General features: G+C 47.0%; 23 protein-coding genes, 1 long non-coding RNA gene, 1 other non-coding gene and 4 pseudogenes across 79 annotated transcripts; 17 read left to right on the plus strand and 12 right to left on the minus strand.

The window, feature by feature from the left end:
- Positions 1 to 19,882: 19,882 nt before the first annotated feature.
- DAG1 (dystroglycan 1) lies at positions 19,883 to 85,252 on the minus strand. 8 transcript variants are annotated; one of them, XM_057554895.1, is made up of 4 exons: positions 82,552 to 82,729; positions 76,132 to 76,269; positions 37,551 to 37,947; positions 19,883 to 24,709 (listed from the first exon to the last, which is right to left on the minus strand). In XM_057554895.1, exons 3-4 carry the CDS (start codon positions 37,833 to 37,835, stop codon positions 22,307 to 22,309), a joined length of 2,688 nt encoding a protein of 895 aa, XP_057410878.1. In that variant the 5' UTR covers positions 37,836 to 37,947; positions 76,132 to 76,269; positions 82,552 to 82,729; the 3' UTR covers positions 19,883 to 22,306. The 8 variants fall into 8 exon arrangements, with proteins under 8 accessions (XP_057410878.1, XP_057410876.1, XP_057410875.1 ...); XM_057554893.1 differs by having other exon boundaries at positions 76,137 to 76,335; XM_057554892.1 differs by having other exon boundaries at positions 76,132 to 76,335.
- Positions 85,253 to 88,734: 3,482 nt separating this feature from the next.
- On the plus strand, positions 88,735 to 88,807 carry TRNAG-CCC (transfer RNA glycine (anticodon CCC)). Its single transcript has one exon. It is a non-coding gene; the product is annotated as a tRNA-Gly (tRNA).
- Positions 88,808 to 98,532: 9,725 nt separating this feature from the next.
- Positions 98,533 to 99,411, minus strand: LOC103014874 (NEDD8-conjugating enzyme UBE2F-like; annotated as a pseudogene).
- Positions 99,412 to 106,775: 7,364 nt separating this feature from the next.
- On the plus strand, positions 106,776 to 111,173 carry NICN1 (nicolin 1, tubulin polyglutamylase complex subunit). Of its 2 annotated transcripts, none has more exons than XM_007168732.2 (6): positions 106,776 to 106,964; positions 108,288 to 108,464; positions 108,714 to 108,827; positions 109,276 to 109,347; positions 109,663 to 109,767; positions 109,842 to 111,173. In XM_007168732.2, exons 1-6 carry the CDS (start codon positions 106,833 to 106,835, stop codon positions 109,881 to 109,883), a joined length of 642 nt encoding a protein of 213 aa, XP_007168794.1. In that variant the 5' UTR covers positions 106,776 to 106,832; the 3' UTR covers positions 109,884 to 111,173. The 2 variants fall into 2 exon arrangements, with proteins under 2 accessions (XP_007168794.1, XP_007168795.1); XM_007168733.2 differs by having other exon boundaries at positions 108,348 to 108,464.
- A 147-nt stretch (positions 111,174 to 111,320) lies between these two features.
- On the plus strand, positions 111,321 to 117,064 carry AMT (aminomethyltransferase). 5 transcript variants are annotated; one of them, XM_057555095.1, is made up of 9 exons: positions 111,321 to 111,770; positions 111,873 to 112,040; positions 112,585 to 112,665; positions 114,175 to 114,306; positions 114,721 to 114,889; positions 115,094 to 115,239; positions 115,324 to 115,504; positions 115,894 to 116,049; positions 116,152 to 117,064. In XM_057555095.1, exons 1-9 carry the CDS (start codon positions 111,474 to 111,476, stop codon positions 116,328 to 116,330), a joined length of 1,509 nt encoding a protein of 502 aa, XP_057411078.1. In that variant the 5' UTR covers positions 111,321 to 111,473; the 3' UTR covers positions 116,331 to 117,064. The 5 variants fall into 5 exon arrangements, with proteins under 5 accessions (XP_057411078.1, XP_007168792.1, XP_007168793.1 ...); XM_007168730.3 differs by having other exon boundaries at positions 114,721 to 114,799; XM_007168731.3 differs by having other exon boundaries at positions 114,844 to 114,889.
- Positions 112,673 to 120,963, minus strand: TCTA (T cell leukemia translocation altered). 7 transcript variants are annotated; one of them, XM_057555104.1, is made up of 4 exons: positions 120,541 to 120,963; positions 120,151 to 120,262; positions 118,622 to 118,701; positions 112,673 to 112,943 (listed from the first exon to the last, which is right to left on the minus strand). In XM_057555104.1, the coding sequence occupies exons 1-3, from the start codon at positions 120,761 to 120,763 to the stop codon at positions 118,659 to 118,661; spliced, it is 378 nt and encodes a 125-aa protein (XP_057411087.1). In that variant the 5' UTR covers positions 120,764 to 120,963; the 3' UTR covers positions 112,673 to 112,943; positions 118,622 to 118,658. The 7 variants fall into 7 exon arrangements, 6 of the variants coding, with proteins under 6 accessions (XP_057411087.1, XP_057411085.1, XP_057411086.1 ...); XM_057555102.1 differs by having other exon boundaries at positions 112,935 to 113,067; XR_009009543.1 differs by lacking the exon at positions 112,673 to 112,943 and adding an exon at positions 117,385 to 117,591 and having other exon boundaries at positions 118,068 to 118,701.
- A 139-nt stretch (positions 120,964 to 121,102) lies between these two features.
- On the plus strand, positions 121,103 to 175,442 carry RHOA (ras homolog family member A). 2 transcript variants are annotated; one of them, XM_057555099.1, is made up of 7 exons: positions 121,103 to 121,364; positions 125,521 to 125,599; positions 162,707 to 162,791; positions 164,338 to 164,495; positions 168,771 to 168,891; positions 172,796 to 172,926; positions 174,178 to 175,442. In XM_057555099.1, exons 4-7 carry the CDS (start codon positions 164,340 to 164,342, stop codon positions 174,349 to 174,351), a joined length of 582 nt encoding a protein of 193 aa, XP_057411082.1. In that variant the 5' UTR covers positions 121,103 to 121,364; positions 125,521 to 125,599; positions 162,707 to 162,791; positions 164,338 to 164,339; the 3' UTR covers positions 174,352 to 175,442. The 2 variants fall into 2 exon arrangements, with proteins under 2 accessions (XP_057411082.1, XP_057411081.1); XM_057555098.1 differs by lacking the exon at positions 162,707 to 162,791 and having other exon boundaries at positions 121,104 to 121,364.
- On the minus strand, positions 162,960 to 163,395 carry LOC114236160 (NADH dehydrogenase [ubiquinone] 1 beta subcomplex subunit 8, mitochondrial-like; annotated as a pseudogene).
- Positions 175,443 to 176,492: 1,050 nt separating the features above from the next.
- Positions 176,493 to 177,741, plus strand: GPX1 (glutathione peroxidase 1). Its single transcript, XM_007198435.3, has 2 exons — positions 176,493 to 176,899; positions 177,177 to 177,741. Exons 1-2 carry the CDS (start codon positions 176,543 to 176,545, stop codon positions 177,534 to 177,536), a joined length of 717 nt encoding a protein of 238 aa, XP_007198497.2. The 5' UTR covers positions 176,493 to 176,542; the 3' UTR covers positions 177,537 to 177,741.
- Positions 177,742 to 186,871: 9,130 nt separating this feature from the next.
- On the minus strand, positions 186,872 to 187,851 carry LOC114236167 (uncharacterized). The gene is made up of 3 exons (XR_003622173.2): positions 187,746 to 187,851; positions 187,540 to 187,619; positions 186,872 to 186,999 (listed from the first exon to the last, which is right to left on the minus strand). It is a non-coding gene; the product is annotated as an uncharacterized LOC114236167 (long non-coding RNA).
- Positions 187,219 to 236,375, plus strand: USP4 (ubiquitin specific peptidase 4). 7 transcript variants are annotated; one of them, XM_007168737.3, is made up of 22 exons: positions 187,219 to 187,371; positions 189,223 to 189,350; positions 192,728 to 192,858; positions 194,275 to 194,401; positions 195,034 to 195,179; positions 195,310 to 195,371; positions 212,080 to 212,220; positions 213,050 to 213,167; positions 215,026 to 215,199; positions 217,121 to 217,279; positions 218,147 to 218,371; positions 219,137 to 219,220; positions 220,642 to 220,736; positions 223,219 to 223,410; positions 224,041 to 224,129; positions 228,454 to 228,681; positions 230,729 to 230,799; positions 231,053 to 231,171; positions 231,501 to 231,650; positions 232,670 to 232,773; positions 235,305 to 235,393; positions 235,798 to 236,375. In XM_007168737.3, the coding sequence occupies exons 1-22, from the start codon at positions 187,271 to 187,273 to the stop codon at positions 235,954 to 235,956; spliced, it is 2,892 nt and encodes a 963-aa protein (XP_007168799.2). In that variant the 5' UTR covers positions 187,219 to 187,270; the 3' UTR covers positions 235,957 to 236,375. The 7 variants fall into 7 exon arrangements, 6 of the variants coding, with proteins under 6 accessions (XP_007168799.2, XP_007168801.2, XP_057410311.1 ...); XM_007168739.2 differs by lacking the exon at positions 223,219 to 223,410; XM_057554328.1 differs by lacking the exon at positions 219,137 to 219,220.
- A 729-nt stretch (positions 236,376 to 237,104) lies between these two features.
- C10H3orf62 (chromosome 10 C3orf62 homolog) lies at positions 237,105 to 242,259 on the plus strand. The gene is made up of 3 exons (XM_007168741.3): positions 237,105 to 237,846; positions 238,716 to 238,807; positions 239,801 to 242,259. The coding sequence occupies exons 1-3, from the start codon at positions 237,437 to 237,439 to the stop codon at positions 240,064 to 240,066; spliced, it is 768 nt and encodes a 255-aa protein (XP_007168803.1). The 5' UTR covers positions 237,105 to 237,436; the 3' UTR covers positions 240,067 to 242,259.
- Positions 242,260 to 247,773: 5,514 nt separating this feature from the next.
- Positions 247,774 to 273,824, minus strand: IHO1 (interactor of HORMAD1 1). Its single transcript, XM_007168740.3, has 7 exons — positions 273,769 to 273,824; positions 270,423 to 270,597; positions 269,221 to 269,384; positions 255,909 to 255,957; positions 255,628 to 255,715; positions 249,264 to 249,367; positions 247,774 to 248,919 (listed from the first exon to the last, which is right to left on the minus strand). Exons 1-7 carry the CDS (start codon positions 273,822 to 273,824, stop codon positions 247,774 to 247,776), a joined length of 1,782 nt encoding a protein of 593 aa, XP_007168802.1.
- On the minus strand, positions 251,625 to 252,116 carry LOC114236166 (ferritin light chain-like; annotated as a pseudogene).
- Positions 273,825 to 287,269: 13,445 nt separating the features above from the next.
- On the plus strand, positions 287,270 to 298,384 carry C10H3orf84 (chromosome 10 C3orf84 homolog). Its single transcript, XM_007168742.2, has 4 exons — positions 287,270 to 287,296; positions 289,171 to 289,284; positions 297,485 to 297,541; positions 297,968 to 298,384. Exons 1-4 carry the CDS (start codon positions 287,270 to 287,272, stop codon positions 298,382 to 298,384), a joined length of 615 nt encoding a protein of 204 aa, XP_007168804.1.
- An 801-nt stretch (positions 298,385 to 299,185) lies between these two features.
- KLHDC8B (kelch domain containing 8B) lies at positions 299,186 to 304,065 on the minus strand. The gene is made up of 6 exons (XM_057555801.1): positions 303,901 to 304,065; positions 302,467 to 302,976; positions 301,241 to 301,405; positions 300,679 to 300,903; positions 300,479 to 300,580; positions 299,186 to 300,041 (listed from the first exon to the last, which is right to left on the minus strand). Exons 2-6 carry the CDS (start codon positions 302,840 to 302,842, stop codon positions 299,845 to 299,847), a joined length of 1,065 nt encoding a protein of 354 aa, XP_057411784.1. The 5' UTR covers positions 302,843 to 302,976; positions 303,901 to 304,065; the 3' UTR covers positions 299,186 to 299,844.
- A 4,028-nt stretch (positions 304,066 to 308,093) lies between these two features.
- On the plus strand, positions 308,094 to 311,890 carry CCDC71 (coiled-coil domain containing 71). Of its 2 annotated transcripts, XM_057554975.1 has the most exons (3): positions 308,094 to 308,194; positions 310,188 to 311,181; positions 311,230 to 311,890. In XM_057554975.1, exons 2-3 carry the CDS (start codon positions 310,240 to 310,242, stop codon positions 311,731 to 311,733), a joined length of 1,446 nt encoding a protein of 481 aa, XP_057410958.1. In that variant the 5' UTR covers positions 308,094 to 308,194; positions 310,188 to 310,239; the 3' UTR covers positions 311,734 to 311,890. The 2 variants fall into 2 exon arrangements, with proteins under 2 accessions (XP_057410958.1, XP_057410957.1); XM_057554974.1 differs by having other exon boundaries at positions 310,188 to 311,890.
- A 1,474-nt stretch (positions 311,891 to 313,364) lies between these two features.
- LOC114236158 (laminin subunit beta-2-like) lies at positions 313,365 to 316,797 on the plus strand (annotated as a pseudogene).
- An 11,501-nt stretch (positions 316,798 to 328,298) lies between these two features.
- Positions 328,299 to 340,011, plus strand: LAMB2 (laminin subunit beta 2). Of its 3 annotated transcripts, none has more exons than XM_057555117.1 (33): positions 328,299 to 328,450; positions 328,544 to 328,629; positions 328,747 to 328,919; positions 329,011 to 329,146; positions 329,228 to 329,301; positions 329,707 to 329,895; positions 329,986 to 330,049; positions 330,284 to 330,486; positions 330,576 to 330,696; positions 331,034 to 331,222; positions 331,425 to 331,604; positions 331,726 to 331,838; positions 332,103 to 332,182; positions 332,272 to 332,404; positions 332,600 to 332,758; positions 332,836 to 332,963; positions 334,709 to 334,841; positions 334,988 to 335,180; positions 335,258 to 335,401; positions 335,630 to 335,879; positions 335,963 to 336,126; positions 336,207 to 336,431; positions 336,518 to 336,735; positions 336,839 to 336,935; positions 337,026 to 337,398; positions 337,498 to 337,682; positions 337,756 to 337,997; positions 338,077 to 338,425; positions 338,756 to 338,963; positions 339,041 to 339,182; positions 339,266 to 339,442; positions 339,534 to 339,693; positions 339,764 to 340,011. In XM_057555117.1, the coding sequence occupies exons 2-33, from the start codon at positions 328,545 to 328,547 to the stop codon at positions 339,898 to 339,900; spliced, it is 5,424 nt and encodes a 1,807-aa protein (XP_057411100.1). In that variant the 5' UTR covers positions 328,299 to 328,450; position 328,544; the 3' UTR covers positions 339,901 to 340,011. The 3 variants fall into 3 exon arrangements, with proteins under 3 accessions (XP_057411100.1, XP_007168810.2, XP_057411101.1); XM_007168748.3 differs by having other exon boundaries at positions 335,648 to 335,879; XM_057555118.1 differs by lacking the exon at positions 336,207 to 336,431.
- A 164-nt stretch (positions 340,012 to 340,175) lies between these two features.
- USP19 (ubiquitin specific peptidase 19) lies at positions 340,176 to 352,080 on the plus strand. 16 transcript variants are annotated; one of them, XM_007168751.3, is made up of 27 exons: positions 340,176 to 340,349; positions 341,859 to 342,121; positions 342,385 to 342,423; positions 342,918 to 343,046; positions 343,133 to 343,266; positions 343,343 to 343,642; positions 343,759 to 343,981; positions 344,106 to 344,262; positions 344,377 to 344,448; positions 344,564 to 344,679; positions 344,782 to 345,002; positions 345,085 to 345,280; positions 345,359 to 345,492; positions 345,602 to 345,760; positions 345,845 to 345,955; positions 346,442 to 346,552; positions 346,637 to 346,738; positions 347,504 to 347,644; positions 347,740 to 347,858; positions 348,077 to 348,214; positions 348,327 to 348,640; positions 348,746 to 348,856; positions 348,945 to 349,161; positions 349,245 to 349,397; positions 349,499 to 349,659; positions 349,741 to 349,919; positions 350,933 to 351,539. In XM_007168751.3, the coding sequence occupies exons 2-27, from the start codon at positions 341,995 to 341,997 to the stop codon at positions 351,158 to 351,160; spliced, it is 4,092 nt and encodes a 1,363-aa protein (XP_007168813.2). In that variant the 5' UTR covers positions 340,176 to 340,349; positions 341,859 to 341,994; the 3' UTR covers positions 351,161 to 351,539. The 16 variants fall into 16 exon arrangements, with proteins under 16 accessions (XP_007168813.2, XP_007168815.2, XP_007168811.2 ...); XM_007168753.3 differs by having other exon boundaries at positions 340,177 to 340,349; positions 343,340 to 343,642; positions 344,788 to 345,002; XM_007168749.3 differs by having other exon boundaries at positions 340,177 to 340,349; positions 343,340 to 343,642; positions 350,933 to 351,538.
- A 3,283-nt stretch (positions 352,081 to 355,363) lies between these two features.
- Positions 355,364 to 362,863, plus strand: QARS1 (glutaminyl-tRNA synthetase 1). Of its 2 annotated transcripts, XM_057555685.1 has the most exons (24): positions 355,364 to 355,523; positions 355,669 to 355,816; positions 356,191 to 356,300; positions 356,457 to 356,532; positions 356,743 to 356,807; positions 357,350 to 357,403; positions 357,529 to 357,589; positions 357,926 to 357,997; positions 358,868 to 358,953; positions 359,121 to 359,207; positions 359,644 to 359,743; positions 359,858 to 359,936; positions 360,018 to 360,126; positions 360,226 to 360,356; positions 360,463 to 360,555; positions 360,669 to 360,806; positions 360,893 to 360,980; positions 361,070 to 361,213; positions 361,324 to 361,428; positions 361,621 to 361,713; positions 361,828 to 361,955; positions 362,049 to 362,115; positions 362,190 to 362,315; positions 362,730 to 362,863. In XM_057555685.1, exons 1-24 carry the CDS (start codon positions 355,407 to 355,409, stop codon positions 362,778 to 362,780), a joined length of 2,328 nt encoding a protein of 775 aa, XP_057411668.1. In that variant the 5' UTR covers positions 355,364 to 355,406; the 3' UTR covers positions 362,781 to 362,863. The 2 variants fall into 2 exon arrangements, with proteins under 2 accessions (XP_057411668.1, XP_057411669.1); XM_057555686.1 differs by lacking the exons at positions 356,191 to 356,300; positions 356,457 to 356,532.
- A 1,211-nt stretch (positions 362,864 to 364,074) lies between these two features.
- QRICH1 (glutamine rich 1) lies at positions 364,075 to 420,442 on the plus strand. Of its 2 annotated transcripts, none has more exons than XM_007168762.3 (10): positions 364,075 to 364,216; positions 376,705 to 377,034; positions 401,435 to 402,472; positions 409,241 to 409,418; positions 410,031 to 410,185; positions 411,821 to 411,935; positions 417,093 to 417,201; positions 417,561 to 417,712; positions 418,050 to 418,140; positions 419,556 to 420,442. In XM_007168762.3, the coding sequence occupies exons 2-10, from the start codon at positions 376,726 to 376,728 to the stop codon at positions 419,746 to 419,748; spliced, it is 2,340 nt and encodes a 779-aa protein (XP_007168824.1). In that variant the 5' UTR covers positions 364,075 to 364,216; positions 376,705 to 376,725; the 3' UTR covers positions 419,749 to 420,442. The 2 variants fall into 2 exon arrangements, with proteins under 2 accessions (XP_007168824.1, XP_007168825.1); XM_007168763.3 differs by lacking the exon at positions 364,075 to 364,216 and adding an exon at positions 364,705 to 364,894.
- Positions 420,443 to 420,740: 298 nt separating this feature from the next.
- IMPDH2 (inosine monophosphate dehydrogenase 2) lies at positions 420,741 to 425,713 on the plus strand. Of its 2 annotated transcripts, XM_007168764.3 has the most exons (15): positions 420,741 to 420,913; positions 421,350 to 421,398; positions 421,615 to 421,716; positions 421,837 to 421,911; positions 422,256 to 422,462; positions 422,964 to 423,051; positions 423,125 to 423,324; positions 423,406 to 423,496; positions 423,596 to 423,691; positions 423,965 to 424,036; positions 424,699 to 424,842; positions 424,928 to 425,072; positions 425,165 to 425,308; positions 425,392 to 425,475; positions 425,578 to 425,713. In XM_007168764.3, exons 1-15 carry the CDS (start codon positions 420,816 to 420,818, stop codon positions 425,597 to 425,599), a joined length of 1,617 nt encoding a protein of 538 aa, XP_007168826.2. In that variant the 5' UTR covers positions 420,741 to 420,815; the 3' UTR covers positions 425,600 to 425,713. The 2 variants fall into 2 exon arrangements, with proteins under 2 accessions (XP_007168826.2, XP_007168827.2); XM_007168765.3 differs by lacking the exon at positions 423,965 to 424,036 and having other exon boundaries at positions 420,742 to 420,913.
- A 519-nt stretch (positions 425,714 to 426,232) lies between these two features.
- On the minus strand, positions 426,233 to 427,830 carry NDUFAF3 (NADH:ubiquinone oxidoreductase complex assembly factor 3). 2 transcript variants are annotated; one of them, XM_007168768.3, is made up of 5 exons: positions 427,728 to 427,830; positions 427,009 to 427,201; positions 426,775 to 426,841; positions 426,580 to 426,680; positions 426,233 to 426,501 (listed from the first exon to the last, which is right to left on the minus strand). In XM_007168768.3, the coding sequence occupies exons 2-5, from the start codon at positions 427,105 to 427,107 to the stop codon at positions 426,385 to 426,387; spliced, it is 384 nt and encodes a 127-aa protein (XP_007168830.1). In that variant the 5' UTR covers positions 427,108 to 427,201; positions 427,728 to 427,830; the 3' UTR covers positions 426,233 to 426,384. The 2 variants fall into 2 exon arrangements, with proteins under 2 accessions (XP_007168830.1, XP_007168828.1); XM_007168766.3 differs by lacking the exon at positions 427,728 to 427,830 and adding an exon at positions 427,288 to 427,708.
- A 415-nt stretch (positions 427,831 to 428,245) lies between these two features.
- Positions 428,246 to 433,565, plus strand: DALRD3 (DALR anticodon binding domain containing 3). Of its 4 annotated transcripts, none has more exons than XM_057554791.1 (12): positions 428,246 to 428,625; positions 428,922 to 428,994; positions 430,532 to 430,827; positions 430,952 to 431,208; positions 431,596 to 431,675; positions 431,758 to 431,886; positions 432,203 to 432,273; positions 432,370 to 432,413; positions 432,539 to 432,621; positions 432,712 to 432,894; positions 432,953 to 433,084; positions 433,181 to 433,565. In XM_057554791.1, exons 1-12 carry the CDS (start codon positions 428,528 to 428,530, stop codon positions 433,439 to 433,441), a joined length of 1,707 nt encoding a protein of 568 aa, XP_057410774.1. In that variant the 5' UTR covers positions 428,246 to 428,527; the 3' UTR covers positions 433,442 to 433,565. The 4 variants fall into 4 exon arrangements, with proteins under 4 accessions (XP_057410774.1, XP_028018993.2, XP_007168833.2 ...); XM_028163192.2 differs by lacking the exon at positions 428,246 to 428,625 and having other exon boundaries at positions 432,370 to 432,431; positions 432,971 to 433,084; positions 433,181 to 433,249; positions 433,333 to 433,565; XM_007168776.2 differs by lacking the exons at positions 428,246 to 428,625; positions 428,922 to 428,994 and adding an exon at positions 429,695 to 430,450 and having other exon boundaries at positions 432,370 to 432,431; positions 432,971 to 433,084; positions 433,181 to 433,249; positions 433,333 to 433,565.
- WDR6 (WD repeat domain 6) lies at positions 433,106 to 442,632 on the minus strand. The gene is made up of 7 exons (XM_007168769.3): positions 442,397 to 442,632; positions 434,940 to 437,421; positions 434,751 to 434,834; positions 434,537 to 434,653; positions 434,320 to 434,438; positions 433,628 to 434,223; positions 433,106 to 433,497 (listed from the first exon to the last, which is right to left on the minus strand). The coding sequence occupies exons 1-6, from the start codon at positions 442,494 to 442,496 to the stop codon at positions 433,763 to 433,765; spliced, it is 3,363 nt and encodes a 1,120-aa protein (XP_007168831.1). The 5' UTR covers positions 442,497 to 442,632; the 3' UTR covers positions 433,106 to 433,497; positions 433,628 to 433,762.
- A 147-nt stretch (positions 442,633 to 442,779) lies between these two features.
- On the minus strand, positions 442,780 to 457,877 carry P4HTM (prolyl 4-hydroxylase, transmembrane). 2 transcript variants are annotated; one of them, XR_009009576.1, is made up of 10 exons: positions 457,198 to 457,877; positions 456,897 to 456,978; positions 448,180 to 448,370; positions 447,223 to 447,319; positions 445,672 to 445,834; positions 444,923 to 445,108; positions 444,092 to 444,182; positions 443,763 to 443,886; positions 443,310 to 443,640; positions 443,092 to 443,230 (listed from the first exon to the last, which is right to left on the minus strand). XR_009009576.1 is itself a non-coding variant. In XM_057555357.1 (9 exons), the coding sequence occupies exons 1-9, from the start codon at positions 457,534 to 457,536 to the stop codon at positions 443,010 to 443,012; spliced, it is 1,494 nt and encodes a 497-aa protein (XP_057411340.1). In that variant the 5' UTR covers positions 457,537 to 457,875; the 3' UTR covers positions 442,780 to 443,009. The 2 variants fall into 2 exon arrangements, 1 of the variants encoding a protein (XP_057411340.1); XM_057555357.1 differs by lacking the exon at positions 443,310 to 443,640 and having other exon boundaries at positions 442,780 to 443,230; positions 457,198 to 457,875.
- A 4,538-nt stretch (positions 457,878 to 462,415) lies between these two features.
- Positions 462,416 to 510,089, minus strand: ARIH2 (ariadne RBR E3 ubiquitin protein ligase 2). 4 transcript variants are annotated; one of them, XM_007168781.3, is made up of 16 exons: positions 509,951 to 510,089; positions 506,799 to 506,862; positions 504,764 to 505,107; positions 478,956 to 479,023; positions 476,161 to 476,224; positions 474,525 to 474,675; positions 473,479 to 473,600; positions 472,107 to 472,216; positions 470,613 to 470,730; positions 469,570 to 469,620; positions 469,458 to 469,479; positions 466,572 to 466,723; positions 465,586 to 465,729; positions 464,897 to 464,965; positions 463,673 to 463,756; positions 462,416 to 463,443 (listed from the first exon to the last, which is right to left on the minus strand). In XM_007168781.3, exons 3-16 carry the CDS (start codon positions 505,010 to 505,012, stop codon positions 463,372 to 463,374), a joined length of 1,476 nt encoding a protein of 491 aa, XP_007168843.1. In that variant the 5' UTR covers positions 505,013 to 505,107; positions 506,799 to 506,862; positions 509,951 to 510,089; the 3' UTR covers positions 462,416 to 463,371. The 4 variants fall into 4 exon arrangements, with proteins under 4 accessions (XP_007168843.1, XP_028018986.1, XP_007168844.1 ...); XM_028163185.2 differs by having other exon boundaries at positions 463,673 to 463,812; XM_007168782.2 differs by lacking the exon at positions 506,799 to 506,862.
- On the plus strand, positions 509,586 to 517,047 carry LOC103015151 (ARIH2 opposite strand lncRNA). The gene is given in 7 exon segments (XM_057554977.1): positions 509,586 to 509,663; positions 509,814 to 509,897; positions 509,899 to 510,066; positions 510,068 to 510,186; positions 510,486 to 510,564; positions 510,567 to 510,929; positions 513,119 to 517,047. Coding segments are annotated over 6 exon segments (660 nt in total). The 3' UTR covers positions 510,699 to 510,929; positions 513,119 to 517,047.
- Positions 517,048 to 521,297: the final 4,250 nt, after the last annotated feature.

Consider the following 521,297-nt stretch of genomic DNA (forward strand, 5'->3'; position numbering starts at 1 on the left):
CCACAGCTACTGAGCCTGCGCTCTAGAGCCCGTGAGTCACAACTACTGAAGCCCACACGCCTAGAGCCTGTGCTCCACAACAAGAGAAGCCACCACAATGAGAAGCCCATGCACTGCAACAACGAGTAGCCCCCGCTCGCTGCAACTAGAGAAAGCCCGCACGCAGCAACAAAGACCCAACGCAGCCATAAATAAATAAATAAATACATACATACGTAAATAAAGTTTGAAAAAAAATTACAGTTAACTTTGTTGGCTGTGATAATGTCATTGGATTAAAATTAAAATATCTTTTAACTATGAGAGGTACATCCTAAAGTATTTATGAGTGAAATGATATGTTAGGATTTTGACTGAAAATATTCCAGCCAAAAAAAAAAAATTGGAGGAATATAGATGAAACAAGTTGGCAAAACACTGATCGTTGTTGAAGCTGGGTGATGGGGCCACAGCAGGGAGTTCACCATACCATCTTCTCTCCTTTTATGTGTGTTTGAAACTTTCATCTGCAGAGCATTTGCTGCCCCTGGGGACATCTAACCTACAGAGCCAAAGGCCAACGCACCCCAAAGGGAGGCCAGCATGACCTGGCCAACCAGGGAAGGACAAGCCTGCACAGGGGCTGCCACGGCTAAGATGCAAGCGGTGGCTGCCTGTCCAATCCAGCCCTGTCTCTGCCACTGTCCTCAGCTGGCACCACTCCAAACCCAAGCTAGCAAGGCTGTGGCCTCTACAACCCAACACTGGCCACTCAAGATCAGATAAAGGGGTTTGGAAAGTGGGCTCACAGGGCCATAGGAAAGGGAGAAGTTCACATAGCATGATTACTGAAACAATCACACTGCCTTAGTTTTTACCCCAGTTCAGAGGACAGAGTCAGGATCCAAAAGGGTCTCACTAGGTTGGAAGGGATCTCTAAGTACAACCAGAGATGTCATGGCAGGGACCCATGCAGAACCCCCAAAGATTCACACTCAGGTCACACAAGCCCAGGATGGAGGGAACCCAGCCTTCATGCTGAGATGCCCAGCATGAGGCTGGACAACTGTGGGGTGCAGTGCCAGAGAGTGCTCACAAAGGTTTAGGATGGTGTTCTCAGGCTACATGAGCCAAGGCCCCTCATCCTTCAGACTGTGTCACTCACAGTCCATGTGACGTGCTGAGCCCTGAGCCCTGTTCTCTGAGCCTTCCTGTCCTCAGGATCTGACAGTCTTGGGCAGGACAGCCCAGGTCAACAAGGGTCCCAGAGTCACATTCCAGCCACAGGAGCTGGAGAAGCCTAGAGAGAAGACCGGGATTGAGGAGGTGAGAGCACAGTGAGCTCCTGCCAAAACTGTGAGCAGATAAGTCAGCCGGCCCAGAGGGCAGAGCCAGGACCCAGAGACAGGAGGTATAAGGAGACCCACAAAGGGAAAGAAGAACTTTCCAACAGCAGAATCATCTGCCTGGGAGGGACCAGAGGCCACGGACCACTGGGGTATTCACACCAAGGCAGAGTTCCTGCCTTCAGGGAATATGGAAGCAGCCATGCTGGTATCCATTAGGTGTTGGATTAGATGCTCAAAATAAAAGGACAGAGCAAACATAGCACGTGCTGAAGCTAAACCATGCTCCTGAAGGACGTGGTCTCACATGCCAGACCTTGACATTGGAGGAGACCTGGCCTGAGCCCACAGAACCCACGGAGCTACTGGAGAAACTGCAGCGAGTACCACATCCATCTCCTCACTCTACAAGTGAAGGAAGCTGTACAACTGCCAACTGAAGGGGGCAGAACTAAAGTCTCTTTCAGGCCAGCCCTTTCCATGCCCCACCTCCCCCACCAAAAAGTGTTTGCCAACTCTGGCTCCCCTGGAAATCGTGAGCACACTGGCTGCTGCCAGAGCACCTGTGGGATACGGATGGGACAACACCCAGGAGATAAGCAGTCGAGCACGGCTGGGAAAAGGAATCCTGCAGCAGGCTCTGCAGGTCCAGGTGGGAGCCTTGCTGGCTGGCCAGCCAAGCCAGTAGAAGGATGCCAAGAGCTTTTCAAGAGCCCGTGTTTACCAGGAGCAACCAAGTGGCAAGGCAGCAGCCAGTCCCTCTCCTGGCTCCAGGCTTGATTGTGAGGTCATTTTGTCCACTCCGGAAGATCTCTGGGGCACAATGGAAGATCAATCCTCTTCATTTAAAGCTCTTCTAATTAACCTAAAGGCTGCACGTTGTACTTGTTTTCTCTCCTCTGTGAAGCTGAACAGTGGGAAGCATCGCCCTTCCTTTTCAATCATCTCACAGAAATAAGCTGTCAGAGGTGGAGGGGACTTTGGAGATTATTTAGTTAAATTTCTCATTTTACAGATGGAAAAAAACTGAGGACCTACCCAACACGTACAGCCAGTTTCAGGCAACATCAGGACTGATTAAAACCTGAGTTTCTGACCCCTACCCAGGATGCTTCCACCATTCTTCATCCCCCACCCCACCCTACCCTGTCCTTTGCTCAAATGCCCTACTTCCGGATCCTTTTCCTGTCCTCAAGGCCCTCCCATCCTCTTGCTAAATTTTCCATCTTCTGAGAGCAGGAGGCAGGGAAGTGACGTGGTTCTCCAGCTGTGCTCAGTGTATGGCATTTGGGTTTGCTAAAGTCAGCTAGCTGGCTGTTCTTCTGAATCTCTCATGTTAGACCTTTGGAGCTCCCAACAGAGTAAGTTAGTGCTGTGAATGTGTTTTGTAAGCTGTTGAACACCATACAAATATGTGCTCTACTATTTTAGAAGATGAAATAATACAAACCCTTTTAATCGTGTGCTCATTTCTCTTACCTTCGTGAGAAAAAGAGAAGGCAGGAGCAAACTCTAATTTAAGGAAGTTGAGGGTAAAGATCTGAACTGAAGTCTCTCTTTCTCTCCCATCACGCTGTGAGCCGTTTTGAGGGCAGAGCCCATATCCTGCGCCTTCCTTTGTTCCTCACATTTCACCCGGGGATAGGTATCCAGTAGGTGCTCAGCAAAGGGTTTCCTGAATACGTGGCTGAACATCACTTTAAAGTCCTCCTACTTCTAAGTAGAATTTATCTGTAGAAATCCCTCATAACTGCTCCCGTATACAAAAAGTGCAGACGATCCTTATTACCTACCAGCACACACGAACGTATCCAATGTATGGATGCGACTACCAGGAAATTTCCTTATCTCTCCTTTCCTCCTAAGCACCCAAGTGTCTTACTGGTTCTTCCAGCATCCCTGGGGGTGGGGGCGGGCACATCCCCCTCCCTGAGCCTGGGGCACTGGAGAGCTTGGGCTCCTCTGTGTATAGGGGCAGTCCCAGATGGGACCAGGTTGGGTGATCCTTGTGTGAGTTCCTAGACAAGCTGCTGAGGCTCTTTGATCTCCTCAGCGGTTGGGACCAAGTCCTTCCACTACTCCTTAGGGAAAATCTCTTCCTCACCTTTGGCCCTGACAGCAGTCCCACCACTTCAGAAGCAGCCAGGCCTCTCCAAAGAAATCTGGATTTGATCTCAAGGGTGACCTAAAGTTCTCTGGAGGCTCCCAATATGCCTCCATGTGTCCCTCCTGTTAGAAGGAAGTGGAGATACCACGTAAGAGGTCTCTGCTAGAGCAAGGCTCTCTTAACCCTAGATGCCCCTAAGAGCAAAGTACAGGAAGGAGAGATCAAAGCAGCCCTGAGACCAGCGTGGGCAGCCAAGGTTTAGCACAGATCAATCAGGGAGCATGCTCCTCTTCTCCATCCTACGGGCACAGCTGACCAGAACCTAAAGTATAAGACACATGCACTGAGAGAATGCCAGAAAGGGACAGACAGACCCCCACCAGAGGCCCAATCCACGGGGGGGTGGGACACCAGAATTCATCTCTCTTACCATAGGCCAGGGTCCTAATTCATTCCCCAGTTACAATCAGCTTCCACCACTACACTGGTGAACGGAGATGGCAGAAGGCCCTGCAGGAAAGGAACCTGCGCAAGTCCTACGAATGCAGTACCAAGACCAGCATGACATGCCCCTGGCACCAATTGAGATAGGAGTCTCCACAGCTGGATTGTCCACTAAGTCCCAGCTTACTAGGAGGGCCTCAAGTCCTAAAGTGACACTTGGCCCTTGCTGCTGGCAGGTAGGTCTCAGCCACCATTTCACCATTTTAAAAAGTGAGTCCCTGGGAAGGAAGGACGAATAAGGCCAGGATAGATGGGGCCTGCAGGAGCTGTATGGCCAGGTAGGTGGAGTAAGGAATAAGTGTGTGTAAAACACCTAGAGGAATGACTGTGGTGGAACAGGCACCCAGCAATGGTAGTTATAACTATTACGACAGCTTTGCCAACCTGTCTCCACAGTCAGCACCAAATGATTGCGTATGGGCCACAGGCTCCAGGTACAGATTCTCCCCAAGTAGCCCACACATAGCAAGGTCTGTCCCTCCCCACATCCATCACAGACTAGGGGAAAGGGCCCCATTCAAATGTGCAGGACCTATGAAAACGGGGAGGATTTACTGAAGCCCCAAATCCTCTCTCCTAGCAGCCTGCTACTTACATATACAGGGAAGGCTCCCCCTGTTATGCTGGAGTGAAAAGGTGTGATCCAGGGGCTCTGAAAGCTTTGACTTCTTAAACTCAGAACCAAACCTACTCAGTGGAAGGAGAACTTTAGAAAAAGAACAGAAAAGTGGCCCACTGTGTTGTTCTTTGGTTCCCAAACTAGTCCAAAGTCTAGATCTACTTTCAACAAACTCTCAGTCCCTTCACATCTGAAGCCCTCAACGAACTCTTTCTTAAAAAGCTAGAATTTCTTGGCCAAAAAGAGAAATGTGATTCTGAATGGCTTCTAGATGTAATTCCCAGTTTTCAGGAAAAATACGGGACAGAAGAACATCTTAAATGACACCACAAGGATACAATCAGCATAATCCAGAATATGAGAAACCACAGGTCAAATAACACAGCCAATCATAAACCACAATGGGGAAAAAAGGAGAAGGAACATATAGATTTAAAGAAACTGAAGAGATGTATCAGACAAATGCAATGTGTAGACCCTGTTTAGTTCACAGTTCAAACAAACCAATTGTAAAAATAAATTAATAAGATAATCAAAAAAATTGAACCCTGACAGGATATTTGCTAAGATTAAGAAGAGACTGTTAGCTGTTTAGATGTGATCATGGTGCTGTGGTAATGTTTTTACAAATCCCTTATTTCTTGGAAACAGACACTAAAATATTGATGATGAAATGTTGGGATATCTCGAAGATGGGGGTGGGAAGTGAGGGAGATAGATAAACTTAATCAGCCATGAGCTGATGACGGTGGTGGCTGGGCAATGGGAACATGGGAGCTCATTAACTTATTCTCTCTACTTTTATGTATGTATGTTTGAAATTTTCCATAATAAAAAGTTTTTTTTTAAATAAAATAGACTTCCTCCCCTTAATGCATCCATAACTTTTTTTTTTTTTTTTTGTATCTGCAGCATCTTATCAGTCTTACTAATGCTAGGAACAGCTATATTATCAAAACTGTCCCTCTCTCGCTGGCAAGAAATGCAAAAATGGTTGCCCCCTTTGGGTGAGCTTTTGACATCATCACCATTCAGATGTTAGGTCACTTAAGCGCAAACTCCATGACATGCCCTCCATGAGAATCCAATGGCCTCACATGATCTCTAAATGATAAAGGATCATTATTTCCAAACCTAACAATTGTATCCTTTCATTTTAGCCTTACAAATTAATCCCAGATTTTTTTAGAGCCTGACTGATAGCTGACATAGTATAACAAGTCTGGCTAATCCCAAACCAGAGATACTATGCCTGACAAATCCATTCATTCATTCATTCATTTATTTTTGAGATATAATTATGGCAAACCCATCTTCAGAAAGGAACTCTGGGTATGGTTCTCAGAGCAGCTTCAACCACCTTCCAGCAAATGCCCGGGCTCTCTGTGCCCAGCTGCCTTTGGCTCAAGATGTCTCCCTGGACTGGAAGTGAGTGAGAGCTCAGCACTGATCACCAATTTCAATGGGGTAACAAGCGGGAGGTGCCTTACCTGGTTTGCCCCAGCTTTCCACACCCCTGCACTCGGCCCCAGTCTCTGCTCACTGTCCCTGCCTGTGTAAACCACGCTCCTCATGTCATTTCTATCTCTCTCCACCTCTCAGATCCCCATCATTCTCCCAAGGAGCCTTGGGATTCTCCTTCTTTTGAAGCCTGGCTCTGCTTCTCCACTCTTCTCACTTGACAACCCTTCTATAAGCACTACCTATTTGACACTTCTCAGACACTGAGCTGCCTACAGTGTCACTCCTAGGAACCTTCCATGACTTTGTTCTTTGAGAGCTCTTCAAGAGCTATCTGACCAACCAGACTGTGAGGTGCTAGAGGACAGAGGAGCATCACATATTCTTCCAGACCCTCCACAAAGCCCAGCACAGTGCTTGCTCTTGATACCAGTAAATATACCTTGGTTGACTGACTAAAGATCAATTTGCAAATGTCAAAGTTCTGCAAGCCCGCAGAGCTGGCGTAGATTAAACAGGCCGCCACTGGTCTACGTGGCTTCTTTGTGCAATTTTTTTAAAAGGTGCTTTCTGGAGTACTCATAAAATTTCTCTTGAACTGGTGATGTGTGTACAAGTAAAATCCCATCAACTTGGGACCTTCACTGTACATCAGGCATTCTGCCATAAAAATAAGTGAATGAATGAATAAGTGAAAGGTGCCCCTTCCTGTAGGAAGATGCAGCCCATACCAAGGCATATAGCTTGGAGCCTGAGATAGAGTTCAGCCTTCCCTGACCTGGCACTCCTTGGGAAAGGCACAACATATATAACTGCACATGTGACCCTGAGACCAGAAGCAGAGAGCCCTGTCTTGAGAGACTCTCTGATGCCCAAAGTGCCATATCATCCAAACAGGTTAGAGGCAGCACTATGGGTGTGGTGGCACTGCTACTCACAGGATTCTAGTCAAGCTCTTCAGCCACAGATGCTGGAGCCGCCCCCTCGCAGAACCCAAGTCAGCTCAGTATGAGGATGAAAAGACTAATTCAACCTGGGGTGACAAGGGGTAATACAGCAACAGGAAAGAGACAGGAATCAACTCCCCCAGGACCTCAGTTCCATTCCCCTTTGGGGTTAGTAAAATGATCTCCCCCTTACCTGACCCTCCATCTACCTCTATTCACAGTATAATTCCCCCAAATTCACAAGCTGGCTTGAAACTATGCCAATGCCTTTCCCGAATGCCCAGAAGCACATGCCACAGGGCTTTTTCTCCATCAATGGGCCAATCTGTTCAGCAGCATCTCGGAACAGAACATGCTAAATTTGGCATCAGGTACCTGAGACGCTCTGGTGAGAGGAAGTAGAAGCCATTCTGATGCTGAAGGAGAGACGTATCACGGAGGTGCAGCTCAGCTGAGATGCTCTGACAAGCAAATATCAGCTGGAAGAGTAAATCCCATCTCCTAAGGACCCCCAATTCAGAGCTTTGGTGACAAATAGCCAGCTCACCCCCTGAGCCTGACAGCTGTAGGACCTTAGCTCCACAGGTCCATATGTGTGCCTTGCCCACAGCCAGGAGTGAGATTATGTGACTGCTAAATCCAGCAGGAGCCCATGGTTCCCTAACCCACAGTAGTTCATGGGTCTGCCCTGTAGCAGAACACACAGACAGGGTAGAAATGAAATACTGAAAAGGAATATGAATAGACACTAGCCTCTTCCTGTGTCTTTGAGCTGCCCAAGTCTTTGCAAATTTTCATATGCTTGGCTCTGCAACATTAGATAAACTACAAGCAGAGTAGCCTGTTTGGTTATCAGAAGAGAAATGTCAAATTTCCCATATAGAGAACTCCTAACAACAATGTGTTTTTCCACTCAGCCATAGATGCTTTCCTTTGGAAGGAGAGCTCTAAAGCCTAAGTGAGCCTCCCCCAAGCTAAAACTCAAACAGCAGCTCAACACGCAGCAAAATGGACAGTATTTGCAGTGCTAAGAACTGTGTGCTATCCAACTGCATTACCATAATAGCTAATGTAAAACGGGCAAATCCCCCCTCTAAAAGGGATGGTTACAGGCTGGCCTGTCTGTGGCAGGTTTCAGGCTACTAAGAGCCTTTCATTACTGTTAATTGTCTAAGAAACAACTTCTGAGAAAATAAGCACATGAAAGGCACAGTTGGGCAGCTAAAGAATCAAAAATTATGCTCCCTCACAGTTTATGTGCTCCCACACAGAGAAGCCAAGGCAACATTATCAGCAGACTCACATGGATCCAGAAGCACTCCCCAGTTTTGCTACTCTCCAGGACTATTTGGTGTAAAGATAACGCCTTCCATTTTATCTTGTCTCTTGGTAGCTTTCCTGAGTTTTCAGTCTACTGATTCATTATATATTGGCATTTCCTTCCACTGCATTTACTGCCACTTGATTGTTTATAGGACCTAGGGATGCATTTTAAACAAGCTGGTTTCACAGTATTTGATCAGATATGTTCTGTTTAAAACATTCCACTGATTTGAGGTGGTAATCTAAATCATAAGACAAGAGAACATATTTGGTTCTAGATGATTCAACTGCATTTTTGCTTCAACCCAAAGTGTTTCACTAAACCATTGTGAAAGCACATGACCCTGTTAGTATTTATGAGCCTAAATAAGTACCTTTTGGTGTCCAGTGGCATTTTCCCTTCCTCCAAAGATGATTTTAGCCACTAAATGCCTGAGGAAAGCGCATGACCAAGTTCATGGTTCAACTATTTCCACATCTTTCTGTTCCTCGCAGTGACACTTATCTTCCCTGACAGCCACTCCCATTGTGCTCTTTCCTCGGCCCAACACAATGGACACATGCAGACTCCAGCAGACAGGAGGATGCTTTCCATCCCATTGCTCCCCAGTGCAGAGGGACCCGGCAGAGGTTACATAAGCCCCTCCTTAGCCCGGCACTGGGGAGGAAGAGAATTTGGGGTTCGTGACGGAGTCACGGTCTGCAGGCCCGGACTGACCCTGCGCTCACCATTCTGCTTTACTAAGGCAGAGCGGCTGTAAAGGGAGGGCCGCTTCCCGCGACCACCCGCTCATGCCAAACCAGCTGGGTTCTAAGTGTGGCCGGACGTCCGACCTCGCTGTCCAGACTAGACCGCAGGGTCGTGGGCCCCGGCCTCGGCCTCGGCCTCAGGCTACAGATCCCCGCCCCCCGGGCGCCGCCGTGTCCCGCACTTACGTGCCCGGGCCGGCACCGGGCCCGGGGCCTGGACCGGGTGGTCCGGCGGTTGCCCGCGCCCCGCCTGACGCCGGGAGCTGTCCTCCACCAGCCGGTGCTGAAGGCGGCTTCCCCGCGCCGTGGCCGGGGCCGGAGCCCCCGGGCGGCAGCGGCCCGTCGCCAGCGCCGCCCTCCAGGCTGGCCTCGTTGCCCATGGCGGGCGGCCGGGCGGGGTCGGGGTCGCACTGGGCCCGGGCCGGCGGTTCCCGGGCTGCTGCTCACACACTCCGTGCCACCACCGCCACCGCCGCCGCCATCATCTCCCAGCCCTGCTCGCGCCGCCGCCTGCCGCTGCGCATGCGCGGCCCGGGTGCCCCTTCCCTGCACACGACGCCCCCCCACGCGTGCGCTCGCTCCCGCCAGCCCGTGAGGACTCTAGTACACGAGCCAGAAGCGGGGTCGCAGGGAAACAGCCGTCGGCGCCAGCGCATGCGCCGTCTGAGGCCGACGCGAACGGCGAGGGCTCTATCAGGAGCCCAGCGGCGGTTGGTGGGAGCTTCCCACCTAACCAGGATTGGAGGGACACGGATCACGAGAAGGGGCTGTGGGGGCGTCGCGCCGTGCCCTGCCCTGGAGTCAGTGGCGCTTTCTGACTCGGAGAACTTGGGAGTGGGAGCTCTCATTTGGGTAACTTAAGTGTGCCACCTGGCAGACTTTGTGGGAACAGGCCTCAGAGAGGGGACACCGAGTGTGGCATTAAAGGATGTTTAGGAGTTGGAAACGCAAATAAACAAAAGAGTGTTAAGAGGCACAATGTCATGGAAGGAAGGAGATAAAGGATGCTGGGTGATGGGGCTGGTTATGAGGGTCTCAAAGGCTAGCTGGGGGGGTGAAGACTTTATCCAGATGGTGCAATGAGAACCATCTGGGATTCACGCTGAGGCCTGGTCCCACGGGACAGGAGTCTCAGGAAGTGTCCCTGGGAAAGGTAGAGGGTGTGTCAGGGCTGGCCTGAAGCCAGATGGAAGGGATGCCTCAGCAGGCCCTGGGACAGTGACCTTGGAGATTGGGAAGAGGAATTGATATTTCTTAGAGGCTTTGGGCTGCGGTTCCTAGGGACTGTTTCCAGATGAGGGGCTGCAGGCTGCCTCTGCATTAACCATTACCTCACTTTTACAGACTTCAGTGTTTGCATACTACTCTGCCTCCTGGCTTCTCACACAAACCTGTGCTTTCCTGAGGGAGAATATTTCTTAGAAGATCCAGACTATATTCCAAACTATTCCTGGCTTCATAAATCATGGCTGTGTAGAAGAACTTGAGTAAATTTGGACCCATTTTACAAACCCATTTAATTCTCCTGATGATGAATATATCAAAAGGGATGTCAGCAGTTCTAACCTGACCTGGACTAATCCAGGGATCCCAATGAACGCTGATAACCAGGCTGATGGACAGACCTTGGCTGGGCCTTCCCATACACTCTGATCTGCTTCCCCCCAACCTCTGGGATGGAGTTTCCATGAAGCCTGGATCGCTGACTTGACTATCTGACTTTGACTGCCTGGGATGATGAGAGCCTCTCTGCCTATGTTATGATGGTCTTCACTGTGTTTCCTCCTGTGTTTCAATCATCTTTGTGTCTGGTGACTACGTGTGCACATCTAGGCTCCACAAGGATCCACACCTCAGTCCTGCCACTTTCCAAATGGGGCCTTGGCAGCTGACTTAGGCTCACCAAGCTTCCATTTCCTAGCCTGCAAAGTTATAATAATACTAGCCCTTCTAACATGGGGGATTATGAGAGTGGAGTGGCTGATAACAAATAAAACAACAAGTGCCCAGCATACACATGACCAACTTTATTATTAGTTGTCCCTCTGGTGGGTGGTCTGGGATTTGGGGGTTTTGTGCCACACCTTTTCTCCTGCGGAAGAACGTGTACAAAGGCACTATGGGCAGGCCAATGACCTGACCTTGGCCCGATCCAGGCCCTTCTGGCTTCACAGACACCAGTCAGTGTGGGCTGGGCCACTTGATAGCGGGGGAGAGAAGGATGTTTGTTTTCTGTTTTTGTAGAAGCCATAGGAGCTGTGGCTTTCCACAGATTTAAATCAACATGTCCCTGGTACCAATGGGGGTAATTAGCCCTACCCAGGCAGCGGGCCTGGGGAGTTGCCTGCCTCAGAGTGGATTGCTGGCTCTTAGCAGAACTCCAGGGTCTTTGCTGCCTTGGTGACAAAGGACACAGTAGAGACCTGGAAGTGTGGGGGTAGTGGTTCCCCTACCTTCCTTTCAAACTCTCAGTCCCACTTCCTCTGAGAAACATCGCCAGGAACATGCCTGCCCTGTCCACATCCACCCCTGGCATTCAGCCCAGGGACTCCTGCCAACCATGGGATGGTTCTGGCCTCTGGTTGTCTGGGGCTCTGATTCAGTCTCCAGTTTTTATTCATTGTTCCAGGGGTTGTTTCCTTCCTCTTGACCTACAGTGGGCGTTCCTCAAGAGCAGGACATTGTCTGGCTTGTCCTATCCCCTGGGCTGGCTTTCAGCAGGACCTCAGGGGCTAATGATTGGGCTGAGTTCTCTTTGCAGCTCTGAGCATTTCCCTCACTTGCACTTCCAAGGGCTTCACCAACCACCAGTCTAAAAGCACATCAGAGGGACCTTTGGCTGTAGCTCCTGCAACACTGCATTTGGGTTGTTGACTTAATGAGTAAAAGGAGGGTGCTGAGGTTGTGTCCAGAGTGTCTCCTGGTGGAGGGGTCATAGACAAGCTGCCTATACTGACCTAGGAGAATTCACTAGGCTTGACTTCATGACAAGTGAATGCACAAATCTCTCGGTTTGTGCAAACCAGCTGTGTGGTATGTCTGGTACCACTCCCTCCTTCGTCCAGCTGCTGCCTGGCCAGGGACAGGATGGACCTGGAGACCCTACAGAAGCTTCCCAGCCCCCTAAACTTCACTTGCCAAAGGCATTTTCTTCCCACTTCAGTGTGACATATGACACATAGCAGTCATTTTGGAGAAAGACCAGATGGGAGGAGAATCAGTCCACATGCCAAAACAGAACTGATGGATGGACACATGTCCACTTACTTCTCCAGTCTGTGCTCTCAAACACTTATAGAAGACCAGAGGGAAAATGAAATCAGGGGAAAAAAATCTATCCAGGTAGGAAAAGGCCTAGTCAGAGCCAGCTTGCTGCTGGGATTTGTAGAAATGATTAGTCATTGGAAGGCAAATCTTGGAAGAATGAAGAGATGCAGGGCCTCAGGAGCTGCACCTGGATGCCAGCTGGGCCATGGGCAAGGCAACAGGCAGGCAAGCCCATGCACAGGGGGTCAGAGTGCAGACTCTGAGGCTGTCCTGCTTCCCCACACAATCCAGTTTACCCTGGGCTGCTACTTTCTGCATGGTGACCTCCACAGAGAGGGTCAGGAGCCAAAGGTGAAGATGCCTATGGTGGTGAAGAGGAATGACAAATTTTGCAGGCAAGAAGAGGAGGTAGAGAACGTAGAGATGGGAGAGAATGACGAAGGATGACTGAGGACAGTTCTGGATGACATGTTGCTACGGGCTTTGGACTATTCCAGAGATGCTGGGAGAGCTGGCTCCCATCTACAGGGCCCCCTGACCTCTGCACTCTTCTTTTTGTTGTAGTGATGCTGAGGCCTATCTCACCTCCCAGTGAGAAGCAACTGGGGAAATTGGATCCCTGTGTGCATTCCTCCTCTGGGATGGAAAAACAGGACTGAAGAGGAAGGAAGGAAGCCCAAAGAAACAGGTTTCCCTCCTGGCTGAGGTTTGTCGGCACTACCCACTAACATGGGGAATAAGGCAGCTCTCAAGCGAGCCGAAGGCTGGTATGAGGCTACAAACAAGAAACCTGATCAATCTTTGTCCTGCTCAGCAGCGCATCTGGGCTGGCTAGGACAATTTTGCTTGTGTACTAGGGTCTTCAGATGACCCATGCCCTTTGTAGAGTAGGAAAAGGGAGCAAAACTGAAAGGTATAGAATTTGCTTGATGCCTTGTCTGCATACTTCCTTTACTGTTGCAATGTGCAAATCTTTACTTGAATTATGTGAAAAAAGCCAGTAAAAAAATTATCAGAAATGTTTATCACCAGCCTAGCCCCACCGCCCATGCATTGCTCCCAAGAAAGCTAATTAAGCCCCATTGCTATTAGAGTTATGTGCTTCCAAAGGCTTGTTGTGACATAATGAAGACATGGTTTCTCCAAGTTGTAAGTGTCCAAGTCAAAACATGCTGCTTTCCTTGCCCCTCTGCCTTCCCCCAAACCGGCCTCCAGGCTGGCTTTGCAGATCTCATTCATGCGTGCACGCACACTCATCCTCCTTCAGCCAGTGCATCCCTAACTCTTACTCGGTGCCAGGCCCAGTGAAGACTGTGGGAACTTCCTTCAAGGAGTTCAGTTTGCAGAAGGGGAGAGACAAGCACACAAATGGTTTCCTGTAAACTATAGAAAATGCTACCTCGGGACTTCCCTGGTGGTCCAGTGGTAAAGAATCTGCCTTCCAATGCAGGGGACGCGGGTTGGATCCCTGGTCAGGGAACTAAGATCCCACATGCCGCGGGGCAACTAAGCCCGCACGCCACAACTACTGAGCCCACGCGCCACAAATAGAGAGAGAAAACCTGCCTGCCGCAATGAAAAGCCTGCACACCACAACAAAAATCCCACGTGCTGCAACGAAGACCCAACACAGCCAAAAATAAAATAAATAAATAATGAAAAAAAAAAAAAGAAAATGCTACCTCAGTTACTATTGCAGTCCTTCCCACTAGGATCCCAGTTTCCATGGAGTTGCTTCCACCTACCTCTGTTCCATGGATGGGGAGCGGGGGGAACAGGGCAGGTGGCAAGTCATGCCCCTATGCCCTCTCCTAACCAGCCCATGTATCCTACTCCAGGCAACAGAGGATCAGACATGACTTGGACAGTTCACGAGAAGGGGAAGCTAGTTCAACCCCTTCATCAGACTCAGTTCCACATGTCTTCAGGGAAGTCTATTAAAGTGAACCCTACCTCCTGACCCTCTGTGGCTCCACTACTGCAAACCCAAGCCCATTACTGAGAATTACCCTTTACCACCAGGGATTTCAGGCCATGGGACATAGCTACTCTCTGCACTGAGCTTTATCTTTGCCCTGATCAGAGTGGATTATGATAAGGTTTGTTTGTCCAGGGAGCTTCTAGGAGCCACTGGAAGAATTCCTGCCTTCCAGGAAAGATGGACAGAATAGGGCAGGTCAGTGAAACAAAACCCTTATGGCAAGTAGAAAGGTCCACAGTCCCTTAGACCTCTTCTAGGATGGATGATTTCAATTCAGTTAAATTCAATTTAGTTAAATTTAAATTTCAGTTCAATTTGGCACTTTTGAGCCCTAGAATAAAGACAGCATCATGCTAGGCCCCAAGGATGCAGCAGAAATCAAGACTGTTGAGCTTACTCCACCCTCACTGAACTTGCAGTCTCCAAGTCTGGCCTTTGTCTGCCTGCTGCTCAAACCAGGCCCTGAATCTGTAGGGCTTGACTGCTGGCCCTCCGTGCAGGACCACTACCATCCCCTGCAGCCGTGGGTGTGGCCAAAGCACCACCAGGCCAGACCAGGCTATAAAGGCTGAAGTCACACTCAGGTTTCCCCGGGGTTCTGGGGTGGGTAGCAGCAGGGATCAGTTGCACAGCAGCATCTGGGTTAGCACTGCTAGTTATGTATTAATAACTCCCCCAGCTGGCAGGCGTGGCATGGGCATCAGCTTTCCGAGAAGGTGGCCTTTCTGACCATAAGCTAACAGTACAGACTGAGGAATTCCTAGTAAGGCTGAACAAAGTACATCTTCCTCTTGCTTTCAGAGAACAGAAAGGTCATGTGTTCCGCTGAGCCCTCCCTCCCCCAGTCTTTGCTCATTTCAACCAAGCCCTCCCTCATCCCCGGATCTGCTCCAGGGATCTTCTTGGGGCTCAGAGGGTGGTTGTGTCCCTCTCCTAGCCCTGCCTGGCCTAGGGCCTCTCTGAGGAGAGGAGTAAGCTGATTGTACTGCCTGGGACCCAGGGTGGGCCTTGGGAGGCACAGTGGCTGCTGAGTCAGAGCCATCGGGGTCACACTGGATGCCTCCTTAGCCTCTCATTTGCCCTCTAATCACTGTACTGGACACAGGAACGCTGGCCTCCCCCCTACACACATATGCACCATGTGCTCCTCAAACAAGAAGAGGACTCCATCCCCTTCAGCATCCCCCAAGCCCAGCTCCTTGTCCAGCCCAACTAGGCACATGTTCCCTGAGGGCGAGTTCATCCAGGACAAAGCTGGTCCTCTCCCACAGGCACACCCGGAGGCAAGCTGCTGCCACCTCCCATCAGGACCTCCCCATCCCCTGCCATCGTGGGCTGGAGCCAGCCCCTTTCTTCACCTTTCTCTCCCAAGACCTTTTGCAACAGAGATGCTGAGGGAAATGGGGCATGGTCCCTGGGAAAGGAGCTGGCCTAACCTGAACTCCCAGCCATTTTAGCAAGTCCCAGACCTGGGCTTTGCCCTCTACAGCCTGAGGCTGCAACACCATGAGGACACAAGGCAAGAGTACACTCAGCCCTGCCTTTGGGAGCTCTAGCCAACTGCCAAATGGATGGTCTCTGCTGTCCTAGTGAGTGCCCAGGGCTGTGGAGACAGTTTTGGGCAGGGTGTTCCCTGGGCCTTCAGGGTGCCCCCACTCCAGGGTTGACTCAGAGAAAGTGTCATCTGCTACCCCATCCCTGTCTGTTTCTACTGCCAAGTGTCTTCCCCTAGGGGCACAGCAACTGGAGCCGCCTGGCTTCCATCCAGGACCCTCCCAGATCTGCAGCACTTTAGGCCGTGTCCTCAGGAGCTCTCAGGCTGGAGGAACAGGAGACTCAGGGAGCATCCAACAAGCGCTGAGCCCTACTGTGTGCAGGCCCTATGCTGGCCTCCACCGCAGGAATCCTGGAGGTTTACAAAAGCTAAGGTGCAAAGGAAAGGTCCTTATTCCTTCCTGCCTAAGTACATCCGAATTCAAGGTTTGCCAGCAGGGCCCCGGTAACAGAAGCCATCTGGAAGCCTGGGCCCCAGACTCGCCCCTCCCATTTATTCTCTTCTAGCTTCCCTTTCTGAAGGAGAACGGCCGCGGCGAAAGGCAGGCTCCAAACCCCAGCAACTTGCACCCTAATGCCCTCAGGGTCTGTGCCTCGGTGGCTGAGCGAGAAAAGACCCGCCCAGTTAAAGCGCCAGTCCGCGGCCTAACTCGGAGCGGCTCTCGGCAGCAGGCCCTACCGCCTTAGCCCTGCCTACAGCCCCGCTCGGCCCCGCCCCGCTCTAGGCTTGGTTCAGTGCCCGGCCGTCTCAGCTCTGCTCTAGGCCGGGTTCCACCCTCCCACAGCCAGCCTCCGCTGTTACTTAACCCCGCCCACAGCCTGACTTGCCCATTGCTGTCAGGCTTACTCCAGCCTGTGGCGCCACCTCCTGGGAGCCCATGGACACTGTCCCCCCTCTTTGGCCCAGAGCCCCAGGCAACTGGCTCTCCGCCGGGCTGACATGGGGCACCCCTGAACCACTACCAAGGTTGAGAGCTGCCCCTGCTACCGCCCGGAAACCACCCAGGGGCACCTCCTGGACACACGGAGCCTTCACAGGGACACAAACAGACCAACTTAGCCCCACCCCAGCTGAGACTCTAGGGTCACCTCCATCAGTGGCTTCAGGTTAGACATTAAGCAGAACTTCCTGAGGCCAAGGGAGCAAGGGCAGGGTCATTTCCTGGGCTCCTGCATCTAGGTCTTGGGGTGAGGTATGTGTCCCTGAACTCTGCACTGGGGACAGCTTTTCCTGCTATTTATCAGTGTGGTATCCTACAAGTAATTGACCCCCAACTCCCCACTCTGGGACTCAGTCCTATCTGCAATACAGGACCAGTCTCAGCTCTGGGTCTTGAAAGTTGTGAGCAGAGCAGCAGCCTGGGGGCTGTCGGTGGAGATGGTGAGGACCCTGTGGTGGTGGGAGTGAGCCCATCAACACTGAGGGCAGTGGGGCCAGTGAGGGCCCCAGTGGCCAGGTCTCCAGGCTGCCCTTGCTCCATGCTGCCCTCAGGTGTAGGAGCAACCCATTCCCAGCAGATGGGAACCCTCACTTTGAATCTCTTGCCATATCTTCTCTGGGTCTGCTAGGGTCCTCATAAGGGAAATGGTGCCATCTCCCAGGGGGGCTTCAAATAATTTTTTGCTGCTCTACAAAATGAACAGAATTTTACAATCTGAAAAAACCTAAAGTGTTTAGGTCACACTTAGAATTGAACCTGCTTTGCCTTAGCCACAGTACCTGGACCCTTGCCCTCTCTGGGCCTCAGTCACCTTGCCTCAACATGGTGATTGAGAAGGTAGCGAAGCAGGAAGCTTTAGCTTAAAAGCATTAGCTCGGGCTTCCCTGGTGGTGCAGTGGTTGAGAGTCTGCCTGCTAATGCAGGGGACACGGGTTCGAGCCCTGGTCTGGGAGGATCCCACGTGCCGCGGAGCAACTAGGCCCGTGAGCCACAGCTACTGAGCCTGCGCGTCTGGAGCCTGCGCTCCGCAACAAGAGGGGCCGCAATGGTGAGAGGCCCGTGCACCGCGATGAAGAGTGGCTCCCGCTTGCCGCAACTAGAGAAGGCCCTAGCACAGAAACGAAGACCCAACATAGTAATCAATCAATCAATAAATAAATAAATCTTTAAAAAAAAAAAAAAAAAAAAAAAAAAAAAGCATTAGCTCATTTGTATTTTTAAGATATAGTAATAGAGAGAGAGGAGTGAAGCTCACCCTTGAAAGACTGATGCTTGAGTGGGGCCTTCCATGCTTTAGAGCAGCCAGGGAAGGGCCTCTTGTAGGAGATTCTTCTGCTTGTTGGGAACAAATGGAGGTGGGTGAGTCATTTGGAGCCTCCAGTCCCCACCAAACTGGTGATGTTCTAGAGAACTAGGCTGGCCAGGAGCTCTTAGACACCCCAATATTCTGCAGCCAATGCCCTGGCCCAAGGCAGTACCTTTATACCAGGAAAGAATGAAGAGTCTTCTAGCCTTGCTTGGATCCTCTGACCCTTTTACAGGCAGATGCATTGGGGGTGACTTGTTATCCCAATTCCACTCCCCCAGTTCCCAGGGTTTCTCAGAATCCCTTGGAGAACAGCACTGTCCTATCTCACAGATGGGGAAGCCAGGCCAAAGGGATCCTGGGAGCTTGTCCTGGGTCAGAGACAGAGGGGGAAGGCAGATTTCTGTGGGTCTGACAGCTCCCCCTCCCCTCCCCCACTGTAGCCCTTTTTTCCTGCCCCTTTCCTACATCACCCTCTCTAGCTTGAAAAAAGTGAGTAGACAGTCCCTATCCCCACCAAGGAGACCTGCCAGGAGTGCTGTGGGGCAGAGGCCCGCCAGGCCAAACATCAGATATTCCTAAAGGAGAGGGCAGAGCAGAGGCCAGAGAACCTTGTGGCTTCTCGTCTTCCTACCCTGCTGACCTTACTATTCTCTGCTGAAAGCAGGGATCCCTTTACTCGAGTTCAGGACAGTGAGTCCACTCAACCCAGTGGCTTCAGGTTAGACATTAAGCAGAACTTCCTGAGGCCAAGAGAGCAAGGGCAGGGTCATTTCCTGGGCTCCTGCAGCTAGGTCTTGGGGTGAGGTATGTGTCCCTGAACTCTGCACTGGGGACAGCTTTTCCTGCTATTTATCAGTGTGGTATCCTACAAGTAATTGTCTGACACTCAACTCCCAACTCTGGGACTCAGTTCTATCTGCAATACAGGACCAGTCTCAGCTCTGGGTCTTGAAGTTTGTGAGCAGACCAGCAGCCTGGGGGCTGTAGGTGGAGATGGTGAGGACCCTGTGGTGGTGGGAGTGAGCCCAAAAGAGGCACCAGTTGTTTTGTGACCAATGGCCCTGATCCTGCCTCTGAAGACACAGTTGCTGCATCCCCTGCCTCCCACGCCCTGGCAGTGTCCCAGGACAACCTGCCCCTTCCTGGGCACTAAGTCATGCTAAGGCTACCCAGCTGGCCTGTCCATCCCAGGCAGGGCACTTAGGGGCAGGCCCCCAGAAACTATAGGCCCAATGAGGGCAGAACAGCCTGGCCAGAAACCATTCTCCCCTTCTCCCCACTCCAAGGCCAAGGCCAAGGCCAAACCTGCCTTGAGACTACCTGGGAGATTGGCCAGCCTCAACCCCACAAGGTAGTGGGCAGGGGGTCCAGCCTGAGGGACCCCTGTCTGGGACCTGCAGAAGCTGACCCACTCTGGGGCAGACAGCCTGTAGTAAGACCTCTCCCACCATCCTCCCCTCCCGCCCAGTCTCATTGGGTTTTCTGCCCGTTCCTCTCCCCACCCCACACTACAGATGAGGAAATTGAGGCTCAAGGAGATTTATCTCAGCTGGCTCAGGCAGAAGAGGTGCTAAGGAGGGCTCATTGGTTGGCAGAGCTTCTGGTGCACACACCCACCCCTCCCAGAGGCACAGAAATGGTAAGGATGTGAAGGCTATTTGGTCAGCTGCTCAAAGGCCACCTCCGAGTGGGCCTAGCTGGGTCCCCTCTTCCCTCTGTCACATGATGGACTCCAGTTCCACCCTACACTCATGTTGTGTAGGGGCCAGGGAAAGAGATGCTTGGAGGCAATGGCATTGTAATAAAGACACTGTTTTATTTAGTTTGATATGTTTCTATACAGAATGCAGAAAACACATCTTAAAATCATATAGAAGGAAATAAAAACACGTCAGTGGTTGGTGAACACTTGAATGTGAGATTGGCTCTCTGTCTCACAGAGTCCAAAGACCACTGCCAGCCGGGCACTCAGGGGAGGAGGCAGCCTGCAAGGGCATTGTTGCTGTTGTTATTCTGTTCACTACCCCATCGCCTCCTGTTGCTATGGTAACAGGCCATTCTGGGCCAGCCACGTCTCTGCGTGGCAATGCCCGATGGTGGGGTTGCTAGGGGCAACGGAGCTATTTGGAAGGCCTTTCAAAGCCCTCACCTGGAACACTGGAAATTGTTTATCTTTTGGCAAGGTCATCAAAAATAATCTCACCAGGTCAGACTCAGCTTGCGCTCCTGACTCTGGGGCACTGGGGAAACTCCGGCTTGGATCAGGGCTTGGAGGCACAAGGCCCAGTCATCACAGGTCCACTGAGCCCTCATCTACAGGCTTCCCCCACAGTGGCACTGCTCACCCCACCAGGGGACCAGGCAGGAGAGAGAGGCTAGGCCCTGTGGGAGAAGGCGCAAGCGGGAATACCCTCCAGAGAAGGGCAGGGTGGAGACCCCTCCACTCTGACCGTCCCTCCCCTCCTGAGGCAGCACACATGAATCCTCTGCAAAATGGTCAATATGGCTTAGAAGTGGCTGCATGGTGTGCAAAGGGAGCCTGGGTCCACCCACCCGCCCTCCATCATGGAAGGGATACATTATTGCAAAAGGCATTCCTCCCTAAAAGGTACCCAAAATAACTCTCAGACATCAAGAAGTCATGCTCAAAATGGTTTCTTCCAAAGGAGGAGAATCAAAGCTGAGTGGGTGCCCCTGAGTCACGGGACAGAGATGCAGATGGATGGACGGATGTTCTGCTAAAAAAGGCAAAAGCCCCAGTGTAATTCCAGAATTTAAACCATTAGGAAAAGAAGGGGGGAAAAAAAATCAAAATGAGCAAAGCCGTCAGTCCCATGGAATCAACACTAAGAGCTTGTACAAACTGCTGTAAGCATCACCATTTTTAATCTTTTTTTTTAATAAAACAATTTGAGGCTGTATAAAAACTTTAGTAAAAAATTAGCTTTGAGAGCCCCCAAATTTTTACTATGAACTATTGCTGGCACTCCTCCCCAGCCACCAGACCTTTCCCAGCTGTTCAAGCCCAAGGCCTGGGACTGGAGCGCCAGAGAAAAGGGGTGGGGTGGGTCAGGGTTGGGCTGTGGACTGTTGGGACAAAGTGGCCAAGGTCAAGTGAGGAAAGAGCATCACATGACATAAAAATATTGCATCTTCACCAAAATGTCCCCCACTGAGTGTTTCAAAAATCCATGATATTCCTTCTAGGAGGGGGAAAAAAAACGCACAGAAAAAGGGTAAAAGAAAACAGGTTGATGTAGTCGAGTCTCTCGACCTCCCCAGGCATCCCCACGAGCAGCTGGCCCACCTGGAGCACCTAGGTTGGGGGCCACGGCCACCACTGCCTCTTGGAGTCCCCTTTCCATGGAAATGAAGACCCCTTGGTTGTGGGCCGCTAGCGTGCATGGGGTGGGGGTGTGGATGTCCATGGCCTAAGAGGCCCCTCCAGCTTCCAGCCCCTGGCAACAGTGGGACAGCAAACCCAGCACCAGGGCCCTGGCCCCTGAGCCAGGGCCAGGAGGCCCCCAGTCAGGCTCTCTGGGGTATCAGAGCAACGAAGTTTACGTAGTGTGAAAAAATAGGATTCCTTTGATAAAAAATACTGTCCCTTGGTCTTCTCTAAGTTTGAAACACCCTGGGAGCTTATTTTTAGCAAAGCAATTTCCCATACCCACCCCAAAATTACACATACAAGTTTAGGTAAACAGCAGATTAAATGTAAAAACTTAACCTTAAGTTCTGAAAGTCCTTTGAATTTAATCTTTAGCTACTGTTTTCCATGTTACATCCTGCAGCTAGACACACGTGAATAGAAAAAACAGTACAGTTAGTGTTAAAGGCAAAACGCAGAGAGCCGGGAGGCCGCCCAGCACTGCCTGCGAGTTCATTCACGGTTCCTCGCTCCCTCCATCTACCTCTACTCCAAACAGTGCTTTCAGAGCCAGCCTTCAAAAACGCAGCGAAGAATTTTCTATGAACAAACAAAAAGCTGTTAGGCAAAAATTAAAAGTAAAAATGTCCCCAAAGTCTCTCCAGCTGCTTTGGGGTTTAGGAGGACCAAGTGGGCGGGCTTGTCCAGGCCCCGTGTGTGTCAGCGTGTGCTAGGTCAGGTGTCGGCTCCCAGTGGGCGATGGTCTGCAGGCCACTGGTCTCCACAGACAACACCGTGTTGTCTCCAGGGCCCTGCCCTACCCCTGCCTCCACCCAGGCGCTTGTGGGTTAAGGGGGGACATAGGGAGGGGGCGACCGGTATGGGGTCATGTTCTTGGGACGGGAGCCCTTGCCCTCCATGGGGGCTGTGAAGGGCGGCGGGGGCTGGTAGGGAGGCGCATTGGGATCCTCATCCCGCAGGGGTGTGTACTCTCCCACGGTGTCCTGGTTCAGAGGAGTGGTCTCGGGCACATTCTGGTTGGGGTACTCAGGAGGGGGGAGGGGGGCTTTTTCCTCCTGCAGGATAAGCGGCATGCTGGAGGAGGGTGGGGGCTTGGAGTCGTCCAGCTCGTCTGCAAAGATGATAGGCACCCCCTTCTTGATGAAGGTGGCCTGGTCCTCGAGGGTGAGCTTGCCCTTCCTCTTCTTGCGATAGCAGATCATGGCAATGATGCCAGCGATAAGCAGGATGGCTGCAACCACCACGGCCGGAATGACCGTGTGCAGGTAGACATCATCCTCGCTGCTCTTCTCAGGGTCCCTATCTGGCACCTCCGTAGGTGGTGCCTCTGAGGGCACCCTCCTGGGTGGCGCCACTGGGACAAACTGTAGATGCCGACAGCTGCCAGAGCCTGTCACAGAAATGCTCAAGGCCTTAAAGTCGGGCTCCAAGGCGTTGGCGAAGGCAGCTCGAGGTTTGCCATCATCCTCAGCAATCCTCTGGCTCAGCCCCGTGATCCGCTCCTTGGGGCAGGGCTCCAGGGGCAGTGTATTGTTGGTCCATTCCACCACAATGGAGCCCCGGGTGATATTCTGCAGAGTGATGGTGCTGCAGTTGCGGTCCCCAAAGGCGAAGGCCAGCTTCTTCACCAGGGCAATCTTCTTGTGAATGTCATTCACCACAGCTGTTGGGTCACCCACAAACTTGGCCTTGAACCTAGCAGGAGCCCTATCCCCTTGAGGGCGCCTGTGGACATGGATCTCGAAGGCATCCACAGCTGATAGGCCCCCTTTGTCTGTGGCGTGCATGAAATATTCGTGCTTGCCCACGTGGCTGCTGTCAGGCAGGCCATACATGAGCTGGCTGTTGCTGTTGAACTGCACCCAAGACTTCTCGCCTACCAACTGCTGCTCCCGAAGCTTCAGGGTCAGCTTCAGCTTATCAGTGGTGGTGTCCTCGTTGTCATAGAAGGTGTCCGACGGGATCTTCACCTCAAAATAGGTGCCAACCCAGGCATCCACCCTGTCGATATGGTTCTTGAGCTCTGGGCGCTGGTTGGGTTCTCCTCCACGGGGCATCCCACTGGTGGTGGTACGGATGCGAGTAGGTGGGGAGGCGGTTTCCAATCTGGTGACGGGAGCTTTGGTGGTGACCCGGGGCACCGGTCGGGGTGTCCGTGGTTTCTTGGTCGGCCTTCTAGTCGTGGTGGTTGAGGAATCAGTAGAAGGTGTGGCTGGTTTGGGCGTGGATACTCGTGGCTTCTTGGTGGTAATTGTGGGAGGGGTAGCAACTGCCGTGGGCTCCACATAGCCAGGAATGGTCATTGTTGGGCGGATCTGGCCAGGAACTGTGGTGCCAGCTTCTGACACCCGAGTGGGCTGGATGGGGCCGAGGGTTGGGGTCTGAATAATGGCACCTCGAGTCCGAATGGTGACTGTGGGCTTCCCAGGCACAGGATCCCTGACTGGAGGAATCATGGTCTCGGTTGGAGGAGCAATGGCTGGAGATGTGGGGGTGGGCACAATTCTGGATGGTGGCTCCTGGATAGCCGTGGTTGGGGGCCCAATGGCAGTGACAGGTGTGGGTGTGGCATGGATCTGCCTCCGGATGCGTTTGGGGAGAGGGGGTTTCTTGTTGGCGATGTGCCAACCCACCACAGGGTAGCCAAGCTGGGCAGACATAGCACCTTCCCTGGCGGGGACCTCCACACCACGAATGTCAGGCACGCTGTTCTGGTTCAGGGAGCAGCCCAGCTTCCAGGAGAGCAGGGCCCCATTCTCTACCACCTTTTTTGCATTTCCTGGGCCAGCCATGAAAGCCGACATGTCAAACAGTCTGTTATTCACCACTGGCACCAACTTCATGTTGTGAAGCTCCACTTCTGAGAAGCTCCGCATCCTGTGCAGAAGGTCAATCCTTTGCTTTGGGGTCATCTTGGTGAGGTCAGCATCCAGAATTACTGTCAGGACAGTCACAGGCTCATCGGCAGCACAGACAGATGATACCACCTCACCAGGGTCTGGTGACGCTGCCCGCACAGACTGTGGCTCACTGTGGTCTTCAGGGTAGACCTCGATAGAGAACACACTGGAAGTCTGCGGGACGTGGCTTCCGTTGGCCCCCAGCCGTGCAGCACTCACTGAAATGTAATGCACGCCCTTATCAGTGTCAAGGGGGAGACCCTCCAGGGTGTGGCTCTGTGGGTCCCACTGCAGCCAGGACGGTAAGGCCTCCTTCCCTGCTGCTGATACCTAGAAGAGATGTCAGCATGAGTTAATTGCCACCATCACTGCATAACCCGAAAATGATCACAACAGTTAACCACTGGCCTAACCTGTGTGACAGGCCTGAGGTACAATTCAGAATTCCTGGTGGAGGAACCAATGCCTCTCTCCTGGAGCTCATTTACCTGTCATGAAAGACTGGGGCTGCCAGATGGGCTAGCATGGAAGGCAAATGATTCGCCCAAGGCCACACGGTGGGGAGACAGCAGTTCTGGCACTCAAAACACATGTCTCATCCCAGAGAACTGATGCCATGGAGCTCAAGAATGTTGCAGGTTTTTATACCAGTGAAGTGCCCTGCCACCTACTCGTCCACTCTGCCTGCAGAATCAAGCCCGAGTGTCTCATCCCTCAGCACTACTTTACAACCTTGCCTCAGACTTCTACCCTACCCTCCACAGACACCACAACTTTGCTCAAGGTATATGCCTGGCCTAGAGTGCCTCTCCTGCCCAGAAGTGGAAATGTACGCCGGTCTGGGTGCAGGGACAACTCAATGCCCCCAGATGCCTCATTTTACAACCACCATGTTACATTCAAGTGTAGTGGGATACATTTGGTTAGCTGTATCTAATGTCTTAACACTGCTTTTCAAATCTCAAGAAAAACTGCAATGCCCAGGGTAGGGGAATGTAAACAATTATTCTAAGAAGAGTGTTTATCAAAGGCATTCCAAGGACCTCCAGTCTCTCTGAAAGAGAATTCTGTAGTCAACTAAGTTTGGGAGATGGACAGAGCTTACCTCTGTCCTTGGAAAGCCGAAGCACAGAGCAGGCCTCAGGAGCTCATCCCCTTTTCCACCCAACAGCACCTCCCAGACTTATTTCAGGGTGGAAGTCCTCCACAGCGACATGACTGGTAATACGTAAAGCCCCCAAGGGAATGCCACCATAAAAACTTCCACCATCAGCTGACAAGAGGAAAACAAGACTCACCTCTTGCCCAGGCCCCATCTATGACTTCTCTCACCTTCGGGAAACACCTATTCCTGCCCCCAATGCAAGAAAGGTGGGATCCACTCTCTGGTCTGCCTAAAGGCACTCTCAGTCAGCTCCACTGCCCTGTCCATCAAGTCCAGAAACACAATGGCCAACAGATGGCACGTCTTACTGCCAGCCTCGGCCCAGGAATTGCCCTTCCTGGTCATTGCTTGTCAGGAGAGGGAAACTAAAATGCTTCCCTCCCTGTGGCAGGAAGGCCACAGCTATGGCTGCTGGGTTCCCCAGGGGCTCTGGTTCGTCAGGCTTCCTCCTTCCAAGAGCCAGGTGCCTGAGTGATTGGGGAAGAGACCCTGAACTCATACCTGCTCTTCCCAGCCAGGACCCAGGTGTCCATGCGCATGCCATTCCATCAACCTTATCAGAGACCAGATATTTACCCTGCCTATAAAGAGATTTCCTACCTCCAGCAAAAAGCCATGAGAAGACATATGACATTATTAGGAGTTGTCCTTTATTGACTGCTCTCTGAACCACTGAGTTCACAGAGTTTCTTTTGTGACACCACATTCCATCAACCCTAGGGTGCACAATCATCTAATTAATGAACCACTAAGAATCCCCCATCCCATCACTCACCATCCACTGCAAACAGAGCCAACATCAGAAATGGTAAAATAACTGTAAACACGGGTGTCTTCAAATCCATGAAAAACACTAAATATAGTCTTCTTTTACAATCTTTTTTAGCTACAAAAATACTTATTACAACTGCTTTGACTGAAAAACCTATGCTTTAAATTTTTTCAGTTCAATTATGTTAAATACAAAAACTGCCACATCCACATATAAACATATAAAGCAAAGGTTGAATGATCTAGTTTTGCAAAAAATGTGAAGCAAAGATGTTAAGGCCAAATGGAGTAGTCAAGGGAACCATGAGATGTTTTACAGGGGTGGGGTAAGAACTTCCTGAGAGGAAGAGAGTAGGTGAGCCAGGGCGTGGACCCAGGTTTCCGGCCACCCAAGGGTATCTCTCCTAAGCCCACTCCATCCCAATGACTACCACTGGAATGAGAGGACACCTGCAAGAGATCGGGCAGAGAAAGGAGAAAGGGAGGGCCAAGAATGGAGCTCTGGATGAAGTCAGCCAAGGAGAAGCCACTTGTAGAGAAGACTGAACAGGGCCAAGAGAGACCAGGAGAGGCTCCAGATGGGTGCCAAGTGGTTGGCCAGGCCCATGGGATATGCCTCAGTGGCCAGGCAGTTAGCCCTGTGCCCAGCGCCGTGTGTTCCATCAGCACAGATGAGTAAGCAGCGTCAGTGCTTTTTCAAGTCTGTCTCAATTACGTAAGGGCACTTTATAACAGAGAGAACAGAGAAGGGCCCTCGCCTCCTCAAGCTTCCCTGGCTGGCTTGGCTTCCCTTTCTGCTGACCCCCAACAGCCACAGTTCTGTTGTCAGACATGCCCTAAGGCATAAACCCAGGTTGGTCAAGGCTCCCACACAGCCAGACTTAGAAAATATACACTTATTTGAACTACGCCAAGTAACATTTTAGCATGTTAATAACATGTAACATAAATAACAAACATTAAAGAAAACCCCAGGTTTCACCAAAGCAAGTTATAATGCTCAATCTCAAACTGGGCGATGGAAGAGCAGGACTGTGTAGCTTCATTTTGGTTACTGAAACAAATTCTTTCACTATGGTCTAACCACAGCTTTAGAGACAACATTTGGGATAAGCCATGTCAGAAAAACAGAGCCAAGCCACTCCACCCTGCACCTGACCTCCCTTCTGCAAATTCTGGCTCCTCAGGGTACTGGAGCCCTGGCCACAGGATAGGTGTTCAACCTGGATCTACACCCGGAAGCAAACAGTCCCCGGCGTGTTGGGTACTCCTCAGACAAGGAGAGATTCTAACCTGAACGTTCTAAAATCCATGCATCTCTGAGCATCTTGGTACTGCAAACATCAGGTTCAGGCAGCACTTTGGTTGGCAATGATTCATTTTAATAGAAAGGCCACAGGAAGCAAAACAAATTTGAGTTCCACAAGGAACCTACTCAAGTCACAGGGAAGCTGACATCTCTGCATTTTCAAGGCCATTTAGGGAAAGCCCCTGAACTGGGAAGTCTGAACATGCCTGAAGGTCTGGCAGTGTCCACAGTCCCCAAAGGATTCCACTAGCGGCCCCCCTCCCTCTCAAGGGCACTCAGTTGAGGGAACGCTCTGGGATGCAACACCTGCTCTACTGTGACAAAGCAGGAGCCCCTCAGTCCATGGGAACTCTGGACATCCTCCCCAGCTTGCAAAACCTCCAGGCTCTAGACCACTTTTCCTCTCAGGGCCTAAGGGTGAAGTGGGATATGAAAGTTCCTTCTCAGAGACACAGCCCCCATGACAAGCCAGGACTCATCTCTATAAAAACACCGCGTACCCGAAGGGAAGCCCCATCTCCAGGCAGTCTGAGGCTTCATCCAACCTCAGCCTCAGTTTTCTCATATGTAAGAAGGGGGAAAAGATGCCAGCCTTGTATGATCACAGGGCCAGGCACACGCTGGACTCTGTCAGTGCTGGTTCCTCACCCGCCCCTATGGGCTGAAAGAGGACACAGTACACATTGTGAGGCTCCTGCAGGAATGGATCCAGGGCGTGTCCAGGCTCCACTCCCCCATCCTCTTTCCCAAATGGCCTTGGACCCAGCACACACTGAGGCTTTGTCTCCCTGTTCATACCCCAAAGCAGAAACTCAAAGCATCAAAGGGAAGTGGAGAGGCCACAGGAAGAGGAAGCCAGGACCCTATAGGGGAACACGGCCAAGGCTGGGGACCCTCAGGGACTTGCTTACCTGTTAAGACCTGTTTGCTAAGAGTGGATGAAAACGTTGAGGGGCATAGAGGGCAGGGAGAACTTGCTGCAGGTGACAGCCCAAAGCCAGCACTCACATCCTCTAAGTCTAAAAGAGATGTGTTTGATTCTGGCATATTTGCACATGAGATTCCGACTATCCTTGGAATCTTTAGTTTACTCATATAGAAATTTCTGTCCTAGCTGTACTGTAACCACCCACAACTGACCCTCTAAGGACTGCCAGGCTAGAAATGGCAGGCAAGAAGCAGGAATCAGAGCTCTGTGTGAAGTGCTCATAACACCAGCACATGTATTTGGGGTGACAGGCTGTCCCCGGCCATGGAACTCCCCCAGGGTTTCAAGTCACCCCCAGGTTTTCAAGTCACCCTCCATCATTAAATACCAACACTCCCTTGCTGACCTTATAAAGCAGCCATCTTGGAAAGGAGACTTCAGGCAATGGGAACACCTGCAGGAGGCAGAAACTGCAGGAGGAAGCCTGATTTGAGATCATGGGCTCTAGATCACAGGCCACTCAGAAAGAGCCAGAAATCTTTCCAGTTTCAGCAACCCTCAGAGAGAACATGCTTCTGAGATGGAAGGCAAGCCCAGCACTGAGGAAAACAAGATCTTGAACAGCCACACACCCAATTTTAGAAATCTTGATCCATAAAGTACATCCAAAAACATTAAGAATCAAAACCACAAAACCTGGGCAGACACATAAGGAGTTCTGAAGACTACCTGCCCAGCGATGCCCACAATTAATCACCATGACCAATGATTGGGGAACTGCCAAACGTGAAGGTTTTGGTCACTCCTCAGTCTATACTAGCAGATGACTAGTAACTGACTTCCTATTCAGTTCTCAGACATTCTCTTCAACTTCTTCACTGGAGCCTTCTCTTGCACAGTAGACTGTCAAACAGTTGGTCTGATAAAGATACAGCACCTGTGCTAAAACATCATGCAACGCAAGTAGAGTCTCTCACTCCAAATCAGCATAACATACCTGGAGAAAGAACAAATCGGCAGAGGAGCTTATATTACTTAGTCCCTCATCAAAGAGCAGATTTCTGCCCATCAAAACTGAGGAGCTGGACTCTCACTAGGGCTTAATTGACTATATGACCACTGGTTTCTAAAACCAAGAAAACCTAAGCTTTATCATTCAGAACCCACAAGGTGGTATCTTACCCATGCAGGAGTTACGGGACTTAGAAATGGCAAGCAAAAGTTCCAGAAAGATGGATGAGCACTTTCATATACTTGTCACTTGGGTGAGCTGATGCTGGCCAGCAAAGAGGGATCTTAGGAATAAAGTATAATCAAGAAACTGCATTTGGTGAGAATTCCCCCACACTACAAACCTTTTGGAGGGTCCTTTGAGCCTCAGTGGTGGCACCTTCCAACCAACACCTCAAGACAGGACAGCCCCAGGGGTTCAGGCTGGGCCCTTCCCTGAATCCCCAATAGATGTGCCAGAGGGTCTTCTCAGTGGTCCATTTCACAGTGGCACAAACTGCTGCCCTGTGACACCCCACTGCTTGGGCCTCTTAGCAGCCTGCCCTGGCAAAGTCCCTGCCTTCCCTCAGACCTGGTCACTGGCTCCTAGACTCTTCAGCCCCTCACCCCTCACCCAAGCTGCGGAGCTGAGCCAACCCACAGCCGTCTATGGCTGGGTACCATAGGCAACACCCTGGAGGCACTCACACATGAGGTGATCAAGGCCTCCTTGGGGCAGGCCGACTGTGTGGTGGGCTCCTTTGCTCAGGGGGGCAGGAAATAGTCCCTCTGATGGAGTCAGCTTCCAGTCACGTTTCAGAGGCCCCCATGGTGCTGACTCACATTCAGGGTGATCCTGTGTCTGTGCCATGGACTATGACAGTGAGACTAGTCTGCTCTGTGGCCAAGCTCAGCTTCTGCAAACGATGCACATGGGCAGTCACATGGTTGGGTTGTGGGGAGATGGCACATGTCAACAGGAAGAGCCTCTGGCTTGAGGTCAAAGGCCAAGACTTTGCCCCCACAGAAGGTGAGGAACCAGGGTAGAACCAGGGTAGACATACTTTGCTTTACCGAGTAGAGCAGAGCCACACCCATGAGAGACAATCATTGGTTCTGTTGCTTGACATTCAAACCTCAAACCAGAATATGGCTGTTGCCACAAAGGCCAAGGCCACAGGATCACATGTTGAACACAACCTGTCCAGCCCCATCAGTGCCCCTCTGGTCTGAATTATGAAGCATTTTATCTGATGTTAACTGTTCTCATCTGAAAACAAAAATTAATCATTTTCCCCCCAAAGTAAGGGACAGCTTAGCATAGTTATAGCCACTAATAAAATTCTCAGAATCAGTCCCTCAATCCCAAGCCCTGACATCAACTATTTTTACTTTGTCATGTTTTCAGTCCTTGTCAGTAATTTTTTTCCTAAAACATAGAAGCCTATATATTCAATAATAAGTATTTGAGCTGATATGTCTGGGCAAATGCCATTCTGACAACCCACCCCCAAGGATGCCTTCCTTCGCCAACCCACATTTCCCAGTGTGCTCTGTTCACAAGGGATCAATTCAGAGCCAGGGAACACCCACTTGAGGCAGGAAGAAACTGCAGTTCATCTCACGCAGGCGGGGTTGCCACAAAGCTCTCAAGCATCCAAAGAAATACTCCTTTCATGAGCTCCCCTTCCTGGCCAAAAAGAGTACCCATTGTTCTCATGGGAACAACTGGGGGCCTATGCCAGCAGATGAGAGCACAGTCCCAGGAAAGGCTGCTCCCAGTCTGCCGACATCTTGGGCTGAGAGAAATTCCACATTGTCTCCAGACAAGGAGGCTAAAGGGAAGCAGGGATGAAAAGCCATCCTCATGGGCACTACCAAAATGAGACATCTGAGAGGGCTCTAGAGGGGCAGCCCAATCATTTCATGAGATGCAAAGACTTCTCTCCTGACCACCCCAGAGAGGAGGAGTTAGAACATCTCCAGCCATATAATCACCTTCCTCAGCCAGTCCTACACTCAAGTCAGAGGAGAGGCACCCTTAGGGAGCCGGCGCCAAACCTGAGGGAAGTCAGGGAGGTAACTTATACTATGGCCAACTTGGGACAGCTTAGGATCTGCCCAGCAAAGGCAAAGCTGGCTTCCGTGGGACCTATACCCACAGACCCTGATGAAGAGAGAGGGTGTTCTAAGACCTAAGACTCCTGTGAGAGCAAAGAACAGTCAAGACCTGGGATGAGCTTTGCATACAGGCATCTAGTCTGGTCCAAGGGAGCACACGCCAGGACCATCTCCTTTAGGGTGTCCTGAGGCCACAGGAGAAAAGAAGAGACCCAAGGCACAGGTCTTTCAGTAAGGTCATGCTGGCCACAAAGGTCTGGAGGTAGCCCGTAGCCCCTTCTTACATCATCAGATCAATGGAGTCCATTTGGGAGTTAAAATGGGGTCAGTAATAGCAAATTGATTCTTGAAGTAGAGCTAGAGAACAGCAGGGAAGTAACAGGTGCTGGCTGGGATGAGACTGGACAAGGACTGTTTGGACATGAAAGAGTCTCAGATGTGGGGGAGAGCAAAAGATCCAGGACCTCAGGGCTAATCCTCCAGGCAGGCATGTCCCGTTCTTCTTTCTCCTGACCTGCTTCCTTGAAGCCTGGTGTATAAAATATAGGGAAGTGCTTGTTTTAGGAGTTGATGTTACCCGATGGGCATACCTGGCTGATGCCAAGCAGCACTTCCTCTGTCACTGTGATTCCCAAAGTTGCCACAATCTCCTGAAATACCACAACCATCAGCCCACACAGGTCCAACAAGGCTTGGCAGGTAGCCAGTGCAGCTCACTTAGCATGAGACTTAATTTTCTACCCCTTCTATAGACTGTTACATGGTCTGTTACAAACACTGAATTATTCTATCACCAACCCCCATGCACATCTCCTGACCAGTCAGCAAGTATGACAACCACCCCATCTAATCTCATCAGGTCTCAGGACAGACCATGCTCTGCCTATGAGTCCTCATTAGGCAATTCGGCTAATTGATTGGAAGGCCAACCCTTACCTGGGAACCCCACATGAGGCTTAGGCAAGCTTAGTCTCTTACTGCCCTGACATAGGCTGGCATTTCTTCCTACAAACAGGCAGGTAGGCTTTTTTTTTTTTTTAATAAATTTATTTTATTTATTTATTTTTGGCTGTGTTGGGTCTTCGTTGCTGTGCGCGGGCTTTCTGTAGTTGTGGGGAGTGGGGGCTACTCTTCATTGTGGCGTGTGGGCTTCTCATTGAGGCGGCTTCTCTTGTTGCAGAGCTTAGGCTCTAGGTGCACAGGCTTCAGTAGTTGTGGCATGAGGGCTCAGTAGTTGTGGCTCGTGGGCTCTAGAGCACAGGCTCAGTAGTTATGGCACATGGGCTTAGTTGCTCCACAGCATGTGGGATCTTCCTGGACCAGGGATCGAACCCGTGTCCCCTGCATTGGCAGGTGGATTCTTAACCACTGCACCACCAGATAAGTCCCTGGCAGGTAGGCTTTGACAATCCAAAGCAGGTTTGCAGGTACTGAGGGGGTTCTTCTTCCCTCTGCCAGCCCAAAAACATTTGAAGGCCTACTATGGGACTGGAATCAAACATGCAGACTAACAAGAATTTCAAGTACAAAAATGTGCTAAGAAGATAACACAAGGTTTTGTGAGAAATCTGCCTTCATCAGGGTGGAGGGAAAGGGCTCCAATGCTGAAATTAAGCCTGAAAGAGGTGGCTGTACCCATGCTGACAGAAGAAAAAAAGAGCCAGCAGCCTGGGGTGGGCCCTGAGCTTGGCATATCTGTGGGGCAGAAAGAGGCTGGTGTGGCTGGGACAAGGTATGCAAAGGGAAAGGGGAGAGAGAAGAGGCCAGAGGCCAGATCAAACAGGGCTTAATCCTAAGGGCAGGGGGGTAGGGGAGGCCTGTTTTTAGCAGATGTAAGCTTTACAAAGATAAAGATGTCTCTTGCCTCAGTATGGAGAACAGACTAAGGGGTTAAGAACAGAGGCAGGACGCCTGGGAAGAGGTGAGCGAGTGGTAGTTTGGATGACAGTAATAGTGATGGATATGATTTGCAGGTCACCCCAACAAGGTTCCTTGGGACCAAGATCTGAAATATTCCTCACATACACAAGAATATTGGGCAGCCATTAAAAGTTACATTCCCAAAGAATACTTAATAACCAAGGAAAAAAACTCAAACTACAGTGAATGAAAAAAAGGTTAAAAAATAGATTCAGCATGATTTCAGGTCTGTCTAAAATGTCTGTGTGTGTATGTGACACAGACACCTCTTGATGAACGCAGAAAATGATGGAGGAGTATGCTAGTGGTAGGAACCACAGGAGATTTTCTTTCTCCCTTTTTCTACAATGTACATTTATACATCATTATTATAATGGGGGGGAAAAAAACAACTCCTTTAATGTAAAGACTTTTCAATCCTGTTTTATACATATGGAAACCAAAGCTCCAGGAAGGAAGTCAGGCTTTCTGATCTGATTCCCACCCCACACAACCCTGATGTCAAGACTGTTCGGGATGAAGAGTCACACATTTTCACCTGTTTTTCTACAGGTTAATCATCTACTAAATGGTCTGCTTTCCACAGATAGATATACTCAGATAAAATCCTGTTTTCCTAGTAAAATCTCTTTGCTCCCCCAGTGAATAAGCCTGTTAAATATCCCTCTGCCAGATACAGCAAATACTCAGCTCACTGTATCGACTCAAGGCACCTTTGGTCAAGCCTAATCCATGTACAACATTCCAGTGGCCACTGGAACAAGGGTAATCACTACAGGGTTTGGATATTCAGAAGATGAAATTTGATGCTGGGTAAGAAATGTACCTCCAAAAACGCCATTTTTCATCTAATAAACTAGAAACTGGCTTACTGGGGTGTTATGAAGATTACATGGAAATCTTAAAGACTCCACAAACTAGAAAGAGCTCCATGGAACTGAGCCAGGATCTTCGGAAGTATGACCACCTCTGAGAACACAAGGCCACCCTAAGAACAAGCCATGAGCTAAGGAGAGGGGGTCAAAAAGGAAAAGGAAGAGAACACAAGGAGGGTCAGGTGAGGAGTGGGTCTGCCCAGATTCAAGGGAAAGGGGCATAGACACAACTCTCAATGAGAAGAGTGGCATGGAATTTGTGACCATTTCTAATCTAGATGCCTGGGGCTTGTGGGTCAGAGAGGCAAGTTGGTAAAGACTCATTAGAGCCTGGGTGTGCTTTGACCAATGGAGTACAAAGGAAGTGTCACTGTGCAAGTTTCCAAGCCCAGGCCTTAAGAGACTGGCAGCTTACACTTCCTGTATCTTGGAATACTCAATCTTGGAACCCAGCTATTGTACTGTGAGGAAATCCAAGTATCTGTGTAAAGGTCTACATGGAGAGAAACCAAGGACCTTGATCAGCAGCCCCAGGTAAGCTCCCTGTCAACAGGCAGAACCAACTTGCCAGCCATGAATGAGACATCTTGGAAGTAGATCCTCCAGGCCCAGGTAAGCCACTCTAGCTAGTGCCATGTGCAGCAGAGATGAGATTCCCAGATGAGCTCTAAATCCCTGAATTCTTGGCCACAAAACTGTGAGCAAAACAAATTGGCTGTTTCAAACCACTATGTTCTTATGCTTTAAACATACCAATAAATAGCCAGAACACTATGTGTATGTAGAAATCTAAGTGCATAACAGATATTAAAAACTACCATAACAAAGTATAGACCTTGGAATACTTTTAATTCATATTCAAGCCACACCTCTGGGGAAAGAATGCTGTAGGCCAAGGGTTAGAAAACTATGGCCATGAGGAATTCCCTGGTGGCACAGTGGTTAAGAATCTGCCTGCCAATGCAGGGGACACGGGTTCGAGCCCTGGTCTGGGAAGATCCCACATGCTGTGGAGCAACTAAGCCCGTGCACCACAACTACTGAGCCTGTGCTCTAGAGCCCACGCACCACAACTACTGAAGCCCGCACACCTAGAGCCCATGCTCTGCATCAAGAAGCCCACGCATCACAACGACGAGTAGCCCCCGCTCGCCGCAACGAGAGAAAGCCTGCGCTCAGCAAGAAAGACCCAATGCAGCCAAAAATAAATAAATTAAATTAAATAAATAAATTTATTAAAAAAAAAGAAAACTGTGGCCATGGGACTTCCCCAGTGGTCCAGTGGTAAAGAATCTGTCTTCCAATGCAGGGGACGCAGGTTCAATCTGGGCTGCCACCTGTCTTTGTACAGCCCATGAGCTGAACATGTTTTTTGCAATTTTTAAACGAGTGAGGGGGAAAAAAATCAAAAGGAGATATAGTATTTCTTGACATGTGAAAATCACATGAAATTAAAATTTCAGTTTCAGTAAAGTTTTTAAAAGTAAAGTTTTACTGGGGGCTTCCCTGGTGGCACAGTAGTTAAGAATCCGCCTGCCAATGCAGGAGACACAGGTTCCAGCCCTGGCCCGGGAAGATCCCACATGCTATGGAACAACTAAGCCCGTGCTACTGCGCTCTAGAGCCCACAAGCCACAACTACTGAGCCCGCGTGCCACAACTACTGAAGCCCATGCACCTAGAGCTCATGCTCCGCAACAAAAGAAGCCACAGCAATAAGCCCACGCACCATAACGAAGAGTAGCCCAGCTCGCCGCAACTAGAGAAAAGCCCGTGTACAGCAACAAAGACCCAATGCAGTCAAAAATAAATTAGATAAATAAATAAATTTATTTTTTAAAAAAAGTTTTATTGGAACAGAGCCATGTCCATTCGCTTGCATATTGTCTATGGCTACTTTCATACTACACTGGCAAAGTTGAGGAGTTGCAACAGAAACCATATGGCCAGCAAAGCCAAAAAAATACTTACTATCTGGCTTTTTTTAAGAAAAAGTGTGCTGACATCTGCTCTAGGAGATGTTCATAGCTTGAGGAGTACACCCCACCCACCCACACGGCTCCCATGCAAACTCAATCAGAAAGTAGGGGAAATTCCAAGGTCCCACAACCCCAGACAAAGGGATGTTACTTCTTCACACAAAAGCTTCCTGTTTCAACTAATTTCCACCCTGGGTTGGACAAGACACTCTTCAGTTACAAAGATCTTAGATCCCCTTGTTTTCTGGGTTGCCTCCCCAAAAGGAGATGAGGCGAGGCTGAAATTTAAGTACTGATTTTTGTTCTTAAGTGACCAAATACATTAGTAAACATAGAACACCAAAGCAAAGCAAAACTCCAATATTTACTTATACCTTATTTTTAAAAAATAGGTTCAGGGCTTCCCTGGTGGCGCAGTGGTTGAGAATCCACCTGCCAATGCAGGGGACACGGGTTCGAGCCCTGGTCTGGAAAGATCCCACATGCCGCGGAGTGGCTGGGCCCGTGAGCCACAACTACTGAGCCTGCGCGTCTGGAGCCTGTGCTCCCCAACAGGAGAGGCCGTGATAGTGAGAGGCCTGCGCACTGCGATGAAAAGTGGCCCCCGCTTGCCGCAACTGGAGAAAGCCCTCACACAGAAACGAAGACCCAACACAGCCATAAATAAATAAATAAATAAATATTAAAAGAAAAAAAAAAATAGGTTCAAAGCATTTAAAAGTTCCATATTTCTTGGGTTTAATCCCATGGTTAATGAAAGCAGACCATTTCCTATACACAGGCCCTTCCATCAAATCCCTAACTTGATGACCAAAAGATCTTCCAGAGTACACATGTAAAAGCTTTTTAATGGTGACACCCTCAAAATGGGGCAAAAATAAAGGTTTAGGATGCTATTCTGAGATATATGGGGACCTTCTAGTGAACGTCAGTGGCTGTCCCTCTCTTAAGGAACACTTAGCAGGTCCTGGAAGAACTGAGCTCAGAATTCCTCGAAAACTGAAAAACTAAACCTAAACTAAAAAACCAAAAAAACCTAAAATTAACACTAAAATCAAAACTAAAATGGAAGATGAGAATTATTCCTCATTTACAGTTTATATCCAGTCTCACCTTGATGACTTCTCCATTGGAGGCAATTAAATCTGTTGGAATGGTCACTCGAAATGAGCGTCCGACGACAGCGGTGCCATCAGGAATGCCAACCACCGTGGGAACAGCCTCATGGAGGTCTGAGAGTACTGAGTGCATGGACGCCTCGAGCTGGTTCTCCCAGTCCCTGACGGCCTCCGAAGGCTCACTGGGCCAGCGGGACTGAGTCACAGCCACAGATAGCAGAAGGAGAAAGGTCCTCCCCCAGAGGGGGAGCAGCAGCGAGAGGGCCACAGACATCCTCATCCCGGGCTCAAGTCTGTTCAAGCAGATAGTCTAAGAAAGGAAGCAAGTGACGTGGTCCCAGAACTGGGTCCTCAGCCTCTGCACACCTGCTCCATCCCAGAGCACCCAAAGCCTGAAAAAGAAGAAGAGTAGACTCAGACTTCAGCAACTTCCATGGTTTCAAAGTTGAGCACAGGCAGTTACTACCTCCTAGGTGTTCCTGCCAAAAATATCTACTCTGAGTTGGATCAAGTCTCACCCTGCACTGTCCAGTACAGAGCCACCAGCTACATGTGGCTACTGAACACTGGAAATGTGGCTGGCCCATTAAGTATAAAGCACACCGTGGATTCTGAAAACTAAGTATAAAAAAGGAATGTTAGGGACTTCCCTAGTGGTCCAGTGGGTAAGACTCTGCACTCCCAATGCAGGGGGGCCAGGGTTCGATCCCTGGTCGGGGAACTAGATCCTGCATGCATGCCACAACTAAGAGTCCGCATGCCGCAACTAAGAAGTCTGTATGCTGCAACTAAGACCTGGCACAGCCTAAATAAATTAATTAATTAAACTAAAAAAAAAAGAATGTAAAATCTCTAATACTTTAAAAATATTGATTACATATTGAAATATTTTGGATATAAAATATTAAGTATAGTTAAGTAAATAAATATTAATAAATAGTACATAATAAAGATATTAAATATATTATTAAAATTAATTCCACCTGCTTATTTTTATTTTTTTTTTCAAGTGACTACCGGAAAATATTAAATGACATATGTGGATCACAGTATATTTCTGTTGGGTAGTGCCGCTCTAGAACTAACTTCCAGTTCATAGGAAACACAGGGCCATGAAGACACAATCAGACAAATCTAGAATGTGGGACCTTCTACAAGATAACCGGTCTGGTCTTTCCAAATCTGACGCCTCTAAATACAAGGGGACTATTCTAGATTTAAAGACTGCAACCAGATGCAGTGTGTACATCTTGACTGGACCCTGGATTTACTTTTTAAATTTATTTTGTATTGAAGTATAGTTGAATTACAATGTTGTGCTAATTACTGTTGTACAGCAAAGTGACTCAGTTATACGTATATGTACATTCTTTTTCATATTCTTTTCCATTATGGTTTATCACAGGATATTGAATATAGTTACCTGTGCTATACAGTAGGGCCTTGTTTATCCATTCTATATATACCAGTTTGCATCTGCTAATTCCAAACTCCTAATCCAACCCTCTCTTACCCCCCACCCCCTTGGTAACCACCAGTCTATTCTCTATGGCCCTGATTCCATTTGTTTCATAGATGAACCTATCTATTTGTGTTGGATCTACTTTTAAAAAAAACAAAAAACACACAAGATCAGCTCCCAAAGGGATAACTGAGGAATTGTGTATGTGGGCTGGAGATTAGATTTATTGTTAATTTTCTTAGGTGAGATGATGGTGGTGTGGCTCGATAACAGATTGTCCTCAATTTTGAAGTATTTAGGGATGAAGTATCAAAAATCTCTGCAACTCACTTTGAAATGGTCCAAGGGGAAAAAAAACCCATGTGCATGCATATATAGAGATAAAACAATGTGGCAAATTTTACAATTATTAAGTCTTAAAAAAATACTTTTGAAAAAAATTGAAAAGCCAAGTATCTGCACAGAGAAGTGTGGCAACCACCCACTGCTTACACCCCACATATTGCATATACTTGCTAACTCAGTGCTAGTGAACAAAACTTATTTGAACTCTCTTGCCCCCCACCCCCAACAGTGACTAAAACCCTGCACATTGTCCCCTCTCCCCCACACCAGCTTCAAGCAGCTCATGACCCTGCTCTAAGGCTGGCAGCCACACAGATGCACTGTGGGACTTTCTGGGTGCCCACAGGTGGCCACAGCCATCACAAGCAATTTCCCATTCTGGAAAACGATGAAGCCCTGCCCTGAGCCAAGCTGTTGAGGAGCCACGTGATATTTTTTGACCTGGGTAATGCAAAGTAAATAAAATTGCTGAAGAAAACAAGGCCACTGAAACAGGCAGCGTACTCTAAAGTCAATGCAAAGCCAAGCCAATGCCAAAAGGTTTTTTTTGCTATTGACTTCGTTATTCCTGTTCTTATTTTGTTTCTGAACTAAAAGTCATGAGACAAAGACAAAACCCAAGAAAGTAAAACAATTTTGAGGGCTGGGAGTCCTATCCTACCAAACCAAGACTTATCACAAAGCTACTGTATTTAAGGCAGTGTCACATGGGGCAGAGTAGACACTGGACTGTGGAACCAGAGGGAGAGCCCAAAACCTGCTTGCAAAGAAGCTGTTCAAAGGCGCCAGGACAAGTGGCTATCTATGTAGGAAAAAAACACAATTAGGTTCTTCTGTCACTTCTCCATTAAAAACAAGATAAATCCCAGGTGGATTAGATACATTAATGTAAAAAGCAGAACTTTAAAATGTTTAGAATATAGCAGAATGTCAGAATAAGGAAGGATTTCATTTTTAAAAGATATCAAAAAACACAAAACATAAAAGAAAAAGACCATTGGACTTTCACTTCTAGGAAGATGAAATAGATGTACTTCTCCTTAGTTTCCCACTAAATACAAGGGAAAATCCTAGATATTATATATATAAAATAAACATGAGACTCTTAAACAGTCAAGAGAAGAAGGCAGACCAGCTAGGGACCAGTGAGGTTCCTTGGGTTTTCTTTTGCCTCATGTATACCAGAATTGGGAGCTGAAGAAGCTGGCAACCCAGAAATGCCAACAGATGAAACAAAAAACATCCTAACAAAAGTCTGCTCTCTTTATCCAAAGGAGCAAGAAGGGGGTAACCTAGCAAGACATAAAACATTTAGACAGTAACAGCCCTATTCTAGCAAAACACCACAGAAAAAACTGTGGCCCCACTCCCACCCATGCCTACAAAGGCCAAGTGGGGAGCCAAGACTTCCACCCTCATGAGGCTGTAACAAGGCACCCTGATATCTCCACTGGGGAGGGAGCTGGGACTTTCATCCTCCCTGGCTAGTAACAATGCACCACCCTCTACCTTTAGCCCCTTGGTGTCAGTGGAAACCACAAGGGGAACCTGGATTTATATATTCCCACCCAAGCAATAAGAAGGAGCCTCTCCCCATCCCTGCTGGGATGGTGTCAGAGGAAGACTGGTGGAGAGTCAGAACTTTAACCATTGCTCAGCAGTCGTGAGGCCTAGGGAACTAGAACTCCCACCCTCAACCAGCAGTAACAAGGACTTCACCTGCCTTCAGGTGTCAACAAAGGCTGAGTGGGGAACCTGGGCTTCTATCTAAACTTCCCAGTAATCAGGCAGTGCCTCCTCTACCCTTCCTCTGCCCGACAAGTGTCAAACAAAAGCCAGCTAAAACAGAATCTAGAGTTTCAGAACAAAATACAAAATTGTTCAAGTTTCAATCAAAAATCACTCATCATGGGAATTCCCTGGCAGTCCAGTGGTTAGGACTTGGTGCTTTCACTGCCGTAGGCCCGGGTTCAATCCCTGGTCAGGGAATTAAGATCCTGCAAACCATGAGGTACAGCCCCCCACCAAAAAAAAAAAAAAAAGCTGAAAAATCACTCATCATGCCAAGAACCAAGAAGATCCCAAACTGAATGAAAAAAAGACAATCAACAGATGACAACACCAAGATGAAAAAGATAGGTAGAAAGTAAAAGGATGGGAAAAGATATATCATGCAAACAATAATTAAAAGCAAGAGGAGCTGTATTTATATCAGATAAAGTAGACTTCAGAACAAAGAAAATTATCAAAGACAGAGAGGTACATTATATAATGATAAAAGGGTCAATCCATCAAGAAGAATACTAATCCTCAATGTATATGCACCAAACAGAGTTGCAGAACCATGAGAAGCAAAAACTGATAGAACTGAAAGGAAAAATAAACAAATCAACAATTCTAGTTGGAAATGTCAATATCACTCTCTCAACAAATGATAGAACAATTAGAAAGAAAATCACCAAGGGTACAAAAGAACTAAAACATGCTATCAATCAATATGATTTAATCAACATTTATGTTCTGACAACAGAACATATATTCTTTAGTAAAAGGCGAAAGATTTATGCGTTCTGAAGAGAAACCAGAGTATCAGAACATATATTCTTTTCAAATGTCCACAGAACATATACCCTGAGAGATCACATCTAGGGCCATGAAAAAAATCTCAACAAATTTAAAGGAACTGAAATAATACTGAAATGTTCTCCAACCCCAATGGAGTCAAATTAGAAATCAGTAACACAAGGATAGTAAGAAAATCTTCAAAACTTGAAAACTATACAATGTACTTCTAAATAATTCCTGTGTCAGAGAGGAAGTCTCAAGGGAAATAAAATGTTACACTGAACTAAATATACATTTGTGGGGTTATAGTAAAATTTGTGGAACACAGCTAAAGCAGCTCTTAGGGGTGAATTTATAACACTGAAACCATTAGAAAAAGAAGGAAAAGTCTCAAATCAATAATCTATGCTCCCACATCAAGAATCTCAAAAAAAAAAAAGAGCAAAATAAACCAAAAGCAAGCAGAAGGAAGGAAACAGTAAAGCACAGAAATCAATAAAATTGAAAACAACAGAAAAAAATCAATAAACAAAAAACTGGTTCTTTGAAAAGATTAATAAAATTGACAAATTTCTATAAACAAATTACCAATATCAGGACTGAGACAGGGGATATCACTACAGATCCTGCAGACGTCAAAAAGGATAACAAGGAAATACTACCAAATAACTCACAGATTTTGATAATTCAAATGAAACAGACCAATTCCTCAAAATTTGTAATTTTAAAAAATTTATAATTTAAAAACTCCCATAAAAAGAAATCTCTAGGCCCAGACAGCTTCACTAATAAATTCTACTAAATATTTAAAGAATTAACACCAATTCTACACAGTCTTTTCCAGAAAGTAGAAGGAAGAAACACTTGCCTATTCATTTTATGACGCTAACATTACCCTGACACCAACATCAAAGACAATACCAAAAAAAAAAAAAAGAGAGAAGAAAATGCAGATGAACAGGCACAAAATTTTTAACAAAACATTAAGAAATAGAATTTAGCAATATATAAAAAGAATTATATACCGTAACCAAGTAGCACTTGTTTCAGGGTACAAGGTCAGTTCAATATCTGAAAATCAATCAACGTAATCCGCCATATTAACAGACTAAAGAACAAAAATCACATGATCATATTAATTAATGCAGAAAAAGTACCTAACAAAATTCAACACCCAGTCATGATAAACAATCTCAGAAACACAGGAACAGAGGACAACTTTCTCAATTTGATAAAGAGCATCTAATGGTGATAGACTGAATGCTTTCTCCTTAAGATCAGAAACAAGGCAAGGATGTCTGCTCTCACCACTGTTTTTTTTTTTGGCTGCATTGGGTCTTCGTTGCTGTCCATGGGCTTTCTCTAGTTGCGGCGAGGGGGGGCTACTCTTTGTTGCGGTGCACAGGCTTCTCATTGTGGTGGCTTCTCTTGCTGTGGAGCGCTGGCTATAGGCTTCAGTAATTGCAGCATGCAAGCTCAGTAACTTCAGCACAGTTGTGGCTCGCGGGCTCTAGAGAGCGGGCTCAGCAGTTGTGACACACGGGCTTAGCTGCTCCGCAGCATGTGGGATCTTCCTGCACCAGGGATCTAACCCGTGTCCCCTGCATTGGCAGGCGGATTCTCAACCAGTGCACCACCAGGGAAGTCCCCTACCACTCTTATTTGACATAGTGCTAGAAGTTCTAGCCAGCATAATAAGGCAAGAAAAGGAAACAAAAGGCATGTAGATGGTAAAGGAAAAAATAAAACTGTAGGGACTTAAAAATAAAACTGTGTGCCACAACTACTGAGCCCACGCTCTAAAGCCCACAAGCCGCAACTACTGGGCCCACGTGCCGCAACTACTGAAGCCCATGTGCTCTGGGGCCCTCATGACACAACTACTGAGCCTGTGTGCTGCAACTACTAAAGCCCATGCGCCTAGAGTCCATGCTCCATGACAAGAGAAGCCACCGCAATGAGAAGCCCGTGTACCGCAACAAAGAGTAGCCCCTGCTCTCTGCAACTAGGAAAAGCCCGCACACAGCAACGAAGACCCAACACAGCCAAAAATAAATAAAGTTAAAAAAATAAAACTCTCCCTACTTGCAGATAACATAATTGTCTATGTAGAAAATCCCAAGGAATCCACAAAACAAACTCCTAGAACTAACAAGTAAGTTTGGCAAGGCCACAGAATATAAAACAAACATACAAAAATCAGTTGTAGGACTTTCCTGGTGGCGCCGTGGTTAAGAATCCTCCTGCCAATGCAGGGGACACGGGTTCAAGCCCTGGTCCAGGAAGATCCCACATGTTGCGGAACAACTAAGCCCGTGCACCACAACTACTGAGCCTGTGCTCTAGAGCTCGCAAGCCACAACTGCTGAAGCCCGCATGCCTAGAGCCCGTGCTCAGCAACAAGAGAAGCCACCACAATGAGAAGCCCACGCACCACAACGAAGAGCAGCCCCCACTCACCACAACTAGAGGAAGCCCATGCGCAGCAAGAAGGACCAAACTCAGCCAATAAATAAATAAATTTATTTTTTAAAAAAATCAGTTGTATTTCTGTATGCTAGAAATGAACATGCAGACACCAAATTTAAAAGATAATACCATTTAAATTGCTTAAAAAATGAAATATCTAGGTGTAAATCTAACAAAACATGTACAGAATTTGTATGCTGAAAACCATACAACACTGGTGAAAGAAATCAAAGATCTAAACAAATGGAAAGATATACTGTGTTAATGGACTGGAAAGCTCAACACGGTAAAGATGTCAATTCTCCCCAAACTGATATACAGGTTTGTAATAGGCTAAATAATGGTCGCCCAAAGATACCAGGTCCTAATCCCTAAAATGTGCAAATGTACTTTACAAGGGAAGTCTTTGCAGGTGTGATTAAATTACGAATCTTGACCTGGGGAGATGATTATAAATCCAATCACAATTTTCATTATAAGAGAGACGCAGAGAGAGATTATACACACACACAGATGGAGAAGGGGATGTGAAGGCTGAAGCACAGATTGGAGTGATGTGGCCATAAGCCAAGGAATGCCAAAGAATAGTGGCAGCCACCAGAAGCTAGAGGAGACAAGGAATAGATTCTTCCCCAGAGTCCACAAAAGGAGCACAGCCCTTGCCAACACCTTAATTTTAGACTTCTGGTCTCCAGAACTATGAGAGAATAATTGTGTGTGTTATTCTAAGCCACTAAAGTTGTAGTAATTTTTTACAGCAGCCCTAGAAAACTAATTCAAGGTTTAACGTAATTCCTATCAAAATCCCAGTAAGAATTTTTGTATATAGAGACAAGATTATTCTAAAATTTATATTAGGACTTCCCTGGTGGCACAGTGGTTAAGAATCTGCCTGCCAATGCAGGGGACACAGGTTTGATCCCTGGTCCAGGAAGATCCCACATGCCGCGGAGCAGCTAAGCCCGTGAGCCACAACTACTGAGCCCGCATGCCACAACTACTGAAGCCCGCGCACCTAGAGCCCATGCTCTGCAACAAGAGAAGCCACCACAATGAGAAGCCTGCACACCACAACAAAGAGTAGCCCCCACTCGCCGCAACTAAAGAAAGCCCGCGTGCAGCAATGAAGACCCAATGTAACCCAAAAAATTAATTTAGAAAAATTTATATGGAAAGGCAAAGGAACTAAAATAGCTGTGATGACTACCAAATGTAAAACAGATAGCTAGTGGGAAGCAGCTGCATAGCACAGGGAGATCAGCTCAGTACTTTGTGACCACCTAGAGGGGTGGGATAGGGAGGGTGGGAGGGAGGCGCAAGAGGGAGGGGATATGGGAATGTGTGTATGCATGTAGCTGATTCACTTTGTTGTGCTGTGAAGCAATTATGCTCCAATAAAGATGTTAAAAATAAAATAAAATAAAATAGCTGTGATGAGAAAAACAATTATTTTGATTTGCTGCCTAGGCATTTCCCAGAGTCTGGACATTCCAATAAGGATCTGAGCTTAAGATTCCCACCATAAATTCCCGCTTTGCTTTTCCTGGGGCATCTTTTAAAATATCCACTTAGAGTTGAGCCCCTGAAAAATAAGGGACCTCTGCCCCAACCACCATGTAAGTAATAGGTGCTCTCTATCTCCTGCTCGCTTGTGACCTGAGACGGATGACTGCCCTTACCCTGGCTCATTGCCCACCCCCTTATTTCTGGGATCTGTAAGTAATAGACCTTGTGACTTCACTTCCTTTGTGTGGGCGGATTGGAACTGCACCTTCAATCAAAACGACCCTATGGTTTTCACTTCCCCAAACTGGGAGCTCAGATGCTGAGGGAGCTACCTGCTGACATCATGTGGATGGCTTGTGCCCCCTCATTCAGCAGGTCATAATCTGCATATTCTTAAATTTAATACACGAGCTCCAGCTTCTCAACACAATAACAATTTTGAACAAGAAGAATAAAGAGGAATTAGGGACTTCCCTGGTGGCGCGGTGGTTAAGACACCATGCTCCCAGTGCAGGGGGCCTGGGTTCGAGCCCTGGTCAGGGAACTAGATCCCACATGCATGCTGCAACTAAGAGTTTGCATGCCACAACTAAGGAGCTGGCAAGCCGCAACTAAGGAGCCCATGAGCTGCAACTAAGGAGCCCACGAGCCACAACTAAGGAGCCCACCTGCCGCAACTAAGACCCGGCACAACCAAATAAATAAATTTTAAAAAATAAAAGAAGACTAAAGAGGAATTATTCTACCTAATATCGATTTAGAGAGCTAAGGAATCAAGACTGTATTGGTGGGGACTTCCCTGGTGGTCCAGTGCTAAAGAATCCACCTTCCAATTCAGGGGATATTCGTTCATTTGTTCAATCCCTGGTTTGGGAACTAAGATTCCCACATGCCGTGGGGCAACTAAGCCCACGTGCCACTATTGAGCTCTCGCACCTCAACAGGAGAGCCCACGTGCCGCAAACTACAGAGCCCAAGCGCTCTGGAGCCCATGCGCCCTGGAGTCCCTGTGCCACAACTAGAGAGAAGCCCAAGTGCCACAACTAGAGAAACCTGAGCAGACCATGTGCTGTAACAAAAAGATCCTGTATGCCTCAACAAAGATCCCGTGTGCTGCAACTAAGACCCGATGCAGCCAAAAAAATAAATAAGGAAAATAAATAAATATTTAAAAAAAGAGACTGTATTGGTTGAGGGGCAAACACATAAATCAATGGCACAGAATACAGACTACAGAAATAGACCTAAACAAGAACGCTCAACTGATTTTTGACAAAGGTACAAAGCAATTAAATGGGGGAGAAACAAATGGTACAACAAATGGTACAACCATTTTCAACAAATGGTACAACCCAGACGTCCCTTCAACAGATGAATGGTTAAACTGTGGTACATCCATACCATGGAATACTAGTGAGCAATAAAAAGGAATGAACTTTTGAACTGACACACTCAACAATTTGGACGAACCTCAAGGGAATTATGTGGTGTGAAAAATGTTAATCCCAAATGGTTACACAGTATATGATTTCATTTATATAACATTAATTTTTTAATTAATTAATTAATTTTAAAAAATTTTGGCCGCAGGGCTTCCCTGGTGGCACAGTGGTTAAGAATCCACCTGCCAATGCAGGGGTCTCGGGTTCGAGCCCTGGTCCGGGAAGATCCCACATGCCACGGAGCAACTAAGCCTGTGTGCTGCAACTACTGAGCCTGCGCTCTAGAGCTTGCAAGCCACAACTGCTGAGCCCACGCGCCACAATTACTGAAGCCCACACGCCTAGAGCCCGCGCTCCGCAACAAGAAGCCACCGCAATGAGAAGCCCACACACCGCAACAAAGAGTAGCCCCCGCTCTCCTCAACTAGAGAAAGCCCGCACACAGCAACAAAGACCCAACACAGCCAAAAATAAATAAATAAATAAATTTATTTAAAAAAAAATTTTTTTGGCCACACCACAGCATGCAGGATCTTACTTCCCTGACCAGGGACTGAACTCATGTCCCCTGCAGTGGAAGCTGGGATCCTTAACCACTGGAACCCCAGGGAAGTCCCCATTTATATAACACTCTTGAAGTGACAAAATTATAGAAACAGAGAACAGATTAGTGGTTGCCAGGAATTAAAGAGGGAGTTAGGACATGAGGGAAAGATGTGGCTATGAAAGGGCAACGTGACAGATCCTTGTGGTGATGAAAATGTTCTGTATTTTGATAGTATCAATGTCAATATCCTGGTTGTGATATTGTACTATTATTTAAGATGTTATCATGGGGGGAAACTGGGTAAAGGGCATACAAGATCTCTCAGTATTATTTTTAACAACTGCATGTGAATCCACAATTATTTCCAAAAAAATGTTTTAACCTAAAAAAAAAAGATAAATTTGAATTAGAATTTTAAATTTCTGTACAATAAAGGATACCATAAAGAAAATAAAAAGGACCAACCACAGCCTGGGGGAGAGCTTTTTCAGTGCATGTGATAGCTAAAGGATCCCTATCAAAATATATCAAGTGCCCTAAAACAATAAAAATGGGTTGAAGAGATAACAAACAAGTAATTCACAGAAAAGAAAACCTGAAAGCAATAAACATACAAAAAGATGCTCAACCTCACTAGTAATCAAGGAAAAGAAAATTAAAGCAACATGAAAAACACTTTTGCCCACCAGACTTGCCAGCAGTGTTAAGTGCCACACTTCTCCAGGGGGACACCAAATGATCACGGACTTAGAAGCTGGGGTCCTGCAGGCATCAGTTCCAAGAACCACTTAACTCCCAGTGACCTTTGTGAGGTCCTCTACCAGGAAAGGCAAGGAAGGAAACACCCAGCTCTTCAACCTGGTGTTCTCCGTATCCTGGGTGGAGGTCTTCTCCTCAGATCCTTATAAACTGCCCCCAAATTTAAGGCTTTTCTTCAAGCTCTTTTCTGTTTTGTTTTGTTTTTTTAATATCTCCCAGTTTTTTAATTGTCTGTGCTTTTGTACCCCTTTTATAGTTTATCACTTAATTTTTTAAATTCTCTAAGTCTTTTGTTTTATACTATCTTAAATTGTAACTTTAGTGTTTTCTTTACTGTTGCATAGTGCTTTCTATAACTTTTCCTTTCTTATACATATTAACTATTATTTAGTAAATGGCTCAGCTCAACCAACACTCCACAAGACTGTAAGTTGTAGAAGGGAAGGGCAGGAATGCACCTGTTGCAATCACTGATGTATGCCAAGCATACAGGTAATAAATGAATGGAGAGGATACGGGACATTTTTTTTTTTTTAATCTTCTTCTGATGCCTTTATTCTTTTGTGTACTTATTTTTCTACTTATTAGATCCAGTTGATCTTTTGCTTTTCTAATCTGATTCTCCATTTAAAAATTCTCAGCTTATTTGAAAATAGCAACAGTATGAGACACACCCTGTCCTACCAGGAACATAAGCCCAGTATGCTATCTGTGGACATATGATGACACGGGGTATCCGTTTCATGGGCATGACTAAGTGCTCTGCATTTAGCAAGCAGGCATTGTCCAGGGCACAACTCCAACTGCTGCTATGTGTTGGTTTTCCATGTTCTGGGAAGAAAAGATCTTTTTGCAAACTGGCAAAAAGCAGCCTTGTGTCTTTCTGATACTGGCTTCCTATAAACAACGGTCACGTCTCCCTGTGCTAGGAACTTGTCAGGCTGCATCCAAACACCACTATGAGGACATCCCTCTGGAAGGCTTTCCACATAGTCTCATACTCACACACTTGGTCATCCAGAGATGGAGGCACTACAGAGATCCTCCTCCTCAGTTTTCAGAACCAAGGCCTAAAGAGAAGTAACACTCAACCATGGTCATACAGAGCTTGTGGCCAGAAGACGGTGGGAGGAGAAGGTGCTGAAGAACCAGAGAAAAGACTATGTCAGTCACCCAGTCTTCCTGACACAGCCATTCATTTCAACACTGCACATGCACACTCACATTATACCCTCTGGAATACCAGCAAGTGCTAAGGGTAGCCCAAGAATACGTCTCAGCTGAACTCACCACTGTTTGGCTGATTGACACTGCTGAAGCTCTCCTGCTGAGAAACGGGTACTGGGAATGGGTAACTCATTCCTCTGTGCCAGTCCCCAGTGCAATGTCTGCCACTAAGTCTGAGCTCGGCACTGCTCCAGACCCCAGCAAAATCCAACTCTGGGGGGGGAAGAGGGACCTTCCCAGAGCCTTGGTGAAGCCCCTGGCATTCTGAACACCTGCTCAACAAGCCATGGCATACAATGTGAAAAATGGGCATACTTCCTTTCTCCAACTGTGACACTGGGGACTCTCCAGTGATGGGCAGAAATAAAAAGCCAAGTTTTCAGCAGTGCCTAAAAGGTGGTGCTCTTTGTAAAACAAAATACATAAAATCTGCCCTGGAGGCAGGTGTATTTAAAGTTTACCAGATCAGGGCTTCCCTGGTGGTGCAGTGGTTGAGAAGCTGCCTGCCAATGCAGGGGACTTGGGTTCGAGCCCTGGTCCAGGAAGATCCCACATGCCGCAGAGCACCTAAGCCCATGCGTCACAACTACTGAGCCTGCGTTCCAGAGCCCGCGAGCCACAACTACTGAAGCCCGAGCACCTGGAACCCGTGCTCCACAACAAGAGAAGCCACCACAATGAAAAAAGCCCGCGCACCGCAACAAAGAGTAGCCCCCCCTTGAACGAAGACCCAACGCAGCCAAAAATAAACAAATAAAATAAATAAATTTATAAAAAATAAATAAATAAAGTTTACCAGATCAATCGGCAGGGACACAACCAGAGACTCAAAAGCATTATACAGGGGTAGGTGAGGACCCCAGACATCTGAGGAAAGAATCCTTCTGGGCTCCTTCCTGTCACTAATCCCTATCTATATGCAAATGAAGCACGTTTGGGGTTGGTGGGGGGGAGAGGAGATCGAGCGTGTGCGAGCGCCTTGTGACTCTACCCTGTCCAGACAGACTTGGATCCCTGGGAACTAGAAGATTCCCTCTGGAATTCCAGCCCCAGGAGAGAAGCAGCTCTGTTCCAGCACTGGCTACCTCCCAGAGCTAATGAGTGCCGCATGCATGGAGGAGGCTCAGTCAATAAAAACTTTCCACTCAAAAAATGCGTGGAACAAATGCATACATGACATTAACTCAATTTATAGTAAACTTAACGCTTCCGCACGTGCAGAAAAACCTACAGAGACTGAAACTTCAAAGTATCTTAACTAAAAACTCTGAAAGAATGGCTCCCTACTAGTTTTTATTTTCTAAGAATGAAGGAAAAGTTGTGGGATTCAACCCATTATTAACCACACAAAACGAAGCAGAGGCAGCCCAGCCCACCACTCGCAGGAACCCCTAAATCTCTAATAGCTATATTACCTAAAAATAGTATTTAAACTGTCAAATTGCTACCATTCACGATGTAATTAAAACACTTAAGGAAAATGGGATTTTCTTCTTAAAACAAAACTAAAATAATAAAATTCCATGACCTTGTTTTAAATGGTCAAAAGGAATAATCTTAACTGAAACAACCACTTTAGGTTCCATCTAGCAAAAAAGGCTTTTGTCCAGACACTCAGAAGTTAAAAGTAAATGTTAAATGTCAGTCTAATATTAATCTAAAAATTCTAGAGGGTTAACCAGTTTAAAACTGCTCAATCTGATGGCCAACAGGATGTACTCAACACAATGGAAAACAATAGTGTGAAGTCATTGTTTACTTGGGCTTCAAACACCAAAAAGACAGGCAGATTGCTCTGCTTTGAGTTTAAAACAGGACTTTTTCACACCTTGGGGTTAGATGAGGAAGGTTTGAGCCAAGTCACTGGTGAAGATGCAAGGTGTCACCCTAAAATCTTCACTGCTCAGGAGGCAGATGAGGTTTCTCTGACACAAAGCAAGTTCCTGTCTGGCCTGTGTCCCGTGGGAGTATCATCAGAGGTGTGGGGGCAGCCTGGCGAAGACACCATCAGGGAGCTTGGGAACCCACCAAGAGTCCAGGGCCACATACACAGCAAGAGATTTAAAAGTAAAAATATGTGGAAGAAAAAAATTACCACCTGTGAGAAACAAGCACTGCTCAACAGTCTATCAAACACAAAAGCTATTTGAATGCTTTTCTCACTTGGAAAACTCTTGGAAACTCTCAGTTATCACAGATACGAAAAGCAGAGGTCCCGGAAGGGCACTGATTTCTGCTGACGGTGGTTTGGTTTTCTCAACAAAGGCAGGAAGGAAGTAAAGGCTTTCTACCTGGGTACAAACTCACTCAGGTGCAAACACATCCTAGAGGAAGGGAAGAAAGACAAGGTTCAGAAGCCAGGGCTGAAAGGCCATTCTCCACTGGACCGTGGTTTTTAGCCTGAGTAGATTTTTAACATCTTATGTGATAAAGCTCACTGAAAAACAGTTCCTTCTACACTCCACTGAACTCCATATGCTGCTGTTAAACATTACTCAGTACTCAACTGCACACTTAAAACAGTTAAGATGGTTATGTTTTATGTTGTTTTGTTTACCACAATGTTTTAAAAATTTAATGGTTAAGGAGGCAAATTTTACGTTATGTATATTTTACTACAATTATAAATATTTTTTTAAAACCCACATTACTCAAGTGTCACACCAATTAGACTTCGGAAAAAACTTATAAGGCTTAGGTCCAGTCTTCTAATCATCGATGCCCAGGTAGGGCACTGAGGCTGGAAAAGGATAAACTGAGCTCAAAGATAAGGACCAGGCCTAACTGTCCATTTGGCTGCAGCAGCTGGACTTGGAGGTGGGGTGGAAGTAGGGGAGCAAGTGTGAGAGGTGGGTGGCCAGACTCAGCAGAATACAAGTGGGAATGAGTTACTACATTTGCATACCCTTGTGGCATCCAAGAACCCAATTAAAGTAAATTACAATTATCTCAAGAGAGCCCAACAATAGTTAACACTTCAGTGTATATTTACCGACTACCTACCCTGTACTAGGTGTGAAGCTTCATTTGCTATGCATGTAGTCTTCCCAAATTTCATACAAAAATAGTCAATTAAGATTTATATACATTACTAAATCATAAAACACAAGAGGTAATAAACTAAATACTTATATATTATAAGTGTTTTCCAAGTAGGTGCTTACTAGAAAATAAAAGTTGCATTCTGACTCCCCAAACTTCCTCTGGCTATCCAACCCCTTCCTCATCTCAGTACAAAGGTAGAGTTGGGACTACACTGTGAGGGCAGAATGGTCAATTATCTGTCGGGTCAAGGCTGAATGCCAAAGGTTGCCCAGAGAGGAAGGAGAGAGAAGAGGTCCACTGCAGGGGTCTGACGCCACATATGCTCTGCTGCCCTCTTCCCCAACTGATGCCTAGCACCAAGCAGGCACTCAGATATCAGGGAATAGCAACAGGGTTTCCCCTAAATCCCCAAAATGATTCACCAAGCACAAAGCAAGTAATCATCTGATTTCACACTTTGAAGTTAAAAGCAGAGCTTTCTGATATTTTTTCCATTATACTACAGAAGACTAAAAATAAGTACCACAGCTCAAAACTAATATGCTAATCTGACTTCAATGAATTAAGGTTAGAAAAAGATTGTTGACTGCTGGCCTTCCTGACCTAACTGGCTAATCAGACTCCAGAACAGAGGAATGAGATGAGAAATATTGGGGTGGCCACAGCCACTCCCCAGCTCCCTACTCAGGTCCCCCATTACTGCAGCCCTTGATCCTGCCAGCAACCTCACAATACAGGCCTCAGGAGCCAGACAGGGGTATCCTGGCCCATGGTGACTGGGAGCTCTTGCACTTTCACTGTAAGGTGTCATTGTTCTGAGTGTTTATCTAGGCAAATACTCAGCCTTCAGTGTTTAAAGCTGTGACCTGCTTTTGGCCACATTCTTTTTTGGGGCCACATTCTTAAGGCTCGACCATCAAGAACATTTCAACCACGCCAGAAATTGCCAGATCAACAAACCTTGTTTATAGAAGGACAAGACACAACTAGCACCCACTCCCTTTGCTCAGACTTCCTTGCTAGAAGAATTCCTTCCCTCCCACATATGGCTCTGATTCGTCCTTCTACCTACCTCAGCCTTGCTACAGCTGCAAAATCTAAATAATCACAAACTTCTTTGGTAGGTTTTAGGGCTGTGTTTCCAAAGGCTGGAGCAAAAGAGCCAAAAGATGGCCTTGAAGACTCTTGGAACCCCTGCTCTGCAAAGCCACAGCTACTCTATGACCAGGCAGTGAAGCAGTGAACAAGGCCAATGCTGAGCAGAAGAAGGTCATGCCAAGCGTGACCTCGGAATCAGGCCTAGAGTGGCACCTGAAAGTACCAGCTCCCAGTGAACTGGTGAAGGCAAAGCTCCTGGGCCAATCCCAGCAACTTCTGGCTGATTGCACACCGGTACAAGGATATCCCCAGTAGAGGATATGGGGCTGCTCTTCAAGGATCACAGCACTGATTCAGAGAAATACAATATATCCAGTTCAGGTACCTCTACACCAAGTAAGATGGAGGAAATGTATTACTCCCAAGTGCTTTCCCCCTCCTCAAAGCTCCAGGAGATCCCCAGTCACTGTCTGCCACAACAGATTTACACCCAGGTATAACACAACTGAAGAAATCCTTGAAGATGCCCTTGTCCTCACCTCCCCCTGCTTCTACCTCCTCTTCCTGCAGGCTTTGATCACTCCCTTAGCACAAAGGAAAAAGTGGGTTTCCACTCAGTAGTAATTATTTGGAAATTAGTTCCTGACTTTTAGAACCCAAGGATTAAAAATTAAAAGCAAATACAGATAAGGGAAGGACAAATGCAGAGGATCGTCTGTCTTACCAAATGGGTACAGCTACAATTTACATACTCCCAAGTACTGGGGAGAAAGTAACAGCTACCAAGTACTTTTCAGTAGTGGCCAGCATCTCCTGATGCACGAAGGTGTTGTTTTCTTCTTCCAAACAGAGCCAAGACCGTCTAAATTTCCAAGCTGGGCCACTGTCAGGCACAAATAGACTCCCATAGCCCAAATGAACAAAGATTCCCACCAGCCCACAGCTTAATTCTTCAGATACTCTATCTTCTTTTCCCAGGAATCTTCAACTGGCTTCTAATGTGAGCACAGAGGCACCCTGCCCTTCCCAGGCTCTATGTAAATCATTTGTGCTGGGAGCTAACTACTTACAAGACCTCTTTTGTAAATGACAAGTTTATTTTATGTCTTCTCATTGTATACCAATCCAATGAATCTTGTTAAGTTCTGTGGTCTTAAGAACAGATCTAATCAAGAGTCAGGAACCTCTGCATTTATCTCACACAGGGATAAAGATGACACTGTGAGGGATTCATGGCAACAGTCCTCCTAACAGGCTGGCCCCTCACAGAACCATAGGGATAGCCGCTGCTTACCCCTCAGAGCTTCCTTGGTCAGTAAAGGGACAGGAAGGCAGAAAGGTCAAAGGCAAAAGAGAAGGTCTGAGTAAACTAGATGGAGCTCTGATTCTATCTTCTCAGACCAAGCTGCCCTGTAAAGCCTGACTGATAAAACAGGATTTGGTCTCTGTCCCTACATAGATTTCTGTATGGGGGAGTGGGAGACGCAGAGACAAGACAGTCAGGGCAACAACCAACAGGGACTGGAGAGAGTACTCTCCACACTCTTGTCAAGCTGTTCATCCTAAGGCAGCAAGACATGCTAGGCTGGAGACATTTCTTACTGGATTAAGGAAATGGCCACAAAAACAGCAGTCAGATCCTTTTAGGGATTTCGCTGACTATTACTACCCAAGTAGATGTCTCACCCATCAACCTGACTCAGAACTGGAGGGGGAGCAAATGGAGACATGAGCTCCTCGGAGATGCTTCTCATCCCAAGGGAGAGAGCAGCCCTCCAGTCCTTTGCCAGCCTTAGATCATTACCTGCTATATTCAGCAAATGATTAGAAGAAAATCCAGAATTCTCTGTGACAAAGAACTAAAAATAAGTAAATTACCAGTAGCATTTATCTAGAGAGCTGGAGTTTCTTGTTTTGTTTTCAAGTCAAGCTCTCTTTATAAACTCATAATCTACGGACGCCTCAAAAAGTCACTCCAGCTCTCTACTTGCAGAAAGGCTAAGAAGCAGGAAGTCACCCAGCAGGCTCTTGACACCAGAGTTTCCACCTCTCGTACCCCAAGCATTAGTGCAGCTGCAAACTTGAGCAGCAGTTTCTGAGAGAGTCCACCCTGTAAACAACTGCAGTTAGTTCAAAGAAGACTAATTTAAAGCTTGCATATGTTTTTTGGATTACTTGCAATGCATCCAGGGATCTCAGCTATCTTTTGCTTTTACAGACTATTAAGTACTTGAATTTGACACTGACCACGGAGCAAGAAAGTGACAAGGCCTCAACCTCAACAGGAATCTAAGCTTCAGTTAGCACCTCAAACAGGACCGGTGTGCACCTGTCTGGTACTGGTTACTTCTTTGTAGCTCATATCCTGCTGGATGAGCCACAGCAACGAGTGTAGCGCCTGGGCACCAAGGCCTGTACATGGTTAGTGCACAGCACTTATTATGGGCCGTGACAAAACAGGCTTTAAAGGAATCATGTCCAAAACATTCTCTTTTTTAAAAAAATATTTATTTATTTATTTATTTATTTGGCTGCGCCGGGTCTTAGTTGTGGCACACGGGATCTTCATTGCGGCATGCAGGACCTTTAGTTGTGGCACGCGGGCTCTTTTAGTTGCGGCATGCAGGCTCTTAGTTGCACCATGCAGGATCTAGTTCCCTGACCAGGGATCGAACCGCAGGCCCCCTGCATTGGGAGTGCAGATTCTTAACCATTGGACCATCAGGGAAGTCCCATGTCCAAAACATTCTCAAGGAGAATGAACGTGTTCTAACTTCATCTACACCTCAATAGGAAAGCAGTGGTCCTGCCCAACAGAACTTCAGGTGTGGCTGTCCTCTGGGGATGGAACAGGAAAGAGGTCAGTGACTATCAGAGGTCACAGCACTCGAGAGAGCAGAGCAACACCGGGTGCAATGGACCAACAGCAATTTTTTGGCCGACAGGATTTTTAAAAAATAATTTTATAAATCTATGTCTGTTCTTAGAAACCTTGTTTTCTAGGCAAAAATGGAATGAAACAACACCAGCTACAATTATAATCAACAGCATAAACAGAGATAACTTAGGCAAATGGCAAATTAAATAATACTTCTGCAATTCCTTTTCTTTTTCCATAAGCACCTTGCTCTAACAAGGAAACACACAATAGGAATTATATTTCCTTGATGATTTGTATTCAACAAATTTTGATCATCTAGGGCTTCCCTGGTGGTGCAGTGGTTAAGAATCTGCCTGCCAATGCAGGGGACAAGGGTTCGAGCCCTGGGCCGGGAAGATCCCACATATGATGGAGCAACTAAGCCCGTGCACCACAACTACTGAGCCGGCGCTCTACAGCCCAAGAGCCACAACTACTGAAGCCCATGAGCCTAGAGCCCGTGCTCCACAACAAGAGAAGCCACTGCAATGAGAAGCCTGTGCACCACAACAAAGAGTAGCCCCCGCTTGCCGCAACTAGAGAAAGCCTGTGCGCGACAATGCAGCCAAAAATAAATAAATAAAAATTAAAAAAAAAATTTTGGCCATCTACTCAATATCACATATCATCCTACCTTCCACCATCTGCTCTTTAACTCCAACTCCATTCCATTTGTGTTTCAATCTCTTCACAAATGAAGAACACCATAAAAATGAAAATGCTTCCTCTTATTTAGAGGACTAGTCTCAAGAAAAATAATATGTGGGAATTCCCTGGCAGTCCAGTGGTTAGGAATTGGCGCTTTCACTGCTGTGACCCAGGTTCAATCCTGGTCGGGGAACTAAGATCCCACATGCCTTGCAGCGTAGCCAAAAATAATAATAATAGGAGCTTCTCTTGTTTCTCAATAAAAACTTTCCCCACTAGACTGGGTGTCCCCTGAGAGGTGGAATAGGGTCTAATTCACCTAAGTCCTGAGCTCAGGCTAATGCAGTGGGGGTTAGACAGCAGGGCCTGGCCAGGGTGGAGAAGAGTGAAGCACCATCAGGGAAAGCTGAGTCCTCAGAGTGTTACCTCTACTTTCCAGACCGGTCTGTTCATCCAAGACCACTGGGATAGGAAGGGATAGGAGGGCTCTACTCCTCCATAAGCTAGGACATTGTTATCACTGCCCAAAGCAGAGATGTCTACTGAACCCTCAGGTTCTCTGCTTATCTTCAGAACTAGGCTCCAAGTCCTCCTCTCCTGAGAGACTGCCCTTCCTTTACCACTCCAAGAGTGCTTTCCCTTCTATCCAAGCATGCCCAATACCTGCCACTCATTTAACGAGTTATGCGCACAGCACGTTCTCCTCAACACAGAGCCGCAGGTGTTCCTACAGCGCGATCATGCTCCACTTAACTTGGAATGCTTACTCCCACATCCGGCCCAGCCCCTCAATAGAACAGGTGCTCAACAAACATTTAGTTGGGGAGTTAAACACAAATCACTGTTTTTCCGCAATATGGCACCATACCAAAGTCCATTCCTTTCCACTTCAAAAACAGCTAGACATTTACAGCATCAGGCATAAGAATTCCCAGGAAGAGGGAAACAGAAGGCACCCCCTTTCTGATGCACTGGCTATCAAGGCCACCTAAAGCTTGTTTCCTAAAGCTTGTGACCATCTTCCTCAGATGAGCTTTGATCTAATGGGCAGGTTCATCAGCACCTTTTGTTTGTTGTTTTTTTTAAACATCTTTATTGGAGTATAATTGCTTTACAATGGTGTGTTAGTTTCTGCTTTATAACAAAGTGAATCAGCTATACATATACATATATCCCCATATCTCCTCCCTCTTGCGTCTCCCTCCCACCCTCCCTATCCCACCCCTCTAGGTGGTCACAAAGCACCGAGCTGATTTCCCTGTGCTATGTGGCTGCTTCCCACTAGCTATCTATTTCACATTTGGTAGTGTATATATGTCCATGCCACTCTCTCACTTCATCCCAGCTTACCCTTCCCCCTCCCCGTGTCCTCAAGTCCATTCTCTAGTAGGTCTGCGTCTTCATTCCTGTCCTGCCCCTAGGTTCTTCAGAACCATTTTCTTTTTAGATTCAATATATATGTGTTAGCATATGGTATTTTTCTCTTTCTGACTTACTTCACTCTGTATGACAGTCTCTAGGTCCATCCACCTCACTATAAAGAACTCAATTTCGTTTCTTTTTATGGCTGAGTAATATTCCATTGTATATATGTGCCACATCTTCTTTATCCATTCATCTGTCGATGGACACTTAGGTTGCTTCCATGCCCTGGCTATTGTAAATAGAGCTGCAATGAACATTGTGGTACATGACTCTTTTTGACATCAACACCTTTTGAATACCCAGTTCTGTCTTCGTGATCAGGCTAAGTTTCTTACTTCAACCAAGGATACAAGCTCTCCTAAGCTCTGGAGCGTTGGCTCTAGACCCTGGCTGCACATTAGAATCACCTGGGCAGGGAACGTAACTGATGCCTGAATCCCACCCCCAAAATTCTGATGTCATTGACCGGGGTGCAGATTTCAACCAACAGTAAACCCTGCTCTAAAGATACAGCAGCTCTGAAACAGAACAGGAGGTAGACAGTATAGTTTGGGGCCCAGACCACACGGACAGCAGGTACTGAAGGAATTAAAAAACTGGTGCACAGCTGAGAAAAAGGGCTTGGAAATGCAGAAACTTACCCTCAACCCAGTATATCTGATTATCTTCACCAGGGCAAGGACTCCTGTATTGAAATTCTCATCAGAGCCCCAGACCCACAATTCTGGATCCTCTAGAAAGTTTCTCCCACATGTCCTGCTCCCCTCAAAAAACACATCAATGCTACTCAGCAGCACTGGCACCACATGAAATACCCAGGAGTGATATTGGAGTTGTTCTCCCTCCTGCCTTCCAAGCCCCAGTCCTTCTCAGAGTCGTAGTGGCTGTGGCAGTTGCTGGCTCCACTCTGATTCTGTGACATGAGCTCAAGTTGGCCTCCAGGTGCTGCCTAAGCTTGTTTTCTCATCAGTGAAATGGGGACCATGTGTCACTGACCTCAAAGGGCTACTGTCAGGATGAACTGAAAGTGATGCATCAGCCACTCAGCCCAATGTATGCACAGACTAAGCACTCCACAAAGACTGCCTTTCAATTATTATGGTTTACCCTACACTCAACTGCCATAACAAGGAGTAATCATGTTCTGGATGCTGCAACACCTTAAGGATGGCAAGTGACCCTACGTCACAGTAACCCTGCTGAATAGCTAATGTCCCCTTTACGACATGCAAAAACTGAAGTCCATACCAAGTAAGGGGCAGAGCCAGGACTTGAAGCCTGGTTCACTAGATTAACTTGCCTGAGCCACAACTGTCATCACATGGCTCTTGTGTTCTAGGCAGCTCATGACAGCTGCCCATGAATCAGGTCCACCCTCTCTGCCTGGCACACACAAAAAAAGTACTCATGAGCATTTGTTAAGTAGAGTTTTTTCCAACTCCCTCTCGCCCTTCAGCTCCCAGCCCACTAAATGCTGCTTCCTTGGGGAACCCGCCCAACTCAGTCCCCTATTATCCAATTAACCCCCCACTATACCTTTCCTTCTTCATTAAATTCTCAGAATAGTGAGAGCAGGGGCCATATCTGATTTGCTCACATAGTCTAACGATGGCACAGGGAGAACACAGGTCAGACCCAGGTCTTCCCATGACACTGGAACCCACCTAGGGAAGAACTATGTCAAAGACCACCTGAAACACCAGGGCAGCTCTGCTTCATCGCCTCGAAAGACACTGCCATTACTCCAAAGCTCTGACAACAGAGTCAAGGGCACTGCCTCATGGAGCTGGACTTCAGGCAGTCCACAGCCTGGAATAAGGGTCCCTGGCATCAATATTCAGGCATATTCTTCCTCTTTAGAAATTAGCTCAGTGGTTTTGGTAATTTCTGTAACAGTTAAGCAGAAATAAATTGTTTTTGAGCAGGCAAGACCTTCTTTTATTTTGTTGCTAAAGTCCATCTTAGTCTGCTAATATCATGTGTTCCCTTGTTCTACTTATAACAAAAGTCAAGAACTGGATCTCCTTCATTCAAATCATGAAACTCCTTTATTCAACTGCAACATGATTAAGTAACTGAATACAAAATTAGATTTATTTTAAAAGACTTTAGTAAATAAAAATGTGTACCATGCATCCGTATCCTGGTTTCTAAATGCCACTTCAACTAAAAGAAACCAAGGCTCCTTGTGGAAAGGGCTGATGCCAGGCTGGGGAAAGGAACCTGGAACATCTTGTTGCACTAGAAAGTAAGGAAGTGCTCAAACAATGATGGAGACATGTCAAAAGAACACAGGAGCCAGCCTAAAGGGGATCCCACTGGCCAAACCTGGGACAATCTGGGCATCAAAATGAATAATGACAAGAATGGGCTATACCACACTGAATAAGTTATCAATGTGAACTAATATAAACAATGAATAAACAAGTGAAGGAGGTGAGAAAGCGCTTCTTTGAGTAAGATGACAACTAATTCAGAAGGAATGATGGTCTTAGAAGCATCACTGCATGCTGAAAGTAGAGGGTCAAAGTTTGATAAGGAACAGGATATTTACATAGTGTCCTACCATAAATTACTTATTAATTCCGAAGGGAAAAACAGCACCTTTAAGGAGGAAAAAACTGTCAGGTACCTCCTCAACCAGGACTGATGATCAAGACAAACCAGCAACTTGTGCCTACTCACATGGGGCTATCAAAGATGTTATTAGGACAACTGAGGAATCTGAGTATGGAATGTAGATTAGATATTATACCAATATTAAATTTCCCTCATATTGACAGATGTATTGTCGTTATGTTAAGAGAATATTCTAATTCTTAGGAAATACACAATTAGGTATTTAGGAGTAAAGGAGCACGATATTTGCCAATCACTCATAGATGGTTCAGGGAAAAAATGTACAGAGTGAAAAGAAACAGAATGACAAAGCAAAAACAAGGCAAAATGTAAACAAATGGTAACTCAAGGTAAAGAGTATTTAGGAGTTTCTTGTACTACTTTTGCAATTTTTCTGCAAGTCTGAAGTTATAACAAATTTTTAAGTTACAAAAATATAAACTGAAAAAAAATATATATATATAAACTGTGTGAAATGAAAAGAAAATAAGTGTTAAGAAAAAGGAATTTGGGGCATGGTCGGCCTCTCGTCTCAGAACCTCAGTTCTTCCCTGACGAAGCAGCAATATTCATCAACAGTTGTGAGGCAAAGTCAGCAGATGAGTTCTGTAAACGGTGATGGCCTAAGTAACCCTAATCCTACCACTTACCTCACACCCTTGCACTCTGTCCACTAGCGTTCCAGATTCCAGGCACCAAGGCCCCTGACTTCATGATTCAAAACATAGCCCACCAGGTCCCCAAGCCCTCCTTTATAAGGAGGGGGTAACTTAAAAGCATTTCCCTCTAGAAACACTACAAGCACAAAATGTACAAAAAAGGACTTTGCTTTAAAAGTGACTCGGATTATAATGGAAGAAAATGTGACACTGGGGCCTGAAATTACTACATTGGGCTATGTTTGCTCAAGATTAAAAATAGTTTCATCTTTCCTTCCCAGGAGTCTTCCCTCCTGGAGGAAAAAACCCCCAACCAGACCATCACCAAGTTCAGAGGTCCCAGAGCTAAACACAAAATATGGGCAAGCTGAAATCAATGTTTCCCAGTATCAGATTCCCTATTAACAATCCCCAGGCACGATTCAGAAGATACACAGTAAGCCTCACAATGATGCCATCAGCTGTCTGGTCCTTTGAACTTAATGCAATAAAAGTAATTCACATGGAGGTAAAACAAATTTCAATAATACACTAGGCCATAAGTGAAAAGGTGGTTTCCCTCCCAGGCCTTCAGGTAAGCAGGCTGGGTTTCTTCAGGAGTTCTCCACAAATGACACATTTAATGTATCTCTAAATACATAAACTAGTACATCTCTTTTTATTTCACTCAAAGTTCAAATGGTATCACATACTTCATAACTGTTACTTTTTAAAATTTACTAGAACTGGAAGACCTCAGCCCCAGTGGGTGGATCCACTTCCTCACTACCCCCTGCTGCTTGTGGCACATACCTGTCTAAGTATCCTGCATATTTTGCTCTGAAGGGTGCTCTCTCCCTCTCAGCCCTGCATTCTTCTGGTAAGAAATCTGAGGATAAAATCCTAGATGTGGAATTGCTGGGTCAAAGGTTATGTATATTAGAATTGCTAGATATTGGCAAAATACCCTTCAATTTACATTCCCACCTAAAGATATGAGTGACTTTTCTCTTTCACTAAAATTGAGTTACTGTTAAACTCCTTCAATAACATGAGATGGAAGAGAAAGGAGTGTGGGACAGGTTGAAAGAGCATGAGACAGTTTGTCCCTCTCATATTGTTGGATTAATGGGCATAGTGGGCAGCAGGTATCATAAATTCAAGCTGGGAGTAATGGTACTTCATAGTTAGCCAGCATGAAAATATGGGAGGGTGAGCATCCAGATGACTAATGAATCAAAACATGGCACTGTTTTTCTAGTCAAACTTGACTACCTCAGAGGAAAATTGCTATGGAAAATTTATGGGCTAATTACTCCAAATAATAAGTTATCTGTGGTGCTCTTTGCTCCTATTGTGGACCAGCCCTGTGGATCAGGGTACCTTCTGGGCCCACCCTAAACAACTCTGGGCTCAGGGCAGTGGGAACACAAATACAAGTGCTGAGCCCAAGGAGAACAGGAAAGGGAAGCTAGAGAGTATTTTGAGGCTCCCAAGTCTAATCTTCGTATTGTAGCTTCACTGTTCTGAAAAACATTAACCTTTTCTAAATCATATTGCCAAATCTAAGTTTGAGGCCTATTGTTTTTCAACTGAGGGGCAGGGTCTGAGAGGAATGCTGGAGACCGGCTAGCCTGGAGGTCACACCCTCCAGACTCTTGGGGCACTGAGGAAAGAACCATCTGTCCCAGGCCAGTGCAGCCATCTGGGACAGGCAGTTGTGTGTCTGAGCACAAAAGTACTCACCAGTTCACTCTCATCTTTCACTCAGATCAGCCTAACTTGTACACATGAACAATTAATCCAACAGAAAGTGGTGCCCACAACAGTGACTGACATTCCAAAGTCCAAAGATGACTCTCCAACTCTATACCATGCTGGTTCCTGGTTCAAAAACTTCCTGGAAAAACCAGGGACATAGGCAACTCCATCAAGATGAGGAGTAACAGGAACTGGGAACCACATCCTACCATGAGGACCATGATACAAACCCCTAGTGAAGAACGCCAGGACCAGATAGGAGCATGAAGCCCTTCAGCAGCTGTTGTGGTTACATTACCTTCTACAGATACACACTAAACTATTGATGGATGAAATGACAGGATGTCTGAGATTTGCTTCAAAATAAAGGAGGGGTGGGGTAGGGACAATAGTTGGGAGTGTGAATGGGCAAGACTGCCCAGTAGTTGATGGATGTTGGGGCTGGTGATAAGTACATGGGATTCGTTGTATTATTCTGTCTTTGACTGTACTTGAAATTCTCCACGAGAAGATCAAAAATAAAATACAACAGAGGCATACAGACAAAATTCCCAGTAATTAAAACATCAAGTATATCCAGCAATTCACTCTTAGATATATACTCAGAAGCCATGGACAAGAATGGTTCATATCAGTATTATTCATGACAGTCAAAAATTAAAACAACTCAAATGTCCACCAAGAGGAAAAGCAGTAAATTGTGGTATATTCATATGTGAAATACTTACTATACAACAAAAGAGAACAAACTGCTGTACAGAACCACAAAGATGTCACAGACCTAACATTCAGCAAGAAAAGACAGGCACATGAAAGTACATATCATACTCTCTATCATTCCACTTACATAAAGGTCAAGAGTAGCAAAACTAAGCTCAAGAACAGAGGTCAGAAAAGTGGTTACCTTTAGGGAGATGCCGATTGGGTAAAGGCACAATAGAACCTACTGGAAATGTTCTGTATCTTGATCTGAGTGATATATGTAATATCTAAAACTGTCAAGCTGTACATTTATGACTTATGCATTTGGCTACATGTATATTTTGCTTCTATTGTTTTTAACAGTGACCAAAAAAAATCAAATACTACTAGTTATCAGGAGATTCCGTGAAACAACTTCATCTGTAACAGAATAGATTTTCAAAGCCTAAAGAATGAGATAATTCAGCTCTGGCCTGGGATAATTTTGATTGGGGCCTGCTACCTGCCTGCCACCTGCCCACACCTGAGGTGAAAGCAAGGACTCCCTCTAAGGACCTTCACTCTTAGCTGATCACAAACACCACAGAATACCAGAGCAGCCAACATCAGAAAACACAGCTTTAACTCCTGCTTCACCACCTAAGCAACTAGCTCTGGTTGTGGTCTTGACCTCACCAAATTCCAAGTAATGCAATTTTTTTTTTAAATGTACACATATATTTAATCCTTCCCCTTTTTAAAATTTATTTATTTATTTTGGCTGTGGTGGGTCTTCGTTTCTGTGCGAGGGCTTTCTCCAGTTGCAGAGAGCGGGGGCCACTCTTCATCGCGGTGCGCAGGCCTCTCACTGTCGCGGCCTCTCTTGTTGCGGAGCACAGGCTCCAGACACGCAGGCTCAGCAGTTGTGGCTCACGGGCCTAGCCGCTCCGCGGCATGTGGGATCTTCCCGGACCGGGGCACGAACCCATGTCCCCTGCATTGGCAGGCGAACTCTTAACCACTGTGCCACCAGGGAAGCCCCAAGTAATGCAATTTTTAAAGGTAGTGATACAGATCTCTCACACAGGAGATTCAGCGCTTTCCTCACCGCCACACCCGCTGCTGACACCCACTCCTTCAGGCAGCTCCTGAGCAGTGCCCAGCAGCCTCTCCAGCCCTTCCACTAGCACAGTCCACACCTCCCTAACTCTGGAATTCCTTACATTCTCCTCCCTAAAGGACAACCCTCAGAAAACTTGGATTCAAAACAAGAAAACAAAACCTGGTCTACTTCCTTAGGCCTAAGCAACCTTGATGGACATACAGGATGCAAAAATCTGAATTTACATGGCTTCAAAATTATTTAAGTATAAAACTAAATGGAAGGGCTTCCCTGGTGGCGCAGTGGTTGGGAGTCTGCCTGCCAGTGCAGGGGACATGGGTTCGAGCCCTGGTCTGGGAGGATCCCACATGCCGCGGAGCGACTAAGCCTGTGAGCCACAAGTACTGAGCCTGCGCGTCTGGAGCCTGTGCTCCGCAACAAGAGAGGCCGCGATAGTGAGAGGCCCGTGCATCGCGATGAAGAGTGGCCCCCGCTCGCCACAACTAGAGAAAGCCCTCGCACATAAACGAAGACCCAACACAGCCAAAAATAAATAAATAAATAAATAAATATATTAAAAAAAAAAAAAAACCTAAATGGAATTTTAAATGTGTGAAATAATAGCACAACAAAAACTCCACAGGCACACGGTAAGTGTCACAGCACTGGGGAAAGGCCAGAAAAATCCTGGTACATCACATGACATCTCTTCTCAGGGGCAGCTCCCATCTGAAGGGCAATGAGCTTGCTATATACAAAGGTATAGGCCAGCCATGAGAAGAGCCCTTTTCCTCCAGATCTTCACGGCAATAGTTGACCAGGCAGCAGCTCTCTGGGATGAGCACATAGTTGCCCTCACACCAGATACCGGCTTACGCTGCCCATCAAATTCTGGGGTAAGCTGGGGTGGGGCCTCCAGACAAGAAAGCCAGAACTAGCTGATGAGTTCCTGGGCCTGGAGCCTGAGCCTACTCTCAGCACTCACTCTTGGACCTCCACATGCCATCTTCAGCTACCAGCCAGCAAGGCGACAACACTGGTAGCTGACATGCCTCCCCATTCTGTAAGGCAAGTCTCTGTACCCAGAGACTGAGACCAGCAGGTGAGGCCATGACCGCAGCCCACAAAGCTTTCTACTATCCACCCAACCTGCCTGGTCTGATGGTGCAGATATGGGGAAAGACTAGATTCTGGCTGCTCCCTAAGCTCTATCCATTTCTCCATTTCCTTACCACTGGAGCTGTCTGGCCTACATGAAGAAGCAGGAAAATCCTCTAAAATAGCTTTCAAACACAGAGAAAATTTGTAAAACACAATACTCATAAGACAGAGTTTGAGGTGACCATTTAAGTCATCAGGAGCTACACCTTCATTTTACAGATGGGTAAACCAAGGCTTCCACAGTCCCCCAGATGGTGAGCAATCACGCAGAATGAGCATTCCTCTCCTAAGTCTCAAACAACCTTTTCCCATCACAATACCCTATCAACAAAGGGGGAAAGGAAGAGAGGAAAGCTAAAGAGGGGACAAGATGAGGGACAGACAGTGAAAGGCAGAGGAGCTGAGAATGTGGGGAGAAGAGCAATGTGAAGGAAGAAGGGAGGGCCTGAGAGGGGGACAGCACTGTGAACCCATCTCAGTGAATTAGGCCAGAGAACACATCCAGGCTTTTCCTCTTGCAACACCTGTCGCACCGTGCTGGGGAAACTGGTTTGACAAGGACCACAGAGCCACTTAGAGGCTGAGCTGGGCCTAGCCTCTCCTCAGGCCCCACTGTCCTGCCACAGAAGTGGTGCTCTGGGTACCTGCTATGAGCAAAATATGGAACAAAAGGAAAGCAGCACTCTGAGGAAATACCCAAACCACCTCAGCCTTGCCAAAGGGACCAAACCTGAGGCTGATCAAGCCTTTGGATCCAGCTGCTGATTCACAGGAAATACAGAGAAGAGCATGCTCAACTGCACCTTGGGACACAATCTGCTAAATTTGGACTGTGAGAGATTCCACAGGTCTAAGGGCCCAGGTTCTTCAGCAGATAATTGCAAGGAAAAGGGACAGAGGGGAGAAAATGCAGATAACGAAACTTACAAGATATGACAACTTAAAAAAAAAATGGACAAAATTAAACTGCAGTGCCTAAGGATATACACTTGGGAGATAAAACCATTAAAAAAAAAAGTAAGAAAATGGCTACAAAAAGACAGGATGGGGTCACCTTGGGAAGGAAGGGGTGAGGGGGCTGTGGCAGGGTTGGGGCCCACAGAGAAGCCTCTGGTGGAACCAATAAAGTTCTATTTCATGACCTTATAATTCACTAAGCTCTACTTTTTTTGGGGGGAGGGTGGTCTTCTTTTCTCCATTTTTATTTAATTTTACACTAGTAAAGCTTTTTAAAAGTTAAAAAATAGATTTAAAAAGATACGATTAAGTTGGGACTTCCCTAGCGGTCCAGTGGTTAAAACTCCATGCTTCCACTGCAGGGGCATGGGTTCAATCCCTGATTGAACTGATTCAATTTCTGATATTTTTAGTCGGGGAACTAAAATCCTGCATGCTGCGTCACGCAGCATGCATGCACGCACGCACGCATGAATGAATATATAAATAAATAAATAGATGAAGTAAACAAAAAACCAGTCCTGGAAGAGCTTGAGGACTTTGCAAAGCGGCATATGCAGAAAGAGAACCCCACCAGGAAGCATGGAACAGAGAGGGTGGCCTCACAGGCAACTGGGTGGAGACCTCTCTCTAATTCAGGGGTTTGGCCTTAGGAACCACCACTGGCTGCTCACCCAGGTCCCACACTCTCCAATAGCTCTGCTGGTTATTAAGCTGATATTGTAGCTACCTGCATGACTCCTTTATCCCTCTCAACTGGTTCCCATGGCATCAGGGTTAGGAAATGGCTCAACAGGTCAGAGACACATCACTGTATACCCAAATGTCAGCTTGGCTTTGAAAATAATCTATTACTGCCCACCAGCTCTCTAAGGTCCTCTCCCTGATCCCTTCACATCACTCTCTAAGATGGGCCTAGCCCCCCCACTCCCCTTTATGATGAATCAGAGGCACACTGACTGCAGTCACTTGCCAGGGGCGTGACCCTCAGCCTCTCCAAATCACATTTTTTTCTGAAAAATATCAACTGAAGGGAAATAACTTCATCACTTCTCCCTTTTTTTTCTGGTCAGGGCAACGATAGGGCCCGTACCTCTCTCATCCACTGCCAGATCCATTCCCAGGGCCTAGCACGGTGCCCAGGACATGACAGTGACTCAAAAACCACCTGCTGAATGAATAAACAAATAACTGAAACCCAGCGACAACAGGGCCTGACTGCTGGGTGCCAAAAGACAGTCCCCTCCATAGTTCATGCGCTAGCCTGTCTTGCAAGGCTGCTTAACAGCCAATATTTCATCTTAAACACTTCCTAGATCAAATTCCTTTTTTCTTTAACTTTTTCCAATTATAAACATATATTCATTAGGTAAGCTAATGCATGTAAAGGACCTGACACAAAATACACCACTTTAAATATATATACAAAATACAAACAATCTTAATCCAGCCACCCATAATCTCTGATAGGTATAATATTTCTGTGCTTCAGACAACCTACAAGAGCAGACTAGCTAAGGAACATGGACATCACTATGTATACCACTGGGCGTCCTGCTTTCTCCACCCCAGATCCAAATCTGAAATAAAACTGCCAAGGTCAATAATCCCCCCACAATGACAAGGAGTCTGCAGTGACTGCAATAGAAGTGGACTTACTTCCACAGCAGGGTTTCTTCTCTTGTACTGAGAATCAGCTCTGGCACAGTGGCCTCCTCTGCACTGCCCTGCACTGCCCCAGGACTACTCCCAGGCTGGGAGAAGCCCTGTGGGCTCTGCTTCCCCTCTACCCTATCAGAGGATTTAGAGTGAGCATTTAGAGATTTTCAGCTCCCCGCTGGTGGTATCATGTCATTTTCTTATCTGATAACAGCCAATAGCTTTACCCTCACCTGCCTCTAAAACAAAGATCAGAGACCAAATGCCTTCACTATCTGGAAATCACCTGGAGCCTTCTCCAGTGGGAACCCACAGGCAGCTCCCCCTGAACACAGATTCATAAAACCCGGTGCCTTCATCATCTGGAGGCTGGAACCCAACTTTTGTCTTTAGGATAATTATCCTCTGCTCAGAAGTTGGGCACTGGTGCCTGTACCCTCATCTTCCTCCCACCCCAGAGCTCTACGCTCAATTTGTCCCTCAAGGAATCAAGGAAGCCCAAAATACTTCAGGTTTCCAGGGAGGATGCTGACTTTACAGAGTAAGGTTCTGACATTCCAGACTGAGCTCATCCTACTATACAATAAACAAAAAAGTCTTAAAATTCCTATTCTAAAGAGTTCCAACACTACAGCTCAGCTAAATTACATGCTCCAGGTACAGAATCTGCTGCTGCCCAACGTTCAACCAGGAGCACTCACTTGCTCCAAGTCTCTTAAAATGCTATCTGTTGACTGAAAAGTCAAAGTTACCTATTATAAACTACCTAGTCAATAAGTCATATGGTCACATGGGGAAAAAATAAGTAGAGGTGTAGCTCTTTGAAAACCAAGGGCTTTTCACACCAGACATGCACTGCTGTTGATACCTCAAACAGAAATAAACATTATACAAAAAAAGGAAACAAAGCACTTCCAGGCACTCAACTCATGGGGCAACCTTGCCAGTCCATGCTCCTTCTACTGCACTGGTGAGGTTAAAGAAAACAAACCTGGGCACATCAAAGAATTTCCAAAGAAACTCCTTAAAAATATAAACAATGCTGTCTAGTTAACAGAATCCTTGGTCCTCAAACTATTTTTGTCCTTTATTCATCTTGATGGGGCCAGTACCTCCAGGACGACGCACCCCAATAAGACACCACAGCACTCAAAACTCCACAGGTGAGCAAGCAGTCAAGCTAGAGCCGCTTTCTGAGAGGTATCAATGGGCTCACGTCTAAGGCTTTTTTTTTTTTAATAAGATACTACTTGGTACATATAAAATATAATCTATTATGTATGTAATTATAAAACACAATAAAAAACACCCCTGAACCAATCACATAACCTAAGAAATATGTCCAGCCTTTATTAAATATCGGACTCTCAGTTTACACTAGAAAAAGGACAAGTGTAATAATAATAAGTAGCAGTTATGGAGAGGTGTAGGGCACATTACTAGGAAGCTTTTATTTCCTCCTCAGCAGCCTATGGGGAGGATATTCTATCCCAATTTTGCTGAGGCAGAAAGGTCAATGGCCTTTCTTAAGGCCACATCAGGATGGGAGGGTTCCAGGGGACTCAGTACCTCTGGCAGGTTCCTTCCTCAGGCTCGAGTTTCTACTGCTGAGGGTAGTCAGTGTTTTCATTGTCCAACCTCGTCACACTTGTACCAAAAATCGTGCCTGTCCTGCCAAAAAGCAAGGGCCTTCAGTGGGTAGACCTCACCTCTCGGGAAGTCATGACCCAAAAGACCATAGCATGACCAGGCACTATCTGAAAGAACAGTTCTCCTTTAGAAAACTCAATACCATTTTATAACAAGTGCTGGCATTTGCATTGTGATCTCAGCATGGCAAATATGTTTTATTCCTTTATTTGATAAAAACAAGTGCCACTCCCAATCTTAAAACAGAGAAGGAAACGTATCACTCTGCTCAGATAGCAGGTTAAAATAGGCTAGAATTTTTTTTTCCTGTAATAAAAGAAAGAAAAAAAGGTAGGAGGAAGGCAAACATCCAGGGCAGTGCCAGTGCCAGCTGCTCCTTTCACAAGACACTTCAACAGAAGACAAAGAAATTGTACATATTGAACCATCATGGAAAGAATGGAATTTTTTTACTATGATCAAGAACAATTTCCAGGACCATTCCAAAGTCAACCTACCTGAGTTTTAGAGGAGCAAATTTCTCAGCAGCCTCCCATGCAATCAATATAGCCCTCAAGTAGAAAAGCCCTTCGCCAATTCCAGAAAGGCTTGACTAGGCCTCCTCCATCCCCGCTACCACCACCACCAACTCACTCACCTACCCTTCATGGAACCTGCTAAACAACAGCTGATCACAAATCTGGCTCCTTATCTGAAACCAACACCCCCGAAAGAGAAACAGCCAGTGACCTCTATCTGTTCACTCATCAAAACCAAAAATATCTCATACATTTTTTTCCAGGGACACACTTGCCTGGGGTCAGGAGAAGAACTGCCTGATGGGTAAGGCAGTCTGATATCAGGAGAGAGCTCCCATATCCAGAACAAACCTGTTTTTTAAAAAGTTGAGTCTCTCTGGCTTCCCCTACACCATATTCTGGCATTTCACATCTTCAACAGTTCTACAGTTCTACAGTTGATTAAGGCCAAAATAAGTTTTTCCTCGGCTTTACTGAGATATAATTGAAGGCCAAAATAAATTTGAAAAACAAGAATTTGAAGTCCAATTTCATTCACAAATAGATTAATCCTATGCTTCCCAGTAGATTCAGAACACTGGGCCTCCCCAGTGGCCTGGAGGAACTGCCCAGCCTCCTGTGACCTGGCACTCAGTCACCCTTGGGAGCAGCAGGCCTGCCTCTCCAAATATGGCCTGAGATCTGCCCCAAGAGTGAGCTCAGGCCTGCAAAGGGGTCCACAAGAATGTTTACCAAGACTGACAAACTTAGAGGGCAGCCCCAGGAGCAAACAAAGCATAAGCACCATCCCTCAGAACACTCCTGAACAGCAGGGCAGCATGTGAGGAAATGACTGCTTGCTGGGCTTCTGGCCCCTCAGCACCCTGTAACCACAGCAGACCAACAGAGAGGCCACGGCAGGCCTGACACTTAAGTGGAGGGCTGTGCACAGCCCACAATGGGCCCCATTCTCCCTGGAAGCTCATGGCAGGAGGGCAGAGGGGAGGCCAGGACATTCCTTCACCCCCTCACATGGAGGGAAAGGGCACAGGCAGCCCAGGGCATCAGAGGCCTGCATAAGAAGAAAGCCTGAGCAGCCATTTTCCTATCCAGCTGCACAAATCAAAAAGGGCCCCTCCTAAAAAAGCAGAAGGGAGCCCTGAGGTGCCAACTGATTAAGTCATGCGGATTAGATGACCTACACAGGAGTCCTCTCTCTGGGCAGCAGTGCCCAACCAGAAGGAAAAAAAAAAACACCACCACTCAGGGCGCTGAGGGGACAGGGGACCCCACAGCCCCCGTCAGCCCAGGGCTGGTACTACAAGCAGAACAATCAACTTTTCCTGCTAAAGATTTCTTCCCAGTGCCAAGGAATCCAGTCACTTTTTTTTTTTTTAATTAATTAATTTATTTATTTATTTTTGGCTGTGTTAGGTCTTCGTTTCTGTGCGAGGGCTTTCTCTAGTTGTGGCAAGCGGGGGCCACTCCTCATCGCGGTGCGCGGGCCTCTCACCATCGCGGCCTCTCTTGTTGCGGAGCACAGGCTCCAGACGCGCAGGCTCAGTAGTTGTGGCTCACGGGCCTAGTTGCTCCGCGGCATGTGGGATCTTCCCAGACCAGGGCTCGAACCCATGTCCCCTGCATTAGCAGGCAGATTCTCAACCACTGCGCCACCAGGGAAGCCCCTCCAGTCACTTTTTAAACTACTTTTAAAACTGGAAAAAGCACACGTTCAGACTGGCAAACACAGTATGTTAAGTCTATACTATTGGGACTTCCCTGGTGGTCCGGTGGTTAAGAAACCGCATTCTAATGCAGGGGACGCGGTTCGATCCCTGGTCGGGGAACTAAGACCCCACGTGCTATGGGACAACTAAGCCTGTGCACTCTGGAGCCTGAGTGCCATAACTAGAGAGAAGTCCGCTCACCATAACGAAAGACCCCCACATGCCACAATGAAGACCCAATGCAGCCAAATAAACAAACAAAAAAAAAAAAATTTTTTTTTTTAAAGTCTATACTATTGACCCTTCTGACAAAATATTGTGATCCCTTCCAGGTAAGCAGAAGCAACAGCTGGTAGCACAATCCAGAGAAGGAAAGGAGACAGGAATCCTACTGTTATCTATTTGTGACTTTAGTGAATTCTATTTTTAGATCTTTAATAAAGAGCTTCTCTTCTAGTCTCCTCTTACCAAATTTCTCTCCTCAGGCAATTCAATCTTCCCAATATTGCTCAAAAGTCTAAAAATATAAGACGCTTATTCAGGTATGCTTAACGTAACAGGTAAAGCAAAGTTCGCTACACTTCCTCGTTTTCCACAAGACCCAGAATCCCCCCCTGTTCAGGGGCTACTCATCAGGCTGGTCTCCACCATTAAAAAATCCAGTAAGCGAGAGACTTCTCTGGCAGTCCAGTGGTTAAGACACCATGCTTCCAATGCAGGGGGCATGGGTTCGATCCCTGGTCAGGGAACTAAGATCCCACGTGCCACGCGGCAAGGCCAAAAAAAAAAAAAAAAAAAAAAATCCAGTAAGCAAGGCTCCCAGAGGTCAGGGCAGATCCGATGCAAAGACAATCTACCAGCCCAAGCAGGAGTATACACAAGACATTTACAGTGATGAGAGATGCATATTTTATGAAAGCATTTCATAGTATAATAAGGGCCCAGAAAATGGATGGTATACTGGGTGCTGATTAACAGCCAAATAAAAAGGAACCAGTATTTGCAATTCCATTATTAACTTTATAAATTTTCTTGGCAAAAACTGGTTAGAGAATCAACCCAGCCCTGGAGAACAACTAAGCTAATTAAAAGAGGCATTTATGAAAACCAAGGCAGAACTGGTTCACTTCTGTCATAGACAGCCTTGGGAATCTTCTTAAGTAATCCCATATCAACCCCTGGAGTTCCTAGAGTAAATGTTCCCAGTACAGTGAGAGGTAAAACACAGACAACCATAACATTTGCCAAAACAAGCATCTTCCAATTCCACGAATCTGTTTCAATACATATTAGAAAGAACTCTGTAAGCAGTGCTTCTTGTTTGTCGATTCCCATACTCCATACACAAATACTCAACATTCATAGAAATGAAGTGCAAATACCAAAACAGACCAAGCTGGGCACCGTCCTGTCTTTCCCTGAGTATGACATGTCCTTCCAAATGTTTCACTCATCCTTAAGCTCCCCTCAACTGGCACACTCCCCTATACTTAGGGTATCCAAGGGCTGTGACTGCCTCAGGAAGAATGAATCTGTGGCTACACATACCCCCAATGGCAGGGAATATCGAGTCTAGGCCTCTACGTGACTATAATAATTGCATACCCATGCAAGTCACAGAAAAGGAACTGGGGAAAATGTACACAGTGATTAAAAATGAAAATCAGGGCTTCCCTGGTGGCGCAGCGGTTGAGAGTCTGCCTGCCAATGCGGGGGACACGGGTTCGAGCCCCGGTCTGGGAAGATCCCACGTGCCGCGGAGCAACTAGGCCCGTGAGCCACAACTACTGAGCCTGTGCGTCTGGAGCCTGTGCTCCGCAACAAGAGAGGCCACGATAGTGAGAGGCCCGCGCACCGCGATGAAGAGTGGCCCCCGCTTGCCACAACTAGAGAAAGCCCTCGCACAGAAACGAAGACCCAACACAGCCAAAAATAAAAAATAAATAAAATAAAATAAAAATTAAAAAAAAAAAAAAAAAAGAAAATCAATAAAAACCTGCCTTACTTGATGTTATAGATGTGCTCCTCCAAAACTGTAAGTCACACTGCACTTTTTTCAAAAGTTTTATATTTAATATTGCGGTAATAAAAAGATTCTAAAAAAACTTTATGCACAAAGATGTTAACTGCAACATTACCTATTATAACCAAAGTAAGATTAACAACCATGTAAGAACTGGGGACAGGTTAACCATCAAAAATGTTATAATTATAGAACAATGATCATGCTATAATGCTGGGAGGGCAAAAACAAGATTAAAAATTAAATTTATACTCTAACCTAAACTCAGTAAAAGTGTTGCCCAAGGGCCATCTCTGGAGGACACCCAGGAATCAGGGGATAACGGTTGCTCCTAGGGAGGGAAAGCAGGGACTTAGGGGGTGGGTGGAAGAAAGATTTCTTTCCCCTGTACAATCCTTTTGAACTTTTTGAGTTTGAACCATGTGTTAGCATTTCCTACTTAAAGAAAGAATACAGTTGGGGGACAAGGGATTTTTCCCTTCCTTTCTACTTTTTTCTTCCACATTTCTTATTTTAAATATATGTATTATTTAATACAGCTTTTCCCCCACTATAGTGTCTTAAAATTCCGTGATCATTTTGCCAAGTACGTGATTATCCACCATTTTTCTTTCGCAGAAATCTCCCTTTTCAAGTACCTTACCTCACCTTCTAGTGCGAGGCTGCTTTAAAAGCCTTATCTTGGCGGGACTTCCCTGGCGGTCCAGTGGTTTAGACTCTGTGCTTCCACTGCAGGGGACACAGGTTTGATCCCTGGTTGGGGAACCTAAGATCCTGCATGCTGTGCAGCACAGCCAAAAAAAAAAAAAAAAAAAAACCAGCCTTATCTTCCTGGAGAACAGAGGCCCTACAGGAAAAGAAGGAACCAATATTGGTGAAAGCTCACAACCGAAATAGAATTACATACACCACAATGACCACCTCCAAAGGAAGTGGGGAATGCCACTTAGTCTCCCACCCACACCACCAATCAGTCACCCTTTATTTATTGTCAAAGGGTAATAAAGAAAACGAAATGTATTCTGTAGAGTCAATCCAGGACCAAAAATTATAAACAGCTTCAAAAATATAAAATTAATTCCAATCTCTAAAATTTAGACACTGGTATTTTCAAAAACAATTAGCTCAAGAAGGTATAACTGAGAAGCAAAACCTCAATACTAGTAAATGTACCCCATGATGTACAGGATAAAGACATTGTCATAAAAGTGATTTTTTAGGAACTTCTCTGGTGGTGCAGTGGGTAAATCTCTGTGCTCCCAATGCAGGGGGCCCGGGTGCAATCCCTGGTCAGGGAACTAGATCCCGCACACATGCCGCAACCAAGAGTCCACATGTTGCAACTAGGAAGCCCGCATGCCGCAACTAAGAAGTCTGCATGCTGCAACTAAGACCTGGCACAGCCAAAATTTTTTTTAAAAAGTGACTTTTTATATTCAGTTGATTATTCCCACTAGAATCCTATTTTTAAAATATAAATTAAGTCAACATACTGCAAAAGTTTCATTCAGATTTACTTCACTCCAACAGAGAACACACAACAGTTTCACCAATTTAGACACGCTCTGTTTATGATATTGTACCACAGCATCCCATCCATCCTTCCACCCTGGACCCAGAGCAAGGTTAAGAAAATGCTTAGCTATTAAACCTAAGAAACAGGAAAATAGGAAACCCTATTCATTAAGGCTAAATTAAGCACTCTGGCTGGTGTAATTTTGTAAACTACTCTAAAATCCTATTTATAGAAATTGCTATCTGAGCAGTATTACTGACTAATGATCAGAGTGAAGAGGGACTGTCAAAAGTCAAATCAGGTTATGCAACTCACAGGAAGACTGCTTTAAATCAATACCCAGAGGCATGTGCACACAAAGACCTACTGGGAAATGACCAGATCAATCAGTTGTATATTCAAAACCACCATCACCTTACTCCAGAACTGGAGTGTCAACACAGGAAAAGGAGAGAAAGATGGGGGCTTAAGAAGCAACAGCACAGGGGCTTCCCTGGTGGCACAGTGGGTAAGAATCCGCCTGCCAATGCAGGGGACACGGGTTCAAGCCCTCATCCAGGAAGATCCCACATGCCGCAGAGCAACTAAGCCCGTGTGCCACAACTACTGAGCCTATGCTCTAGAGCCCACGAGCCACAACTACTGAGCCCACGTGCTACAACTACTGAAGCCTGAGCGTCTAGTCCGCAACGAGAAGCCACCGCAATGAGAAGCGTGCGCACCACAATGAAGAGTAGCCCCCGCTCGCCACAACTAGAGAAAGCCCGTGCGCAGCAACGAAGACCCAACGCAGCCAAAAATAAAATAAATAAAATAAATTTATCAAAAAAAAAAAACACTTAAAAAAAAAAAAAGAAGCAACAGCACAATAACACTGGCAAAGGCACAGAAACACTCTTTAACATGGAGAAGGGAGAACACTTACTCCAGAAAAGGAGGGAGAAATCCTTGACCAATATACAGGACACATTGAAGACCATACTACCTGTATTCTCACTTTGAGTTCCCTTAAGGTTCAATACCTACACCCCATCTGAGTCCCCTTCGATGTTCACACCACCATTTCTTGCTCCTCTGATACTCTGGAAGCCTCCAGCCTCCAAGCGGTCATACTCTGCAGTGGCTCAAATCCAAACAATGTACCCCGGAACCTGGAATATTGAATCAAACTTCTCATTGCTGACTTCCTATACTGGCTAGGAAAAAAACTCATGAGACTTCACTCTTAATTCTTGCCCATCCACAAAATGTATCTGTCAACACTTGCAATTCCACTAGGCTAGTTATGTGCCTCTTATCAAGAAGGCTATGACCAAAAAAAAAACCCAAAAAACCCAATTTAAAAAAGCAAGCACAGGTAAAGGGGCTCTAACTTCACACCATCACGGGCCACCTTTAGTTTGCCTTGCACAGGTCAAATCTGTGAGCCAGTGGCAATTCTTTAACTGAATCCAGTCTAAAGCTACATTACGGGGGACTTCCCTGGTGGCCCAGTGGTTAAGAATCTGCCTACCAATGCAAGGGACACAAGTTCGATCCCAGGTCGGGCAACTAAGCCCGCACTCTAGAGTCCGTGTGCCACAACTAGAGAGAAGCCCGAGCACCGCAACGAAGAGCCTGTGCACCGCAACAAAAAGATCCCACATGCTGCAACAAAGATCCCCCGTGCCGCAACTAAGACCCAATGCAGCCAAATAAATAAATAAATATTAAAAAATAAAGCTACATTACACCCACCATGATTCTGAGTATCCAAAACTATATAGACATTTTAATTCAAACTATTCCTCTACCTACCAAGTGGGTCAACGAATCATGCTTTCTCTTTCATAAGTTCACTTCTTCCTTGCCATCTTACCTGCCTGCCACAAAGACTCAAGCCTTCTCCCATTCCTGCAGTCTAGGGGGCCCCTCTTTTTTTTTTTTTTTTTGGCCACACCACTCAACTTGTGGGATCTTAGTTCCCCGACCAGGGATTAAACCCAGCCCTCGGCAATGAAAGCGCAGAGTCCTAACCACTGGACAACTGGGGAATTCTCTAGGGACCCCTCTTTATTTGGAGTTTCTCAAGTCCTCACCACTGCTTGGCTGATGCAGCCTTACATCCTCATCTTTTCACTGTCAACCTCCTGCCTCTTCCACTCAGTGGTAAAGCCCTGCTGGTACCAGAACCATTCAGGTCCCTAACATCTGCTGAACTGGCTCATCTTGAACCTTCTTTATCTCTCTCCACTCCCCTGCTGACCACTGTTCTTGTTCAGATCCAGTGTCTCCCCCACTGGACCACAGCAGTAACCAACCTGCCTCTGGTCCAGCCCAGCCTCAACATTCACAGTGAGGGCTCACTTCTTAAAACCCAGAGCTGATCCAATCACAGCTGTACTCCAAGATCTTCAAGGTTTCCTGTTCTTACATAACACCAAACTCCTCCACGTGGCATTCTGACTGCAACCCAACCTTCCAGAACATACAAAAAAAGTGCCCAGTCTTCTCCCTCCCACCCCTTTCCTCTGCTCATTTCTTCTTCCACAGAATTGTGACCTTCTTGCCACCACTCCTTCACCAATCAAACCACTAACCGTTCTTGAAGGTCTAGCCCAATGCAGTTCTTCCCTAAAGTCTGCCCTCTCCAGCCTTGGACCCAAGTTCCTTGGCTTACTTCAGCATGGTACCCACAGCAACCAGCACAGGCCTCAAGAAGGCTCTGACAAACCCTAGGTTTCTGAAAAATGGTCCCGCACAACATGTTCCTGGAGTTCCACGTGGGATCACTGATCACCTTCCCATATCGTCCTGGCATTCTGCCCACCACCAGACACCTGGGCTTGGTCTTTACCAGAGAAGGACCCAACCGAGGTCACCATTATTAGTCTGATATAACAGAAACACAGATGGGTACAGCCAAATGTTCAGCCTGGGTTCAAATCCTAATTCTGCCACATGACAGTTGTGTGACCTTGGGAACATTCCTTCATCTATGACTCGGTTTGCTAAGCCACTATAAAGGATTCTCATAAGCATTAGCAACGGTGCATGCAGAGCAGAAACACAGAAGGCCCTCAACTGTGGCTGATGTAGATCCATCGTGTCACTGGCCCAGAGCACAGGGAAGGGTGGAACAACTGTGAGGTAAAGGACTGAACATGCTCCCATCTGCCTCAACAGGGATGAACACACATCTACTCTCAGGGGTTAATATACCAGCCCTAAAAAAAACAAAAAACAAACAAACAAAAAAAAACCCAGCCCTGCCCAAGAAGAAATGCAATGCAGTTCAAGTGAGAAATAAGGTTGTTTAAGGTTTTTAACAAACAAATGCCATGCTTTTCCTTTTCTAAATAATCCCAGTCTAAGTTGCCCCAGGGTCCCTCCAAATCCCACCATATTCAGTGTTTAAGAGGTACTAGCAAACTTGCAGAAGACCTGGTTTAAAGCCTTGGTCATGCTAAATATTCTGGCCCACACATTCCTGAATGCAGTCTCCTCCCCCATCACAGCTTGGTATTCCCTTTGCTCAAACTTTTCAGCCAGTCTCTTCAGCTGGCTCCTTCTCTCTCATCTCTCCTCTAAGGGCCAACCTCAGAGCCTGAGGTCCTTTTCCCATCCCCTCCCTGCCACTACCTATGTGGCCACCAACAAGATCTTTCTAAACATGGGTCTGGACCATGCCACTCAACTGAAAAGCCTTCCCAGACTCCTGCACCTTGAGTATGAAGTTTGAACTACTAAGCACAACAAGAAAGGCCTGGGGCTCCCACCTGTCATGCTGGAGGACTCACATGTGCTACTTTAGGCACTCATATACATGTGGTTCCCTGTGTCCAGACCTTGCTGTCCCCCAGCTAATTTCTGCTGGCCCTGCAAGCCTCAGCTCAGGAATTCCCTTTCTCCTCAGGCTCCCAAGCACCATCTGAGCACACTTAGTGGGCAGACACTATCAATCATAGGTTCCCCATCCCCCACTGTCCACGAAACTGAGTTCCTTAAGGGCAGAACCAGTCTCTTTTACATGGGTCCCCTGGACCTACCACAGAATTTGGTAAGCAGTGATGCCAAATATTTGTTAAATAAATGAATGTATTTTGCTAAATCAATTTTTCAGAGCAGTAAAGACTGGCTCTCTGCCTCTTTCAACAGAGGCACGTAACAACACAAGCTTTCATGTTCCAACCAGATGTTTGTTGCCTATATAGTAATGCTTATTCCTACTTTCTTACAGTATCCCACAGGCCTTAAACAGGCTCATATCATTCATCCAACTCCCTCCTCAAATCTCACTCCTCCAAGAAATGGCTCCTCAGCCTCCTTTAAGCATGTAGGCCAGGAGCTCTTATTACTTGGCTCCAAGGCAAACAAAGTTCAGTTCAACTTCTTCATATTCAAACTATGCCTCCAATGTTCAATTCTTTTTCTAAAAAAGGACATCCCAAAATTATGTCTTTGAACGCTTGAGCATAGAACAACCTGATAAAGTTACAACATCCCACCTACACCAAACTCCAAAACACCTGGTAGCACATCCAACTCTTTATCTGGACTTATGTCCTATAAACACCACCCTCCCTGCAGAGTTTGGCTTTCCATGCCAGGAATCACGTCTACTCGCTTATTTAGGGAAACAGCAGGCCGGGCTCTTAAGACAACTCTAGGCTATAACCGTGCTGTCCCAGGCTATAGCTCTCACCAAGACAAAACTTCATGATCACCATTAAAACTAATTCTGAAGTAAGTTTACAAATTTAAGAGCTTCTCAAGTCATAGAGATTAAAATATCCATTTTAAATTAGTAGTTGAGTTCGTATGAAATTAACTCGGAATTTACGGCAGAAGGATTCTAAACCGAGAGAGCATTTTCTCTGGAGACATTTTCCAAATATACCCGCGGGTGAATATGGTTTTCCAAACAGCAAAGAAGCCAAGTGTGTATGTGTGTGAAGGGGTGACCCCAAGGCTCTGAGCGGCTCAGGATCCAGCGGCTGCGGCGCCTCCTGAGGGGCTCAATGCCCCATCCTCGGGCTCCGGCCAAACTGGGCCGCGCGACCCTCTGAGGAAGCCCGGGAGACAGTCCGCAGGCCGCAGGCCGCACACGCCCGCGACCGCCGCGCGTCCCCTGGAGCGCGGCCCGGGCTGAGGCCTGGCCCACCGCCGCGGCGCGCAGCCCGGGCCCGGACGCCCCCAGCCTTCGCCTAAGGGGCCGAGAGCAAGGGGCGGCTCTACCCGGGCCGCGTCGCCGCCTCACCCGCAAGGACATCCGCGACCGTGTCCCCGCCCCGGGCCAAACAGCGAGAGCAGCAGCAGGTGTTCCTCGGAAGGCTGGGCCAGCGACGGAAATGGGGGCCTGGGCTACCAGGCTCGGCGGCAGTGGACGGGCGGCGCACTCACCGAGCGCCGACGGGCGGGCCGCGGCAGGTGCTCGCTCTTCCCGCCCGCGAGACACCGCCGCCGCTCCCCGGGGACACGGCGCGAAGCTCCCGCCGCCGCCGCCGCCGCCGCCGCCGAGCCCGAGGAGCTCTAGCGCCGCACCGCAGCCTCGGCGCGAGCACGTACCGGGCAGTGAGAGGGCGCGGAGCGCGAGGGCGGGGCGCGCGACCGAAGCCTAGCAACCCCCTGACACGCGAGAGCCGCAGCCAATCCCGCTGCCAGCTCCGCGCGGCGCCGACCGGCAGTCCCCGCGACCCCCGCTTCTGCCTGCGTCGGCCGCCCCGCAGCGCGCCGCACCCGCGCACAGGCCCCGCCCCCCGCGCCGCTCTGCTTATTGGACCGCCACGCCCCCGTCTGAAAAGACACGCCCCGTCCTGGAAATCCCGCCCACGGCGGGCCAGGTCCATACCCGAGACACGCCCCGGCCCGTCCGGGTTACCCGGAGAGCTCAGGAGTGGGAGTGGGGGAGGGGCGCCCCGCCCAACCTCAGGCATGTGGGCCCCTGAGAGGCATCCAACCTACCCGGGTGGTCAGGCCCGATAACTGGCCCGGCCACAACTGGCCACCCATAGACTGCCTTCCGCCCTCCTGATTTCTGTCGAACGCAAATCAGGTAATTTTAAGACAAGAAAACAATCAGGAAGCGTCCTCCAAATTGCGAAGGATGATGGTCCCGTTTCCGACTCTTACACTGATGAGGAACTGAGGCGAGGGCCGAGGGCCGGAAGGGCAGGAAGGCTGCCCCTCTCCGGGGGCCTAGCCCCCAGCAGGCGGGGGTGTCCGGGAAGCGCCTCAGGCCTGACCCTCCTCCCCTCCTCCTGCCCTGAACACCCGGAATCCGGTGCCTCCTCAGCCGCCAGAAATAGCTCTGACCCGCTGGCGCTGGTCACTCACTCGAGGCCCGCATTCTTTCAGGGAGTTGGGGGAGTAAAGGGCAGGGAGTTACTGCTGAGGTCTGTCTCCCTTCAAGGGGAGGGTCCTAAAAATGCTCCCACTCCCCAGGGCTTACCTAGGCCCACTATCTCAAAGACCTCCGACAGTTACTGGACGGGTATGGGGATGGGACCCGTGGTGGGCTCGGTTCCCCAAACCCTGTGCAGGATGTGTCCATTCCCTCCTGGGCCTGTGGCCAGGCTGGAATTCCAGGCCCGCACTCTTGTCAACGAGTACATTCTGAACACAGAACGGGCTGCTGCCTGCCAGGGGTTCCTCCCGGAATCCGGACAGCCCTGGGTCTCCCCTGCTTTCTCCCCTCCTTAGGAAGGACTAGAAGAAGCAAATTTCAGAGAGAGCAAAAAGGAATGCCTCATCTCTCAAACACACATACTTGTTTGTGATGCGTTATACTTAAATGCTTAGGCTCCAAACTTCATTCACACAGACCAGAAAAAGAAGTAAAAACCAGGAAAAAAGCCCCAAATTATCCCTTGGACGTTAAAACTAAAAAATTTATGGTCTTTCAAATCCAGTTCTAAAATTCTCCTGCTTCAAATAGGCTAAAAATGCAGCACAGGGAGATCAGCTCGCTGCTCTGTGACCACCTAGAGGGGTGGCATAGGGAGGGTGGGAGGGAGACGCAAGAGGGAGGAGATATGGGGATATATGTATATGTATAGATGATTCACTTTGTTATAAAGCAGAAACTAACACACCATTGTAAAACAGTTATACTCCAATAAAGATGTCAAAAAAAAAAAAAGGCTAAAAATGTAGAAAATTATTTGGGTTTCTAAACAAAATACATTCTTTCCATTCACTCCTTCAGCTTGCAGAGTTTCCCTGCCACCCACAAACGCACACCAGACACTGCTTTGCAGCCCTAGGTTCTGCTGGGTATTTTAGTGTCTGACTGTATAATTATATTTATATATATATATATATATATATATATATATATATATATATATATATATATATATATATGTTTTCCCAAAACAAAAGACAGCAGTGAGTATAGGACTCATCCCTCCTACCGTCTACACAGAAACTGCTAGCTGCTCTTTAGTCCTCAATGACCATCCATGGATACTAGAGTAACTCCCCTTCTTCATTTTTGGCACTGGTCTTGCTAGATGAGGCACCAGGCCTCACTCTGGCCTCCAGGGTCCCAGCACCCCATGCCCAAGCTCCCCCAGAGCTCTGGCCATGGGAAGGTCTCTACCTCAACCAGCTGGTGCCAAAAGGTGGGATAGGCCCTTCCTAGTTCTAGGAGGAGGGGAGCAACAACCAGAGTTTGCCTGAAGCCCTTACAGCCAAATCCTTCCAGCCCCTGCCTCTCCAGGTTTGGAACTCACTTGGAGATGCTGTTGTCCCAGGCTGGCCCCAATGCTCTCCCCCTTCCCCAGCCCTCCAGCCTTGGCAGCTCCCCCCACAAGACCAGAACAGATGTGAGCTCTGGGTCTCATTGCTGGCTTCTTCTTTTTTGTCTGGAGTTGGGGTTCCCCCAACCCCCTGTTCCTTCAGGCCCTAGAAGGCAAGAGGCCTGGATGGCCAGCCTCTTGGGGCCTAACCAGCCCCCAGTGGAGCCCAACCAGCCCCCATGGAGCCCATAGAGAGAGGTGGACAGTCTTCATGGGCCCCTAGGTTGGGTGGGGGCTATAAAGTCAAGGCCCTGTTACTCCCTATAGTCCTGAGAATTGAAACCTTTCCTCTCCTGGGGCTCCCACAGCTCACCCTAGGGCTCAGCACAAGGTCCCCAGTGACTCACCCTTGGGAGCTATTCTGGAACCCCAGCAGTGCCTAGGCCATCCTAGATCAGGCTTGGTGTTCACTGCCAGTTGGAGAGCACAGCCAAGAGTGAGGCCCAGGGCACACCCAAGAACAGCTGCCCAAAGGGCCCACGTGGTATGGGCTCAGGGAGAACTGATCAAGAGACCAAGAATGAGGCTATTTAGGCATGACAGTCAGCCCTCAACTCTCCTGGCCATATAGCCTCCAGTGCTTCCTCCACCCTCCAATTAGACCCCCAGCCAGAGGCTTCAGGAAGATTATCAGATTGAGGTTTGTCTTCCCCACAAGAGTATGAGCCCTTGAGGCCAGATATGTGCACCTGCTTGATCCCACATTGCAACGATCACCTAACAGCATGCACATAATAGAGGCTCAATTTCTGTTTGGAAAAGAAGGAATCAGGGGATGCTGCCTGCCTCCCTTCTTGGTTGGCAGTTATCCCCAAGGGTCTAAGCCTTGTACAAGGCCCAAAGCAAATGTCCCAGTGCTTACTTGGTGCTGATATGGTTTAAGCTAGGGCCTTGGTTCTAGCTCAGGTGAAATCCAGCAGACACCTACTTGGGCCAAACTTTCTTCTGGTCCTAGGCTTCCAGGCCTTTTTCATTCTGGCATATTCCCAAGGAACCGAGGGCCAAGGGCCAGTGCCCAGCCTCAGACTTCGATGGGGAGGGAGGCTCCTGCTACTGATCCTCCCCAAGGCCCAATGGAGAGGGGCAGGGGTCAGTGCTGGCTGAGGGTGGAGGCTCCTGGTCCAAATGCCAGGCCTGCAGGTCTGCCTGAGGCAGTGGGCTGACAAGCAAGGCCAGCCAAATCAGGGCAAGGGCGGGGTCCCTCTTGTCTGGATTTAACAGAAGGCAGATTGTCCAGCAGCTCTGGCAGAAAGAAAGGGCTGATAAGTTCATCCGGGAGAAACTGCTAGTAGGCGTGTTTGCGGGTCAACACCAGTCTTCCCAGAAATCTTCTTCCCTTGCAGGGACCTCAACTGCAGCACTTCCACCAGACCCCTTCATACATGTCTGGCATAGGGCCTTCCCTTCTAGTCAACCAGGCAGCTGCTTCTGCACCTGGCCCTCCAGGAACATACAGCCCTGTGGGGACAGGAACTCCACAGCAAGGGTGAGGGTTGGTCGAATGAATAAAAGTCGCCTCTCCCCTTGATGGACACATGTCCACTGCCCTCTCCCTCAGTCACATTCCACTCCCTTTTGGCTCTGGGATAAGACAGTCCCCCAAGGCCAACTTTGGGTGATTATTCTCAAATCACTGGGCCTGTGGCCTTGAGCACTGGACTAAACACCAGATTAGGTCTGGTCTGGCTGAGGAGCCAGCGGAGGCAAACAAAGCTGAGGCGCCTCTTTGTTAATTCTTTTTAGTCACTGACCAGCTAGCCCCTAAACACAGAGTCTTGGCGGAAGCCACCCACAGTCTTTTTTTTTTTATTTTGTTTTATTTTATTTATGTATTTATTTTTTTGGCCGCGCCATGCAGCTTATGGGATTTCTAGCTCCCTGACCAGGATTGAACCCAGGCCCTCAGACCGACACTCTTCTTGTTCAGCCAGATTAAGAGTCCCTTCTCCACGCTCAGTCATATGTCCATGTCTGGCCCAGAGCTTGGCCAGGGCTCCTCCATGGCAGAAAGACCTCTTCCTCTCAGAGCTGGCCTGAGATCTGAGAGCGTGCCTCTCATCAGCCTCAGCTCCTCTCAGTGGCCCCTTAGTCAAGAGACATTAACAGGTTACCTGACAACCACTGGTTCTGACTCTGCTCTCATGGCTGATGGGTATGCTGTTAGAACACTGGAAAGTGTTGAACCTGAGTGGACAGACACCCTTTGCTCTAGGCTGAGTGCTGACAGATACAGGCAGTGTCCCTGGGAGCCTCACCTGTGGTCTGGGAAATCCCCAGCATCTGGGGGAGGAGTAAGAGGGATCCATCCAGGCATCTTGAGGGGAGCTAATAAAGGATAAAGAGTGAATGTTAGCAGATCAGCCAAACCTCCAGGTGTGTCCATATGAGGAATAAGCCCCTGCTGCGAACCAGAGCTAAGTTCACTGTGTGACCTGAAATAAGCTACTTGCCTTCTCTGAGCCTGTCCCTCATCATCAAGTGACCTCATATGTGGGCTTCAGATTTGCCTGCTCACTGAGAGTGACAGAATATCACTTTATATGACTGAATCAGGACCATTGTGAAACATCTGTCAGTGTATTATTAATCCAGAGATATTTACTGAGTCTACTCTATGCTGGAAATACAGCAAGGGATAAAAGGAACAAGCTGCTCTTGTGGAGCTCAAATTCTAGTGTAACAAGCTATACAGTAAATAAATAAGTAAATAAAAATGTAATAATCAGGGGATGAGAGGGCCGGGAGGGGCCAGGATCTGCTGTGTGGTATCAGGGAAGTCCTCTCTTTGAAGGCAGAGCCCGCAGGAGGTAAAGGAGGAAGTCCTGGGGTTTTCTAGGGAACAGACAACAGTGAAGTCAGAGGAGAAAGTGGCCAGACGGGTCTGAGGAAACCGGGAGGTCACCATGGCCTGAGCAGTGAATGGAACCCTGAACAAGGGAGAAAGAGTGACTGGTGGGAGGGCGGGCACTGGAGCTGGATTTAACCAGGCTTGGGTTTGCCAGAAGTATAGGATCCCAGAAGCAAGGGGCAGGGAAGCTGAAGGGTGGGAGCGAGGAGGAGGAGGAGGAGGAGGAGGAGGAGGAGGAGGAAGGGAGTGGGACACTGCCCTCAGGCCTCCTGGAAGGAATGCAGTTGGGTGAGGAATGAGGGGGCAGCAGCTTGGCCCCAGCCCTGGAGGTCCTCCTTCCCCTTGGAGGCGGGGAAAGGGGTGGGAGAGCAGGCAGGGGAAGGGGCACAGATGGGGATCCTCAGGGGGAGGGACAGCAGGCACCATGGAAGTCAAGTCAGAACAAGCATTTAGAGAGAAAATTTCTCACTTTCCCTGCCTCCATCTTCCACGGGAATACAGAGAGGCCAGAGAGGCAGCACCCCTCCTTTCAGCCCCAGAGGAGGAAGGACCAAGGGGGAGGGAACATGCCTGTGGGGAGAGGAATGGCTTGGACAGCTCCTGGTATGCACTGCAGGTAAGGGCTTTAGGACAGACCATGCAGAGCCCACCAGAGAAGGTCTAGCACCAACCCTCTGAGGAAAGGAAGCACTTGGTCTGGACCAAGGTGAAGGCGGGAGAGAGCAGAGGAGTGTGTGTGTTGAGGGGTGGGAATGTCCTGCCTCAAGACAGGTTCTGGGCGATACCCCCCCCACCCAACTCCCCTGGGGCTGCTGCCGGACACAGGCTTGCAGGAGGCCCTCAGGACATGCGGGGTGTCACCTGGCAGGCACATGAGGCCTCAGCCAGCTGTCGCATCCATCTCCCTTCTGCTCACTGATCAGGGGCGGTAACCTTCAAAGCTCCCTCCCTGCAGCTGCCATTTAGCCGAATGGAATGGACTGAGGTCCTGGCTGGGGTTACCCGGGAAGGGCAGGAGAGGGTCTATATTCATCAGATGGGTTCAGTCAGCTGAACTTGACAAGGGACCCCAGGGACCAGGAAGGCCTGGAACAGGGGACTTCCCTGGTGGTCCAGTGGTTAAGACTCTGCACTCCCAATGCAGGGGGCCCAGGTTCCATCCCTGGTCAGGGAACTAGATCCCACATGACACAACTAAAAAGATCCTGCACACCACAACTAAGACACGGCGCAGCCAAATAAATAAATACTGAAAAAAAAAAAAATAGAAGGCCTGGAACAGGACAGACTGGGGACTGGGCTCTTGAGGTAAGAGAGACCCCAGCTGGAAGCCAGGGCTCTGGACCTCTGGGTGTGGGCACGACTGGCTACAAGCATGGTCGTGGCTCTTTGCAGAGGCACTAACATGTCCTAAGAGCCATACAAAGACCCATTCATGATCCATGGAGAATTTTTACAGCAAAGGTAAAAAGAAACATTTCATCTCTTCATTCCCATCCCATCTCTGTGGCCCCAAGCACATGTGGGGATGTGGCAGCTGGAACAATACAAAGGTGGGGACATCAGGGTGGAGGGAAGGCTGCTCCTGAAGGGGATAGTCTGGGCCTCAAAGCAGGGCTGAGCAGCTGCTCGTCTCATGCTGGGGCCCCCAAGAAGGAAGACTGGCCTCAGCTGACCCCGTACCCTCCCTCTGCCTGAAACTTCCTTGTACTCGCCCTGCTGCCTGGGACCCTCAGCAATTGGGTCAATGGTGATGGTGCTGAGGCCCTGGTGTTGAGGTGGGCAGAGAAGCGGGAGCCCACAGGCCTCTTTACTGCACCTACAACCACTGGGACTAAGTAAGTCCCATCAATTCCCAGTTCTCAGGAGGCAGTTCCTGGGGGCGTACCAGGCCTAGTTGTTCTTATAGTGGGTACCTAGGGTTGAGGCCCCAAGGGCTAGCTGCACACAGGCAGGGGCCCCTGTGCCTGCCTCTGACTGACTGGGACCTTGGGAAAACCCCTTTCCCTCTATGACCCAATGGGCCAGAGCTTTCCAAAAGGCGTTGGGTTGTCTACTTTCCTTCCTAGAAGGGCCAGGACACAGGTGCAGATAAGGAGAGCTGAAGAGTCGGTGAGAGGGATAAAAACCAACAACCCCACTAGGGTGGGGGAGGGCTCTAGAGGGGTCCTGAGGAGGCAGTGCAGCCCAGGAGAATGGTCTTTGGGGGAAACCACTGGAACACAGAGAAAAGTACTTGGCTCCCTCCCTAGTCTCCCCACCCCCATCCTCACCCCAGTCTTTCCTTCCCAGAGGAATTTCAGTTGCCTCTGAAAGCACTGGAGCCTGGGATTTCCCTGGCGGTCCAGTGGTTAGGACCCTGCGCTCTCACTGCCGAGGGTGCGAGTTCGATCCCTGGTGGGGGAACTAAGATCGCACAAGCTGCGGGCACAGCCAAAAAAAAAAAAAAGAAAAAGAAAAAGAATGCACTGGAGCCAGGCTGGTCTATTGGCAGCAGATGCTGCCTCTCTCCCAATGCCCTCCCACCCCCCACTGGCTCTCAGCCTCCGTTCCCACAGCCCAGCAGCCAGGGAGCTTCCTCACCTGCTGCTGCCTGGGTTCCCTCCTTCTTCCGGGCCAGCAGCTGTTCCCAGACAGCTGGATCAGAGTAGGACACTGCATCCCGCTGAACTGCCACGACTCCCCCCTTCCCTGGCCGATGGCCCTGCTGGCCCACCACAGCCCTGCCTTTCAGAGGTCTTTGACCTCAAATCCTGGAGACCCACCACAGCTGTGGACTGCCTGAACCCTCACGAGGAGCAACAGCTGCTGCTGCTCCCAGGCTCCTCCAGGGCCAAGTCCCCTTGCCTCCTGTCAGTCTGAGGGTGAGGTGCCAGCCCCTACCCTGCACATCCCCCTAGTCTTTTGGGGCCTTGTCTTCTGAGAACCTTCTCCCATAACACCACTGTGGCCTGCAGGGGGCCGTGGGGCCCCGTCCTCTGCTGACCCAGTCTTTGTGAGGCAGCAGCCAAAGTTAACTTCCAAACTGAAATCTACCTGTGATCCAGCCCTGCTCAGTGCTCTGCCCCCGACTTCCCACTGCTGCTGGGAGGGGGGCAAGTGGGCGAGGACCTCTCATTCATCCTGACCTGTCCAGCTTGGCCCCCACGCTCCACTTCTCTCAACACATACCGTCACATCTTTACTCCAGTTTCTCTTTGCACATGACCCCAGCCACAGGGAACCTCTTTAAGTTCCTACAAACATGCCAGGCATCTGCCAGCTCCCTTCAAGCCTTTCAAGCCTTCCCAGGTGTGACACTTCTGCCCACAGCATTCTTTGGCCACTTGGTTGACCTCATTCCTGCTCATCCCCTGTCTCAGTTTCTGGCCTGGGCAGGGTGTCTCTGCTGTGGACCCTGGTTTACCCCACCATATTATTGTCTCACTTAAAGTTTATCCCTAGGACAGACTAGAGGATCTATGTCTGGCTATTCCCTCCATCCTGGGAACCTCTAGCACCTGAGACAGGGCCTGGCACTTAGAAGGTACCCAGTAAAATTGGAATGAGTGAACAAACATTTGATTGAAAATGAGGCCTCTTGGAGCCTTAAGTCTGTGCTGGAGACCTGTAGACTTCTGGAGAGACTTCCCAGAGAGTCCAATTGGCATTTTGGAGGCCAAACCTTACAAACCAACGTACCTTCAGAGACTTCCAGCCTCCTGCAGAATAAATTTGAGCCCCACCCTATACCACCCTGGGCAATAGGGGCCTGCCCCAGACTGGTCAAGACTCACCAGTCTCATCCCCTCCCCTCAACTCCCTGAAGAATGCCACCTGTGTGGGCCCCTCTTCTTCCGCCTACCCAAGTCCTGCCTATTCCACTCAAGAACAACACCCAAAAGCCTTCTCAGCATCTGACTCCCTATTGTTTCTAGGAGACCTCAAGCTCCTGGAGAACAAAGATTTCCCTTGATAATAACAGCTGCCATTACTGAGCTCTGTCCTGCACCCTGGACACACAAAATTTCACTTTGCCTCCCAACAACCCTCTGCAACAGTTGTTATTATTGGCCCCATGTTACAGATGAGGAAACTGAGGCCCAAGGGTAAAGTCACCAGAGGTCACACAGCCAGTAAATAGCCAAGCTGCGAATCTTTATTCATCTTCCTAGCCTTCACTGTCCCTGGCCCAGAGTAAGGAACTCCACTGATGCTTGCTGAATGAGTGAACAGATGGATATAGCTGCATCAAAACTTCAGCTACTGGGACTTCCCTCGTGGCGCAGTGGTTAAGAATCAGCCTGCCAATGCAGGGGACACGGGTTCGAGCCCTGGTGCAGGAGGATCCCATATGCTGCAGAGCAACTAAGCCCGTGCACCACAACTACTGAGCCTGCGCTCTAGGGCCCATGCGCCACAACTACTGAGCCCGTGTGCTGCAACTACTGAAGCCTGCGTGCCTAGAGCCTGTGCTCTGCAATAAGAGAAGCCACTGCGATGAGAAACCTGCGCGCAGCAACGAAGACCCAACGCAGCCAGAAAAAAACCCAAAAAACTTCGACTACCAGGACCTATCCACCTCTGGAGCCCAGGACACAGAGGCCTTGAATTCATGAGAGGGGCTTCCAGACTTGGGAGAAACAGGGCGGGTCTCTCTCTCCTTCTCCCTTTGTTCACATGGGCTCAACCTTGGTGGGGGTATTGACACTGTTGAGTTGTATGAGTAGTCAGGGACCAGTGAGGGAGGGAAGAAGCTTCAGGGCAACCTCAGTGAGGAAAAGGCAGAGGGCTCCAGGTCAGCCAGCCCCATTCAAAGAGCAAAAAGACCTGGGGTGGGGGGTGGGGGAGGGGGGGGCGGGGGGGGGGAGACAGTGGTTGAACACAGGTGTTCTCAGGGTAGCCTGATTATAGGGTCTTCTAGAAGTTCTGGCATTTAATCTAAGCCCACTTCAGTCCTTAATTGTAAAAGGGTAAGGAAGTGGGTAGAGGACAGGGAAGTATGCAAATCAAATCGCAAAGCCCTTGGACTTCCTTGGCGGTCCAGTGGTTAAGACTCTGTGCTTCCACTGCAGGGGGAGCAGGTTCCATCCCTGGTTGGGGAACTAAGATCCCACATGCCACGCAGCGTGACCAAAAAAATAAATAAATAAAATAACAAAGACTTTTACTGAGTACCTACTCTGTTCCCAGACATGCAAGAAGGCCAAAGACAGAGAACTAGAAGTCATGGCCAGGGCAACAGAGAAGCACGCGTTCCAGCTCCTCAGGGAAAGCTGCACACAAGAAACCAAGAGGTATATGGAGGGGGGTCAGGCAGCCTGGCCTGGTCTGAGGAAGTATATGGAGTAGGGGTCACAGAAGCTGGGTCTTATGGGAGGGGCGCAGCTTAGTTTCCTGCTGGCTTGGGGAATTCCCAGGAAGGGTTCAGCAGTAGCAGAGCCTGTCCAGGCCTGGACAGATGGACAAGAACAGGGAAGAGGTGACTGCCTGAGCAGGCCCTGACCAGGCATCCTAGACTTTGCTGGAACTTGCCTGACTCTGAGCAGAATGGTCTGGAGTTGGGGCCAAGCACGGGGAGCTCAGGGAAGGAGGTAGGGGAACTGACAAGATAAGCCAGCTGGGCAGCCTCCTGCTGGTCCTGCATTGCCCAACACTAGAGTCAACTCGTTCCAGATTCCTTTCATAATGGGATAAAATGTACCAACAGTGAGGCCCGGAGTGGGGCCTGGTGAGGCCCAGTGACTTCAGTGGCAGGACAGCAGGTCCCAGGAAAGCCAGGGAAACACAGGCAAGCATTCCTTGGCTCCCTGTCCCCAGCAGCTGCAGGAAGCTGCTCCAAGCTCCCAGCTGTACCCAGTAGCCCCCAAGGACCGGAGAAAGTCTTATTTCCTGCCACCCCCTGATTGGGCACACACATTCTGGAATGGAAGCGGCTGAGTACTCCATGGCAAGCCCCAAGGGAGATGGTGGGCCTGCCAGCCAATGTTTGGGAAGGCAGCATAGAGCCTGTCTGGAGACCAACTCTAGGAAGGGGGTACCATGGATTTCATTCCCTGTGGCAGGGTCCCCAGCGTTCCTTACCTCCATCATCTGAAAAAGCTATTGACACTTTCCCAAACACTCCCTACACACACAGTCTTTCCTATAATTTAAAAGAGTCCCTAAACATCCTGCAGTGCTTGCAGGGATTCCAGGCTAGAAGCCCCTGAAGTGCACTTAAGGTCAGAGAAATTCTAGTCTGGTTCTGCCCCAACTGGCTGAACCATGGGCCAGCTCCTGGCCATCTTGACTTGCACTGCCCTCTCGAGCCTGAGAGGTTGGGCTAGGGAGCCTCAAGGGGTCCATCTGCCCTGCCACCTCCTGGGAGCTACTTCATATCATCTTATTGGAGATAGTATAAAAGAAAGGGTGGCTTCAGACCCAGCTGAGAAGCTAGACCCGCACTCACCAGGGCTGGGCTGTTCTACGCACACCCCAACAGTATCTGCTGCCCCCCTGCCTTCTGCTCATCCAGATGGGTCTGGCTGCCAACTTGCGGGCCTCTGGGAGCTTTTGAAGTTCTGAGCTCTCATTCACACACACACCCATCAATACAAGGGTGTGTGTTTTGTTTTTGTTTTGTTTTTTTCATTTATCAACTCTATCAGTCATTCACCACATTTACTAAGCACCTATTATATACCAGGGCTTGAGCTAAGTAAGCATAGCTCAAGTCCAAATCATGCCCATACTTCTGGGTCCTGCCTGAATCTCATGCCCTCCCAACCTTCACTGCCTACCCAGCACAGCCCTCCCAATTGGTTCACCTTGAAACTGAATCCCTCTTCTACTCATTTAGGGCTTTTGGTAAGCTGCCTAGTGTGGTCATCTCTAGGCAGAGCCTGGACTTGTTAGTCACTTTCTTGCCACCTCCTGCTGCCAACCAGCAACTTTGAACCCAGGGTAGGAGATGAGGAAAGAACTGTTGTTGTCTGCCCTAGGATCCAGGAGGCTTTTTTATTTTTATTTTTTGGCCTTGCTGCATGGCTTGTGGGATCTCAGTTCCCTGACCAGGGATTGAACCCCAGCCATGGCAGTGAGAGTGTCGAATCCTAACCACTAGACCATCAGGGAACTCCCCAGGAGGCTTTTAACAAAGGACCTGGCTGAATCCTGGCAAGAGTATTCTGGATGTATTACTTGCTGTTTTGTTCAGAGTGCTTATCACTAGGAGACATATGTAAACTGATTTATTTGTCTTATCTCCTCCACTAGAATGAATCCTCTATGAGAGGGACTTCCCTGGTGGTCCAGTGTTTAAGACTCTGTGCTCCCAATACAGGGGCCCTGGGTTGGAACCCTGGTCAGGGAACTAGATCCCACGTGCTGCAGCGAAGACCTGGCACAGCCAAATAAATAAATAAATATTAAAAAAAAAATGAGAGCAGAGACTTTTGTTCGCTGCTGTATGCCCATGTGAAAAAAAGTGCTCAGTTAATATTTATTAAATTTAAAAAATCATGGAGTTCAGACCAGATTCTATGTACAACATGGTGTCCTGCCAGAATTGAACCCCAGTATGGCCGCTCATCAGATATATGGCCTTGGGCAAGTTACTCAAACTTTCCACTCATTTTCTTACCTGTAATATTAGAATAATTGTGATTTCTACCTTGAAAGGGAGTGGAATAAGGAAAGAACACAAGCATAAAGAGAACAGTGTCTGGCATATAGTAAATGCTAAATAAGTGTTAGTGGTTATTATTATTGTTACTATTATTATTCTGCTTTGTTCATTCAACATTGCTAGGAGATTTCTCCACCTGGATCAGAAACTTGATGGTTATTGTAGACCCACTATGCCGTTAGACAAAGGTGCCGTTTATTTGGTACAACTTTTAAAAAATATTTATTTATTTATTTTGGCTGTGCCGGCTCTTCGTTGTGGCATGCAGGCTCTTAGTTGCGGCATGCAGACTTCTCAGTTGTGGCATGCATGCGGGATCTAGTTCCCCAACCAGGGATCGAACCTTGGCCCCCTGCACTGGGAGCGCAGAGTCTCACCCACTGGGCTACCAGGGAAATCCCCATTTAGTACAATTTTATACATACTGACTCTTTCTGGATCCCCAAACATTACAAACGAGCAACTTGTGTGTGTGTGTGTGTGTGTGTGTGTGTGTGTGCGCGCGAATGTGCAAGTGTAATCTTGGAGGAGGTTGACTTTCATCAGGTTCTCAAAAGGTCTAAACCCAACAGAAGTTAAGAAGGACTGGGCAGGGCTTCCCTGATGGCTCAGTGGTTAAGAATCCACCTGCCAATGCAGGGGACACTGGGTTTGAGCCCTGGTCCAGGAAGATCCCACAGGCCACAGAGCAACTAAGCCCGTGGGCCACAACTACTGAGCCTGTGCACTGTAGGGCCTGTGCTCCACAGCAAGAGAAGCCACCGCAATGAGAAGCCCGCACACCGCAACCAAGAGTAGCCCCCGCTTGCCGCACTACAGAAAGCCCACACACAGCAACGAAGACCCAATGCAGCCAAAAATAAATAAATAAATAAATAAAAAATAAAAGGACTGGGCAGAGGGCTGGCCTGTAGGAGACTTTCAGGCAGCCATTTCCAGAGTTCCGGTGTAGACCATGCAAAAGGGAGCCTGGCATGGTCCAGTAGTTGTGGCGCACGGGCTTAGTTGCTCCGCGGCATGTGGGATCTTCCCGGACCAGGGCTCGAACCCAGTGTCCCCTGCATTGGCAGGTGGATTCTTAACCACTGTGCCACCAGGTAAGTCTTATTATTGATGGAATTCTTAATATGATAGTTACCTTGGTAATACTAGGAGATAAGGTCTGGGAAAGATTTTTGGAAAATTGAAGGTCCAAGACTCAGGTAAGGAATAGCATTCCAGGCATCCAGAGCCCACCTCCTGCCTTTGCCCCCTCCACCAGCCTTGAGTCCTGGTGCCTGATTCTCATGGGTGCGTGACTCCCCATTCCCCAGCAGGTGGCGCTGCTGTCCTGACTATGCCTGATGGTTGCCAGCCAGATGATGTGTTCTCAGAAGGCTGGGACCTGTGCTACGGAAGGCTGCCAAGGAGTACAAAGCCATTCTATTCATTCACGAATTCAACAAACACTAATTGAATATAAAATATGTGCCGGGCACTGTTCTAGGTGCTGGGGATTTAGCCAGGAACAAGACAGACCAAGCTCTGCTTTTACAGGGTTTACATTTTAGAGCAGTGCTGTCAAATACTGTAGCCCCTAGCCACACGCTGCTATTGAGCTCTTGAAATGTGTAGTCTGAATTGAGAAGTGCTGTAAGTGTAAAATACATACCTGATGTCAAACAGTTAGTAAAAAAATAATGTTAACTATCTAACATTTTAAATATTGATTTTATATTGAAATGATATTTAGAGTATTTTGGGTTAAATAAAATATCTTATTAAAATAATTTAACCTGTTTTTGACTTTTTTTTAACATTACCAAGAATTTTAAAATTACATAGTGTGCCCACATTTGTGGCTTACATTATATTTCTGTTGGACAGTGCTGTTCTGGAGGGCAATCAGACATATAAACAAATGTGCAGTATGATGTCAGGTGAGGAGATATTAGGGCTGAGAAGTGACAGAAATGAGACAGTGAGCAAACAGGTGGAAATAAACCTGTGAGCCTGGGACAGTGTGGAGGCCAATGTGGCCAGAGCAGGGGAGAGAGGAGTGTAAGAGACGAGTTATAAAAGCAGGGCCAGAGATGCAGTTTTAAAATATTATTGCTTATTGCTATATAACCATTTTGGGAAGAAGTTTGATTTTTTTTTTTTTTTGGCCACACCACGCACCATGTGGGATTATTTATTTAGTTATTCATTCATTCATTCATTTGGCTGAGCCAGGCCTTCATTGCGGCACGCTGGATCTTCATTGTGGCATGTGGACTTCTTAGTTGCGGCACGGGAGGTCTTTAGTTGCAGCATGAGGACTCTTAGTTGCAGCATGCATGTGGGAGCTAGTTCCCTGACCAGGGATCGAACCCAGGCCCCCTACATTGAGAGTGTGGAGTCTTAACCACTGGACCACCAGGGAAGTCCCAAAGTTTTATGTTATTGATTAAATGTAAGAATATGCATTCTCTCATAGCCATGATCTGACAATTTGACTCCCAGAAATAAACTCTAGAACAGTGGGTCTCAAAGTTTTTAGTCTCAAAACCACGTACACTCTTTTTTTTTGTCTTTCATATTTTTAAAAAATTTCTCTTCAATAGTTGCTTGCCCCAACATCTTCCTGTCTACTCTATACAATGAAAATACAAACTGAGAATAGAAAAAAATAATTAAAGCATTAAATCATACAAATTACAAATCTGTTCCAAAATATACTTACATTAAATAAAATATGCATTTCAGTAAGAGATCTACAGTGAACTATGCATTCTGGGAAGCTTCACGATGTCTAGGCAGGGCCAACATCCATGGAAGGAGCTAAGAGAATTTGCATCCAGTCACAGTTTGTAGCAGGTTTCTAATCGCCAGGCTGTGAACTACAATGAGCACATCATTAGCATCACCTGTGCAGGGAACTGACTTTGGGAAAAGGGGGAGAAGCAAGCTCTAGCCTCAATGTTGAGTTCATTACAACTTCTCAAGAATCTTATCAACAGCCTATACAGTACAGTTCCAAAAAAGTAAACATGTTAAGCAGACAATGCTTTAGAACCCCACACACATTTCCTTGTTGTGTTTATGTGGAACTCTCCGTCTACAGTGGGTGGTTGTGAAGAGGTTCTTCCTCAGGACAACATGGTCACAGGACTCCGACGCCCCAGCGTGACTGAGGGGAGCACGAGGACTGGGGAGGAGGCTCCCTGTTGGTTTCAGTTGGAGACAAACTTCTAATGCACAGTCCACAGCCCTGCAGTCTTCTCCTCCTGTCATCTGGCATAATGCTTAATGTAGTCTTCAACTTTATTGCTGAAGTCTTCCTTGTCCTGCAAATGTTCTGTAGCTTCAATATTCAGTTGATCATCGAAATTCAAAAGATCAGTAAACAAAGAGTTTAATACCTAAACACTGTTTTTCAGTGGTACTTCCCTGGTGGTCCAGTGGTTAAGACTCCAAGCTTCCACTGCAGGGGGCACAGGTTCGATCCCTGGTTGGAAACTAAGATCCTGTGTGCCTGTGGTGCGGTCAAAAAAAAAAAAAAATCCTTCAGTGTCCCTGTGGGAGCCCAGCCAGTGCCATCAGTCGAATGGTCTCTCAGTAAACTTAGATGTATTTCGCCTGTCTCTTTGGTGTTGGGGTGCCAGATCCTGGTCAAGCATTTCACTTTGGGAGGCACCATGTTGTACACATCGGGAACTTCAGTTTCATTCATTCATTCATTCATTTATTGATGCCGCACCAGGTCTTGGCTGCCGCACGCGGAACTCTTTGGTTGCGGCATGTGGACTCTTAGTTGCAGCATGCACGTGTGATCTAGTTCCCTGACCAGGGATCGAACCTGGGCCCCCTGCATTGGGAGCACAGAGTCTTACCCACTGGACCACCAGGGAAGTCCCCGAACTTCAGTTTCAAACTGAAGTTTTCCACCCTGGTAGTAACCCTCATCTGGGGTGACAGCTGAAACAGTGAAGCTTGTTTGGATCAGGAAAATCCACTTTACACGTACAAGGTAAATTAGCAACAAGTTCTGCAACCTCTTTAACAAGCAGCCTGCTCTCACAGAAACCCATCGAGTCAGAGGCTGTGGCTCACGCCCCGGACCCTTTGAGACCGTCATCCCTCTTCAGTTTGCTTGCCAGCATCAGCATTACTGCTACCTTTATCCTGGGCACCCCGAGACAGGTGATGCTGCCCAGCGCCCAACACCCGGCCAGGCGGGCCAGGGGCGGCGAGACGCACCCCCTCACAGCCTCACTGGCTCCGGGCGGTAGGCCGTACACTCTTATAACTGAGGACTCAAGAGAGATTTTATGTGAGTTATATTTATAGATGTTTATGTGTTGGAAAGTAAAACTGAGGAAAATTTAAACTATTTGCTTTTTTTTTTTTTTTTGGCCTTGCTGCCAGGCATGTGGGATCTTAGCTCCCCCACCCAGGATCGAACCTGCACCCGCTGCAGTGGAAGCTGGGAGTCTTAACCCCTGTACTGCCAGGGATGTCCCTATTTGCTTATTTAAAATAAACAACGATATAGCAGTAGACCTGCCCTATGAGAAATGCTAAAGGGAATCTTTCAGGCTAAAATGAAAGGACACTAGATAGTAACTTGAGGCCATAATTTAAAATAAAGGATACTAGTAAAGGTAACTTCATAGGTAAATATAAAAGCCAAGATCATGATACTTTTGGTTTGATTTGTAATTTCTCTCTTTTTTCTACATGATTTAAAAGGCAAATGCATAAAACAATTATAAATCCGTGTTAGTAGTCATAAAATGTATAAAGATATAATTTGTAACAATAACAATATAAAGGGGGAGGAACAGAGATGTATAGGAGCAGAGTACTTGTAAACTCTTGAAACTAAGTTGGTATTATTCAAACCAGCTTGTCATAAATTTAAGATATCAATTGTGATCCCTAAGTAAGCCACTAAGAAAATACTTTAAAAATATACAAAAAAGGAAAGAAAGGAATCAAAGTGATACACTACAAAAGATCAACTAAATTTTTTTAAAAAGGCAGAAATGGAATAAATAAGGGTTCCCTGAACCCAATTCCAACATGTGTGTGGAGGCTTCCCCACAGGGTGTCTGAGAATTTAACTCAATTCTGATACTATCTATCCAGAGATAGAATCAGATTCCATGGGTCAAGGGCTCAGTCCCACAAGACTGCCCTCCACTTCAGACACAGGTCAAGTTGTTACCTGTGCTTCTAACCAACTGGCCACAAATTGAGTTTATGACGACCCCCTCCAACTTCCAATGCTAATCTCAACTCCAGGTTGTCACCTGTACTTCTGACCCACTGGCTATATATCAGAGGTTCCCAAGACCTGCTCCTCAATTTCGATTAATTTGCTAGAACAGTTCACAGAACTCAGAGAAACATTTTACTTACTAGATTACTGGTTTATTATAAAACAATTATTAAAGGATACCAATCAACAGCCAGAAGAAGAGATTCAAAGAGCAAGGCATGGGGAAGGGGTGTGGAGCTTCCATGCCGTCTCCAGGTACATCACTCTCCCCATATCTCCACATGTTCACCAATGCAGAAGCTCTCTGAACCCTGTCCTTTTGGGGTTTTATGAAGGCTTCATTACATTGGCATGATTGATTAAATCATTGGCCTTTGGTGATTGATTTAACCTCCAGCCCCTCTCCCCTCCATGGAGGTCTGGGGAGTGGGACTAAAAGTTCTCCTGGCAATCAGCCCCCACCCTTGACCAGGATCCAAAAGTCACTTTCCCTGAAGAGTTTTCAGGAATTGAGGACAGGACAAGAGACCAGATATTAACCCATTGCTCTTGTCTCTCAGAAAATTCCAAGGGTTGGGCTTCCCTGGTGGCGCAGTGGTTGAGAATCTGCCTGCTAATGCAGGGGACACGGGTTCGAGCCCTGGTCTGGGAAGATCCCACATGCCACGGAGCAGCTGGGCCCGTGAGCCACAATTGCTGAGCCTGCGCGTCTGGAGCCTGTGCCCCGCAACGGGAGGGGCCGCGATGGAGAAAGGCCCGCGCACCGCGATGAAGAGCGGTCCCCGCACCGCGATGAAGAGTGGCCCCCGCTTGCCGCAACTGGAGAAAGCCCTCGCACGAACCGAAGACCCAACACAGCCAAAAATAAATAAATAAATAAATAAATAAATAAATAAATAAATAAAATCAAGTAAAAAAAAAAAAAAAAAAGAAAATTCCAAGGGTTTTAAGAGCTGTGAACCAGAAACTGTAGATGAAGACCAAATATATATGAGAAATATATATTTTGGTCATTCAGATGGCATATGTATATATAGTATTTTTATTTTAAATATTTATTTATTTATTTATTGGTTGCGCTGTGTGGCTTGTGGAATCTTAGTTCCCTGGCCAGGGATTGAACCCGGGCCCTCGGCAGTGAAAGTGTGGAGTCTTAACCACTGGACTGCCAGGGAATTCCCCAAATTGGATTTTTTTAAAAAAGGTCTATCTATGTGTATCTATAAGAGACTCACGTTAGGTATAAGGGCACAAAGAGGTTGAAAGTAAGGGGTGGAAAAATATATTCCATTAAAATAGTAACCAAAAGAGAGTTGGGTGGCTATATTATTGTAAGACAAATTAGACCTAAATCAAAACAGTTTACAAGAGACAGAAGGAAAATATTGATAAAAGGTACAATATAGCAAGAAGATATAACAGTTATGAACATACATACATCTTACAACAGAGCCCCAAAATATATGAAGCAAAAATTGACAGAATGGAAAGAAGAAATACACAGTTCTACAATAATATTTGGAGATTTCAATACTCCATGTTCAATGATGGATAGAACAACCAGACAAGAGCAGTAAGGAAATGGAGGACTTGAGCAACACTGTAAACCAACTAAACCTAACAGAGATATACAGAACATTCCACCCAACAATAGCAGAATACACATTCTTCTCAAGTGAACATGGAACATTCTCCAGAGTAGGCCATATATTAGGCCACAAACAAGTCTCAATAAATTTAAAAAGATTGAAATCATACTGAGTATCTTTTCCTTTCTGGTCACAATGGAATGAAACTAGACATGAATAAGATAAGGAAAACTGAAAACAAAAATCACAAATATGTGGAAATTTAACAACACACTGTGTGATGGTTAATTTTATGTGTCAACTTGAAATGACCGTGGAGTATCTAGACATTTAGCCAAACATTATTCTGGGTGTGTGTCTGAGGGTGTTTCTGTGTCAGATTAACACTTGTTTTTTTCTTTTTCTTTCTTTTAGTTTTTGAGATTAATATTTGAATAGACTGAGTAAAGCAGATTACCCTCCTTTATATGGGTAGGCCTCATCCAATCAGTTGAAGTTCTGAATAGAACAAAAAAGCTGAGTAAAAGGAAACCCCTCCTGTCTGATTGCTTGAGCTGGAATATTGTTCTTTTTCCAGGCTTTGGGGTACGACCTAAACATCAGCTCTTTTAGGGTCTCTGAGACTGCCAGATTTTGGACTGGAATTTATACCATCAGCTCTCTTGGTTTTAATGCCTTCAGACTTGAACTAGAACTACACATTGGCTCTCCTGGGTTTCAAGTTTGCCAATGGCAGATCTTGGGAGTTCTCAGCCTCTATAATCACATGAGCAAAGAGTTTATAAGTTTATAATCTCAATCTCTCAATTGATCTCTCTCTCTCTCTCCATATATATGGAGTGGAGGTGGCTGTTCACCAGAGAGATATTGAAACCGTGCACCTCAGACTGGGACTCGGAACCCAAGTGCTGGGACTCAAACCCAGCCAAAAGCCTGACTGGGACTCGAACCCATGCAGCCGGCAAAAACTCACAGTCTTCCAACTGAGATCACACACCTGGTTTCAGGATTTAATGAAGCTCAGGTTCTTGATGTCTCATTGCAGAAAGAATTCAGTGAGATACAAAGTGATAGGTAAGAAGTGGATTTATTTAGAGAGAAACACACTCCACAGACAGACAGTGGGCCATCTCAGAAGGCAAGAGGAGCACCAGGGTATGGGTTATCAATTTTTATAGGGGTGGGTAATTTCATAAGCTAATGAGTGGGAGGAGTATTCCAGCTATTTTGAGAAAGGGTGGGGATTTCCAGGAATTGGGCCACCACCCACTTTTTGATACTTATGGTGGGCCTTGGAACTGCCATGGCTCTGTGGGTGTGTCAGTCAGCTTACTGATGTGTTACAATGAGCTGTATACTGAGGCTCAAGGTCTAGTGGAAGTCGACTTGTCTGCCATCTTGGACCCATTTGGTACTAATCAGTTTATGTCATGTCCTCAGGCTATGTCATTCTTTCAAAGGTTGTGCCCTGCACCCTTCCCTCCTGTTTCAATATTGAGACTCATCTGCAATGAGGGGCCACATGGGTCTGTGTCTGCTCTCAGAGCTGAGGCCTGAAGACCAAAGCCTGTCTGTATCCTCCTGATTCTCAGGAGGGCTATAGTCCTCTGGGATTTAGGGAAACCTCTGCTCCATTATGGGGGGGTGGTGGCTCCCTAAAAGGGAAACCCTCAGGAATCTGGAGGGACCCAGGCAATGAATCATTAGTCTGAGTCAAAATGGAGATAGCGGGCTTCCCTGGTGGCACAGTGGTTAAGAATCCTCCTGCCCTTGAGAACACAGTGAGGGGGAAGTAAGCTGGGATGAAGTGAGAGAGTGGCGTTGACATATATACACTACCAAATGTAAAATAGATAGCTAATGGGAAGCAGCCACATAGCACAGGGAAATCAGCTCGGTGCTTTGTGACCACCTAGAGGGATGGGATAGGGAGGGTGGGAGGGAGATGCAAGAGGGAGGGGATATGGGGATATATGTATATGTATGGCTGATTCACTTTGCTATACATCAGAAACTAACACAACGTTGTAAAGCAATTATACTCCAATAAAGATGTCAGAAAAAAAAAAAAAGAATCTGCCTGCCAGTGCAGGAGACACGGGTTTGAGCCCTGGTCCAGGACGATCCCACATGCCGCGGAGCAACTAAGCCCGTGTGCCACAACTACTGAGCCTGTGTGCCGCAACTACTGGAGCCTGTGTGCCTAGAACCCATGCTCCGCAACAAGAGAAGCCACCGCAATGAGAAGCCCACGCACTGCAACGAAGAGTAGCCCCCACTCGCCGCAACTAGAGAAAAGCCCGTGTGCAGTAACGAAGACCCAATGCAGCCAATAAATAAATAAATAAATAAATATATTAAAAAACAAAATGGAGATAACAATGACCAGTCCAGAAGCCACAGGTTACAAATTATGATGAGGCAGGGAAAGTTTTCTGTCACTGGAGGTCTCTAGGTCTGGGCTGGGAAGGCTCAGCTCCTCCAGGCTGTTCCTTGGGCTGGCTTGGAATCCTGGTTTCGTGTCTGTTTGATGCCCCACTATGAGAATCCTATGAGCTACACTGGGCCTGTGTCTCTGGAGCCCCTCACACAGAGAAGACACAGGTCACCAAAGATGACTGTTGCCTGGAGGGTCTGACCTATGAGGTAGGAGTCCAAAAGAGGCTCTGTTTCCAGCTCTACTTCATATTGCTTTCTTGGCTTGGGAAGTCACTGGCCCACATCTGGCCTCAGCTTTGTTATCCATAAAACAGGCTTAAGTGACAATTTCTGAGGCATTGTTTCTACAAGTATCTGGAAGGATGATGATGATAATAAATATGATGTTTAATTTTTTTCTTTTAAAAACATGTTTATTGAGGTATAATTTATTTTACTTTTTTTTAAATTTCTTTATTGGGGTGTGTGTGTGTATATATATATATTTTTTTAACTAATTTTTATTTACTTATTTATTTATTTTGGCCACTCTGTGCGGCCTGTGAGATCCTAATTCCCTGACCAGGGATTGAACCCGTGCCCTCGGCAATGAAAGCACAGAGTCCTAACCACTGGACTGCCAAGGAATTCCCAATTGAGGTATAATTTAGATACAATAAAATGCACATATCTTAAGCATTGTTTAATGAATTTTGACAAATGTCTAGACAAATATAACTACCAGCCTATCACGTCATAGAACCTTTCTATCACCCCAAAATATTCCCCTGTACTTCTTCACAGTCACCCTTGGCACCAGGGAAAACTGTTCTGATTTGTATTACTCTATATTAGTTTTGACTTTTCTAGAATTTCATGTAAGTGGAACCATACCATATGAACTCACTTGGGTCTGACTTCTTTTTTTTTGGTCTGACTTCTTTTGCTTAACATAGTGCATTTGAAACCCAGTGGTGGTATTGTGTATGTCAGTTGTTCATTTGTTTGTTTGTTTTTTATTGTGGTAAAACATACATGACATGTAATGATAAATGTAATGTAAATTTACCGTTTACTCATTTTAAGTGTATATATCATTCATTGGCCTTAGGTACATTCATAGTGCTTTGTAATCATCACCACTATTTCCAGATTTTTTTTTCCATCCATCCTGAACTGAAACTCTGTACTTGTCAAACAATAACTCTCTACTTCCCCCTCCCCAGCCCCTGGCAACCTCTATTAAACTTTCTGTCTAGATGAATTTGCCTCTTCTAGGTACCTCACATCAGTGGAATCATATAATATTTGTTCTTCTATGTCTGGCTTTTTTCACTAAGTGTAATATTTTCAATGTTTATCCTTGTTGAAGCATGTGCCAGAATTTCATTCCTTTTTAAGGCTGAATAATTTCATTTTGTGTAATTATACTTTGTTTACCCATTCATCTATTGATAGCCTGTCGATTCATTCATTTCTTTTTATTGTTGAGTAGTATTTCATTGTGTGGATACACCACAATTAGCTAATCTGTTCATTTGTTCATCTGCTGGACACCTGGCTTATTTCCAAAGTTTGGCTATTATGAATAAAGTCCTTGGATGGACATATGCTTTCATTTCTCTTGGGTAAATACTTAGGAGTGCAATGGCTGGATCATGTTTTAAGTATAAATTTAGTTCTTAAACAATGGCCAAACTGCTTTCCAAAGTGGCAGGAAATTATCAATGCATGAGGGTTCCAGTTTTGTCAGTTTTTAATTTTAGTCTGTTTAGTGGGTGTGTGGGGTTCTAATTTGTATTTCCCTGATGAATAATAATGTTAAGCATCTTTTCATGGGCATATTGGCTATTTATCTTTTCTTGTTGGCTATTGGCTATTTCTTCTTCTTCAAATCCTTCGCGCACGTAAAAAAAGGGTTAATATCTATTTTTGCAACCAGTGTCGTCCAGACACTATGCTCATTCATGCTCATGGCTTTATGTGCTTTAACTGACGCCCACCCTGCACAGAAGCAGTAACCGACTGAGACCTCAGGGTACCTAGAAGGTTCAGCACTAACCGGATCCAGAACGGCTAGGCCGTTTCTGGGCATGGTCCCTGGTGGCTCTCTAAGGCACGCTCGGTGATTGGCTGAAGGAGCACTTCCGCAGGCACTTCCGAATCCGGGCCCGCCCCGAGCATCGGTGATTGGCTGGGCTGGCCGAGCGCGAGTCCTCTCGGGAGTTGTAGTTCTTGCGGCCCGGCTGGGGACGCCGGGAAGGACCATTGGTCTTACTTTGTCGTGGCCGCTGCCACCATGTCCCGCGTGTCGGTCCCTTGTCATGTGAAAGGCACTGTGGCCCTGCAGGTGGGCGACGTGCGGACCTCCCAAGGCCGGCCTGGCGTGCTGGTTATCGATGTCACCTTCCCCAGCGTCGCGCCCTTCGAGGTGAGCAAGCAAGTGGGCGCGACCGGGGCTCCTGGGCGGGGCTTATCTGGGAACTCGGGCGTGTCCCAGCCATTTAATCGTTTACCGAAAGCCTCTGTAGTACCTTGCCCATACGAATCAGTTAACCATTTATTTATTCCTTCAGTTAACACATAGTTACTAGAATGCAGCTTCCTCTTCTGTTCTCTTCAACGTCTCTCCCCAATGTCCAGAATGGCGCTGACACGGAAGTGCCGAGATAGTAGGTTAGGTGCTGGAAATACAGTTTTGAACCTAATAGAGGTGAGAGGTCGTTTTGTCCCTGGCCACTGGCTGGGTATCATTAGACAATGAGTTACCCCCAAACCTGCCTCCTGCCCATTCCTACAGTCCCTGCTGGAGGTCAGGTTCAAATCATCCCTCATCAGGATCTTCCCAGGGGCTCCAGTTTCCAGTCTCCAGTTGCCTTTCCACATCTGCTGGCAGAGTGACTGGACACTGCAAGACCTCAACACAGAGGGCAAAGTCCACTTTCTAATGGCCTGGCATTCAGAGCCACTCTGTGTCTTTGCCCTACTTGCTTCTCGGCCCCAGGCATTTTGTCCTGTAGTGTGTGGTTCTTCCCCAAGCTGTTGCTTACTCTAAGCTGCGAGACTTCATTACAGGGCCCAACCTTGGAAATCTGATTCAGTAGGTCTGGGATGGAGCCTGTACACTTATATTAAAAAAAAAAAAAAAAAATTTCCTTGTGTAATTCTGTTTTGTTGTATTTTGTTGTTGGTGGTGGTGGTGGTGGTTTTTTTGGCCTCACCACGGTGGGATCTTAGTTCCCTGACCAGGGATCGAAACCCAGGGCCTGGCAGTGAAAGCACCGAGTCCTAACCACTGGACCACCAGGGAATTCCCTCCTTGAGTAATTCTGATGAGTATCCAGTGATGAGAACTGCTTTAGCTAGGCTGAACCACTCTCTGTTCCAGGGGTATGCCAGGTCCTGTCACCCCTTGGTGCTCCTTTGTTTATGCTACTTTACAGTTTCTACCTTTCATGGTCCACTTGATGAACTCATCTGTACATTTTCTGACTCATCTAGAGTTAGGGCTCTGACCACTTGCAGCATCTTGGACATGCGGCAAGATCCGAGGTCATGGTTTGTTTGCATGACGTGCTCATTTAGACTGTGAGTTCTAGGAAGGCAAAATCTCTTTGGGCCCCATTGGATTCTTGTTGATATTGTTAGATTGGTAGAAGAGTACATTCCTAAGTGGAGGAAGAGATGGTGCTTTTGAACCCCTCAGGCCCGGGGACTAGGTCTGATTTGTTGTGGTGGGTTGTGTGTGCCCTAGTTGCAGGAGATCATGTTTAAGAATTACTACACAGCCTTTCTGACCATCCGTGTTCGCCAGCACACCTCAACACACACTCCAGCCAAGTGGGTGACCTGCCTTCGGGACTACTGCCTGATGCCTGACCCACACAGTGAGGAGGGAGCTCAGGAGTATGTATCGCTGTTCAAGCACCAGGTCAGCTGGGACTCAGCATGGCCAAGGCAGCCCAGATGAGGGCTCACAAGAGGCCTGGGGATTGGGCCAGGGTACCATGAGGGAAGAGGGGTGGGCAAGGTTGGCCTGAATTGTGGTTCTTGGGCAAGTGCCGTGGAGGAACTACTGTTTCCTTCTCAAAGGCCTGGGGAGGAAGCACCTTGGCTCATTGCTGGTTGGCTCCTGGGCAGTGAGCTGGGGCCTCGGTGGGTCCTTGTGTGTATGTGTCAGATGCTGTGTGACATGGGCAAAGTACTGGAACTACGCCTGATTCTGCGACAGCCATCACCACTGTGGTTGTCTTTCACGGTGGAGGAACTGCAGATCTACCAGCAGGGACCAAAGGTAAGTGACTAGCTCAGAGCTGTTTGCTGGCCCTTTCTCCAGGAGGCTCCTAGCTATGGCTGGGAGGCCTGGGGGTACAGGTGGGAGTGGATGGGTAAGGATGGGGAGACTCAGAAGGAGTCCTTCATGGAAATTAGCCAGGTGGGAATGCTGGAAGCTCATGATGAGAGGTGAGGCCATGTCCCCATATCCCCTGACCTTTGGGGCTACCTGCCTTTTTCAGATCTGGAACATTCAGGTACCCAGATATACTTCCGTTCCTTGTCTTCGTGGGGTTTCCTTCTGCATAGCAGAAGAGCTTAGGTAGTCTTCTGCCCCTGGGACCTAAACAGGATTTTCCCAGTTTCTGGGGCTCAGGGGCCCTTCTCTATGCCTTCAGGACCTTGGGATCTGGTTCCAGGTCTCTCCTACTCTGCCCGCCTCAGGGCAGTATGCCTTTGCTTTGCAGAGCCCTTCCATGACCTTCCCCAAGTGGCTCTCGCACCCAGTGCCTTGTGAGCAGCCTGCTCCCCTTCTTGAGGTAAGCCCTCACCCTGGCTAAGAACCATGTGCGAACAGCTCTGGTGTCCAGCACAGGCCCAAGGGGACCCCTTTCTGCAAGAATCTGGGGCTGGACCCAGGGACCTTGGTTCACTCTGTGCACCTTCCTCCTGGGATTTGAGGCATCTCTGTGTGGGGCCGGGCCACCTACTCCACATCAGGCCCCATCCTCATGCTTCACAAGTCATCTGGGAATGTCAGCTGGAGGGCCCCATAGCCCAACTTGGCCTATCTGGAGTTCTAAGGGCACTGCTGGGGAGAGACCCATGGCCACTGACCCCTCCTTCTGGAGCAGGGTCTCCCAGACCCCAGCAGGGTATCCTCCGAGGTACAGCAGATGTGGGCGCTGACAGAGATGATCCGGGCCAGTCACACCTCCACAAGGATCGGCCGCTTTGATGTGAGTGATCGCTTCCCTCTGCTTGGCTCCCGTTGGCCTAAATGGGTCAGATCTGATGGTCTTTTGTGTTGCAGGTGGATGGCTGTTATGACCTGAACTTGCTCTCCTACACTTGAGCTGTGGCCCTTAGCCAAGACGTTGGCCTTCCGTGCCCATCCAGGCCCGGTTTGGGCCATCAGAGGCCGAAGTGCTGTCCCTGTGCATTCCGAGTGTTGCCTGCATGCGCATTCTGTCGGGACCATGTTCACAGAGTCAAGATTCTTGGGGGCTCACTGTGTTGCTTTAGCATGAACTCCTGGAGGGAATACACTCTGTCCTCACCTGACTGCAACCCAAAACTCCTCCTTCGCCCTCCCTAAAAACACTCCAGTTCTATTACTAAGAATCCCCCTGTGCCCTCTGTCTCCCCTGCCAACATGCACATTCCTGTCTTCTGCGTGCTCCCTCACCCTGAGTGCAGTGGGCTGGGGTGACCTACTAGAACCTGCTCTGTCTAGCCTTGGAAGACTGCTAGAGCTTGGCAGTCGTAGTTTGGAAGCTTGAGGGAGAAACAGGAGCCGCATTTTTCCTTCTGCGCCCCCTAATGGTCTTCTTTCCCTTTGTATTATGCCCACAAAAAGAAAATTCCTATCTAAACTCTTCTGCTGCTTGCCTAGGGAGCCACACAAAGCTTGGAATTTGGGCAGCCTGAGTCCCTTGGTCCCTGAGTTGGCTCCTGGATGTGCGTTCAAATGGGTCTGCCCCCATCCATCAGGTCTGGGCGGGTGCCCTGGGCAAGGCTGGGGCCTGAAAATGAGTCCTGGGACCTGTCTGCCATCTGACAGAGCCCAAAGCGCATCCTTGTCCCTCTTCCAGTTGCCCCCATCTAAGAGCCACGCTCAGTGTGATGAGAGATCAACCTCGGTGGTGGTGGTGGGGGCCAGGTGAGAGTTCTCATTGGTGTCTTTTAAGAGGCTGAGGTTTTCTACAACCCCAGGCCAGCAGCTGAATAAGACAGGCTGCTGCTCCTTATGAGAAAATCCTGCTTCTCTCTGTTTTTTCCTGGCTTTCTTCTGGGGGCTGTTATGAGGCAGTACTGCAACATGTGTTGGACCTGGAAAATTGGATGTTTGTGTGGCTCAACAGCTTTCTAGGGGAAGGGCAGCCACTTTTTGGTGGCCACCTTCTGATGTCACCTATCAGAGTTCTTGCAGGTGGTATCTGCCTGCAGGGTCATTTACTTAGCCCCATTCAGCTTTTGCTAAGAGGGTAATGATCAGTCTTGTGCTCAGGGAGTAGCAGTCCTCAGTGTGTATGTGAGTGAGGGGGGAGGTCCCTGGGATGGCAGGGACCCTGCTTCCTGCACAGCTGTGTCCCCAGCACAGGGCCTAGTGTGCAGCAAGACCAATAAATACTTGTGGAATGCATCACTGTGCTCGCTGCCTATGTTTGCCCAGTTGAGAGAGCTGGAGACCCTCACATGAGGCCAGGTTACTGTGGCACTCTGCCTGCCGGGCTGACTCCACCCTCCTGTGCCCTCTCCACCCCTTCCCCTCCCCCCATGTGACCTTACACTCCTATTGTCCTAAACTGGTGATTCAGGCCTTTCAGCCCTTTGCAGAACTTTGGCCCTTTGGAGGCAGGGCAGTCAGCAGGGGGAGGTCTAGCCCCCAGCTCTATTTCTGAGTGGCTTAACTGGCTCCAACCGCCCAATCTGCCCTGATCAGATGGAAGCGCCCGGGGCTATTTCCCTGCAGCTGGGAGTCAATGCACTGTGTGCTCTAAAGCTGCGTCTGCCCTTGGGGCTGCCCACTCCCTCTTCTGATCCCCCGGGCGGGGGAGAGACCTATCTAAGCAGGGCCTGGACTACATCTCCCAGCGTGCCTGGCAGAGTGGTGGCCTCTGTGCGTCGGCTGCACCAGTTGCGGGCAACAATGCAGTGGGCTGGGAGCATGATGTCCCGTCTGCGCTCGTGTCTCCAGGCACTCCCCTCGGCCCTGCGCCGTTCTCTCAGTAGTGCACAGGTGGGATAGAGGGTGCTGGGTTGTGGTGCCAATCTTGGAGGGTGGAGGAGGAAGAGGGCTGAGGTCTGGGGCCTTGGTGGCACTGAGCCCGGCCGCCCGCAGGACGTGATCCGCAGGACACCACTCTATGACTTCCACCTGGCCCATGGCGGGAAGATGGTGGCATTCGCAGGCTGGAATCTGCCTGTGCAGTACCGGGACAGCCACGTTGACTCACACCTGCATACACGCCGGCACTGCTCGCTCTTTGACGTGTCCCACATGCTGCAGGTGAGCCAGGGGAGTGCGCTGATTGCTAGGCCAGGGCTTCCTCTCCGTCCACAATGGTGCAACCCTCGGCTTTCTTTGCTGGGAGCTGGATTCCAAGGGCAGCCCTCTCAGAAGAGTTGGAGGTCTCAAGGGTGTAATGTACTATGGCCCTCAGTAAACTGACTCAGAGGGTCTCTTGATCATCTCCTGTCTCATCTCTCTAGCCTGCTCCCACTTAGTGGAGTGCCTCAACGTCCTGGGTTTTCCAGGGCTGCCACTCATTGTCATCCACTGTCCTAGGTATTGGTTTGGAAAAGGTGGTATTTCAGGAAGGTGCTGAGCCCTTTCAAGTTCCCTAACCTCCCTGAGTGCATCTCTTCTGTATTTGGCGGGTGTGGGGGAGTCAGAAAGTAGGGCTTCTGCCACTTGCAGAACCGAAAGACTAGTCAGGCACTTTGGCTGGATTGGACTGTGCTGTGGGTGGCAGGGAGGATGCCTCCTAACCCCGTGGCTTTCCAGACTGTAGCTACTGCAGTGACCTGAGGCTTTTTGATCTCTTTCCCAGACCAAGATATTTGGCCATGACCGGGTGAAGCTGATGGAAAGTCTAGTGGTTGGAGATATTGCAGAGCTAAAGCCAAACCAGGTGGGCCTCTCTTTTTTTTTTAAATTTTATTTATTTATTTGCTGCGTTGGGTCTTCGTTGCTGTGCGCGGGCTTTCTCTAGTTGCATGGAGCATGGTCTACTCTTCGTTGCAGTGCGCGGGCTTCTCATTGCAGTGGCTTGGCTTGTTGCGGAGCATGGGCTCTAGGGTGCGTGGGCTTCAGTAGTTGTAGCACGCGGGCTCAGTAGTTGTGGCGCACGGGCTTAGCTGCTCTGCGGCATGTGGGATCTTCCCGGACCAGGGCTTGAACCCGTGTCCCCTGCATTGGCAGGCAGATTCTTAACCACTGCGCCACCAGGGAAGCCCGGGCCTCTCTTTTATTTCTGCTCCATGAGTGTTCTTAGTCATAAGCCAGCAAACCAGTCTGAGTCCCTGCTTCGGGCCTAGGGGCACAGAGACGGATCAGACACAGTTTCTCAGGGCTTTCGTTCTTGGGGGACGGAGTCCCTGAGTCATGTCCAGACACCCAGCCATCTGCAGGGAGGGTCCTATCCCATCCCCACCACATCAAGCTGGGAGGCCAGAAACCCAGGTTCATGTCCTGTTCTGTGACCTTCCATGCTGCTAAACCCCTTGCAATTTAAAGTGTAGTCCTGGGAATTCCCTGGCGGTCCAGTGATTAGGATTAGGACTCTGTGCTCTCACTGCCGAGGGCCTGGGTTCAATCCCTGGTTGGGGAACTAAGATCCCACAAGCTGCGCGGCCAAAAAAAAAAGAAAAACGAAAGCGTAGTCCGTAAACCAGCAGCCTCATCGTCACATAGGAGCTTGTTAGGATACACTCTCAGGCCAGTTCTTCAGACCTGCTGAATCAGAACCTGCATTTTAACAAGATCCCCAGGTGATTCATGTGACCTCTTAACCTCAGGCTCTTATACTGTCCATCCAGTGGGGAGGCTGAGGCCAGCCAGCCTCAGTGTTTTGGAGGGTTGTTGTGGAGCACATGGGATCATCAAGATAGACTTTGAAGCTGCTGCTGCTGCTTTTTTTTTTTTTTGGCCATGCTGGATCTTAGTTCCCCAACCAGGGATTGAACCCTCACCCTCAGCAGTGAAAGCACCGAGTCCTAACCACTGGACCACCAGGGAATCCCCATAGACTTTGAAGCTTCTGTCCTGGGGTTTGGGGCACAGACTGAGTTGTCCTAGGTCTGGGTGGGACGAAGCAGCAAGTCCTAGGTATGGTGGGTTAAGTGTGAGAGGGGCTCTCTCTACTGAATGGGGAGGGGTGCAGAGGCCCCCACCAGATCAGGGAGGTGTCCCCCAAGGTGGGGAAGAGGTGAAACCTTTCTCAGTGTATGAGGATCAAAAACCCTGGGCTTGTGCAGGGGCCTGGGCTGACCCAGCCTTGCTCCTTGCACTGCCACCCCTCAGCACTATGCACGAGGGTTCATGAGTTTGTGGTGGCTGAGTGGGCCCATGGGTGTGTTTGACTCACACTTGACCTTGGCCTCTTGGACCTGGAGGCAATGATGCTCCACTTTGATGCTAGGGAACACTGTCGCTGTTTACCAATGAGGCTGGCGGCATCTTAGATGACTTGATTGTGACCAACACCTCTGAGGGACACCTGTATGTGGTGTCCAATGCTGGCTGCTGGGAAAAGGACCTGACCCTCATGCAGGTATAGCCCCTCTGCGTCCCAGGTACCCTGTCCTCCTTGTTCACAGAGCAGCATCCTTGTTTTCCAGGACAGACCTGGAATGGATAAGGAGCTCAGACAATGGCTCTTTGAAAGAACAGTGGGCCAGAGCGGGCCCTCCCTGGAGCATGCTAAGTTTCAGTGGTGGGGAAGTGGGGGAGGTGGGGAGGTGAAGCTGATCCTGGCCCCTAAGTGAGCATCCTCTGGTGAGGATGGAGGGCTGGAGCCTGGTGTTAGAGCTAGCAGACCTGGGCTTGAGTCACCCCTACCACTTAGTAGTTATATGACCTTGTTAAGATGGAAACCAGCCTACTCTGCCGAGCTCTGCAGCACCTGGCCCGTGGTAGGTGCTCAGTAAGGGGTCCCAGAGCAAATGTGGTATTTCTTCCCTTTCAGGACAAGGTTAGGGAGCTTCAGAACATGGGCAGCGATGTGGGCCTGGAGGTGATGGATAATGCCTTGCTAGCCCTGCAAGGTAAGTGGGCCAGGCTGGGTTTGGAGCTGACCTTTGCCTTCCAGGTTTCTTCTACTGCTTGGCACAGAGGCCGCGCTGCGCCGGGGGAAGGTGAGGATGGTGCACCATAATTCTAAGTTTGGTATCATGCCCTCCTTCTACCTGCCACAAGGCTCCATGGGCTGTGGGCAAGAGCATCTTCTCCCACCTACAGAGTGGGGCTTGCTCAGGGCTTGTTCTGGTCCCTAAGGGCTGTGATCCAGCTTTCTGGGGCACCAGGACCTGGACACTTGGTTATTGGCTCCCTGGGCCCAGGCCCCACTGCGGCCCAGGTGCTACAGGCTGGCGTGGCAGATGATCTGAGGAAACTGCCCTTCATGACCAGTGCTGTGATGGAGGTGTTTGGCGTGTCTGGCTGCCGTGTGACCCGCTGTGGCTACACAGGAGAGGATGGTGTGGAGGTTTGTCAAGAAGTGGGCACAGGGTAGTGCAGGGCATAGGACTCTGGGGCCAGCAGCCCATCTGCTCCCTGGTGTCCCTTGCAGATCTCGGTGCTGGCAGCAGAGGCAGTCCGCCTGGCAACAGCTCTGTTGGAAAACCCAGAGGTGAAGCTGGCAGGGCTGGCGGCCCGGGACAGCCTGCGCCTGGAGGCAGGCCTCTGCCTGTATGGGAACGACATTGACGAACACACCACACCTGTGGAAGGCAGCCTCAGTTGGACATTGGGTGAGCTGGGCTAGCGCTCAGGGAGGGGATCCTGAAGGCTGGAGTGACCCTTGATGAGACCAGCCAACCCCGGACTGCTTCCAAGGTTGTGTAGCCTGGAGCAAGTGGCACAGCCTCCCTGAGCCTTCATTTCCTGAAGGTACCACAGTGGCTTTGCCCAGTAGATATTGAGGACCCTCAGCAGGCTGAGGTGGGGAACATGGCCTCCAAGACCAGGGGTCAGTAGGTGGATGGCTGACTGCACTGCAGGGGAGGAATGGGGTCCAGGGGCAGCCTGAGCGAAGGGGCCTTGATGCTGGATAGATGTCACTTGGGGTCCTTGTCACTAGGACCTCCTGTGGTCAGGGGTCCTACGGACTGTGGCTTAAATCTGATGTGTCATGTTCCAGGGAAGCGCCGCCGAGCTGCTATGGACTTCCCAGGAGCCTCGGTCATTGTTCCCCAGCTGAAGGGCAAGGTGCAGCGGAGGCGTGTGGGGTTAATGTGTGAGGGGGCTCCTGTGCGGGCACACAACCCCATCCTGAGTACAGAGGGTACCGTACTTGGTAGGTTGACCAGGGAAGTTGGAGAGCCCTTGTCTCTTCCCTAGGAGGGTGGGGACCCTGGGCTGGCAGGGTGGTGTGGACACATGGCGTCTGCCCGGACAGGTGCTGTGACCAGTGGCTGCCCCTCACCCTGCCTGAGGAAGAATGTGGCGATGGGTTATGTGCCCTATGAGTACAGTCGGCCAGGTACCCTGCTGCTTGTAGAGGTGCGGCGAAAGCAGCAGATGGCCATGGTCAGCAAGATGCCCTTTGTGCCCACAAACTATTATACCCTTAAGTGAGGATGACTTGGAGCAGGGCCCTCTCCTCCAGGAGCCTTACCCTGGAGGGCATTCTACAAGGGGTTAGTCAGGAAGCTGAGGCAGAACACACTTGGGGTAGGTGGCTAGGTGGAGACTGGTACTGGTTGTCTGGGTGACGGGGTCACACCACCTATTCCCACTTCATCCTGTGCCACTTGCAACTTCAAGACCCCATTTCTGAGTGACGGACCAGCCCACGGTCCCATTGACCCCACTCTTGCCTGCTGGAGAAGCATCAGTTCTGGCACCTCGCCCTTCCACTCTGCCAGGTGCTGCCTGTGGAGCAAAGGCTCACCTTTAGGGGGAGGAGAAAGCCTGCCCAACCTACCTCACCACGGTTTCTCACACTGCAAAGAGTCATTACCTTGGGCAGTGCCGGCTACCTCCTCTGCTTCACTTCCCATGAATTCAAACTGTTGCCTCTTCCTGGGCAGGGATGATTCCTGACTCACAGAGGGTTGGCCTAGTAGGGCTGTGGTGCCCGTGTGTAAACTTGGGGATGGCTGAGGGGGGCATGGACTCATTCTTCCACATTCTCCAGTTGGCCCAGCCTGCTGCCCAGTAGCCAGCCATGCCAGGCTCACCACCTGTTCTGAGCCCCAGGGCTGTTGTAGGGCAGGCTGGGCCTCCTCCCAGACTTGCCTTATCCTGGGCTGACCTTCGTCCCTGGGACTTACTACTGGACTCCACTGACTCCTAAAAAAAATAAAACATTAAATGAGCTTCCTTCCTTCTTGCTTGCTAGAGTTCTAGCTTCATTGTTCTCTGTCCACAGGGTTCCTGGGGTGTCAGTCCAATGCCTGCCTTCCTGGCCCAGACTCAGAGTGGGTTCCCCTTGAGAGGGGCAGGTCTATAAGAACTAAAGGGGAGAGTGCCCCTATTGGGCACCACCACTGCTCCTCCAGGGAGCTGGCATCGTCTCTCTAGCTCTGCAAGTTGTATTCTGGGTGCTCAGGGGCAACAGCCCCCAGGGTGTTCCCTCTCCAGTTTCCCCTGTGCATGCACACTATCCTGTCAATAACCACACAGCTGATGCACTTCCATGTTTAATAAGCCACATCCTCAGTTGAGCTTGGGGTGAAATGTGGGACCAATTCTGAGTGTGGTGTTTGTTGTCAGTGGGTAGGCCTGGGGCTGCAGAACCATCATCCCACCAGCCAGAAGATACTCCGGAGTACTTGTGCATGAGCTCAGCATAGTCCTACTCCAGTGCACTCTGCAAAGACAGCCTAGGCAAAGGCTGCCAGATGGAAATGTGACATTTAACAGAGAGGAAGCAAGCAGTGGGACACTGAGGTAGCTGCTGGCCCAGCAGAAGCAGGCAGAAGTATGTCCATCAGGGAAGGAGGCAGGTCTAGGGCCACACTGCTTTCAGGAACTGGTGTTTGCCACTTATACCTTTGGAAGTTCCCTTGGCTCACTGTGGAAGTGGCAGGCCTGCCTAGTTTGTGGGCTCTTAGAACGAAGCTCCTCTGGTTCCAGGTCAAGATGGGAAGTGGTGAGGCTGCAGGGCACGATGGGGCCGCTTTGCACTAAACTGCTCAGTATGTCCCTTTGAGGGGCGGGGTACAGATCCACAACCCCACAGGCACTTAAACAGTGGGGATGGGAGGTCACCCCCGGGACTCAGCCACTTTTAGGTACCCAGCTTCATTCTGGGAGGGGTTAAGAGGAATATGAGTACAATGAAAAGAGAACTTATATAGCCTGACTCACATCTGGAGAGCTCAGGATGAGCCAAAGGAGGTGGGTGTTTGGTGTCCACTGTCTTACACTTGAATGGCCAGCTAAGTAACCATAAAATATAAGGCTGTGTCCAGGCCAGGATTCCCTGGGTCCCTGCCAACAAAGCAAAACCAAATAAAGGAAACCCAAGGCTTAGGGGAAAACAGACCTGCCTTACAAATGTCAGAGCTGGTCAACCTCAGGCTTCCTCCCAGGGACAAATCTACAGGGTCACATCCCAGGGGGATGGGAAGAGGAACAGGAAAAAGCCAAGACAGAAAATGGACTGTTGCCATCCCCAACCCAGAGGCTTCTGAGCTGACCCCTGAAAGGAGAAGCATGCCTTCTCTCCTTAAGCCACCCAGATCAGGGTACAGGCAAACTCTTTACTGGCCCAATGCCTGGGGCTGCTGGAGGCAAGACCAAGGGCAGTGAAGGCCCAGCCCTGCAAGCACTGGCATACTCCGTACCCCCAACCTCTACCCCCGCTGCAGTCGTCCCTGGGGTCTGGGCAGCAGCAGCACTCAGTGTGGGAGCCAGCAGACCTGGTGATGTTCCTGGAGACCCCTCTGCTGCCTTCCCTCATTCTCTGTGGGTTTTAAGAGGTTCATTTGCTGCTGTTTCCCTGAAAGTGATAGAAGAGAAGAGGGGTTATTCCACGGACAGCACAACAGTCCCCTTGTGGGGGCTGAGCTGGGCTCAGTAAGTCCACACTATAACCTAGACCTCTCTGCTGAGCTTCCACAGCCCTCATTGGGTCCACCACTGTCCCCTGCAGACTTATTCTTCCTCCTGCTTCTCCACTTTGTGAATGGTGCTCCCATCCTTCGCCAGTTGCCAAGGACAGAAACCTGTGCAGTGGCAGGCCTCCTAATTGGCCTCTTGCCCTCTCTATTGGGCTCCTTTACCTATTTGCCATGAAGCAGGTAGTTATAAAAGCAAATTCGATCACGCCATGGCTTTGCTGAGTCCAGTAGCTCCTTGAGACTTGGGATAGGGTATTCCGGGTCCCTCCATTTCTTTATGTTTGAACTCCAGCGTCACAGCCTTGTCTATCCTTCCAATATGTCACCCTTGTTCTTGCCTCTAGGCCTTGTTCTGTCCATTCTCTTTGCTTGGTACACCCCTAGCCTTTGCCCTCAGCTTAGGTGTCTGACTTGGAAGACACCAGCTCTGATGACCCTTGCCTCTGCACTGCTGCCCTCCCCTTTTATTTATTAAAAAAAATTTTTTTAAATATCTTTATTGGAGTATAATTGCTTTACAATGTTGTGTTAGTTTCTGCTGTACAACAAAGTGAATCAGCTGTATGTATACTTATATCCCCATATCCCCTCCCTCTTGAGCCTCCCTCCCACCCTCCGTGTCCCACCCCTCTAGGTCATCACAAAGCATTGAGCTGATCTCCCTGTGCTATGCAGCAGCTTCCCGCTAGCCATCCATTTTACATTTGGTAGTGTATATATGTCAATGCTACTCTCTCACTTCGTCCCTGCTTCCCCTTCCCCGCCGTGTCCTCAAGTCCGTTCTCTACATCTGCGTCTTTATTCCTGCCCTGCCACGCCACTAGGTTCTGCCCTCCCTTTTTAAATCTCTGGTTCCACCTGTGAGCAGGACCTGGGTTGTTCTTGTTCTCTGGACCTAGTGTGGCCCCTGCCATGTGGTAGGAGCTCAGAGATCAACTGAATGAACGCTCCAATTAGTGAGTTCATGTTTTACAGATTAGAAGGCTGATCCTGATGAGTTCAGTCAGTGCACTAAGGACAGAGGCTCCTGCCTTTCTAACTGACGGGCTTACAGTGCAGTGGAATCTCTACATCTCTCACAGTGCAGTTGCCACTACATCTCTAAAATTGTGACAATAACGCCACCCACCCCACATTTCTGTATGAACTGCATACAGATGGGCTGCTCAGACATCGATGTCACTTGAAGCCTGAGCTCTAGTGCAGACCCTGGGGTTTGCTGCAAAGCTGGTGGCCTCCTACCCTGAGAACTCCCTTCCCCTGTCCTCAGCTCAGGAGTGGCCTCTGCCTGCTAAGCATGGGGTAGACATAGGAGTAAATTTACTCACCAGGAAGGGAAATGCGTGGAGCCATCAGGTGTGGATCCGTTCTGGCCGCCCAGACCTGGGGGCAGGAACACATCCAGAGCTGCAGCAAGCTGGGGGTGGGTATCTGAGCAGGCTAGAGGCCAGTGGTATTGTTTGATGGAGAGTGTAGTGGAGGCCCTAAGGGACTAGTGGCATTGTCTGACGGGGGTTGAAAGGAATTTATATGTGACGGGTGGACTGGTGGGGTTTCTGGCGTGAAATGGTATGTTGACATGGGTCAGGGTACAGCGTTAAGTTGTGATGAGGTTCTCAGGGGACCCACTGGTAGTCTGGGGGGATTCTGGGGAGCCCAAAGGTACAGTCGGTGGGGGAGGGGGTGGCCGGCCTACGGAAGTTGGTGGATCGTCTCACCTGGCCGGTGATACAGCCCGGTCACCGTACTCCCGTAGAACCCCCACGCCAGCTGGATGCTCAGGAGACTTAACACCAACCAAAGCAGCAGCAGCTTGAAGAGGGTCACGCGCATGTCCTGCGCCTCCCACTCCAGCAGGAACTCGCTGCCGAGGGCGCCCAGAGCGCCCAGCACCGTGGCCGGCAGAGCCTGCAAGGATTGCCCAGACCAAGGCTCCGCCATGACTGGCCGGCGTCCCAGCCGGGGGACTGTCACCGTAGTCCCCACTGCGCAGGCGTCTGGTCTTCCGGGTCCAGGCCCGCTAGTGCGCACGCGTAAACCCAGGCAAGGCGCGTCTACCCCGCTTGCGCGAAGAGTTGGCAGTTTGGGGAGGAGTGTTAAAACCGCGCACGCGCACCTAGCCCCACCCTGCTTAAAGGATGAGTGACTCGAAGAGTATAAAATAGCAACCAGGTCTTTTATAGCCCAGGAGTTCCCATGATGCCCCACGCGGCTGCAATGATTGGTTAAGAGTCTTGCTTTTAGGGTGTGGACACGCTCCTAAGCAATCGTGGCTGAGCAGGGAGTGCGCGCGCGTGCGCGGGGCCGCGACTGGGGCCGGCTCGAGCCCGCTGGGCACGCGGGGGCGCGCACGTCGCTCCCCGCCCTCCCGCCGCCGTCGCCGCCCGCTCTTGCTTTCTCGCGCTCCCCGCCCGTTGCTCTCCGTCGGTCCTCTCGTTAGTCCGCCGTAGCCTCCTCAGTCACCCGCTGTAGTCTTCGAGCTTGCGACTCGCGGACAGGAGTCCTCGGCGCGGAGAGGCCGGACTCGGAGTCGTCGCCTGAGGTGAGCGAGAGGTTCCCTCCTGGCGCCGCGGTGCCCCGGGCCCGCCCGCCCGGCATTCTTCCGGCCGCCCGCCAGCCGCCGCCCCGCCGCGGCCGCGCCCCACCTGCTGCTCTCGGCCGGCAGCATCAGGACCCTGGCCCCTGACCCTGACCCCCGGCCGGGGACCCAGGCCCCGCTTCCCGAAGCGGCGGCCCCGCCCGCGCAGTCCCCGGAAGCGCGCCCCGCGGCCTCCCGCGCCCTCCCGCGCCCCTTCCCCCAGCCCGGCCAGGCCTGCTGGAGCCCAAGCGGCCCGCCAGCCCGCGGTCCCCGTCGCTTCCTCTCCTAGGGCTGCGCCGGGCAGGGCGGGGGCTCTAAGCTGGGCCCCACGAGCCGCTGGGCAGCCGTCCCCTGTGAAGCGCGCGTGGCTGTTGGAGTTGAAATGGGAAAGAAACTCTTTACAACTCCATTTTGGCTTTTACGTTTAATATGAAATATGAATCACCGTTTTATACTGCGTGAAGTCCAGTTATGTTTTCGGTATTTTCTTTTTTAATGCAGTATTCTTTGAGATTGTGTAAGTAAAATATAGTGTTGAAATCTTAAGGGTTAGGATTCTTCCGTATTTAAAAGAAGGGAATTTTCCAGTTGAAAGGAACATTTTTTCATGATTTAAACTATGTGTCATCAAAATAAAGTATTAATTTGCAGTTTTGCTTAGTCTAAATTACTGCCTTGATTAGGAATCACCTGGACATCTGTCCTTAGTTACCTGTGTTGGATCCAGTTACACGTTCATTAAATAGTACTATTTGCACTCAAATTGATTTGGTCAAAACCGTGTTTAGTAGTTTATGATAGAAAATTGGCATTCTTTTTCCCAGAGTTGGTTTCACTTGTGTTTCTTAATGATCTTGATTTAAAATTTTTACCTCTGTTGGTAACTCGTTTGATTCTTTTTGTGTTTAAGACAGTTTATTGAAGTAAATGTTTCATGCAGGTGTGTGATCAGATTATACTTCTGCCAGATCTGAAGGGGGAAAAATACTTTAAAAATTCTTTTAAATGTTGTATGTTGTGAGAATTTTTCCGCCACTTAGTGTCACACACCCAGATGTGTAATGCTTATGTACCATTGCCTGATTGTCACTTTTAGACATGGCTAAATTGGGAGAGATGCTGTTTTGAGCGTTTGGCACAAGCGACATTGTTTGGACTGAAATAGAAGATTAATTCTTAATTGTAAAGGATAACTTGAAGGATCTCTTTTGATAAATTGTCTTGAGTAATTCTATCTACTTTTTTAGAGCACTGGTGGCTCTTGGGGACATAAGATTTATAAGATGAAGAAAACAAACAAAAAATATAAGATGGAACTTGGTTTTAGTCAAAGTCTAGTCCTAGACTTATAGCCTCTGTTCTCATAAATATCTGTACTAGAGGGAAGAAGAGAGTAGGAATCCACTGACTTTTTCACTGATCAAGAATTTTAGACCTGAAAGGAATCTTCAGGACTTGTAGTCCAACCCCATTTGCAGATGAGAAACTGAGTCCCAGAGACTTAAGTAAATTTCCCAAGGTCATATGTCTAGTCGGTTGCCAGCCAGAACTATTTTCACTGTAAGATCTCCATGTACTCCCAAACAGCTTGATTAGAGTCAGCTAAAATTCAGGATTTTCAACTTATTCCAACTGTTTCTTCATTTATGTATTGCTGATTTTTTATGTATTGGGAGAATCTGAAAATTTTTCCAAGCAAATTTCAGTTCTTGAGCTTTTTACTCTCCTTTCTGTAATTTGGATGGTCCTACAGCAGTTGATTGAAATAGGTAAATGAATATACAGGGTCTCTGCTTGGTCTAGTTCTTGGCGTGAGGTGTTTTGGTCTTCTTGAGGGACCCAGCTTCTTCCAGAGGCAGGCCTAGACTCCCCTGCTCCAAATCCAACATAGTTAGGCCCTGATAAGATGTTATCAGGCAACTGTGGGCTCTTTTGACTATTGATTTGAGGTGGGATGGAGAGAAACAGTACATATCGAGAATATAGTTTCCTGTGTATATGTATGTGGTGGTGGTTTTGCTGGAGTATTTTCAGTCCAAATTCCTTGTTTGTCAGTTAACTCCTTTTAAAAGTTTAACCTGGTCATGTGGGGGTGTAAGTTATTAGAGTAAAAACAGGTAGCTCTTCAGGTGTTTCTTGTCCATAGCTTGGAGTCCACGCTGTGACTGGTGAAGGTGGGTTGCTACTTTGGGCCTTCTTAATTGTCCTGGAGCTGAGGGAGTCACGTTAACTTTGTCAGAAGAAAGACTGATATTTCAACTTTTAAGAGCACTAATTTGGGCTTGCTGGGCTTCTATAGACAGCACCTCGGGTTTAATTGCATTGTGGCTACTAGTGATAATGATAAATGGTACATAATCACTGGATTTTAATCACATATATTTGTAGTTTTAAAAGGTCCCTAAAGGTATTTCGTCTTCCCTTACGACTTAAGTTTATTCCTTTATGCACCTGGCCTGTAGAACTGTTTGCTTGTACCTTCACATTAACATAACCAAATTTTAAACTTGTGTTAATGTGTCTCACTATAGTCTGCTCTTTGGGGACATGCTCACTGTTAAGTAACTTGTGAGATTAATAAATTAAAATTCTCAAGACAGTTTAAAGTTAGTAATTACTGTAAAATTCCTATTTCAAGTGACTCATTTTTAATCTGTGGTGCTGAAGTATTAAGTCCTTGTATACTCATAATTATGGTAGTCATGTGACTGAAAATCAGCTAGGCATTGAAGCTGCTTATTCTGGGTGTTGGTCTGAGTTTATTGGTGCTTCCTCCAGATGATTATGAATACATTTTTATAGCTAATAATCATCAAAATATGAGATACTCTGTTAAAGTGGAGCCAGTTTGCAGTTGATACCAGATTGAGCTTGATTTTTTTTTTAAGAGGGTGGGTAAAGTAAATGTGCTTAAGCATATTTATGATAGCATCTTATTTAATATTCAAGTAAAGGGAAAGAGGAGAACATAAGCAGCCAATGAAATAAGTTTGGAGTGGAGTGAAGGGAAAAGTGGGAGGTAAAATGAAATTAGAGAGGTGGGCAGGGACCACATCATGTAGAACCTTTTAGGACATGGGAAGTTCTTTGGATTTTTTTTTTTTAATCATCAGATTTTTTTAAAAGATCAGGATAATGATCCGATCTGATATTAAACAATTAGAATCATTCACCAAGAGTAGGGGGTAGATCTGAGTCCATTCTGACTTTAAACAGTAAACTAATACTGACCATTTCTGACAAAGGTATCAGAAGGATTTCCTAATATTATTCATGTCCTTAACCTAATGACTTCAACCTGTTTTTTTGAATCCATTGATTTTCTGACAGTTGTCTTTAATTTCTCTGTAATGCCTGTATTGAAAAGGAAATGTAGGGCTTCCCTGGTGGCGCAGTGGTTGAGAATCTGCCTGCCAATGCAGGGGACACGGGTTCGAGCCCTGGTCTGGGAAGATCCCTACATGCCGCAGAGCAACTAGGCCTGTGAGCCACAATCACTGAGCCTGCGCGTCTGGAGCCTGTGCTCCGCAACAGGAGAGGCCACGATAGTGGGAGGCCCGCGCACCGCGATTAAGAGTGGCCCCCGCTTGCTGCAACTGGAGAAAGCCCTTGCACAGAAACGAAGACCCAACACAGCCAAAAATAAATAAATAAATAAATAAAAATTAAAAAAAAAAAAGGAAATGTAATTTGATAAAGCAGGTCATTCAAATGTTTGTGGTAGGCTGGGTGGTAGGCATATAGGTGTTCACTGTAAAATTCTTTTAACTTTGCTGTGTGTTTGTAATGCTGTGTGTTAAATGTTTATAATGTTGGGAAATTAATTTGCCTAGGATTCATCTGCTTTTGATTTTTGCTTTTAAAAGGGCAACATTAATTTGTAATACTCAGAAAATAAAGTTGATAGTGTGCATTCTGTTAAGTGAAGGAGGCCAAAACGTTTAAAAGTAAATTTTATGGTATGTCAGTAAAAATTAAATTCTGTGCTTTTCCCCCTTCTGGATTCTGAATTACTTAACAGAACTTTGGGCAAGCCCATTTTACATCCTGTGCTTTTGTTTTTTTCTTTGCGAAATGAATAGACATAATTTCTGATTTTTTTTTTTTAATGTGTTTATAGTACCTTTCATCTGAGAAGTTCAAGGCACTTTGTAGAACTTCTGCCACACAGGCCGTGGGTCTTGCAGCACATTTGTAAGGTATGTAAATAGCTTTCATTCTCCTTTCTCCATGGAAGAGAAATAATTATTTTATATTATATATTAACGTAAGTTCTAAGGAAATGTGGGTGCAATACTATTAATGATTTTCTTCTCCACCAATCTTGAGATCTTTATCTTACTCCATAACTTTTCTCTCTGGTCTTATTTTCCAACCTCTCTCTATAAGATACTCCTCTAACTTCCTATTTCTATTCTAAGCAATATTTTTCTTCTTAGATGAAGATATATTTCCTAACTTCTTAATCTTTAAGGAGATGTATTTACCATATTATCCACATACTTCTCTCACTTCTGGATCACTCCCATCTTAATTCTTCTGTTTTTAAATTTCTTTAAGTTTTCGTTTTTTCTGTAGAGTAGTTTGGTCATCTTACAGTTTGTGCACAACCTGTGCTTTGGGTATGTCTAATTATCAATAGAAAGTAATTCAACCAGAGAATGAGGATTGGAGGACAGTCCTTCTTGCCAGAGGAGTCAGCATTAAGAGGAATGTTAATAGCAGGTGTAATAGCCCATCCAGGAGCTATTCAGATATTTTAAACGGATTACAAATAAAGGAAATAGAATCATCTTAATTTAATTGATACCATGTAAGTATCCTGGTTTGGTACCATTTTGACTACTTTTTCTTGTTCTCCTTGGGTCGGGTCGGAGGGAACTCTGTATATAAAGAAGTGAGCTGTCAAGAGGATGCATATTCTCATTTGATGAGATAGGCTACCTGGCAGGGAAGTCATATAATGGTAGTGGTTTTGGTTGGCTTTGAACTTACGGTTGGCTTTGAACTTATGGTTGGCATGGTAAAAGGAATGGCCAAGCTAGCTTGTCGTTATTCATTCATTGAACAAATAGTTACTATATGCAGGTGCTGTTCCGGGACACACTTGAAGAAAACAAAGAAGGTCCCTGCCCTCAGGTAGTTTTTTCTTTGTTTTACAATGTCTTTATTCCTAAAAACATGAACATTTTGAATCATTTCATCTGCTTTTCTCAGTATCACTGACGAGAAAGTGGAAAGCACATCAGGGGTTAATAATCACAAAATCATTAATAGCGCTGCTCATTTTTATTCTAGTAGGGAATACTGATGATCCATGGCAAGAGATTAGCCCAGTGCAACTGCTGGGCATAGGACAGCAACTAGGCTAGCACCACTGGGCATGATACTCTATTGCAGTTCCATGAGGCTTGAAATTCTCCTTTTCAGCAGATTCGAGTGATGCATTAGGGTGGTTTGATTGATGGCGTCTCTTAAAAGAGGACAGACTGTGTTTCAAAGTTGTTTTCTCAGTTCATTTTTGACATTACTGAGTTAAAAACAAAAATAAGGTTATGCTTTTGCTCAAATCAGATTTTTTTTACCAGAAAGGCTGATGGCCCTGTAATTACAAAAGAATTCTGCCTTAGACGGTGTGCCTGCCTGCCTGCCTGCCTGCCTCCTGCCTGCCTGCCTGCCTGCCTGTCTGTCTGTCTGTCTATCTATCTGTCTATCTGTCTGTCTGTCTTTAAGCAGGTTATTTTTTTTCTTTGAGCCTCAGCACCTACATCTGTGTAATGAAGATTTCCATTTCATAGGAATTTTAGATGAAATAATATGTGAAGAGCACAATGCTCAATGCATATTAGTTTTCTCCCTTGGTGGAAATACTTGTTCTAACTCTGGTAGATTCTTCAAGTATATTTTTCTTTCAGGATATTAGTGCATTGTATTTATATAGTGACCGCTTGCTTTCAGAGTGATGAAGATTTTAATAGGAAGCTTAAAGTTACATGAATTTCTTTACTGCCACCTGACTGAATAGGAGAAACACGTGTTAGTTGTTTTCATTTTCTTTTCTTGTCTTTTGTTTGTTTAACTGTAGGAGTTAGTATGTTGGGCTTCGATTTTACCATCATTTTTATAAATGTTTACTGACATCATGAATAATAGTTCGGTAACATGAGACCATGTAAATCACAAGTTGTAAAGATTCATTCTTGGGTTGTAGTAGTGATTCTGCCTTTATCTGACACTGGGATCATTTAGTTCTACCCCTAAGCATCAGTAAATAGTAGCAGCAGAGATGGCACTCTCCAACAAGTGGACAGAAAAGTAGATCTGTGAGGTGGAGATTTTTTTCTACTGTTATTTGCTGCCACTGCCTTTTATAACTGAAGGGGTTTTGAACAATATCTTATACATGGCAACTCTCATGCACATTCATGTGTCTGATTGTAGTTGAAGAATCTTCGATCATGAAGTTAGAAGCATGCATTTATCCTGTACCAGCTATATGCAGACTTCGTTTATCTTTCAGGCTTATTCTTTAGAAATTATATTTTCTATTAATTAAGTTTTCCAATTTTACTAAGCTTGCATCCTTACCATAGTCCCTAAGACAGAAGTCCCTAAAACATAACAGGAAAATGTTTTGAACCACTTCGTCAGTTTAATAGTAGGCCCCCAAAAGCAGTTCCCACATAAAAACTGATGTGTTTTTTGCAAGAAGAGGGACAAAAGAAGATAGGTTTTTATTTTCTGAAGTCCCTAGCTGCTGTAAAATACAGAGATCCAATTCCATTACTGTAAAAAAATTGTGCTTTGATTTTAAGCATATGGTTGAAAGTTCTACTTTTGTTGTATGTACACTGCTATTTTTACCTTATTCCCATGGCAGTTGTGTCTCAGTTGATATAGTGCAGATGAGTTGTCCTCTGATGCCTCTTCCATGGGCCCAGAGAGCAAATGTTTGGCCACTCTTCTGGTGTGCCTTTAGGTAACCCTATTATTTGTTATTTAGGTTTTGAGGCCTAAGGAAGGAAGTACGTTTAAGGTGGATATTTAATGTTGTAACAGTACAGTTTTTTGTCACGAGATAATTTTATTACATGATTTGGCAGTTTTGTTGGAAATACTGTGGCGTTTAGAGTTTTTTGTGGGAAAGTTCTTTTCTGGATGAAGTCTTTTGTTTAACTTTTAAAGTTATTCGAAGGAAACTGTTTATCTTTTGAAGGTCTTAAGTTCAGAAAAGGAAGGCAATAGAATATCTTAGGTAAGAGCATGGGTTCTCTGCAGAGAACTGACAATTAAGTACTAGCTCTTATACTTGACAGCTTATGACTCTGGATAGTAATATTACCCCTTTGTAACTCAGTTCCTCCTCTGTAAAATGGGGATAACAGAGTGCTATGAGGGTTCAGTGAGAGAGAAGCACTTAGCCCCAGTGCCAGACATGCAGGTGCAGTTCTTTAACTTTCACTATTCAAGTTACAGTTTGTAGTACCGAGTAATCACACTTTAATCTAATTTGTAAGGTAATTTTTTTGGAGGGGGGATAGCACCCTAAGAATTAATTTGGGGGGAAATAAACAGGCCTCTTTACTGGATCCCTGTTGCTTAGGAACAGTGGTTCGCAAACCTGGCTATTCCTAAACATGGGATCCAGTTCCTAAAGTTGGAATTACTTTAGGAGGCTTTTTTAAAAATCACCTTTGTTGAGGTGTAATTTGCATAAATAAAATGTACTTATTTAAATAACAGTTTAGTAAGTTTTGGTAAATGTATACACCTGTGGAATTGCCACCCAGTCAAGATACAGAACATTTCCTTGGGAGACTTTAAGATTTTCTGTTTTTAGGGGGGGTTGGATGAATTGGGAGATTGGGATTGACTTATATACACTACTGATACTATGTATAAAATAGATAACTAATGAGAACCTACTGTATAGCCCAGGGAACTCTACTCAATGCTCTGTGGTGACCTAAATAGGAAGGAAATCCAAAAAAGAGGGGATATATGTATACGTATAGCTGATTCACTTTGCTGTACAGTAGAAACTAACACAACATTGTAAAGCAACTATACTCCGATAAAAATGAAAAAAACATTTTCTATTTTTAACTAGTTTTTTATTTAAAACAATATATGTACTTTATTCTTGTTGGGACTGTGAATTACAAGTCAGAACTACAGTGAGGTGCCACCTCACGCCCATTAGGATGGCTGCAAGTATCAAAAAAACAGAAAACACCAAGTGTTCTCAGGAATGTAAAATGGTACAGCCACTATGGAAAACAATATAGAGGCTCCTCAAGAAATTAAAAATAGAATTACCATCTGATCCAGAAATTTCACTTCTGGGTTTATATCCCAAATAATTAAAAGCAGGGTCTTGAAGAGATATTTGTACACCTATGTTCATAGCAGCATTATTCCCAATAGCTATAACAAGGAAGCAACCCAAGTGTCTACCAGCAAATGAATGGATAAGCAAAATATGGTATATACATACAATGGAATGTTATTTAGCCTTAAAAAGGAAGGAAATTCTGCAGTGTGCTACAACATGATGAATCTTGAGGACATTGTGCTAACTGAAGTAAGCCAGTCACAAAACGGCAAATACTATATGATTCCACTTATACGAGATACTTAGAGTAGTCAAAACCATAGAGACAAAGTGGAATGGTGGTTGCCAGGGTCTAGCGGGGGAAGAAGAATACTGGGGAGTGGGGTGTTAATGTACAGTGGGTATAGAGTTTCAGATTACAAGATGAAAAGAGTTATGGGAATAGATGGTGGTGATAGTTGCACAACAGTGTGACTGTATTTAATACCGCTGAACTGTACGCTTAAAAATGGGTAGGATAGTAAATTTTGTTATATATATTTTACCACAATAAAAGGGGGAAATGCACTAGGTAAAAATAAAATCATACAGTAATGTTTATAATAAAAACTGTATATTCTTCCTGTCCTAGAGTGCAGTGCTTCTCTCAGAGTATTGCTTCCTTTGGAGCTTTAAAGGTATTTTAGAGCAAGGGGTTGGTAAAGCATGTATATTCAGTGCAAGGCAAAAGGGGTAAAGCATGAAAACAAGCCTTTCTCACATCTCTGCCTCCCAAGGTTCTTGCTTCAGAGAAAACCTTGTACCTGTTTCCTGTGTATAAACCAAGTAACTGTTTCATATGTATCCTTCTAGAGATACTGTGTCCCTTTTTTATATACAAACTAATGCACATCACACTGTTACACATCTATTCTTTCCCCTTAACAGTAGGTCTTGTTGATTATTTGGCAAGATAGTTAAAAGTATACACTGTGGAAAATAGTTTGGCTTTTCCTCAAATAGCTAAATACAGAATTACCTTACGACTCCTAGGTACATACCTAAAAGAATTGAAAACGGATACTCAGACAAATGCTTGCACATAAATGTTCATAGCAGTACTATTCAAATACCCAAAAAGTGGAAATAATCAAAATGTCCATCAACAGGTGAATGGATAAACAAATATGGTATATACATACAACGGAATATTATTCAGCTATTTTTTAAAAATGAAGCACTGATACATGCTACTGTATGGATGAACCTTGACAGCATTATGCTAAGTAAAAGAAGCCAGACACAAAAGGCCACATATTGTATGATTTCATTTATATGAAGTGTGTAGAATAGGTAAATCTGTAGAGACAAAGCAAATTGGTGGTTGCCAGGTGTTGGGGGCAGGGGAAACTGAGGATTGACTGCTTAATGGGTGTGGGGTTTTCTTTGGTGGTGATGAACATGTTTTGGAACTTGATAGAATTGGTGGTCGCACAACATTGTGAACGTACTAAATATCACTGAATTATACACTTTAAAAAGGTTAACTTTATACTCTGTGAATTTCACCTCAATTTTTAAAAAAAAGTTTTTTAAATGGATGTTCAGGCCCCACCCTAAAGAGTTTTCAGTCTGTTAGTTGTGGAACCTTGAGAGGAATAGCGATTTTTATGCCAAAATACAGTGCCTGGCTGTGCACTGTCACTGCTGAAACATCTCAACAGGACATTAGGCAGCTTGGGGCTTTTGGTTCATTCTATTCTATGTGTCAGTTCTCCAGACAAGCATTGTCTTGGGGACACTGTAAGTGGAGAATTAGGTTGCACAAGGTCAAATCCTGATTCTGTGCATCTGTTGGTTGGCTAAAAAGTTCTTTAGGGTTTTCCATAACATCTTACGGGAAAACCCGAACGAACTTTTTTGTCGACCCAATATTTAAGTTTCACCCTGAAATTTTTACATTTTGAAGTCAGTGATATGATGCTCCTATTTAGGAAGCCAGAAGGTATGTTCCCTCAGGAGTGTTTCTTCCCTGCCCCACAAAGAAAAATTTCAGTCTGGGATGATTCCCACTTGGCAGTATATTGGAGGCTTTCTTGTTCTCCTCTACTTGCCCTTATTATGTACCTTAGGCCTGCTGCTCTTGGTCTCCAAGGGCCTTTGAACTGACATTGACCCTTGGCAACTGCTTGATCAGGATGGCCAAATAATGTTGATAGTACCAGGCTCAAGCTCATTATGAGCAAATGGACAGATGGTAGTTTGCGCCTCCTTGCCAGAGGTTTCCAACGTAGTCCATAAACAAAATAAATGGCTTTATGTTTTCAGCTTACTTTCCCAAGTGTTTAATGGTGTTTCCATTGTGCTAGTCACAGTCCTAGGTATGGGTGAACCTGGAGTTGATAGGACAGACTTCTGCCCATTGTGCTGAAACAGTTTCTTCCTCTGACTTAAGGAAGTAGTATGTATTCTGTTCATTTGTATGTGTATTTTAACAAAGGACCAAAGCAGTGGAATGGAGGAGGGTACTGGAGAAGGGAGTGCTTATGAAAAATCTACACTTCCTTTCAACCAGGTTTATTGTTTGAACAAAAATCTGATTCTGGTTTGGTTGTTACTTTTAGGACTATCTGAAGAAAAGGCTGTATTTTGACTTTTATTTTCAGTTTTATAGTCCCGATAGCTTTGCTTCAGGAGGGTGCATTGCAGGGCATCCTGTAAACTTTCATTCATGTGTATTTAAGTACAGGAAGTATGGCTCCTGTAGAAAATTTGAGATCCTAAACCACTGAAATAGTATCTTTGTGTTCTGGATAACTGAAGCCTTGCATCTTTAAGCTTTAAAACTTATTTTATTCCTGTAGTGAATGTCTTCTTTTTCTCTTATAGTATCTGGACCTTAAGCTTCCCTGCATAACGATTGAGGTCTTTCCAACTAAAGGATTTTTTTTTTTTAATATTTATTTAAATATTTATTTGGGTTGTGCCGGGTCTAGTTGCGCCATGTGGGATCTTTAGTTGCGGCATGCGGACTTCTTAGTTGTGTCATGCATGCGGGCTCTAGTTCCCTGACCAGGGATGGAACCCGGGCCCCCTGCATTGGGAGCTTGGAGTCTTACCCACTGGACCACCACGGAAGTCCCCTCCTAGAGGATTTTGAAGGTCTGTCCTTGGAGTATGTTGCACTGCTTTAGGACTCTGGCCTGGACTGAATGGCACTTCCCTCCCTTCCCATTTTACGTTTCCAAGCCTGATTTACAGGGTTTTCTACTTTCATGTCATAGGCTACACCTCTTTCTCACCCAAGCATGCATTTGTCTAAACTACTGTGAACTGAGCTACTGGCCAGTTAGACTTGCAGAGTTGTCTAAAATAAGAGCAAATAAGTTCGTAGGATCTGAGTTTTAACACTCATTGTTACAGATGATTGAAGTTCCTGATTATATGAGGGGTTTCTGTAATTCTATGAGGGTGAATTCTTTTTTTTTTTTTTATGAGGGTGAATTCTTAAACTACTACAACTGTGCCTTAGGAGGTAGCTCACCATTGGTGTACACAGCTAATCTTGTAACTTGTTTTCTTTTAAAAATTTGCATGCAGCAAATTGGTTATATAAGCTTCTTTGCTCTGGGAAATGTATTTTTTGGAATTTGTTATTTGAACACTTAACTGTTACATGCTTGCGCCTGTGCTTGTCCAACAATGGTGAATAAGAGGTGATTCTTGCACTAATAGGAGTTTGGCAGGAAGAAAGTTTGGAGGGGGTGTGACGAGTGAAGTAGAAATTTTTTTTTTAATGCTAATTTTTTAAAAAATAAATTATTTTATGTATTTATTTTTGGCTATGTTGGGTCTACGTAAATAAATTTATTTTATGTATTTATTTTTGGCTGTGTTGGGTCTACGTTGCTGTGCGCGGGCTTTCTCTAGTTGCGGCGAGTGGGGGCTACACTTCGTTGCGGTGCACGGGCTTCTTATTGTGGTGGCTTCTCTTGTTGCGGAGCACGGGGTCTAGGCGCGCGGGCTTTAGTAGTTGCGGCACGTGGGCTCAGTAGTTGTAGCTCGTGGGATCTAGAGCGCAGGCTCAGTAGCTGTGACACACGAACTTAGTTGCTCCGCAGCATGTGGAATCTTCCCGGACCAGGGATTGAACCCGTGTCCCCTGCATTAGCAGGTAGATTCTTAACCACTTCGCCACCAGGGAAGTCCCGAGAGAAATGTTACATGCTCAGAGTACTTAAGGGACCTGATCTAAGTTGGCTCAGGGAAGGCCTTGAGAGAAAGTGACTTAGCCTTTTAAGTATGAGTTATCTAAGTGGGGGAAAGGTGGGTGACGTTCATTCAGGGCAGAGGAAAGACCAAAGAAAGATGTCTTAATATTTTCAGCTATAGGATATTATAGGATATTTTATTTGGCCAAGGGTGGTTGTATGCCTTGGGTTTTATAATTTTATAAGTTAGTGGCTTGGGATTTATAGTTATTTCCTTATCTGCAATGTGACATTTTGTACCCACATTTCATCCAAAATATTTTTTGCACCTCTTGCATTGACACTACTCCCTTCCACAGAAACTAACATTGACAAAACCTAGGGTTGGGGTTAAGTTATTATGTACACTAGGATCATCACTCTTCATAATGAAATTCACAGGATTTTTATGTATCTTAAATTTTCCTTTTAAATTGTCAAGTTTAGTTTTCAAGAGTAGACAATTTTTGCTTTTGTAATAGTCATATGTACAATACTGATTTGTAACAACTTCTTTAGGGAAAGAAATAAACAATATGAAATTTCAACTGTATTACATAATTGAAGCATATGGATGTTAACAAGTCTTATGAACTCAACTTCTAATCTGTTGTGTCCACTGTGTTTAAAATAATGAATGCAGTAAAAAAGTAAAAATTAAGTCATGTCCAAAGCTATGCTGGTGTTAAATGCTTTTATTTCTTGGGTGGTTGAGAAACAGTAGAAAGCTTGCCTAGTCATCACTATTTCTTTTGTGTAACTAGTCCCATTGAAGAATTATGAGGTAGAATTATAATTATCTCAAGTATGCTGAATTAGTAATTTTTCAAGCTGTGATTATTTTCTCTGCATGGAAGTTTGTTCATTATCTTTCCAAAATATTATAAAGATCTTGATCTAGCAGAAACAGTACAGTTATTCAGTTGAATTATTTCTACTTCTGTTTCTTGGCTTGAGAACTTTTTTGTGCCTGCTTAAAATGAATGTTTGGCTAATAAATGTCCGTATATATAATGCATTTATTATAACCTGGTAGCACCATCTCAAAAGTCTTTGGTGGCTCTTTATCTGCCAAAAATAAGCTAAAAATTGTGCTCAGGGGCAGATTAACTGTGAGTCTAAGAAAATAAGTATTGTAAAATGTGTGGTCCCTAAAGAAGTTATCAAAATTAACACACCCAACCCCCAACTCACCTAATTTAAAGCCTATTTTGGTTTAATGTCAGGAGGGGCTCAATCCATTTCTCTGAGATAACAGCATTGTTATTGGTCATGGAAAAATAAGACTTGAGGGCATTACAAAAGGTGCTTAGAAAGTATTGAGAGGAATATGATTGTGTGTTTAAAACAGATTGACATTGGACTAAGGATTTCATAGTTGCCATTCAGAAAGTTCTAAAAACCACAGACTCATTTGATGGCAGAACCAGAACTGATGAGAAGTTGTGTAGTCTTTATCCTACTTAGTGTGAATATTTACTTATTTTACTGAAGAACTATTAACCCATTGGGTGTGTTACAGAATATTTGGCATTTGCACCATATTACCTTTCTAAATCTGAAAAATTCTGAATTTAGAAACATCTGACCCCAAGGCTTTTGAATGAAGAGTTGTGGGCCTGTACTTCTAGGCAGTGAGAGAAAAGCTAAGTCTTTTTCTTTAATGGGAAAGAAGAGGGTGGAAAGAGGTATGGATGGCATATGCACTTTGGAAAAATAATTATTTGCTGGACTGGTAAAAGTTTCATTTTAGGAAAAACACTCCTTTCAGGTCAGGCCATATTATAAACTGGTCTTCAATTCTGGACAGTTGGAATTTGAAGGAAGGAGTTGCCATTTGTACAAAATAAGACCTAAATAATGATGACACATTTATTGAACATTGACCTATTTTCAGAATAGGTAAGCTCTTTTTGTGTAATATCTTATTTAATCTTCATGCCAGCCCTGACAGATAAGGAAACTGTAAAGGGGCACAAAGCTAGTAAGATAACTTTCAGGTAATGTATCAATAGCTCCTTTACTGCTACTGTAAACTGCCTTCTTTCTACTCTGTTGCTACCTATAACTGAAATTAATTTCTCATAGAATCTTTTCTTTGGCTAGTCTATGTGGGACCTATCCATGTAATGAATATTTCTGATTTTATGGGGTAGTCCATATAGTAGATGCTGTATGCTCATGAAACACACTCAGGATTGGACTCAGATTTTGAAACCCAAAAGTAACATTTGGTCAAGTAAGGTTGGTGGTAGTGTTTTGGGTTGGGAGGGTTGGTGGATAAGAATCACCTGGAACTCTGAGAGCTTGTGTCAGCTGTCCCCTTCCTGAATCTGGATGGTGCAGGGGTTAGAGTGCGTGTGATTACACCTTCCTCCAGCTACAGTGAATAATCAGGATTATTCACAAGTTAACAGTGGTGTTGCACAATTTCCAGGCCTTTTCTCTTCTGCTTTGGAAGACTTAATAGAATGCAAGAAAGGAATGCTTATAGGCCTTAAAAACTCTTGGCCTTAAAACATATTTACTGGATTGGGGAAGTTTTCATTTTAGGAAAAAATACCACTGTATTCGGGTAACTTTGAATCTGTTCTAATTTATGGAAAAAATAAATTGCTTACAATCTTCAGTACTTTAGCTATTATTAACAAATTGTTTTTGATCCCCTGTAATGAATCTCTTCATCATGGTTGAAAACTGCTGCCCTCTAAAGTATTCCCAGAGTACTGGTCTTTTCCTCAAGGCTTTTTGCCATATCTAAGGTGACAAGATAGACATTTAGTCTTTTTTTTTTTCTCCCCTTTCGATGTTGTTTCATACATGAATGTTGGGGCTAGGGAGTTTTATATACAATGGTTTGTTAGTTGTAAGTCTTGTTTGAAAAGAAATACCTTCCTACTTGAAGAATGAGACTTAAGGCCAATTCAGAAAAGAAGGGAAGTAACTAAGAGGAAGTAAATTTGAAGGCTAATGTCTATTTTTAGTAACTTGAGCTTTTGAAAGTTTCCTTTCAAAAGTTAGAAAATTAACTCTTTCTTATACCAACACGTTTTTATGCATTAACTTAGGAAAGCTAGGTTTCTTATCATTAATTCAATTGGCAAACACATACTTATGTTCAGTGATACCTTTGACCTTGCTAGGCATTGTAGGGAGTATAGAAATGAAGATAGTTATCCCTCAGGGGATTGGCTCCAGGATCCTCACAGATACCAAAACCTGTAGCTGCTTACATCCCTTATATAAAATGGTGTAGTATTTGCATATAACTTGTGCACATCCTTCCATATACTTTAAGTCATCTCTAGATTACTTATAATACCTAATACAACATAAATACTGTCGTCCTTTGGTTTACACAGGGATTAGTTTCAGGACCTGTCCTGGATACCAAAATCTGGATACTCAAGTCCCATATTCAGTTGGATTCCGCCAACCAGGATTGTGTGATAGTATAGTATAGTGTTTATTTATTTATTTATTTATTAGAGGATACTTTTTTTTTAAATTTATTTTTGGCTGCGTTGGGTCTTCGTTGCTGCGCGCAGGCTTTCTCTAGTTGCGGCGAGCGAGGGCTACTCTTCATTGCGGTGCGCGGGCTTCTCTTGTTGTGGAGCACGGGCTCTAGGCGCACGGGCTACAGTAGTTGTGGCTCACGGGCTCTAGAGCGCAGGCTTAGTAGTTGTGGTGCACGGGCTTAGTTACTCTGCGGCATGTGGGATCTTCCCGGACCGGGGCTCGAACCCAAGTCCCCTGGATTGGCAGGCAGATTCTTAACCACTGTGCCACCAGGGAAGCTCTATAGTACTTATTGAAGAACTGAGTATAAGTGGGTTTGTGGAGTTCAAACCTGTGTTGTTCAAGGGTAAGCTGTAGTTGTAAACTCAATGTAAATTATATGTAAATAGTTGTAGGCATGTGACAAATTCAAGTTTTGCTTTTTGGAACTTTCTGGAATTTTTTTTTCCGAATATTTTTGATCTGTAGATGCAGAACCTGTAGATTCGGGGACTGCTGTATAATCTTTTTTACTGGAGCTTACAGACAGTAGTATCCAGCAGTAAAACATTAGCTGTTATGTGCTAGGTATTGTTTATTCTAAGTGCCTTCTTGTGTTAACTCAATAATTACCACTATCCAGTGAGAGTAGGAACCATTATTTTCCCCACTGGTACAGATGAAGAAGTAGAAGCACAGAGGAGTTGAGTAACTTATCCAAAGATTCACAGCTGCTTTGAACCCTAGCACCTGATTTCAAGAGCCTTCTCTCTACCAGTGCAGAGTACCAAGTGATGGCAAGCTTATACAGTCATTTGGGAAACAGCTATAAGAGTTCAGGGATAAAGAAGAATTTGTGCTGGGGTAGCCAGGGAGTCGTCTCTGAGGAGGGCGTAACTCTTGGCCTAAAAGGAGATAAAGGGGAGTGTTATGAGTGGTGCGAATCAGCCCTTTGCAGTGTTAAACTGCTTGAACACAGATAATCTTGTTTTACCTCCTTATAGGGAAGAGAGGGTGGACAGTGTTGGTTAGCCTAGGGAAGTTATGTGGGAGAGGGGGCAATATGCATCTGTCAGATTCAATAAACAGGAGATCAGAGTCCAGGATGGAGTCTTGCATATGTACTGCTTTGTTTCTTCCCTTTTTTTTTTTGCTTAATATACTATGTAGACCTTTCCAAGTCAGTCATATTAAGGGACTTCCCTGGTGGTGCAGTGGTTAAGAATCCGCCTGCCAATGCAGGGGACACGGGTTCGATCCCTGGTCCGGGAAGATCCTACATGCCGCGGAGCAACTAAGCCCGTGCGCCACAGCTACTGAGCCTGCATGCCACAACTACTGAAGCCCACGCCTAGAGCCTGAGCTCCACAACAAGAGAAGCCACCACAATGAGAAGCCCGTGCACTGCCACTCCCCGCAACTAGAGAAAGCCTGCACACAGCAACGAAGATCCAACACAGCCAAAACTAAGTAAATAAATAAAATTTATTAATCATTTTCAAAAACATAGTACGTACATCTTATAGATTGAGAGAATGCAAAAGGATATGTGGCTCCTAGAAGCAACCATTGTTAAGAGTTTCTTGTGAATTTTTTGAGAGAGAGTCTGTATATACCAGTGTTCATTGTTCTTCAGTGAATGTTAATTGTGTACCTCTGCCAGGCCCTGTTCTATATATCTGTACATTCCACTGTTACACAATGGTATGAGAGTGTAAATACTCAGCACCTTATTTTTTTTTTTTCTTTTAATTTATTTATTTTTGGTCTTAGTTGAGGCACTGCGGGATCTTTCGTTGAGGTGCGCGGGCTTCTCTCTAGTTGTAGCATGCAGGCTTAGTTGCCCTTCGGCATGTGGGATCTTAGTTCCCCAACCAGGGATCGAACCTGCGTCCTCTGCATTGGAAGGTGGATTCTTAACCACTGGACGACCAGGGAAGTCCCAGCACCTTATTTTTTTTAATTTAATCTATCTTGGAGATCATTCATTAACACAGATCTTTTTTCTTTTAATGGTTGCATAATGTGCCATTGTATGGATACTTAACCAGTCCTCAAAAGGGACACCTAGGTTGTTTCTAATCGTTTGTTACTGTAATAATAAAACTATTGCTGAAGTGAGTATTCTTGAACATAAATATTTACATCCATGTGAATATATTTATAGGATAAATGCTTGTAAGTAGAATTGGTGGTTCAAACGATGTACGCATTTATTTATGTATGTATGTATGTATGTATGCCGCGCCCTGAGGCATGCAGGATCTTAGTTCCTTGACCAGGGATCGAACCTGTGCCCCCTGCAGTGGAAGCACAGAGTCCTAACCACTGGACTGCCAGGGAATTACCAATATATGCAGTTTAACTTCTAACGTTGTCAGTGGCCCTTCAGAGAAGTTGCTCCCTACATTAATAGCGTGCTCTTTGTATGACTTAATCCCTTTAATACTCAAGACACTGAAATTCTTCAGTCACGCTGGCGCTTACAATCCATTGATCTTATTACCCTTTTACTACCCCTCAATCTTCTTCAGTTCCCACTTTCCTCCTCAGTGTTCATAGTTCATCACTGTAATCACCCCCTTTTATATATTCTTAACTCTTTTCTCACTTAATCTTATCTGGCAAAAGGTCGGCCCTGGTTAAATCCAAGTTTTTACTTATTCTACCCTGTAACTGATTGTCTGGAGAAGGAAAAAAGTATGCTGATTGGTCTCACTTGGAACTCATGACCCCTAACCTGAAAGGTGGCTCTTTCCTAAGTTAAGCACTGTCCAGCAGTCCCACTAAGATTCCTTAGTCTATTTATTCTATTTTTAGGACAATATGGAAGTACCTCCTTCGATCAAACCTTCTGTTTCTCTTCCCCAGCTTCCCTGTCAACTGATGATCTCTCTTCTTAATTAACTGAGAAAATGGAAGCCATTAGAAGAGTCCACCACTACATTTGCTTACTCACCTACATTTGGCTGTTACGGTCTGCTTACTCCTCTATTATCATGGAGTGGTCCTTTGGGAGTCCATAGTTCATATCCAGGGTTAGCCCCTCCACTTGTGTGCTAGATGCTAGTCCCCTCTAATCTCCTCAGAACTCTACTCTAGCAGTTTTCCCCTCCCCTGCATCAATTCTACATTCAGTCCATTGGCTAGACCTTAATACCCCACCTAGCTGCTACAGAGGTGGGGGATGTAGTCTTTATTATTGGCAGCCATTTGACCAGGAAGGGGAATGATTGATCTGAGGCAGGCAGTGAGGAGTCTCTGCCACACTTTCCAGACTTTTTTTTTTTTTAATTAAAAAAAACTTTCTGGTAACAGTTTTATTGAGATATAATTCACATACCATACAGTCCACTCATTAAAAGTGTATAACTTGGGACTTCCGTGGTGGCCAGTGGTTAAGAATCTGCTTTCCAATGCAGGGGACGCGGGTTCGATCCCTTGTTGGGGAACTAAGATCCCACATGCTGTGGGACAACTAAGCCCGTGCACCACAACTAGAGAGAAGCCCACGCACCGCAGCGAAAGATCCCGCATACTGCAACGAAGATCCCGAGTTCCACAACTAAGACCCGGCGCAGCCAAATAAATAAATAAATATTTTTTAAAAAGTGTATAATTCACTCCGTTTTAGTATATTCACTCATTTGTGCAGTCAACTTTAGAACACTTTCAGGGACTTCCCTGGTGGTCCATTGGTTAAGACTCCACGCTCCCAATGCACGGGGCCTGGATTCATCCCTGGTCAGGGAAATAAGATCCCACATACTGCAACTAAGCCTGCGTGCCACAACTACTGAGCCCATGCGCTCTAGAGCCTGCGTGCCACAACTAGAGAGGCCCACGCGACGCAATGAAGACCCAGTGCAGCCAAAAAAAAAAAAAAAAATTTTTTTTTTAGAACACTTTCATCACCCTGAAAAGAAACTCCTGTATTCTCCAGCTGTCATCCTCCAGTCTCTCCCACCACTACCCCCCAGCCTTAGGCAACCACATCTCTGTAGATTTGTCTGTTCTGGACATTTCATATAAATGGAACCATGTAATATTTGGTCTTTAGTGACTGGCTTCTTTTACTTAGCATAAAATTTTCAAGGTTTATCCATATTGTAACATGTATTTTCTTTTTTTTTTTTAATTTTATTTATTTATGGCAGTGTTGGGTCTTCGTTTCTGTGCGAGGGCTTTCTCTAGTTGCGGCAAGTGGGGGCCACTCTTCATCGCGGTGCGCGGGCCTCTCACTATCGCGGCCTCTCTTGTTGTGCAGCACAGGCTCCAGACGCGCAGGCTCAGCAATTGTGGCTCACGGGCCTAGTCGCTCCGCGGCATGTGGGATCTTCCCAGACCAGGGCTCGAACCCGTGTCCCCTGCATTGGCAGGCAGATTCTCAACCACTGCGCCACCAGGGAAGCCCGTAACATGTATTTTCTAACTTCTTGAAAGAACATTATATCCCACCTTCCTCATGCCCTCATCTCCATCCACTGCAGTGTAATCCTCCCCTGTGGCCAACTGAAAGGCTTTTTTCCCCTGTGCTGCTAGAGACCTTCTGATTGTTATGTCTATGCCCTTTTTGCTAGTCGTATAATATGGACCCTTTCCTTGAAATGCTCTTTCTCTTGGGGCTAATTCTCATCATAGCTTTCTGACTATTCTGCTCAAAAATCTCTGGCTCCCTCATGTCCACCTCTTTCATGTTACTAGCGGTCTCTGTGGATAGATCACATTCTCTCTGTATTCCACACACTTGAGGGCTATCCTTTTTTTTACCTGTAATAAGAACTTAGTCTCAGCACTAGCCTTTTTCATCTGATTTGGAGGAAATGTGTGTAGGGTTAGAAAAAAGCTTCTTAGATTGTGCTCATTCCATCTCACCCTCTCATTAGGCTTCTCTCTCTTCGTGGGCACTCTCACCATGGTCTTCTCATTTCTGTCCGGTTCACCTCCCAGCCATCTCTCATGCTGCTGCCAAGGCTCTCTTTGTTTTTTGTTTTGGTTTTTTTAAAAATTTATTTATATTTATTTATTTTGGGCTGCGTTGGGTCTTTGTTGCTGCGTGTGGGCTTTCCTTAGTTGTGGCGAGTAGGGGCTGCTCTTCGTTGCAGTGCGCGGGCTTCTCATTGCGGTGGCTTCTCTTGTTGCAGAGCATGGGCTCTAGGCACGCGGGCTTCAGTAGTTGTGGCACATGCGCTCAGTAGTTGTGGCTCACGGGCTCTAGAGTGCAGGCTCAGTAGTTGTGGTGCATGGGCTTAGTTGCTCCGTGGCATGTGGGATCTTCCTGGACCAGGGATCGAACCCATGTCCCCTGCATTGGCAGGTGGATTCTTAACCACTGCGCCACCAGGGAAGTCCCAGCTCTCTTTGTTAATCACAGATCTGATGGTGCTGTCCCATTGGTTTTCTCTTGTTTACAGAATAGAATACAGGTTGCTATGCATGACATTCTAGATCCTCCAGCCTAACTATCACTCATCTTTCCAGCTTCATTGTCTCCTCTCTGAATTCTTGTGGTTTTTTTTTTTGTTTTTTTTGTTTTTTTATATTACAGTGTTCCGTAGACCTCCCTTTGAATTCTTGTTTTTAAGGTCATTTGCTCAGGCTGTTCCCTCATGTTAGAAAGTATTCCTGAGCCACCACCACTCTTTTCAACTCCTCGACTAATCCTCATTCTTCCAGGTCCAGGTCAGATGTTATCTTCTGTGAAGCCCTCTGGCAGAATTGCTTGCTTTTCTCTCCATTCAAACCAGAGAGCATAAGCTTCTCTTACAGCACTTAATTACATTGCTTTGTTTTCTGTACAGAAAACAATAGGTGTCTTTCATATAAGGCTGCTCTCTAGCACCTAGAACAGAGAATGGCCCATAGAAAACTGTTGGTTTGGGTTAGACTGATCAGGGGTAAGGGAGAGAAGAATTGAGACAAGGCCACTGGACCTGGCAAGGTGGTGATCACCATTGTACTTAAGTATTAAGAGTGTAGGTACTAAAGGGTGTAAGAGTGACTGACTGGGTAATGGATGAGAGTGCCTTCTAGAATTTATCTTTAAATGACCTGATATTTGCTGTAATGTTTTCCAGAAAAATCTATACTGTGAAATTATGGATATGTCTTCTTTGGCAGATCCTTGTAGCATGCAAAAAACCAGGACATTGAATAAGAATCCTGTGTCTACCAAATAGCCGTGGGAGAATTGTTTAGAATATAGTCCTGTCTGGTAGACTTTCTGTGATGGTGGACGTGTTCTGTATCTGCCTATCCAATACAATGGTCATATGTGGCTGTTGAGCATTTGAAATGTGGCCAGTGTGATCAAAGAAGTGAATTTTTGAATTTGAATTAATTAAAATATTAAAAAATTAGTCACATGTGATTTGTGGCTACCATGTTGGGCATTGAAACTGGTAACAGTACCAGCTTTGGGAGTAAAAACAACCCAGACATCCTATCTCTTGTGTTCATGCTTCTTGTGTTCATGCTTCAAGCAATGACTCTGCTTCCCTGAATATATTTTTTCATTATTTTTATATTCCAATTGATAACTATTGTTGAAGTCTTTGGCTTCCTTCCTGCTTATGCATAATTTAGGTGTGAGTGACATCTTAAGCGTGTTGAGGAGAGCTTCACAAGTGCTTCCTTTCAAAGGTGGATTGAAGTCAAATTTTTACTTCTGTATGTAGCAGCCAGTGGTAAATTACACAGTGGCTTTCGTTCATTCATTCAGCAAACACATGTGGAGAGCCTACTGGTGTCTGGCACTACATGCTTGGCATTGGTGGTATAAAAATGAATAAAACTGTCCCTGCCTTAAGTTAGCTTTCAGTCGGTAGAGGGAGTCTTGTTTAAATAGGAATGATAAATAAGTATAAGGATATTTATAAAGGAGGTTGTGTGGGGAAGGAAAAGGAAATGGAAGAGGAGATCAGGAAAGAAGCAACTTCGTCATCTTGAAAGGTGAATATTTGGTAGATAGAGAAGAGGTGGGGAGGCTTCTTGGGCAGAAGGAAAGTGTATATAGGACCAAAATATGCTTTTACTTTTTACAAAATTGTATTGTGGTACAGATGTTAATGGAATCGATCTAGAGTGAAATGGACCCTTTACCTGGAGACAACCCTTAATTTCAGAGAAGATTGTTGGAAAACATTGCTTCTGCAGTGCAGTCCTTAAAACCTAGGTGTCTGCTTGTGGGTGGCCTCATGATCCAGGCTTAAATTTCTGAACCTCGATCCTTGAGCTGATTTTTCTATCCTACCACCCTTCTTACCTAATTCTAGGTGAAGTTTGTTATATTAACTTAATTGCTTAGTAAAGCCAACTTTGTAGGCAGTTATGTAGTTATTAATGGTTGGTATATAAACATGTACTAGGTGCTTGCTATATTGTCATTGAAATGTCTCATGAATCCTGCAGGTACCTTAGTTTAAGCATCTTTCTACTTGCCTTCCAGATAAACTGTAATTAAGCTATGTTTCTTAAAACCCCAGATCACAACGGTATTTGCAACAACTTGCTAGCTGCACTTGTCACTCTGGGCACTTTGAAGAACTGTTAGGTGACTTTTTCACTGTTCTTCATTAAGTAAAATTTTCACTTTGATTCCCCATTTTTCCCTTTGATTATCTCTTCTTTCACATTAATAACCATGACTTCTTTTACTTATTCCTGAAAGAGTTTTATTTAGTTTCTCTAATGCCACCATTAAAATTTGTAAATTTTCCTTGGAATCCTGGGCCTAGGACAGGCCATAAATTTTGTTTGATCTATATTTTTCGTTACATGTTGCCTTTTCCAAAGTGAAACAGATACCGTTTCCTAAATCCTGACATGGGCTGTCAGGCTGATTGCCTTTGACAGCCAGCCTGTGGCTACTATAGGCAGAATACAGGCACCAGCCAGCAAAAGAAGGGAAGCCTCCTTTTCTTTTGTAAAACTGATTTGTTCTGTCTTCTAAATCATTGTGAAGACTTGGGCCTACTAATCACTTTTTTTTTTTTTTTTTTTTTAGTTAAAATACACATAATGTAAAATTTACCATCTTAGCCATTTTTAAGTGTACAGTTCAGGGTTATTAAATACATTCACATCAGGATTTCCCTGGTGGCTTAGTGGTTAGGGTTCCGGGCTTTCACTGCTGTTGCCCAGGTTCCGTCTCCAGTCGGAGAACTGGGATGTTGCAAGCCACACATGGCACAGCCAAAAACAAAAAAAAAATCACATTGTTGTGCAACCATCACCATCTATTCCCATAATTCTTTTCATCTTGTAAATCTGAAACTCTGTACCCATTGAACATTAATCCCCTATTGTTCCCTTGTCCCAGCCCCTGGGAAACACCATTCCCCTTTCTATTTTTATGATTTGACTACTCTAAAACATAAGTGGAATCATACAGTATTTGCCTTTTCGTGACTTGCTTATTTCAGTTGGCATAATGTCCTCAAGATTCATCCATGTTGTAACACATTGCAGAATTTCCTTCCTTTTTAAAGCTGAATAATTTTTTGTATGTATATAACACATTCTGCTTATCCACTCCTTGGTTGATGGACACTTGGGTTGCTTTCATGTTTTAGCTATTGTGAATAATGCTGCTATGAACATGGATGTACAAATATCTCTTCAAGATCTTGCTTTCAATTCTTTGGAGCAGGGGTCCCCAAACCCTGGGCCATGGACCATTAGGAACACGCCGCAGCCTGTTAGGAACAGCAGGAGGTGAGTGGCGGGTGAGCGACCAAAGCTTCATCTGTTGCTCCCCATCACTCGCATTACCACCTGAATTATTCCCCACCCCACTCCCACCCCTGCTCCTTGGGAAAATTGTCTTCCACAAAACTTCCTCATGCCAAAAAGGTTGGGGACTGCTGCTTTGGAGTATATGCCTAGAAGTGGAATGCTGGGTTATATGGTAATTCTATTTTTAATTTTTTGAGGAGCCTCTATACTGTTTTCCATAGTGGCTGTACCATTTTACATTCCTGTCAACACTTGCTGTTTTCTGAGGTTTTTTTTTAATCTTAGCCATCCGAATAGGTGTGAGGTGGTATTTAATTGTGATTTTGATTTGCATTTCCATCATAATTTATGATGTTGACTATCTTTTTCATATGCGTATTGGCTGTTTGTATATTTTCCGTTGCCCAGTTTTGAATTGGGTTGTTACTTTTTTTGCTGTTGAGTTTTAGGAGTTCTCTATATATTCTGGATATTAATCCCGTATCAGGTGATTTGCAAATCTTTTCTCCTCAAAAGTGGGTTGTCTTTTCACTTTCTTGATGGTGCCCTTTGAGACACAAAACTTTTTAATTTTGATGAGGTTCAATTTAAGTTTTCTTTCATTGACTTTGCTTGTGGTGGCATATCCAAGAAGTCATTGCTAAACCCAATGACAGGAAGATTTTTCCCCAGTATTTTAAGGTTTTTATAGTTTTCCTCTTGTATCTATTTTGAGTTAACTTTGTTTATTGTATAAGGTCGGAGTCTGAACTTTTGCATGTGAATATCCAGTTTCCCCAGCACTGTTTATTGGAAAGACTGTCATTTCCTCATAGAATGGTCTTGGCCCCTTGTCAAAAATCAGTTGACCATACATGTGAAGGTTTATTTCTGTTCTCTGTCCTATTCCATTTGTCTATATGTCTGTGTTTATACTAGTACCACATTGCTTTTTGGTTTACTACTAGCTTTGTAGTGAGTTTTGAAATTAGGAAGTCCTCCAACTTAATTTTTCTTTTCCAAGATTGTTTTGGCTATTCTGGGTCCCTTGGATTTCCATATGAATTTTAGGAGCAGCTTCTTAATTTCTGGCAAAGAAGCTAGCTAGGATTTTGGTAAGGAATGCATTGAATATATAGATCAATTTGAGGAGTATTGCCACCTTTACAATGTTAAATCTTCCGATCCATGAACACAGATGTCTTTCCATTTATTTAGATCATCTTTCTTTTTTTGCAACCACCCCTCCCCAACTTACTTTTTCTCCTTACTTGTACCTAGAACCTTAGGCATTTAAAGGTGAAGAAGCCTTGTCTCCCACCACTTTGTAGAAAATAAAAGGGAAATTGCCAGAAATAGCAAACACTTGAATAATGCCGTTATAGACTTTTTCCTTTATATGAACATGTCTAATTCTCATAACTGCCCTATGGGATCGCCTAGTATTCTCATTTTACAGATAAAGAAATTGAAGCACAGAAAGGCTAACTTGTCCAAGGTCACGCAGCTAACTAGTAAGGGGCAGAACAAGGCCCTGAACTAATAAACAGTTTGTTCCAGAGTCCATATCCCTAAACACTTTACTCTCACCCTTCTCTCCACCGCAAACATCAAGAAGCAATCCTGCAGGTTTTAGTGTCCTTTTCTGTTTTGCCTATCCAAGCAAATCTTGGTGACATTGTGAAACATTCAGTTAAGGGTCTTTCCTGGTGGTCCAATGGTTAAGACTCTGCACTCCCAATGCAGGGGGCCCGGGTTCAAACCCTGGTCAGAGAACTAGATCCCGCATGCCGCAACTAAAAAGATCCTGCATGCCACAATGAAGATCCCTCATGCCACAAACACACCGGTGCAGCCAGATAGATTTTTTTTTCTTTCTTTTTTTTTTTTTTTTCAGATAGATATTTTAGAAAGAAAGAAAGGAAGGGAAGGAAGGATGGATTCAGTTAATATGTAACTTATGGTGATTGATTACTCTGAATTATTTCTCCTTAACGAGTTTTCCATATATTTGATCAAAAGTCCTGTGGTTGTAAAAATTATATTTCACGTTTTCCTTAGCTTTCTATCCTTTTACGATTTTTTTGTACACATTCTTTTCAGAATGTCATTTGCATACCAGGGGAAGAGAGCTGCCAAATTTGTCGAGTATGTTTGAGTTGCTGTGAAGTCATCGATTTGGTTCTAGTGTGTCTTAAGTCTGTCTACTCTCATGGAGGGGGACAAGATGATTATCTGTCAAGCAAGGGTAGTAGCTTTCTGAGTTTCAGGAAGCTCTGCTACAGTAAGACTTACAAGTCGTGGCCAGCTCTTTTCACACTTCTTTTTACAAGTCTTAACGATTCCCTCTGGTGACTACTGCCTATTTGCACTCCTGCCTGTCTTGCTTACCTGGTTGCACAGTGTGGGAGTGGTCTGTCCTTCAGACACTTTTCAACTGTCAAGAGTGGCTGCTTCCTGCACTTGGGTAGGTAAACTACAATGAGGCATTAACATTCAGTTCTCTCCATTTCACACAGCAGTCTGGTGATTTCCTCATGTTTGTGTAACCATGATGTTGACTCACATTTGTCTGAATAGCTTCCTGAAGGCTTTCTGGAGCTGTTTAACACCTAGAGTTTAGTGTACAACATTCTAGAGTCTTCTTAGATTAAATTGGATTGGAAATTAAAAATAACTCACTGAACCAAAAGCAAATATTGTAAGGCACTAATAATTGACTTAATTCCCTGTATTTTTAATCCTTTAGTCTTTAGTTTTCAATTAACGAAATAGTCCTATTAAGGTGACTATCTAGGACACTTCAGTGGTTCTCAAAGTGGTCCCTAGAGTAGTGGTGTTAGCATCACATGAGAACTTGATAGAAATGCAGATTCTCAGCCCCCACCACAGAACTACTGAATCAGAACCTCTGGGGGTGGGTCCATTAATCTGGGCTTAAACAAGCCCTCTCTCCAGGTGATTCTGATGCATGTTAAACTTTGAGAACCTCTTAATCAGTGTATGCACTATAGGGGTAAAATGAAGCACCCACCACCTACCAGGTACCCCAGAATAATTTTCAGTGAGTCTTACAATTTCTCTGAAATCTGTTTATCTGCTTCTCAGTGATTGATAGTCTAACCTACTCTGTTACTCTTTTGGCTTCTGTTAAAAAAATCTCAATCTACATCTTAGTATGTTTCATAGGTATCTTATTTCCCCAGTAGGGTTGAATTTCTTAGTTCAAAGTAATCCTTTTTCACAAAAGCAGCTTTCCAAAATGGCCAGTAAACACAGGAAAAGGTGTTCAACACCACTAGTCAACAGAGACATGCAAATTAAAGCCATAATGAGATATCACTACACAGCCACCAACTTGGCTAAAATTTAAAAAGTATCGTTGAATGGGAAGCATTTACTGCTTGTGGGAGTATATAACTACCTTGCAAAACTGTTTAGTAGTATGTACTAAAGCAAAACATTCTCTTAGGTATAAACCCACAAAATTGTTTAGTAAATAAGTATACCAAACACGTGCAAGATTTGTCATAACAGTATTCCTAAAAGGCCCAAATAATCAGTCAAGAACAGAATACAACACAGCTATGAAAGTAAACCAAGTGCTATTTGAAGCAAGCTGGGTGAATCTCTGAAAGATTGTTAAAATAAAGTAGCCCCAAACAAAGTTCAAGATCAGCAAAGAAATTTAAACCCAGGCAAAACCAATCCAAAGTGAAAGAAATCAGACTAGTCCAGGAATGACTTAGGAGGAAGGGGACATGGGACCTTCTGGGATGCTGATGGTGTTGTTTCTTGATCTTGGTGGTAGTTACATGGATGTGCTCACTTCGTGAAATACCTTAAAAAAAATTTTTTTTTTTTTTGTTTACCCCAAAAGATTAACTCCTGGGGTATTAATCAGTTCTTTTTAACACTTCTTTCCTTGTGCTTTGTATCATGGTTTTCTTTATTGCTTCCCTCTGACATCTTAAGACTTTTGAGATTTAGTCTTTGTTCTCTTTTTTTATAAAACCTCCCCCACCTTTTTTTTTTTTTTTTACATATCCAGTGTAAGTTGAGAGTGACTGAGGAATAATCAAGGAAGGTTCATCTCTCATGAAGTAATCATCTACTAGGTGTTTATTTGGGTTTTATAGGCTCTTATAAAATGCAAATGTAGCTGTAAGAGTTGAGCCTATCATTTACACTTTTTATATTATTACTGTACTCTATTGGTTTTCCTCACACCTACCTGAGAGCATGACTCAAGGGATTGAAATTTGTATTAGAAGAATTGATTTGGGGAAGAAGGTGCACTTTTAGAAAAGCCAGAATAGGTGCTGGCGTGTTGTTTGCTTTCATTCCATCTAAGAAGTTGCACTTTTAGAAAAGCCAGAATAGGTGCTGGCTTGTTGTTTGCTTTCATTCCATCTAAGAAAATGCCTTTTCCCTTTTGCAAATGGGTTCTCACTTCATTATTAGAAAATAAAATTTTTAGAATTAAGAATAAGGCAGTGGGGCTTCCCTGGTGGCGCAGTGGTTGAGAGTCTGCCTGCCAATGCAGGAGACACGGGTTCGAGCCCTGGTCTGGGAGGATCCCACGTGCCGCGGAGCAGCTGAGCCCGTGAGCCACGACTACTGAGCCTGCGCGTCTGGAGCCTGTGCTCGGCAACGGGAGGGGCCGCGACAGTGAGAGGCCCGCGCACCGCGATGAGGAGTGGCCCCTGCTCGCCGCAACTGGAGAGAGCCCTCGCGCAGAGATGAAGACCCAACACAGCCAAAAATAAATATAAATAAATAAATAAATTTATTAAAAAAAAAAAAGAATAAGGCAGTGTTTTATATTCAGGGTTCAGCATTACTCCATTTGTGTCATCATAAGGAAATGTCCTTACATAGATGATTTGGTAAGGCAAAAGAACTCTGGAATAGCCTAAATTGTCTGGGTAAACCTAGGTTAAATAAAGTTTTAGCAGAACAGTATAAGAATTGGGGGCTGCACTCAAAAGCTTACCGATCAGCTCATAGTGGCTGGAAATAATCATTTTGGAACACAGCCTCCACCATTAATAATACTGGGACAGACAGGGTTGGGAGAACATAACTTTGAGACTAGATAGGAACGTGAGCCACAAACTAAAGCTCTCCATATCTCAGAACTGCTTTGCCTGTGTTGAGATCAGAGTTCTTTGACTTACTGCGAGGGCTTGAGCAGAATGCATCTGCCAGAGATAGTACTGGGCATCACTTCAGATCTGCTGCTACCATATCTGGGCTCTCATTGGGAGCTTGAAAAATTCTAGCTTGTGGCTTGAGTAAGCTGATTATCTTGCTGGTACTTTGATGACTGCCTAAGGAATTTTTTAGAAAAAAAGTTGGAATGCTAGATCCTGGCCTAGATGTCCTTTGCAGTAAGACCTTATGCTACTTTATTTTGGGAGAACTCATATAGATTGTGTCCTGAAATGAATTTCAAGAAAGCCTTTTTTCTGCTTAAAGGCTACTAATAATATTAAATGATTGTTGCCAAATTAGTCTCCCAGTACCCTTCAATAGCTCTTGGCTTGTGTAGATGGAGATGGTTTAAGTTGCATGTTTTCTCTTTATAAGTAGATTCTTCCAGAGACCTTAACCTGGGCCAAGTATAGGTCTCACCTCTTTAGAGCAATGTAAATCACTCTGTAAGACACATGGAGGTGAAGCTCCTTAGTTAGACTTGGGTCCCTAATGTTTTGAGGTTAAAGATACAATAACAGAATTTTGTTAGGTGAGTAATTTCATTTGAAAGAGATTTGGCTTAGTTATCAAAGCAAGCAGAGTTTGGGTTAAAGTTTCAAATTTTATATCTGAATCAAGTCAACTTTTAATTTTGTGAATCTGTCATTTAAGACCCAAAGAGCTCTGCTTTTATTGCTTTATAATCCCCAGGTTCCCACAGCCCCCTCCTGGAGTTCAGTTAATTTGCTAGAGTGACTCACAGAACTCAGGAAAATATTTAACTTACTAGATTACCAGTTTCTTATAAAAGAAACAACCAGATGCATAGGGCAAGGTATGTGGGAAGAGGCACAGAGCTTCCCTACCCTCTTCGGGTGTGTCACTCTCACAACACCAACCTGGAAGCTGTCTGAACCCTTTTGGGTTTGGGAGGGGCTTCATTATGCAGGTATGATTGATTAAATCACCAGCCAATGGTGATTAATTCAACCTCCAGCCCCTCTTTCCTGTTTGGGGGTGGGGGGTAGACTGAAAGTTCCAACCCTCTAATCACATGGTTGGTTCCCCTGGCAACCAGTCCCCATCCTTGGGGATTTTCCAAAAGTCACCTCATTAACTTAAACTCAGGTATGGTTGAAAAGAGCTTGTTATGAATAACAAGACACTCTTCACCCTGATTACACTGGAGCTATTTGAGGCCAAAAGACCAAATATTATAACAAATAACTCTCCATTGCACATATCACTTAGGAAATTACTAAGGTTTTAGGAGCTGTGTGCCAGGAGCTGGGATGAAGACCAAATAAGAAATATATATATATTTCTTGTTATAAATATATATCATAATATCACAGTTATATACAAAAATGGTTAAAATGGCAAATTTTGTTATGTAGTATCACAACTTCTAAAAATAATGCAGTATGCCAAAAACCATTGAATTGTATACCTCTTTTCCCAGCTTTATTGAGATATAATTGACATATAGTATTGTGCAAGTATGTACAAAGTGTTAGATACACTTAAATTGCAAAGTGATTACCACCAAAGCATTAGCTAACACCTGCATCACGTCACATAATTACCAGTTCTTTTTTTTGTGGTGAGAACATTTAAGATTTACTTCCTTAGCAACTTTCAAGTATATGATACAGTATCATTAACTATAATCATTATGTACTGAGATCCCCAGAATTGTATACTTTAAATGGATAAATTGTATCGTATGTGAATTGTATTTCTTTTTTTTTTTTTATATTTATTTATTTATTTGGCTGCATCAGGTCTTTAGTTGTGGCATGTGGGATCTTCCGTTGTGGTGTGTGGGCTCTAGAGCATGCAGGCTTAGTTGCCCTGCAGCATGTGGAATCTTAGTTCCCCAACCAGGGCTCAAACCCACATACCCTACATTGGAAGGCAGATTCTTTTTTTAATTAATTACTTTATTAAAAAAAATTTTGGCTGCGTTGGGTGTTCGTTGCTGTGCGTGGGCTTTCTCTAGTTGCTGCAAGCGGGGGCTACTCTTCGTTTCCGTACATGGGCTTCTCATTGTGGTAGCTTCTCTTGTTGCAGAGCACAGGCTCTAGGCACATGGGCTTCAGTAGCTGTGGCTCGCGGGCTCTAGAGCGCAGGCTCAGTAGTTGTGGCACACGGGCTTAGTTGCTCCACAGCATGTGGGATCTTCAGGACCAGGGCTCGAACCTGTGTCCCCTGCATTGGCAGGTGGATTTTAACCACTGGGCCACCAGGGAAGTCCTATGAATTATACTTCAATTGAAATATTTTTTAAGAAAGATTCTATATGTGTGTATACATCCACTGTATAATATACATATAACACACTGTAGAATAACGTCTTTTCATATGTGTCATGTTCCCCCATCCCCTTGCCCCCTGACCAGTTGGACATCACATGCCTTTCATTGTGTGTCAGTGGGCACAGGGCTTCCATGACATGTTTGCTTAGTAGACCTGGCCTATTTTATCTGTTTACTGGCAGAAATTTAGGCTAATGGAGTTTGGTTGATTTGTAGGGCTCTTTGGCAATGAGTAAATCCTTTGTTGTCTATCCCAATTGCACAAGTTACATTTCAGCATCCCCTCTAAATAATGGAAGTTTTAGAACTGTGTACCTTACATGCTAGAACAGTTTTTCAGTTTGAAAATGTATTTTAATAACATACTGGCCTTATACTCAGTAAAATATAGTAACTCTAAGCTTCTTTTCTCATTAGTAAAATGAATGATAATTAAACCTGCCTTTGGAGAAGTTCAGGATCAAATCATTTCCTATCAAATGTGTAACAGGTACATTGTGATATACCAGTGTAAGTTGTCATGGTGGCTGATCAAGGTCCACGCAGTTTAAGATCTGTTATAGTATAACATATTTTGAAACTTATGACACCATTTGTATCATTAAAGAGAGAACCAGAAGAATGATTAGCATAGTGTGTTTTTTGAAGGAGTTGTATGTCAGGTAATAGGGTTAGGCAGAAATGGAGTTGAGAGCCACAAGTAGCCTGTGATTAGCAGTAGGCATCACTATCAGATGTGGCAGTGAAGTGTATCAGTGGTTGTCCTCCAAAAACCAAGCCTCTGATGGGGCCGGTGAGGTATATGCCTCGGAAAGTGCTTCATCATCAATGCCAGCAGAAGAATCACCCTTGAAAGGGGCATTGCTCCAAGTACTTGTGACTATGTCATCCAGGATTTGCACATCACATAAAAGATGTTCTTGCCTTCTGTCCTCAGTGCTGTTCAGGGAGGATGTTTATGTCCAGGCAGCCCTTATTTCCTCTTATGGAAGGAAGGTGGTGTTTTCCAGAAGGGTGACCTCTTGCCATTCACTCCCAGCACTGCTGCTTAGCAGCAGGGCCAGTCCTGTACTGAGCTCCAACCTTTGATAAGTTTCGAGTCTTTGAACAAATAAAACAAAAGTTCCTGCTTTCTAATAGAAACCTTTAAATAACAATTAGTAATTCTTTATTGTATTTTATGCTTTAACCACTAGATCATTGAATGCCAGCCACAGACAGCCACCCATGTGGCCTTGTTGAGTTCACCCTATTGCTATAGCTTAAAGCATTCTGGACACAGAGTTAGAAGGTCTTTCTGACTTTTTTGGTGTGGTCATCAGTAACTTTGTGAATGAGACTATACCAGGAAGACTGTGGGGCTTTCATGTTGCCTATAGAATAGTAACTGACATCAGAGCAAAGCAACAGGGGAGTTGCCTGGCAGTCCAGTGGTTAGGACTCAGCGCTCTCACTGCCAGGGCCCCGGGTTCGATCCCTGGTCGGGGAACTAAGATCCCGCAAGCTGTGCGGCGCGACCAAAAAACCCCAAAAGCAAAGCAACAGGGGCAAGGTAGGTTCCATCCACATCTAAGTCAGGGCACCTTAATTTGTCATCGTTGTGATTGATTTTGAGAGGTTGTAGTAGCCACTGATAATGCCATTGTTCCCATCCCGGGAATTTTCTTGGCCTTGAAAATCAGGGGGCAGGGCTGGGGCCAGTATACTTGGCACACTGTCCACCTGTGAAGAGTAGTCACTAAGAGCATGTATCTTTGCTGTGGTGCTACCTGGCTTTCTAACAGCATTTTACAGGGATGTTTTCAGATGTGAAGGATCCAATTGCAATACAGTGATGGTAGGAAGTATGTACTTAAAATTGGGGGCTTGGCTTCCCTGGTGGCGCAGTGGTTGAGAATCTGCCTGCTAATGCAGGGGACACGGGTTCGAGCCCTGGTCTGGGAGGATCCCACATGCCGCGGAGCAACTGGGCCCATGAGCCACAACTGTTGAGCCTGCGCGTCTGGAGCCTGTGCTCCGCAACAGGAGAGGCCGCGATAGTGAGAGGCCCGCGCACCGCGGTGAAGAGTGGCCCCCGCTCGCCGCAACTAGAGAAAGCCCTCGCACAGAAACGAAGACCCAACACAGTCAAAAAGAATTAATTAATTAATTAATTAATTAAAAAGCCGCTGCAAAAAAAAAAAAAAAAATTGGGGGCTTTTGAAAGTCAGATAGCAAACATTGTATATGGTATATCAGACCAGAGGGGAAGCTGCAATGTTGAGACTAAAAACATCCGTGGTAAGTCAGGCAGAAGTAGCTTCAGTTGATATAATTTGGTAGTCTGTTTTTCAAAGGAATGTCATTGAAATTCTCTACTGAGTACAGCACATGTCCAGGTCCAGTTAGTATTACACACTAAGTCTTTTTCAGTATTTTAGTGCTTGACCTGTGGTAGTTTGAGTGGAATTTCAGTTTTCTGAGACTATAGGTTTTTCATCAGTATTTTGGGGAAACATACCCCTTCTTTAGACTTTTATTCCTCTGTACATGGATCCCATTCAGTGTATCCTTGCCACATTAATGCAGCTGGGAGTACAGTTCCAAGGGATAGGCCAAGCCAGAAGCATAGTCCCTGTCCTGGAGGAACTTAAACCCCAGGAATGGATATGAGTCAAGCACAGAGAAATAAACTGCCACATCTCTCACATAGAGTAGAATGCCTGGTAAAAGTGGTTGAACTGATACGTATAAGAACCAAGAGCAGTCCAAAGCCCCACTTTTAGGCAGCATCTCATTTTTGGGAATGGAAGCCGTGGGACCAGAAATAGGCTTTGAAACAGAAGGTGGTAGTTGAGATGGACAGGTGAGTTGTTCTTTTCTGGGGAAAGGAAAACATTTTTCAAAGAAGGCATTGCTTTGAGCTGAGGTGGAGGAATTTTACAAGGCCAGTTAACAGAACCAGGTGTATAAGGAATGGAGAGAAGTTGTGAAGATAAAATAGGTTGCTGTTAGAATTTCAGAGGGTCGTAGAGGTTAAGGCTGATGTGTCTTGACCTGATTTTGGCATTGACCTTCTAAAGGCCTTTGAGCAAAGACTGATGGGCTGAAGCCCAGGCATAGGAATGGAGGATTTGGCTGCAACAGGCAGGATAGAAGGGAAGTGAGGAAACCAGTTGGATTTTTCCTTTTTTCCAGGTAGGGAGTACTGAGGACTTGAACTGAAAACAATGTAGGAATGCAAGGGGAAGTGTTAGTGGTGGAAGTGAGACCCGTGAAGGGGTAGAATTCTCCAGAACTTGACAGTAGTCATACTGTGAAGAACAAAGGAAGTAAAAGAGTCTTTTAACCTCAGGGTTTCTACAGTGAGTTGAGTGTGTTAGGAGTGTAATTTTGTTTTTGTCACCAAGATTGGGGGAACTGGGAAGAGACTTGACAGAAGTTGGGATGATGTCTTGGAGACGTTGAATTTGATATGCAAGCAGAGCACAGAGTTCAGGTGTGTCAGGAGTTTGAGAACAGGGACTGGGTCAGAGATAGAGATTTGAGAATCATGTGCATAAAAGTAATATTTGAAGAACTGAAACCCCGAGAGATAGGTAGAGTACTAGGAGAGTGAGGGAAAAAAACAATCTTGAAGGGAGTCGTTAGGTGTGGAGGCTGTAGCTAGGGAGATGGAAGACTTAAGAGATCAGCACATCAGCATATTTTGTCAAGGAGGTCCAAGGATAGGAAGGTAAGGTGGTAAAAAAATATCAAGGAGAATGAGGACTGGATTTTGTGAAGGTAGGTCATTAGTGACTTTTGAGAAAGTTTCAGTAGAAATTTGGGCAGAATGCAGATTGGAAGAATTTAAGCAAGTGAGTGGGTATGAAGCAAGCAGGAATTTGTACCTTTTCTTTGAAACAGACCAGAGAGAGGAAGGTTAGTAGAGGAAAGCACGGATGTGGAGATTTCTTGTTTTAGAATAGGGCACCCTGCACTTTATTGTAGACTGAAAGAAGGAGCCAGTAGACAGGAGAGATGAAAGGGATGTGGGATACCACAGGTGGCAATAGTGTATGAATTGAAAGGTGCTAGAGGACCTAAGGTTAGGCCTGGGCAGGAGAGAGACCGTAGTAGTAGTAACTGCTCTTCACTGAGTGCCTCTCATAATGCCAGACCCTGTAAGAGATGGCAGAGATTCCACATACCTCCTGTAAAGGGGTGCTGCACTGGAGGGCTATGGTGTGGGCTCCTGAGAGTCACTGAGCTATCTGCCCTTGTGACTGTTGAGTACCAAGTGTGGGATTACATGGGACACTGCATGTAGCCTCTCAGTTGCTTTTCTTGGGCACACATTTCTATTTACATATGGATGGGAAATATATTGCAGTCTTGATTGTCTTGTTTTCTTTGTTAACAGTAACTGCTTAATGTAATTTGCTGATATTTGGTTCACAGCCAGAACACATTGTTTTTTGAGATTTGAGGAAAGGCTGGTTTTGTGATGCAGAGAACATAAACTCGGAGTGGGTACTTTCTGTGCCCTTTTAGCACCATGAGAGAGCTCCTTTCGACTTGAGTGAGGGTAGCACAGTAACTTATGCTGAAGGTTTTGGACTGAGGATAATAATAAAGAACTTTTAAAAGAAATATACCGTCACTTGCATACTATTACAGGTAACTTAAATAGATATAACTGACTGTTACTGGAAAAATAAACCTCTACTCAAAGCTCTTAAGAATTATATCTGAAACAATTCAGAGTCTAGAAATAGAAAATGATATATCTGGCAGATAGACTGCAGAGAGCTCAGTGTGATTTCCTTTCTCAAGCTGGCAAGCCATGTACTTTAAAATAAAAGATACTGGATTATAACAAAGTGGAAAGGAAAGATACTAGAGTGAAAGAAAAAGTTCCTGGGTCATTTCAGGAAAAATTCGCGAGTTTCATTTTCTGATGTTTGTACTTTTCACATCTTGTCAACAACTCTGGTTGTATTGCCAGACTCCTAGCATCCCAGAAATTACCTTGTAATTGTAGGCTTTCATTTTCATTTTGTCCCATAATCACTTGTGATTTCTGTCTTTGTCATCAGTAGAAGCTGAATGGTTTTGTACTTTTCCTGGGCAAAATGTTCCCCAGGGAAAATTTTCAAGAGCCTTTTTGGTTGCTCCCTGGCATTTTCATTTTGTGTGTCCTTAACCACATTAGATTTAGAGGAATTATTTCTTGAGAATTGAGTGCTTTCTAGGAAGGATGCTATTCAAAGATAGCAGCCTTTTTTTGAACCAGGGAAGTTCCTGATGCATTTTGTTTGCATCCTGGAAGGTCCTGGTTCCTTGACTTTGGGCATAAACCAGTACCAAGTTAGGCCTGAGGAGATGGGTAAAGTATATAAAGTCTTGGCATGAATTTGAGAGCATGAGAAAAAGTAGAAAATGGTTTGTGAATCCTTTCAAGATGTTAGCAGTCAGACTGAACATAGAGGAAGGACTTTTAAAGAGGTAAATTCATTAGTGTCTGTGCCCTGGATTATTTCATAGGAGACTGAAAATGAGGTAATCTATCTCTCCTTTCTCATTAAAAAAATTTTTTTTGTTTTGTTTTTGGATTTACTTAATACCTACTACATGTCCACTAAGGTACTGAACCACATAGGGCTGCAAAGAAATTTAAGATACGTCATTTGCTCTGAGGTGACTTGCAGTCTGGTTGGAAGACAAAACACAAGTGAACCAAGTATAGGGCCTTGAAGTGGGTCCCATATTTATTAGGAATCCAAAGCAAAAATTGAGGGAGGGATACAGAAGCTGAATGGATGGCCAGAGTGCTGAGCTATAACTTAAAGTGCTGGTCTCTATACAGTACTGTCTGATTGCGTGGTCCTGTTGTTTAAAGAATTGTATTGAGCACATTTTCCCTTTATGTATATGCTAATTATTGTGCTTTCATTATTAGTATTATCCATAATCCTCAATTTGCTTTTTTGCAGAAAATAAAAAGTCTTTAAAAATTACTAGATAATATTGTGGGTTGGTTAAAATTTCATAATATCTGTGTATATTCTTAGCCAGGCACATATTGACTGCAGTATACTGCAGATGTTCTGAGAACTCACAAATAATGGCAACGTCAGCCCTTCCCATTATGGAACCTTATGCTTATGAGTTTATGTGTATTTAATTTTTGTGTGTGTGTGTGTATTTAATTTTAAAGCTAAATTTCTTATGTTTTCTAGACTAAAAAATTTAGTTTCTAATGCTTCCTTCATGTACCCCAATGGATTGTCTCACCCACTCCAGTTTGAGAAACATTCCCTTCAGACAACATGATTTTGTCAGTGAGTATGTATTGTTGAGGATTAGTTTGACTATAGGTAATGGGGACCTGAAAAATACTACCTTAAACAAGACAGTTATTTTTCCTTCACATAAAAGAAGTGTGGAAGTAGGCAGTTGGGCTGAGATGGTGGCTCTCAAGATATCTGGGACCTAGGCTCCTTCTACCCTTTATTCCTCCAACTCCAGGGTGTGGCACTCATCTTCATATTCTAGGACGACTTTTTCTAAACAGCCCTGACTCCAGATTTAAGCAGCAGGAAGGAGGAAGGGAGTGAGAAGGGCATGAGACTTCAACTTTAAGGAAGACTTCCTGGAAGTCCCACAAAATACTGATTACATTTCAGGGTCTAGAACTTTGTACATGGCCATACCTAATATAAGGGAAGCTAAGAAATGTAGTCTTTTAGCTGGGCAACAAAGTACACAACTAAAAATTGGAGTGCTGTTCTAAGAGGTAATGGTGGGAATTGGGGTTGACCACTAGTCTGTGCCAAATGGAGGGAGTCTTCATGCTTTGCTTTGCTTTTCTTTTCTTTTTTATTAACAGCTTTATTAAATATCCACATACCTTACAATTCACCCATTTAAAGTGTACAGTTCAGTTGTATATAGAATATTCATGGAGTTGTGCAATCATCTGAGAATGATTTTGGAAAAATTTCATCACCCTATAAAGAAACTCCTCTATTCCCTTGGTAGTCATTCCCTATTCCTCCCTCCTCCAACTCCCTTCCCCTGGCAATCACCAGTCTACTTTCTATCTCTGCATTTGCCCATTCTGGACATTTCATATAAATGGAATTACACAATATGTGGTTCTTTGTAGCTAGCTTCTTTCACAAATTGTAATGTTTTCAAGGTTCATCCATGTTGTAGCATGTATTAGTATTCCCCCCCACACACTTTATTGCTGAATAATATTGTGTAGATAAACCACATTTTATCCATTCATCAGTTGTTAGACATTTGGTTTGTTTCTACTTTTTGATGATGATGAATAATGCTGCTGTGAACATTCATGTAAAGTTTTTGTGTGGACACATGTTTCCATTTCTCTTGGAGTAGAATTGCTGGGTCACAGATCTAGTCGGATCCTTTGCTCATTTTTTAAAATTAATTAATTAATTTATTTCTGCGTTGGGTCTTCGTTGCTGCGTGCAGGCTTTCTCTAGTTGCATCAAGCTGCTCTTCATTGTGGTGCGTGGGCTTCTCATTGCAGTGGCTTCTCTTGTTCCGAAGCATGGGCTCTAGGCACGCGGGCTTCAGTAGTTGTGACGTACGGGCTTAGTTGCTCTGAGGCACGTGGGATCTTCCTGGACCAGGGCTTGAACCCGTGTCCCTTGCATTGGCAGGCAGATTCGTAACCAGTGTGCCACCAGGAAGGTCCCCTTTGCCCATTTTTAAATTGGATTGTTTGTCTAGTTATTATTGAGTTGTAGGAGTTCTTTATATATTCTGGGTCCAAATCAACCTTGACTGCAACGAGAGACCCTGAGCCAGACTACCAACCTAATAAGCTGCTTTTTTTGTTGTTCAGTTGTAAGAGTTTTTTATGTATTCTAGATACAAGTCCCTTATCAGATATGTTATTTGCAAACATTGCTCCTATTCTGTGGGTTGTCTTCTCATTTTATTGATGCTATCTCTTTAACCACAAAAGTTTAAAAAATTTTTACGAAGTCCAATTTATCTTTTTTCTTTGGTTCCTGGTGATGGATATATTTGTGAATATACTATCCACAGGATATTGTGATAAATATATTATTCACAATAACCAAAAGGTGGAAGCAACCCAAGTGTCAGCAGATGAATGAATAAATAAGATGTGGTATATACATATTGATACAATGGAATATTATTCAGTCTTAAAGGAAATTCTTACACATGCTACAAAGTGAAGAAACCTCGAAGACATTATGCTTAGTGAAATAAGCCAGTCACAAGAGGACAAATACTGTATGATTCCACTTACAAGAGGTAGCTAGAGTAGTAAAATTCATAGAGGCAGAAAGTAGAATGGTGGTTGCCAGAGGGGAGGTAGGGGAAATGGGGAGTTATTGTTTAATGAATATAGAACTTAGGTTTTGGAAGGTGAAAAAAGTTCTGGAAATGGATGGTGGTGATGGTTGCACAACAGTGTTGAATGTAAGTAATGCCACCAAAGTTATTAAGATTTGTTTAAGTGGTAGAGTTTATGTATATTTTACTGTGTTATTTTTCTTTCTTTTTTTTTGTCTGCGTTGGGTCTTGCTGCACGCGGGCTTTCTCTAGTTGAGGTGAGCGGGGACTACTCTTTGTTGCAGTGCCTGGGCTTCTCATTGCGGTGGCTTCCCTTTGCTGCAGAGCACAGGTGGGCTCTAGGCGCGCGGGCTTCAGTAGTTGTGGCACGCCGGCTCAGTAGTTGTGGCTCGCAGGCTCTAGAGTGCAGGCTCAGTAGTTGTGGCACATGGGCTTACTTGCTCTGCGGCATGTGGGATCTTCCCGGACCAGGGCTTGAACCCATGTACCCTGCATTGGCAGGCAGGTTCTTAACCACTGCACCACCAGGGAAGCCCTACTGTGTTTTTTGTTGTTGTTGCTGGTTAATTAAAAAACGTCTCTTGTGGTTTTAGCTCTTAGAGTTGGGTCTGTAATCCATCTTGAGTTAATTCTGTATATGATGTGAGGTAGAGTTCTAATTTTCTTCTTTTGTATATATCTATTCAGTTGTCTCAGCACCATTTGTTGAAAAGGCTGTTTTTCCTCTGTTGGATTGTCTTGGCATCCTCATTGAAAATTGTTTGACCCTAAGGTGAGGGATTATTTCTGGATTCTCACTTCTACTCTATTGATCTATACATGTCTTTTTTTTTTTTTTTTTTTTTTTACCACAGCACTAAGTTTTATTAGGGATTTCATTAAGGTAAAATCTCTAGGATTAAAGGAGTCAGTTAGAGGGCACAAAGCCCATGAAGCCTCCTCAGATCTCATAGTGAAACACCGACTTAGGTTCTTTGTTGGGATTGCCACCTCGTTCCAGATACAGATTGTTGTAAGGATACTGCTTTGGCCCCACAGGCTGGTAGGTGGGGTAAGTCTCCCTTACCCAAAACATGAACAGCATGAAGGCCACGAAGCCGAAGAGGTGCTTACACATAAGATTCCAAGAAACAGGAGTGGGGGACATGTCTACACAGTTCCTGATATATACATGTCTAGGTCCCAGTGCATCGGTTCACCCCAGTTCAACCGCAGGTCTGGGTGGTCCCAGTCATACCATGGATCCCTCTCCTGCTGTGAGTGGTCAGGGAGCTTCAGGTAGTAACCATACCTGTCCGTGCACCCATCGGCACCACGTTTCAGGCTGCCCTTTGCAGCCATCGGACTCCCAGGACCCCCGCCCTGGCTGCTGCCATCTTCACCTTCCTGTTTCACCCTGCACATGCACAAAGACCTATATGTCTGTCTTTATGACAGTGCAACACTGTCTTGATTACTGTACCTTTATAGTAAGTTTTGAAATCAGGAAGTGTAAGTCCTGCAACTTTGCTCTTCATTTTTATGATTGTTTTGGCCATTCTGGGTCCATTGAATTTCCATGTGCATTTTCTGATCAGTTCAATTTCTGCAAAGAAGCCAGCTGGGATTTTGATAGGGATTGTGTTGAATCTGTAGACTAATTTGGAGGATATTGCCATTTAACAATATTGTCTTTTAGTCCATAAACATGAATGTCTTTCCATTTATTTAGATCTTTAATTTCTCTCAACATTGTTTTTTTAAGTTTTCAAGAGTATGTTTTGTACTTCTTTTGTTAAATTTATTCCTATCTTGTTCTTTTTGATGCTATTGCAAGTGAAATTGTTTTCTTAATTTCATTTTCAGTTTGTTCATTGCTAGGGAATACAAATACAATTGATTTTTGTATGTTGATCTTGTACCCTGCAACCTTGCTGAATTTATTAGTTCTAATAGTTTTTTAGTGGATTCCTTAGGATTTCCCATATATAAGATTATGTCATCTGCAAATTAAGATAATTTTACTTCTTCTTTTCCAATCTGGATGTCTTTTATGTTGTCTTTTGACTAATTTCTAGAACCTCCTTAGAAGTGGCAAAAGTGGGTTTTCTTGTCTTGTTCCTGATCTTGGGGGAAAGCTTTCAATATGTTCACCATTAAGTATAATGTTAGTTATGGGTTTTTGGTATGACTTTTTGGTGCCAAATGGAAAGGTGTACTAGCATTTTATATTTTGGTGTGCTACTAGAAGCATGTGCTCCATGGTCAGAAAAGTGTGTGCTATAGACTGAAGCTATTACAGCTTCTTGTGCATTCTAGACAACACTTTTGTGTTTCAGCAATGGCTGCCATCCGGAAGAAACTGGTGATTGTTGGAGATGGAGCCTGTGGCAAGACTTGCTTGCTCATTGTCTTTAGCAAGGACCAGTTCCCAGAGGTGTATGTACCTACGGTGTTTGAGAACTATGTGGCAGATATTGAAGTGGACGGAAAGCAGGTGAGTATACTTTTCATAACAACTGGTACTATTTTGCATGTTAGGCTATTCATAGAGCCTGGAGAGAATTAGGCCTTTTTGTCTCTTCAGTACGCAATATAACAATAACAAAAATGTTAGAATGAGAAATCCATTCTCATCCTGCCTTTTAGCTCAATTTTGTTCATTTTTAACTTACCATCTAGACTTTGTCCACATTCATATGTATTTCACATGGGGAAGCCTTAGAACATGTGTTCTTTCCAGCTTTATTTATATTTGAAATTTAGTTTGTTGCCAAATGGATCATACTAAAATGAACCTCTTTGTATGGATGGACTTTTTTTTCTGTCATAGTATTTCATTAAGTGCTGAAGTTTGAGATTACTAGGTCAACGGGTCCTTATTGATTATGCTTCTAAAGGGTTGTACTGATCTATACCACCAGCAGTGTGACATTTAAACAACATCGGCACATTTAATTTTTTTAATGTTTTTTTACTTTAACATAAACAGGCTGCTACATTTGCTTCAATTACCTGTCACTGGTGGTGAGGACAGTGTTTCCTCCTGTCTGCCCTGAAAGCCCACCAGCACGACTGGAGCAAAGCTCTTCTGGAATTAGACTTATTTTTCCTCTTCTGCTCCCTTTTGTTGTCAAAATAATATTTTATCCAGATTCCTATACATCTTTTGAAGAGGAATGAAATTCTCATTGCAGATGGGTTAGCTGAAAAAAAAACTAGAACAAGGGGCTCTTATCCAACACACTCAGTCGTCTTAAGGCATTCAGTCACATGTCTCATGCTGCTAGCACCTAATTTATTGGCTTCCACAATTCTGTCTCCTTTCTTCCTTCTCATATTCTTGCTTTACCTGCTATCCCTTTCTGTCCCAGTATTACCTAGCCTCATTTTGTGGGACTGTGTATGGAAAGCACATTAGGCCAGCTGCTTAGAATTCTAGGGTCCCTCATAGGGTATCTTGATACTTCTATTACCATGAGTAAGCTGCCTAATCTTTGAGCCACTTTCATTTGTAAAGTGGTTTAAGCTATTTTACGGCTGACATCGGGGGTCTATGAAGTGACTGAAGGCATTTGGAAGCACCAAAGCACTTGACAAGTTGGGCTGAACAAGAGCGTACTCAGAACCGTCTTTTATAGTTTATCCAGTTACCGTGTGGGCCACAATGATTGCTCTCATGCCATTAGGAACCCCAAGGCACCCTTCTTGTCAAGAATGGATGAAAAAAACACATGAATTCCAGTGTAACAGAACTTTGTCTGGGTCCTTCCCTGCAGGTGGCCCGTCAGTAGTACAGTGTTGCCAATTCAACTTTCAGTCAGTTCTCTGCATGATGATACAGGGTTTCTGTGGGCCTGATAGGAAGATTGGTTTTGTGTAGAGACAGGGCCCAATTGTGACAAGCTGGGTGAAAATGTGTTGAGATCTTTGGGCCTGCTGTCACATAACAGCCCTCTCATCTAATTTAGATTGCCATGCATCATACACAGAAAGACCCAGTGGCTTGAGGAAAACAGGATTAGGTTGGTATTTTCATAGCACATTTCTCAAAAGCCTACTTGAATGTATATTGCTGGTTTTATCTTCTCATTCAGAGAATGACAGCTGTTGGTTGCTATGTGTCTGTGACCATCAGTTGGGAGAGTCTTTTCCACCTGTGGCAGTATATATGTTTCAGGGGTAGTAATGACTCTTCTGTCGTCTTTGAAACATCATCTGTGCCTTGGTGTCTTGGAATGACCAGGATCTTACCTTTAAGAAATTTAGGGACTTTGGGACTTCCTTCGTGGTCCAGTGGTTAAGACTCCACGCTCCCAGTGCAGGGGGCCCAGGTTCGATCCCTAGTCAGGGAACTAGATCCCGCATGCCACAACTAAAAGATCCTATGTGCCGCAACTAAAAGATCCTACGTGCCGCAACTAAAAGATCCTACGTGCCCCAACGAAGATCTTGCACGTGGCAACAAAGATTCCGCATGCCACGACTAAGGCCCAGCACAGCCAAATAAACAAACGAATAAATAACTTTTTAAGAAATAAAAAGAAATTTAGGGATTTATAAACCTTGAGACCTGGTGCAGCCAAATAAATAAATAAATAAATATATTTTTAAAAGGAAATTTAGGGGCTTCCCTGGTGGCGCAGTGGTTGAGAATCTGCCTGCCAATGCAGGAGACACGGGTTCGAGCCCTGGTCTGGGAAGATCCCACATGCCGCGGAGCAACTGGGCCCGTGAGCCACAATTACTGAGCCTGCGCGTCTGGAGCCTGTGCTCCGCAACAAGAGAGGCCGCGATAGTGAGAGGCCCGCACACCGTGATGAAGAGTGGCCCCCGCTTGCCACAACTAGAGAAAGCCCTTGCACAGAAACAGAGACCCAACACAGCCATAAATAAATAAATTAATTAATTTTAAAAAAGAAAAGGAAAATTAGGAACTTTGACTTATAAACCTTGAGGAATGGTCTATGAATATCTTTATTGCTCTGCCAACCTTGAACATGCCTGACGCTGGCAAAATAGAGGAGCCCTTCACCCAGGGAGAGAAACCCTGAAAGAAAGGTACTTGATCTGGAAGAGGGTATCACAGTCTAGCTACCTACCTTAGAGCAAGTCGGTAGCCCCAGGATGGGAGAGGGCGCTTCCTGCAAATGTTCTCATAAAAGTATGCACTAACAGAGCCTAGGGAACCATCCAAAATTCTAGGTGATCATGGTCCAAGAAATAGGCCTACCAAAAATAGAAAGGCCCATTCTGACATGAGACAGTCCTGACACCCTGAAATCATTTATCAGGAGACAATCAGAGTTGGCTGTTGTGTCTGACTGAATACCCATGAGGTGTGGAGGAGCCAGAGGAGTGGGATTTGGCAGAGATTGAATGCACTGTACCATCCTGAGATCAGACCAGCTGTGAGGATTGGGCATCAGTATGTCACAGATTCCTATACCAAGCTGATGGTATGTGTGCGTGACAGAGGCGCAATGGGACATGTGGAAGTTGTGAGTGACACATCCTGGGGCAGAGGTTCAAGGTGGAAGAGATAATTAGCCATCAACTTTAAGGTAGGAATAATATTTAGAAACTCTGAAATATGGGCTCTGAAGATGTTAGGAATAGAAGGCTGTCCTAGGCATTGGAGGGAGAACTCCTTGGGCCCCAAAGGGCTCCTGAGCAAAGGGTGTTAAAAATCCACTGTGACTGTAAGAAGAAGTGACAGGGCTGACTGCAGTGCTGGACAATGTGGAAGCAGGGCTATGTCCAGAGCCCAGACATCAGTTTGCCCTCCTACCACTGGAAAGTGAGTAGGTTCCCAGGTGTGAAAGGAGTACCCTCCTACCTATGTGATGCTTTCATTCAGCCATTCAGACATTTTTTTGAGCAGTAAAGGCAGAGCCATAGGCCTTTCTTGTCAGCTCAGACCTTGCCTAACACCCAGGATGGTGTCTTTTCTTACCAATCAACTCAAATACAGTCTTGTTTCCACGTTTCCACATTGGAGCAGAATGATGAGACAAAGTAAGGAAATGGTTGAGTGAGAGTGTATTAGGAAAAGTTACTTGTTCTGGTTTTTCCCTCTCTTGCCTTGTATACCTAGTAGAATGTTGTTTACAGTTGATTTCCCCTCTTGTTCATTCACTTTCTTTCCTATGTAGAATGTTATTTGTAATTAAGTACTTATAAGCTACAGAGTTTTTTGTTTGTTTGTTTATTTATTTGGTTGCATTGGGTCTTCGTTGCTGTGCACGGGCTTTCTCTAGTTGTGTCGAGCGGGCGCTACTCTTTGTTGCGGTGCGCGGGCTTCTCGTTGCAGAGCACGGGCTCTAGGCACACAGGCTTCAGTAGTTGTGGCTCACGGGCTCTAGTGCGCAGGCTCAGTAGTTGCAGCACATGGGCTCAGCTGCTCCACGGCGTGTGGGATCTTCCCAGACCAGGGATCGAACCTGTGTCCCCCTGCATTGGCAGGTGGACTCTTAACCACTGTGCCACCAGAGAAGTCCCTACAAAGTTATTTTTGACTTGACATTTTGAATTAGGTACTTTATTCGATTCTAGCATCTGTTTATAAAATTTGCAATTTTGAGAAATTTCAACCTAAAATAATTTAAATACCCCTTCCCACCTTCAGGCTTGATTCTAATAAAAGTGAACACTCCTGTATTTTACTATTTTGGACAGTCTATCATTTGAAGGTACTGTGTTAAGTGTCACTTATTCTGAAAGTAAGTGGTGGGATTAACCTGCACTCTTATGTTTATTTTTCCTATCATAGGTAGAGTTGGCTTTGTGGGACACAGCTGGGCAGGAAGATTATGATCGCTTGAGGCCTCTCTCCTACCCGGATACTGATGTTATACTGATGTGTTTCTCCATTGACAGCCCTGATAGTTTAGGTGAGTAGCCCTGCAGCCTGATGTTTGTCACTGCCTGTGTGCCTGGCTGACCTTTGGTTTCTCAGGTCCTTTCTGGGCATCAAGTGACTGAAAAGCAAACATGAGTTTCAGAGAAAGAATCATCAGTGGCCAGAGTCCTAGAGCTTTGGGACTGTAGAGCCTGAGCCCTGAGTCCCTTTTCAGCCTAGGTCTCCCATGACTGCCATGTCCACCTTGTAAAGTAGGTGGGTTCCGAATACAAAGCTATTTTTTGTCTTTTTTTGGTTGGGGGGGGTGGGCTGCACTGCACAGCTTGCCCCGACCAGGGCATTGAACCCGCGCCCTCAGCAGTGAAAGCGTGGAGTCCTAACCACTGGACCACCAGGGCATTCCCCAAAGCTATTTTTTGGACTAAGATTTGGGGAAGGTTTTTTTTGGGTGTCCACACCTTTTTTCAGTACTTGATATTGAGCCTGCTGCATCCCAAAATCTAGACCGACTGATGACTTGGTGATTCCTGGTAATGTTTTTAAGCCCTATTTTAGCCATTTTATAAAGCGTCTTAGCTAATAGAGACTTGAACCTGACCATTCCACTAGCTCCATTGGCCACATGTGCTTTCCTTCAAAAAAAGAGGGAATGATGCTGACCTCACACTTTGCAAAACAAGGCAGCAAGGCCTGAAACAGAACGTGCTTTCGGTTTGTACTGAAGATGACGAAATGTCTTGCTTGGTGCTGCAGTGCTGTTTTTACAGGGCAGCATGTGGGCCAAGGAGATTATCATTAACACAGATGACTGTTGAGGACCTGCTGGTGGCCTGGGCTGTTGCTGGGGAGTTAGGGTTAGAGTGACCCTTTCTGTGTCATGCTTGTACTCACTTTAATAACAGTACTGGGGGAGGTGCTCTGAGACTTTGAACCACTTGCTCAAGGTCATGCAGCCCAAGGAGCCAAGCTGAGATTGAGCCCCCTGTGCAATATCTCCCAAAACTGAGACAGAGTGGGTGCTCTCTGCTATTGTTTCACTTTGGTTCGTTTTTAACAGTTGTGTTCTAGTTTTGGTTTTCAAATTAATCTGCCTTCCTTTGGGGGGGACTGTTAGAAGCCCCTAGAGGCTGAGCTTTAGAGAGAAAATGGAGCCATGTGACACCTTCCCCTCAGACACACACCTCATGGACTTAGCCTAAATCCTATAGGAATGAGGAGGATTGTGTGCCCTTTGCCGCCTCATCCAAGGTATAATCCTTTAGGGACAAAAGTACCTTCAGAGCAAAAAAGTTACTCTTCTTCAGTCTCACATTTTCTTTTAAGACTGTGTCTGCTGGTCTCGAAGGAAGTCTGCAGCTTTTGACCTCTGTTTGTTTACTATGACTTGCTTCTTGCTATCCTCTCCCCCAGAGGGCAGGTCCTAGGGAGGAGAGCAGAGGTAGAAAGTAAAGAGGCAAAGAGAGATTGATCTCCCTCTCTGAAAATACAAACATACCTAGAGAGACTGCTGGTCACCACAGTAGTATGATAGGTAGGTAGCGCCCCTTTGCTGAGCTGACTGAATGAATTAGCTTGGTTTTGCCAAGGGCCTTTTAAAAGTTCTCTTATCTTGGCTAGGGAGTAGGAGAGAAGTCCACCGGTAGTTTGCCCCAGTAAAATGTGTCTTGGGAACTCAAACGTCTATATGTGAACCTAATGTGAACCTAATGCTGGACTTCGTTTTTACCTGGTTGGATGTTAGACCATGGCCCTGAGTCTAGGTGTAGGATAACAAGTTTGATCAGCAATCAGAATGTTGGTGTGCAGGTTTCAGCCCTGTTGCTGGACAACCCTGTGACAGTAGTTTACTTTTTGGAACCTCTGCTGTCTCACTGGCAGTTGGTCTAGAGTCTAGATTCTAGTTGAGGCCTGGGGTCAACAAACTTATGTAAAAGGCCAAATAGTAAATATTTTAGGCTTTGTTGGCCATGTGTTCTCTGTTGCACCTCCTGAACTTTGCCACAACTACTCAACTCTGCTGTTGTAGCACAACAGAGCTTGGCTCTGTTGCAGTAAAACTTCACGTATAAAAGTAGACCCCCGGGCAAAATTTCATTTGCTTGATCTAGATAAGGATTCCTTTTCTCTGGCTTTATGGAATTCCCAATGGCCCCTAAAGCACCCCAGTGTAAATCCATGTAAAGTGATGTGTCCTGATATCAGATTACTTTGGAGGTGGGAGCAGTCATAGGCGATTGCCATCACTGAATTAAAAAGTAAAAAATTAAGTTTTAAAATCATTTATGAAAAGTGAAGATAAGACAGAGGCAATTCATTTCAGTTTATATGTCCTGAATTCCAGGGGGTGGGGGGGACTTTTGGAGTAATAATTTTATATATTCAGCAAATAATTATTGAGCGCCTGCTTATGGAACCTATATTCTAGATGAAGGGAGACAGAAGAGCAAAAACCACAGTAAATCTGATAGCAAGAAATGTTACAAATAACATTCATAGAGGTGGATATGGAATAGGCCATGGTAGTATGCTGTTTTAGAAGATGACCATAGGATGGTCAGCAACCTCACTGAAAAGGAAACCTCTGAGCAGAGACCTGAAGTAGGTGAGGGAGGCCAACACAGATAGCCAACAAAAGAGTTTCCCAGGCAGAAGGAAGGAGTCCAGTGTAGCTGTAGCAGAGGGAGTGGAGCGAGGGTTGCAGAGCCATGTGGTTAATGGTGTGGACCTCTCCTTTCATCATGAGTGAGATGGGAGCTCTTGGATGGTTTGAACAAAGGAGTGATGTGATCTCACCTTCTCTTTAAAGTGATCACTGTTGCACCTGAACTGAAAACTGACCACAGGGTGCAGAGATAAGAGCAAGATTCAGTACTGAGGCTGTTTGGCTTCACTGTTAGATATGCTGGCCCTTGTCTCTTTATTGCTCTGCACTTCTCTGGGAACCCCTTTGTTCTAGAATAAGGCTTTGAGTTTTAAGTTGTCACATTAGTGATTGACTCTAGCCGCTATAGCAAAGGAGGAAGGAAGCAGACAAGTGTCTGTCTTATGTGCTGAAGAGTGGAGCGTTGAATTATGAGTTGTCCTGACCTTATTCATGTAGCTTCTGTACCTTATAGCCAGAAGGCAGAGCATCTTTTATATTCTAACTCCTGCCTTTTGGTCTTGAAGTCAGAGAGTGAACAGTTTACTCCTAAAATATAGTGTTATATTACAATCAGTACCATTTGAATGATCATCATACTAAGTATTCTGTACGCATTGACTCAAAATAGCCTCATGTAAGGTATTACTGTTATCCCCATTTTATAGTGTCATCCCTGACACTGAGATGCTCAAGGTGGTGGGTGTGTGAGGTTGAACCCAGGGCACTTGTCCACCATGGTGTACGTAGAACCTTTCTAAATTACTACAGTATTGGCAAGAAGCTACAGCTGGTTATTACTCATTTTCAAAAGCCACTCAAGCCATTTGAAATACCAGTAACCCAAGGGTAGGTCATGCTGAGGGCCCATGAGTAAGGTGTAGAGAAAACATGTGAACCCTGAGCCAGCTATAGCCCCAGAATGGGGACTCCTTCTGTAAGCTGTGGTCAGAATCATCTGCCAGCAGTGACATGGATGGCTGGTGGGGAGCCTTCCTTCTTGGGGCAGGTGGCACCATTGTGGAGTCATCCTTTGCTCCTCCAGAGCCTTTACCTGGTGCCACCTCCAGAAGAGCTGAGCTCCTTGGTGGGACTGAGAAAAGCTGGTGATTCTGTGCTTAAGAGAAGGGGGGTTAGATTTTACCTTTTTCATGGTTTTGAAACTAGTGAAATTCCATTAAATGTCCAGCATATTTCTCAAGAAGTTTTTTTGCAATTTAACTAGGGTTTTTGGAGATTCTTCAAGATAGAATTGTATGTATCCCCAAATTATGTGCATTTTTGCTTCTTTCAGAAAACATCCCAGAAAAATGGACTCCAGAAGTCAAGCATTTCTGTCCCAACGTGCCCATCATCCTGGTTGGGAACAAGAAGGATCTTCGAAATGATGAGCACACAAGGCGGGAGCTAGCCAAGATGAAGCAGGTATGGTCTAGGGCAGGGCTCTGTCTTCTTGTAGCATTCTTAAACTCGGGGCCTGGGTTCGAGGTTCAGGGAACCCAGCAGAAACCCTCAAAGGCCAGGCTGTTTCAGAGAAAGTCCCAGAAGCCTCTCTCTGTCCATCCGGCCCTCACTGACTCGGGCCTGCACAGAGGGGGTCCCTAAAACTCCCTAGTCCTGTAAGATGGAACCTCTCTTGTGAGGTAGTGCTGTGCCCCGAAGATTGCCTGCCTGAGAAAGGACCATCACAGCAGTAGTCAGTGCTTCAGATTCAGGAACTTTATCAGGCTCTTGATTGCCCTCTCCAGTTATTACTTTCGTATATGTGAGGCTAAAGATAAATTGGTGGCAACTGAAGGATCAGGAAATCCTGATGGCAGGGAGTCCAAACAGAGAGCCCTAGTGCCTTTATAAAAGTGATGGTGGGGGCTTCCCTGGTGGCGCAGTGGTTGAGAATCTGCCTGCCAGTGCAGGGGACATGGGTTTGAGCCCTGGTCCGGGAAGATCCCACATGCCGCGGAGCAACTGGGCCCGTGAGCCACAACTACTGAGCCTGCGCGTCTGGAGCCTGTGCTCCACAACAAGAGAGGCCACGATAGTGAGAGGCCACGATAGTGAGAGGCCTGCGCACCGCGATGAAGAGTGGCCCCCGCTTGCCACAACTAGAGAAAGCCCTCGCACAGAAACGAAGACCCAACACAGCCAAAAATAAATAATAATAAAATTTAAAAAAAAAAAAAAGTTTAAAAGTGATGGTGGAGGTGACATCTTGGCTTCTGAGAAGCCAGATGGCCCAATGATAGGACTTCCCCACTGCAGGAGTGCCTTGAGGTCTTTTGCACGGGTTCTCCTCCTGAGGTTTCTCTGTCTGAATGTGAAGGTCAGGATCTATTTCCTTCCCTGAGCATTCAATCCTCTGTGAAGCTAACTACAGGAAGACCCAAGGGCTTACCCTGGATCAACAGCTTGAGTAATTTGCCCTTGATTCCCTCAACCCTCTAGGGCTTCTCTGGCCTCTCCTTTTCTCTCTACTTCCCAGAGAAGAGCGTGTTTGACAGGGATTTTTTATATATTGGAGGTGGGGGTCACCCCATATGAGTGTCATAAGACAGAACTCAAATCTGGGAGTTCGGCAGCTTTTTAAAAGCAGTCTTTTAGCTGAATTTGAATACTCTACACCTACTTACTATATGTATGTAATGCTGTTAACTAAAAGTGCTCTCTTCTCTTTGCTAGGAGCCAGTAAAACCGGAAGAAGGCAGAGATATGGCAAACAGGATTGGCGCTTTTGGGTACATGGAGTGTTCAGCAAAGACCAAAGATGGAGTGAGGGAGGTTTTTGAAATGGCCACGAGAGCTGCTCTGCAAGCCAGACGTGGGAAGAAAAAATCTGGGTGCCTTGTCTTGTGAAAAACCCTGCTGCAAGCACGGCCCTCATGCGGTTAATTTTGAAGTGCTGTTTATTAATCTTAGTGTATGATTACTGGCCTTTTTCATTTATCTATAATTTACCTAAGATTACAAATCAGAAGTCATCTTGCTACCAGTATTTAGAAGCCAACCATGATTATTAATGATGTCCAACCCACCTGACCCACCAGGGTCCTTCTGACACTGCTCTAACAGCCCTCCTCTGCACTCCCACCTGACACACTAGGCGCTAATTCAAGGAATTTCCTAACTTCTTGCTTCTTTCTAGAAAGAGAAACAGTTGGTAACTTTTGTGAATTAGGCTGTAACTACTTTATAACTAACATGTCCGCCTCTCATCTTTCAGCTGCCAAGGTACTCTGGTGAGTCACCACTTCAGAGCTTTACTCATTTTAACAGATTTCATTGGCATAGCTCTGGGTGGCAATCCAGTTTTTTGAAAATGTGCTCAGCCAGAAAGGCCCAAGTTCACGCAGCTGTGGCAAAGTTACAGTTCTGTGGTTTCATGTTAGTTACCTTATAGTTACTGTGTAATTAGTGCCGCTTAATGTATGTTACCAAAAATAAATATATCTACCCCAGACTAGATGTAGTATTTTTTGTATAATTGGATTTCCTAATACTGATATTTGTCATCCTCACAGAAAGTGTATTGGTTTTTTTTAAAAAAAGAAAGTGTATTTGAAAATAAAGTCAGATGGAAAATTCATTTTTTAAATTCCCGTTTTGTCAGTTTCTCTGAAGAAAGATGGCCATGTCTCCCCTTTTCGGCCCCACATATTCCAGTACCCCCTTCCCCAGAGCTGGGCTAATAAGTAAATAGGAATTTGGTTTTATGCCTGAGGCACTTAGATACTTCAGAAGGTGGCATAACCTGTCTCACCTGGACGGCAGGGTCTGGCTCTAGTTCACAGTGCTCTTTTTTCTCACTGTATCCAGGTTCCCTCCCAGAGGAGCCACCAGTTCTCTTGGATGGCCCACAGTTTCTCTGTCCTCTCCAGCTGACTAAACTTTTTTTCTGTACCAGTTAATTTTTCCAACTACTAATAGAATAAAGGCAGTTTTCTAAACTTCCTGTATCCTGGTGTTTGTGTTGGCTCTCTCCAGGGCTGGGAATGGAGGATGAATTCTGCCTAGCTCACCTTGGAAGGTTCCTTCAGGGGGCAAAGTACCGGCTTGCCCACCCCTACCCCAAAGCTGGCACTAATCTGGCTCCTCCCAAAGAGGTGGAAATGATTATCTTGTGTCACATTCAAGTTCAGAGTGGGGTGGGGTAGGGAATGCAGCCGACTGAGGGGTACTCCAAGCAGTCGTTCTTCTGGACAAATCTTAGTGTGATATTTTCCTCTTCTTACTACCTGTCCATTTTCAGTGTCTTTTACTTCCTCGCCTGAGCTCCAGATGAAGTTGAGGATGGTCTGAAATCGACTGAGTCCCCTTGGCCCTGCATGCTTTTGGTCTCCCCTCCAGGGGTCTGGAGCAGGGCCTGAGCAGTGACCCCAGAAAACCTGTGTAAGGGTCGTGCCACACTGGGGGTGTAAAAGTAGGAGGGAAACCAGAGGCCAGGAGGAGAACACAGTCTAGGGCAGCCCCAGAATGCAAGGAATTGGGTTAGAAAGAGCTGGCTTTTGGAGTCCAGCCCTGGCTGCCCGCCCCCTTTCTCCCCAGCATTGCCCACCCTCCTCCAACTTAACCTTCCTAGAACCAGGAAGTGTCAACACAGAGGACTTGCCTTGGCAGCTGCTGCTAACTGCACCATCATCACAAGTCATAACTCCCTCTGCGCCTGACAATAGGGCACGTTCCCAGGGAGTAGTAATATGGCATAGGCTGGGAGGGCTGTGTGGCCACAGGCAGCGAACGATTCTGTTGCTGGCGAGTCTCCCCGTGCCGGGCCCCAATCCCTGAAGAACCATTGAGAAAGAATCCGGAGCCCTCTTCGGCCTGGGCTCTGGGCTGGATAATCCGGGATATTGCCACAGTGCCGGCGCTGCGCTCCCTGGGCGGGACCAAATGCGTCCGCGCCTCGGCACGGTCTGGGCGGTGTCCGCATCCGGCCCGACCGCACCCTCCAGCCTCGCGGGACCACAGCCGTAGGACAGAGGCCGGATGAGGCGGGACCGAGCGGGGGAGGGGCGGGTAGGAGCGGCCGGGAAAGTGCCCGAGCCACATGACCCCGGTCGCCCGCCTGTTAAAAGGAGGCGCTTCCCGGACCCCGTGTTCGTCTAGTCCGCGGCTCTCTCCTGTCTCTTTGGGCACCCACACCATGTGCGCCGCTCAGCGCTCGGCGGCCGCCCTGGCGGCAGCGGCCCCGCGTTCGGTGTACGCCTTCTCTGCGCGCCCGCTGGCCGGCGGGGAGCCCGTGAACTTGGGGTCCCTGCGGGGCAAGGTGCTGCTCATTGAGAACGTGGCGTCGCTCTGAGGCACAACTGTCCGGGACTACACCCAGATGAATGACCTGCAGCGGCGCCTCGGGCCCCAGGGCCTGGTCGTGCTCGGCTTCCCGTGCAACCAGTTTGGGCATCAGGTGCGCCGGGCCGGGCGGAGCGGGGGTGGGCGTGCGACGGGGGTTAGGAGCGCCGGCGGACGACCCGCCGGGCCCAGCAGCCGCGCGCCCTAGGGGCGGAGAGGCGGCCCACCGGCTCGCTTCCCTCCGGCGCTCATCCCGGCTGGGGTTGAGGTCCACCCTGGGGTTGTGCAAGAAAGGCACAGTCTAGTGACTCATGGAGAAACTTCATGTTTGCAGTTAGAAGGCTTCCCTTCCCCTCGCAGCCCCGGGTCCCAGCTACTCTCCCCTCCCGCAGGAAAATGCCAAGAACGAGGAGATCCTGAATTGCCTCAAGTACGTACGACCAGGCGGCGGGTTCGAGCCCAACTTCATGCTCTTCGAGAAGTGCGAGGTGAATGGCGAGAAGGCCCATCCGCTCTTCGCCTTCCTTCGGGAGGCTCTGCCCACGCCCAGTGACGACGCCACTGCCCTCATGACAGACCCCAAGTTCATCACCTGGTCTCCGGTGTGCCGCAACGACGTTGCCTGGAACTTCGAAAAGTTCCTGGTGGGCCCAGACGGTGTTCCCGTACGCAGGTACAGCCGCCGCTTTCTGACCATCGACATCGAGCCTGATATCGAAGCTCTGCTGTCCCAGGGGCCCAGCTGTGCCTAGGGTGCCCCTCCTACCCCTGCTGCTTGGCAGTCACAGCGTTGCCCTCTGGGGATTTTATCCATGAAGGTGTTTCCTCTAAACCTGCATGGAGGAATGCCAGATGTCCAGGAAAATCCCCAGAGATGGGCACTGGTCCTGTGCATCCCAGCCTCCCCTTTCCCAGACCACAGCTTTCTCATTAATAAAGTGCTGAGTGTGAGCAGAACTGTGTGTATGTCCTGTGTCATTGTCAGATGGGGACACCTTTCCTACTAACCTCACTGTCATAGGGCTGGGAGCTTAAGCCCCCATTCCTTGGCTGGCATTACCTAGCCAAGCCTGAACATCCCAAAATTTTGTCTGCAGTGGAATTCACTCTTTCCTATGTGGGAATCCTAGCTCCTGTCTCAGCGTTTCTCCCTCTGCCAGGACATGCAGCAGGGCCATCCTGAGGCCCTGTTACAAGAGAAAGTCTTTATTTCAAAAAGAGGAAGAAATTTCAAAGGCTGACAGCCGATCCTCAGTAGTTAGGCCTCTCCTTTCTGAGTATTTGCTCTGCTCAAAATGACCTTCACAAAAAATAACACCATGGGCTCCCACTCAACGTTTAGAGTCCGTGGCTTTGTAACTGCAGAACCAGCCCAAACTGGCCCTGCTCTGTTGATAACAAGATACTGAGTTGTTCTTCAGAGATAGCAGAACAAAACTGCAAGTCATGCAGCAGAGGAGAAATTTTGAATTCTAATAATGCCTGGAACCAAGTTTTTCCACCTCCACCCCTCCTCCCCCACACACAACTAAAAGAACCCGGACGTGACCAGAACCTGAATGCTGGAACCCTTTCAGAAGTGAAAGATCCATTGTCCAGGAAGACCCAGTGCTGAAGTCCCCTTTACCATACCTTACCATAAATGGCCAAGTTCCAAAGCCCTCCAGTCAAAACCTGCCCCACCAGTACTTCCACATATGAACCCATCCTCCCCTAACTCAAAAAAGTTTGACCAAACCCCAGATTATGGAGATTTGAGAGCCTTGCCTCCTGTCTCCTTGCCGGTCAACCTCGCAATAAAGCTCTTTGCTCAAAAGTGGGTGCCATAGTATTGGCTTCTAAGTGTGTTGGGCAGCAAGTCCTTACTTGGTAACAGCCTCCTCAAGTGTTAGGGCCATACAAGCCCACTTTACACAGTTGACAGCTTATGCAACATAACTTTCTTTCCCCATTACTTTGCTAGATCTTCTTTGCATAGGGCTACCCAGCGCTTCTATCTGCTCTGATGCTGTGCTTACCGGCTGCTGCCTCTCAGGTACTCAGAAGAGTATACAACTGGTTGTTCTGACCATGCCCTGCAGTTGCAATTGCATGGTCAGGCTTAGGGTAGGCGCGTATCTTGGAGGCCAGCGCTGCTTCTCAGGTATGGCTCAGGTCCAACTTCTCCATCTGTTGTTCCTGTTGTCAGTAGTCTTGAGACAGACCTAGAGCCACTTCCTATCACAATACAAGGGACTCTGCCGGGCTTGTATGCAATGAGGCTTCTGTTTGGACAGACAAGCACCCAGATATGTGTTATCAGTCCAGAACATGGTCCAGAGGTTCTGGGGTCCCAATGTTTATGCTCAAATTGGTGGCTCAAGTCCCTTCTGTGTCTTAACCAACTCTCAAGAACTTTTCTTCCAACCCTAAGCAGGCATCTTTGCTGCTGCCCTCCCCCTCTGCCTGCCCTTAGGTCATTAAGGGCTGTTTCTGTTCTGGCTCCCTCTCTCTCCATCATCAAAACGCCCACCTCCCTCTGGCTGCAAGGCCTCTCCACCTCGCTTTTGAGTCCCCTCTGAGGTAACAAGGCAGAGCTCTGTTCCCCATTGAGACCCCACTCTATCTGTGCTCCTCTCAGAACCAAAAGTCTTGATTACATCTGTGAGTGACTGGTCTGCTTCCCCAGAGGGAGGTGGAAAGGGGCTGGTCATCTCCTCAGGGTCCATAGAGCCTGGTGTATAGCATGAATCAGCCAGTGTTCGTCAATTAATATAAAGAGAAAAACTTTCCACTCAAAACAGGGTCAGGGGGACTTCCCTGGTGGCACAGTGGTTAAGAATCCGCCTGTCAAGGCAGGGGACGCAGGTTTGATCCCTGGTCTGGGAAGATCCCACATGCCATGGAGCAACTAGGCCCGTGTGCCACAACTACTGAGCCCACGCACTGCAACTACTGAAGCCCGCGTGACTAGAGCCCGTGCTCCGCAACAGGAGAAGCCACCACAATGAGAAGCCTGCGCACCACAATGAAGAGGAGCCCCCACTCTCCGCAACTAGAGAAAGCCCGCGTGCAGCAACGAAAACCCAACACAGCCAAAAGTAAAAAAAATAATAAAATTAAAAACAAACAAACAAAAAAACAGGGTCAGGGATTTTTGAGGATTATTTGTAGACTCCAAATCTGACTGCTGGAATGGAAACTAACAACCTATACACCTGGGTATATCTGGGTATACCTAGGCCCTCTTTGACCTCTTTAAACCCCACATCTCTTCTCTAAAAGCCCTTTGCTCCTTTATTGCAACACTCATCATTCAGCCCTGTGCCATATACTCTGCTGGGTGCCAGGATACAGTCCTCAGGAAAGCAGAAAGACTCTATAATTACTAAATGCATGTTTAGTTCTATGAGAGTAGTATGGCGTACTTTGAGAATAAATTAGAGGGCCTGGCCCAGTGGGGAGGATCACGCTTTTGTCTCTTGGAGGGAGTGACAGTGAAGCTGAAGAGAGGTTAAGGAGCAGTTAGCTGAGGAACAAGCTGATGGAGGGTGGACAGGCAGGGAGTTCAGTGTGTGAAGGTCTGAGGTGGAAAGGTGGCATCACTGACAATCAGGTAACACATGGAGGAGCAAGTGTGGGGAGAAGAAAAGTGTTTAGATTCAGATTTGGCGCATGAGACATCCAGATGGCGATATCTGGAGCAGGTGCTTACAAGAGGCTCAGAAAAGGAATTTGGGTTGGAGACAAAGGTCTAGTCAAGGGGCCAGTAAGTAGCCATTGGAGAGGTTACGGTCTCACCTGGGGAGAGTGGCAAGAAGATCAGGGGGCCTAAACTTGAGGCCTATGAATTCACAGTGCTTCTGGGTCAGATGGCAGAGAAGCACAGCTGGAACAGTGATGGATGGAGTCAAAGAGCCGAGGGAAGGGACATTTCATAAAGAATTGTTAGCTGGGGGCACTTCCCTGGTGGTCCAGTGGTTAGGACTCTGCGCTTCCATTGCAGAGGGCACGGGTTCAATCCCTGGTCAGGGAACTAAGATCCCGCAGGCCTCACGGCGTGGCCAAAATTAAAAAAATAAAAAGAATAGTTATCTGGGATGAGTGCTTGTGAACTGAGGGTTCCTCAGCAAGTGCAGTGTCAGGGGGAGCTAGAGCTGTAGCCAGACAGCCAGTGCCCGAGATCTACCAGGTCCTATTCTGGGAGCTAACACACAGTGCCCAAAAATCACCTGGGTGCTTGTTAAAAGCTATGTCCACGGCCCCCCTCCAGAGATGCTGATGTGGATAGCCTGGGGATTTAGGGTCCTATTCAATGTCCTACAGCTGAACCCATGAGGAGAGACTTCCTGCTCCAACTCTCCCCTTTCCTGTAAAGGGTCAGTGTGGCCCGGGCCACACTCTCTGGTTAGGCTCTGGGATGGGAATCCAGGGCTTTCCAAACTGACTCCAACTTCTTCCCCTCTGGGTACCTGGTGACTCACCCCTCCTTGCCCACTTTTTTTTTTTTTTTTTTTCCTTCAGTTTATGCCTTGGGCTGCAAGAGAAAGGAAATTCTGAGATCCCCATGTGGCTGACACTGGCTGGTGAATACTCCTCCTCAGACTTGAAGCTGCATGCCTCCTTTAACTGTCCTTTTCAACTCTCTCTTTTTCTGGGAACACTCAGACTAAAGCCGGTTAACACTTCATCTTCCTCCCCAAGAAAGTGGACATCTTCCCCCAAAACACACGCACATTCTTTCTCATTCAACCATGCAACTGCTACTGGCTCTGACCTGCACCCACTCCACCCCATTGTGAATCAGCAGCTCAAATTAACAAGTAAAAGTGAAGGAATCCCAGTGAACCTGCCTGCGGTCCTGGCCTTTGGTAGCAGTGCCTCCCAGGACACTGCCTGATCTGGGAGCAGGCAGCAGTATTTAGGCCACAGGTCTTCTGAGAAGGGGATGGGTTGTGCTGTTACTCAGTAGGTTCAGAAGCCTCCATTTTAGCAGTTCTTCCAGAAATGCTGGTTTTAAATATTTTTTTTAAGCATTAAATCTGATAAAATATGTATATGTATATTAAATCACAATGTATACACTAAAATTTATTTGTCAACTATACCTCAACAAAGCTGAAAAAAAATCTGATAAAATTCATTTGGTCGGGCACTTCTTGCACAATTAGTTCTTTATCAGATGACCTCCTCATTCTGTCTTGATGTAGTTCCACAAACAACATTTAAAATAAGCTTATTTTCAGTGAGGCATTCCTGGCCTGATCAGCCTTTTCTCATAAGTTTTAACTTTGGGGTAATACTGAGTAAAAAATACTTGCTAAAGCTTTCCACAAGAGAAATAAATCCATCCACAGCATGGATTTTTAAAGAATGGGCAGGGATCCCTGTCAGAGTACTCTGAATTTGGCAGGTTTTTGTTATTACAATCACCAAATAGGCTAGATAAGCATGCTTTCATAGAGGTGTGACACACCTGGGATGGCACTAAAATAAAGCCCAGCTGGAGCTGGTCAATAAGTTACTGGGCATCAGGCACTGCTGGATTGGGAAGCAGGAGCTCAGATGAGAGAAGTTCTTGCCCAAGGAGTGAGGGCTTATGGGCACTGGCCCTGGGGGTAACAGAGAAGCCAACTTGAGATCTGACATCCTTCAGCTTTGACCTACCCAAGAACTCAAATCCAGACTTGTCACGTGAAAAAACAAAAATAAAATCACTAACTAGGTGGGCTACTTGCTGGTGGGTATTCTGTTAGTTGCATCCAGAAGCATTGAAACTGACAGGACATGACAGTGATGTGCTGGGCAGAGGCCCAGTAGCTCTTCTATCATTCATCCTGCAGACAGAAACCCCACTCCCAGCACCCCTCCCAGGTCCAGTGTAGCCATGGCCAGCAAGGCCAAGGTAGGAGACCACAGACAGGCTCACTTAATCCAAATGCCCAGAGTCGGGGCAGTATCCAGGGGCAGGTGCAGCCCACCTTGGGTGGTGTCCTACAGTCCTGCAGGCTACCTGACTCCACAGGGAGGTGACTGGAGGGAATCTGAGCCTCCCTGCAGAAGAAGCACCTATTACCCCAGCCTCCTCTGTCCCCAGCACGTGGCTATATCTGTGTACATGTGTGTGAATCTAAAGAAGCCCTGGTCCCCTCAGGATTCCTTGGAAGACTCATCATGCATCCTCAAAGGTCAGGGGGGATGTTAAGCATACTGTTTTTTTTCTTCTGGGCCTCACCACTGCACAGCATGTGGGATCTTAGTTCCCTGACTAGGGATTGAACCCGCACCCCCTGCACTGGAAGTGCGGAGTCTTAACTACTGGACCACCAGGGAAGTCCCTCCCTTTTTTTTATCTTTAATTTTTTTTCATCCTTAATGTTAAGCATACCTCTGCTTCCTACACCAGTTGCTTATGTTTCCTTCCTAGCGAAGTGTCTACAGCATCACCCTCCATGTTCCTCTAGCACTTTTATCACACAACACACTATAATTACATGTGAAAACATCTTCCCCAACCTCACTGGCTGGGAACCCCTGGACGGTAGGGACTGTTGAGGACATAACAGATTATCAGTCAAATGAAAAAAATGACTACTATCTGGATAATTCTTTCATTCATTCACCCAAGAAATGCTTATGGAGAATTTGCTCTGTGCAAAGGGAAAACGACACATACAATTAATATCTAACAATATCTAAATGCTTATTTAAGGTTAAGACATTGATGGTAACAGAATTAGAGCAGGAAGAGGAGACACGACCACACATGGGCCCAGGACACAACACCTTCCCCACCCAATCAGGGCTAGCTACCGACAGTGGCATAACCAGAATGGAATCTCCAACATGGGAAAAAATGATCCCACATCCTTTCTGTGAGATTCATTCAGTTTTTTGCCTCTGTCACCTTCCCCAGTACCCTAACCCTTATGTAACAGAGGTGAAAGTGTCACTGATAAGACATTTAATTCTTCTAAAATGTACCTCTAGCACCTTTCACTTTTTCACAGTCCCCTGGGCAAGGTAAGGAAGCACAGGCAAAAAGGAAAAAAAAGTATTTCTCTCCTGATGCCACTTCTAATCAAAAGGTGCCCAAGGGACTTCCCTGGTGGTGCAGTGGTTAAGAATCCCCCTGCCAATGCAGGGGACACAGGTTCGATCCCTGGTCCGGGAAGATCCCACATGCCACGGAGCAACTAAGCCTGTGGGCCAAAACTACTGAGCCCGCGTGCCACAACTACTGAAACCCGCACTTTCTAGGGTCCACGTGCCACAACTACTGAGCCCAGGTGCTGCAACTACTGAAGCCCACGCACCTAGTGCCTACGTTCCACAACAAGAGAAGCCACTGCAATGAGAAGCCCACGCCCCGCAATGAAGAGTAGTCCCCGCTCACAACTAGAGAAAGCCTGCACGCAGCAACGAAGACTCAACGCAGCCAAAAAAAAAAAAAAAAGGTGCCCAGTATTTGTGAATACAGCCACACATGCTCTGTGATTGCTGGCCAAGTGTGGACCAAGGGTGACTGGGGAGGGCCAACTCCAGGTAGGTTTAGAGCAAGCCATAGTACCAGCCAAGGCAAGAACTTCATGATTTGGAACCAAATAACACTTAAAGTTCACACACCCAGACATTACGAACCCTCAATTAGATAGATCATCACAGTCCAAGATCGTAGTATGTAACCAATCAGCCAGACCTGTTGCCTCCAGCTCTCTTCCTGCTTTCCTTCCTGTTGTTGTGCTCCAAGCTCCCTTGGCAATGGGTGAGTTGTTCAGTTCTGGGGTTTGGTTGTGGGGCAAAGAGAGCGGTCTACTAGGCCCATACCTCTCCCTAGGGGAAATGGCCCAACAGAGAACACAGTCCTGGGGCCAGGGTGTCTCCTGAGTTGAATCACTCAACTCCTTTCCTCCCAAATCCGCGGGTCACTCTCACAACAGCAGGAACACACAGGCAGATGTTCATTGTTTCTAGTTCTCAGTTTTTAACATATAATCAAACTCACTAAGAAAGTTTTAAAACTGGAAATAATGGTGATCTTCTGGTTATGAAGTTTCACTTTATTCCTTGCATTTTAACTACTGGCACTTGATAATTTTAATATAAATTTTTAGGGACTACCCATAATTAGTGTACTAATTTTACAGCTATTTAATAGCACTGAAGAGATCCAGGCTTAAAAAGATTTTCCAAAGTTTTCATTTTTATAATTAGGTTTTGTCCCCCTTTCTAGTGGTGCTGACGACTTGTCCTACTTCCTTAAGACTCTGACCCATGCCATAAATGGTATAGGAGAAACTGCTAAAAAAAGAAGAGGGAAGCAGACATTGTAATGTAGGTTCTGAAGTCATGTCAGTAACCCAACTTTCTTCTTCCATAAATAGGACTAAAGGCAGTGTTTCTCATTTGATAACATTTTTAACAATTTCAAAGAACTTTCACAGAAGGGCACTTGGGGTGCCAGGGTTGGCTCCCCAGATTTAGAATTATCACGTGATGGTAACTCTTACCTGCAGGGGATTAACTGCTATGTGGTTATTCAAGTCAGTTTTAATTCCAAATTACTTTCCCCTGCTATCTACCCAACTGCCAAAAGGCCTCTGTTACCAGATGGTGTGATAGATGTCCCAGGAGTGCAAATTAATTTCAATTAGCCAAAACCCAACATAAAAATAGTAAATCTGTTGAAATGTCCTACCACAGCTTCACCAGGCCAGCTCTCTCTTCCACCCCCAACACTGAACATGGCTCATCTGTTTCTCCTCTCCTCCTTCATAGGCACCTTTCCAAAGGTTCCTAGTAGGTCTCTGGGCTGCACCATTGTAGGCATAAAGCACCCTCAGCTATTTCTCTCTGCTCTTCAACCTCCTACAATATCTGTGGGCCATTTAAGGCAGGACATATGTCCCTCCGGCCTCCCTTCTAGCTTTAGCTCTCAGGTCCTTTCAGTCTGTGCCCAGCTCAACTGGCCTAATCTTCACTCTTTGATCCTTCCTTGCTTGCTCCAGAAATTCTCTTTGACCCCTCTAGTCTCCTCTCCTTTAACATGCACCATCATTTCTATGCTTTCTTCACGATCACACTCGGTACTTCCCTGGTGGCGCAGTGGTTAAGAATCAGCCTGCCAATGCAGGGGACATGGGTTTGCTCCCTGGTCCGGAAAGATCCCACATGCCACGGAGCAACTAAGTCCGTGGGCCACAACTACTGAGCCTGCATGCCACAACTACTGAAGCCCATGTGTCTAGAGCCTGTGTTCTGCAACAAGAGAAGCCACCGCAATGAGAAGCCCATGCACCTCAACGAAGTGTAGCCCCTGCTCTCCGCAACTAGAGAACGCCTGCACACAGCAATGAAAACCCAACGCAGCCAAAAAAAAAAAAATCACACTCAAAAGGTACTTAAGTCAAAGGCTCCCTTTCACAGCTTGGGGTCTAGTCTTTGGTTCATACCCTGTAACGGTGCTTATCACGCACTACTTGGCGCTGGGGCTATTTGTGGAAGATCCCCTCTCCTCTGCTAGATCGTACAAGGGCAGGTACTGGGTCTTATTTATTTTTCTCTGAGGGTGGGAACTGCTAGACTCACATAGGCCAGCTGCCTGGTCTCCTCCTTGCTCTGGGCGTACTTCCCCCTCCAGGAGGAGGGCTGTGTTTTTTGTATGCAAGGTCGAGTGGGAAACATACGGTGTTCAGGACACTGTATCTTGCTGCAAAACGAATCAGCAGCCTGGACATCTAATGTGGAGAATACACCTAGTCCTCTCCTCCCACCCCCATTGCTATTGCCCCTCTGTGGCTGCCTGCCTCCCTGACAAAGTAAGCAGCTAGCTCAGTGGAGGGCTTGTGGAATTCAGCCTGGGCCGGGTGATTCTGGCTTCCAGATGGACACGATTGCTAATGACTAGGCCACACCGTCGAGTCCCGGTCCCAAAGCGCTGGTGCACCTGGCACTCTCCAAAATCCCTGTAGGGTGTCCCGGACAGGGACCTGGAGCCCACGTTTGGGCAGCTAAAGACTTGCTTAAGGTCTCTGCTTAAAGTGGACTGGCCGGAGTGAAAACAAGAAAATCTAGTTCCAGGGCTCCTCGCACCTGGCGCTGCGTTTATTTAAGACCAGGATAACACCGCTGGCCGGAAGGGGGTGCCGGAAGGGTCGTAGGGCCTGCGGTCTGACTCCTTGAGATCGCCGGGCTGGACAGGAAAAGGGGTGCCAGACGGCCACCAGGCGGCGAGACCTGCCGGGCGGAGGAAGCAGCGGCTTCATCTCCGCGCCGCCTCCTCTTCCGGCCCCCCTCCCCGCTCCACCGCGCACGGGCTGGAGAGGGGCGGCGCGTCGTGGGTGTTGGAAAGGCAGAGGCTGGCAGGCGCTGCGGGCCGCGACGAAGGGAGGGGCTTGGGCGCGCGCACATGCGTGCGTGCGTGCGTGCGTGCGTGCGTGGGCGCGGACCGCAGCACGCTGTGCGCGAGGCGGATGTCCGGGCCGGCAGGGCCGGGGACACGGACGAGATGGCGGAAGGCGGGGGCTGCCGTGAGCGACCGGATGCGGAGACCCAGAAATCCGAGCTCGGGGCCTTGATGAGGACCACGCTCCAACGAGGGGCGCAGTGGTGAGCGCCGGGCCCGCCTTTCCACCCCACAGGGCCAGGGGCCGGCGCTCGGACGCTCAGGTCCGGCCCCTCTTTCCCGGCTTGGGCAGGGGCCAGGTGGGGGCGACGTTAGTGACCCTGAGAGAGTGGCTTCACCCCCACCCTTTAGGGGAGGGAGCCCTAGGTTACCTCTGGGAAAGCGTGGGTGGAGCTGAGGGTCGTCCCGGTCCATTCGGAGCCCCAGGGGGCGGATCCGGCGGAGGCTAGGGCTACGGGGTGGACAGAAGCGGAACGCTCACGGGGACCTTCAGGTTGAGGAGAGTCCTTTACCTTTGAGGACTCGCTTTGTGACTTTGGGCGAAGGCGTCCACACCTCACAGACCCTGATTCCTTACCATTAAAACCAGGGTAGCGATATTTGGCGCTCCTTCCTTCAGTTGGTTGAGGCGTAGATCCTCAGTAGATACTTGTAACTTGTAAACTGCCGAACAGACGTCAAGGTCAGAGGCTGAACAAATGTCTGAGAGCCCCAGGTTATTTTGGTAGCAGATGTCAAAAATAATTGTGGCGGCAGCATTTCGGAGTGGGAGAGGCGGGTAGCGTAGAGCCTAACTAAAAAGAGGATTAAAAGACCAGGATTTAGAAGAGCAAGTCTGAGTCAGGAAGTTTTTCTTAATAAATTGTCTAGTAGAAGGGACAGAACTTCCACTAGTGAAGAGATTCCTGGGTGGTATTATTGTGTGGGAGCAGAAAACTGGGGCTTGTCTTTGCATTGAATATGATTGATCAACCCTCTTTAAGAAACTATGGTAGTGGTGATAATGCCCCTTATAGTGACAGAGGAATTGAGCAGGGAAGGGAAGCATTGAGATTAGGAAGAATTCAGTCTTTACAGTGTTCTTGAGCTAGCCAGGCTGTGAAAGGCAGGGCAGGCAGAAGTACTTTTAGATGATATCCTGAGTAGTGGTGGCACATGAAAAATACTCAGCAGAAGCAGAGGAAGTTTCACATAGACTAAAATCACACACTAAAAGTGTTTGGAGGGGAAAGAGCATTTTAGAGATTTGGATATACTTATGGATCCTTGTGTCCTTGGGGAAGCTGCCTGATCTCCTCTGAAGTGTGTTGGTTGTAAAATTTGAAGGACTCACCAATATAATTGTTGTGCTTTGTTCCCCTACAGAGGTTTTCCCCTCCTTCTGTCTTAATTGTAAAACAGCATGGTGATACTTCTAAAATATAACCAGATCAACTTAATGCTTTTTTGACAAGATAAACACGCCAAGACAATATTATATGTATATATGTGTGTGTCTATATGTATACATGTGTACATGTATGTGTGTGTGTATATATATATATACACACACACATATATATATATACACACACAAACACATTTTTTGATATCTTGTTTGGTCCTCAAAGGAAAACTGAAGTGTGTGATGTTATTATCTCATTTTTAGAAAGAAAATTGTTTTACTGCTGTTCACATCAAGCAAAGCAGTGTAACCAAACTGTCTGCCTGGACAAGGACCTCTACAAAGATCATTATGAAATTAATGACATGGTCATTAGCAAACAGGGTTTTACCCATAGAAAGAATTTCTTTAAACAAGCATTTTGAAGCCAGTCATTTCCTTCCTTTCATTTATGGATTCTTTCAACAATCATTTCACTTAATGGATGCCTGCCTTGGGCCAGGCTCACTGTGCCATGCAGGGCCTGGTCCTGCTCCTGCTCTTGAAAGTGTGTTTTTTAGTGGGGGTTGCTTGCTCCCCAAGTGGGAGGACCATAAAAAAATTGAGGGAGCAGCTGCAGAAACTTACAAGCTCAGCTTGTCTGGTACAGTAAATTTTTGTCTGTCTCTAGGTATCTTATTGACAGCCGGTGGTTCAAGCAGTGGAAGAAGTATGTGGGCTTCGACAGCTGGGATATGTACAGTGTGGGTGAACATAATCTGTTTCCTGGCCCGATAGATAACTCCGGACTCTTTTCAGGTGCAGTATCCTGTTGCTTATCTAACTGAAATGTCCACCTGGGTCGTGACCTGAGGTCATGTTTATCTGTAACATGGATATTGTGAACCTGACTTTCCTACTGTGAGGGGATAGAAACAAGTGTCCTTGACTTGTGTCTATAGCAGAAGTCTATGCAGACCCTCATGGAGAAGTTAAGCTGCTTTTTTTTCCCTAAATTAACTGCTCTTGGTAAGAGTGTGCTTCTAGCATTTTAAATTTCTGTCTGCCTGTCTGTCTCTTTTTCAAATTAGTTCTGCTAGAGATTTCAGATTTTAGATTAGTGTATTGAATGGAAAGAAATAGGATATCATTTTGAAATGGCATCTGGAATCTGAAATTTGGGAACCAGAATTTTCTGTGTTGCCTTTGCAGTGAAACAAATTGTAGACCTGTCAACATTCACCAAGCATTCCTGTGATGGCCGTGTTTGTCATAGAAGTAGTGTAAGGGGAGGTGGAAGGTTAGTAGAGTTATGATCACAGTCAGCTCCCAATGGAAGAAATGACTGAAAAAGTGATGGATGACACACCTGAGCTTGGCTTGTACCTTTAGATGCACAGAAATGGCAGTTGGCCTTTCCTAGGCTTTGTTCTGCCTGGCTTTAGACTCCCTTGCAACCAGGACAGAGGTGATCTGTTGCCTGGGCCCACAACCAGGGCAGCAGGAAGGCAGACAGTGCATGAGGCTTTTGAGGCTTGATTCAAGTACATAATACTACCTGGGTGTTTTTAAAAATGAGCAGTGAAAAAAAAAAGAAAAAAGAGTAGTGCTTCAGCATATACCTTGTTTTAGGGGAGGTCTGAATGACAATAATGTCATAGGCTTTGTTTACTGATGTAAGTCAGATGGTGGCAGTATACCATGAAGTTACCCCAAAGGATAATTGCATTGTGTTTGCACTTTGTCGTTTTCCCTCTTTTTTTTTGAGAAGGAGAATTCTTAAGGTTTTTAATAGTATTGGTGATGAGAACGCTAGAGCTGGAGGGACCCTCTGAAGTAATTTTGCCTGACCTTCAGCTAAGGACAAGCATTCCTTCTGCGGTCTTCCAATTTGATGTCACCTGGCTTAGGCTCAAAACATTTGTTGTGTGCTTGGGAAGTGAGAAGTACATTCCGTTCAGACCCTGGAACACTGACAGTGTGGGAATGGTCTATCTCTGGCCCAGTCTGGCTGCCTTTCGCCTAGGGTCATGGAATGACCCTAGAATGGGGAATGACCTAGAAGGGGCTCTTGAACATGTAGGGAGGAGGGGGTAGGGCAACTTGCTAATGTTGTCTGCAGAGCACCCCTCTCTTATTTCCACCTGTGCCCCTGCTGTATATTTGGAATCCCAATGCTTAGACCAAACTGTGCTCTCCTTTTTTGCCTTTATTTGCCTCTGTTGGAGAAATTTGCAGAGCCTAAATCCTTTTTGTAAAACTCATGTGATTTTTAGCATGCTGCCCTTAGACTGATCTAGTTTTAAGTGAAAATAGTGAACTGCATTGAAAATTCCAGTTAAGTTCCTGTGTTTGCCCTATAGTGTCATAAGAATGACATTTTGAGAAAATTGTCACTGAGCCCCAGAGGAGAAAGCCTTGTAAGAATTGATGTACTTGGGGTTGATGATGCTAAAAGCTCTCGGTTCCTTTCCCACATTTTAAGGTTTCTGGCTGCTGTTTGGCACAGTATGCGTGGCCAGGTCTGCATAGTGCTTAGTGTTAGAAATGAAGGTGTATGTCTCCAAGTAAGACAAGTGAATAACCTTTATGAGTTTTAATTTGCAAATCAGAGAAAACCTTGGAGTTTAGGTGTCAGTTTTTTTCAGAAGCTCTTGTTTCAAGTAGACTGATAAGTACTACCCCTGTGCCATCCTTCTGTTGCTGAATAGAAAAGGGGTGGCTGATCAGTATTAATCATGCCAGAGCTGGTGTGGAAGGTGGTTGGCTTATCAGTGAGAAGGAGCCACTTTTTTTTTTTTCTTTTAAATTATGGTAAAATACACATAAAATTTACCATCTGCATATTTTTAAGTGTTCAGTAGTGTAACGTATATTCACATTGTTGCACAACCCATCTCCAGAACTTTTTTATCTTACAAAACTGAAACTCCATACTCATTAAACAGTATTTCCAATCGCCTTCCCCCCCAAGCCCCTGGCAACCACCATTCTACTTTCTGTCTCTGTGTCTGACTATTCTAGGTACCTAATGTAAGTGGAATCATACAGTATTTGTTTTTCTGTGACTGGCTTATTTCATTTAGCATAATGTCCTCAAGGTTTATCCATGTTAACGGCATGTCAGAATTTCTTTTTTTTAAAGGCTGAATGATATCCCACTGTGTGTATATACCACATTTTGTTTTTCCATTCATCCTTCTCACCTTGGTATTCCTGTTCTCCAAGGCTGTTTAGTTCCTTTCCTTTTTCCTTGGAAATGAAAAAGGCAGAGGTGGATCAGATCTGAAAGTCGCCCTGAGGAAGGGCAGAAGACCTCATGGGGTAGGGTGTAAACTGGTGGGAGAGGTGATAGGAAGCCCTGGTCACCTTGTGCATGCTGTTTTTGGTTTTTGTTTTCAACATTGTCTGCCTTGAATTACAGATGAGTTGCACCATTGTGGGTACTTTTTGCTTCCCCGGCTTCATGGCTTCATTTGTCTGGCGGAGAATAGTGGCTTCCACTACTGCGGGAGTGGGTGTAGATGGGCACAGGCTTAGCAGGGAGGCTTCCTTGATGGGAGATGATTAGTCTTCCCTTGATCCAGTCTCTTGGTCCTCCATTGAGAGAGTATGTTTCAGACCATGGATGTCCTTTTCTGACTCACAGTCACGTTGCCTCCGTGTGGGGTGTAAGATGGATGCTTAGCATGTTAAAGGTGTTCTCCCTCCACATGGCTGGTGTCCAGCTGAGTTTTCACTTGGAGTGTTGAAAACTAAGAATGCTGAATGACTCTTGGTAAAATAAATTTAACTTCAATGGTTTGTTTGTTTGCTTTCTTAGTAAATCTTTCAAAGGAAGATGATATCTGACCTTAATGCAGTTTCACTAAGCAGAATATTACGTTAAATATTCATAGTAAACAATTTTAATTGTGGAATCTGGAAGCACTTTGAAAGTGTAAATTGGAGTTTTTCTCTTTTCTCTTTCATTCTCCCTCCAACTATGGAAGAAATACAAGTTCCTCATAAAATGTTCAGAAAGCATGACTAAAGACTCCAGGTCTGCTCTGTGTTATGGCCAGTGACAGAATTTTGGAATTTTGTACTTGTTCCTATAAATGCTTTTCGTGTTTCTGAAAAGTACATAAGAATCATGTAAAACAAACATTTCTGGGGAGAAGAGCAGTGAGCTATGTGCTGTTTTCCTTTTTCAGATCCTGAGAGTCAGACCTTGAAAGAACATTTAATTGACGAATTGGACTATGTATTGGTCCCAGCCGAGGCCTGGAATAAGTTACTAAACTGGTATGGCTGTGTAGAAGGCCAGCGGCCCATTGTCAGAAAAGTGAGTACATGAATTGTTACACCTGCTGGTCAGTGTCTGTGAGTGCTCCCTGACACTGACTGGTATTGGTTTCCTGGGGTACTGGCCATACCTAAGAAGTTGAGTGGAGGCCTCCAGACATCACAGCTGCCCAGTGGCTTGGGATATGTCCAGCGGTGCAGTGAGAGCACATTCTGGAAGGTTCTATGAGAGAAAGTTCACTTGGGGTCATATGGATATACAGTAATGTACTGCTTCTTGTTTAACTTAACCTTTCTGATATTGCTTTTCCCCCGTGCTTTTTTGTTTGTTTGTTTGTTTTTTGTTTATTTTTGGCTGTGTTGGGTCTTCATTGCCGCGCGTGGGCTTTTCTCTAGTTGCGGTGAGCGGGGGCTACTCTTTGTTGAGGTGCGTGGGCTTCTCATTGTGGTGGCTTCTCTTGTTGTGGAGCACAGGCTCTAGGCGTGTGGGCTTCAGTAGTTGTGGCTCACGGGCTCAGTAGTTGTGGTGTACAGGCTTAGTTGCTCCGTGGCATGTGGGAATCTTCCTGGACCAGGGATCGAACCCGTGTCCCCTGCATTGGCCAAGCGGATTCTTAACCACTGCCCCACCCACGAAGTCCCTCCCCCTGTGCTTAAGAATCTCTGGTCACACTGTTGAGTACCTCGGAAAACAGGTGTTTATATCCGAGAGAACAGTCTCTTGAGGGAAGGCAGGCCCTGGGAGAAACTCAGATTGTTAGCCCCTCTGGTAGACAGGACTGGTGAGAATACCACCAGCCTGATTCCCACAGTTGTTTGCTTATCCCACTGGATGGGGACATCACAGGAGTCCACATGACTGCTGATATGTAGGCATTGGGTAAATTTCTTACTCTGCCTGGTGTTTAGTTTCCCTTCTTAGCAGAGTAGGAAAGGGCTGCAGTCCTGAGGCCAAGCTCCTAAGAGTTGCTCTTCAGGGCCAGAACTACCTTCTTTCTCCAGCTTGAAACCTGGGACTCCAAGAGGGGTTAGGTATCAAATGGTTAGGGGCATGCCGGCCTCCCGCAGATGTCCGCTCCTGCCCACAGTCCTGCCATGTGGCGAGCGTGCTGCCAAGGGCTTTAACTGTATTCTCTAGGCCTCTAATTCTACAGACCCTGCAAGGGAGGCATCATGATCCCTACTAAGAGATGAACAATGACTTTCCTGTTGTGCACTGTTGTTGCCAGCTCTGGTTCCATCCAGATGCTCTTGGTTGGCCCTAATGAGTGGAAGTAAGGTTTTTAAACTAGGACAGATGCCAGTGGCTTTAAAAATCTGTACTTCTGACCCCCCGATCACTTACGGAAACTGATTATCATGTGAATTCTGCCTTTTGCCACTGATGAGACGTGTTGCTTCCAAGACTTCCCTGGTGTGGAACCACTGCTCCTTCACCCGTGCCTCTCGTTCACAGGTTGTAGAGCATGGCCTGTTTGTCAAGCACTGCAAGGTAGAGGTGTATTTGCTGGAATTGAAGCTTTGTGAGAACAGTGACCCCACCAATGTGCTGAGTTGCCATTTCAGCAAGGCAGACACCATCGGTGAGTAGCTGGGCTGGAGTTCCAGGTATCCAGTGAGAGTGCAGGGCATTGTGACTAATGAGAGGGAAGCTGGGGCACCCTCTTCAGACTTGTTACCCAGATAATCTCGGGTTGTGGTTACCAGTCCTGACCTGGGAGCCTGCTCCCCAGGGTATTCTTCTGGACAGCTAAGCCTGGGAATCATATTGTATAAAACACTGGGCATGATCTCTGCCCACTTAACATATGGTAATAAGGGCGAAAAAATGCAGATTCAGAGAGATTAATGTCACTTAATTAATTCAGAAATCTCAGTGAGAAAACAGCAGAGCTAGCATTTGAAACCAAATCTATCTTTAACTCCAAAGATAAGTTTTCTGACTTTTCCATGTTGCTTCTGTGCTAAAAATGGGGACCCACATCATTAAAGAATGGGAAGCATAGGGACAATTTTTGGTTGTATGAGTGCAAGAGGATGCCCATGGAAGATGTTTGCCTTATGAGTCACCAAGGGGCTGAGGTCGGTCAGAAGTTTTGATCCAGAGCATCCAGTGACCATCTGAAAAGGACGGAGGATGAGTATTAGCTTGCCATGGCTGTTGCTGGCCTTGCTTCTGGAGAAAGCCCTGAGTGATGTTTCTGCCTGTCCCCAGCAACCATTGAGAAGGAAATGCGGAAGCTGTTCAACATCCCTGCGGACCGTGAGACACGGCTGTGGAACAAATACATGAGCAACACCTACGACCAGTTGAGCAAGCTAGACAACACTGTGCAGGATGCTGGGCTGTACCAGGGTCAGGTAGGAGGGCCCAAGGCATGCCCCAGCAGACAGCTCTGCCCAGGGTGTGTGAACAGGTATCTTTTGGTTCTGAGCATGTCAACAGTGAGATGGTTTGCACATTCCTAATATGGTTTCCCCTTTCACTCAGGTGCTAGTAATTGAGCCCCAAAATGAAGATGGCACGTGGCCAAGGCAGACCCTGCAGTCAAAGTAAGTGGACTTTTTCTCCCTGCAGCTGGGCACACAGGTGTAAGAGAGACACTATTTCCTAAGGCAGTTACTTGTGCTAAGAAAATAAAATTCTAAATCAGATGAAAACATATTCGATTATGTATCCGGAGTCTATAATCCTGGCTTTTGGTAAGCAGCATGCTGGGTACCCATCTCAGGGGAAGCTGTCAGGTGTGTGAACAAGGCAGTGAGCCTCTGCTTGTTGAGAATGAAAGGAGAAGAGAAGGGGCCAGGATCTGGGCCAGAATCTGCTCTGCCAAGAGGTGGCTTTGTCTCTGTCAAGGGCATTTATTTTCTCCACCTATAGTTAGAGGCTTTGATGGAAGAGAAGAGGGCTCAGGCATGGGGTCTTGCATGACTTAAAGGTAATAGTTTGATGCCATCCCACTCTTTACCCAGGGGCCTGTTTCTCATTGTTGTCCTCGTCATTCGCTGGGGGAATTACTCTGCTCCTTAACTGGGGCTCCAGGCACCTGTGTCTCAGGAGATGTTCATGTGTGGTGTGAAGTTAATGCATGTTCTGAGAAGGAGACAGAAAGAAGTGTTGAATTTTTCTTATGGTATAAGATGGGGGAATCGTGTCTGTGTTCCAGTAGTTAATGGGGACAGTGTTGGTCTTTGCTTTCTTCCCTCAGTCAGGCCCTGAACTGTGACTGTTTTGTAGTAATGGGCTCTTAGCTCTTTTGAAAATTATGAAAGCTCTGAGCTCTCTCTCAAGAAACATGCAGGAAGATGCAACATTTTGCCGATAATCTCAAGGGTTTTACAGGCACCCTGAAGCCTAGCCATGGACTTCAGTTTAAGAAACTCTGGTCACCAGTTCCTGAGAAGATGACAAAATAGCTATGGTAGGCAGAATAATGATCATGTCCCTCCCCAGAGTCCATGTCCTAATCCCCAGAACCTGTAAATATGTTAGGTTACATGGCGAAAGGGACTTTGCTGATGTGATTAAGGATCTTGAGATGGGGAGATTATCCTGGATTATCTGGGTAGGCCCAGTATAATCATGAGGGTCCTTATAAATGAAAGAGGGAGATAGGAGAGTCAGATGTGAGGGCAGAAGCAGAGTCAGAGTGGTGAAGTGTGAGAAAGACTTGACTGGCCATGAGCCAGGGAAGGTGGGCAGCCTCTAGAAGTCCCTAGAGCCCCCACCAAGGAACACAGCTCTGCCCACACCTTGATTTAGCTCAGTGAGAAGAATTTTGGACTTTGGACATCCAAAACCGTAAGATAATAAATTTGTGTTGTTTAAGCCACTAAGTTTGTGGTAATTTGTGACAGCAGCCATAGGAGACAAATATACTAGCCCAGCCTTCTGACTCCCTTCTTGGAATGGAAATGCCACAGAACCAAGAGAAAATAACATAAAAACTGCGACAACCCCCTTGGGAGAAGGTGCTTGGATTCTAGTCAGTGAGGTAGGGTTGACAGCTTGGAGTGGAAGAGCCTGTGCGTACTGGCCAAGGGAGACTGTTTTCAGTTGTGCCTTTTTCTCTTCCTACTGTTGCTTTTCCCCATCCCTTCCATACCCTCAGGCCTAAGAGATTCCAGTGAAGGGAAACAGCTTTTGGAAAAGAGCAGTGCCTCATTGAGATGCCCTGAAGGTTTGAGTCTCCTGGTAGAGGGTGTCCAATGGTGAATGAGCTCAGAGCAGAAGTCCTAAGGCACATTCGCCTCCCTACTCCCTCAGTAGTGCCGGACACTGTTCTAGATGCCAAGGATACAGCAATAAACAAAACAAAGTCTCTATCCTCAAGGAGCAGAAAATAAATAAATTTAAAAAATACACGTCTGAAGATTTACAAGTACTGTGGGAAAAAATCAGGGAAGAAAATTAGCAAGTGCTAAGGCTTTGGGCATATTTAAACAGGCTGATGGGGAGGCCCCACTGAGGTACCATTTGAACATGGTCATGGAGGAGGCGAGGGAATCAGCAGTGAGTGTGGTGTGGAGAACAGCTTTGTGAGGCAGAGGTGACAGCAGATGGAGAAGTCCTGAGGCAGAGCAGGCCTGGTTGAAGGCCAGCAGGAGTTTGTTATGACTGGTGCTTGGAGGAATGACAGGAGGGCTGAGGGGATGAGGCCCAAGAGATGCTGGGGCAGTCGGCCTGTGATCCTTCTGAGACTCTAGCTTCCATCTTTGCCTTTCCATGAGGTGGGGAGCTCATTTGAGGGGTGTGGTGAGTTAGGAGCGGGGTGATCTCACCTGGTGAACGGCTCACAGGGAGCCACGAGAAGCTGGCAAGTATAGTCAGAATTAAAGGAAAGTGACAAATTGACAGGTTGTGCTAGTTGGAGCAGAATTCATATTCCCAGCTGCTTAGGAGGATGGAAGAAGCATAATGGAAATCCTAAAGAAAAAGAGGAAATGGGTACATGAAACAGGAACAAGGAGATACCTACGTGGGAACAGAGAATTCAGGGGCTGGGTTGAGTAGCAGAATGGATGTAGCTCAAGACTTGAGTATAGAAGTCAGAAGGTCAGGTTGAAGAATTCTAGGGGTTAAGGAGGTGGAAGATAATAGAAGAAAAGTGCTGTGGAGGATGGGAGTAGAAATGTCAGTGTCCAGATAATAGGAATCTTAGGAGCAGAGAGGAAATGACAGACAAGGGGAAGAAAATGTTAGAAGAAATAATGACCAAGAGTTTCTCAGAAATCATAAAAGAGAATACATCTTAAATGTAAAGAATGCTAAACACGACAGAAAAAACAAAGCCCACACCAAGACACGTTAGATTGAAATTTAACAACAAAGATATAGGGAAAATGTCAAATCTGTTTGAAAGAGAAAGTCACGGTGAGAAGCAGATTAATATCAAACTTCCCAACAGCCACAATGGACCTAGGAGATACTTTTTCAGTATCAAAGTAAGAAAACTTTAAATATTTATTTAGGCTGTGCCAGGTCTTAGTTGTGACACATGGGATCTTTATTATTTATTTATTTATTTATTTAAATTTATTTATTTATTTTTGGCTGTGTTGGGTCTTCATTGCTGCACGCTAGTTGCGGCGAGTGGAGGCTACTCTTCTTTGCGGCGTGCGGGCTTCTCACTGCAGTGGCCTCTCTTGTTGCAGAGCACGGGCTCTAGGGTGCGCTGGGTTCAGTAGTTGTGGCGCACGGGCTCAGTTGCCCCACGGCATGTGGGATCTTCCCGGACCAGGGCTCAAACCCATGTCTCCTGCGTTGGCAGGTGGATTCTTAACCACTGTGCCACCAGGGAAGCCCAAACACACGGGATCTTTAGTTGCAGCACACGGCTCTTAGTTGCGGCACGCAGGCTCTTAGTTGCAGCATGCGTGCGGGATCTAGTTCCCCAACCAGGGATCAGACCCGGGCCCCCTGCATTGGGAGTGCGGAGTCTTACTCACTGGACCACCAAGGAAGTCCCAAAGTAAGATAACTTTAAAACTAGAATTTTAAAACCTGCTAAACTGTTATCTGAATGTAAAGATAATTTTCTCTGGCATAGATGACTTTAGAAAGTTTTCTACACAGAGCTCCTCTTTGAAAACCTCTTCGGGGAAGTAGTGTTAGCGTCCAGGAGCAGGCAGTAAAATCCAGAAGGTGCAAGGGAGAGTATACAACTAGTGAAGTGTTCTGTTGACCAGGAAAGCAAGGACTTTATGACTTTGGAGTAAGCAAAGATTTTTTACACAAGACACAGCACCACAAACCATAGCGGAGGACATGGATAGAGTGGATAACTTTTTTTTTTCCTTCAGGTTTTTTTAAAAAAAAAAATAAATTTATTTATTTTTATTTTTGGCTGTGTTGGGTCTTCGTTGCTGTGTGCGGGCTTCTTTCTAGTGGCGAGTGGGGGCTACTCTTCGTTGTGGTGCGCAGGCTTCTCATTGCAGTGGCTTCTCTTGTTGCGGAGCAAGGGCTCTAGGCGCGCGGGCTGCAGTAGTTGTGGCACGTGGGCTCTAGAGCGCAGGCTCAGTAGTTGTGGCTCACGGGCTTAGTTGCTCTGTGGCATGTGGGATCTTCCTGGACCAGGGCTCCACCCCGTGTCCCCTGCATTGGCAGGTGGATTCTCAACTGCTGCGCCACCAGGGAAGCCCGAGTGGATGACTTTTAAATTCAGGACTGTTCTAAAAGAGTGGAAAGGCAAGCCACAGAGTGAGAAAGGTATTTGCAATACGTATGTCTGACAGATTGTTTATATCCAGAATTTCAAAGAAACCCCTTAATGTCAGTAAGAAAAAGTCAGACACCCCTTCTAGAAAAAAGGGCAAGAAAACCTATAACAGTCACTTTAAGAAAGAGGCTACCGGACTTCCCTGGTGGCACAGTGGTTAAGAATCTGCCAGCCAATGCAGGGGACACGGGTTCGAGCCCTGGTCCGGGAAGATCCCACATGCCGCGGAGCAGCTGAGCCTGTGCGCCACAACTACTGAGCCTGCACTCTAGAGCCGGCAAGCCACAACTACTGAGCCCTCATGCCATAACTACTGAAGCCCGTGCACCTAGAGCCCATGCTCTGCAAAAAGAGAAGCCACCGCAATGAGAAGGCTGCACACTGCAACAAAGAGTAGCCCCCACTCTCCGCAACTAGAGAAAGCCCACGTGCAGCAACGAAGACCCAACACAGCCAAAAATAAATAAATTAAAATAAATTTAAAAAAAAAGAGGCTACCGTATGGCTAGCGAGCATATGGGGAGGTGCTCAACCTCAGCAGTCATCCAGAAATGGCAAATTAAAACCATAATGCAGTGCTTCTGCACATCCCCCAGAATGGTTATATGAAAAAGACAGTGTCAAGTGTTGTAGAGGTGTTGGACCCTGCTGATGGGGCATATAAACTGGTATAGTGACTTTAGAAGGTTTAGCAACAAGTACTAAATGACGAATTGTGTGCATATTCTACAACCCAGCAATCCACTCTTAGGCGTACAGAAATACATCTCACATTCACTTAAAGATACATTCAAAGATGTTCACGACAGCACAGATTGTCATAGTCAAAAACTGGAGCTAACCCAAATGTCCACCAAAAATAGAATGGATAGATAAATTGTGGTGTATGCATGCAATAGAATTCTCTCCAGCCACAGCAACATTGAGTCTCATAAACCATGTGAATGAGAGAAGCCAGACACAAAACGTGGCATACTGTTTGAGTCCCTTGATATAAAGCTTAAGAACAGGCAAAACTGATCTATGGGTGTCAAGGTCATGATGGAGGTTAGCTTAGGGAAGAATCATGACTGAAGGGAGCATGAGGAAGACACCTGGGGGGTGGTGCTGTCCTGTTTTTTGGTCTGAGGGTACTGGTTATATAGGGGTATTCGCTTGGTGAGAATGTCTTGATTCTTTTTTTGGCTGTGCCATGCCTCTTTTGGGATTTTATTTCCCCAACCAGGGATTGAACCCAGGCCATGGCTATGAAATCGCCAAGTCCTAACCACTGGACCACCAGGCAATTCCCAGGAATGTCTTGATTTTTGTACTCTCATAATGTATATATTTCTCTATGTAATATACTTCAATAAAAAATTTTTAAAAAGTTTAGTAATAGTAAGAAGAAAGGTTTAAGAAAGCAGCCTTTATCAATAACACAGTCCAGAAGTAAATACTGGGTAATCCCAACATGGAAGGCAGGTGAGGAGACAGGAAGCAGTACAGAGAGATGAGAATGTCCTGAACTACTTTTGCAGGGAAATGTAGTTAATAAGTTGAAGTAATTGATGGGGAAAAATAAAAACAGTTATAGATCCTAGTAAGTTAGTGGAGTAACTACCAGAAATACAAAAGTAGAATTTACATCTTTTATGTAACATGTTATATTGATTAGGAAAGCTTTGGTGGCAATGAAGAAAGACCTGAAAATTAGCATGTCGAGCAACGTACACGGTTATATCTTTCCAAAAAGAATTTCTGAGGTGGGCAGTTCAATGCTGCTGTTATTAGAAATCCAGCTGTTTTGTCATGTTGCTCTACTGTGCGAGGCTTCAACTTTAAAGGTGGTCAACTCAGGGTCCATGATGACCGCTGGAGCTGAACCAATCATACCTGCATTCAAGTAGCTGAGGAGGAATCAGGAAGAAGGACATGCCCCTTCCTTTTAAAGAGATTTCCCAGAAATCACATAGAAAATCTGCCTTTACATCTCTTTGGCCAATTATATGACCACACCTGGCTTCAAAGGAGGCTGGGAAATGTCTTTTAGCAATTGGAAGGGCTCTAACTAAAACTTGGGATTTGTAAACTAAAGAAGAACGGAAGAATAACCATTGGGAGGTGAAAGGGAAAAAAAAAAAACCTTTCCTTTTTTTTTTTTTTTTTTTAAAGATTTATTTTTTTTTTTTTATTGATTAATTGATTGATTGATTGATTGCTATGTTGGGTCTTCGTTTCTGTGCTAGGGCTTTCTGTAGTTGTGGCAAGCGGGGGCCACTCTTCATCACGGTGCGCGGGCCTCTCACTGTCACGGCCTCTCTTGTTGCGGAGCACAGGCTCCAGACGCGCAGGCTCAGTAATTGTGGCTCACGGGCCCAGCCGCTCTGCGGCATGTGGGATCTTCCCAGACCAGGGCTCGAACCCGTGTCCCCTGCATTAGCAGGCAGACTCTCAACCACTGCGCCACCAGGGAAGCCCACCTTTCCTTTTTTAAAAAAATTTTTTTAATTTATTTTTTTATATAGCAGGTTCTTATTAGTTTGTCTATTTTATACATATTAGTGTATACATGTCAATCCCAATCTCCCAATTCATCCCACCACCACCACCACCACCCCCGCCACTTTCCCTCCTTGGTGTTCATACGTTTGTTCTCTACATCTGTGTGTCTATTTCTGCCCTGCATACCAGTTCATCTATACCATTTTTCTAGTTTCCATATATGTGTGTTAATATATGATATTTGTTTTTCTCTTTCTGACTTACTTCACTCTGTATGACAGTCTCTAGATCCATGCACGTCTCTATAAATGACCCAATTTCGAAAGTTCCTTTTTATGGCTGAGTAATATTCCATTGTATATATGTACCATGTCGTCTTTATCCATTCGTCTGTCGATGGGCATTTAGGTTGCTTCCATGACCTGGGTATTGTAAATAGTGCTGCAGTGAACATTGGGGTGCATGTGTCTTACTTACTTACTTACTTACTTATTTATTTATTTTTATTTTTATTTTTATTTTTGGCTGCATTGGGTGTTTGTTGCTGCGCGCGGGCTTTTCTCTAGTTGTGGCGAGCAGAGGCTACTCTTCCTTGCGGTGTGCGGGCTTCTCATTGGGTGGGTGCTCTTGTTGCAGAGCACAGGCTCTAGGCGCGCGGGCTTCAGTAGTTGTGGCACTCAGACTCAGTAATTGTGTCTTGCGGGCTCTAGAACGCAGGCTCAGTAGCTGTGGCGCATGGGCTTAGTTGCTCCGCGGCATGTGGAATCTTCCCGGACCAGGGCTCGAACCTGTGTCCCCTGCATTAGCAGGTGGATTCTTAACCACTGCGCCACCAGGGAAGCCCATGCATCTGTCTTTTTAAATTATGGTTTTCTCTGGGTATATGCCCAGTAGTGGGATTGCTGGGTCATATGGTAATTCTATTTTTAGTTTTTTAAAGAACCTCCATACTGTTCTCCATAGTGGCTGTATCAATTTACATTCCCACCAACAGAGCAAGAGGGTTCCCTTTTCTCCACACCCTCTCCAGCATTTGTTGTTTGTAGATTTTCTGATGATGCCCATTCTGACTTGTGTGAGGTGATACCTCATTGTAGTTTTGATTTGCGTTTCTCTAATAATTAGTGATGTTGAGCAGCTTTTCATGTGCTTCTTGGCCATCTATAAGTCTTCTTTGGAGAAATGTCTGTTTAGGTCTTCTGACCATTTTTGGATTGGGTTGTTTGTTTTTTTAATATTGAGCTGCATGAACTTATATATTTTGGAGATTAATCCTTTGTTGGTCTATTCATTTGCAAATATTTTCTCCCATTCTGAGGGTTGTCTTTTCGTCTTGTTTGTAGTTTCCTTTGCTTTGCAAAAGCTTTGAAGTTTCATAGGTCCCACTTGTTTATTTTTGTTTTTATTTCCATTACTCTAGGAGGTGGATCAAAAAAGATCTTGCTGTGATTTATGTCAGAGAATGTTCTTCCTATGTTTTCCTCTAAGAGTTTTATAGTGTCCGGTCTTACATTTAGGTCTCTAATCCATTTTGAGTTTATTTTTGCGTATGGTGTTAGGGAGTGTTCTAATTCCATTCTTTTACATGTAGCTGTCCAGTTTTCCCAGCACCACTTATTGAAGAGACTGTCTTTTCTCCATTGTATATCCTTGCCTACTTTGTCATAGATTAGTTGACCATAGGTGCGTGGGTTTATCTCTGGGCTTTGTATGCTGTTCCATTGATCTGTATTTCTGTTTTTGGACCAGTATCATATTGTCTTGATTACTGTAGCTTTGTAGTATCATCTGAAGTCAGGAAGTCTGATCCTTCAGCTCCTTTTTTTTCCCTCAAGACTGCTTTGGCTATTCGGGGTCTTTTGTGTCTCCATACAAATTTTAAGATTTTTTTGTTCTAGTTCTGTAAAAAATGCCACTGGTAATTTGATAGAGATCACATTGAATCTGTAGATTGCTTTGGGTAGTATAGTCATTTTCACAATATTGATTCTTCCAGTCCAAGAACATGGTATATCGCTCCATCTGTTTGTGTCATCTTTGACTTCTTTCATCAGTGTCTTCTAGTTTTCTGAGTACAGGTCTTTTACCTCCTCAGGTAGGTTTATTCCTAGGTATTTTATTCTTTTTGTTGCAATGGTGAATGGGATTGTTTCCTCAATTTCTCTTTCTGACCTTTCGTTGTTAGTGTATAGGAATGCAAGAGATTTCTGTACATTAATTTTGTATCCTGCAACTTTACCAAATTCATTGATTAGATCTAGTAGTTTTCTGGTGGCATCTTTAGGATTCTCTATGTATAGCATCATGTCATCTGCAAACAGTGACAGTTTTACTTCTTCTTTTCCAGTTTGTATTCCTTTTATTTCTTTGTTTTCTCTGATTGCCATGGCTAGGACTTCCCAAACTGTGTTGAGTAATAGTGGTGAGAGTGGACATCCTTGTCTTGTTCCTGATCTTAGAGGAAATGCTTTCAGTTTTTCACCATTGAGAATGATGTTTGCTGTGGGTTTGTCGTATATGGGCTTTATGATGTTGAGGTAGGTTCCCTCTGTGCCCACTTTCTGGAGAGTTTTTATCATAAATAGTTGTTGAATTTTGTCAAAAGCTTTTTCTGCATCTATTGAGATGATCATATGGTTTTTATTCTTCAATTTGTTAATATGGTGTATCACATTGATTGATTTGCGTGTATTGAAGAATCCTTGCATCCCTGGGATAAATCCTACTTGATCATGGTGTATGATCCTTTTACTGTGTTGTTGGATTCTGGTTGCTAATGTTTTGTTGAGGATTTTTGCATCTATATTCATGAGTGATATTGGTCTGTAATTTTCTTTTTTTGTAGTATCTTTGTCTCGTTTTGGTGACCTCATAGAATGGGTTTGAGAGTGTTCCTTCCTCTGCAATTTTTTGAAGTTTGAGAAGGATGGGTGTTAGCTCTTCTTTAAATGTTTGATAGAATTCACCTGTGAAGCCATCTGGTCCTGGACTTTCGTTTGTTGGAAGATTTTTAATCACAGTTTCAATTTCATTACTTGTGATTGGTCTGTTCATATTTTCTATTTCTTCCTGGTTCAGTCTTGGAAGGTTATACCTTTCTAAGAATTTGTCCATTTCTTTCAGGTTGTCCATTTTATTGGCATAGAGTTGCTTGTAGTAGTCTCTTAGATGCTTTGTATTTCTGCAGTGTCTGTTGTAACTTCTCCTTTTTCATTTTTAATTTTATTGTTTTGAGTCCTCTCCCTCTTTTTCTTAATGAGTCTGGCTAAAGGTATATCAGTTTTGTTTATGTTCTCAAAGAACCAGCTTTTAGTTTTATTGATCTTTGCTATTGTTTTCTTTGTTTCTGTTTCATTTATTTCTGCTCTGATCTTTATGATTTCTTTCCTTCTACTAACTTTGGGTTTTGTTTGTTCTTCTTTCTCTTGTTCCTTTAGGTGTAAGGTTAGATTGTTTATTTGAGATTTTTCTTGTTTCTTGAGGTAGGCTTGTATTGCTATAAACTTCCCTCTTAGAACTGCTTTTGCTGCATCCCATAGGTTTTGGATTGTCGTGTTTTCGTTGTCATTTGTCTCTAGGTATTTTTTGATTTCCTCTTGATTTCTTCAGTGATCTCTTGGTTATTTAGTAATGTATTCTTTAGCCTCCATGTCTTTGCGTTTTTTACGTTTTTTTCCCCGTAATTTGTTTCTAAGCTCATAGCGGTGTGGTCGGAAAAGATATGATTTCAATTTTCTTAAATTTACTGAGGCTTGATTTGTGACCCAGTATATGATATATCCTGGAGAATGTTCTGTGCACACTTGAGAAGAAAGTGTAGGACTTCCCTGGTGGTGCAGTGGTTAAGAATCCGCCTGCCAATGCAGGGGACACAGGTTCGAGCTCTGGTCTGGGTAGATCCCACATGCTGCGGAGAAACTAAACCTGTGTACCACAGCTATTGAGCCTGCACTCTAGAGCTTGCGAGCCACAGCTACTGAGCCCGTGTGCCACAACTACTGAAGCCTGCGTGCCTGGAGCCCGTGCTCTGCAACATGAGAAGCCCCCACTCGCCACAACTAGAGACAGCCCATGCAGAGCAATGAAGACCCAACACAGCTAAAAAAAAAAAAAAATAAATAAATAAATAAATTTATTTAAAAAACCCCAAAACTTAGCCTTAAAGAAATTTTTTTTTTTAAAGAGATTGGAGTTTATTTTTATTTATTTATTTATTTTTGGCCGTGTTGGGTCTTCGTTTCTGTGTGAGGGCTTTCTCTAGTTGCGGCAAGCGGGGGCCACTCTTCATCGCGGTGCGCGGGCTTCTCACTATTGCGGCCTCTCTTGTTGCGGAGCACAAGCTCCAGAAGCGCAGGCTCAGTAGTTGTGGCTCACGGGCCCAGTTGCTCCGCGGCATGTGGGATCTTCCCAGACCAGGGCTCAAACCCGTGTCCCCTGTATTGGCAGGCAGATTCTCAACCACTGCGCCACCAGGGAAGCCCCAATAAATTTTTAAAAAAAAGTGTAATCTGCTGTTTTGGGATGGAATGTCCTATAAATATCAATTAAATCTATCTGGTCTATTGTGTCATTTAAAGCTTGTGTTTCCTTATTAATTTTCTGTCTGGATGACCTGTCCATTGGTGTAAGTGAGGTGTTAAAGTCCCCCACTATTATTGTGTTACTGTCAATTTCGTCTTTCATAGCTGTTAGCAGTTCCCTTATGTATTGAGGTGATCCTATGTTGGGTGCGTATATATTTATAATTGTTATATCTTTTTCTTGGATTGATCCCTTGATCATTATGTAGTGTCCTTCCTTGTCTCTTGTAACATTCTTTATTTTAAAGTCTGTTTTATCTGATATGAGTATTGCTACTCCAGCTCTCTTTTGATTTCCATTTGCATGGAATATCTTTTTCCATCCCCTCACTTTCAGTCTGTATGTGTCCCTGGGTCTGAAGTGGGTCTCTTGCAGACAGCATATATATGGGTCTTGTTTTTGTATCCATTCAGCAAGCCTGTGTCTTTTGGCTGGAGCATTTAATCCATTCACATTTAAGGTAATTATCGATATGTATGTTCCTATTACCATTTTCTTTCTTTTGTTTTTTAAATGATATTTTATTTATTTATTTAATTTATTTTTGGCTACTTTGGGTCTTCGTTGCAGTGCACGGGCTTTCTCTAGTTGCAGCGAGCAGGGGCTACTCTTCGTTGCAAAGCATGGGCTCTAGGCGTGTGGGCTCAATAGTTGTGGCTTGCAGGCTCAGTAGTTGTGGCTCACGGGCTCTAGAGCACAGGCTCAGTAGTTGTGGCACACGGGCCCAGGTGCTCCACAGCATGTGAGATCTTCCCGGATCAGGGCTCGAACCCGTGTCCTCTGCATTGGCAGGTGGATTCTTAACCACTGTGCCACCAGGGAAGCCCCTTACCATTTTCTTAATTGTTATCGGCTTGTTTTTTTAGGTCCTTTTATTCTCTTGTGTTTCCCACTTAGAGAAGTTCCTTTAACATTTGTTGTAGAGCTGGTTTGGTGGTGCTGAATTCTCTTAGCTTTTGCTTATCTATGAAGCTTTTGATTTCTCCGTCAAATCTGAATGAGATCCTTGCCAGGTAGAGTAATCTTGGTTGTAGGTTCTTCCCTTTCATAGCTTTAAATATATCATGCCATTCCCTTCTGGCTTGTAGAGTTTCTGCTGAGAAATCAGCTGTTAACCTTATAGGAGTTCCCTTGTATGTTATTTGTCATTTTTCCCTTGTTGCTTTCAGTAATTTTTCTTTGTCTTTAATTTTTGTCAATTTGATTACTATGTGTCTTGGCATGTTTCTCCTTGGGTCTATCCTGCCTGGGACTCTCTGTGCTTCCTGGACTTGGGTGGCTATTTCCTTTCCCATGTTAGGGAAGTTTTCGACTATAATCTCTTCAAATATTTTCTCTGGTCCTTTCTCTCTCTCTTCTCCTTCTGGGACCCCTATAATGCAAATGTTGTTGCATTTAATGTTTTCCTAGAGGTCTCTTAGGCTGTCTTCATTTCTTTTCATTCTTTTTTCTTTATTCTGTTCCGCAGCAGTGAATTCCACCATTCTGTCTTCCAGGTCACTTATCCGTTCTTCTGCCTTAGTTATTCCGCTGTTGATTCCTTCTAGTGTATTTTTCATTTCAGTTATTGTAATGTTCATTTCTGTTTGTTTGTTCTTTAATCCTTCTAGGTCTTTGATAAACATTTCTTGCATCTTCTCGATCTTTGCCTCTGTTCTTTTTCCGAGGTTCTGGATCATCTTCACTATCAGTATGCTGAATTCTTTTTCTGGAAGGTTGCCTATGTCCACTTCATTTAGTTGTTTTTCTATGGTTTTATCTTGTTCCTTCATCTGGTACAAAGTCCTCTGGCTTTTCGTTTTGTCTATCTGTGAATGTGGTTTTCCTTCTGTGCTGCAACAAAGACCCAACACAGCCAGAAATAAAAGCAAATAAATAAAAAAATTAAAAATAAAATAAATAAATAAAATAAAAAAGGGAAACTCAGGTGGAAGGCAAGAAAGAAGGGAAAAAACAACTGAAAAGTATGGTTATTAGAAAATAAGGGAGATTGAATTAAGTCCAGCTATAACAGTAATTAGAATAACTGTAGATGGGTTCAACTCATTAAAAAGACAAGCTCTCATATCAGACTTTTTGTTTTTTAAACCAGCCCTGTTCAATAGTACGTTGTCTGTCAAAGACGACACACGATAAAATTGAGGGAATGGGAAGGTACATCAAGTGAGTATGTCATCCAGGGAAAGACAATGATTGGCTTAATCCTTTTTTTTTTTTAACCCACTTGTAGAATCAATTTTACATATATCCTGGTAGGAGGACAACATAATGAAATTGTTTTCATTCAGCTCCTTTATTCACTAGTGAGAGCCACCTGGTAAACTCTGAGCATTTTCCGATGGTTTTTTCCTTCCTGTGGATTGCTCCAGCCTCTGTGTTAGTGCTTCCAAGGTTCTCTATAGATCTGGCCTCATTTTTTCTGTTTCTCAGACTCTTTATTTTTTTTTTTTTATAACTTTATTTATTTAATTTTGGCTTCGTTGGGTCTTCATTGTTGCTCACGGGCTTTCTCTAGTTGCGGTGAGCGGGGGCTACTCTTTGTTGCGGTGCAGGGGCTACTCATTGTTGTAGTGCACCGGCTTCTCATTGCGGTGGCTTCTCTTGTTGTGGAGCATGGGCTCTAGGCATGCGGGCTTCAGTAGTTGTGGCACGTGAGCTCTAGAGTGCAGGCTCAGTAGTTGTGGCGCACAGGCTTAGTTGCTCCACGGCATGTGAGATCTTCCTGGACCAGGGGTCAAACCCGTGTCCGCTGCATTGGCAGGCAGATTCTCAACCACTGAGCCACCAGGGAAGCCCCTCTCTAACTCTTTAATTCTCTCTAACTTTACTTGCCTTATGTCTATAAGGCCTGGTTAGCTCTGCACCACGGTCCCCTTTAAAGGCTGCTTGCCCAGAGCTGGAAGAAGCCAGTGTTCCTGAAATAGAGATTTGAGTTGCATGCATATGAGGGTTAACATTGTTGGTGGACGGGGAGATCACAGCTTAGGATGTTGTGAAGGCAGTGAGAATTCTGGCTAAGAGTTGATTGTTGTCTTAATGATAATGCCAGATGCTGGCCTCTGAATACCTGAGGTCAGAGGGTGGGCTTAAAGAGTGGACTCATCCTCAGAGTGGCATTTGGCCTGGAGAACATCTGAGAGGCAAGCAGAGAGCAATGGAGCAAGGAGGGCAGGCATGAATATGTTACAGAGACTCAGCCATAGGTCAGGGCATGTCTTCGTTGTGATGATAATGACTGGACATGCCTAGGATCAGGAAATATCTCAGTAGAAAGGTGCCAGGAGACCAGAGGCTTAACCAGAGTATCTTTTAGGAGCAGAGGGATCCTTATTTGGAGATGTAACCTCTGTTTTCAGAAAGTTTGTTGCATGAGACTCGGTCACATTTGAGAGTGAGGTCTTGCTTCACGTCAGGCGTTTCCTACCGTTGCCTACTTCCCGGCTTGCAGTGCCCTAGGGTGTGCTGTGAAGTTGCCTGGTGACAAGTGACAAGTGCCCAAGCGTTTCTCAGTTACAAGTCACTTCTGTACAGAGGTCTTGCTTTTTGATTTGTCTGTCAAAGGTAGAGTAAAAAAACAAACAAAAACTTTGTATTATATAAGTTCTCAAGCATATAAAAAATATCCTTATGTAATCACTGTTGGATTTCTTTTTGACCGAATTTACTCTGAAAACTACTGGCAGTATTTTCTAGAACATTTTAAACGAATGTCAAATAAAATTTTTCTTTTTTTTGTTTTTTTATTTTTGGCCACTCCGTGTGGCCTGCAGGATCCCAATTTGCTGACCAGGGATCAAACCCATGCCCTTGGCAGTGAAGGTGCAGAGTCCTAACCACTGGACCACAGGGAATTCCCTGTTTTCTTTCATTTCAACCAGAATGTTGTCTGTTTAAGAAGTTGATAGGTCTTGGATATGTGTAGTGGCTTTATATGGATTTTTGCCCTTTTAAGTTCAGGGAATAAAATAAGTTACCAGTGAACAGTTACTAAAAAAGGGAGTGTTAAGCCATGTGCCTTGAGGTACTGTATGTCAGAAATTGAATTTCGCTATCTTGTAGTATCTCCAGACCTGAGATAACTGAGTCTGCCATATCAGACCAGTCTTGGGTAGTGACTTTCCTGCCTGCATAGGAGGCTGGGCATACCGGCATCAGAGTAGACAGGCCTCAAGTGTATGCTTAAGTCACCTGTGTGGCAGAAGAGAGTGCCCTTGGCTCTGACAAGCCTTACTTAAGGAGCTGCCTGAGTTCTTGGACTCCTTTGCAGCTGAGATGAGGCTCAGTGAAGCAGATGCTCTTCAGGATTAGAGAAGGTGCGTTTCCTTATGGGTGAGTGAGAGGCTGGGGAGCCCTCTTTCCCCCTCCCTTGCTGTGACCGCAGAATGTGAAGGAGAACTCAGTTCCTGACATCCATTTAGGCCCCTGGATAGTTCCCTGACATCTGCCTACAGTGTGGGTACAGGATCACTCATGTTTGTTGCCACGTCCCACTGTCTTCTCAAGGGGAACCCTGGTTGACATCAGATCACATGAGGTTGGGCACTCTGCAGGGACAATGCATCTTAATTATTTTCTCTTTTCTAAAAATAACCCCAAATCTAGAAGGAAAATCACAGTTGTACATACTTGAAACAATGCAGACAGCTCACTTTCTTCTGCATGTGCCTATATGAATTTTAGTAGAAAATATGATAAAATTGATATCAGTTTATTTTGGAGGTGAGCCACACCATGCGGCATGTGGGATCTTAGTTCCCCAACCAGGGATCAAACCCGTGCCCCCTGCAGTGGAAGCGCGGGGTCTTAACCACTGGACCGCCAGGGAAGTCCCGTTTGATATCAATTTAAGATTTGGGGCAATTAGCCCTTGAATTAATTAATCTGAAAGTAGGAATAAATCTAAAATAAGATGCTATGAAAAATATTGAAACATGAGTTTGAAACAGAGGTTATTCACATTTGGTAAATTTAAGGAAACAAAAGGAATTTCCTCAAATAGCACAGTGAAACTAAATTGCCATTTTCCTATTGTTATACTTAATAGCCACCTGTTTAATCTGGGTCAAGTACTTTGGGGGAAATTCATCTCTTATTACCATTTTTCTTTGTCTTTCACTGGTAACTCTTAAAATTTAGGGAACCTTATCATTTGTAAATCAAACTAGGATGCCCTGAAGATCAACCTTGTGTTTTATCCTGAAAGATAAAACATATACTAAAACATATATAAAACATTTCATATACTGAAAAATTCAGTATATGACCATGTGGATGAATGAGACAGGAAGATCAATTAATTTCTTTACTCTCACTTAAATAAAATTTGTCTTGAATTAGCATGAAAATGGGCTTTTTGCAATTAATTTTAAATAACTGAGTATGGAGAACATTTATTTCTTGAGAAGAGACCTAAGGCATTAAATAGGGCTTGCTTTTTGCAAAATGTCAGTAGCATTGTTTCTGCTTCTCTCTCCCAGATCAAGCACTGCGCCTAGCAGAAATTTTACTACCTCTCCAACATCATCAGCAAGTCCCTATTCCTCAGTATCTGCCTCTCCCATTTCAAATGGTGATAGTGCTAACACCTCTGGGATGCACAGTTCCGGTATCAGCAGGGGGTAAGAGCAGGTCCTTTCACTTTGCTTCCCTTCCCTCTGAGTCCTTTCCCAGGCCGTACCTGGACAGCTCCTCTGCTGCTACACTAAGCATAGTGGGATTAGGGCTCCCCATGGGAACATGCTGCATGTGGTTTCTTGCTCCATTTCATACCCACAGTAAATTGTGCCTCCTAGTTCTGATGTACATTGCTCTTCTTCCTGCGAGCTGGTGTTTTCCCTACAGCCTAAGTCAGTTGGTGGTCATGGGGGTCACTGCATTTGTCTGTGAAGGAATGGGCTGGCTGTCTGGCAGAATAGCTATGCGGGGATGATTGTTGGCTGTGGGAGGACCCTGCCTGTTTCCCCTCTGCATGGCTGTGATCCTTTCTCCGAGTGTTTCAGGAGCACCTGCCATGTAGCACGGACAGGGTGGAAGAGGAAGGTCAGGCGAGAGAGAGAGTGCATGCACACTCAGGCACAGTCAAGACTGAGTGTGGCCTGGTGGGTGGTGGCAGGTGCAAGCTTTGATCTTGGTAACCAGTGTTCTTCCCCGAAGTCACCTGGCAGTTAGCCTTCTGGAGGGATACAAAATTAGCATTTGCCAAAGCCTGAGAGCAAAGGATTCAAACAGCATTTCTCCCCTTAAGGATGTGCTCACCACCCGTTATTGTGTCAAATCAAGGCAGGGGGTTGGGGGAGCTGGAGGGCTGGGGAGGGGAGTAAAGAGACCTTGTATCACGGAGTTATTATCAAGTGAGAATTCTAGAGGCCCCGGCGGAGCCCTAAAAGGCATCCTGAGGGCATGTGAGCAGCACTCACTTTTATTGCTGATGTGGGTTATGTTTTCCAGTGGATCTGGCTTCTCTGCTTCGTATAATTGTCAGGAGTCCCCATCAATTCATGTACAACCTGGGCTCTGTGGACTTGGAAACCTGGGGAACACCTGCTTCATGAACTCTGCCTTGCAGGTAGGGGGCAGAGCTGCCATCTCAATAACACTGTGTCTTCACAGTACTTGAGGCTCAGGTGGGAGTGGCCTCTAAGGTGTTGGGAGGATCCTCTCCCAGGGGTCACTAACGACCCTTTGTTAGTACTTCAGGGATCCCTGCCAAGGCACGTCCCACTGGGTAGTACAGAATGGCCTCCTCAGTGTTCCTGGCCTCAAAATGTCTTCTTAATCAGTTCTAGGTTTGGTTTTACAGTAAAAGTATGTTGAATTTTGTTGACCATTAGGGAATGATCTCAGAAAGTACTGGAATACTTGCCTGGTTGGTCTCTAATGGGATGAGAACTCACAGTAGCTGGTACTAAGCCAAATTATTCCTGCTTGAAGTTGACCATCTTTTCACCAGCGAGCTGTCTCACCTCATGCCCCTGCTTGGAGAAAATCCTAAAATCCTCTGTTTGAAACCTCATTTATTCATTCATCAAATATTTTTTGGGCACATACTATGTGATGGTACTGTTTTGGGCATGGGCTGGAGTTAGGGTCCAACTACAAAGTTAGGAGGGCACAGTCCTTAATACTGCCTTCACTTCTGACGCCAGCTGCAAGTTTGGGGCTCCCTAAGACCACCCTCAGTTTTGTTAATTTGCTAGAAAGACTTGTAGACTCACTTAAAAGTAATTATACTCACAGTTATGGTATGTTATAGGGAAAGGATACAGATTTAAAATTAGGCAAGGTTAAGAAGGGAGTAGGGCAGAGTCTAGGAGGGTTCTCAGTGCAGAGCTTCTGTTGCCCTCTTCCTGTGGAGTCAGGATGCTTTACTTTCCTGGCATTGATGTGTAACAGTAGGCATGGAACATTGCCAGGTATGAAAACTCACCTGAGTTTTGGTGTCCAGAATTTTTATTGGGGCTTTATTATATAGCATGACTGATTGGTTGCCCAGTGGTTAAAGAGAAAATTCTTGTGAATTGGTGAATGTATTCAAAGATTTAAGGCAGAAATACCAGTCATGCCTATCTTCTTTCAGCACCCCAAATCATTTTACAAGGCAGGATACTCTGATACCAAAATATGACAAGGAATTTCTAAAAAGAAAAATTTTAGACTATTGTATCTCATAACTGTAGACACAAATAATGTAGATAAAATTTTAGCAAATCAAAATCAATGATATCTAAATAAAAGTGGTAACACATAACAAGTAGATGTGGTTTGTGCTAGGAAAACCAGGTTGGTTTAACACTTGAAAAATTAATCAGTCTTTTAACATAGTAACAGAATGAAGGAGAAAACCATGTGATCATCTCTATAGATGTAGGAAAACTCATTTGGTAAAATCCAATACCCACCTTCATTTTTTAATTTAAGGAGTTAAAATTAATATACACAGGTACGGTATTATTTATTGTTTTCTCTAATTGTCCTGATTTTCCCACCCATAGTGTTTTGGCTCTAGTAAAACATTTTGCCTTCGGCTTACTTATATTTTGCCTTCTCATGAAATAGTGGAATGTCTCAGTCACTTCCAATAAAAAAAAAATATCATCTTAAAATTATTATCTTCCACTGAATAGAAAATTACTGTGTGTCAGGCATTTGGGATATACAGCTTTTGCCCTCAGAGAGCTTGTCTCAGAAACAGTTCTTAGGCAGTAAGTGTGAGCTCCCTCCAAAACAGTGTCCCTGGGAGGCTAGTCACAATGTGGCCACCAGCCTCTGGGAGGCTGTGCCTTACTGTTATGAGCCCTTCAGAGAATCTGCTGAGCACTTCATTTTGTTGGCGTGACCCTCACTGGTCGTTTAGAACTGGGTTTATCTTGTGTCTCTGTGTGCTCTCCAGAAGCGGTGTAAGCTGTGATCGTGTTCTCTTTCAGTGCTTAAGCAACACTGCACCACTGACCGACTACTTTCTCAAAGATGAGTATGAGGCTGAAATCAACAGGGACAACCCTCTGGGAATGAAAGGGGAAATTGCAGAGGCCTATGCAGAGCTCATTAAGCAGATGTGGTCTGGAAGGGATGCTCATGTGGCACCTCGCATGTTCAAAGTAGGTTGACGTATATACTTCCTTTTTCCTATTTTAGGGAGAGTGGTTTCGTGTTGTAATGAAGCATTCCTTTACTGCATTTTGGGATTAAGATGGGCTCCGAGGCTAAAAGCACTACATGATCAGATCCCTCTTTTCTGTTCAGTCATTTAGCACACACTTAAGTGACTCAGCCCCCACCTCTGGGCCGAGGATACTTCAGATAATCATTTGTATTGTAAGCTGCTTGTTCAGAATGCTGTATTCTACAGCGGCATTCTTTTTTTTTCTTTCTTTTTTTTTCTTTCTTTTTTTAAGTTTTTTTGATGTGGACCATGTTTAAAGTCTACTGAATTTGTTACAATATTGCCTCTGTTTTATGTTTTGGTTTTTTGGCTGCGAGGCATGTGGGATCTTAGCTCCCTGACCAGGATCGAACCCACACCCCCTACATTGGAAGGTGAAGTCTTAACCACTGGACCATCAGGGAAGTCCCTACAGTGGCATTCTTTAAATGGTTGACACCCTAAGGAGACCATAAAAATTCAACCTAATTTCCAGTATCATCTGAAGGGTGCTCCCAGGTTCTCTTGAGACTGGAACGTATACCAACTGTGGTTTGAGTTGGGTCCCCTAAGTTAGGAATTGGGCTGACGTTGTCGGATGTTGGTATGAGGGGCAGTTCTCACTTGGGTCCCTCAGCTAGGAAGATGGGAAGATGGGTGAACTGCTTTGGGCACTTGGAGCACCTCAACCTTCCATTGCCCTGAATGTTTTTCGCTGCTGAGGGGGAAGTGCCTTGCCTCCATGTGTTGAAATCTGGAAATCCTGTTTGGTTCAAGGAACCTTCATGAAGCATCTGATTCACAGAGGAAAAAAAATATAGCACCTAAGCTCAATGAGAAAATTAAAATCTTAGATTGTTTACTGAAATTGAAAACAAATTCTTTTCATTCCCATGGTCACATTAATCCCTGGGAAATATATGCAAATTACTATTCCCAGAGTTTCTGTTTCTGAAGGTCTGGGGTGGGGCCTGAGAAGGTGCATTTCTGTCAAGCTCTCAGATGATGCTAATGCCACTAGTTGGGCACTGCACTCTGAGGATCAGTAGTGTAGAGCAATACAAGGCAGACACTTATTTAGGGCTAGGAGGGCTCTTATGTACAGTGCTCTTATTTAGGGCTAAGAGGATTCCTCTGGCTGATGCAGGTACCATTTGTAAACTTCTTAGGGAGACTCTGAACCAAAGAAGGTGGTTGGAGAGGGATTCGTGTCTGTACTTAGGAGATGTGGCTACTGAGGGAGTCACTCTTTACTCCTCTCTTAGGGTAGTGGCCCAAGTTCCAAGTCTGTAGTTGTCCTGGATTTCAGATCTTAGCCCTCTTCTCTCTGGTAGGAACTGCTGACCTTTAGGCCCTTGAGGAGTTAATCAGGCTGCTGGAGCAAGGGTGTTCTCCCTTACGGTACCAGCAGACTGCAAAGTTATTTATTTATTTATTTAAAAAATAAATTTATTTATTTATTTTATTTATTTTTGGCTGTGTCAGGTCTTCGTTGCTGCATGCGGGCTTTCTCTAGTTGTGGCGAGCGGGAGCTAGTCTTCGTTGTGGTGCGCGGGCTTATTGCTGTGGCTTCTCTTGTTGCAGAGCATGGGCTCTAGGCGCACGGGCTTCAGTAGTTGTGGCACATGGGCTCAGTAGTTGTGGCTCGCGCGCTCCAGAGTGCAGGCTCAGTAGTTGTGGCGCACAGGCTTAGTTGCTCCGTGGCATGTGGGATCTTCCCGGACCAGGGCTCAAACCCCTGTCTCCTGCATTGGCAGGCGGATTCTTAACCACTGTGCCACCAGGGAAGCCCAAAGTTATTTTTGATGACAATTTCCTATCTGACTTCACTGGTTCTTTATAACTTATGCCTTCTGATGTGGTTGCTTTTGTTGTAGACTCAGGTGGGACGTTTTGCCCCTCAGTTTTCTGGCTACCAACAACAAGACTCTCAGGAGCTGTTAGCCTTTCTTCTAGACGGATTGCATGAAGATCTGAACCGAGTGAAGAAAAAACCGTACCTGGAGCTGAAGGATGCCAATGGGCGGCCAGATGCGGTATGATATTGAAGACTTTTGAAGAAAAGTATTCCAAAGAAGCTGCCTCCTACTGGGAGGTGCAAGGGCATTCTTCTGGTCTTGGAGTATTGGTGCCAGGGCTCTGGTTGCCTCTCACTGTTGTTTGTGACGTGGACGTGAGGTCTAATATGGAAATGTATTGCACGTTACAAAGGGGCTAACTCTAGTTACCCTGATGCTCCCTCTTGGGCTTCTTCAAGTTAGAGTCAGTTTGTTTAGTATAATTACATTGGTGAACCGGAGACTAGGGTACCCTGAAAACTGTAAAGTGCCTGTAGTGTGGACCCTTGGGATTATTAAAATCCATTAAAATCCATCTATGATGATTAAAATAGTTTGTTATTAATATTATTAGGGCACTTAAATTTTTTTGCCTTGATTTTCAGATCTATGAAGAAGGAATTTAGTATTTAAGCCACCTATCACATTGGGATGATCAATATGAATACTTCAAAGTAGCATTCACATCTTAAAGGAAAAACCATGAGCTAGCTGAACTATAGCATAAATTAAAAGCTCACTGAAGGGACTTTGGATCATTGGAAGCCTTATAGGAGACAGTCCTTTCCCGGTCAGGTCCATGTGTCCACAGTGCTCTCAGTTCGTCTGTCCCATAGACCCTGCATCAGCACTTGGTTAAATGTAGGATTGGGCATGGAGCTGGCATGTGGAATGAGTTTGGTATGCTAAGAGCAGTCCTGGCCCTCACTGGCCTGGACCAAGTTCTTGGCTGCACAGACTGCCTCACAGTCTGTTTCAGATTTTGCTGTGAATCATTCTGGATGCAGAGGCTAAGAACTGGGGGGTGTTGAGAATGTCTTACTTATCCCCTTTGCTTTCTTCCAGGTGGTGGCAAAGGAAGCCTGGGAGAATCATAGGTTGAGGAATGACTCTGTGATTGTGGACACGTTCCATGGCCTCTTCAAATCTACCTTGGTTTGCCCAGAATGTGCTAAGGTTTCTGTGACCTTTGACCCATTTTGCTATTTAACTCTCCCACTGCCCTTGAAGAAAGATCGAGTTATGGAGATCTTCCTGGTTCCCGCTGACCCTCGCTGCAGACCAACCCAGGTAAGAGAAATCGTCACCCTCATGGTACCCCTTGTTGTGAGTGGCCTCCAGACCCAGAGTGGGGCTGCTTCCATCTGTTGCAGCAGCAGCTCCATCAGCTGCCTCTGAAACCCCTTGGCACTTGGCTTGAGTGTGTGCCCTTGTCCTCCCTCAGACGTTTGTGTAATCCCATGTCATTCAGGCATATTGTGAAGGTTCTCTGGGCTTCTCTGTCACCTTTTCCCCTATGTTCCATTCATTTGACTAAAGGAACCTGGCTGATCTGCTAAGAGATCCTTGAATCTGAATGTTAGGGGACTAGAAACAGTACTTCCTTTGGTTATGTTCACCCCTAAATCAGCTAGGAGAGCCTGGCCAGAACAAAAGGCCAAATGAAAGGTGTGACAGGCCGGTCTTAGTGTCCAGCCCTGCTGATGGCTCACTGCATGCTTCTTCTGGCTTTATGACAAGGACTGGTTGGCAGTTTGTATAATTGTAACATTTCTTTAAAGGAAGTAGTGAATGGCTCTAAAAAGTTAAGAAAAAAATAAAGCAATGGGTAGGAGGGAAAGAGATGGTCCAGCTTCTGTGGTGCTACCTGAATAGAGAGGCGGGTGTTGATGCAGAAGACTTGCCTATTTGCTCTGCCGGCCACTCATCTGGGCCCTGACCTCACCACACACTGTTTCTGGAGGAGCACCTCTGCCCTCCATGATGCCTGCTCCTCCTGACTCATCCCACCCTTTCCAGAGCACCCTTGTCACCCCTCCCATCTCTCCTTTGCAGTACCGTGTGATTGTGCCGCTGATGGGGGCCGTGTCTGACCTGTGTGAGGCTCTCTCCAGGCTGTCTGGCATTGCTGCGGAAAATGTAAGGCGAGGTGTTCAGTGGCACTCAGCCTATTGGGGCCAGTTCATAGTCCTTTGGAGTTAAGTTTCAACCTTGTAGCCACTTTTGTTGGGTAGGTCTTATCGGCCAGCACACATGTGATTATATCTGGATGCCTCAGACCTCCTGGCCCTTGTTCATTGTGCACACTGTGCCTGAGTCTGTCCCTTCCAGCCCTGGGAACACTGTCTTTCCTCCATTGAGGACACACTAGCTGTGGTCAGAGGGCCAGGACTGGGGATTTGCTCTCACCTTGCCTCCCCTTCCTACCTGACCTCATCTGTAACGTGAGAAGCTGGAAGTTCTTTCCTGTCCCAAACTCTGTAAGTCTGTGGAGTGACTTGATAGAAATCTTTATTTAAAAACAATTGCTGGGACTTCCCTGGTGGCACAGTGGTTAAGAATCCACCTGCCAATGCAGGGGACACGGATTCAATCCCTGGTCCAGGAAGATCCCACATGCCGCAGAGCAGCTAAGCCCGTGTGCCACAACTACTGAGCCTGCGCTCAGAGCCAGCGAGCCACAACTGCAGAGCCTGCGTGCCGCTCCTGAAGCCCGCACCTAGAGCCGGTGCTCCGCAACAAGAGAAGCACACACACCGCGACGAAGAGTAGCCCCCGCTCGCCGCAACTAGAGAAAGCCCACACGCAGCAACGAAGACCCAACGCAGCCAATAAATAAATAAATAAATTTATTAAAAAGTAAAAATAAAATAGAAAAATAAAAACAATTGCTCACACTGGCCTTTCTGCTGAGCCTGGCCCTGTGTGAAGGTGGGCAAAGTGAAGACCTCTTGCCGCACGAGGATCCGTCCTCCTGGATGCCCTCAGCACCTCCCTTGTCCCAGCCCTGGTCAGTGCCCTCCTGCTCCCCACTCCCCTTGCACCCCTGCTGGTTTCAGGTGGTAGGTCTTGGTGGTTGGGGTTTGGTCTTTTCTGCTATGTGCTGAGGATGGCTTGGGGAATTCCAGCCCCAGGAAACACCCCAGAGGATTCTGGATGACTGCTGGTCTCTGGTCAGCACTCACTCCCCACCATTCCTGCCACTGGAGGGCAAATCCTGTCGTAAACCTTGGGACAGATGTAGCATGTTTTCTGGTGGTGACAGCCATGCTGCTCCCCCTTGGCCCTTGGCCCCTGAGCTCTGGGGCTGGTTGCATCGTGATCTCTCTGGGGGTAGCACATATTTTTTCATTTGTGCCTGGGTTATTAAGTAGGTGTACTCTTTTTTAAAAAATATTTATTTATTTATTTGGCTGTGCCGGGTCTTAGTTGCAGCACGTGGGATCTTCATTGCAGCATGCAGCATCCTTTTAGTTGCGGCATGTGGGATCTTTAGTTGCGGCATGTGGTGGGTGTACTCTTATCCATCCTGTAATCTTTCTGTTACTGTTGGTTCTTAGATGGTGGTCACAGATGTGTATAATCACCGGTTCCACAAAATTTTCCAAATGGATGAAGGTTTAAACCACATCATGCCTCGGGATGACATTTTCGTGTGAGTACTTAGTGGTTTCTGCTGCAGGGTCAAAGGAAACATTCTAGAGGCTTTGCCAGTGTCTGTCAGTGTCTCCAGAGCAGAAGATCTGGCAGTTGGTGCTCATGTGGATTTGCCCCAACCCCTGGGTGCAAGAGATGGATGTTCAGGGAATTTTGGGCAGCCATCAATGCTAAGCGCCTACTGGCACTTCAGAGCTAGACATTCCAGATAATTCTCCTCAGCATGAACAAGGCTTTTGTCAACAGTTGCTACCTGTTAAGGCCTGTTCAGTGGTTCTGCAGATGGTCCTGCTGTCAGAGGTGCTTTTCTCAAGAAGAATCACAGCTTTGTAAGGGGCCACGGGAAGACAGGAGAAGGGACGCAGTACAGGGAGGGTCTCGTCCTTTCTCCCAGCCACAGGTAGTGGCTTCTCAGGCAGGTGCCATCCCAGATGACAGGGAAGGTTGATTTAAGCAGCCTTTTCCAGCGCTAACATCTGCAAGCCTTGAGACTCGGTTTTCTCATCCCTGTGGGGACAGTACACTCCAACTGCAGCTCGTCTCCTCGGCCCCTCCCAAGTCCTCTTGCTTCAAGGCTGCTTTGTGTGATTGTGTGTGTGTCCCTCTTCAGGTGGGGGTGGGGTGGGGGGGTGGAGTGTGAGCTTGTCTGAGCTCCCAGCAGCCGCTTGCTCAGGGAGGCTTGCATGTGGAGCACACCCATGTTGTCTCTCCCTCATTCCCTCTCAGCCAGAAACTTGCCTCTGCCGAGAAAGGTTTTTAGGATTTTGTTTCGGTTTTTGGTTTTGGCTGAGGAATGCAGTACACAAAGGAGGCATTTCCTTCCCTTTACATTTTTGGGGCCAATGACTTCTAGGTCACTCTAAAAGGAAGAATTCTTAACCACACCCAAGATCCTAGTTCTGTTCACACTTGCATAGGCTGCCTCCCCACTCGCAGCCGTGTTCCCTTACTTTACTAATGGAGGGTGCCAAGGCTCATGCTGGGCCACAGGACTGGGACTGTCCACTTCTTACCCCAAGACCTTAACACAGTCTCCCTCAGTTCTGGAAACTAGTGTTCGCACATACCTGTGCTGAGAAGACCTGGGACATGACCTTGTTGGGGAGGTTGGCAAACCACCAATGGAGGATTTTTCAGAGAGCTTGAGGGCCAGCCAATTGGAAAGCAAATTGCTTTATGATGAATTGATAATTGTCTTACGAAAACACAGTTGTAGCATCTAATACTTTTTTGAGCATGTGATGTACTGTGCTACTGAGTTACTTAATCTTCACCACTACACTGGAAGGTGGGTGATCCCATTGTCCACTGGATAAACAGACTTAGAAATTAAGGCACTTGGCCTGGTTACAGCAGCCAGAAAGTGGCAATGATGGATCTGGAACCTGGGCCAGCCTCACTCCAAGGCGTGGTTCTTGACCATTATGCTGGACCCCAGGGTCCTTACCCTAGAGCATACCTTAGACGTTTTTGTGAGTTTTTCTTTGAACTCCTCCTGCATATACTATAGTCAGGACTGTTTGCCAGGCATGTGGGGAGAGAGGTGTGTGTGTGTGTGTGTGTGTGTGTGTGTGTGTGTGTGTGTGTGTGTGTGTGTGTGTGTGTGTGTGTGTGTGTGTGTGTGTGTGTGTGTGTGTGTGTGTGTGTGTGTGTGTGTGTGTGTGTGTGTGTGTGTGTGTGTGTGTGTGTGTGTGTGTGTTTATAGTTTTCAAAAGTTGAATCAGTAAGTTTGTGTCTCCCCCTATAGGAAGAGGGAAAGACTACAGTCGGTTGCCAGCAATTTTGGTAACATCTGTTCCAGGATAAAACATCTATAAATCTCCTCAATCCCATGTATTCACTAAGTAAGACACATTTTTCAAAATCATTGATTTGTATTTAGCAGTTTCTTTGGTTATCTCTGATTTTTTAAAAAAATTAAATATGATTCTTTTACTTCAATGTTTTTGAAGAAAGATGGCAAACAGTTTTATAAATTTGCTTCCTCATTTGAAATAAAGAGTCTTTGGCTTATATTCTAGGTATACGTCGCTGTACAGTATTTGGTTTTATTAAAGGGCAGGGCATTGAGAATGCCTTTTTCTAAAAGTTAAGCTCCTTGATGGGTGACAAAAGGTGAACTTGGGGGCTGGGCCCCCCCGTGTGCCTTTGTGTCTGAAGTGATGGTCTGGATGACAGGTGTCATCTGTGTTGAGTCCCAGTTGAAGGACCACAGAGTTTGAGGCCATGGTTGGGGGAAGGAGGATCACATTAGTCCCAGGTCCTGGGTTGTGTAGGTTCACCTTGTGTTAACAGTTGATCCTCTTTGGGATTCCTGACCCATCCTCTAGCATTGTCTTGGAAATGGTTTATCCACCTTTTGTACTGAAGTGCACTCTGTCCTAGTAACCGTAGTCCTGGCCACCATGTAGCTGCAGCTCAGATCTCCGTCTCTCACAGGGACCTGCCGCTGAAGGTGCTCTCTTGTGTGATTGACACAGGTATGAGGTCTGCAGCACCTCCACAGACGGCTCTGAATGTGTCACGCTTCCAGTGTACTTCAGGGAAAGGAAATCCAGGCCGTCGAGCACTTCCACTGGGGCAGTGCTATATGGGCAGCCACTGCTGGTTTCTGTCCCCAAGCACAAGCTCACCCTCGAGTCTTTGTACCAGGCTGTTTGTGAGCGCATCAGGTTGGTGGTAGGAATGTGATTTGCTTGTTATCTAAAATAAGATAGGCCCAGTAAGAGTGACTGCCCCCTGCAGAGTGCCAGTGTTGACCCCGTGTGCTCACTTCTGTTAGAAATGTAGTTGTCTTGGCCCCTGGGAGGACCAGGACAGGTGCTGTTGGGACAGAACATCTGGCACATCTGAAGCACCATGACAGTGAACACCTAAGCCTCTTCTAGTCCCTGGAATCATGTCTTCACACCTGTCAGTCACCTGCTTGAGGGAGTATAGTGCTTTGATGGCATTTTGTATTTGAATGTAATTTCTGAACTACTCCACTATCATTCTGAACCTGATAATTAACATTACTGGGAAATATTTTTTTAAATGATGGCGCCACGCAACGTTTATCAAAGATTTGAAACAGGCTTTCTCAGAGTCTTCAGTGCCCTGGTAGTTAAACTTATCTCTTAGGTTCCTCTCAATTTCTTGAAGTGTTAAGCCATCACACGAATTTTAAGGCCCTTTTATTTACATAAATTGCTTTGTGAATAGCTGAATATATAAATTAGGAACTACTTCAGGCTGAGTAGTGGAGAAAAATAGGTAAAGGTTACAACTAATAAACAATTTCTTTCTTTCTTCTTTTCAAGCCGCTATATAAAACAGCCTTTGCCTGATGAGTCTGGCAGCTCGCCCTTGGAGCTGGGGGCCTGCAATGGCTCCAGGGGCAGCTGTGAAGGTGAGCGCACGCCACGCTGTGGGGCTGTGACTGACCAAATCCCTCCCGACCTCCCTCTTCTTCCAAAGGTGTTGTATACATGGGTGAGGGAGGCTCTGAGGCGGGGTTGGGGGCTCTGCCTAGAGAGCAGACCTGGAAGCCCTGTCTGCACCACTTCACTCTGCCAGAGCCCATTGTCCAACTTTGACACCTCGTGTAATCTTAGGCGTGGAGGCTGGGTTTCACCTCAGGGAGACTAAGCATAATAGGACTGAGTGACTTGCCCAAGGGTCATGTAGCAGAGTCAGGATTTGATTCTGACCTGTTGGGATTGCTGAGTACACTTGGCTGCCTTCACAACCTGGCTTGTGTCTGTAGAGCTTTTGTCTTGGCCCTTACCCATCACCATGGTCCAGCAGCCGCCCCTGGGGAGGACAGATGTCCTGCCCAGCCAGTCAGAAGGCAGAGACAGGTTCTCTTGGGCCTTTCTTTCTTTCTACCCAGGAAGCCACAGGTGGTAGCTGGCTCTGGACAGCTCCTGATGTGGGAGTGACGAGCCACAGTTGTAAAAGCAGTAGGATAGACTTGTTGCAAGAAACCCAGAGCCCTCAACATCCTTCTGTGGCCTAGTGCTCACAAGCTCATCTGTGACCAGGGAGCTGTGTCTGACCTGCACTGTGACTGTCATCCTTCTTTTGGGGGCCTGCGTGACTGACTAGGTGGCTTTATTCCTATAAAACCAGAAATGTCCTCCAGTTCCTGTGCTTTGTGAATAGCTGAATATATATTCTCAGTTGAAAATTCAAATGCCCAGATTTCTGCAAGACACGCCTGGTCCTGGAAAGTGAGAATTGACATTAAAAATAATGACCAGAAGGCTCTGTCCTGAAGGGATATTCCAAATTGTTGGTATTATATAGGTTGAGTATTTATTATAGTCGTACTCCTGTTCTTGCCCAGAATATCATGTTCTCCTCCCACGAGGGATGAACAGGAGTGTATTTTGTGCACAGGTCCCACAGGCAGACATGTTGGAGCTGTAGTGGTAGTCTCTGAGCAGACCTTGGGTGACCTGTGGGTTCTTAGTGCTCTGGAAGTTGAGGCACTGTGATTCCCAGCTTGAGGTGTGGGGCAGACCTCAAAAAGTCACTTCAGCTCTCTTAACCTTGGTTTACCCATCTGCAAAATGGGATGATGATAACGGCTTCACAGAGTTGAGGTTACTGTTTAATGAGATAGTGTGGTTAGAGTATCTGGCACATAATAGATGCTCAGTTAATAACAGCATCATGTCAGTATTTGCTATTGTTACAATTAGCCTAGTTTCTTAGACACTCCATCTGTCAGTCTCTTGTTCAGTCTCTTGTTCTCACTGCCTTCTTTTGAATTCCATAAGTGAGCCTTGGTGCGTAGACTTCAGATCCTGTTTAATGCTGAAATAATTCTAACCTCTTTACTGCCATGGCTCCTTGTTAGGCCTGTGGTGGCTGTCTCCTGCTGAATCTCTGAGTGTCTTGGGCAGGGCAGTGTTTCACTTGCCAGTCTGAGAGCAGAGCAGGCTTATCTGGGTGTAAAAGGGGCAGTGCCACTGCTTCAGGAGTGAAGTGAGCTAATTGAGAAAGGAACCTCTGTGAGAGCTGAGGCTGGCAGTCTCATGCACACTGGCTGTTTCAGAGTCCTGCTTATGGGGACTCATGTCACACTGTCATCCATGGCTGTGATGTTCCTGTGGCCTGACAGGAAACTGCTGCATTGTCCTGGGCCCAACTTGTCCTTCCTCGTGAGAACTCCCGAGACACAGTCTTTGAAAGAGGATTCTTTTTTTTTTTTTTTTAATTTATTTTTTGGCTACATTGGGTCTTCATTGCTGCGCACAGGCTTTCTCTAGTTGCAGTGAGCGGGTGCTACTCTTCGTTGCAGTGTGCATGCTTTTCATTGCGGTGGCTTCTCTTTTTTTTTTTTATATTAATTAATTAATTTAAATTTATTATTTTTTTTGGCTGTGTTGGGTCTTCGTTGCTGTGCGTGGGCTTTCTCTAGTTACAGCGAGCGGGGGCTACTCTTCATTGCGGTGCGTGGGCTTCTCACTGCGGTGGCTTCTCTTGTTGCGGAGCACGGGCTCTAGGCGCGCAAGCTTCACTAGTTGTGGCTCGTGGACTCTAGAGTGCAGGCTCAGTAGTTGTGGCGCACAGGCTTAGTTGCTCCGTGGCATATGGGATCTTCCCAGACCAGGGCTCGAACCCGTGTCCCCTGCATTGGCAGGAGGATTCTTTTTTTTTTTTTTTTTTTTTTATTTATTTTTATTTTTGGCTGTGTTGGGTCTTCGTTTCTGTGCGAGGGCTTTCTCCAGCTGTGGCAAGTGGGGGCCACTCTTCATCGCGGTGTGCGGGCCCCTCATTATCGCGGCCTCTCTTATTGCGGAGCACAGGCTCCAGACGCACAGGCTCAGCAGTTGTGGCTCATGGACCCAGTTGCTCCGCGGCATGTGGGATCTTCCCAGACCAGGGCTCGAACCCGTGTACCCTGCATTGGCAGGCAGACTCTCAACCACTGCGCCACCAGGGAAGCCCCGGCAGAAGGATTCTTAACCACTGTGTGCGGTGGCTTCTCTTGTTGTGGAGCACGGGCTCTAGAGCGCAGGCTTAGTAGTTGTGGCGCACGAGCTTAGTTGCTCCATGACATGTGGGATCTTCCCGGACCAGGGATCAAACCTGTGTCCCTTGCATTGGCAGGTGGATTCTTAACCACTGTGCCACCAGGGAAGTCCCTGAAAGAGGATTCTTATGTAGAATATACGTCTTCCTTTCCTCAGTTTCCGTTTCTATTGCTATTTCCCCAAATATATAAACTTCATATTTTGAATCTTTTCTTCCCCCGTTACTTTTTTTTTTTTTTTTGGCTACGCCATGCACCTTGTGCGATCTTAGTTCCCCGACCAGATATTGAACCTGGGCCCCCGGCAGTGGAAGCACCAAGTCCTGACCACTGGACTGCCAGGGAATTCCCTTCCCCTGTTACTTTTACATCACCTTTTGGAGTTGTCCCCATCTTTGTTGAAATTACTTATTTGATACCTTAACTTTCCCCTTTGACTGCCCAACAACAAAAATTATGATGAGCCTGATCATGGATTTTTTTATTGCAGCCATATATACCAACCAGTTCTCTGGAAACACCTGGGAAATTTACTTATCACCATATGTCTCTAGAATACCTCTTTAAATTTCTTTTTTTAATATATATTTATTTATTTTATTTATTTATTTTTGGCTGCATTGGTTCTTTGCTGCTGCACGCAGGCTTTCTCTAGTTGTGGCTCGTGGGGGCTACTCTTTGTTGCGGTGCGCAGGCTTCTGATTGCAGTGGCTTCTCTTGTCGCGGAGCATGGGCTCTAAGCACGCAGGCTTCAGTAATTGTGGCACACAGGCTCAGTAGTTGTGGTGCACGGGCTTAGTTGCTCCGCGGCATGTGGGATCTTCCCGGACCAGGGATCGAACCCGTATCCCCTGCATTGGCAGGCGGATTCTTAACCACTGTGCCACCAGGAAAGTCCCTAGAATGCCTCTTAAAACTTTTTTTTTTCCCTGGCTGCGCGGCTTGCAGGATCTTAGTTCCCCAACCAGGGATTGAAGCCGGGTCCCTGGCAGTGAAAGCGCTGAGTCCTAACCACTGGACCTCCAGGGAACTCCCCCTCTTCAAACTCTTGAAACTCAGCAATCTCAAATGAATAAGGAGAAAAAAGGAGAGGAGGATCCTGTGTGCTGTGTTCCTTGGGGCCCATCATGGCGCCTGCACCTGAGAGACATGCAGTAAATACTTGTTGAAGGGACAGTCATCATGTTTCTTGTGGAGGAACTGAAGACCTTTACTTAGTATTTGTGTTCATTATCATATTTAAAGTTTTACTTTTAAATTGTTTCTTACCAGCCGGTTTTCTTGAGTATTGAGTATGGGTTTAATTTTGGTCCTTTTCTCTCTGTGTGATTAATGATCACGTTGAAAGAGTCAGACTATGTGGGATGAAGCCCAGTAAAGTACCAAGTGGTTAGGGCCCCAAATTTAGGACTGGCAGGACTGCTGACTCACTTCTGTACCTTCTGGTGACTCCTTGAACTTCTCTGGGACTCTGCGTCCTCATCGTGGAATAGCTGTGCCCACTTGCCTGCTTACCAGGTTGTGGGGGTGTCACATGTGAATTTAAGTGCCTTGTAAATGCAAAGGGGTGGATGTAGTTCACACACAGGACTGAATCTGGAAGGAAGCACCACAGTTAGGTATGAAATAAAAATTGCAGCATTGAAATGGTGGCAAATTACATACATGTTATTTTTCATTTGTATGCTAGGAGAAGACGAAGAAGAAATGGAGCATCAGGAAGAAGGCAGAGAGCAGCTTTCAGAAACAGAGGACAGTGGGGAGGATGAGCTGGGAAGTGACCATGGCGAGACCACCCAAAAGAAGCTCAAAAGCCGGCCCTGCCCAAAAAGGCTTTTTACCTTCTGCCTTGTGAACTCCTATGGCACAGCCGACCTAAATTCCCTTGCAGCTGATGGGAAGCTGCTTAAACTCAACTGTAAGCACTTTCTCTGACCTTTCAAACTGGGCTTTTGGGGACTTAGGATCTATTGGAAAATACTTGCACTCAGCACTCACTGACTGCACTGAGCTTTCATCATCTCGTAGTGTGGCTCCAGGAACAGACACTTGTGTGATCCTTGGGTTAAAGCTCTCTAAAGACTGTTTCAGAGACATGACACCCCTCCGCACTTTCCCTTGGCCTTCTTGTCAGGCTTTTCTCTTCCGTCCTTGATGACTTCAGAAGGAAACGAGCTCTCCCTCCACTCCCAACATCCTTCAGGACTTCTGCTCTGGTTGATAATACTTCTTGTGGCCCTCCTAGGTGGCAGTATTTCCCCAAACTTATGAGAATAAATGCATATTTCTTTTGTTCCATGAGAATACTCATGAAGTGTGACCCATCTAGAGGATGGTCATAGATTTCACAGGCTGTTACCTGGAGCCTGTAATGGGGACTGCTGTACAGATGGAAGGGGCATCCACACGGGACGTGTGTTGTGCCTGAAAAGCAACATGTGGACAGTGAAGATGCCTGCCCTGGGTCGGGAGGGGAGCTGCAAAAGCATCTCTTGTGTCTTTTTGCTTCCTTCATTGGAGAAGAGATTTGCTAGATGTCCTCTAGTTTGCTAGCTTGCTTTCTTCCCTTTTTAAATAATTACCTAAAAAGAGTTTTTTAAACAGCTCTATTGAGATGGTTTTGGGTCTCTCTTGTCTTTTTGCAGCTCCATTCCCTCCGTGCGGCTTCTTGTCTTTAGTGTAATGCCTTGCAAATTCTAGCCCCCTTCTTTTTTTTTTTTTAATTTATTTATTTGAATTTATTTATTTTCGGCTGCTTTGGGTCTTCGTTGATGTGCGCGGGCTTTCTCTAGTTGCAGCAAACGGGCTACTCTTCGTTGTGGTGCGTGGGCTTCTCATTGCGGTGCCTTCTCTTGTTGTGGAGCACGGGCTCCAGTAGTTGTGGCACGAGGGCTCAGTAGTTGTGGCTCACAGGCCCTAGAGCGCAGGCTCAGTAGTTGTGGCGCATGGGCTTAGTAGCGCCACAGCATGTGGGATCTTCCCAGACCAGGGCTCGAACCCGTGTCCCCTGCATTGGCAGGCAGGTTCTTTTTTTTTTTTTTTTTTTTTTTAAAAGGATATTCGCAGATTTGTTTTTGTTTTTTTGTTTTTTTTTTTATTAATTAATTTATTTATTTATTTATTTTTGGCTGTGTTGGGTCTTCGTTTCTGTGTGAGGGCTTTCTCCAGTTGCGGCAAGTGGGGGCCACTCTTCATCGCGGTGCGCGGGCCTCTCACTGTCGCGGCCTCTCCCGTTGTGGAGCACAGGCTCCAGACGCGCAGGCTCAGTAATTGTGGCTCACGGGCTTAGTTGCTCCGTGGCATGTGGGATCCTCCCAGACCAGGGCTCGAACCCGTGTCCCCTGCATTGGCAGGCAGATTCCCAACCACTGCGCCACCAGGGAAGCCCCTGGCAGGCAGATTCTTAACCACTGCGACACCAGGGGAAGTCCCTAGCCCCCTTCTTGAACACTGGTCTTTGACTCCTCAACTCAGTCTTTTGTTCTCCTCCCCTGCCCCCCCATGCTATGGCCTGGAAAATGCCTCCAGGCAATAAGCTGGGGCCATGTAGGCATCACCTTATTTTTTGCCTTCTCTCAGGGATCTCACTCTTGCTCTGCCTAATATTCAGTGTCTGAAAACAGTTGTTTCCTCTATTTTGTCAGGTTTTCTTGTGGTTTAAGGCAAGAGGAGAAATCTGGCCACTGTTACTCCATCTTGACCTGTGCCCTTTCAGAATTCTATGTAGTTAGTGCCTTTAAAGTGTGTCTGTAACGTTGAGGAAATCTTTGCCAAAGGATTTGGGGGCCCAGGGATTCAGAGTTGGCTGGCTCAAGGCAGAGCATCACTCTTGGCAGTGGCTGTTGATGGTTGAGCAGGTGTTGATGGCGTAGCCTGAGTGTGGTCCTTCTCACTGTTGTCACCTGAGGAGCCTCTACTGTTGCTGGCCATTCAGTAGTGAGTGATACTTTGGTCCTCCTCCACAGCTCGATCCACACTAGCCATCGATTGGGATAGTGAGACCCGGAGCCGTTATTATGACGAGCAGGAATCTGAGGTAGGTCACTCGGCATTCTTGGTCAGGGGTATGTGCTGGTTTCTGCTTCGGGTGGGTCTCTCTCACCAGTTCCCCAGCAGTTTAGCAAGGTATGTTTTAGACCGAGAATGAAAAGCACTTAAAGATTTTGTCATTACATGTTCAGAGGCTCCAGAAAGTACATTATATTCCAGGCGTGAGAGCTCGTGAGGTTGTGGCTGAGCCTGGTAAGACTTTGTTTTCTCAGCAGACCTCAGCACTTTGTTCCTCACAGACCTATGAGAAGCACGTCAGCATGTTGCAGCCTCAGAAGAAAAAGAAGACAGCAGTGGCCCTGAGAGACTGCATCGAGCTCTTCACTACCATGGAGACCCTTGGGGAGCATGACCCCTGGTATGCAGCTCCCACCTCTGGGCAGGGGCACCCAGGTACCCTGGGACTCTGAGATCTGCTGGGGCCATCTGTGTACACTAAAACCCTTTGTATTTGGACGTGTCACTGTTTTACATGGCTGACCCTACAACACAGGTTTTTCTGTGTGAATTGTGTTTTCCAGACTAGGAAAGCCATCACCCTCTTTTGGAAGGTGGCTTAGAGACCTCCCTGCCCTGAAGCAGTCATGCTGAGTACAAGAAAGGATGTTATGGGATTGCCTCCATGCTTGAGAGCCCAGGCGGCACTGGCCCCCTGCCTCCCCACTAAGTGGAGGTTTCTCTTTTCAGGTACTGTCCTAACTGTAAGAAGCATCAGCAGGCCACAAAGAAGTTTGACCTGTGGTCCTTGCCGAAGATTCTGGTGGTCCACCTCAAACGTTTCTCCTACAATAGATACTGGAGGGACAAGCTTGATACAGTTGTGGAATTCCCAGTCAGGTGGGTCCCTGGGCTGCAGTGTTATTTTTGGGAAAATTAAAAAACAGGCAGATAATCTGGGCACTGATTGGCAGAGTGTTTTGCTGCCAAAGACTTTTCTGCGTGAAGGTGTGTGTGTTGCTAGGCTCTGAGAAGTTAGACTTTGGCTCACTTCCCCTCCGTGTCTGTAAGGAAAGGACTCTCCAGTAGAAGCACTTCCTCTCTCGAGGCCCCTTACGCAGCCTAACTGAACTGGTCTTCCCATCCGTCATTGGTCCCAGGGAGCCCAGGCTCAGTAGGGCAGCACAAGGACATGCTGTGCCTCGTTAATGCAGGGGCACAAGGAACCAGAGAGTAATCTGCTAGGGAGAGTTGGATTTTTGGGGGTGCAGATCCACCACAGTCCTGTCCCTGGGGCAGGGACTGGGACTGGCTGTCTACTAGTGTCCTCTTGGGTCCCAGGTTACAGGGTGTAAGTGACACAGGCAAGTCAGTCAACAAGGTAGGAGTCCCTCCACAATATGCAGATTTAAAAATGCTTTTTGGGGGGTGGGGGATGGGTAGATAGATACATGAAGTATAGACATGTCAACGGGAAGACCTAGGTGGTGGGTATATACATGTTTGTTGTAAAATTCTTTTTTTCTGTATGTTTGAAATTTTCAAAATAAAACATTAGGGAAAAAAGCTTTTGGGGGCCTATTTTGGTATTTAGCTTAAATTTTTATGGCACTAATTGTAATTCTGATAGTAACAGCCATTTTTACAAAGTTGCTGCAGCCCTCGTGTCTGTGCCCAGAGCCCTTCCTTGACATTTGGTCTCGGGTAGGAGGCTTCTCTTTTCCAGTCTGAACATGTCAGTGGTCAGAACAAGACCCCAGGGCCCCTTCTGTCTGGACTGTTCATTCGTTCCTTCTGCAGTTAGTTTCTGAGGGCCTCCCTGTGTTATAGCCTGTTGCATGAAAGGGGTTGCTGGGTTGCTCCGACTTCTTTCTCTGAGTTTAATGTATTGAAGGGTTATTTTTGTTTTCTGTGCTCAGAGCTCTGAACATGTCTGAGTTTGTCTGTGACCTGTCAGCAAGGCCTTATGTGTACGACCTCATTGCCGTGTCCAATCATTATGGAGCCATGGGGGTTGGCCACTGTAAGTACTGGCATCTGCTTCCTTCTGAGATGTTGAAATGCCCATGGCCAGTCATCTTTCACCAGCCTCTCCCAGTGTGCCAGGCATTGCTCTAAGCACTTAACTTACACAGCTCCACGGGCCTCAGGTTGCGGGCTTTTTCCATATTGCTGCCCCTCAAGTTTTTTGGTAGGGTGGTGGTTCATATTCTTTAATCCAATAATCCACCTTTGGGAAACCTAAGGAAATTACTTGACTTTGGGGAAAAGCTTCATGTGCAAAGATATTCACCTACTTATAATAGTCAAAAATAAGTATTATTTATAATAGTGGAAAATTAAGAATAGCATTGGTTGGCACTTCTGTCCATCGATTTCATGGAAGAGTACACAGTCGTTGCAAAATAAAGTTAATAATAACATAGGGAAATACCCATGGTATGTTAAGGGAAAACAGCTACACAAAATTGCATCATTACAGAAAGTAGTATCACAACTACATTGAAACAAAAGACAGAGAAACTATGATAGGAGGGGGGAAAGCCTAGGAGGAGAGAGACCAAAATGTTAATTTTACTATTTTTTCTTTGTTCTACTTTATTTTCCAAAATTTCTATAATGTGTAGGTTTACCTTCACTTTTATAGTTTTGCTAGTTTATTTTGTTACTTGTTTATGGAAAGGTGTTAGTGATGTTGAAGTGAGGAGCTGAGTTTCCTCATATCTCTTCTATTGCATCCGCACCATAACTGCCACTACACCCAGTGTCAGGACCCCAAGAGATGACACCATGGGAGGTGTCAGTTCCATTTACACTCACAGTGGATTATGAAACTGCCCTAAACCCCAGTCTTCTCTTCTATACTGGTAAGCTTTTTCTGTTGGCCCAGCAGTCTGTTCTCCTGCCTCTCCATTCTTACCATATCACCTCTTGCCTTTAGATGGCTGCTCAGTCTCCAGCCCTCAGGTCTACATTCCAGGCCATTAGAAGAAGTGGAAAAAAGGGCATGACCTTCCCTTTTAAGCAGATCTCCCAGAAGTCCCCCTCAACTCCTCTACATACATCTCATTGGCTATCACTTGGTCACAGGGCTACCATCTAGCTGTAGGAGAGGATGGGAAATAAAAATTGTGCCTGTTTGAAAATTGGGGCTCTACTGGAGTGGCTATTAGCAATCTCTGATCATATCATATCCTGCAGCACTTACTCTTCTCTAACATTTTTCTCCCCAAATTAATTTCACTATCTATATTCATGCATACTGGACACATGTATTCATTTTTAACTTCTATTTTAGCATGTAAACACTGCTAGGGCAGGTTACTTAGCCTCTGTATGCTTCAGTTTCCTCATCCAGGTTAGGCTTCAGTTTCCTCATCCAGGTTAGGCTGGTTATGTGCAGGTCCACATAGGGTCCACAGTTGGAACGCCAAGATTGAGAGCCACCATTGCTGTTGTTATGCCAAGCATGGACAGCGGGGATAGGCCGTTGGCACCTTCTCTGTCACTTTGTCCCATGTCCTCCACCACCACTTGGTGCAGTAGGCACTGCAGTGAGTAATGGTTAAACAGCTTAAGAAAAAAAAAAAAAAACCAGCTTGCCAAAGCCACACAGCAGGTTGAGACTGGAAACCAGATCTCCATCAGATTCTGTTGTTCCTGAGAGTCTGGGTGGAGCAGGAATTGGGTATTGCTGCTGGGATTCCTGTTGTAAACACATCCTGCTTGGAAATAGTGTAAAATCAAAACCGGAAGTGTTGGATGTGGGAAATGCTTGGCCCGGTATGGGGAAATGCTTGGCCCGATGTGAGGAATTGTTACCCAGCCACAGATTCTTGACTCACAGTTTCAAAGGCAGATATATTTTAAGTTTTCTTGTTCACATCCCAGCTTTGCAAACCCAAACACCCAATGTGTCCCTCTCTGGGATTACCCCACAGGCTCCAGAGGCAGTGAGAGGCAGTAGTAGCCAACCATCTGCCTGGATGAAGTGGGGGAGTTTGACTTGGCATGTTTTTGAGAACTGTTGTTTTGTTTAAATCTTAAAGTATCAGCTCCTTTTAAGGGTCCCCTGACTCTGGGTTATTGCTCATAGCCATCCTCAAGATTGACACTGGATTCCTCTAGTTTTTGGATTAGTTTTCCAAAATTACAGTTTAAAGCCTTGGTCCCCGGCAGCTCCAATTTTACCCTTTTAGTGCCTTTTTGAGAAGGAACAGATTTTTTTTTTTTAACATCTTTATTGGAGTATAATTGCTTTACAATGGTGTGTTAGTTTCTGCTTTATAACAAAGTGAATCAGCTATACATATACACATATCCCCATATCTCTTCCCTCTTACGCCTCCCTCCCTCCCGCCCTCCTTAGGAACAGGTTTTTTTTTAAGGGATGAGTTATCTTTTGGTTGTTAGGACACAACCTATAAATTACTTTTAATTTCAGACTCTGTTTGTTTCATGTTTTGGAATTGTATTGCTGTTGAGTGCCACCCTAATGAGCTAGCCAGATTAGCTCTCTTGGTGACCGGCTAGAGTATTCTCTTGCTTTGGCAGACACTGCGTATGCGAAGAACAAACTGAACGGGAAATGGTATTACTTTGATGATAGCAGTGTGTCCCTGGCCTCCGAGGATCAAATAGTGGTGAGTAGGCCCTAATACCTGGTTCCTACTCTTACCTTTAGGGATTAGAGCTGGGAAGAGTCTCCCAGGCTAGTTGGTTATTTAGTCATTCTGCTGGGACGGTGGAAGCAAGGTGTGGTGGAGAAAGAGTTGGCTGCCATTCCTTCTGGGACCCTTCCTAAATGAGATGCTCAACTCTCCTCGGGGTCTGTCACAAGGCCCCTGCCTTTCCCCACTCCCTGGGGAGGGTCAGCATGAGCCAGCCTCAGGTAGAAGGGTTTTCACAGTCACTTCAGTATGTGGCTGCACAGGGCAAGACGGCGGATCCCTGAGAGTGGTGTGTTTTGAACAGAGCAAAAAGCTGGGGGGGGGGAATGGGTGATTTTTCCAACCAGTGAATGGACGTTGCCCCTCTTATGTTTTAGACGAAAGCAGCTTATGTGCTGTTTTACCAGCGTCGAGATGATGAGTTGTATAAGACGACTTCACTCAGTTCTCCTGGATCCTTTGATGGAGGGACGAGACCAGGCAGCTTACAGCAGGGCATGGGGGATGATGAGACTTGCAGCATGGACACCAACTGATGCTGCCTCAGTGACCCTGCACCACAGCACCAGTGCAGTCCCTCAGGAGAATACCTTTGACACTGAAGACTTGCTAGTGTTCTGTCTAAAAACTGGATTAGGAAATTGTTTCTTTTATGAGGAAAAAAAGAAAAAAAAAAAGAAGGATTATGTCAGGAGGCTGAATTATTTTTCTTTTTATACAGGTGGTGAGAAATTTCTGTAAAACCTGTGGAGCTGCAAAGTAGGGGTCGGGAGGGGGGCACATAATGGAGTATGTCTGATGGATTGCAGAGAACAGGGAGGAACACACTGTCATTGAGTTTGGTGTGGCCATGAAGACCTGCCACAGGCTGCCCTGAGTTCCTGGATTTTTGATTCTGGTGATGATTACTGTTCCCCCCAGTAGTCTGCCCACAGTAAATGAAGCCTTGAGTAAATGATGTCGTCCCCTTCTCCCTTGCTGTGCACTGAGATGGGTTTATAATACCCTAAAAATTAGCCACCGAAGCCCATTTCCGTTTCCCTTTGTGTCATCTTGGAATATCCAGCTTTATTCTCCCTAATGAAATGAAGATGCTTGGTGTTGGGGTTTCCTGCCCCTTAGTCTCCTGTGGAACCTAGCAGTTCTGTTATGTCCCCCAGCATCCTTGATGAATTGAGACAGTTGGATACCCCTCTGGCACTTTAATTAGATATCACTTGGAAGTTGGTACACTAAACCGCTGGGTACTGGGTCGCGTCCAGTCGTTTCTCTCCCTGTTGGCTCGAGAATGGGAACCTTCCTGGGCTTGGAAAGGGCTCCCATTCTGGCTGCTGATTTTGGTTAGAAGTGAGATCCCCGCCCCTCCAGCCGATTTTCTTTCGGCGGTCTGGCCTCCGGACCCCTGCCCGGGCCGCACTCCCATGGCCCTTGTCTTTGTCGCGGTGAGGCCTGAGCCCCCTGTATCCTCCGTGCGTGGGGCCCTTGCTTCCCCTTGCGTTGTTTCAAAGAATAAGGTCATCCGGGCTTTTCTTGTCTGACCTTTAACCTGAGCCATGGGGGTTGGGCCTGTCAGTCAAAGGATCGATAAGGGCGCGCGCGACGACGACCGTTGGCAGGGGCTGCGTTGCGGTATCGCCGGCTGCTCGGTGAGGACCCGGCTGTGGGTCTCCGCTCGGGGGCTGGCCGCTGGGTGGGGCCGGGCCGGAGCCTGCGACCGAAGGGGCTGCGGGCTGGGATGAGGGGCCCGGAGCCGGGGGAGGGGGGGGGTGGTTCCGGCTCCATCGCCGGTTCCTCCCTCCCGGAGAACCGCGGGCCGCCCCTGACCCCACGGGGAAAAAAGCGCCGGGAGTGTGGGTTTCTCTGCTCTCCGACCCATGGCGTGGATCAAACTTAAGGAAATTGTGGCACATACCCCATTTGGGGGTGGTTTACAACCTCATCTGTAACATTATTTTCACATTGCTGTGTGCATTTCCAGTGTATTGTATAATAAAGACAGGGTCGCTTTTAGGGGAGATGTCTGAAAAACTGAGAAGATGCAGAAAGGAGCTGACTGCAGCCATTGACCGGGCCTTTGAAGGAGTCAGTCATTCCCAGGAGTGCTCAGGCATGCAGAGGCTGGAGCTGGACGCCGCGCCGCTTTCCTTCCCCTTCCCCACGCACAGGCTCCTCTGCAGGAGGCACCCGCTGGCAGCCTGCTCCTCTGCGGCTCCTTTCTCTCCTGTCCCGTGTGCTCCTGGGAATGAGAGCCCTGCCTTTGCACCAAACCACGAACCCGTGAATGCAAAGAAACGCGCTCTATGCCCCAAAAGAAAACCTCTGACCAGCAAGGAAAACATATCGATGCATTCCTCCATTTTGGCACCTGAAAGGCAGTTTTGGAGAGCGGCAGGAGATGGGGAGAACTGGAGAAAAGACAGTCTAAGGTGATTCCAATCTGAATAGTTTAATAGCTACAATTAAGGGTATCTCATATCTGAAAAAATTGTTGAAAATCCTAAATTGAGTCCATAACACTACTCTTGCCTCCCCTCTGAAGCTCTAAGACTTTATTTGGGAAGTTTGTAAACGTTCTTCAGAAAGCGTGTGCGCGCGCGCGCGCGCGCACGTGTGTGTGTGTGTGTGTGTGTGTGTGTTTGGTTTGAGGGGGTGAGGGGTCTTGGATGTCTAACCAGTCATGGAAACCACTCTGCAGTACTAAAAGGGGTAGTGAATGTTAAAGAACCTAGTTTTAAAAGTCATCTTATTTTTTGTGCTGCAGAAACACACATCTTAATTCCAGTGTTTTTTTCCCCACTCTGCAGAGAGGCGGATCGATGGCTGGGCCCTGACTTCATCCTTGCTTCTGCTCCCCTTCCTCACCCCAGAGCTTTTTAGGCTTTCCCTGGGATAAGGTCTTCCCTAGACCTTTTCTTCTCCCAGGTAGCTGCAAACTGCCTCATCCTAGGCACCTTGATTTGAAGCAAGGAGGACCATATGGGCTGAAACTTCAAGGTCCTGCCATCTTGGTTGCTCTGTAGTCAGAGACTGAAGAAGCCATTTAATCATTTCAGTTCTACAAATATTTGTGCTCATATTCACAAACATTAATGGGCATTATGATGCTTTTAGTCAACTTCACTGATTCAGTGGTTCCCAGTCATCCTCTAATCACAGCATAAATGACAATTTAAAGTACCAGTGTTTGTCTTTAAGATTATCTAAACTCAGATATTATCTATCTGAGTTCCCCTCCAATATTTTCTTGAAAGAGGATCTAATCCCCCACCTTTTTCTTTTCACCTGGGGGCTGCAGGAAAGATATGGAGAAAGATTTGAAGGTTGAGTCAAACATGCCACTCAGCAGTTCTAGCCAAGAGGTCACAAAGGATTTGCTTGACATGATCGGTGAGTACAGAGGGCTGGTCCATCCTCTCCCTGGAAGGATAGATTCTTCACACAGGATCCTGAGTCAGCAAGCGTCTTATTAAAAAAAAAATTCTTATTTCTCTTCCACTGGCTTGGTAGATTTGTTTTGCTCACAGCAGAGAGCCTTCATGGAGCTGATAACCTGGGGGAGTTACACATCAGTCAAGTCATTTCATAAATGTACAGTTAGAGTGAATCCTTGGAGGCCAGGGACAGCAGCCCCTGTTGGTGGATGAGCTTAGATGTGAAGGAAACAGGACATAGGCAGAGATGGGGGTAGGGGTAGAGGGGAGTAGTCCAGCTGGGGAGGCATTAATACAAGATTAGAAGAAAAGTTAGAAGCCAAAAACTCCCCTATAATTCCACCATCCACCACAAAGGCAGCCACTGTTAACACAGTGCTGTATATCCTGTCATAGATACTTTTTCTACACACACATCTGTATATTCTGTGTGTGGACTATTTTTTTTTTAAAGCTGTTTTATTTTTAGCTTTTTCTCATTTTTTGGCCACGCTGCACAGCATGTGGGATCTTAGTTCCGTGATCAGGGATCGAACCCGTGCCCCCTGCACTGGAAGCTCAGAGTCTTAACCACTGGACCGCCAGGGAAGTCCCAGCAGGCAGGATTATGATTACCCAAAAGATCCTATTTTTCTCTCACTGTGTCTTGTGCCTGCAGGTCAGGGAGTAGTTTCTTGAGGGCTGGAACGAACACATGCATCTCTGTATCCTCCCACTTAAACCCTCCTTGGAAACCAAGGAGATGGTTGGGGCTCAATAAATACCTGAGCTAGGAAGGGGGACACCAAGCCCATGTTAGAATGTGGCAGCCTGCCAGCCCCGGGGGCAGGAACACCAGCTTTGCAGAGTCCCCGGAGATGGCCGCCCATTTGTGGTTTTTAACTTGTGCCTGAAATGTCTTAAGAAATCTCTCACTGGAATTGTAATGCTGAATGTTTTTATTTTTAAGACCATACAGGCATCCGAACTATTGAAGAATTGGCTGGAAAACTAGAATTTGAAAACGAGTTGAACCGTGTGTGTGGTTGCTGTGAAGACTGGCCCTTCAAGGAGGAAGCCTGGGCCCTGCTGGTGGATGAGAGCCCTCAGGAGGCCTCGAATGCAGACGCTCGCGGCCTCAAGCAGGCTTTCTATGATCACAGTATCGTGGAGACTGTTCTGGACTTGGAAGAGGACTACAATTTGATGACCTCTTTTAAATACCGAATTGAGTAAGGACAGTTGACTTCAGCTTTGATTCTTTACAGCAGGAGTCTGATGTTAGGGCATCTGTGCAGGGCAGTCACAGTTACCATCAGGGGCCACATTCTTCAGAGGCTTGGCAGAATCTGAATTACCCCAACCTTTTTAACTTCCAGTTGTGTCCCTTTTTGAGCTGAGAGCCCAGTTTGTTTGTTTTTTTAATTCTGTTGCTTTGAAGTTTTTCTTTTTTTTTCACCTTTTTTTTTTTAACATCTTGACTGTTTTTTTGATTGATGTTCAATATACCCAGTACCCAAGGCAGGTGCAGGTCTTGGGCCTCTGCTGTGTGTCTTCATGTTCTTTTCCATGGACCCCTGAAAAAGTACGGGGGCCACAACCAGCATGGGCTTTCTGTACCCCTGGGACCAGCCCATCCCAGGCCAGCTCAGCCTGTATGGAGGAACTGGCATCAAGATGGACCTTGGCCCCAGGCCCTCTGCCACATTTGCGCACTTTGCACACAAGGCTGCCTGTCCCCTGCACGGGCCTCATGCCCTCTTCATGTCCAGACCCTCAATCCCTCCATCCTTGCCCCTGCCCAGCTCAAAGCCCTCTGCAAAGACCTCCTACTTGTGTCAGAGGGGCTGGTAGCATCCCTTATTAGGTTTCCTGGGCTGGAGCCAACCCTCCACCACGGCTTGAGAGAAAGGACATCATCAGAAATTATTTGGACAGATCTCTCAAAACCATGATGTTCTTTCAGGAAACCTAATAAGCTGTTGGGCAAGGTATCATGCCTCCCAGAAGCTAAGTCTCAGGGAAGTGCCCGCCTCCTAGGCATAGGGGAGTATGGGGGTAAGGAGTCTGGTGCAAAGCTGTTGTAAGACCCAAAACTCAAACCAAGGAGCTGGGAGGAAGTCCAAGGGGCCGAGGACCCCCCCCACCACCAGTCCATATTTTAGGCTAGTGACCCAGCATAGGGCAGGCTGCAGAGCTGGCAACACCCCTTTACTACAGGTCTGGAGATTCCTCTGGGCCCCCAGGTAGAGACCTTGCATCTACTCCGTAGCTGTGTGAGACTGGGCACTTGCCTGACCCAGAGAACTAGCCTCCGGCCACTTCATGGGACAGGCCTCCGCTGGGGGGTAGAGGGCAGGACGGGCTAACCAGAGGCTCCTTCCAAGCCACCGCACACTCACTCCCTGCAGATAATAAACATCACAGATTATGGAATGGGGGTTCACTTTCTATTCCCTGAATAGGAGAGACAGGAGCAAATAAGAAGAAATGCTCACAGCTTCTTGCCTGCCCCACTCCAGGGGGAATGGGGCCATCTGGAGGGAGAGTTGTCAGGCTACTTGATATTCAAAAAACCAGCTCTCCCAACAGTGAGTTCCAAATAATATGCCTTGATGTGGATACTCTCCTACAGAGGATGTGGGGCTTAATCCTCATCTCCCCCAACCCCTGCCTGTCACCACCCCTTGAGGGTGAGCTGAACTTAGTGACTCGCTTCCAAGGAATAGAGCTGGGAAAGGGAAAGATAGTAGATTACATGGAGAAGCCTGGCAGACACCACTTAACCAAGTGATGGAGGTGAGCACCACCCGTGCTGTCTTGTGCACGTCACCCACCCCTGATAGGATACGATGAGAAGGGTGCTTAATTTCCATGGTATTCCTACCAAAACCTCCCAGCCCCAGTCTAATCGTGAGACAAACATCAGATGAACCCAGATTGGGGGATATTCTACAGGATACCTGGCCAGTACTCAAGACTGTCAAGGTCATGAAAAACAAGGAAAGACTCAAAATCTGTCACAGAGCAGCGGACACTGAGGAGACACAATGACTAAATGCAGTGTGGTGTCCTGGATTGTGTCCTGGAACAGAGAGAGGACATTAATGGAAAAACGGATCAAATCTAAATACAGACTCAAGTTTAGTTATTAATATGTTTATGTTAGTTTCTTAGTTTTGACAAGTATGCCACAGTTATGCAAGATGTTAACATTAAGAGAAGCTGGGTGAAGGATATATTTGAACTTATTGTCTTTGCAACTTTCCTGTAAATCTGAATTTACTGCAAAATTTAAGATGTATTTATTTTTTAAAAAATGCAGTTGATCCCAAGTTTGTGAAATGTGTGTATGAGCACACATGCAGAAAACTGTTACGGAGGAACAAGGAGGTTTTAGGTCTTTTTCTTATCTGTATTTTTTTTTTTTTAAACAATCACTTTTGTTATTTATTTATTTATTTATTTATTTATTTATGGCTGTGTTGGGTCTTTGTTTCTGTGCGAGGGCTTTCTCTAGTTGCGGCAAGTGGGGGCCACTCTTCATCGCGGTGCGCGGGCCTGTCATTATCGCAGCCTCTCTTGTTGCGGAGCACAGGCTCCAGACGCGCAGGCTCAGTAATTGTGGCTCACAGGCCTAGTTGCTCCGCGGCATGTGGGATCTTCCCAGACCAGGGCTCGAACCCGTGTCCCCTGCATCGGCAGGCAGATTCTCAACCACTGCGCCACCAGGGAAGTCCTCTTGTCTGTATTTTTATCTGCGGTGGACATGTATCACTTCTGTAGAAAAAAGAAATTAGAGTTGTTCTTTAAAACCCTCATCTTCACCAACCAGCCATGGGCATCCCTCACCAGAAACCTGCCCAGAGGTGACCTTCACAGTTTCCAGGAACTGGGGCAGGTCCAGGGCCTGCAAGGGAGTGCTCAGCAGGACCCTGACAAGGGGCTCACCCTTCCCTGCGGGTGCTGGACCCTCAGGGCCAGAAGCTCTGGGTCTCACAGAGCTGTTTCTCAGCACTCAGTGCTGGGAATGGGGATCTAGCCCTAACCCTGCAAGACTGAAATGAGAGGATTTTTTTTCTGCCTGCAGCAGAGACTGTGGCCCTTGGGAATAAGGGCGGAGCCTGGGGTAGGGGTGGGGTAGGAGGGAGGGGTCAGGTTTTCCCTGGCTGGATAGACAAATATACCTCTGTTTTAGCAAAGCCTTTATGTGAAAATTCAGATTTACCAAAAGGGCTAATTCATCCTGGAATCCTTAAATGAGGAGCTTTTCCTCACTGTAGAAACACAGCTATTTAGTAAAGCAGGTGAGCCCTGAGCCTCTGGCATGCCAGTCCCAGAGTAGCTGGGGTGGCCATGTGGTCATTTCCCTGGTGACACCTACTCTTGTCTCTGCATCCCTGGTTCCCCAAGGTGCCCAAAGGACACTTTCCTGCCTTTGTCATCTGCTTCAGGGTGGCGGGCAGATGTGTGCTCCTCTGCACGGAGCAGGGGTTTGGGGAGTTAGTCTCTAGGGGTTTAGCTGGAGGAATAAAAGGAGCCTAGAACATTTTTTGCCTAGAACATTTATTTTAATAAACTTGGGACCAAAGATTTACTGGGGAGACATTGATATTTGAGAAACTAAAAATGTTTTACGTCATTCGGTTCTCTCCCCCACAGTTCATCTTGGAAAGCCAAACAATCCCTGAATTGTTTCCGTGGAAACACCAAACTGCAATTTGGATTAGCAGAATCAAAATAGAAACAAGGCAGCTTCAAGAATAAATAGGAGCTTTGGAACCTGCTAGTCACCAACTGCAAGTTCAAGCTACAGCACAAGGCATGTGAGAAGCTGGGCCCATCCAGTTCTATAAGGAGGGGTTTCCAGGTCCCCTGACTACATGCTGCCGAGTCAATGCCAACGTCACTAGAAACCAGCTCTGTCTGCATACTGGTAGACTTGTAACAATACTTAAGGTAGGAGCTGGTCTGTAGAAGCTAGGAGAGGCTGGGGGTCTGGAGGGAAAGGGCGGGGAAGAAGGGACAGGAAAAAGGAGAGATGAGTGAATGCCGAGTGAAGTTCCAGCAAGGAGCAGAGGCCACAGCTGAGGCCTGAGAGTACAGCAACAGTTCTTTCAAGAGGACAGTTCAAGGGACTTCCCCAGTGGTCCGGTGGTTGGGACTCTGAGCTTCTACTGCAGGGGGCGCGGGTTTGATCCCTGGTCAGGGAACTAAGATCCCACATGCCACGCAGTGTGGCAAAAAAAAAAAAAAAAAAAAAAGATAGTTCAAGGGTGGCCAAGGGCTGGAAACAGTGACCCTATCCTCAGCCCCATCTGGATTGCAATGTTCCCCACATTCCTGGGCATGGCTGTCTAGCAACACAGGTCTAGAATGGAGTCTGAATTCTTGCCAGGTAAGCTCTGGGGGCACTTGTGGTCAGTAAGCGCCTGCCTCTGTGTAGCTCCAGCCAGCACAATCAGGCACTCAAGCCTACCTTCTCATCTCTTGAGTCTCAGGGTTCCCTCCCCCTCCCTCCTGCTCCCCTCACCAGGGGAATGGGGGAGCCACCTCCTGGCCCACCTGCCCTGGCTCCTTGGCATTCTCCTGGACCCTGCACTTCCAATCCCAGGGAAGACTCCAAGGGGGTCAGGAGACAAGGAGGAGGGAGACAGATAACCTGGGGGACATTTGCCCCTCACCTTTGCACCCAGGAATGTGCTGATAGGGCAGCAACACCATCCTGCCACTGGAGGAGTTGTGAGCTATTAATGATCAAAGAAATTGATGAAAAGGATTTGCAAAAGAGGCCAATCTCCCTCCTCCCTCTAACTGAGGCACAAGACGTTTAACATGGCAGTGAAGGCCAGAGAACTAGGCAAGCAAACCAGGGAGGCCACTGCACCTGATTATGGGTAGTTATTGGAAAGGCTGTCATCTAGAGACAATCTGAGGCTCTGGTAATTTGCTTTCTCCCTGGAGTATGTGGGAGAACATTAATATTTTAGGTTCCAGCTAAATATTTATAGAGGGAACAAAGTTTTACTCAGGAAATCTGCTTGACAGTGGATTCCAGCCCTAGTGGGGAAGACTTTCCGTGCTAGGCCAGCTGGAAAATGCCTGATTTGATGAAGAGTTTTGGCCTAAGGCCTGGCATGAAAAACAATTTCAGAACTATGTTCAGCTCTTGTAGGAAACCACTGTGTTTTTTGAGGGCAAAAAGTCTGTTGTTTTCTGGGCACTTTGGGTGGGAGCTGGCCTGGGAGACAGGAATGGGCATCTTATAGGAGATCCATCGTCAGGACCCCTTTGAAACATCTGAGACAAAGAAGGGAAGTTGCAAAGGGATACCAGAGAGACCCAACTTTCAGGACAGGCTGCCAGGAGCTGTTTGAAAGATAAGTAAGAAACCCCTGTTCTCAGTAAGTATTTATCAAGTGTCTACTAGTGCCAGACACTCTCCTGGATGCTGAGTATACAGTAGGGACGAGGCAGATGCTTTTGCTTCTGGAGTTTATATTCTACTGTTCAAGGTGGGCAAAACACAAAAATACTGATTTAATATATCATTTCAGATGGAACTGTATGAGAGAAATTAAAACAGGGTAAGGGAATGGGCAGTGAGTAGGGTGAGCCCCTTCAGAAGAGGGGAGGTCAGGAAAAGGCTTCTCTGTAGGTGACATTTAAATTGATACTTAAATGTCAAGACAGTTAGGTGCTGCCAGTGGCTTCACTTCCATCCTCAGACTGTAGCTGGAGTTGTATAGAGGGAGGAGCCCCTAGGTGGGCCCTAGGCCGGTAGGCCTCCCACCACATCCACCCCTGTGTGGCTACATACATCTCTATCAGCATCCAAAGAGCCAAAAATGTTGCATGCTCCAGGGACGTGCCTGGGCTGTGCTGTGCTCACCAAATTTGGCAGGAACACAATAGTTAAAAAAAAAAAAAAGCCTTAGGAATAAAATAAGAAACAGAATATCCTTTCCAATGATTGCCAGAAACAGGCAGCATAATTTTAATTAACCCAGCCTTGTTAGGTGATAAATTTACTGCTCATTCTACAAAAACACCCAGCTCATGTAACACTGAGTCACTCTGATCTTTGACTTTAAACAAAATGAAATACTTTTGAGGAAATACAGGATTTCATAACTCAGAGCAGAATCAAAGAACAGAGGGTCCTGCTTTGGCATTTCAAAGTTGGACAAGACCCTTCAATGAGAAGGCCACAGTCATAAATACTGGTGGAGTTCTCTCAACAGGGTCTCAACTGTGAAGTAAAATGACTAAACCTTTCAACTTAGAGTAATAAAACATTTCCAAATACAGACCCCTCTGATCTACAAGCCTCATGCTAACTGCTCCACAGCCACCTGTAGTCAGTTTGGGAAGGGCTGGGCTGCTTCCTCCCATGCTGTCCTTGCACAGGCGGAGAAAACCAGCAGGGAAGGCAGTGGAGGCTGGCAGAGGGCAGGGTGAACAGATATCCAGTGAGACCCACAGGGAGAGTAGAGGCCAGGGCACCCTAAGGCAGAGCCCAAGTCTATACTTCCTAGGCCTTGAAGAGAGAGGGCTGCTGCCATTGCCTGTGGCTGTAGACTGCAGGACGCCCTTGGTCTGGAAATGAGAGTGAAAGCACCTTAGGCTGGTTCCTGGTAGCCCTGCCAAAGGTGTCACAGGCAAATTAAGCTCTTCCAGATTTTTGTGAGATACATAACCCTGAAAATAAAGAATATAAAAATGAGACATCAGGAACCATTACTTTCTATAACGGCCCACTCAGAAGCCCCATTTTCAGGAATTCCCTGGCGGTCCAGTGGGTAGGACTCAGCACTTTCACTGCCGTGGCCCAGTTTCAATCCCTGGCCAGGGAACTAAGATCCCCTGCAAGCTGCGTGGCATGGCCAAAAAAAAAAAGCCCCATTTTCAACCCTGTACTGGCTTGATAATAGGCAAATTCTGGAAGCTGTCCATCCATGAGGATTTTTACTTTCATAAAAAAAAGATCAGTTTGAGTAGGGTGTGGTTTATTCAAAATCATCTTATGAGAAGCGTAAGGAATAAAAAGATGGTACGCACCTTAAAAGTTTTATCTTTATTTTTTGATTTTTTTGTATTACAAAAGAAATACATATATATTGCAAAAATTCAAAAACTTCAACAAGATATAATTGGAAAGCCAAAGTCTCATATAAGCGCACTGCTCTCCAGAAATGATACAGGGCCCACAGCCGCTCTCATTAGCTTTAAAAGAGTGGTTGAAAACAGGACAGGGGAAAACAGCTAGAAAGAAAAATGGAACTGTGTGCCTGTGAAGAGTGTGGTTCCCAGCATTTGTTTGGCACATGTCACCTCTCTTTCCTTGGTGGCTTTATATTTCTCTGTTCACAGGAAGTCTGACTTAGTGTGTGCCCTATAATACGTCCACTGACCAAAAAATGCAGATGCTCTTGCAGCAGAACTGGATACAAATAATAATTTTGAAACAAAAATCCTGAGGCCCAGAAAGATATTGGTCATGTGAAGGAAATGTTTGAAGACCAAAAATGTTGTGTTTGGGAGACATGCTGCCACACCAGCAGTTTTGTGAGAGCCCTTCTGCTACTGGATATTCCATATGGAAGGCAGCCCTCCTTCTACCAAACACAACACCCTCCTCTTTATGCCCCACACCCAGGCTGCTGCCCCAGCTCTCATCACCACCTCTGCACACATTTCATTCCCATAAATAAGGGTGTATTTATCCCTGTGCTCTGTCATGGGCAGCACCTGGTACCCAGAATGCCGGATCTGCTCCCCAGCCCTGCACTGACCACCACCCACTCCAAAGCATAGCCTCTGACCCTGAGGGTTCCAGGCAGGCCTTTGGGAACTTTCTGCTGTTAGCCAGCCCAAAGTGTTCTGTGAGTTGTCTTTCCAGTTGAGACCAATAAACCATCAGCTGAAGTCACTATGGGCTGGTCAGAAGCCATCATCACTGCTATCAAAACCCAGGTCATAGAGCATATTCTTCCCTGGCTCCTTGCACTGAGGGGGCTCTTTTCCGACGTTGAGGTCACTGAACCAGCTCATCTGTTGGTCCGCCTGGGAACTGTGAGAAAGCAGGCTGTTGTCTTGGGAAGCATGCCCACTGTACTGCAAGAGATTCCCTTGCACTGCCCTTGCTGTCTTACTAGGCATGACTGTTCCTCTCAGAGCAGAGCAGACTGGTTTTGTGGGGCTCCTGGGACCCTGAAGATGCAGGGGCTGAGCAAGGGGTTCCTGCCGCCCCAGCGGGGGCCTTTGTGGGATGGAAACTGGAGGGTGAGGATATTTAGAATTGGAAGCACAGGTTTTGCTTGGGGTTTGTTCTTGCTTCCTGGCTAGAAGCCTCCTTCTGGGGGCTTTCCTGGGATGCTGCTTCTTGTCTTTCCCCCCTCTTTCTACAGTTCTGCCTTTCTGTTTAGTCACCAATCTTTGTTCACAAGGGTTACACGAAAACATGCCTTTGGCTTGACATTTTTGGCAGTTGTTCTTAATGCTGGTTGCAAAGTTGTTTAAATCCAGGGATATAAGCCGCGAAGCTCCTTGGGAAACCAGGTCCCTGTCTTCAGGAATCTTGTGGCCCAGGACGCCAGAGCCATGGTTCTCAGAGCCTGTTTTAGTAATAGCACAATTCTGGCAGTTAGTCTGCACTGCCTTGTCCTTGATTTGCCTGTTTCTTTTGCCAGTTCCAACTGCCAGCGGCACAGCCTCTTCTTGGAGAGCACTACTCTTTGCTCCCTCACCCCAGACGCCAGACTCCCCAGGCCTCAAGGAGCCCACACTAAGATTGCATGCAGTAGGGAGGGCCTGGGCCTGCCACATAACTGGTTCCTCAGAGGCATATTTCTCCTGCATGGTGAAACTGAGGCTCTGGGCCAGAGGTGGTGAAGTCTGAGAAGCACTGTCCTTCACATGTCTGGGTATCCGAGGGACAGAGATCAATTGATTTAGCTCTGCTAGCACACTGGGCATATTCAGCTGGCCTAGCTGCTCACACAGCTGCTGCAAGTCCTTACTCTGCTGAGCAACTAAAACTTCAAGGTGCTTCAGGTTGGACTTCATTTCTATAAACTCTGCTTGTCTCTAAAGAAAGGCAGTGAGAAAGAAGGGAGTTACGGACAGTGCAACTCAGAATGCACAATATAACGTGTGAACAAAACAAAGGATGGGCCACCAGATCAAAACCTTGTCCCTTGCTGGGTACGATACAGGGGATACATGGCTACGCTCTGGAGCAGGGTCCCTAGGGTCCACATCATGCCAGAGAACCTTGGGAAAGGAAGCTGGCCTCTACCCTGGCCTGTTACCAAGGGGCCTGTGGTGGCCTCTGTTCTTGGCTGAAATTTGCAATTTTAAAGGTGTCTCTCTAGGTCTTAGTAACAAAGCCAGAAACACACTTGAGGAAAGGGGTCAGGGTCTACACTTACACCTTCAAATCTCTTTTGCAACTCAAGGATGGCCTGTTCCATGTTGCATTTGTCCCGCACTGTTTCCAACACCAGATCACTCTGGGCCTTCGTGGTCTCTTGCACTAAATACAAAACAATGACAATTTACCACATGAAGACTATGGTATGCCCCACCCTGCCCAGGCCACAGTCGTGGAGAGGGAGAAGCTGGAACCCGGCACGGGCTACCAGAGCCTGCTCTGCCAACACCCAGAACTCTAACCATCCAGATCAGCCCTGGTGAGGAGAGAAAACAAGAACAGGGTGGTTCCTCCACTGTCTCTTCTTCCCTCCCTCCCTGAGAACATCCTGGCCAAAGCAGACTCAACCTTAGCACCTGCTGGGGTCTCTGAAACCTGCTGCCCAGATCATGGCACCAACGTCCTCTTTGGCCAGCCTTCTTGGCCCTGTCATCAGAGTGATCTTTCTAGAATGTAGATATGATCATGCCTCCTCTGAAACGGTCACTGGAACTTTCAATGGTACCCCACAGGCCACTGGATGAAGTCCAAATCTTTCAATAAATTGGCTAACAAGACCCAGGCTCACTTCCCTTTAACTTACTATCCTCTGCATCTCTGAGCTCTGCCTAAGCAATCTCTCTTCCACCATTGGCTTTTGTACATGCTGTTCCCTTGGTTCACAGTACTCCTGCTTCCATCCCTCAGGAATGGGAGAAAAAAAAAAAAAAAAAGGATCCTCAGAATGATGGTGAAGTCCTAAGAAGAGGACATAAAGCATAGCCTGCCCAATCTGGAGCTGGAGGCTGAGCTCCAGGCAGGACATCTCTAATGAAAAAGTGAAACAGAAAGACTCCCCAATGTGTTTGAACATATTAATTGGAGATTTACAGTTTTATCTGAAAGTTTATTATCAGACACTGTGCTAGGTGTATGGAAACAATCTTGAACAAAACTACTTACATGAACTTTGCAGTCTTGAAGAAGAAAAAAATAACAAGTAAACAAACATGCACATTAATAAATGAAAATGGTGATAAGTGCTCTGATAGGAAATATAATAAAAATAAGAGGGTGGGGGCACCTACTTTAGATAAGGTCATCAGAGATAGAGTCATGTAAGGTGAAACCAGAAAGATAAGGAGCAGCTAGCCCTGCAAAGATTAGGGAAAGGTTATTCAGCTAGAGGAAACAGCAAGTGCAAAATTTCTGAGGCAAGAAAGAGCCTGTGATGACTAGGAATAGACAAGCCAGTGTGGTCTTGGGGGAAAAAAAGTAAAAACTGGTAAATTTTATGTTATGTGTATTTTACCACAATAAAAAATGTAAGAATTTTTTTAGAAAGCGAATTTTCTATTACTCAACACAAGTTAAATTCCATGTGTCAACCAATTAGAAAAAGGCCGTTTACTTATATTTCAAATACTGGATTTCTGCCCCTAAACTCAATTAGTGAAATATTTTTCCAGACATCCATGTTGATATTTGTAGTAGAAAGCAAATGTAATTATCCTACCCTAGTTGAGTTCCTAAATATCAATGTTTCTTAGGAACAGAAAATGAGGAAGGCAAGCAAAGTTTTCAATTCTAGATTCAGTACTCAGTAAGCATCAGTCTGTGGTCCCACATATTCTTTCTTTGTCCTTGGGAAACATATGTTCAGGGTCTTCTCCTTTAAAGAGCTTTTGTATTGAGCTATTACTTCCAAAGTCTATTGAATTTTTTTCTTTTAAAAACTATAACAGTATAGGGACTTCCCTGGCAGTCCAGTGGTTAAGACTCTGCGCTCTCAATGCAGGGGGCACAGATTTGATTCCTGGTGGGGGATCTAAGATCCTGCATGCTGCATGGCGCAGCCAAAAACAAAACAAAACTATAACAGTATAAACAGGCATACAATGAAAAATGATCGAATCTCTCCCATGCAGACCTTGGTCCCGCTTCCTGGATTTAACGTTATGAGCAGTTTCTGGAATTTTGTATCAATACATGTGCATATCCCCGTTTAGGTTATAGATCCTGTGTGTGTGTGTGCGCGTGCGTGCGTGTGTGTGTGTGTGTGTGTGTGTGTGTGTCTTCTCTAGAAGGAGACTTATTTCATTTCTGCTTTGTCTATAAACAGATTTTTAGCTTTTTAGTAAAAATGCCTTTTAAAATCCACTTCCATATTCTGGACAATATCTCTAGTTTTTTCTCCCTCCCTCCCTTCCTTTCTTTTTTTTTTTTTTTTCTGCAAAAAGCTTTATTGTTTCCATTTGGTCCAAGGCTTGGGAGGTGTCCAGGGTGGTTAAAAAGCTGCCTAGTGGCTGCAGAGAGGGGCTTCAGGCAGAAGCTCTGACACCAGAAGGGCTCCTCAAAGGCCACTGGGCTTCAGAGGCTCCTAGTCGTGCTTGAGGGTAAGCCTTTCGAAGAGATATTGGCCCAGCCCAGCCTGGGGACCAGCCAGCCTGGGGAGATTAGTCAGGTGGTCGCCATCTTCTTGATGAGCTTCACCTGCTCCTCCAGGAAGCAGCTCTCCCGGAAGTCACAGAGGTGGGGGTCTGTGCGGGCAGAACCCAGGGCGTGCAGGTCCACAAGGACCTGGTTTAGGTTCTTCTCCCTGAGCACGGCGGCTTCCATAGCGTCCTGGGTTTTACTCCACTCATCTTGAGATAGCTTTGGCCGCTGTGCTGGTTTTGCATTTTCAAGAGACACTCGGCGCCCTCACGATTCTCCTCAGCCAATTCACAGAAAAAGTGACCCATGCCCTCCAGAGCCACATCATCACTACCAGAGAGAGGTAGGTGTAAGAGGCCTGCAGATGCATGTTGACCAGGCAGTTGACGGTAGCCTCCACCTTGGTGGAATAATTCTGACGAATCCGGGAACTCATGGTTGATCGGTAATAAGGAGTTAAGCTCAAAAAATGGTGTTGGCTGGTCCCAGTGGCCGAGGATAGCTGAGTGGCTGATTGTGAAGGTTGTGACTGGAAAAAAGGATGGGGGGTGGTCAGAGTTTGGAGCAAGGGGCATCCCTGCATCTGGTCCATCCGAACACTGTTGAAGTAAGAGACAGATCTGAGGGACCGCCGAGCGCACTGCCAATATCTCTCTTTTGTGAAGATGATTTTGTTTAGGGACTTCCCTGGTGGTCCAGTGGGTAGGCCTCTGCACTCCCAATGCAGGGGGCCCAGTTTCGATCCCTGGTCAGGGAACTAGTTCCCGCATGCATGCCACAACTAAGAGCCTGCGTGCCACAACTAAAGATGCGGCCTGCCACAACTAAGACCTGGTGCAGCCGAAATAAATAATTAATATTTTTTAGAAAAAAGATGATTTTGTTTGGCCTGAGGCGTCCCAGCACTGGAGCTTACAGGCTGTTGGGTGGGGCCAGGTCTCGGTGCCATGGCCGCAAAATGTCTGCCTCCAGACAGAGTTCACGTCCCTGCTATGTCCACCACCAGCTTTTATGACCCCAGAGAAGGCCATAGCCACCCCCGCCCCCCGCCTCCCCAGGAGACCCTACAAGACCAGCAGGTAGGTCTGGCCCCGACTTCTGTGGAGTCACTGCTTTTGCCCGGGGACCCAGTGCGTGCAGGACCTTGTGCACACCCTCCAAGCGTGGAGTCTCTGTTTTCCCCAGTCGTGTGGCGCTCCTGCAATCAAGCCCTGCTGCCCTTCAAAGCCAAATGCTCTGGGGGCTCTTCCTCCCCATGCCAGATCCCTAGGCTGGGGAGCCTGGCGCGGGGCTCGGAGCTCTCACTCCTGTGAGAGAACTTCTGTGATATAATTACTCTCCAGTTTGTGGGTCGCCCACCCGGGTGGTATGGGATTTGATTATATTGTGAGTGCGCCACTCCTACCGTCTCGTGGTTTCTTCTTTATGTCTTTGGATGTAGAATATCTTTTTTTGGTAGACTCCAGTCTTTTTTTATCGATGGTTGTTCAGCAGTTAGTTGTGATTCTGGTGTGCTCGTGAGAGGAGGTGAGCTCAAGGTCCTCCTACTCGCCGCCACCTTGTCTCTGTCCTTGAAGATGATTTTGTTTATTTCTATTTTAGTGATTTGACAAGGGCTCCATTGAGATGAGGTCATATTCTGATGCTTTTCCACTGATGGCCAGTGATTTTCCTTTAACTCTAGTTTTGCTCTCCCTGCTGTGCTAATGAAAGCCGCCTGAGAAAAGGTCTGGAAGCCTCTATGTACAAGAGGAGTTTGCTCAGTCCCCCTTTTTCTCAGGATACCCTTCCCAATTTTCACTGACTGATCTCACTCCTCCACAAGATGTGTCCTGGAGCAAACTATGTGCACATAAGCAGCACCTTGCTGTTTTCATTTAACAATTAATAAATATTTCCATTCCAACATGGTTCATATAGATGGACCTCATTCTTCTCAACAATTATATGTGCCTTGCTCAGAAAGGCATTTCTCACTCTAAAATTATAAAAATGTTGCTCATGCTTCTTACAGTTCTTTTAATGATTTAATCACCACACAATATATTGATTCATATGGAATTAATTTTGACGTATGGAGTTATCTATTTTCCAAAAGAGTCATTCTCTGATTTTGATAGTGGCCCCTCCTTTTTATTCTCCTAATGACCATATTTTTCAATAGAACTTATACGTATTAGGTGAAAGTACTGCTTTCTACTAATTACCCCACCTAAACCCAAGATAAAGTGAGATGTGGATGGCCTTGGTAATTTATTCTATTACTCTGGTCCTTGGTGTCCTCAGCTGAAGAAGAAGAGGAGTTAGATTAGATGGCCTTGAGTGATCCTTCTCGTTGTACAGGCAGAATGTGACTGGGGAAAGATTTCATGACCTCATTCTGTGAAGGTATAAATTACATAATAACCCAAGACAGTGCTTTCACATAGTATCTTCCCCCTTCCCTTACAAGCACAGTGAGTGCATACTGAAAGCCTGCAGAATGCACTGACTGGCAAGTTCAGTGCTCTAGGCTAGCTGGACTGGGCCTAGCTATATGACAGGGGATTTGCCTGGTTCCTCTCTCAATGACTAACTTCCTGCTCCTGATCACTACCTACCAAGAAAGGGAATGATTCTGGACAGGATCCTTGTGCCTATTTTTAAGAACAACCTGGCTTTTAATTAATGTAGTGCCACAGTGTTTGTTACTGTTTGCCTTATCAATGTGGCTCTCTTGAGTCTTAAGCTCTGAAAGTTAAGAAACCGTCAGGGGTGAAGGATCAGGATCCCCATGCCTACTATAAGCCAGACTCAGTTCTACTCCTCTCTCTGCCTTCATCCTGTGTTGGGGCCTTGAGCACTTCCATTCCCTATTCTGGGCCTTAAATGCCACACATTTGCTGCAATTCTCCTTTTTGTACTTCAGCCAGTTTTAAACATAACAAGTAAAGAGAGTGCTTTCCTTGCACACTTAAAATGAGTTATTTTATCATGTGAAGCAAAGAAAGCATCCCTTTTCCTTCTGCTCTTTGTCTTGCTTCTTCTTGTGAGGGTAACAGTCCCACGCTTCCAGAACTGGTTTCCAAGCAGATGCACAGTTGCCCTGTGTGTGGGATATTCAGGTTGGAAGCCAGCAGACAGTACAGTGCTTCTTTGTAGACAGATGGGGATTAATTTCTAAGTTACACAAAGGCATTAATTTTTGTAAATCATGAGCAATCCATCCCATGGCATTTGAATAAGTTGACTTCAATTTGTTTAAAATAAAAAATAAACACACAGACAAATGCAAACAAGTGCAGATGCAGTCATCATCTTGCTGTTTAGCTGAGAAGCTGTTGGTTCCAGGGAAGTGTTCACCTAAGGAGACCTGTGTAATGGTTAAATAAGGGCCTGAACCATGGTTTCACCTAAATGTAAATCACTAATTGGCAGAGCAGAGGACTTTACAAACCACAGACTGTAACTGAAATTGAGAAAGATGCTGTGATTCACTACAAAACAGCTCTCATTGAAATGAAGGCAGCAAGAAGAACAGTAGGTGACTAGAGTATTTCTAACTCCTAAAGGAGCACTGGCTTTATTTCTAAGTCCTAAGGGAGCAAGGGAGCCTTTATAGACAACACAGCCAGCAATTCATTTGAGAACCAGGGATGCCCTTGATTCACTTCAGGCAGTGAGATGAGAAACCTGGTAGAACTGTCTGCCCTGAGGCAGCAGGGTTACTGGGTGGAGGATTGGTGCTTCAGAAAAGGCATAGAGGGACCAGGGCATTCCATATAGAGGTGGAGCCCACTACATAGTTCAGCTCCACACCTCTTCAGGGCTAATCTTATGTACCCATTCTCTCATCTGAAACACTGTATGGAACCTCACCACTGGCAGAAATCTGGCTAGGGTCAGAAAGTTCACATTCACTGCTCACCAGTGCCCCCTGCTGATAACCTCAAACTCTAGACACTCACATGTCTTGGCCACAGTTTCCAAAGAATCCCAAATAGATTGGCTTCTGAAACTGAGATGTTCCTCAGATTTTTCCACAGATGTCTGTAACTAAGAAACCCAAAATTAGGAAATAATTCACAGACTGTTGCATTATTTTATTAACTTGGTGAACTGTCATTTAATGATAAAAAAAGGGTAGTTAAAATATTGCTATTCTACACGAACAGAAGTCAATACAATATAATTATTAAACTTCTTAAAATGCAAGATGTTCTAATGCCTTGAAATGTGGCATACTTACCCTGTTAATGCTTTCTTTGATATGGGAAATGAAATTGTATAGAGTCTCACTAAAATAGGAGAGAAAAAAGAAAGTAAATCTTTGCGAAATATTGAAACAGTATGTAACAGAATTGATTCCATGAACATGGCTGGACTCTACCTAGTGCAGCATCAAAACGGTGCTTGATCAGAGTTGAAGACTCAACTCTGAGAAACCTTAGTGCCCAGATGGAAAAAAGGAGAACACTGACTTTTCCTGATCATTTCCAAAGCAAAACACATTTTTGTTTTTTATTTTTTTTTATTTTTTTTTTTTGAGAGCTTACATTTTTATTAATTTTTTTTTAACTTTGAGTTTATTTATTTATTTTTTATTTATGGCTGTGTTGGGTCTTCGTTTCTGTGCGAGGGCTTTCTCTAGTTGCGGCAAGTGGGGGCCACTCTTCATCGCGGTGCGCGGGCCTCTCGTTATCGCAGCCTCTCTTGTTGCGGAGCACAGGCTCCAGACGCGCAGGCTCAGTAATTGTGGCTCACGGGCCTAGTTGCTCCGCGGCATGTGGGATCCTCCCAGACCAAGGCTCGAACCCGTGTCCCCTGCATTGGCAGGCAGATTCTCAACCACTGCGCCACCAGGGAAGCCCCTTGTTTTTTAAAATTTACTCTACATGGATCTTAAATGAGGTTGCATTTTAGCAATTCAAGTGGTTACTACAGTAGAACAGACCAGCTTTCATTTTTATGGCAAACATGGCTTCAGAGGATAGTGACTTCTTTCTGATAGCCCAAAATTCCTGGATACATCTTAGTCTAATGACTATTATTTTGACAGTAAGAATGAGATAATATAGAGACAGTTCTGGGAACAATATTAATTTCTAATGAAAAAGAAATTTTCACAATTATTCCTCAAATAAATATCCCTCTTTTGAAAAAAATCAGACAAGGGTCGTCATTAAAAATTTTTACAGATTTTTGTTTCTTTAATCTATACAAATGCAAATATCAATTTTTGAACCCCAATAGGACAACTCTTCATACCAAAGTCTTATGGATGCTCCAAAAGACTGACTTTATTTTTTTAATTTTTTTTTATCTATGTATAGTATCATGTCATCTGCAAAGAGTGACAGTTTTACTTCTTTTCCAATTTGTATTCTTGTTATTTCTTTTTGTTCTCTGATTGCCGTGGCTAGGACTTCCAAAACTATGTTGAATAATAGTGGTGAGAGTGGACATCCTTGTCTTGTTCCTGATCTTAGAGGAAATGCTTTCAGTTTTTCACCATTGAGAATGATGTTTGCTGTGGGTTTGTCATATATGGCCTTTATTATGTTGAGGTAGGTTCCCTCTATGCCCACTTTCTGGAGAGTTTTTGTCATAAATGGGTGTTGAATTTTGTCAAAAGCTTTTTCTGCATCTATTGAGATGATCATGTGGTTTTTATTCTTCAATTTGTTAATATGGTGTATCACATTGATTGATTTGCGTATATTGAAGAATCCTTGCATCCCTGGGATAAATCCCACTTGATCATGGTGTATGATCCTTTTAATGTGTTGTTGGATTCTGTTTGCTAGTATTTTGTTGAGGATTTTTGCATCTATATTCATCAGTGATATTGGTCTGTAATTTTCTTTTTTTGTAGTATCTTTGTCTGGTTTTGGTATCAGGGTGAAGGTGGCCTCATAGAATGAGTTTGGGAGTGTTCCTTCCTCTGCAATGTTTTGGAAGAGTTTGAGGAGGATGGGTGTTAGCTCTTTTCTAAATGTTTGATAGAATTCACCCGTGAAGCCATCTGGTCCTGAACTTTTGTTTGTTGGAAGATTTTTAATCACGGTTTGAATTTCATTACTTGTGATTGGTCTGTTCATATTTTCTGCTTCTTCCTGGTTCAGTCTTGGAAGGTTATACCTTTCTAAGAATTTGTCCATTTCTTCCAGGTTGTCCATTTTATTGGCATAGAGTTGCTTGTAGTAGTCTCTTATGATGCTTTGTATTTCTGTGGTGTCCATCGTAACTTCTCCTTTTTTTATTTCTGATTTTATTGATTTGAGTCCTCTCCCTCTTTTTTTTGATGAGTCTGGCTAAACGTTTATCAATTTTGTTTATCTTCTCAAAGAACCAGCTTTTAGTTTTATTGAGTCTTTGTTATTGTTTTCTTTGTTTCTATTTCATTTATTTCTGCTCTGATCTTTATGATTTCTTTCCTTCTGCTAACTTTGGGTTTTGTTTGTTCTTCTTTCTCTAGTTCCTTTAGGTGTAAGGTTAGATTGTTTATTTGAGATTTTTCTTGTTTCCTTTTTAAAATTTATTTATTTATTTATTTATTTTAGGCTGTGTTGGGTCTTCGTTGCTGTGCGCAGGCTTTCTCTAGTTGTGGCAGATGGGGGCTACTCTTCGTTGTGGTACACGGGCTTCTCATTGCAGTGGCTTCTCTTGTTGTTGAGCATGGGCTCTAGGTGCACGGGCTTCAGTAGCTGTGGCACGCAGGCTCAGTAGTTGTGGCTTGCAGGCTCTAGAGCGCAGGCTCAGTAATTGTGGTGCACAGGCTTAGTTGCTCCACGGCATGTGGGATCTTCCTGGACCAGGGCTGGAACCCGTGTCCCCTGCATTGGCAGGTGGATTCTTAACCACTGCGCTACCAGGGAAGTCCCTCTTGTTTCTTGAGGTAGGATTGTATTGCTGTAAACTTCCCTCTTAGAACTGCTTTTGCTGCATCCCATAGGTTTTGGATCGTCGTGTTTTCGTTGTCATTTGTCTCTAGGTATTTTTTGATTTCCTCTTTGATTTTTTTCAGTGATCTCTTGGTTATTTAGTAATGTATTGTTTAGCCTCCATGTGTTTGTGTTTTTTACGTTTTTTTCCCTGTAATTTATTTCTAAGCTCATAGCGTTGTGGTCAGAAAAGATGCTTGATATGATTTCAATTTTCTTAAATTTACTGAGGCTTGATTTGTGACCCAAGATGTGATCTATTCTGGAGAATGTTCCATGTGCACTTGAGAGGAAAGTGTAATCTGCTGTTTTTGGATGGAATGTCCTATAAATATCAATTAAATCTATCTGGTATTGTGTCATTTAAAGCTTGTGTTTCCTTATTAATTTTCTGTCTGGATGACCTGTCCATTGGTGTAAGTGAGGTGTTAAAGTACCCCACTATTATTGTGTTACTGTCAATTTCCTCTTTTATAGCTGTTAGCAGTTGCCTTATGTATTGAGGTGCTCCTATGTTGGGTGCATATATATTTATAATTGTCATATCTTCTTCTTGGATTGATCCCTAGATCATTATGTAGTGTCCTTCCTTGTCTCTTGTAACATTCTTTATTTTAAAGTCTATTTTATCTGATATGAGTATTGCTACTCCAGCTTTCTTTTGATTTCCATTTGCATGGAATATCTTTTTCCATCCCCTCGCTTTCAGTCTGAATGTGTCCCTAGGTCTGAAGTGGGTCTCTTGTAGACAGCATATATATGGGTCTTGTTTTTGTATCCATTCAGCAAGCCTGTGTCTTTTGGTTGGAGCATTTAATCCATTCACGTTTAGGGTAATTATCGATATGTATGTTCCTATTACCATTTTCTTAATTGTTTTGGGTTTGTTTTTGTAGGTCCTTTTCTTCTCTTGTGTTTCCCACTTAGAGAAGTTCCTTTAGCATTTGTTGTAGAGCTGGTTTGGTGGTGCTGAATTCTCTTAGCTTTTGCTCGTCTGTAAAGCTTTTGATTTCTCCATCGAATCTGAATGAGATCCTTGCCAGGTAGAGTAATCTTGGTTGTAGGTTCTTCCCTTTCATCATTTTAAATATATCATGCCACTCCCTTCTGGCTTGTAGAGTTTCTGCTGAGAAATCAGCTGTTAACCTTATGGAAGTTCCCTTGTATGTTATTTGTCATTTTTTCCCTTGTTGCTTTTAATAATTTTTCTTTGTCTTTAATTTTTGTCAGTTTGATTACTATGTGTCTTAGCATGTTTCTCCTTGGGTTTATCTTGCCTGGGACTCTCTGTGCGTCCTGGACTTGGGTGGCTATTTCCTTTCCCATGTTAGGGAAGTTTTCGACCATAATCTCTTCAAATATTTTCTCGGGTCCTTTCTCTCTCTTTTCTCCTCCTGGGACCCCTATAATGCAAATGTTGGTGCACTTAATGTTGTCCCAGAGGTCTTTTAGGGTGTCTTCATTTCTTTTCATTCATTTTTCTTTATTCTGTTTCATGGCAGTGAATTCCACCCATTCTGTCTTCCAGGTCACTTATCCATTCTTCTGCCTCAGTTATTCTGCTATTGATTCCTTCTAGTGTATTTTTCATTTCAGTTATTGTATTGTTCATCTCTGTTTGTTTGTTCTTTAATTCTTCTAGGTGTTTGTTCTTTAATTCTTCTAGATCTTTGTTAAACTTTTCTTGCATCTTCTCGATCCTTGCCTCCATTCTTTTCCTGAGGTCCTGGATCATCTTCACTATCATTATTCTGAATTCTTTTTCTGGAAGGTTGCCTATCTCCACTTCATTTCGTTGTTTTTCTGGAGTTTTATCTTGTTCCTTCATCTGGTACATAGTCCTCTGCCTTTTCATTTTGTCTGTCTTTCTGTGAATGTGGCTTTCATTCCACAGGCTGCAGGATTGTCCAAAAGACTGACTTTAATAGAAGAATTTGATAGAATCATTTGGAAATCTACAAACCTTATGGTTTTATGAATAAGATTAAGACATTACCTGAAAACAATAAAAATATTAAAATGAAAAAAAAATTAATGAATTAAGGATGAGAACAGAATGCTATTAAAGTATAAAAGCAGAGACTAAGAAAGGGAACTTATAAATTAAAAATAGCAGAAATTAAACAAATTGAATAACTAGAAGATACAGTATGGAAATATGATGGAAAACAGAACAAAAGATAAAGAGATGAAAAATAAGTAGGTAGAAAAAAAAAAAAATTAGAGGATCAATGCAGGAGATTCAATGCATGCCCAAAATTGGAGATCCAGGAAAAAAGAAGAGTGAAAAGGGGGTTTTCAAAGATATAATAAAAGAAAAATTCCCAAAATCGAAAGACACAAGTTATAAGTCAAAAGTAATTCCCCAATGCCCAGGGCTATGACGAGCCATATCAAACCACATTGCTGTAAAATTTCCAAACTCTAAGGATAGTGAGAAGATCCTAAAAATTTCCAGAAATAAAAAAGCAAGTGACATACACAGGATCAGGAATCAGAATGGCAGCAGACCTCTTAAAAGCACACAGAAAGCTATAAGGCAATGGAGCAATGCTTTAGAAATTTTGAACAAAAAGAACTTCCAGTCTTGTACAAGGACATAGCTGTGCCAATTGCTTGTAGTCATCATCTGTTCTGAGTGGTCAGTACTCAAGTTGGTTTTTTTTTTTTAATTACTTTATTGAGGTATGGATTAACACACAAAAAGCTGTGCATATTTAATGTATACAAGTTTGGAGATAAGTATACAACTGTGAAACCATCTCCACAATCTATGCCATAAATATATACATCACCTCCAAAAGTTTCCTTCCACCCTCTTTATTTATTAGTAGTAGGGATAATAACACTTTAAAAAGATCTACCCTCTCACCAAATTTTAAAGTATACAACAGAGCATTGTCAAGTATAGGCACTATGCTGTACAGGTCTCTAGGATTTATTCATCTTGTATAAACTGAAACTTTGTACCCTTTGACTAATTCCGCCTGTTTCCCCCACAACTCCCCCACCAACAACCACCATTCTACTCTCTGCTCCTATGAGTTTGATTATTTTACACTCCTCATATAAGTGGAAGCATATAGTTAGTATTTGTCCTTCTATGTCTGGCTTATTTCATTTAGCATAATGTCCTCCAGGTTCATTCATGTTGTCACAACTGGAAGGATTTCCTTCTTTTTTAAGGCTGAAAAATATTTCATTGTATGTACATACCACATTTTCTTTTCCATTCATCCATTGATAGATATTTAGGTTATTTCCATGTCTTGGCTATTGTAAATAATGCTGCAATGAACATGAGAGTGCAGATATCTCTTCAAGATCCTGATTTCAATTCCTTTGAGTATATACTTAGAAGTGGAATTGCTGGATCATATGGTAGTTCTATTTATAATTTTTTGTGGAACCTCCATACTGTTTTCTAAAGTGGCGGCACCAGGGAATTCCCTGGCAGTCCAGTGGTTAGGACTCTGCGCTTTCACTGCCGAGGACGCAGGTTTGATCCCTGGTCAGGGAACTGAGGTCCTGTAAGCCACGCAGTATGGCCAAAAAAAATTTTTTTCTTTTAAATTAGAAAAAATAAAGTGGCTGCACCAATTTCCACTCCCACCAACAGTGTACAAGAGTTCCCTTTTCTCCATATACTTGCCAGCATTTGTTATTAATTTTTTTAATGATAGCCATTCTGACAGGTGTGAGATGATATCTAATTGTGGTTTTGATAAGCATTTCCCTGATAATTAGCAAAGTTGAGCACTTTTCATATACCTGATGGCCATTAGTATGTCTTCTTTGGAGAACTATCTATTCAATTCTTTTGCTTGTCTTTTAATCAGGATATTTTGTTTTTTTGTTTTTGTTTGTTTGTTTGTTTTTGCTATTGGGTTGTAGGTGTTCCTTATAGGTTTTATATTAACCCTTTATCAGATATATGGTTTGCAAATATTTTCTATCCCATGGGTTGCCTTTTCATTTTCTTTTTTTTCTTTTTTTCTTTTGGCAGCATCGGGTCTTCATTGCTGCATGTGGGCTTTCTCTAGTTGCGGTGAGCCAGGGCTACTCTTCGTTGAGGTGCATGGGCTTCTCATTGTGGTGGCTTCTCTTGTTGCAGAGCACGGGCTCTAGGTGTGTGGGCTTCAGTAGTTGTGGCACGTGGGCTCAGTAGTTGTGGCTCGCGCGCTCTAGAGCGCGGGCTCAGTAGTTGTGGCACACGGGCTTAGTTGCTCTGCAGCATGTGGGATCTTCCCAGACCAGGGATCAAACCCGTGTCCCCTGCATTGGCAGGCAGATTCTTAATCACTGTGCCACCAGGAAAGTCTGCCTTTTCATTTTCTTTGTTTCGTTTGCTGTGCAGAAACTTTTTACAGTTGACCCTTAAACAACATAGGTTTGATATTCATGGGTCCACTTATATGCAGATTTTTTTCAATAAATATAGTTGGCCCTCTGTGTTCGAGGGTTTTGCATGTGCAGATTCATGCAACCATGGACAGAAATTTCCATCTGCAGTTGGTTGAGTTTGTGGATTCAAAACCTGAAGATATAGAGGGCTGACTATGGGACTTGAGCATCAGTGGATTTTGGTATGTGTAGGGTCTCCTGGAACCAATCTCCTTTGGATACTGAGGGACGCCTGTAGTTTGATGTAATCCCACTTGTCTATTTTTCCTTTTGTTGCCTGTGCTTTTGGTGTCATATCCAAGACATCATTGCCAGGACCAACATCAAGAAGCTTTTTCCCTATGTTTTCTTCTAGGTGTTCTACGGTTTCAAGTCTCATGTTTAAGTCTTTAATCCATTTTGAGTTGACTTTTGTGTATGGTATAAGATAAGGGTCCTTTTCCATTCTTTTGCATAAGGACCCAGTTTTCCCAACATCATTTGTTGGAAAGATTATCATTATCTCATTGTGTGTTCTTGGCATGTCTCATGCTGTATTAAACATTTAAAACATAACCCCCTAAATGGTCCATATAATAGAATACAGTGCAACCACAGAAATGATTTTGTAGATGAAACAGAAATATAATCATTTAATATTATTAAATTTAAAAAACAGATTGCAAAATAGTCCATAGGAAACAATCCCATTTTTATTTTTGAAAATACACAAAAATAGGGCTTCCCTGGTGGTGCAGTGGTTAAGAATCCGCAGGCCAATGCAGGGGACATGGGTTCAAGCCCTGGTCCGGGAAGATCCCACATGCAGCAGAGCAACTAAGCTCGTGCGCCACAACTATTGAGCCTGCACTCTAGAGCCCGCGAGCCACAACTACTGAAGCCCGTGCGCCTAGAGCCCATGCTCCACAACCAGAGAAGCCACTGCAATGAGAAGCCTGTGCACCGCAACGAAGAGTAGCCCCTGCTCGCCGCAACTAGAGAAAGCCCGCACGCAGCAACAAAGACCCAACGCAGCCAAAAATAATAAATAAATAAAATAAATAAATTTAAAAAGAAAGAAAGAAAATACTCAGAAATAGAGCAGAGTTACATAAAACAGTGTTAGTGGTGGTTCACAGAGTAAGCTGATTCAGAGGCAGACTTGAAAATCTGACAGACCCAAGATCTCTGCCCAAAACTCCCACTCAGTTTAGATGTGCTCCCTTGGATGGAGTCTTTCCTGACGCCCCCAGTCAAAGCTGGAAGCCTGTCCTCAGGACTCCCAAAGCATTCGATGAAACCTCTACTACAGAATCTACAAATTTATACTTAGAGTGAAAAGTCTAGATTCTTTATTTTAGTTTGTTCTGCATCTGACCCTCTTTCCTGTTTGAGGAGTTCCTCAGGTTAGGGATCTTGGGGAGGAGCAGAGTCTCTTTCCTTCTCTTGAGGCTGAGGGTGCCAGAGGTTTGCTTTCTGAGCTTTTCCTGAACCCTGGGCTCTCCCCTCACACACGCCTTGCCAGACTGGGAGTCAGGAGAAAAAGACTGTGAGCTCTCTTTTCTGGTTGCTGTGGCAATAGTAGTAGAAAGATGGAGCGCCATGGGACTGATAAAAGTGTCCAGGGCTCGGGACTTCCCTGATGATCCAGTGGTTAAGACTTCGCCTTCCAGTGCAGGGGGTGCAGGTTCGATCCCTGGTCAGGGAGCTAAGATCCCACATGCCTCGCAGCCAAAAAACAATAAAACAATCACCAAAAAAAACCCCAAAAACATAAAACAGAAGCAATTTTGTAACAAATTCAATAAAGATCTTAAAAAGGGACCACATCAAAAAAAAAAGAAAGAAAGAAAAGTGTCCAGGACTACACTGACTACAATGCAGGGAAGGGTCTAGTGCACTCTGGGCAGGGGTTAGTGGGCAGCAGAATCTGCCCTGGACTAATTTTGAGACTTTGTTTGGGAAGTTGTCCATGGCAGGTAGTTGTTGGCAATTGTACGACTGTGGCAGAAACTTAAATTGGCCTCATTTTCTTCCTTGGAAATTAGATTCCTGATCCTCATCCACCATGCACTGCCACCCAGATAGATGACATTCCCTGACTCCCTTGCATCTAGGTGTGGCCATGTGAGTAAATTTTAGCCACTGTGAGATATAAGCAAAAGTGTTGCATGCAACTTCTAAGAAGAATCCTAGGGAATTCCCTGGCAGTCCAGTGGTTAGGACTCTGTGCTTTCACTGCCGTGGGCCTGGGTTCAATCCCTGGTCGGGGAACTGAGATCCTGCAAGCTACATGGCGTGGCCAAGAAAAAAAAAAAGAATCCTAAAGGGACGGGAAGATACCCTTCTTCCTTCGCTCATCCATCAGCTGTTTGGAACTCTGATGTAACAGCTGGAATTCCAGCAGCCTCCAAGCACTGTGAGGATGGCGGGGGCAGGGGGCAGTCATACTTCAGGGATGGCAGACAACACTGCTGGAAGGAGCCAGATCCTTGAGGTCCATGGAGCCATCATTCTAGCCCTGGACCACACACTTCAGGATGATTCTTGCATTAAAGAAAAATAAACATCTTTAAAAAACTTCTATTATTATAATGAGAATGAGTGTATATACGTCAATGCAGCTGAACATAATCTTAACTAATAAAATGAACCACCCAATATCTTTTAATAACTTTTAACACTTTAAAAAATTTAAATTAACATATGAAATTAATTTGTATGTGTGTGTGTGTGTGTGTACACAGTTCTATGAGTTTTAACACAAAATTAGGATTCATGTAACCACCATCACAACCAGGATATAAGACAGTATCCAAAAAAAATCCTTCATGCTGTCTCTTTGTGGTAAAGTCCAGCCCACACCCATAACCCTTGGTAATCACTGATCTGATACCCATCCCTATAGTTTTGCTTTTCTCAGAATGTCATTTAAATGGAATCATAGAGTATGTAACCTTTGTGATTTCTTTCGCTTAGCATAGTGCTCTTGAGATTCAACCATGTTGTTGTATAGCAATAGTTTATTCCTTTTCATTGCTGAGTAGTGTTCCATCGTATGGACATACCATAGTTTGTTTATGCACTCATACATCGAAGGACATTTGGGTTGTGCCAAGTTTTTGGTGATTATGAGCAAGGCTACTATAAACGTTATTGCATAGGCTTCTGTGTAAACATAAATTTTCATTTATCTAGGATAAATACCTAGGAGTAGAACTGCAAAGGCATATAGTAAATTATGTTTAATTTTATAAGAAACTGTCCAACTTTTCCAAAGGGGCTGTATCATTTTGCATTTCCACCAGCAAGATTTCCATTTGGTCTATATCCTTGCTCGGCACTTGGTATTGTCAGTTTTTGTTTGTTTTAATTTTAGCCACGCTAACAGATAAGCAGTAATATCTCATTATGATTTCAATTTTTATTTCCAAAATGGCTAATGGTGTTGAGAAACTTTTCATGTATTTATTTGCCATCCATATGTTTTCTTTTTTTAAAAAAAATTTATTTATTTTATTTATTTATTTTTGGTTGTGTTGGGTGTTTGTTGCTGCATGCAGGCTTTCTCTAGTTGCAGCGAGTGGGGGCTACTCTTCCCTGCGGTGCATGGGTTTCTCATTGCAGTGGCTTCTCTTGTTGCGGAGCACAGGCTCTAGGCATGTGGGCTTCAGTAGTTGTGGCACACAGGCTCAGTAGTTGTGACTCATGGGCTCTAGAGCACAGGCTCAGTAGTTGCAGCGCACGGGCTTAGTTGCTCCGTGGCATGTGGGATCTTCCCGGACCAGGGCTCGAATCTGTGTCCCCTGCATTGGCAGGTGGATTCTTAACCACTGCGCCACCAGGGAAGTCCCCATGGTTCGTTTTATAATCTATTTGTGGTCCTTAGGTTATTCATTGGTTATGAGACTGATCTGTTTTCTCAAATATGACTGATTAAAAAATAAGAATCTGGGTAATGGATATCCATTGTCTGGTGTGCCCAGCATCCAGCTCTAATGGGGAATTGCTTCTTTCTGCATCCACAAAGTGATTCTGGTGAGGACTTCCAGTCACAGCCCCCTCCCCTCACCCCCCCCACAACCTAATAAACAAGCCCATCAGAAGCTTTCACTAGGATTTTCAAATTGTAACTAAGGGGTGAGAGTCTCTTTTTCTGTGTTAATAGGAAGCTGGTCTCTAGTAGGAGAGAATGAAGTATAGATGGAGAGAGAAGCAAAGAAAAGAGACAGATTCTGATTTCATTTCATTCCGTCCTTCCCAGATTGGTTAAGAGAGCTAATATATCCTCCTTTTTGTCCAGGCTAGTTTGAGGTGGGTTTTTATTTGAGTCATAACAAATGCAATCTGAATGATTAAGGCTTCTTTTGAGATATCTTAACCTCATATGCCCTTTCTATACATTTGGGAAAACATGTACTTTCAAAACACAATATGTAAATCCATGTCTTATTGATTTGTAGCATCTCTTTATGTTTGAACTCTGTACCATGCCTTATCATTTTCCTCCTTCCAAATTTACAGTGGTATGCTTTCTCTTTCTCATTTAAAAATTTCTCATTCCTCACCACATTTCTGATAAGCACTTATTGACAGAAAACAAGGAATCTAAAATCTTGGGGTTTGTTTTTGCCAGAATTTATTAAAATTATGATTTTTTGCTTAGCATTTAAATCAATATCGTAAGCTTGAAATTTTTTAAATAGAGAAGTGATTCTTCAGTGTCCTTATCATCTGTTCTCTCTATATAAATACTATTTATTTTTTGCCAGCCATCTTGTAAATAAACATTAACAGAAACTCATTTCTGAGAATTCCCTGGCGGTCCAGTGGTTAGGACTCCATGCTCTCACTGCCGAGGGCCTGGGTTCAATCCCTGGTCTGGGAACTAAGATCCCACAAGCCACATGGCCAAAAAAAAAAAGAAACTCATGTCACTACAAAAAAAAGAAGGAAATGAAAAATGAAATAAAGAAAGGAAGGGAGGGAGGAAGGAAATATCAAGAAGGACTTAATGTTTCAAAAAAAGTTTTTTTTAGCTACAGAAATCTTATTTGTTTGTTTGTTTATTTGTTTGGCTGCACTGGGTCTTAGTTGCAGTATGCCGGATCTTTTTTTTTAAGTTGCGGCATGTGGGATCTAGTTCCCCTACCAGGGATCAAACCCGGGCCCCCTGCATTGGGAGCATGGAGTCTTAGCCACTGGACCAGCAGGGAAGTGCCTTAGCTACAGAAATCTTGATCAAACAAAATGTAATCCAAAAGCCCAGAGAACAAAAAAATTAAGACTAATTTATCTGAAGCAGTAAGATGAGAGGAGCCTGCTCATCTGCAGTACTCTACAATCGTTATGAGTCCTAGAGCCTAGATTCCTAGGGGAAAGAAGTCTGTCAGCATCTGGGAAATGTTTATTTATCAGCAGAATCAAACACTTCGTATAGAGCATTTTGCTTTGCTCACTAAAGGAATGTAAATATACAGTGGAAAAGATACCTAATCTTTTAAAGAATTCCTAATTTTAAAGAATTCCTAATCTAGAATTTTTAAAGAAATTCTGGCTCTTTCGACATGAAAGTACTAGTGGTGATGCTAAGTGATACATCTTTACTGTTACAGAAATAATAAAGTATATTTCTGCTTGGGTGTTATGATTTCTATGATACCTAAAGATGTCCTGTTAATAACTTACTACCAAGAAATGAACAAGTTAATTTCCTCAGTGACTGCCACTTATTCATTTGCAAATTAATATAGTAGCCCTAATATTTGCTTATATATATACACACACACATATATATGTAGCAAATAAGAATATGTATAAAATTTAGGGTATATCTTTAAAAATACCATTTCAAAGTGAGAAAATCAGCCTGAACTATGACTTAAGAATTCATGTGCTATATTCTTGACCCTAAAACAAATGTTAACTAATTTCCTAATTCTGATGATCTGGAAAAAAAAAAAATTAAAGGGCAGAATTTTAGGCAGAATAAATATAACATTACTTGAATATTGCATTTCTCTGAGAAGTTCTTTAGCTTAATATTCAGAGAGACCAAAACTGTGGCAGCCATAAGTCACACTGACAAGAAAGCAAATAAAGAGTAATTATTAGATGAGCTGTAAAGGCAAGAATGCTCTCATGCTGAAACTGAATTTTTCGACTACTGACATTCCATCTTATGTTTCGCTCAGAAGAGAGGAGCTGTCTCATCCACTTGAAAGGTTTGTGTACCTGTCACATTTGTCTTTTGCACTTTTCTTTTTCTCCTCAAACTGTTCCAAGAGGCCTTTTGATTTTCCAACTGACAAAGGAAGAGGAAATAAGCCTCCATCTTTTGTATCTCTTCCAAACAGCTGGGGTTTTGTTTGGTACTTTGTGAAAATACTAGGTTCACTCTGTTCAGTGGAAAAAAAAAAAAATCATAGCATTTCACACATAAAAATATTTATAGCATGCACTATTATCTATACAAAGCAGAGTCACACTTAAGTGCAAACCATAAAATACAATATAGCATGTAGTATTTCCTTTTTATTTCATATGTACCAGAAAATTATATTAAAACAAAGCAACTCTTTTTACTAATATAATTTCTGCCTTACCAGACCAGAGGTATTTAAAATGTCAGCTAAAATGGCTTAAAATCAATTGCATAAATTTAAAGGCAGCAACAGAAAATTATGCTGTCTTGAGATGATGTGTTAAAGTTTTTATATTAATAAGTTTAACTCAAATTGCTGTTGCTCAGTTGATGATGAACTAGACTTGTTGATAAATTTGACATGTGATGCAGGCATATGGTGAGCCATTTCCTGCATTCTGAGGCAAAACTTACTCTGGAACATTCAGGCAGTACATTTACTCCTTCATATCACTGGGTACCAATTTTTGTACTAAAATATTTATCTCAGATCATACCTTACTAACTTAAAGTATCGACCTAATCTTATTCATTAAGTCCCTATATGATGCAGTTAAGTCTGTGTATAAAGTTAAATCTGGTTCTACATCAAAATAAGTAAATATATAAAAATATTTCTGACTCACAAAAGAAGATAGGCTGGTCTCAAAAAATCAAGAGATTCTGTTCCTCATTCTGGCCCTTATTCATCAACTTAGGCCTCAATATCCTCATCTCCTTCTTCAAGGAGTTAAATGTCATGCAATATTTGGCACTCCCTAGCAGTAGTCAAAGTACTGGCACTATTCTAATATATTGTTTTAGTAATGGGAGAAAATGCAAATATAAACATGTTTTCCATTTCACACTACCAAGTCAAATGAGTCACCAGTCAAGCACAAATCTATTTAGGACAGTAATCCTTAGAGATGTACAACTCTAAAATATAACCCAGCAGAATAAGTCTTCTTTACAGTTTATGTCCATAATGACTGTGAAACATGTGCAGAGAAATTCTGGAATTCAGACTTACATCCAGAGAATTCTGTTGTGACTGTTTTGGATGTCTCAGGTGGACACCAAAGTCCAAGGGTGTTGACGGGGTCTCTGAACTTTCTGGACAGAACTGGGATCCAAAAAGGAACTGGGAATCACTGAGACTAGAGTAATCAGTCTGATTATTATTCCAGTTAGATGACTTAGTGGCCCTGAAATTAAGCAAGAAAATACAAGTATATCAAGTGGGCAAATGAAACCATAATTCAAAACTATTTTAGAATATTCTGGGAAGAATGCTAGCTTTTTTTGACCTCCTAGTTCCCTGCACACTGCCAGTACTACCTGTAAAGAAACAAGGAAATTTTGAATGCCAGACATTTCGATTACAACAACCTGGGAACAATCAGATGGAATTTCACACATTAAGGACTAACACCATTATTCCTTGTACTATAACATTATGGACTATAACACCATTTTGGAGATCAAAGTTCACAAAATCTTTAGGGATTAAGAGAACATTATCTTTTAAAAGGTTGAATTTGTTCATCACTAAGGGAATAGATTAAAAATAAAATATGGCTTATGCATATAACTGATGCAGTAGTCAGAAGCAATAAGCTAGATTTACATATAACCATATGGATAAGTCTCAAAAATATAATTTTTGAGTGCAGAAAAAGTAAAAATTTAATGAACTCTCTCATACATTAATGTAATTTATTTAATTTATTTTTGGCTGTGTTGGGTCTTCGTTTCTGTGCAAGGGCTTTCTCTAGTTGCGGCAAGCGGGGGCCACCCACTCTTCATCGCGGTACGCGGGCCTCTCACTATCGCGGCCTCTCGTTGCAGAGCACAGGCTCCAGACGCGCAGGCTCAGTAGTTGTGGCTCACGGGCCCAGTTGCTCCGCAGCATGTGGGATCTTCCCAGACCAGGGCTCGAACCCGTGTCCCCTGCATTGGCAGGCAGATTCTCAACCACTGCGCCACCAGGGAAGCCCCATTAATGTAATTTATAAGGCTACATCACACACACCAAACAAGTATGTAACGGAGTATGTAGAAGGTTAATTGGAAGGATACATATTAACTCTCCTAGATTTTGTTGTCTATAGGGAAGGAAAGGAGCAGGATTGGAGGGAGAGAAGGAGCTATAATACAACAAACACAAGATAGACCTAGATATGGACTGAATGTTTGTGTCCTCCCAAAGTTCACGTGTTGAAGCCCTAAGCTCTATTTTGATGGTTTTTGGAAGTGGGGCCTTTAGAAGGTAATTAGGGTTTGATGAGGTGAGGAGAGTGGGACCCTCATGATGGGATTAGTGCCCTTTTTAAAAAAAAAAAAAAAGAGGGTGGGGGTGGGGAGGGGGAATGGGGAGGTTAGTTTTTAAAATTTATTTACTTATTTATTTATTTATTTATCTTTGGCTGTGTTGGGTCTTCGTCTCTGCACGAGGGCTTTCCCTAGTTGCGGCAAGCGGGGGCCACTCCTCATCGCGGTGCGCAGGCCTCTCACCATCGCAGCCTCTCTTGTTGCAGAGCACAGGCTCCAGACGCACAGGCTCAGTAGCTGTGGCTCACGGGCCCAGTTGCTCCGCGGCATGTGGGATCCTCCCAGACCAGGGCCCGAACCCGTGTCCCCTGCATTGGCAGTAGGACTCTCAACCACTGCACCACCAGGGAAGCCCCTAGTGTCCTTTTAAGAAAGGACCAAAGAGCTTGCCCTCATTCCTTCTCTCTCCACCATGTGAGGACACAGAAAAAGGCAGCTGTCTGCAAGCCAAGAAGGGAGTCCTCACCCAAAACCAATCATGCTGGATAGGGTTCTAGGACTTTCAATCTTCAGAACCGTGAGAAAATAAATTTCTGTTGTTTAAGCCATCCAGTTTATTGTACTCTGTTATGGCAGCCCGAGCAGACTAAAATAGGCCTCATCCAGACTGAAGAATATGATCAACTCAGGTTTGCACACAGAAAGATCCATTAAACATTGTGTTATTCCCTTTCACACTTTTAGTGTCTTATCCTTGCTTGTTCTAAATACTTCCAGCTGTGGACTTCCAACTTGCTTCCCATGGATACCTATGCCAGTCTAAATCTCACATATGAAGGGGATAATGATATTGATAATGATACAATCACACTTGAACACAGTGTACTAAGCCTACTACAGAGACAGCACAGAAGTGGACAGACAAGTAAAACATATAGTCTTCAAGTTTTTACTTGAAAGACAACTCAGTAACAATTTGTGTTACTTAATGCTGTTGTGTAACCCAAGAAAACATGCTTTTCATTAAAACACACACATGCAGATCATTCCTTTTCCAAATGTTAGATTTAAAATAGATAGCCTATAAGTACATATTCTAAGCTAAAGCTATCATTATTTATTAATACAAGGCAAAAAGAAACCCTACTTGTTCAGAACAGAGAAATTATTTTGACTCATAGAATCATTTTCTAAGATTAGCTAAGGTAATAGGCTGCACACATATAATATGGTTTGCATAATCACTGCTCAAAATAGCTAAATAGCTCTCTGTGACTCCCCTCTTAGGTCAAAGAGAATAATTAGCTGGGCTGGAAAAGAAACAGCTCTGTAAGCCTACAGAAGTCCTGTAGGATTTACATCTTAAAGCTACGATCTGGAATTAAGCATAGATTTTTTTTTTCCCCTACTCTGTATCAACTGTAAGCTCTTTTTTTCTTTTTAAGAAAAATAACAACAACAACAATGTTTTAGGTTTTTTGCTGTCTTTAGGAAAGTGTTAGGAAGAAAAGAAACTATCCAATGATAAAAGCAAACCAAAACAATTGGAAATCCCTTAATATATACTACTTCTGGGGTACGCCCACCAAGTTAGCAATGGCAGGCCTACTATATGGCTAGTGGACACCAATCTAAGTACCTCAGTGGAGTAGTAGAGCAGGCAGTATCTCAATGAGCCCTGTCAACAGATGGAGTGGTTCTTGATTTCATGGTGCCTACAAATTGTACTACACAATTGAACACTTATCTGAACATTGTCTTGAGTTTGATCCTTGCTGTTTCAATAGCAATTGCTCCAAATGAGGTGAGAGTTTCCAGATGCTGGACCAGTGTAACTCTCATAGTCCCTAGGTCCAGTGCTGGACCAGTGTTACTCAATTAACACACATAGCCATTGATACTGCTTTTATAATCAGAAAATAGGCAAAAGGAAAAAGACAAATATGGGAGGGTGCAGTGGTGACAAGAGAGGGGAAGAGAAAGGGAAGAAGCTATATCGGGTAACCCTATTACTATAAACTAATAGGAAGGGGAGCCTGTTTCTATGAAACCAATGCAACTATAAGATCCTCTTAAGTATCAGAGTATATAACCAGAAAACTTACCCAGAGCCTGAGGGAATACTGAGCATCTCTTTGATATTCCAGACATTAAAATTCATGTCTTACAATTATTCCTTTTAAAAAGAAGAGAGGAACATTAATTTAAAAGGTTAATATACTATAATTTTTTCCAAAGATTACTTTACTGGTGACTATTATATGTAGATGAGGACATCTCAGCAGTTATATTCGCATCCAACTGGTGAAAATTCCCATAACCTATGTGCCAGAAATAGGTTTTGTGGTTTGTTTGTTTTGGAGTTTTTTTGCAGTTAAATTGCATACAAATTCCCCTCCTTAATACCAGAAAGAGCCCAGCCACCTGTGAAACAGTAAATTTGCCTTCCGTCCTTTGCTCTCTTGTTTCTTGTTCTGCCACCCTACTAATAATCTGCTTTTAGCAAAAGACCAATAAACACCTCTTTCATTGCCTATACAATGAATGACTTAATCTATAACCTTTCCCAAGAAGACTTATTCTTCTCAGTCCATAGGATATTGGAATGCCAAGAGAGCTGTGGAATTTGGGCAGTAAGAAGCTAGTTGAAGAGTGAGTGCTTTGGGCAAAAGTGCCTTCCCACACCTCTTACAAGCAGTGTCCTACTCTGCTCACTGCCAATCCAACATACTGTGTAATACAGTTCATTATGATGATCATTGAGCCTGGATTTTATGAAACAAGCCCAATTTCTAAATTTTGTCTCCCTGATCCCACAGAACATTCACATCTATCAGATTGTATATTACCATTGAAGGCATCAGAAAATGATTCCCACACATATGAGATCCCCAATATAGATCAAGATAAAATGAAACATAAGTTCTTAACAAATATAGATATTTTAGTATACTTTTCATATACTTTAACCTTGTTTAGAGAAATTTGTTACATTGAAGTTTTCTAATTTTCTAGAAAAATAGATGCATTTGTGTGTTTATAACCACTTATTTTACAAGAATGTTAAGTGTATAGGCCACAGAATCAAGGGGCTAAAGGTAGTACTATTTACGCAGCATCTACTATGTGCCAGGCACAGTGCTAGATACACTGCAGGATGCAAGGTTAATGATTTTGTGAGGCAGGTGTTGTTATCCCCATTAAAAGTTTGTGAAGACTCAGATAGGCTAAATAATTAGCTCAAGTTCTCTCCAATAATTAGAGGTAAGTAGGTTCTATGCTAGGTCATCCCAGTACCAAAGTCCATGCTGTTTCAAGCACACCAGACTCTTGTTTCTCAACACTGCCTCTGTTTTAGGTACTTTCTAGAAACAGAAGCTCTGGATTTCTTCCTTGATGAGCAGCAGGGTAATGACTTGAAAGGTTATGGCTTTAGAGGAACTAGATCAAGGTTCAGATCCTGACTCTTGTATTTATAAATGGTGTGAACTTGGGCAAATTAGTTAACTTCTTTGAATCTGTTTCCTCATCAGTTAAATAAAGATAACACCTACCTTTAAGTGTGGGGGTAGGAATTCAAGATCATGAATATATATTGCCTGGATATGGACACTGGCACTTATTAAGTTCTTCTTAATTACTTTCTCAGAGACTGTGGCTTCACCATTTTCAAACAAATCCATGGTTTCCTGGGGCCTTTCATATGCACCTGCTCTCAGTTGTTCAAAGGACTCTCATTCATAATACACCAAGTGTCTCACATTCACCCTCGCTGAGAATAAAGTTGCTACAGGGTTGGGACTAAATATCACAGTTAATTTTTTGTCTCAACCTTACTGAACACAGTTTAGATAATTTCCTCTTTGTAGACTACCTTCAAAGAAGTTCAGTGCAATATTACTTTCCCATGATGCAAGTAAATTAATAAAATACCTCATTGAGATGAAAACTGAAGAAAATTCATTTAAAAAACTGGCAATAGGGCTTCCCTGGTGGCGCAGTGGTTGAGAATCCGCCTGCCAATGCAGGGGATACAGGTTTGATCCCTGGTCCGGGAAGATCCCACATGCTGCGGAGCAACTAAGCCCGTGCGCCACAACTACTGAGCCTGTGCTCTGGAGCCCGTGAGCCACAACTACTGAAGCTCACACGCCTACAGCCCGTGCTCCACAACGAGAGAAGCCACCACAATAAAAAGCCCACGCACTGCAACGAAGACCCAACACAGCCAAAAATAAATAAATAAATTTATTTTTTTTTTAAAAACTGGCAATAAGAAAAAAAAACTGGCAACATTGTCCAGCTTGGTTCACAGGTAAATTTTACCAAACATTTATGGAAGAAATTATACTAATTCTCTATAATCTCGTCCAAGAGATAGAAGCAGAGGGAACACTTTCTAGCTCATTCTATGAGCCCAGCATTACCCTAATAATATAACCAGACAAAGACATTACAAAAAAAACTACCGACCAGTATGTCTCATGAACATAGATGCAAAGTCCTCAACAAATTATTAGCAAATTGAATCCAACAATGTATAGGAAGAATTATACACAACAACCAAGTCACGCAAGGCTAGTTCAACATTTGAAAAATCAATTAATATAATCCATCACATCAACAGGCTAAAGAAGAAAAATCATATAACCATATCAATAAATATAAAAAAAGCGTTTGATAAAATCCAACACCCATTCATGATAAAAACTCTCAACAAAGTAAAAACTAGAGGGGAACTTCCTCAACTTGATAGAAAACATCTATCCCAAAACCCAAAGCTAACATCATACTTTTTTTTTTCATTTTCATTGGAGTATAGTTAATTTACAATGTTGTGTTAACATCATACTTAATGGTGAGAAACTAAAAGCTTTCCCATTAAGATCAGGAACAAGGCAAGGCAAGGATGTCTCCTCACCTCTCAACACATCATATTGGCACATGATCAGTTAGACAAACCAGTAGAACAGCAATAGATCTATTTGAAAATGTAATAGTCTATTATAATATAGCAATAGATCTATTTGAAAATGGAAATGTAGTATGCATATGATAAAGGTAGTATCTCAGATATATTGGGGAGAGATAAACATTTTAAAAAGTAGAGTTGGGATAACTGAATGACTATATGAAAAAATAATCGGATCTAGTCCTTTCACCATATACTACAAAATATTCCCAATTGATCAAAGATAAAATAATAATGAAACCATAAAAGCACTGGGGTGGGGGAACTGGTAAATTCCTCTATAGCCTGGAAGTGGGGAAAACTTTGACTCAAAGTCCAGAACAAAAAAATCACTGACAAATTTGACTACATAAAAATTTTAAAAAGAAAATTTTGTATCACATAAAAGTTATAGAAAATGGTCAGGACATACGAGCCAACAGTTCACAGTAAAAGAAACACAAAGGCCCTTATATGGGAATTCCCTGGCGGTCCAGTGGATAGAACGCCTTGCTTTCACTGCTGCGGGTGCGGGTTCAATCCCTGGTTGGGAAACTAAGACCCTGCAGCCGAGTGGCACAGCCAAACAAAGAAAGAAACAAACAAAACAAAACAAAACAACCCACAAAAGCCTTTATATATATATGTGAAAATATGGGCAATCTCACTCACATTAAACGAGATACAAATTAAATCATACTGAGACTATTTTCTTTCCTATGAAATTGGTAGAAATCCAAGTATGATGATGTATTCTGTTTCTGAGGCTGTGAGGAAAGAAGCACTGTCATGCACCTCTGGTGGGAAGGCCAAATGGTATTTCTCTGTGGAGGAGAATTTGGCATTATCTAGGACATATATATGTATTCAGCGTTTAATCCAGCAATCCTACCTCTAGAGATCTATCCCAATAATACTATGGCAAAAACACAAAATTGTATATACACATGCCTTTTCAGTGCAACACTATCTTATTATAGCAAGACGAGAAACAACCCAATATCCATCAACTGGGGAATAGTTGAACAAACTACGGTACACTCACACAATGGAGTTTTATGGAGCTGTTAAAAGGAGTAAGGAAGATTTCTTCTATATACTCTGGCAGTGACCTCCAGGATATATTGCTAAGTTAAAAACAGCAAGGTGAAGAACAGTGTGTGTGGTATGCAGTTATTTCATCCAAGAAAAGGCAGGGTAATATGAATATAAATACATACACACACACAAATGTGCTTATATTTTTCTTAAAAAGGGAGGAAAGAAGGGAGGGAGTGAGAGAGGGACATATAGAGAAGATAGATAAACTGAAAACCAATAAAAATGTTTATCTTTAGGGGGTAGAGAGGCTAGAGATGGAAGCTAAGCTAGACCTCTCCAAATGTAGCAGCTTTCAGTTTCAACTTTAGAATTATGTAAGTATCGTTACATGCAGTCACACAATTAAAATTAAATCAAAATGAGGAAAAAAAGTAATCCCAGCAAAGAAGCAAAGTGAAACAAGCAAGGTGGTGATTGAGCCCCACACAGAGGGTTTATTTCTTATGCCTCTAAATGTGGTGATGTGACTCCACATCCCTGGTGGAGCGTATCCTAAGGAAAAAATGAGCAACACAGGAATCTGTGTATCTGTTTTCATATATATATATATTGCAAATAAATAATTATATTAATGTCATTGGGAATCAAAATTTTCAGTGTATGATAAAAGAGATACAAATATAAAATCAATGACAAAGTTAAACAAAAACCCTATCATCCTATGTTTGAAATAAATTGAAAAATCATTAACTCCTAATGTATTATTCTCTTTAAAAATATGTTTCATAGCTCCGTCCACTGAAAATGCCAGGAAATAATGACCAACCTTATTACCCAGATTTGGGTCTTGAAATACCATTCCTCACTAAAAGGAACCAGGTCTGGGGCAGGAAATGTGCAAGATGAGTCTTAGACATCGCGTTGTACCAGACAACAAGGAAGTTATCAAAGATTACTAGGACCAAAGACTACAAGAGAGCTAACTTAAAGGGGCTTTCTCTGTTAAATTTATAATTATATTTTTAAAAACCCTCATCAGTCACTTTGGAGGATAGGTAACCAACTCATTATTCTGAAAACTGGTAGGGAAAGAATCTATAATTACCTTACCTTTCTAAACTGTATCTTGGGGTAACCAATATATAGATGAGAAAAAGGTCTTCTTTATAGAAGTATTCTGCTAGTAAACATAGAATAAATGGTAGAATTAGATCATCATCATTTTGGAGCCCTAATGAAAATAAAGGATCTAGTAAATGATCATTAATGGCTGCTAAAACCAAGACGTGAAGGGCTGATAAGGGTACTTGATAATGGATAGATCAGGCTGGCAACACCTAAACCTCTGGATTGATCTTTTCATCACAAAGAAAGACCCAGACTTAGTATGCACCTCCTGATAAGGTTCAACAGGAGGTTCCCAGCATTATCAAAGAAGTATACATACCAAAAATATTGAGCCTTAATTTGATTAAGCTTCCAGATGTAAGGATTAGTTTACAGAAAATACAGGGGTTAAATGGCACAAAATGAATGCAATTAGCAAAATCCAGAGAGTGGGAAATTCTACAGTTTAAATGACCCTATTCTTTCAACCCATAAAAGGCAAGAGGAAAGAAGGTGTGGAAGACTATAGATTTAAAGAGTTGTATAGGGACTTCCTTGGTTGCACAGTGGTTAAGAATCCGCCTGCCAATGCAGGGGACATGGGTTCAATTCCTGGTCTGGGAAGATCCCACATGCCGTGAAGCAACTAAGCCCGTGCACGACAACTACTGAGCCTGCACTCTAGAGCCCCCGAGCTACAACTACTGAAGCCCACATGCCCTAGAGCCCGCAGCCCAGCCGCAACTACTGAGCCCACGCGTTCTAGGGCCCACGTGCCTCAACTACTGAGCCCATGTGCTGCAACTACTAAAGCCCGTGCGCCTAGAGCCTGTGCTGCACGGCAAGAGAAGCCACCGCAATGAGAAGCCTGCTCACCACAACAAAGAGTAGTCCCTGCTTGCCGCAACTAGAGAAAGCCCGCATGCAGTAACAAAGACCCAACGCAGCCAAAAAAAAACCAAAAAAAAAAAAAAAAATTTTTTTTTTAATTAAAAAAGAAGAGATGTATAAGTCACACCAACCAAGTACACTTGACCTTGAACAATGCAGGGGTTAAGGGCACCAACCCTCAGTGCAGTTGAAAATCCAGGTATAACTTATAACTGGCTCTCCATATATGTGGTTCCTCCACATCTGCAGTTCCACATCCCAGGACTCAACCAACTGCTTGTGTAGTACTGTAGTATTTACTATTGAAAAACATCCATGTATAAGTGGACCTGTGATGTTCAAACCTGTGTTGTTCAAGGGTCAACTGTACAGGTCCACTTATTCTGGATCCTGAATTGTAGGAAAACAATCAAGGAAATTTAAACATTGACTAGTTACTTAATGATATTAAGAAATTGTCATTTTAAGTATGATCATGATATTTTGGTTATGATAAAAACGGAGTCTTTATCTTTATATATACCTAAGTTTTAAATGGATGAAATAATCTAATTTTTTTGTGCTTTGCTTTAAAACAATGGAGATGGGCTTGGGCAGCTGGGGAAGGGTACAGACTGGCCTTGGGTTGATAATTGTTGAAGCTAGGTGACAGGTACATTGGAGTTCATTCATCAACAATCTCTACTTTTATATATTTGAAATTTCCCACAATAAAAAGTGAATAAATGAGTAAATACCTTGTATTAGCTGACAACTCCCAAAGTTGCTACCTCTAGCCCAGACCCTACTCCTGAAATTCAGACTCCTGTATTCAACTGCTGACTTGACATCTCTACTTGGATGACTAATATGCACCTAAAACTTAACATGTCCAAAACCAAGATCATTATCTTTCCTCTCAAACATTCCCCATCTAGTCTTCCCATTCTAGTTAATGGCAACTTCATCTTTCCAGTTGCTCAGGCCAAGACCTAAGAGTCCTCCTTGACTCCTCTTTCTCAAATCCAATCTTTAAGCAAATACTAAGGTAATTCCTACAAAACATATCCAGAAGTTTAACTGGGTATCCTGTTTTTTTTTTTAAATTATTTATTTATTTATTTATTTATTTATGGCTGTGTTGGGTCCTCGTTCCTGTGCGAGGGCTTTCTCTAATTGCGGCAAGTGGGGGCCACTCTTCATCGCGGTGCGCGGGCCTCTCACTATCGCGGCCTCTCTTGTTGCGGAGCACAAGCTCCAGACGCGCAGGCTCAGTAATTGTGGCTCATGGGCCCAGTTGCTCCGCGGCATGTGGGATCTTCCCAGACCAGGGCTCGAACCCGCGTCCCCTGCATTGGCAGGCAGACTCTCAACCACTGCGCCACCAGGGAAGCCCATCCTGTATTTTTATTTGCTATATCTGACAACCTCATTCCACTGCCACAAGCTTGGATTACCGCAATCCAAACTGGTCTCCCTGATTTCACCCTTGTTCCAAGTTACAGTCTCTTCTCTAGGAAAGGGTGGAAGTTACTCCAACCATAAGTCAGATCATATTACCCCTTTGTTCAAACTCTTCACTGCAGCCAGAGTTCTCATGGTTTTCTTCTGTGTCCTCTGCAATCTTCCCTTAACCTTGCCTCTCTCCCACTTACACTCCATTCCATATCTTTATGGGGCTCCTCACTATTGCTCTCCCTTACTTGATACACACCAGCTTCAGATCCCTTGCCCATTCTGTTCCTTCTTGGTTTACTCCTTCCTCAGATATCAGCATAATAGGCTACCCCACCTCCTTCAGGTATTCTCTCAAATTATTTATTCAAAAATGTAAAACCTCAATAATCACTATGGGGAATACCCTGGCGGTCCAGTGGTTAGCACTCCGCACTTCCACTGCAGGGGGGCATGGGTTGGATCCCTGGTCAGGGAACTAGGATCCTGCATGCCACGTGGCACGGCCAAAAATAAATAAATAAATAAATAAATAAAAATAATAATCACTATGTCTCTCCCCTGCTTTTTCTCCACCCTATCATTCTAATACACTACATATTTTATGAATTTATCTTATTTTGCCTGTCTCAGCATGCACACCCATGCCTACCAGAATGTAATTTTAAGCTCTTTGAGGATAGGAATTTTTGTACACTGCTATATCCTCAAAATCTAGAAATTGTGCTGGCAAATAATAGGTGCTCAGAAAATATTTACTGTTAAATGAGTAACTAAATAGGAACTAAATTACAACAATGGAGCAAAACTTTCCAAATATCCACAAATTTAAAATATATGGAGACTTCCCTGGTGGTCCAGTAGGTAAGACTCTGCGCTCCCAATGCAGGGGTCCCCTGTTCGATCCCTGGTCGGAGAACTAGATCCTGCATGCGTGCTGCAACTAAGAAGTCTGCATGCCGCAACTGAAGATTCCTCATGCCGTAACTAACACCCGGCACAATCAAAATAAATAAATAAATAAATAATTCAAAAAATATATATGATTTGTTTTCAGTTATTGCATTTCAAGTCTCTAGATCATCACAAATTTTATTATATATTTTAATAAAGGAGATGAAGTAAATATGGGATTCCTGAGTCTCATGTTTACTTATTTCTTTGATAGTCGAGTTTTTTTCTTCCATTCACACTAGCAGAATTTCCTCCATCTAAAGTCTAGATTTAGAATCCAGACAATTTTTGGACTTCCCTGGTGGCGCAGTGGTTAAGAATCCGCCTGCCAATGCAGGGGACGTGGGTTCGAGCCCTGGTCCGGGAAGATCCCACATGCTGCAGAGCAACTAAGCCCGTGTGCCACAACTACTGAACCTGCACTCTAGAGCCCAGGATCCACAACTACTGAAGCCCGCGCGCCACAACTACTGAAGCCCATGCGCCTAGAGCTTGTGCTCCGCGACAAGAGAAGCCACCACAATGAGAAGCCAGTGCACAGCAACAAAGAATAGCCCCCGCTTGACGCAACCAGAGAAGACCCGTGCACAGTGATGACCCAACGCAGCCAAAAATAAATAAATAAATAAATTTATTAAAAAAAAAAAAGAATCTAGACAATTTTATACATACCACTATAAGGCCATTATTTAAGGCCATTATAACTACGTATAGATAATAAATCCTCTATTGTCTTCCATTTCTGTTTATGCTGACAGAGGAGAGTAATTTATATAGCATGTGGTTTGGGGTTTAGAATGACTACTCCCCAGGTTCCAGACCTAACTTACTCTTAAGAGGTTTCTTAAATGTGGTTGAAGAAATTCCATGGTTACAGCGACTATGCTTAACGACCACCTGGGGCTCGATGTGCTCAGTCTCAGGTTTACCTGTCCTCTCTGCATTCACCTGTCACCATGCTATCTGTATACATGCTTTTATATTCTCAGAGGGCAGCGCTCCTTGCAGATGCTAGTACAACACGAGTAATGAAGAGGTAGTCATTCTTAGGTAGGACCTTAGCCATTCTAAGGTAAATAAAAACTGAAATGCACATATTAAAAACTTTCAAGGGCAGAGTTCCCTCTCTCTCTTATCCCCCAATCCCATTAAAGGAAGCATAAAAGGAAGAGAAAGGTTTCAGTGCACGCGACTATTTCCACAAGAAGGGCCTTGGCACGGTGATGGGCAGGGAGGAGTACGTGGGCCGAAGAGGGTGTCCTGTGTCCTAAGGGGCACAGAGCCCTCCCATCTGACCCGGTCTTCAACTCTGAGAATCCTGAGGCCACGGTGCGAGGCCTTCCAAGGGCCCCTACGGCTCCTCCATTTGGCTACAGGTTAAACTAGTCTCTCTCTCAGACTCTGTGGCCCCTCTGGCCTCCACCAGGCCCGCCTCAACCTCGTACAGTCACTCTCTCATTTTCAGTCTCTTCTTTTCTACCAGGAGACATGGTCTGGGCTCCCAGAGTAAATCATTCCTTGTTGTTTCCAGAGACCTCCAAGGGATTTTCCGTCATAATAATCAAAGACCAATCCCAGTGGGTTTCCCTGGGTTCCGGTTCACCCTGACTTCCGGGGCGTACTCTCTTTCTCTCGTCTCTGAGGCAGACCAGGAGGCTGTGGTCCCCAGCGCATCTGGCGAAAACAGCTCTCCAAGGATAAGCACTGAAGTCAAGTTCCTTGAAGAGCCAGGGTGGTCTTTCATCACAGGGAAAGGAAGGGCGACTAGGCACTCAAAGGTAAGACAGTGAAGAAGCCAGCGCCCTGGGAAACTCCTTGAGATCCCCGGGAATCCCGAACCCATCCGCGAGGACCCGACGGCTCCCCACCCCCCCCACCCCCCCCACCTTCACCCTACCCCGCTCCAGCCGGCCCTGTCCAAACCCCTCCGGCCTCCACCTCTGAGGGCCGGCTCGCGCCCGACCTGGGGTTGCGGGGATCTGCCTCGAGGCCACTTGGTCCCGCGGAGGCAGCCTAAGCTGCGTGGCCACGCCCCCAGGGCGCGCTCTGACCAATGAGAGTTACTCCTCGCCCCCTGGGCCCCGCCCCCGCTGCGGCACGCTACTAACGGTTTTAACGGTCCTAACGGTTTCAACCGTTAACCATTTAATCGTGGGCCTGGCCTGCTGACCTACATTTCGCCAGGCACCGGTGTGCAACACACCCACCCACGCGCACCTCACGAGATGGACCCTCACACCTCCACACTCACACCCTGCAGTCCACCCACACCTCACCAGGCATCCTTAGCCGATGCAGACCCTCTCAGTAGTCAACTTAACGCACAGTAGTTATAGATGGCTGGCTAAGTCATGAAATGGGATGAGATCACCAATGAAGGAGTATGGATGGAAAACAGATTGTATTGAGTCCTAGGACACACAAAGTTTAGAGGCTTAGATGAGGAAAAAGCAGCAAAGGAGCCAGAGTGGGAGTGGTTAGGGAAAGGGGAGGAACCCCAGGAGAGTGAGTGCTGTGGAAGCCACTTGGACCATCCTTCAAAGAGGAGGAGGTTAGCTGTGTCAAATGCTGCTGATGAGTCAAGGAAAATGAGGAGTGAGAATTAATTATTGGTGACCTTGAAGGGAGCAGTTTTAGTGATGTAGTGGGGACAAAAACCTGATTGGTGTGTGGTTTCAAAAGACATCACTGATAAAGGACTGGTATCCAAAATGTATTAAAAAACTCAACAATAAAAAAATTAAGTTGGCCGAAGATCTAGACACCTCCCCAGAGAAGATACACAGATGGCAAATAAACATATGAAAAATGCTCAACATTATATGCATTAGGGAAATGCAAAATAAAACAGATACCACTATGCAACTTTAAGAATTGCCAAAATCCCAGAATGCTGGCAACACAAAATGCTGGTGAGGCTGTGGAGCAACAGGAACTCTCATTCGTTGCTGATGGGAAAGCTGAATGGTACAGCCACTTTGGAAGATGTTCTGGCAGTTTCTTATAAAATTAAATATACTCTTACCATATGATCCAGCAATCATGCTCTTTGGTATTTACCCAAAGGAGTTGAAAACTTATGCCCACACAAAAACCTGCACATGGATGTTTATAGCAGCTTTATTCATAATTGCCAAAACTTGGAAGCAACCAAGATGTCATCTTCAGTAGGTGAATGGATAAATAAACTGTGGTACATCCATACAATGGACTATTATTCAGGACTGAAATATCTATCAAGCTATGAAAAGACATGGAGGGAACTTAAATGCATTTTACTAAGTGAAAGAAGCCAATCTTGAAAAGGCTACATACTGCAGGATTCTAAACAGTATGACATTCTGGAAAAGGCAAAACTATGGAGATAGTAAAAAGATCAGTAGTTGCCAGGGGTTAGAGGGGGAGGGTGGGCTGAATAAGTGGAGCACAGAGGATTTTTAGGGCAGTGAAACTATTCTTTTTGATACTATAATGGTGCATACATGTCATTTTACATTTGTCCAATCCCATAGAAGGAACAACACCAAGAGTGAACTCTAAGGTAATCTATAGACTTTGGGTGATAATTCTGTGTCGATTTAGGGTCAGCATTTATAATAAATGTAATATTCTGTATGTGTGGGAGCAGGAGGTATATAAGAAATCTATGGACCTTCCACTCTATTTTGCTTTGAACCAAAAACTATAAAAAAAAAGTCTATTAAAAAAATAAATTAAAAAAAAAAAAGAGAGCAAGAGGAGAGATTTGGCATATCCATACAATGGAAAACTACTAAGCAATAAAAAGGAATGAACAACTGATAGGCACAGTGACATGGATAATTCTCAGAATAATTATGCTGAGTGAGAGAAGACAGACACACAAAAGAATACATACTGAATGATTCCACTTACATAAAGTTCTAGAAAGCGCAAATTATAGTGACAGAAAGCCAAACAACAGTTGTCTGAGGCCAATGAGTGCCATAGAGAAGGAATACTAATGGGCAGAAAGAAACTTTGGGGTGATGGATATGTTTGCTACCTAGATTGTGGTTATGTTTCATAGATGTATACATAGATCAAAATGTGTCAAGTTGTACAATTTTTTTTGTTTTTTGGCAGTGCCCCGCAGCTTGTGGGATCTTAGTTCCCTGACCAGGGATTGAACTTGGGCCCTCGGCAGTGGAAGTACAGAGGCCTAACCACTGGACAGCCAGGTAATTCCCTCTACAACTTTTTGACTTGCCATTTTTAAGATTTATCTCTGTGGATTCAAGTATCTGTAGCCAATTTATAGTAACTCCAGTATTTCATTGTTTGATTATAGGCCAATTTTCTCATTGTCCTCTTGATAAACATTCAGCCTGTTTATAGTTTTTCCCCTATACAGATACAGCAATGAACATTTTTGTAGTTGTGAATACATGTGAGAGGGGATCTCCAGGGTTACTATACTAATAGGGTGGACTTTCTGGCTAGTAGGGCTTGTGCCAGTGACAAAGCCCTACTGAGTGTTTCCTGTTGTTGAACTTTTCGTTGGCACAGTTTTAGAGGCTAATCGCCAGCTTCTCTGGGTTAGTAAAAGGAGTGAACTGTTCATGTCCCTGTGTTATAAATGAGAGAGACAATAATCTGTCCAAGGCTAGCTTGGGATGGAACCATGGTGTCAGATATTTTCATGCTGCTTCTTTTGCTCCTCTGTTATGCTCTCTCCTCCTTCACTTGGGCCCTTGTAACATTCACCAACATTTGCCACCAATTAGTGTTCCCAGTCACCACAAACTCCTGAGAAGTTGACAGAGCCTTATTCTGAAGCAGCATTTTTATCCTAAGAGCTACCAGCCCCTTTAGCATTTCTTCTAACTCCATGAAATGTGTTATAAATTTATATCCCTGGCAGTATGGTTGCAGTTTTAAAAATGCAGGATTTGCTTTTAAAATGTTTGCTATTTCATTGACTGTGAGTTCATCAGACTCCACTGTGGAGCCTTATATGTTTATATAAGAACTCTCCCAAGCTGTTAATGCTGAGGGACAGATTTCTCTCAGAGAGAAGTAAGAACAGAGCAGGAAGCACAAAGGGGTAGCAGGCTGGGCACTGCCTCAACAATCAGGAGCATTGTGTAGTCACAACATCCCTTTGTCACTAAGCAACAAGAAGTTGACCTGCTGAGATACTCTTTCTCCAGAAGTAGCCTCAAAAAGACAAGAGGAAAATTTGCCTTTTCTGCTCCTTTCCCAGAAAGATGCAAAGTGCTTTAGTAGGCTCCTGGGTAAGAGTGTACTTTACATTAATCCTAGCCCCTGGCCCTGGGGTAGTACCTGAAATATGAATGACTCATGAGAGTAAAGTGAGAATGGTTTCATCCAGCATCCAGGCTAAAGGAGGACCCCAAACTGCCCACTCCCCCTCTGCCATTCTGAGGTCCCCCTACAGCTTTTCTAGTCTTCCTGACACCGTGCCCTCTTCCATGTGTCCTGGTCTCATGCCTGGATTAGCTGATCCTCTTAGTCCTCTAGCCACCCCATTTATACCCAGTCCTTTGTTTGATCCCCCCAAACTTCTGTAGTTTGACTGCTCTCTAGACTGGGAACATCTTGAGGCTAAAGACTGCTTTCTTCTATCTGTATGTCCCATGCCTGGCATACAGTAAAGGCCCAGTAAATACTGTTGAAATAAACTGAATAGAGAGAAAGGAGTGTTTGACAGTAGTAGAAGGATGGACAGATGAGTTGGATGACCCAAGCCCTCAGTGGGATGAAAAGATAAAGGGCTTCCCAGGCACGCTTAGGAGCCCACTTTGATGGCCAGAGGCCAGCTGGGAACAGGTTCTTTCTGCTCAGGACTATGATCATGGTGTGTACTAGACACACTGTCCTCTCCAGGGGGTATTCAGGACGGTGAGGTTGGGCCATAGGAGTTCCCTGGCCAGACATGGTCATCCATGTTGTCTGCCTAATGACATCAGCACAGTACAGCTTCTTATACCCCCAATAGGTGCTCATTTCTGTCTTCTGCCAGTCCTTGTCTCTGAAATTCTCTCCAGAAGGTATCCACTGTTGAAGTACTTCTTTGGGAAAGTTCATCCTTTGTTTATGTGCTCCAGTTTCAGAGGGTGCCCTACTTGTCCCAGCATAACAAAGTGTGTAGCAAACAGGTGTTGATGACTTTGTCAATAGATGCAGAATATGTATCCATTTCGTCCTGGCTTTTCAGTGACCTTTGACCTCTATTAACAATGCAGGGAAGGCAATGAAGGGGACTTCCTCTCAGATCCTCCAGGGAGGGACCACGCTACTAGATGGTGTCCCTGTTCTCAAAATTCTGCTTAGTGCTTCCTAAGTCACCCCAACTCAGAACCTGTCTGGTCTCCTTCCCTGCTGAAGTCTTCCCTTGCTCTTGGAAGAGAATCCATATTCCTAACCCAGTCTAGGCCCTGTCCCTCCCTGACCTCACCTTACTTCTCCTCGTCTTGCTCACAGTCTTTTAGTCAATGAGGCCTCTTTTTTTTTTTTTTCGGTTCTTCCAACACAACTCTCTCTCTGGCCTCTGAATCTTTGCACTTGCAGTTCTCAGCACATAGAATGCTCTTCTGCTGCCCCTCACATGGCTGACTCCTTCAAGTACCACGCCCATTGTCATGAGATGCTGTCCCTACTCCCTGTCACTCTTGATCTAGTCATCAGGTTCTTTCTTTTCTGACTCTATTCACTTGTCTTACTCCCTCACCAGAAGGAAGGTTGATAGGAGCAGGGTCTTTCTGTCTTTTCACTGCTGTGTGTGTCCCCAGCCCATATTAGGATCCTATGAAGAAAGAAAGAGAGAGAGAGAGAGAAAGGAAGGAAGGAGGGAAGGGAGGGAGGAAGGAAGGAAGGAAGGAAGGGGAGGGAGGGTGAGAGGAAGCAGGGGAGGAAGGAAGGAACGCACCCTTTCCTTACAGACATAACCCTCCCAGCTGAGGCCAACTGTTCTAATGATGGATGGAGACACCTCTCTGTTGGCCCCTCTCCAGGGTGTCACTCCTCCTCTGATTATTTTTATTCTGTCAGGAACTCCCAGGAGAGGCTTCTAGCCTGGGGGCTCTGAGGTCTAGGACTCAGGGTGGGGGTTGGGGTGGGATTCACCCTCAAGCCTGCCTTGTTACAGCACAACAGTGGCTTCTATGGGCACTACAGAGGCCAATTCAAGAGTGAAAGTGCTCGAGAATATCGCCTTGCAGCCAAGCCCCAGCCCCCAGCAGTGTTCCTGCAGCGCTGTCAGGTACGAGGCAGCCCTGGCTGCAGCTGCCACGCTGGGCCAGATTTTGCTTCTCTTAGGACCCAAGGGCAATATCCTCGACTCTACCACAACTGGACTGACACTTGAGGCCAGCCTATCCCCAGGACTTGCATGAGGCCTGGCCCCTCTTCCCTGAAATGTCAGGTCCTCCCCCTATAGATACATGGGTGGAGAAGAGCCAGTACCAGGCTGGACAGTTTTGGTCACTGCTCCTTCTAGATGGAGGAAGAGTCAGGGCCCAGGTGGGGTGGGTGGCCATGGAGAGAGAGCCTCCAGAACCCAAGAAGTAAGCCTTGAGTTTTGCAGACTGCTGTCCTTCAGCACAGATTCCTTGACGCCATGAAAGTCAATGGTCTAGCTCACAGTCAGCCTTGTAGTCCAGGGGCTCAGGAGTGAGTAGGAGGCCTCCTCTGGTCAGTAAAACAGCATAGAAAGTGGCAGGTATCCACCCCCATGCCTAGCCAAGGAGGACTGGAAAGGAGTGATGGCAGAATCGGCCTAAGGTGGCTGGAAAAGGCTTCCAGATAACAGGAGAGGGATGCAGGGCTGCAGGCCCTCCACTGCTTCCAGGCCTGGAGACAAGGAGGGGACACTGAGCATAGTCAGGGTCCCAAAAGTAAAAAGCCCACTCAAAACAGGAGAACTCAGGAGGGTATACATATAAAGGAATAGGTGTGGGAGCTTCAGAGAAAGGCATTCTCACAGGATGGTAACAACCAAGTGGTCAATACTGCTGGGCCTGAAGGAACAAGGGGAGGGCATGGCTCCTAGAACCCAGAAGGAGAGAGTGGTGTGGAGAGGGCTTTCCTGAGAGAAGTGGTGATTTCAGGTGGAGAGACACAGCCAGGTAGCAGGTAGGGGCGGGCCTGGAAGGGAGCCAGGAGAAGAAACACCTCCTCTCTCCTTCCCTCCATCTCCTTTCCAGGCTTCCTTTCAGGTCAGAGGGAAGTCAACCTGGTGAGAAGTGTGCTCACATCAGACTCCTGGGAAAAATCAGGGTGGAGGAGGGCTGAGAGGGACCTGGAGGTGTGCCTGGAAGATGCTCCCCCCACTGCAGCTTCTTGTTTCCCAGCCTCTAGCCAGGTCCTACTTGACTGGCCATCTGGATTCTCTACAAATTGCTTTCCCAGGCCAAGAGCAGGGTCTTGGAGTCTGCCATGCTGCAGAGCCTGAACTTCCTTAGCATGCCCAGTTGGAACGGCTGCTTGGCACTGCCTACTGAGCCAGGCCCAAATGCAACTCCAGACTGCTCGTCTGGGGCCACCTCCCTTGAGAGAGTGATGAGGTCTGCGTAGTGCAGGGACAGAGGTAACCTGGGCACTTCCTGCTGGGTGTCTGTAGTAGTCCTCAGTGGCAGCTCTCATCCCAAAGACCTGAATGTCCTCTCAGTCTGTCCCCCAGGAACAGAGTAGAGGACATATTTGGGGACATGTTTTGATTGAAGTGAAGTCTTGTTACATGTTGGCATTATCAGCAACCCCAAAATAGCATGGTCTGTGTATCTTGGGCTTAGGCTGTACAAATGCCAAGTCTCCTGACTCTTTCTAGATCTAAAGCTGTTTTAATTAGTGGGACTGCTCAGGGAAGGTGCACATTCTTTTTTCTTATTTGCTGAGAGATACCAAGTGTCAGCTGGCTGATTGCAGCTATTCTTGTTGAAAACCCTTCCAAGATGTGGCAGCCACTTACCTTTAGTTTGGGGCAGGTAGAAATTTTGTCATTCAGATGCAAGAAGATTCTTTTTTCTTTTTATTCTTCTATTTCTTTTATTCTTCTTTTTCTTCTTTTCTTCTAAACCAGATTAGTTTATTTCTAGCCTTCACCCGTCTGACTCTTGGGAAATGTAATCCTGATCTTGTTTGTTCTTAAGGTCAGACTAGAGTGCCGGGGCTCATGGTTGGAGGCAGGTCCTTCGTTGGTGGTGCCGTGATTGCTGTGTCTCTGCCTCTGCCCCACCCCCACACCATGCCTCAGTCTGCCACAGGGACTCCTCGCTCAGTACCCCACTAATTGCACACTGCCCAGCCTCCACAGAGGCCCTTAGTCCTCCCACAGGCAAACACTGACCCATTCCAGGAAACCTACTTCTCCTCCAAGGCTTCTTTAGCTCGAACCCTAGCCCAAGCCCTACCTGCTCGGAGACCACGAGTGTTACCACCTGAGTGGAAAAGGAGCCTTAGATGGTTTAGAAGCAAAGATGCAGGTGAAATTCTCCTCAGGGACAAGAATACTTAGAACTGCCTGGGTGGAGAGGAAATGACTGCACTTTTCACTAGACTCCCACAGTTGTGAGAATAAAACTCAAGTCAGTGGGAGTCGGTAGATTATCCTGTCACTGTAAGAATGGTGAGTTTCCAAATTCAGACCTGCCTCCAACAGCAGAGGCATCCACATTCTAGGGCTGTGTACAATTTTATAGCTAAGGGTAGAGATGGGGGAGGGATTGGGGGGGCAACTGGAACATGCCCCAGACCTCCAGATTTTTTAATTGAAATTTTTATTGAGATGGTTGTAGATTCAGAAACAGTTGTAAGAATTAGTAAAGAGGGCTTCCCTGGTGGCGCAGTGGTTGAGAATCCGCCTGCCAATGCAGGGGACACGGGTTCGAGCCCTGGTCTGGGAGGATCCCACATGCCGCGGAGCGGCTGGGCCCGTGAGCCACAATTGCTGAGCCTGCGCGTCTGGAGCCTGTGCTCCGCAACAAGAGAGGCCGCGATAGCGAGAGGCCCGCGCACCGCGATGAAGAGTGGCCCCCGCTTGCCACAACTGGAGAGAGCCCTCGCACAGAAACGAAGACCCAACACAGCCATAAATAAAATAAATTAAAAAAAAAAAAAAAATTAAAAAAAAAAAAAAAAAAAAAAAAAGAATTAGTAAAGAGATCCCTTTTACGCTTTGCCCAGTTTCCCCCAATGGTAACATTTTGCATATCTATAGTAAAATATCACGACCAGGACGCTGACATTATTTCATTCAGATTTCCTCATTTGTGTGTGTGTATTAAGATCTATAAAATCTTGGAATTCTCTGGTGGTCTAGTGGTTAGGACTCCACACTCTCGCTGCTGAGGGCCTGTGTTCGATCCCTGGTCAGGGAACTAAGACCCCACAAGCCACGCGGCATGGGCAAGAAAAACCCATAAAAGTCTGTAAAATCTTTTTAAAATTAATTTTAATAACAGTATAGCTGATTTACAATGTTGTGTTAGTTTCTGCTGTATAGCAAAGTGAATCAATTATACATATACATATATCCACTCTTTTTTAGATTCTACTCCCATAGAGGTTGTTAAAGAGTATTGAGTAGAGTTCCCTGTTCTATATAGTAGGTTCTTATTAGTTATCTATTTTATATATAGTAGTGTGTATATGTCAATCCCAATCTCCCAATTTATCCATCCCCCCGCTTTCCCCCTTGGTAACCATAAGTTTGCTTTCTATATCTGTGACTCTGTTTCTGTTTTGTAAATAGGTTCATTTGTACCATTTTTTTAGATTCCACATATAAGTGATATCATATGATATTTGTTGTTCTCTGTCTGACTTACTTCACTCAGTATGACAAGTTCTAGGTCCATCCATGTTGCTGCAAATGGCATTATTTCTTTCTTTTTTATGGCTGAGTAGTATTCCATTGTATATATGTACCGCATCTTCTTTATCCATTCCTCCATTGATGGGTATTTAGGTTGCTTCCATGTCCTGGCTATTATAAATAGTACTGCAATGAACATTGGGGTACACGTATCTTTATGAATTATGGTTTTCTCCAGATATATGCCCAGGAGTGGGCTTGTTGCATCATATGCTAGCTCTATTTTTAGCTTTTTAAGTAATCTCCATACTGTTCTCCATAGTGGCTGTTACCAATTTAAATTCCCACCAACAATGTAGGAGGGTTCCCTTTTTTTCTCCACATCCTCTCCAGCATTTATTGTTTATAGATTTTTTTCATGATGGCCATTCTGACTGGTGTGAGGTGATACCTCATTGTAGTTGTGATTTGCATTTCTCTAACAATTAATGATGTTGAGCATCTTTTCATGTGCCTCCTGGCCATCTGTATGTCTTCTTTGGAGAAATGTCTATTTAGATCTTCTGCCCATTTTTTGATTGGGTTGTTTGTTTTTTTGATATTGAGCTGCATGAGCTGTTTGTATATTTTGGAGATTAATCCCTTGTTGGTCACTTCATTTGCAAAAGAAAAAAAAAAGATCTATAAAATCTTATCACCCGTGTAGGTTTGTGCATCCACCACCACAGTCAAGATACTGACCAACATCACAGGGATCCCTGGTCCTGCCCTTTTATACCCATCAGCCTCCCATTCCTCCACCCTTCCCCTGTCCCTAACTGCTATTTTTCCTCCATTTCTAAAATTTTGTGACTTCAAAAACGTTATGTAAATGGAATGATACAGCATGCAACCTTTGGGGAATGGCTTTTCTTGCTCAGCATAATTTCCTGAAGATTCCTCCAAGTTGTATCAACGGTTCAGTTTCCATTACTGAGTAGTATTCTGTAGTATGTATATAGCAGTTTACTTAACCATCCATCTATTAAAATGTATCTGGGCTGATTCCAGTTTTTACCTCTTACAAATAAAGTTGCTATGAACATTTGTGTACAGGTTTTTGGGTGAACATAAGTTTTCATTTCTTTGGAATAAATACCTAGGAGTGCAATTGCTTGGTCATATGATAGTTGCATTTATTTATTTATTTTTAATATTTTATTTATTTATTTATTTGCCTGCACCGGGTCTTAGTTGCGGCACACAGGATCTTCGTTGCCGCGTGAGGGATCTTTAGTTGCAGCATGCAGGATCTTTTTTTAGTTCTGGCATGCAGGATCTTTTTGTAGTTGCAACATGCAGAATCTTTTAGTTGCGGGCATGCGGACTATTAGTTGCGGCATGTAGGATCTTGTTCCCTGACCAGGGATAGAACCTGGCCCCCTGCAATGGGAGCTCAGAGTCTTAGCCATTGAACCACCAGAGAAGTCCCTGTAGTTGCATTTAAGTTGTTTGTTTGGTTTTTTAATGTGGATGGAAATTTTTTTTAATTGAAGGAAAGATTCTTTAAATTCTATAGCACTTTACAATTTTCAAAAGTTTCACACACATGATTTCATATAATCCCATAATAACTCTTTTTTTCCCCTACCCCTATATTGTACCTCTTGCATGTTAGGTTTTTTTTTTTTTAACTGTCAAACTGTTTTCCAGAGTGGCTGTTTTACATTTTACATTCCCACCTGCAATGAGCAAATGATTGTATTTCTCTGCATTCTCACCAAAATTTGGTGTTGTCTCTATTTTTTATTTTAGCCATTCTGATTGATGTGTCATGATAGCTCACTGTGGGGTTTTTTTTTTTTTTTTTTTTTTGGCTGTGTTGGGTCGTCATTGCTGTGCGCAGGTTTTCTCTAGTTGTGGTAAGCAGGGGCTACTCTTCGTTGTGGTGCGTGGAGCACAGGCTCTAGGCACGCAGGCTTCAGTAGTTGTGGCACGTGGGCTCAGTAGTTGTGGCTTGCAGGCTCTAGAGTGCAGTCTCAGTAGTTGTGGCACACGGGCCTAGTTGCTCCATGGCATGTGGGATCCTCCGGGGCCAGGGCTCAAACCCGTGTCCCCTGCATTGGCAGGCAGACTCCTAAGCACTGCACCACCAGGGAAGCCCTCTCACTGTGGTTTTAATTTGCATTTCCCTAATGTTCAGTGATGGTGAACATCTTTTCATGTGTTATTTGCCATCTGTATATCCTCTTTGAAGAAATGTCTTCATGTCGTTTGCCCATTTTCTAATTGGATTGTTTATTTTGCTGTTCAGTTGTGAGGGTTCTTTATACATTCTAGATACTAGTCCTTTATTGGACATGTGATTTGCAAATATTTTCTCTCAGTCTGTAACTTGTCTTTTCATCCTCTTCACATGGACTTTCACAGAGCAAAACTTTTAAAAAAATTTTGATGAGGTCTAATTTATTGATTTTTTTTTTTTTTTTTTTTTTTTGGCTGTGTTGGGTTTTCGTTTCTGTGCGTGGGCTTTCTCTAGTTGCGGCGAGCGGGGGCCACTCTTCATCGCGGTGCGCAGGCTTCTCATTGTCGTGGCTTCTCTTGTTGCGGAGCACAGGTTCCAGACGCGCAGGCTCAGTAGTTGTGCCTCACGGGCTTAGTTGCTCCGCGGCATGTGGGATCTTCCCAGACCAGGGCTTGAACCCGTGTCCCCTGCATTGGCAGGCAGATTCCTAACCACTGCACCACCAGGGAAGCCCTATTGATTTTTTTTTCTTTTATGGCTCTTGCTTTTGGTGTCACATCTAAGAACTCTTTGCCTAGCTCTAGATTCTGAAGATTTTCTATTTTTTCCTAAAAGGGCTCTGGGTTTTTAATCTCTTGTGTCAGTTTGCTTTATGAAGAATGAAAGGTAAGGCCAGCTGGCTTCCTACCTTCATGGAGCTTTCATTCGATTTGGAGAACACCGGCTGTCTAAGGCAGGAGGTCCCAATAGGGGAGCTTGTTAAAGGCTCCACCCCGAAGATTCTGGTTCAGGGATCTGGGATGGAGCTAGCCCCTGACTTTTATCTAGGAACCTATTGTCAGCCATTGCTCATACCCCAACCCAGCCAAGATTGGACTCAGCAGATCAGGTACTTCATTCTGGTCTGCAGCAGGAGAAGCTGAGTGGCTGAGGTGGAGGGACCCTGGGGGCAGAGACCAGGCACAAAGGCAAGGTGGACGGTCTTGGGAGAGATTCCTGCTGAGGTCTAGGGGCCTGAGAGGTGGTCTCTCTCTGCCTGGGGATGGGGCATGGTTCTCTGGCCCCAACTGGGCTAAAGCAAATGCCCTGGGGACCTTCTGTCCCTGTTCATTGATTTAACAGCAAATATGTATTGAGCACAGTGCCAGGCTCAGTGTTGGAGTTATAGATGTGAGTAAAACAGACAGTAACCTTGCCCATGAGGTGCTTGTGTCCTAGTCAGGGGCATCGGATGGTAAACAGCAACATAATACATAGTCATACAGTACGTTAGAAGGTGAAAAATACTGGGTTGGGGTGATGGGACTGCTGGTGTAGTAGTGGTCAAGGAAGGCCTCCCAAGAGGGAGGTGAGAGGGAGTCATGGCCAGCTGGGAGAAGAGTCCCAGGCAGAAGTAACTCGTAGTACAAAGGTCCAAGGTGGAAGTAGCTAGTGTATTTGAGGAACAGTGAGGATGCCAGTGTGGCTGGAGGTAATGGAGGAATCAATATCATGTGGGTCTCATGGACCACTCTGATGACTTTGACTTTTATAAACATGAGGAACTGTTGTGGATTTTTGGCAAACAAGGAGTGTGATCTGATTTACATAGTAAGAGTTGTTCTGCCTGCTAAGAGGACAATAGACTGGAGAGGCAAGCTTGGAAGTAGGGACACCAAGTGGGAAGCTCTTGCAGTAATTGAGGCATGAGGGGAAGGTGGCTTAGACCAGAGAAAGCAGCGGCCATGCTGAGAAGTGGTCTGATCCTGGGTACGTATTGAAGGAAGTATCAACAGGATTTCCTGGCACGCTGGATGTAGGGTGTGAAAGAAAAGAATCAAGGGGACTCCGAGGTGTTTGGCAAGATCTAGCTGCCATGACCTGAGCTGGGGGAGGCTATAGGTGGGGTGGTTTTGGGGAATGTTCCAGAGCTCAGCCATGTGTTTGGAGATGCCCGTTAGACATTTACATGGAAATATGGAGCAGGTGGTTGGCTAGTCAGTCTGGAGTTCGGGAGAGAGCTCAAGCTCTAAAGAGAAATTTCAGTTTCCAGGTGGTATTTAGGGCCAAGAGGCTGGGTTGCTGATGAGAGAGTGAAAGAGAGGAGGAGAGAGCTGGAGCCTAGTCCTGGATGATCTAAAGGACCCTATGTGAAACTTAAACCACTGCCCCACTAACGGCAGGATGTCCTGGAAAATGCCTCAGCCCCTTTCTCAATCAGTGGCCCTAGAGGCTTCTGCTTTGAGAGCAAGTGCTGGGATGAGATGTCCCAGGAATGAGGTGTTGCTTTAATTTGTATCTGCCCTTTCAGTGTGTTGGCAGTTTAGCAGTTTAAGGGTTGTGGCTCCTGGCAACTTCCCTCCATTATGGGGCCCTGAGTTAGCATCTTGGGGACAGGTAAGCATCATCTTTCCCCATTCACCTTCTTTTTCACTGTCTTTCAAGGAGCCAGCGCGGCAACATTTCTTCTCCAAGCATGACAACCGCACTTCCTTTGACAAAGTGAGTGCTAGAGAGAGGAAGGAAAATGGGCAGACTCCCAGCCTAGGTTGAAGTTGAGGTAGGGTGGAGGGGATAAGACATTGCAGGGAGAGAGGGCTCTTTATACAGACAGAGGAGCGTCTGTCTTCCTGACAACCTCTTTCTTCTGGGAAACAGCCCATTTTACAAACAGATGTACCTCTGCTTTGGTTTCCCCCACCAGCTTGCCTGACAATGTGCAAATATCTTAGGAGCCACTGACTTTCTGGGGGCTTCATTCACTCTGGAATGGAAGGCATGACTGGGGATGCAGGCCAAAGAGGCTGGGGTACAGGCCAGGGAGGCCAGGCACAGGCCAGGCATCACCAGGCAGTCTTGGGTATAGGAGGGGCCCAAGGAATTGCCTGGTGCCAGGACTGTGGGCCAAGGGCCCGTACCGTTGAGGAGGGCCCCTACTGCCTGCTACAGGGAATCGGAAGGCGGAAAGACCTGGAGCGCCTGTGGCAGCAGCACACCTTCCTGTGCTGGGCACCCTGTGAACTGGAGTTGCGCCAGCCGCGGCCCCTTGAATCCTCCTACCAGGCTGATTTCCGGTCAGGGCCAGGACTCAGTGACCTCCCCCAGCGCCTTGTCCACTTTGTGCAGATCCAGCCTCCCCGTGCCAGCACCACCTACCAGCAGAACTTCTGCCAGCCATCCCGTGGTGGCCATTGTGGCAGTGACAACATGGGGCCCCAGGCCCCAGTCGCCGACACACTGCCTGACCTTCCAGGGATCACAAGACCCAAGCTGCTGCAGCATTACCTTCATGCTGGGGTCTCTGAGTGTCTAAATTGGTCCAGAACATTAAACAAGGACAGCTAACTCAGTGGCCTGTCTGTGCTTGCAGCCCAAGAGATCTCAGAGGCTGGAGAACAGTAAGGCACAGCCAGGCCCTGCGCCTGGCTCCTATGTTGCTTGTGCCATGGAGCCTTGTGCTGGTTTGGGGAGGTGCTGCCTGGGGAGTCCTGCCAGTGAGTGAGAAGAGGTAAGGCCTGCAGGAGGCTAATGGTCCAGGAGGGTTACCTTGGCCACAGCAGGTGGGTTCCAGGACCCCAAATCCGTTCTTGCCACAAACTCAACTGTGAACCCCTTGCAATCAGTACAGCTGCAGGGAAAGCAGAGTCAATGGCCCCTACTAGTGGGCAGCAAAGACTGGAGGAGGAGGCAAGGGCTGGCAGCTTTGCTTTCTCTGGGAGGCTACTGCCTCTAGGGGTCTGGTGAGTGGCAACACAGTCATGCCTAAGAGACAGCTTCGCCACAGCTGGGACAGAGGGAACAGCCCCCACTGGACCACCCCCCCCCGCCCCGCCGGAGGTGAGCAGAGGCTTTGAGGATGCTGTGTGATGTGAATCTTGAGGTCATCCTGATCCTATGGTATTTTGTTGCAGTTTTCTGAGCTCTTCTATGGTCTTGCTGTGAGTGCCCTCTAACAGCCAGGGCAATAGGGGATGGGGGTCATCCTACGTCACCAACAGAGAACTGAAGCTTAAGTGGGGCTAAGACACCAGAACACTTTGGGGGCAGAGGCCAGATCCTAAAGGCTCCTCTAGACCCTCATCCCCTGAGAAAGTTGAGGGCCAGGGGCGCAGGGGCAACACAGGAGTCCACACCACAGCCCATAAGCCAGATTTAGCAGCACTTTTACTTCCAGATCTGAACTCCCTAGGTCCTCACAACAGCCCTGTGAGGTAGGTAGGGCAGGAAGGTTTCAGAGATCCCCATTTATAGATGAGGATGCTGAGGCACAGAGAGGTGAAATGACTTGCCCAAGGTCACACAGCCAGCAGTGTAAAGGGCCCAAAGCCAACATTCTTCTGGCCCTCTGGAGGTCCCCACATCCACTCCTGTACCCCTCTGTGTTCCCACCCTCTCGACCTCTTCTGAGTCCACAAGGGCCTTCAAGGCAGGCTGACAGCTAGGATTTTTCAGGAACAGCCATTGGGGAGGGCCTGATCAACTCCAGGTAGGCACTGACCTGTGGGGCAGGAGGCCAGCTCTACCCTCCACCACTTCCCAGTTGGACAGAGGGCCCAGTAGGTTCCAGAGCAAGGGTAGAGCTGGGCATGGTCCGTGAATGAATGGGAGTAAAGGTGGGTATAAAGGTATGTGTCCTGTGCTAAAGATGAAGGCCACCCCCAGGTCCCAGACACAGTGTCTCAAGTGCCCCACCCTGTGCCTCCCTCATCCCACAGAGCCACAGTGAGCTTTCTCAGCAGCGAAAGGAACCACAGACATCTGCTTCTGGCACTGAACTGCTCCAGTGGACAGGTCCCATCAGGCATTCATACCCCATCACACAGACACAGTGCCTCCACAGCTTGACTGGGACCCTGGGCCACACCCCCGATGGCAAACAGCCGGGGCCCAGCCTGCAGGCTAGAACAGGAGCAGCGGGCCGTGGGCATGGCAGGCAGTGCCTCCCAGCGCCGCCGTGCAAGGCTGAAGCCCTCCACAGAGCCCAGAGGGCACGGCTGGTTTCCTGCAAGAAGAAGACAGATGTTGTAAAGGGCACAGGCTGCAGGGGCTCCAGCTCTTTTGCTCCCTGAGCCCAGAGCATGGCCCAGCATGCATTACCCCAGGATGGGCTATCCATGCCTTGCTACTCATTGCCCCCATTTCATCACTCATTCATTTATTCATTCACATTTCTGTTTCTCCATTCATTCAGTGGTCATTTGTCCTGTTTTTATCTCCTAGGCCCCTGCTGGTACAGAACCCACAGTTAGGTGCTGAGAGACACCCCAAAAGCTGAGCCAGGTAGACCACCCACTGACTGTTTTACAGATTGGGAAAGAGAAGCTCACAAAGCCCTGACCCCTGGAGTACCTAGAGAAGGGCAGGAGGTAGTGCTCATGCGGGGGGCTACTCTTTCCTGTCTTGGGCTCCCCTCCTATCCCTAGCCCCACAGAGACTCACCAAGGCCCCCAATGGCCACGATGTGATCCCCAAGTGAGCCAACCACAAAGTCGGCCCTCTTATCCCTCATGCGCAGGCTGCGGGGCAGCTTGGTCCAGGACCCTGCAGGGGAGGGGAGGTCAGATCTAGCCCCCTCACACACACTGCACCCCTCCATCCCATGGAGAGTGGGAGAATAGCCCAGACCAGCCACTGCTCACCATGCTCCAGGTCGAACATCTCCACAGTGTTGACAAAGTGTGGGCGGGAGTAGAAATTGTGGGGCCCGGGCTGCTGCAGGCCACCCAGGCTAAAGACGCTGCCTTCGGCCATCGCGCAGCCAGCAAAGGCCCGGCGGCTGGGCAGGCTTGGGTGTCGGGTCCAGGTACGGGCCTCCAGATCAAAGGCCTCAAAAGCAGTCACTGGGAGCTTGCCCTGGCGGCCCCCTGCCAATGGAATTGGGGCACCTGGGAGGCCGCCCAGGGGGCCTGGCAGGCTCTTCCTTTTCCAGGTTGCTGAGCCTTTACCACTGCCCACCCCAGCTACCCATACCCAGCTGTCTGCACACCAGAGCACAGATCAACCTCAAAGATCCTTAGGCACTGGGGTTTGGTTTTCCAGCCTCAGCAGGACCACCAGAGGTCAGAGCCTCAGAGCAACCCTGGCTCAAACCAACAAAACTTCTCTTGTCCCACCATCCCAGACTAAGCTTGATCCCAGCCAACCTATAGGGATAAGTGCTTTTGGACTTCAAGCCAATTTTCCACATCCCCAGGTCCTTACCCAGGACATAGATCTTGTTCCCTTTCAGGAAGGTGGAGGCCCCGTAGCAGGGTGTGGGCATCGAGGGCAGCGAAAGCCAGCAGTCCCGGCGGGGTTCATACACCCGAACCTGGGCCTGGGGGGTTGTGTCAGGGCCCATTCCCCCCAGTGCATACACCATACCATCTGCAGAGAAAAGAGTAATACAGACTATCCCTGGGCCTGGCCACAGCACTCCACCCTGACAACTGCCCTGGTCAGGCCTGGAGGTGGCTTAGGACACACCTATTTATGGTACCCCTCCCTGGCAGCAGAAACCCTCCTGCCTGCCTGGAGTGGGGGCTGGGAGAGCTAGGATTCCCACTCTGGCCAGGGCCCCTTCAAGTGAAGAGCAGGAGGCAGCCAATCTAATTATAAGCCGTCTCTGTCTCCCTGGAGACGCTATGGCAACCAAGTCTGGCATCCAAGCAGGACCGGTGGTCAGACCTGGAGGCCACAATGTGGGGACTCTCATGGGGGAAGGAGGGTGGGGGGTGGTTTAAGCCAGGGGTGGGGGCCATATGAAGATCTGTTCAGCATGGAGCTCAGACTGGGGAGGGGGCTCTGGGGATCAGCTGGGGGGCTGGGAGAGGAGCTTGGGCCTGCAGGATGGGGGTGCTGTCCACAAGCCTTCTGCCAGCACTTCTGTACCCTGCCCTTTCACTAGAGTAGGTTCTTGCCCTGTTACACCCTCAGGGTCAGCTGGGGGCATGTCTGGGGGCCTTGGGCAGACAGCCAGTCAGCTAGGGGCTTCCATGGCAACTGCCTCCAGGCCAGCTTGGCTTTTGTCCATCTCAGTCTCCCTGGTTTGTTTGTGTGGTGCGAGGAATTTAAGCACTTGCTGGGCTCTGAGCCAAGGCCCTGCTCCCATCCCCCTCTCCCAGACTATTTATAACTGTGGGAGTCATTGGGCCACCCCTCCTTGTCTCTTAGAAAGGAGGAATGGGGCAGGGAGGTGGCTTGGGCCTCCCATCATGCTGGAGGCTAGCCTCGGCTCTGACTCCCACCTCACAGCTGGAAAAGGCAGTTTAGGCTGCTGCTAGCCCAGCTCAGAGCTAGGTAGGGAAGGGTACAAGAAACAAAGCCATGTCCAGGGCACCCAGGCAAAATTTACAGCTCTTGCCCAATCTCTGAAGGTAAGGGACCAAGTCAGGAAAGAATGGAGGGTGTTGGGGCACCTGAGGGACCTTCCTTGGGAGGCCACTCACCTCTCTCCACAGTTGCAACCCCCATGGCTGCCTGAGGGAGGGTGGCCCGACGCTCCCAGCGGCCCTCGTCAGCCAGGAAGGCCTCCACAGCAGCTACCGGGCTCTGGCCCTCATCCACACCGCCCACCACTAGCACCTGCTTGCCCAGTACCACAGCAGCCGCACCAGCCCGGGCAGTGGGCAGGGGCGCCAGTGCCAGCCACGTATGTGAGGCCATGTCCAATGTCTCGGCAGTGTCCAGAGGCAGTCCAGCCCGGCCACAGCCCCCCAACACTAGCAGGTGCCCATCCTGGTATGCCACTGTACCATATACCCGGCAGGTGGGCATGGGTGGGAACACCTGCCAAGCAAAGGCCCGGCCACCTCCTGTAGCCATGGTGTTCACCTCCAGTGGCAGGCCATGCTATCTGCTCAGGCTGCAGGCCTCACTGAAGGGCATGATGGGGCCACATCTTGACTCTACCGGGGCTACAAGGGAGTGTGGGGCCAGTCCAAGGACTTTGCTTTCACCTAGAGAAAAGAGGGAAAACAAAGGGTCAGAGCCACTGACCAGCCCCTCAGGGTACAGATGAGCAGCCTGGCCCAAAATTGCTGGTGGGAAAAGCAGAGGGAGGACACACCTCCACTGCCTAGCACACTGATGTGGAGGCCCTCCTGGAGTGGGAAGGAGGGCAGTCTCCCAGTTACCCAGGCAACTTCCCGACTTCCTATGGGGCTTGAGGGATTCTCCTCCCATACCTTGCCCTCACCTAGTTGCTCCCCAGTTGAATCTAGGTCTAGGTGAGAGGTAAGGTGACTAGGATAGGACTTTCCACCCTAGCCCCCTTCCCTTTCCCTCAACAATTCTCACCCTGGTGCTCTGCATCAGTGGAGTTTTACTGTACCCTCCCCCTTACTGGCTTCCAGTGTGCTCTGGGCAGCCACCAGGGTCTCCAACCTGCTGCCAGGGATCAGAGTCCAGGGTATTCTTAAAACCCCTTTGGGAGCCATTCCATAGAGTGCATCCATTCCCACCAGCAAAGGCCAAGATCAGGGTGTTTGAGACTGGGAGGGGAGGGGCTGGAGGCCAGAGTCCCACATTTCCCCTCAAGATCTACGCTCAGGGGTTTGCCCATGCCAAGTCCCCAGAGGCCTGCCTTCTTGGTGTCTGGAACGGGGAGGGGCATGATTTTTGGGAACCCACGAGCACTGGACTCTAGGTTCCCAGAGTCCAGGGCGTTGCCAGCAGGAATGGGCAGCTGGACTTCACAGATCCCAAGTTCCCTGGCTTCTCCTTTCCCGCGGGGGGGCCACGCTCCTGGGACCACTGGCGCGAGGGCCTCCTGGCCCCAAACTTCCAGCTCGCGGAATGGGGGGCGGGTCCGGGCGAGCGCGCTTGGGGCTCTACACCCCGCGCCCTAAACTTCCCCTGAGCGCGGCTCCCGCGGGACTCACCGGCCGGGGCTCCGGCGCCGCCGGGGCGCAGGGTCCGCGGTTCCGGTTCCGCTGGTGCCTGCTCTGGCTGGGTCTGAGGCCGGGCTCCGGTGGGGCTCCGGCGGGGCTCCGGCTCTGCTCCGGCGCAGGGCGGGGCTGGACAGGGTCCGCCCCTCGTCCCCCCTCCCGACTCGGGAAAACCTCCCCTCTGCTTTAACCCCGCACCTGCCGTGGCCGGAGCAGGGCGCGCCGACCCATGGTCGCACGCAAACCGGTGAACAGACAGACGGACATGTGGACACTGGGCCTGCCCAGGATTTGGGGTCCGACCTCGGACTGGGGGAGAAAGGAAGCACCGGTGGGCCGCACGACACGTGTATGGTGGGGGCCGTTCTCAGCAGGACCCAGCCTGGGAGCACCGGCGAAGGGGCGGGCCAGCAGAACCTGGGGGCTTGAGAAGCGGGCGCCTGCCCACCACCGCAGCGCTCCGAAGAGCCCACGACAGGCTTCGCGGCGGCGCCCCCTGGAGGCCTCTTAGGGAATGTCCTGGGCCTTTGGTGGGGGCAATGGCTCGGTCGCCCTTCCCCAAGAACGGATGAGGGCACAGAACAGGTTCTGTGGTGCACATTGAGGATAGCAGGGGGTGGAGGAGCAGAAAGTGCCAGCCTCCGTACTTGACAGGCCCTTTCTCAGGCATGGGGGGCGGCAATTTTTGTGGGGGAGGGTAACAGAGCAGGTGATGAAGAGTCAGAGGCCAGGGGACCTCCCAGGCAGGTCACTCTGGGCTTATTCTGCAGGGCCTGAGGCCTGGGCTACTCTGGGACCCAAGGCACTTTGTGACTGTCCATCTTCAGGGTCCTGGGCCTGCCTCTAGCCAACTCCGGGGTCAGGCGAGAACAAGTTGGTGTGACAGAGGCAGACCTACCTCAGACCCAGACCCTGGCCCATCCTATCTTCTGAGCATTAAAGAGTACTGGCTAAGTCTGTGAGCTAGGGGCCCATTCGTACAGGTCAGTGGTCACCTATGAGAAGAAGTCCTCATGATTGTTTGTGCTTGCTACCATTTGTCCCTCTTTCATGGACAGCGTCTGCCTCACTTTCTCCAGAAGCACACCTGGAGACTGAGATACAAGTACATATAGTTAATGTGGGAGATGAGGACAGGAAGCACCAGTAGAGGAGTGGCAAGGAGACAGGGAAAGCAGCCAGTAAAGGGGTGTGTCATCAAACAAGTTCCCACTGTGGGCAACAAGGACCAAATCCTGCTGGGGACTCTGGGAGCCATTGTAGAACATGGGCCTCACATTATTGTTCCCATCAGAGCAAGGGAATGCTAAGGTATTCATTCTCAAATCTCCATCAGTCATGGGTTGAGAGCAACTTGGAGACAGTTGGGCAGAGCCTTCTGACCAGAGAGAGAGTCTTCAGTGCCTTTCAGGGGCTGGCAGATGGAGTTGGACGGCCCACATGGAAATGGTGCCAAGGCTGGTTGCAGGTCCTGGCTAGAAGGCTTCCATCCTCCCACTCCACTCTGCCCCCAAAATGCTCCTCACTTAGGCCAGTCACTGGTACCTTCCTCCATGGGGTATTCACACTGTCCTGCAGACCCCCTCACACTTCCCACTATTCCCTTTCCAGGCCCCTTCCCCTCTCCTTTCCAGTAATTAAGCACATAAAAGCCTCCTGCCTTTAGATACCTCCCAGCACCCCAAGTCCTTCCATTGTCCCATTCCTTCCAGTCAAACTCTTGAAGTCATCTTCTCTCACAGTTTCCACTGCCTTGGTGTTGGCCATCTTATATCCGCTACCACTGCTCCCCAAAACTTGGTATTGCCAAAGTCACCATGGAACACCATATAGCTAAAACGGGGCGGGGGGGGGGGGGCTATGGTCTTTTTCTCAACTGAAATCTTGCTGGCCTCTTCAAAGCCTCACCCACCCTTGTGACCTTGGCTTCCTCCTGCTGCTTGTCCTGCCCCTCAGAGGCTTTAACAGGCCCTACTTCCTCTCCCTCCCCAGGAAGTGGCTCCTCAAGACCCAGCCTTGGCTTTTCTCCCTGGCACATAGACTCCCTCCTGGGGTGATCCCTCCAAGGCCACTGGCCTCACTCACATCTAGATCTTCACCAGATCTCTCTGCTCAGGTGGATATGGGTCTAAGGTCCATCACTAAGGGATATAAAAGATGCCAAATGGAGAGGAAGGGCTGGATCCTGGGACGGCCCTGTGGTCTCTCCAACCTCATCTCATCTGATCCCAGTTATGCCTGGGATGGTCAGCATCCACCAAAGTCCAGGTCAAGTCAGACTTGGCCCTGATGAATGATCCCAGAGAGTTCCATCTGGGACATACTGGGTACCAAGAGGCAAAAGTATCAGCCTCCCCTCAGGAAGCTAGGTACCCCAGACCATTTCCCTGAACCCATATCATCCCCACAGTTCTAATGTGTGGAAGGGACACAGACTAGGGATGGACCTACCTTTTTTTGTCCTCCACTTTGCGCTGACCTCTAGGCTGGACATCACCAGAGACGTATCCTCTTTCCAGGACACACCTAGGCCCATGTCATCCCTACAGGCTGGGCTCTGCTTCTTCGTGGAAGTGGCTTCTGTTTACAAAGGGCTGGCCCCACCTGCACACAGGGGGCCAACACTGCTGGCTTTAGAGAAGCTGTAGAAGACAACTTGGGCAGAAGATGAGGCTGGATTGGTCCTAAGAGTGAACAACTAATCTTCAACCATGGATGGGGCAGAGATGGGGCTCACCCACAGTTGGGGACTGGGAGTGCTAAGGTGGGACTTCCTGATTGCAACCCCCGAGACCCTGGCCCTTGAAACCCCATCCTTCCCTTCTCTCTACCAATACAAGGGGCCAGAAGCATTGACCCCAGAGGAGCAGGAGAGTTTGCATTTCCTGCTGGACATCTTGGCTATGCTTAAAGGCACTGAGGACCCCACCATCAGGGCTGAGGCCCTGAGAAGCTCAGGTGCACAAGGTGAGGCCTAGGGTGGGGTGAGTGTTTCTCTCTAGAGGTGCCCAGACCCCTCTGTATAGGCAGGGAAACATAGATCAGGTAGAGGATCCTGGGGTTTTATGGGGAGTGAGGAGGGCTATCAACCAGTCCCCAAATGAAGCATCCAGTCACACTCTGTGACTGCCCATAGGCTTCCACCTGCCCCCCAGCTACCAAATTTGCACCACTGTACATGTCAGGTCCAAGAGTTATGACAATATTTTTGCCTCTTAGCTCAGGCTCTGACCCAAGTACAGATGCCCCCACCATCTCATCCATGAAACCAGGACTTCCAGGTTGACTCCCAACCTGGAGTTGGGGGCCCTTGACCAAGAAGTGCCTTTGGTCAGAGCAATAGAGACCATTCTGACCCTTTAGACTCCTAGGGTTAATTTTTACCTGTGTCCTCTCATCTGATGCTGCTTGGGTAGTGAGCCCTGTAACCACCACCCCTCTGCTGGCCCCAGGGTACATGTGGAAAGACTATACAGGTAGAAAGAGGTCCCAATCTCTTAGGCCAAAGAGCAGAGATTTGGGGAAGAGTTAAGACTTTAGGGAGGGCTTCCTGCCACTGAGGGAGCTGAGGCTGGACCAGGGTCCTCCCACCACACCTGTGGGCATGCTCCTAAGCAAGTACACTCAGGCCCACACTGGTATGCTGGGACTCTCAGATTGGACATGCCCAGTTTTGGGCTTATTTGCAACAAATGTGTGCAAACCAGCCTTTCATACCACATGCAGTGGGCCCACTCTCAGGAATAGGGCAAGGGCTGCTGCCCTCAGAGGAGGTACAAAGAGGCTCCAGCGGGACACTCTCAGGCAGGGCGCACTGCTCTTTCACCCTCCGTTCAGGCACCTGGGACAGAGGCGGGCCTTGTCAGTGGCTGCGGGAGGACTAAAAGGGTGAAGGATAGCTTGGACCTTGCCAAAGATCCCTCCCACATGTCGTTCCACCATCAAGCCCCTCAGAGAAGGTGTCAGACGGGCCCCTAATCCAATGCTAGTCTGGTGCAGTCCTGCCTGGGGCAGCGGCCGAAAGCGCCTCTGCCCCTCACACTCCTGCACAGGCCCGCAAGGGATTAGAGCGGTCCCCTCTGCCACCTCCTCCAGGAAGTCTTCTCTGGTTCCCGCTTGTCCCGCCCCCAGACTTTGGGGGAAACGGGGTCTCGGGGGGTCAAGGGTCACTAGGGCGGGCCAGGTCCCGGAAGCGGAAGCGCGGCGCACTTCCGGTGCGCAGCAGGCGGCCATGTTGGAGCAGCGGAGGCGGCGCAGAGGCGCGTCCTGGGTCCCCGCGGCGGCGCCGGTAGGTTGGGGCCGTGGGCCTAGCCACGCCGCGGAGGGGTCGTCCGCGAGGCGGCAGGGCGGATGGGCCGGGCGGCCGGCTCCTTCGGGACCAGCGCCCTCCGCCGGCCCGGCCGCGACCCCCAACCCCCACCCCCACCCCGTGCCCAAAGACCCCCACCCTGGGGCTGTGCGACCCGGTCGCGCTCCCACCGCCTGCCCCGTGCATTTCGCTTCCTCTGAGGCCCCCCGCTCCTACCGTCGGCTTCGGTCCCAGGGACGCGGACCCCCAGCCTGAGGGCCCTGATCTGCCCCCACCCCAGTTCCGCTTGGACAGGGCCGCTCCCGTCCCGCATCTTTCATCAGCTTCCCCGGCCGACCCCGGGGACACTTGTGAAGGGAAGTCAGGGGTCGGGCTGCAGCCTCTGTTTTCCGGAGCCTCTTGGAAAGCCCAGGAGACCCCTCCCAAGGGCCCAGGCCGACCTGGGCGGAAGGGACCCTGGTTTACCCCCAGTATCTGTGCCTGGAGGTAACAGGCCCCTCCTTATTGTACAGTTCACAGCCCTGGGAACTACACCCCTTGGGAAAAAAAGAACTAAAGTCAGCACCCCAAGTCCTTCCATTGTCCCATTCCTTCCCCTCTGGAGAGGGGAAGTGCCCGAGACACCTGAGAATCCAAGAATGTTTCCAAACAAAGAGCCCCAGGGCACTTCCTCCAGGGAATTCTGAAAACTTCTGCTCCACTAGGGGGAGGAAGAAGCTGCACAGACTCACCTCTTGGCCCCAGGGACTTGCTTGATCCCAGCTGATCTTTTAATTCTGTGCAGCTACGGAGCTGTCCCTGGGACCCCTCAGTGATGGGTTAGACTAGATGTTAGTCATGATTGATGGCCTCCAGCTTTTAAGGAGAAGCCTGGGACAACTTGGGTCTTCCCAGACAGCTCTAAATGGGCTGTACCAAAGTCTGCTTCCAAGCCCTAATTAGGACAGTTCAAATCTCTAGGGTCCACTTTATTAATCATCTTACTCGGAGTCATTGGCTCCCAGACCTTGGGCTCTTGGTCTGGCTGCCTGGCCCCAGGCTGCCTGATTGCCTAGAGATATGTTATTAGTACCTGCTACTCATCATCTTTTTAGTTTATGTTGAAGGAGAGTCTGGCTTTTTCCCTGGGGTTGGTCTCTGTGGCTCTAGTGCTAGGAATTGAACCTCTGAGTGGACTGTCTGGGAACTCTGAAAGCAGAACTTCTGGTGGGCAGGGAGGTCCACCCCTGGGCACCTGAACAGCAGCAGCTGTAGGAACAGAGATGGTCATGGACTTTGGATGTAAGTCTGGGCCCTTTGGCCAGCATTCAAGGAACATTCAAAGCTTGTATTGCCCTGCTGTCCCCTGTTTTTCCAGCTAAACCTCCCAGCCCTGACCACAGATTCCAATCACACCAAGTTTGCCTTACTCTTTCTCACTTCGGAGCCATTGCAATGGCTGTTGCCCTTTTTGCTCCATCTCCATCTGGTCCTTTCCTATTCATCATTCATGTCCCACTTGAGTATTCCTCTCCCGGGAATCCTTCCCTTACCCATTGGCAAGCTGAGCTATGTGCCAGTGTGCATTCCCAAGAACCTTGAGGGTATCTCTATCTTGCCTTCTGTACAGGGCTCCTGGAAGACAGAGATATTTGCCTGTATTCCCAGTGTTGAGTCTACTACTAGGAATTTGGCCAGGCCCAGATCTTTCCAGGGGCCTGTCAGCAGGTTGGATGGCTCTGATGAGCTTATGGGCATGTATCCTGAAGAAGCTGCCTCTGACCCATATGAGTCCCCCACCTCTACCCCCCACCTTCCACCGTGATAGGTGGAGAAGACCAGGGTTTTGCCCCAAGGAGTGGCTCACTCTGGCCAGACCCCTCTGTGTCAATAGATGTTATTGTGAAGAATGCTGGCCCTGATTGACCTATCTACTGGTCCTGTCCCCTATCTCGGTGCCGTTCTTATTGACTCTTTTCCTCTTGCCTTGGAGGTGCCAAGCGCTGGTTTGCGGATACCCAGGCAGATCTGCAGTGCCTAATGCCATGAGCGTGGTGGTGCAGCATGTGGAGGAGAAAGCTGTGCACTCCTGGTCGCGGATCTCCACGGCAGGGAAGAAGGCCCTGGAGGAAGCGCTGCTTGTCTTTAACCCCATGAGCCAGGATCTCAGTGCCACTGAGGCCCAGCTTGTGGCCTTCCTGCAGGGCCTGCGGGATGATGGTTTCCAACCAACCATCCTGCGCAGCGGTGATGTCTATGGCTATAGTTCGTGCACAGCCAACCCCCCAAGCCAGACAAAGCTTCAGGCTCGTGCCCCCACCCCAGCTGCCACATCACCTCCAGCCAGTGCTCCCCGAACTGCCATGCGGCTGCCTGCAGGCCGGGCCACGCTGCTCCCCATGCCACTGTCTGGCAGGCTGGCCAAAGCATCCACACCAGCCCTCGCCAAGCATGCCACCACCAACCTGCTACTGAGCTCCCTGAAGCAGTCAAGTGCCAGCCGTGCCCGGGGTGCAGCAGTGGGCTTTCCCACCCACCTCTATCCAGGTGTCTACCCTGCCATGAGGCTCTCTGTTGTCCTTGAGGCCCTGGTTCCACTCAAGACTCCCATGCCCTGCTTGGGTGCCAAGCACAAGGCACAGTCACTGCAGCTCTCACTTGCAGACTCTCCCCTGAAGCTGCGGAAAGGTCCAGGGAAGAGGCTGGGGAATTCCCAGCCCAAAGCTCCCAGAAAAGCCACAAGCAAGGACCCCAAGTGTCTGACTCGAAGAGGCCCCAGGGCTGGACCCCGACGAGGCACTGGGCCCCAGAGCAAGACCTACAAAGCCTCTGGTTCCCTCAGTGGCCCACAAATGAAAGGTGGCTGTGCTCTGGGCACCAAAACAACCCAGGCCAAAGTTGCCCGTGCCCAGGCCAAGGTGGCTCGAACACAAGCCAAAGCTGCCAAGGCCCGGGCAAAAGCCAAGGCAGCACGGATCAAGGCCAAGGCAGTACGGGCCAAGGCTAAGGCCAAGGCAGTGCGGGCCAGGGCCAAGGCCAAGGCAGTGCGGGCCAGGGCCAGGGCCAAGGCAGTGCGGGCCAGGGCCAGGGCCAAGGCAGTGCGGGCCAGGGCCAGGGCCAAGGCAGTGCGGGCCAGGGCCAGGGCCAAGGCAGTGCGGGCCAGGGCCAGGGCCAAGGCAGTGTGGGCTAAGGCCAAGGTGGCTCGGACCCAGCCCAGGGGCAGGGGCAGGCCAAAAAGGTCTGTTCAGGCCAGGACTGCAAGGAGGGGCCGGAAAAGCTGCCCTGAGACTGTGGGACAGAAGAGGAAAAGGACTGAGGAGGCAAAGGATCTTCCTCCCCAGAAGAGAACACGGCTTGGGCCCCAATCCCCTAAGGTATGGCTAGGATCTGGAACGGCAAAGCTGCTGAAATTCCGGGCCATCAAGGTGGACAGGCAGTCCTCAGACCATGAGGTGCGGCAGCAGGCTCAGCGGATCCTCCGTGTGAACCTTTCCCCTGTAATACGACTTCAGCCATTGCTGCCATACTCAGCACCCTGATTCCTTCACGTAGCAATGTTCGGGGAAACTGAGCCCAGCTGTCTGTGGCCAGTGGCACAGTGTGCAATGCCCATGGATTCCACAACCCTAAGGACTCTGGGTGCCTCTCCAGGGCCCTGAGAGCCACCAGCCTCCTTTCAGAGACTGGAGGATGTGGGGTGGGGTGGGCGGGTGGGAGGGGTGGTTTCATGGCGCGACGCACTGTGATGCACTGTGACTTGTTACTCTTCAAGTTGTATGTCCACTATTCCATCTATCACGTTTTATACCTTTCCACCTTCCAGTCTCCCTGCCCACACTCCATGGTCTTTTTGTGTGTGTGTGACTGCTGGTAAGCCAGCTTGAGTGTTTAGGAAAGGTAGCCCCAGGAACGGGAATGCCAGAGAGGGTCCTGGTAGCCCAGGGAAGGTCATGGGTGTGAGTGAAGGGCAGCCTCCAGGCCCCTGAGGGCAGGGGCAGAGCCACTCTAAGGTGGGACACTTCCCCTTGGGGCTGCCCTGGTTTGTTATCCAGATAGCTCCCTTGGAGGAGGACAATAGGTGGCTCTGTGGGGAACCTTGCAGCCTGCAGGTTTTTAGGCCAGGGAAGGGGCGGTGCAGACAGCCTGGCCTTGTCTTCCAGTCTACTCTGGCTGAAACCTTGGCGCTTTGTGTGGGCTTGTCTGGCGTAGGGCGGGGCCTAAATTGGCTGAAGTACTTCTGCCTATTCTTTCCTCTGCTTCTTTCTGGAGAGGGACTATCCTCGACTTCCCCAGTTGGTGGCAAGGGGTTGGGGCTTGAGTCAGGGACCAGGGTGGCTCTGGGTTGTAGGGCCACAGAGTCCCCTCACTGACCAAGGAATTATCTTGGATGGGTGGAGTGCTGTGGTCTCTGAGCCTGGAGAGTTTCCACACTGCCTCTCAGTGCTTTCTGCCTGGGTTCCAAGTGCTCTATTCCCAGGTCCAGCCTCAGCATGTCTTCCAACAGGGGCCTGTATGTTCAGACATTATTGGTTCTTCCTGCTTTGGAGAGGGGGCAGGGCCCTGAGCCCTGAACAAAACTAGCTCCCTGCCCATCTGCCAGTCCTTCACTGTCTGCCCAGCCTGAAAGGCAGTGGCTGGGGCTGGCGGGGAGGGGGATACATTCCCCAGAGGCTCCTGGAGACGAACAGCCTTTCAGAGCTAGGGGTGGAAGACTCATTTGAATGAGAATTGGATCCTTTCTGTCTCTGAGGGTTAGTCTGAACCCTGGCCGCATGAGCACCAGCTGCGTTGGATGGCGGACCTGTAGAGAAGCTCTGCTTCTTGGTGCCCCCCTCCCCACCTTTCTTCTGCATCTGGTGACTGCTATTAATATCCTTTCCCTGGGCACGGCCTCTCTTGGTTTCCCAGGCTCTGGGGATCCCCCCCCCCCACCTTCTCCCAGCTGCACCATGACTCCACAACCCTGCATGCTCCTTGCCTCTGGCAGCCTTGAGTTCATCTACCATGTGAGTATGGGGAAGGACCTGAGGGCCACACTCAGATCCTCAAGGGCAGCCCAGCTAGGGGCACACTCTGTATTCTCTCTCTCTCGGGCCTGATTCTAGCTCCAACTGCCCAGGACCCCCAGCCGGGCTAGCCCCTCCTTTCAGCTCTGCTGCTGCTGCCACCGATGGGTGAGAGGTGGTCTTTTTACCTGAGAGCCATGTGGAGGGGGAGAAGAAATCGGGCCACGCTGTGGGATGGGGTGAGGTGGGGGGCGTACCCCTAGGATCTCTATACTCAGACCCTGCCCCTCCCAGTCCAGGCTCCCAGAACAATTGCCCGGGAGGTGCCAGACAAACTTCCTCCACCCGGCTGCTCAGGCGGCAGCTGCTACCCACCTACCAGCAACCTGATTATTGGCTGTGGCCAGGGCCTTCGAACCTCATCCACCTGTGGCCTCCATGGCCCTGAACTGTACTGCATTGTCAGTAACTTACAGGTAGGGAGGAGGGTATGGGCTCTGGAGATGGTATCTTGGATTTTCTTGGGCAGGTTCAGCACCTGTGGGAGTTCAGGTCATTGACGAGAGCCAGAGGGCGAGGCCTGTGCTGTGAAATTTTGGAGGGGGTTGTAGCCAACCAAGCACCTCCTGACTAGTCAGTCTCATTGGGCACTCCAGGATGCTGAGAATTGCTTCTTTTGTGACTCTCGGGACTGGAAAAGCCATGGCATTGAGAATGTGATCTCCCAGAGTGGTCCTGGTGGCAAGCAGAGCGTGGTGAGGGTCCTTGTGTGCCCATGTGTGCAGGGCTGGGATCAGGGTCAAGGCCTGGCCACTGACCAGCCCTTGTGGTTACAGGTGTTGAGAATGTCACCAGCTGGACCTAGAAGATGCCTTTTACTTTACCCACCTCATCATGACTTTCAGGGTGACCCAGTGCCCGAGACTGAAAGCTTATTCCTCCTGACCTGATGGCCACCCGTGATGTTCGCCCCTGGTGACCCAAGGACCCCCTCCTGTCCCCAGACATTCTGGCTCTGCTCCTTGAGCGCTCAGTGGACCATGGCCACTTCTGGCACATGTACCGCTACTTTGCCCACAACTGCTTAGGCCTCTTTCCTGGGATTTCTCTTTCCCCTGGCCACAGAGTCAGTGACCTCATCTGTGAGCAGCGTTACTCAAGACATTGAGCCTTCCACTGAGGGAGAGGTCAGGCCCAGAGGAAGGGGGGTTGGGCCCTGGGATGAAGCCAGAGGCTCAGGCTTGCTTCTTAGGTAATTTCAAAGTTCTGGATCCAGCCATTCTGGTGGAGAACCCAAATAATACCAAGGTTCAGGGTAATTATCCCCACAGCCAGTCTTGTACTCCTTTGTTGGGAAAACCAGATACTCTGGTGGGAGGTGAGGTCCTGCCTGGGTATGCACACCTGTGGGGCAGGGTAGTGGGCAAGCCAGCCCAGTCCCCCAAGGATTGTTTCCCAGCTCTGCTGCATTATGGTCCCTGTTACGGCTCCCCATTCCTGTCCCATGTTCCCCATACCTGTGCCCAGTGCATAGGGACTGGCATGGGTAGCAGTTTTCATCTCTGTCCCTTATCTCTGCCCCATCACTGAATTCCTTTGTGAGGCCCCATTGTGATCCTCATCACTGCTGGCCATGCCATCCCAATCTTTGTCCCCCACCTCTGCTCCTATCACACTGTACCTCATAACTCTTCCCTTTGTGAGCCACCGTCACTGTTCCCCATCACGGTCCCCTGTCTGCCCTCCCACTTTGATTCATCACCCTGGCCCTAATTGGTACCCTGCGTTCCTGAAGCTGCCTCCAGGTGGCGCCAGGGCGTCTCTGGGTGTGACCTCTTCCTTGTAAAACAGAAGTCTTGTTAAAGGACAAGAGAGACATAATCATAACCCAGCAGGGCAGCCCAGAGCCAGGCCAGGAGAGTACCAGAGCAGGAGGACAAACCCCGAAGTAGCTTTTTCTCTACATTCTACGTTCTCCACCCACCTTGACTTCGATTATTACCAACTACTTACCCTGAGCACGCGCACACACACACCCCGCCCTACTAGGGCCTAGAGCAGCTGTTGTGTGTTCCTCTGATCAAGAGAAAGGGGAGCTCTGGCAAAGAGATACAGGAGGTGGCCTCGGCTTGGTAGCTGACTTAAGCTGTGAGGAGCAAGAGGAGCCATGGACCCATCTTTCCATCCATGTGTACATTTAACAAGTGCCCATGGAGCCCCACTGTGTGCCAGGCATCTTCTGGGCCTTGCTCAGTGGGGAGCAGATAGACAAGTTATCTGTCTTGGAGCTGACATAAAAATGAGAAAGGCAGTCAATAAATAAACATACCTTATGTGGTTTGGCTGGATGATAAGCTGATTTCTAATGACGGGCTGGGGACTGGAATCCTTTACTACCTTGGGGAAGCAGGTTTCTAACATCTAAAGAGATACCAGAAAGGGGTGTCCAGGAAGCAGTGGGATGTGCAGGTCTCAGCTCAGGAGTGATATCAGGTCTGGAACAGTGCAGAGGTGGGATAATCACCATTAGGCTGTGGTCATCCTAAAGTGGTATAATCAGGGGAGCAGGGATTGGGGAGTCCTACAGCATGGGTGCTGGAGGAGGTGGCTGCAATGATGTAGAGAGGGGAGAGACCACCCCACCCCAGTTCCTTCTCTATCTCAGCCATAGAGGGGTAACAACCAGTGTACCTGAGGGCTCTCGATCTGTCTCCAGAGCTCCTGCGTGTCACTAACCTCTGTGTGAACTTCAAACTGCACACACTGGGTGACAGGCCCCAGGGGACCTCAAGGGACACCCCTTCTACTACTACGCCCTCTGAACTTGTGGTCCAAGGCAGCTGCCTGTGCCATGGCCATGCCGCTGAGTGCAGGCCTGCACCCAGGGTCCCACAAAACGTGGAAGGCATGGTGAGTACCGTAGGAGGGGCATCCTGTGGCTGGTGGGAGGGCAAGCTGGGGGACCGGGGCAGACTCGTCTTGCCATCCTCCCTGCCAGGTGCATGGCCTTTGTGTCTCCTGCCACCACAGAGCTGGTACCCACTGAGCGCTGCCAGGACCTGCACCAGGACCACCCATGGCAGGCAGCAGAGCCTGGGCACCCCCATGCCTACCAGGCCAGCACACTCCATAGCCACCTTCCTTGTTCTGCTCCAGAATGTGAGTGTCATGGGCATGCCCGCAGTTGTCACTTTGACATGGCCCTGTATCTCGCATCTGGCAACGTGAGTGGAGGTGTGTGTGATGCATGTCAACATAGCACAGCTGGGTGCGGCTGTGAGCTCTGCCAGCCCTTCTTCCACCGAGATCCCAGGGAGGCTCCCTGCTCCCTTCACTCCTGCAAACGTGAGCCCTCCAACCCCCAATCCTAATTCTGACCCTGTTCCTTCAGTTTCAATGGTGACCTCTGACCTGACTCTGTCCGCACTTCTGACCCCTGATCTAGCCTGTGACTGCAACCCTTTGGGTGCCCTGGAAGGGGGTTTGTGTGATGCCCACACAGATGAAACCTCGGGCCTCCTCTCTGGGCAGTATCGCTGCAAAGTTCACGTGTGGGGCCAGCACTGTGACTCCTCTGGCCTGGTCGCTATGGCCTGAGCCTCTCGCAGTCAAAGGGCTGCCAGTGTGAGTGACCCTCAGAGTGGACCCCCACCCCCATGTCCTCCTTGCTCTGCCCCCAATTACTACCCTAATAATGCATGCGCCTACCTACCCCTGCAGCAGTCTCATTAGCACCCTGACAGCCCTATGCCTTAGCCTGCAGATGCGATCCCCGGAGCTGCGTCCCAGGCACTCATGCCTGTGATCTCTCCAGTGGTGCCTGTCACTGCAAACACTTTGTCTCTGGATGGGACTGCAGCCGTTGTCTGGTGAGGCTTGACTCACCTTCTGATTTGACCTTGATTTTGGGTGCTGAGCTTCTAGAAGCTGACAAGTACAAGGTTGTAATCTGTGACTGTAGACTAAGCCTTGCTGGTGGGTTGGTGCCACTTCCTGACCTGGTCACTAGAGTCAGCGCCACCTTGGCTAGCTGAACCAACACATGCCCTCAGGTGGGAGCTTTGGGAACAAAAGAAAGAAAAACATTTAAAGGAGTTACAACAGTATTATGCACTGAATTTAAAGGTGTTTCACAGCAAAAGTGTTTGAAGGGACACTCAGTGTATCCCCTTCTTGCCTCTCCTTGAACATTACAAATCCTTTGTTTAACTTTTATTTTACCCCTGACTGTGACCTCATCTTCTTACCTCTTACCTCACCTCCATGAAGCCGCGCAGGAGTACACCAGGATCTCCTCTCCACTTCTCAGCCAGAGGCAGAAGAGCATTCCAGCCCTGGGCTCACCCTCGCTTCTTCCTGCAACGAGCAGTCCCAGCATATGGCCTTCCAGGCTCCTGATCCTCCTCTGCTTGCCCAGGTCTTCCTTTCCCTCCTCCACCCACCTACTCTTTCTTATAGCCCAACTTCTGGGGTCTGAGTAGTGACTCTCTAGGCTGTCGGCCCTGTGACTGTGACTTTGGGGGGTGCCTACAGCAACAGGTACAAGGCAAGGACTGGGGGTCCAGGTCAAGGGACAAGAATTGGGAGTTGACTCTGTCCCGTCCCCACCCCTATGCTGGCTCAGGTGTTCTGCAGGGGAGGGCCTCTGCCTCTGCCTCTGCCGGCCCCACCTCCGTGGCCGCCACTGCTGTGAACGCCGGTCTGGGTACTTCTGTGCTGCCCTCGACCAGGCCACTGCTGAAGCTGAGCTTGGTCTGGGCCTCCAGCCTGCTGACCCCCAGCTGCCTGTGAGTGTCCAGGAAGGGCAGGGGCAGGAGGAAGTCAAGGCTCACACCTTGGTGCTCAGGGGAGGGAGAGAGTGTCCAGAGAGAGCTAGTTGGAAGAAGAGGCCAGACAGGGTTAGGAAGGTGAGGCAGGTCCAAGTGAGGCAGCATCAGCATGGTCAGAAGTTTGGTGTCTTGGATGGAGTCCATATTCCCAGGGCAGAGAATTCCCTGGCAGTCCTGTGGTTAGGACTCCCAGCTCTCACTGCCTCGGGCGAGGGTTTGATCCCTGCTCGGGGAAGTAGGATCCCACAAGCTGCACAGCACGGACAAAAAAAATCCTCACCCAGGACAGTGTGGGAGGACACTGACACCTGACTTGCCCCCAGGGAGCCCCCGAGCCTGCTCCTCCCCACTGTACACAAGCCGCAGGGACCTCCCCTGGTTGGCTCACGCCCCGACTTCAGAGACAGCGTGTCCCTCGGTGTGCCCTCCACCCTGCCAGGTGAGCCTGTTACAAATACCAGCTGCCCAAGGTGAGGAGTGTGAGGAACAGGGTTGGGTCACAGGCCGCTAGGTCTTAGTAGGGATGGGCCCAAGCCCCGGGGCTATGAGTCCCTGGGGTCTTAGAGGAATGGGAACCTAAATCCTGAGGGTCCTAGGTCCTGGAGTGGTCTGGACCTGGGAGTCAGTGTCTCACATCCAGACCCCAAAGGAGCCCCTGCCCCTGCATCAGGGAGCTGGCTGTACACTGTGGACTGGCTCAGACTTTGCACGTGTGGTTGATGGGGCTGGCCTCTCTCTTCTGGCACCCATAGTGCCTCCTGCCCTGGAGTGTGACATTGTCCTACACTATGAGACCCAGGTCAGTAGCATGGGTGCCAGGCAGGTGGATGGGTGGTGCCGGGTGGTGGGTAGGGGCAGCTCTATGACCACTGGCCCCTAACCCTAGGCACCTGAAGAGTGGCAGGCATTAGTCAGGGTCCGTGCTCAATCCCAGCCCAGCAGTACCCGCTGTGCCCATCTGCTGCCCTCAGAGCAGCTGTTCCAGGTGGCCTTGACCCAGGTACACAGGTAGGCTAGACCCCATGACCCCCAAAATACCAAGACCCTATTATGTAGCCAACACATTCAAAGCAATACCCAAACAAACTAGAAACCTCCCAATATGGAATACCATCATGTCATAGAACAATCAAAACAGGGACCTAATTTAAAACAGGGCTGGGCTTAAGAAGTTGGTCTTTTTCCATTGGTCGTATGATGAAATGTTGGACCCCATATCTGCACAGTGGAAATGGGGCATTCCTGGGACCACATGATCATGACCTCCTTACCCAACCCTGACTCCTCTCCCCAGTCCCTGCAGAGCTGTGTTTCTATCCAGACTTTTCTGCTTTGAACCTGGAACACACTACTCCATGACCCTGCGGCTATGGCGGACCAAGGGGGTGTGGAGACCTGGGCAGGGGGCACCATCCTTCTGGATTCGGTGAGATCCTAGAGATTCCACCCTACATCTGGGTGGAGACACAAATTAGCAGGACAATATGGATGCAGTGGGCTCAGGGGACAGGGGCTTGTGGAGACCTAGAGTTGCACCAAGAGGATTGAGACAGGTGGAGAGTGTAGGGAAGGGGAATCAGGCAGCGAAAAGCACATGCCAAGGATAGAAGGTGAGACTGGCAGGTGCCAGACCTCACAGGAACTTGTGGGCCAGGCGAAGGGCTTATCCTGGGGAAATGGGGAGCCCTGGAAGGGATTTGAGCAGGGAAGAGACATGGGGAGGATGGATTGTTAGGGGGAAGATACTTCAATGATTCTGAGTGAGAGGTGGCATTGCCTGGACTAGATCAGGGCTATTGGAGAGGAAGGAGAAACAGAATCAAAAGAGAAACAGGAAAGGGGCGGGACGGGGCTGTGAGGGCTAACGTACAGAAGTTCCATTGTAGGTGTTAGTGAGTGGGGCTGGGTTCACTACCCCCTGCCCTCCACCCTCTACCTTCCTACTAGGTTGTGCTCCTGCCACAGGTGAAAGGGTTGCCTGGACTGAGATCTGTGGACCCTGGGGCCATGGGGCACTTGCAGGAGCTCCACAAGGTGGGCTGCATGGAGGCAGCGAGGATGAGCCTTTCCAGCACTATGCCTGAGGCCTGTGCCCACCTTGCCTGCAGCATCTCTGCCCTGTTCCAGGGGGGTGGTCTTGGTGAGTGTGTGGCCCTGGCTTGAGGGGGCTGAAGGATAGGGGTTGCAGGAGGCTCCACGAGGTTCATCTGATCTTACCCTTTCTCCTGGCAGCGTGTGAGTGCCACCCACAGGGTTCACTGAGCACCGAGTGTGCCCTGCTGGGTGGGCAGTGCCGCTGCCACCCTAACATCGTTGGTCATACCTGTGACCACTGCAGGCCTGGAACATATGGCTTCCGGCCCACTGGCTGCCGTGGTGAGCCTTCAGGGCCAGTGGGTGTGGTGTCTGGGACCAGCCATCTCCTTTCTCTAGGGCTTGATTGCCCTGTCATTTCCCACAGAGTGCCGCTGCCACACCAAGGGTGCCACCAATGCCATTTGTAACCCTGTGAACGGGCAGTGCCTTGCTGGTCGCTGCTGGGACCGCTGCCTCTATGGCTGGTGGAGCTTCCTACACTGCCAACCCTGTGCCTGCAATGGAGCTGCTGAGTTGTGCCATCCACTCAAAGGAGTCTACCAGGACTGCCACGGGGCCACAATGGGCCAGCACTGTGAGAGGTGAGGCTGCCACTGGAAGGGTTGGGGAGGGATCATGATGAGTGGGCTAGGCCCCATTCCATGTGCTACTGCCCCCAGGTGCTTGGATGGCTACTACGGAGACCCCACCCTGGGCTCAGGCCAGCAGTGCCGGCCCTGCCTCTGTCCTGGGCACCCTGGCCCAGACATCTATCATGGGACTTCCGGCCATGTGGACAGCACCAGTGGGCGTGTCCTGTGTCTCTGTGTACCTGGCTATGCAGGTGAGGCATGGTTGGCAGCGACAAACCCATGGCCCTGCTCACTTGTTCACAATCCCATCAGGTCCACGAGGCAAATCTTTGCCAGTGTCACCTGTGTGTTTGAGCTGCAGGGTGCGCTCCTCTCCTCAAGAAGTTCCCATTCTTGAGGATTTATAGTCATGGAACTTGTAAGCCAAGAAGATGGGTCATAATATAGCTATTGTGTCCTCTGCCCTCCTGGCCGGACCTCAGACCTTTTGGCTGCTTAAGTGGGACCCAGAGGCCCCAAAGGTACAGGAAGACTACTGAGACAACCCACACAGACCCCAATCCACTCCAGGCCCCCGCTGCGACCGCTGCTCCTCGGGCTACTTTGGGCACCCTTGGCCAGGAGATGACCCCAGAAGGAGTCCGTGCCAGCCCTGCCAGTGCAACAACAATATTGATCCCGTGATCCAGCCGCCTGTGACCCCCACAGTGGACACTGCCAACGCTGTCTGCACCACAGTCATGGCCCTAGCTGTGCCCACTGCGAGCCTGGCTTCCAAGGCAGTGCCCTGCACCAAGGGGGCTGCCGGCATGAGTGTGTGAGTGGGATGGGTGAGGGTATCCCAAGGTGGGGGGTGCGTTCTCTTTCCTCAGACCCCGTCAAGCTCTTCCTCTCCCCGGGCTGTGGCTGTGACCGCTGGGGCACCATACCTGCGAGGTGCCTGTCTGGGGCTGAAGCCTGCTTCTGCAACCAGGTCAGCGGGCAGTGCCCCTGCTGCCCCCACACGCTGGGGCGGGACTATAGCCGCTGTGCCCCCCTCTTCTGGAACCTGGGGGGGGCCCGAGGCTGTGAGCCCTGCAACCACCGTGCCCAACACACTTTGCAGCCAGTGTATCACCCGGTGAGTGAGCCCTTGTCGCACATAGCATGTGGCAGTGGCCAGGTGTGAGTGAATGTGTGTGCCTGTGGTGTGATTTATGGCTGGTGTGAGTGTGAGTGTTAATGCGACTACCAGCAGTGGTGTGTGTGGCTGCAAGCAGCTGTGTGTGCTCTTGTGCAACATTAGCTATGAGCAGACGTGAGACCACATGGGCCTGACCCCGCGTGCCGCCATGTGTTGGCGTGTAGGTGAAGCACTGTGAGTTGGTCATGGCAAGCAGAACGAGTGTGGCACAGGTGGGGCCGGGTGCGGCTGGGAAGGAGGCAGAGGAGACATGGGCGGAGGGGGAGGATTGGGAGATGCAGGCAGAGATGGATGGCCGCGGGAAGTGAGCGTTTCCAGGAGGAGAGACGTCAGGGACTGAATGAGATGAGGTCTGAAGTGTGTTCTCGAGTCCTTGGTGAGGAGAGGGTGGGAGTCGGGGGGTGAGGGTGTGGAAACAGTGGGGTGCTCCGCTCAGGACACAGAGGAGCAGGTCAGGAGTTGAGAACCCAGAGGGCCGGTGTGTGGGAGGCGAGGCTGGCAATGTGGGGACAAGGTGGGGGCCGGCCAAGAGGGTCAGACCAGAGGAAGCAGGGGAGAAGCCCTCAGCCAAGCACAGGTACGAGTGCTGCCTGGGCAGGAACAGGGCTGAGAGGAGGCGACAACGTGCTGCCTCTGAGCTCTCCTTTCCTTCTCCCTCCCCCAGAGGAGGCTCTTTGTTTCTGCGGACTGGCCACACACTCCTCCTTCAGGTCACGGGTCAGTGCCCCTGCCAGGCAGGATTTGGGGGCCGCACTGCTCCTGGTATCAGGATGGGTACTGGGGTGACCCAGAGCGGGAGTGCAGAGGTGAGCAGGGCATTCACACAATCCACCACCAGGGGTGAGGCTGTCCTGACGGGATCCTCCCTGTGGGGTGGCGCGGGAGCCACCCGGTTGTCCTGAGCGAGAGCACGTGTTTATTGCTGTTTTCTCCAAAACTTAAAGAAATACTCGTGAAAACAGCTGTGGAGAAAGAGTGTTGGCAAGGCCAGGTCGGGTAGGCCTGCGGAGCAGACACATTGGGTGGTTCTTTCCTGACCCCGCCTGCCAGTCTTGACCCTAACTGACCCCTGCCTGGGCTGTAGAGCACCTGGAGCCCTGTGCCGTTTTCCTGCCCAAAGGCTGCCATGCAGTATGGCCTCTCTGGCTGGGGTAGATGCCAGTACCCATGACCGTTCTCTTTTTTTAAAAAAAATTTATTTATTTATTTTGACCGTGCTGAGTCTTAGCTGCGGCACGTGGGATCTTTTTAGTTGTGGCGTGCGGCATCTTAGTTGTGGCATGCATGCGAGATCTAGTTCCCCAACCAGGGATCGAATCCGGGCTCCCTGCATTGGGAGCGCGGAGTCTTACCCACTGGACCACCAGGGAAGTTCCCCCATGACTGCTCTGAGCAGTGGCTTAGGTGAGGCTCTCATACTCACACAGGGTCATTCTCCTCCTCAGGCTTCTTGGCGGCAAGGCTAGGGTGAGTGCTGCTTGCTCCCTACCCTGACTCTCTCTCTCCCCCACAGCCTGTGCCTGTGACCCCCAGGGCTCCATCTCGCCCAGCTGTGACCCACACACAGGCACCTGCTGCTGCAGAGAGGGCATCTCAGGGCTGAGGTGCCAGGCATGTGCCCGTGGCTCCAGAGGTGGCTTCCCACACTGCACGTCCTGCCCTCCCTGTTTCACCTCCTGGGACCAACACCTGGCTCTGCTCCAGCTGCAGCTGGACTCTGTGGCCCACGAGGTGGCCGCCTTATGCCAGGGGATGCCTGGCTGGAGTGCTGGGGGCACCTGCAGGCCTGGAGGGGGTACTCCAGCAGGCCCAGACACTCCTGCAATCTCCTTCCCCTGCTGTGGGGCCCCTACGACAACCTACGGAATGGATAGCTGGACTCAGGCAAGGGGTCTGGGGTCAGTAGGAAGGAGGTCTCCAGCTAGCCTCCCAGGGTCAGGGATTCAGAGGGTCTTGGGTTGGCCTGTCTGAGTCCTGGGTCTGGGAGTGAGGTGAGTTTTCTTGAGTGAGGAATCAGGGAGGAAAGGGCATCTCTGGCCAGACTGATACTCCATCCTCCCACAGGCCGGAAACAACCACGTTGGCCCAGACACTGTGGGCCAAAGGACAGGTTGTAGCAGAAAGAGAGCCATGGGTTAGGGGACAGTGTGAACATCTGGAAGAATTATCCTGGGAGCTAGACTGTGTCAAGGGCTCGGCCTGGCTCAAGAAGGCCACAGGAGCCCAAGGTGAGGCCAAGTAGGCAGGTAGGTGGGCCACAGGTGACGGTGGGGTCTAGGCTGGGGCAGGAGGAAGGGACCAGGTGCCTTTGCTTACATATCTGAGGGACCCAGGAGTCTGATTGACCCTGCCAATGGAGCCCTGAGCCAACCCTGTGTCTATCGTTCCTATCCCCTGCAGGTGCTGAGGCCCAGGCCTCCTCAGCTGCCCTGCTTTCTCAAGAGGCCGTGCTTACAGCCCAGGTCGTGGCCACAGTTGGAGGACAAGACAGCATCCTGGGACAGGCCCAGGAGGCCTGGTGGTGGACAGAGAAGCTGCTGTGGGGGATGGGCTGGCCCAGAGGGACAGCTGTGTGGCAGCTGAAATTGAAGGGGCTGGTCTACAGGGCCCAGAGGCTACACCCTCAGCTTCTGCAGCTCCTAGTCAAAGCTGGAGTGGTAGGTGGAGATATGGGTCACTGTGGGAGGCTTTGCCAAGGCGAGGACTCTCTCCTAGGGGTAAACTGGGTGTAGGGCAATGGGAGAGCTGGGACATGCATTCCTCACTGGATCCCTTAGGAATGTACGGGTCGGGGACCTCGGTTGGTCTATGTTCCTGTGCCCTGTGGTGTTCCCTCTTGTGCTGGAACTCTGCCTACCTCCCAGTGGGCTCTGGTTACCTCCCATAACTCCTCCTATAGCCTGGACATGGCGGTCACAGCCTTGGAGCAGTGTCAGCGACTGGTACAGAGCCATGGGGGCTGTGGAGGAGAGCATGGTGGGAGTCACAGGGTACCATGGCTTGGCCATGGGGTTGCAAGAGACATATTCCACATCTGACCCACCCCTACCAGCAACAGCAAATCCAGGCCACTGCAAGCTCCACGGGAATCCAGGCCTGGGAGATGTGGCGTCATGCATGGGGGTCTGGGGTGTGGCCACCATGGCTCACATGCAAGCAACTGTGCAGCCCATCCAGCATTTCCTCTTGGGTACATGTCTGCTTGTTGTGTGTCTGTTCACAGCTGAGGTCAGGGGCAGGGGCAGGTGGGCATCCAGGACACTGCTATGATACTCCTTCTAGAATGAGGAATACTCATCAGGGCTGACCAGGGGTCAGGTGGGAGCACTAGTGTGCTCGTAAATGTTTTACAAGTGGGGCCTGGGGGTCAGGAGGAACTGATTTGTAGTGTTTGTCAATTTCTATGGCGTCAGTAATCCCCACTGTGACTGATTTCAGTCTACCTGTCATTTAACAACTGATTCACAGAATTCCTGAAAATTTAACAATTGGCTCTTGGAAGCCTCTAGCACACCGTGTAGTCACGTCAGAGGCAGGGTGAGTGAGAGATTAGGGTCAAAGTTCGTTGGGTCAGGGATCAGAGTTCACATCCAGGATCCCTACCTCCATCCCCACAGATGCTGTGAGTGTGGAGCTGGTGGCAAGCCATGCGCTGGCGGTGCCCCTCCCCCAAGGTGGGGCAGCGGGCATTGCCCTCCTGCTGGATCAGATCCAGGGTGCCCTCCCTGTGCCAGATGCCATAGGCCAGGAGCTGCCGAAAGCTGAAGGTGTTCTCCATCAGGCACAGCAGACCAGGTGAAGGGCCAGGAGGCTGGAGGTAGAGGTCAGAGGTTGGGGAGGAAAGGAATGCTGGGCTGACTGATCATCTGTGTCCTTCAGGGAGGGTATAGCCAGGGCCCTGGACCAAGCGCTGGATGTTTAGGGAGTGCTGGCTGAGGCGGGAACTCGTGCAAGGGCTGCAGACTAAGGGCTGCAGGTGGTGAAACAGAGACTTCGACGTCTGGAGGCCAGTGTACAGGAGGTGATACCCCACCCATACCCCTCAGCTCCCTCACACCTCTTGCTCAGAGGCTGCTGTGATCCCCATTCTTTCCCTGAGATCCTTGACCAATTGTGATACTACGGTGCTAAATACCCTGACCATGTAATGCTCTATCCTGCTGTGACCTCTCTGTGATTCCCCAATCTTTGCCTCAGGTGGCAGGCCGCCTGGCCTGGGTGGCACTGGCAGTGGATGTGACCCTGGTCCTGGGGCATCTGTCCAGTGCAGCTGTGGCTCTCAGGACCTGTTTGGCCCTGAGTCAGCAGCAGGCCCAGGAGGCATAAGAGTGAGCAGCACATGCCTTGGGTGTGGCTGGGAGCCTGGGCAAGGTGAGATGGGAAAAGTGGACATTAGGGTCTCAGGGACACCTCTGGAATAGCGTGAAATGGGGTTTAGGCTGGGACTGGGCTATGCTGGGCTGATGCAGGGTCTCAGTTCTAAAACCCCCTGCCCCCCAACCCAGGAACTTTGGGTAGCAATGTGTTTGGGACTGTAGAGTATACATGGGGTGGGGTTTCAGATCTAGTCCTGCTCTAGGAATTGCAGGTGGCCCAGTTAGGTGTGGTGGAGTTGCAGGAGGGCACGCATAGCCCGGTGGCCACGGTGCAAGATGCAGAAGAGCGGGTACAGTGGGCCTGAGCTGAGGCCCAAGAATTTCTAAAGCTGGCACAGAACAGCTGGAGCTGCCTAAAGGGTACGTGGCTGGGCCATGGTGGGGTGGGTATGGGGGGTGGTCAGGGTCAGAAGGGAGGGTCAGAGTTATAGGGATGGTGTGGGAGGGTCAGGGCAGGATGCAGGTCAGGTCCAGATTCATATAGGGGTCAGGTCCAGATTCATATAGGGCTCAGGCTGGGGTCAAAGTCCAGAACAGGAGGTCAAATGTTAATTAGGGTTAGAGCTTATTTAGGGCTGGGGTCAGAGTCAGGGTCAGAGATTAGGACCAGAAGTCAGAGCCTGGCTCAGATGACCCTGATCCCCAGGGTTGGAGCGCCACCTGGCTCAGAATGCGCAGGCACTGGGCAAGAAAGTGACCACCCTGTGGGCCCTGGAGCAGCAGGCAGCAGCGCTGCTTGATCACATGCAGCTGTGAGCCATTGTGTACACCACCTGCTGACTGCTGTCTGTGGATGCCAGTAAGAGGGACTCTGGGATTACCTGGGTGACTCAGAGTGACCCCAGAGTGACACAGGAATCTCCTGACCTTGAGAGACCAGAGGCACCACTGAGTGCCTGTTGATCCTGAGTGACCTCTATGTGACACCATGTTGTTTTCCAGTGGCCCTCTGACCTTGAGAAACCGGGAGGCGGCCGGTGTCTGGGGGAGGGCGTCAAGTAAAACTCCCTGAGACCATCAAGTGCCCCTGAGATCCTGATAGATCCTTATCTCTGAATGAGCTCAAATTCTGAGCCCCTTCTAGTATCCCTGAGCCCCTCAGATTGACTACATGACCCCCCAGGTGTCTGGAGACCCCTACTCCACATAACTGGTGCAACTCCCAGCAACACTTGAAGTCCAGCAGGTTGGCTGCCCCCCTGCCCAGACTCTCCCTGTGAAGCCTAATGAGTCCCCTGAAGAACCCCAGCTTTCTCCCCTGGGCCTACACCTCTGGGGTACTCTCCACCTGACCCCAGACAGTGGGCGCAGCTGTGGCAGCTCAAAGTCACCCCGACAGGGCCCTAACAGACCCCCAGAATCCGTGGTCCCTACCGCAGTCCCAGGGGCCTGGGTGGGGCATGGGCTCTAGGCAGCGCGCATTCCAAGCCCGGGCTCAGGCGCTCTCGGTGGGCCAGAAGGCCCGGAGTGGATGAAGAGCCATAAGATCTGGATTTGGTCGGTACTGCTCTGGTCTGTTGTCGGTGACCAGCACTAATTTTCATAGTGGGAAACTGAGCTCTTCTCATGCCTACTTGTTGTAGCGATTGGGGGAAGCGGAGACCCTGGGCAGGAGATGGCCTTTCTCCATCTCCCCACCTACCCCTATGTTGTCCTGTCCTTCCGGCCAGGCTGTCCATCCCACATCCCTGAATAGGGGAGCTTGACACCCTGAGTGCACCCTTCCACCTCCCCACTGATGCTGGAGCCCTGGGACTGAAAAGCCTAATTGATGGTGACTTCCACAGCACCAACGACACTGGGGACAAAGGCTAGTTTCCATGGGCCACTTGAGGTCTCAAAGATTAGACTCCTCTCCTTTGCTTATGCCATAGCCCCTGCTTGGTGTGTCTCCTAACTACAGTGGCCTAAGGGCCCAAAACCCTGTGTTCCCCTGGCTCTGTGCAGACCTGGGCATGGGGGCACAATAAAGATTTGCAGGTGAGCCAGCCTGTGTCTAGTTTCTAGAGTGAGGGTCGTTTCCAGAGAGGTGGGGGTTTCTGCACGATGTTGTGCTCCTGCCCGAGATCCGCTCCGTGCTTTGCTTCCTGCCATACTTCCCAACTTTGCTCAAAGTCGCCGGACTCCGAGCTAGTGGAGGGACCGCTGGACAGACAGAGGACCGAGTGGGGAATCGGCCAACGACCCACACAGGCAGAGTCAACACGGGACCCCAAGGGAGGAGATAGATGGGCATGGGCCCCAGACATCTCATCCCCCCCTCATCCTGATTCCTCTCCTCTTCAGGATGGAGCGGGCCGCAGGGGAACAAGGGAGGGACCTGCGGGGACAGCCTGGGTCCTGGCAGCTTCTACTGGGCCTGCTGCTGAGTGGTGAGAGGGCCTGGTGAAGGCCTGGGGGTTGCGGGATGTGATGGTGGGTCCTGGGGTAGCTGGCTCTGGGGCTACAGGGTGGGAGCGCAGCAGAACCAGCTGACGCCCTGTTCCCAGTGCTGGCCACCGCCCTGGCCCAGGCCTCGGCCCCGGATGTGCCAGGCTGTTCGCGGGGAAGCTGCTACCCCGCCACAGGGGACCTGCTGGTGGGCCGTGCTGACAGACTGACCGCCTCATCCACCTGTGGCTTGCACGGGCCCCAGCCCTACTGCATCGTCAGTCACCTGCAGGTGTGGTTGGAGTTGAGGTGGGGGGCTGAGTCAGGGTGGTGCTGGCACTGGCTGAGGCACTAACGCTGACCCTGACCCTGACCCGACCCAGGACGAGAAGAAATGCTTCCTGTGTGACTCCCGGCGCCCCTTCTCTGCTAGAGACAACCCAAACAGCCATCGCATCCAGAATGTAGTTACCAGCTTCGCACCACAGCGCCGGGCAGCCTGGTGGCAGTCAGAGAATGGTGAGGCTGTGGGTGAGGTATGGGTGAGCAGGGCTGTCTACCAAGTAGCCTCAAGTCCCTGACCTCCGACTCCTGCCCCAGGTGTCCCCGTGGTCACCATCCAGCTGGACTTGGAGGCTGAGTTCCATTTCACGCACCTCATTATGACCTTCAAGGTGCCCGTGTGTCTGGGAGCCTGCTTGAAGCACCCTGCTTGGCTCCCCATTGCCCCTGAACAGAGTCCCAGCTCTTCAGCCCAGCCTCCCTGTGCTCATATGCTGTGCCCTGGCTGGATGGGAGGCTCTTTCACCTCCCACACCTTCTGTTGCCTCCCCCCTCCAGGCCTTTGTACACGCTGCCTCAATCCCAGGCTGGGTCAGGCGCTGCCTCCCTGGGCCCCGTGACCGCTGAGTCTCCCCACTAGAGGTGGCTTCCCTTCCTGATCCTTGCTTGGCTTCCCCTGGTCACCTCCACCTGTCTGTGAGCTGCTTGAGGGCAGACCCCAGCTGGGCAGGGCTCTTGATGGGCCTGGGCTGGACTTGGGTCCTAGTGCCCACTGATCAGCCATGCTCCCCACCCAGACGTTTCGCCCTGCTGCCATGCTGGTGGAGCGCTCAGCAGACTTTGGACGCACCTGGCACGTGTACAGATATTTCTCCTATGACTGTGGGGCTGACTTCCCAGGAGTCCCACTGGCCCCACCACGGCACTGGGATGACGTAGTCTGTGAGTCACGCTATTCGGAGATTGAGCCATCCACTGAAGGCGAGGTGAGGGCTGGGATCTGGGCTTGGGGCAGAAAGGGGGCACGATGGGCATAAGGCAGGTCCAGTGTCTCTAATGACTCTATGCCCTCCCAGGTCATCTATCGTGTGCTGGACCCTGCAATCCCTATTCCAGACCCCTATAGCCCATGGATCCAGAGTGAGTGTTCCATTCTTTGAGGCTGGCGCAGTCCCAGCGTCTGGCTGGTGACTATCTGGGGCCTCAGTAGCTATTCTGGGTGCTTCCTAGGGCAGGTGCCAAGTCCAATTTAGCTCATACAGCTGTAGACAGGCGGTCTCCCAAGGTGACCTTGGCAGCTTCAGCTCCTGGGTGGGCATGGGGCAGCAAGAGCCTGCCTGGACAGCTGGCCCCCAACCCCTCTCCCCAACTTAGATTTGCTAAAGATCACCAACCTACGGGTGAACCTGACACGGCTACACACGCTTGGGGACAACCTGCTTGACCCACGGCGGGAGATCCGCGAGAAGTACTATTATGCCCTGTACGAGCTGGTTGTGCGTGGCAACTGCTTCTGCTATGGACACGCCTCACAGTGTGCACCCGCCCCAGGGGCACCAGCCCATGCTGAGGGCATGGTGAGGGTCTTCAGCTGGCTGGAGTAGGGCTGGTGGAAGGGGCAGGCATGGCTGGACAGTGCTGACCACTTGCCTACCCACCCTGCTAGGTTCATGGGGCCTGCATCTGCAAACACAACACTCGTGGCTTCAACTGTGAGCAGTGTCAGGATTTCTATCATGATCTGCCCTGGCATCCGGCTGAGGACGGCCACAGTCATGCCTGCAGGAGTGAGTGAGACCCCGGCCCTCATAGCCCCAGGACTCTGTGGCCTGGCTGTGCCCTGGGCAGAACCTAGAGCTGGTTGGTTAAGCCCCTAACACCTAGGCTGTGCCTGAAGGGTATCCTGGTCTTGATGCCCCTGGGGACTCCCTCAACCCTCTGCCACAGTCTGCTCTGGTTAGGGGCCCAGAATGATGCTGAAGCCTTAAAGTCCCTGAACCCCCACCCACAAATTCTGGCCTGTGGCAGGGACCTAAGGTGGCACTGGGGGCCCCTAAGCCCCTTACCCTCAGGACATGGTCCCTCAAGTGCCCTTTGCCCTGCTCTTCCCTCCCCTCTCCCAAGAGTGTGAGTGCCACGGGCATACCTACAGCTGCCACTTCGACATGGCCATATACCTGGCATCTGGCAACGTGAGTGGAGGTGTGTGTGATGGGTGTCAGCACAACACAGCTGGGCGCCAGTGTGAGCTCTGCCGACCCTTCTTCTACCGTGACCCAACCAAGGACCTGCGAGACCCAGCCGTGTGCCGCTGTAAGGCTGGAATTGGACATGGGAGAGGGAAGGCTGATCCTGGGGTATGAGCTGAAGTGCCAGACTGCTGTCCAGGTTGCAGGGATTTGGGGTGGGGGGATGGAGGGTGGAGCCAGACTGGGAATCTAGGGTGGGGGCTTGAGAGATGACTGGTGCTGGGCTAGCTGGCATAGGGTAACCCTGCACTTCTCTGTGCTCTCAGCCTGTGACTGTGACCCCATGGGTTCCCAAGACGGTGGTCGCTGTGATCCCCATGATGATCCTGCACTGGGGCTGGTCTCGGGCCAGTGTCGCTGCAAAGAACATGTGGTGGGCTCTCGCTGCCAGCGGTGCCGTGATGGCTTCTTTGGGCTCAGTGCCGGTGACCCTCTAGGCTGCCAGCGTATGTGCTTCCTGTCCTAACTCCTGTGTTGACCTTAACCCTTGACCTCTTACTCTGGACCCAACTGGACACGAGCACTGCCCCAGCTCCCCAAAGTGCTGATGGGTCTCCTTCTCCGCAGAATGTCAGTGTGATACACGGGGCACAGTGCCGGGGGGCACCCCTTGTGACCGCAACAGTGGAGCCTGTTTCTGCAAGCGTCTAGTGACTGGACGTGGCTGCAACCGCTGCTTGGTGCGACTGGAGGGGCTGGAGTTCTGCACTTATCCTCAGAGGATAAGGCTGGGAGTGGTGTCCCTGCCCCACTGGGTGGGCGCTGAGGGCTTTGGGTCCGATCCTGGTTGAGAGGCCTCAGGTCTGGGAGGTCAAGGGTGGGAGCCAGTGGTCGGGGGCCATGCTTTCCCCAAGGGGTGGTAGAGGCTGAGAGCCATCACTGGATTCCCTGTTGGGCAGAGAGGGGGGTCTATTTCTGGCCCTCAGCAACCTCTTCTCCCCCAGCCTGGCCACTGGGGCCTGAGCCACGACCTACTTGGCTGCCGTCCATGTTCCTGCGATGTCGGTGGTGCCCTGGATCCCCAGTGAGTACTGTATAAGGGGCCCTGGGAGGGGTGGGAAAAGATCCTGGGCGGGAAAGGGGATCCTTCTTGAGTAACCATGTGTTCCCCAGGTGCAACGAGGCCACAGGTCAGTGCCGCTGCCGCCAGAACATGGTGGGGCGACGCTGTGAGCAGGTGCAGCCTGGTTACTTCCGGCCCTTCCTTGACCACCTAACTTGGGAGGCTGAGGAAGCCCAGGGGCAGGTAGGGGGGCACTGTTGAAGGACAGGGCATGGGTGGTACTATGGCTGGAGAGGCAGGGTTATGGGTGGTGCCTGGTGTAGGGAGGGTGTCCGCCTCGGGCAGGGCCTCAACAGAGAGCTGGGGTTTGGGGACAGGCTGTGGCAAAAGAGGCAGTGCCTTGCCTGAGCCCGCACCCCCAGCTGCATTGCTTCCCAGGTACCTGATGTGGTGGCGCGCCTGGTGACCCCTGGGGGGATTCCATCTTGGACTGGCCCAGGCTTTGTTAGGCTGCGGGAAGGCCAGGCACTGGAGTTCCTGGTGGCCTCTGTACCAAGAGCCATGGACTATGACCTGCTACTGCGCTTGGAGCCCCAGGTCAGACCTTGTGACACCTAACCCAGAGCTGACCCTCTGGGTGTGGGAGCATCTCCTCCATCACCCCATTCTCCCAGGTACCTGAGCAATGGGCAGAGATGGAACTGACTGTGCAGCGCCCAGGGCCTGTATCTGCCCACAGCCCATGTGGGCACGTGCTGCCCAAGGATGATCACATCCCAGGGACTCTGCGACCAGGCACCAGGTGAGGACACTAATGGTAGCACCTACAACTGTGGGGGGTTGCGGGTCAGCCCTAAGCTCCCTGCAGGGCACTTGGAAGACCCCCCTGCTCATTCATCTGTTCCTTCCTTCAAGTGCCTCCTCCTCCTGCGTACTGTTTGCCAGCTGCTGCTGGGCATGGCACTGGTCAGAGGAAGGAAGTAGACAGAACAAGACCTGCTCCTTCAGGGGTCTAAGTTCCAGAGGCCAAGGCGGGAAATAAGGGGAGTCCATTGATTGTCAGGATAGGTAGTGCCCTTGGGGGGAAGGGAGGGTGTCAGAGTACTCTGAGTGGGGATGTAACTGGTCTGACTAAGGCTTTATTATATTTTGGGTAGTATTTGTTTCATGTATCTTTTTTCATCACTTTCTTCTTAACTTTTTATCATGTAAAAATAAAAATACATAGTAGCAGAGAATAGCATAATGAACCTGGCTGTACCCATAATAGACATTTTGCCAACTGTGACTTATGTTTAGCAAAGACTCCTCTAGTTTCTGAGAGGAGAATAGACCTAAAGGGCCAAGGTGGAAGCTGGGAGATCTGCTGGCAGCTGTTGAGTTAGCTGAGTGACAGTGGGCTGGACACAGGTGTAGCAGTTGAGGTGGCGAGAAAAGGAAGTTTCCAGAGGGTTCCAGTGGAGGAGCTGATGGCTTAGGAAAGGGAGAAAAAGTGGAAAGGTGACTCTAGGGTTTTGGGCTTGGGCATCTGGATGGCATGTGCTCTTCGCTGAGATGGCGACATAGGAAGGAGCAGTTCTGAGATGCTTAGACATGGGGGACAAGGCCAGTGGGTGGTTGGATTTCTGTGTCTGGAATTACTGGAGGGCTCAGCTTGGAGATGTAAGTTTGGGACTTGTCCCTAAAGAGGTGGATCTAGATTAAATGACCAGAGAAAGGAAAGAGGAGCAGAACCAAGCTTTGGGGTACTCTAGTGTTAGAGCCCAGTAGAGAGGGAGTAGCTGGGGGATGGGGAGAAATCAGGAGTCTGGACAAGATCCCAGAAGCCAAGAGAAGAGCATCTCAGGAAGGAAGGCGCACTGATCTCACTGCATGCTGCTGGACGCTGGAGCAGATAAGAATACAGGAGTGGCCGCTGGGTTTGGCCAAATGGAGGTCACTGGTGACCTTGGAACAGGCTGACTATATGGCATGCTGGCGGGGGCAAAAGCTCCTCTGGAGTGGGAGGCTAGAGAGTGGAGGCAGTGACTACAGTTAAATTTTAGGGGTTTGTTGGTCAGGAGAGCAAAGACAAAGCAGCAGCCAGGGAGAGACTCGAATCTTGAGCAAAGATTTTTTTCAGTGGGGATAAAAGAACCCTAGTATGGGTTTGCAGGCTGATGGGAATGACCTGGGGTGAGGGGAGGTGATGCAGTCTTGGTGAAGAGGAGCCGCGATTGGAGGCTGGATGTCGAGGTTGGAGGAAGCATAAAAAGGGCATTGAGGGAAAATTGGGAAGCATTTGTGCCAGCGAAATGCTCTGGGGTTGCAAGGCTGTATGGAGTGTTTTCAGCAAGACTGTCTGCACAGGTGATGATTCCAGTGAAGGCACATTTATGGGAATCTTCTGTAGAGATTCTCCGTCAGGCTGTCCAGCTGTTTTTGGCCTGGCCCAGCCCTAGTATCTTTCTTGGCCAATGATTTGGTTGCTGTGTGTGGGGTGGGGAGGTCCAAGATGATGGATACGCGAACCCTGGGTGACCCCATACCTGTCCTCGCCTACCTCAGGTACATGGTGTTTCCCAGACCTGTCTGCCTTGAGCCTGGCATCTCCTACAAGCTGCATCTCAAGCTGGTGCGAACAGGAGGAGGTGCCCAGCCTGAGGCCCCCTATTCTGGACCCAGCCTACTCATTGACTCGGTGAACAGTTCCCTCTTCCCACACCAACCAAGATGGCAGGGCCTGTGGGATGGGTCCTGTAGTGGTGGCAGTGCTAAGCTTAGTGTCCTGGCAGTTCCAACATGGTCCTGGGTCTGAACTTCATTCTTCCTTGCTCATCTCTTAAGCTGGTGCTGCTGCCCCGTGTCCTGGTGCTGGAGATGTTTAGTGGGGGTGATGAAGCTTCTCTGGAGCGCCGTGCCACCTTTGAACACTACCGCTGCCATGAGGAGGGTCTGGTGCCCAGCAAGACCCCTCCCTCTGAGGCCTGCGCCCCCCTCCTCATCAGCCTGTCCACACTGGTCTACAATGGAGCCCTGCGTGAGTGTCTGTGGTTTGGCTGGTGGGGCGGAGGTGTGTGGGCTCAGCTTGACCTGCCCTGTCCCCTCTCCCCACAGCCTGTCAGTGTGACCCCCAGGGCTCACTGAGCTCTGAGTGCAACCCCCATGGCGGTCAGTGCCTGTGCAAATCTGCAGTGGTTGGGCGCCACTGTGACCTCTGTGCCCCTGGCTACTATGGCTTTGGCCCCACAGGCTGTCAAGGTATTCACCTGCCCCTTTGTCCCCCTGTTCTTCTCTCTACACATCGCCCCCACCTCTGCCCCGCTGCCACTACTGTTCTCCCTCCTTCCTCTGGCTCTGCTTCTTCCTTCTTCCAACTCTGCTTTGGACCCCATACTCTCAGCCCTGGTCACTTGCAGTTCTCTTCCATTCCCTGACCTTCTACCGTGACCTCACCCAAACTCCCCTCAAACCCTCTCCCTGGCTCAGCCTCTGCCTTGCCCCCAGCCTGCCAGTGCAGCCCTGAGGGGGCACTCAGCGGCCTGTGTGAAGCAACCAATGGGCAATGCCCCTGCCGAACTGGTGCATTTGGGCTTCGCTGCGACCGCTGCCAGCGTGGCCAGTGGGGATTCCCTAACTGCCGGCCGTGTGTCTGCAACGGGCATGCAGACGAATGTGACCCTCACACAGGCGCTTGCCTGGGCTGCCGTGACCACACAGGGGGTGAGCACTGTGAAAGGTGAGCCTGAAGCAGCTATGAGTGAGCTGGTGGGTGGGCGGGCTGCTCAGGGATGACACAGCTCTTCCTCCTTCTCCCTGCAGGTGCATTGCTGGCTTCCACGGGGACCCACGGCTGCCATATGGGGGCCAGTGCCGGCCCTGTCCCTGCCCTGAAGGCCCCGGGAGCCTGCGGCACTTTGCTACTTCTTGCCATCGGGATGGGTACTCCCAGCAGATCGTGTGCCACTGCAGGGCAGGCTATACAGGTGAGCGGGTAAGGTACAGGCGTGGGATCAGGGTGGGGCAGCTAGGCTGAGCACTCACGCCTTCCCCTGACCGTGGGCAGGGCTGCGGTGCGAAGCTTGTGCCCCTGGGCACTTTGGGGACCCATCAAGGCCAGGCGGCCAGTGCCAACCATGCGAATGCAGTGGTAACATTGACCCCATGGACCCTGATGCCTGTGACCCCCACTCGGGGCAATGCCTGCGCTGCTTACACCACACAGAGGGGCCGCACTGTGCCCACTGCAAGCCTGGCTTCCATGGGCAGGCTGCCCGACAGAGCTGTCACCGTGAGTGTGGGTATGGAGGGGATGGCTGAGGTGGGGCTCCCTGCTCCAGCTCCCCTTAACCAGTGTGCTCATCTTGGCTGGCATAGGCTGTACCTGCAACCTGCTGGGCACAGATCCCCAGCAGTGCCCATCCACTGACCGGTGCAACTGTGACCCAAGCAGTGGGCAGTGCCCATGCCTCCCCAATGTCCAGGGCCCTAGCTGTGACCGCTGTGCCCCCAACTTCTGGAACCTTACCAGTGGCCATGGCTGCCAGCCCTGTGCCTGCCACCCAAGCCGAGCCAGAGGCCCCACCTGCAATGAGGTATGGGACCTTCCTGTGGATCCCTGGGGAGATGGGGCCAGCTGCCTGCCTCACGTCTTGAGGGTTCAGCCTCTGACTGACTTCTGCCCTGTTCCCACTCTAGTTCACAGGACAGTGCCACTGCCGTGCTGGCTTCGGTGGGCGAACCTGTTCTGAGTGCCAGGAGCTCCACTGGGGAGACCCTGGGTTGCAGTGCCGCGGTAAGGGGGCTCGTGGGGCCAGGGTGGATGGGGGACTTCCCAGGATGCCCCGCTGGCACCCTAACTCTGTGGTCTGCCCTTTTCCTGCAGCCTGTGATTGTGACCCGCGTGGGATAGACACACCTCAGTGTCACCGTTCCACAGGCCACTGCAGCTGCCGCCTGGGCATGTCTGGCGTGCGCTGTGACCAGTGTGCCCGTGGCTTCTCGGGTGTCTTTCCTGCCTGCCACCCCTGCCACGCGTGCTTTGGAGACTGGGACCGTGTGGTACAGGACCTGGCTGCTCGTACACGGCGCCTGGAGCAGTGGGCGCAGGAGCTGCAGCAGACGGGTGTGCTGGGTGCCTTTGAGAGCAGCTTCTGGCAAATGCAGGAGAAGCTGGGCACTGTGCAGGGGATTGTGGGTGCCCGTAACGCCTCAGCTGCCTCCACTGCACAGCTCGTGGAGGCCACAGAGGAGTTGCGGTGCGGACGGGCCTGAGGATACATGGTGGGATGGGGCAGAGGCCCGATGCATTAGGGCTGAAGTCTCTATAAATAACATCTCTCCATCACCTCATGCAGGCATGAAATTGGGGAGGCCACTGAGCACCTGACCCAGCTGGAAGCAGAGCTCACAGATGTGCAGGACGAGAATTTCAATGCCAACCATGCACTAAGCAGTCTAGAGCGAGACGGGCTTGCACTTAATCTCACACTGCGGCAGCTTGACCAGCATCTGGACCTGCTCAAGCATTCAAACTTCCTGGGTGAGTTGTTGGCCAACTAGGCGTGTGGATCAGGGTTGATCTTCAGCTGACTGCCTGCCTTTGCCCGACTTAGGTGCCTATGACAGCATCCGCCATGCCCACAGCCTGTCTGCAGAGGCAGAACGTCGTGCCAACATGTCAGCCCTAACAGTGCCCAGCCCTGTGAGCAACTCAGCAGGCACACGGCACCGGACAGAGGTGCTGATGGGTGCCCGGAGGAAGGACTTCAACCGCAAGCACATGGCCAACCAGCAGGCACTGGGCGAGCTCTCTGCCCGTACCCGTGCCCTGAGCCTGACAGGCATAAATGAACTGGTGAGGCACAAGTGTCGGGTGGGACATATGGGTGTGGCTGTTCCTTCCCCCAGGCCCTGACTTGTTCTGTGCCTGGCAGGTGTGTGGGTCCCCGGGAGATGCACCCTGTGCTACGAGCCCTTGCGGGGGTGCCGGCTGTCGGGACGAGGATGGGCAGCCCCGTTGTGGGGGCCTCAGCTGCAGTGGGGCAGCAGCCATGGCGGATCTGGCGCTGGGTCGGGCCCGCCACACACAGGCAGAACTGCAGCGGGCATTGGCAGAAGGTGGTGGCATCCTCAGCCAGGTAGCTGAGACCCGTCGGCAGGCAGGCGAGGCACAGCAGCGGGCCCAGGCAGCCCTGGACAAGGCTAATGCTTCCAGGGGACAGGTGGAACAGGCCAACCAGGAACTGCGGGAACTTATCCAGAGTGTGAAGGACTTCCTCAGCCGTGAGCCTCCCTTGTGGCCCAGGCCATGTGGTGTTTCCCCCGTGTCTGTGTTCATACTTGGGTCAGGGCCTGTACTGTACCTGTGTTTGTGACCACAGATGGGCAAGGGCTCAGGGTGTCTGGACCCTGAGCCCGTGCCCATATGTAGTCCCCAAGTCCACGACCCTGAATCTATGTCCCTTGTATAGTCCCTGTCATTGTGGTTACATCCTTATGCCTATTAGCAAATCCATACCCCATGTGTGGTCCCTGAGTCCATACCCCAAGACTGTGTCCCCATGCCCGTGCTGGGGAATCTGTGTCCTTAAGCCCTTGCCTGTGTCCCCATAGAGGAGGGGGCTGATCCTGATAGCATTGAGATGGTGGCCACCCGGGTGCTAGAGCTCTCCATCCCAGCGTCACCTGAGCAGATCCGACACTTGGCGGGCGAGATTGCAGAGCGGGTCCGGAGCCTGGCAGACGTGGACACGATCCTGGCGCGTACTGTGGGAGACGTGCATCGGGCAGAGCAGCTACTGAAGGATGCACAGCGGGCACGGTCTGACCCCAACCTTGGACCCCATCCTTGACACCTGGTTCTGATACTTGCAGGCCCTGATTCCCTCTCTTCTCCAGGAGCTGGGCTGAGGGTGAGAAACAGAAGGCAGAGACAGTACAGGCAGCGCTGGAGGAGGCCCAGCGGGCACAGGGTGCTGCTCAGGGTGCCATCCAGGGGGCAGTGGTTGACACACAGGACACAGAGCAGACCCTGCACCAGGTGTGGTCTCCCTGGGACATCAGTGGGGCAAGGTTATGAGCATGCTGCATAAACCTGTTTAACCCTAGGCCCACCCGTGGCAGGTGCAGGAGAGGATGGCAGGTACAGAGAAGGCATTGAGCTCTGCAGGTGAGCGGGCTCAGCAATTGGATGGTCTCTTGGAGGCTCTGAAATTGAAGCGAGCAGGGACTAGCCTGGCAGCCTCTAGTGCTGAAGAAACAGCTGGCAGTGCCCAGGGTCGTGCCCGGGAAGCTGAACAGGTGGGTTGAGGCAGAGCCAGTTGGAAGGGGTGGGGGTAGAGGCTGGGCCTCCACTGGGCCACCACCCTGCCCCGGACCTCTATATCCGCAGCTGCTGAAGGGCCCACTAGGTGACCAGTACCAGACAGTGAGGGCCCTGGCTGAGCGCAAGGCCCAGGGTGTGCTGGCTGCGCAGGCACGGGCAGAACAACTGCGGGATGAGGCTCGCGGCTTGTTGCAGGCTGCTCAAGACAAGCTGCAGCGGCTGCAAGGTGAGGATGGGACGCCAGAGATGTGGGACTCTGGGAGAAGGACCCTTCATCTGAGACCTGTCTCTCCTAGAGCTGGAAGGCACTTATGAGGAGAACGAGCGGGCGCTGGAAGGCAAAGCGGCTCAGCTGGATGGGCTGGAGGCCAGGATGCGCAGTGTGCTTCAAGCCATCAACTTGCAGGTCCAGATCTACAACACCTGCCAGTGACCCCTACCCGAGGCCTACCCCAGTCCCCAGCCTCGCCCCGCACGCATTACTGCCTGTGCATGGAACAGTCCCCAGCCTGGCAAGTCCCCCAATAAACTAGTGTGAATGCCCCTTGTGTGGTCTCGACTCTGATTTGGGGAGGGCGGAGTCTCTGGGCGGAACCTAGAAGCTGCCACCAACAGGGCCCCACCGAGGCCAAGGCACCATAGCCCCGCCTCCTCCGTTCGGCCCGCCCCGGACCTGCTCCCAACGGAAGTGCGTCACCAGCTCTGCGTTCAGGCACCCGCGGCCGTAACTGGAAGTGGAAACAAAACAAGCAGCTGAGGCGGTGGTGGCGGCGCCGGGACGGGGGAGGGGCGCGCCGGAACCGGAACCGACCTGACGCCGGAACCGGAACCGAGAGCGGGTTGCCAGGGCCCGAAGAGGGCTGGCTGAAGTGGCCTCGCTCGGTGAGTGGGGCTGGCTGCTGCTCGCCTGTCTCGCCGGAGCGGGGAGGCCGAGACGCGGGCCTGGGGCGACCTGTTCAAGGTCACGGGCCGTACCAGTGTCCACCCCTCGAGCCCTGCGGCGTGCCGGGCCCACTGATGCAGGCGGGGCCGTTACACTAAAGCCTGTGGCCGGCCTGCCGTCTCGGAGAGGGCTGGCGGCGAGCGAGGGCGGCTTCCTGGAGGAGGTGGTGGCGGGCCCAGGGTTCGGAGGCTGGAGCTGGGTCGCAGCCCGGCCGGGGCGCTGGTCTGTGGTCAGTAACCCCGCGCGGCCGTATTAGGCCACCTTGGGTCTCTAGGCAGCCCCTTTCCCTCCTCAGCGTCCCAGGAGGAGAGGGTAGGGACGCGACCTTCAGCTGGGGCCTGGGAGCAAAGAGGCGGCAGATGTCCACCCCTCGATTCTGGACCTGTCGTCACTGAAGATCCAGCGCACCAGTCCCACATCTGACCCGTAGAAGAATCCCCCCGTCCCCCGCCAAACCTCCGCTCCCCACACCCACACACTCTGGGGAACACAGACTAGTCACTATCTGTCCTACTACTGTCTCAGGCCATGCTTGAGACTGCCAGGGGTCCTGGATCCATGGTTCGTTCATCCCCACCCTTATCTCAGTTTTGAGAGTTTTATTTTGGATGGAGAAACAGCCCAGAATCCACTGGTGGGTCTGTGAGAAACTGGCTAAGAGCTGATGAGGGGGTGGACATGGGAAGGAAGGGGATAATGTCTGTTTCAGTCTCAGACTGCATGCCCACCCTGAGGCAGAGATGCTGCTGAAAGGGAAATGTGACATGTGAATACCCTTTTCACCTTAGCTTTTGCAGGCCCCTCTTTGCATAGGAGAGCAGCTGGAGAGAGGAATCTCTCCAGATGTAAGAAAACAAAAACAAAAACAAAAACGAAGCAGTGCACAGAAGCAGGTTCAGAGGAAGGTGGGAACTGGCAGGTGGCAGGTGGGGCTCCTTAACCTCAAGATGATGCCTGGGCAGTGGTAGCACCTGGGCTGGGCCTGTTTTCAGCCACAGAGCCTGGTCCTCCTGCTGTTTAATTGTCTGTCTCCTCCTTTCCTGCCTTCCTCCTACTTCTCGGGTGGTGCCTAAGCAGCCAGTGAGAGTGAAGGAAAAGTGAGCACCCTGCTCAGAGCGCCAGCCCTGTGGGCTGGAGCTATGGCTCCTCTCCGGATTGGAGGAGCCTGGTCCCAGGCCGTGGCTGCCTTGAACTGACACCTCCTCAGTGAGGCTTCTCTCTTTGTGCGTCTGTATGGCAGGCATCTAGGAGGCTCAGCCAGAAGTGGTTGCCTCTACTTGCATTATTTATTCCCCCTTAGGAATAGTCTGAGAGTATCCAGGGCTACGTCAGGTAGTAGAGAGAGATTGCTCCGTAGGCTTAGAAGTGTCCCAGGTTGCTGAGCCCTGAGTCTAACCAAGGAGCAAATTTTGGGCCTTGGTAGTAATCACTTGTCCCCTTCTCGTTAGGCTGTCAGTTCCTTGCTGGAGAATTTGTCCACAAAGAGTTGCCAAGATAGCTGGGCCAGGAAGAAAGCGCCGTAGCCCTGACCCAGACACCGTTGCCGACCCCGGGGCACTCTGGCTGTCACCCAAGCGGCTGAAGATGTCTGGCGGGGCCAGCACCACAGGCCCAAGGAGAGGGCCACCAGGACTGGAGGAGGCCACCAGTAAGAAGAAGCAGAAAGATCGAGCAAACCAGGAGAGCAAGGATGGAGATCCTAGGAGAGGTGGTAGTGGCATTCCCGGAGTGCTTGTGGCCTTCCCCTCCTCCCTTCCTGTTGAGCATACAGATTGGGGATTGGGAGATGACTTTTTTGCTGTTCTTTCCATCCTGGTCTGATGCTGAGAGAAGGATCAATGGCAGGCTGGGTAGAGCCTCAGCTTTGAAGTTGGGGTACTTGGCTGAAGTCCTAAAGATGGTGTTTGGTGGGATGTTAGAGTCTTGGAGGCTGCCTGTCCATCATCCTTTCCCTGTTCTTTCCTTTGTTGTCAGGGTCAGCATTCACTCCTCGGGAGGAGCCGACCAAAGATGGTGAGTAATGAATAAGCCTTTTGGATGATAGAGTGCTAGGGGAGAGGAGGGGGCACTGGGCATATAGCCCTTATCTAGAGCAGTTGCATTAGGGCTGGGTGTCTGGTACCTGCTTACGCCCATCAAAATTTCATGGAGACCCTCACAATCTTTTTTTTTTTTTTTTTTTTTAATATTTTATTTATTTATTTATTTATTTATGACTGTGTTGGGTCTTCGTTTCTGTGTGAGGGCTTTCTCCAGTTGCGGCAAGTGGGGGCCACTCTTCATCGCTGTGCGCGGGCCTCTCACCATCGCGGCCTCTCTTGTTGCGGAGCACAGGCTCCAGACGCGCAGGCTCAGTAATTGTGGCTCACGGGCCCAGTCGCTCCGCGGCATGTGGGATCTTCCCAGACCAGGGCTCGAACCCGTGTCCCCTGCATTGGCAGGCAGATTCCCAACCACTGCGCCACCAGGGAAGCCCCCTCACAATCTTTTTGACACTCCCTCTGTAGAGTTGTTGCTCGATTGGAGGCAGAGTGCTGATGAGGTGATTGTCAAGCTGCGTGTGGGAGCTGGTCCCCTGCGGCTGGAGGAGGTAGATGCTGCTTTCACAGACACAGACTGTGTGGTGCGGCTTCCAGGTATGTCCATCTGCTTTGAGCCCAGCAGTATACTTGAATCCTTTGATATCCCCTACCCCAGCTTACTCCTCCCACTCTGTTGCCAGGTGGTCGGCAGTGGGGTGGTGTTTTCTATGCTGAGATAGAAAGTTCTTGCACCAAAGTGCAGGCTCGCAAAGGTGGCCTCCTGCAGCTGTCACTGCCCAAGAAGGTGCCTCTGCTCACGTGGCCCTCTCTCCTGGTAAGTTCCAGAGCAGAGTAGGGTAGGGATACTCAGTGTAGTTAACAGGGCCTGACTGCTGTATCTTTGGCAGAAGAAACCTCTAGGGACCCAGGAGTTGGTGCCAGGGCTGCGGTGCCAGGAGAATGGGCAGGAGCCGTCTCCTGTTGCCCTGGAGCCAGGCCCTGAGCCCCGCCGGGCTAAGCAGGAGGCCCGGAACCAGAAGCGGGCCCAGGGCCGTGGTGAGGTAGGCGCAGGGGCTGGCCCTGGGGCCCAGGCAGGGCCCAGCGCCAAGAGGGCTGTGCATCTCCACAGAGGGCCGGAGGGGGAAGGGTCCAGAGATGGCCCTGGACCCCGAGGTGAGGCCCCCCAGTTCCTGGCTGAACCGGCCACCCAGGTGAGAGTGGGGTGCCTGCTTGGGAGTTGGGAGGTGAGGGGGAAGGGTGTGGACTGCAGTGGGGGGCCTCCTGCCAGACCCAGGGCTGATCCTGCCCATAATCTCGCCATGAACAGGCTGAGGCTGAGGAACAGCTCCGTGTACCACCACTGAACCCCCAGACCTGCCTCCTGGGCTCAGAGGAGAATCTAGCACTTTTGACAGGAAAGAAGGCAGTAGCCCCCAGGAATGACCCAGTGTCCCCAGTCATGGCTCGGAGCAGAGACCCTGAGAAAGATGATCGTTCCAAAGAGGAGATGGCAGTGGCAGCAGATGCTGCAGCCTTGGTGGATGGTAAAGGTGGGGCTGGGGGTGGGCAGGCAGAGCTCTAGGTTGGGTTGCAAGGTTGGTGGGTGGGTAGGAAGTAGAGTAGGAACAGGCTGGAACCTGTCCTGGGTGGTGCTGAGATGTGGTCTCAACGTAGAGCCCGAGTCCATGGTGAACCTGGCATTTGTCAAGAATGACTCGTATGAGAAGGGGCCGGACTCAGTGGTGGTGCACGTGTACGTGAAGGAAATCTGCAGGGACACATCTCGAGTGCTTTTCCGCGAGCAGGACTTCACGCTTATCTTCCAGACCAGGTGGGTGGGTGGGCAGACACACAGGGCAGACAGTGTGCTTCAGGCAGGACATTGCGTCTCATGTTCTTTCTCCTGCCTCTTCTCCTGGCTTCTGCCCCTGCTCTGCCTCTGCAGGGACGGAAACTTCCTGAGACTGCACCCGGGCTGTGGGCCCCACGCCATCTTCCGTTGGCAGGTGAAGCTCAGGTGGGTGGTGTCCGGCCCCGCCACTGTGCCTGTCCCACCCCGGGCTCCATCCCCCTGACCCATCTAGCCCTGCATCCCCTCCACCTAAGTTTCTGAGTTTAGCCTCTTCCTGCAGGAACCTGATCGAGCCAGAGCAGTGCACCTTCTGCTTCACGGCCTCTCGTATCGACATCTGCCTCCGTAAGCGGCAGAGTCAGCGCTGGGGGGGCCTGGAGGCCCCAGCTGCACGAGGTCTGCACACGAGCTCCCTTCATTGCCCAGTCCTCATGACCCAGACCCCCACCCTGTGCCACATGCTGCTAACCACCAGCCCCACCATTCCCCCTTTTTAAGGTGCAGTGGGTGGTGCAAAGGTAGCCGTGCCGACAGGTCCAACCCCTCTGGATTCAACCCCACCGGGAGGTACCCCCCACCCCCTGACAGGCCAGGAGGAAGCCCGGGCTGTGGAGAAGGAGAAACCCAAGGCTCGATCTGAGGACACAGGCCTAGATGGTGTGGTAGCCCGCACCCCCATGGAGCATGCAGCCCCAAAGCCAGAGCCACACCTGGCATCGGTGAGAATCCTGGGTGGGGAGGGCCAAGGATGAAGGCTGGAGAGCCCAGGGCTGCTCTCTCATGCCGCTCTTACTCCCACAGCCCAAGCCCACATGTATGGTGCCTCCAATGCCCCACAGCCCGGTGAGTGGAGACAGCGTGGAGGAAGAGGAGGAGGAAGAGAAGAAGGTGTGTCTGCCGGGCTTCACTGGCCTTGTCAATCTAGGCAACACCTGTTTCATGAACAGCGTCATTCAGTCTCTATCCAATACTCGGGAGCTGCGGGACTTCTTCCACGGTGAGAACGGGGGCTTGGAGCCCCGGGGATGGGGGATATCTTCCTCTGCTCACACCTCTACTTGGTTGCTGTCCCTAGACCGCTCCTTTGAGGCCGAGATCAACTACAACAACCCACTGGGGACTGGTGGGCGTCTGGCCATCGGCTTTGCTGTGCTGCTCCGGGCGCTGTGGAAGGGAACCCATCATGCCTTCCAGCCCTCCAAGTTGAAGGTGATCTGTGGCCACTCCTACCCTTGGCTGGAGAGGGTGGGAAGGGCCAGCCAGCTGGGTGCATGGTAGGTGCTGGGGCTCCATGCTCACATCTTGCTCCTGCTTCCAGGCCATTGTGGCGAGCAAGGCCAGCCAGTTCACAGGCTATGCACAGCACGATGCCCAGGAGTTCATGGCTTTCCTGCTGGATGGGCTGCACGAGGACTTGAACCGTATTCAGAATAAGCCCTACACGGAGACCGTGGACTCAGATGGGCGACCTGATGAGGTCAGAGTTGGGGGCGGAGGTGGGCATGTCTCATGCACGTCCCAGTCCCCAGGTCTCTTCTGTTCTCACCACTCTGCTCTTCAGGTGGTAGCTGAGGAAGCCTGGCAGCGGCACAAGATGAGGAATGACTCTTTCATCGTGGACCTATTCCAGGGCCAGTACAAGTCGAAGCTGGTGTGCCCCGTGTGCGCAAAGGTGTGACGGACTCTCCTAGAAAGACACCCCCAGCTTGTCCTATCTAGCCTGGTCAGAATGGGGTCAGAGGCATGTGCATCTTTAGGTGTTGCAGGGCAACATTTGGGCAAAGAAGGTGAGGGGGAAGCCTTAGGCCCTGTGTGGGCTGCAGAGGTCAGGCTTGGTAGGCTTCCTGACTGAGGTAAAAGTGATGTTTGGGTGATGTAAGGTGGGGTGGGGATGGGTAAGATTGGAAAGGCACAAGGTGTGCAAGTGAGGGGCAGATGGTTAAAGTGGCTTGGCTGAGGAAGGCCTCAACTACCAGAAACAGGGATTGTTCTCTCCTAATGGTTCTCCTGGTGCATCTAGTGTTGTCAAGCCTGAGAATTTGCTGGTTGGCTGTGAGACCCTGAGAGCCATCCAAGGGCGTGGATTGGGCTCTCAGGGCACAAGCATCCTGCCCCCCACTCCCTCTGTGGCCACCCAGTGGCAACTGTACATTTGCAGGTCTCCATCACTTTTGACCCGTTCCTGTACCTGCCGGTGCCTTTGCCACAGAAGCAAAAGGTTCTCCCTATATTCTACTTTGCCCGGGAGCCCCACAGCAAGCCCGTCAAGGTGAGGAGTCAGCCCGTATTGCTGGGCTCTCGCAGAGACCCTGGCCTACCTCCCACCATGGACCCTGTACTCTTGTCACCACAGTTTCTGGTGAGCATCAGCAAGGAGAACTCCAGTGCAAGTGAAGTGTTGGACTCCCTGTCTCAGAGTGTCCACGTGAAGCCTGAAAACCTGCGTCTGGCTGAGGTGTGTCTGTCTTTCCAAGGCTCTTACGCACATGGACACGTGTCTGTGTTTGCAGTGCGCAGATACGTGTGTACGATCATTAGCATCTGTACGTGTACACACAAACGTGCATGTGACTGCACAGAGACAGGTGGGGTGCTATTGGTTGAGGCATGGTTGAAACCAGGCATTTGGGCTATGTAACTGAGGTGTCCTTAGTTCCCAGCCATCATCTGGATTTATTCCCCCTTTTGTTGTTGGCCCCCAGCTGCTCTTCCTTCTTCAGACAAGGAGCTTGAGCTGCAGGACTAGCCATCCACCAGCTATAGACGTTCTCCATCCATTCTGCTTCTCCCTCCTGTTTTCCCAGATCTGTGTGCCGGTTTTCCCCAAAGGTTCCTAGCCTGCTGCCTGGTAGTGTCCTTTACCTCATGGGGGTAGAGGTAGGGAGATGCCTCCTTGAATGTGGCCCCTCCATAGTAACCATGGCGCAGTCTCAACAGGGCCCACTGGTTGACAGCAGGGTAGAGGCCCTTGGTGTGGAGAGCTGGTATGGTTGATACCTGCCCCAATCCTGGTCTTTTCATGCTCTGTGATGCACCAGGCTCCTTATTCCATTGGGCACTGAGGCTGGGGCCAGCAGAGGCATATACTTCTTTTGGGCCACAATCCCCAACCCTGCCCCCATTGACCCAAGATCAAGGTCAGGTCTTCTTCTTGTGCTTTGGGGCAGGGCCAGGGAAAGGGCTTGTCCTCACATAGGATCTGTGTGTCCTCTGTCCCCAGGTGATTAAGAATCGCTTCCACCGTGTGTTTTTGCCCTCCCACTCACTGGACACTGTGTCACCTTCCGACACGCTCCTCTGCTTCGAGCTGCTATCCCCAGAGTTGGCTAAGGAGCGGGTGGTGGTGCTAGAGGTGCAGCAGGTGAGTGGGGGCCAACCTGATGGCACAGAGCCCTGATGGGGGAGGGGGGCGTTCCTGCCTGGCCTGGCCTCACTGAGGCAGACGACCCACCCTAGCGCCCCCAGGTGCCCAGCATCCCCATCTCCAAGTGTGCAGCCTGCCAGCGGAAGCAGCAGTCAGAGGATGAGAAGCTGAAGCGCTGTACCCGTTGCTACCGCGTGGGCTACTGCAACCAGTGAGGACTCCCGTGGTCTCCCCCCGTCCCTCCTCTCCACCTTCCACTTGCTGCCCTACCTCTTCTCCACATAAAGGCACATATATTTTAAGCCCTCTACCTGCCACCCCACTCTACCAGACCCTGGGGGAGGCAGGGCTGGCATACCCAGTTCCTTGGTCTAGCCCTAGTGTAGAGGTGGGGCTAAGGCCCTAGTCTTACCTCCTCTTTCTCTCCAGGCTCTGTCAGAAAACCCATTGGCCTGACCATAAGGGCCTCTGCCGCCCTGAGAACATTGGCTACCCATTCCTGGTCAGTGTACCTGCCTCACGCCTCACTTATGCCCGTCTTGCTCAGCTGCTAGAGGGCTATGCCCGGTAAGTGCCCAGTGTTTGGATTAAGGTGGGGTAGGTGGGGGGTGGGGGTGGAGTGCAGAGGTGCCGGACACGTTGGTCTGGATTCTTACTTGCTTTTGCTGCCTGTTACCAGGTACTCTGTGAGTGTGTTCCAGCCACCCTTCCAGCCTGGCCGCATGGCCTTGGAGTCCCAGGGCCCTGGCTGTGCCACACTGCTGTCCACTAGCTCCCTGGAGGCTGGGGACAATGACAGGGACCCTGTTCAGCCACCGGAGCTCCAGTTGGTGACCCCTGTGGCTGAGGGGGACACAGGGGTCCCCCGGGACTGGGCATCCCCTGATCGGGGCCCTGTGCCCAGCACCAGTGGAGTTTCTTCTGAGATGCTGGCCAGTGGGCCCATTGAAGTTGGCTCCTTGCCTGCTGGTGAGAGGGTGTCCCGGCCTGAAGGTAAAAGTCTGGTGAAAGGCTCTGGAGCTGGGGTAGGGGAGGTTGGGGGAAGCTTGTTTAGGCTCTGGTAGACAGGAAAGCTCTGATTATCATGTTCTTTCACAGCTGCTGTGCCTGGGTACCAACACCCAAGTGAAGCCATGAATTCCCACACACCCCAGTTCTTTATCTATAGAATTGATGCATCCAACCGAGAGCAGCGGCTAGAGGACAAAGGTGTCTGAGGCCGTGGGAGGGACCCCTGGCGTGGGTTGGGCTGGCTGCTCTCCACAGCTGCATGATTCCCTTCCCTGCCCGTTTCCAGGAGACACCCCACTAGAGCTGGGTGATGACTGCAGCCTGGCTCTAGTCTGGCGGAACAACGAGCGCCTGCAGGAGTTTGTGTTGGTAGCCTCCAAGGAGCTGGAATATGCTGAGGATCCAGGCTCTGCTGGTGAGGCTGCCCGTGCTGGCCACTTCACTCTGGACCAGTGTCTGAACCTCTTCACGCGGCCTGAGGTGCTGGCACCTGAGGAGGCTTGGTGAGGACAGGGCAGCAGGCAGGTAGTGGGGAAGAGTGGAGTGGAGGTCTGTTGGTCTTGACTCTGCCCCTGTCCCCTGTCAGGTACTGCCCGCAGTGCAAACAACACCGCGAGGCCTCCAAGCAGCTGTTGCTGTGGCGCCTGCCGAATGTGCTCATCGTGCAGCTCAAGCGCTTCTCCTTTCGCAGTTTCATCTGGCGTGACAAGATCAATGACTTGGTGGAGTTCCCTGTTCGGTGAGCAGTGGGCCCTCGTGACTGTAGTCAGGGCATGGGGGCCAAGGTTGGCATCCAGGGCACCTGTTGACTGTCTCACCTCTCTCTGGCTGGTACCACAGGAACCTGGACCTGAGCAAGTTCTGTATCGGTCAGAAAGAGGAGCAGCTGCCCAGCTATGACCTGTATGCTGTCATCAACCACTATGGAGGCATGATCGGTGGCCACTACACTGCCTGTGCGCGCCTGCCCAATGATCGCAGCAGCCAGCGCAGCGACGTGGGTGAGGGCACACGCAGCCAGCAGGATAGATGGTAGGGATGTTGGTGCAGGGTATGTTCACACTCTTCCCACCTTGCTATAGGCTGGCGCTTGTTTGATGACAGCACGGTGACAACGGTAGACGAGAGCCAGGTCGTGACACGTTATGCCTATGTACTCTTCTACCGCCGGCGGAACTCTCCTGTGGAGAGGCCCCCCCGGGCAGGTCACTCTGAACACCACCCAGACCTAGGCCCTGCAGCTGAGTCTGCTGCCAGCCAGGTGAGGCACGGGGAGGCTGCTCAGGCTAGTGGGGCCCAACTCACAGATGGGCGGGGGTAGGGCACAGCTTCCTCTCCTACAGCCCTAGGCCCCTGGAACCTTGGGATTTTTAAGAGTCACAGACAGGGTTCCTTTACATCAAAGCCTTAGCCAGAGCGATCCCCAGGCTGCAGGGACACTTACAGAGGTACACACAGAGCAACACGCTGCCATTGGTGTGTGCATAGGCTACGGGCCAAGTAGCTGCTCCAAATTTCACTGGGTACAGTGGTGTGAACAGACTGTACCTAACACCTCCCAACTTTTCCTCTGCACACTCCCCACATGCTAGCCCACAGACCCTCACTTGTGATCGTCCCTGTGTTCTGATGTGCACTCAGGACAGGGCCTATCCAGCAGGCCATAGCCTAGTGTGGCCGTCACCCTCTCTGAGGTGAGCTTTTGTCCCCACTGTGCCTTCGGGATCTTCTGTCTCTCTTACTGACATGGGATGCCATAGGCCTGGTTGGTGGGCACATCCGCAGCTCTTTTCTGGACTGGTCTCCTTGCTGTCCTCTCCTCCCTTGAGCCCTCTATGCTCAGACTCAGACAGTGATCAGGATCTGGATGTAGGTGGGAGGGAGCCAGGAGATGACTCTGGGGTTGGCAGCTCTGTCCTCCATGAGCCAGTCTCCTCTGTGGGAAGCCTGGGCTAAAAAACTGACCAGCTAACCCTCACCCCCACCCCCACCCCCACCCCACCCCCGTGGGGAAGTTGCATGTCGATTGGGGAGCTTCTTGAGGCCAAAATGCTATCAAGATTCACCCACTGTGGTGCTGTCCATCTAGACAACCCTGCAAATGGCCCACTTGGCTCCTGCCTGCCCACCTCTCTGCCGCTTGACCTGGGATGTAGGGGGTTAGCGGCGGTTACCTTGGGCGGGACTGTCATGGCCAGGGGTCTTGGGGACACTGGGTCCCCCTATCCCCTCACCCCCGCCCTGGGTGCTGATGGCCGTTTCCGCACACCGTAGGCTTCCCGGATTTGGCAGGAGCTGGAGGCCGAGGAGGAGCCAGTACCCGAGGGGCCTGCGCCCCTGGGTCCCTGGGGGCCCCAGGATTGGGTGGGCCCCCCGCCACGTGGCCCTACCACACCAGACGAGGGCTGTCTCCGATACTTTGTTCTGGGCACCGTGGCAGCTTTGGTGGCCCTCGTGCTCAACGTGTTCTATCCTCTGGTATCCCAGAGTCCCTGGAGATGAGCTCACCTGCAGGCAGCTGCTGTGAGCTGGCCTACCTACCTGCCCACCAGGCCATGCCTGCCTCTGTGGTGGGGACCAACTCTGGGCTTGGGCCTCAGTGTGTGCATCTGAGGGGAGAGGGTGGGGACTGTGGCTCCTGCAGGGGCAGAGCATCCTAGGGTGGGTATCCCGTCCAGCTGTCTGTCCGTTTGTCCTACTGCTCCTACCCTTGGCCTGGGGCTTAGCCCTGCCCAAGCAGCTTCCTGTATTTAAAGTGTTAATAAAGCGAGACTGTTCAGGCCGATCTCGTCTCTCTGTCTCAATGCCGCTGCTGTCTGCGCCTGCCTTGGGGCCCTCCCTTGGGTGCCAGGGCTCCAAGCCAGCACCCCCGGGATGCCAGGCGGCATACTGGGCAGCCCCCAACCCCTGTCCTCATATTCTGTTGCAGGGACTAGGCCCTGGCCAGGCCCCCGAGGTGGCCCCCACGCGGACAGCCCCTGAACGCTTCGCCCCCCCTGTGGACCGCCCAGCCCCCACCTACAGCAACATGGAGGAGGTCGATTAGCAGGTCCCTGGCTGGTGGGGGGACTGGGTTTGGGGGATTCCCCCACAGAGGGCCAGCTCTTTGACGCTTCTCCTTCTCTAACCTAGAGAACACTGGCTTCGTCAATGGGGAGTTGGGGTGGTATAATTTGAGGGTGGAAACCTCACTGGTTGGGACCTCTTGTCAACTTGACCCCCCAGCCAGTGGGCCTTGGCTTCTCCAGCCATGCCCAGTGCTGCGTGATTTGATTCTCAGTTGTACCTTCAATTCTTTCTGACTCGCATTATAAACATTATAATTTTATTCTAAAAATTGTAATTTTTTTTTTTTTGCATTTTGGAAGTGATTGCTGCTGTTTAAATATATTTTAAAAATAAATGACAAATAAGCAGACTTAGTCACTGTGATACACCAGGTGCTGTGACTACCTCCCCTTCCCAACATCTGTGTGTGTGTGTGTGTGTCAGTGTGTGTGTGTCAGTGTGTTAAAGACCCTGGAAGTGCTCTGGTCTGAGGAGAGATGATGAGGTTCCAGTTCAGGCCCTTTGGGTCGTGAAGCCCCCACTGCCATCAGCTCTTTGGGGCCTGACCCCTGCCCTTTGATCCCACTGGTTCTGGGTCCCACATGGAGGCAGCTATGGTTGGTAACATTGTTGGTACCTCACACCCAAGGGGTGGAGTGTACCCAATGAAGCTCCAGAAGCTGACAGCGTGGGGTAAAAGGTGCAGGCATTGGAGCAGCCTGGGGCTGACAACCAAACAGCAGGTCAGGAAGGACTTTTTGGGGAATAGGAAGTACTTGGGGGTGGAGAGAAGTCTCTTTTCTCCTTTTCTCTTCTCAGGTCTTTCTTTGCTGCAGTTTGAAAACCATCTGGATCCCTTGGGAGAACAGAGCAGGAAAAAACTGCTGTGGGAAAGGAGACCCTGCTCCAAAAGGACAGGCAGAGAGGACCAGAGCTAATCTTAGCTGGCTTCCTGTCGGAGGGAGGGTGTGGGGTCCTGCCAGGCCATTTCTTCCCTTGATTCCCTGAAACTTTGGCTTCTGGCAACTGCCCCAGGCTGTTTACCCACAGTGGGTTTGCAGGCTTGTCCCAGCAGGCTTGCCTCGTGTACACATACCGCAAGGGCAAGTCTTGTGAGAAGCCTCCGTGCCTCTCTTCATGGATAACGCTGCCTCTTCTCTTCAACTGCTTGGGGTTAGGATTGGGCATCTCCAGCTGGGGGAAGATGGGGAGCAAAGGTACTCCTGAGGCAGGTGTTCAGATAAGCCAGAAAGAGTGTAAGGCAGGTAGGGGTGGGGCAGGATTCTGGCAGGTCCATCTTGCCCCCAAGCCTGAGGGGTCAGTATTACAAAAAGCTCAGCCTGTGGGCCCTGCTAGTACTCCTTGGCTGGAGTTAGGGAGTTAGGGGTGGTGGAGAGCAGAAGGAGCTCCTGGAGAGAGCTAGTCTTGTGACCAGTGTCGGTTTTTTCTATTGGGACAACAGCACAAGGGCCATGTGGGGTTGCTGGCCATGGAGAGGGGCCTGGACTGCTGGCTGTGAGGCCCTGCAGTAATGGTGGAATTGCCAAGCTGGGTGTTGGTGCTGGCACACTGCTGGAGGGGCTGCTAGGCATGGGCTGCAACAGGATTGTGCTGGGCCTTCACTGTGTGCAGCCCCAAGTGTCTGGCCACTGGTGATCTGCATGTGCTGGATGCACTACTCAAGGGGCTCTGTCCACCTCTGACCATAGCCCTGCTGCTGCTGAGCCTGCCATATTACCCTTCTGGGGCATTTGCACAAGGCTGCCATGGCCCTCAGCACTGTGGCCACTGCTGCTTCTGTGCGTCAGCCTGTGCCACGGGGACTTGTCCGTAGGTCTGGCTATTGGACCCTGCCTCTTCCCATGCCACAGCTGGGCCTTCCTGGCTGCTCCCTGGCTTTTCTCCTTGTTCATTGTTTTCTTGATTTTCCTTGAAGTAGTGCCAGAGGCTTATGCAAGCAAGCCAGTCCCCCAGGGATGCACCCATCCAACTTCATGGCTCTGCTCTGTGCAAGTCAAAGGGCTCCAGAGGGCTGGCTGGCTTGCCACTGCTACTTGCGGCATTCTTGGTAGGGGCAACTGCCTCATCCTGTGACATGGAGCCACAGGGTCAGCACTACGAGGGAACCAGGGAAGAGGGTACAGGCCCTGACCCCACTGAGGGGGCCATCACTAGACCTGCAGGACTTAGTGTTGGTGGTCATGGTGCTGTAATGAATCCTTGGGTGGCATCAGGTACTCTGCTCATCTTAGGCATCTTTATGGTGAGCTAGACACCTGCAGCTGTGGACTCAGCACAGGGCTGGCGTGGCTATGGTTCTGCTTCTTAGTGCCTGTCTGTGGCACCACTGCACTGCAACTCCTGCTTAATGCCTGCTCCTGGCCTTGGCTGGGCTGGGCATCAGGCTGGGGCCAAGGCGCCATGGGGAGCCAAGACACAGGACTGGCTCTGGATACTGATACAGAGTGTGGCACTGGGCAGAACCTGGCGTGTGGTCATCATGTGGGGCCCAGAAATGGACTTGCTCATTAGTAGGATATAGTAACAAACAAGGACACACTATGGATACAGACTGCAGTCAGGATCCTGACCAGTGCTTGAAGGTCCGGTAGTATCAGTGATGACAAGGCCTCTAAGAGCCTGAGTTCCCATCCCAAATTTGGGCATCTCCTCATCATGTCACCACCAGCAGCTCCAGTTCCATAAAGAAAACAGGTTGTATGTTCAGTTTCAGCCTAATGATTCTCAGCAGGTCCTGGAAGTCCAATGAGACTGGGGAGACCCCCAAGAACATCATCATAATTATTCTACCTCCTCTGTCCCACCCTATCCCAACTTCAATAAAATATCCTGTCAAACACCTGCATGTGGATTTCAAGGTCTAATCTGCTTGTGGTTTTCCTGACATATGCATGCGTTGATAAGGGGGGTAAGAATGACAGGAGATGTTTTGTGGTTTTTTTTTTGGCCACACCACGTGGCTTGTGGGATCTTAGTTCCCTGACCAGGGATTGAACCCAGGCCCTCAGCAGTGAGAGCGCACAGTCCTAACCACTGGACCACCAGGGAATTCCCAGACAGGAGAGTTTAAACCAAATCATCACAGAATTTATGCGAGGCCCTTCCTGGCCAGGTGTGTGTCCAGGTGGGTGCTCAAAAAGTGCCAGACTTTTGGGGCCCATTGATGGGCCATTTCAGACATTCTCTGTGCTCGAGTCTTGACAGAATTTCCCGGGCTTCATTTTGTTCAAATGTTTCCGTGACAACTCCAAAGCTTTGACGTCAGAAACGCGATAGGGACTCACATTTGTTCCCAAGAACAGAATTGGGATGGTCCCGAGGTTTCCAGGGCTGAAGGAGAAAAGTCGAAGAGCAAAGGGCTATGCCCATGTTTGCCTCCTGCCTTGGTGCTGAACACCTTCCCTCCAGGTCCGCGGCAAATCATCCCCTTAAGTTCCGTGGCCAGTACCCCTTCCAGTGACCTGGAGCACGAAGGCGGAAGTGAAGCGCCGTGAAAGGCAGGAAAGGCCGCCCTCTGCCCTTTCAATGACGCTGACAACCTTGGAGATCCCCGCCCCCTCCCGCCAAGGAAGGACACCATTGGCTCTCCCTGACGGCGTCGCTCTCCTATTGGCCAGTGGGCTAATGCTAATGTGCAGATTGGCCCCAAAGTTTTCTTTCGGTTTCCGGCGTCCCAGCAATGGCAGCTCTGGACTCCCTGTCGCTCTTCACCGGCCTCGGCCTGAGCGAACACAAGGCCCGCGAGACGCTCAAGAACACGGCTCTGAGCGCGCAGCTGCGCGAGGCGGCGACCCAGGTGCGAACCCAAGTCCCTGGCCCGGGCTGCCGACTGTTCCCCAACGCAGCGCCAGGCTCGGTCCTGACCCCAGCCAACCTAGCTTGTCTTGTTCAGGCCTTTCTTACTGGGCATGGGGCTTATCTCCTGATCCCTCTGACCTCAGGCGCAACAGACTCTGGGCTGCACCATCGACAAGGCTACCGGGACCCTGCTCTATGGCTTGGCCTCCCGACTCCGGGATCCGCGGCGTCTCTCTTTCCTCGTGAGCTACATAGCCAATAGGAAGATCCATACGGAGACCCAGCTGAGCGGTGAGACACCTGCCTGTCCTGCCGCTTCCACCTCCAACTCCTCCTCTCAGCCAAGATCCCTATCTACCCATTCTGCGAAGTCCCTCAGCGTCTCTCTGCATTACTAGTTCTGCATTCCCCTCTAAACCCAGGCCCTGGCACTGAGGGATGGAGAGGGCCACCGCTGGTGAGACTGACTAGAGAACTGTAGGTCTGAGGGAGAGTTTCCCTTAGAACACATGCTTCTTTCCTGTGACCTCAGGGCTTTTCTAGAGGTGCAAGACTTAATTTCCCAGGAGGCCAAACTAATTGGGGTTTCATGGATCGGATTAGGGCTTTGTCTTCCTACTGCTTGGAGCTGAGATGCCACAAATTCATTGGCTCTCCTTTTTCAGCTGCCCTTGAGTATGTGCGGAGTCATCCCCTGGACCCCATCAACACCATGGACTTTGAGCAGGAATGTGGTGTGGGCATTGTGGTGACCCCAGAGCAGATTGAGGAGGCTGTGAGTCTTTCCCCAGGCATCGGTTGCCTCCTTAGTACTGACCCTGAAAAGGAGTGGTTCAGCTTTTCCAACCAGGAAGACCCAGGGTGAGGGTGTGTGTTCCTAGAGCATTTCTGAAGAACACTTTCCTGAACCACATGGTTTGGCTTTCTGTAGGTGGAGGCTGCCATAAATCGCCACCGACCCCAGCTCCTAGTAGAGCGTTACCATTTCAATATGGGGCTGCTGATGGGTGAGCAGGGCCTGGGGCAGGGGACTATGTTATTCTCTCTAGTCATGGCTTCTCTTCTGCATGGGTGAGAGGGAGGTGGGAAGAGAAATAGGAACACCTTAAAAGTGGTCTGGCTGTGGTTTTTGAGGTCAGCCAGGTTCTTTTCTTGGGAAAGAGGGTGGGCAATGTCCTGCTTTGCCTTTCTGCAGCTCCCTCTGCCCATATTTCTAGGAGAAGCTCGGGCTGCGCTCAAGTGGGCAGATGGCAAAATGATCAAGCACGAAGTAGACATGCAGGTGGGTGCCTCCTGGAGCTGAAGCAGGCAAAGACCCTGCCAGAGACAGTGTCTAGAGTCCACTGAGGGATAAATGGTGGTGGGAGGGGAAGAGAGCCTATTCCTATTCTGATGGTGGATAGTAGAGCTTGGGGTAGAGGGGGCAGCACCCAGTTGGACAGTGAAAGACTTGGGCCTCTGGGTTCTGCCTAATTTGGGGTGAGTTGCTTTACTCTGAACCTAAGTTTTCTCATCTTGTAAATAAGGGTGATGTGGCCTTCATCTCAGCGTGCTGGCAGAGAATCACAAGAGGGTGATGGTTGAGGTCGATGGCATATCTTGATGCTGGGCCCACAGTTCCTTTCTGTAAATGGCTGTTTTTGTTACCTGAGCCCAGGATCCTCAGGAGGGAAAAAGCATTTGAGGCCACAGAATCATGTGGGATGGGCTAGGTAGGTTTTTCAAGGTGGTGCCAGTAGACAGAACCAAGAAGCCCTTAGCTGGATGGGTGGATGGGGTCAGTCATGGGCTCCTGTCCCAGCTCTGACTCTGGTCTCTGCTCAGGTCCTCCACCTCCTGGGTCCCAAGACGGAGACTGATCTGGAGAAGAAGCCCAAGGTGGGACTGAGCATGGTCTTGGGTCCTGGGGATGAGGTGGGGTAGGGTGAAACTTCAGGCTGGGGAAGGGAGTATCTGACCCCAGTGATCCCGAGACCTTGACCCAACTTTTGAACTTCTCTCAGGTGGCAAAGGCTCGGCCAGAAGAAACAGACCGAAGGACAGCAAAGGATGTGGTGGAGAATGGTGAGAGGCTTGAGGCTCCTGTCACATTCAACTCCCTGATTTCTGGGTTTTCCACCTGATGGGTCCTTATAGCCCAGACTCCTCAGGCCGTTGGCTTAGTCAACACTCTGTCTTCTGCTGCAAGACTGGAATTTCTGGTGTTTCCTTTACCCAGAAACTAGTCAGAGGAAGCCTGACAAGTCTGGCTCTGTATCTCTTGTCTCTGGGGTTGGGGGAAGAGGGGACTGCTTGGTTCTATTCCGGTTGCAGGATATGGGTAGTATCGACAGGCACCTCCCTGAGCTGGATGTGGTAGCTGTATCCAGAGAATAAGTTTCCTTGGTCTATTCTCTGCAGGTGAGGCTGTTGTTCAGACCCTGTCTCTGATGGAGCAGCTCCGAGGCGAGGCGCTTAAGTTCCACAAGCCTGGTGAGCAGGCAGGTTGAAACTCTGTGGAGGGCTGGATTTTTTTTTTTTTTAATTTTATTGAAGTATAATTGATTTGTAATGTTGTGTTTAATTTCTGCTGTACAGCAAAGTGACTCAGTTATACATACGTATATATTTTTTTCCATTATTGTTTATCACAGGATACTGAATATAGTTCCCTGTGCTATACAGTAGGAACTTGTTTATTCATCCTATATATAATAGATTACATCTGCTAATCCCAAACTCCCAGTACTTTCCTCCCTTATACCTGCTCCCCACCTTGGCAACCACAAGTCTGTTCTCTATGTCAGTGAGTCTGTCTGTTTTGTAGATATGTTCATTTATGTCATATTTTAGATTCCACCTATAAGTAATATTATACTGTATTTGTCTTTCTGACTTACTTTGCTTAGTGTGATAATCTCTGGGTCCATCCATGATGCTGCACATGGCATTATTTCATTCTTTTTAATGGCTAAGTAATATTCCATTATATATATGTTCCACATCTTCTTTATCCATTCATCTAACGGTGGACATTTAGGTTGTTTCCATGTCTTGGCTATTGTAAATAGTGCTGCTGTGAACGTAGTGGTGCATGTATCTTCTTGAATTATAGTTTTGTCTGGGTATATGCCCATTAGTGGGATTGCTAGATCATATGGCAACTCTATTTTTAGTTTTTGGATGAAACGCCATACTGTTTTTCGTATGGCTTCACCAATTTACATTCCCACCAACAGTGTAAGAGGGTTTCCTTTTCTTGTGGAGGGCTGGATCTTAATAGCAATTCTTGTAGTCAGGTCCCTGGGATAGGGAACCCTGGGCTGCAGCCTGGTATCATCAGGCTTGTTCTGGCCCTGGCAGGTGAGAACTACAAGACCCCGGGCTATGTGACCACTCCACATACCATGGATCTACTGAAGCAGCACCTGGAAATCACTGGAGGACAGGTGTGTGGGAGTATTGCCAGGCTAGCTAGTGCCATCATCACTTGCCTGGGGCTGCCTTCATACTACCCCACCTTACCTATCACCATGGCCTCCCTGGGAAGGGTCATCCTTTAGTGTAGTCTGAGCTCTGACCTGATTCCTCTGCTCCCCCATTCCTCTTATCTCAGGTACGTACCCGGTTCCCACCAGAACCCAATGGAATCCTGCACATTGGACATGCCAAAGCCATCAACTTCAACTTTGGCTATGCCAAGGTGAGTGTGTCTGGGGACTTGGCAAGCAGGGTAACTGCTTGCTGCTCCCATGACTAGGTACCAGAGAGGTATCCCTACTTTTCCTGCTGCTCCCATAAAGTGTCCCAGAGCAGACAGAGGCCTTGGAGGGGATACCTAGAAATGTGTGACAGATACCTAGGAATCCATCCAATTGGGCTCATTGAGGAAAAACTCTTGGTGAGGCAGTGAGTTCACATTTGGGGAAATTCCCAGTGCAACCTCTTGGGCTTAGGAAGAGGCTATGCTGTGTCCCACGTTAGTATGAGATGCCTTGTTTAGGGCATTTAGATACAGGAAGGTGAGTGAAAGATATTTTCAATTCTGACGTGGGAGAGCTCTGAGAATGTCCCAGTTTGATGAGATGGATTGTAGGAGCTGATGATGTGGGAGCTCACAGATACTGCAACTCTCCTAGGCCAACAATGGGATCTGTTTCCTGCGCTTTGATGACACCAACCCTGAGAAGGAGGAAGCAAAGTTCTTCACTGCCATCTGCGACATGGTGGCCTGGCTGGGTATGGGTTGGGGAGGGCCTGGGCAGAACTGCTTATCAGTGGGCCTCTCCCTGGGCCATGGCCTGCCATTGGGTGTCCCTGATTGGTTGCTAATACTGTCTCATTCTGCCCCAGGTTACACACCTTACAAGGTGACATATGCCTCCAACTATTTTGACCAGCTGTATGCGTGGGCCGAGGAGCTTATCCGCAGGTGAGGCCAAGGCCATGATGTGGAGCCAGCCAGGCTGACCAGGGCACAGCCATGCTGGGCATTCACACCCCTTCCTCATAGGGGTCAGGCTTATGTGTGCCACCAGCGAGGAGAGGAGCTCAAAGGCCACAACCCACTGCCCTCACCCTGGAGAGACCGTCCCACAGAGGAGTCGCTGCTGCTCTTTGAGGTGGGGCTCTGGGGGTGCAATTGGGTCTAGGTGGGCCAAGGTACTGAGAATGAGATGCCCTTGTGCTGAGTGGCAGCCTGAGCCCTTGCTCCCTCTCAGGCAATGCGCAAGGGCAAGTTTGCAGAGGGTGAGGCCACACTGCGGATGAAGCTGGTGATGGAGGATGGCAAGATGGACCCTGTGGCCTATCGAGTCAAGTATACACCGCACCACCGCACAGGGGACACCTGGTGGGTGTGAGCTTGGGGTGGGGTTGTGGAGTTGTAGAGTGGCGGGTGGGCCATGGGTAGGGCAGAGTGGGGCCGGATGGTGGGGCCCACTGCCTGTGCCCTGCAGGTGCATCTACCCCACCTATGACTACACACACTGCCTCTGTGACTCCATCGAGCATATCACCCACTCACTCTGCACCAAGGAATTCCAGGCCCGGTGAGGGAGCTGGGCCCGTGGGGAGGGGAGGGCCAGTGGGATTCCAGCAGCCCTTCCTGCCGGTCTCTCCCTGGTTGGAGGTGGCCAGTCCTGACTCTGCCCTCCCACCCCAGACGCTCTTCCTACTTCTGGCTGTGCAATGCACTGGACGTCTATTGTCCTGTGCAGTGGGAGTACGGCCGCCTCAATCTGCACTATGCTGTTGTCTCTAAGAGGAAGATTCTCCAGCTTGTGGCAGCTGGCGCTGTGCGGTAGGTGTGGCTTTTTGGCTAATGAAGGTTGGTGGTACTAGTAGCATGTGCTGCCAAAGGTCTTCTCACCACCACCTCGCCCACAGGGATTGGGATGACCCACGGCTCTTCACGCTCACAGCCTTACGTCGGCGGGGCTTCCCGCCTGAGGCCATCAACAACTTCTGTGCTCGGGTATAGACGAGTGGGCAGAGTGGGCAGGTAGGGGCTGAGCACAGTAGTATGTGGTTGTGGCTGTGACTGATGCTGTCCTTTCCTGCTAGGTGGGAGTGACAGTGGCACAGACCACAATGGAACCACATCTGCTAGAAGCCTGTGTGCGTGATGTGCTGAATGACACAGCCCCTCGGGCCATGGCTGTGCTAGAGCCATTACAGGTGGTCATCACCAATTTTCCTGCTGCCAAGGTAAGTCTCCTTCAGTGTGTGTGTGTGTGTGTGTGTTGGGGGGTGCACCTGGGTTTGGGTGTGGGAATCCCAGTGCCTAGTGTGACTCAGACACTTATCTCCTACTGTAGTCCTTGGACATTCAGGTACCCAGCTTCCCAGCTGATGAGACCAAGGGCTTCCATCAGATTCCCTTTGGACCCATTGTCTTCATTGAAAGGACTGACTTCAGAGAGGTGAATGGGGGTGGTGAAGGGTCCTATTTGTTCCTGGGCCCAGTCCTGAGAGCCCTTCATCTCTTCTTCTATCAGTCCATCTACTCCCTGCTTCAGTCAAACCAATCCTTGACAGACATAGGGGTGGGAGAAGCCTCTTGTACCTGCCGGACCCTTGCAGCCTCTTGTGTCCACCCCACTTCCTACCTCTAGGAGCCAGAGCCAGGCTATAAGCGCCTGGCATGGGGCCAGCCTGTGGGCCTGAGGCATACAGGCTACATCATCGAGCTGCAGCATGTTGTCAAGGTGAGAGCCAGCTGCAGCCTTCCTACCACAGTGCCTGCTGGGGTGAGGATCTGGGTGCAGCTTGCAGTCCTGGTAGTGGTGTCCAAGTCTGATTGCAGGCCCCTTGACTTCCAGGGCCCCAGTGGCTGTGTGGAAAGGCTTGAGGTGACCTGCAGACGGGCAGATGCTGGAGAAAAGCCCAAGGCATTTATTCACTGGGTATCACAGCCTCTGACGTGTGAGATTCGCCTCTACGAGCGACTGTGAGTGAACAGAGCTGGTGTTGGGGCAGGTACAAGATGGGCATTGCTTGCTGTGGCTGCCCAGCTGGAGTCTGACCTTCACTCTGGCTGCAGATTTCAGCACAAGAACCCTGAGGATCCTGCTGAGGTGCCTGGTGGATTCTTAAGTGACTTGAACCCGGTAGGCTCATGGGGTATGGGGTGAGGGTGGTGGGCCTTTCTGGCTGGATGGCCACCTGAGTTCTCTGCCCACAGGCATCACTACAAGTGGTCGAGGCAGCATTAGTGGACTGTTCTGTGGCCCTGGCAAAGCCCTTCGACAAGTTCCAGTTTGAGCGGCTTGGTTACTTTTCTGTGGATCCAGACAGCCGCCAGGGACAGGTGCTTGAATTTACCTTTCCGCAACAATGATGGTGGTGGCTGCCATTCTCTGTGCTAAGCACTTTGCTGACATTTCCTTACTTAATCTTCACCACCTGAGGTGGGGTTCATGTTCTACCGATGAGGAAACAGGCTCAGAGGTTAAGTCCGTGCACAAAATTTTGTATGAACCCTTCGTTTCTTATTCCTCAAGGTTGGGGGCAGGCATAGGGATTGTTATAATTCTTATAAAATGGAGACCCAGAGCCATCCAGTCCTTTAGCCAAAGTCAAAAAGTTATTGAGAACTAGAGTTTCTTGGCCCTCAGCTCCTCTGGGATGAAGTGAGGGTTGGAGTGGGGTGTCTGGTGAGACCCACTTAGGCCTTCTGGCCTGGTTCTGGCTTGGTGGTCATTCCTCCCCCTCTGCCCTCCAGCTTGTCTTCAACCGGACCGTCACACTGAAGGAGGACCCAGGAAAAGTGTGAACTGGAAGTCCTGTGGACCTACCTCATCCTTCTGGAGGCGAGGGGTACCCAGACTCCATGTCAATAAAGAACAGCTAAATCCCCCTGGGGTCTGTGTTATCTCTCTGGTCTCCTAGCACCCGAGGGCCTTAGAGTCATGCTGGGGGAGGGGGAAGGTACGCTACACACAGAGCAGTACTGACAGCTTTGAAACCACTGGTGCACTTCTTGATGCTCGAGGGCTGAGGCCTGGGCCTGATTCGTTATCTTCTGCACCTGGTCTGAGGGAATGGTGGGTCCTGGGATGCTGCTCCATTGTTAGGAGCCCTGTGTCAGAGGGACCTGGAAGGTTTGTGTCTGCCTGCATGCCTAGGCAGATAGAGAGGCCTGGCTCCTAGTCCAGTCATTAAAAAATAATTATTGAGTACCTACTATGTGCCAGGCACAGTGAGATGAGGAAGACCTGTGTGGTGGCCTTCTAAGTCCACTACCTAGTTGGGGAGACAGAGGGCGACCAGGTATTGTGCAGATGTCTCCCTGGGGCCTGTGTGAGGCTGGAGGAGGTTTCTGACCCAGCCTGGGCCTCTGAAGACTACTCTCCGGAAGTGACTCCTGAGGGGAACCCCAAAGAACTAGGAGTTTGCCAGGGAAGGATGAAGTGCAAAGGTCCAGAGGCCTTTTTAAGAAACAGTATGGTAGTCTGTGCCTCTCTGGGGCAGTGTGGGCTACTGGTGAAGTCCGCGTGTGCCTGCAGCTTTAACACCCTCCACATTTTCCCTGTATACAAACACCAGGCTACCCGAGGCCCGCTTTAAGGTGGACTGGACTGCGGAAGACTGAATTAGTATGACAGCAGATAGAGGGTGAGGGGTGGGTCCCAGATGGTAGGGATTCCTGGAGGAGAGTGACCCGGGGCTTCCCAGGTGGGGTGCGGCTGGAGGCGCCGGGCCTAGGTCAGAGGCTGTGGGGCCCACCTTAAGTAAGAGGCTGGTCTCCGCACCGCTGAGGCTGCGAGAAGGAGGCCCCGGCAGGCGGCATAAGGGTCCTGAGAGTGAGCTTCAAGCCCAGGCCTGCCCAGGCTCCAGGGCTAGGCCGATCTTCGGCCCTGGCTCCGCCCCACATGGAGGGGCGTCTGAGGGCGGTACGCTCCGCCCTACACCCCGGGCTCCTGTCGCTCCTGCAGCCCTAGGCTCGGCCTCTCTCCTCTGCAGAAGCGTTCCCTTTAAGTCTGGCCAGGAGGCAGCCTTAGTTCTCGCGGGATTCGACGCCCCAATCATCGCGAGAGAGGCTTTCGGCACTCATTGGCTGTGAGGGTTGAATGTAAGATGGCGCCCAGGGAGCTGTGAGGGGAAAATCCTGTCGGTCTTGGAGCGGCGACGGCAGAACCGGGGCCCCGAGCGGTGCGGCGGGGCCGGCGGGTAGAACGGCGGCGGCGGCGGCGGCGGCGACGTCGCCGGGTGAGGGCTCCAGTTGGGGCAGGGATGTGGCGGGGTTGCGGGCCTGAGACAGCGGGCCCACCCCACACAACGGCGGGCGGGGGCGGGCGGGCCGCTGCCGCTGGGCCCAGGAGACCTCGGGGCGGCTCCGGAGCCGAGAACGACCCAGGGCTCGCACGCCCCCGCCCCCTGGGTGGGGGAGGGGCGGTTCGGGGATTCGGGTGGGCACGGCGCGCGAATGCGCTTTGGTGGGCGCGCGCGGCTGGGGCTGTTTATATGCTCGGGGGCGCGCGCGCTGTGCGGCCTTCCCGGTGCGCGTGGCCGCTGACGTGCGCGTTCCCGACCCGGATATCTCGGCTTTTGGAGCTGCAGCCTGTCGGGCAGAGCGGCTTTCTGGGGCGCGCGCCCCGAAGTCGGGGGTCGCGGGCAGGCGCGCGGCCTGCTGTTGGGTGGCGGCATCGCTGCGCGGGCGCGCAGGACACCCCTGCTGCGGGGAGGGGCGGCGGGCGGGCAGCTTGCAGTTTGGAGAAGGTTGTGGGTTGGACCCTTCCTGCTCAGGTGACGTCCCCGGACCAACGGGGCCTAGGCCTGAGGAGAAACCAACCTGCTTTGCGGTCTGGCTTGCGGCCCCGCTCCTCTGCGAAGTGGGCGAGATTGCTGGTTCTCTAAGAATGAGGTGTCCCGAGGCCCATGTGCAGGGTGGGTACTTGGGAGGGTGCTACCCTGATTCTGAAACCGAGCTCTGTTCGTCTGTGAGGGCAGCGAACCCCGTTGACTTTCCTCACCTTGTTTTGATGCTTTGTGCTGGATAGGGAAGGCAAATCCTAAAAGGCCCTTCAGTGGTATTTGTTTTCTTGTCATTAGAAAGTAATTCTTCATTAAAGCGCAATTCTTAGACGTCACCTCTGTGCGCTCCGGAAGGGGATCCACTTCTATGGACACTGTGAAACTACCCAAGCTCTAAATTGCCACTTTAAATCCTGAAATGCAGCCTTTTTCTCTGTTTGGTTGGGAGGGGCTTACTTGTACTCTGTTAGGTTAAAGGGCCCGCTATTGCTCAGCCAAAAAGTTGCTCAGAACGAAATTGAACAATCTGACAATCAGTGCTTTGCCGTCTTTTGTAAGTCCGAAGATCCCCAGCAGATCTGAAATCTGCCTGCAAAGGTCACTTTTGATACAGGATTTCAATCCTTTTCAGCTTTTTTATTTTTTTAAATCCCAGCACTGTGTTCTGGTGCCAGGGGAGTTCTAGGTTTGTCCAGAGAAATAGGTACTTCTTTTTTCTAAGACAAAATATGTGCTAGTTTACGTTTTACAGTTTTGCTTCATTAAATTTAAGGAAAAAGAAACTAAGTGGAACTAAAATTAGCAATTAAATTTGAAAATGGTGGGGGTAGAAAACTACCTAAATACTCTATTATTAGAAAGCTCTTAATATACTATATTATTTTAAGAACAAGGTTAAAATTTTAAAAGAGGCTGAGGATGGAAGGAACTTCTTTGTTCTGTCTTCTTTAGAATGTTACAGGTCTTAAGAACTCAGGACAAGCAGCAGAAATGCATGCAACATGGTGACTGGTGAGTTAGAATTATTCATATGCTGGAAATATGTGTGCAGTTTTTTTCCTGGTAATATTGAAACGTTAGAAATCCTGCCAGTCATTCTGGGTGCTGTCTGCCAGAAATTAGTAGGTGCTGGAAAATTGAATATGTGGGAGAACTGGCATCTTTGAAGCCAGCCAGTTTGCTGCTTGAACAGTGTTTTCCTCTTAAAATGTAAGTCAGTGCAACTTTCAGGTTTTAGCATGACAAGGCATCAGCTTTTCTAAGGATCCAAATGGTTCAAAGACAAGCAGTCAAGTTTATCTAGGATACACTTAAAATATTAATACACCATTTAGGCCTGCTTTTTCTGGAATTTTTAACCATTACGTTTGAGGTCTGCCTTTTAAATTGGTGTTTGTAGATAATATTTTTTCATAAGCTCATTAACTAAGATTTCCTTATTAAAAGATGTCCTGCTTCCAGTCTTCTGTGATGAATAATTTGTGTACCTCTCCATGAACATCTGCCTTTCCACAACCCCTTTCCACTTATGTTGCCATTTTAAAGGAAAGATCAAATTGTGGTTGAAGTTTCATGTAAATTTGAATTGCTCCAAAAGGTAACCAAAGTTAAGGGCTCTGGGTGTGGCTGTGCTCCATCATGACAGCTTCAGAATCAGGGATTTCTTCCTTCAAGCTTGCATGCCTTCTTTTAATTTAATCAAGTACAAGTTTGTCTTTGATATGCCATGCTTCTTGCTTGTGTACTTTTAATTTTTATTTAATTAATTTATTTATTTTTTTATTAATTTATTAATTTATTTATTTTTGGCTGAGTTGGGTCTTTGTTGCTGTGCGCGGGCTTTCTCTAGTTGGGGCTACTCTTCGTTGTGGTGCGCGGTCTTCTCATTGCAGTGTGTTCTCTTGTTGCGGAGCACGGGCTCTAGGCGTGCGGGCTTCAGTAGTTGTGGTTCGCGGGCTCTAGAGCGCAGGCTCAGTAGTTGTGGCGCACAGGCTTAGTTGCTCCGCGGCATGTGGGAATCTTCCCGGACCAGGGCTGGAACCCGTGTCCCCTGCGTTGGCAGGCGGATTCTTAACCACTGCGCCACCAGGGGAGCCTGCTAGCGTACTTTTTAAATGGCCACCCTTTATCTGTAATGGTCTTTTATTTCTCAGCCTCAGAATGAAGTGTTATATGAACATCTGTTCTTTTCAATTTCTTTGTAGGTAGTTGCCCTGAATTTTGTTCCAGAGGTTTTAAGTCCTTTCCAGGCTTCACTTAAATGCTCCACTAGTTTTTTCCTAATTGTCACATTGGATTGTGATTTCTAATTGTAGCTGCATGAAGAAATGATAGATTAACCCCTTGCTTTGCTGAAAAGGGGAAAAGAATGGTCCTTTATTGTCACACTTTAGGCTAGGGCAAAACTGTAGGTAGAGCTGGTGGACTGTGTCAGAAAGCTCTTTTTTGCATGTGCGTTTGAAGTATCTATCTATACATATTAATTCAGTAGATCTGTATACAATTTAATGAAAAATTATAAAGTGAACCACTGTGTAACTAGCACCTCTTCAAGAAATAGAACAATGCCAGCACTTCTGAACCCTTCATGAGTCCCTTCCTGGTTGCAGCTTCTCATTCCCTAGAGACAATGACTATTCTGAATTCTGTGATAATCATGTTCTTTGTTTTTCTTTTTACTACCTTCGTATCCCTCAACAACCTAGTTTTATTTAATTTTGAATTTTATATAAATGGAGTCATGCTGTTTTGTATCTTATTCTAGCATTGTGCCTGTGACATTCATCCACGTTGTGTGCAGCTGTAGTTCATTCACTCCAATTACTGTATAGTAGTCTGCTGTTTGAACAAACCATAATTTATTCACTCTATTATTGATAGACATCTAGATTCCTTCCAGTTTGGGGCTATTAACAATGCTACTATGAACATTCTTGGTTAAGTACATTTGTATAGGTGTGTGTCATGTACATCTAGGGATAGAATTTGCTGGATCATGTGGAATGGACGTTTTCAAACTTCACTAGTTAATGCAAACAGTTGTGCCAGGTTACAGCTCATCAGTCGTTGGTAGGAATATGAGTTTAAGTTTCTGGTTGAAAGTGTGTTGTCCAGAACTAGAACCATGGTGAAAATGCCCCTATATCAGGGACTTCTCTATCTGGTGAAGGCATGGGGCAGATGAAATTATCCTAATGGGATAATTTCTATCACAAACCGTGTGGTGGGTTAGTATCTTTAAGAATAGAACTGTGTCTCCCCATCTGCTTCTTTGAAATGACTCCTTATGTTAATTAGGACAAATGTGACTGTGACTCCTTAAAATGGAAATTGATGTTTTTTTCATGTGAATGTGTTCTTCAAACCAGAACTAAGCTATGAGGAACCATTGCTAGTAGATGTGAGCCTTAAGAGGGGCCCAAGAGCCTGACCATTGGGTAAACAGGAAGAGGCAGGGCTCTGAGGCAGCTCCGAGTGTCTTCTCTTAGTTCATCACATATTCAAGACCCACCCTGCAGAGCTGCATGGGGGCCGGGAAGAGGTACCAGATTCGAGGGGCCCCAAGAAGGGATGACTCCCCTGAGTACTTAGGCCTTCCCTTAGTACTGAAATAGAAAAAAATTAGCAAACAGAAATGTAATAGATTGTTGCTTTGGAGTAACCTTTTCCTCTTGTGTACTAGAGATAAAATAATTAGAATAATGATAACTGTGGTATACTGAGGGCCTGCTCTTTGTCAGGCACTGTGCTAAGCCCCAGTAGAAGGAAGTACAGGGGAAATAACCAGTAAAAATGTGTGCGGTTGTAGTGAAAATTTCCTGGGTCTGTTGGTGGGGGGGTTGGTTTGTCTATTGTTTTGCAAAGCAGCCATGCTTAAAGTATTCAGAAGCAAATGCTTGGCTACAGACTCCACCCCAAAGAGCCCCAGAGTGTTTTCCCCTCCATTTCTGATTCCCAGAAATTGGGAGTACTCAACTATCCCTCCAGCTTCATGTTTTTCAGAAGTATTTTAGTTCATCAGTTTACTTAATGCTCCTCACTGAGTCTTTGACTTGGGGCTAATTAAGGATCTTCTTTCTTTTGGGGTTATAGAGTGTAGTTTCATTAAGTTTATCCATTTTTCTTTCTCTGTTACCAAGGCTCAGCCTTATGTATCTGGTGAGCAACGTCTTGAATTTAACAGTCTTCATTATTATGCAAGCTTCTGTTGTTTGATGGTTTTGTCTTTCAGAGTTTCAGATTTTGAGGGAAAAATCAAACTATGAACAACCAGAATTGTTTGTTTGTCTCTTACTGACTGTTATTGTGGTATAACCACTATGCAGAAAGGATTACTTTTTAACTGTCTTTTTGGTTTAATACAAATTGCGGAAAATACAGGAGTGTATTAAACAGGAAGAAATTTAAGTCCTCTGTTATTCCACACTACCCAGGCATAACTGCTGTTACGCCAGTTCTTCTTCTTGGGTACATAATTAAACCATACTGGGATATATAAATACAATTGTATTGGCCTCCTTTTTCCCACGTAATGTGTCTTCTGTGTCACTAAATTTTTTTATTTTAAAACCAAACGTTTTGTTGGGGGAAGGTGGATCTTCTAGGTATTAACATGCTTTTTTTTTTTTTAAGTTACTATGTTACAGAAGGATCTGTGGAATCACACAAAAAGCTTGGAAGCAGACCTTCTTTATATGAATTTGATATATAATCACAGTGGCATTTTAAATCAGCGGGCAAATAAATTTCAGTAATTCAGTAAATGATACAGGGTTGTTGGGTCTTTGGAAATAAAATTAGGCTTTTACTTCACACTATGCAAAATAAACTCTAAATGGATCAAAGCATTGTGTAAATAATTATACAGTAAATTTAAAAATTGTAAGTGAATGAGTTTATGGTAAAGGCAGACTTTTTCTGAGCATAAAAGCAAAGGAAGAACCTATCACCACTATTGAGAATATGTTTAATTTTTCTCAGTGTTGTTTTTTACTCACTGACTGGTCTCAAATATTTAAATGTATTTCTGAAGCCACCCCAACCCCCCCATCCCCCGCCCCAAGCAGCACTTTTGTGTCTGGTCAAATGCTGACTTAGTGTACTTTCATTATTGGAATGTGTCAGTCTGGTAGATACTGCCAAGTGAGCACGTTAAAAGGACAAGAAATGAAACCTTGTGTATAAATGAGCAGATTGGAATATTCTTTCAAATTGGCCTTTTCCGTTACATATTTTTTAAGTTCTCCATTGAATTCATTATTTGTTAATATTTAGCTTTCTCTGATTTAGTGGTTCTCAGATGATTCTGTGGACTTGTACAGTCAGTGAAGAACCTCTTGGGGGCTTAGTGAAAGGAAAAAGCAATGGGAATTAGGAAGTAGTAGCTTCTGCTTAGAGCCAACAGTAGACTGTAAGGTTGGAGCACTGCAGAAGGTTTTATAACTTTGGAGTCTCAACTACTTAAAATACATGGCTAGCTATAAACCAAAAGGTGGTTTTGTCATAGGATATTTCAAATATTTTCATAAGAACAGAGGAGAATATAGTGAACCTGTGTATGAACCTTTATCAACGTTTTCTAAGTTTTATAGAATTTTCCCTACTTAAAGGTGTGTGGTCTTTTCTTTTTTTGATGAAAACTTAAAGAATGAACTTTGGGGCTTTATAGCAGATACTTTTCCAAGCTTTTATTCCATTCTTTCTGAGAACTGAATATCCATCTTATTTGCCATTCTGCTCAGGAAATAAATTTACATTTGGACTATTCTTGTAGTGACTGTTTTGAATGTAGTATTCTAGAAGTACTGACAGGTAGGATTTATTTGGAGCAGAATGGTTTTTATCATCTTTGGAACCTTGATTTTTTAAAGATTGTTATTATTTTTTGGCTGCGTCAGGTCTTAGTTGCAGCACGCGGACTCTTAGTTGTTTAGTTGCGGCATGCATGTGAGATCTAGTTCCCCGACCAGGGGTCGATCCCCGGCCCCCTGCATTGGGAGCGCGGAGTCTTACCCACTGGACTTACCAGGGAAGTCCTGGAACCTTGATTTAAAAAAAAAAAAAAAAATGTTCTGAGTTTGATTTGGTATGAAATGCTGTGTTGTTAAAACTAAAAGATTGATTAAACAGAAGCTATACTCACTTAGCTAAATGCTTGTCAAAAATAGAGGGCATGGAACTTTAATTTCCTTATCTTACATGATGGGAAGTCCAGAGATACTATAAAATTAGTGTGCCTACAACTAGAGGTTTAAAGCTATGAAACTGATCATGACAAAAATTAAAATATGATTGGCAGGGGTTAGTGAGAGGAAGGTGATTTAAATGCCCTAACACCTTTCCTAGAGGACAGACCATTATTTAAAATTGGTAGATCAGAAAGAGAAAAACAAATACCGTATGCTAACACATATATATGGAATCTAAAAAAAAAGAAAAAAAAATGGTCAGAAGAACCTAGGGGCAAGACGGGAATAAAGATGCAGACAGACCTACTAGAGAATGGACTTGAGGATACAGGGAGGGGGAAGGGTAAGCTGGGACAAAGTGAGAGAGTGGCATGGTCGTATATACACTACCAAATGTAAAATAGATAGCTAGTGGAAGCAGCCGCATAGCACAGGGAGATCAGCTCAGGGAGATCAGCTCGGTGCTTTGTGACCACCTAGAGGGGTGGGATAAGGAGGGTGGGAGGGAGGGAGATGCAAGAGGGAAGAGATGTGGGGACATATGTATATGTATAACTGATTCACTTTGTTATAAAGCAGAAACTAACACACCATTGTAAAGCAATTATACTCCAATAAAGATGTTAACATAAAATAAAATAAAATAAAAGTAGTACTTAAAACTGGGAGTTAGTTAATTCAGGGAAGCATAAACAGTTATTTTGAAATATTTAGGTAGATTTTTAAAAATCAATTAAATTGTGGTTTTTCTATTAGAACATATGAAGCCTTCTTTTTTTTTTTTTTTTTTTTTTTTTTTTAGGATTTTCTTATTTATTTATTTATTTATTTATTTATTTTTGGCTGTGTTGGGTCTTCGGTTCGTGCGAGGGCTTTCTCCATTTGCGGCAAGCGGGGGCCACTCTTCATCGCGGTGCGGGGACCGCTCTTCATCGCGGTGCGCGGGCCTTTCTCTATCGCGGCCCCTCCCGTCGCGGGGCACAGGCTCCAGACGCGCAGGCTCAGCAATTGTGGCTCACGGGCCCAGCTGCTCCGTGGCATGTGGGATCTTCCCAGACCAGGGCTCGAACCCGTGTCCCCTGCATTAGCAGGCAGATTCTCAACCACTGCGCCACCAGGGAAGCCCCATGAAGCCTTCTTTTAATAGAGCAGGATTTTCCCTCTATGGTTCACTTACATTCTTTTTTTTTTTTTTTTTAAGATTTTTTTTTTTAATATTTATTTATTTATTTATTTATTTTTGCTGTGTTGGGTCTTAGTTTCTGTGCGAGGGCTTTCTCTAGTTGCGGCAAGCGGGGGCCACTCTTCATCGCGGTGCACGGGCCTCTCACTGTCGTGGCCTCTCTTGTTGCGGAGCACAGGCTCCAGACGCGCAGGCTCAGTAGTTGTGGCTCACGGGCCCAGTGGCTCCGCGGTATGTGGGATCTTCCCAGACCAGGGCTTGAACCCGTGTCCCCTGCATTGGCAGGCAGATTCTCAACCACTGCGCCACCAGGGAAGCCCTCACTTACATTCTTAATTTGGAGAAAGCGGTTTAAAATTTTAGAGAGTAATTTTAAACATTTAACATTTAATTTAAACATTAACATTCTGAACTGTGCTATGAGAAAAAAAAATGAGTTGTCTTGCAGTCTTTCACAATTTTTGGCCACTTATAAAACCCCCTCCTTCCTTAAAAAAAAAAAAAAAAGAACCAGAGGTCACAGCATACTTAGCGTTTTGTTTTTTAATTAATTAATTTATTTATTTTTGGCTTTGTTGGGTCTTTGTTGCTGTGTACAGGCTTTCTCTAGTTGCGGTGAGCGGGGCTACTCTTCGTTGCGGTGCGTGGGCTTCTCATTGTCGTGTCTTGTCTTGTTGTGGAGCACGGACTCTAGGCGCGCAGGCTTCAGTAGTTGTGGCACATGGGCTCAGTAGTTGTGGCTTGCGGGCTCTAGAGCTCAGGCTCAGTAGTTGTGGCGCACGGGCTTAGTTGCTGCACGGCATGTGGGATCTTCCCTGGCCAGGGCTCGAACCTGTGTCCCTAGGCAGATTATTAACCACTGTGCCACCAGGGAAGCCCCTACTTAGCTGTTTTTACTTTTCATTTTATACCTTGCTATATTATTTGAACAGTTTTTCTAAGAAAGTAGATGTGTTACTTTTATCCTCCCCACCAAAAAAAACAAAGACAACCCCCCCACCAAAAAAAACCAGGTGGAATTCTGCACTGAAAACTGAAGAAAGCTTGTGTCTAGGAAGAAAAATTGGTATAATTCTGCTTTGTACTTAATATCAGACTTCAGATGAGGCTTAAGCCTCCTTGATTACTGAAACTTAAAAGAGTGAAGGGAAATAAGGTCACTAGGAAGATTCTGTGGACTGCCTTTACCGAGCAATATTTGTGTGAAGGTTTTCTGGTTCTGTAAACTTAACTTTCAGTGTTTCTTTGTATTTGTGCTTGGTCATATTTATATTCTCCCAGATTTGAAGCAGAAAAAGTTTTTTTTTTTTTTTTTTGCATGATTTGCATGATTCTCTATACTTTTTTAAAAATTGCTTTGATACAGTAGCTACGATTCTAGCACAGACAAAATTCAAGCAATCTCTAAGTATTTTACATGAATGCAACTAATTATTGAAGAAAATTAATTTGGGGAAGTGTAAATTTCAGTTGCCCTCTGCTTTTTTTCTATAATGGCGGTGAAAAACTGAAATATGTGCCAACATGGTAGAGAACTGGTTAATGGTTGTTCACACTCTCTCCTTTGTCCCTTATGAGCAGAAGGGTGTATGTAATTGGATATTAGAATCACATATTGTGAACTTTGTAATATTAGTGGGTCTATATTATGAGAGATGCTTCCTTAAGAGGGAAATTTCAATTGTGATGCTGTTATCAGAGGGAAGCTTTGACACATTCTGTGCCAATGTGGTTAGTGACTGTTTGTGGGTCACCTATGCTGGAGTGGCCTGCTCTGAGTATGAAGTGCTTGTCCTTGATGCCCCTCCTACTCTATGTGCCATGGATATCATTGATAGCTTAATCTTGAAGTCTCATAGAAGACCTTCTAATTTTCTGTCCTGAGAAAGATAACTGAGAGCCTCTGCAACGGAGAGAAGGGAGAACTGGGCAAGGGAGATGGTTAGAAGAGAGGTGACAAAGGGACAAACAAGTGTTAAATTTCCAGACAAGAGGCCATCAGCAACAGCTTCACCTTGCACTCACTCCCCTGACCTGTACTTGCCGTTCTCTGTACTCTCTTGCGCTTGGGGTTTCCTAAGAGGTGGAGGCTTTCCTGAGAGTAGGGGTCTAGGCATTGTAGACAGGATAAGGTATATGTAGTATTCTTTATTTATGGAGAAATATATTTACAATATATGATGGTCATCATAATAAAAGGTTTATTGCTGGGTCTATTCTGTTTGAAAGTACCTGAATATAATTTGTATACTATACTTAAACAGCCTCCCACAGGAATATTGCCGGTGTCAGTAAATTAATAGCAGTAAGGATCATATTTTTCCTTTAGTCTCTTGCCCTGGATATATAGGGCTTTTTTCCCCCCCAAGGTATAGATTAACCATTTACTAGAGAAAAGCATAACATTTTATGGTTGTAAGTTATAGATGTTACAGGAACAGAGTCATAATCCTTTTTGTTCCACATTGAATTCCAAGTGCAACAGATATATACAAAGTACCTACACGTATCAGCCATTCAGAGAGGACCAGGACACAGTCCTGTCTACTAGAGTTTAGAGCCAGGTGGAAGATATATGATTACCCACACACCTTATATCTGTTAACAGAAGACAACATCTGGGCAGTGAAAGGGAGACTGATATTTCTAGTCGGATGGCTCAAGGAAACAAATCACTTTTCTAGACATTTGAGATTGACTGAGAGTGTTTTTTTGGCAAAGAGATTCACTTGGTTTGTGTAACTTTCATATCCTGCCATTGCTTTTGTCCTGAAGGTGGTACTGGTCAGTATGAGTATGGTATGAAAGCAGCAGTGACAGGGCCCTCAGCAGTTCATGGATAGATTGCATGGTTGTCTCCCAGGTGATTGAGAGCTACTATCCACCCTTGCAGATTAATTCTTTTTTTTAAAATTTTTTTAAATTTTAATTTTATTTATCTTTTTTCGGCCACGTTGCGTCTTCATTGCTGCGCGTGGGCTTTCTCTAGTTGCAGCTAGCGAGGGCTATTCTTTGTTGCAGTGCACGGGCTTCTCATTGCGATGGCTTCTCTTATTGAGGAGCACGGGCTCTAGGCACAGGGGTTTCAGTAGTTGCAGCACGTGGGCTCAGTAGTTGTAGCTCTCAGGCTCTAGAGCGCAGGCTCAGTAGTTGTGGCGCATGGGCTTATTTGCTCCAAGGCATGTGGGATCTTCCCGGACCAGGGCTTGAACCCCTGTCCCCTGCATTAACAGGTGGATCCTTAACTACTGCGCCACCAGGGAAGTCTCCAGATTAATTCTTAAGGTAAATACCCTGATGAAAAACTTGCAGAATTGATTTCTGAAGTGACCTAGTTATTTAAGGTACTATTCAATTTTCTCCCCCCACTTACTTTAATAGAATTAGTTAATAATTATGTGGCACTGTATATATGTCAGGTACTTTTCTAAGTGCTTTACATATATTTAATTCTCAAGTCAACTTTTTGACGTACATGCTATTTTAATTCCGATTTTATAGACAAAACTAAAGTTAACTGACTTGTCCAGGGTAACACAGCAAAGGAGAGTTCCAGCTGGGTTTTTTTTTTTTAGTAAATTTATTTTATTTATTTTTATTTTTGGCTGCGTTGGGTCTTTGTTGCTGCGTGCCAGCTTTCTCTAGTTGCGGCAAGTGGGGGCTACTCTTTGTTGGCGGGCTTCTCATTGCGGTGGCTTCCCTTGTTGCGGAGCACAGGCTCCAGGCGCACGGGCCTCAGTAGTTGTGGCACGCGGGCCTCAGTAGTTGTGGCACGCGGGCTTCAGTAGTTGTGGCTCACGTGCTCTAGAGTGCAGGCTCAGCAGCTGTGGCACACGGGCTTAGTTGCTCCACGGCATGTGGGATCTTCCCAGACCAGGGCTCGAACCTGTGTCTCCTGCATTGGCAGGCAGATTCTTAACCACTGTGCCACCAGGGAAGCCCTTGAGCTGGATTTTAAACCCAGGAAAGGCTGGCTCCAAAATCCATGCTTTTAACCAGTAAGCTATGCAGCAAAAGAATGTGAGCAGTATACAGCAAAATGGGATTTTTGGTGTTTCTGGTGGGAAATGAACACATCCCTTGTCTCCAGGGTCTTGCCACAGCTAGGTGGCATAGGTGTTCCTTCACTGTAAAACATAGTTGGCAGTGGAAATAGAACATGTTGGTAGGAATCCTGGCTCCTACCTTCCTTGGTAGTCCTCTCTGATGGTCACAGGGCAGTGTTGCATGTGACTTTTCTTGTCCAGTGCTTGGCTCTGCAGAGAAGATGGGATTGGCCTAGTGCTGGGTGGAGAGTGTATTTGCAGCCCGTTTCATCCAGTACTGTGACACATGCTTTTGTTTTTTGTTTTCAGTGTGATAGTTTGATTTAAGAAATGTTTATGGAAACAATTTTCAGATGCCATTAACTGAAAAAAAATAAGGTTATTTAATAAAATCTTACTTTGGATTCCAGATGTATACAGCTGCCCTGATTAGTCCACACTGATGCAAGAGTGATTGCTCTGTGCATTTCAGTATGTTAAAACAGTGACATAGTTTTGACTTCTGTCCATTTATTTTATTTCTAGGAACCCTAAGGACTCTGCAATATGAATAATTCTCTGGAGAACACCATCTCCTTTGAAGAGTACATCAGAGTGAAGGCGCGGTCTGTCCCGCAACACAGGATGAAGGAATTTCTGGACTCACTAGCCTCTAAGGGGCCAGAAGCCCTTCAGGAGTTCCAGCAGACGGCCACCACTACCATGGTGTACCAACAGGGTGGGAACTGCATTTACACAGACAGCACCGAAGTGGCCGGGTCTTTGCTTGAACTTGCCTGTCCAGTCACCACCAGTGTTCAGCCACAAACCCAGCAAGAACAGCAGATCCAGGTTCAACAGCCACAGCAGGTTCAGGTAAAAGGGAAATAAATGTTGAGGTGCATCCTATTGAATAGACTTTATTTGCCATCAGGGTTTTGGTTAGTAGAGCATCACGTCTATATACAGATGTCAGAGATTATTTTCACCAAGGGGAATATTCTGGTTTTTTTAAAACATTTTATCTTACACAAGGGCTTTCATAGTTAACATAGACTAAAAATATTTGCAACTACTGTAAACTTAAGAGGCTACAGATACTTGCCATTTGCTTTGGAGAACTGAACAGTATAGAAATTAAGAGGTCTTTTGGAACTGGATTTGGATGTGTCACACTGTGTGTGACTGAAGCTCCCCTTCTGTCTGTGTCACCCTGAGCAGATAAGAACATAGGAGGGCTAGTCTTAGCTCATTACTAAAAGCATGATATTTGGAACTTTTTTTTTAAATGGAAAGGCTCTTATTCATGTAGTTGTATGGTTCCATGACTCAACGTCACCTGTAAATTTCTAGGCCTGCATTTGATATTTATAAACCTCAAGAAATAATGCTAATTGATAATATGCTTACTGAAAGATGAGAAACTTAATACATTTGCCGAGAAGGTAAGTTTTCCTCTTTAGGGGTCCTTATGTGAAACTAAAACTCTCCTACAGTTACAAATGCTGCTTTCTTGCTACTGTCTATTGTGGTTGCATTTCACTTTGCCCTCCATGACTTCCACCAAGAGAATAGGAAAAGGAGTAGAACATGATAGAGAGGCAAGAGTGTGAAGAGGTGTGTTTGGTGAGATAGAAGGTTTTGCCCCTTAGCAATGTAGGTGAGTATATTGGAAGGACCTGGGCTTTGGAGTTGCATTCCTGGGTTTAAATTTGACCTGACTTCTTATTTGTTGATATTTTCTTAATCTTTTTAGTGCTAGTTTTTTCATCTGTCAGTAGGGATAATACTATTTAGTGAGACTGAATGAGATAACAAGAAAGCATCTGGCACATGGAAGGATGCAGTTGTTTATTCCAGTCTCTATAAGGAAGGAAGGGTACAGGAAAGGTAAAAAGGGAAGGCCTGACTTTTCGGTTGAAGAAATTATTCTGTTTTTTACTGCTTGGATCTTCTTTTTCGTAAGATTGAAATAGTTTGGGATTTGAGTTTAAAGTGTTTTTTGAGACTTTACATTCAAGATAGCTAATTGAGATCACCTATTAGTATCATCATTTTTCCCAAACCCCTTGTAAATGGAAGAAGAAATAAAATAATAAATCCATGAGATAGGTTCAATATGGTGGACTCATAAGAACACATATTTTCCCATCCTCAGTGACTGAAAAGATACTTAAAAATTTTTTTTTCTAGCAGTGCTGGGGGAAAAAAAGTGCCATCAAAAAACCCACTAAATCTTAACCTTTAAAAATTGTGAATCACTATATTGTACACCTGTAACTTATAAAATTGTACAGCAACTAAACTTCACTAAAAATAATAAATAGGGAATGATTTTTTTTTTTAAACCCACTAAATCTGAGGAATTGCTGCAAGAGAGGAAACAAACAGAATCAGGTGATAGAGGAATTCATCTAAGAGAGAAACTTTTAGGAAAGGTGGAGCAGTTCTCAGGGTCCCCTAATCCAAGAAGTAAAGAATACAAAGAGTAGAAGGCTCCTTTGGGGACCCATGTGTTGGGAGTTGACCAAGGACTTTAAAACATATACACACTCGTGTCTGCATACATTATGAGTAGATACCAGGTATAGGATGAAAGTGGCTCTGCTGATCAGTGAGGAAAGGATATATTCCATTAGTGGAGTAAGGCAGTCTACTCCTCTTTTGGAAATAGTCAGATACCTCTCATAATTAAAATAAGGTCCAGATGGGTTGAAGAGTCAGATAACAAGAAAACAATGAACTATGAAAAGGCAGTATAGAAAGTTTCTGTAATTTTAGGTTGTGGAAAGCCTTCCTAAGGAAAGAAGTAAACCCTGAGATAGCTTTTCCCAATCGTTTTTTACCCTGAAAGAATCTTTGAACTAATTTTCAGGCCTCAGGGGACCCCTGCATAAAAATTACTATATTTACAGCCCATGGAATGTTAGCTTGATCAGCAAGTGATATAATAATTCAATAATAATTATCAGTGCTCTTTTGGTAAGAATCATATTTTTTTTCTACGGGTCACATTTTAGCCAGCCTGTTAGGCGGCTATTTATGTGTGGTTCCCTTTCCCACACAGGTTATCAATTTTAATTCAAGTTATTTGTGTAGGTAGAGGAAACCTCATTTTTTCCTTTAAAAAAAAATTTCCTAGGTGAGGGTTTTTTTTTTGCTTTATTCAAGTAGTTCTAAAAAATCTTACCACAAATTTCTACCGTACAAGTTGCCAAGATATGGTTTGTGGTATATGATATGTGCAAAAGTAGTTTTTATCCCCTTTATTTAAAATTAAAAATGACCTTTTAGGGAATTCCCTGGCGGTCCAGTGGTTAGGACTCCACACTTTCACTGCCAAGGGCCCAGGTTTGATCCCTGGTCAGGGAACTAAGCTCCCACAAGCCGCGTAGCATGGCTGGAAAAAAAAAAAAAAGACCTTTTAGCCAAGCATTCTTGGACCAAAGTTTAGTTAAGCCTAGTTTACCTTTCTTGAGACTAATCTTTCTTTCCTTTTCATAAATTAAAAAATTTTTTAAGACATATATTTTCATTAATAACTGTCTTAAGCCAAATGGAATTTAATTTTTCTAAAAGTTGGCTTTGTAGATTTAATTTAAATAAAGATTGTAAGTTGTTATTAATGTTATATGAAAGTTGACAATGTTAATAAATCTAAAGCTATCAAAATCATAAGCCAGGAAATTCCCTGGCAGTCCAGTGGTTCGGACTCGGCGCTTCCAGTGCAGGGGACCCAGGTTCAGTCCCTGGTGGGGATCCTGCAAGTTGCGCAGCGTGGCCAAAAAAAACCTAAGTGTCTTAAATACAATAAAAACTTGTTTTAAAAAAAATCATAAGCCAGACAATATCAATAAATATATGGCTAAAGATACAACTTTATATAAGACTTCGGAAAAACATTTTCTGAGTGACAGAAAATATGGGCCTAGCAGATACAAAATTATTTTATACACATGTTGTTTCTTGATCTGTTTTATAGGTCTGTATATTCTTTCTTTAAAGGTATAATTTTAAAAATTTTTTTATTTAATTAATTTATTTTTGGCTGCATTGGGTCTTCGTTGCTGTGCGCAGGCTTTCTCTAGTTGCAGTGAGTGGGGGCTACTCTTTGTTGCGGTGCGCGGGCTTCTCATTGCGGTGGCTTGTCTTGTGGAGCACGGGCTCTAGGGCATGCAGGCTTCAGTAGTTATGGTGCGCGGGCTCTAGAGCGCAGGCTCAGTAGTTGTGGCGCACGGGCTTAGTTGCTCCGTGGCATGTGGGATCTTCCTGGACCAGGGCTCGAACCTGTGTCCCCTGCATTGGCAGACGGATTCTTAACCACTGCGCCACCAGGGAAGCCCTAAAAGTATAATTTTTGAAACTAAAAATAGCACATGAGGTATAGGGAGGTTAACTCATCTTCTGATAGCTAGCGTTTGCACCCAAGCTGTTTTAACTCGAGCCTGTGCTCCTAACTAGTGTTTCTAATACACAAGAAACTTACAAAATAGGAAAAAAAAATGATGTAGTGGAAAAATGAACAAAGGATATAAATAGATAGTTCATGGGGGAGGAAATACAGATTGTGCTAGTAAGTATGTCAAAAGATGCTTCATGCTTCTGGTGATTATGGAAGTGTAAGTTTTTAAAATGAAATATGTTTTATTTATTAGATAGGAAAACAGTTATAAAGATTTCACCCAGGGTAGCAAGTGTATAAGAGGATAAATTAGTGTGATTTTCTTGAGAGTGAATTTGGCAATACTTGTCAAATGTTTAAATATGCGTACCTTTGGCCTTGCATTTGTGTTCACAGATAAATGTGTATATAAGGATATTCACTGCCGCATTGCTTATAGTAGTAACACTGGAAACAAGTCACTCTTTCAGTAAGGGAAATGGCAAATAATGATACAACTGTACTATATTGTCCTGTGCAGCCAGAAGAATGAGATAGATCTATGTATATTGACAGAGCAGGATGTTTAACAGATTATAGAGTGTCAGAACCAGTTTAGTATCACTGGCTTTTAGCATATGTAGAATGTAGTGGTCCTTAAATAGTAGTAATAAAGCCCAAAACAGTAATTGGGCGGGGTAGTGGGGTACTAAGGAGGAGTGCTTGACTTTTTTTTTTTTTAAACATGAACTACTTTTGTAATAAAAAAAAAAAAGTGTTGCTTGCGAATATTTTGCTTTGAACTTGTATAGGACAATGATTCTTAACCTTTTTTCCCCTATCCCAGACATCTCCATATGTTTGTGTTTATGTATGAAGCCCTTTGCTAGATGTTTAGGTACAGCACTGAACAAGACAGAAAGCTTCCTGACCTTGTGGAACATACATTATAGCTGGGAGGGGTTAGATGATATATAAGATTTTTTAAAATCTTGTTATATAGTGATAAATGCAGAGGAGAAAAACAAAGCAGATGGGGGTGGCCAGGGTAAGCCTTAATATCCTGGTGACTTTTGAGTTAAGACCAAAGAGAGCTGGTGAGTGAGCCATATGGTTATCTGAGGAAAGAGCATTCCAAATCAGAAAGCCCTAAGGTGGGAGCCTGCTTATTTGAAAAATGGCAGAATGGCTGTGTAACTGGAGTGCACTGAGTGAAAGGATGAGACTAGAGAGGTGACGTGTACACTGAAATATGGAGCTGAACAGACCTGCCTTCTCAGTTCAAATGTTAAAAGGCTCTTTGGCCCATAGTATTGTGTCTCAACCTAACTCTTTTGATAAGAATGTAAAATTATGCCTATATTAATGTTATTTGAAATTTCAAAACAATTCATTACCTTGAGGGCAGAGAGTTTTCTAAGTTGCTTTTTTTAAAAATTGCGGTAAAATTAGATTGCTTTTTTAAAACCATCTGTCACCATCCCAGAGAGTTTGTTCTGTCCCCAAGAATTTCTCATCTTTCCAGCCTAGAAGCGGCCACATAGCTTGTTAGATTTGACAAAGTAATCATATCCTTAGAACAGTGTTAGTGAATTGATGGGAGACAAAGGTCTGTGTCAAAAGTTAATTAGAGTAGCTGTCTGAATAAAACTCACTGTGTCCGTTTACTCTCTGCTACTACCACACTCACACTTTTGGCCCCGAAACGTGTGTTTTTTCCCCCACAATGACCAATTCTTCACACCAGCTGGCTGGCCTATAATTCAATTCAGTTCTGACACTATCTGTTTGGAGTTAGCGTCAGATCCCCGCAAGTTAAGGGATCAGTTTCACAAGACTGCCCCCCACTTCCGACACTAGTTGCAAGTCCCAGGTTATCTCACCTGTACTTTTGACTAACTGGCTATAAATTGCGATTCTCACTACCCCTCCTTAGGTATGATGATTTGCCAGAACAGCTCACAGAACTCAGGGAAACACATTTACCAGTTTATTATATAATTAAGGAAATGATAAAGGATACGGTTGAACAACCAAATAAAGAGATACATGGGGCGAGGTTCTGAAGGGTCGTGAACACAGGAGCCTCTGTCCTCATGGAGTTGGGGTGTACCACCCTCCCAGCACGTGAATGTATTCACCAACCCAGGAACTCTCTAAACCCCAAACTTTCGGGATTTTTGTGGAGGCTACATCATATAGGTATGATCGATTAGTAACTCAATTTCTAGCCCCTCTTCCCTCTCCAGAGAATGGAGGGTGGGGCTGAAAGTACCAAGTTTCTAATTATGGCTTGGCCTTTGAGGTGACCAGCCCTCATCCAGGAATCCACCAAAGTTGCCTCATTAGAAAATAATATGATCCTAGCATTTATATTATCACTTAGGAAATTACAAAGGTCTTAAGAGCTCAGATCAAGAATCAGAGAAAAGACCAAAAATTATATTACAATATCACAGTAGCATATGTTTATTTAAGATAGGGAGGCACTTTCTTGAGGCAAAAGGAAGAGCTGTCATGTAAATACCTTCACAGTTTGTACAATACCAGGAAGGCCTAAGTTTCCTGTTGTTGATAGGTCTGCCTGAGCTAGGTGAAGGTGGTTCATTTGGAACTTCACTTTCAAGAGCCCTCTTGAGTTGGGTACTTCCTAAAGTATCCACATGGAGTTAAATGTGTATGCCAGAGAGAAGACCCTCTGATGGTGAATTCTAGGAGTCCGGTTTCACTTAGCACCCATAGAATTTCTTGTTTCTTCTCTGTACTTCTATAGGGCAGGAACTGAGGCTTCATACAAGGCTGGTTGGTCAGTCTGGTCCTGCTAAGTGAAGGATGCTTTGGGGAAGGAGATTTCTCAGCACTTGATTCTTTTGTTGCTAGAAGTAAAGATCTCAAGCCTTCAGTGGATCAAAGTACAATTCTTCCTCATTTGTCATCCCAACTTCTGTCCCTCTTCCTCTTTTTGCTGTTGCACATTCCCTCTGTGCTGGGGCAGTCAGTCCCTAACCCCTCACCTCAGTGTAGAATTGCTGAGAGTGAGGAAGGAGGTAATCAAGAGCCAGACTGCCCTTAAACAAACATGAGTTCGATCTGCCTCTGATTCTTTAGATATATGGTTATAGACAAGTGACTTAACCACTTTGAGTCCGTTTCCTTAGGTACATCATGGAAATAAAAGAATTTATGTTGTAGTTACTTTGAGGATTCCATAAAATGCTAAGTCCTAAGTACACTGCCTGGAACGTAGTAAGCCCTCAAATAAATAATAGCCACTGTTGTTTTCTTCTTCCTCTCCTTCTCCTCATTAGTGCCATTCCTACCTAGGGCCCCAGTTGCTTTTCAAACATTTGAAAAGTAAGTATCCAGACAAATATTTAGAACAAGTATTCCTACTGTGTTGGCAGTTTGCCATTTTTGCTTTTTTTTGTTTTGTTTTTTAAAAACATAATGTTACAGATGCAGTTCAGATCTCTAATACCCCTCTGTACATCTTTCTCTCCCAAGGTAAATACTATTTTAAAGTTCTCAACTTGTTTTGATATCTTTTGTATCTATCTGAGTTTTGGTTTTTAGAGAATGTGTCTTGGAGGCTGCACAGCCAGGAATAGGACTCAGGTCACATTGCTAGCCTGCCTTGGCAAAGACCTTCAGCCACACCCCTGGGCACAGGTCCTTGTCCTACCATAGTCTCTCATTGGGATTTATGCCATCCTGTTCCATTTCTGCCACAATCTTCCACTCTCACCAGAAAATGGAGGTTGTGGTTCCTGCTGCCTCATGTTGCTCTGTTTTGAGTCCAGATTTCATGCAGTGTGTCTAATTTGGGAAGCCTTGGTCACACGCCTGCACTGTAGCTGCAGGAGAGGTTGGGACAGTGATTCCAGCTTCTGCCTTGGGGAGGCAGAAGTCATAATGTGGTGTATTCTGCAAACAAGGGTTTGCAGCCAAAAACAGGACTGAAATCAGCTATTCTCTCACTGGCACTTTGTGGGCTGATTGGGGTCCTGATCATCACTTCAGATTGGTAGGCTGTTTATTGCTGCCTTTTCTGGCCCTTCATGTCCAGTCTTTTTTTTTTTTTTAATTTTATTGAAGTATATTTAATTTACAATGTGTTAATTTCTGCTATACAGCAGAGTGACTCAGTTATATATATATATATTCTTTTTCATATTCTTTTTTTGTGGCTGCGTTGGGTCTTTGTTGCCGTGTGCTGGCTTTCTCTAGTTACAGTGAGCGGGGGCTACTCTTCATTGCAGTGCACAGGCTTCTCATTCTGGTGGCTTCTCTTGTTGCGGAGCATGGGCTCTAGACACGTGTGCTCAGTAGTTGTGGCTTGCGGGCTCTAGAATGCAGGCTCAGCAGTTGTGGCGCACAGGCTTAGTTGCTCCGCAGCATGTGGGATCTTCCCGGACCAGGGATCGAACCCGTGTCCCCTGCATTGGCAGGCAGATTCTTAACCACTGCGCCACCAGGGAAGTTCCCATATTTTTTTCCATTATGGTTTGTCACAGAATATTGAATATAGTTCCCTGTGCTGTACAGTAGGACCTTGTTGTTTACCCGTCCTATATATAATAGTTTATATCTGCTAATCCCAAACTCCCAATACTTCCCTCTCCCACCCCTCCTCCCCCTTGGCAACCACAGTCTGTTCTCTATGTCTGTGAGTCTGTTTCTGTTTCGTAGATAGGTTCATTTGTGTCATACTTAAGATTCCACATATAAGTGCTATATGTTGTATTTGTCTTCCTCTTTCTTGATTTATTTCCCTTGGTATGATAATCTCTGGGTCCATCCATGTTGCTGCAAATGGCATTATTTCATTCTTTTTTTTTTTATTTTTTAAATAAATTTATTTATTTATTTTTGGCTGTGTTGGATCTTCGTTTCTGTGCGAGGGCTTTCTCTAGTTGCGGCGAGCGGGGGCCACTCTTCATCGCGGTGCGCAGGCCTCTCACTATTGCGGCCTCTCTTGTTGCGGAGCACAGGCTCCAGACGCACAGGCTCAGTAGTTGTGGCTCACGGGCCCAGCTGCTCCGCGGCATGTGGGATCTTCCCAGACCAGGGCTCGAACCCGTGTCCCCTGCATTGGCAGGCAGATTCTCAACCACTGCGCCACCAGGGAAGCCCCTCATTCTTTTTAATGGCTGAGTAGTACTCCATTTTGTGTGTGTGTGTGTGTGTGTGTGTACACCACATCTTTTTTATCCATTTATCTGTCAGTAGACACGTCCAGTCTTCTACCCATGTTTAAATCTCTTCCCTCACCATATCTACATTCATTTGTATAGTAAGAGTGGTAAATGTATGATAGTTGGATAAAGATTTTACCACTTTCAGAAGAGCATTTTTTGAACAGTAAAATTCTACCAGGGTTTTGCTGACTAGTTGTTAAAAGGCACAGATATGTTTGGATCCCAAGTGCTGTGATTCCTCACTTAGTGGGGTCTTCTGGCACATTGAGCACTGTTCTCAGTAGTCCCTCCTCATGAGACTCAGAATATGAAATAGAATGTAAGCTACATATGTTATTCTAAATTTTCTAGTAGCCTCTTTTATAAAAGGGGGAAAAGAATGAGGTGAAACTGACTTTTTAAGATCACATTTTATTTAAACTAACATATTATTTCAACATGTACTCAGTCTTATATTATTGATGAACTATTTTACCATTTTTTTTGGCACAAATCTTTGAAATCTGATTGTGCTTTGAACTTGTAAGCACATTGTAATTTGGACTAACCACATTTTAAGTGATTGCTAAGTACATGTAACTAATGGATATTGGACCAGAATTGTTTATGAGGTGGAATTCAGAAGTTGACCCAACACACTCACCCAGTTTATTCTTGTTTAAATAAAATACTGGTTTTATACTCAAAGTAGCCAAAAACAAAATAAAACAACAAAAAAATCCAAAAATGGTATTAGATATGTATTTTTTTTAGTGTCAGTGATTGTTTGGAAGAAAAGATTCCTAAGAGGGGTAATATATATATTACTTCATGGTTTCTCATTGTTCCTTAGTTGGAGTACTTAGTCCTTCTGTTGTGTTGAGCTCTGTATTGCTTAGGTTCTGAATGACAGAGGAAAAGGAAATAGATTATTCATCTGCAAACAGGTTAAGAACCTAGACAAGTGAGATCCAATAAAACTTATACACTAATGGTTATCAAACTTTAGGGTACATTAGAATCACCTTGAAGGTTTCTTAAAACAAAAATGGCTACCCACCCTCCCAATTCTAATTCAGTAGGTCTGGGGTCACTCCTGAGAATTTGCATCCCCCCTGCCCCCCCAGTTTTATTGAGATATAATTGACGTGCAGCACTGTGTAAGTTTAAGGTGTAGAGCTCAATGATTTGATTTATATATATTGTGAAATGGTAACCACAGCAAGTTTAGTTAATATCTGTCATCTCATGTACATAAAAAGAAAAGAATATTTTTTCCTTTGTGATGAGAACTCACGGATTTACTCTCTTAACTTTCATGTTCACCATATAGCAATCTTAACTATAGTTATCATGTTGTGCTTTATATCCCTAGTACTTAGTTATCTTATGACTGGAAGTTTGTACCTTTTGACCACCTTTATCCAGTTCCTCCTCCCTCTGCCCCCTGCCTCTTGTAGCCACAAATCTGATCTCTTTTTCTGAGTTTGGTTGGGGTTTTGTTTGTTTTTTAGATTTTACATATATTGTAAACGAGATCATGTGGTACTTGTCTTTCTCTGTCTGATTTATTTCACTTAACATAATGCCCTCAGCATCCATCCACATTGTCACAAATGGCAGAATTTCCTCCCTTTTTATGGCTGAAAAATATCCATGGTATATATATATTCCAGAACTTTTTTTTTTTTTTTTTTTAGAGAAATATGCTCACTCTTCTTTTTTTTTTTTTAAAGTATTTGTTTTTATTTATTTATTTATGGCTGTGTTGGGTCTTCGTTTCTGTGCGAGGGCTTTCTCTAGTTGTGGCAAGCAGGGGCCACTCTTCATCGCGGTGCGCGGGCCTCTCACTATCGCGGCCTCTCTTGTTGCGGAGCACAGGCTCCAGACGCACAGGCTCAGTAGTTGTGGCTCATGGGCCTAGCTGCTCCGTGGCATGTGGGATCTTCCCATACCAGGGCTTGAACCCATATCCCCTGCATTGGCAGGCAGATTCTCAACCACTGCGCCACCAGGGAAGCCCTCCAGAACTTTTTTATCCATTCATCCATTGATGGACGCTTAGATTGTTCCCATGTCTTGGCCATTGTAAATAATGCTGCTGTGAATATGGGGATGCAGATATCTCTTCAACAGTCTTTTCGTTTCCAGAGAATGTGCATTTTTAACAAATTCCAGGTTGATGCTGACGCTGCTGAGCTGTGGACCACGTTCAGACATACTTTCTGAAAAACTTATGTACTCAGTCAAATAAAGAATCTAGGAAAGAAGTCATGAGAACAAAAGAAACAGAACCAGCTCAGAGTTGAGATCTAAATCCCAGTCTGTACAGAAGACCCAGAATGCAGTCTGTCCAGGTTGAAATAGGAAGTTAGAATGCTCAAGAAGAAAGTAATTAGCACTGTACATACTATGTGATCAAGAACGCAGAAGTATAGTTATTTAAAGTATATCTCTTCTGATCAACAGGGGGAAAAAAAACAATTAAAAACTCTGGAAAAGGTGGTGGGGAGAGTAGAATGAGAAGTAACGATTCAAATGTGAAGGGAACTTGAAATATAATGTGATTTATGAGGGATTGATAGAAGGTAAGAAACAGTGATTTTGGAAACAGTGAAACCAAATTCATTCCCCCGGAAATGTCCCCCTCCTTCATTGTTGTATCACTTTTCTGGCACATACGTGTCTTTGGGATGATCTTTTTCCTTTTTGTATTTCTTTAGAATCCTTTTAAATCTAGGCTTAAGTTTCAAACTGCCTTTTTTTCTTTAATTTTTTGTTTAGTTATCAGTTTGTTTTCTGTGACAATTTACCTAGGTATTTTAACCTTGAAAATTAAAGTTAATAAAGCACAATACCAACCTCTGAATACCTTCCTTAGATTTTTGTCTTTTCTTTTTTTTAAAGAGGAATCTTGTAGTAGCTTTTTTTTTTTTTTAATAAATTTATTTATTTATTTATTTATGGCTGCATTGGGTTTTCATTGCTGTGAGCAGGCTTTCTCTAGTTGTGGTGAGCCAGGGGGCTGCTCTTCGTTGCAGTGTGCAGGCTTCTCTTGTCGTGGAGCACGGGCTGTAGGCACACGAGCTTCTGTAGTTTTGGCACACAGGCTTCAGTAGTTGTGGCTTGCGGGCTCTACAGCTCAGGCTCAGTAGTTGTGGCGCACGGGCTTAGTTGCTCTGCAGCACGCGGGATCTTCCCAGACCAGGGCTGGAACCCGTGTCCCCTGCATTGGCAGGTGGATTATTAACCACTGAGCCACCAGGGAAGTCCCTAGGAGCTTTCTTAGTGTGAAGAAATACTCAAGTTCAGCTATTCTTTCAATTCACTTTTTTAAAACATTTTATTTATTTTTGGCTGTGTTGGGTCTTCGTTGCTGCATGCGGGCTTTCTGTAGGTGCGGTGAGCGGGGGCAACTCTTCGTTGCAGTGTGCGGGCTTCTCATTGCGGTGGCTTCTCTTGTTGCCGAGCACGGGCTCTTGGCACGTGGGCTCTAGAGCACAGGCTTGGTAGTTGTGGCGCACAGGCTTCGTTGCTCTGCGGCACGTGGGATCTTCCTGGACCAGGGCTCGAACCCGTGTCCCCTGCATTGTCAGGCGGATTCTTAATCACTGCGCCACCAGGGAAGCCCCCTTCAATTCACTTTTAATTTTCTTTCCTCCTAAGTTCAAGTAAAATTTAAAAAAAATAAATTTTTTTTCTTTTTACTCCACTGAGGTTACAGATTTTCACTATGACTATGCAGTAATTATCTAACCAGATAAAAAGTTATGTTTTTATATAAATAAAAAATATGAAAGAAGTTAATACAAATAACATCTAATTTCTTACTGACTTATCCTTATGGATAAAGGTTATAAACACATAATTGATACCTTATCCAATATCTTGACATTGGTAAGGAAATGTCAGAAAGTGCTTTAACTTAACTCCCCTAATTTTAACTTCTAACTACTTTGGATATAAAGTGGCATCAGATTTTTTGTACCTGTTTGTTCTGTAGTGAGGGGTAAATGCCTTCAGTTCTGATTCCTTAGTATTTTTGCTAACTTGTTTCTTTTGGAAGATTGAATATTGATAAATTGTTTCTAAGAAAAGTCAATTTAAAGAGATACAGTAAATGAATGAACTACAATAACCAGATTTTTGACATCTTGTTTTTAAGCAAGTAATAATATAGTTTAAAAACATACTGTGTTGGGACTTCCCTGGTGGCGCAGTGGTTAAGAATCTGCCTGCCAGTGCAGGGGACACGGGTTCGAGCCCTGGTCCGGGAAGATCCCACATGCTGTGGAGCTACTAAGCCCGTGTGCCACAACTACTGAGCCTGCACTCTAGAGTCCACAAGCCACAACTACTGACCCCGTGTGCCACAATGAATGAAGCCCGCGCGCCTAGAGCCTGTGCTCTGCAACAAGAAGCCACCGCAATGAGAAGCCCGCGCACCGCAACGAACAGTAGCCCCCGCTCTCCGCAACTAGAGAAAAGCCCGTGCACAATGACGAAGACCCAACGCAGTCCAAAAAAACAAACAAGCAAACAAAAAACATACTGTGTATTTAACTCTACAACAGTGGTTCTTAAAGAGTAGTTCAGGGACTGGTAGTCTCCAACACCCTTTCAGGGTTCCTCAGAGTTAAGGCTGGTTTTTTTTTTTAATTAATTGATTGATTGATTGATTGATTGGCTGCATTGGGTCTTTGTTGCTGTGCGGGCTTTCTCTAGTTGCGGCGAGCAGGGGCTACTCTTTGTTGCGGTGCGTGGGCTTCTCATTGCAGTGGCTTCTCTTTGTTGCGGAGCACAGGCTCTAAGGCACTCGGGCTCAGTAGTTGTGGCTCACGGACTCTAGAGCGCAGGCTCAGTAGTTGTGGTGCATGGGCTTAGTTGCTCCACAGCATGTGGGATCTTCCCGGACTAGGGCTCGAACTCGTGTCCCTTCTGTTGGCAGGCGGATTCTTAACCACTGTGCCACCAGGGAAGTCCAAGGCTGTTTTTTTTATAATATGAAGATGTTTATTTGCCTCTTTCACTCTCATTCTCTCATAAGTGTACACTGGAGTTTTGCAGAGGCCATGTATGATGTGTCACAACAGATTGAATGCAGAAGCAAGTATGAGAATACAGTTGTCTTCAGTTAAGTCAGCCACTAAAGAGATTTGCAAAGATGTAAAATAATGCAGCTCTTATTATAAATTTTTTGTTCTGGCAAATTTATTTTTCATAAGAATATGTTATTTATGTTGACATTTATATTGGTTTATGTGGTGATTTTTTTTGGAATTTTGGAATTTTATTTTTTTATACAGCAGGCTCTTATCAGTTATCCATTTTATACATATTACTGTATTTATGTCAATCCGAATCTCCCAATTCATCACACCACCACCCCCACACCCCACGCCCCACACCCCACACACCCCACACCACTTTCCCCCCTTGGTGTCTGTACGTTTGTTCTCTACATCTGTGTCTCTATTTCTGCCCTGCAAACTGGTTCATCTGTACCATTTTTCTAGGTTCCACATACATGCATTAATATACTATATTTGTTTTTCTCTTTCTGACTTACTTCATTCTGTATGACAGTCTCTAGATCCATCCACATCTCTACAAATGACCCAATTTCATTCCTTTTTATGGCTGAGTAATATTCCATTGTATATATATACCACATCTTCTTTATCCATTAGTCTGTCGACGGGCATTTAGGTTGCTTCTATGTCCTGGCTATTGTAAATAGTGCTGCAATGAACATTGGGTGCATGTGTCTTTTTGAATTATGGTTTTCTCTGGGTAGATGCCCAGTAGCGAAATTGCTGGTTCATGCGGTAATTCTATTTTTAGTTTTTTAAGGGACCTCCATACTGTTCTCCATGGTGGCTGTATCAATTTACATTCCCACCAAAAGTGCAAGAGGGTTCCCTTTTCTCCACACCCTCTCCAGCATTTGTTGTTTGTAGATTTTCTGATGATGCCCATTCTAACTGGTGTGAGGTGATACATCATTGTAGTTTTGATTTGCATTTCTCTAATAATTAGTCATGTTGAGCAGCTTTTCATGTGCTTCTTGGCCATCTGTATGTCTTCTTTGGAGAAATGTCTATTTAGGTCTTCTGCCCATTTTTTTGATTGGGTTGTTTGTTTTTTTTATTATTGAGCTGCATGAGCTGTTTATATATTTTGGAGATTAATCCTTTGTCCGTTGATTCGTTTGCAAATATTTTCTCCCATTCTGAGGGTTGTCTTTTCGTCTTGTTTGTAGTTTCCTTTGCTTTGCAAAAGCTTTGAAGTTTCATTAGTCCCATTTGTTTATTTTTGTTTGTATTTCCATTACTCTAGGAGGTGGATGAAGAAAGATCTTGCTGTGATTTATGTCAGAGAGTGTTCTTCCTATGTTTTCCTCTAAGAGTTTTATAGTGTCCAGTCTTATATTTATGTCTCTAATCCATTTTGAGTTTATTTTTGTGTATGGTGTTAGGGAGTGTTCTAATTCCATTCTTTTACATGTAGCTGTCCGGTTTTCCCAGCACCACTTATTGAAGAGACTGTCTTTTCTCCATTGTATATCCTTGCCTCCTTTGTCATAGATTAGTTGACCATAGGTGCGTGGGTTTATCTCTGGGCTTTCTATCTTGTTGCATTGATCTATATTTCTGTTTTTGTGCCAGTACCATATTGTCTTGATTACTGTAGCTTTGTAGTGTAGTCTGAAGTCAGGGAGTCTGATTCCTCCAGCTCCGTTTTTTCCCCTCAGGACTGCTTTGGCTATTTGGGGTCTTTTGTGTCTCATACAAATTTTAAGATTTTTTTGTTCTAGTTCCGTGAAAAATGCCACTGGTAATTTGATAGGGATTGCATTGACTCTGTAGATTGCTTTTGGTAGTATAGTCATTTTCACAATATTGATTCTTCCAATCCAAGAACATGGTATATTTCCCCATGTGTTTGTGTCATCTTTGATTTCTTTCATCAGTGTCTTACAGTTTTCTGAGTACAGGTTTTTACCTCCTTAGGTAGGTTTATTCCTAGGTATTTTATTCTTTTTGTTGCAATGGTGAATGGGATTGTTTCCTTAATTGCTCTTTCTGATCTTTCATTGTTATTGTATAGGAATGCAAGAGATTTCTGTGCATTAATTTTGTATCCTGCAACTTTACCAAATTCATTGATCAGCTCTAGTAGTTTTCTGGTGGCATCTTGAGGATTCTCTATGTATAGTGTCATGTCATCTGCAAACAGTGACAGTTTTACTTCTTCTTTTCCAATTTGTATTCCTTTTATTTCTTTTTCTTCTCTGATTGCCGTGGCTATGACTTCCAAAACTATGTTGAATAATAGTGGCGAGAGTGGACATCCTTGTCTTGTTCCTGATCTTAGAGGAAATGCTTTCAGTTTTTCACCATTGAGAATGATGTTTGCTGTGGGTCTGTCATATATGACCGTTATTATGTTGAGGTAGGTTCCCTCTGTGCCCACTTTCTGGAGAGTTTTTATCATAAATGGGTGTTGAATTTTGTCAAAAGCTTTTTCTGCATCTATTGAGATGATCATACGGTTTTTCTTCTTCAATTTGTTAATATGGTGTATCACATTGATTGATTTGCGTATATTGAAGAACCCTTGCATCCCTGGGATAAATCCCACTTGATCATGGTGTATGATCCTTTTAATGCGTTGTTGGATTCTGTTTGCTAGTATTTTGTTGAGGATTTTTGCATCTATATTCATCAGTGATATTGGTCTGTAATTTTCTTTCTTTTTTATTTTTTTTTAAGAAATTCACGTTCTTTTATTTATTTATTTATTTATTTATGACTGTGTTGAGTCTTCGTTTCTGTGCGAGGGCTTTCTCCAGTTGCAGTAAGTGGGGACCACTCTTCATCGCGGTGCGCAGGCCTCTCACCATCGCGGCCTCTCTTGTTGCGGAGCACAGGCTCCAGACACGCAGGCTCAGTAATTGTGGCTCACGGGCCCAGTTGCTCCGCGGCATGTGGGATCTTCCCCGACCAGGGCTCGAACCCACGTCCCCTGCATTGGCAGGCAGATTCTCAACTACTGCGCCACCAGGGAAGCCCTCTTTTTTTTTTTATGTATAGTAATCTTTATTTATTTATTATATTTATTTTTGGCTGTGTTGGGTCTTTGTTTCTGTGCGAGGGCTTCCTCTAGTTGCGGCAAGCGAGGGCCACTCTTCATCGCGGTGCACGGGCCTCTTCACTATCGCGGCCTCTCTTGTTGCGGAGCACAGGCTCCAGACGTGCAGGCTCAGTTAGTTGTGGCTCACGGGCCTAGTTGCTCCGTGGCATGTGGGATCTTCCCAGACCAGGGCTCGAACCCATGTCCCCTGCATTAGCAGGCAGATTCTCAACCACTGTGCCACCAGGGAAGCCGTGTAATTTTCTTTTTTTGTAGTATCTTTGTCTGGTTTTGGTATCAGGGTGATGGTGGCCTCGTAGAATGAGTTTGGGAGTTTTCCTTCTTTGCAATTTCTTGGAAGAGTTTGAGAAGGATGGGTGTTAGCTTTTCTCTAAATGTTTGATAGAATTCACCTGTGAAGCCATCTGGTCCTGGACTTTTGTTTGTTGGAAAATTTTTAATCACAGTTTCAATTTCATTACTTGTGATTGGTCTGTTCATATTTTCTGTTTCTTCCTGGTTCAGTCTTGGAAGGTTATACCTTTCTAAGAATTTGTCCATTTCTTCCAGGTTGTCCATTTTATTGGCATAGAGTTGCTTGTAGTAGTCTCTTAGGATGCTTTGTATTTCTGCAGTGTCCGTTGGAACTTCTCCTCTTTCATTTTTAATTTTATTGATTTGAGTCCTCTCCCTCTTTTTCTTGATGAGTCTGGCTAAAGGTTTATTAATTTTGTTTATCTTCTCAAAGAACCAGCTTTTAGTTTTATTGATCTTTGCTATTGTTTTCTTTGTTTCTGTTTCATTTATTTCTGCTCTGATCTTTATGATTTCTTTCCTTCTACTGACTTTGGGTTTTGTTTGTTCTTCTTTCTGTAGTTCCTTTAGGTGTAAGGTTAGATTGTTTATTTGAGATTTTTCTTGTTTCTTTTTTTTTTTTCCCCATCAGCTGGAAGTTCTTCTTTCTCTTTAAATTTTATTTATTTATTTATTTATTTATTTATTTATGGCTGTGTTGGGTCTTCGTTTCTGTGCGAGGGCTTTCTCTAGTTGCAGCAGGTGGGGGCCACTCTTCATTGCGGTGCGTGGGCCTCTCACTATCGCGGCCTCTCTTGTTGCGGAGCACAGGCTCCAGACGCGCAGGCTCAGTTAGTTGTGGCTCACGGGCCTAGTCGCTCCGCGGCATGTGGGATCTTCCCAGACCAGGGCTCGAACCTGTGTCCCCTGCATTGGCAGGCAGATTCTCAACCACTGTGCCACCAGGGAAGCCCTTTCTTGTTTCTTGAGGTAGGCTTGTATTGCTCTAAACTTCCCCTTAGAACTGCTTTTGCTGCATCCCATAGGTTTTGGATCATCGTGTTTTCGTTGTAATTTGTGTCTAGGTATTTTTTTATTTCCTCTTTGATTTCTTCAGTGATCTCTTGGTTATTTAGTAATGTATTGTTTAGCCTCCATGTGTTTGTGTTTTTTATGTTTTTTCCCCTGTAACTGATTTCTAATCTCGTAGCGTTGTGGTCAGAAAAGATGCTTGATATGATTTCAATTTTCTTAAATTTACCAAGGCTTGACTTATGACCCAAGATGTGATCTATCCTGGAGAATGTTCCGTGTGCACTTGAGAAGAAAGTGTAATCTGCTGTTTTGGGATGGAATGTCCTATGAATATCAATTAAATCTATCTGCTCTATTGTGTCATTTAAAAGCTTATGTTTCCTTATTAATTTTCTGTCTGGATGATCTGTCCATTGGTGTAAGTGAGGTGTTAAAGTCCCCCACTATTATTGTGTTACTGTCGATTTCCTCTTTTATAGCTGTTAGCAGTTGCCTTATGTATTGAGGTGCTACTGTGTTGGGTGCATATATATTTATAATTGTTACGTCTTCTTCTTGGATTGATCCCTTGGATCATTATGTAGTGTCCTTCCTTGTCTCTTGTAACATTCTTTATTTTAAAGTTTCTTTTATCTGATATGAGTATTGCTACTCCAGCTTTCTTCTGATTTCCATTTGCATGGAATATCTTTTTCCATCCCCTCGCTTTCAGTCTGTATGTGTCCCTAGGTCTGAAGTGGGTCTTTTGTAGACAGCATATATATGGGTCTTGTTTTTGCAGCCATTCAGCGAGCCTGTGTCTTTTGGTTGGAGCATTTAATCCATTCACATTTAAGGTAATTATCGATATGTATGTTCCTGTTACCATTTTCTTAATTGTTTTGGGTTTGTTTTTATAGGTCCTTTTCTTCTGTTGTGTTTCCTGCTTAGAGAAGTTCCTTTAGCATTTGCTGTAGAGCTGGTTTGATGGTGCTGAATTCTCGTAGGTTTTGCTTGTGTGTAAAGCTTTTGCTTTCTCCATCGAATCTGAATGAGATCCTTGCTGGGTGGAGTAATCTTGGTTGTAGGTTTTTCTCTTTCATCACTTTAAATGTGTCATGCCACTCCCTTCTGGCTTGTAGAGTTTCTGCTGAGAAATCAGCTGTTAACCTTATGGAAGTTCCCTTGTATGTTATTTGTCGTTTTTGCCTTGTTGGTTTCAGTAATTTTTCTTTGTCTTTAATTTTTATCAATTTGATTACTATGTATCTTGGCGTGTTTCTCTTTGGGTTTATCCTGCCTGAGACTCTCTGCACTTCCTAGACTTGGGTGGATATTTCCTTTCCTATGTTAGGGAAGTTTTCGACTATAATCTCTTCAAATATTTTCTCAGGTCCTTTCTCTCTCTCTTCTCCTTCTGGGACCCCCATAATGCGACTGTTATTGTGTTTAATGTTGTCCCAGAGGTCTCTTAGGCTGCCTTCATTTCTTCTCCTTCTTTTTTCTTTATTCTGTTCTGTGGCAGTGGATTCCACCATTCTGTCTTCCAGGTCACTTATCTGTTGTTCTGCCTCAGTTATTTTGCTATTGATTCCTTTTAGTGTATTTTTCATTTCAGTTATTGTATTGTTCATCTCTGTTTGTTTGTTCTTTAATTCTTCTAGGTCTTTGTTGAACATTTCTTCTATCTTCTCGATCTTTGCCTCCATTCTTTTTCCAAGGTCCGGGATCATGTTCACTATCATTATTCTGAATTCTTTCTCTGGAAGGTTTCCTATCTCCACTTCATTTAGTTGTTTTTCTGGGGTTTTATCTTGTTCCTTCATCTGGTACAAAGTCCTCTGCCTTTTCATTTTGTCTGTCTTTCTGTGAATGTGGTTTTCCTTCCACGGGCTGCAGAATTGTAGTTCTTCTTGCTTCTGCTCTATGTGGTGATTTTTAATGAATTAATATTTTTCTAAGTTTCCTAGTTTGATTTTCTAATACAGTAAGAATTGTTATCTATGCTCGTGGAAAGAAAAGCTCTTTGGGGTTGGTCCTCAATCATTTTTTGAAAGGGTGCTGAGACCAAAGAGCTTGAAAACTGCTGTTCTGTAGTAATTGGCTTCGTTGTCTGCTTTAGTCTTTGGTGTAAAGCACTGATTCTCAAACTTGAGCATGCATCAGTCACCTGGAAGACTTGTTAGATACAGATTTCTGGGCCCATTCCCTAGAGTTTCTGGTTTAATAGTTCTGAGCTGGGACCTGAAAGTTTGTATATCTGATAATTGCCCGTGTGATGATGATGTTGGCCTGGAAACTACATTTTGAGACTCACTGGTGTAAAGAAATATTTCTTATGAGGAAGAAAACCTACTTTTTGAACATCTACTGTGTGTCAGTAAATATTATTTTATGCTCATGACAACTCTGTAAGGAGGTAGGCCTTCTCCCCCTTTTTATTGTGCCTCAGGAAACTGAAACTTAGAGGAGTCACAGCTAGGAAAGTACATCATCACTTCAAGTCTGTTCACTTAAAGTCTGTTCTTAAGGCCTATGCTCTTTTTTTTTTTTTTTAATATTTATTTATTTGTTTATTTGGCTGCGCCGGGTCTTAGTTGCAGCACACGGGATCTTCATTGCACCATGTGGGATCTTCATTGCAGCATGCAGAATCTTTTAGTTGTGGCATGCAGGCTCTTTAGTTGCGGCATGCGAACTCTTTGTCACGGCATGTGGTATCTAGTTCCCTGACCAGGGAATGAGCCCAGACCCCCTGCATTGGGAGCATGGAGTCTTAGCCACTGGACCACCAGGGAAGTCCCAAGGCCTATGCTCTTTACATAGCCTCCTCCTTGATTTTTTTTTTTTTAAATCAGTAGTGGCTTTAATGAGATATAATTCTCATATCAAATAATTCACTCCTTTCCATGTAAAGCATACAACTTAGTAGTTTTTAGTCTATTCACAGAGTTGTGCAACCATTACCACATCAATTTTAGAACATTCTCATCACCTCCAGAAAGAAACCCTGTAGCCATTAGCAGTTACTTCATATTTCCCCCAATCCCTGTCTCCTGGACAACCCACTAATCTACTTTCTATTTCTATAGATTTGCCTATTTTGGACATTCATATTAATGGAATCATATAATATGTAGTCTTTTGTGACTGACTTCATTTAGCATAATGTTTTCAGGGTTCATCTGTGTTGTAGCATTTTATCAAAATTTTATGTTTTTCTTACTAAACATTCTGTTGTATGGAAGTACTACATTTTATTTATCCATCAGTTGATGGATATTTGGGTTGTTTCCACTTTTTGGTTATTTTAAATAATGCTGTTATTAACATTCATGTCCAAGTTCTTTTTTTTAATATTTATCTATTAATTTATTTATTTGGCCATGTCGGGTCTTAGTTGTGCATATGGTATCTTTCATTGCGGCGTGTGAGCTCTTCATCGTGGCACCTGGGCTCAGTAGTTGCAGCACGTGGGATCTCGAGCTCATGGGCTTGGTTGCCTCACCACATGTGGGGTCTTAGTTCCCTGACCAGGGATCGAACCCACGTCTCCTGCATTGGAAGGCAGATTCTTTACCACTGGACCATCAGGGAAGTCCCTCATGTCCAAGTTTTTATGTGAGTATAGTTTCTATTTCTCTTGAGTATGTAACTAAGAGTGAAACTGCTGGGTCATGTGGTGTGGTTTTCATATCTTTGTCATATGCTATGTTTAATCTTTTGATGATCTGCCAGACTTTTGTTTGTTTGTTTTTTAAAGTATTTTATAAATTTATATATTTTTATTTTTGGCTGAATTGGGTCTTTGTTGCTGCGTGCGGGCATTCTCTAGTTGTGGCTCGCGGGCTCAGTAGTTGTGGCGCATGGGCTTAGTTGCTCCACGGCATGTGGGATCTTCCCGGACCAGGGCTTGAACCTGTGTCCCCTGCATTGGCAGGCAGATTCTTAACCACTGCGCCACCAGGGAAGTCCCTGCCAGACTTTTTTCCAAAGCAGCCTACACCATTTTACATTGCCACCAGCAGTGTATGAGAATTCCAATTTTTTCACATCCTTGCCAACATTTGTTATCTTTTTTTTTTTTAATTTATTTATTTTTGGTTGTGTTGGGTCTTCGTTGCTGTGTGCGGGCTTTCTCTAGTTGCAGTGAGCGGGGGCTACTCTTTGTTGCGGTGTGCGGGTTTCTCATTGGGGTGACTTCTCTTGTTGCAGAGCATAGCTTGGATGGTAGTTGTGCGGGCTTCTGTCGTTGTGGCTCACAGGCTGTAGAGCGCAGGCTCAGCAGTTGTGGCACATGGGCTTAGTTGCTCCACGGCATGTGGGATCTTCCCGGACCAGAGCTCGAACCCGCGTCCTCTGCATTGGCAGGTGGATTGTTACCCACTGTGCCACCAGGGAAGTCCCTGTTATCTTTTATTATTAAAAAAAAAAAAAAATTCTTTTTAATTGTATTTTTTGGCCGTGCCCCACGGCCTGTGGGGTCTTGGTTCTCCGACCAGGGATGGAACCCATGCCCCTGCATTGGAAGCGCGGAGTCTTAACCACTGGACTTCCAGGGAAGTCCCTATTATCTTTTATTATAGTCGTCCTCCTGGGTTTAAATGGTATCTCATTTTGCTTTTGATTTGCATTTCCCTGACGGCTAACGATGTTGAGCAACTTTTCATGTGCTTACCGGCCATTTGATTATCTTCTTGGGAGAAGTGTCTGTTCAGATCCTCTCCCATTTTTTGTGTATAATGTGAGGATGAGGTCCAACTTCATTCTTTTTACATAGATAGCCAGTTGTACCAGCACCATCTTTGGTTATCTTTTGTGATGTATATAATCACTGATCTACCTTCTCATTTTATACCTTCCTCATTCTGACATGAGTTCAGAGTAATTTTTTTTTTAATTTATTTATGTAGGCCACACTGGGTCTTAGTTGCTGCACATGGGATCTTCGTTGTGGCATGTTTTTAGTTGCGGCATGCGGACTTTTAGTTGCGACACGTGGGCTTCTTAGTTGCGGCATGCAGACTCAGTTGCGACATGCATATGGGATCTAGTTCCCTAACCAGGGATTGAACCCAGGCCTCCCGTATTGGGAGCGTGGATTCTTACCCACTGGACCACCAGGGAAGTCCGAGTTCAGAATAATTTAGGTATGTGTGTCTGATGGAAAAATCTTTTCTTTTTTAAAATTACATACTATACATAGCATCTTTTCATGTTGTTTTGTATGCTGAAGTAACAGCAATAAGACATGAGCTGCATTATTATCAGAAATGCATGGTCCAGGATATAGTAACCTTAGATTAAATTATCAGGAATCTGTGGCTTCTCTATTAAAACAATGCTATCTTAAATAAGCACTCTAAAGAATCATTCAACAGTGCCCATATATATATATATATATTTTAATTAATTTATTTGTTTGTTTGTTTATTTATTTATTTATTTATGGCTGTGTTGGGTCTTCGTTTCTGTGCAAGGGCTTTCTCTAGTTGCGGCAAGCGGGGGCCACTCTTCATTGTGGTGCACTGGCCTCTCGCTATCGCAGCCTCTCTTGTTGCGGAGCACAGGTTCCAGATGCGCAGGCTCAGCAATTGTGGCTCACGGGCCTAGTGGGTCCACGGCATGTGGGATCTTCCCAGACCAGGGCTTGAACCCGTGTCCCCTGCATTGGCAGGCAGATTCTCAACCACTGCGCCACCAGGGAAGCCCCAGTGCCCATATTTTAGCAGCAAATTTGGAGATATCTCCAAAAGAGATTTCAAACATTTTGTCTCTACTGTGTTTGTTTACTATTTGTCTGTGGTGGGGGTAGTTCTGATTCTGAGTTGGGAGTTGAATGCCTTCTCACCTTTTAGAACAATGTCCCCACACTTTTATTACTAACCACATGGATAAACTATTTTTTGAACATACACCTAATAAGTATATATTTATAAATTATATACTTGTACTACTATGTCAGTATGCAAAAACAAAAGGGGTTACTTTTAAAAAGGAAGTCAAGAAATGAGCAAAAGTTTTGATATTTCCCACTTGATAGTCTTGCTTGCTCTCAGGTGGATATGTGTTGCTCTGAATGCAACACATTCAGAGTGTGATGCTGGAGAATTTTGCCTATGGTTTTGGAGATTGTGGCCTCCTCAGAAGCCTTGGGTATGGCGGCCCCTCCTCTTCACATTACCCAGGGTTCCCATCTGAGATCTCTTCTTCCCTTTGGGGCTGGATTCTCAATGTTGCCCTATTCACTCACTGGTGAATCTTGTCGCTGCAGGTACAGGTGCAGGTACAGCAGTCTCCGCAGCAGGTCTCGGCTCAGCAGCTCTCCCCGCAGCTCACCGTTCACCAGCCTGCTGAGCAGCCCATCCATGTCCAGGTGCAGATCCAAGGCCAAGCAGCACAGCCGACAGCCCCCTCCATCCAGACCCCATCTCTGCAGAGCCCCAGCCCTTCGCAGCTGCAGGCGGCCCAGATCCAGGTGCAGCACATGCAGGCGGCCCAGCAGATCCAGGCTGCAGAGATCCCAGAGGAGCACATCCCACATCAACAGATCCAGGCTCAGCTGGTGGCTGGCCAGTCTCTTGCTGGGGGTCAGCAGATCCAAATCCAGACTGTGGGTGCCCTTTCCCCACCACCGTCCCAGCAGGGCTCACCTCGGGAAGGGGAGCGGCGGGTTGGCACGGCCAGTGTCCTCCAGCCAGTGAAGAAGCGCAAAGTGGACATGCCCATCACTGTGTCCTACGCCATCTCAGGGCAGCCGGTGGCCACCGTGCTGGCCATTCCACAGGGCCAGCAGCAGAGTTACGTGTCTTTGAGGCCCGACTTACTAACAGTAGACAGTGCCCACCTGTACAGTGCCACTGGGACCATTACTAGCCCTACAGGAGAAACTTGGACCATACCTGTTTACTCTGCCCAGCCCCGGGGGGACCCTCAGCAGCAGAGCATTACTCACATTGCCATTCCCCAGGAAGCCTACAACGCAGTTCATGTCAGTGGCTCACCCACAGCCCTGGCAGCTGTAAAGCTGGAGGATGACAAGGAGAAGATGGTGGGCACCACGTCTGTAGTGAAAAACTCCCATGAAGAGGTAGTGCAGACCCTTGCAAACTCTCTCTTTCCAGCACAGTTCATGAATGGCAACATCCACATTCCAGTGGCTGTGCAGGCCGTGGCAGGCACATACCAGAATACAGCTCAGACTGTCCATATATGGGACCCTCAGCAGCAGCCACAACAACAAACCCCCCAGGAACAGACGCCACCGCCACCACAGCAGCAGCAGCAGCAGCAGCTCCAGGTTACTTGTTCAGTAAGTGAGACTTATCTGTAGGGCAGCCTGCTCCCTCAGGGCCCAGTGCAACACAGAACTTGCCTGGTAACCTCTGGCGCCTCTGGCTTGTTTACAGGAATGATGTTGGTCTTGCAGTAATACAGTATTTAGTATTTTAATTAGGGTTGGGGAGAGGGGGACAGGAATGGCAAGTGAAGCTATGGAACAGGCAGGAGTTCTAGCCTGGTACCTGGAGGTAAATGAAATGACCAGTAACTGCTTTGGGGGTAGATGCCTGGAGTGCTTTTTTGTGATCTCTTTAGGAGTGGTAAACTTCTAGGTAGAGACTAATGGGTCACCCCAAGTGTTATCTCTGTCCCAGAAGCTGCTTTCTGCATCACAGATGAACAGATCTAGTGGAACCCCTGTAGTTTAGCACACAGGCTCTAAACTTATCACAGTTGAGAGGGTGTTAAATTGTTCCTCCTTTAGTTGTCATCTAAAGGTGGACTACACTGGACACAGTATAGGTGAATTATGAGATCTAAAATACCTTCCGGTGGGCCTGTTAAAAGTGATCATCTTTGGGGAATTCCCTGGTGATCCAGTGGTTAGGACTCCACACTGCCACTGCAGGGGGCACGGATTCGATCCCTGGTCGGGGAATTAAGATTCCCTCAAGGCATGTAACGTGGCCCAAAAAAAACAACAACAGTGATCATCTTGGGAGTCTTGAATAAGCCCCCTATGCAGTGGGACTTTCCAACCGTGTTTTTATGTTCCTTAAAAAATAGTTAAGATAAGCCATGGTTAATTGAGTTTTCTGTCATGGCAGCTATGTTGAGCTAAGGTTTTTTTTGTTGTTTTTTTTTTAAATTATTTTATTTTTGGCTGCGTTGGGTCTTCGTTGCTGCACGCGGGCTTTCTCTAGTTGTGGCGAGCAGGGGCTACTCTTCACTGCGGTGCGTATGCCTCTCATTGTGGTGGCTTCTCCTGTTGCGGAGCACAGGCTCTAGGCGCGCAGGCCTCAGCAGTTGTGGCACGTGGGCTCAGCAGCTGTGGCTCGCAGGCCCAGCAGTTGTGGCTCGCGGGCTCTAGAGCGCAGACTCAGTAGTTGTGGTACACGGGCTCAGCCGCTCCGTGGCATGTGGCATCCTCCCGGACGAGGGCTCGGACCCATGTCCCCTACTTTGGCAGGCGGACTCCCAGGCACTGTGCCACGAGGGAAGCCCTGAGCTAAATTTTTTAACTTTTTATTTTGAAATGATTTTAGATTTATAGAAACGTTGCAAAAATAGAACTGTTGAAAATTTTTTTTTAAGTTAATTAATTAAATTTTTTTTATATTTATTTTTGGCTGTGTTGGGTCTTCGTTTCTGTGCGAGGGCTTTCTCTAGCTGTGGCAAGTGGGGGCCACTCTTCATTGCGGTGCGCGGGCCTCTCACTATCGCGGCCTCTAGTTGCGGAACACAGGCTCCAGACGCGCAGGCTCAGTAGTTGTGGCTCATGGCCTAGTTGCTCTGCGGCATGTGGGATCCTCCCAGACCAGGGCTCGAACCCGTGTCCCCTGCATTGGCAGGCAGATTCTCAACCACTGCGCCACCAGGGAAGCCCAAAATGTTTTTTTTTAAAGAGGCACTTTTTAAAAATTTATTTTTGGCTGCGTTGGGTCTTCATCGCTGCGCACAGGCTTTCTCTAGTTGGAGTGAGCGGGGGCTACTCATTGTGGTGGCTTCTCTTGTTGCGAAGCACTGGCTCTAGGCACACGGGCTTCAGTAGTTGTGGCACGTGGGCTCAGGAGTTGTGGCTCGTGGGCTCTAGAACACAGGCTCAGTAGTTGTGGCGCACAGGCTTAGTTGCTCTGCGGCATGTGGGAATCTTCCCGGACCAGGGATCAAACCCATGTCCCCTGCATTGGCAGGTGGATTTTCAACCACTGTGCCACCAGGAAAGCCCAGAACTGTTGAAATTTTAACTTTAAAATTGCTTGGCTCTTTTATCTTTTCTAACTGTTAATCTTCTTAAGGCTATCACAGATCCACCTTTTAAGACTGTTAGTAAAGTTTCTGGTCCCTTGTCTGGCAGACATTTAGAGTGGATGTAGGGCCTCTGGTCTCATGGGACTGGTGAAGGTAGTGTGCCTCAGCCCAGGAGCTCTGGGAATGCATGTGAGGGAGCTGGCACAAACAAAGCACTGTTAGACCAGGGACCACACTCAGAAACTCAAGATGTAAATGATTGGGTAAGCAAAAGCTGACCGAGTGGTTTCATAGAGGCAACAGTATGTTAATCTTACGTGACTTTGTTAAGGACCTATTAAATATCCAGTTGTCAGGCCTAGAAGTAGAACAAGACAGTGTCATTGCTTCGGGTAGCTTATAGTCTAGTGGAAGTGAGAACATATGATTTGTTTCTGTAAAGTATTTATAAAGCAGCATAATCAAGTGTGACAACGTGTGCTACACACACAAAGTCAAGCTGGGAATTCAGAAATCAATCTAGGTTAAACGTCAGCAGAGGCATCTTTGTGGAAAAAATGGCATTTGATCTCTAGTTTATAGCTTAGATTGACAGAAGGATGGAGCAGGATGAATAAGAGCCAAGGGTGGACACAAGTGATACGGCCTAGGTTAACATGAGAGGAGGAGAACCATGGGAGAGGAGTTAGTACAGGGGGCAAAGGGGCTATCTTCCCAAAGTGAAGAGTTGACATGATCTGTGGTAGGAAAATTTTCCAGAATCCTAAGAGTCATGGTAATAAGAAGAATCAATTACTGGTGTGTAGAATTGATTGCATGTAGGAGAGACCAGACAGGAGACTTGTAATGGTGCTCTGTGCTGAGCTTTTGCTCACAGGGATGGAGCGCATCAGGCCTCTCCTCTGCTCTCCTGGGCCTGATGTTCCAATTTGCAATTCAGGACTCTTGTTGCTCATGGGGCTCTGCTTGTAATTTGCACATCTGGGCCCTTCAGCAGGAAAATCTTTTCTAGAGTTCATTTTAGTAAGTTCATTTTAGCGTTCTTCATGTTCTTCAGAGGCTTTGTCTCCTTTGGCAAAGTCTTATAGCGACGTATGTCAAGGGTTATTACCAGAAAAAGAAAAATTGGGAAGAATACCCATCATGCAGGAAAGATGAGTTTGTCCATTTACACCACAAATATCCCTCTGCCCTCCTTATCAGGCTCTGTTCTAGGTGCTGGGAAACAGAGGTGAATAAGACAGTCTGCCCTTGGAGCCCTCGTAGCCCATGGGAAGATAATTGTGCTGTGATGTGAGTTGAACCCTAAGGAGAGCTGATGTGTTCCTTCACCTGGCATACCCTTTTTGAAAGCTCTTTTATATCCTGTGTTTAAAACCAGATTTGTGGCTAAACCTCCCTCCCTTGACCTCACACCCACCTCCATCTGTTCCCCTATTTCTCCACTTTACTTTATTCCCAGAGTTCTCAAAAGGATTATCTGCACAGGCTGACTCTACTTGCTAACCAGTTTTCCCTTCAACTCATGACTGGGTCTGCTCTTGTCAAGGTCATCAGTGACCTACCTCCCTGTGGCCAGATCCAACAGACGTGTCTGTTTTTATCTCAATTATAGCAACACACAGCACAACAGACCATGCCTGTCTTCTTGAAACTCTCCTTTGGACTTCCATGTTATTATGCACTCCTGGTCTTCCTCCTACCCCACTGGTTATTTTTCCTTCTCAGGAGACTTTGCTGAAGCCTCCTTCTCTTCTGTCTGAGCCATACATGTTGTTTCTCAAAGCTCTGTACTAACCCTCTCTTCTCCCCAAGGGATTCCTCTCCATTGTCATGATTTTCAGAATCCTCTAGATGTCTGCTGCAGAAGGTGATAATCACTGACACTATCTGCCAGGCACTGTCCTTAGTGTTGCATATATTAACTCATTTAATTCTCACACCAACCTTAAGAGGTGTGTACTACTATCTCCATTTTACAAATGAAGAAACTGAGGCACAGAGAGATTAAACAACAAGGCCAAAGCCACCTTTTAGTAAGTAGCAGAGTTGGCATTCAACCTTGGACAGGCTGGATCTAGAGCCCATGTCTTAACCCATGTACTGCATTGACACACAGATCTTTATCCCTAGACTGTACCTTTCCCCTTAGGACCTTTCCCATACACTCAGCAGCCTACTTATTGATTGATTGATTGATTGATTGATTGATTGCTGTGTTGGGTCTTCGTTTCTGTGCCAGGGCTTTCTCTGGTTGTGGTGAGCGGGGGCCACTCTTCATCGCGGTACGCGGGCCTCTCACTATCGCGGCCTCTCTTATTGCGGAGCACAGGCTCCAGACGCGCAGGCTCAGCAGCCGTGGCTCACGGGCCCAGTTGCTCCGCGGCATGTGGGATCTTCCCAGACCAGGGCTCGAACCCGTGTCCCCTGCATTGGCAGGCAGACTCTCAACCACTGCGCCACCAGGGAAGCCCCAGCCTACTTATTTATTTACTTGCATTTGTTAAAGATATCTCAGCGCTTCATTAGCATCCCCTCTACTACTATCAAAAACTATCCCGTCTCAAAAAGTGATACCATCATCCACCCATTTGTTTAAGCCAGAAACCCAGGAGTCATCCTTGAGATCCTTGAGTCTGCTTTATCTTACTCCTCACAGTCAATTCATCAACAAGCCACATTGATTCTACCACCAAACTTCTCAGAATCTCTTAAATCATTTCACTGCCACCATCCTGGTCTTGGCCACCAGCACCTACTTCCACTTTTGCTCTTTAATCCATTTTCTACAGCTCAAGAATAATTTCCTTAAAATGTAAGATTATGTCACTTCCCAACTTAAAACTCTTTTCAGGTCTCCATCACAAATAGGAAAAACTCTACACCAAGTGTGGAAGGCCTTACTTGCATCAGTAGTTTTCAACCTGGATGAGACTTCTACTTCCCCTACCCACTGATAGACATTTGAACATGTGTAGAAGAATTTTGGTTGTCAGGATGATTAGGAGTGTTACATGTAGTGGGTGGAGGCACACAGTGAAGGGACCCTGGCTAATAAGACAGAGAAGCACTGCCCCACATCCTCTGGCCCCCACCTGCTTACCCAGTCAGACTCCTAGATTTCTAGCTTGGGTAGATGGTGTTGCCATTGAACAAGGTAAGAGAGGGAACTCTGAGGAGAATACTTCTGGATGGGCAAAGTGATGAATTCTCTCCATAGATGTTAATGTGAGGTGGCTTTCAGATGTTCAGCTGGAGATGTACAGTACCCACTGGGTATATTAAGGGACCGTCTAGCATAGAGTCACAGAGTTAGCAATCATTTCTACAAACATGGAGATCTAAACTGGGAAGGTGGTTGAGACTCACCAAGGAGAATGGTAGTTGAACTGAGAAGTGTGTCTAGAGGGGAGCTCCAGGGTTGACAGACATTTAAGGGCCTAGCACTGGTATTTCTTTTATCTCCTTGTTTGATCATGTATCTTATATCAAAGCTAGTAAGGTAGTTTTTATTTTTATTTATTGATAAGCAAATTTGTGTCATGAATAAATTATTTTGCCTTCAATTTGAATGATTAGGCATTCTTCAGCCCTTTAGTAGGCCCTGGCATGGAAAACTGCTCAAGGGAATTTGTTCACAATGTAGATAGATGTGTGAGACCCAAGAACCTGTGCTTTGTATCTGTGTTGGTGTCTATCCTGCCTGATGGGGATTGTGATTGAAGGTCATGGACAGTCTCTGCCCCTTTGGCTGCATGGTTTGGCTGTCAGACCATTGAGGATGGGACTACTCTTCCTTTGGAGGCAGGAAGACAAAACAGTGCCTTCTGTCTCTAGAAAATGTCCTTATGAGCCAAAACAGTATTATTGAGAAGGAACATGAAGGATGATTCTCAACCATGACTGGACATTAGAATCACCTGGAGAGCTTTTAAAACTACTGCTGGCAGGCTTCCACCTTCGACCAATTAAATCAGAATCTCTGTGGATAAGGCCCAGGCATGGGTGTTTTTTAAAATCAGCCAGATGATTTTAAGGTGCAGCCAAGTTTCACAGTCTGGACACTTGGTACTCAAAGTATAGGTTGCAGACCAGCTTCCTTATTTGGGAGCTTGTTAGAAATGCCAGAATCTCAGGTCCCACCTGAGGTCTTTCTAATCAGAATCTGCATTTTAATAAAATCCCCATAACTGATTCACTTTGTTATAAAGCAGAAACTAACACAGCATTGTAAAGCAATTATACTTCAATAAAGATGTTTAAAAAAAATAAAAATAAAAAAATAAAATCCCCAAAGGGTTTATTTGTGCATTGTAGTTTGATGAGCAGTGCTTTGTGCCAGTAGTTCTGAGCAGTGACTAAACGTTAGAATTGCCTTTTTACATGGGAAGGTTTTAAAAAGACTGATACCTCTTTAAAAAGAGATTCTGGGGTGGAGCTCAGGTATTGGTGTTTTTAAATCAGAGATTCAGAAGTACAACCAAGACTGAGGAGCTTTGCACTAGCCTTTGCTGTCTCTGGAGTAAAGAATAGAACTCCAGAGGTTCTTGAAAGTAGAACAGCAAGGAGAAGAGAGGTTTTTTAATTAAAAGAACTATAAGTAACATTTTTTTTTTTGAGATTTTTTTTTTATTTTTTAGAACAGTTTTAGACTTATAGGAAAATCGCAGAATTTCCATAAACCCCACACCCAATTTCTGCAGTTATTAACATCTAACATTAGTATGGTACATTTGTTTTTTGTTTTTGTTTTTTACTATAAGTAACATTTTTCCGGCAGTTTTGCCAAAAGGCCTTTGGACACATTTTGATGGTTTCTCTCTCATAGGCTCAAACTGTCCAAGTTGCTGAAGTTGAACCACAGTCACAGCCACAGCCTTCCCCAGAACTTCTGCTTCCAAATTCTCTGAAGCCAGAAGAAGGGCTTGAAGTATGGAAAAACTGGGCACAGACCAAGAACGCTGAGCTAGAGAAGGATGCTCAGAACAGACTGGCACCCATTGGGAGTAAGTGTTTGGGAGGGAAAGGGGGTTGGACTCTGTCAAAAATGCAATGGTACTTAAGCAGCAGGAGGACAGAATGGCAGGAAGGTGGTGTCCCTTGGCTCTCTGGGCACTAGGGAGCACCATCTGAAATAGTATGCTGAATTCAAGACAAGCAACAAGCAGGCCGGACCTACTGTAAATGAGCAGAATTTGTGGGGTTTGCCCAAGATCAGGCATTTTTGTACACATGGATTTCTGGGACAGAGAGACTTCTGGGAGGAGATATGAATTAGTGAGTGCACTCAGGGGCCCTCTTCCTTAGCATTATCCTCACAACTTCCTCATATTACAGAGGGTGGATTTTGTGTTTTTGCTTTCATGTCTTGGTCCTAATAATAATTGGGGGGATACGTGAGGTAGGAAGGATTGTGGGAAGGAAACCCTTTGTGTAATAGGGCAAACAGGATTATTGTCTTTGTAGGCTAGTTCTGATCGTAGATACAGGTGACCATTTTCATCCCAGCACCTTCATGGGTGGTGTCTGCTCTGAAACCTCCTTCCAGGGATATGAGCAACCAGTAAAGAGACAGCTGTTGCCAGGACCCTCACTAACCTCTGGGGCTTGTGTTGCAGGGCGTCAATTGCTGCGATTCCAGGAAGATCTCATCTCTTCTGCTGTGGCCGAGTTGAATTATGGGCTCTGTCTAATGACACGGGAAGCTCGAAATGGAGAAGGTGAACCCTATGACCCAGATGTGCTGTACTATATTTTCCTGTGTATTCAAAAGGTAGGAAACAGAACTTCACAGGAACATGTTTGAGCTGTGTTCCCATTGGGTATTTGCTGGGTAGTCAAATTAGTAAAATGACAAGCAAGTGGTTACAGTAAAGACATTCTCTTTCAATTATATAATGAATTTTTTAAAATTGGAAAAGATCTACATATTCACTTTAAAAAATAAAATAAACATCATCATAATCCCACTATCTAGAGAAACATCTATTAAAATATTTGATAATGGGCTTCCCTGGTGGCTCAGTGGTTGAGAATCTGCCTGCTAATGCAAGGGACACGGGTTCGAGCCCTGGTCTGGGAAGATCCCACATGCCGCGGAGCAGCTAGGCCCGTGAGCCACAGTTACTGAGCCTGCGCGTCTGGAGCCTGTGCTCCACAACAAGAGAGGCCGCGATGGTGAGAGGCCTGCGCACCGCGATGAAGAGTGGCCCCCGCTTGCCACAACTTGAGAAAGCCCTCGCACAGAAATGAAGACCCAACACAGCCATAAGTAAAGAAATAAATAAATAAAAATTTTTTAAAAAAAAATTTGCTATATTACCTTAGAGCCTTTTTTTATCATGGAACATTTATATAACACTTTTCATTAAAGTAAACATGTAGTTTGCAGAAAAGCAATTTATCCAGAAAAAAGTCTCGTGCTGACATGTAGCTCGTCTTCTCATTGTTTCCCGCATTAATGCAAAATAGTTATTTGGAAGTGTCTAGCTAGAATATACAACTGTAGTTAGGTTTTCAGGACATCTAAGATGAAGATTAACAGAGAAATTCATTTTAGGACTGGCAGTTTAGGAGAGCAGAGGTGGATTTCTTAGTGTTTGAATGCTATTGTGGAGAAGCCCACAGTATGATGGAAGAACAGTTGCTAACTAGGACTCACCCTGTTGCTTAGGCCTGAGAAAAGCCCATCTTCCACTTTGTTCCTCTTTCTTAACCAGTCACCCAGAGCACTGGGTGAATTGCTCTACATGCTTTGTCTCATTCCATGCTCTCTCACTCCTGGAAGGCAGGCACAGTCATCTCCATTTACAAACAAGGAAACTGAGCCCCCAAAGTTAAAAGACTCGCATGAGTTACTAAACTTATACCATAGCTAATAAGAGGCTGACCCTGGAGCCCACATCGTGATTTTTGCTACCACAAGACAATGCCTTGCTTGGGTGAAATAGCATTCACAAAATCTGCTCCATTGACCCAACTCTCAAGAGTGTTGTGAGAGTCAGTTCACATGCTGAAGTATACTATGAAAGTGCCACACAGTGGACAGTTTTTTTTTAATTTATTTGTTTGGCTGCGTTGGCTCTTTGTCGCAGCACGTAGAATCTTTCGTTGCGGCGTGTGGGCTTCCCTCTAGTAGTGGTGCATGGGCTCAGTAGCCCCGCAGCATGTGGGATCTTAGTTCCCCAACCAGGGATCGAACCCGAGTCCCCTGCATTGGAAGGCAGATTCTTAACCACTGGACCACCAGGGAGGTCCCCGCTGGACAGTTTTGACTTGGTGTGTTGTTTTGTTAATGGGGGAGGAATGGGTAGGGAGAGGTGAGGGTACTGGTAGAAAAATGTTTGCTTCTCCTCGACAACTTGCCCAAGAGACTACCGACAACTTTTATTGATTATTTTTCTTTTAGTATCTTTTTGAAAATGGACGGGTTGATGACATTTTCTCCGATCTTTATTATGTTCGATTCACGGAGTGGCTGCATGAAGTTCTGAAGGACGTTCAGCCCCGAGTCACTCCACTTGGTAAGAATCTTCCTAGTCCTTGGATGTCTTTAGCACCTGGGTTTTAAAAAGATCAGCTGGGGAGGAAAAAAAAAAAAGATCAGCTACTTGTGTGGCTAGCTGTGATATAGCATGTGGGTGAGGAGGCTATAAATCCCAGGCCCCAAACATCAGTCTCTGTGCTGCTTGGCCTGATGTGGAAGGGGCATGGCTCACCAGACAGAGAATCTGGCTGGTTCCAGTGTGGCAAGGACACAGGGGCATGCAGAGTGTGGGGTAGTTACTCCATTTTTTTTCCCTATTAAAATTTATTGATTCAAATTGGAATCCTTGCAAAAATTAAGAATTATGAACTATTTCATCTGTAGGTTAATTATATTACATATTGAGTTTTTTTCCCCTTATGTTTAAACATACGTTCTACATATATAGAACATAATTTTTGCTTTACCCATGGATAACCTGGGCAGCATGTTGTGTTGGAAAGAACATGAGTTTCGCAGTAGAATGTTTGAGGTGTTTGTTTTTTTAAAAAAAAATAAACTATTTTTAAGAGCAGTTTTAGGTTTACAGGAAAACTGAGCAGGAGATACAGAGAATCCCATATACTCCCTCACACAGCGTTTCCCCTATTATTAGTATCTTGTATTAGTGTAGTGTATTCGTTAAAATTGATGAGCCCATGTTTGGTACATTATTATTAACTAAAGCCTGAAGTTTACATTAGAGTTCACTCCTTGGGTTGTATATTCTGTGGGTTTTGACAAATGTATAATGACATGTGTCTACAATTCAGCATCATACAGAAGTTTCACTGCCCTAAAATCCCCCGTGTTCCACTTATTCATCCCTCCCTCCATTCCCCGGACTCTCTGGCAACCTCTGATCTTTTTTACTGTCTCCATAATCTTGCCTTTTCCAGAATGTCATATAGTTAGAATAATTTAGTGTTAATTTCTTTCAATAACTTCATTTAATGTTCTTGCATGTCTTTTCATGGCTTGATAGCTCATTTCTTTTTTTTTTTGCTGAATAATATTCCATTTTATGAATGTGCCACAGTTTGTTTATCCATTCACCTATTAAAGGACATTTTGGTTGTTTCCATGTTTCAGTAATTATGAATAAAGCTGCTGTAAACATTGTGTGCAGGTCTTTGGTGAAAGAATAGACAGATCCATGGAACAGAATAGAGAGTCCAGAAATAGAACCACACGAATATAACCAGTTTATCTTTGACCAAGGGGCAAAGGCAGTTAAATGGAGAAAGGATAGTCTTTTGTTTTGTTTTCTTTTATTTTTTTGGCCCCGCCATGTGGCTTGCAGGATTTTAGTTCCCTGACCACGGATTGAACCTGGGTCATGCAGTGAAAAGCACCAAGTCCTAACCACTGGACCGCCAGGGATTCCCTGGATAGTCTTTTCAACCAACACTGCTGGAACAACTGGACATCCACATATTTTTTTAAAAAATGAATCATAGACCTAAATGTAAAGCTATAAAGCTCCTAGAAGATAAAATAGGAGAAAATCTAGGTGACCTCAGGTTTGTTGGTAACTTTTTAGGTACAACACAAAAAGCACAATCTGTGAAACGAAAGAATTGGTAAGTTGGACTTTATCAAAATTTAAAAAACAAGCAAACAAAAACTTATTCTCTGTGAAACACATTGTTAAGAGAATGAAAAGACAAGCCACAGACTGGGAGGAAATCTTTGCAAAACACATATCTGATAAAGGACTGGGATCCAAAATATATAAAAAACTCTTAACAGTCAACAATAACAAAACAAAGAACCCAGTTAAAAAATGGGTCAAGGATCTGAACAGATGCCTCACCAAAGAAGCTGGCAGATAAGTATATGAAAAGATATTTATCATATATCATCAGGAAATGGCAAATTAAAACAACAGTGATGGGAGTTCCCTGGTGGCCTACTGATTAGGATTTGGTGCTTTCATTGCTGTGCCTCAGGTTCAGTGCCTGGTCGGGGAACTGAGATTCCGCAAGCCACATGGCACAGCAGGCATAAATACGTACATACATACATACAGTGATGTACCACTATATACCTATTAGAATGGCTGAATTCCCAAGCATTCTCTTACCTTAGGATCCAGCAGACATGCTTCTTTGTATTTACCCAAATGAGTTGAAAACCTTATGTCCACACGAATATCTGAGTTTTAATCCTGGCTCTGGATTTAATAGAATGTATGTTGTTTAACTTTTTCTTAATCTTTTTTTAAAATTGAGATATAATTGACATATAACATTATATTAGTTTCAGGTGTACAACAGTGATTTGATACAGTATGTATATATTGCAAAATGATTTAGTCTAGTTAACATTTGTCGTCATAGTTACATGCTTAACCTTTTAAAAAAAATATTGTTTAAACAAATATTTTTTTGAGTGCCTACTATGTGCCAGACAGTTCCAGGTGTACATAATATAATTCAGTAGTGAACAAAATGAAGCTTACAGTCTAACGGGGGAGACTGTATAAATAATCACATTAATTTATGATAAGTGCTTTGAAGAACAAAGCACAGAGAATGGAAAGTGTTACGGGTACGTTAGGAGGGAGGCCTCTCTGAGGGGATGTCATTAGAACAGACACCTGAGTAAGTGAATCACTGTACATGATTTGCAAAATTTCAAACCAAGTGTGGCTATATAAAGTTTGCTTTTTAAAACTTTTTATTATGGAAATTTCAAGCACATATAAAATAAACAGAATAAATTAATGGCACTCCCATGTACCCATGGCAAATCTTGTCCCATATATACACTGCCTGTTCCCCCAACCATGTTATTTTGAAATAAATCCCAGACACTTTATCCGTAAATATTTTAATATGTGTTATTGACATTCCACAATGCCATTATTATACTTTTTTTAAAAAAGATAAGTCCATAATGTCATCAAATTCTACCCTTTGTTCGAATTTCTAATTGTCCCATAAATATCAGAATTTTATTTGTTTGAGTCAAGTTGCAGATAAGGTCCACACGTTGAAATTGCTGTTATACCTTTTAATGTTTAGCTTTAATCTTTAATTTCCCCCTTGATTATTTTTCTTGCAATTTATTTATGGAAGAAACTAGCCTTTTAAAAAGTCTAATTTTTACTATTATATCTCCATGCTGTAATTTAACATATTCTTCTGTCCCCTGTATTTACAGTTAATTGGTAGTTGCATATAAAGACTTGATTAATCAAGTTTTGTTTTTTTTGTGTGTTTTCTTTTTGGCAAGGTTACATCATAGATGGGTTGCTTACTTCCATCAGGTGCCCATAATGTCTGGATCCATTCATTCATGACGAGTTGCAAGCAGTGGTATTCTAATGCTATTACTTCATTATTAGCTGAAATACAAAGAGAAACTTTCCCTCATCAACTCTTTGAATTCCTAGCAGTATAGATTGTATAGAAGAGACAGGATAAGGGCTTGTTTCTTCTTCTTTGTTTAGCAGTTTTCACAGTAATGAGTTGGTTCACCAGCTTCCTCCAGCTGGGGTTTTTTTGTTTGTTTGTTTAAAGAATCATTGTGAGCTAATTAATTTAAACATATTTAATATGATTCAATTCATTGCACTTGTTATCTTTAATGATGCACAAATTGTCCCATCTTTGGCCATTTGGAGCCTCTTTAAATTGGCTCTTAAGTTCATTTGACATGATCCTACTTCCTTGATTTCTGGTTTGCCAGAATGTTCCAGGCTTATCCTGGACATTTTCTGTCTCCCATTGTGGAATTGATCAGTTCTCCATGGAGCATGGTACTTTTCAGTGTTAAATGGTATTTCGTTATCACAGTCTGGATGGTAGGGGTGCTCATTGCTCCTTGGGTTTCTAGGCCTAACTAAAAAAATTAATATAAAATAGATCATTTTGATGCTTTACAGTTCAGATTCAGAACTATGAGACTTTTATATGTTGTTTCCATCTGTATCTCCTGTTGCCTGTGCCAGGAGTTCTGGTTTTCAGGCATTAAAGTTCACTTTGTGTTGTTAAGAAGTGGTTATAGGGAAGTGACACCAGGCGGCAGAGTGAACCCAGGGAAAATAGGGCATGCCAAGGTATGCCTGGGGCCACTCCTAGGGCTGGCCTTCCCTGAGGAGGGCTATCTTCTGTCACTCATCCTGCTTAAGATTTGTCTGAGAGCAAGGAAGTTTATCTCATTGCCATTGGGCCACAAAATAGAATAGTAGAGGCAGACATTCCCTAAAGAGATGGAAGTGCACTAATGGAGTCAGAGGGCCAGCTTTGGCAAGAACAGAGAAAAGGAATGTATTGGGCAGAACATTCCCCTGCTTCTAAGAAGTGCCACCCTCACTCCCTGCCTGGAGAATTCTGAAACTCCTGCAGGAGAATGCTGGTGTCTGTTGCGGTTTCACCATGCCCTCAGTCCCTGGCACACATACACTTGGACATTGACTGTTGAATGAACATATGAAGGGGGCTTGATGATCAGCCGAAGTGTCATCTTCCTTTGGTGTAGACCTGCCTGCCCAGGGCTCTTGATCAAACCACTGCCTTAGCCCCTGTCCAGCTTTCAGTTAGCTTATGAACCAGGGTCTTACAGTAAAACTTGCCCTATGGAGGAAACCTATAATAGATCTGAATATCATTCTCCCCTTTTTCCAAAGGGGATGAGAATGGGTTTGCTTTCTAGAGATGGAAGACATGAGAAGTTTAACAAGGGCAAACGGGCGTGTATACCAGTTCTTTGGGCCCTGGCCTGGATACCTTTGAAAGTATGATGAAAGCTCTGTACCCTCTTCAGAGAAGTTTGCATATATGCAGAGAGGTTGGCTTATACTTTTGGGTGTTTCTCTGAGGGATGTCCTTCTACCCCATATTAATCTTCAATTAGAGGAAGAATTAACATCAGGTGAGAGTGATCATGTAGGGCAGTGGTTCTTAAAGTGTGGTGTTAGGAACTTCTTGAAAACACACATTTTCGGGTCCTGCCCAGAAACTTGGGTTGGGACTCAGCTGTTTATGTTTTAACAAGCTTTCCAGATGATTCTGCCATATCCCAGGAAGACTTCTCCAGTTAAACTTGTACTCCTGTGTGGTCCTTGTTGTGCTTCACACCTCCCATCCTGCACCTTTGAGGGACCACCTGCCATCCTTTTGTTGTAGCAGTACTCTGTTCCTCCTAGGCTATGTCCTGCCCAGCCACGTGACTGAGGAGATGCTGTGGGAGTGCAAGCAGCTCGGCGCTCACTCCCCTTCCACCCTGCTGACCACCCTCATGTTCTTTAACACCAAGTAAGTGTTCTAGAGGCTCCATGCTTAGCCACTGCTGGCATCTGCCCAATGAAGAGGGTAGAAACTATCCAGATGGACTTCTGAATACCTTTGACATATACTTGAGAGCCTTTGAGCTACTGAAAGCCTTCAGCCCCACTTGGCTACATTTTGTGTGCTAACCAGTGAGGCAGACAGCCTTGCCAGATCCCTACCATCAGTCTTGATGAGATTCCTCCACTAGACAGTGTGTTTGGGTGTGGGCCTGCCCAGATTCTGGGAGTGTGGGCAGCGGCTCCTCTGAAGCCCTGATGGCAGAGGGTAAGTCACGGTCTCCTCCTGGCACCCCTCCCTTTGCCTTGCTTTCACTTGTGGTGCAGATACTTCCTGTTGAAGACAGTGGACCAGCACATGAAGCTGGCTTTCTCCAAGGTCTTACGACAGACAAAGAAGAACCCCTCTAATCCTAAGGATAAAAGCACGAGTATTCGGTACCTGAAGGCACTTGGGATACACCAGACTGGCCAGAAAGGTAGGGGAAAGAGGTAGGGGTTGCAGAAACAGGTGCTACTGGTCCTGCCCTGCCCTTGTGCCTGGGGGGCTAGTAATGAGTGTGAAGATTGGGATTTGCTGGATAGGAATTTTCCATTCCCTTCTCCCCAGCCAGAAACTTCAAACTCTTGTAGAAGGAGAGACACCCCAGAAATGATAGCTGCCTTTTCCTTTCATACTCACTGCCCATGCCTCACACCCTTTTCCTTCCCAGTATTTCCTGGTTGGGATGGCTGGAAGCCTAAGGTTTCTAATCTGAGCCTGAGTAAAGGCAGTCTGATGCCATGTCTGTGGTGGTGGTGGGGTATGTTTTATAGTTACAGATGACATGTATGCAGAACAGACGGAAAATCCAGAGAATCCACTGAGATGTCCTATCAAGCTCTACGATTTCTACCTCTTTAAATGGTGAGGAGGCTTTATTGTGACTGGGTGACCTGTGTGTGTGCGCGTGCGCACAAAAGCATTCTCTAGTCCCAGGCAGAGTAAAAACACACTTCCGAAAAGCTAAATATAGAAGCAACCTTATTGGTTTTCCCAAAGCATGTGCCCAGCACTGCTCCCTGATGGTCCACTTTCATGGAGAGAGGATGAAGGTAGAGGGAGGACGGTACAGAGAGGCTGCCTCTGTCACATAGTGAGCATAGCCCTTCATCTTCCTGGCCTTGACCTTTTCTCACCACCACTGTCAATCTAAGGGGAACTCCTTTCCTTGGCTTTCGTTCTCCCCTGCCCCTGCAGTTTGGTATATCATCTTAACAGCAATGCCAGAAGATCTTTCTACATTGTAGGTCTTACCGTGTTACTTAGATTAAAACCTTTAGTGGTTTCCTTTTACTCTACAGAGAAAGACAGTAATCCTAATGTGGCCAGCAGGGCCTTTCATGTACTCTCCCTTGTTAACCTCATGTCCGTGTAGCTCTTGGCTCTCTAGCCACACTGGCTCTTCTCCACTGAAGGGCATCATGCTCTCCCTTCCTCAAGACCTCTGCACAGAACTTTTCCCTGTTGGGCAGACCCTGCCACCCCCTGCCTGTTTAGCTAGTTAGCTCCTATCCATCCTTAAAAGAGCTTTATTAGGGAAGCATTTCCAAATTCCCTGCCTGTTCCCTCCGGCTGTTTCTTCTGTAACCCTTACCACTGTTTGTTATTTTCTTTGTCTTTATGTAACTGTTTAACTGCTGTCTGTCTCCCCTCTTACCTGTAAACTCCATAATATAGGGACTCCTGGGTCTCACTCATTTCTTTTAATATCAGCACCTAGTGCAGGCCTGGCACACAGCAGCCCTTTGATAAATCTTGAATCAGTGGATGAATAACTGTTAGAGGATGGCATGTGCTAAGTACTTAAGAGAAGTACAGCACAACGTTGAGGGGGTGTGAGTCCAGGTAAAGGCCCCAGCATCATAGCCAAGCTGAGAAGTCAGAGTCCCTCAGATCAAGTTGAGGAATTATCAGTGGATGGAGTAGAGGAAACAACATAAGCAAAGACTTGGAGATGGACCTTCTGGGTGCTGAAATTGGTTCAGAGTGGGATATGGTTGGACTCAAGTAGATGAGCCCTGGGAGCCCTAGTCAGAGGAATCACACCTGGCAGTGTGTGAGGGAGGAGCAGAAGATGGGCAGCCTAACACTGGCATTTGCAGTAACTCCAAAGGGACGTCCTAGAGGTAGTGTGTGTTGGCTGCATGGAATTTAGGAGCTGTGCCACCATGCTTTCCAGAGCTTACCATCTTTTGCAGATAGCATCTGTTTAGGAGGTTCATGGTGGGAGGGTTGAGATCATGGTGGTTTTACCCAGCTTTTACCCATGTATTCTTCAGCCCCCAGAGTGTGAAAGGCCGGAATGACACGTTTTACCTGACGCCCGAGCCGGTGGTGGCCCCCAACAGCCCAATCTGGTACTCAGTCCAGCCTATCAGCAGAGAGCAGATGGGACAGATGCTGACTCGGATCCTGGTGATAAGAGAAATTCAGGAGGCCATTGCGGTGGCCAACGCAAGCACCATGCACTGAGATCCCTCAGCCATGGTGCAAGGGAGACCATCCAGGAAAAAACGGACACTTTCACACTAAAGAAGAGGCCTCCATTTTTTTTTCTTTTCTTTTTTTATTGGTGTAGTTATGAACCCTTTCAGACTGCTTCTATTTCAAATGTAAAAGGAAACTTTGCCCCCTGTGCATCTTCATAAACCTGCTGTGGCAGACTTCTCAGCCCATGGGGGCTCTGGGTTTCCTGAGAGCCAGATGTCCTAGACAGTTGCTGGCTGACTTTTTTGTGTGGGGCCTGAGGAAAGGGCTTGGACTGTTAGGAGAAATGTCGCCCCTTCCCTTCCTCCAGAAAGATGGAATTAATGATGGATGGACCCTCCAGGGACTCTCCCCAGCTGGCTTCCACTCTGACTGGCAGACTTCGCTGACTACAGGGGAGCCATGGTCTTTTCTTTCTTCATGCTCAGACATAAACCTAGCATCTTAATGGAAGGAAAATGAGGGGAACTTCAATTATGATTTATTAAAGACAATTTCTATTACACCCTCCTTTATGACAAGTGACATTTTAGATGTTAAAGTAAAAACTTTACCATGTCTTTTTTTTTTTTTTTTTTTGGCCTAACATTGAGGCCTTAAACCTGAGGCTTCTGTGCCTGATGGAATTCTTGTAACATACACTTGTGTATCATATAAAGATACCACTCTGTTTCTCTTATGTATTCTTAATCTAGTTGTTTATTAAGAATGACAAGCACGTCTTTTCAACATGTTAGTGAACAACGCCTCTTCATTTGGGAGGAGCCAGGCGGGACAGTGGCAGCAAAGCCTTGCCTGTTCGTTGGACGGGCGAGGTCCTGCGGGAGGGGGTAGCAACAGGAAACAGCCCTAGGGTGTGCTATGCGCTTGCGTTCCCTACCGCCAGCCCCGCCCCTAGGGCGTACGAGTTCTGTACGTGCGTGCTGCGTCCTGACGTCGGCGACGTGCTGGGCGCAGTGACGATATCGGCGGGTTTATATTGGCGCGGCCCAGAAGGCGGAGGCCTCTGCGGCGCCGTCCTCGGAGACGCGCGGCCCTGCCCCGCGCTAGCCATGGCCGACTACCTGATTAGCGGGGGCACGTCCTACGTGCCGGACGACGGGCTCACGGCACAGCAGCTGTTCAACTGCGGGGACGGCCTCACCTACAAGTGCGGGCCTAGCGGGCTCACCTGGGCCAGGAGAGGAGCGGCGCGCAGGGTTGGGAGGCCGGGTGGGGCTTCCATTGAGCCCGCTTGGCTCGGGCGTGGGGGACAGGTTCCGGAAACTCCCCACCCATCTCAGGTTCAGTTTGACAGGTCTGAAGCGGGCGGGATGGAGGAGGCATCTTGGTAGTGCCTGAGATTTCTAGGTTAGAAACTCCGTTCTCTGGGCACATGGAGTTGTCAGGATGCCAGAGGCGCTGATGACAGCTAGGTGGCAGAAAAGGTCCGCTGTCTCCATCTCTACCTTGTTCTCTGCCTTGCCTGTGATACTCGGGCTAGGTCATTTCCCTCTCTGCCGGAATGCCTTAAGAGATGATTTATGAGGATGGCGTCTCAGGCTGCCATAAGCCTGACCCTTACTCCCAATTCCCCTCCCCTCTAGTGACTTTCTCATTCTCCCCGGGTACATCGATTTCACTGCAGACCAAGTGGTGAGTATGGACAGGAATTGGATCCTAAGTATCAAGGTTGGATAAAAGTGCTGCTGTCCCCTCTCGACTACCTCAGTAGATTGCTTTTGGGGGTGGATGCTATGGAATGGTCTTACTGGCATGCAGGTCATACAGAGCACCTGTTTTGCGGGGAACATGGCACCACCCTGAGGTATATGAGGTGCTTTTGCACATTAGTTGGCCTTATTTCTTTAGGACCTGACCTCTGCTCTGACTAAAAAGATCACTCTGAAGACCCCACTTGTTTCCTCACCCATGGACACAGTCACAGAGGCTGGAATGGCCATAGCAATGGCGGTGAGCACTGTGGCATGTGAGGGCAGAAGCAGGGGCCCCATCTCTCTTTCCCAAAGGCATACAATCATGCCACTCTTCTTCTTTGTCACTTTTCCCATTTTCTTTTTGTGTATCCTGCAGCTTACAGGTGGTATTGGCTTCATCCACCACAACTGTACACCAGAATTCCAGGCCAATGAAGTTCGTAAAGTGAAGGTCAGAAGGGAAAAGATCACGGTCAAGAGCTCCTGGGAATTGCACTGAGGTGGAGTGGGGTGGGAGTGGGGGAATTAATCTCCTAATTTAGGATCCTTTCTTTCCCACTGTGGGGGTTCAATTCCTGAGGAGAAGAGCCTGAGACCCTGTGTCTTAAAGCAACAGAAGAGGGCCAGGTGGACAGTGCCTGCAGTTCACTCATGTCTCCTAGCTCTGGGATTGAAGTGTTTGTGTGATTTGATCCTGTGGCACTGCCAAAGGGGGAGCTGGCACAGATCCCAGGCTTCAAACCAAAAGTCTGATGAAAGTGGTTCAGAAGTGCCCTTTTTCACCATCCCTTCCAGAAATACGAGCAGGGATTCATCACGGACCCTGTGGTCCTCAGTCCCAAGGATCGAGTGCGGGATGTCTTTGAAGCCAAGGCCCGGCATGGCTTCTGTGGTATCCCCATCACTGACACAGGCCGTATGGGGAGCCGCCTGGTGGGCATCATCTCCTCGAGGGACATTGATTTTCTCAAGGAGGAGGAGCATGACCGGTTTTTGGGAGAGGTGGGTGCCACTGACAGAGCACAGGCAAACTCTGACAGCCCAGGCTGAAGATAAAGGATTCTGTTCTGTTGTCTGAATGGCAACTCTGAGGGCCTCTGCTGTCCAGGAAAGATGAACACCCGGCTAAGTTTCTGACCCTTTCATGGGGTTCCTGCATCCCTTCCCCACCAAAGGCTTTCAATCTGCCCAAATGTTTGCCAGCATACCCAAATTTTTTGCCACACCCAGAGTGGGGGCTGTGCTCAAGGACCAACTTCAGCCTCTTGTCATTTCTCTGGTGTGGCTCTTTCTCCACAATGTGCTCCATGTACCTGATGCCCTTTCTACTAAATTCTCACTCTTGCCACTAGATTGCTGCAGACTGTTGGGTTTACTTGAGGGTAGTCTGGGTGCAGGTGTGTAAACATGGTGGTCTTTGGAACCTCACCGCTGAGTTAGGGCAGGGTCTGTTGGGAAGCCTGATCTCCTATTGCCATTCCTCACAACTCCCCTCTCTTATAGATCATGACAAAGAGGGAAGACTTGGTGGTAGCCCCTGCAGGAATCACACTGAAGGAAGCAAATGAAATTCTGCAGCGCAGCAAGAAGGGTGAGTCCTAGAGGTAGGAAGGGTTCTGGAACCAAAGACCAAGGTCCTGATTTATGTCCTGCCCTGCCCTCAGGAAAGTTACCTATTGTAAATGAAGATGATGAGCTGGTGGCCATCATTGCCCGGACAGACCTGAAGAAAAACCGAGATTACCCACTGGCCTCCAAAGATGCCAAGAAGCAGCTGCTGTGTGGAGCAGCCATTGGCACTCATGAGGATGACAAGTATCGGCTGGACTTGCTAGCCCAGGCTGGTGTGGACGTGGTAGTTTTGGTGAGCTGCTGCACAGGCAAGGTGGGGTGGTAGGAGCAGCTGTCATACCACAGTCTCATTGGGACTACCTTCCTGTCTCAGGACTCTTCCCAGGGAAACTCCATCTTCCAGATCAACATGATCAAGTACATCAAAGAGAAATACCCCAGTCTCCAAGTCATTGGAGGCAATGGTGAGACAAGACTGGGCACTGAAGGATGTGGGGCGAGAGTGGGGGAGCTAGGCTCCCACGTAGACCTTCATGTGAGCCTTTCCCTGTTCCTCCTTGCAGTGGTCACAGCTGCTCAGGCCAAGAACCTCATTGATGCTGGTGTAGATGCCCTGCGGGTGGGAATGGGCAGTGGCTCCATCTGCATCACTCAAGAAGGTAAGAACACGTTTTGGCGAGGCCCTCAGAGACCTGGCTTTAGCAGGGCCCTTAGCCCCACATGCCCTGGAGCCATGCGCTCTTACAGGAACTACATTGAGTCCTCCAGTAGGGGCAGCCCCAGGGCCAAACAGGCCCCTTGGATGGGTAACATGCTGGAAGTAAGACGAGCTCTCGTCATTCTTCACCTGCCACTTCCTCCCCCACCTAGCCTTGGCCTCCCCGCTCCTGCTCCGTGCCCTCTCTAAACTCTGGTCTGTTTGTTTTATTTAGCGGCTCCCAAGATCCCTCCAGACATAAAGTCCCACAGCCCCAAATGCCCTTCTACTGTCACGGGCTGCTATAGTAAGTCCGGCCCGGTCCACTGGCCCGGCCCAGCTGCCCACTGCCCCGCTGCTTGGTTGACTGTAGCTGTAGCTCCCGGGGTTTGTGGTGCTGACGGGTGGGCAGGGCAAACTGAATGACAGACCATGGTTTTGGGAGCTGCTCAAGAACACAGCTCCCTTCTCTTCCTGGGGTGTTTGTAGGGCAGGACCTCCACCAGGTAGGCCCTGCTCTGCCCACATCTCCTCAGTAGGCACAGCTTAAGGACCAACTCCGGGGTCCACTCTTCCTTCCACACGACCACTGCCCTGATCTTGCCTGAGCTACCCACCATGCAGGGAGCAAGGGGTGGGTCTCTGGGTACTAACTGCACGGTGACCCCCTACCCCACCTGATATCAATTGGGCGGGGCTTTCCCGGCTGCTGACTGCACGTGCCTGAGGCTGCCCTGGGCCATGCACATATGCACGCACACATGCCAAGGGTGAATGGAAGCCATCACAGCTATTTGTACTGTTTAAGGCTGATGGGGCAGCAGCCATCCCAGACAAGACTCTTCCTCTACCAGGCTGCAGTCCTGGTGCAGGTGTAACTGAGAGCTCCTGGGTGCTGATTTGTGGCCACAGAGCCTCTTGCCTGTTCCCACTAACGCCACCCCCATTTGTTCCTCCATGTCTCAACAGTGCTGGCCTGTGGGCGGCCCCAAGCAACAGCAGTGTACAAGGTGTCAGAATATGCACGGCGCTTTGGTGTTCCTGTCATCGCTGATGGAGGAATCCAAAATGTGGGCCATATTGCCAAAGCTTTGGCCCTTGGGGCCTCCACAGGTGAGGCCCAACATTCAGGGAGCCTAGTGGGTCTCCTTCCCTAATGCCTTTCAGGGTCTTCCCCCAGCATTCCTTCTGTTCATAGTTATGATGGGCTCCCTCCTGGCTGCTACCACTGAAGCCCCTGGCGAGTATTTCTTCTCTGATGGGATCCGGCTAAAGAAATATCGTGGTATGGGTTCTCTCGATGCCATGGACAAGCATCTCAGCAGCCAGAACCGATATTTCAGGTGGGACAGGCAGGTCGGTTGCCCTATGCTAACCCTGCAATGGCAGCATCATCCATGTTTCGACTTTGCCTGTTTCCTGCCTCTCCCTGCAGTGAAGCTGACAAAATCAAGGTGGCCCAGGGGGTGTCTGGGGCTGTGCAGGATAAAGGATCCATACACAAATTTGTGCCCTACCTGATTGCCGGCATCCAGCACTCCTGCCAGGACATTGGTGCCAAGAGTTTGACCCAAGTCCGGTAAGAGCTTAGGGAGCTGGGACATTGGGTAGAGGGGCTGGTCCAGGGCCAGCTACCCACATCTGACTTCTGCCTCTCTTCAGAGCCATGATGTATTCTGGAGAGCTCAAGTTTGAGAAGAGAACATCCTCAGCTCAGGTGGAAGGTGGTGTCCACAGCCTCCATTCGTAAGTGACCAACCCTCTCCACTCCTCTGTCTTTGGGGTGGAGGTCTCTTCCATGCCTCCATGCTCCTGCCCTCACCTCACAGCTGGTCCTTCTGCCAACAGGTATGAGAAGCGTCTTTTCTGAAAAGGGATACAGCACACCCTCGGTTTTTCAATAAAAGTTTGAAAAAAAGTGATGCCTGATCTTTGAGGTCAACAAGCAGGTGGGGCTCTGCAGCTGCCACCATCACAGATACACAAAAATAAAGCACCTTCATTTCCAGAGAAAGCCTCATGCCCCCAGATAAGGGTGCTTCAAGGAACTGGAAGTGGGGGGTAGTACTAGATTCAAAAAGCCCCTCCTGAGGCATCTCAAAAGGCAGCTCAGACAAGCTCTGGCCCCCAAGGGTTTGGTCTCAGAAATTGCCTGTGGCTGCTTAGGAAGGGTCACAGAACAGTCCATGGGGCTTTGGACTCGCATCCACGGGGCCTCCTGCTAGCCCAAAGTTTGGCCACATGGGATCAGGTTGAGACCCACATACATATTCTCTAACTTGAATCTCTAAAAGGACCTCGTGGAGAAAACACAGAGGTCCCCTTAAATCTGCATGTCAGCAAGTAGATAGATATACAGCTTAGAACAGGTGCCTATACTGTCTCCTGGCCTCTGAGAGGCCAAGCAGTGTAAACAAATAGATGACCCCTTGGTTCCTTCACAACCCCCTCCAAGAACTCACTGAGCCAGCAGCGCCTGGCCAGCAACACACCTAATACAAAATCAGAGAAGTGGGTTAAATTATTAATTTGCTGGCAAACAAGACAAGTGTTACAGTGACAAAGGAGGAGGGACTAGTGAAAGCTTTGGAAATCCCTGCATTCTGCAAAAGGTGCCAGGGCCCTCCTGGACGGGTAAGGTAAGTTCCTGGTGGTTCATTCTGCAGCTTGGGCCAGAGATGTGAGTGCAGCCCCGCCAGGTGGGGGAATGAGAGCAGCTCCTGTCACTCGGCCTTCATGACACAGGAAGTTGAAAGTGGCACAGGCATTGGGCTGCAAAGAGAAAGCCAGCATCAGCTGGGCTAGTGCTAAGCTTGGGCTCCCCTCCGCATTCCCAAGTCCCAGACATACTGTGTCCTGCACTTCCACAGCGATGCCCCGCTGCCTCATGGCTCGCAGCAAGTGGGACTGCAGCCGCTCAGTCCGGTCTCCAGTGCCCACCACAACAATCTCTAGAGAAGGATGGGCACGGCTAGTCTACAACCAGGTCTGTCTAGAGGGTGGCTTTCTGGGGCTCAGCACTTCAGCCCTCCCCTCCTCCAATACCTATTCGGGGCTCCAGCATCCAAAAGAGAGAGAAGCTTTCCTCGGTGATGTCCTGGTGGGAACCTACCTGTGTGGGGAGGAGACAAGTTAAATACAAGTCCACCTAGGTTTCCCCAGAGGCCCTCTACTTGCTCCAGTGCGGGGCAAAAGAAAAGCCAGGTGTGCCAGGGACAGAATCAGGGGGCAGGCCTGTGACTCTGGCCCTCGGTTTCCTCACTGCAGGGAAGGGCTCACGTTCCACTGCACCACCGAGTGTGGGAGTAGCGCACAGGGCCCAAGTACGCGATTTCCGTTGACCGTGAAGCCGCGGCTGTTGTAGCTGTCGATGTACATATCGTGCGGGGACTCGCGCTGCAGCAGAGAGATGCGCGTCCGCTGATACAGTTCGTCATCCGCCGGCGTGAGCCGATGCCCACGCCGCGGGGCCCTGCGGAGAGGTATGATCAGGGTCTAGGGGGCCGGGAATCGCCGGCCGTAGGAGCGGGTGGTCAGGGACGCTGGGTCCGGGCTCACCATGGCAGCTGCACAGGCGGACAGCGAAGGGCGAGCCGCGCTCGGTACTGGCTGCGAAGCACGAACGCGGCGGCCATGGCGGACCGGCGTGCAGGGAGGCTGGCGCAAGCACAGCGGGGTCGTGGCGTCACCAAGCCTAGCGCGGCTACAGCGCCCCCAGCGTCGCGGAGGGCACCGCGCAACTGGGCCGGCCCAGCGCGGGAGAGAGGAAGGAGCGGGCCAGGGGCCTCGATCCCATGAAGGCGCGTCCCCCAGCGCGGCTCCGGTGTCAGCACCTGCCGTCCGCCCCTCCCCAGATCTCCGCAGGCCGTCCTGCGGGAGCCGGACACCTGGTGGCGTGGCTGGCCTCAGGGCACTGCCTGGGCCCCAGCCGCGGCCTGGCCCCCGGCTCTCAGCCATTACGCCGGCCTCCCGGGGCCCGGGGCGGGGCGGCCGAGCACCTGTTCGACTCCCGCACACCTGGCCAGGGCGTGGCGTCAGCCCCCAAGCCTCTAATCCCGGCTTTGGAGAGTCGGGTTCCGAGGGCGAGGTGGGCAGCTCAGGTTTCCCTCGGTTGTCCCCCGAGTCCCGCCCCTCCCTAACCGTCACAAGCGCGACCGTTGGCGCCGCGGCCGCGAGTCGCACGGGGCGTGGTTGAGCATGGATTGGCCTCTCCAGAGCGCGAGGGGGCGTGGCTGGTTGGTTTCGCCTTAAAATGGCTCCAAATCTGCGGCCAGAGCAAGCGGAAGGGGACGCCTTGGTAGGGCACTTCTAGGTGCTCGGCGGTCGACCGGGCCTAAACCGGACCCGACGTTGAACTAGACAGCGGCTGGAGCATCGCCCTGTCCTCGCTCACTTCGCTTGCGTCCCGAGAATTCCTTGCGCCCCGTCTTGAGCCGAATCAGAAGGCCTACTGGCGTGAGAATCGCTGGCGCCCGCGCAGGTTCTGGCATCTCCGCGCGCCCACCGTGTGTTGGCCTCAGGGGCACGTTGCCGCGTCTGCCACCCTCGGGGCCGGGCTGGCGGGAGGCTTGACACAACCGAGGACGGTCGCAATGGATTTCCGGGAGTCCCGTCGCTGCCGTGCGGGCCCATTGGGCCCCTAGCGCTCCGGGCACTGGCAGCGTCACCGGACAAAGGGTCCCGGGTGCCGAGGTGTCCCCGAGGAGGGTTTACTTCCCCTCCGATCCCACGGGCGCGCTTCCCTCTTGGTTGATCCCGAAGCCCGTCCCGCCACCGTCACTGCAGTGGCCCTGACTGCATGAGACCAACAGGACTAATCCTACCCCGCGGATCTAATCCGGATCGGGACCTGGTCCCGGGGAAGGCCCCCCCCACCCATATTGTTTGGGGGCCTAGGTGAGCGGCTCGTTCCCACTAGACCTGGTTTCAGCTCCTGAGTCCGGCGACTGGGAGTGGGGGGTTTTGATCTGGCCCTAGGGCGAGGGATAACCCCCTCAAACCGCCCCCCTCCCCGGCTGGACAGCGGGCAACGGAATCCCAAAAGCAGCTGTTGTCTCCAGAGCATTCCAGCTGCACTTGGATTTCGTTCCCTGCTCTCCTGCCTGAGCAGCGTCCTGACCCAGATGGAATGGGCTAGCCCCTGATCCCCAGACATACTTTATTGGGTCGCTCTGGTTTCCGTCCCCTCTCAGGTGCGCCCTCAGGCTAGAAGTGACAGGCGTAGACGTCGGAGAGCCGAGGCGGTGGCCATCTCTGGAGCCCGAGGTACCATTGGCAAGGGAGGGAGGACCCAGGGCCTCCGGATAGGGCTGCAAATGGCGGTGAGTCCCACAGGGCAGCCCCAGCCCGCAGCTCGCTAAAGATAGCCTTTCACTTCCTGGGGTAAAACCACCCCCAACCGTCTTCATGCACCCAGAGTAGCTGAAGTCCCCAGCTCCGCCTCCGGGCCCCCAACCCTGTTAGCAGCAGTCCCCGGGTCGTGCGCGTGACGCATGGAAAGCGCTTTGGAATGACACGATCACTCCCGTTGAGTGGGCACCCAAGAAGCCATCGGGAATGTCGTGTCCGCCCAGTGCTCTTTCGGCGCTTCCCAGCAGGGCCTTGCAGCCCTAGCCCAGAAAGGGGCCTTGCCAAGCTTTTCCTGCGCCGAGGCTTCTCTCCTTTCTGAGCTCTGGTTATTCTCACTGCTCCAGGGCGGAGATCAGGGGTTTGCCAGTGATCTGCTGCACAGCGCTCTACTGCGTTAGGTTCAATCCCCATTAAAGAAAAGAGGAAAGGGTTATCTAAGTTACAGTAAAGTGAAGACATTCAGGAGCCCTGGTGGGACAGAGGAAAGAGCATTCTCACTGGTAGAGGAGTGGGGTGCTCAGTGAACTGTTCTTAAGCTGGGTCTTCTCATGGTCACATTGTTTATTTGACCCACAATGGCTGGTTGCCTAAACCAGGAAGTGGGAGGATCCTTGTTAAAGTACACCAGGTTCAAGGAGAAGCATTAAGAGCTTCTGGAAACCATCATGATGGTTCTAATTACTCAAGATTCAAGAGGAGAAAACCGGCAATTCTATCAGTGGGCATTTATTAGGAATAAAGACAACCCATATGTCAAAGGAGGGAATGCTTGCAAATAACCCGAAACTGGAGAACACAAATTCTCTTAAAAATGTGACTTTTTTCAGTAGGTCATGAAGGTGGCTTTAATGTTAGCCGCCCTATTTCAGTGAGACTCCACTTGGGACTTTTGCCGTTTTGATCATGTGTAAATGGAGGAAATGAAACGTTATCACAAATACATAAATGTAAGACTTAGGTTTTTTCCCTGCTTGCTACTGCGGGCGACGGCGAGAGAATCCTAGGCCCGTAGCGTACCCAGAGATTTCGGACCCGTAGCCGAGCCAAGCTGGTGGGCCACGCGGAGGTAGCACTGGAGTCGTAGGTCGAGCGCACCTGTCCACTCACGGGCCGCAGCCAGATCCCTGCCCCAACCAATTGGCCCTCCTGGAAGTTCGACCTCGAAATTTTGCTTCCGGTTCCTTGCTTCCGGTTCTGCCTACTCCTTCCGTTCGCCATGCGCCTTGGGGTAGAGGAGACGCTGGGAGCTCTCAACGCGGCCCTGGGGCCGGGCGGCCCAGTGTGGTTCAAGGAGACACGCGCCCGCCACCTGCGTGTCCGAGACTTCTTGGCACCGCGGCGCGCGCTGCAGGCGCGCTTCGGGGACGACCAGGTGGGCGCGAGCAGGGCGGGGACGTGCGGCCCGAGGTAGCTGGGAGCGCCGCGACCCGCTCACCAGCTTGTCTTTCCGCAGGTGCCCGAGCGCGTGGTTCACGCCATCGTCGGCCTGCAGGGTCCTGGCGTGGCCCCGGTACTGAGCTGCGCGCCAACCCCCGCGGGGCTGGCTCTCCAGCTGCGGCGGTCCGCCGTCTTCGAGCGCGTCCTCGGCGCCGTGGCCGCCTATGCCGCGCCCACCGTCCCCGCCGCCCCGGGCCCGCGCGTCGTCCTGCACTGCCCGGCGCTGCGCGGCAGCCCCTGCGCCCTCCGCCTGAGCCAGCTGCGTGCCGTGCTCGTGGCCGACCACCTGGCGCGAGCTTTGCACGCTCACAGGTGAGCTGGGGCGCGGGCCCACAAAGGAGAAAGCGCGCGATGGGGGCCCGAGAGCCGCTGCGGGTGGAAAGTGGGGGATAGCTGAGCCCGGTGCTCGGGCTGAGGCGGCCGCCTCGCTTCGCAGGGTGAGTGTGCGCCTAGTGCCCGCCGTGCGGGACCCGCACATGCCGACCTTCCTGCAGCAGCTGCGGGTGGACTGGCCCGCGGCCTCAGAGAGAGCCGCGACCGAAGCCCTGAGGAGCCGCGCGCTTGCAGAGCTCACCCCTGCTCGTAACGCGGAAGCCCTGCCCCCTGGCGCCCTGGGCCGAGTGTGCCTGAAGGAGCTGGTGGACGAACGGGGACGCACAACTGGCTATGACCCCAACCTGGACAGCTGTCTGGGTAGGACCCGGAGCCTAGCAGGGCCAGAAAGTAGTCGGGGGGGGCTTCTCTGGTGTCGCAGTGGTTGAGACTCTGCCTGCTAATGCAGGGGACACGGGTTCGAGCCCTGGTCTGGGAAGATCCCACATGCCGTGGAGCAACTAGGTCCGTGAGCCACAACTACTGAGCCTGTGTGTTTGGAGCCTGTGCTCCGCAACAAGAGAGGCCCGCGCATCGCGATGAAGAGTGGCCCCCGCTTGCCACAACTAGAGAAAGCCCTCACACAGAAATGAAGACCCAACACAGCCAAAAATAAATTATTAAATCTATGTTTAAAAATAAAAAATAAAGAAAGTAGTTGGGCCCTGCAATCCCCGCCGGTCTCAGCCCTGTGTGTTCTCTTCGCAGTGACGGAGGATCTGCTCGTTGTGTTGGCGGAGCTGCAGCAGGCTGTGCAGGATTGGGCTGAGGACAGCTCCCTAGGCCTGGTTAGTGACTGACACCCCACCTTGCAGGCCTCTGGCAAACCAGGTGTCTCGTGTCCCTAGCAGTGACTGTCCTACCTTATAGGCCGCGGCCCCAGATGCTGGCACAGATAGCTGCATGGTCGTACACGTGGTGAGCTGTGAGGAGGAGTTCCAGCAACAGAAGTTGGACCTGCTTTGGTGGAAGTTGGATGACCAGGCTCCTCTCAGACAGGTAGGTTAGTGATGGTGGCTCCCTACACCAAACTCAGAGGGCCCTTGAAACCCACTTGTTAGTTGATGGGTCCAGAAGGTGATACTTGACCTTGGGGAGATGTTAGGCTTGGTAAATGGGCACGTGCAGCAGGTGCTGGGAGAGGTCTCTGGAGGCATCATAGCCCAGAGAATATTGAAGAATAGGTTGAGGAGGCTACCCTGAGGGGATGGAGGTGCTAAGGTAAAAAGCTGGGGTGGGGGGGGAGTCCAGGAACCAAATTTAGGTTCCTGGAGGGTATCGCCAGCTGGCTGAGCCCCTGCTATCTTCCTGACAGAAGCACCTGGTCTGTGGCCCAGTGAAAGTAGCTGGTGCACCTGGCACCCTGACTGCCCCCGAGTACTACGAGTGAGTGAGGCTGGAAGGAAGGCCACCACCAAGCCAGGGTAGTTGCGGTGGGGGACTCTGCCCACTGGTCCTCCTCTCACTCTTTTCAAAATGCAGGCTCCGGCATGCCCAGGTGTGCAAGGCCTCAGCACTGAAGCACGGTAGGGACCTGGCACAAGGTGCGCCTGGGAGACCCTGGCTGTGCTTTGGGTAGGGGAAGGTCATTTGCACCCCTGCCCCCCTTGTTCCCTGCCTGTAGAGACATAACTGATCCGTACTCCTTCAGACCCAGCCTGGATGGAAATCTTCAGGGTTCTCTCTGTGGCAACCATTAAGTTTGAGATGCTCAGCACAGCCCCACAAAGTCAGGTGAGCCTGGGCGCCCTGCTGGGCCAGGGCTGGGGGGAACAGGGTGTGCAGTGGCTGTCCTCCCTCTGCAGCTGTGCCCTCATTCCTCAGCTTCTCTTGGCCCTGGCCGACAGCAGCATTTCCACAAAGGGCACCAAAAGTGGCACCTTTGTCATGTATAATTGTGCACGTCTTGCCACACTCTTTGAGAGTTACAAGTGCAGCATGGAACAAGGTCTGTACCCCACTTTCCCACCTGTGAGCAGTCTGGATTTCTCCCTGCTACATGATGAGGTGAGTGCCCCTCTTGGGTAGCTGTCACGTGTGGGAAGCACAGGCCTTTCCCTCCCAGCACCCTTCTCCCCCACAGGGTGAGTGGTTGCTGCTCTTCAACAGCGTCCTCCCCTTCCCAGACCTGCTGGGCCACACAGCAGCCCTGCCCCGCACAGCCCCAGGGCTCCACATCACTGCACGCACAGAGATGGTAAGGCAGAGGAGACTGGGATGGACTGCACACACACTACTCTTTATTCTGGGGCACAAAGAGAGACAGGCCAGTGACTCAGTCTCTTGTCTCTAGGTGTGCAAGTTCCTGGTACAGCTCAGCATGGATTTCAGCTCATACTATAACCGGGTACACATCCTAGGGGTAAGTGCACAGCAAAAGGGCATATGTGGGGGGGTGCAGGGGAAGCAAAGGATGAGACCAGCAGGCCCCTTTCTCTCCTCCAGGAGCCTCGACCACACTTGTTTGGTCAAATGTTTGCCCGTCTGCAGCTTCTGCGGGCTGTGCGTGAAGTGCTCCACACCGGGCTGGCCATGCTGGGTCTCCCTCCACTGAGTCACATCTAAGGCCACAGAGGCCCCAATATCTGGGAATGTCCGCAAAGTCATCAACTGAAAGGGAAAAAACCCACAGATTTTGTTAGAGACCCAGAACCAAAATAAATTGCTTCTGTGACAAAGTTTTGTCCCATTGTGGGGAGTGGGGCATATTCTTGGTCTGCCCAGGTGGCTTTCAACTCACCTCCAGCTCCTGCTCTTGAGTCAGGAACCCGCGGCTGCCTCTTCCTCCCCTCAAGGCACACTGGGCATGGACACAGACAGTCACTCTGTCTGTGAGCAGGCCCCATGCCCAGCATGCCGGCCACCGCGGGACATCTCAGTCATACCAGTTGTAAACCTCAAGGCCCTGGCCCCCAAGAGCACAGCGGTGGCCAAACTCAGGGCTCACAGGCCAGCAGTCCATGTCGGCCACATCTGCTACGTGGTACACTGTACTGTTCATAAAGGTGGGCTCACCATGCCCCAGACGCCAGAAGGTAAGCCGTTGGTCGATGGAGGCTGAGACCATGAGGCTTGGGCTTAAGATCTTGAGGCCTGTCACATGGGCAGCATGTGCACAGGGGAGAGAGTATTCTTCCAGCACTTGCAGCTGAGGCACCAGCTCAGCGCCCCCCACAGCCTCTTCCAGCTCTGGCACCTCCACAGTAAGCACAAAGACATGGAGGGAGCCATCCTCACTGCCACTGGCCACAAGATGGCCCTCACGTGTGGGCAAGGTGTGCAGGCTGTTGACACCACAGCTGTGAGCCTGGAGGGTCAGGCAGGGGCTGCCCAGCCCTGGAGGAAGAAGATGGTTGTCACAACCCAGCTCAACACTTGGCTAGGTGCACTGGGAGGTGGGGGGACAGCCATAGTGGCACTTTAGCTACTCACGGTAGGGAAGCCCAGGGTCCGCTGGAGGCTCCAGGGCAGGGGAGCCATGGTCCAGCACAGTGGTGAGATCCCAGAAGGCCAGGCTGCCATCCGTGGCTGCACTGCACAGGAACAGCCTCCTGGTAGCCAGGAAAAGGCAGCTGGGTGAGTGAGGGGGATGGAAAGCAATAGGAGCCCCCACCAAACCCATGCAGGACCACCATGCAGCCCCTCTCACCGCCGCTGATTTGTTGCCTCGTGTGTGAAGGAGTGGACCTTGAGGACACAGCGCTTGTGGTGGAAGGTTTCAGCCAGGAGCTGTAGCTGCTGCCCAGAGTCCTGCAAGAGAAAGAGCCTGGGGGGTGCAGAGAATGGCCCAACTCAGAACCCATTCTAAACATCCTTACATTCTTTTCTTTTGTCTCCAGGCCCCCTGGGTCCTATATGCTCACCTCACTGCCCCATCGCTACAGGCTGCAGCCACAAGGGGGCCAAGGCCAGGCCGGTCGAGCTCACACACAGCTAGGGACATGTACCTGCAAGGACAGTACACAGCCATCAGGCAGAGCCTGGGAGCAGTGGCACAGGGCTTGCCCTGCATGCCCCCCCACCCCGTGCTCCTGTCTGACAGTGCACCTCACCTGGTCTCTGGGTCCACCTTGATCATCCGGTGCCGATTGCGCTGCCGGTCCCAGTACTCATCCAGCTGGTGAGACGAAAGGTGCATGACGTGGCAGGCAAGGCGGCTTGGGGTGCTGGGGTCTGGGGTGACCATGATTGTGAAGCAGTGCATCTCAGCCCTGCCCCCCGCAGACACCACATGGGCAGTCAGGCCTGGCCGAGGATCCTGAGGGCCACCTGGGGTGCCAGTGCCCCACACAGCCACTGCACGCACCGAGGAGATGTGGTTACAGACAGCTGTAAGCGCATGGGCTGAGCCTGTGGCTGTGGGGAGTGCCAGGATACAGACGGTGGTGTCCTCGCTGCACGTTATCACAATGTCGATCAGGCCAGGGCCCTCACTGGTGGGCTCCAGGTGGTCAGGCTGCATTAAGCTGGGCACCCCAAATTCAGGCCCCAGGGTGATGGTGCCCACACGCTTTACACAAGTGATCTCACGGCCATGCAGGCTCTCCCGGAGAATCACATGTGGCCGCGTGCAGCCACCAAGAGCCCGGTACAGCATGACATCCCCATCCTTGAGGTAGGCAAAGGCCATAGCTGCCTCAGTATCAGAGAAGGCCCAAGAGCGATGCCCTCCACCACAGTTGATAATGTGCAGCTTCTCATGCGACCGGGGGCTCCACACCACAAACTCGTTGGCGTGGAAACCAAGGATGACCATGCTCCCATCAGCCACCATTCGGAGCCCAGCCACCCAGTTCATACCTCGACAGGATTTTTGCCTTAGGACTGGTTGGAGTTGGCCACCTCGCACCAAGAGCTGGTAGTAGGCACCATCACGCCCTGTAGTGTACACGTAGCCACCATGGCAGGTGACCGAGGTCACACCCTGTTTCCCATGCAGAGAAGGGAGGGTGGACACAGGGCCCCACTCAGCCAAGGCGTTCTCACTCCCACCACTGCCACTGCCCGTTCCAAGTGCTCCAGTACCAGCCCCAACTTTGCCTCCGACCCCAAGATCCTTGAGCAGATCTGGTCGGGAGGGGAACAGCAACACGGAGCCCCGGCGGTCCCCGCACACCAGGAAGTCACCCGGGGGTAGGAAGGCACTGCATGTGTGCCACCTCTGCTTGCTTGGAGGTAGGAGGTACCGGCAACGTTCCTTGACGAAGATGGCCTTGCCAGAGGGCGCAGCAGAGATCTCTAGGCAAGCCACCACACCACCAGGGCCCGATGCTAGCAACAGAAGCTCCTCGTAGCCACGCAAGGCCCAGCTCAGGCTGTGCACCTTCCCATGGAACAGGGTCAGATCCACAGCTGCAGTTGGAGTGTTGATGGGGACAACCTTGACATGACCTTCCCCATTGGCCATGGCACACAGTCCGAAGCCCTCAGGACCAGGGGCTGCCTCCAGGAGGCAGTAGGACTGGAAGCACTTGTCCTCCAGCAGCTGCTCCCAGCACTTGACCTCGAGGTCATAAAGGTACAGGGCCCCTGTATCAGTCACTGCCAGTACTCGCCATGAGCCAGCCAGCGTCACAGCCTTGAGGGCACCTGGCCTGCTACGGGACTTGAAGCAGAGGGCGGAGACCCCCGAACCCGGGTACCCACGCCCCAACAGGTGCCATAGCCGGATGCCTGAGTCATCGCCCCCAGTGATCACCCAGGCCTGTCTCTCATGAGCAGCTATGGCCCGGATCCCACGGCCCTGGTGGCCCCGAAAGGCCTGGAGGATTTCGCCTTCGTGGCTCCATACCAAGCAGACGCAGTCTTCTCCTGCACTGATAAGGTAATTTTCTAGGAGCTTAACCTGCCATACACGGGCACTGTGCCCGAAGCAGTGCCCAATATTCTGCACCCGACCCCCAGGCACCCGCAGGTCACCCACCTTCCAGATGCGAACACTTCGGTCTTCTGAAGCTGTGGCCAACAAGCCCTTGCTTTCCAGGTACGACATGCTGAAGATGACACCCACGTGCCCACTAACCCGTCGGTCGGGGGCTACTGGCTTATTGTCTATTAAAGCAGCTGCTGGGTACCAGACCAGGAGCTGGTTGGAAACGGCACCCGCCACTATGGTCAGCTCCTTCCAGGTATCTCCAATCAGACAGGCTGAGGAGAGGGTGCACCTGTCCGTGCAGGGCACGTCCTGCAGGATGCACCCTACCACAGGGTCATACAGCACCACTGAGTTGTGGCCCAGGGCCAAGGCCATGTTCCCCTCAAGCCAACGGGCATCCCAGATCCAGTCAGACATGTTCCACAGGCCAGAGCGCCAGAGCTCCCGGAAGCGGCCCTGTCCCCAGCCAATTTTCACAATTCGGAGTCCCTTGCTCCCAAACACCGCCACCATGGCCTCCGAGTCAAGGTCTCCGTTGGGTTCTGGTCGCACTCGGAACCCATGGATAAGATAGTGGCCAAGCAGGTTCTGCACTCGTTTCATCATCCGCAGATGTCCACCAAAATCCAAGGTGTACACCAGGACATCTGGCCCCTCACCTGGACAGAGGCAAAGAGCCACATCAGAACCCCTCACCTAACTCTGATGAGCCATGAAGAAGAGACAGGGAGCAGGGAAAATTCTCAGTAAGTAGCTTATGAATATATTAGGTCACTCAGTCCTGCAGGCTTGAACCTTGGAAAATCCTTGGTCTCACCTTCAGCTGTACCTTCAGTGCTGACTTTCTGATCCCCTCATCAGTCACCCATCACATTCAGTTCAACCATGAATTCCTCAAACTCAGTCTCCTCCTCACCCCACCTAACTTCTCATGCTTCAGACAGGAACCCTCTCAGCTTTAGTCCCCAAATCCTTGGCCTCATTTACCGCTACATGCATTCTTCCCACTCCCACCTCCCCCAGGGGAGAGGCAGACCCAGTAAGTCAATCTTTCCACCTTGGGTCCACAGCAGAACCCCTCCTGACTTCCAGGAGCTTCTTCTCTGTATCTCAGAAGATGTGAGTATGTTCAATATCAATGGGGAAAGGCAGCCCACACTTTGGCAGCAGATGCTGCTGTGACCCTCAGCTGCCCCCTGGCTGCCCTGCAGGCACGTCCTACTCTACTAGCTCATCCTCAAGTTTGCTCCATGTCCTCACCCCAATGACCATACCATCTTTTGCCCAACCCCAGCCCCAAACTGGGAAGCCCATTCCTTTTAACTTCCCACATCTTGTCTCCAAGTTCTGCAGATTTCATTTTCTAAAGAATTTGTAAATCCAATCCCCCACAGTGACTTTGATCCAGGACATCACCTCTTAACCTGAGATGACAACAGCAATCCCTCATGCTATTCCCAGCCTGTGATCTCAATCTTTTGACATTCAATAAACACTTATTTGGGAATTCCCTGGCGGTCCAGTGGTTAGGACTAGGCTTTCACTGCTGGGGCTCGGGTTCGAACCCTGGTTGGGGAACTAAGATCCCGAAAGCCCTGTAGTGCGGTCAAAAAACAAAAAAAAACAAAAACAAAAAACTGCAGAACATCGATTATAAACCAGACAATGAACTATATGCTGGAGTAATGAATAAGACCCTGCTCCTGTGGATTAGGAAGACATTAAACAATATCACGCAACAGATGGCCAAAAAATACATGAAAAGATGCTTAACGTCACTAATTATCAGAGAAATGCAAATCAAAACTACAATGAGGTATCACCTCACGCCGGTCAGAATGGCCATCATCAGAAAGTCTACAACAGGTAATTCCCTGTTGGTCCAGTGGTTATGACTCCACGCTCTCACTGCCGAGGGCCCGGGTTTGATCCCTGGTGGGGGAACTAAGATCCCACAAGCTGCGAGGCACAGCCAGAAAAAAAAAAAAGATACAAATGAACGTATTTACAAAACAGAAACAGACTCACAGATTTCAAAAACAAACTTATGGTTACCAAAGGGGAAACGTGGCAGGGAGGGATAAATTAGGAGTTTGGGATTAACATACACACATTACTATATAAAAAACAGATAACCAACAAGGACCTACTGTATAGCACAGGGAACTCTACTCAATATTCTGTAATCACCTATATCGGTAAAGAATCTGAGAAAGAATGAATATATGTATACATATAACCTAATCACTTTGCTGTACACCTGAAACTAACACAACATTGTAAATCAACTATACTCCAATAAAATTTAAAAAAACAAAACAAAACAAAACTACAGTTACAGGGTGGGGGAAAGAGTGGGGGGAGGGATAGATTGGGAATCTGGGATTGACAATGTACACACACATATTTAAAATAGATAACCAGGGGCTTCCCTGGTGGCGCAGTGGTTAAGAGTCTGCCTGCCAATGCAGGGGACACAGGTTTGAGCCCTGGTCCAGGAAGATCCCACGTGCCACGGAGCAACTAATCCTGTGCGCCACAACTACTGAGCCTGCGCTCTAGAGCCCGCGAGCCACAACTACTGAGCCCATGTGCTACAACTACTGAAGCCCGCACACCTAGAGCCCTTGCTACGCAACAAGAGAAGCCACCGCAATGAGAAGCCCTCGCACCACAACAAAGAGTAGCCCCCACTCACCGCAACTAGAGAAAGCCCGCGCGCAGCAACAAAGACCCAACGCAGCCAATAAATAAATAAATAAAATACTTTAAATAAATAAATAAAATAGATAACCAGGGGACTTCCCTGGTGGCGCAGTGGATAAGATTGCACACTCCCAAAGCAGGGGACCCGGGTTTGATCCCTGGTCAGGGAACTGGATCCCACATGCATGCCGCAACTAAGAGTTCACATGCCACAACTAAGGAGCTGGCAAGCCACAACTAAGGAGTCCTGGAGCTGCAACTAAGACCCAACGCAACCAAATAAATAAATATTTTTAAAAAACCAAACAAATAAAAATAAAACAGATAACCAAAAAATATATAAATAAATATTCTAAAAAGTAATAAAATAACCAACAAGGACCTACTGTATAGCACAGGTAACTCTGCTCAGTACTCTGTAATAACCTAAATGGAAAAAGAATTTGAAAAAGAATACATACATGTATATGTATAACTGAATCACTCTGCTGTACACCTGAAACTAACACAACATTGTTAATCAACTATACTTTAACATAAAATAAAAATTAAAAGATAAGTAGGGACTTCCCTGGTGGTCCAGTGGCTAAGACTCCACGCTCCCAATCCGGGGTCCCGGGTTCCATCCCTGGTCAGGGAACTAGATCCCACGTGCAGCAACTAAGAGTTTGCATGCTGCAACTAAGAGTTCTCATGCCGCAACTAAAAGATCCTGCATGCCGCAACTGAAGATCCCACATGCAGCAATGAAGACCCGGAACAGCCAAATAAATAAATATTAAAAACAAACAATATCACACAAGTAAACTACATAGTTATAATTTTGGTAAGTTCCAAGAAAGAACTATATAGGTTGATTTAAAAATATAAAATGAGGGGGAAAAAAAAAGGATATAAAATGGGAAAGTCTACTCCACTAGTTCTCAACAGAGGGGAAATTTCCCCCCCAGAAACATTTGGTAATGTCTGAAGACATTTTTGGTTGCCACAACCGGGAGTTGTGTGTGCTACTTGCATCTAGGAGTGGAGGCTAAATGATGCTGCTATACATCCTACAATTTAGACAGCCCCTCACACAAAGAATGATCTGTTCCAATATATCAATAGTGCTGAGACTAAGAAACCCTGGTCTGATCTAACCAGACTGGGTGAGTGTCTGGGGAGGCCAACTGGAGGACAAAACATTTAGGCTGAGGAATCAGGGATCAGCAGCAGTAAGCCAAAGGAAGAGCAGGCAGGAGTGAGAGGGGGTGAACCTTTCCTAGCAGAGGAAACAGCAAATCTGATGGCCCTGAGGTGAGCAAGAGCTTTGGGTAGTGTGGCTAGAACAGGAAACAAAGGGCTCAAGGATGGGCTAGAGAGAACATTACTGAGCGGGTCAGGGAGGCATAGGTGCATGGCCTCAAATTTGATGGCAATAAAGGTAGAAAAAATAGACAGATGCCACATGTATGAAGTGAAAATCAACCAGACTGGCCTAGGGAACAAGGTAGATTCTTGGGCTTGGGCACCTGAGTGGCTGGTGTTCCCTCTGCTGAGCAGGAGTATTTCAATTTGTAGACACCTGTGCACTTGACAACAAGGGCTGGGAATTCAGATTGTAGATACACATTTAGATCATCAGTATACATGGGTGGGATCTGAGAACTGTCAATATAAAAGTCACTTTGGAAGTCACAGGAATAGGTGAATTCACTTTAAAAGCTTTCTGATCTGAACTTCCCAAACCATTCCCACGCTTAATACCTTTCAATGGGGCTTCGCCACTGGGACCTTATGCCCTTAAGGATAAAGTCAAATCTAGGCCTTAAATGGTCTGGCCTCTGCTCATTTCTCCAGCCTCTTCTCCTAGACCACCCTCCCCTCCTACTGAAGCCTCATAAGAATTCCCTCTTTCACACAAAGTGACAAACTCAGTCTTAAGGCCTTTGGCTTGCTCACCCTCTGCCAGGAACCTTCTCTTCTAGTTTACTTTTGCGGTTCTTCAGTTTTCTGCTTAGCTATCCTCTCCTCCAGGAGCCTTAGGAGTTTAGCTCAGTGTAGGAACCTTGGGCTCCCAGAGCCCCCACACCACACCACACCAAAATTGGGCCATCCCTCGCCCCATCCCCCACCCCCATACATCCATCCCCGTTAGGATTGCTAGCAGCTCACTCAAGGCTTGACAGCCAGTGCTCTGCCTTGGGACCCTTATCAAACTCCGCAGCACCATCATCGGTCACTAGTGGCTTCCAGTCGAGCCTCACCGCTCCCCAGGTCTCTGCCGCCTCAGATCCCTGGCCTCTGCTACCCGAGCCGACCTTCCTCGGAGGGGCATCGACATCGGACTTCCTGGAACCCAACCATCTCAGGAGAGACCTCGCCCTCCGCCTCCCCGAGCACTGGCCTACTCAGAAAGGTCTCGTCCTTGGCTTCCCGCAACCCCATCCTGGCCAGAGGCTCTTCATCCCCACCTTCTAGGTAAGAGCCTCACCCGCCGCACCCTCACACCGGAGAGGCCACACCCCCTTCTGGGCCTTGCCCACGCCCGAAAGGCCACGCCCCGGGCTCTGGACCCGCCCACGGGGGGGACCCATCGCCGACCTACTCGCCGAGCCCCCTCAGGAGAGGCCAAGGCCCCGCCCAACTCATCCAAGCGGCCACAGGCGTCTCTCATTCCCTTCCACCGCCCTCGCCGACCGCGTTTCCCTGCTCCTTTTTGCCATCCCACCCGCCCTCTCCGCGTCACCTGCAGTTTATGAAAGGCCTCGGGAGCCACCTCAGTTCTTTGTTTCCTGGGCTCCTCAGGCCGCGCTTCAGCCCCGCCATCTCCGGGCTCCCGCCCGCCGCCCGTCCTCCTCCTCGCGGCATCCCTTTGTTCTTAAGGCCGCTCCCCAGGCGAGCGTTCAGTTTCTTCTCCGCTAGCGCGCGCCTCAAACCAAAACTCACCCGCCAAAAGCCGCTCCCCCACGCACTCCAGACCCGTGACCGGGAGGAGAATGAGCTCCGAGGTTGCCCTCGGCCAAACGTAGCCCTCGTGAGCGTCCATGTCAGTCCCAGAACCGCTGCAGCTGCCACGGTCATGAAGGGAGCCGAGTTCTCGCGAGACGAGCCTTCCCGCGCGCCTCGCTGCAGCTCTACAGCGCCCGTAGCAACAGGTAGCAGAAGCAGGAGCGCCTGCCGCCGAGACCCAATGACGACCGCCCTCCGCCCCACGCCGTCAGGCTGGGATTGGCGGGGCCGAATCGCCCGCCCCCTCACGTGACGTCGCAGCATACCCCCGGCCGCGGCGCCCCGCCCCGCCCCGCCCCGCCCATTATGCCTACAGCCTATTCCGAGGTTCTCGGCCCTGCAGCTCCAAGCCGCGTAGTTTTATTTGTTGGGAAGCAGGGGGCTGTACACAATAAATAACATGGATATAGGAACTGTGCCCTAATCGCGGCTGGAGGTGGGGATGGGGCAAGACATCGGCCAGGCCTTTGGCCTGCAGCTGGACAGGAGTAGGGCCCCCAACCTCGGGCAGCAGAGGACCTGCGGCTGGGTACCGCGACGGACACTCCCCTCAGAGTTCCACGCGAGTGTCGTGGTAGGCCCGGTCCAGGGCCCACTCCGTCTGCGAGTCGGCGCCACCTTCGCGGGCCAGGCGCGCCATCTCCTGCTGGAACAGCGCCTGCCGCGCCCGGCTGGGGTCCACGTTGATCCAGTTGTTGGCGATCCACTTAGTGCCGCGCGTGACCAGGCAGCCCCCGTGCAGCGAGTAGTCGTCCACGTCGCCCACCCAACCTAGGAGAGGAGGATGGTGTGAGCAAGGGAGGGGACCAGAGGGAATCTAGGCTGGACTGAGCTGAGCTTGTGGGCTGACCTGAGCTTGTCCTCATATTGCCCAAGTGCATGGCAAGGGTAGGCCCAGCTGTGCACACCTTCAGTGGCAGACATCTGGCCACAAGGCCTCCTTGGGGGCTCAGCATCTTTCTCCAGCGAATGCCTTATCAACACCACTGGCTCTCTGAAATCAGCTTTCTTGCTGCCAGGCCTGTCTGCAGCCCTTCCCAGTCTGGGCTACCAAGGTGCACGTGTCCCCAACCCAGTCAGCTGGAAGGCTGGGGCATCAAGGAATGACAGGGTTCCAGAGAGCCCAGGAGGCTGCACAGGTGCAGGCTGCTGAAGTCACTGAGGATGGTCTTTGGGAGGCACTAGGGGCAATGCAAAAAAACCATTTGAAGGGCAGCCAGAAACAGCTCACCAGGGTGGCAATCAGGGCTGGGTAAAGGGAAGCTTCCCTCAAGGCAGCCCTGGCCTGGCCACAGGTCCTCACCTTGCCCATCAGGCAGGTAGTTGTACCAGAAGACTGCTGTGCCCTGGCGGGGCTTGACACGCAGGTTCCCCTTGTCACAGTGCCTCCGAGTGTCACGGAGGTCAACATCATCCTGAATCAGACTCTGTGGGCAGCAGAGTGGTGGGGTTTTCAGGCTGCCCTGACTGTATGGCCAGGAGCCTAAGGACAGGCAGTCAAAGGTGGCCAGAGGGAAACCAGTCAGATGTCCCCAGGGGACTGTTTAGGCCTCATCCCAGGTCTGGAGGGGTATGTACTGTTTGCCCAAGGCCCTGCCATCCCACCAGAGTAACAGCCCAGTTGGCCCTTACCATTTCGTCATAGGTTCTGTTGTCTGCTACAGGAAAGACAGTCTCGCCCCCACCGGTGACGTTGTTCAAATAAAACAGCACTGTCATGTAGCTGTAAGGCAGGGGGGCTGTTGAGCAGGTTCCCAGCTGTGGATACTTCCCAGGGGCTTACCTGTGGGCAGGATAAGCTGCCCAGGTCCCCAAGGGCCAGAGGGGCAGGCTGGGATCAGTGACAACAGGGCAGGTCAGTACCAAGATGTCCCTAGCCCATTCTTCTTCCCACAAACCCAGTCTCTTTCTGTCAGTCACAATGTTTTTTTATGGCCAAGATCACAGGTGCACTTAGCTGAATTACATGGTCCTGACCAAGGGCCAGCTGGGAAAGGTAGACTAGCAGAAGCAGCAAGATCATGCAGAGGGCAGGTTGTGACTAGAAGGGGCTGAGCCAGAGCAGCCACATGAAGAGGAGAGACCTGCCACCATGTCTTGGCAAGGGAGGGGGACATAGCTTCAAAGGGAGAAGCTGAGGTCTCCAGCAGTGCCGGCAGGATCAACAACCAGGGAGGGAGCGGAAAGAATCAGGGGTCCAAACTTGCCCCTTGCCTGAGAGCTCTGGGGGCGGGTTTCAGTGTCTGTGGGTACCTCAGTCTGGCCACTGAGACAAGATGACCACCCCTTTTGGGCCACTTGGTAAACAACCTGAGGGGAGAGATGGGGGTATCCTCGACCAGGATGGCCCAGCACTCTCCTGGCCCCATACCAAGGGGCACGCCCACAGGGCATGGCTGTGCTTGTGTCATCGGGGTGCCTGGTTTGGGAGTTGAAGGCAGCCCCCAGGTGGGAGGTACTTGCCGGCAGGAGGTCTCGAAGGGTACAGACTCATTGGCTACCAGCTTGGTATGGGAGCAGATGGTCTCTGGGTACACAGGCCCGCTGTCCACATGGGCATGGTAGTGGCCTCCCTCACCATACCGCACGACCTGCAGCGGCTCGCTGAGCTCCACGATCTCAGGTGACAGGCGGGTGAGGCGCAGTACCCTGGTGGGCAGCAGGCATTCAGCTGGGCAGCCCCATGCCAGGTGGCACCCTGAGGGAGCTGGCAAGGTGGACCCTGGGCCTGCCACAAACTCTGCCCCTATTTCCCCTGAAAGCTCCTTAAGCCACCCCAGACTGGCCCTGTAAGAGCAGGAAGGGGTTACTCATGATGAGCCCTTCTCCCTGGATGCCAGAGACATCACTGGGTGGGAAAGATGAAATCTTCATTAAGTTGGGGGAGGGGGAGACACTCCCTCCAGGAAGGAGGCTGTTTATCTAAAACCCCTGGCTGCTCAGGGGCAGGGGGTCCTGTGGACAGAGATAAGAGATCACTTCTCTAATTAGCAGAAAACAAACATTCACTCTGTTTCTAATCCCAAACGTCTACTGTTTCCCACAATCAGGGCTAATTTGCTTTTGTTAATTGTCTGTCTCCAAATTAGTCCCAATCCTGGTCTAACAAGTGGAACTTAATCCTGAGTTGGCTAATCAATTCCGTTTTCTCGGTCTCAGCCAAGGACTTCTGTGGGGGCCCTGCACCAGGGAGGACAGCCTCAGGTGCTCACCTCTGGCGGATGGTGCGCATAACGTGGTGGGCACCTTCGCCCTGGTAGAGCCACGTGTGGTGGCTGTTCCGCACCAGCTGGCTGGACTCTGCCTTGTGGCTCCTCATATACTTGTGAAAGTCACGAAGGTCCATGTTGGAGAACTCCTGCCGGCTCAGCACTCCTGCACAGGGCACCCACCATTAATGCCCACCAAGCCCATGTGGGGAGGGCATAGTGGGGAGGCTGCACCTTCCTACCTACCCCTGGCCTCAGGCACTGGGGGGCCATGTGCACCTGTCCCTCAACCTGGACTCGGGTCAGATGAAGTTGGTTTCTGTCACATTAGGCCCTACGGGAAGACCCAGAGAAGCTCATTTCCTCAGTTTAAGCCCTGATTTGGCCCCCAAAAGGATGAAGCCCAACGCCTATTAGGCCAGAGAGCAGGGTCTCCAAAGGAAGCTTAAGCCATATGGCCAGGACCCTAGGCCAAGGACTGCCCTTGGCCCTCCAGCCTGGCTCTGTAGAGCATGATGGCCACCCTCTGGTCCTGTAGAGGGTGAAGAAAGAGATCATTCAGTGTTGGGTTTTGTCCAGGGCCTTTCACACTGTAGGGTGTAAGCTGGGATCGGTCCCCAGGAATTCCCTCGTGATCTCGGGTCTCATGCAGGGTGGAATACACCTGGCCAGTCCTGCCCGCTGGGTAAACCAGTCTACCTCAGCAGAGAAAGCCAGGCCACTCTCCCAAATGAGAACACTCTCCCCTGTTCCTGCTCAACCCACAAAGCTGGGGTGTATCCTCTTAGGGTTCTGGAAGAATAGCTGGTGTCTTTGCTACATGTTATCCTGGTTGACCCAACTGACACACTTCCATGCTTTGGCCCAGACTTCTCTGAGGGTGGGGGCACTCAAGGGCTGTGAGTCTGTCATGAGCTCTGCACATAGGGGCAGTAGCAGCATGATGCCCCTCCAGCCACAGGTCCCAGTCAGATTCTTCACTGTGGGTTCACCAGCCACAAAGCCATTCTTCCAAGTCCTATTTCCTCAACTGGTCCAGAACTTGGGCATGAGGGTAATGACTACACCTCAGAAACTTCCTGGGGGTTATTACCAAAGGTGAGGGTGCTTACAGGACAGCACTCCTGCCCACATGACCCCCAGCAGTTAGCATGACTCCAGGTGGGCAAGAGAAAGGCAAGGGGGACCTTGGTTAGACCAGAGAGGCCGACTGCTGGGGCAGACCGTGTGCCTGGCTGGAGAGAAGCAGATGCCAAGCTGACCTCACTGTTCCTTTGCTCCTGCTGTACCACTCTGCCCTCTGCCAGCCAGCAACCATACCTCCTGTACCCCAGATGCTGCCTGGTGAGGTCAAAAGAGCCTCCAAGAACTGCCCTCTAGACTGTCACCAAAGGGAATGGGAGAGTCTAGCTCCTGCCTACTTCCCAGGGGTAAGGGCAAGGCTGGATCCTCACCTCCTCATCTCTGGCTACTCTAGAAGCTGGGCATAGAGGCTACCTGGCTTGGGGGGCAGGAGGCTCACAGCGACACAACTGTGGCAAGGTATGAGCTCACCATCACCATCAGGGTCAGCCTTGATCGCAGAGTACATCTCCTGAATGTTCTCTGGAGTCATCCACCGTCCATTTCCCAGGCGAGTCTGGGCCAGGACCTAAAGCACAAGATGGTGCCTCAGTGGAGTGGCCCCAGTGATGGAGAGTCACCAGAGCACAGACAGCTGCCTAGTTCCTTCTGTAGGGCTGAGGGTTCAGGTGATAGGGCATGGGTGAGGACAAAGGACAGAGCCCAAGTTCCCTGAGCTGAAGTGAGGGTAGGCAGAGAGGTCTAGAGGCATCTGGGTAGGAGGCCAGAAAGACAGTCTAAAGACCTGTGGGCCATGACCATTCTTAGCCCTAGTGGGACTGTGGCTTCCACGGGGAGCACTGTCAGCCTATTGGAGGCAGAGCAAAGGACAGGCCTGTGTCCCAACCAGATACCCCAGGTGAGGTGGGGGAGGCCAGGGCCTGGGTGCAAAATAGGAAGAGGCACCATGGGGAGGCCTGGCCAGTGAATGACCACCAAGTCCCTTAGGAAGATCGGGCTCAGTGAGGCACTCTATATAGGGAAGGGACCCTGCACCCCACCAAGACCTCTCTCAGAAGCCTGGGTGTGAGGGGCATGCAGAGAGAGATGCAGACTTCTGGCTTCCTCTGAGCTGCCACCCCATCCACCATGAATTCTGTGGGGCTCCCAGCAACGGCAGCAAGGAATCCAGACCACAGACAGCACACCACCTGGGAACTGTGGCAATAAATGCCATCACCTCCAGGTAGATTCTCCTGCCATCCTCTGGGGTTCCCAGGGCAGCAAGGGGCTCTCTAGGAAGGAAGGTGGACCCTGGGCATGCCCAAGTTGATCTGAGGTGGCATCTGACTCTTGGGGCCAAGGCTGAGCAGCACAAGTGACCTGGCCACCAGAAACAATTTTGAGCATTCCCACCCTGGTGCCTACTCCAGGCCCCAGGATCCCAACCTCATGGAGCTGCAGGCGACCATCATGGTTTTGGTCCAGCAGCTGGAAGAGGTCCAGCTGGCTGATTTGCATTGTGCCCATTGCTTCCTCATACTCTTCGGTGGGCAGGATCTGGCTGCGTTGTAACCCCTTCATCTGTGCCAGGTGGATGATGAGCCGACACTCCTCATCACTCAGGAAGCCAGGGATTTCTGCCAGAAGAGGGAGGGGGGTAAGGCCAAGGACCGGGCCAGGACGCTGATGCACCAAATAAATACCTTCCTCTCTGCAGGGTTCTTGGGGTAGTCCCTGTCCCCTGCTGGTCACCAAGTCAGGAGGACTTCACACACCCCTTTACATCTGCTCTGGGCTGTGACCCCAAGGTCAAGTTGTCCTGCAAAGGTTAGCCAGCGTTTGGAACATGGGGCCTCTCTTTTTGACGCTGAGAGCACACAATTTCCAGGGGAGTCCTGGGAGGTGAGCCAGAGCAAAGCTGGGGATGGGCTAACCCACCTTGGAGTGGGACCAAAGGCCAGAGGGTGGACCTGAGGGGTGGAGGGTTGACCTCCACTCCTTACTGGGTATATATTTTAAAAGGGCGAGGGGAAGTTGGCAGGTTTTTGCTTTCATTATTGCTTTTCAGCATTGTTCAAATTAAAACAAAGTGAATACATCCAGCATTCTAGGCCTTGCCCTCCATTCTCCTGCACAAGTGGGTGCTGGTCATCCGTCCACTACTGAGTTGCCCAGCGCTGGGAGGTCAGTGGGGGTCACTCAGGTTTTTAGCAGATGCTCTGAGAAGATGCCCTAGTGTCCTTTGCTTTGGGAACAAATGTACACTGAATGCCTACTCCATGCCTCTAAGCCCAAGTAAAGGCCAGTCAGGCCTGGGGCTTAGCTCCAGTGGCTGGATGACCCCACACCAGCTCCACAAGCAGCTCAGTGGAGCTGGAACGTGAAGCTCACACCTGGCGAGCCCACATCCTAGTGACTCCAGGCACTTCCAGGGCTGGAGCCTGGGCCTTGCTTCATTCTCTTGTTCCTGGGAGAGAGGACTTCCTTTGACGGGGCACAAGAGGCCCACACAGGAACTGACTGGAGGAAGGGCCATGCCACCACCGTGACCCCTCAGAACTCCTGCAGAGTGGTCTGTCACTTTTCTGGGTTATTCTCTCAGCATGAAGTTCCAGTCATTGCCAAGAGGAAGGAAAATGGCCACTAGGAGCCAGGATTGGAGCAGTTTTTAATAGTAATCACAGCAGATCACACTTAGGGAGCACAGACTCTGTGTCCTGTCCTAAGCATGTCATCAACTCCGTAATCCGTATACTCGTCCTAGAAAACCAGGCCCCATTAATTCACCCTTCCTCTCCCTGAGGAGCCCCCAAGCACAGAGACATCAGCAACTTGGCCAGGGCCACACAGGCTGTTGTACTCCAGAACCCATGCTCACAGCCAGATTCAGCTTCCACAGGTAGGTGACCCAGATGTGACGACACTGAGGACAGGACAAAAGCCACCCCACCGCACCTCCACCTCCGGCCTGCCTGATCCCCTCAACCTGTCAAACCCAGAAAGGGTGTGAGCCATCCACTGGGGGGTCAGCACTGCTGGACAATGGGTTAGACCAAATTGCTAATCACCAGTCACCTCCTGATCGTTTAAAAAGATAAAAAAACAAGAAAAGTAAACCAGAAAAAGAAAACACAGGCCCAGGTTTCTTCAGTTTATTAGGTACCAGTCATTCACAGGCCCAAAGGAGATGCCACCCTCTATACAGCTCCCTGCCATGTGCTAATCAAATGCAAACAGCCCAGGCCAGCACACTGGGGCCTAACCAGGTGGGTCTGAGCACATGGGAGCTGGGCAAACATTGGCTCCTGGGGTGTGGGTATAGCCCTATAAAGCCCCCAACCTCAGTCCACTGAGACCAAGGCAGAGAAAGCAGGTGATGGATCAAGGGCTGTGGCTGCTGGTGGCACTGGTGGTGCTGTCGGGTGACGTCGGGGCAGGGGCTCCCTGGGGCCCCACGCGGTGCATACCCATTCCCCAAGCCATGGCGCTGTGCCACGACATTGGCTACACAGAGATGCGGCTACCCAACTTGCTGGACCATGACACAGCAGCCGAGGCCATCCAGCAGTCAGTCAGCTGGCTGCCCCTGCTGGCCAGGGAGTGCCACCCTGATGCGCGCCCCTTCCTCTGCTCCCTCTTTGCCCCGGTGTGCCTCGACAGGTAGGGCAGGGGCTCCCAGGTAAGGGTGGGGGGGGGCTCTCCTCAGCCAGGGCCTGCTCTGGAAGCTCTTCACTAATCATTGCTGCGTACCTATCAGTGACAGGAGGATGAAGGATTGTTTTGTCAGGGTGTTGCTGGCAGAGAGCGCAGATGCCCATGGGACACAGGAGACATAGGCAGGGGACTATCAATGGTGCGCACCCTTGGTTTGGATCCACAAATCAACAAGGGCTCTTAAATGTCAAGGTAGGGCAAGTGAGCAGCCTGCTCTAGGCTAGGGGCTGAGAACCCCTCTCCAGTGAGGTGCGGCAACTCTGTCTGCCCAAAGGATCCTGGCCAGAGATGGAGCCACGGCTCATCTGGTGGCTTTTTCTCTCAGAGTCCAGAGATTGCAAGGCTGATTCCTCTTCCCCAGCCTAACCTACCCCGTGAACAACAGCTCCCTCAGTTTCTTCTTTGCAGAGCCAGGGCCCTTCCTAGAGCCTCAGGGTGACCATGCTTGTAGCAGCAAGAATGGGCTCTTTCAGAAACTGAGGATCGGGCCCCTTTGCTCTCGGCCAACCCCAGTCCTGGCTAGAAACTGCAGTGTCCTGCAGGCCTTTCAGGACAAGAGGGAGGGCCCTGCTTTCTCCCTCCAAGATGGGGAGTGAAGGCCCAGAGTGCAGGGCCCCTCCCACAGCCCTCTGCCAGGCACGAGGCATCCACGGGAGCTGCAGGGGGAGGTGCACTGGAAAGGTAGAAAGCAGCCTGGGCCAGGGCAGGGGTGGGGCTGGGGATACAAGACAGAAGGGCTGGGAGACGCAGGGCTGAGGGCTAAGATTTCAGCAAGCAAAGGAGCAAGAAGCCCAGCTGCAGGGCTGTTGCTAGGTGACCAGGGTGTCGTTGCCCAGCAACCGTGGAATTTCCGGCCAGGCCTCGAGCTAGGAGCACCCAGAGGCCCCAGCCTGGAATCCAGGAACCCTGGCCCTGAGCACCCGCTGCCCCTGACCCTTTCCCTGCCCTGCAGGGTCATCTACCCGTGCCGCAGCCTGTGCGAGGCCGTGCAGGCCAGCTGCGCCCCCATCATGGCCTGCTACGGCTACCCCTGGCCAGCCATCCTGCACTGCGGACGCTTCCCCGCCAGCCACGGCCTCTGCGTGGCTGCCATCTCCAATGGCTCCCGCCCGAGCCACCCACGTGAGTCTCTGCACAGCTTCTAGGCTGGTCTAAGCCTTTCTCAGCCCCACAGGCTGCACCCCACCCTTTCAAATCACAGCTCTCGGGGATCAGGTAACTGGGTCTCTCTGGTGGGAAAGAAGAGGGACAACCCACAGCGGCCATCCATCTCAAAAAGGGTAAAGAACAAGGGGAAAGTGGGAGAAACCCCTGCTGATGGCTCCCCTCCTCCAGCCGGGGCCCAGGGGGAGCCTCACTCAGCTCCTCCCCCCAGTGCCGCGTGCCAGCTGCAGGGACTGTGAGTTGCAGGACACCAGCTCGTCCAAGGAGGTCCTGGACATGCTCTGCGCTAGCGATTTTGGTGAGCCCCTGGTGCCCAGCACCCGTTACACCCCCTTACAAGTGGGTTCATTACAACTCCTGGCTTGGTGCTAAGACAAAAGAAAGAGGGGATACCCAAACGTTATGCCTGATTAGAACTAAAAAATAAGTTCTTTTAATAATTGCTAAAAAAAACAACATCCCAGGAGGACAGGCCTTCTCTAGGACCCTGATTCCAAGAGCAGAGCATCAGACAAGAGGGTTTGGTTTACCAGGTGGAGGGGAGGATGGGGATACTCAGAGGGGCCAGGCTCATCATCTCGGCCCTCTGATCCCATTCAGCAGTGAAGGTTAGGCTATCCTGGCGCAATGGGTCATCCTCCGGACCCTCAGACTGCGACCTGGACTCACAGCTAGAGGTGCTGAAGGCGGGCCCACTGTCCCCTGGGGAGCTGGCGCCTACTCTGCGACGCTGGCTGTAGCTGGATGCCACGTGTGTGTACAACCTCCTGCGCAGAAGGCATGCTGGGACCTACGTGCTCAGTGGGGAGGTGCAGGGTCACCGTCTGCTGGTAACCACGGCCTATAGCTGGAGCCAGGGCCACCGAAATCTGCAGCTGGCCATGCGCAGGTGGCATCGTCACCAGTGCCCAGAATAGAGTCAACCCAGGTGGGGAGAGCCTGGGACTTTATAGCCACAGCCTCTGCAGTGGCCACGCAAACCATGTGCTCCCCTGGACACACATAAAACCCTCTTTCTGCTGCCCTCCATGGATATTTGCAGACCAGAGTCCAGAGTAACTCCAAGGCTCACCCAGGACCAGCACGAGCAGGGCAGAAGTCCACTTCTGTGGTCCTTTCTCCTGGAAAAAGGCAGCTAGCCTTGTGTGCTGGGCAGGCAAGACTACCTTTCTGAACTTCCCAGACCTGGGATGCCAGCCTGGCTGATGCCCTGCTCCTGCCCACAAGCCCCAGCATCCCAAGCTGAGCCTCAGGACAGGCACAAAGCCTCAGGCTATGCTCACCCAGGCACTATGCTGCTTGTCAAGCCCCAGACAGACTCAATTATATCTTCCTGACCTTTACTGAGTCCACAATTCTGCCAAGCAGTGGGCCTGTGGAACAGCAGGGGGATTCATACAGAAAACTGCATTAAGCTGCTTACAAACCTGACCTAATATGCATACTACAATTCTTTCCCTACTTCTGCACTTCCAGTGTTTGTCAAGAGAGCACAGTGGTCTTATGTAACTGCTTTATTGTTTTTTTTTAAGCTGAAAAAGAATAGGTCTGGAAATTCTATAATAAAGCAGTTATGGTTTTAACATACATTGTTTTGTGTACTGGTATCAATTACTCATTTACCTTAAATAGTTAAGCAAGTGGACTAAAACTCTTGCTGGCCCACTGGAAGTGCCCCCTGCTGCTCCTGAAGAGGGTGCCAAATCAGGAGGCACCTGCCCAGGGTGATGGTGGAGGCCACTCTGCACAAAAAGACAGGTGCTGGACTGGCTGAGAGTATCTAGTAAACCCCTTCAACTGGCCAATAATGGTCAGCAGTAGACTCTGGCCGCTGGACACACAGCCATATCAAATCAGGCCTCCCACACATGCAGCTAAACTTTAGGGGCAAAGACACAACTGCCCAATAAATACAGAAGATAGTTTCCAATGATGCTAAGCGCTGAGAAGAAAACCAAGCAGGCTGACGCAACAGAGAGCCTGGAAACCTCTTAAGACCAGTCTGAGGTGGAGAGAGGTCTCTGAGGAGGGGAGGTCTGAGCAGAGGCCTGATGCGGGGGAAGGCACCCTCGGTGAGAGCCAAGTCTGAGCCTTCTGGTGGAGGGAACTGTGCATACAAAGGCGCCAAGGCAGGTCCCTGATGGCGCAGTGGTTAAGAGTCCGCCTGCCAATGCAGGGGACACGGGTTCGAGCCCTGGTCCGGGAGGACTCCACATGCCGCGGAGCAACTGGGCCCGTGTGCCACAACTACTGAGCCTGCAAGCCACAATGACTGAGCCCGCGTGCTGCAACTACTGAAGCCCACGCGCCTAGAGCCCGTGCTCCGCAGCAAGAGGCCACCGCAATGAGAAGCCCGTGCACCCCGAGGGGTAGCCCCCGCTCGCCACAACTAGAGAAAGCCCAGACGCAGCAACGAAGACCCAACACAGCCAAAAATAAATAAATTAACTAAAAAAAAAAAAAAAAGGCGCCAAGGCAGCAAGGAGCTTGGTGTCTGAGAATCAACAGGGGGTGAGTGAGGGAAGGGTGGTGGGAGATGAGGTCTGAGAGGTGAGAGGGCCTTGGGGCACCAAATGAGACGTAGAAGTGGAATGGGAAATCATGGAGGCCTTTAAGGAAGGGAGTGATGAGATCTGATCTGCTGTTTAAATACAGAATGAGTGTGAGGTGGAGGGAGAAGTGAGCCACATGAGAGAAAGCAATGTCCCTAGAGAGGCGACAGTGAGTCAGGACTGGAACACCTCCCTTCTGAACTGAATAGGACAACGGTCCAAATCCTTGGGAAATGCCTACCACAGTCAAGCAGGTACCCGCCAGGAACTCAGGGCGGGGGCTTTTGTGGCCCAGGTCCCACTTACCAAATGTCTCTAGGAACAAAGGTGGGAAACAGGAAATTTCCCCCAAAGGGAGAGGCTGAAGGTTACGTGCGGATTTCCCTGTGAAGTGGTGGGGTTCCCTTCCACAGAGATGGAGGCACCCTAGGGTAAAACCCAGTCCCCTTGCCCCAGCTGACACCCTGAACACCTACCCCTTGAGCCCTGGCATCTTGGGTTCCCGATGGTGGGTCACAGTAGGGCAAGGTGGCAGAGCCCATAGCGGGCCCATTCTCCTTGGGCCCTGCCTGCCTCTTTAGGGCGACAGTAGGTGGATGGACAGGCAGGCACAGAAAAACAGACAGACACTGCTCCTTCTTGGCGTGAGGCTTCCTTCTCTGGATTCATCCAACACTACATTCAGGAACTGCCCCTCCTTAGACACCCTCTCCCCTGTGGTTAGCCTGTCTCACAACTGGACTTCTTATAATCACTGACCTCTTCCTCATTTGTCTCACCTCATTTCACCAAGCAGCAAGCCCCAGGACTTTCTGAGTAAAACCTGGGACATCTTTCACCAACAGACTCAAAGGTAGTGTAAGAGTTTTGGAGGAAATGAGAACAACAAGCAGGAAGGTCTTGCTGCAGCTGCCCAGTTCTCCTAATCATGCCCTTTGTAATTTACCTGCACAAACAGAAACCCATCTGATGGCTTAACCAGAATCAGTTTACCTTTTGTCAAATCTCTTCTGCTTCCCGTAATGTACTCTTGGTGACTTCGGGTCTGGGTTTCTCATTCTCTGCTTTGTAGGACTTTGACGCAACAAGCTGCATGTTAGGGGGTTAGGGTTAGGGGTTATGCCTCATGGCTCACTTAACCTAACATATGTCTGAATTAAGTATATACGGGTCCAAAAAAGGCTGATGAGAGAAAGTACACCCGCCTCAATGTGTCCGTCTCAGAACAGTGGAGTAGTAATGGGGACAGTTGTTCCCTTGCCTGGATCACCTGTTCCTTGACAGCCACCTGGCTTCATCCCACAGCTCCTGCGGGTCTTTGCTCAAATATCCTTCTCAGGGAAGCCCACCCTGACCACCTTACTCAGTTTCAACCCCCGTTGAAATTCTGCCTTACTTGTCTGTGATCACTTATCACCATCTGACACACCATGTGTGTTTATTTGTCTGTAACCTCATTCGACTGTCAGCTTCAGGTGTTTTTTGTTTTCCTATTTTGTCCAGTTCTGTATTCCCAGCACCTGAACTAGTGCTTTGCTCAGACTTCAACATTATGCAATAATAATAATAATCTTTTAGTGCCTTCCCACAACAGGACTGACATCCTGACCTATGTGAAATCATTCTCACAGGTCTAGGCATAATCCCCAACCAGGGCCCTCCGCCCTACAGTTAACAGCATGCACTCAGATGCTCTGCTTTGGTTCCCAGTCCCCTCCTGAAAGCCCCTTACCCCTTCCATCCCCCAGCACCCAGGAACACCTCAGGTCTGCAGGTAAGTGTGTCACTGAGGCTGGGTACCCAGGACTGGGGTGGGAAAACCTATCCTGGGCAAGGTCATGAGTCTGGGGACCCCCATATTGTTGGTACTGGTAGTCTTTGAAGGACTTCAGGGTCTTCACAACTAGCGCGTTGGCTTTAGAGTGCAGGCTGTAGAGAAAGGCTGCCTTGTTCTAATCCTAGCTTCACCCTGAAATAGCTGTGTGAGCCTGGCCAAGCAACGGGGGCTCTCTGTGCCTCACTTTCTCACCCACTAGCCTGACAGTGGGATCTACACCCACCTCATAGAGGGGTTGTGAGAATTAAATGGAACGATCACATGAAGTCTAGCACATAACAAGAGCTCAGAAAATGTGAGCTATGAGGCTGGTTCCAAATGAGGTCACCCTGGAAGGCTCTGCCTACTGTAATGGCTGAACACAAAACTCCATCCTAAGAAGAATCCCAGAGTGCTGGTAGCAAAGGCTGGTGCCCTTGTGGGGCAGGTTTGGGGGCACCAGCTTACCCACATTTGGACAGCCTGCTTCTTATCAGACCCACTTTGGGAGTGGAATTTCCCCTCACAGGCCCTGAGATCAGCTAGGACCTGGTTATCAGTCTGTCCGACCCTCCCCCCATTCTAGAATGTGACAGAATTAACCATGGCAGGGAGCGTCCAAAGACAGTTTCAATGAAATGTCTAGACACTAGCTTCTAGATCACATTGCCCAGCCCTGTGATGGAAGGATCAGCTGCAGAGGGTAGGGGTCACAGAGGGGAGTGTGGAAAGGTCAGCCTGTCACCCTATATTGGAGATGGGGGCGGGTACCTCACTTGGGGCAACCTCTGGGTGGAAAAGAAAGGGCTACTTTGAAGCAGACATTTTCAAAACAGAAGTCACGTGGTCAAATGAGCCTCAAGGCAGCCACCAAATCGTAGCCCCTGACCCTTCCTGGGGGTGCCCAGCGAACTTACCGAAGAGCATGGGCTTGAGGCTGAGGGTTCGGATGAAGTGATCCCTGTCGGCGACCAGCTGGACCTTGCGCTCATACCCCACCTAAGGGAAAGCGGCACAGCGGGCAGCTCGGGCGCCAGGCCCCTACGTGCGAGAAAGGAAAAGGCGCCCCGGCCCGGTGGGAGGCGGCGGCGGGCGAGTGAGGGGGTGCGCGCGGCAGGCCGGGACGGCGCAGGGAGCAGCGTGGAGCCCCGGGCTGACTGCCGGCCGTCTCGGGCTCGGCGGTGCAGGGCCTGGAGCGCGCCGCGGCGGGGGCCTCACCTTGATGCCCTCCAGCCGCGTGAGGGGAGCTAAGGTTGGCGCGGGCCCGGGGCCCTGGGCCCGGCGCTGGGGCCCGGGGTCGCTGCTGTCGTCGCCGTTGCTGTAGTGTACGAAGAGCAGCAGCGCCAGCACGTTGCCCAGGTACAGGTGCACGAACACCATCAGCACCAGGAAGTAAGCGCGCGAGCAGATGCCGCGGGGGTTGCACAGCGGCCGGACCGGTGTGTCCTCACAGTCGCCCAGCCCCGCCGCTGCCCCGGCCGGGTCGTGCTGGGGCGGCGCCCACTGCGGACTCACAGCCTCAGACCGCCGGCCTGCCGCCGCCGCCGCCGCCGCCATGGCGCCCAGGTTGCGCGCGCACCCAGGGGAGGGGCCGCGGGGTTGCCAGCGCCGCGCCGCGCCGTAGCCAAAACAACCAACGCCGGGCCCGCGCGTGCGGCGGTCTCTAGCAGGGGGTTCCTGGGGATCCCGCGCCCGCGCTGCACTCAAGATCTCCGCGCCTTGAACCCCGGCCCACACTGAAGTTTCTCTTCCCGAGCTGGGTTATCGTTAGGAGGAGATGCACACTCCCCTGGGCAGAAGCCGCCCCCAAATGTAGATGCAGACAAGAGCAGCACAGTTACAGGAAACCCCACTGGTAGTTCCTCCGTTCCCCGGTTGAGACGCACTTCCCTCTTCCCGGAAAAGTATGGTCTGCATTTTCTCGCTCCCAGGAGTGGGGTGGCAACAAGGAGGAGGCAGTGCCAAAAGATGATTCAATACTGCGGCGGGTTGGGGCACCGCGGAATCCGATGACTGCGCACATTGTGGTGGCGTCGGATCCAAGGCATTCGGCACTGACACTCGCCACTGTAGGCGGCCAGGAAACGCCTTGGGGGGTCTGCTCTGCGGTCGGTCTGAACCTCCCGGGGAGGGCTGCAGGAGTCAGGTCTTAGGAAGCAACTGCCTGATGTGCGGGGTCGCATAGACGGGGGACCCAGTCTGGAGTGGTCAGAGAGGGCTTCCTGGAGGAGCCCTGGCACCCTAACAGTAACCTGCAGGAATGCTGCAGGTGCTCAGGTTCACAGGAACACTCCTTGCCTCAGCGCTGGCACATATGAAGAGGGAGAAAGGGACTTTTCCATAACTGAGACACCAACGCCTCAGAGGAAAGTTAAACCCAGATTATCCCCAAATATGGAGGTGGGAGGACATACCAGTGGCCAAGTGCCAAAACCTGGTCTTTTTCGTTCTCTGCTCGCCCCACCCCCCACCCCCGCGGTGGACATGCAGACAAGATCAACATCATTGAGGCAGGTCCCACCGGTGGTTTGTCTTTACACTGTTAAGACCCCCTCCCCCTCCAACTTCCTTCCAGACAAGTAGAGTGTGCATTTTCTGGTCTCAGTAGGGCAGCCCCACCTTCTTCTCTTGGAGATTCTACACACAATGGCAGGTTTCATCAGTGCCCAAGTATTGGATTGGCCAAAAAGTTTGTTCAGGTTTTTCCATAAGATGTTGCTGAACTTTTTGGCCAACCCAATACATGTGTTCATCCAGTCACCTTTAGGGACTATCTTGTCAATCTCCTTAGGAAACTAGAGAAGCACTGTCCAATAAAAAGAGAAGTTCTGGATGTTTTTGGGGGGGGGCGGGGCAGGTGGCAATGGGAGCCTTTGGGGCTCAGCCAAAGCTGGGATGCTGACCAAACACCTCCAGTGGTCCAGCATCCTGCTTCAGATGGAGTAGGAAGTGAGCTCTGTAGGCAACTGGCAAGTCTGGACTCTCCCAACATGGAGGGAAAGACAGAGGCAGCGAGGACCTGGCCCTTCTTCCTGAAATGAATTCCAGATGTCATGGTTTTCTGGTATCCATGAATGAATGTTGAGACCATTTCCTTTTTAGCTTTTTAAAACCTATAATTGGATCACCACAAAATGCTCATGTTCCTTAAACTATCTTCCTGAACTCCATTCTCCTAAGTTCCTATTACCTGTATCCAATTGTTATGCTTACTGCTATGCACAGCTAACTCATCACCAGAGGGCAAGCAGGTTGGATGGGAAGTGGGGGGCGCCTCACCCCCTATTTCTGCTCTGCCTGCTGTTGGCTAAGAGAATTTCACAACCACAGCATAAACTATAATTTCTTGGCCTTTTAAAAGCTATGGCCTTTTTTTTTTTTTTTTTTTTTAAAGGATTTTCTTATTTATTTATTTATTTATTTATTTATTTTTGGCTGTGTTGGGTCTTCGGTTCGTGCGAGGGCTTTCTCCAGTTGCGGCAAGCGGGGGCCACTCTTCATCGCGGTGCGGGGACCGCTCTTCATCGCGGTGCGCGGGCCTTTCTCTATCGCGGCCCCTCCCGTCACGGGGCACAGGCTCCAGATGCGCAGGCTCAGCAATTGTGGCTCACGGGCCCAGCTGCTCCGTGGCATGTGGGATCTTCCCAGACCAGGGCTCGAACCCGTGTCCCCTGCATTAGCAGGCAGATTCTCAACCACTGCGCCACCAGGGAAGCCCGCTATGGCCTTTTTGATATCTAAACGTCTCACCACCCAGGCTGGCTCACCTCATGGGGGTGGCAGTCCCATCTCAATCATGATACATAGTCAAATCTGGGTCTTGTGCTGAGCTGTGTTTTAATCTCTATTACAAAAGTTGGATTTACTTTCCAATTTCTAACAGCGAATGTTTTTTGTTTTTGCCATTTACTAGAATGATGACCTTGGGCAAATTACTCATTTTGGACGGTGACAGCACCTACCTCACAGGGCTGCTGTGGCGACTAAGTGGATATGTGCTCAGTGACCATTAGTGTGATTATCTTGTGGGGACAGGAACTGGTCTAACAAATTCAATGGCTATGTCCTCCGTGCCCAAAATAGAGCTCAGTATATAGGCAATGCTCAGATTGTTGCAGGAAGCCCTGAAAAGTATGTGGAAAATCCCTCCTCCAGATTTTGCTAGAATGTGCTATCTTCTCTTGTTCTAAGATCACCAAGGGTATGGTGCCAAGGCCATTGGTATCCTGCCCACTGATCTGCAGGAGTAGCTCTTCAGCCCCTGGCCTTGCTGCCTCAGTGAAAACATTCACTAGTGACCAGTTCTGTGTCCTCCATGTTCTGGAGGCTCCTAGAGGGTAGAGACCATGTATCTTTTGCACACTATTGTATGCCCAGGTGCTGAGCACGGGGCTTGGCACATCTGAGGTCCAAAGAAGAGCAGTTGTGGAATTGACTAGCAGTGTCTGGGACCTCCCTGGCCTTGGCTGCCCTGTGCATGCTGTGCTGCCCACAGCGCTGGAGCCTTCACCCCTATCAGTGAAGTTGCCGCCACTCCCGACACCACAAATGCGGACCCCCTTGTTCAGAATCCAAGTTCTGTTTCCTGTCCTCAGCCTTTGGGATTAAACTCCAAACATTTCCAGTTCCTGTCGAGTCTTCTCTTCCTAAGCCCAGGGCCCCTGTGAAGCCACAAGTCCCGCTTCCATACTCCATGGCCCTTTGCTCCCACATCTGCTTTGGACAGACCCAAGGATCTTCTAAATAAGCAGCTCAGGGACTCAGCAGGGCTGTAGGGCATTAGAATCAGTACATTACCACATCCTGGGATCTGTGTTTGGTGGGGAATGGTTTGGCCTGCACCCAAGGAGGGAAAGGAAAGCCAAAAATACCAGGATATTCCACTTCCCTCCACAGGTGACCTCTCCCCAAGAAGGGAAGAAAGGCAGAACAGTCAGGCCAGTGGGGCCTTCACAGCCTTCTGGAAGAGGGGACTGGCCAACAGGAAGGCCCCTATTTGGTGCTCACTGGCCTGAACCCCCGGGGGCATTGGCTCAGAAGGCTACTTGGATCCTTTGAAGAATGACTCTGCACACACTTTTATAATCAGAAACTTGCAGTTTATTTTGAATAAACCACTCAAGGTTGAGCAGATGACATCACCTCAACTTTTTCTTTGAAGAAAACAAAGATATATGGTAAATTCATGAAAACACTGTGCCTTCCTTTGCAGGGCAGAAAAATTCTGCCTGACCTTTTCCATCCTCCTGATGTTAACAAGAGACAGCCACTTGAGGCACAAAAGAAAGCTCTCCACAGATCAAGGGCTGCAGGCTACAGTCTGGGCACAGAACCTCCTGCAGCTCCAGTGGTTGGGGCCACAGCTGGATGCAAATGCACTATGTGGTAGCTGTGCAGTCCAAAAAATGCCCAGGGCGCCGAGGGTGTGACTTAAGGTGCAGAGTTGCAACTCAGCTCCTGCCGCTGCCATGGCAGTGACACAGAAAGGACTCAATGCAGAGGTAAAAGCTCCAGACACCAGGATCTTCCATGGGCCAGTGCAGCAGTCACACCCCACCCCTAGGTCCCACAGCAGGCACTCTCCTCCTTCAGTTAGCTCAGCACTGTCCAACTCTGGGTTCATCTGCTATACTCGTAACTTGTCCTACCGCTCCACCCCGTGGTCCCTTCCTTGCAGGAGATGACAGGAAGAGGCAAAACCTGACCGGGGAGAAAGGGAGCCTGCAGCTGGCTATGTACCCCATGACTCCAAGAGTTACAGCTGTCCTCTGCCTTCAAGAGTGATTCAGTTTACAGCTTACATGGTACCTGGGAAATTACCGACTGAGGTGAAAATGTTTGAATATCAAAGAATTTCCAACACAATATTTATTCACAGATCTCCCAAGCAACTCTTCCAGGAGGTCAAGGAGGCCCTATCGAGTATGGACAACTCTGCCAGCCTCAGAGTGGAGGCACTGAAAAAAGCCATAGAAACCCCAGGAATCACAGATGTAACTTCTGAAAGGCCCACAGGACTAGGTTCAGGACAGGTAGGACACCATGCAAACCACCTGTTCCTCTGCACTGTGAAAAAGCTGGCCCTTTTCCCTGGCCCGCCCCTTGTGGTACAGGAGCTGGGACCACAAATCAAGAACCGTGCTGGCCTCAGACTCCCAGACCCTAGAGGTACTGTCCTCCAATAGCTGAAACCAGGCAAGGGGGAGTGCCACCAACCCCTAGAGTGGGTAATGGAGATATACACTCCAGGTTAACATAAAAACAATTTGTGCAAACAAGGTCCCTGAGCCAGGCAGACCAGAGTCCTTGGGAGGACCATGCTGAACTCTGACCCTGACGTTCACCAGAGGAAAGTGTAGCAGGACAGTGTCAGGTATGGCTGTGTGTGAACCTGGTCAGAGTCACACCACGGGAACACTGGCACAAAAGAAGGAACCAAGGTAAAACAAATTTATTTGGGGGAACAATTCCCTTTAAAAGTGGATCTCTATCTTTAGAAAACAAAAGAAAACTGTGCTGAACTCACTTCCCCTGGTCTGGAGGGCCACAAGCCCACCTACGTGTTCGGCTGTGGGCTCTGGCCTGAGTAGCCAGACCCAGGTAAAGCTCACTTTCAAGAATTAAGATGAGTCCACAGACACACAGTGCCATCAGACAGGATGACACCCCATGGCAAGACTCTGTTCTGTACTGTCTCCTCACTGCCAACGTAAGGCAGTGCACCTGACCACAAAAGGGTCTACAAGGACCAGGCAGGAGGCATGATGTGATTCCCTGCGCTCCATGCCTATAACTCAGGCCACCTCAATTTCCCACCATCTGCCACCCATGCTCTTCCCTTGGGACTCTAGCTGTGGCCAAACACATATGAATCTGGCAAGCAAAGACCACCGGGGCCCTCTTGCAGTAGAGATTCTGAGGCAAGGTGAGCGGGCAGCATATGTTACATTCTAAGTAAAATAGCTAGAGGTTAAAACACTCCAATGCCAATTTATTTTTAAAAAGGGTTCTGTGTAATTCTATGGTTTGTCTGCCCCCTCTTTTTTGTATAATTGTACAACCTTTGAAAATTATAAGTTGTAATGATCTAATCCTATTAATAGTCATTCAGAAAAAACTTTCCCTCCCTCCCAACAACCATCCAGGGGGAATTAAAGGTCCTGAGAAGAGGCCAATTCAAAATGGCCTCTACCCTGGGAAAAACAAAAAGCGAAAAGATGAGGGAAAAAAAAACCCCAGAAATCGACTAAGAGGTGTGTGGCCAGTGTCTCTCAGGAGTGGGGCCCTGGCTGTTGCCTGGGGTTGTGAAAGGCAGAGCCTGCAGCATGCAGTACAGCAGCCGGGAGACCTCGCAGCCACATCTTCCTCACTCTGGCACGTTCATGTCGCAACCTAGGTGTCATGGAAATCCTTCAGCAGGGTTCTCCTCCGCTGCTCTGCTATGTGCATCTGGTTCTCTAAGTCCTGCACCAAGGAAGCAAGATAGGTGCTTGCATGGCCCAGTCCCGTGAGCAGGGAGCAGCTAAAGCCACCCCACCCCTGCCCCCCCTGCCACAGACTCCAAGAAGTCAAAAGCACTGACCTTCCCACCCTTCTCAGCAGCAGCCTCCAGTCCACATGCCAACTACCATGTTACCTATTACCACACCAGCCCTCCCTTGCCTGCCAGAGGATCCAAGAGGACAGCACTTACCCCTCTGTCATAGCTGTCTGCACGCTCCACCTTCCATGACAGGTTTTCGATCTCAGCCTCCAGCTGAGCCTGCTGGTATTCAAACTGTATGGGTAGAGCAGGAGGGTCAAAAGGAGAGGGGGCTGTAGCCGGGGCAGGGCCTGCAGATGGGAGGGGCAGATGCAGCACCTCAGGCTCGCATGAGCTATAGACAACCCTGATACTGTCCTCAGAGAGCAGTGCTACTTCCTGTACCCAGAGCCAGAATCCAATCAAAAGGCTACCTATGGAGTACAGCCATGTGGTAAGGCCACACTCACCCTCCGCCCCCAAAGAAAAGGGAAGAACTTAAGCCACTGAAGAGAATCCTCCCAACATACAGGGAAATGGATGCTGCAAAAACAAGTCAAAGTGGATATTCACAGACACTGTATTCACTGAATACTTCGTTTTTTCAGCCCTTCTGAAAATCAAGAGTCTTAAAAATTTTCAAACCATTTGCCTTAGTAATTATGTACCCACTGCACAAATCAGTTGCACAAAGAGGTTTCCCAATGTCTTATTTATGATAGTGAAAAACAGAAACAATAAATGCCCCAAATGTTGGTACAACCATATACTGGAACATTTATGCAACTATTACAGAATGGCATTTTCCAGCCTGGTAAATAACGACAGCTGCAAAAACAATTAGTTGTAACAAAAAAATGTTATATATATAACCTTGATTATAGAAATAATATTAATTTTAAAAGGCTGGAAAACGCTAACAGTGGTCATTTCTTTCTGGTGGGATGATGAATGATGTAAATGTTTTTCTAAGTTTTTCAACATTTAAACAATAAGTGTGAATTACTTTATAATTGGGGGGAAACAACCCAACATCTAAGATGAAAATTAAACCAAAATGCAAAAAAAGTCCACTATATTTAGGAACATGCAAGCTGCATATCCTCCCAAAGCATGGGCACTTGCTCCCAAGTGGCAACAGACATTTTCAGCCAGTCACCCCAAAAATATAGTTGTTCACGGGCTTCAGTATATCTGCCTTCCTATTACACAAAATACCAGCACCTGAGATCTACTTTGGAAATGCCTAGGGGAGAAACAAAATTTTACAATTGCCAGTTTTGATTTTGCCCTCCCAATAACCAGGCGTCTGGTCCTTGCTCTCCTGCAAAGTGCAGGTAGAGAAGGGCACCTCTGAAGCTAAGAGAACAAAGAAGAAGAATCGCTTTGCCTTACCAGCTTCTTCCTGGGTCCAGACTCCATGTAGTATGCATATGGGTACGTGTACTGCAGGGTGTATCGACACTGCAATAGAGAGAAGAGAAGGGACCTGTATCTATGACCCTAACTACATGGATCTCAAGTGGCTTTTACAGTTCTTACCCCACCATGCAAATTAGCCTGGCTCAACGGGTATGGGCCTGAAAGAAATGAGGCCAAGGCAAATAAAAGATGAATTGGGGGACAACATGGCAAAAACTGAAACAAAAATGGTCACAGAACACCCACAGTTCCTTTTTCACACTGTGATTTATTACCAGCAGCTCCCTCAACGGCTCTTCCCTCTTGAGTCGGACATCAGAGTCCACACATCTATCTCAATACTTGTCCAAAGACAATCTCTTATTTTCCTTTGAGTGATGCATGGATGGGACAAAAGAAAAAAAGGGCTCTAGTTTTCCCTGCAGTTCTTTCCCTGCAGGCAGAGGCACTGGAATACTCTTCTTAAAATCCCCTGAACATCCACAGAGGGCTGGGTCCTCAGTGGGCACAGCCCAGCAAAATGTGGACCCATAAGCAGGAGCATGCAGGACTGTACAGGGTGCTGAGCCCCCTGCCCCCTACAGTGCCTCCCACCCTCAGAGGTCTGGGTCTGACAGGGCTGGGCATCAAACCAGGGACTGGAAGAGTGAGGGGGTACAAACCTTGGCCAAGAGCTTGGCAGCATTTTGTAGGTACTGCCAGTCGATCCACGTCCCCAGATTATTCATGACCCTCTCCTGAATCTTCTCGTGAATCCGCTGGTATGTCTGTGCCTCCAGCTGCAAGCTCTTGTTGTGGTTTTCCCACTACAGGGTTCAGAGGAGGGAGAAAGCTGCAGGAGTCCCAGGAAGGTGGAGATCCAAAAGGAGTTCAGAATGGCCACATCCTCATCTAGCTGATGGGGACTGTGTGTCCTTGGGATTGCAGGAGGGGGGCTTCCTCAGTCCACACTACCAACCCTGTCCAGAGCAGCTGTCTGCCTGCCAAATCACTCTACCCCACTGCGGCAATAGGACTTGAGCCCTGAGGATGAAGCAAAGCTAGGTAACTACAGATCTCTTGTGCTTAGAAACCAAATGTCGCATGCTCTGTGGACTTCTGAAGGGTCTTCCTGGGAAGAACTGTGCTCTGAATCTGACTATTAAGATGGCACTGGATTAGGGGGAGGGGCAAGATAGGGGTAGGGGATTAAGAGATACAAACTACTATGTGTAAAATAAGCTACAAGGATATACTGTACAGCACAGGGAATATAACCAACATTTTATAATAACTATAAATGGAGTATAACCCTTAAAAATTATGAATCACTATGTTGTACACCTGAAAATTATATAATACTGTCAGTCAGTTATACCTCATTTAAAAACAAACAATAAACATGGCACTGGATGGAAAAGACTGTCTGATGATCCTTCATTATCCTTCAATTCATCATTCAAACAAGGTCAGCATGTCCTCCCTTGTTGGCTGTGGCTGCCCTGTGGAGCCTGAAAAGCCATATCTATGGAGGCACCACTCAGGCCACTGCAGGAGTTCCACTTCCTGACTTCTGTGTGCGCATGCTGGCTGTAGCTACCAGTCACTGGGAATTTCACCCAGCAGGCCAAATGGAAGAAGCCCACCCTCCAGGCTTCTGGATGCCTACCCTCTCAAAGTAGAACAAGTACTTCTTGAGGGCCTCCCTGGCCTGGGCTTGCTGGCTCTGATTGACAATGTCAGGGTTCTCCTTGTACCGACTGCATTCATAGTACTCGCTGCCGTGGGTCTTCCAATCTCCTAGACACATCCAGCAGAAGTCTACACAGAACAGAGAAAGAAGTATTTACACACACTAGACAAGCCCACATTCCTCCAAAGTCATAGGCAAAGCAGGAAAACAGACCGATCCTGCCCCGGGGCGGGTCACCTATCCAGAACTCTCCAAGGGTGCCTCTTTACAGAGGGAATGTATACCTCTCATCCCTGTCACATCCCACTGTCCCTGTAAGCCTGTCCTTGCTGATCTGAACAACAGCCTACGGATAGTCTCAGTTTCATGAACACATATGCTTTGTGCCGTTTAATCCAACACAAACAGATGCTGACTGTACAAGGCCACTGGTCTGCTGTGTCAATGCCTCTGTGACAAGCAGAAACTTGTCCAACTGAAGCCCACCTGGTCATTCAGAAAACACATTTGTCCTCCTGACTATCTCCCACTCTCAACACCTGTCCTAGGTGTTGTACATGAAACTGGAAAGAAAGACTTTTCCCCCTTTTCTTCTGTCTTAAACAGCACATTTTTATGGGAATTCCCTGGCGGTCCAATGGTTAGGACTCGGTGCTTTCACTGCCGTGGCCCGGGTTCAGTCCCTGGTGGGGGATCTAAGATTCCACAAGCCACGCAGTGCGGCCAAAAAAAAGAAAAAAATAAAACGCACATTTTCATAAAACCCACCCAATAGTGATTACCCAGAATTATGACTCTGTTTCCATACTGAGGAAGCAAAGAGGGAAAAATAAAGATCCCCTATGGATGCTATACATCTGAACAACTATTGTGGCTTAACGGAGAGGGGCCAACCACAGTTCTATGTTCTGTCTCTGCCAGAGACCCCGACAGTGGTAAACGCTGTTTCCCAGGAATCACTCCACAAGTTGGCTCAATGACTTCCCAAAAGGGACTTCTGTAAAATCTGGAGAAGCTAAAGCTAAAGCCAAATCAAGAGACCCAGAGGTCGTTCACTTCTCTTCTCCTAGGAGGCTTCATTGAACAGTGGCAATATTGCTTTCTCCTCAGTCAGCTAGGTTGTGTTTGCTACTGTTTTAAATACTACTACATTGCTTAGGGTTGCCTGTACAGGTAGTACAACTATACAGCAATGCGAGGGATGGAAGTTAACTCTGGGCAGTAAGGGATGCGGGAGACTATGACTGAGGAGGGACACACAGAGGACTTCCTCAGTACTAGGAATGTGGTGGGTACTCGGGTGTTCATTTTGTCATTTCTCTTTAAACGGTATGTATGTCTTGTGCACTGTTCTAAGTGGATCATACATGTCCCTCTCTCATTCAAACATGCAGAAAAGCTAGGGTGGGATATCACTGAGGAAATATGCCACTACCCTCGGCCTATCTTCATTCTACACTTCAGGGTCACCACTCCAGTCTAAAACCTTGCCTCGTCTACTCTGATTACAGTGTGCTCCTGGGAGAACACAGGATTAGCATTAGTCAGGCTCATACAAAGAGAAACTCTCATGGCCTCCTGGTCGGCCTCTAAGCAGCTGTGTAAGAAGCCTATCTGGGGCTTCCCTGGTGGCGCAGTGGTTGAGAATCTGCCTGCCAATGCAGGGGACATGGGTTCGAGCCCTGGTCTGGGAAGATCCCACATGCCGCGGAGCAACTGGGCCCGTGAGCCACAACTACTGAGCCTGAGCATCTGGAGCCTCTGCTCCGCAACAAGAGAGGCTGCGATAGTGAGAGGCCCGCGCACCGCGATGAAGAGTGGCCCCCACTCGCCGCAACTGGAGAAAGCCCTCGCACAGAAACGAAGACCCAACACAGCCAAAAATAAAAATAATAAATAAATAATAAAAAATTAAAAAAAAAAAAAAAAAGAAACCTATCTGGACATATTTTCTACCTGAAGGAATTTTATTTCTGTACTTGATCCGGCAGGAAAGGAAAGCAAAACCAACAGGTTGTATGTAACCTATACCTGATAGATGACGGAGGCCTGAAAGGCCAAAACCCCCTCTGCAAACTTTATAAAACCTCAGAGGAGGACTTCCCTGGTGGCACAGTGGTTAAGAATCCGCCTGCCAACGCAGGGGGACACGGGTTCGAGCCCTGGTCCAGGAAGTTCCCACATGACACGGAGCAACTAAGTCCATGCGCCACAACTACTGAGCCTGCGCTCTAGAACCCGCGAGCCACAACTACTGAGGCCTGCGCGCCTAGAGGCCGTGCTCCACAAGAGAAGCCACTGCAATGAGAAGCCCGTGCACTACAACGAAGAGTAGCCCCCACTCGCCACAACAGGAGAAAGCACGCGTACAGCAACGAAGACCCAACACAGCCAAAAATAAATAAATAAAAAAATTTATATATATATTAAAAAAAAAAACCTTAGAGGAAAACTATTATTTTACTGCCTCCAGTAAAACCATGTACAGCCTGCTTAAAAGGTATCTGTAAGGCAGCACAGATAAGCCCCATGCTACTTACCTGCCTTGGCAAAAATAAAAAGAACACACTAAAACCTTCTTCTTGGATGACTGAGGATTCATGAGGGTCTAAAGTCACCCCAAACTTGACTTCTGACTACATGTGTCAGCGAGACGGCAGTGGGATTATAAAAGGGACCGAAAAATAATAAATCAAGAAATCAAGAAATGCTTTATTTTGGTTATCATGACTATAAGTGACTGAGGCTGCCCTCTGTTTTATCACTTCACCACAAAAGCACTCACTAAACAAGCAGTGGAGACCCGTGCACAAGAAACAGAGACTGTGCCACTGGGCCTTGTACATCAAGCCTGGGACTCACCGTGTTTACACTTGGAGCATTGCTGTCAGAGGGAAACAGAAGAGAACATGTTAAGGGCACGCTGACCAAAGGCTCCACGTCACATAAGCAAAACGTACAGGCGTCTGCTCACCATGTGATTGCAGCCTCCGTTCTTCTCAATGCAGATGTTGCACTTGGGACACTGAGGAGACAGAAGGGTGCCATTAGGCTCACGCACCATCAGGCCGGTTCTAAGACAAATTACACAAAGCTCCCGGCACCCGTGCCCAGTAGCTCATCGTGCGAGCACTTCTGGGGAGGAGCATCTCACTTAAATGTGGCGGGTCGCTGAGGCTGGAACAGCAATTCAAGGAAATGAGGTCAGCATGTTTGGCTCTGAAACACTCCAAGCACCATCTGTCCCCGCCACGAGGCCGCTCAGATTAAGCACAAGCTGAGTCAGTAGAGAGCTTGCCTGCTTGGGAGGAATGCCAAAGCAGCATAAGAGCTGCCACACTGGACTAAGTCCTCATCAGCTTGCCTGAACTTCTGCTTCCCGGAGAGGCCAAGGAAATAACCTCTAAAGCTCGCTCTCATTTGAGAGATGCCAGCAACCCCAGGCAGCAATGCAGAGATCAGTCTGATGCTGTGCTCTTCCACCGCCATGAAAAGGACTATGCTTAATGATGTCATGGTCACAGCTGTGCTTGTGGGTGCATCAACTCAGTGTGTGACCGGCATAGGGTACAGCCTTGAGTGCTGAGTCATGCAGAACTCAAGGGGCTACAGGCCATGCTTTCCCGTGGGAAGTTTCCAGAATGAGAATTGGGCAGGCCTGGGCTTGCATTAGAGTTCTGCTATTTATTACATGTGGCTATCAACTACCTCCCTCCCAGGGCTGTTAAAGCTTGGGAGGCATTCAATAAAACCTAGTCTTCTTCTAATTAGTTTTCCTAAGGGTCAAACTTCTCCAAGCATTTCAGCAATTTATTAAAATAAATGCACTCGGTGCATACTATGATAAATTGCTACAAACTCTGCCAGGTCTGGGCAGCCTCCATCAAGAGCCCTGAGGCCCTGATCAAGAGCCTCCATCAAGAGCCCTGTTCTGCTCTCGGATGGTACATCTCCTGGGCAAGGCCCTGGGCAGCACTAAGGAGGGCAGATCCATGACAGGTAAGATACAGTCCTTACGTCTTTAGTGTGAGCACTAATGTAGTTGGCTGTTTCAGAGTCGTCTGCACACTTCGTGAGCCATTTCCGAATTGTGGCGCAGTCTGTGGGGGCGTGATACATCTGACGACACTTGAAACTTAAAACCAGAAAAGATAATCGTTAGGTCAGATCCTGTGTTTTTCATTTTCCTTCTGTCCAAGCCAACAGATCCTGAATTAGAGCTTTTCAAAGAGGTAACGTCACCTATCAAGGCATCTGAGACCTTTTCTTACCCAGGATTATACTGAAGTACTGTGTGAATTTCTCTCAATCAACCCAAATGAAATGTTTGTTTTAAATATCTTATGTGGTGTCAATCCTTCCTGACAGGATATCAAATTCAGAATTCAGCTTCCCAAAGGGCACGGGGATGCATTCTGAGAAGATACCTCAACTCAGGCCCAAGGCAGGAATGAGATCCAGTTCTGGGAGTCTTGGCTTATCTCCAAGTCAGATGTGCACACAGGATGCACAAGGCCAGCACTTGTGCAATCTGTAGGGGGCATGATACATCTGACAATGCTTGAAACTTAAAATCAGAAAAGAAAAACACTCCAACATTCATCAGGCCAGGCTCCCATGTTTTTAATTTCCCTTTTGTCCAAGCCAACACGACTTTATGGATAAAGGCTCTCAGGCAGGTAGCCTAACACATGTCCCAGGGAAAAGAAGTTCATAACGCAGGACACAAAGGATGGAAAGCAACCACATTAGTGGTTCTTAACCTTTGGTGAATCACAGACTCCCTCAATAACATCTTGAAAGGCAGGCACATATGCACACATACCACATTTTCTACATATTTTCTCTGAAGCCCCACCATGAATTTTCCAGGGAGGCGTGAATTGGGGACAGGTCTGGACCTAAATTATGGCTCTGCCATTACCTTGCACCTCAATTTCCTCACCTATAACATAAGAGTAACAACAGTACAATCATACACAGTTGTTGTGATAATGAAGGTAAAATCATCAGGACAGACCATTTCCTCTGGTAAGCCTTCAGTATACTTTAGCTATTCCCATCATGTCTACTGAATAGAGTAAACCCCAGGTAAATATAAACACATTTATGGATTATAGTGTTATAAAATTAGCAGAAAGGCCAAGAGAGAGAAAGATTAAAACGTTGATGGTTGTTGCTTTCAAATACAGCAGTATGTGAATTATCTGTGCAGGTAGATACACACCCATACAGACACGCAGTCTCTGGGCCATGAGTCTCAGTAGCATAAACCACAGCACATTCCCCAAGAATCTGTGCCCCTTTCTTGTCTCCAGACTGACTATTATCAAACATCTCATGGAACATGAGATGCTAGGTACAAACCCTGCCCACATGGAACAGAGCTGCTCTTCTGGCTCAACAACCCTGCCTCTCCCAGCCCCACCCTCACAAGAGCAACAGCAGTGATGCTTTAGAGCAGGAGAAGGCACAAGCCCAGGGCTGCTCAGCACCCACACTCACTCTTACCAGAAGACCTCGTTGCACCGATTGCACTGTACTCGGCGAGCTCTGGGCTCCTGTACCCGGATAACCATGGGGCAGTCTGCACCAGGGCACAGCTGGAGCTGGTAGTGACTCTGTGAAAACACCAAGGGGGGGGGGAATAATGAGGACATCCCCTAGTTGGTGCCTCCAAATTAGACCTCCCTGAGTACTCAAACGCCTTCTGTTCTTCCAGCTGATGACCTATATCAAGGGGCTACAGGAATTCAAGATGGATGTCGTGAAGACCAGACATTAGGCAGGTAGTGCAAATGACCTTTGTTTGTTTGCTTGTTTTTAATATTTATTTATTTGGCTGAGTTGGGTCTTAGTTGCGGCACATGGGATCTTCGCTGTGGCATGCGGGATCTTTCGTTGTGGTGCGTGGGCTCTTCGTTGCGGCGTGTGGGCTTCTCTCTAGTTGTGGCACACAGGCTCCAGAGCACGCAGCCTTAGTTGCCCCGCGGCATGTGGGATCTTAGTTCCCTAACCAGGGATCGAACCCGAATCCCCTGAATTGGAAGGCAGATTCTTAACCACTGGACCACCGGGGAGATCCCTGAAAATGACCTTTGAATGCTTAGCTTAAACTAGGTAGCAAGCAACTCACTAGAGTGCTCTAAGATTAGATGACAAAATGTAATACAGAAGTGTGTCTCTGAAATGAAAGGGCATAGGGACCAGGGCTGGAAAGGAACACAGACCACTCAGCTGTGCATAAGACTCTGAGGGGCTCAACGACCCTCAGGCATCTACCAAAGGCAGCAAACAGCACAAGGAACAAGGCATTGCTTTTCCTGTGGCATGTGCATGAGACGACCCAGACCATCAATCAATCCAATAAACTTAGGCATGAAAGACAAAGATGAAAATTATGCTGCATGGACCCAACAAGCCTGAACAGGTAGTGCAATAGAGGGGAAGGACTCCAAAACTGACCATGCTGAAAACCTGAACAAGTTTTCAAATTGCCCAAAAAGCAACACCTCTTCTTTGTGCTGAATCACACAGTGAACTGAACAGAACAGCAACTCCTGAGATATGCCTGACTTGTGTTTATCCCCTGACATACAATAGCTTGTTTAAGCAGCTTTGTATAAGGTGGGGATGCCTGACCATTCTACAAGAGAAAACCAAGGCTCAGAGAGGTAAAATAATGGGTCAAGGGATACATAATAAGGAAGCAACAGACCTGGGATTCACTAGCACTCTAGTAGTTTTCAACCTGTTTTAAAGCCGTGGAGCTCGTTCTTCAAACGAAAGCATCTACTGGCAGCCTACTCTATAAAGTAACTGGTGAGCATCTGATGAAAAGCAGGCCCAGGAAGACAGAGGGCACAACAGGGGCTGGGCATACCTCCACATAGTCCCTGAAGAGGTAGCGTCTGTATTTGTCTCTCAATTCTTCATTGGGCAGCAACGGAAACACGAAGTCCTCTGGTGTTCGAAGCGGGCAGTCCTGAGCCATGCAAGAGACACCTGTTGAACAAAGACAACCTGATGGACAACTGTATTGCAGAAGACACAACGATAATATATTTGCTGAGTTCAACCAACAAATTCAGATTCTACGTAAGGAACCCCTAAAGCATCAGAATTTATTCAAAGAAGAGAGAAATTAATATATTTGCACAGTGATGCAACTAAAATATTATTCCAAATTAAATAGGATAGGGAATTCCCTGATGGTCCAGTGGTCAGGACTCGGCATTCTCACTGCCAGAGCCCCGGGTTCGATCCCTGGTCGGGGAACTAAGATCCCGTAAGCCGCACAGAGCCACCAAAAAAAACAAAACAACAAAAACAAAACAAATTAAATCATATATATCACAAATAGCACCAATAAAAAACAAAACTGTTTAAAAAATCCTATAGGGTTATTAACTAACAATTTAGTTTTGTGATGTTTAATATTACGTGCATGTGATTACTGTCAATACAATGAGATTTTGCAGACACAATTAAAGTAATGCTAATTTAGTTTCAAATATCAAGTCATAGTTAAATATTCCTTTAACTGATCATCAAGTTTGATTTGTGCTTGTATTTCCTAAATAACAGCAAACTCTCTAGGTGTTTCTGAGTTATGGCTGCCACTCTGAGAATCAAGATAGATACGGTAGGCAGCTTAAAGGACAGTTCTCCCAAAAGGCAAGAGAAGGTAGCCTTGCATTCACACCAACATTTACATATATGCCCAAACATTAGCCTTAACTCTCTCATTTTGCTCAGGTTTAAACTTTGCTATTGTTCAGACAGATGTGTTTGGAAACCAATAGTTCTGACAATAAAAACTTCAATTAGGCTCACAAGAAAACACTCAGTTGACCTGAGAACCTGAAAGGGCAGAGCTGAAGCTAAATACTTCATGCCAGCCTTTTATAAATCCTATGGCAGACTCACCCACACCCACGCCGTCCTTGACAAGTACTGAGCAGTGTTGCTCCCAGCAGCTGCGACAAAACTGGTGCTGACAGGCCAGAGACAGTAGGTTTTCCTTCCGCACAAACTGCATACACACTGCGCAGTGGTGAGGGGGATGGGTTGTGGGGACCTGGGGAGAGGCAGAGTGATATGAGCCATGGAAGGCAATTCTGACCCTGCAACAAGTGTCAGAACTCAACTGCAATGTGTGCACTCTGCGAGTTCCAGTTTTGAGCAGAAAGCATATTATCAGGAAGGCTTTCTGAAGGAGGTGGTAACTGAACTAGGCTTGATGAATCACTAGGATTTAGAGAGGCAGAGAGAAGATGGAAATGAGAACTAACAGTAGTTTATAATGTCAGGCTGAAAAGACCAGGATTTCAGAATTGTCAAGGTCCTTAGAGGTCATTCAATCCACCTTCTTTCAGAGGCTATTGGGTTTCTTTTGTAAATTGCCCTCATTCAGCACAGCACAGAGTTACTCCTCAACGAGTACTACAAACCCAGCCATATAGGTGCTTAGAGGCTGAGTGTGAGCCTCTAACAGCCCACAATGCAGTTTTACTTGTCAAAGACAGTGGTTTTCCCATATCAATATGTCCAAAACACACAGTATTACAGTTTTTACCAAGTTACAACTCATCCTTAACATACCAAAGAGATGTCACATACAATTAATTTAGAGAGATGAGGAAGGCTTCTACAAGGGAAGAAACTCTTCTAGTTTGTGGGCAAATAACTGTAAAGCTTAAACTCCAGAATCCATATACCATGCTACACAAACTGGCAAAGACAATCTGGGGACCCCAGCCAAAAACACTAACCAATGAAAAAGTCCACTACATGTTTAACATTAGGTTCTTGTTAGTTTACTGGGAATACAAAAAATAACTTGAGGAAAAGGACCGTATTCTTATGTTTGTCCAGTATGCTCCTAGAAATTTTCTCCTAAGAGACTGCAGAAGTTATGTGGTGATCTGAGCCCCAATTCTCCCTCCTGAGAGTGCTTTTAACATGGCCCTCATTCATTTGACAAATGCTGACTGAACTCCCAGATACAGAGGAAATTGCTATACATTGATTCCTAAACTTAAAAAGCACTTACAGTCTAGTAGGGGAGCTGAAAAGATATGAGTGAATTACTACAACATACACGTAAAGGTTTAAAGATATAATTAGAGGAGTTTGGAGGGGAGTGGTCCCAGGAGATAGGTTTTGTGAGAGATGGCTTGGATGTGGGTCTCTAAAGATGAGTTCCATTTCCACAAGCAGAGATGGGGACAGAATCTGGACATTCCAGGCCAGGGAAGGCACAAGCAGAGTCAAAGAGGCATGTGGTGAGTGGGAACACCAAGAACACAGCAGGAATAGAGTACAGGCTGTATGTAAGTGCAAGGAAAAAGGTGAGGCTGGAGAGGGCAGGCAATGATTCACTCCTCATCTGTGAGGAAAATTTCCAAACTATAATGGAAATGGAAGATTTAGGCCTATGCTGGAACAAATATCATGGGCATATTGCACTATAAACAAGGCAAGATGGTTCTCAATAACAATGTGAGCCACAGAAAGAGCCACGGGCAACAGGAGAAGCCTTATTCAAGGAGGAGACACTCACATGTTTCGACGGATTGGGCTGAACTCGAGCCTCAACGAGCAGTTGAGCAGAATTAGACTTGTATCTACAAAACAAAAAGCAGAAATAAAGGGAATCAGAACCTGAAGACAAATAGTTTTACTTCTGAACAAAAACAGGATAGACCAACATGTGTTGCAGTCACACTAAAGTATCTTTGTCTTTTAACTACCTTCTCGCAAAACCAAGCTTGCTTTTTACCTTACTACAAATACTTTCTGCTTTTTCAATTTTTTTAGCTCTCAATTGGTATAAGAATAACAACTCTGTCTTAAAGGCACTGAACTATAAGAAAAATACTTATGAAGGACCATATCTGCTTTAAGTCCCTTTCTGGAATTACAAGCAAATATCTCTATGTCTTCAGAATAGGAAAGGACATCTTAAAGACACAGAAAAAGCAAAGCATAAAGGAAAACTCTGTATGCTACATTTAAGAACTTCAGTTCAGGGAATTCCCTGGTGGCCTAGTGGTCAGGATTCTGGGCTTTCACTGCTATAGCCCAGGTTCAATCCCTGGTCAGGGAACTGAGATCCCACAAGCCAAAAGAACTTCAGTTCATCAGAAGACAAGATAAAGTGAAAAGCCAAGCTATAAACTGAAAGATAATTCAATACATATACAACTGGTAAAGAACTGATATTCAGAATAAACAAAACAAAAACTCCTAAACGTCCATTTGAAATGAAAAACAACAATTAGAAAAATGGGCAAAAGACCTAACAGGTATTTCACAGAAGAGGAAGCACAAATCACATAGGAAAAAATGATCAACCTCCTTAATAATCTGGACATTGAAATTAAAAACAACCAGATGCCATTTACACCCACCAGACTGTAAAACTTTAATTCTGACACTCATACACCACTAGTGGGTATATAACATGGTACAATCACTTTGGAAAACATTTTGGTGTTATCTAGTAAAGCTGAAGTAACATATACCCTACAGCCCAGCAATTCACTTTCTGTACTTAACCCTAGAAAAATTATGTGACACTGTAAGTCATGTACAAGTTTTCAGAGTTGCATTATTTTTAACAGCAAAAAACTAAAAACTCACAAATAGTTTTTGACAGGAGGATGGATAAGATGTCATGATGTTCAACCTTGTTTATTTAAAAAGTTGAAGAATACATATGATATGATTCCACGTCTGTAAAGTTCTAAAAACATACAAAACTAAAAGATATATAATTTAAGAATAAATAAGAAAATGATCAATACTGAATTCAAGGTACTGGTCACCCTGGAGAAGGAAGGGATTGTAGCCAGGCAGGGATTGCCATCAGAGGCCTCTGAGTAAAGGTCAGAGAGTTTCTTGTTTGCTTTATTTGTCTTTAAAACCTATATACATCACACATATGCATGTGAGTGCGCACTCACACATTTTTGGAAAAAAAAATTTCATAATAAAAATTTAATTCCTTTCTGGAATGAGCTATGGCATAAATACTTTAAAAAATAAAAACAGTTATCATGTGGCAATAAAAGTGCCACACAAAGTCCAGGTAATCACATTACCAAGACACCAGGAATCTGAGCAGGGAAGAACTACATCTCATATACATGATTTCCTTACTCCGCCTAGTCAGAATGCCTACTTCAATTTTTATTCCTAGTTCTCACACTACTATTCTTAATATCTTTATAGCTATCCAAATTGTCTCCATCCCCAAGTTAGGCTAGAGAGTTTGGACAGTGCTAGATACCCATTACCGGAACCTATGTGGTTCCAGAGTTTTGGATAGCAGTGCAGACAGGGAAGTTCATCTGGAAGTCTACCTAAATGTATTCAGCTCTTCAGTATAGACAGTGAGAGTGCAGTTAGTGAACCAGGAATGCATTTGCTCTTTCCTGATCAGGCTGAGCTGCTCCAGCTAGTTTGGTCTTCTTAGCCTAGAGAAGGAAAGGCATAATGATCTTCCTCTGCCAATGAACAGAATCACACCATACAGAGCAAGAAGACTCACTGTGGTGTGAAAGAGCAGGGGTAGTGACCAGTGCACTGCTCAGCAGGGGCAATTTTGTTCTCCAGGAGTTATCTGGCAGTCCGGAGGCATTTTTGATTTAAGGACTTCTAGTAGGTAGACCCCGGAGATTCTTCCAAACCTCCTACAATTCACAGAACAGTCCCTTCACAACAAAGAGTTACCTAGCCCAAAACATCCACAGTGCTTAGGATGAGAAACCCTGAGCTAGACAGAAGCACATGCCTCTTAGAGGAATCCCCCTAGAGGATGCACGAGGAGGAGGAACCCCTCCTCCTGACAACTTCCAGGACACCTGAGACTCCAAGCTGTGTGCCTCAAGGGCTCTGGTTCTGGAGGTGCAGGGTAAACTAGCTGACCTTTTCTCTGAAGGTAACATGCACTATGTCATGATGTATTCCTCACTTGATGTGTCTGAAAGAAGTAACTGGAGATACTGTCAAGTGTTATCTAGAAGGGCACTGATTAAAAATTAACAATGGCATAAAAAATTTGACCTAACTTCACTGTACAACAACAGGGGTTTGGAAAAGTATGGAACATCTATATAATAAAATACTGTGCCAGCATTAAAACTGGGGTAGAAAGAATATGCTGAAAACATGGGAAAATGTTCACCATACACTGAGAGAAAAAAGGCTACACACTATGATCCAGTGTTTTAAAAATATAATCTGCACACTGTAAGGATATTCTCCAAAACATAAACAATAATCATCACTGGGCGGGTAGGCAGAGAGAGGAGCTATGGGCGATGCCATCTCTTCCTCCCCCAAACACCTTACCTGTCCATTATCTCTGCGACTTGCCAGTGGAAATTAACTAATATAAGTTTAGCAACTGAATGAGATACCTAGAAAGAAAAAAAAAAGAAATCAAATTATAACGTAGTTTCTTTCAGAGTGCTCTGCATTTTGAGAAATGCATACATTCATCTCTATTGCAGGCCCAGGCTTGACTTTCAAATTCTTCCTCTTGGTTCCCTGTTTCATCTTTTAAGTTCAGACTCTTATAGTCTTAGTGATTTCCTGGATCTCTTGATTTTTCGATCTTTGTTTTCATTAATGACCCTTCAAAGAAATTAGTTTGATTTGAAACTTACGCGAAACCATCCTATCTACAGTATATAACAACCCAGCATCCAATTTAAGCAAAAGAGCTGTTAGGTTCCCTAATGTGATTTGTTTCCTCAAGCTGCTGTAGGAGGCCATACATGGTAAGTGCACCTCTAGTTAGGCCTGTTACTTGCAGAAAACCTCAGGCTTGGACTTCTTGTATAAACCCAGAAAAACAAAACAAACAAAAAACACCCCTGTTTAAAATCTCTGAATTCCGGCAACTAATGAGCCCTAATTGCAAGGAGAATTTAGAAGTCCGTGGGCAGCCTTTCTGGCCCCTACATTCTCCTTTAAAGCACAACGGTTATGGCTATCAAAGAGCCTCAGAAGGTGCACTGAGCTAGCAATTCTACCTCTGTAAATTTTTTCTGAGGAAATGATACAGGATATGCAGTCCCTGAAAAGGATGTTGCATAGCTAAGTTTACTGACGCAGAAAGTAGTTCATATATTAATTTTAATGTTAATAAGAAAGTAAGCTAGTTACAAAACAGAACCCTGAACATCAAGACTTGGGTGGGGGCCTAATCTTTTTTTTTTTGGCCGTGAGGCTTGTGAGATCTTAGTTCCCTGACCAGGAATTGGACTCAGGCCCCCAGCAGTGAAACACAGAATCCTAACCACTGGACCACCAGGGGGCCTAATCTTCTAATCCGGCTGGGGGGTCAGAAGATTAGGATGTGTTTGGAGGCCTAGATAAGGCTACCCAGAGAGAGCACTGCAAAACACGAGGGTGCTACTGAATCAAGGAAAAACAAGGAGCACACTTCAACCTAGGGAGCCAAGAAAACACACAGAACCTTGGTACTCTGCTCACTGGACTGAGTTTTAATACAGGAGCAACCAAGGACCTCTAAGGTGGTACATGCCTGGTGCACAGATAAGAACTGCAGGAGAGCACTGAGTCTTAACCACTGGACCGCCAGGGAATTCACAAAATGATACTGGTTTAAATGAGCTCCTTGCTGGAACCTTTTCCATCGTCTCTTATACAGTGGGGCCCAGTCGGCCATGCACCCACTGTTTTCTGTCCTGACTTCTAAATGTCTCATTGTGAAGTGGCTACCAAGTCATCTCAAAGGCACTGAGCCACTCAGGAAACACAGAGGAGTCCTGGCTACGTCCAGCAGCCACCTTCCCTTATCACCACAGATGGCTTAGAGGGACCTGTTGGCTAAGAACAGGGGTCAGGCTGCCTCTCACAGATCCACAGAGCCCAGAACTGGAATGGACACATGCTGATCATTAAATGACATTATGTCTTTAGTTTATGGATTTTCAAAATGAAATTTCTTTTCTTTTTTTTTGGCCGCACAGCATGCGAGATCTTAGTTCCCTGACCAGGGATCGAACCCGTGCCGCCTGCAGTGGAAACACAGAGTCCTAACCACTGGACAACCAGGGAATTCCCAAAATGAAATTTCTTGATCTTCCTGAAGAAGTAGAATTTTAACACCATATCTGGTCTGATCCCTTGATCTCAACAGCACTAACAGCAACAACAAAGTCTCAGAATTAGCACACCAGATGCAGCCCATCTATCTATGAAAACAACACAGCTATCTGCTGAAACTGAAAATTTTACTGATGACTACAAGTTCACTAATGACCAACTCAGAATATTCCAGCAGAGTTGAGTTCTGGTGAGGACTGATAATGTGAAGAGAGGATGCATCTAGTACTTTATAAAACTGAATAGATGTGAATCTATTCTTTCAAAGCCAACAGCCAAGAATACATCAATATATACAAGGCAGTAGGCACGTGCATCAGCTGTATGCACCTCCCACCAGCCTTCTGCAGGAGGCGCTGTGATTGCCCATATCATGTTCATAGTACATCATAAACTATTAGGGACTCTTCCTCAATTAATCCATTATGAACCTGAAGGAAAATGCAGAATGACGGCACCTTGCCCAGTAATGAACACCAGGTAAGATCTACAGGAAAATCAGGTTCCAAAGGGCCCTCTGAGCAAGAGCAGCACAGGGTTAAAGGAAGAGTACCTAGAATTTATGCTAAAAGGTAGTCTCGGAAGAGAGGCCCCATCCTTCCTGATTTGGGTCACAAGAGAGAACTGACTTCACCATTGCCCCCTCAGCAGTCTCCCAGAGGAAGAGACATCAGGTGATTGTAGCGGGGTGGGGCAGTACTTAAGCCACCTTCAGCAAGAGGGCCAAGACAAACCTCATGTATGATATTAAAACATTAAAGATAAAAATCTGTCATTCTCAGAGTGCAAACAGCTGAGCTTTCTCAGGAACGAACTACCTGAGCATTCACAGCATTACTGAGTTATGCTCGAAGAGCTTGGCAATCCATCCTGAATCTATTAAAGTCAACACTTAACAACTGGGGACTTCCCTGGTGGCGCAGTGGTTAAGAATCCACCTGCCAATACAGGGCACATGGGTTCGAGCCCTGGTTTGGGAAGACCCCACATGCCACGGAGCAACTAAGCCTGTGTGTCTCAACTACTGAGCCTGCGCACCTAGAGCCCGTGTCCGCAACAAGAGAAACCTGCACACTGCAACAAAGAGTAGCCCCCGCTAGCCGCAACTAGAGAAAGCCTGCACGCAGAAACGAAGACACAACACAGCCACAAATAAAAATAAATAAAATAAATAAATTTATATATATAAAAAAAACACTTAACAACTGGGGAAAGTCTTCCACTCTTCTTATATGTCCAATTGTGGAGAACAAAAATCTTCCAGCAGAACCAAGACGAACTCTTGCTGGACTGTTTTGACAAGCAACTAACAACCTGTTAGTAGTTAGGATTACGTATTATCAAGAACGACTTAAAGCTTTCTTTTATTGATTTATTTATTTATTTTTGGCTGTACCGCGCAGCTTGCGAGATCTCAGTTCCCCAACCAGGGACTGAACCCGGGCCATGGTGGTGAAAGCCCAAAATCCTAACCACTAGGCCACCAGGGAACTCTCCCAAGAAGGACTCACAATGAGAAGGTCAAATCTTTTCCAAAAGGAAAATGGGTCCAAGGTGATAACCACTGACAGCCAAAAAAACTAATGACTTAGGAAGGAACACATGACCATGTCATGCTCAAGACAAATTTGCGGTTCTATTAGATCAATATGTAATAAGAAGATTAAAAGTCTCATTTATTTATGAGTCTAATCGAGGAAAAGACTAGAAACTAAGAACTAGGAAGTTTTGCCCAAAAATGTGGAACCCCAAGGTAATTACAGATTAATCTGAGCTTCTCCCCACAGAGACAGAGTCCACCATTCTCTTCATCTCAGGGGTCAAAGAGGGCCCTTCTTGATAGTAATAGGTCACTATTTCCAGCATGCCTGGGACTATTACCCCTGTCTAAACTGCAAACCCTTAGCTGGTGGAATGTGTCCACTTTAGATACTCACAAGACCATGAGGCAAGAACAGTTAGGATGAATTTAAACAAAGACTCTCAAGAGCAGAAATAAGATGTTTTCCTATCCCCCCACCTCCTCCCCAAAACGTTAGAGCTATTCTCAAGAATCATGCTTGGGCTTCCCTGGTGGCGCAGTGGTTGAGAATCTGCCTGCTAATGCAGGAGACACGGGTTCGAGCCCTGGTCTGGGAAGATCCCACATGCCACGGAGCAGCTGGGCCCGTGAGCCACAGCTGCTGAGCCTGCGCGTCTGGAGCCTGTGCCCCGCAACGGGAGGGGCCGCGATAGTGAAAGGCCCGCGCACCGCGATGAAGAGCGGTCCCCGCACCGCGATGAAGAGTGGCCCCCACTTGCCGCAACTAGAGAAAGCCCTCGCACGAACCGAAAACCTAGCACAGCCAAAAATAAATAAATAAATAAATAAATAAATAAAATTTAAAAAAAAAAAAAAAAAAAAAAAGAATCATGCTTGAAAATATATATAATACTTTGAAAGTTTAGTGGGTATAACTGCCAATATGAATTCAATTTTGGTTCATAGTTTGACAAAATGTTGATTTTAATTGCTGAATTTCAATCTATTTGGAACTGCCGATAGTGGATATACTATTCTTTACACACATGTGCCAGGCAATATAAACTCCCTTGTTGCCAAATTCAACAAACATTTCTTATCTTGTTGGTAGAATTTGACACTTAAATTTCCTCTGCCTTAACACCCCTCTTGGTCTCTGTGATGAGTCTCGCAGAACCTGTTCAGGTACACTAAATGTGCTCTTCCTCCTGAATGCCCATCTTGTCACTGGAGACATCACACTCCTACACCTGCATCAGCATTTTCCTCTATGTCTCGCTCTTCCTTACCACTCCACCCTCTTCCATCACCACCATTCCACTGCACAATCTCTATTCCTGCCTCTCCTAAACACTTGCATCAGAAGGGCTTCGCTAACACCTGGACAAAGGAAAGGTATCTTATATACTGATACGCCAGTGTCTATCGTCTGCCCGCCCCCCCGCCGCCCCCCACCGCCCATAGCCCCCCAGGATGAGTTTCCTAAAGCCTCCATGTAACAATTACAATAACAGACTATTCTTAGAGCTTTCACATCTTACCAGGATCAGTCCCAACCTGTTTAAAAGCTACCATTGCTCTCTAGTACTGACAAGATGAACCTTAAGTGTTAGTCAAGAGTCATCAGGACCCACTGCAGAACCACTGCCCTGAGGAGTCCAGCAATAGACCAAATGATTCCAGTAACCCCAAGAGGCTCCCTGACTGTTCTCTGCCAAGCATGCCCTTCTTATATAGCAAATATTTGGAAATTAAAGAACATACCTCTATAAAACCTGTGTGTCAAGGAAGAAATCACAAGAAAAATTAGAAAATGTTTTGAACTGAATGATAATGAAAATACCACATAATAAAAGTTGTGAGATGCAGCTAATATAATGCCAAGAGGGAAATTTACAAATGTAAATATTTATACTATAGAAGAAAGGTCCAAAAATCAATGACATAAGCGCCTACCTTAAGAAGCTAGAAAAAGATGACAAAACTCAGTTAAAAGAAGAAAATAGATAAAAACAGAAATAAAATCCAAAACAAATAGTGAAAATAAATAAAGTCCAAAAGTTGATTCTTTAAAAAAAATCAATAAAGTTGATAAAAACTTTAGCTAGAACAATTAAGAAAAAAAAGAGAATACAAATTGCCAATAACAAGGGTTGTAAGAGGGACTATCCCTACAAATCTTGCAGGTATTAAAAGGAAAATAAGAAAATATGAATAATCAAATGCTAATAAATTTGGTATCTTAGAAGAGATTGACAAGTTCCTTGAAAAACACTTACCAAAACTGACACAAAAGAAAAACTGAATAGCTCTATATCTATTAAAGACATTGAATTCATGATAAAAAATTTTCTCACAAAATGCTAGACCCAGAAGTTTTTACTGGTGAATTCTATCAAAACTAATCTTAAATAAACATTTTCAGAAACTAGAGCAGGAAGGAATACTTCTTCCAAACTCGCTTTATGAGACTAACATAACCCTGATATAAAAACCTAACAAAAATATAAAAATAAAATTACAAATAAGCCTTATGAACAAAAACACAAAAATCAATCCAAATATTTTAGCAAATTAAATCCAGCAATATAGAAAAGGCTGATTTAACATGTGAAAACTCCTAAGACAATTCACTGAATTAACAAAATAAAGGCAGAAAAAACCCAAATGACCATTTCAGTAGATGCAAGAAAACTCATTTGATAAAACTCAATAATCATTCAAGACAAAAATTCTTAGCAAATTAGGAAGAAAAATGGAACTGCCTAAATCAAATATAGGGCATCTATGGAAAACATTATACTCAATAATGAAATAGTGAATGCTAAGATCAGGAACATCACAGGGATGACCACTCTCATCATGTCACTTAACATTATGAAAGCCCTACCCAGGGCAATAAGGAAAGGAAAAAAAAAAAAAAAAGACACAAAAAAGACATAAAAGATTAAAAAAAGAAGCAGCAAATCTGTCTCTATTCCTAAATAAAATGACTATTTACACAGAAAATCCTAAAAGAATCTACAAGACTACTAGTAGAACTAATAAATTTAGTAAGATAAAAAAATAGAATGCCAATATATAAAAATATATAAATTTTATAAATTTATATAAAATACAAATTTTATATAAATTTATATAATATATAAATTTATATAAAATATATAAATTTTAGTTTTCATTTGCAGCAAACAAATGAAAACTAAAATTTATTTATATTTTATTTAACCCAATATATCTAAAATATTATTTCAACATGTTAATCCATAGAAACGAATAAACTATATTTTACATCTTTTTTCCATCTAAATCTTCAAAGTCCATTGTATTCAGAATTATAGCACATACCAATCCAAACTAGCCATATTTCCAATACCCAATGGCTACATGTGGTCACAGCTACCATACTGGACAACATAGCTATAGACTGAACACAGCAATCAAAATTAATCAAAATCAGGGACTTCCCTGGTGGCACAGTGGTTAAGGATCTGCCTGCCAATGCAGGGGACACAGGTTCGAGCCCTGGTTCAGGAAGATCCCACGTGCCGCGGAGCAACTAAGCCCGTGTGCCACAACTACTGAGCCTGTGCTCTAGAGCCCGCACGCCACAACTACTGAAGCCCACGCGCTCTAGAGCCTGTGCTTCGCAACAAGAGAAGCCACCGCAATGAGAAGCACGTGCACCACCACGAAGAGTAGCCCTCGCTCACCACAAATAGAGAAGGCCCACATACAGCAATGAAGACCCAACACAGCCAAAAATAAATAAAAAAAATAAATTTATTTTAAAAAATTAATCAAAGTCAAAGCAAGGGTTTTAACCACTGGACAGCCAGGGAAGTCCCCAAAGCAATCTTGAAAGAGCAAAGTTGGAGGACTTATACCATCTGACTTCAAGACTTACTATAAAGCTACAGTAATCAAGACAGTGGGGTACTGGCTTAAGGACAGACATATAGATCAATGGAACAGAATAAAGTCCAGAAGTAAACTCATACACTTATGGTTAATTTCCACAATGTAATTCATTGGAGGATAGGATAGTCTTCAACAAACGATTCCGGAGTAACTGAATATCATTATACAAAACAAAAAAACACAGAACTTAGATGCTTAGTTCATGTCACACAAAAATTAACTCAAAATAGTTCACAGATTTAAATGAAACTGAAAACTATAAAACTTCTACAAGAAAACACAGAAGAAAATCTTTGCAACCTTAGTTTTAGGCAAAGATTTCTTAGATATGATACTGAAAGCACAATCCTTAAAAGAAAAAATCTGATAAACTGGACTTCATCAAAATTAAACGCTTACTCTTCAAAGGACGTTATTAAGAAAATGGAAGAGACAGGCCACAAAATGGGAGAAAAAATAATTGCAAATCATGTATCTGATAAAGAACTTATTTCGCAACATATAAAGAACTCATACAACTCAATAATAAGACAAACACCTCAATTTTTTTAAAATGGGCAAAAGATTTGAACAGACACTTCACAAAAAAAAGTATGAATAGCAGATACACACAAGAAGAGATCCTCAATATTATTAGTCATTAGGGAAATGAAATGCAAATTAAAACTACAAGATACTACTTCACACTCACTAGAGTGATTATAATCCAGAAGACTGACTAAGTGCTAGCAAGCATGTGGAGAACCTGGAACACTTATATAATGCTGGTGGGAATGTAAAATAGTAGAGTCACCTCAGAAAACAGTTTGGCATTTTCTTAAAATGTTAAACATACATTTACCATATGACCTAGCAATCCCACTGCTAGATATCTATCCAAGAGAAATGAGAACATGTCCACATAAAACCCTGGATATAAACAATCATAGCATCATATTTCATAATAGCCAAAAACTGGAATCAACCCAAATGTTCATCAACTGATGAATGAATGGATAAACAAAATGTGGTATATATCTATGCAATGGAAAATCATCATTGGGCAATAAAAGGAAAGCAATACTGACATGTGATACAACATGGATGAACCTTGAAAACATTACGCTAAGTGAAAGAAGCCAGACACAAAAGACTACATATTGTATGATTCAGTTTATATTAAATTTCTAGAAAAGGCAAAACTATGCAGACAGTAAGATGATCAGCAGTTTGGTGGGACTGGGAGTGGGGACCAACTACAAATGGATACAAGGGAACTTTCTGGGTGATGAAAATGTTCTATAACTTGGATTGTGGTGATGGTTGTATATTTGTTTACATTTACTAAAACTCTTCTAATGGTACCCTTTAAAATGGATGAATTTAATGGAATGTCAGTAATACTTCAATAAAGCTGTTTAAAAATAAAATTGATGGACAGATATATGATAAAGTAAATGCAGCAAAAAGTTAGCAACTATATAATCTAGATGGTATGTAAATGGATGCCCACTGTATAATTCTTTAAACTTCTTTGTATATTTTAAATTTTTCATGAAGTTGGAGGGAAAGTTTGCCAAATTTAATTCAATGGCAATCATCTGCATAAACAAATGTCACAGTAAACGGAGGGTTGACCCTTACACTACTGCATCAAATAGTTCATTTTGATCTTTTACTTACTCTTCGAAATGAAAAATTTCCCTTCAGGGTTTTTAACATAGTTCTGACCAAAGGTTAACCGATTAGGCAATGTGAATTTTAGCATAAATAGGTCTGTAATGCCAATAACTTCACAACACTCTGGCTCCCTCTAAACCTCCCACACCCAGCCTTCTTAGTGTTCCATTAGATGCTCTTCTCCCGGTCTGTCAGCTCAAACTGTTGCTGTTCCACAGGGCACAGCTCTCAGGCCTGCCTTCCTCTCACTCCTTGGCCTGTCTCTGAGCAACTGCATTTGTGCCTAAGCCTTGGTCAGTGTGAACGTAAGCCCCAAAGATAAGAACTTCTCTCTCATTTTCTCCAGGGAGCTGGGGAAGGGAGTGTGACTGATCAAAGTGGGGAAGAGAGGGCAAGTAGTGGTATAAAGTTCATCAAAGACTGAAGGGTGCCCTCACGTCCCTGGGTGGTCTAGAGAAGGTTTTCACAGAGTCAAAGATGGGGTCAGAAGAGAGGCCAAGTGTAGCCCATCTTCCCTGCCTTTTTTCCCTCATTCCCTGTACCCTCAAACCTGACCCACAATGGGTCAGAAGACTCTGTAGAGCTTTCCCTCCAGCTTGAAAGGACTGTGGGGTCACCTCTGTTGTCATCCACCCTGGACATTGTTCTGTATTGCCAATCCAATTTGGCTTTGTTTTGCCATTACATTTACAATCTCAACACCCTTAGATGGTTTTCTGATCTTTATTTCAGGAAGCACTTGGCTACATGCATGTCAAAAAGGACTTTGCTGCTGGACATCACTATTTCCCAAAGGTTGCAGGCAAACTTCTTCTGTCATCCTCCATAATGTTTAGGAGAGACACTTAAGAAGGTATTTCCCGGATAGAGGCCCTCAAAACATGTTCAGTAGTTACCACCTGTTCACAGATACCTAAAGGAGTAGACAGCTGCTGGGGAGTTAAGTTCTCCTTTCTGTTTTTTAACAAAGAATATATAAAGTGTGCACACAATTCTATCCTGGCTTCACAAGCAGGGCTTTGGGGGGTGGGTGGGTAGGAGTTGGACCTGAGGGGGAAAATCCAGGATATGAGCCAATGATGCTAAGATTTTCTCACAGATGTAATGAAGCGTACATGAATATTTTAACTGCTGTTATCAGCAAGCAGTTCCTGACATGGTTAACAGCACACAAGTCTACAACCTCAGCATTTCGTTAGATATTCTGTCTGGAGGCACTTTTACTCCATGATCTAAGGGCTTCAGAGACTAGAGAAATGAAATAGTATAAGCATCAGCCTGTCAACTTGGAATGGAGACTACCTTGATAAGATAAAACTTCTGGATCTATGTGGCCTCTGACCCACTCATTACAAGGAGACAGAAGCAGGATTACAGGAGCTTAGATAAGGCAACTCCAGCAGCAATCTGGTCATTGTGTTATATTTTAGCATTCTTTTAGCATTCCTATGACTTGCTGCCCCACTCTATGTTTCAATTTCATTGTATGTATTTTCCCTATTAGGTCCCTGAGCAGAAAGCTGACTGTGGTGAAATTATTTTTCAAATCACAGGACCCCAAGTCCACCTGAAGTCTGTTAGTAAATGAGAGCCACAAATTTCTTTTCTGGTTTCTACCAAACCCTTCCCCGATAAAAATTCAAGTAAGTCTCTATCAGAATTTTATAACTTAATCATTGGAACAAACATTTTTGATCCCCTGACCACAAAGAACTTAAAATACCAGAGGGAGATAAATCCTGCTACTGAAGGAAACGATAAGTACATACAATATTCTGTACTCTTTCAATACATCGCCGACATCTATCTTTGGGAAAAATGTCTTCAGAATTTCAGGAAATTTAACAGTCATTACTTGACATCCCAGAGAACCTGGATAGTATGTTTATTATTCAAAATAATGCACAGAACATGCTAATTTTATGTAAGGATCAAAGCACATACTGAATAGCCTCCATTCCTGACAACAGTTCCCCAAGGAAACCCCTGAGCATGGTCAGTTGCTTCTTCATCGTTTTAGTCTCCTATAGCTGGTTCAAGCTGTCCAGCCCTTGGGGACAAGTTAATAACACAGCTTGCAGATAGATTTTTTTCCCCCAGAAAAAAGAAATTCAGCAGCCCACCAAAATTGTCACCAGCCCTTCCCACACTTACCAGTGCCATAGGGAGGATGCAGCTGATGGCAGTGAGCATCAACGGCCTGAAAAAATACAGGTGGTAGTTTCAATTTTTATTTAGAATTCTTACTTGCCAACTGCCTGAAATCTTTTAAGGCTACATGAATGGGTCTCCATGCCTCAGCCTGTTGTTAAGCCACTTCATGGTCCAATCACATTTGTTAACAAACACTAGTGGTCATTCACTAAAAAGCAGAGATGAAGGAAGAGTGAATTGTTGGCCAGCTTCTGGGCCTGGGGTAGAAAGGGACATGATACAGGAAAACTAGCCTAAGGAGATCAAGATGGATGGATTTCGGTCTTGGAGGGTAGAGGGTGAGGCAAGAAAGTACCGAAGGAATAAGAGAAAGAAGTAAGGTTAAAGCACAGAGACAAAGGAGTAGGTGAACACCAGCCTAGAATGGGGCAAAATCAGCAGTGGTGGTGGTGGTAGTAGGGTCCCAGAGTGCCTCTGACCTTAGGCAAGACCCACCCCTAAAGTCGAATTTAAGTGGTGGGCCTTCACTTCTCCCATACTTCACACCTTCATACCCTCAGCCTCTAAAAGGTCAGCTCTAAGGCACCTGATTGTAACTTTGCTTCCTTTACTTTCTCTCCACAGAGGGAGGGCTGACTTGTAACTGAGGCACCCATGTATTACAAGTGCTTTAAAAAATCTGATTAATAAACACAAATTTGAAGATTTCTCTCCAGTCTATCCTTAATTTAGTCCTGTTATGGTCTCTGATCATTAAAATCAATACCAGAAACACCTAAAGACCTTACTAAAGTTATTTATGAACAATACAATAAAGCAAAAATAAGAAAGTCATCCATTTCTTGACCATGAGGGTACTTTTTTTATTATGAAAAATTCCAAGCATCTACATAAGTGAAGACTATAATGAAACCCATGTACCCATCACCCAGCTCCAACATCAACTCATGGCCAGGTCCACTGTATCTGCACCCTACCTATCCCCTACCCTCTAGATTATTGTGAAGTAAATCCCAGCCAGCATATCTTTTAGGTTTGCATTTCAATGAAAATCTTCTGGGAAATACTTAGTACAAAAGGCTGATTACAGCCCCTTCTAGAATTCTAACAGTTTTCTAGGGGGATGCCATATATAGGCAGGATGATTACAACTTCAGTGAACCAAGGTCATATCCAGTAACCACAACCAAAAGAAATGCAGATAGGAGCTGACAGCCAATGAACTACACATAGTAGGACTAAAAGCCAAGTCTCCTACCATATTCCCGCAGCTATAAGCCCATCTTGTCCATAAGTGATTTCAAACAATGCTGTCTTCTCCAGCTACTGCTACTGTGAGGAGACAAAGGAGAGGGAATACCAAATACCTCTAGGCAGTTCCAGCTAGGTCACCTCTCTTCTCCATAAGACATCTCATAGGCTAGCATATCTTAGTGACAAAGCCACAAACTCCAACAGCATGTTTCAAAGACAGAGCCACTGACTGCTGTTGTTAGCTATGCTCAAAACATATATCACATTTTTATAACTTTTATGTTTATGTAAACCTCCATCAGAATAGAAGCTCCTCTCTGAGGGAAGAGGTTTTTAAGAACACTTTCCTTCTCTGTCATACCTAAGCACCTAGAACAATGCCTGTGCCAGTACTAGGTGCTATATGCTAACGCTACCCTCTGCCCATCTCCTATGGTCTAATCTCAAACCACTGCAAATCCACAGCCTCCTCCAGAGCCCAGGCAGGCACCAAAGCCTTCCAAGCCCTCAGGGGGTGCACAATCTACCAGGAGAGGCCAGATACAGCTCCAGAAGGGAGGGTTTAAAAAAAAAAGAAAAAGAATGGCGGGCTGAGAAGCCTTCTGAGGGTGACAGGAATGGCAGAGATGCTGACAGGAGGTTTGAGGAAGCAAAAATCAAACATTAGGGAGAGGAGCAACAGGAAAGAAGAGTTCAGGCTGGAATCTGGAGAAACCACTTCAAGTTTTTCAAGAGAGCAAAATAAAATGGTGCTTTTAGTGGGTATATCAGAAAATATGAAATAGAAGTAGAAAAGGTTTTATTTATTTATACCTCCTTTCTTTCTCACCATTCTAAAAAAGGAGGGGGCAGAAACTAAAGGCAAAGAGATCTTTAAGTTATTTTATGGTAGAGGTTAAACTATTTTTTCCCCATCTTTCCTAGCATCTATCTAAAAGTTAAGACAACAGAAGACACTCAGAAACACTTCTTTTATTGGGAATCAACAAATTCTTTACCTATCCCAATTACCACTGAACAAAAAATAAATCAAATGGTTCATAAAAAGCACTTTGATGAAAAGGAACACCACCTGCCCCTCTGTCCTGCCCCACCCCCATCCTCCCAGTCTTCCCATCCAGGAGAAATCTCTCCCAGTCATTCGTCTGGGTTCTTCTGGTTGTTACCAACATCGCTGAGTGGGCCCGTAATTCTCTACCAGACTTAGCTTACTTATACCACTCCCTACCCACTCCCATCCAAGCCCCAACTTTTTGATATTAAAATCACTATTTTCAGTTCCTCTATCTGTAGCCTTTGTAATTTTAAGACATTGTTTACAGGACCACAATTGCATTTTCTACCCTGAGCTTCCAATGTCACGATCCTTGGCCCACTCAAAGAAGAATGTTCGTACATCAGGCACAAATAAATTATCATTATTAGTCGCTGCCAATCACTCATACTTGTGCCATATGGAGGGTTTGCTTTATATTTATTTGGCTTGTGATTTTTTGTGCGTAGTTTTTCTGCTTTGCATGGGAATTCTAATTCCCTTGCCTCTTGTGAAGAGACCTATGGCTTCTTCACCACATCCCAACCATCTTCCAGTTTCTTCATTCTATCTATTGCTGGAATCCACCTCACTCCCATTCCTGAAGAAATTTTTCTTGGATCCCACCAAGTTTCTGTTCCAATCTGGGCTGACCATTTTCCAGGCCTGTTACACAGCCGAACATGAGACTTTTCACTGGACTACTAGGTTAGTTCAATCATTTCTTTTCTTTTTTAAAATTAATTAATTAATTAATTAATTTTTGGCTGCTTTGGGTTTTCGTTGCTGCACGCGGGCTTTCTCTAGTTGAGGCAGCTGAGGCTACTCTTCTTTGCGGCCCACAGGCTTCTCATTGCGGTGGCTTCTCTTTGTTGTGGAGCACAGGCTCTAGGAGCATGGGCCTCAGTAGTTGTGGCAAGTGGACTCAGTAGTTGTGGCTCGTGGGCTCTAGAGCGCAGGCTCAGTAGTTGTGGCACACAGGCTTAGTAGCTCTGCGGCATGTGGGATCTTCCCAGACCAGGGCTCGAACCTGTGTCCCCTGCATTGGCAGGTGGATTCTTAACCACTGCACCACCAGGTAAGTCCTCAATCATTTCTTGAATTTTATTTTTCTCTTTTTTGATTTTCATCTTGAAGTAACTACTTCAGAAAAGGTACAAGGGAAGTAAATTTTGGGAGTCCTTGCACATCTGAAAACGAGTTTATTTTTCAAGGACAGAATTCTAGATTCAAAACTATTTTCCCTCAGGACTTTGAAGGCCATTGCTCCACTGTCTTCTGGTTGTCACTGCTGCTGCTGAGACATCTGATTCCCATTTCTTTTAGAACACCTGGTATATCTTTATGGAAACTTTTAGAGTTTTCTGCCTATCCTTGTTTTTCTGAAATTTCACAGGGACAGTTCTGGCAATGGGTCTTTCCTTATTCTTCTGGGCAAAGAATAGACCTTTTCAATATGAAGACTCTCCTCCCTTTGGCTCCTGGAAATTTCCTTCTTATACTTTTTAATATTTTCTTTCCTTCAATTTTTTGTTCTCACTTCCCACAAATCCTAGTAAACGCTGGATCTCTGGATTGAACCTCCATATCTCTGTTTTTTCACATACATTTTTTGCCTGCATGTTGGCTTTACATTGAGAGATTTTCTTGATTTTATCTTCTGACCTATCTATGGAATATTTTTTAACTTGACAAACCCATAATTCATCTCCACAAGTTCTTTTTGTTTTGATTTTCTTCCTGATGGCATCTCTGATTGTTTTATAGATGCCACATCTTCTTGAGTATCTTGGCAAATACTAAATAGTGCACTTTTAAAAACAAGCAAAATTACCTACTGGTCTGTTTCAGCTAAGGTCAATTTTTCTGTTTCTCTTTCATTTTGCATGTTTTCCCGAAATGTCTGGTAATTCTTGGTTAGCCATTCACATTAAAAAATAAAGAGTCACCCAAAAAGGGGGATGAAGTACTGATACATGCTACAGCTTGGATGAACCTCAAAAACATTATGCTAAGAGATAACAACACAAAAGGTCACATATTGCATGATTCCATTTATATAGCATATATAGGTAAATCCAGAGACACAGAAAGCAGGTTAGTGGCTGCCAGAGATGGGGGGAGTGGAAAGTAACTGCTTAATGGGTACCAAGTTTCCTTTTGGGGTGATGAAAATGTTTTGGAACTAGATGGAGAAGATGGTTGCACAACACTATGAGTGTACTAAATGCCACTAAATTGTATACTTTAAAATGGTGAATTTTATTTATTTATTTATTTATTTTTGGACGTGTTGGGTCTTCGCTTCTGTGCGAGGGCTTTCTCTAGTTGTGGCAAGCGGGGGCCACTCTTCATCGCGGTGCGCGGGCCTCTCACTATCGCGGCCTCTCTTGTTGCGGAGCACAGGCTCCAGATGCGCAGGCTCAGTAATTGTGGCTCACGGGCCCAGTTGCTCCGCGGCATGTGGGATCTTCCCAGACCAGGGCTCGAACCCGTGTCCCCTGCATTGGCAGGCAGATTCTCAACCACTGCGCCACCAGGGAAGCCCCTAAAATGGTGAATTTTATGTGAATGTTACAATTTTCAAAAAGGGGGCCTCAGGAAATGAATACTAGCTCTGTGTACATGAACAGACCCGCCAAATGACAGGCTTTTCTTTAGGGTGACTGATCAGGGGCAGTAATTATTCAAGACTCAAGGGCTCCCAAAATGACAAATGAAGAGAACCAAAGCTTACATTCTCTAAGTGCCCTATATCTCCCCAGATTATCCTGATTATTTTGCCGAGAGACCAAGTGAGAGCAGGGCTGACTGTTCTCCATACAGACCTTTAATTAATCCCCCCATCTGCAGCACACTTATCTTTCCCAATCTTTGTCAGTCAAATCAGAGCCCACAACCTCTTCAAAGACATGTTGGACAAACTGGCTCCCACGTGCAATGATGTCCCACATGCTCCCCCCACATGTTCTCTTTGTTCATCTGTGTTTATAACATATATATGCCTTTACTTTCATTTTCATGGTTATTTAAAAATGGAGGAGCACCTCCATATTTACCTCATGCTCTTTAATAATCTCTCTCTTCCTGCCCTCCCCCCAGCTCTCCAGGCAACCATTAATTTACTTTCCTTTACAACAGATAAGTTTGCATTTTCTAGCACTGTATATGATTGAAATAATAAATTGTTTATTTTTCCCCCTGAGCTTCCTCATGCAGCATATTTTGAGATTTATCAATGATGTTTATATGAGCAGCCCACTCTTTTTATATTGATGACAGTACGCTGTTCTATGGGTATGCCACTATTTGTTCATTCATCTGTTTGTGGATATTTGGGTTGTTTCCAGTTTTTGGCTATTGCAAATAAAACTGTTACAGACATTTGAATACCAAACAAACAAAAACAAATGCAGAAGGGACAAACGTATGTGAGGGCAGCCAACCATCTTGAAGCGAAGACTTCAGGTGTTCTACTAGTGTCATAAAATAAAAACCCTTTAAAACATTCACATTGTATTTATGATTGCAGATACTATTAGTCAGTTTTACAGCTACTCATCATCAACATGGACATAAGGACCCACTTTTATTTTGATAAGGAAATATGAAGTAATGTTTAGACATCAAAAATATTACAGGAAACCTACCCAATTTGTGAGTATAGGTGGGCAGTTTACATCCTACTCCCATTCTGGTTAAAAAACCAGTACACTCTGAATGTTGGACATATCTTTTCAGCAGCCAAAGAAAGGATGCACTCCTCTCTCCTCATTTTGATAACCTGAATCATTTCATAATTTTTTTGTACTTCCACATGAATATAATGTAAAATACCTCACCTCACCTCTGAAGATTCTGTTTTATTACATCTGCACGAAGTTCAGTCTTCTGTATGAGAACTGCCAAAACTAATTCTGACACGCACACCAAGCTGGGAACCACACGTCCACTAGATATATATTATCTGTACTTAAAAGTCAGCTGGCTTCATGGAAGCTCTTCAACAAGCATGTCTTCTATTTACAAACATGAGCACACAGAGTAGAGCCTTGGGGTTAGATTCTCAACTTTTGCAATTATTGGCCTGGGCATAGACAGTCAGATCAACAACAAGCAACACTTACTGAGAACAAAACATAACCTGGCATTTTTGCTAGATGCTGTTATACAAAGAGAAAACATGGACCTCTATCTCAAAGAGTTCAATCCCTGGCTTACAAACAACTAATTTTCCAAATAGCATAAGTACATACCAAGAAACATGTACAGGGACTTCCCTGGTGGCGCAGTGGTTAAGAATCCGCCTGCCAATGCAGGGGACACGGGTTCGAGCCCTGGTCCAGGAAGATCCCACATGCCATGGAACACCTAAGCCCGTGCGACACAACTACTGAGCCTGCGCTCTAGAGCCCGCATGCCACAACTACTGAAACCTGCACGCCTAGAGCCTGTGCTCTGCAACGAGAAGCCATTGCAATGAGAAGCCTGCACACCACAATGAAGAGTAGCCCCTGCTCGCCGCAACTAGAGAAAGCCCACGCGCAGCAACAAAGACTCAATGACGAAGACCCAATGCAGCCAAAAATAAATAAATAAACTTAAAAAAGAACAAAGAAAGAAACGTACCACAAAGTGGTATAGAGGCAAGAGTGTCTGACTCTGTCTGGAGATCAGAGAGGGCTTCATGGGAGAAGGGAGTCAAGGGTAAATCCTCAGTTTCCAGCTTGGTAGATGGTAGTATCACCAATTAAGATACAGAATCCAGAAAGCCACGTTTGATGGCATTGGAATATTTCTTGTAAAAAGTGGCAAGGCTATATACAGACTGGAAAATGATAGTGAGAGCATTGAAGAAACCAGTAAAAGTCTAAAACAACGGAAAAAGGAAATGAGTGGGTAGAGCATGTACTGGCCAGGAAAGAAACTGCTAGTCACAGAGAGCAACATTCTCAGATAGAGACCACTCTTTGTTCATGATTTTAAGAACAGCTCTGTTCTCCTGTTAAAATCTCCAAACAAACCTCTCACTCTTCCTGACTGTACTTTCCTCTATTTATGATTGATAACTTGTGGTTATCACAGTAAAACCATTTCATGTTTATAAAGGCTCGTGATAGTTTAAAGAAAAGAGAACACAACATAAGCTTCAAATGCCAACAATTCATGACAGTTTAATTAATCAAGCCACAGGCAGACACATTTCAGGACGAGCAAGATGAGAAGCTTCCTGCTGTCTCAGTCTGCACCTTTCTCAAATCTTTCCTACAACTCTTCACTCTTTCGAGCAGAGAACTCTAATCCTTTAAATTTTTCCTAGAGCAGTAGGGGAGTGATATTGGAACAGAGCAAAAGTTAAAGTAAGGAGGTGCTTGGGAATTCCCTGGCGGTCCAGTGGTTAAGGCTCCTCACTTCCACTGCAGCGGGCACAGGTTCGATCCCTGGTTAGGGAACTAAGATTCCCACATGCCATGTGGCATGGGGGAAAAAAAAAAAAAAAGGTAAGGAGGTGCCTTAGTAACAAGGATCCCAAAATCAACTAAGCTAAGCACTTCATTAAGGAGTGCTGTCAATGCAGGCACAAGACCAACCGCTGCAGTTCATCAGAAATGTAGGAACAATAATGTTTTTCAGTTAAAAAAAAAAAAAAGAAATGTAGGAACAAAAGACAGGCTACATTCCCCTATAATCTTTTCCTAGTCCCAATTCAAAATTCAACTTGTGTTCTTTTTACTTTTCTTATCAGTAGGCCCCAGGAGAAGGACACTAGAGGCTTTGACGAAGGCAAAAGAGTCCAAGGTACATGATCCAACTACCACATGCACACTCAGAAGCAGAGGTCAGTAATATGTCACCCAGAACCTTCCACAATGTGGCTCCTACCCTATGACTTAAAATGCACAATCCTGAGAATGTTTAAGGAACCACAGCAAACAAGTGAAAGCAATATTCTCCTTATTCAACTCTTGCCCTGCTTCTACCATGACCATGTTTGAACACTCATGTGCCAGGCACTTTATATGCATCATCTCACTTAATGCTGTGAAGAAGGTATTAATTATCATTATTTTATAGATGAGAAAATTGAAGCTTAGAGATGTTGAGAAACTTGCCCATGGTCATGTTATATTAAATGGCAGAAAAGGAACTGGAACCTAGTTATCTGACCACTAGCCCAGGCTCAACAACACAAAGGCTACATCCATGAAAATACTCACAGCAATATAACCAGTCCCCATAACTGTAACACATAAGTACTCACCTAAATGCCCAATGGGGAAAGCTTGAGCAAATTATGGTTCAAGAACAAGATGGTATGTTATCCCTAAAATAACTAATGAGGATGAAGTATAAACAAGAGGAAATGTTTGAAATTTACATAAAAAAATAGAATATATAAATACATGTACATAATGATTAATAGAATGTACTGTTGCCCAGATCAAGGATTTTTGTCTATTTTGTTCACAGCTATTTTCCCAGTGCCTGGAACATAGTAGGTGCTCAATAAATATTGGTTGAATGAATGAATGAATTGCAGCACAGTAACATTATCTATGAATACGGACAAAACCTAAGGATAATAAGCAAGGAAGAAAACTTTTATTTTACGTTAATGGAATTATGAATGGCGTTCTTTTTTTTTAATCAGTCATCAATTATGAATGATATTCTTCAACTGTAGTAACATCTCAACAATAAACATTTAAATATAAATAAGTTCAGGTTTAGGACAACTGTGGAATTAGAATCACCCCTTGATTATTTTGCCGAGAGACCAAGTGAGAGCAGGGCTGACTGTTCTCCATACAGACCTTTAATTAATCCCCCCATCTGCAGCACACTTATCTTTCCCAGTCTTTGTCAGTCAAATCAGAGCCCACAACCTCCTCAAAGACATGTTGGACAAACTGGCTCCCACGTGCAATGATGTCCCACATGCTCCCCCCACATGTTCTCTTTGTTCATCTGTGTTTATAACATATATATGCCTTTACTTTCATTTTCATGGTTATTTAAAAATGGAGGAGCGCCTCCATATTTACCTCACGCTCTTTAATAATCTCTCTCTTCCTGCCCTTACAAATGGTTTACACGGTTCCTAAGGTAGTGTGAAAGTACAAGAAAAGACCAGAATGAAAGCTGGCCTTGAATGTGATGAAGAAGCTCTTTTCTGGAAGGCAGTGAGCATGTTGTGTGTGATGCCAGGTACACAGTGAGGACACAAAGCCAATGATAACAATAACCTTTCTAAACTGGCAAGACAGGGACAACTCTAGCACTAGCTGTACTTAGGCAATTCTCAATGTCACTCTGGACATTTCTCATCTCCCTTTAAAAAGTAAATTTATATACCAGTAAAACACAAATCAGACTTCCAGACTAAAGCATGGTGAAGTACGTCAACACACCCACTAACAACCAACTATTTGAAACACAGGAATTTAATCTAGATTCTGAGATACAGGCATGCAAAGAAACCTGACATCAGATCATAAAAATAGAAATCAGATGGCTGTTCAGCACACAAACATTCAGTGTTACTAGGCCCAGCTTAAAGATACTTTTCCATGAGTAGTAACAAGAAAACAACCATTACTTGGTTAATTAATGAATGTATAAATAAAAGTAAAATGTTCTTAAAATTCAGCTATACCAGAATACAAGAAAGTTGACTTAATAAATAAAGTTAGTCTTTTCCAGATATTATACAAAACCTTAGTGCCACTTGAGAGAAAGGATAAATATAAGGTATTTGTTCTTAAGAATATTAACTGCTTATGTTACAAATGACAATGCATAGAAACCAGGTTGTTTTGAACAAGGGACTATAAAGACTTCTGCATTTAAAGTCAGAAGTCCTGAAAACTCATGATTCACCCACGAAAGGGAAAAATGATCCATAGCAAAAGAACTTTGATATATTTTCCAGCCATATTTTGCTGAATAGCAAGCACTAGATCTTAAAACAAATTCAAGCAAGAGGGTGGCAGAATAGAGTGTTCTAGGGAACATTTTCCCAGCTCTACTACAGTTAATACAGCAATTCGTAAAGCAAGAACTGTAGTAAAAACACTCATTAATAACCAGTTTACTTCTCTAACCCTATTTGAGGAAAACCAGGCTTGAGAAAATGAGCAGCACACTTCAGCACTGAAGTTTAAAAAATCAAATTCTTCCCTCCAACAGTAAAGACACCTTAGGCTGCATTCATGATTTTATTCCTTTTTACCTATACATCTTAGTCTCCCACTCCAGCCAGAAGGTAACTTCCCCATCCCCATGCTTAATCGACCTGTGGACTTCGGTTACTTGCACTGCTGTTGCACCCTATCTTGAAGTTTATCCTATCAACAGAAAGCTCAGATGGCTCACAGTAGCTCCATGGACTAGATCTAGCCCAAAATGTACTATTTCTTCTCCTTTCTGAAGCATGGGCAGGGCTCTGAGCAGCAACACTTTGCCTCTCCCGCCCACAGCCCTGACATGCTGCTGAGAGAAAGAGCACACAACGTGGGAGACGCTTCCAGCCCATCACCAATGAAAGCCAGCCTGGGCTCTCTCTGGGGCTTAACCATGCCTAATCCCCTTCTTAGGCAGCCTGACAGCAAATGCCTCATGCAATTCAGGGAACAGTACCAACAGGATTCACTGAATGACAAAATTATTCTAAGTTAACTATAGCACATTTTGCAATAAAAATGCCTGTTATTACTAGAAAAGGCCCCCCCTCATCTATAGCAGCAATAATAATCTTTGTGTAAGTTTCATATAAAAATACAGCATGTAGGGTTTCCCTGGTGGCACAGTGGTTAAGAAACCACCTGCCAATGCAGGAGATATGGGTTCGAGCCCTGGTCCAGGAAGATACCACATGCCGTGGAGCAACTAAGCCCATGCGCCACAACTACTGAGCCTGCACTCTAGAGCCTGCGAGCCACAACTACTGAAGCCCACACACCTAGAGCACGTGCTCCGCAACAATAGAAGCCACCACAGTGAGAATCCCGCACACCACACCGAAGAGTAGCCCCCACGCACCGCAACTAGAGAAAGCCTGTGAGCAGCAACGAAGACCCAACACAGCCAAAAATAAATAAAATTAAATTTAAAAAAAATTTTTTTAAAAAGGTAACTTTGTTTTCTTTAAAGACTGAAATATCACTAAAATATTTGAAATATTCGTCAGAGATTTTCCCTCTGTTACAACACAATCCACCTCACTTGGCAATCATTTCACCTTTCACGACTATTCCATTTGTATAGGATGATAGCTCATTCTCTAACAATGCTTCTGTTTTGCCATTATTTGAACATCAGCAGTCCCCCCCCACCACCACCCTATAACAGATAAGCATTTTCTCTGTTGTCTATCCTCAGCCCAGGATCTGATTTTCTGGGCACTTTCCTTTCTCAATTAATGATCTTACTCAAGGACTGGTCCCAGAATACATACAGGAAGACTCTCTGACACCAAGGGCCCTCACTAAACCAAAAGCCCAGTGTCCCAGGCAATTGGCAATTTTCTACTTAAGAGACTTCAAATCCCAAAAGGTAACAGAAGGCTTAATTTTGTTAGGCTACGGCTCACCCATAGGCAACTGCCAGAACACAACAAAATGAGTAACACCGATCAGTGGAAAATTGATGCCACTCCTCAAACTTAAGCTTTTGTTCATGGACAGCTGCTCATAAGGCTCTAATTTTAAACTACGTACATATCACATTTCCTACTAGCTGAATAACACCTAAATCATATGAAAGAATTAAATATCTCAATAAGTCACAGAGTTGTGCAAACAGCACCATGACCAATGAGGGAAATCAGTACTGACCTGGGTGATGACTACTGAGCTCCATTCTCAGAGACACATGCAACAGGGGAGTGAGAGTAGCCAAAGCACCTGTGAACACCATTCTGTAAACTTAGCACTTAAATTATTTCCTCCTGTCTCAAAAAACTTTTAAATACAAAAATAAAACCAATGCTAGTTTTTAGCCAGCCTGAGAGAGGAATATTGTGTGTGATTCCTTCTCCCTTACTCTTAACCAAGCTACTTCTGCCTGTCGTCTTTGGTCAAATTCCTGAACCACTTAAAACACCACTGAGCCCCTTTATGTGCAGGCAAGCCACCAAATGAGCCAGGACCTTTGCTGCCCAGCCCCAGAAAGGAAATGGTGTTAACATGCTCCTCAGTGAGGGAGGGAAAAGAAATCCATCTTCTACTTCTACCATCATCTAAAATTTCATGGATTATTTTCCTCTTTGTTTCATTTTCTCTCTAACCCTTTCCTGGGGTTTCAACTTTCTTCCATCTCTCTTTGTTCCTTCATCTCTGTTCCAAGTTCTTTTTGTTCTGCTCTTCATGATCTTGAAGGACAGAATAATGCCCTTTTACGACAGTAGAGAATGTACAGCAGGGACTAGGGAATCTAACTCAGACCAGTAACATCAGCTACATCATCAAAAGTTGACAAAATCCACAAGTATCTCAAAATTATTCAATACCTATTATGGATGAAACACTGTGATAGGGATGATGGGAGAGATAAGGTAAAATGTAGTTTCTGCCCTCCAGGAAGTAACAATCTAGTTGGAGAGAACATGCAAAAACACGTGAAAAGGTAAAACAACATGAAGCAGTCAGAAGACTGCACTATACGATGTAATAAACATGGGCTGTAACATTTGGACACTGGGACCAAAAGAGACAACCACTGTGTTCTAGAGGGTCTTGAGGAGGCTCACTCAGGGAATCACAAGGTAGACTCTGAAGGAGCCCTGAGGGTACTAAAAGGTGAGGAGATGAAGGGAAGGCTTTCCAGGGGGCCGACAATATGACAGCCTAATAAAAAGGAAGGACGTAAAATGGTAAATTTTATGGATTTTACTACCAAAAAAAAAAAAAAAAAGGAGGAAAGGGCCTGTGCCCCTCAGCTGTGCCCCGCTCTAGCAGGTCAGGAAGTCAGCACAAGGGGCTGGACAAACTGAGAATTCCTACGCATACATGGGAACATCCTGATGAACTTAGTCAATTGATACCGTCCAGAACCACACACCTGACAATTTTTTTTATAATTTTAAATACCAAGACTATGTATAATATGGTTAAAGTAAAAGAAACTAGTTGACCAGATAGGGAGAGGTGTGAATAACGAGGAAGGAAAAGATCTGATGCCTCTCTTCTATCAGGGAAATGCCCTCGGAAAGCAGAGGTCCCAGCAGCTTTGTTATCGTTATGGTGGAGAAATCCCAAACCCAGAGGTTCCAATGGGTCTCCATTCTTCAGAGTTTTCTGCTGAGCACAAGAGAGGAAATGTGCACACTTCTAGGAGTGAGTCACACAAAAAGCTTTAGCTTTCAGCTTCCAGCTAGTTGCTAATAAAGCCCTGAGTGTCCAAATCCAACGTTTTAGTTAGCCTTTGCCGATCACCTGGAAAAAAAAATTGCCTGAACTAGTAGATAAAGCAACTTTTATAGTAATGACCCATGGCACACCTTAGTTATTTCCATTTAAATACCAACATGAAAATTATTCGGTTGAAATCATTCCAATGTGCTCTTGATCTTCAATTTTAGCAAACAACAAAATCCATGTAACAGTTCCTGAAAGGAAGGGCAGGGAAAACAGTAAAGTAGGAGAAATTTCCCCACTTTAACATAATGGCCAATGTTAGAGGAGAAAGAAACATGCTGGGAAATTGTCTAAATGACTATAATAATATTCACATTCACAGTACATGGTGTTCTATGTGGCTATGCTATGTACTAGTGTAATATTACGTAGTACAAAAGGTACATAGTGAGGACAGTAACTGGCCTGAGGGGCAAAATATTGAAAAGTATGCTAGTTTAAGTGTTAAAAATAAGGTGCTTGCTAGAATAACCAATTTTGTTAATTACTTAAAATTTCAATTTAACACCCCCCAAAATCAATGAAATACAAGCTATGAGAACTTGCTTTATTCTTAGTTATTGCTAAAATCTCTTTGAACATCAGACATTAGTCATCAGTATATGAAACAAATGAGCTCATTAGCCCAGAAGCACTGATTATTCACAGCAAACCAGGAGATGTAGGTACCTCTCTTAAGACATTTATCAGTCACCCACACATTGTTGTGTTGAAGATGGTGATTCTGATGCTTATCCTATCTTACCTCATAAAGTTTCATAAGACTTTCTGAAACAAGTGTTAATCTATGCAGTTCTGCTTTCTGTGTACTTCTGGTCTATTTTTCCTGAATCCACCCCACCCTTCCTTTCTAATTCCTAGTAGTCTGGGAAGCTGAGGACCTTAGATATGCACATATTAGCAAACAAAGTAAATGCATCAAATGTGTCCGGATGATGCAACATACACTTATATTTGGTTTCTAGCTACAGGCCATTCGATCAGTCTGGAGGAGACGTTAGCAACAGCTCCTATTTAGATTTAATTGCAGGAATTACACTTGGGAATTGACAACACTGCTCACCTTTAAGACAGAGGCTAAGCTGGTCATATGCTCATTGAGGGCACCCTCGGACTCCTTGTAGGTCAAGCAGGTGAATTGGTACTCCTCAGGATCAAAGGCATCGGCCCCCTGCTGCTCCACATCGCTTGCTACGCCTACGTAATAGTCCTCTATGTCCCCAGGGTCCTCGTCCTCTTCCTCTTCCTCACAATTTGGGTCATAGTCCTCTTCATTGCTGTCAGACCCCTGGCTATTCATGTCCACAGACATCTTAACATCCAGACGAGTTGTAGATCAGGAAAGCAGTTTTTTTCCCCTGCCCACAAACTTTACCACTTTCTCAGATGCATTAGTGTTTTTGTCTTCTAAGGGAAGAGAAGAAAAAAATAAGTGTTACTTACTTTCAATATGAGAAGTTGTAACAAAAACCATTCAAGAGTCAAAATGGCATAGCCCTGGTCCTACCTCCACTATGGCCTATTCCAACTCTCCCCTCATACAAGAAACATCACCATCACCTCTATGCCCAGGCCTTTCAAAGGGAAACCCTTTCCTGGAGGGGCAGAAGCAGTTAACAATGGTAACTTCACATGAAGGGTCTGGCATGAAAGAGTAAGGCTATCTGCTCCATGTCACGGAGTTAAATTCCCATAGATTTGTCCTTCCTGCCAGGGTCCTTAAGAGAGAAGCACATTCCCACAGCTGGCTGCCCATAGAAGAAGCATCCTAAAGGCTAAACAACCAAAGTTTAAAATCTCTTAGCTAATCATGCTCCACTGAGTGGTGACACAGACAGTACATAAATAGGGACACAGTTCCTTCCCACTATAATATCTAGGGAAAGAATACCATTGTTTTTACAGACATCACTCTCAGATAAATGGAAAAAAAGGTGCATAGTAAAGAAAAAATAAAAACCACATAGCTCTTTAACATCCTCCTCTAGTCTGCAAAGTTAACTGATTTTTCCATTTTAAAGGGTTCTACTAATCCTTTAAAAGAGGTACTTAAAAGGCAAAGAAACTGACCCAATAGTGAAGGAAAACTATAGATATTCTGCCTTAGCAGGATCAAGGCTAGAATCTACTTAGGGTAAAGAAACAAGAGATCAAATGTAACCAGCTACTGAAAAATCCTCACAGATCAAAATGTTACTCAATTACATATAAATGAAAAGAGAATACTAGTTGAGAAAGCAAAACAGTCACAGTCTTAACTTCTTCTCAGAGAGGGCTTTGGCAAATACCCATTAACTTCTCTGCACAAGAACTATTTCAAGTGATCATTTCCAAGGAACAGTATCAAATAGTGATTTAAATCTAAAACTAATAGGACCTTAAAATGCAAGAGCATTTGGATTGAATAGTACATAAATAATTTACATAACCAAATCTGGATTAAATACTAAAGTAAATTTAAAACCTATTTGAAGTAGATAATCTCTCCAAAAAAAAAAAAAATTAAAACAAAGATTAAAAATCAATGTGTGTGGGGGTTTCCCTGGTGGCGCAGTGGTTAAGAATCTGCCTGCCAATGCAGGGGACACGGGTTCGATCCCTGGTCTGGGAAGATCCCACATGCCACGGAGCAACTAAGCCCGTGTGCCACAACTAGTGAAGCCAGCGAGCCACAACTAGTGAAGCCAGCGAGCCACAACTACTGAAGCCCGCGCCTAGAGCCCGTGCTCTGCAACAAGAGAAGCCACCGCAATGAGAAGCCCGCGCGCAGCAACAAAGACCCAATGCAGCCAAAGATAAAATCAATAAATAAATTAAAAAAAAAAAATCAATGTGTGCTGAATATGTAATCAGTCTAAGGGATTATACAGCCACATTTTAATGATATCATAAAAATATCAGTGACTCTACCTCTGATATGTTACCTATAAATGCTCAAATTAAAAAAAAAGGTCACATTAATGAGAGGGCAGTAATGTAATACTTGCAGTTTGACTTTTAACAAATTGTTTTGTATGCTAGAACCACCTCATCACAACTGAACTTAACTATGGTATTTTTCCTTTAGGAGAAAAAATTAATCTTTAAATTAAAAATACCTGTAATTCTTGAAGATCTTTCAGGAAGATGTCACCCAAATAGTCTATATCATATAATTTCCATCTAAAATGAAAAGAGATAGTTCTATTTATATATTTTAAAATTGGTACCCTGAGTTTGCAAATTTATTTTTTAAAAAGTAAAGACATTTAAAAGGACAAGCAGCAAGGGACCAGAAAATTATTTTCTTATTTTAAGTCCCATAGAAATCTATATGTCATAATTACATACTGACAAGAGTTACATGGCCTTCTAAAAAAAGAAAGTATTGAAAGTAAACAGCAGGACTTCCCTGGTGGCACAGTGGTTAAGAATCCACCTGCCAATGCAGGGGACACGGGTTCAATCCCTGGTCCAGGAAGATCCCACACGCCACAAAGCAACTAAGCCCGAGCGCCATAACTACTGAGCCTGCACCCTAGAGCCCACATGCCACAGTTACTGAGCCCATGTGCCACAACTACTGAGGCCCGCGTGCCTAGAGCCCGTGCTCTGCAACAAGAGAAGCCACTGCAATGAGAAGCCCGTGCACCACAACGAAGAGTGGCCCCTGCTCACCGCAACTAGAGAAAAGCCTGAGCGCAGCAATGAAGACCCAACACAGCCATAAATAAATAAATAAATAAATAAATAGACTTAAATAAATAAACAGCTAACAATAATTTAACCTGGGGTACTGGTGAGAGAAATGGATACCCAGTTCTCTCCCTCAGTTTGAAAGCCCACCACACCTCACTTTTTTTTTTTTAATTTTTATTGGAGTACAGTTGATTTACAATGTTGGGCAACACCTCACTCTTATTGTTAAGACTTCCTAAATTAACTACCACAATTTCAATCTTAAATGTTACACAGAGGTTGACAAAGCAAATCATAACTGACTTAAACTGGACTTTTGCCATGAAGTCATCTCCACTAACACTTATAGAATACTGCCAATATTTCAGATCTCACTTTATTCATGAAAAAAATATTTTCAAATAAAAAAGTCCCCAAAAGAAAAGAAAACAAAACAAAAAAAAGAGAGAGAGAGAAAACAGAGGGAATTCCCTGGCGGTCCAGTGGTTTGGGCTCAAAAAGCAAAAAAAAATGTCTCCAGTAGAATGCCCACTAGGCAATATTAACACCCATTTCCCACCTCTCTTCTGACATGCTCAAGGGCTACCTGACTTTCTCAGAACTACAGATCCCACTATCCAAGACTAAATAAGTACTATTTGCTTACTTAATTAGAAATTTTATGTCCATTTCTTTATCCTTTTGAATTTCTTGGAAAACCAGAGCTTATAACTTTCAAAGAAATACTTCAAACACAAACAGGCAAATTTAAACTAAATGAAAATCAAAGTCCGAACAATGATTGTGGAAGATAATTTCCAAAATAGAAGACGAATAATTGATTTTTTTATTCTTTTTTTTTATCTGCATTTTTATGTATGATACTGCTTATTAGGCAAATTTGCATAAAGAGCATTATAAATATTGCTCCCATCTACAAAATACCACTACCAATAATAGCTTTCATTTAATGAGAGCCAATTTCAGGTCAGACTCATTCTCATTAAATGTTTATAAACCCTACAAAGTGGCTATCATCCCCTTCTTACAAATGAGGAAACTGGAGTTCAAAAAGATTAAGCAACTTGCCCAGGACCACACTGCTGCCAACCAGTAGAGTCCAGCATAATACTTTCACCAGATCCAGGGCCTATGAGGACTCATAATGCCCCATCACCCTCCCAGAGCCTCATACTATCCACAAAGCTACCTCCAGAATCACAACAAAAAAAGCACCGTTTTCACTTTCTCTGGATTTTTCTCCAGGATTTGGGCTTACAGGTTGCCCATAGCCTTCTCACCAACTAAATATTCAAGAAACAGGGGAAAATTTCAAGCTGCCTTCCAAAAAAGAGAATGTCATTTCATGCTTACTGGGTGTTCTAGGTCCAAATTTAAATAAAACCTTAGTTTTTAATCTTTTCCAAGTTAAATATCCATACTCTATTTGAAAGAATGCTGACATTGCTTAAAGGGGCCAGTATGTTATTACTTTATTAACAGAACTGATGATAACGCTCTGATTTCCTTTGGATATTAAATATTATCCTTACATCCCAAACAGAAAAGGAGTAACAGAAATTACTTCTCCCCCTTCCCCCAGTCAAAGTCACGTGTTCAGAAGACCTGCCGCCCACCCTGGGCTAAAGAATTCAAACGGAAGACTTCTCAGTTTAAAGATGACAAGAACAAAACACGGACTTTTTGGTGGGTCTGACAACGTTTACTCCAGACGTAATATTTAGCATTGTAGGGTCATTTACTAAGTCTACAAATCCGAAGAAAATTACTTGATACAAAAATATGAACCCTGTCTAATACGGTAGCCACTAACCACATGTGATTATTTAAATTTAACTTAACTTAAAAATTAAGTAAAATTTAACATTTGCTTTTTCAGTTGCACGAGCCATAAGTCAAATGCTCAATGGCCACATGTGGATAGTGGTTACCCTACTTAAACAGCAAAGATACAGAAGATGACCATTGTGGCAGAAAGTTCTATGGGACAGGGTAACAATCAGTACTGAGGTGAAGTCATCCCAGAACACGGTCGCCTCTGCCGCCGCTACCATAGCAGCGTCGGGCGAGGTCGACGCAGCTCCTGGGCCGCCTGTCCCGTCCGAGGCGCCGGGATATCCGCGAGGACACGGAGCCCACGGGCTGCGGGACCCTTCACCAACGGGCGTTAACTAACCGCGCGGGCTGCATTGCTAGAGCTCCCAACGATGACTCGAGTGGGGAGCCCCGGAGGCAGCGCGTCTGCCGGCGCGCCCGGCGGGGAGGGCCCAGATGCGCCGGCGCCAGTCGGTCAGAGGCGCTGGCCTCCGACCTCACTGCGAGCTGAGCAGGCGGCGGGAGGAGGAATAACGGAGAGACGCCAGGCGCCAGTTCGCCCTGGCCTCAGCCTTCAGCCGCCCCTCGGCGGGTGGCGGAGTGCGCTGAAACGGTGAAAGAGCTGCCAAGGGCGCCGGGACCTCGCGGGCAGCGACGAAGGCGGAGCCCCGGCCGGGCTAGGGAGGCGCGCGGAGAGCCCACCCCCTCCCCCGGCCCGCCGGGGTAAACAAGGCCTAGACTCGCACCGCGCACTTACCGGGAGCCGTGGCCCCGCGGCCGCTGAGCCCGGGCGGGCCAGACCGTGTCGGGCCGGGCCAGAAGAACCGGGTCCAGGCGCGGCGGCGGCGGAGGCGGCGGGCCAACGCCGGTCAAGACCCGCACTGCTTCCTCCGGCGAAGCCGTCTCAGCAGCTCCGGAAGTGCTCAGAGCAGTTCCGTCACTTCCGGCCCGGGGTCGACCCGCGGTCGCCGGGGTCGCGGCAGGCGCTGGGCACTAACGCCTCTCTGCGGACACTTCACTACAGTCCAGCGCTGCGACCCAGAGTGGGCCGAGAGCACAGCCGGTGCCGACGGCTGCGAGAGGCAGCAGAGGAGAGGATTTGGCTTGTTGGAGAGTGGTCACGGCATCTCTTCCGGCTTTTGCCTACCAGCGCCTCCCGCCGGGATACTTTAAACCAGGGTTTTTCTGTCGGACTCCTCACTTCTCTGTTTGTAATCGGTGTCCGGCACCGAAAAGACATCCAGACGTTCGTGGAGTGGATAAAGGCCTGTTGTTTCCCGCCCGCTATCTAGTCGAAGGAGAGCTGGGTCTTCGGGTCAGCGCGCAGGGCCGGGAATTTCTGCGTACGTTCTGAGGCCATCGCCTGGTGGCCGCCGATTCACAGGACCACGCCAGGCTTCCGCTTCCCTCTCCGCGGCCTAGTTCGCTGCCTAATTCTTTGCCTTCCCATGCATCCAAGATTGAATCTTAACTGCCTTGTTGCACAGTTTCTTCAAACAGTATAGGAAGTACCATTATGACTTTAAGTATCTTCTAGGGCTTTTGTCAAGTATTGTGGATAGATAGAGCCGTGAAGCCCCACTCAAGTTGCTGCTGCACAACGTGGAAACGCCTGTGTGAAGCCAGTGATGTTAGGGAGCCTCCTCGCTGTGCAAGTCCGTAGATAACCCAAACCATTTCCACCCATACATGAGTCGTGTATACACTGATATTCAAGATATTCAAGATATCGTTGTGTAATGGGCTCTCTTATTTTTAGTTCTTGCTTCTTGCATGTATTCGTGTATTTCTTATACATGATTTTCAGCTTCCTGTTTAATTCAGAGCCTGTACCCAAGTCAGGTGCATTCAAATACTAGAAAGCCCCACATTAATTTGGAGTGAAAATTAATAGTAATGAGTAACATATTGTAGGGTTGTGAGTTTTATGCATTAACAATGTAAAAGTCTATCTATAATCCAGTGTACTTATTTGTTATAACAAAACATATAATCCCTTTACATCATGACACTAGCTAAGGACCCAAAATGTATTTTCTGCTAATGAAATCTCTTTAATTAGAAGCCTTCACTTTGGGTCACTGGTAATAAATCCTCTCCAGTGAATAAAAGGGAACAATCAGTTTTTCTGTATAATTATTGCATTTGCAAAATAGAGAATGAGGTCATTCACATATCAAATACACAGGTGTATGTACAATATATTGGAATCCAATGTACAACCCTTACTTGTTCTCCTGTCTTGCCCCTCTTAAAGCTGAGTTTCTTAAGGGCACAGATCCAACCTTGTTTTCAATATTACTCTATTAAATAGCCGTTTATTGGGCTGATGCTAATACCATTATTTTTAACTAGTGACAATTTCTCCCCAGGAAATAAAGATTTAAAAATTAGGCCAAAACATTTAAAGATACAGACAAAATTATGTGCACATATATGTGCTTTAGAATGGTGATTCCATAGGAAAAAGTTTGCAGCATCCCATGTGTCCAAAAGTAAAGGTTTGTTAAATTATGGTAAAACATACAATAAAGAAAACCATTGGGCTTCCCTGGTGGCGCAGTGGTTGAGAATCTGCCTGCTAATGCAGGGGACACGGGTTCGAGCCCTGGCCTGGGAAGATCCCACATGCCGCAGAGCGGCTGGGCCCGTGAGCCACAACTGCTGAGCCTGCGCGTCTGGAGCCTGTGCTCCGCAAGGAGAGAGGCCCGCGCATCGCGATGAAGAGTGGCCCCCGCTTGCCACAACTGGAGAAAGCCCTCGCACAGAAACGAAGACCCAACACAGCCAAAATCAATCAATCAATCAATCAAACATACGCATCTGATTCAAGATCCTCATTAAAAAAAAAAAAAAAAAAAAAAAGAAAACCATTAACAATTAGGCTGTACTGAGGCATCTATTAACAAGGAAGGGTATCTGTGATATGAATAGGATATGAAATGATGTGTGTAGTATTCTGTTTTCAAAATAAATTTGCACATAAGATATATAAGTATAAAATATAATGTCTCTCTTGGTTTCTGTGGCACAGGAATCTGGACAGGCTACAGTAGGAATGATTTGTTTTAGCCCCTTGATGTCTGGGGCCTCAGGTAGAAGACTAAAATTTCTTAGCCAATATCATACAATTTTTCTTTTGTATAAACCTTAGATTCAGAATGATGTGTTTTCACTTTTGAAAATTCACTGGAGAGCATTGAATTTCTAAGAATAACTTAAGGGTAGTACTGATATCCTCAATATTGAGTCTTTGCATCCAAGGAATATAGTATTTCTTTACAGTTATTTTGTTTTTCTTTTATGTATTTGAATTGTTATAGTTTTAGTCACATGGATCTTTGGTTTAGTCTTGCATACATTGTGGGTTTTGCTATTATTCTGAACAGGATTCTTTCTTCATGTTTTCTAATTGGTTATTGTTAAAGTATCAAAACGTTATTGCTTTCCAACATTGTTCTTGTGTCTGTCTCCTTACTTAGCTTGCTTATTAGTTTTAGTGGATTTTCAACTGATTCTCTTCAATTTTCAAAGTGAGCATTTGGATCATTTGAAAATAGGGATATTTTGGACTATTAATTTTTAATTTTTTAATTTATTTTCTTCCTTTTCTTTTCTCCTTCTTTTTCCACCTCCCTCTTTTCTCCTTTCTTTCTTCCTTGCTTTCCTACTTTCTTCCCTCCCTCCCTTCCTATTGGTATTTTTGCATTAGCTACCATGTCCAGTAAAACGTTAAGCAGTAATCATGATTTAAAAACATCTTTACCTTTGTTCCTGTCATTAATAGGAAAGTTTCTAATATTTCACCATTAAATAATTTTGCTAAGAAAAATATGGTAGTTACTAGTTTGCTTTTTAAAAAAATGTAGTTACTTTTTGTCTATTACAAGGGTGTTTACTTCAAATCTTTTTTTTTTTTTTTTAGGTGAAGGAAAACGAAGAGAATTTACTGCCTTTAAAATAAATGCTAATTTTTTTTTCAAGTAAAAGGAAAATGATAACAGAGTGAAATCTGGAACTTTACAAATTAAGGAAGAGAAATTGGAATGATAAATATCTGCATTAGTTTCCTAGGATGGCCATAACAAATTACTGTAAACCTAGTGGCTTAAAACAACAGAACTTTATTCCCTCATAGACTCAGCTTCTGGTTGCTGTAAGCCTAAGAATTTGTGCATTTCTTCCAGGTTGTCCATTTTATTGGCATATAGTTACTTGTAGTAATCTCTCATGATCCTTTGTATTTCTGCAGTGTCACTTGTTACTTCTCCTTTTTCATTTCTAATTCTGTTGATTTGAGTCTTCTTTTTTTTCTTGATGAGTCTAGCTAATGGTTTATCAATTTTGTTTATCATCTCAAAGAACCAGCTTTTAGTTTTTGTTTTTGTTTTTGTTTTGTTTTGTTTTATTAATCAGTCATCAATTTTATACACATCAGTGTATACATGTCAATCCCAGTCGCCCAATTCAGCACACCACCATCCCCACCCCACCGCAGTTTTCCCCCCTTGGTGTCCATACGTTTGTTCTCTACATCTGTGTCTCAACTTCTGCCCTGCAAACCGGTTCATCTGTACAATTTTTCTACGTTCCACATACATGTGTTAATATACAATATTTGTTTTTCTGACTTACTTCACTCTGTATGACAGTCTCTAGATCCATCCACATCTCAGCAAATGACTCAATTTCGTTCCTTTTTATGGCTGAGTAATATTCCATTGTATATATGTACCACAACTTCTTTATCCATTCATCTGTCAATGGGCATTTAGGTTGCTTCCGTGACCTGGCTATTGTAAATAGTGCTGCAATGAACATTGGGGTGCATGTGTCTTTTTGAATTACGGTTTTCTCTGGGTATATGCCCAGTAGTGGGATTGACCAGCTTTTAGTTTTATGGATCTTTGCTATTGTTTCCTTCATTTCTTTTTCATTTATTTCTGATCTCATCTTTATGATTTCTTTCCTTCTGCTAACTTTGTTTTTTTGTTGTTGTTGTTCTTCTTCTTTCTCTAATTGCTTTAGGTGTAAGGTTAGGTTGTTTATTTGAGATTTTTCTTGTTTCTTGACGTAGCATTGTATTGCTATAAACTTCCCTGTCAGAACTGCTTCTGCTGCATCCCATAGGTTTTGGGCCAGTGTGTTTTCATTGTCATTTGTTTCTAGGTATTTTTTGATTTCCTCTTTGATTTCTTCAGTGATCTCTTGGTTATTTAGTAGTGTATTGTTTAGCCTCCATGTGTTTGTATTTTTTACAGTTTTGTTTCCTGTAATTGATATCTAGTCTCATAGGGTTGTGGTTGGAAAAGATACTTGATAAGATTTCAATTTTCTTAAATTTACCAAGGTTTGATTTGTGACCCAAGATATGATCTATCCTGGAGAATGTTCCATGAGCTTGAGAAGAAATACACTTGAGAAGAAAGTGTATTTTGTTGTTTTTGGATGGAATGTCCTATAAACATCAATTAAGTCCATCTTGTTTAATGTGTCATTTAAAGCTTGTGTTTCCTTATTTATTTTCATTTTAGTTGATCTGTCCTTTGGTGAAAGTAGGGTGTTAAAGTCCCCTACTATTATTGTGTTACTGTCAATTTCCCCTTTTACGGCTGTTAGCAGTTGCCTTATGTATTGAGGTGCTCCTATGTTGGGTGCATATATATTTATAATTGTTATATCTTCTTCTTGGATTGATCCTTTGATCATTGCGTAGTGTCCTTCCTTGTCTCTTGTAACATTCTTTATTTCAAAGTCTATTTTATCTGATATGAGTATTGCTACTCCAGCTTTCTTTTGATTTCCATTTGCATGGTATATCTTTTTGCATCCCCTCACTTTCATTCTGTATGTGTCCCTAGGTCTGAAGTGGGTCTCTTGTAGACAGCATATATATGGGTCTTGTTTTTGTATCCATTCAGTGAGCCTATGTCTTTGGTTGGAGCATTTAATCCATTCACACTTAAGGTAGTTATCAATATGTATGTTCCTATTACCATCTTCTTAATTGTTTTGGGTTTGTTATTGTAGGTCTTTTCCTTCTCTTGTGTTTCCTGCCTAGAGAAGTTCCTTTAGCATTTGTTGTAAAGCTGGTTTGGTGGTGCTGAATTCTCATAGCTTTTGCTTGTCTGTAAAGGTTTTAATTTCTCCATCAAATCTGAAGAGATCGTTGCTGGGTAGAGTAATCTTGGTTGTGGTTTCGTCCCTTTCATCACTTTAAATATGTCCTGCCACTATTGGGAGACTCAATATTGTGAAAATGACTATACTACCCAAAGCAATCTACTGATTCAATGCAATCCCTATCGAATTACCAGTAGCATTTTTTACAGAACTAGAACAAAAAATATTAAAATTTGTATGGAGACACAAAAGACCCCAAATAGCCAAAGCAGTCTTGAGGGAAAAAAAACGGAGCTGGAGGAATCAGACTCCCTCACTTCAGACTATACTACAAAGCTACAGTAATCAAGACAATATGGTACTGGCACAAAAACAGAAATATAGATCAATGGAACAAGATAGAAAGCCCAGAGATAAATCCACACACCTATGGTCAACTAATCTATGACAAAGGAGGCAAGGATACACAATGGAGAAAAGACAGTCTCTTCAATAAGTGGTGCTGGGAAAACTGGACAGCTACATGTAAAAGAATGAAATTAGAACACTCCCTAACACCATACACAAAAATAAACTCAAAATGGATTACAGACCTAAATGTAAGACCGGACACTATAAAACTCTTAGAGGAAAACATAGGAAGAACACTCTGACATAAATCAAAGCAAGATCTTTTTTGATCCACCTCCTAGAGTAATGGAAATAAAAATTAAAAAATGGGACCTAATGAAACTTAAAAGCTTTTGCAAAGCAAAGGAAACTACAAACAAAATGAAAAGACAACCCTCAGAATGGGAGAAGATATTTGCAAATGAATCAACAGACAAACAATCTCCAAAATATATAAACAGCTCATGCAGCTCAATATTAAAAAAACAAACAACCCAATCCAAAAATGGGCAGAAGGCCTAAATAGACATTTCTCCAAAGAAGACATACAGATGGCCAAGACACACATGAAAAGTTGCTCAATGTCACTAATTATTAGAGAAATGCAAACCAAAACTACAATGAGGTATCACCTCACACCAGTTAGAATGGGCATCATCAGAAAATCTACAAACAAATGCTGGAGAGGGTGTGGAGAAAAGGGAACCCTCTTGCACTGTTGGTGGGAATGTAAATTGGTACAACCACTATGGAGAGCAGTATGGAGGTTCCTTAAAAAACTAAAAATAATATTATCATAGGACCCAGCAATCCCACTACTGGGCATCTACCCAGAGAAAACCATAATTCAAAAAGACACGTGCACCCCAATGTTCATTGCATCACTATTCACAATAGCCAGGTCATGGAAGCAACCTAAATGCCCATTGACAGATGAATTGATAAAGAAGATGTGGTACATATATACAATGGAATATTACTCAGCCATAAAAAGGAACAAAATTGGGTCATTTGTAGAGATGTGGAGGGATCTAGAGGCTGTCATACAGAGTGAAGTAAGTCAGAAAGAGAAAAACATCGTATATTAACGCATATATGTGGAACATAGAAAAATGGTACAGATGAACTGGTTTGCAGGGCAGAAATAGAGACACAGATGTAGAGAACAAATGTATGGACACCAAGTGGGGAAAGTGGTGGGGGGGTGGTGGTGGTGATGTGATGAATTGGGAGATTGGGATTGACATGTATACACTAATATGTATAAAATGGATACCTAATAAGAACCTGCTGTATAAAAAAACAAATAAAATTCAAAAATTCAAAAAAAAAAGAAAGAAATTGCCAATAAAAATAAATAATAAATAAATAAATATGTCCTGCCACTCCCTTCTGGCTTGCAGAGTTTCTGCTGAAAGATCAGCTGTTAACCTTATGGGTATTCCCTTGTATGTTATTTGTTGTTTTTCCCTTGCTGCTTTTAATATTTTTTCTTTGAATTTAATTTTTGATAGTTTGATTAATATGTGTCTTGGCATTTTTCTCCTTGGATTTATCCTGTATGGGACTCTCTGTACTTCTTGGACTTGATTGACTTTTTCCTTTCCCATATTAGGGAAGTTTTCAACTATAATCTCTTCAAATATTCTCTCAATCCCTTTCTTTTTCTCTTCTTCTTCTGGGACCCCTATAATTTGAATATTGGTGGGCTTAATGTTGTCCCAGAGGTCTCTGAGACTGTCCTCAATTCTTTTCATTCTTTTTTCTTTATTTTGCTCTGCAGTAGTTATTTCCACTATTTTATCTTCCAGGTCACTTACCCATTCTTCTGCCTCAGTTATTCTGCTATTGATTCCTTCTAGAGAACTTTTAATTTCATTTATTGTGTTGTTCATCATTGTTTGTTTGCTCTTTAGTTCTTCTCGGTCTTTGTTAAACATTTCTTGTATTTTCTCCATTCTATTTCCAAGATTTTGGATCGTCTTTACTATCATTACTCTGAATTCTTTTTCAGGTAGACTGCCTATTTCCTCTTCATTTGTTTGGTCTGGTGGGTTTTTACCTTGCTCCTTCATCTGCTGCGTAACTTACTGTGTTGGGGGGTCTCCTTTTCTCAGGCTGCTGGTTCGTAGTTCCCATTGTTTTTGGTGTCTTCCCGCAGTGGGTGAGTTTGGTTAAGTGGCTTGTGTAGGCTTCCTGGTGGAGGAGACTGGTGCCTATGTTCTGGTGGATGAGGCTGGATCTTGTCTTTCTGGTGGCCAGGATCGAGTCCGGTGGTGAGTTTTGGGGTGTCTGTAAGCTTATGATTTTAGGCACCTCTCTGCTAATGGGTGGGGTTATGTTCCTGTCTTGCTAGTTGTTTGGCATGGGGTGTCCAACACTAGAGCTTGCTGGTCGTTGAGTGGAGCTGGGTCTTAGCATTGAGACGGAGATCTCTGGGAGAGCTCTCGCCAATTGATATTACGTGGGGCTGGGAGGTCTCTGGTGGTCCAGTGTCCTGAACTCAGCTCTCCCACCTCCAAGGCTCAGGCCTGACACCCGGCCGGAGCACCAAGACCCTGTCAGCCACACGGCTCTAACATTATATCTGGTGGTAATGCAGACTAGAACAGCTCTTCTGGAAACATCTGGCAGTTAAACATACACCTATCACATCTGGTTCCTAGGTACTTACTCAGGCTTACTTGTGAGAGGAGAGTGACTACCTCCTGCGCAGTAAGAAGGAATTTGGCAAGAGTTTGGGGATTGTTCTATATCCTGTTTGTGTGGAGCTTACAAGAATCTGTGCATGTGTGGGGAATTCCCTGGCAGTCCAATGGTTAGGACTCTGCGCTTTCACTGTTGAGGGCCCAGGTTTGATCCCTGGTTGGGGAACTCTGGAATATCCAGCCTGGATGGGAATGGCCAGGCACCAGGGGCCACACACAACTGGCTCTTCCTGGCAGAGGGCTCCAAAGGATAAGCAATGCTCACTGCAGCCCTCAGTGGATCGCAAAGGAGGACGGGGTTCAACTAGGAAAGCAGCGTTGTCACTCCAGGAGAAGACAACGGAGTGCCCTCGGGAGTTTTCTCTTCAATTCTCTGCTGTAGGCAGCCGAGCGGACTATTTCAAATCTTAAGTTTACAGTTTTATGTTCTTTTGCTTTTGGTTTTATTTTGTTTTTGTTAAGGAATGATGTGGAACACTACTGTTGCAGGTTGGACTCTCTGGAAGCAAATATTGAGATGGAGTTTGGGGAGCAAGATATTTATTAGGGACCAACATATGTAAAGCGAAGCAGAATTATATATTTATTTTGTTTGTTTATTTTTTGGCTCTGTTGGATCTTCGTTGCTGCTTGCGGGCTTTCTTTAGTTGTGATGAGAGGGGGCTACTTTTTGTTGTGGTGCGCGGGCTTCTCATTGCGGTGGCTTCTCTTGTTGCAGAGCACAGGCTCTAGGCGCACGGGCTTCAGTAGTTGTGGCACATGGGCTTCGGTAGTTGTGGCTCAGAGGCTCTAGAGTGCAGGCTCAGTAGTTGTGGCGCATGGGCTTAGTTGCTCCGCGGCATGTGGGATCTTCCCAGACCAGGGCTCGAACACGTGTCCCCTGCACTGGCAGGCGGATTCTTAACCACTGCACCACCGGGGTAGCCCGGGAAGCAGAATTAGGCAAAGGCAGAAGTTAAACTGTGTTGCAGGCCCAATGAAACTGCCGCCAACCTAGCAGAGAACACTGGAGTGAATATTGCCTGTCAGAGTATCTGATGCCAGACCAGACTGGTCAGGCATTAAATCCCTACCTTGCTCAGTCACTGGGTGTGGCCTGTCTTGGGAAGGGTGTGACCTAAGGGGAGGCCCCTCTCATTCATATTTGATTCCCAGGGTCTAGGAACAAGGCTTCTCATATGAGGTCCAAGGATAGCTTCAAGTTCTCATGAAATTGATAGCAAACCTGGAGGTGCATATGCATGTGTACGTTTTTCTGGGGAGAGGGTGCCAGGAATTCTCCACCCCCAAAATTGCTAAGAACCACAGGTTGGACAATGTCTAGCATATGGGCAACTTGGTATCCATCTCCTGCATCAGTGTGTTATAGAGTGGGGAGAGGAAGGATACTCTGTGCTGAAGGAGACAGGATATGTAAAAGCCTGGCTGTCGGCGGTGGGAGGTGAGGTCAGTTAAGTAACAGGTCTGTGTGGTAAACCAGTAGAAGCTCAGTTTGCTCAGAGAGGAAGATACAGTCTAGGGAAAAATAAGGTTGAAGAAGTAAGCTAGCATGAAATTGTGAAAAACCTTGACTGCCCCTGAACCACTTATATTTTATTCTGATGCAATGAGGAGCTGAAGAGGTTTTTTGGCCAGGGAATGACACAGTCAGATTAAATTTCAGATGAGTTTTCTAGCTGTGTGTAAGGCTTATCAGATGAAGAAGCAGGAAGACCATTTGTTTAGTGGATTATCAGTTACCCTATGAGGATTTAATAGAAGCTGGTGAGCTTCAGTGGAGTCCACATTCAGGTCTGTCGAGGTTTACCAGGAGGATTTACCAGGTTTACCAGGAGTGTTTATCAGGAGGGCGGTTCTATAACAAACACCATCTCTTCCTGAAGCTGCAGTTTGACTCTAAATTAGATCCTCTTCTGCAGCTGGCGTGCTACAAGTCACAAGTGAAATAAACATGGTCCCATTACCATCACCAATCCAGCGATGAGCACCAGGCTCAGTTAATGCCTTTACTGCCTCTCGTTACACCACTGTAATTTTCCCTTAACTGGTCTCCCTGCTTCCATTCTCTCCCAAGACAAATTCATCCATCCAAAATAGATTTTCTAAAACAAACCTGATCATGTCAACACTGTGCTTAAAATTCTTCCATGGTTCCCCATCCCCATCTAGAAAAAGCCTGTAACACAGAGTAAACAGGCTTTTGGGCCTTGCCCCAGCCTCCTTGCCTTCCACTCCCCTTCCACTCCCCTTCCACTCCCCTGGTGCCTTCTGCACCAGTCAGGCCCACTCACTTCCTGATCCCAATCCTGATCCTGTCACTAATCTTTCCACCCCTAGCATACATGGTCCATTCTCCCTATTCTAGGCTTCCTGCTAGCCTGGGAGTGCCTACAGAGGAGGACTGTTGTTAGGTTAGCTTGGCAGTGAGGTTCCTGCTGTAGATAGGGGTATGTTTATTGTTCACAGCTTTTTTTTTTTTAAATAAATTTATTTATTTATTTATTTTTGGCTGTGTTGGGTCTTTGTTGCTGGCCACGGGCTTTCTCTAGTTGCAGCGAGTGGAGGCTACTCTTCATTGTGGTGTGCGGGCTTCTCATTGCGGTGGCTTCTCTTGTTGGGGAGCATGGGCTCTAGGCGTGCAGGCTTCAGCAGTTGTGGCATGTGGGCTCAGTAGTTGTGGCTCTCGGGCTCTAGAGTGCAGGCTCAGTAGTTGTGGCTCACAGGTTTAGTTGCTCCACGGTATGTGGGATCTTCCTGGACCAGGGCTCGAACCCGTGTCCCCTGCATTGGCAGGCGGATTCCCAACCACTGCACCACCAGGGAAGCCCTGTTCACAGCTTTTTAATTTGATAAATTACAAACATACAGAAATGATGAAAGAGT

This window comes from Balaenoptera acutorostrata, chromosome 10 (genome assembly GCF_949987535.1).
Source record: "Balaenoptera acutorostrata chromosome 10, mBalAcu1.1, whole genome shotgun sequence".
In the NCBI taxonomy this organism is placed as follows: Eukaryota; Metazoa; Chordata; class Mammalia; order Artiodactyla; family Balaenopteridae; genus Balaenoptera; species Balaenoptera acutorostrata.

Bases quoted from the DNA above. Each gene is read 5' to 3' on its own strand.
- DAG1 (XM_057554896.1), bottom strand. From the start codon at position 37,835: ATGAGGATGTCTGTGGCCCTCTCGCTGCTGCTCCCCCTCTGGGGGAGG. The intron at 24,710-37,550 runs GTGAGACTGGAT...CATCTCTTCTAG, and splicing joins CCAATGGAGAAGTCATCAAG to GTATCAGCAGCAGGGAAGGA.
- NICN1 (XM_007168732.2), top strand. From the start codon at position 106,833: ATGTCCCGCGTGTCGGTCCCTTGTCATGTGAAAGGCACTGTGGCCCTG. The intron at 108,465-108,713 runs GTCAGCTGGGAC...TGTATGTGTCAG, and splicing joins TATCGCTGTTCAAGCACCAG to ATGCTGTGTGACATGGGCAA. The intron at 109,348-109,662 runs GTAAGCCCTCAC...CTTCTGGAGCAG, and splicing joins AGCCTGCTCCCCTTCTTGAG to GGTCTCCCAGACCCCAGCAG.
- AMT (XM_057555095.1), top strand. From the start codon at position 111,474: ATGGAAGCGCCCGGGGCTATTTCCCTGCAGCTGGGAGTCAATGCACTG. The intron at 111,771-111,872 runs GTGGGATAGAGG...GGCCGCCCGCAG, and splicing joins GTTCTCTCAGTAGTGCACAG to GACGTGATCCGCAGGACACC. The intron at 114,307-114,720 runs GTATAGCCCCTC...CTTCCCTTTCAG, and splicing joins AGGACCTGACCCTCATGCAG to GACAAGGTTAGGGAGCTTCA.
- TCTA (XM_057555104.1), bottom strand. From the start codon at position 120,763: ATGGCGGAGCCTTGGTCTGGGCAATCCTTGCAGGCTCTGCCGGCCACG. The intron at 120,263-120,540 runs GTGAGACGATCC...ACTGGCCTCTAG, and splicing joins CGGGCTGTATCACCGGCCAG to CCTGCTCAGATACCCACCCC. The intron at 118,702-120,150 runs GTGAGTAAATTT...TATCACTTTCAG, and splicing joins TCCACGCATTTCCCTTCCTG to GGAAACAGCAGCAAATGAAC.
- RHOA (XM_057555099.1), top strand. From the start codon at position 164,340: ATGGCTGCCATCCGGAAGAAACTGGTGATTGTTGGAGATGGAGCCTGT. The intron at 168,892-172,795 runs GTGAGTAGCCCT...TGCTTCTTTCAG, and splicing joins TGACAGCCCTGATAGTTTAG to AAAACATCCCAGAAAAATGG. The intron at 172,927-174,177 runs GTATGGTCTAGG...TCTCTTTGCTAG, and splicing joins AGCTAGCCAAGATGAAGCAG to GAGCCAGTAAAACCGGAAGA.
- USP4 (XM_007168737.3), top strand. From the start codon at position 187,271: ATGGCGGAAGGCGGGGGCTGCCGTGAGCGACCGGATGCGGAGACCCAG. The intron at 220,737-223,218 runs GTGAGTACTTAG...TGATTGACACAG, and splicing joins CCTCGGGATGACATTTTCGT to GTATGAGGTCTGCAGCACCT. The intron at 223,411-224,040 runs GTTGGTGGTAGG...CTTCTTTTCAAG, and splicing joins GCTGTTTGTGAGCGCATCAG to CCGCTATATAAAACAGCCTT.
- C10H3orf62 (XM_007168741.3), top strand. From the start codon at position 237,437: ATGTCTGAAAAACTGAGAAGATGCAGAAAGGAGCTGACTGCAGCCATT. The intron at 237,847-238,715 runs GTGATTCCAATC...TGGGGGCTGCAG, and splicing joins TGGAGAAAAGACAGTCTAAG to GAAAGATATGGAGAAAGATT. The intron at 238,808-239,800 runs GTGAGTACAGAG...TTTATTTTTAAG, and splicing joins GGATTTGCTTGACATGATCG to ACCATACAGGCATCCGAACT.
- IHO1 (XM_007168740.3), bottom strand. From the start codon at position 273,824: ATGAATTTTAATGTCTGGAATATCAAAGAGATGCTCAGTATTCCCTCA. The intron at 249,368-255,627 runs GTGAGTGTCTAG...TTTTGTATTTAG, and splicing joins GGAAACTGTGGCCAAGACAT to TGCAAGAGACCACGAAGGCC. The intron at 248,920-249,263 runs GTAAGTGTAGAC...GCCTTTCTTTAG, and splicing joins TGCAAAAGAGATTTGAAGGT to AGACAAGCAGAGTTTATAGA.
- C10H3orf84 (XM_007168742.2), top strand. From the start codon at position 287,270: ATGCAAAGTGCTTTAGTAGGCTCCTGG. The intron at 289,285-297,484 runs GTACGAGGCAGC...CTGTCTTTCAAG, and splicing joins TGTTCCTGCAGCGCTGTCAG to GAGCCAGCGCGGCAACATTT. The intron at 297,542-297,967 runs GTGAGTGCTAGA...ACCGTTGAGGAG, and splicing joins ACCGCACTTCCTTTGACAAA to GGCCCCTACTGCCTGCTACA.
- KLHDC8B (XM_057555801.1), bottom strand. From the start codon at position 302,842: ATGGCTACAGGAGGTGGCCGGGCCTTTGCTTGGCAGGTGTTCCCACCC. The intron at 300,904-301,240 runs GTAAGGACCTGG...TTCCATTGGCAG, and splicing joins GAACAAGATCTATGTCCTGG to GGGGCCGCCAGGGCAAGCTC. The intron at 300,042-300,478 runs GTGAGTCTCTGT...TTCTTCTTGCAG, and splicing joins CGTGGCCATTGGGGGCCTTG to GAAACCAGCCGTGCCCTCTG.
- CCDC71 (XM_057554974.1), top strand. From the start codon at position 310,240: ATGAGCGTGGTGGTGCAGCATGTGGAGGAGAAAGCTGTGCACTCCTGG.
- LAMB2 (XM_057555117.1), top strand. From the start codon at position 328,545: ATGGAGCGGGCCGCAGGGGAACAAGGGAGGGACCTGCGGGGACAGCCT. The intron at 328,630-328,746 runs GTGAGAGGGCCT...CCCTGTTCCCAG, and splicing joins ACTGGGCCTGCTGCTGAGTG to TGCTGGCCACCGCCCTGGCC. The intron at 337,683-337,755 runs GTGAGTTGTTGG...TGCCCGACTTAG, and splicing joins CAAGCATTCAAACTTCCTGG to GTGCCTATGACAGCATCCGC.
- USP19 (XM_007168749.3), top strand. From the start codon at position 341,995: ATGTCTGGCGGGGCCAGCACCACAGGCCCAAGGAGAGGGCCACCAGGA. The intron at 343,047-343,132 runs GTATGTCCATCT...CTCTGTTGCCAG, and splicing joins CTGTGTGGTGCGGCTTCCAG to GTGGTCGGCAGTGGGGTGGT. The intron at 349,398-349,498 runs GTGAGCAGTGGG...CTGGTACCACAG, and splicing joins TTGGTGGAGTTCCCTGTTCG to GAACCTGGACCTGAGCAAGT.
- QARS1 (XM_057555685.1), top strand. From the start codon at position 355,407: ATGGCAGCTCTGGACTCCCTGTCGCTCTTCACCGGCCTCGGCCTGAGC. The intron at 359,937-360,017 runs GTGAGGCCAAGG...CCTTCCTCATAG, and splicing joins GCCGAGGAGCTTATCCGCAG to GGGTCAGGCTTATGTGTGCC. The intron at 360,127-360,225 runs GTGGGGCTCTGG...GCTCCCTCTCAG, and splicing joins AGTCGCTGCTGCTCTTTGAG to GCAATGCGCAAGGGCAAGTT.
- QRICH1 (XM_007168762.3), top strand. From the start codon at position 376,726: ATGAATAATTCTCTGGAGAACACCATCTCCTTTGAAGAGTACATCAGA. The intron at 409,419-410,030 runs GTAAGTGTTTGG...CTTGTGTTGCAG, and splicing joins CAGACTGGCACCCATTGGGA to GGCGTCAATTGCTGCGATTC. The intron at 411,936-417,092 runs GTAAGAATCTTC...TGTTCCTCCTAG, and splicing joins GCCCCGAGTCACTCCACTTG to GCTATGTCCTGCCCAGCCAC.
- IMPDH2 (XM_007168764.3), top strand. From the start codon at position 420,816: ATGGCCGACTACCTGATTAGCGGGGGCACGTCCTACGTGCCGGACGAC. The intron at 421,912-422,255 runs GTCAGAAGGGAA...CATCCCTTCCAG, and splicing joins ATGAAGTTCGTAAAGTGAAG to AAATACGAGCAGGGATTCAT. The intron at 425,073-425,164 runs GTGGGACAGGCA...CTCTCCCTGCAG, and splicing joins AGCCAGAACCGATATTTCAG to TGAAGCTGACAAAATCAAGG.
- NDUFAF3 (XM_007168766.3), bottom strand. From the start codon at position 427,364: ATGGCCGCCGCGTTCGTGCTTCGCAGCCAGTACCGAGCGCGGCTCGCC. The intron at 427,202-427,287 runs GTGAGCCCGGAC...ACCTCTCCGCAG, and splicing joins CCGCCTGTGCAGCTGCCATG to GGCCCCGCGGCGTGGGCATC. The intron at 426,502-426,579 runs GTATGTCTGGGA...TTCTCTTTGCAG, and splicing joins CTGTGGAAGTGCAGGACACA to CCCAATGCCTGTGCCACTTT.
- DALRD3 (XM_007168771.3), top strand. From the start codon at position 430,295: ATGCGCCTTGGGGTAGAGGAGACGCTGGGAGCTCTCAACGCGGCCCTG. The intron at 430,451-430,531 runs GTGGGCGCGAGC...GTCTTTCCGCAG, and splicing joins CGCGCTTCGGGGACGACCAG to GTGCCCGAGCGCGTGGTTCA. The intron at 432,274-432,369 runs GTGAGTGAGGCT...TTCAAAATGCAG, and splicing joins ACTGCCCCCGAGTACTACGA to GCTCCGGCATGCCCAGGTGT.
- WDR6 (XM_007168769.3), bottom strand. From the start codon at position 442,496: ATGGACGCTCACGAGGGCTACGTTTGGCCGAGGGCAACCTCGGAGCTC. The intron at 437,422-442,396 runs GTGAGTTTTGGT...GCCTCTGTCCAG, and splicing joins GGGGGAGCGGCTTTTGGCGG to GTGAGGGGCCAGATGTCCTG. The intron at 434,439-434,536 runs GTGAGAGGGGCT...CCTGGCTACCAG, and splicing joins GAGGCAACAAATCAGCGGCG to GAGGCTGTTCCTGTGCAGTG.
- P4HTM (XM_057555357.1), bottom strand. From the start codon at position 457,536: ATGGCGGCGGCGGCGGCGGCGGCAGGCCGGCGGTCTGAGGCTGTGAGT. The intron at 447,320-448,179 runs GTTGGGATCCTG...CTTGTGCTTTAG, and splicing joins GTCGCCTGCAGCTCCATGAG to GTCCTGGCCCAGACTCGCCT. The intron at 444,183-444,922 runs GCAAGTACCTCC...CCTGCCTTACAG, and splicing joins CCCTTCGAGACCTCCTGCCG to CTACATGACAGTGCTGTTTT.
- ARIH2 (XM_007168782.2), bottom strand. From the start codon at position 505,012: ATGTCTGTGGACATGAATAGCCAGGGGTCTGACAGCAATGAAGAGGAC. The intron at 479,024-504,763 runs GTGAGCAGTGTT...TTTTCTTTCTAG, and splicing joins GCTTAGCCTCTGTCTTAAAG to GTATCTCATTCAGTTGCTAA. The intron at 473,601-474,524 runs GTGAGTCTGCCA...TTTGTTCAACAG, and splicing joins CAAGGACGGCGTGGGTGTGG to GTGTCTCTTGCATGGCTCAG.